Raw genomic sequence first — 576,716 nt, 5'->3', positions numbered from 1 at the left:
AAATAAAAAAAGTACTATTCAATCACATCAGGTAATGGCAGACAGCTAAACAGTAACAAGCTTTTAAAGTGCTTATACACAAATGCTAGAAGTCTAAATAATAAGATGGGTGAACTAGAATGCCTTGCATTTAATGATGATATTGATATAGTAGGAATCAAAGAAACTTGGAAGAATGATAATAAATGGGACACTGTACTACCAGGGCACAAAATATATTGGAAGGAGAGAACAGGTCATGTTGGTGCGGGAGTGACAATATATGTGAAAGAAAACATACAAATGAAGTAAAAATCAGTAATGAACAAAACTGTTCCATAGAATCTTCATGGATAGTAATTCCATGCTCTAATAATATGAATATAGCAGTAGTGATATATTACTGATAGAGATGTGAACATGTATCTGCATACATGGTTAACTGATGAGCCCTCCACCCCATGCTGCTGTAGCGCGGTGGGGGGGCAGACAGGAGAGTTGCTGCTTGTGGGGAGACGGCTTAAAAGCTGGTTCGCCAAAAACGACTCCCAGAGAACCATCTGCCCTCCCCCACCACCCGCGCTGCTGCCTCTAATACTGGCTCCCTGTCTGTATCCACTGAGCCACCTGTCCCCTCCCCCAGCCTTGAGAAAAACCATTCTATGTAAATCCATCAAATGCCCATATCTTGAACACTGCGTACAGATGTGGTCCCCTCATCTCAAAAAAAGAAATCTTGGCATTGGAAAAAGTTCAGAAAAGGACAATAAAAATGATTAGGGATTTGGAACAACTGTTATACGAGGAGAAATTAATAAGACTGGGTCTTTTCAGCTTAGAAAAGAGGAGACTAAGGAAGGGCTATGATAGAGATCTATTACATAGTGACTGGTATGGAGAATTTAAATTTCAGAAAAGTTATTTACTTGCTTCTGTAATACAAGAACTAGGGGTCACCAAATGAAATTAATAGGTAGCAGGTTTAAAACAAACAAAATGAAGTATTTCTTCACACAATGCACAGTCAGTATGTGGAATACCTTGCCAAAGGACATTGTAAAGACCAGGACTTTAATAGGGTTCAAAAAAGAACTAGATAAAGTCATGGCTGATAGGTCCAATAGTGGCTATTAGAAAGGATGGGCAGGAATGGTGCCCCTAGTCCATAAAATCATAGAATTCTAGAACTTGAGGGGATCTTGAGAGATCAAGTCCAGTCCCTTTCCCTCATGGCAGGACCAAGTACCATCTATATCAGGGCTACTCAACTTTGGAATCCCCGGGGGCCACCATGATACTCCCAGCACATGCTGAGAGCCGCAACTTAAATGTGGTTGCTATATATGCAAATAGTTTCTTTCACACTGAGGGGCATGAATATAAAAATTAAGGCAAGACTACACAACACGCAGTCCCCATTTAAGTCAGTTCTTCAATTATTAATAAAATGCAATATTTGTCCAGTTTCCACCCATAGGACAGCATTTTTAATGAGCAATGACAGTCCAGGAATTTAACTACTAAAATGCGTATCAGCAGAAGACCATTATATTAACTAATTTTTTGTTTTGGCTTCACAACAGTCCAGGAATTTAACTACTAAAACACATATCGACCCAAACCACACTGTAAACCCAAACAGACCATGGGCTGCATGCGGCCCATGGGCTGCATGTTGAGTAGCCCTGATCTGGATTATCCCTAATAGATGTCTGTCTAACTTGTTCTTAAATATCTCCTGTGTTGGAGGTTCCACAAACTCCCTAGACAATTTATTCTAGTGTTTAACTACCCTGAATAGTTAGGAAGTTTTTCCTAATGTCCAACCTAAACCTCCTTTGCTGCAATTTAAGTCCATTGCTTCTTATCCTATCATCGGAGGTCAAGGAGAACAATTTTTCTCCCTCTCCTTGTAACACCCTTTTTTGTCAGAAGCTGGGAATGGGTGACAGGGACTGTATCACTTGAAGACAGGATACTGGGATAGATGGACCTTTGGTCTGACCCAGGGTGTGTCTAGACTACAGATTTTTTCCAAAAAAAAGTAGCCTTTTTTCGAAAAAAAACTTCACCTGCGTCTAAACTGCAGCCGTGTTTTTTCGAAAGTAAATCGAAAGAACGTGGCAGTTTTTTCGATCACGGTAAGCCTCATTTTACGAGGAATAACGCCTTTTTTCGAAAGTACTCTTTTTAAAAAAGGCGCGATTGAATCCAAACTGTTCATTTTCGAAAGAGAACGTCTAGACTCGAAAGAGAACGTACCCCCAGTATGGCCATTCTTACATAGAACCCAATATTGTTCCTTTCCAGAGCAGCTATTTGACCAGCTTCTGAAACAAATTTTATGCAACATATGGCTCTGATCATCTTCACTGTTACATGAATTGTTAGAGCCCTACCCAGATATAAAATTTGTATCCATATCTGTATCTATATCCACAAAAATGAGCTATGGATATCTGCATCAACGTCTATGGATACCCTGGGACAGAAAACAGATATCCACAAATACGCAGGGTTCTAAATACAAATTTTGTGTCTGCAACTGCAAAAATGAACCTCAGCTACATCAGTGGATGTGGGTGCCTGCAGCTATAAAGCAGATATGCATAGATTTGCAGGGATCTAAATATTGTTCCTAATTTCTAATTTGAATACCTGGCTTCAGCTTCCAGTCATTGGTTTGTGTTGTGCCTTCCTTTGCTGAGTGCTTTGGTATTTTCTCCTGCAGAAGATATTTAGACACTGTAATCAACTGTCAATCTTCTTTTCCCTGAACTAACCAGATTCAGCTCTTTAAGTTTGTGATTTTAAGGCTGGTTCTCTAGCCCTCCGAACATTTGTTTGACTTTCTGCAGCTTCTCCAACTTTCCAGCATCCACTTAAAAATATGGACACCAGAACGGAACAAAGGATTACACTGGTCTACAATTTTTTAGAAGTCGTCTGCTTCAGAGATAAAATGTGCTATTTATTATGTATTTTGATGTGCTGAATTCAAATATGACAAAACAACTGATTGGCTACTGTTTCCAAGATATTTAAGTTTTTACATTTTATATCTATGGATATTGTGTAGATAGTAGAGTTTTAATCATAAATTGTAAACCAAGGTCTTTTCATGTGTTTACGGTTGCTTTACATGATAATATTTCACCTGTCCTGTTTATGTAACACTTTAAAAATCAGCAAAAGGGTTATATAAATAAAATGTATTATGAAACAAAAGGCAAAAAACTATTATGTACATAGTTTAGTCCTAGTCAGTGTCTACTCGGCGCTTCTTGGCTTGTCTCTTGTATTCATGAAATGGAGCATCTCTTGTCACTGTCCAACAATAATCTGCAAGAATTGATGGGCTCCATTTGCCCTGATAGCGTTTCTCCATTGTTGCAATGTCCTGGTGAAATCGCTCGCCGTGCTCGTCGCTCACTGCTCCACAGTTCGGTGGAAAAAAAACTAGATGAGAGTGCAAAAAATGTATCTTTAGTGACATTTTGCAACCATTTTGTATGCCTTGAGGAGGTTTTCCACCAACAACCTGTAGTTGTCTGCTTTGTTGTTTCCGAGAAAATTTATTGCCACTAACTGGAAGGCTTTCCATGCCGTCTTTTCCTTGCCACGCAGTGCATGGTCAAATGCATCATCTCGAAGAAGTTCACGAATCTGAGGACCAACAAAGACACCTTCCTTTATCTTAGCTTCACTTAACCTTGGAAATTTTCCATGGAGGAAAGCTTGAAAGCTTGAAAGCTGCTTGTGTTTTGTCCATGGCCTTGACAAAGTTCTTCATCAGACCCAGCTTGATGTGTAAGGCTGGTAACAAAATCTTCCTTGATTCAACCAGTGGTGGAGCTTTTCCTCCCAGGCTCCAATGACTGTCGGAGTGGCCAATCTATCTTGATGTAGTGGGAATCTCTTGCACGACTATCCTATCAGCAGAGAAAACAGCAGTACTTTGTGTATCCAGTCTGCAGACCAAGCAAGAGAGCAACAACCTTCAAATCGCCACAAAGCTGCCACTGATGTTGGTCATAGTTTATGCACCTCAAAAGTTGTTTCATGTTGTCATAGGTTTCCTTCATATGGACTGCATGACCAACTGGAATTGATGGCAAAACATTGCCATTATGCAGCAAAACAGCTTTAAGACTCGTCTTCGATGAATCAATGAACAGTCTCCACTCATCTGGATCGTGAACGATGTTGAGGGCTGCCATCACACCATCGATGTTGTTGCAGGCTACAAGATCACCTTCCATGAAGAAGAATGGGACAAGATCCTTTTGACGGTCACGGAACATGGAAACCCTAACATCACCTGCCAGGAGCCCAACAGCTCTGCCTTACTCTTGGGTAGTTCCAAATCCCTGACAAGGTCATTCAGTTCACCTTGTGTTATGAGGTGTGGTTCAGAGGAGGAGGATGGGAGAAAATGTGGGTCCTGTGACACTGATGGTTCAGGACCAGAAGTTTCATCCTCTTCCTCGTCTGACTCAAGTGAGAATGATTCTGGTGCATCAGGAACCGGCAGTCCTTCTCCGTGGGGTACTGGGCGAATAGCTGATGGAATGTTTGGATAATGCACAGTCCACTTTTTCTTCTTTGACACACCTTTCCCAACTGGAGGCACCATGCAGAAGTAACAATTGCTGGTATGATCTGTTGGCTCTCTCCAAATCATTGGCACTGCAAAAGGAATAGATTTCCTTTTCCTGTTCAACCACTGGTGAAGATTTGTTGCACAAGTGTTGCAGCATATGTGTGGGGCCCACCTCTTGTCCTGATCTCCAATTTTGCAGCCAAAATAAAGGTGATAGGCTTTGTTAACCATAGTGGTTATACTGCGCTTTTGTGATGCAAAAGTCACTTCACCACAAACATAGCAGAAGTTATCTGCACTGTTCACACAAGTATGAATCATCTCTGCTCACTTTGGCTAAACAGAAATGTGTCCCTTTGCAAAAGCAAACACTGACAAATAAGAGAGCATGACACTGTATGATTTCTAGAGCTGATATAGGGCAATTTGTTCAGCAGAGTGATGTAAGCTTCGTTATGATTGCATCATCCATGACTTCTAGGAATAACATGATGCAATTCATATAATGTATGACGCAATACCAGCTTCAGATTGCATCATTCATTGTTTTGCCTAAAAAGCAAGTACTGTCCAAACCCAGTCATAGATTTATTCATAGATCCAGTCAAAGATGTATTTTAGTCATTTCTGGTTTAAATTGAGATCCCTTCCCTTTATAACACACTTATCCTTCGCCATTTGCAAGTCAAGGGTCGTATATACTGACCCAATAGCATATCTTGAAAACTACAGCCAATCAACAATTTTAAGCATCATTTTCGTTCTCGGTGATCCAGAATTAGTAAAGTTTGACTACATTTATTTCAGAAGCATTTTGACTGTAGAGCAGTGTTATTAGAGGGCCAAAAACCTCTTCAACTCCCGCTGCCCTGTTGGTACAGGATCGCATTGGACCCTTCCCAAGCATTGCACTGGGAGCTGCGAGCGTTTAGTCAGTTCTCCCGGTTTGTCCATTTACCCCCTCACTGCAGTTACTGGGCTTGCGGACATCCAACTGAGAATTTGCCCCTGGAGTTGAGCTGGCCGCATGGCGAAGGGAGGCGCGAGTGGGAGAGCAGGCGTGTGGGTGAGAGAGAGAGAAGGTGGGTGAGGTAATAGCTTTTATCAGCCTTAAAGTCTTGCAAAGCGTGTGTTGTCGGGGGCAAACGCGGCAGGGGGGCTTGGAGGTATAAAAGCGCCGGGGGCGAATAAGACACAATGGAAGGGGAAGTTGCATTTTTGCCTTTCAAATGCAGGCAGGGGCCCTTCTAAACGGGCAGGCTCCTTTCCAGTGTTTCTTCAGGGCTCCCGCCAAGCCGAAGAGACCACGCGGGGCCTCTGTGCAGCAACAGCAGCAAGAGAAGGAGACCGCGATGCTGTGCAGTTACCTGGCCTAGCGCGGCCCGCCCGGTGCTGACAGCCCGCCCGGCCAGGCGGGGGCGGGCCGGGTACCTTTGTGCCGCGTGGGCGTCTCCTCACTTGCCCGGCTCTGCCCGCGCCCCCAGATCCCGTCCTCACCCAGCCCCCGCGCTAACCAGCCCGCTCCGGCCCTGGCTGCGTCCCTGTCCTTACGCCTCCCCCCACACTGTGGCCTCCCGCAGCCTTGGCGCTCAGTATCCCCCGGGCGGGCCACTCCCCCAATGGTGTCTGTGGGGAGGGAGGGTCAGCCGGTGTATAGGCAAAAAGTGAAACCTCTCCGTTTTTGTGACTGTCACAGTTTCTGTCATACATACATGACATTCAGTACAACTGCTCAGGAATTGCTACCTTTGCTGGCTGGTTGCAAATTCAGAGGAACTGTGTTTTTTGGTAGAAAAATCTCTCAATTTGCTACCTCCTTGCTAACCTTGCTCCTGGTCCATGGGTCACAAATTCAGAGGAACTGTGTTTTTTGGTAGAAAAATCTCTCAATTTGCTACCTCCTGGCTAACGGACTCAGGGGATGCTGGTGTTTTGCCTTGGGCGGAGGCCTTTTGCTCCTGGTCCATGGGTCACAAATTCAGAGGAACTGTGTTTTTTGGTAGAAAAATCTCTCAATTTGCTACCTCCTTGCTAACGGACTCAGGGGATGCTGGTGTTTTGCCTTGGGCAGGGGCCTTTTGCTCCTGGTCCATGGGTTACAAATTCAGAGGAACTGGGGTTTTTGGTCCTCAAAACATTTCCCTCAAAACATTTCCCTGAGAATTGTTCAAAACAGGAAATAGTTAGTGAATTTGAAAATAGGAAAATCAATCCATATAACAGTCAGTTCAATTAGAAAATATGAGGTGAATATTGCATACATATAAGCAAGGTCAAACAATATTAACATGGCCTGATTGTCAAGCCACTGACAACACAGACATAAATTAAGTTAAGGACCATGCACAATTCTCCAGAATTGATGTGTAACCAAAAAAGGATGTATTCCATCAATGATGATCTAATGTTTTTTGAGAGTGATATTACCTAGAACTTTGGTTATAGTGATTGCTTGACAAATAATAGAAAACATGACTTGACAGACAGAAAAAGGACTTGCCACCACAAGAAAAAAAATGTACTTAAAGCTAATAAATTCCGAGTAATAATAAGAACAGTATTTGCAAATACATTAGTAATAAAATATGCTCCCTGTTATCAATGCATGCATTATAATCTTCAACTTTCTGCCCTATTTTTCCATGTCTCCTCCCATTGCTCCAGAAGCTACCCTATAAAATGCTGCCTCCTAACCCCTAAAACTCATAGTTCATAAAGCAGATGAATGAACAATAAAACAGTTCTGTATGAATATTGGACAAGTAAATGTACCTTCCATAATGATGTGTGTAGTACAGGAAAGTTTTCGCGTTTTGAAAATATATGTGGAACAGATACTGTAGAAAAAGTATTATGGATGTGAATTAAAAGAAATAAGTAGAACATTTGGGGTGTGTCTAGACTACAGGGTTTTGTCGACAAAAGTGGACTCTTGTCAACAAAACTATACCTGCGTCCACACTGCCTTTGAGTTATGTCGACATAACGTCGACAAAACTCAGCAGTTTTGTCAACATATGTAAACCTCATTCTACGAGGAATAATGCCTTTTATCGACAGAGTTCTGTCGATAGAAGGCATTATTGCATCTACACTGTCCTTTGCGTCCACACTGTTATGTCGACAAAGCGGCTTGCTTTGTTGACAGAACTGGATGTAGTCTAGACGCTCTTTGTCGACAGAAGCTTTGTCGACAGTATCTGTCGACAAAAATTCTGTTGACAAAACCCTGTAGTCTAGACATACCCATACATATGGGTATGACTTGATACTCAATACTGCATTTAAAGAATCAGTTAACAAAAATGTTAATTGTCAAAAATAATATATTGTAACTAGATTATAGAGAAAATTGTATATCACTGTAATGGATGTGAGGTTCTGCACAAAATTGGTCCCTGTTACAGATATAGTACTGGGGTGAGCTTAGCAATTCTATCAATTCTACACAGCCATTAATTCGAACTAGTTAATTCGAACTAGGCGTTAGTCCTCGTAGAATGAGGTTTACCTAGTTCAAATTAAGCACTCCGCTAGTTCTAATTAAGTTCGAACTAGCGGATCGCGTGTGTAGCGCCTCTCTGAGTTAATTCGAATTAACGTCTCTTAGTTAGGGTACGTCTACACTACAAAGTTATTTCTAAGTCCTTCTTCACACTTAATTTTCCCAGAGAGAAGGTCAGTGTTCTTGTGCAAATACTCAAGGCCAGATAAGAAAAGGGGCAAGATTTTCTGAAAGAGGGGATGATTTGGAGCAAAATATTGCCAATCTAGACACTGCTAAATTTTTTTTAATTTTTATTAGAACTGTGAAAAGCTCAAAGGAAAATAAAAATGCACTAGAAGGCACACAGTGGGATATCACAGTGTATGAGGAATGCAAGGGAAGTTATTTCTGTTCATCACAAGTCACAGGCCCCATCTCAGGACCTGGCTGTAGTGTGGACATGATGTGGCTCAGACACGTGCTCTGTCGCTGGAAAAATCCTCTCATGTTGCAGCTGTACTCTTGCCTGGGGGAATCTCAATACAGTAGGACCACTGCCCAGTGTCCCCCTGAATGAAACTGGCTCCAGATGGTTCCAACTCCACCCCTATGACTCATCTCCAGTTTCACTGTTCCTTAGAAATGATTCTAATCTGCGTCTAGTTCACAGGGATGATTGTCTGGCCACCCTGGCTCTGGTTGTTGCAGCTTTGAATACAGCACAAGTCTGCTCTGTGGCCTGCTTCTGTGACTCTGCTACGAACACTAACACAAGTGATAGGGAATAGCCAGCATAGGTTTGTGAAGAACAAGTCATGCCAAACTAATCTGATAGCTTTCTTTGATAGGATAACGAGCCTTGTGGATAAGGGAGAAGCGGTGGATGTCATATACCTAGACTTTAGTAAAGCATTTGATACGGTCTCGCATGATATTCTTATTGATAAACTAGGCAAATATAACTTAGACAGGGCCACGATAAGGTGGGTGCATAATTGGCTGGATAACCGTAGTCAGAGAGTTGTTGTTAACGGTGCTAAATCCTGCTGGAAAGGGATAACAAGTGGAGTTCCGCAAGGGTCTGTTTTGGGACCCGTACTGTTCAATATCTTCATCAATGATGTAGATATTGGGATAGAGAGTACGCTTATTAAGTTTGCAGATGACACCAAACTGAGTGGGGTTGCAACTTCTTTGGAGGATAGGGACATAATTCAAAATGACCTTAGCAAGTTAGAGAAATGGTCAGAGGTAAACAGGATGAGGTTTAATAAAGAGAAATGCAAAGTGCTCCACTTAGGAAGGAACAATCAGTTCCATACATACAAGATGGGAAGCGACTGTCTAGGAAGGAGCATGGTGGAAAGGGATCTAGGGGTCATAGTGGACCACAAGTTGAATATGAGTAAACAGTGTGATGCTGTTGCAAAAAAAGCAAATATGATTCTAGGTTGTATCAACAGGTGTGTTGTAAGCAAAACTCGTGAAGTCATTCTGCCGCTCTACTCTGCACTAGTTAGGCCTCAGCTGGAGTACTGTGTCCAGTTCTGGGCGCCACATTTCAAGAAAGATGTGGAGAAATTGGAAAGGGTACAGAGAAGAGCGACAAGAATGATTAAAGGCCTAGAGAACATGACCTATGAATCCAGGCTTCATGAACTGGGCTTGTTTAGTTTGGAAAAAAGAAGATTAAGGGGGGACATGATAGCGGTTTTCAAATATCTAAAAGGGTGTCACAAGGAGGAAGGAGAAAATTTGTTCCTCTTGGTTTCTGAGGACAGGACAAGGAGTAATGGGCTTAAAGTGCAGCAGGGGAGGTTTAGATTGGACATTAGGAAAAAATTCCTAACTGTCAGGGTGGTCAAATATTGGAATAAATTGCCAAGGGAGGTGGTGGAATCTCCCTCTCTGGAGATATTTAAGAACAGGTTAGATAGACATCTGTCAGGGATGGTGTAGACGGAGCTTGGTCCTGCCTTGAGGGCGGGGGGCTGGACTCGATGACCTCTCGAGGTCCCTTCCAGTCCTATTATTCTATGCTTCCTGTGCTGATTTTGTGGCACCTGTGTCTCTGGCCCGGCTCAGATCCACAGCTCAGCTCTGAGAAATGCTCTATGTAGGGTTCCCAGGTGTACAGTTTTGAACAGACAGGCAGTCAGTCCATTATTTTAACTTTCTATTTTCGAAAACAATTTATAAAGTATTATTGATTCAATAGCACTGTCTTCAGCATGTGATCAGGACGATGGAATGTCCATTGTGACGTAATGGGAAGTGTGCGCAGTATTGGTGAAAACATCTGGCAAGACTAGCTCTATGCTAAGCTGGGGCCAAATGTGTCTGAACAAGGGTAATCAAGCACACACAGAGGACAGGAAACTAAGGGCATCCTTGCTCCCTGATTAGCCTGACCACCCTGTTAATGTGGATAGCCTAGACGATTGGACTCTAACCGTTTTTCAGTATCAAGGCAATGATTTCAGATTCAACCCTCCACTTTCTGTTGGTGTTGTGAAATAGCCAAGCCAAACACCACAACTGAGTTTTATTAAGGGAAATACAATGGCACTGTGGCAGCAGGCACAGTAACACAGATGGGTCTGGACCCTCGCCTGTTATCAAGGCTTGGTATTGTGGACAGTGGACTGGTGAGGTGGTGGGAAGTGAAGGGGGGATGTGCAGTGGGGGAGATAGATCTATGGGTGTCAGTGCACTGTGAAGCGTGGGGGGTCTGAGGAGCACTGCAGTTGTGCTGGTGGGAATATGGGGGGAACTGAACAGTTAATGAATATTGACGGGGGATTATGGGGGGGCACAGGGCATAGCGGTCTGTGGGAGGGCAATAGGCATAGTAATTTGTGGGGGTCTCTGGGTGCTGTGGCATTGGGTCTAGGGGGCTAGAAGGGTGCTAGGCAGGGTAGCACAGTGCGGCATGGGCCTGCCCACAATAAGAAGAAGCATGATGGCATCAGCTCAGTGCCAGGAGGGCTACTGTATGTCAGTTTGTAAGCAGTGCCCTTGTACGAGGCTGGGTGGAGCAGGGCTGTACCTGTGGTGATATAATAATAAGAAATTAGCAGTAGGGATATATTACCGACCACCTGACCAGGACAGCGATACTGGCATAGAAATGCTGAGGGAGATTAGAGAGGCTACCAAAATAGAGCACTCTATAATAATGGGGGATTTTAATTACCCCCATATTGACTGGATACATGTCACCTCAGGAAGAGAAGCGGAGATAAAATTTCTCAATGGCTTAAATGACTGCTTCTTGGAGCAGCTAGTGCAGGAACCCACAAGGGGAGAGGCAATTCTCGATTTAGTCCTGAGTGGAGTGCAGGATCAGGTCCAGGATATAACCGTTAGAGGACCGCTTTGGAATAGTGACCATAATATAATAACATTCAACATTCCTGTGGTGGGAAGAACACCTCAGCAGTCCAGCACCCTGGCATTTAATTTCAAAAAGGGGAATTACACAAAAATGAGGAGGTTAGTTAAACAGAAATTAAAAGGCACAGAGACTAGAGCCAAATCCCTGAAAGCTGCATGGAAACTTTTTAAAGACACCATAATAGAGGCCCAACTTAAATGTATACTCCAAATTAAAAAACATAGCAAGATACCTAAAAAAGAGTCACCGTGGCTTAACCACCATGTAAAAGAAGCAGTGAGGGACAAAAAGGTATCTTTTAAGAAGTGGAAGTCCAATCCTAGTGAGCTAAATAGAAAGGAACATAAACACTGTCAAATCAAGTGTAAACATGTAATAAGAAAAGCAAAAAAAGATTTTGAGGAACAGCTAGCCAAAAACTCAAAAAGAAATAACAAAATGTTTTTTAAGTACATTAGAAGCAGGAAGCCTGCTAAAAAGCCTGTGGGTCCCCTAGATGATCGAGCTATAAAAGGAGCAATCAAGGACGATAAAGCCATTGCGGAGAAACTAAATGATTTCTTTGCTTCAGTCTTCACCGCTGAGGACATTGGGGAGATTCCTGAATCTGCACCGTCCTTTGTGGGTGATGAATCGGAGGAACTGTCCCGGATTGAAGTGTCATTAGAGGAGGTTTTGGAACAAATAGAAAAACTTAATGTTAACAAATCTCCGGGACCGGATGGCATTCATCCAAGGGTTCTAAAAGAACTTAAATGGGAAATTGCTGAGCTATGATCTGTGGTTTGTAACCTATCCTTTAAATCGGCTTCCGTACCTAATGACTGGAAGGTAGCCAACGTGACACCAATACAGGCAGTCCCCGGGTTACGTACAAGATAGGGACTGTAGGTTTGTTCTTAAGTTGAATTTGTATGTAAGTCGGAACTGGTACATATTGTAGGGGAAACTCTAGCCAAACATTTTTTTTAGTTTTGGATAGCATAGGGAAAGGTTAACTCCCCTTTAATGTTTGTTTTGCTGTCTGTTCCCCTGTTCAGAAGATTTCACATCTATTTCTGTCCCTGTGACAAACTCAGGACTAAAGGAGTAACTCATCAAATACCAAACAGCTCTGCACCATGCTTTGAGCTAATAGCTTTATTTCCACACACCACCCAGGGTTCTAGGAGGAGGGTCCTTTTTTTGCTAACACAATGAGGCCAGCACTTTGTTTGTTTTGGTGGAGTCTTTGTTTGCCCAGGGAGCCCAGCATGTATAGGGGGAGGAGGGGCGGAGAGGCTGCTTTTGTCTGCTGTTCGGCAGCCTGTTGCTCAGGGGAGGGGGCAGCCTGTTGCTGGCAGGGGGGGAGGGGGGAGGCGTGCAGGATGCGAGGCCGCGGGGGGGGGGGCAGCGGGCGTGGGGAGGCACTTTTCCTCTGCCCGGCAGCTCTGCGGGATCCCTGTCCCTGTGGCCAGCTGCTGCAGGCAGAGGCCAGTTGGAGCAGGCCGAAGAGAAGGAGGAGGTGGATTCTAGGACCCAGGTGAGCGAGCCCCGGGGACGCTGCGCTCCGGGAGCCCGGCATGTATAGAGGGGAGGAGGGGCAGAGAGGCTGCTTTTGTCTGTTCGGCAGCCTGTTGCTCAGGGGAGGGGGCAGCCTGTTGCTGGCGGGGGGGGGCAGCAGGCGTGGGGAGGCACTTTTCCTCTGCCCGACAGCTCTGTGGGACCCCAGTCGGAGCCAGCCCGAGGAGGAGGAGGATCCTAGGACCCAGGTGAGCGAGCCCCGGGAATGCTGCTGCGCATGTGCGGGAGTTGCCTCACCCCGTTCGTATCTAGGGATCCGACGTAAGTCGGATCCACGTAAGTCGGGGACTGCCTGTATTTAAAAAGGGCTCTAGAGGCAATCCTGGCAATTACAGACCGGTAAGTCTAACTTCAGTACTGGGCAAATTAGTTGAAACAATAGTAAAGAATAAAATTGTGAAGCATGTAGAAGAACATAATTTGTTGGACAAAAGTCAACATGGTTTCTGTAAAGGGAAATCCTGTCTTACTAATCTATTGGAGTTCTTTGAAGGGGTTAACAAACATGCGGACAAGGGGGATCCAGTAGATATAGTATACTTGGATTATAGTATACTTGTGTAAATTACATGGCCATGGGATAAGAGGGAAGGTCCTTTCTTGGATTGAGAACTGGTTAAAAGACAGGAAACAAGGGTAGGAACAAATGGTAAATTTTCAGATTGGAGAGGGGTAACTAGTGGTGTATCCCAAGGGTCAGTCCTGGGACCAATCCTTTTCAACTTATTCATAAATGATCTGGAGAAAGGGGTAAGCAGTGAGGTAGTAAAGTTTGCAGATGATACCAAACTGTTTAGGATAGTCAAGTCAGAAGCAGACTGTGAGGGACTCCAAGAAGATCTCACCAAACTGAGTGATTGGGCAACAAAATGGCAAATGAAATTTAATGTGGATAAGTGTAAAGTAATGTACATCGGGAAAAATAACCCCAACTATACGTACAGTATGATGGGGGCTAATTTGGCTACGACAAATCAGGCAAGAGATCTTGGAGTTATCGTGGACAGTTCTCTGAAAACTTCCACACAGAGTGCAGCGGCGGTCAAAAAGGCAAATAGGATGCTAGGAATTATTAGGAAAGGGATAGAAAATAAGTCCCAGAATATCTTACTGCCCCTGTATAAAACTATGGTACGCCCACATCTTGAATAGTGTGTACAGATGTGGTCTCCTCACCTCAAAAAAGATATTTTGGCCTTGGAAAGGGTTCAGAAAAGGGCAACTAAAATGATTAGGGGTTTGGAACAGGTCCCATATGAGGAGAGGCTAAAGAGACTGGGACTTTTCAGTTTAGAAAAAGAGGAGACTGAGGGGGGATATGATAGAGGTATATAAAATCATGAGTGGTGTGGAGAGGGCTGATAAAGAAAAGTTATTTATTAGTTCCCATAATAGAAGAACTAGAGGACACCAAATGAAATTAATGGGTAGCAGGTTTAAAACCAATAAAAGGAAGTTCTTCTGCACACAGCGTGTTGTCAACCTGTGGAACTCCTTGCCAGAGGAGGCTGTGAAGGCTAGGACTATAATAGAGTTTAAAGAGAAGCTGGATAAATTCATGGAGGTTAGGTCCATAAAAGGCTATTAGCCAGGGGATAAAATGGTGTCCTTGGCCTTGGTTTGTCAGAGGCTGGAGAGGGATGGCAGGAGACAAATCGCTTGATCATTGTCTTTGGTCCACCCTCTCTGTGACACCTGGTGCTGGCCACTGTCAGTAGACAGGATACTGGGCTAGATGGACCTTTGGTCTGACCCAGTACGGCCGTTCTTATGTTCTTATGATATGACACATTGACCCTGGACAGACAGTCGCTATGAGGCAGTGGTCACCAACCAGTAGATAGGGATATACTGGTAGATCTTGTATCCTCTGTCAGGTGATCCTGACTGGTGTGGGCAAGAAGATATCAAGTGCCAGCACTTACATGCCCCTCCCCCCACTGCTGTGGATGTCCTGCACTTTGCCTTGCAGCTGATACCACGCCTGGGAGTCTGCTGCTTTGTGTGCACGGCAGGGGAGGAAAAAGAGGGGTGCTGATGTCAGGGTTCAACATATACCATTCTGTATCCTTTCAACACAGGACAGGGATGGAGTTTTCTTGCAGCTTTAGGTAGTGTTTCAGGGCAAAGCCATGGGTGAGCCTGCCTTAGGCACACTCCACCACCATCTAGGAGTCACCAGCAGTGACAAAATGGAGCATACATCACTAACTCCTACCCCTGGCATGAACCCAGTCCTGTATCCAAGCCTTTATCATTGCTCTGAGCACCCATGCATCCAAATATCCTGCCAAAGCCTGCACCTAGAACACCACAGTAAATGCATGCTCCAAGAGCTGATCAGAGCCCTTCTCACACTCCAGATCCCTTAAGCAAAGACCAGAGCATGCGCACCCAACCGTCTGTCCCAGGCTGATGAAAGAGACTGAGGATGGGCAAGAGAGGAAGGATAGAGGGTGCAGGATCTGGGACTTGGAGAAGGGGTAAGAAGGAAGCGGGAAAAGGGTATTTATATATAAGGTACATATTGGATTGCACTTTCAAAACGTTGGAGCCCCCTGCTCTGAGCTCTCTGACCCATGTCCCCATTGACTACGGGAGAAATCGCTAAAATTTTACTTGGCCATGTTGGCGAGGAGTCCTGTGGCACCTTATAGACGAACTGAAGATAGTGCCACAGGACTCCTCAACGATTCTTCATATTCAGACTAACACGGCTACCCCTCCGATACTTGCCCATGTTTGGTGATGAAGATCTGGGATGGAGTTTGGGTGCATGAGAGGTGCTTGCTAGGGGGAGTTTGGGGGACAGGTGCGGGATCTGCCATGGGTCAGGGGATTGCAGTACAGGAGAGGGTGTGGATGGGAGGGACTTTAGCATAGCATAGTACACAAGAGCAAGGAGATGCGGTGACTTCTGATAGACAGAGAAACAAAGAGAAAACTATTAAATACTAAAAAAGTGAGAGGCAGAGTTTGAGACAGGAACTGTCTGTAGACTATTTCACACTTGTACACCTACAGAGGAACGGTGGTGTCTAAGCATTGACCATCTAGGAATTGGGAGGCCTGTGCCTTTAAGAACTCAAGCCCAGGAGCCAGCCCCCTGCTCGGGGGCTGACAGGCAGCCTCCAGGGAAAATAAAGAAAAAAAAGACTTTGCCCCTGGAAAACTGATATTTACAAGGACATCAGGTGGCTTGTCCCGCTGGGTGACTGTTCCCACCTCTCCCCCTCCCTAAACGGGGGTTTTCTCCATGCACAGGGTCTGGCAGTGTCCCCCAGCCCGGGCTTAACCAAGGCTACCACCCCCCACCCCCCTGATTTTTCAAATTTTGCCCCTCTTCTGCAGCTAAAAAAAGAAGATCGATGCCTCCAGCCGGTAAATTTCTGCCCCATGATCAGAACCAGACACACCCCCCCTGCAATTTGCCCCCCTTCATCATTGTAAACACCTCCGAAGAGGAGGAAGCCAATCTGAGGGGGCAGTGAGGGCAGAGAGAGGGCAGCGGCTACAGCGAGGGACACGGAGTTTGCTCAGTTCGGGTGCGCATGCTCAGTGCACCCAAAGTCACGCATTCTGTTTCGCTGGCGGCACCGGCCCTTTCCTCTTCATGCAGCGAGGGGAGGAGCCCTGCAAGCAGAGCGGGCTGGCGGCGCGCTGAACAGCCGGAAACTAGCCCGGGTGCCTTACACACAGCACCTGCATCGGCGCCTCCTGGGCGAGCCCCGCGCCGCTCTCCCCCCGGCCCCGCGCCGCTCTCCAGCCGGGCCCATCTGCTGCCGCAGCCGCCCTTCCCGCCAGGCAGAGGCTGGGTGAGTGGGATGCGCTGCCCCTTCCCTGCTCCGCGGCGGGCCGCCTGCCAAGCTTGCCGCGCGGGCGGGAGCTATTTCGGAGGCGCAATGGCGACGCTCCACGCGGCTCTCTCCCGGGTGATGTGCCCATGCGAGCCCGCGGGGGTCCCGGCCTGCCTGCCCGCCCGTTGGCATAGCCTGGGGAGGGGGCTGCTTTAATTCCCGCTCGCCCGGCTGGGAATCCATTTTGCAGCGCGGAGGAGTGCATGATGCAATATTTATACTATTGCCAGAGGGAATGAGCGCCACCTTCATTGACTCGGTCAGTGCCGGGGGATCCCCTCGGGAGGTGGGACTTAGCGCTTCCTTCTCCCCAGCGCACCTACCACGAGGCCTCCCCGGAGCTCGCTGCCACATCCAGAGCCAGCCGGCCAGATCTGTCCTGGAGCGGCTGCTTCCCGGCTTGCCTTACATGGTGCTTCTGGCTGCTTGGAACGAGCCTCCTCTCAGTTCTCATTCTTGCCGGGCTGCTCTGCGGCTAGTTTCCCCCGCCTCGCAGTGATGCGCGTAACGGCCGCTCCAGGCTTGCGCCGGGGGGCTGATGCAATGACAACAAAAGTGAGCTCAGGGCGAGCTACTTGCTTGGGCGAGGGAGCTAGCCTGCGTGGCCCGACATTGCCTCTAAGCAGAGGTAATGGCGAGCCCACGTGTATACAGCTGCTTTCTCGACATCAGAATACAGAAACACGTCTAGACAATGCATCAGCTCCAACCCACGTGCCAAGGCTAAGAATGACCACAGTGACAGCTGTGACCCGTGGTGTTTTCCTCTTTTGGGTAGGAGGCGAGGGGAAGCTGGAGTTGTGAATTTGATCGGGTTCCCTTGTGACTTTTCCCAATCAGTGATATTTTGTCATTGCTAACCTCCTGTGCCATCTGAGTGGGAGTAAAAGCGATTAAGCCAGGAAGGGCCTGTGAGTTACTTCTTAGTTGAATGCATGGAGAATCTTTCACTTCTTATTCTTTAGCTAGTTCTCTTTACTTGCCAAATATCATTCAAGCATGATTGCAAATATATGGTTTTTTTTTCTCTGTCAGTTGCAAGGGAAGTTTGGGAGATGGGGGTAATAATGGAATTTTTGTTCTAGAGTTCATCAATTTAAAAATTGTCTGACCTTTTTAATCTGCTTTGTGACAAGTCACACAGGAGATTCACTAATCTTTGTTCAGTTATATAGTAATCTTTTTGTCAACTTACATCTTTTTGTCAAGCTGACATCATCACACAGTAAAGAAGTGGATCACCTTTTGTTTGATGGTTTGAGACCTGGGTAACTATTTTGCATATGTATTCTACTCAGTTGTGCATTTTATCAATAATTTCAGAAAAACATTATTTTGACAACTCTGGGCCAGATCCTTAACTCTCTCCGGGCTGCCTTGTGCTGCCTCAGTGGGATGAAACAGACCTAAATCAGGCATTTCTAACCTCTCTTGGATTTCTTTTCTTTGGGGAATCATCCGGTGGCATATGGCCACAGTAGTGGCATGTAAGCCAATACCTTCCTTCCTCAGCATAGGGAGCATACTGGGATAAAGTCATGGAGTCAAATCTAATGATTCTCACATATCAGAGTGGCCCCGTAGAAGGATCTAGGAGCTAGTTGTCTTTGATTCTTCTCCTGGCTTTTCCTTCTCCCAATTTTATAGGGACAATCACTATATTTGGCACTTTTTCTTCTATAGGCACCTATTCCTCTGTCCCAATTTTTCACTCTGTCCTCCCCCCTTCTTTTGCTCTGAGTTGGGGGAATCATAGTATTCGGTCTTCTCTGACCCAAGTAAAAAGATATAAAGAAAACTAGATGACTAGATTAATTATCTGTTTGTAATGTATGACAAATAGGGGCTCAGATGCCCTGGCATTTAATGCAGTATAGATATAAATAGAACTTGATGTTAATAAAATGGAGTGTGTTTGGAAATTAGTAGAAGTCTTTCAAAGAGTTCCTTTGAAATTAAATTCATTAGTTTCCTGACCAGAACAACTGAACATATTGTTACATATATACAATGTGTTCTTGGATCAAAGAGAAATGCAGCAAATGAGATCTAGTAGGCAATAAGGATATATCAAAACAGCGCTCAAACACCCACAGCTAATCTGTGCCCGCTAACTCAGGCTCATGGAGCTGTAAAATGTCAGTGTAGACATTTGAGCTTGTGTTGGAGCCTGACTCTGGGACTACACCACAATTTTACAACTCCACAGCCTGAGCCTGGGCTAACCAGAAGGCTATGTCTACACTGGCACCTTTTTCCGGAAATGCTTAAAACGGAACAGTTTTCCGTTATAAGTATTTCCGGAAAAAGCGCGTCTACATTGGCAGGATGCTTTTCCGGAAAAGCGTCCGTGCCAATGTAGACGCGCTTTTTCGCAAAAAAGCCCCAATCGTCATTTTCGCGATCGGGGCTTTTTTGCGGAAAAGAAATCTGTGCTGTCTACCCTGGCCCTTTTCCGGAACAGTTTTCCGGAAAAGGACTTTTGCCCGAACGGGAGCAGCATAGTTTTTCCAGAAAAGCACTGATGATTTTACAGTAGATCGTCAGTGCTTTTCCGGAAATTCAAGGGGCCAGTGTAGACAGCTGGCAAGTTATTCCGGGAAAGCGGCTGATTTTCCGGAATAAGTGGCCAGTGTAGACACAGCCGAGATGTTTAATTGCTGTGTAGACATACCCTAAAAGTGTAGCGCCGATAAAAGGGGTAAAACATAGATGATGTGGACACTCTTTCTGACATAAGTTAATATAGTATCAAGAGATGCTCTCAGAAAAAATGAACCGAATCCCTAAGTTTGGTGAAATCTCTTTTCTGTCATTTAAGTTTAATTTAGGAAAAATAGCTCTAGGCTAAAAATAATTGTGTGGTATTGTATATAACTTCCAGTTCACTGTTTATTACATAACATGAAAAATAGGGGCAATATTAGTCACAATCTGATTAGTGTTTAAATACATCGGATCCCTACTTACAAACGGGGTGAGGCAACCCCGCACTAGCTGCTTCCCCCCAGCAGACCAGGGAGACGCGAAGCTGCCGCCCCCCCCAGCAGACCAGGGAGATGCGGAGCGGCTTTTCTCAGCAGACACCTCAGCTTGAGAATAAAGGACTGAGGGAGGTGAGGTGTGGGAGAATAAAACTGAGCTCTGGAGAAATGTTTGGCTAGAGTTTCCCCTACAATATGTACCAGTTCCGACTTGCATACAAATTCACCTTAAGAACAAACCTACAGTCCCTATCATGTACGTAACCCAGGGACTGCCTGTACTCAATTGTCAATTTTGCATCTAGCAGTTAGTGATCTGTGAGATTAATAACTAAGCTGGTTGGAAAAATTCAGGAAGGCATTTTTATAGCAATTTGCTAATTCATTGACATTTACACATTTTGTGGATATGGTTCAATTTCTGTGAATCAGAAGCCTGCCCCCCCACCTCCCAGACAAGTTTGACTCAGAAATCTGCCTGGTTTCCAATAAACTTGCCTGCCCAGCTGCTCAGCAATCTGTTGAACTAGGAGCCTTGGAACTTAGGAGCTAGGACTTTCTGTTCTCAGTGTCTGCAGCCCATGAGGTGATTTGTCTTGTACCCAAGAGCTTTTTTGGGTCCTTGGTAGCCTGGCAGGCTGGCTACCCTGGAGCTGTGGAAGCCCTAGCAACTTAGACTGGGGTGGGCAATAATTTTTGACAGGGGTCTACTTCAGAAATTTTTAAAGGACGCTTCCGTGCTTCCCCACCCACAGACCCTGATTGGTCTGGAGGTGGGGGAGTGCACAAAGTCTTTGCTTCTCCCCCCCCTCCCTCCCCCAGAGAACCGCCAGCTGTTCAGAACACTGGTGGTTCCCTCTAGGTACCCATGCCCCAGCAGTGGGAGGAGACTTTCTGTTCTCCCCCCCTAGTGCTCCCAAGTCAATCAGGGCCTGTGGAGGGGGAGCACATGAAGGCTCTTACTCCCTGCCCCCATCCTGCAAGGGAGCACCCTGCTGAGTTAATGGCTGGTGTTCACTTTAAGTGCTAAGCCCCTTGTAGGGTAGGAGGAGACTTCACATGCTCCCCTTGCCCCCAAGCTCTGATTGGCCTGGTGGTGGGGGGAACGTGCAAAGTCTCCTCCTACCCTGCCCCAGTCTTGCAAGGAGCATGGGGTGCTTAGAAGCGCCATACCCCTTGCAGGGTGGGAGGAGACTTCGCGTATTCCCCCTCATTCCCCCCCGCCTCCAGACCGATCTGGGCTTGGGAGCGGGGGAGTGCGCAAAGTCTCCTCCTGTTCTGCCCCTGTCCTGTGCTTCTAAGTGCCACATGCTCCTGGCAGGGGCAGGGCGGGAGGAGACTTTGCGTTTCCTCCCCATCCCCCCAGACCTTGATTGGCTTTGGGGTGGGGAGAGTGGCAGGGCCTCCGCAGGCCAGATCAACTCACTTGGTGGGCTGGATCCAGCCTGCGGAGACCCTTTTACCCACTCCTGCATTAGACTGATATCAATGTGATTCCTTTCAGTTTCATGTCTGCTGTTCGTTTGTGGGCAACAATGAAGGAGATAAGATTTCGGTCAGCAACAACCCTGGTTTCCAGGGTCCCAGCTCTCTGCAGCCAGCCTGATCCCCAGGAGAAAACTTAGTTCTGGAAACACTGTGTTTCTGAAATGAAATATTGCAGAATTTCAGTTCTGTGAAAATTTTCTAGTTTTGGTTTTTCATTCTGATTCAGGACAAAAAATGTTTCTGGAAGCTGATTTTCATGGAACTAATTTGGTTTGCTGACCAGCTCTGATTAACAAGAGTGTCTTCAGGAATTGGAGTCATGGACCATAGATCTGGATTAAAACTTTTCACTGACTTATTGATTGTGAAGGACTACTCAGTGAATTATTCCCACATGTTCTTGAATATCTGCACTGTTGGTGTCTTGACAGCTTCTCGATAACCCTTGCTGCTGTTGCTGCTGCTCTTACTGTTAAAAACTTTCTTTAACTATATCTAACCTAATATATATTTGCCTTAGCTTCTTCCTCCTGCTTTTTTCTGAGTTGGGGACTAAGTCTTCATTTTCCTGTTCCCATGATTGCAAACTATGTTCTTCTTTCTTTTTTCCCAGGGTCTAGACTATAAAGATTTAGAATTTCACTTTTACTTTCTCATTCCTCAGTCCTTGCAATTTATTTTGCTCTTTGTCTTTGCTCTTAGTTGTCCATACACTTTTTAAACTGTAGAGTCTAATTGCATTTGAATTCCTCTTGTTATGTGCTAGCCATTCTGAGGGCTTACAATTAATTATTGCCTTCTATTCATCAATCAAGTAATGATATTTTACCTACTTGATGTTTTATATTTATCCAGTTATATAAGTAAGTTTACTATGTGGTAGTCTAGCAAGGTGTAAACAGCATACAAATACAGCAAGCCCTGTTTATATTCAACTACATGTTGAATAAACCTGTAAACTTCCTTGAACTGTGACTCTAGTCTGGCAACATAAAGTAGCGAGTGTCCCTGGGGTGGGTGTGTGGGCGGGGGGGGGGGGGGGGGGGGGGAGGGGGCAGAGGAGGAATGGTGAGCTGAGGGTGAGGCAGTGGTTCTCCTCCTCATTGACAGAAGAGCTGTCTCCATGTACTGGGAGCACATGCTGCAGCCTGTTAAAGGAAATAGCAGCAGCACTCTGCACTGTTATGGGTATTGTATTTTGTTCCGAGGGCTGCATTTCTGCACTGCCACCTATCAAGGACACTCTTTTAATTTTACAATTTCTCCCTGTATCTATTAATTGAACATCTCCAAAGAGGAGGAAGTGGGTTTTGCCCACAAAAGCTTATGATACCATCTACATGTTTTGTTAGTCTTTAAGGTGCTGCTAGACAATTTGTTGTTTAAGTTTTTCCAAGGAGGATGTTAGTTTAGTATTGCTTTTTAAAAAAATGAATCTGTTAGATTTGGCTATGAACTTACCTCCATTGTTATCTTTGTGCCATTTATATATTAGTGTCAGGAATACACTATAAACTTTTGTTTGCATTGCTCTGTTGATCAGGGGTATGGCAGTGTAATCCCTGACCCATATAGCTGTGCCATGAATAGCATCTAGTGTACATGCCATTATACTGGCAAAACTGCACTTATGGCTTATTTGATTTGTGATTGGGCAGGCTTGATATGTTCATATAAATGACTACTGCAATGATTGGGTAATGGACAGAAAGTATTAGAAGGAGGAGAATCAACTGTGAATTTAAAAATTGGGGTAATGAACTTACCAGTTTTAGGACTGGGATTTATTTTATGCAAGACGTGTCTTAGACTCAGCCTTAACTCCGTCTTGCTATTGAACAGCTAATATCTTTAAATGCTCTAAAATCCACATGCTTAGTTGGATTGACTTGAAAATGATTGTAACAGATGGAAAGCTGGCATAGAGCTAGTGGTCCCAATGGAGATTTTTCAAGCCAAGAGTTCCTGGGAGACAGCCCCTATAACAAATCATGTTACATCAACATTTTACAATTCTTGCAACTTTTTTTTTAACATATATCTGGAGCTCACACTGTGCCTCTGATCCTCTCTGAGCTGATACCTCCGTCTTGGGAATTATGTGGGCTGATGTCTGAAATCTACTGTCCCTTTCAGGAAGTGATACTTTAAAAGCTGTTCAAAATGTATGCTTAATACACAATAGGGATAGAAAACAGAGACAAACATAAGAACATAATAACCCTTCTCTGTTTCTGTCTACTGTCAAACTGGGTAGAGGGGAGGAAGAAGGACAGCAGGAGGTGATTACTGACCAATCTCCTCCAAGCCTAGGAGCGGGATGGTGGAATCTGGGAGGGTTGGATGGTGCAGGGGATTGGGATGCTTACTTGATGCAGCTCCAGCGGGGAGCACAGGTGGCACTGCGACTGCATCACCCTGTGTTTGCATGCATGGCCCCCTGCTGCTCCCATTGGATGTGATTTGGGGTGGAGCCTGTAGGTGAGAGTGCTTCCTTGCCCTGCCAGGGGGAGGGGAACCCTGAGCCTTGTGAGCTGGATGCGAAGGCCAGATCCGGCCCACGGGCCCTAGGTTCCCCATCCCTGATATACTGCATAAATGAAATACAGCGAGCCTTGGGGTAGAAGTCAAAAACTGTAAAATGGGAAGGATAAGAAGGGGGATTTTTAGCCAATGACACTGGAATAAAACTTGTGATTTAGAACGTACCATGGGATGTTTGTTCAATGATTTTCTAGAGTAGCCCGAATCTCAGTATTTAGGATTAAATAGGAGAGACCGCTCTGCATGCAATTATTTCACAAACTGCATCAAATTCATCTACCTCCTAAAAATGTGGGGTGGAGCTAATCCTAGTGGAATTTGAATTTGCATTACACAGGAACTATTTATTTCACACACATGCTTAGCCTGCTGAGTCATCCCCTCTATGTCTGGAAATCCTGTAATTCTCTCTGGAATTTCCCCCCAAACTTGTGCAGTATGAGCATACATAACACCAGGGTTAAAATCATTTCAGTGCTCCTGAGTGTGGCGTTCATTTGGGCTTTGCTTACTGATATTTAATAATAAGAAACTGCAGAGGAAGGGAAAACTCAGTGGACCAATTATCTCATAGTCTCTTTACCCCCTCAGAGTTTACTGATTACTATATAAGTAGGGCTGTTCTGTAGAAACTTTCTCACAGAGGGACTTTAATGAGCTTTATAAATAAACTGATACATTAACTCTTATTAAATCAGAGCGGAGCATAACAAATAAGATTTGAGCTTGGTTTAAAAACAGTCATTTAGCTGTCTGAATGCCAGTGAAGGTAATAGAGCAGTGTTTCCCAAGTTCCGCGAAGTGAAAGTAAGAGTTCCGTGAGAACCCAATCACTCCCGTCCCCCAGAGCCAGTATTAGGGGCGGGCGAGACAGATGATCGCCCGGGGCCACCATTTTCAAGGGCTGCTGACCAGCACGGTCTTAGGGGTGTGCTGGCTTTTTTTTTCCTCCTTTTTGCTTCACATTCTCTCCCGCCCCCCCCTTTTTTTTTTGGTTGACAAGTTTTCCCCGGCGGTGTCTTTTTTTAAAGGGTTCTGTGGCCAAATAAAATTGGGAAACACTGTAATAGAGCATTCCAGGCCCCGCCCACACCTGGGCACTTCTCCCAAGCCCCAACTCCAGCTCCCCGCACCTCTTTCCCCTCCCTCTCCTGAGCATTTGTCTAAGAGCCTCCTGCTTGCCATGAAACAGCGGATTGTGAGAGGCACTGGGAGAGAGAGGGAGGAGTTGGTCAATGGGGCTACCAGCGGGCAGAGTGTGGATGAGGGGAAGCTGGCTGCTGGTGGGCCCCGAACACTCACTCATTTTTTTTTTTCCCTGGAGCACCTGTGGACTCGGTGCCTGTGATGCTAGGAACATTTTTTACATGCTTCTGCACCCTGGGCTTTTGTGCCACTGCTCATAGGTCACTACACTGACTCGTCATCTGTTAGGGATGGCCCATGTGTCAGGAGAATTCCATAAAGGGCCGTTGGTCACCAATAAATCTGACCCTTGGCATGAAGGCATTGGGAAAGGTGTAAAGCCTCAATGACATCAAATCATTGACACAGGGCATTTTAGTTTGTAAGTATCAGTAAGATGATGTTAAACCCAATGAGATCTCCAGGACTGGATTGAAATTCATCAGAGGTACATTGTGATTATTTGAGTCTTAGACTCATAGACTTTTAAAGCCAGAAGGGACCATAGAATCTCACCTCTCCACTTGTGTAATAGACCTCTTGCTGAGTTACTCAAGTCCTCAAATCATGGTTTAAAGATTTCAAGTTACAGAGAATCTGCCATTACAGTGGTTTGTAGAGTGATTACAAGAAAATGACAGAGAAACTGCATGGGGGCTAGGTGGGTGGAATCAGTTCTCAGTTTGTGTCAGGGAATAGGGCAGCCTCACATCCTTGACACCCTTCCTTGGTAGTGATTTGTGAACCTGGATTTGCATAATTTCAAACACACTAACCTTGACCCTAACTTTCCTTCTACACTGGCCACCACAGAGTCCAACTCTACTTTCATAGGGTGTGCTGGGTCCCGATGCACTTTTGCTTTGCCATCAGCTGCTCTTCTGTTGGGTGAAACAGCAGCAGTTCAGTTGCACTGGGAGCCTTCCACTGACCCTGTGTTAGTGGGTGAACTTCACAGCAGAAGGAAATTCACATGATGAACACGTGTAACGAAGAGTAGGGACGCAAGCAATTAGTCGACTATCTGATAAGCATAGGCTTATTGGGTAGTTGAATAGTGACTCGACTAGTCGCTCTCCCTGCACCTCTAGCTGCCTCTATCAGAAAGGCAGTGAGGGGTGTGTGGAGCAGGAGCTGGAGGGAGCCGACTTAAAAACTGGTTCCTCCAGTACCGTCTCCACGGGGGGGGGGGGGGGGGCAGGTCAGGGGAAGTAGAGGCACACGGGGGAAATGGCGCAAGCAGGGACCCCTCACACGGGGCTGACTGCTGTGCCTCTCCCTTTGAAATGTAGCAAGAGCCCCACGAGGCGGAACCCCAGGCGAGCAGGGTCTGCTTGAGTCCCAGCTGCTCTTCTGCCTTTTAAATGCAGTAAGAGCAGTGTGGTGCTCTTAACTGCATTTAAAAGGCAGAGGCACAGCAGGGATAGCAAGTGCCCCACCCCACCTTTTATCAAGTAATTGAGTAGTCAATGGAAATTCTATTGACTACTCCATCTGTCGATAAATCAAAATTTAACATCTCTAATCAAGGGACTAGCTGGGTCTTGGTGAATGTGGGACTTAAATGACCTTATGAATTTCATTCTGTGTGAAAGTGAATGCAGTGTGCATTTGTCACAGAAGCAAGCACGTTATATACAGAAAAGTCTCTGAAAAGTAAGTCCTAAATAAACTCCTACTGATCTTTATGTAAAACTAAAATAGCATGACAGTCTCACAACCCACTCTGTAGTGGTCTTCCTTATATACCACATCATAAAGTGCCTTTCAGGAATAGCTAAGACAGCTATTGATCACTGTGCAGAGAGGCTACCTAATGTGGCCTGCCCCTTTGGCTGGCATAACAGGAGTATTTGTATTCTCTCTCCTTTCATAGGGGCTTTTATAAACTCCTTTTTATAGCACCCTCTAGGGCTCTTTGCCTGCTTCCAGAGGTTTATTCCCACACAAATTTCTTCCTGAGTTGGAGCACACACCCTCTTCTAGAGCTCCAACAGAATTGTCAGTTAGGTTGGCTTGTACAAGATGCTTTTGGAGCTTTGGTGCCTGGTTTCTATGACAACATTGAAATAGTAGCTCACGCTTCTCCCTCACATTTGGCTACAGTTCCAGGTTTAATCACAGTGCCGCAGATCATCTCCCAGGCATATTTTTACTATAGAGGGTGCTAGTTATGAGTGACCCTATTATTAAGGTTGCCTCATACTCTCCATTATAATCCTCTGATTTCAACTGATTATAACTTTGCCAGGCTTCAGCCATTGAGGCTAGAATTTTCTATGCTTGATCATTCTGCCTTAGATTGAATTTTGGAGGGAGTTTCAGTAGAAAGAAGGCATTTTTTCCCCAAGGAGCAGCCTGGTTTAAAATATCTGTTGACTCATTTTTGAGACACCTCTCCCACCCCCTCTTTTTTTTTTTTTAAAGAACTCTTGGCCCTCCAGAGGTCAGATAAAGAACTTGAAATCTGGCAGGGATGCAGTTCTGGGATCAGTGTATTACTTTGTGCTTCCCTTGTGAAAATCCAGATATGGCCAAATTATAAACCAAGGAAATCACCATTTTTACACACAGTAGAATACACTAGAGGCTTGCTTCTAAAATCTCTGAATATGTTCACTGGTATTCCCCAGCCCCACTGTGCCTCCTGAAGCAATCACTTGGGGTAGGACACAGACAAAATTGATCCTCCTCTTTCTCCTAGGCTGAAGCCTCATTCACCCTATAGTCTTGATTCATTCGTTAATCACTGGCTTTCCTATGCACTGAATGAAACAAGGGGTCTTGTGGAAAAATAGTGTCTGATCATGTAATTAAAGACTATATCATAATGCATATGTTCAGTGGGGCTGAATTAAATTTGCAATGGGCAATCTTAATTTGAACTCCCTGTAACTTTTGAACTCCTGACTTTACAACCTTAATATAATTTTTAAAATTTTATTTTGCTTGTAGTATCAAATACATTTATAAGAGAAGCCTCAGTCCTTCTGATCCAAACTGTTCTGTTCCACATCAGGGCAGCACTTTGAGATGCAACATACAAAGTAATTTTAAAAACACAGCATTTGCTCTCATTCTGCTTCATGTACAATAAACAGCACATAAAGATGAGCAAATGCTACAGCTGCTACTACGGGTTGGAACTCACTTAACGGGGATTCTCTGTTCTGGCAACATCCATGGGCCGGCATAGATGCTGCAGGACCAAAGAGTCCTGGTGGAGGGCCAGCAGTACGGATCCCTGTGGGGTTGGCAGGGCAGTAGACTGCCCTCAGGGAGTTGATGGTGGGGCCGCTCAGCACGTGACAGTGGGGCTGCCTAGTGGGGTTGGGAGACCTGGCATGTGGCTGCCTGGCAGGGCTGGGAGCTCTGGCGCACAGTGCACGAGTGGCTGCCCAAGGAGCCGCGATGCACAGGACTGCTCACGGACCCCCAGCACAGTGCATGTGGCTGCTCAGGAAGCCCTGGTGCATGGAGCTGCCCAGGGAACCCTGTGTGCACAGCTGCCTGGAGCCCCAGTGCTGGGCTGCCCAGCGGAGCCACAGCAGTGATGGCTGCCCAGCAGGTTGGCAGGGCAGCGGGGCCAGCAGGTGGTGAAGAGATGGCTGGGAGGCCAGCGGCCGGGCTGGTGGCAGGATTCCAAAAATGACCTCCCCGATCTGGCAAAATCCCTCATCTGGGACCAGTCAGGTCCTGCGGGTGCCAGACCAGGGAGGTCCAACCTGTACAAACAATTCAGTAGCTACAAATATAGTATTCCATTGTTCTGTGAAGTTTAACTCTTATTTTCTCATCTGTAAAATGGGAAGGATAACATTTTATTGATTAGTCCAACAATTTTCAATAGGCTCATAAATATATATCTATTTAGGCACCTAAATGCAAGGGGCTTGGGTTTAGGATGCTTGAACAGACACAAATCCCACTGGGACTGAGGACATTTGAAAAATCAGGTCTTTGTTATGGAGATGCCAGGCTGTGGCTTCAGGAGTCTTTACTTCAAGTTTTGAAAATTGTGTGTCTAATTTTTATGGGTGCCAGGGAGATGGATTAGCTAATGTGTGTAAAAGGTGCATTTTGAAGATGTGAAGTGTTACTGAGTGCTAAATTTGACATTGACAGATTGATATATGGTACGTTGTAGTTTTCTGTCGTAAAACTTCTGTATTTAAAAAATGTTGATCAACAGCCCGATGGCCCTATTTTAGAGGGTCGCTTGTAGTTCCCTCCCACATTGCTCAGTTTTCTCTAACTGAAGTGAGTGAGAGTTGAAGGACCAGACTGCCTCAGAGGATCCTGCCCAGAAGCAAAAATGAGGGACTTTTGTAGAACGTAAAACTTTACTGGAAAGTAGATCATTCTGTGGGCGAGGTTACCATGGCAATGGCTTTTAACATGCCTAGGAACTGTCAGGCTGTACAGTATTGATAATAACTGATTACTAGGATGCTGTTAAAATGGAGGGTATTTCTTACTCATGATAGCTGGAAGCATAGGAGAAGCTATTGCCTGGTTAGGAGGTAGAGGGGATGATGTAACTGAAGTGTTTCATTGCAAGTTTAGCAGTTAAGACAGGGTAGTGGCATTATTGAAGAGTGACAGCAAGGGAGGGGGAATTTGTGAAGAAAAACATGGTCTGAATGGTTGAAACTTGACCTTTATAATCTCAAATTAGAAATGAATGCTTGATATCCATGTCATAGAGAGGTGGAGGTTGAAGGGAGAATACTCACTCAGAAACCTGGACCAAAACAATGGTATCTATTGTCCATTCTCTGTATCTCTTACAAGACATTTCAGCAGAATTGAGGAACAATGGGAGAAGTCTGTATCTGTGTTGCACTTTGTATATGTATTTGTGTGGGAGGGGTTGGGTTGGGGTGGGGGTGGGGAAGTGCTTAATTTGTAATGAAAGAGCAACTAACAATTAGGTGCCAGGGCTCAAGCAACTATTTTACTTTCGTAATGGATGCCATAAGCCCACAGGTGCCAGGGCAATAAATGGCCAGGCCTAGAGGTCCCAGGAATCAGCCCTGACAAGCCCCAGCACAAATTGAACACTGGGGGTGGGGTCTCTACAGTAGGGGGACTAGGGTGCATTTAGTAAGAGTTGTAATGCAAACAATATAGCAGAAATGGTCCCTACTTCCATGATCCATCTCATTGTCTATTCCCTATACTCAGCCCAGCCTTTACCTACCTTCTGTGTTCCTTGTAAATTGTGCGCTTGTACAGCCTCTCAGGAGAAATTTAAATGTTGCCCAGTTGATTATCAGAGTGTTCACTGTTAGGTTTTGTTTTTCTATTGGTGGTGCACATTTGCACATGCCTCAGTGCACATACAAATTTATTCTGTACATGGATGGAAAAGATTAGAGGAAACATTGCTTTTCATTTCTTTTTTCCCCTTCCATTTATTCTGCTGTGGCTCCCTTAGTTACACCACCTTTGCTAATAGAATCAATGCCATTGTATCTCCCCCTCCTCAGCTGAAAATCTGTTCTTCTAGGGCTGTCTTTCCATCTGTTTCTCCTTGGTTGCTCACCCCTAGCACAGTCACCCTCTAAATAAAAAATACTAGTACAGTCAACTGTCAAGGGAGAGAGGTCATAATCTCTCTATATATTAAAAGTTTTTCTTGCGGGACGACACAGTGATGTCACCATGTCACTCTGCGTCCCGCCTGCCTCCTCCCTCTCTTTGCCCCCTCCCCCCATCTCTCAGCTCAAGCACGACCTTGTTGCTTCCCCTTACCACTTGGAATTGCTAGTTTAAACCAAGCCTCTACTCCCCTTCCTCCACCCCTACCCCACAATGGCAAGAAACATGGCACAGTAGCAGTCAGACCCCACATCGCAGCCAGTACAGCCCAGGGGCTGGGGGGAGGGTGTGGTGCTCTGGACAGCATCTTGGTGACGGGCGCTAGCAATGGGGTTCCCAACCGGGATTATGTGCCAGTAGCAGGCTTTTGGGGGCTCCCCCACTGCCAGACTCTTGGGGTGCCGGAGCAGTGTGCCCAACAGCCCAGAGTCCGTCTTTTCCCATGGACTCTTATTCCCTCCCCAGTGACTGCACTTACTGCGCCTTCCAGAGCATTCCCAAGCTGCCCAGGGGAGCCGCTGCACCAACATGTCTGCTCCTTTCCTTCTGCTCCCAGCAGGCAGACGGGCTTCCCTGGTCTCTGCGTGCAGGGCTGGGGCAGTGAGCAGTGCAGGCAGGACCACACAGGGGCAGAGGTTGGGATAGTAGCTGCTGCTTTCCCCACCTTAACAGGCTGCAGTGCCCCGGAGCACCACATGCATACGGCACTACCTGCGCCTCACTGCGCCCCACGCAGGGTGGGCAGGCACCCCTCCACCTCCCCTGTTGCTGGGGTTAGAGCTGGACCTGGCACGCACTGCAGCCGGGAGAGGAGGTGTTAGGGTTTGGGGGGAAGAGAAAGGGCTCAGGCTGGCAGTAGGGAGACGGGTCCCTGGCTTGCGGGGGGGAAGGGAGGAGAGACGGGACCCTGGCTTGTTGCCGGGGGTGGGGGGAGGAAGGAGAAGGGACTCAAGCTGGTGGGGAGGAAGAAAGGACCCGGGGTGAAGGGACCTGGGGTGGCAGGGAAAGGGAGAAGGAACCTGGGCTGGCGGTGGGGTGGGAGAAGGGATCTGGGCTGACGCAGCCACAGCTGAGTCCTCCCTGATGGCCAGGGGGGAGAGCTGGGGTTGCCTACCTGCTGCGAGAGGGGGGTTGGTGAGCTTAGTGTTTAGGGGGCACAGCCCTCTAATTAATAACAATTAATGGAATTATTGGTCATCATTAGTATGCTCAGTACATAGTTCCTGCCTTCAGGTGCTTTAAGTGTGTGGTCACTGCCATCATTTCGATATGTCTCTCACACCTCTTGTGACTTAGGTGGGCACTTGTGCTTCTGCAGCTGCAGTGTAGCCCACTCTGGTCAGCTGCCTGCTCCCTCCCCATACCTCATGCAAGAGCTGAATGGTGAAAGAGGAAGGGAATAACAATTAGCAAGTCCGGTTTAATCAGGTGAAGTTGCAGTTCTTCTCTGCAGGCAGTGACAGGGTATTAAGGTTGGTCCAGTCCTCCTACACCCCTGCTAAGTGATTCAGAATAGAATGGGTGTCCCTACCTACATCTCTGCTCTCATTTCTTTCTACTTCTCTAATGCTGCTTCTGCTCTACTCTACTGAATGCTGTTCTCTTTGTATCTTCCTCCTACTGCCAGTCTTCATGCCTTTTTGCATACTGCTTTGTACTTGTGTTCAAACTCCCTCCTGCTCCATGTGCTCTAAGGCTGTGTCTACATAGCAGTGTTATTTTGGAATAACGTAGTGTGCGTCTATACAACAAGTCCATTATTTCAAAATAAATTCAAAATAACGGGCTTCTTACTCTGACTCCTGTAACCCTCATTGTATGAGGAGTAAGGGAAGTCGGGGGAAGAGTGCTCTATTTCAAAATAACTGTTGTGTAGCTAGTGCCAAAAGTCAAAATAAGTTTTTTCGACTTAAGCTACACAACTAGTGTAGCTCAAGTTGTGTAGCTTATTTCGAGTTTAGTCCTGCTGCGTACATGTACCCTAAGTGGCCACCGTCTCCTCTTTCGAATCCCATCTGTACAGGATTCTGAAATCAATAAGTCACATATATGTTTAGCCTTCATGCATAGTTAAGAAATGGCACCATCTCTAGCTTCTCAGGTGATTATCCAAAGCATTATTAATTATTATTTATATTCTTCTAGGAAGCTCTGTCATGGATCTAGGCTCTGTTGTAGCTGAATGATATTGTCTCTGTAATCTGGGCCCTGATCCTGCAAAATGCTAAACACCCTAAAGTCCCTATGGTGTCAACAGTTGTCCCAGCTCTGGTGACGCAAGAGGACAGGGCTGGCTGGAACAGACAGGTGCAGGGTGTCAGCGTTTCTAGCCCCCCAGGGAGGAGATGCCGGGAGCACTGGGGCATTGTGTGAAAGAAACTATTTGCATGTACATGCAACCACACTTAAGTTGTGGCCCTTGCATGTGCTGAGTGTATCATAGTGGCCCCTGGGGCTTCCAAAATTGAGTAGCCCTGATCTAGATCATCCCTGATAGATGTTTGTCTAACCTGTTCTTAAATATCTCCAGTGATGGCGATTCCACAACATATGATGACTTGTGCAAGAACAACCTCTGAGACTGTGAGACTGCACGCACACAATATGAGTGCATATGTATGTATATACAATTGGATATGAGTCCAGAACAATAGATTTACACACAGAAATTCTCGGTTGTGCATGCAAAAATTGCATGTCAAACTTGGCAGATGCTTTGAAAAATCTAGCACTTGCTTCCCCCCCTCTTATAAAATTATAAATCACCTGTAGGAATACCAGGGCCGAAACCAACCTTTTTAATTTCACTGTAGGCTTCTTTTGTATGTTGCATAAATTAAAATCACAGGAATGCAACAGTATCAGATTAATAGTCATGATAATGCCCTTGGAAGTTAGTAATATGTTTTGGAATGCAGCTTAGTTGCTTATAGCAGAAATTAACTTCACTCGGTATAGAAAGGGCGCTGTTTAAAAAATACTTTCCATTGTCAAATTATTTGCAAATCTAATGAAACTGAATCCAGTAGGACTTACCTTGAGCTGACTCAGAGCTCCATGCATGGATGGCTTGCAAGAATGGCCTCAAGATCAGTGGGAACTTTCCTAGATTAAGGAAAACCATTTATAATTAATTGATATGGTATGCATTGGAATCCCACTTATCCCAATGGATTATTTAGTCTTTGTAATATGATTTAACATCAGAAGTTGCACTTAAACTAGGATGGTAAAATGTGTCTTGAAAATGTGTAGTCAACTTTTTTCTGATATTCTGGTAGGCTCAGCCCCTTGGAGCTGCAGCAAAGTCTTATTTTCCCTGCCAATTGGATTATTTATTAGGCACTAAATCCTTCCCCTGGCGCCAAACCTGAGTAGCTGACTTAGTGTAAGGCATTTATGTGAGGCCTGACAGGGGAGAGATTTTCTCCCCACAAATGCCATAGTGTAGGGATCTCATACTCAATTTAGCTTAGGGCTAGTGACAGTCCTCAAATCCTCATGGGCCCCCCACTCTAGCAGGGCTCTGGAGTGTGTGTCTCAGCATGTTACTCCTCCCGCCCCACTTGCCACCCCAGGCAATTTAAGCCCCCCTCCTCTCTGGGTGGGTTCTGGCTGCTAGCTCTGTGCCACTGTGTGCAGAGTTATCCCATTCATAGGATGATTCACCACTTTGGGAGGCACGGAGGTCTCTTATATTCAGGTTAGCCTAGAGGACCCTGGGTAGGCTGGAGCCGGCAGCAGGGGTCGGGCCCCCCCCCCCCCCCCCACACTCACCAGGAGCCAGGGGAAGTGGAGCTGTGCAGTAGCTCCCTCTGCTCTGCTGCCATCTCCCAAGCCAGCCGGGGCTGGGCCACTCTGCTTCTTGCTGACGCAGTGAAGCAGAGATGCTGGTGGTGCAGAAAAGAGGCTGCTGTGTTGCTCTGCTTCCCTGCAGCTCCCGCCGCCACAGTGGGTGCAATGGGGGGGAGAGGGTGGAGTTGGGGTGGAACGAAGGCTGGATGTGGAGGCAGAGTACATCCCCCCGAGGAGCACAGGGACTCACATTGTGGAACTGCTCAGGCCACAGGTGGCCTGTAGGCTGTGAGTGTGAGACTCCTGCCATAGAGCAGCCGTGGAGCCAATGCGGCTGTCTGCAGTGCACAGTGCTTTTGGTAAGTTTGCATGTACTGGATAGTGAAGCACAGACGTTAACACTACACATACAGTACATACATATTCAAGGGGCTTGCTTATGTTTTCTCTGGATAAAGCTTTCACTTTCCTGCTCTTTGTAAAGCTTTCACTCAACCCTAACCGTTGCGTCTGTCTGCAGCTCTGAGGGTGTGTCTAGACTACAGGGTTTTTTTCGGAAAAAGTAGCCTTTTTTCAAAAAAACTTCACCTGCGTCTAGACTGCATTCTTTCACAAGTAAATCGAAAGAACGCTGCAGTTTTGTCGACAGCGGTAAACCTCATTTTACAAGGAAGAATGCCTTTTTCGACAGAGATCTGTTGAAAAAAGGCATGTGTGGATGCGGGGGGGGGGGGGGGGAAGGGAGGAAGGGGGTCTCAAAACAACAGGCCTCCAGGGAAAAGCCCTGGTGAACACTTCATCTGCAGGAAAAACTTCTATTGTTCCTGTCTGTAGCCATGTCTTAAAGGCACAGGCACCCTGGGCAGCCATTGTGGCAGGAAAGCAGCCAGAGCAAGCCACTGTCCACATGACTCTCCCTGCGTTTCTGCAAAGGAAGCATGGCACAAGCCCAAGACCCCCAAGGTCCTTTCAAGGACCCATCCCAAGACTCATCCAGGGGCACAAAGAGGTGAGCTCCAGCCCGATCGGGGCCGGAGGTCCTGACGCTACTGGAACTTTGGGGAGAGGAGGAATCCCTGCAGGCTCTGCATTCCTGATGCAGGAATCCAGACATCTATGGCCACATGGCTGAGGGGCTGGCAAAGAAAGGCCATCACCCCAGAACTTTGGACCAAGTGCGGGCCAAGGTGAAAGAACTGAGGCAGGGCTATGCCAGGGCCCATGAGCACAGCTCCACCTCTGGGGAAGTGCCTCAGCATTGCACGTACTTCCAGGAGCTGGACAGAATCCTGGGGGATGGGGAACCCTTCTCTGCACGGGTTCTTGTTGAGTCCGGGTTGCAGACACCCATCCAGCACTGCCAGAAGGTGGATGAGGACAACCCAGAGGAGCAGCAGCTGCAGGATGAGGAGGAGGAGGACCCCAACAGGAGTGTTGTCAGTCTCACCCTGGAGCCAGTCCCCCAGTCTCAGGAGGCCTCGCAGGCATTTTCTGACCCTGGTGAGGGAACATCAGGTGAGTGCGGTGAGGTTGCCACACACACACAGAACGGGGGAGGTGGAAGCACAGAGGATGTGGGCCAGTCTTCACGTGTCATGCTCTTCCTGGACAGCTTGCACCTCTCTGTGCATGTACAAGCACGTTCAGTCCCAGGGCACACGTGGGCAGATGCTCATAGCTTGGGGACGGCCCCACACAGGTCTGACCCCAGGGAGGGCTGTCCTCCCCCCGCCAGGAACTGCGGGAAGCAAGCTGGTCACAAGAGTACACGCACGACACCACATAGACCACCGCAAGTGTCACACACAGTACTCAGTCATGTATGCACGTGTGAAACAACTGTTGCTGCCACAGACAGTGCTGCCACGGGCAGGTGGTGGGTGGGTGGGGGCCCTGGGAGACCCAAGCTGCTCCAGGCCCCTGTCCTACACCTGGGGACCCACTGTGACTGGACACTTCCCTGGGCTGCATGGCCATGGTGGGGGTGTTGCGGGAGGTTAGGGGGGGTGATGTTGCCCTAGCCAGCTTGGGGCCCCTGTGAGGCTGGGGCTGCTGGCCAGGCCACACGTGGGCTTGCAGTGAGAACATTGGTGTCCCTTTTTCCAAGGACAGTTACTCACTGATCACAAGCAGGGACAGTGTGTGCACGCATGACTGACCAGTTCTCCCTCTTATCCTCCACAGCTGGACCTGCCAGAGCAGACCAGCATGCAACACCTGTCCCACCACCCACCTGGGCCCATGGAAGCCGCAGGCACTGGTGGATCTATACTGACTTCATGCGCAGGCACGTTGAGGTCCTCAAAAGGATGGAGGAGACCATGGCAGAGAGGACGCGGGCAGAGGCTCGGTGGCATGACCGCTTGCTGAACGAGCTTGTCCAGCAGCAGTCAGCAATCTGTGTCACTATCCAGGAGGCCATGGGTGTCCCAGGTCCTGACCCCTTTGCCGCTCCTCCCACTCAACGTGCTCCGGCCCCCCGCTCCTCCTTCTCCCCCCTCACCTTCTGCCATCACAGACCCAGCTGCAGCCCCCCGTCCCCCCGTCCCCAGCCCCCTACTGTCCCAGGCCCCACTCGACCCTGAGCATGTCTAGGGCCATGGACCTGAGGCGGCAGACTTTTGCGGGCCAGGTGACATCCTCAGCCCTAAGCCTCACTCCCCACTCCAGGTTTACAGCCCCCCTCCTCCCCAGTTAAAGAGACTTTATTATATTTACAAGAAAGTTTATTTTTGAAAACATTTTGAAACACTTTTATTTTGTTAGTAAATGTTATTCTTTGCACACTGTTTGATGGTTTTTTAATACACAGAATGTTTTTCTCAGAAAACTTGGTGTGTGTGTGTGTGTGTGTGTGTTAACTGTCCAGAGACTGGTGCAGGGGTGGGTTGTGGGAGGAAAGGTCTTGTGGGATAGGGGCCAGGCTACAGGCCCCATTGGGAAGGCCCTGGGGAGAGTCACTGGGCTCCTGCTAAGAATCTCTCACGTAGGGCCTCCCGGATGCAGACCCTCAACTGATGTGCTTCGCGGATGGCAGCTGTCCGGAGCTGCTTGAACTGCCTCCCCTCGACATCAGCCCATGTCCCCCACCCTGGGAGGAAGTCCTCTCCTTTGCTCTCGACCAGGTTGTGGAGAATGCAACATGCAGCCACCACCTCAGGGATATTGCATTCTCCCATGTCGAGGTGAGTGAGTGGGCACCTAAACCTCCCCTTCAGCCATCCAAAGGCGCATTCCACCTTCAAGCGAGCCCAGTTCAGGTGCACATTAAATTGTTCCCTGCTCATGTCCAGATGGCCAGTGTAGGGCTTCATGAGCCAGGGCATAAAGGGGTACGCTGCATTGGCCATGATGCACATTGGCATGTCTACATCCCCAACAACAAAGTTTTGCTGCTAAAAGAGTGTTCCAGCCTGCTGCCTGTGGTACAGGTAGGAATTTCTGAAGATGTGGGCATCATGTGCCCAGCCCGACCACCCCACACAAATGTCTATAAACTTTCTCTGGTGGTCAACCAGGGCCTGCAGCACCATGGAGAAGTAGCCCTTTCTGTTGATGTACTGGGCTGCTCGATGGGATGCTCCCCCCCAAGACTCCAGGAGGCCCCCCCAGGTGGCTCCTCCTAGCAGTAGGGCAGGGTGAGGCCAGGAGCCCTCCCCCAGTCTCACTCCATCCCCCACTCCCTCTGCCCTTTCTGACAGTCCCTCTTTTACATTCCCCCTTCCTTGCATGGACTGTCCTCTGAGAGGGACTTACCTACATCAGCACGGTGCCAACAGTAGATCGCCCCACGCCAAACTGGTGTCCCACCAAACAGTAGCAGTTGGGGGTGGCCAGCTTCCAGAGGGCAATAGCCACTCTCTTCTCCAGGGGGATGGCAGGTCGCAGGTGGCTGTCCTGTCATTGCAGGGCAGGGGCGACCCAAGTACACAGCTCCTGGAATGTGGCCTTACGCATTCGGAAGTTTCGGATCCAACGCTGGTCGTCCCACTGCTCCATGACGAGCTGGTCCCACCAGTCTGAAGTTGTCCAGCCTCCAAAATTGCCTGTCCAGAAATAAGTTGGGTGGCAAGGCCAGTGGTGCTGCAGCCCGAGCGAGGGGCTCAAGGCTGGGTTCAGAATCAAGATCTGGCACGAGCTTCAGAATGGTCTCATGTAGATGCAGCAGAACTTGAAGTATGACCGTGTGGGGCCATCGCCTCCCCAGGGTCAGCTCCGGCTCCATGGCAAAAATAAGATTCTAAAACACACAAATCAACCAAAACCAAACTGCTGTGGTGTCCCAGAAAGCAGGGCACCCAAAGCAAGCACTTCGGAAGTTTTGCTGTCCCTCTAGAAGGTAGGCAAGCCAGCTGCAGCAGCAGAGGAATGGCTGCCCGGGGGGTCCCTTTAAGCATGCATCTACAAAGAGCATGTTGCAGGACCTGGAAGTAAAGGCTGCCCCCATGACCTGCCAGAAGTGGTTCTGGGTGCCCTTTTTTCGACTGAGTGTCCAGGCAGTCTGGACACTCTTTTTCAAAAGTATCTTTCAAAAGAGGCTTGTAGTCTCGACGTACCCTGATACTCTATATTTGTGTTTTCTCAAACCCATAACCACCTCCCACCTCCAAACTACTCACACTAAACAATGAATCATGAGATCACTTGTTATTTTGGGGGAATACACACCAACTTGCAGAGTGTAAGAGTTCCATATGGGTGAGCGAACTGTGCTGAGGACAGCTGTCCTCTGTTCCCGGGTAGGGAGTGTGGGGGGTGAGGGGGGAGCGTTGTGGCCCCAGAAGGGTATCCATGTCATTTGTGTGCTGCAGAGCAAGCTCCAGGCACAAATTGTAATTGGGAAGAGGGGCATGTTTGAGCAGAAGAATGTAGGCTGCTGATGAGGCCACATCTGGTGTATTGTGTCCAGTTCTGGGCCCCCCACTACAAAAAGGATGTGGATGCATTGGAGAGGGTCCAGCGGAGGGCAACCAAAATGATTAGGGGGCTGGAGCATATGACTTATGAGGAAAGGCTGAGGGACTTGGGTCTGTTTAGTCTGCAGAAGCAAAGAATGAGGGGGGATTTGATAGCAGCCTTCAACTTCCTGAAGGGAGGTTCCAAAGAGGATGGAGAAAGGCTGTTCTCAGTAGTGACAGATGGTAGAACAAGGAGCAATGGTCTCAAGTTGTGGTGGGAGAGGTCCAGGTTGGATATTAGGAAAAACTATTTCACTAGGAAGGTGGTGAAGCACTGGAATGGGTTACCTAGGGAAGTAGTGGAGTCTCCATCCCTAGAGGTGTTTAAGTCTCGGCTTGACAAAGACCTGGCTGGGTTGATTTAGTTGGAACTGGTCCTGCCTAGAGCAGGGGGCTGGACTTGATGACCTTCTGAGGTCTCTTTCAGTTCTATGATTTGGATTATGTGGATTCGTGAATCTTCATTTAAAGGGTATGGAAGAGCTGCAGATGCTGTTTCAGCTTTCTAGTTAGTATATTGCTTGCACAGATACTACACTTTTGCTTTATTGGATGCCCCTGGGATGGGAAGGTGGATTTCATCCTGCAGCACACTTACCGTAACTGAATTACTTCCAACTATTTTCATCTCTGGATTAACATGTCAGGTGTTTAGAGGTAAACTTGCAAGGTTATGCCTAGTATTTTCCCCTGTATCTGGAGAAACTAGATTTGGAGGAATTCTGAGTTCTTTGTCTTCTGATCTATACATTCCAAATGAGACTGCACACATTGCAATGGCTAACCTCCTTTTTATAAAGTACTCATTGGCCTGTGGTACTTTGGAAGGGGGAGATGAAATACATTGTGAGAAAAATGTAAATCCATGACTACATCCTGTCTTTTTCTGGTCTTATTTGTTCAGTAAAATGTCTTTTAAGTCTGGCTGAGAACATTATGTGCCTTTGCTTTTACTGCCCCATTCAGTCAACTCTGAGCATTCAGTCAACTCTTGAGTATCTTAGAATGCTTTCCTCTGGAACAGAACTAAAATGCCAGTCTTGGCAGGCTGGTGAGGTCTGGAAGAAAAAGCTTGTTGTATTGCAGGACTGCCTTAAATAAAAATGATATTTACCAGTAATTTACAGCATGCTTGAGCATGCATATGGACTTTCAAAGTCTGGTTTTAGAAAAGCAGCAGAATAAAAGACTTTTACTCTGTACAGATGAGTAAAATGGATATAAATCTTTAATAAAAATTACCTGAGCAAGGCAACCTCAGTGAAGCCTGCATTTTTTTTGAGAAAACTATAATAACCTATATGATTAGTAGAGTCACAACCTCATTAGTCCCTGCTGATGTTGGACCTATATATGGAAGTTTTTGTGACACTGAGAAAATCTTGGGATTACAAAGTACAAGCACATTTTAAGAATTTCAGGCTTTTTAAAGCTTACTCATATTTCATATACAAATTCAGAAAAGTGTAACAAACATGATTAGGGGTATGGAACAGCTTCTGTAAGAGGAAAGATGAATGAGATTGGGACTTTTTATCTTGAAAAAGATGACTAAAGGGAGATATGATAGCAGTCTATAAAATCATGACTGGTGTGGAGAAAGTAAATTAGGAAGTGTTATTTATTCCTCAGAACACAAGAACTAGGGGTCACCAAAATGCAATTAATAGCAGGTTTAAAACAAACAAAAGGATGTATTTCTTCACACAGCACACAGTCAACCTGTGAAACTCTTTACCTGAGGATGTGGTGAAAGCTAAGGCTATAACAGGATTCAAAAAATAAATAGATAAACTCAGAGGATAGCTCCATCCATGGGCTATTAGCCAGGATGGGCAGGGATGGTAGTCCTAGTCTGTTTTTGCCAGAAGCTGAGAAGGGACAACGGAGATGGATCACTTGATGCTTGCCTGTTCTGCACATTTGTTCTGGGACACTTGACATTGACTTTTGTCAGAATGGATCTTTGGTCTGATCCAGTATAGCCATTCTTATATTCTTGTGAGAATGACTTGTCTTTTGTTGCACTTAGGGAGAGTATGTGTGTATAAGAATATTATGTTATTCATTATATTTATTGTTAATTAAATTATTAAGTGGTGGAACCTGCCTACAATTAAGGTGTTTCCTACTGAGAGAGGCACAGCTGTTGAGTTAAATCTGCCCTTTACTATATACAAAAAAGATAAATACACAAAGGAGGTGTGTATACACTGTAGATTAAAAAAAAACACAACCCCAGTCACCTATATAAAGAGATACTGCTGAGCAATAGAAACTGGCAATAACATTTGGTTTTTTTTTTCTTTTGACCACAGTTGTTTTTTTATTTGGATGAGAAATGTGTTGCGTGGAAATCAGCACATAGATCAGTCATGCACTTTTTTGAATGGCGCAGATTTCTGTTGCTAGAGCTGGCGAAGGCTGGGATGCTGTGTTATGCTATTCTCCATTTATCCTATAGCACAAGAGTTGAAGAGGGAATTCCGTTAGGTTTGAAGGAAGGAAGCCTGCTGTACTATCTGCTGTTCCAAATTGCATTCCCCTGGCAAGCAGCGGGATAGTAAAAGAGGAAGCTTGATTTATACAGAACATTTTAAAATGAAGAATTGCCTATGGCCAGGCATGCACTATGAACACTGTGTTGTAGCTATACCAGAGTACTACACTGGCAAAGCACTCTTTCTGTGGATACAGTTTATAGTGGCACAACTTTGCTTTTGTCAGTATAACTTCATCTTCACTAGAGACTTTTGATGGTATAGCTCTATTGGCCAGGGATCACCCCCTTTCACACACCTGACTCACAGCTAAACTGGTCGTCATAGCCCAAAATCCGGTGCATGACAGCATTGTGAGATTGTGACTCTCACCTGGCTGCTCTTTTCTGAATTTCCTCCTGTTGCTGTTATCCTTTATACCTTTTAAAATTACTCCTTCCATTTTGGCGAAAAGCTGCAGGATAATTTCATTGTGTAGCTCACAGTCTGTCTGAACTCGTTGGTAATTAGTCTGGACAAATGAGAGCCTGTGACAGATTGTCTCTAATTTGCCTCGAGTGACGGATTGTCTTTATATTTGATATGTAGTAGAGTAACATTATGTTCTGTGCAACGACATTAAGCATGTGTGTTTCTGTATCTTAAAGCGCAGATAAAAAGCTGACAAGGATTTACTTAGTTTCAGTGGGCACCTCCAGGAATGTCAATTAACATGCAAAAATCATGGTTGTTAGGCTAGAATAAAGAATAAGATGAAAAATTTCCAAGATGGGCTGAGGAACCAGTGTCAGAGTGACCTTGTCTGTTATTAAAAATGATACAGGGAGGAAAAATCAGGAGCCACAGGGAATTCATTCAGAGAAATACATGCCATCTTGAAGAGATCTGGGCTGCATGCAAAGAACAATACTGTAAAGGGGCTGTCTTCTGCTCCATGAAGGATGATACAGCTGGGTAAATACCTTTGTAGGTGAGATCACAGGAACCAGATCAAAGTAGCTTGGAAGGTTGATGGACTACTGAGAGACAAAGAGGAGGAAAGGATGTCATTTCACCAGACACGTATGTGCACTGATCTGTTGCTCAGGTGTCTAATCAGACATTGTAGATCCCCCCCCCCCCCCGCCCGCCATATAGTGCTTGGGTGTGTGGGTTAAAGATTTATCAAGCACACTGACGCACTGTCCTTTGATGCTTAATTGGGATGCACTTAAAGCCTGATCCAGCTCCCACTACAGTCAATAGAAAGACTCAGTCACTTCAGTGGGAACTGGATTGGACCCTGCGTTATGACAGCTGCCATTCTGGGATGTCTTCCAAGAAGCCCCTTTAGTATAATGTCAGTCAGTGATTATGACTGTATTTTTACTGAGAGAGACATTTTTTTTCTCCATTGGCATGTGTTTGTGTACTGCTACAAAAATGTTGTCCTAGTTAACTCTTTACATGGGGCAAGGGATCACCTATTAAACTGTACGATTTACCAATGATGCCTGTCATGTGGGTGTTCACAGGACACTTTGGGGACACAATGCAAAAGTTAAAATCTGTGGGATCTCTTCATTTGTTGTTCTACTGCAAGAGCAAGGGAAATACTTTTCAACTGCAGTAGATTGACATCATAGTGAATTAGGTGACTGTCTCCTATCCTCTCTCTCTCTGAACCTGTATGATGTTCTGACTACTCTAGTAACTACATGGGGCCCCTTAAGACTTTTGAAGGCTAGAATTCTTGAAGGGATATATATATTCTCTGAACCAAGCAGGCATATTTCACACAGGAATCCAGGGAAGCCAAACATCTTAAATTCCAAATGTTACTGATCTGTTCCTGACCTTTCGTCGCTCCATTTCTGAGTGGTATAGTTCTCTTGGCCTTACATGGCTCTAGCTTGTGCTTGTAGATCTAAAGTCTGAGGCATGGATGTGTCCCAATGTTCATCTGGCACACCTGTCTTTTGTACAGCACTCTGTACCTCTGTCGGGTAATGGAAATGCTAAGGCCTTGGTACTGCCACCCATATTCCTTAAAAAGCATCTTTTTTATGTATCGTCTCTCAACAGGGGCTACTCCACACAAGTAAAGGTAGTAGGACTGGCCTTAAAAGAATAGTTCTGTCATTTGTGCGCCACATCAAAATCTGTGTCTTTAATGATAGAAATGTAGCCGTGTTAGTCTGGTGTAGCTGAATCAAAATGCAGGACTATGTAGCACTTTAAAGACTAACAAGATGGTTTATTAGGTGATGAGCTTTCGTGGGCCAGACCCACTTCTTCAGATCAAATAGTGGAAGAAAATTGTCACAACCATATATACCAAAGGATACAATTAAAACAAATGAACACATATGAAAAGGACAAATCAAATCCCAGTGATAGCTTTTCATGATTATAGCTCTGCTGGGGGAGTCATTTGATGAAGACCAAAAGGACATTGAGGGAGAATTGAAACTGCTTATTGGATTGCACTCTAGCATGATGAGGTGGCCCTGAATGCAGCTCTTAAACTCTTCTTTTATATAATGCATTATAGTAAAATAAATTCAAGACTAAACCTGCTTTCATGACTCTCTTTCAACAGCAAATATAGAATGAACCATAGGATTGTCTGTTGTTCAGTGCCTCTTTCCTAAAAAGAGGTGCCTGAAGTTAGCTAATGTGTGCTTGGAGACTTTATTAAACATAAATGTAGTTTTTCTCTTGCTCTGTACATCATTCCACTTTCTGTATAATCTGCTTTGATTAGGCTCATACACACACTAAAGTTTACTTCTTTAGAGCAAATTCTCAAGAACTATTTCAAGGCTCTGTAGATAAGAAATTGTTTCCAAAAGTAAAACAAAATGTTATTGTTTAGGAAGAGATAGCACTGTTTATGTAAATTTGTACCATATCAGTTTATTTTTACATGTGGAGTTTTATATTTAACAGGGCAGATGCTTACTATGTTTTCCTTTTTCCTATTAATCAGGTGTGCATTTGCTCACCTTCTTACTGCATTATTCTGAAAGATGTTCCTTTCTTAAATGTCATAGAAACCAGGTATTGTTAACCACAATAAAACAGGAGAAAGAATACTTTGTTTTACCATACATATAATCATGCACTTGAATTTGAACACAGAGCCAATGAAACAGAGGCAAAATGCATGAAAAAAGTTGTTCTAATAATACACATGAATCAATAAGAATCAATGAATGGAATTTCCCAGTGAAGTCAGTGAAAGAAGTTGTCAGACTTCTGTATGCCAAAAATCAGGCATTTCAAATGGGGGGGGGGGGGAGGAGGGGGGAAGGGAGGCAGCAGGGACTGCAGATCTGCACATTACAGAACATGGCTGAGTAATTGGAGTAAAAACTAAGGACCTAAGCTAGGATCTCTTGTAAGAAGCATGGATTGGAAGACCGATGGCCTGCTTCCTGAGTCTAACACAGCTTTTGAGGAGAGGGAAATGCGGATAAAGATTCATTTAAATCCTGTGTGTTCCTTCTGATCCCGAGGCCACTAGGCTTTAACTCATCCCCCTGCTGAAATGTAAAGCAGAGTGAAGACTACTCTACATTACACAGGCTGCCTAAGGTGCTCTTCTATGTTTCCATGTATGTTTGTACTTAGGTACTTTAACTGTTCCTTGCTGAGCCCTTGTATCTACGTACATTGTCTAGGTAATGTGTAACTTTTTATTTGCAAGTGCTTTTTCAAAACCATCTTGGATGCTGGCTAGTCCCCACAGGCCTAGCTGGGAAGCTTCCAGCCCAGCCTTCTGGGCTGTCAGGACTTTTTTTGTTAGTCCTGCTGTTGCACTAGCCAGAGCAGGTGGTGTTCCCCCTCCTTGACTTCTGATTGGTCAGCAGCTGGCAACGGAGAGACTTGCACCCCCGCCCAGTAGCGGTGAGGTGACTCATTGCCCAGCCCAAAGGAGGGGTGAGTCAGTGAGAAGCCAGAGCAGGCAGACACACATACCTCAAAGACTCATAGAGTTCATGTTTCTAAAGAAGGGTAGAAGGGAGAATGGCAAATTAGAGACAATGGATTTCAGGAAGGCAGATTTTGGTAAGCTCAGAGAGCTGGTAGGTAAGGTCCCATGGGAAGCAAGACTGAGGGGAAAAACAACTGAAGAAAGTTGGTACTTTTTCAAAGGGACATTGCTAAGGGCCCAAAAGCAAGCTATTCTGCTACGTAGGAAAGATAGAAAATATGGCAAAAGACAGCCTTGGATCAACCAGGAGATCTTGCATGATCTAAAAATAAAAAAGGAGTCATATAAAAATGGAAACTAGGACAAATTACAAAGGATGAAAATAAGCAAACAATACAGGAATGCAGGGGCAAGATTAGAAAAGCAAAGGCACAAAACGAGCGCAAACTAGCTACAGGCATAAAGGGAAACAAGAAGACATTTTATAAATATTTTAAAAGCAAGAGGAAGACCAAGGACAGGGTAGGCCCATTGCTCAGTGATGAGGGTGAAACAGTAACAGGAAACTTGGAAATGGCAGAGATGCTTAATGACTTCTTTGTTTCAGTCTTCACCGAGAAGTCTGATGAAGGAATGCCTGACATAGTGAATGCTAGTGGGAAGGGGGTAGGTTTAGAAGATAAAATAAAAAAAGAACAAGTTAAAAATCACCTAGAAAAGTTAGCTGCCATCTGCTTTGGAGGATAGGGTCATAATTCAAAATGATCTAGACAAATTGGAGAAATGGTCTGACGTAAATGCATCCTAGAATACTCAAGGAGCTGATGGAGGTATCTGACCCTCTAGCTATCATCTTTGTAAAATCATGGGAGACAGGAGAAATTCCAGAAGACTGGAAAAGGGCAAATATAGTGCCCATCTATAAAAAGGGAAACAAGACCAACCCAGGAAACTACAGACCAGTTAGTTTAACTTCTGTGCCAGAGAAGATAATGGAGCAAGTAATTAAGAAAATCATTTGCAAATACTTGGAAGATAAGAAGGGGATACGGAACAGCCAGCATGGATTTGTAAAGAAGAAATCATGTCAAACCAATTTGATAGCTTTCTTTGATACGGTAACAAGTCTTGTGGATAAGGGAGAAGCAGTGTACGTGGTATACCTAAACTTTAGTAAGACATTTGATATGGTCTCGCATAATATTCTTATCAACAAACTAGGCAAATACAACTTAGATGGGACTACAATAAGGTGGCGGCATAACTGGCTGGATAACCGTTCCCAGAGAGTAGTTATTAATGGTTCACAATCCTGCTGGAAAGGAGTAACAAGTGGGGTTCTGTAGGGATCTGTTTTGGGACTGGTTCTGTTCAATATCTTCATCAACGATTTAGATATCGGCATAGAGAGTACACTTATTAAGTTTGCAGATATCACTAAGCTGGGAAGGGTTTCAACTGCTTTGGAGGATAGGGTCATAATTCAAAATGATCTGGACAAATTGGAAAAATGGTCTGGGTAAACAGGATGAAGTTTAATAAGGACAAATGCAAAGTGCTACACTTAGGAAGGAACAATCAGTTTCACACATACAGAATGGGAAGCGACTATCTAGGAAGGAATACGGCAGAAAGGGATATAGGAGTTGTAGTGGATCACAAGCTAAATATGAGTCAACAGTGTAATGCTGTTGCAAAAAAAGCAAACATGATTCTAAGATGCATTAACAGGTGTGTTGTGAGCAAGACACAAGAAGTCATTCTTCCGCTCTACTCTGCGCTGATTAGGCCTCATAATATTGTGTCCAGTTTTGGGTACCACATTTCAAGAAAGATGTGGAGAAATTGGAGAAGGTTCAGAGAAGAGCAACGAGAATGCTTAAAGGTCTAGAGAACATGACCTATGAAGGAAGACTGAAAGAATTGGGCTTGTTTAGTTTGGAAAAAGAAGATTGAAAGGGGACATGATAGCGGTTTTCAGGTATCTAAAAGCATGTCACAAAGAGGAGGGAGAAAACTTGTTCTTCCTGCCCTCTGAGATAGAACAAGAAGCAATGGGCTTAAACTTCAGCCAGGGAGGTTTAGGTTGGACATTAGGAAAAAGTTCCTAACTGTCAGGGTAGTTAAACACTGTAATAAATTGCCCAGGGAGGTTGTGGAATCCCCATCTCTAGAGATATTTAAGAGTAGGTTAGATAAATGTGCATCAGGGATGGTCTAGACAGTACTTGGTGCTGTCATGAGGGCAGAGGACTGGACTCGATGACTTCTCAAGGTCCCTTCCAGTCCTAGTGTTCTATGATTCTATGACTGTACACTTCAGTGAGACACCCGTGGCTGGTTCTTGCCAGCTGACTCAGGTTCCCAGAGCTTGGGGTAGGTGGCTGTTTCATTGTACTATAGACTTCCAGACTTGGGCTGGAGCCTGGCTTCAGAACCCTGTGAGGTGTGAGGGTCCCAGAGCTTGGGTTGCAACCCTGTCCCAGAAGTCTGCTGCAATGAAACAGCTCCAGAAGCTGAGCCCCAGGAGCCAGAGTCAGCTGTCATGGGCTAGCCACTAGGTTTTATTTGCAATGTACTCATACCGCTCAGTGCCCCACATTAAGGAAACAAAACTGTATCCTATGCAGTGTGGGGTAGGAAATGCCTACCAGCCACTAGGCATGCTCCAATCCCAATGGGGCTGTTGGGAAATTGGGGCCTAACTTTTGGTTTTTGTTGTTCCTCTTTTTCTTTCTCTACCACTGTGTGCTGAGATAGTTGTCTGTGTATTACCCATACAGTTGCAGGGGACACGGGAATTGAAAGCACTTGTAGTAGTACTTATAAATGCATACATACTATTTCCACAGCACACCTATGCTGACATTTATCATTACTCCTGTAATGGTGCACTTGACATTTCTACTTAAGCCTTTTGTATCTGTACTTATGACAATAGTGACTGGCAGCCAGGGATCACTGGGATGTGGGTATGCTCCAGTCATTTTCCCTGAACTGAGGACTAGGAGGAGGGTGGCATAGGGGCTACTGTGGTGGTTCTGTGCCATCCATGAGCCTCGTCCCCATGCACTGGGTATCCCCAGGGGGCAGATACATTGGTTGGTTAGTGCCACTGAAGCAGGGCAAAGCCATTGCGGTGAGGAACAGGGACTTTTGTGTATGTTTGAGAGTAATGTGAATTTGGCCCATTTGGGCAAATTATTTCGATCTGCAGCTATACAAGAAAATTGAGATTTTAATTATATGCCAATTAATCTATTCCAGGAGTAATTTTTACACAAACAGAGCCTCAGCTGCACAACAGTACGGACCACAAAAAATATCGCTTGCAGTTTTAAAAATAGCTAGGGACAATTGGCCCAGAGCACATTTCCTGACAGAGAACATTTCTCTGAAGAGAATGAGATCAGAAGCACAGGCAACTTTGGAGTGGAAAAATCATAATCTCTTCTTCATACCTCACAACCAGTGCCATTGTGCAGATAGGAACTGATTGGTATAAAGGAAGAGGTTTTGGTAGGGGAAAGCTAGAGGCCTCTCTCCTCTATATGCTGAAGATTGTCCATGAAAACATTTGGCCTTGCTGAAGGTCACATCTGCTCTAATCTATTCTGACTATAATTGAAACTGAAAAGTTGATTTTTGTGCTTGTTGTTTCAACAAATATGTGTAATAGATACTTTGGATTGTAATCACCTGTCTATGAGTTTTAAGATAATGGGAGTAATGGGAGTGTTCAAGGAGATGAAGAAAATGGTTAACTCTTAGGGACTCAATGTTCTGTTGACAAATGCAAAGATTCCTGGAAGGTTCTAAGTAAGAGAAACTTGAAAATGTTGCAACAATATTGGACTTTCTGGACACATAGGACCCAGTCGTGGAGATCTAGAGGGTGGCAACTGTCTGCCTATGTACTTGCAATTTCACAATAAAGGCTTTGATTTGTAAGCCATGCAAATAAAATGTTGTCTCCACTAAGCAAACGATCATGTAAAAAAAAAAAAAAGATTCTGCTTTTTTTGATGGCTGTAGGATGACAATACTTTCTATAATTATAGCTGAGAGAGCCCCCACACTGAAATTGTTTTGGAAATATGATTCTTTTTGGGTGGTTTTGAGCTGTATGAGCCTGAAATAATTCAGTTGCTTTTTTAAAAAATGGAATAGTTCATGCACTTGACTTTTATGAATTCAAATAGGCTTACTCATTCTCCTACTGAAGTTAGTGACAAAACTTCCCCTGGTTTGGTTCAGGATTGGATCCATCACTTGTCTGCAGTTATTAGCAAGAAATGAAAGCTTTGCTGAGTCTCAACAAAATGCCCTAGGAATGCAGAACCTGCTTGTGACATCAGATTGTAAATTCAAGGCAAAGGTGTTAGGTCAAATTCTGAAAAATACTTTGCACTTACAACTCAGTGATAATTGGGGCATGCCTATCAGGTATATGAAATCACACTCCATCTTAAAGAGCATTTATTAAACAACAGGAGCAAAACAACTACAAACAATACAGAGAGAAAAATAAGTTTCCACACATCTTGAGTTCCAGCTTTATCACTCTTGTTTACCAGAGACCTCATCCACTCTGGAATGCTGTGTAGCATACAGGTACAGTTAGTGTCTGAATAATGTACTGAAAGTCAATACTATCATTATAGTGCTCAGTGTCCTCAGATTAGTCCCTTTGTTTGGCATCTTAACCATTATCTCATCTCTGTACACTTACAGATCATTATTATCCGCAGCTTCATATGCACAGAACGTCATTTTCCTTATCTGCTAGAAGGCTCAATCGATAGGGTTGTCAGATGGTTTCAACAAAAATACCGGAGTTAGTTGACATTACGTCACAATCTTCATTACATCTTATTTGGAAAATACCGGACATTTATATTTTCTCTTTTAGATTTTTTCAATTTGTTTCCCGAACAGAAAGCTCAAATACTGGACTGTCTGGTTCAAAACTGGACACCTGGCAACCCTATCAGTCCTGTAAGGTGCTGTGTGTCTTAGCTCACTTCCAAAAGGAACTCAGCACCTCACAGGACTAAACATTGTATGCTCAGCAAGAGTGAAATTTATTTTATCTGCTAGAGTAATGCAAAACAATTCACATACTAGGCTCCTGTCAGGAGGAGTGTGGGAGGCAAAGTACCCCATTCCCTCACCCTGGAGTCAAGACAGAGGGATGCAATATAGCCCTTTGTGGGTAGATTTGATAGCTAATACTGAAGTAGATAAAGCATTCAGATAGGGCCTGAATCAGATACAGGCAGTCCCCGAGTTACGCGGATCCGACTTATGTCGGATCCGCAGTTACGAACGGGGCCCATCTCCCTGGTCTCCAGCAGACCAGGGAGAGGAAGCAAAGCAGCGGAGCACGCAGGCAGCGGACAGCCCAGACGCGTCTGGGCTGTCCGCTGCCCGCGTGTTTCCCCCGCTTTGCTCCCTGTCCCCCTGGTCTGCAGACCAGGGAGACAGGGAGCAAAGCAGAGCAAAGCCAAGGAGCACGCGGGCAGCGGACAGCCCAGGCGCGTCTGGGCTGTCCCGCTGCCCCCGTGCTCCGCGGCTTTGCTCCGGACGCCTGTGGTACAGCAGCTGGGGCGCTGCCGGTTGGTCCCGTAGCGCCACTCTGGGCGCTACTGGACCAACCCGGCAGCGCCCCAGCTGCTCTGCCCCAAGCGTCCTTATTCAGCCACTGCTGGTCAGTTTCAGCAGCGGCTGAATCAGGACGCCTGGGGCAGAGCAGCTTGGGTGCTCCTGGGTAGGTCCAGTAGCGCCGAGTAGTGGCGGTGCTACTGGACCAACCCAGCAGCACCCCAGCTGCTTTGCCCCAGGCGTCCCCAAGTCAGCTGCTGCTGAAACTGACCAGTGGCTGACTACAGGAAGCCCCTGCCCCGGGCTTCCTGGAATCAGCCGCTGATCAGTTTCAGCAGCAGCTGACTTGGGGATGCCTGGGGTTCTTAAGTTGAATCTGTATGTAAGTCAGAACTGGCGTCCAGATTCAGCCACTGTTGAAACTGATCAGTTTCAGCAGAGGCTGAATCTGGACGCCAGTTCCGACTTACATACAGATTCAACTTAAGAACAAACCTACAGTCCTTATCTTGTACGTAACCCGGGGACTGCCTGTACTGGACAGAATGGATCACCTGACATACCATCTCTGGCATGTAACATGTAGTATATGAAATGTAAGGCATTGTTTTGGGGAATATGTATTCAAAGAACCGTCCTCCTCAGTCAATGAGTGACTGTTAGACCTGGCAGAATTTTAATTAACTTTTTTTTTTTTTAACTTTGAAGGATAATAGTTTATATTTAACAAAAGCGGCAAGGAGTCCTGTGGCACCTTATAGACTAACCAAAGTGTTGGAGCATAAGCTTTCGTGGGCAAAGACCCACTTCGTCAGATGCATCACTTCATCTTTGCCCACGAAAGCTTATGCTTCAACACTTTGGTTAGTCTATAAGGTGCCACAGGACTCCTCGCCGCTTTTGCAGATTCAGACTAACATGGCTACCCCTCTGATACTAGTTTATATTTAAGCATTTTCTCAATTAAAATGTTCGCATTTGCACAAAATTATGGTTTGAGGCACATTTTTAGATTTATCTATTTTAAATTTTCACATTTGCAGGAAATTATGGGTGGTCGGACAATGAGGGGACAATAATTATTTTATGACAGTAGCTGCTGAGATTCAAAATGTTAAAGCATTATGAGCATTAAAACAAAATTGTCAACATCACATGTCCAAATATGCAAATACCCTCAAATCAAACTCTAAAGCATTCTCCAACAGCATTTTCCTTGTTTTGTCTTCCTGTACATTTTGTTTATGATCAATGGAAATGTTTTTCATTGGTTCATGTATGCATGGTGACATTTACTGATCTAATCCAGTGGTTGCTGTCTCAGGGGACACAGTGGAGATAGGGCACAAGGGAGCATCCAGATAAAGAGGTAGATAACAGTTGTGGGGAGAGAGCGTGACACAGTCAACTTTCCCATCTCTTCCTTTTCCCCTTTGGTAATCTTCCCTTATGCAGACACTGTTTCCTCTGCAAGTGATCGGTGGAGTCACTAAGATGTGACAGTGGGGAGTGCTGGTGCTGCCATGAGAATCTAGTGCTGCCAGGATGGGGAGTGCCGGGCTAGCTCAACTTTAGCTTGGATCACAAGTGGCAGTAGATAGCTGTGCCTCTAACCTACGGCATCAGCCCATCATTATTCATTGTGAATGCAGGGCAGCACAAGGCCTACGCAACTTAAGGCCTTTAGGACTTAGGTGGGACTGAAGTGACGTCAAATGGAAAAATCCTAAGCAAGGGGTTTCCACAGCTTCCCTGAGAAGCATTGACTATCTGAGGGAGAAATACTTTCCTCTCCCTATGTTCTTTGAAATTCCTATAATTCAGTAAATGAGATTTTTCTGAGATTTGCCTTGCTGCTTGTTTGAATTCATGTAACTCATGAAGAGCTTTACTGTAAGGGTACGTCTAGACTACAGGCTTCTGTCAACAGAAGTTTTGTCGACAAAACTTCTGTCGACAAAGAGCGTCTACACTACATTGAGTTCTGTCGACAAAGCAAGCTGCTTTGTCGACATGGTAGTGTGGACGCAAAGGACAGTTTACATGCAATAACACCTTCTGTTGACAGAAACTCTGTCGACAGAAGGCGTTATGCCTCGTAAAATGAGGTTTACCAGCGTCGACAAAACTGCTGAGTTCTGTCGACGTTATGTCAACAGAACTCAGTGGTAGTGTGGACGCAGGTATAGTTTTGTCGACAAAAGTCCACTTTTGTCGACAAAACCTTGTAGTCTAGACACACCCTTAGTGTTGACGTAGCTATTTTCTGAAACAGTGGCATGTCCAAAATCCTAAACTTTATTCTTGCTGTTAATGATCTTTTTTCTGAGTAGGAGGCATTGATTTATATCACATGATTAAGCTAGGTGTATGGCTGGTGTCTTCTGAAAAATGAAGCTGTTTGTTCGGTCAGTTAATGTCTCTGTTGCATAGGTCGATATTATAGATTTTGTAGCTGGTGCAATGAGTTCAGTTTCATAGTACGCATTTTTCGGACCATGTATTACCTAATATCTGAAATATAAATTTCACATGGCCTCATTGTACATTTTATTTAGAATTTTATATATACATGTTGTTCTGTTAGCATTATTGATTTTACTGTGCAGCAAGCAGATAAAACTAGAAAGATCCAGCAGTCAGTTTGTAGAGCAAAAAAGGTGTGAAGTGGAAAGATTTTGTTTGTTAACCGCAACAGCAGTATGGTGTTACTGTGCAGCGATGACATTTCCTGAGCTACTGATGGTTTAACTAATTATCCATCATCTTTCTTACAGGTCTCAACAAAAAGATGGGTTGCCAAAGACTTCTCAATCTTGGAAACCAGCTGTTTCGCCGGAAAGTTGTGGATTGTAGCAGAGAAGAGAGCAGGCTATCAAGGTGCCTCAACACTTTTGACTTGGTAGCTCTTGGTGTAGGTAGCACACTTGGTGCTGGTGTCTATGTACTGGCTGGAGCAGTGGCACGACAAAACTCAGGACCTGCAATTGTTATCTCTTTCTTGATTGCTGCATTGGCTTCTGTGTTGGCTGGACTTTGTTATGGAGAATTTGGTGCTAGAGTTCCAAAGACTGGATCTGCTTATCTCTATAGCTATGTGACTGTGGGTGAGCTGTTGGCATTCATCACTGGATGGAATTTAATTCTTTCTTATGTGATTGGTAAGTACTGAGGGGCATGCAAAAATACAGTAGCATACATCCAAACTGCCAGCCTGATTTGTTCAGTAACTGTCACTTGCACACTCAGATTGTTATAAAAATAGAAACTACAGAATACCTCACACCTGCAGCAGCTTCCCAACCTGAGCACTTCAGAGCTTGTTCCAGAAATTCAGCAATGCAGGTTCACATCATTCTGTGAACTAGGTAAATATTCTAGGTCAACAGTTTGGATACAAGCCAGGTTGTTACATCTGCTCCTTTTAACTACCATGTCATATGATATGTGCAATTCTGGCTTGAGGCCCTTCTAGCTCTCTACCAGGAATCAGGATTTTCCTTCTGCTATGGAAAAAAAGCTGATGCTTAGCTTGCGGAAGGGGAGGGTGGGTGTCAGCTTCAGCATCTATACTAGTGTTTGCTGATTAAGGACCCAGTCCTGCTTTCACTGAAATGAGTGAGAATTTTGCATTGACTTTAATGGACACAGATTTAGGCCCAGTGTTGGTTGCAGCATTTAGGCCCAGATCTTCAAAGATATTTGGGTGCCTACTTTCATTGATTTCAACCTAGTGCCCAATCCAAAGCTCTTTGAAGTGGAAAATCTCCTGTTAACCACAGAAGGCCATATGATTCAGGCCCCTGAGTGGACAACTCAGTTCATACTTCAGAGTTTTAAAAAGGACCATTTTGGTTAATTAAAGATTTGTCCATTTAATTGTCATCAAACACTTCATGTGTATTATGGGGCCATTTGTCATGGTGCCGGAGCTCAGGCAGAAATTGCCATACCATTTGAGAGAATTGCACTAGCTACAATGAGAAACAGTTTTCTATTAAATTATTAAAGGGTTTTTTTAAATTATATTTTATGGGTGATATTACCAATAAAACTGAAACTGATTCCCAGGGTGCCTGGCAGAGATCAGATAAAGACTTGGTGACATATGTGCTGCTTGTCTTGGCTAGTATTGATTGCATTCTGTATGTTATATGAAACCTCTTTACATTCTAGATTTTGTATATGAAATGAGAGAATGCCAAGGGATGATGCCCAGAAGACAGCAGTCTGTTATGAATTGGGTTGATGTTAGGAATGGAATAATGTAGTTTTAAAAAACTCCAAACAAACTGACCCTTTTTTCTCCCCGTCCCGATTTTCAAAATAAGTTCCTTTCAAGCTGATTGTCTCTGTAGGAAAATGTTAATTACCTCTTGGAGATGCACCCTCCAATGTTTAATTGTAGCAATAAACAAAAGGCTTCTGCAGTCTAGCAGTTCTCATTTATTTAGATGCTGAACTTGTGTAGCCCTTATCATCGTAGTATGAGGGAACTAATAAAACAGAAACTGTCAGGGACATTTAGGGCTAACAAGGGTTGCATCGTCCTGATCCTGCAAACACATTCAGTGGAAAGACTCACTTGAGTAAAGTTAATCATAGGATCTGGGCTTAGATTGGCATTTTTGATACCTTAATTCTGCTTATAACATTCATACTACACCGTAAACTTCATATAAATGGCTATTTAGCGTGATTTATTTTAATATGGCACAATAAAAACAATAATATTTGTATTGTGTAATATACAGCTAGTCTTTAAATTAAATTGAACTATTACCATAGGACTGTGAAAGGAAAACACTTATAAACTACCCTTAAATATACACAGCTCAGCTATTTCCCTGATAAAAATATCTTGCTCAAATATTACTTTTGAATTTGTTTGAACCAGCGTTCTAAACCCTGAATGTTCGTGTGTGTGCATAGCAGCCACATCCCAGGAGGAGTGCTATAAAGCATTTGTGACTCCTTGAGAAAACACACACTTTTTACTTCCTCCTTGCTCTGGGGGGACAAAGTAATGTACTGCAGTGCATTGCAGGGTGTAGCCTCTTACTCTCCTTCTCATGCCAGGTTAGTCCTGCAGGTTAGAGTTGCCAGGTGTCCGGTATTGTACCAGACAGTCTGGTATTTTTGCACTCTGTCCGGTAAAATAATCAGAAAATATCGGACATGGTATGCTGTCCCAGCGTAGGGTTGCCAGACCTCCAGGGTTGGCCTGACGTCTCCAGAAGTAAAAGATTAATCTCTTAAAACTGCGAGGAATTCTCTGGGAATACATCCAACCAGAATTGGTAACCCTATCCCTGAGTCATGCAGCCCAGAACCAGAACTTGATTTCTGTGTTTTGACATGGTCCTGCCCAATTTGGACTGGGTGGTCGCCCTACTCCAGGCTCCTTCTTTGCCAGCTTGTTCACAAGATGAAATAGTGACTTGTATCACCAGACCCCCCCCCGGGATTGAACCTGCGCAGAATGGGTCTTAAAGCTTGACTCGTTACTGCCTGAGCTAAAGACCTTACCTAGGTTCACCTAAATCAAGGCTGAAGCAGGTTCATCATCATCTGGTAGAGAAGGGTGATGACTTGCTAAATGGATGTAAGTAATATGGAGCTTGTGTAACCCACACACTTGGGCTACATCAGTGTTTACACTGCACACGCGTTCTTGCTCAAGTAAATTTACAGTAAATCGTCGGAACAGAGGGCTTCTTGCACAAGAGTTATTCCTCTCCCCATGAGAAATAAGCCCTCTTGTGCAAGAAACCCCTATGGCTAAAATGGCCATCAGAGCTTTCTTGCGTAAGAGAGCGTCCACACTGCCATGGGCACTCTTGCGCAAAAGCACATGGCAGTGTGGACGTGCTTCTGTGCAAGACCGTTTGCGCAAGAGCTCTTGTGCAAAACAGTTCTTGTGCAAGAAGCCTGCAATGTAGACGTAGCCCTAGTGTGGTTCACTGTCCCATGCAGTGGTATTTAGACTGCTTACAGCGAGAGATAAGAACAAGAGAGCTCTACAGCCTAAGCTGAGAACTAGCTGGCTTTATAGCTCAAGATATAGAGTCTCCTATATTAAGTTCCAGAGATCCCTGGTTCACATACACTGGGCGGAGGTTACACTTGCTTTCCCATTGTGCTTGAACTCATTTATGCCCTGTCATTCCCTACACACCTTCATGGGGTTAGTTCCAGACAGGATCTGCTATTACAATAATCACAAGACTTTCATTCACGTCTTTTTGGCTAAATAGTGGATCTGTGAGAATTTGTGTGTCAATTCTCATTCTTGGTATTAATTTCAGTTTCAGTTGTAAAAGTAATTTCACATCAATGTTAGCAGAGACAAAATTAAAGTTGTTTGGGTGAAAAGTTGCATGAAAAATGGTGCTAGAGCCTTAAGTGGTCACTGATGGGACCTAACCCTTCCTGTACCTACCTACTCCTTGGAGTAGTACACACTGCTGCACTTCATCCTATTGAAGTCACAGGGACTACATAACATCTCAGAAGTTTTTGGCTACAGCTACTGGAAAGGCATTGAACAATGTTGGTCCTTGTCTATTATACTTGCAGATCAAACATGGTCAACATTAGGTCGGTTGCACCTGTTGTTAGCAATGGGGAAGTTCTATAGATTAAACCAGGGTATCAAATATATAGATTTAAAAAAAACCCATAGATAAAACCAGTGTGAATACTGGTCTGTTCTGTAGCTCCTTGAATGTGCACAGCATGAATGCACTGAAAGAACTTAGAAGGTCAGGAGAGGGAAAGGAACTACAGTATCAGTGCTGAAAGAATGCTGGAGTGATTCAAAAGCTCTGAAGTTATTTCTATCTTGTCCGAATTTGCAAGCTGTGTTTCAGCATCTATCTCGCAAAACAGTAGAACTGGAACATGGGTTTAGCCTCACACCAGGATTTCTCTTATTTCCATATTGTAGTTTTAATTTCCCAGGCAGTACCTCTAGCTATGGGAGTGGTTGAGTTGTTCAAAAATTGGGTTTGAAATATATGGGGGCCTGCTTTGTTCTCTGTTAAGGACTGACTTGGCTCCCACTTTCCCATTGAGTCAGTGGAGTCACTCTGGGTTTTCAGCAGTGTGACTGAGCAGAATTTACCTCCCCGACTCTCTGGATCCCAGGTTTGACTCTCAGAGCAGGGATCAGTTTGCTTTTACCTTCCACTCCCTTGCAGTCGGTGGGAGCTGTTCCTACTCAGCTGAGGGATGTGCAGCGCTGGGGATAACACTGTGTAAACGAAAGGAGGGAGGCCTGGTATATCTTATACCTTTCTGTGAGTTGCTTTTCCTGCTAATCCACTCATCCTCCTTTTTCCCCTCTTAGGGTCTTTTTCTCCTCTCACACCAACTTTAACAATACTGAAACCCCTTGAAGTCCATGATTTGCTCCATTGTGAGAAACCGTTTCAACGCAAGGTGTTTTGGGGGTGTGAAGGCTGCTGGGAGGAGGGTAAGGAATTGCTTAGCTAGGCCTTCTGTGAGAGGGGTTGTCTCCTGAGATTTGGGTTTGTATAGAAGCCAAACCTCCCAAGTGGACCTGTGGGAGAGGGTTCGCTATTCACCTCTGCTAATCGAATGACAGCAATCCTGGAGCAGTAAGTAGTGACGCTCATTTAGAAAGATTTTCCAGTCATAAAAGTACTGTGTGTCCTTCCTGTTTTCTCATAGGAACATCAAGCGTAGCAAGAGCATGGAGTGCGACATTTGATGAACTGACAGGCAAACATATTGAGCTCTTCTGCCAAAAGCACATGACCATGAACGCTCCTGGGGTGCTAGCGAAATATCCAGACATCTTCTCTGTTCTCATCATCTTCATCTTAACAGGTATAACCTTTTGGGAAGGTTGCTGGGATTTCATTGTTTGCTTTTGGTGTACAAACAAACACCCTCATTTATTTTGGACAATTTATTAAAGGCTTCTTTGTTTTCCCCAAGTTTCGGATTGACCTATTTAGCTGCTCTGGTGTTCGGACTATGCACGTCCTGTTTACAAGATCTTTCATTGGGGAAGCATTCAAGGTGTTTACAGGAACACCAGTGAAACAATCACTCTTTATGTCATGTAGAGTAAGACGGGGACAGTTGTTACCCTGAGATAGGTATGGAGGGCTTTTTTTTTTTAAACTGTTGCAGAGGGCCTCTGTTCTGTTACTGTAACTCCTAGTCTGATGACCTGCCAGTTTATATAGCACACTGGCCAGGAAAATGTGGGGAAAAAGGATGGGACTAAGTAATAACCTAGTGTGTGACTGTTTATTTTAAAATGTGTGGACTTCAATTTGCAGCAGTGGTTGCCGGACTCAAGAGAAATAATTCTGCATAAAAAATAAACTGGTTTCTCTCTTTCCATAATATTCAAAACATGCCTTCGTTTTTTGAATGGATTGCAGGGAGTATTTTGAACAAGAGCAGGAATTAAAATGAAAACTCAACTGAACTTTCACCAAAATATCAGACTGAACCTTTCAAACCTTGTCAAACATCACATTAATTCATTAAAAGGAAATCATTTTCCTGTACCTGTGTGTAGGGTTGCCAGGTGTCCGGAATTGACCCATACAGTCCGGTATTTCTGCCTCCTGTCCGGTAAAAAAAAAATCAGAAAATACCAGACACCTGAAATGTCCGGTATTTTCTGGTATTTTTCCCTGACAGGAAGCACAAATACCGGACACCTGGCAACCCTATGACACACTCGGTAACTGGGCCCAGTCCCTAGCTTTCCCCCTTCCGTCCGAACCCCCTTGCTTACCTGGGGGGGGGCTCGATCAAGAAAACAAAATGGCCTCCAGCAAAAAGCCTAGGGACCTTCCCTGAGTCTTAGTGCTAACACTCCCCTCTCTCACTTAAAGGGGCCATGCTGTTTTATTTTATTTTATTTTATTTTATTTTATTTTATTTTATTTTATTTTATTTTTACTTAATAACTATTGGGGTCTTTTTTTTTTCTCTCAACAACTTTGGTCTTCCCCCTTTTTTCTCCCACTCAACAGAATTTTTCCCCTGATGTGGTTTTTTTTTTGGGGGGGGAGGTTTGGTGTATTTGGTTAAACCATCTGGCAACCCTATCTGATTGTTTCCTAGTGGGCAAGAGGTGCCATGATACCACAGAGGCTCTGCTTGCAATACTTTAGGTCTAATTAGAAGCAGGAAGTGTCAGAACTCTTAGAAGGAAGCATATTCTTATCAGGTTCTCAGCCTGCAGCCCTGAACTTGCAAGCCCTTTGATAAGTATAGAACTCCTGTTGAAGTCCATCAGAACCCCTCATGTACAGGGCTTGAAAGGTTGATCTTAACTTGGCAGATTTTGTACTTGGTTAATCTAGATGTAGTGGAATGGCTTGTGATTTAAATTGGTCGGTCTGATTAGAATCTGGCCTCTCAGGTTGCCTTTGTGTTTGATTTGGATCAGTATTCTAATTACTTAAATATCCTTATCTGTAGTGTTTCATGCACCGTTGTCTGAGAGTAAAACTGCATCTGCAGCTTTTTTCTACTGCATGGGATACTTCTTAAAATTTTACAAAATGGCTGAATCTTAGTGGCTTATGAATAAGCAGCTTTATTTCCATATGTAAGCAGAAATAAAGCTAGGTTTTGCAATTGAGTCATTGGTGGTAGATCGGAAAGCATGCCCACGCCACACTATGTGGTAGTAATGGCTCCTGGCCCCTGTGCTGGGCCTGGCTCCTCACTCTTGATGTTGAGATGTGGTGCATGGGATCACAGCAACATTCTGGTTGAGCCCAGCTTGGCAGACGGGTGGTTGGGCCAAATTTGACTGACACAATAGCTAAGAGCTGGGCCCAGCTGCTCTTGTTCAGTGAATACAGGGCAGACTTGCTGCAGCCCTGTGTGAAAGTTTCCACATGTGCACCTAAAGCCTATCGATTGGTCACTTCCTGCTCTTCTATTAGCTCTGCCACTGCATATAAACCTTGTGGTTTGAACCTATCTCAACTCTTGAGAATCAGCTGCTTTTTGGTCCCCTATTTTCTGGTAGCTCACCCTGCTTTATCTAGATTTTCTGCTATGTCCACTGGTTATTTCATGGCTTATTTCCTTATTTAGAAAATACAAACATGGGCTTTTCTTGTACAGGGATCAGACTAGACAATCACATTGGTCCTTTTTCACCATATAATCTATGAATCTCACAACTATGAATGAAATAAACTTATTGTTGGCCAAATCCAGTTTTCCTTTCCCACCTCAAACACCCAATGCTTTTGCCAGGGCTGAGTCCTGGCACTTCTAGGCTTAGCAGTTCATAGCCCCAGCACCTCTGGGCTTGCTGCATCGGTAATGAAGAAGGCTAAGATTTTATCACGGAAATTTTAGTAAAAGTCACGGGCAATAAAAAAAAATTCATGAAAGCCCATGGTTCATCCCTGACATTTACTAAAAATATCTGAGACAAAATGGGGGACTACTGGGCAGCTGTGAGCGCCAGAGATCTTCACAGTCTGAGGGGACTTGCAGGCTTGGGGTACCCCACCACTCAAGGTGGCAGGGAGCAGCAGGTCTCCCCATCAGGAGCTACAGGACTCCACCTGCAGTGACTCAAATCTCCCTTGTTGCTTGCAGTAGCCCAGAGTTCTGGGCTCACCCTGCTGCTCACAGGGGCTTGTAGCTCCAGGATACCCCCCCTGCCACCCATAGCAGTTAGAAGCTTCTGGGAGCACCCCCTACCTTCTCTAGCAGTGGGGAGCTGTGAGGGTGCCTCCTCTAGCAGTGGGGAGCTGTGAGGTCTCCTGGCTGCCCACAGCAGCCTGGTGCGGAGAAGTACCCCTGCTGCCAGCTCCCGTGAAGTTCCCTGTCGCCACAGGCTGGAGTCATGGAGGTCTCTGGATCTCATGGATTCTGTGACTTCCATGACCTCCATGCAAAATCGTAGCCTTAGTGATCAATGTAAAAAAATGGCTTGAGCCCCACCATCTCTTTCATTACAAATTAAACACTGCTCACGCCTCATGTTGGTATTTATCACTAAGACTGCATGTTAGATTGTGGGAACACAAGTAACCTCTTTTTTAAACAGCAAGCAAGGGAGTAGGAATGCTAGTTAATAGCTAAAGTTTGAAAAAGAAAACAAAATCTGTTACCCTGAATGTAGAGTGCTGACTCCTTGTCCTTATTGCTGGCACTTCATATGTTATTCAGCAAGCTGAAAGTTTATTATTAAATGGGCTAAAATTACACTCCCAGAGAATTCAATGCCAGAGCTCCCCTTGGCTACACTGGGCTCTGAATCTTCCCCAGGTCTGATTGTTCAATTTAAGCGCCACGTAATTGATGTGTGTCTTGTGTGTCTGATCCCTGCACTGGCATGATGCCTGCCCATCTTCCCAAAGAACTGTGGAAGTATTGGTGACTTCTGTGCTTTAGCCAGGGCTTGCATGACCACAGTGAACTATTTCACAAAACCCACCCATGATGCTTTCTCCAAGACCTAGAGCTCAGCTGATCTGTGGTCTCTGGATGGAATTTGTAGTTACTAAGGGCTCGGTCTTCTTGACTTTAATAACACTGCTTTCATGGGGGAAGAAAAAGCGTTTGCAGGATTGGGCCCTCTGTTGTCTTACAAGACTTTTACACAACCTAGCAGAGTTCCAGCGTCAAGAGTCCAGGCAACTGCTATGTAAACCTCTTAAATGACATTTTATTAGTATAGTAATGCAATGAGAGAGGGTATGTCTACACTACCCCGCTAGTTCGAACTAGCGGGGTAATGTATGCATACCGCACTTGCTAATGAAGCCCGGGATTTGAATTTCCCGGGCTTCATTAGCATAAGCGGGGAGCCGCCATTTTTAAATCCCCGCTGCTTCGAACCCCGTGTAGCGCGGCTACACGGGGCTCGAACTAGGTAGTTCGGACTAGGGTCCTATTCCGAACTACCGGTACTCCTCGTGAAACGAGGTGTACCGGTAGTTCGGAATAGGCACCCTAGTCCGAACTACCTAGTTCGAGCCCCGTGTAGCCGCGCTACACGGGGTTCGAAGCAGCGGGGATTTAAAAATGGCGGCTCCCCGCTTATGCTAATGAAGCCCGGGAAATTCAAATCCCGGGCTTCATTAGCAAGTGCGGTATGCATACATTACCCTCCTAGTTCGAACTAGGAGGGTAGTGTAGACATACCCAGAGAGACACACAAAAAGTCAGGGCTTTCCTTACTCTCTTGTGGCTGGGCCCTGTTGAAGGAGTGTCTTCTTTGTAATTTTTCCAGGGCTTTTATCTTGTGGAGTGAAAGAATCTGCATTGGTTAACAAAATATTCACCTGTATCAATGTTCTCGTCCTGGGCTTCGTTATGGTGTCCGGCTTCGTGAAGGGATCAATCAAAAATTGGAACCTCACCATCGATGACATCTATAACATGTCCAACACTTCATTTCGAGACAAGTATGTCACAGCATTTCTTCTCTCCTCTGCTCACATTTACTTATTGAAGTTGATCCATTTTCAGGGACGCTGGGAGGTTCATGCATGGCCATTGTGGGCCAAATTCCAAGGCTTTGCCAAGTGGGCACTCAGTCAGTGCTCAAAGCAGAAATCTCTGGAATGTCAGTGGAAGTTTTGCATGAAGGAGGTTGACTAGACACTTGGGACTAAATCAGCGATGGGTAGCCTAGGCTGGTGAGTGGGCCCCATGAGTGGCCCTTCTTCATCCCAGTGGTCTGCAAGATTTTCGTAACCTAGGTTAGGTCTACACTACAGTCCTTTGTCGGAAAAAACTACGTAAATTGGGCTCTGCAATTTGTGTAGCTTTTTCCGATCACTTTTCCAGAAGAGGCTTTTCTGCCATTTGGCCCAGTCTAGACGGGTTCTAGACTTTTATCTTGTGGAGTGAAAGAATCTACAGAGGAACCAACATTGACCTCCCCTGATCTGACAGATTCCTTGCCGGACGCGGGAGGTACAACGTGTAGTTGTTTCCAAATGTTACTTGGGCGGATACAGGGTGGGAAGGTGTTTAAACTGTTGTCGTCCAGCTTGAGTAATTTAAACCAGTAAATGCAATAGTAGATCATCCGTGAAGCTGATGGCTCATTCTAATAACACTGTCATCGTGGTTCAAACTTCTGTGCTGACAAGTAACCCCCTTCTTCTCCTAAACCTGGGGCCAGTCGTCTACTCAATTCTTGCCTCTTCTGGAATTTGTGCAGTTATTTCTGGCCAGGGCTCTGCTGCTGTAGAAAGCTTGCCTTTCGCACTTGGCTGAAGAATAGGAAAAGAAATAAACAACTTTAGGCCAAATCCTCAGCTGGGGGATTTCCACATGGGAAGTAACGGTCCTTTGCTTAATTGTACAGGTTCAGAATCTGCTCCTTGCTGTGAAAAAACAAAAACCCTGAGTAATGCAAAAGGGATACAAAGCAAACAAAATTAACTGCTGCTAAAGTACATGGATTTTACTGTTTAACAACCAAGTGCAAGCATCACTTCTCAGAACAAACTAATGTTGGGGGAAAACGCATAGAAGCATCTTGGAGAGACACTGTCTCAACTGCCATTACTGTTAATTTAGATTAATTTAGGTGGAGACCAGTCAGTTTATCAGCAACACGAATAAACACAGATAAAATATTAGTCATAACAGACTCATCTCGAACTGAATCAGGGCTGCCAACATTCTGATTGCAGAATCTTTGCCCAGCCTTGCCCTTTCCCCAAGACCCCATCTACGCTCCACCTCCCCTTCCACCACTGCTCTCTCCCACCCTTGTTCACTTGCTCATTTTCACTGCTCTGGAGCGGAGGGGGAGTGGAAGGGGGGGAGAGTGTGGAGGGTGAGAACTCCGCTGGGTCTGGGAATGAGGGGCTTGGAGTGTGGGAGGAGATGGGGCGGGGTTGGGTTGTGGGAGGGATTGAGGGCTCCAGCTGGGGATGCAGGCTCCAGGGTAGGACCAAAGATGAAGCTTCCAAGGGTGCAGGAGGGGGCTTTGGGCTGAGGTAGGGGTTAGGGTTGCAGGGAAGGTGAGGGTTCCAGCGGCGGTTGGAGGCATTGGAGTTGGGCTGGGAATGAGGGGTGGGGTTTAGGAAGGGGCCCTGGGCTGGGGCTCAGGAGTTTGGAGTGTGGGTACAGAGTGTGGGCTCTGGGCAGCGCTTACCTCAGGCGGCTCCCAGAAGTGGCTGTTATGATAGTATGGTCTCCAGGCTCAGGACAGCCAGGGGACTCAGTGCACTGCCCTCCCCCTCCCACCGCTGCCATTGCCCACTGTTGCTGTCCAGTGAGAGCTGCAGTGCCAGTGCTCAGAGCTGCAGTAGCACGTGGAACCTTCCTTGTACCTAGGGACTGCAGAGACAAGCCAGCTGCTTCCAGGAGCCGCACAGAGCCAGGGCAGGCAGAGAGCCTTCTGCGCTGTCAATTAGACTTTTAATGGACTGCCAGGGTCCCTTTCCAACCAGGTGTTCCAGTCGAGAGCCAGAGCCCCTAAACGGATTACACAGACACCTGCCTATAGTAACTTCAGCATCCCCTCCCCCCCCCTTGCAGGCCTGAAGTCAGGAGCAGCACAAGACTGAAGCCCAGCGCCTGGCACACGCACATACCTTCTCCAGGGCAGGGCTAGAGTACCGAGCCCCAGCACCTGCTTCCCATTTCAGGGCTGAATCTAGGAATGGCAAGGGGCTGAAACCCCAAGCTCCCAACCCTGCCAAAGCTTGGAATAGCGGCAGGACTCCTGTCGGGATGCAGGCCGAATCCTGATCCCATAGGCAGTGTTGAGGGAGCACGAGGATGGTGCTATGGAGCAGGCAGCCATGGCATTCCTCCAGCTGCTGCTAGTGCCCAGGATGTGGCTGCTCCCAGCCCCCTTTGAGTGCTCACACAGCCAATCAGAGCTGTCTAGGCGGGGGACCTGCCCCTGCACCCTGAGTTACTCCTTGGTCTGTGCACAGCCCCTAGCTGTCTCCTGCCTGCACCCTGGGCTGTTACTGTACCCACACACACACCCTATCTATCCCCTGCCTGCACCCCGAACTACTCCCTGTCTGTGCACGGCCACTCAGGAGAGAGAGTGACACCCAGCTGATTAGCAGAGTGCTCACGCTTGGTTTGGTTTCTACTGGTGGTGCACATTCCCACATGCCTCAGTGCACATAAGCATTTTATTTTGCACATGGATGCAAATCATCTGCACGTGAATGGAAAAGATGAGAGAGAACATTACCTCTCCCTACCCTAAGAGGTTTCAAACTGTTTGAGCTGAATCCCCCCCATTTAAGTTATATTTTTGGCTTGTGGCCCCTCCCGGCTCATAGGCATTTAGAGTTTCTATAGCATTTTAAGGGGACGGCCTCAGAAAGAAAAAGGTTGAGAATCCCTGCCCTGAGGACCAGCATTGCAAAGATACGTATGTGCCTACAGATGCTGGTAGTGCCTAAGCAGATTCAGTACCTGCTTCCATTAATTTCAGTGGAGTTTAGCACCTAACCTGCTTGGATGCTATTGCAACCCAGTAGGTACTTGTCTGGACCTTATATACCTTTGAAATCCGACCCTAAGCATTTTAATAAAATGTCAGTCCCAGATTATGTGAGTTCATTGCCAGGTGCAAATCAGAAGTCCAGTTGCCATAATGCTGCAAATCCTTTTCTCCTGGCCAAGGCCTGAGTCAGAGAACTTAGCAGTGGCGAGGCTGGCAAGGACTGTGGAGACAGGAATTCTTCCCTGAGGCTGTGGAATGCAGCAGAGCTGTTCTGAGGCTGCTCCAGCATGTCCTCTGCAGTTCTAATGGCTCCACCAGTCCTGGCTTGCTCCCTAAGCCCCTTGTGCTGGGAAATCCCCAAAAGCATAGCTCTGCAACAAGCTGGAGTGGTGCAGGCCTCTTGCATGGGCTCCTTACATCCTGCTCACCTCTGCACCACGATCAGATGGCTGTAGGGTCTTTTATGAATGTCATTCGGTTTTCAGGGTTCAGCTTACAGTGGACCTTACTTTCTGGTAAATAATTCCCTCTGTGGAAGAGGTCACAACATGACTGAGCACCAGTGTTGCCTTGCAAGTCATTGTACCAACAGCTTTTTCACCCATTAGAATTGTATTTTGGTGATATGTGGCTGGGAGACTGGGGTGTGTGCACAGTTTAGCTGCATCTCCACAATAATCAGCATTTGGACTGTAAATTATTTTCACATGGAATGGGGCTTAGGGGACTTAGCTATCTACATACCTGGCTGAATTGACAGATTCAGGGCTTAGATTATTTAATGGCTCTAATTCAGTGGTCTCCAACCTTTTATACCTAAGAACACTTTTTAAATGTCAGGGCAAGCCAGGATCTACTCCTCTCACTTCCCTGAGACCCCACCCTTTTCTTGAGGCCCCACGCTCTCCAAACCTTTCCGCGGATTACTCGTTGCTAATGGAAACTCACTGTTAATTAGTGAGTGGGTTAGTGGATAATTACACCCAAGGCATTTTGCTAGTGCTGCAGCTAGAGAGAATTTAAATTATTAACTGATTAAGTGTTTTAATTTTCTCACGTTAGTTTATCAAACTTCATTTTAAATTAAGTAAAACATTATGTCCAACACAAAAGGTTTCAATGTTTTCTTTATTTATGGCCAGAGTAGGAAAACTTTTTTGGGTCGAGCGCCACTGATCCACAGAAAAATCGTTTGGGGACCACACAAGTCAGAAGCAAAAAAACCTCTCAAACCCCCCGACCCTCACTGATGTGGCCCCAACTGAGACACCTCACTCTTCTGGCGCTCCAGCCCCCACTGGGAGAGGGGGAGGAGGGACAGGGAGGACAGAGGTTCAGGGCTTCCCATAGGCCAGATTTACTTTTCTGGGGTTCCAAGGTTAGTGGATTTTGTGGACCCCTTTAGGCTCTGTGATGGGCACAGAAATGAGAGGCTCAATGTATGGGACAGGGTTGCCAGCAAGTGGGATAGGATGGAGTGAGGAGAGGGCAGGGTCTGGAAGGGAGTTTGGCAGCAGGAATGGGATGGGAGTATGAGAAGGAGTTTGGGGGAGGGAGAGGGTTGGGGCATTAATGCAGAAAAGGTGAAAGGGTGAGAATGCAGCTAAATTGCTAGCTGGGGAGGGAGGCAAAGTGGGGAGTAAAGGAAACTGCAGCTTCTGCAAAGTAAAATTGTATCCCCCCCTCACATCTTCTTTCTACTCCAGCCTTGCTCCTCTCAGCCGCATGATCCCTCCCCAGCCTGATCCCCTGCATCGCCCTATGCCCCTCAGTGCAATCCCTGCCTCCTCCCATCCTTCCCCCACATCCTCCCTCACCCCTTCCTCCCCTTCCTCCCCATCCCTATGTTCCCAGCGCACTCACAGGCAAAGCAGCAGTGCTGGGACTTGCAGCCTCCTGGAGGTAGCCCTAGGGCAAGGAGACAGGGGGCAGAGTCACTTCCCTGTCTGGTCCAACCCTTCGCTTACCAGCAGAGGTGATGGGGTTGGGGCAGGCAGAGCCCAGCGCTGCCCAAGGCTGGTTCCAGCCCCGTTGGGCACAGGGGGGAACTGCCTCGCTTTCCTCCAGACCAGCTGGTTGCGGCGTTCAGCCAGCTGAGGTTGCACCACACTCCAGCTGGGCTGGATCAAAGAGGGTATGTCTACACTACCACCCTAGTTCGAACCGAAGTTGCAAATGAAGCCCAGGATTTTAATTTCTCGGGCTTCATTTGCATCTTGCCGGGCACCGCCATTTTTAAAGCTCCGCTAGTTCGGACTCCGTGCCCGCGGCTACACGCGGCACGGAGTAGGTAGTTTGGACTAGGCTTCCTATTCCGAACTACCGGTACACCTCGTTCCATGAGGAGTAACGGTAGTTCGGAATAGGAAGCCTAATCTGAACTACCTACTCCGTGCCATGTGTAGCCGCGGGCACGGAGTCCGAACTAGCGGGGCTTTAAAAATGGCGGCGCCCGGCAAGATGCAAATGAAGCCCGGGAAATTCAAATCCTGGGCTTCATTTGCAACTTCGGTTGCCTACATTAACCACCCTAGTTCGAGCTAGGGTGGTAGTGTAGACATACCCAGAGAGGCAGCCACCCAGTCAGCTGGCCACGGCGATCGACTCCCAAGGGCGCCATGATTGACCGGTCGATCACGATTGACCAGTTGGTGACCACAGCCCTTATTAATTTTGGTTACTGCCTTAATTATGGGCACAAAGCTCCTATTATGGATTCTGTTACAGGCTTCAGGAATGCACTTCAGATAGGTGTCTATACTAAGGCAAAATCTCTCCTGATCTCTTGTTCTTTTCAGTCAAACACAGATAGGATATCTGGAGCATGGTGTTGGAGGATTTATGCCCTTTGGATTCAATGGAGTCCTATCAGGGGCAGCCACGTGCTTTTACGCCTTTGTAGGATTTGACTGTATTGCCACCACAGGTAAGGAGAAAGTTCTTGTTGTGACTGAATAATTGTTTCCCATTATGAGCTTGGCTACCCTCAGTAACTTTACATGACACAATTTACTAATAACTCAAACCTCTTTTCTGCTGAATCAGGAAATCATGCTATTCACTAGCTGTCCTAAGGAATCAGTTCATCTTTTCAGTTTTAGGGTCCCTCATCCATCTTTCTTCTCCTTTCTATTGTTTCAAAACTTCAAGAATGGGCTTTCACTTCAGGGAGGCCTAGTTGAAACCAGGAAATGTAGTGGTGCACAGTGCTGAAGTGTGGGGCAGTGGGAAGAGATGATCTTGGACTAAGTATAGGATTGGGAGTCAGGAGATAGGGCTCTGTCCCCAGCTCTGATACAGTCATCTTGTATGACCTTGAGACAGTCTCTTGGGTCCTGATCTACCAGGTGCTCAAGAGAGCTGGCTCATCACAGGTTTTAATGGTTTGTTATGTTTTGTTTTTCTAGAAAAATGGCCTTTTTGAATGTTTGGCAAAAGTTTTCAGCTTCATAACATGAAAACATAGATTTTGGGGAGTTTTATCCTTTATTTTTCCCCAAGAGGAAAATGAATATAAGAAACTGAGAGGAGGATGGGGGAGAAAAACGGGACAAAAAACGGATGTTGATAAATTGGAGAGGGTTCACAGGAGAGCCAGAAGAATGATTAAGGGATGAGAAAACATGGCTTATATTATTAGACTCTAGAGCTCAGTCTGTTTATTTTAACAAAGAGCAGGTTAAGCAGTGACTTTTCATAGTCTATAAGTACCTACATGGGGAACAAAAATGTTCTCTTCAGTCTAGCAGAGGAAGGCATATACTGATCCAATGGCTGGAAGTTGAAGTTAGACAAATTCAGACGGGAAATAAGGCATCCATTTTTAATGGTGACAGTAATGCACTATGGACCAACTTTCCAAGGATCATGGTGGAGTCTCCATCACTGTCAATTTTTAAATCAAGCTGGGATGTTTTTCTAAAAGGTCTGCTCTAGGAATTATTTTTGGGAAGTTCTGTGGCCTGTGCTGAATAGACAGAGAGGAAGATTAGATGATCATAATGGTCTCCTCTGGCCTTGAACTTTATGAATCTATCAAAACCAAAATGGATACATTTTCACAGGAAAAAAATTTAAATTCAGCCCCCCTCTTTGAAACCTATGGAAGAACAACGATTGACATTTTCCACAGAGATTTTTTTGTCCGTTTTTCCAACTAGCTCAAGTTTCCTGATAGGAGCACTTGCCATTCCCTTTGACCTGCTGGAGCACCTAGGGCCAAAGTTTTCTCTGAACTCACAGGATTTATACCAGAGATTAACCTGATTCAGTGTGTCCAATGTTCCTCTGAATTTAAGATGAGAGCAACTGTATCAGGGTGAAGCACCTGACCCTATTTTGCCTCCTGACTGCCACTGGCTAATTGCCACCTTGCTCTCCCTGACTCCTTTGAAAGCCCCACCTAGCCTGGGAGTCTCTTTGTTGCCTGTGGCTGTAACGTAACTTCCTCTGTTCTAGGTGAAGAAGTGAAAAACCCGCAGAAAGCCATTCCCATTGGCATCGTCGCCTCGCTCCTGATCTGCTTCGTCGCTTACTTTGGCGTGTCGGCTGCCCTCACACTCATGATGCCCTATTACTTGCTTGATGCAAACAGTCCTTTACCCAATGCATTCCAATACGTGGGCTGGGAGGGTGCCAACTATGCAGTGGCCGTTGGTTCACTTTGTGCCCTTTCTACTAGGTGAGATGCTGTTCGCTTATACCCTTCTCATTGCAGAATTGTGTTTCCATTGCCTCCTGTTTCTGTGTGTTACAAGCTAAGGGCCTTAGTCCTATGTCCGTTACGCTGGTGTAATTCCACTGACTTCAGTGAAGTTATTCCGGATCTATGCTGCTAAGTGCTAGAGGATTCAGGCCCTTTGGGTCAGATTCGGGCCACACTGACTTCAACAGAGCCAGGATTTCACCCTGTGTCAAACGAACTTTTAGAATAAAGTTTTAGAGCTGCAAGCTCCCATTTGTGCCACAGGAAACCATCATCTTAAGGACAGTCTGAAACTAAGTGTCTCAAACACATCATGGAGGAGCGTTGCTTTACCAGTAGCCCTGGGGAAACAGGACATGACTGACTCAGACAGACCAGACGTACGTGGGAGCAACTCCAGTGGGGTTTATGGACATTCTGCAGCTCTGAAAATGAGCCAGTTCTATGCAGGAGCTGAAATCTGGATTTAGGGTACAGAATTTAGATGATTTTCCATTGAAATCAGTTGGAGTTAAATGCCCGGAGGACCTGGGCCTAAGTGCCTTGCTTAAGGTATCCATGTTTGCACATCTGGAACCTCGTTCCCACCAAGAAGCAGTATGACTGTGGGGATATATGACAGCATGGCACTTGAGGAAGACCTGGAATTGAAGCTTTGTTAATTAAAGCCATTCTGCTATTGGCAGGGCTCGACAAATGCACTCGCCCGCTCGTCTGTGGCGAGTGGATTTTTCCAGCTGGCGAGTGCAGGGGCGGACTGGCCCGGTGGGACATCGTGACGGCTGGCCAAAGCCTGCACTACGGGCGGCGTGGCTCCATCCAATCCGCCAACCAGCGGAGGAGCATAGCGCTGCTGGGAAGGGGAAAGTGTGGTGATTCTTCCTACCGGGCTGCCTGCGTGCAGCTCCGGCGCGAGGAGGCGGGGCAGGACGCCAGGACGCTGGCGTGACCTGGCCCCGCTGATTTTAAAGGGGGGCAGCAGCTTGGCTCTGGCCGCGTGTCCCAGGGCCCCCCCCAGCCGGCTCCAGTCCTGCCACGGCCCCAGCCCCCCTTTGTCTCTGTGCCGCCCGTTCCCCATGCCTTCCCTGCACCCTGGATCTTTGACTCTGAGCCGCCCTTATACCCCGCACCCTGCTCCCCCCAATCCCTGCTCCCCCAGCTGTGTGCTGCCCGTTCCCTGCACTGCCCCTAGACCCTGATCCCTCTGCCCCTCCCGTTCCCCTTGTCCCGTTTCCCGGGCCTCCACCGCACCCTGCTACCCCCAATCCCTGCATTCCTCTGGCTCTGTGCCTCCTGTTCCCTGCGCCCCCCGTACTCCCCCACTGTTTCCTGCACCCCTCTGGCTCTGTGCTGTCCCTGCACCCCCTGTGGGTCGGGAGTGAAGGGTGCTTGTCCATAGGGAGGGGCTGGACAGGGCAGGGAAAAGGCTGCTATGACCCAGCAGGGAGTGAAAGGGGGAGTTCACTTGAAGTGCCTTTGCCTTTATGGAAAAAAACAAATAAAAATGCTATTTGCTATTTATAGGGCTAAAATGCCGGGACAAAAAAGAAAACAAAAAAAACCCATTGCAAAATGCAAACTTGTGTAAAAGACAACAACAAGGGGGGGGGGGGGGAAATGTTTTGCTTGGGGCAGCAAAAAACCTAGAGCTGGCCCCTGGGGAAGGGAAGGGGCTGGGTTGTGAGGAGGGGAGAGGAGGGGAGAGGAAAAATATGGGGAAGAGGCTTGTGCTGAGGGGAGGAGGTCAGGAGAAGAATAAGAAGAAGAAAGAGGAAGGCACCAAGGGACAGGGGTGCAGGAGACACAAATGCCAGGGGGGCAAGTGCAGACAATGAGGAAAAGGGCAGGAGGGGAGATGTCAGTGGGAGGGGGGACAGGGTGATGCTGGGTGAGGAGAGGGTAAGGGCACTGGGGGCTAGAGGGGGAGGGGGAGGTGCTGGGAGAAGGCTTGAAAGAAGGGGTGGGCATGAGGAAGGCGGGGATGGAGCAAGGCATCTGTGAGGGCACAGGGGCATGAGGAGAACGGGGGCATAAGGTGGTAAGGGGGTGGGTATCAGTGAAAAAGAGAGCAAAGGGGGTAGGGGCAGTGAGGGAAGGGGGAGGCACCAGGAGGGTGCAGGTGCCAAGGGATTCTGGTGGGTGAAGCAGAAGGGCAGACACCTGCAGGGGAGGGACCACCACCAGAGGAGAGAGGCAGGGCAGGTTTGTAGAGGGAGATTTTAGGAGAGGGGATGAGCAGGGGTAGCTCACACGATCAGAGTGGGGCTACTGGAGGAGTGGGCACAGGGCGGAGAGAAGGCTGGTAGAGGGGGGCAGGTCTCAGGAAGGCTGAGGGCAGTGAGAAGGGCAGGAATCAGGAGAGCAGAGGGTGAGGGGTTGGGGGGCAGCAGGCACCAGGAGAGCTGATGGAGCAAGGGGAAGAGACGTGGCAACAGAGAGAAAAGGTAGAGGTTTATAAGATATTTATTAATAACCTGTGATATTTATTAATAACTTATTAGTAATTACTGTTCTTATTCTTATTAGGAATTTATGCCATTAAAAAAACACTTTTTGTAGGGGAGGTGTGGCGAATCCCTTTTTTGTCTGGCGAGTAGGGTTTTCCATAATTTGTCGACCCCTGGCTATTGGGCTGCGACTAAAGCACTTCTATTTTTCTGCTTTTGGTCAATGTGTGGTATGAGAGCAGTACTAAGAGCTGATCCTGCCTTTTTCTCTCCTTAGCCTTCTTGGCTCTATGTTTCCAATGCCTCGAGTAATTTATGCGATGGCAGAAGATGGACTATTGTTTAGATGTTTGGCTACAGTCAACAAAAGGACCAAAACCCCAGCAATAGCTACAGTTACTTCAGGGGCTGTTGCAGGTAAGTGCCAAGAGATACTTGAATGAGCAGATAGCACAAATATGCTCCTCTATGGGAAAAATGCAGCAACACATCTCTAGTTCTCCATATTGTGTTGTGTGTTTCCACGATTCGGCTTCCTGAGCTTATCTTTGGACAGGACTAAGTAAACACAAGATATCTTTGTATCTGGATACACATCTTCTGCTGCCTTCTTTACTCATTCCAGATAGCCCAGCTCAGGGTCCCTATGGCTCTGGGCTTGTCTGTGCCTACGTACCATGGTGATAGACAGCGTATAAAGCCTTTACATAGCAGCTGGAGCTGGCCAGACAACCGTGGGTAGCTGTCAGGCCCTGTGGCCTAGGTATTTGTTAACAAGTTACAGCTGGTAAGATTGCCTCCCAGCCCCCATAAATCCAGGGAGGATCGCCGCCTTGCTATGAGAGAAAAGCAAAAACTCCCTAAATAGCTATCTCTGTGCATGTGTCTGCTCCTTACTCCCAGCCCTAGAGCTGGGCCTGGCAGTTGGCGCTGCATCTCCCACAACATGATTGTTGTGGACTTTTCAGCTCTTGTGAAACTTTGGCCGTAGTTGTGGAGGGGCTAAGCATGTGGCACAGCTTTAAGGTTATTTGAGTATATTTTTATTTAGTGTCTTTCGTGTGTTTAGCTGGTCTCCTTTGTAAAGCCCCAGATTGCTCTTGTAAAGCCTCCTGTGGGGGCATTGGCTTAACTTTCTGATTAAGATGCATTGCCAGTAGAAACCACCTCCTCCAACTGGATGGGTGGTACATGATTGTGTGACCCTAGTTGCTTCGGCCATAGGCACAGGCCTGTGGTTCCTATGTCTGAATCCTGTCCTTGTGCAGGGGTTAAAAGTCCTATCCTCTCCCTTCCTCACCGGGATCAGAGCATCTGCCCTCAGTGGGTCTCCCCAAATCAACCGTCACCCCTCATCACACCAAATCAATAATCTGTACCCAGCTTGCTCACTCTTGGACTAGAAAGGAGTCTTACATTGCCCTGCCGGCTTTCTCATCAGGCCTTGCTGTAGCCTGCGGTCACTTGATCTGAGAGGAAAAGTAGCACAAGCAGGAGCTGGAGCCTGAGATCTTCTTTAAGGCGCAACTTACTTTTGACACCTCCCAAAAATGCGTGTGCTATGCATGGCCAAGGCCTGCTGCTTCCTGATGTGATTCGTCCCAGTGACTCCAGTCTTGTTTGTCCTTGTTACGTGTTTATATCAACATAACTTTAAAACTACAGTGTGGTTTGTAAACTTGAACAAACATTACTGGCAGAGAAGGGTCACACGAAGAGACTGGAATGCCTCTTTCCAGTGTTATACATCCCACATCATTTGGAGCTGTATAAAACCTTTACCTAGTAGCCTGAGATGGGCAGGTACCCATATGGAACTGTGTCAGGAATCTGCCTTAGGCCTTTGTTAACAAGTTACTGAGCTTTGACTAATTTCTCCTGGAACACTCTGTGGGCCTTTTCGGTTCCCTGCTTTATTAGAAGAGGGTCATTCAGTCACATTCTGGTTCTTGTAGCCAGGGTATAGGGTGGGAGAGAAGAGACCAAACAAAGCTCCTAAGAGTCATTCTGGATTCTAGTGTGGGCACCAGAGAGGAGTACAGTGTCTGTCTGTGTCCATCAGAAGCAATAAAAAGTCTAGTTTGTATTCATTACACCCGCGTCACATCTCTCCTCTATCACAAGAGACATTGCAAAGACCAGTGTGTCCTTGGGTAATCTCATTGCAGATCTGAAGACAGAGCAATGGTCTTGCTTCAACTGTACTGAATTTGACACTCCCGTAATGTGACTCTTCCACAAGCTTACCACTTTCTGTTTTCCACACTCCCCAGCTGCCATGGCATTTCTATTTGACCTGAAAGATCTTGTCGATCTCATGTCCATCGGGACCCTGCTGGCCTATTCCTTGGTGGCAGCCTGCGTATTGGTACTGAGGTATGGATTAACCTGATTAGCTATTTGCCAGAATCTGGGAATGGGTGACAAAGGATGGAGCACTTGCTGGTTACCTGCTGTTCATTCCCTCTAAAGCACTTGGAATTGGCCACTGTTGGCAGACAGGTTACTGGGCTAGATTGGCCTTTGGTGTGACCCAGTACAGCCATTCTTTGATAGTTCTTTGTGCAGGATGCCAGACTATCTCTTGGTAACACAAAATACCCTGAAATGTAGCACATGCCAACATACACGACTGGGGCATAGCTGCAGGTGGGCCTAGGTGGACTCCAGCCCAAACACTTGGCATCCAAGGCCACCCTAACCCGAGCAGGAATGTAGAGCTGTGCAAGAGCCCTTGTATTTATTTACTTTGCAATCTGCCTCCTCTGGGCAGTGCCGATCAGGGGCTCTCATCCCCAGTGCCCAACAGGCAGTTAATGCTGTTATTGTTTGTGTGACACAGAATCAGTCCAACACCTTGTATTAAGCCCTCCCTAATGACTTTTCCTTTTGTTCAATGTGGGCTTGCAAAGTCACCGTCTAGAATAGATCATCCTTTCTTATTAGCGTCTGCTACAAAATAAATTGCGCCAGCAGCCCTGAATTGATACAACTTTCTTTAAAAAGGTGTGCGATGCAAATTCCTAAATGCACCCACCCTCCTCCTGTGCTCTCCAGGCAAGCACTGAATAGGCACATTGTTAGTGTAATTACAACCCAAATCCCCGTGCCACCCCACCTCTACTTGCAAAGCGACTTTCCTCCCCAAATCCTCTCCGTGGCTGGGTGCATGGCTCAGACTTTGCCTTCTCTCTTTTTTTATTATTTCTTTGCAAACGGAATTGGACCTAATTCTCCACCTTCTGCTGCCACCTGCCTCTCAGCTGTGACCTCTGCACATTAGTCTTTTAGTAATGTTCAGGTCTTTTGCAGGCTGAGCATAAACACTGCCCATCTCAAGTGATTTCAACTCTCAGTGACTGTGGTTCCAGGCAGAAATATAGTCTGGCCGCACATGGTTTCAGTTCTGATTAAATAATGTAAAAATAACAAACAAGGTTCCTAAGGAAGCCTGTTTATTACTATTCAGTGGGGAGGAACAGGCTGAACCAGTCTTACAGCAGACCCTTGTTGATCTCTTGGCTGGGAGTTCTGCCCTTTCTGCCACCTCCACCTCTCCCCTTTGTTTTTACAGGGCTCTGACATTTGAGCCCTTGGCTTATCATGTTTCTTTCAACCGAGAGCAGCTCCCTCCTTTGGGACAGGTTAGGTATAGTCCTCTCTAGTCCCACAATAATTACAACATTGGTAATCCTATTTCATTATCCCTGCATTCAATACTAACAATTTTTGACCCAGCACCAGCCAGAGTTGATTACAATGAGCAAAACACTGCTTCATCTGCTGAATAGCTAGAAAATCTAAGCAAAACAGGAGCAAACTGTATTTACATAGACACACCTAGAGTCTCTTCCTCCCCTACCCTACAGCTGGCTGTCAAGGAAGCACTCATTCAGATCCTGCTTACACTAAGAAAAGAGAAGGCACAAGCTGCAGAGGACAGGGAGACAAATCCCCATAGATGTGTGGGAACTGAACTTGCTAGTTTCATGCCAAACAAACCTTGTCCTAATGTCTTTTGCAAACATGGATAGAGGAGGAATTGTGTAAAGTTTTTTTCTCTGCTGGCACCTGCCTGTAGGAAATTGTGTGCTCCAAGGGATATGGGGCTATGGGGTCTAATGATTAAAGCCAGAACTGATCACAGGGAATCCTGGGTTTTATTTCTGGCTCTTCCACAGCCTTGCTGAGTGACCTTTGGTAAGTCACAAAGGCCCCAATGCTACAAACATTGTTGCTGTGCTGAAATGTACTACTATAAGTAGTCCCAATAGTAAAGCAGGAGTAAAGCTAGGTTGGTAATCATGGCAAAGTTAAGCGTGTACGTACATGTTTGCAGAATTGGGGCCTTCATGATTTTTTCATTTTTTTAGGAAGTGCTCAACACCCACAGCTCACTTTGACTGAAGCTGATGGTCAGCACTTCTAAAAATAGATTCTCACTGCTTTGTGCCTCAGTTACTCAGCTCACCAGGGGGATTATAATATTTGCCTGCCTCACACAACGAGATTTGTGAGTTTGCTCTGTAGCCTTACCTAGCAGGCAGCAGACTTCTAACACATGCGGTAGAGGCTGATGCCTTTAGATTCATATGTCCCAGGTTCAATCCCTCCTGCCAACAATCTGGGTGCATCAGTGTTACATCACAACCCATTGTATACAGGCCATGTTCTGGTGCTGTTCTGCTGACTGCTGGCCCTGTGGGGGTCTGTTAGAAGCTGGTGTGACAGAACTGCCTTGAGGCTATTCTAAATTACTTAGGGGGGTGAACCGGTCTCCAGCTGCCCAAGAGATTTGGGGGAGGAGGATGTTTCAAAGGTGACATAAAAGCCTATTTTATCTCCCATAACTGGTTTTTCTGCTGAGCTGGCTCAGCCGCACCCAATGTTCGGGACATATACAACCCAACACGTTTAGATCTGAGCAGCTCACTCAAGGACGAAGCATTGCATTCTGGGAGTATAACACAAGACTGTGGGGAAGGACCCAAGAGGACATCTAATTCATGCTCCTCTCAGCTCCAGGCTTGCTGCGTACTGTGTGCTTCCTACACTTCGGCTTTCACCTATGTGCTCCAGCCTCTATTTACCTAATCCCTCCAGATTAGGACGTGGATGTGTCCTCCATCTGAGTCCTTCTTAGGCTCCAGACATGGCTCCCATTTCAGTAATTTTTGGCCACAGCATGTCTTCTGAATCTTCACAGGTAGCCATAATCATTTGGAGTGCCCAAACCGAGCCTTCGTCTGTATCGAGATGACAGTTTACTGTACCCTCTACCAAGCCAGTGTGCTCTTTGTTTTGTTCGCTTCTCCCAGGTACCAGCCGGAGCAGCCTAACCTGGCATACCAGAGGGCTAATAACACAGACGAGGCAGACACCAATGAGTCTGCGAGCACCACTGAATCACAGGCTGGGATTCTGCCTGAAGAGGAGAAATGTTCCCTAGCAGCCATTCTCTGTCCCCAAAACAAAGATCCCACCAGGTTCTCTGGTTTGGTGGTTAACGTCTCATCTTTCATCATAGGTAAGTGCCGGTAGCAAGCATCTCCCCCGCAGTGAGTCAGCTGCCAATGTAGGGGAGCTCAGGCAAACTTTTCTTGGCATCTTAATTGGTAATTTGTAAGTTTGATGAACTGTTCTGAAGCCCAGGTGCTTGCCTGAGGCAACAGAAGGGACACAGAAAATGATGGGTTAAATGATTAAATCCCTCAAACAGGAAAGCTGAGGATGGCTCAGCAATTACAACTGGCTTTCTTAGTGATCATTGAATAAGCATTGGCATTGGTCTTATTTGCAGGGTGTCTTATCATCCTCTGCTGTAGCTTGACTGTCCTTTGCAAAGACGCCCTGATGGAGATTGGGTGGGCTGTCGTGATTGCCGGACTTGTTCTCCTTTGCCTCTTTGTGGGTTTAGTTATTTGGAGACAACCTGAAAGCAAAACCAAGCTCTCGTTTAAGGTAAGCAGCCTGCGAGGAAGGCGTGGCAACGGGCTGATTGGGAGCTGACTGCGTGCGTGTATGAGAGGAAAAAGAGAAGGAAGAGTTGGTATATATTGGAGTGAGGGGCTGATGTTCTTGGCTAGAAGTGGGTCTAGTTCAGACCAGGGCACTGAGCAAGTTGTCCCCCACCGCTCTGCCAGTGCACCTCCAACCTGACTGTCCACACTTGAAGTGGATCTCTCTGTTGAATATGTAGAGAGCTATTCAACAGGAGCTAGGCAGAGCTCGCCAAGCTCACTTTCCTCCAGTGCTCCAAAGCAAAATTAAACCCAGATTTCCCAAAGCAAAAGAGCAGCATGTTAGCAACTTGCTGCACCTCCACCAAGCCCTTGGAGACAGACTTCCTTCCTTCGCACTAGCTATCAGGATCTGTGCAGCCAGAGGAGCTGAACCAAGGGCAAAGGGGGCAGTTGCACAGGGGCCTTGTGTTTCCAGTGGCTGGGAGCTCTGGGTCCCTATGAAATGCCACGGCTCTGGGTGGCACTAAGAGCTGACTGCCCTCAGGCTCGCCCGATCGAAGGCTCCCCCCCTTACGGGGGCATGAAGCCAGGTCCCTGCACTCTTCAACCCCTGAGCCTGCAGTGGCTGTTGGCCCTGCTGGAGCCAAGTGAATCCCTGATCGCACCCTGACACATTTATGTTCTATGGGCACAGACTGGCTCACACAGAACAAAGAGTCCCCACAGTTCAGAAAGGAAGCAATGGATGGTGGCTGAAGCTGGAATGTGCCATGGCGAATGAGAGAGCTTTGCCTAGTTTAACGGCGAGGCTGTCCTGCGGACAGGGAGGCCCCCAGGCAGGCGAGAGTGAGAAGAGCAGAACGGGAAAGTGGAAGACAGGAGAGCTGAAATGTGAAGAGCCTGGACTAGGGGAATGGAGAGCGTCAAGAGTTAGGGTGATATGGCTAGAGCAGCAGTGAAAGGGAGATGGATTTTGGCAGCAGCTTTTAGGATGGGCTTGGATAAGGGGAGTGGGTAGCAAGGGAGGCCACAGAACCTCCACAGAGGAGGGTGAGTTGTTGGAGAAGCAGGAGCAGGCTTAGCTGGGGTCCTGGAGGTGAGCTGAAACCGAGCTTGGAAGGCAGGCTGACTCCCAGGTAAGGGGGGATGACTACGCTGCTAACAGTGTCAAAGCGGGATAGCAGAAATGGCTTTTGGAAGGAAGATGGTTAGTTAATTGTGGCAACTGGAGGGAAAATCCAAGCCAAAGAGCTTTCTGCTCACACTGGGCTGGTGCTCGCGGTGGTCCTCACGTCGGGAGACTTGAGAACTCCGTTTTGGCAGACTCACCACTTCTCCAGGTCCCCTTGGCACATGAGGATTGAGTATTAGAGCAGCTTCCTGCTTTCAAAGGACATGTGAGTGTGTTGTTATGACCTGTGGATCTCAGTGGTCTCTGTCTTTTCAGGTACCTCTTTTGCCTTTCCTTCCTATTCTGAGTATTTTTGTGAATGTTTATCTGATGATGCAGCTGGACAAAGGGACTTGGATACGGTTTGCTGTCTGGATGTTCTTGGGTAAGTTGAAGTGGTGACTTTTTAGTCGGTTGAGGTTGAGAAGCCAAACTTATTTTAAAAGTGTATGGCCAAAATCTACCTTTCCATGTGTCCTGGCTAACCCCATAGACTTTAGTTACAGGACTGGATATTGCTACGCTGTCAAGCGATAGCAAGATTAGTATTAACCACCAGAACATTTTACTGAAACTAAGCACCCTGTGGGTGGAAAAGTAGCGCACAGTTGTTTATAGTGACAATGGTTTCCCTCTTTCTTCCACTACAGGTTTTGTCATTTACTTTGCATATGGAATGAGGCACAGCGTGGAAGCTGCGTATTCAGCACCACCAGATCCAGAAACAAATACGGACACCGACTTGGACAGCTGTAAATGATAGTGTGTTCGGCCAAAGAGCAGCCCAGCAGTCGCCTCAGACGAGGAAGCTTCATCTCGGGGACCCTGAATCACTTCCTCCGTTAATCAGCGAAGCAGAGGGTGGAATTCCCAGCCACGCTTGCTGCAACTTGCAGCTTGCTTTATTTTGGTGATGCAGTTAAAAGGGATCACAAGGAAAACGCCATGCCTCTGGGACACTCCCAACCACGCTGTTCCCCGAGGCTGCCGGCGCTGTCTCCTCTTTCAAAATATTTGTAGAAAGAAAACAGCTCCTCTGTGTGCCAGTTAACCTTCAGTGCTGCTCTGAGACGAGGCCTCATGAAAGTCCTCCTTTCCGTAGCCCTGTGAATTAACTCCTCAGCTATTCCACTTGCTTTTAAGCGGAGCAGACGCTGCGGTGCTGATGCTATTCCTAGCTCAGATCTTTGGTTCACATGATGTGGGCTGTAACATACGCACATGCGCGCGCACACATACACATGCGCGCGCGCACACCTCTCACCCAAAATAATTTCCCCTCTGGTTAAAAAGTGTCTACAAGGAGTTAAATTGTAAAGAAGAGCAGCAGGTGGCATTATTTTACTTGCACTTAACTTCTGACTAGGTGCTTGTATACTTGGAAATGTAACTTTGCTGCGATGTTTAGGGGAGCTGCTCTTAAGCTGAATTCCTTTATGCAGCTAGTGCAAACAAATGCTTCTGTGCATAACAGACCCCACCGCTCACGAGAGGGGCTTCTAGCTGTAGCTGTGGTACCGTGAGGTATAAGTAGCTCAGTGGTGCCAGGCACAGGTTTTCCAAAGAGCTTTCCTACTTCTAATTTCAAAACCCATAAAAACATGAAGGGAAAGAGCCTTAGGGTTGATAGCGGAACTATTGTAGAGCCAGGGCCTGGACCATTTGAAAGAAACACGGCCTCATTTGTCTCTCCCTTGCACCAGTTTACCCCCATGGTGGCTCTGTTAAAATCAGTGAAGTTAGTCCTGACTTAAGGAGTTCGAAGAGAAGCTGACCCTGAGAGTTTGCTTTTGGCTTCCATGGGCACAGTAGATTGAAGTCCATACAAAACGAGGCAGAAAAGATTCTCACAATACTCACATTTTTGATGGGGAAAGTATCTTAGACTCTTGCACTTTCTGCCAGCTCTCCCAGGCAGCCCCCCGGTGCAGTGTGAAATGTCTCTTTTGCCACTCTTACAATGGAGCCCTGCCTGGCAGGGCTGAGTTAAGTGGAAAGGCCTGATCGACACTGGCAAGTTTAAGCAGTAAACCCCTGAGTGGACAGACTTACACCAGGATACCAGTGACTCTTCTTGGTTGTGCTTATGCCCTTTTCCAAGCCATGTAAGCTAGCATGAAAAAAGGGATGCTTGTGCCCGAGTAAGTGCGTCCCTACGGGAGTCACACTCGCATCGTTGTATTGGGTTGCATTCACTTCTTCACTAACACTGAAAAAAATGTCCAGAATAGGCAGTTCCTTATGGTGAAAGTCTTCTCGCTCTCACCATGAGCAGGCCTCTGCTGCGGCATCTCAGGTAGAGCCCTGCGCAGACACACGTTTCTACCCACAGATGCAGATGTCTGCGAATAGAAATCAGTGTCTGCTGATTTGCAGGGCTCTGCTCCCAGGAGGCTGCGGCCAACGGAGAGGAACAGCGGGGCTGTACCACCCCAGACAGGAGACAAGGTTGATGGCAGGGCTGGGGGCAGTATAGCTGCATGGCCAGGAGGAGCTGCCAACGGGTGCTGGCTCCTGGGAGCAGCGGCACCATGTTCCTCTGTCTTGGCCACAGTTTCTCCTGAGAGCAGAGCCCTGCGAACCAGCAGATACTAATTCTAGCCACAGCCATCTGCATCTGCGGGTAGAAATTTGTACCCGTGCAGGGTCTTACCTTTGAGGCTCCTGTTACCATAACATCTGAGCACTCCACAAATGTTAATGTGTTCATCCTCATAATACCCCTATGTTTTCCCCAGGGGCCGAGTGAGGATGCTAAATCTATACCTCCAGTTGGGGCTGTGATTCTCAGTAGGTGCCGGAGTGTGAGGGGCTGGCCTCCTAAAGGCCATGCCCAGCATTTTGCATGCAGCCATATTCAAGAGGCTAACATCTCTTGACACCCCAGCTATGCTTCTCTTGCAGTGCACTAGCTGGGTCAGCACTAGACACAGGTATGGATCCTCAAGCTGCAACACAATCCCCTAGTTCACAGGGGAGCTGGACTCTAAATTACTTGTCTACGGTCACAAAGGCAGTGAGGAGTGTAGTTTGGAATGGAACCCAGATCTCTCACATGCCAGGTTAGTAACCTCTCACATGCCAGGTTAGTAACAGAACTGCTGGACCACCCCCCTCCTGCTATGTCTCATAGGGCCAGTGCCAGGCCTCAACTCCTCCTAGTGGGCCAGCGGGCCTCCCCTCTGGCTGGGCTTGCAGAGTGGGTGCCTGCCAGCCTGCAAGCTCCCCTCTGCCTGTCCCTTGGCCCTGCCTGCCACCCCCCAGGTCTCCCACTACCACCACAGCACAGTGAGCCTAGAGCGGTTAGCTTCACGGCACATCCCCGTGGCCCAGGAGAGGTGTGTGCAGAGCTGTCTCATCCATAGGATGGTTTGGGGAGGCTACTCTGGGCCTTGAGCTTTGGGAGCCCTCGCGGTGGCCTCCCCACCAGTCCTATGTATGTGATGGTCCCCCACAGTCGGGTTATCCTGCGGGGCCCTGAGCAGGCTGGGGCCAGCAGCAGGGGTTGGGCCCCCCTGCACTCAGTGTGGCGGAGGGAGCCATTGGGAAGTGGAGCAACACAAGCCTGCTTTGCTCCTCCACCATCTTCCGGGCCAGACTGGTCTCGCCATTCCTCTGAGGATCTTGCCCCTGTGGTGAGTGCAGGGGGCCCAACCCTTGCTGCCACCCCATGCTAGGCTCCCCCCCCCCCCCCCGCATAATCCCCATGGTCGTATCCCTCAGGGGAGGGGCTTGAGGAAGGGGATGCAATGGAGGGGGATAGATGGAACAGGGGCTGGGCCTGGGGGAAGGGTCCCTCCCACCCCCAAAGATACAGGGACTTATGCACCAGCAGCTATATGCGGCTGCCCTGTGGGATTGTTGGGGGCCATAGATGGCCCACTGGTCTTGAGTTTGACACCCATGACTTAAATGATGTAGAGACCTTGTTCTGGCTTTCTGTGACCAGATATAGGTGTGTAGGACAGTGCTGATCCACCACAGGCAAGGAGTTTGTCCACTGCAGTTTCTGTGATAATATTTGGTGGCACTTCAGTAACATGGATCATTTTAGCACAGTTCCATAGGGGGCTTATAATACAAAATAAGGGCTGAGTTCTGCTCATGGATACAGTGGCTCTTGACTGTTGGTCAAGTCTCTTCTCTCCTCAGACATGAGATGCCAAGAGTTCCACTCAAGCAGGGAAAGACGCATTTCAATGCTTTTCTCAGCCTTCTGCCAGACACACACACTCCTAGAACACGTCACATGTTCATAGATGGCACCAATGTCAGAGAAAATCAACAGAAGGGAACAATGTTTCCTGTAGTACCAAAAACAGCGAAGTGCTTTTCTCCAGGTTGGGCAACTGCTTTTAAGCAGTTAATTTAGCACTGTATGAATATTCAAAAGGGGAGAGTGCTGGCTGAAAGGTGGATTTTGAAAGGAAAACTATTTAAATTTATGCAGATTGCCTGCTGTAAAAGTGTTTTGATAAATGTTAATTTATTTTTTTATCTGACATTTTCTGTCTCCTTAGGGACCTGCTTGGTCTTCATGTTCCATTACTTTAGCTCAGCTTATTACGACTAAATTGCAGAAAATAGCAGCACTTAAAGGGAAAGTTTTGGTGGGAGATCATTTTTCTTTCTGTAAGAAAGTTCAGAGGAGAAAGAATCCTATTTAATTATAACCAGCAGTTAAATTATCTCTTAGGTGCACCACATCCAAAGTTTTCTTTCACAAGTTGAAAGGCAAAGTTCCACCAAAACTTTCTAGGATAATGACACTGATTCCGCCATATATGTGACACCCCCCCCCCCCCCCCCAACCGATGTCCAAATGTAACAGATCAAGCTGAGTGTCAGGGAAGACATGCAAATACTGCTGTAATCTTGCTGTTGTAAAGAATATGCCTGCATTTAGTTGAGCTTCTTTTGTAAATAGTTCAGTAATTATTCTGTGTTTATAAGAGTATTTTGTATAGCTGCCAGAACACTTCTCTGTATATAAGTTGGGTGTAGAAATAATGCCTTCTTTGTAGGGTTGCCAGGTATCTGCTTTTCGCCCGGACAGTCCATTATTTCTGGCCTCTGGCTGGTAAAAAAAAACCACAGAAAATACCAGACATGTAAAATGTCTGTTGTTTTCTTTTTTTCTTGGATGGAAGACAGGTGGGGACATTGTTCCCCTGTCTTGTCTGGTATGGGTGGGGAGAAGCGAGAAGCACAGGGATTCTTAAAGGCACAGTGACCCTTTTTTTCTTCTCTTTTTTTCTCAACTTTCATCTCCTGGGTTTTTATTTTTTATTTATTTTTATTTTTTTACTCAACCAAGTTTCTTTCTTGCCATGTTCCAGATTTTTGGTGAAAGCATCTGGCAAGCATACTTCTTTGGGATAATGAAAGCAAGAAGAATAGGCCACTTTTTTGTTCAGAGAGGAAGTGGTAAACCTGGCCTGTTGCAATTATCAAGGCAGCCTCTTCCCTCAAGAGTTTGATCTCCTTTGAACTCTCTTTGCTCGTTTTTTATTTGTTCACACATATCTGAGGGAAGGTGCCTTCTAGGGGAAATTTGGCGAGATTTATTTTTTGATATCTAATGCTTGTAGGCCAGTCCCTACTAGATTAAAATGCCTTTGTCAACAGCCCCATATCAGGAGAGTTTGATCAATATAGCATTCTTTTTTCTTTTTAAGAGACCTAGAGCTTATCAACATTTTTCACAGGAAAACTTAGGTCAAAAGATGGTCTGTTTTCAAAAAGTATTTTTGTGTGTGAAGCCTATTAGATTTTTTTAAAAATCTTTTTCTTTGAAAATGGTAAATGAAATATGTAACCTTGGTTGTTGTCTTCATTTTTCCTCTTTGTTTTCCATTACTGTTCAGTTCTTCATATATGTGTTGAAATACTGAATTCTTCTTTTTACTCTTGGGCTACGTCTACACTGGCAGCTTCTTGTGCAAGAACTCTTTTGTGGAAGAGTTCTTGTGCAAAAACTCTTCCACAAGAGAGCGTCAACACTGCCATGTGATTTTGCGCAAGAGATGTGCTTTTGCGCAAGAGCGTCCATGGCAGTGTAGACTCTCTCTTCCGCAAGAAAGCTCTGATGGCCATTTTAACCATAGTGGCTTCTTGCGCAAGAAATTCATGTTGCCTGTTTACACTGCGCTCTTCTGGAAGAGCTCTTGCGCAAGAGGGCTTATTCCTCGTGGAATAACTCTTCCAGAAGAAGCCCTTTTTTACAAGGCTATACTGTAAATTTACTTCTGGAAGAACGCTCGTGCAGTGTAGACAGCCAGTAAGTTTTTGCGGAAGAACGACTGTTCTTCCGCAAGAAGCTGCCAGTGTAGACGTAGCCTTGGAGTCTTGGTCATTCTCAATTGTAATTTTTTATTTCTTACTTGCCACTGTTGAATGATCACCTTAGTTGTTTATTGGGATTTTTTTCTAATTAAAAAATACAAAACAACTGATCAAAATCAGTGGAAAAGTTAGAAAAATAAAACATCAGCTTGCTTCAAAACTATCACAAATAAATTTTCACAGATAACTCTTGGGGTGGGCTTTCAACCAGCTTTTAAAGGAAAGACAGATATATATGACCTGATTGCTTCTGTTAAAGTCAATGACAAAACTTCCATTAACTTATTTGGTTAAAATCATCTCTAGTGACTTTGGTGGATGAAGTTCTACCAAGGAGGAATATGCCCCATCGACTTTAATGAAAGCAGGGATGGGTCCCTAATTAAAACTCTGCTGCTGGTTAGCAGATTGAAATCCCAAATGCATTCAGTGCTCTGTTTTTGTCTGGTTTTAGTGACCATCTGTTTAGCATTAGCGTTGGAAAGGTTAGGTTTTAATTGGCAAATGGTTGCAGCTGTCATTTTTGCCCTTCAGCTGAAATGGGTGAACAGAAATTCCATAATTAACAATAGAAATTTGCAGAGAAGGAAAGTTAAAAACCAAATCATGAGAGATGCCTCGATTAGAAATTCTTAAATTTCTGTTATTACAAAAATTTCCACCCATGAGCACTGACATAGTTAGAAATGCTGATCAGTATCATCTGTCAAAAGTAATAGACAATCAAAACCTGATCCTTCCAAGCCTCTGCACCAGGACTGTGTTCCAAGAAACCAGCGTGCTTCCTAGCAGAGATCTGCTGGGGTCTCTCTCGCCTTCACTTTGGAAGGAACATTGAGCTGCAATCCACTGTGGTATAAGAATATCTTTGTTTCTTAGTCCTTGACATAGACACGCTTTCAGCATCAGGAGCTTGATTACTGGACATTTGTTTACAGGGAAGGTTCATTGAAACGGCTATATCTTTTGTAGCCAAAAATGCTCTTAGTGTTCTCCATTCTACAGCTGGATTTTCTGACCCATCACTTCTTTACAACTCACTGCATCCTCCTGCTTATTGGATGCCAGTGGATGGCTGCTTTGTAGTTGAAGCCAAATTTCTGTTGTGGACAAGGCTACGTAAGTGTGTGTAGGGGTGGAGGGTTGCCAATGCAATAGTATTTCCTCCTCCTCACCACCCAACTGTCAGTTCCACATCACTGACCTGGAGACTGTAACAGAGTTGGTACATCATTCACTTGGATGAAATTCAACTCCCTTCGACCTCCCTTGTACCAAGTAGAGGTCCCTAAAGGCCTGGCATTACTTAAGCCTTTTGTTAAAGTTTTTTAAGGTCTACATTGGCGTTTGTGCAGAGGTGCAGTTCCCCCTCACTGTAGAATTTATTTTAACACTGGCTTCTGTTGACACTCATCATTCTTTGCTTGTAAACACTCTATTGCCACATTACCAGACATGGGGATGTCGGAAAATCCAAATGAATGCTCTAGGTTTTTAACTGCATTATCCAAGTCTTTACTGAACTTGCATAAAGGTAGAATTGTATCTAAATGGCATCTATTTTTGTGTGTTTGCTGTTATGTGGGATGGAATAGAAGGGGTGGTGTTAGTGGTAAGCACATTATAGGCATAAAGGAGGAGAGACTAGTCAATAGTAAGAATGTCTAATGCTATGTTTATTGACATGCTGGTATGACAAGCTAAGTTCTGCACATCACTGTAATCATGATGCCTGATGCAATTTTTAAAGTTAGCCACTATTCACACTACTCCTATCATGAAGAGTAGACAACTCACTGCTTTTTATGCTTTTAGAGCATATTACATAAGCAAATGTATCATACACAATCCTTCAGGCATGTGACACGGAGAAAAGGAACACAAAAAAGTTGCTTGACAGCTCATTTTTATCATATTGAACATGTTTGTTAACCAAACTGGACATAAAATGGTGTAAGAATGCATTTGTTACAAAACTCCAACCTCCGATTTCCTCAGGGTATTTGCTCTTGGTACATGATCCAAGAATGAGGCTAGTCCAAGCCATGCAAACTTCTAATCAATATGGCATCTTTTGCTCTGATAACCTACAGCAAGTTTTTGGCATGATAATGTCAGTTTTTCCAGATGATGGGATGACTGACTGTGATGTGTATGTTTACATTGTGCCTTTCAGCTTCAATTGATTTTAGGAGCACAAAGACTGATGGCAAATTTGGGTTGGTTTATGTATTACAAACCTACTATGAACAGGTAGGTTTTCTTCAGTGAAGTTTCTTTCAGGGAGTGAGAAGCCATGGAAGGGTCTACCTGTATTTTTTTCTGCTGAGCAAAATGTACATACATTTCTGTTGTTGGTTTATTCTATTTCCCTAATGGTTTCTCAGAATTTCTTACAGTTGTGCTCAACGGTTACATTCCTAGAAATAGCTCTGTAAGTCTAGTGTTTAATCTCACTGTGGGGTTCCTTTTGTTTGTTTTGTTTTGAATTCTTTTTTGAAAATGTGTGCTTTTTAGACCATAGAGTTACATTTTAAAAATGTGAAAGTTACACCTGGAGCACAGCTTGGCCAAACAGACCCTTTTCCACAAACAACATTGTAAATAAATCACCCCTGGACTGTGCTTTTTAAATTTGGATTAAACTTGTAATTAAATGGCACGGTATTAAAGTGTTTTCATGAAATTCAGATAAATTATGTCTATCCATGTGTCCTTATTTTCCAGTCTGATTTATATATTCCCACTTGTTTCAACAAGTCCACCAGACATGGTTTTACATATATAAATCTATCCTCCAGAAGTCTTTTCCGAATCTGCTTCCCAGTATACTTCTGTCCCTTTCTCCTCAACGGATGAAAGGTCTGTAATTTAATAGATAGAAACTGCTCTAACAACAATCCAGAACCTGCATCTTAAACCTTTGTCAGAAACAATTCATTGTTCTCTTACTCTTATTACATCACAGTCTTTTAAGATTTTTGGGACATGCAGCTGTCCTAGAGTGGGTCCATTTTTATTAGTGTTAAGGCCCTGCTCTTGTGAGTTGCTCAGGCCCTGGGCTTCCAGGGAGGTACTTGTCCACACCTAAGGACTGGCCCTTAACTTTCCTGTGTTTGCTAATCCATGAGCCACTGGAAAGTACTGATGCTCAGCCACCTTTGCAGAGCACTTTGGCGGACAAATTCTTCATAATATTCCAATGCAGTGCATTTTCCTTGGTATTTATTTTTCTATCTGACTAGGTGCTCATATGACACCCCAGCCCCATCACTGCAGCAATAAGCACTTTATTCTTTCCTTGTGTTTCCTTTCCATTTTTGCATTTTTCTGACACATGGTGAACTGTAACTTCTCAAGATGCCCGTTTATGTACCTCAGACTTGCATTAGAGCTTTTGGCCATAATGTGGCACAGGCAGTTCATGATCAGTGAGCTGTCTGTGGACCCCGCAATCTTTTTCAGAGTTACTGCTTACCAGGAGATTCTCCCCTCAAGTAAGCATGGCCTACTACATTCTTGCTCCCAGAGGTATACATTTATGTTTAGCCATATTAAGATGCATATTGTCTGCTTACACCCACATTATCAAGTGATCCGGATGGCTCTGTATCAGTGACCTATGTGGTTCATTTACCGTGCTCACAATTTTGGTGTCACCAGTAAATGTTATCTGTGATGATGGGTTTCTTCTAGATCATTGTGAAAAATGTAAAATAGCATAGAGCCAAGAATGGACCTCTGCAGGCCCCAACTAGAAACACATCTATCTGATGATGATTCCTCATTTACAATCACATTTTCAGACCTATTAGTTAGCCAACTTTTAATAATCTGTTTAACATGTGCCATCTTAATTTTACGGATTCTAGCTTTTTTAATCAAAATATCACATTAAATGCCTTTCCGAAGTATATTCTATCAGCACTTTTACCTTTATCAACCGAACTGGTATTCTCATCAAAACCAGATATCAAGTTAGTTTGACAGGATCCTCTTTCCACAAATGGATACTGATTGGCATTAATTACATTACCTTCTTTTAATTATTTGTCAGTCGAGTCCCATATCAGGTGCTCCATTATCTTGCCCACAATCTATGTCTCATGAATGAGTGCCACCCTTCTCTTCCACTTGTACAGTTCCTCATTTCAGGAGAGGGTCATGAATAAGCGAAAATGTCGTTACTGAATTTAGACTCCAGAGACATTGAGTCAGTAAGAGTATAATCTAAATTTATAGCATGTAATCTGATCAACCAGACCTATTTTCCTGCAGCCCCAGTAGGCACACAGCCATAAAGAAAACACAGCACGAGACACCAGTTTGCATGCTTCCATCCATATTTGTGCTGGAGCATGAATTTATTATCAGGAATATATTACACTCATCTGTACATCATAACAGAAATAATACAAACATTTCCTGTAATTCATTAACTACGTATTAAATCAGACTACAGAACTCCTGCTGCATGGGAAAAACTTTACAGAAGGATCCCCAGTGTGTCCATGGGACACAAATGCAATCAGTGCAGAGACATAAAATACCTGATTTTGTTTGTTTTTTTCCTCACCAAAAAATATGGACTTAGCCATTTAGGTACCTGCTGATTTATCGTAAGCAAATTATTTTAATGAAATGCAGGAACTTAAACATACTGATCTGATTTGTGCAGACTTCTTAGTTGCAAGAATTCAAACACTGCTTGTGTCCCACAGACTTGAAGAAAAAAAGAGCTAAGAAAGGCAGAAAGCAAAAAATTCTCATCACTTGCCGCTAAAAGCTGGTCTACACTAAAGCTGTAATTTGACCTATGTTATGCTATTTCAATTATGTAACTGAAGTTGGCGGCACTTAGGCTGACCAACAGTGGTGTCAGCACTGAACTGTGTTGATGAGACACACTTTACCGCCATCTTGCCTTCTGCCTCTCGCTGAGGTGTTGTATAGGTCTTAATGGGTGAGCACTTTGCCATTGACTTAGCTTGTCTGCACCAGACCTGCGAAATCAATAGTAGGACGTCGATCGCAGCAATGTTGATTGAGCTGGAAGTACAAAGCTCTGAAGCTGCGCTCCAGCTGGCTACGTTCTCAAAGAGGCCCTGCTTCCACCCACTTATTCTTTCTGAGGAAGACACTTGCTGAGGGATTTGAGGGCGGTTAGGGCAGATGGACTGTTTAAAAGCTCTCCAGGAACCAACCAGGGGCGGAGGCCATAGCTTAATTTGTGTTTGTACAGCAACTTCAATGGTGCCTTCAGTCTGATAAGGTCCTTTGGGTGCTGCTGCAATAGAGATAATAAACACTCTTAAGGCCACCTCCCCCAAATAAGCTTACAGTTATATTTTTATACAGCAACAGTGACATCCGATGGTTCCCAGGAGTAATTACTCCATATGGATATGTTGCCTATGTCCTTTTGCAATCCAAAAGGTATCATTGACCTACCAGGCTGAGTCATCTCGGTAAGAGAAAGGGGGTGGAAGAATAACGGCTCTGCACCCCTTCCCCTCTCTCTTATTGCTGGGCCCAACACTGATCATTTCCCGTGCTCACTCCTTACGAACCAGATGAAAATGAAAGTAGACTGCTCTTCATCAACCATCTCCAAGTTGGTACTACAGGGATGTGCCATGGATGGGAGCAGTCCACCTAATCTTGCTGACTTCTCCTTGATATGTCATAGAAATGGACTGAACCAAAACCTGGCTTCTCAACCCCACCGACCGGTGGACAGACCCTCATTTCAGAAGCTAGCCCTGGGCCTCAGTCATATTAATGAAAGGACCTACAGAAGTGACTGTCATGCTGCTTTAGCTAATGGACAGTTGGAGGGTTCCACAGTGGAGGAAAAGAGGAATTCATTTGATCCTTCCATAGTTAAAGGCTTCTCCATTCTAAATGCAGTTTATAACACAGCCGTAAACAGTTGATTTGAATTTAAAATGTAAGCCAAAATTTCAAAACTGGGGGCCTGAAGTTAGTAAAACACACATTTAAGCAGCTTAAACTATCCTGATTAACAGAACTGTTGAGCAGCCACAAAGCCCACTGAAAGTCATTTTGGTTCCTAAATATGGATTTAGGAGCTTAAATCAGATGAGATGATTCCATTTGAAGAAGTGAGTTTTTGCCCACGAGAGCTCATGATACTTTACATCAAACTAACACAGCTACCCCTCTGAGACCTTTAAACATGCAAGAACTCCCATAATGGAGATTCCACAACCTTCCTGGGCAATTTATTCCAGTGTTTAACCACTTTGACAGTTGGGAAGTTTTTCCTAATATACAACTTAAACCTCCCTTGCTGCAATTTATGCCCATTGCTTTTTCTCCTATCCCTCTTCCTTGTAGCACCTTTTTAAGTACTCAAATGATGTTATGTCCCCTCTCTTGCCTTGTAGCTTAGTCCAGGTCAGAGAAAAATCAATGTAAGATACACAATTCCAACTATGTGAATTGCATAGCTGCATTGACATACCTTGCATTGATTTTCTGGGGCAGCCCCACAGCGGGAGGCTGAAGGAAGAAACTTTCCCATCAACTTCCCTTACTCCTCACGACAGCAAGGAGTACTGCAGTCGACAGGGGTACCCACAGCATTTGATTTAGTGTGTTTTTACTAGACCCACTAAATCAAATCCTGGAAGATCGATCGCCAGACTGTCTCCGTGTAGAGGCGAGGCTCCCACTGACTTTTCCTTTTAATGGATAGTGATGAGTCACCCAAATCCTGCGGGTTCTGTTTTTTTAAATTCTGTCCTGACCCCAGTGCATTTCCTGTCATTTCCTCTGACGCCAGAACAATGGGAGATGGGAGATCAGCCAAGCCAGCCACAAATGTGTGATGCCTGCAGTTCAGCCAGTATTTGGTCCTGAAAGCAAAATCTTGCCCAAACCTCCTTTCCTGGATTCCATCTGCCCAGTGCACCTACCACCCCCATTGTGGTTCTGGTGGGAATTCTGGTGCACCAGGAAAACAGGTTTGAGCCTCTTATGTATTCACTTCAATGCCAATCATGCACCAGACAGTTTCATCTCCCTTACCTCATGCCAGAAGAAGCTAGCTATTGTATGTGGACATGTGGGCAGGGAAAGAGGAGTGTATGGCTGCTAGGGCAGGAAACAAGAGCCTGTGGCTGAGTGGGAGCCATTGGTTGGGGGGGGGGGGGGAGCAGCGCTGTGAGTTCTCCAGTGCCATGAAAAAAGTGTGGTTTTTGGCTGATGTTGGAGGGAGAGCTGCTTGTCAGGGCAAGGCTCACTGGTGGCATACTGCTAGTGAGGACGGTTAGGTGGACATAAGGCAGCCTATATCAACCTAATCACGGCAGCGTCTATACAATCGCCGTCCTCTCAGTGACATAAGGGCTGTACCAACCAACATAGCTCTGTTTCCCCAAGTGGCATCCAGCTTATGTTGCTGTAGTTAGAGTGGGGCAGTATCTGTGCAGACTCTGCCTCTCTTACATCAGCTGTTGGTTGTTTTGTTAATTTCCTGGCCGGAGCTGGACAGCTACAGTTCAGCTATCCCTGCCTCCCCCCAGGGAGATCTGGGGTAGGGAAGGAGGTTTCAGACCCTGCTAGGAGTTAAGGTGAGAAGTTCTAGGACTCCACCTCTCCTCCCCAGCCCATCCTGGTCAATTTCATGGCTGCCCATCTCTGACAGGGAGTGGGCAGGGGGGGGAGAAGCTCCAGCCATTTTCCTCTTGTAGGGAATGGGGTAGAGGAACACTGGGCAGTTTCCCTCCCATAGAGACCGGGGAAGAGAAATCCCAGCTGGCTTCCCACAGCGGGGAATGGGGAAGAGAAGCCCTGAGCAGCCAAATTTAGTTACATGGATGGAAGCATCACCAGCCAGTATCAAACACTATCAGGCAGCAACTACTATAAGACAGGGAGAATGAAAAGGACACCAAATAATGATGGGGTCACCGGCAGCCCAGTCTACCTACCGCTAAGCCCCCAACTCCCAGTTCACTGCTGGAAGCCTCCATTAGCTAACAAAAGGATGAGTAAAGCACGAAAAACACCGAAATGCTGATGGAAAAGAGACTGGCTCAGCCAGCTCAGATCAGGACAGTGTAACGTTTTAGTGAGTCACACATGGGATCATTGAGATTAACATCCTGGCAACCAGCCTTACGGTAACAGAACTCATTGCACCAGATGGGAACGTAACAAGGAAACCGGTATTGCAGAGTAGCTGTGCATTTAGCAAGTGCAGTGTGAAAGTGACTAAAACGCTAGTGCTAGAGATTATCATTCTTTACCAACACTCCTACTTTCATGGTGTACTCGCTGAACACATACAACCTAGTAATGTATTTCAACAGTGCTAGTCAAATATGGCCTGGTCTAGTCTAATAAGAGGTCCAACGGACGCAATATCATAATACCATGCAAAATTGCTACAAAAATAAATTTTCTCTACCAAAAAAAAAAAAAAAAAAAAAAGTAACCTCATTTTTACATCTCGGGATGGGCCAAAAACACAGATTGAAGCTGCTTGCTTCCAAGCTGCAGCCTCACAGGAACACTGAAGCGTATTTCCAGTGCAACCAATGCACACACTTGCTGGCGTGAATACCTTCCTGCCCCCTTCCCTGCAAGTCATCATCTGTGTTGATGAGCCAGCTCCCACACTACACATCTTGTGAGACTCTCTCTTTCACATTGCTCCATAACCCTAGAATATTTCGTGCACCTATTTACATACTGGCTTGAATATGGCCGTGTCCTGGAGCACACAGCATGCTCTGTGACTAGGCAGGAAAATGTGCAGGAGCTTGAAATTAAAACCAGCACAGCATTTTAAAAAACACGACAAAACATTTTTTTCTTTTGTGTGGGCATATCACACAATCCTAAACTGCCACTGCACTACAGCAAATGTTTTCACAGTCTAACCCTAAAAAAACCTGATGCAAACTCTGGAGCCCACATTTAGAGAACACCAGAGATAACAGGACCAAACAATGCAGTCCCTACCCGTACCCAGGATCCAGATCAAATACTGTTACCCCCTTCTCAGACTAACTGCTGTTTGAGGTGCTATACCCCTTGGAAACCAGTGCGCTCACTCAGCGAGGTGTGACATTCCACCTGACCTAGATAGGCACCACACTAAGAGTTGCTGCAACACGTGCACAGATAACAGGTGCAGCAAAGGGGGGTTAATACAACATGGAAACCAAAGAGTCTTTGCATCCTGCCTGGAAGGCAGCAGTTTAAGGTGATTTGGCCATTTTCACTATACCCCAAAATATGCGGGGTGATAGGTTGAGGGACACAATTTGGGCCTCAGTTGGATCCATGCATATATCTTTTCTGGGGGTTCTCCTGGTCATTTGCCCCTGTATCCTGAGGCAAACTGGCTCTAAATTCATAGACTATCCCATTAAGGATGTAATGCTTTGGACCAAACGTCAAGGTCACAGCAAATAGTTCTTTTCTATTGTCTAGGCCTTGCAATAAAATAATGTGAGACTAGGTTTGTCATAGATTCTGATTGCTCCCAAAAGCATTTGGTTAAAAAAAAAAAAGAGGATAACTAGGATTTGGGAGAGTAAAATGTAGTCACGCTAGCAAATAAACTGTATGGAATGTGCTAAAGCCCTCAGGGTTTCGGTCTCTAGCTTACATCGTTCACACCATTGATGCTAATAATTACAATTTAGAGACTGGAATGAGTGACCTTATCTGAAGGCAGTACTAGTTCAGAATCGCAATGTCGCTGGTGTTCATGTCATATAATGTACCACTTGGTGGTAGTTTGGAAGGCGCTTCTAGTTCTAAGTAAGTTCTATTTTGGGTAGAAATATTCCTGGGAGGCTTGACAGAAATGCATTTCATTTAGATATACGTCTTAGGCACAAGTTACAAAACTGCTGACCATAATGAAAATATATCAGCACTTAGTAGTGTATCCAATCATATAAAAATGCAATTCAGAACATTTCAACACCATATATGTTGCATGTGTGAATATATGCACACAATCCATACCCATATAAACACACATACATATATAGCTATTTAAACTGTGAACTGTCTGTAACTAACCTGAAACACTGCAGCAAAGATTCATTTTTGATGAACCATTAGTAGTAGTATTTTCTTTCTTTTAGCTCTAACCATGGCAAAATGTTTACACATCAGACTACACTGGCTCTACTATTCTAAGACATCAGTGTGCCAATACCAGGAGCTTCAATGCTAGAAGGATAATAGTACACTGCCTAGCTTACACGTATGCAGCTACAGAGCATGCTTGCAGTAACCAACCCTGGATATCTATGGCTGTCAATACTGTTTCAGATGAAAACATTCAGCAGATTGGAAAAATATGTAAAAGCCCAGTTAACTTCTGCAGCTGTGTGGAGCTGTCATCTTGGCACCGTGCTGACTTTTGCAGGAGTAGGTGGGCCCGATGAACAGCGATAAATAGGCGTAGGAGATGTAGGAGACAGTTTAACAGGGCTAATGGGCTCTGTTGTCTGGAGCTTCCAAAGTAGCTCTTCATTAGTCCGGCTTAACCTCTTCTTTTCCTCCGTTTCTTTCTCCACGTATTCTTGTAGATTAGCATTTTCCTCAGATAATTGCCTAGAGGGGGAAATAACACGCCACTTAACATTTCACAAGGCTACATAGTGCTGGATTGTCAGTAAAGCCAATAGGACGGCTGCCAAAGCCACACCCCTCCCACGCTGCCTGTGACAGCTTCGAGCCAGCACGCTGCTATGGAGCTGCTTTGCTCCTGAGGTGACCAAGCAGCTTATCCACCCGCCTGGCACAGTGTTTCCATCACATGATGCTGAGTCAGAGCACAATGGCCTGAGGCCCTCTGACGACTTGAAAGACAATTCCAGGCATTGTGTCTTCTAGCTCCTGTCAATTTCAACCCCCTGCGCACTGCATGTGGGTGTGAGCGCACCCCCTCGAGTTTGTTATTAAGCAACTCAAGTTATGCTGAATACCTTAGAATTGTGTATGTTTGGCAACATGCCACAAAACATAATCCATTGTAAAGCCATCCCTGACAGAGGGATAGTACTGGAGGACTCAGGGGTGCATAATGGGATATGGAGCTTTTCAAGGCTTTGTTCCTGGAATCTGAACTAGGTCCAGGTTGGGAGGGGGCTCAAAATTGTTGCCATCCAATGGGTGTTAAGAGGCGCACATAAACTAGCGGGTACACTTAACCTGATTTCTAGTGGCTAGGTGTCCATACTGCAAAACAAAACACTCCCCTATTGGCATCCTTCCTGGCAGGCACGGCACATGCATCCAGGATGAACAGATCCTGAAAAACAAACTGATGCTTCCTCCTGGTCAGGTTTAACGCATGTTGCGGGGGCACTGTGTCCCGGGATTTACCTCTTCTGTGGCTAAATAGGCCATTTCAGTCTCTAAACTAGTCAGGCTAACTCTGATCATGAGCACAATGGGCCACATTCACTGTTCCACTTCACTCAATGCCATGGATGAGGCTGAGCCTCACCACCCAGCCAGGTGTGGCCCACCCATGATCCGCCCTGAGGCCCTCTCCTGCTTCCCACTCTTTCCCGAAGGGCTGGGTTGGTGCTGGGGCTAGGGGGGATGGTCTGTGGCTGGGGATGCGCAGTGGCCGTGGCCAGTGCTTGGCTAGGTGGTCCTGGGACGGTCACCTGGCACTCCAGGGCTGCATGTGCTCAGGTTGCCTACTAGGTACTTGGGAGCTGGAGATGATGGGGCCATGCTGACCAGTGCTCTGGGACTGGGGTACAGAGGCACTCAGGGCTGGGAGGGGGCAGCTGATGGCGTGGGGCTCTAGCTGGGACCAGGGGCTAGCCTCCCCGAACAGGTGGCTCATATACTGCCCATACTCAATGCAGTTACACCAGGAATTAAGCTGGCTGCACGATTACAACATTCATTAAATATAAACTAAATGGTGGGAGAAATTTCTGCCCAACTCTTCTCACCCTTCCATGTATGCATGGACGTTCAGAGCCACACCTGGCTACCAGGAATTGATTTTATATTGCTGCCTAGCACTGTAGCAGCCGAGCACCTGCTGTGTAAATTCCAGTTTGTGGGGGACGTCACGGTGTCTCTGCCACGTCTCCTTTTTGGGTCAGCATTCTGCTGGGGGAAGGGGTTTTAACCTGCTCCTCCCCCGTTGTGGGGGCCATAAAGCTTTTATGCAAGCTCAGTTAGGTCATCAACCAACAAGCGTGCGCCTGCCTGTTTCCTGAGCAAGTTTAGGGAGTAACCCTACAGCTCTTGCTTCCATGACTGATTCTCAAAGCTAGCGAAGGCACTGGGATGACTCGCATAAGCAGAAATACACAGGCAGCCGTTGGAGACTCAGGCCCTTGGAACATATTAGCCTTTTTGACATGTAATACAGCTTGCCAGCTACACAGGGTGCTATCCAGTATTGCAGCGAACGTTGGAGTCTGTCAGCCAACACACTCTCCTCTGTGACACTAACAGACACACCATGGGCGGGGGAGCAGCGCTGTGAGTTAGACATACAGCCTACAGGTGATTTAGAGAGACGTTTGAGTAGGAAAGTGCCTTCATAGTCAAGCACCGGTGAACAGGCTGCGCAATACAGACATGTCCTCAGAAGACACCCGGCTTTAGCAGGCAGCTAAGGAAAGGAGCCCCTGCGTCTTACTCGGCTTGTTTTAATCGCCCACGTGCTGCGCCAGGAGCTCACAGTTTATGCTGTGTCATCTGGTGTCATGTAACAAGACAAAGGAGAGACAAGCGTCACGCTGTCTTGAAGACAGAGGCGGCTTTCCCCTCCTGGGCAGAATGCATAGTTCCTGCTGCCTATGGGAGGGGGCCCATGCCTCAGCTGTCCTCCCACATGCTTGGCCCCATTATGCCAGCCTCGGCATTATCATTTTATTCACAGAACCATGGATCCCAAGGCCAGAAGGGACCCCTGTCAGCATCCAGTCTGACCTCCAGCATGGCACAGGCCCCAGAAGCCTCCTCAAGGAATCCCTGGAGCAGAGCTGTTAAAAAAGCTCCCAATCTTGGTTTAAAAATTGCCAGTGATGGAGAATCCACCAGGGCACTTGGTAATTTGTTCCAGTGGTTAATTACTCTCAGGCTGTGTCTAGACTGGCAAGTTTTTCTGGAAAATCAGCAGCTTTTCCGGAAAATCTTGCCAGCTGTCTACATTGGCGGCTTGAATTTCCAGAAAAGCACTGACGATCTCATGTAAAATCATCAGTGCTTTTCTGGAAATACTATGCTGCTCCCGTTTGGGCAAAAGTCTTTTTCCGAAAGACTGTTGCGCAAAAGGGCCAGTGTAGACAGCACAGTACTGTTTTCCGCAAAAAAGCCCCGATCGTGAAAAAGGCGATCGGGGTTTTTTTGGAAAACCGCGTCTAGATTGGCCACAGACACTTTTCCACAAAAAGTGCTTTTGCAGAAAAGCATCCTGCCAATCTAGACGCGCTTTTCTGAAAATGCTTTTAACGGAAAAGTTTTCCGGTAAAAGCATTTTCGGAAAATCATGCCAGTCTAGACGTAGCCTCACTGTTAACAATTTACCCCTTATTTCCAGGCTCAATTTGTCTAGCTGCCATATCCAGCCCTTGCATCATGTTGTACCTGTCCCTGCTTGAGTGAAGAGCTCATATATTCTAGAGTGTGTCCATCTATCTTTGCACCTGTTTGTCCATTTGTTCAAGAACTCCTAAGCAGTAAGAGTTAGGACCACCAAATTTGGTAGGCAGCTTTCTTTTACCCTAACTTAAATAAAGGTCAGGGTTTGGTTGTGCCTGGAAAACGGGACGTGCTGGGAAAGAGACTATTTCCCAGAACATGGAAAAGGAGGAGGCAGAGAGGAAGAACGTGAAAGAGAGGAGAACACAGAGGGGAGGGACACGATACTGAGATGACCCTGGTGGCAGCTGCAGCACCATGAGCGAGGTCAGCAGGACTGGAGTTTCACCATCTTGTCTGCCAGCCCACCAGTAAGGAGACCCCCTACCCCAAACCTGGAGCCTAACCCCTTTTCCACATGGAGAGCCTGCAGGCAGAGAGGGGACCACTGATGGGGGACAGCTGGGGGGGGGGGGGGAAGCCCCCAGAGCCTGGCCTCTCCCCAGACAGCCTGCAAGCCACAAGGGAGTGGGGGTCACTGGAGACCAGGGGCAGTTCCCAGAGCGTCACCCCCCAGAGACAGCCTCAGGAACCTCCTCCCTCCCCGACAGCCTGCAGGCTATGGGGGGTTGCTTCAGGAGTGGGCAGCCTCCAAAGCCTGGTGCCCCCCAGACAACTACAGGCCATAGGGGGAGGAGGAGAGCAGCTGAAGGGGGTAATAGGCCCTGGAGCCTGGTCCCTCCCCCCAGATCAACTGCAGTCTGTGGGAAAGGACAACTGGTGGGGGGCCCACTGGAAGGGGAGCACTGCCCTGGCCCTCTGAGAGGAGTTGCTGCTGGAGAAGGGCCACCGTTGCCGCCATAGGAGTCCCTGTTAACCCCCCCCCGCCCACCTCCCAGCCCCCTGTCCTGAGCCCTGCATCTCCCACCTGCCTTGACTTCAGTACTTCCACCCCTGCCTTGAGCCCCCCACACCTTCCAATGCTCTACCCTAAATCACCTGCCTCTGCCCCTTCTCACCCCCAAACTCTCATTCCAGCCTTCATTTTCCTTCATTTTGAAAAATACAATAATTGAAAAATAAGACGCATATATTTTTCATTTATTTTTCAAAAGAAAAAAAATGCCTTCAGTTACAGACCTGAGCAACGCCAGGTACAACTGCTAGTGATTAAATATTTGTTCCCCATGTACATCCTTATGGACTGTAATCAACTCACCCCTGAACCTTCCCTTTATGAGGCTAAATCGACCGAGCCCCTGGCCTCTATCACTAAGGCATGGTTTCTAATTAGTTCATCATTCTCCAGGCTCCCCGCTGAAGCCTTTCCAATTTATCACCATCCTTCTTCGAGACTGGGCACCAGAACTGGATACAGTGTCTCAGCAGCAGTTGCACCAGTGCCAAATACAGAGTTTTACTCCCTTGTGATTCTCCTGTTTCTGCACCCCCAGGATCACATTAGCTCTTTTTGGCCTCAGCATCATGCTGGGAGCACATGTTCAGCTGATTATCCACCACAACCCCAAAACCCTTCTCAGAGTCACTGCTTCCGGGGACAAAGTCCCTTATTGTGTATAACCTAAATCCTTTGTTCCTAGCTCTATGCATTTGGAGTTAGCCGTATTAAAATGCATCCTGTGTGCTGGGCACCCAGCTTCCTGAGCGATCTAGACTGCCCTGAATCAATGACCCAGTCTCTTCATTATTTACCACTTCCCCAATTTTTGTGTTATTTGCAACTTCATCAGTGCTGGTTTGAGGTTGATGGAGTCTGAGAAGATGCAAAATGATTGAGCATAACGATTCACACCCTGCCTAGGAAGACACACGCCCCAATCAGCACTTTTCCATCTTTCAGGTAGGATTTGCCATGAGTGCTGTGTTGTTATTCTTGTAGCATAGAGAGACCCCAGCCGAGACCAGGACTCCATTGTTCTAGTCCCTGTATCAGCAGAGGTAAGACACATTCCCCCGAGGAGCTCCCTTCTAAGCAGCTAGAACAGACGCAGGGTGGGGGAAGGAAGGGTTACTAGCTCCCTTGTATAGATGGGAATCGGAGGCATAGGGAGGTAAAGGGATTCACCTAACACCACATAGGAAGTCTGGAACCTGTACATGGCTCACCAGAGATTTCACCACAAACCCATTCTTTCTCCTTGGGAGCCCAGCCCGCTCCTGTGGATAAAACCTAATCCTGTCGAACCTCAGGGAGCTAGTTCTCCCGCAGGAGAGCGATGCTGTACAAAGGGCTAGCAAAACTCCAGCAGTGCACAAGTTTCTATACAAACCTTGTCACAACGGTATTTTGATCAATCCTGACTCTCAGGTCTTCATTTTGCTGTTGCAGTACCTGAATTTTTTCCTCCAATACTGTGTTTTTTTCAGCCTGCAATAAGAGAGGACTTGTTGAGTTTGCAGCAGCAGCACTTGATGCCGAAGAATTTAGACTAGAATCCTTAGGAAGAATAAGTTTTATTTTCCTGACAGTAACAGTTACACTCATTGTGGAAGGAAGGCAGGTTATCCTAGCTACAGATCTGATTTCAGGTCATAAATACTCTGGGCCTGATTTATCAGCATGTCGCTCCCAGGACATCAGTGGTGTCACACTGGTATGGCACTGAAGTGAGGCAGTGGTGAATCAGATACAAGAGGGGGGTGATTCTTAACCTCTTCCCTGCTAGTACCCCCTTTATCCATATTGGTCACCTCTGCTACCCACAGAGAACCTTCCTACCTCCATCTGAGATTTCCCCTTTCCCCCGACACTCCCTGCCTCCATCTAGCTGAGATTCCCCTCTCCCTGTGACATCCCCTGGGGCTACACTGCATACACCGAGAGCCCCTGTAATGGGGTTTTATATCATATTCACAGTGGTAGTAGAATCCTACTGTCTGACATGGGAAAGAAGCAGCAGCAGGCCAGGGAATGCACCACTGCACCAGCTGTTTCCACATCTTGCTCTAGCTTAAGGAAGCAGGATATTCAGAAGATCATTGTTAAGAAGTCTCAGCTATTTCACACTGTTCACACCAGCAGTGGGACCGTTCAGCAACATAATCAACTGGGTCCCCAAGCTTCCCCATACACAGCAACAAAATGTGCTAAAGCAGCCAGCCTGGCGGCCCATTGTGGTTAACGGCTCACCCTGTCACCATGTTAGAGGCCTACGGTAGTTCACACCTGTCAGGTCCCCCCAAATGGATCCACTTTACAATGACAATTAACTCTTGAAAAAAAAAATTTCTTAAAAAGCAATGAATAGTCCTGTCGCACCTTAGGCTGTGTCTAGACTGCAGAGTTTTTTCCAAAAAAGTGGCCTTTTTTCGAAAAAACGTCACCTGCGTCTAGACTGCTGTCGCGTTCTTCTGAAATTAAATCAAAAGAACGCGGTGGTTTTTTCAACAGTGGTAAACCTCATTTTATGAGGAAGAATGCCTTTTTTCGAAAGAGCTCTTTTGAAAAAAGGTTTGAACACAAACAGGGCTTTTTCGAAAGAGAGAGTCCAGATTGCCTGGGTGCTCTCTTTCAAAAAAGTGGATTGCTTTTTCGAAAGTCTTGTGGCAGTCTAGACAATTTCTTTCAAAAGAGGCTTTTTTGAAAGAGCTCTTTCGAGAAAGCCTCTTTCGAAAGAGGCTTGTAGTCTAGACATATCCTTAGAGATTAACAAAAAATGTAGATGCTGCAGGACCCTTACTTGTTTTTAAAAAAAATTTCAGTTACAGACTAACATGGCTACCCCTCTGGAACCTAACTCTTGGTTAAATGAAAATTTCATACCTGAGGAGACCAAAAAACAAACAGCGAGGATGGAGTAGGCTAGGAGGCGGTGTTACCTTTATGGTAGGGAGCGCTAATTCAAAGCACTTCCAGCATGCCCCCAACTTGGGATTTCTTGCTGCACCTCGCTAGATCATACTACTGAGGCTGGTCTTATCACAGGTTGCTGAATTAAGGAGCAACACGGCACAAGTGTCCTCTTCTTCATCCACCTACACTAGTCCTGCCTCATGGACTGCTCCTACTCCTGTCTTTGGAGACAGGGGATGGGGCAGCATGTGCCCCATTCTTAGTTATAGGAATGTAGGAATCACTACACCCTCCATCCTCCACTGTCTCCTGCCCCACCTCATCTCCCCTGAAGGCAGGGCATATTTCAAAGTGAAAACCAGAAAGGCCCGAGCGGGGAATCATGGAGACGTTTTGGGGGATGAAGAAGGCTGGTGGGGACATGGATAAACACAAGAGGCCCCTCCCTCTCTCCCTTTCAGAATGAAAACCTGTGACACTTCTCAGGGAAGTGCAAGGGGCAGAAAACAGTATTTAGCTCTCTGTGACCCCTTCATCATGTTTTCCCAGTCCCGCCCTCCTCCACTCCAATGTCACTCATCTCTTCCTATACTGGGAGGGGAAACTGACCAGCTTCTCTAGCTCCATGATTCTCTTTTCCTGTTGATGAATTAGCTGATTCTTCATTTCCAAAACCTGCTTGAGGCTATTCATATCTTCTTCTAAGTGCTGATATGGCGCTAATGCAACCTAGGAAAGAAGAATGACAGTGAAGTCTACATCTTCCAACCATAACTGTGTATTCAGCCAGGGGGTAAAATTTTCCCAAGCAGCCAACAGATTTCGAAGCCTAGTTCTCATGAATGCCAAGGGCATGACCGCTCCCAAATCCCTGGGATTCGTTTGAAAACCATTTTAACTAGATACCTCATTTTATAAGTGAGACAAGGTGGGTGAGGTACTTGGAGTAGGTGAAACAGGACAGAACGGTGCTCAGTCACCACTCACCGCTAGGCATTCTAATACACAGCATTGTTTGCAGCTGTGCAGCGCTTTCTGGAGAAGAACACAAGTGTGAAAGAGATCAGGCAGAAACAGCAACCCAAGTCGGAGCTGGATGTTTGCAGCAGAGAACAACAGCAGATCACTTGGTCTGTGATGTATGCAGCAAAACAGGTGAGCCATCGATAAAGATTAAAGTCCCAGAGGGGAGAAAGGCAGTGAAGCAGGACAAGAAAATACTCCCCTTTCCACATTAATACCTGTACATTTAGGGGCTAGGCTTCCACTTACCAAAGCCTTATTGGCCAGCATCATTTTTCTCAATTACGCTGAATCGAATCCAGAGTGACACCAATGACTTTCGCTTTATAAGGGTACAACTCACTCTACTGATGCTGGTGTCAACACACCAGTTTTACAGCAGCATCACTCAGAGCAGAAACTGTCCCTTTACACATCTTGGCTACGTCTAGACTGGCATGATTTTCCGGAAATGCTTTTAACGGAAAAGTTTTCCGTTAAAAGCATTTTCGGAACAGAGTGTCTAGATTGGCACGGACACTTTTCTGCAAACGCACTTTTTGTGGAAAAGCATCCGTGCCAATCTAGACGCGCTTTTCTGCAAAAAAGCCCCGATCGCCATTTTCGCAGTCAGGGCTTTTTTGCGCAAAACAAATCTCAGCTGTCTACACTGGCCCTTTTGCACAAAAGTTTTGCGCAAAAGGACTTTTGCCCGAATGGGAGCAGCACAGTATTTCCGCAAGAACACTGACAATCTTACATGAAATCGTCAGTGCTTTTGTGGAAATTCAATGGCCAGTGTAGACAGCTGCTTTTGTGGAAAAACTGGCCAGTCTAGACACAGCCCTTTTGTTCGGCTCAGGTTCACCAGCAAACACCAGTTATTTTGTGCTGCTTGGGGAGAAAGTAGTAAGTGCTGACCTCCGTCTAGCCCACAGAAAGTTCCAATGCATTAGAAAGGGGGGAGTTCTGAAATCTCAAAGGCTACGTCTACTTTGAAGTAGGAATAAGATCCTCCGGAAAAGGGCACTTTTTCCGAGGATCGGGGCCAGTGTAGGCGCTCTTTTCCGGCTTTTTTAAAAGCCGGAAAAAAACGGCGGACATTTTTATTTAAATGCCGCAGGGGATATTTAAATCCCCCGCGCATTTCCCTACTACGACTCATGAAATTTACATGCCCCTTCCGGAAAAGGGGCCAGTGCAGACGAGCCCAAAAAGTATGTGGGACACATGGTTAGAGGACGGGTCTTTCATTAGGTCCAATTTCTTATAGAGTCTGCTAACAATGGGCTTCACTTCAACCATCAGCTTCTAGGATTCTATCGCTCTGTCGTATGTTGATGAAATAAACTTCTCCTGTGATATTGCTACTGCCAGACAGTCCATTAGGGACAAACAGCAAAGAATCTCAGCAGGATGAGAGGGCGAGGCACATTCAGATGAAAATATGAGAAGCGTGAAGAGGAAGGAGGGCGCAGGGAGACGAAAATTAGAGGATACTAAAAAGTAACAGAGAGTGACAAAGAAAAAGCCCAAGAAACAACATTATGAAAGCAGGATGCAAGTGAGAAATAGACAAAAATGAAAGAAAACCAGAAATAGATGGATAGTGTCCCAATGGGAGAGCGGGGAGAGGGGGGAACCAGAACAAGGCTTCAATTCCAAACCTCACTACAAAGTCCAGGGTTTTGGTTTGGGTCCATTTCTAATAACACCTGAGCTGAGATTTCCTTTGCTAATAACTGACCAGTACAAATGTGGGCTGTATTTACAGGCATGTCCTGCTGTTTTGAAAATGCATATTAAGGTTGTCAGGTACCTCTAGTTGCTCTTCAGTGTTTTTCTTTAAAGCCTCTTCAAATCGTTTTGCCTTGTCCCTGAGGGAATGGCTCTGGAAGGTGAGGGTATCTACTTGGTCCTGCAATTATTGACCAGAAACAAACCATTAGGCTGTAGTGAAACTTTTACATAGATCATTTTCCATTGCCAGAGTACATGGGGAACTGAGTAGAAGGGCTTAGAAACTAATGTGAGAGGACAGTTTTGCATGAAATCACTCAAACTTGCAGCAGAGATTTTGATGCTAGAAGGCATCAGAGGGTTAGGGGACAATAATTCCCTCTCAATCCAGCAAACAGGTTCAGAATAGTAGCATAGCCACCACTATCCACCAGTTGTAGCAGCATCTGGGAGCCCTGCCATTTGCATGAGGAAAGCGATGGAGTGGGATATTAAGGCTTGTGGAGCCAAGTGACAGAGGACCCGCTTGCAACTCTTCTTCCTTTGCCTTGTTAGAAAACAACTTGGGATCTGAAAACTAAGAGGTGTTCTTTTTGCTTTTTGCAATCAGAATGTAGGCAACTGTTTTGATGATGGCGTAGGAAGCAAAACAGAATCTAGCTCAATCTTTCTTCGTGGCATTGGCTCTGCAGCCGGAAAACAATAAGACAGCTTATAAAATAACTCACCTTCATCAGTGATGGCATTCATGAGACAATCCATGTACTTTGGACCCTGATGAAGGCTTCAGACTGAAGCAGGTAGGTGCTATTGATCCTACCACTGTAGCTAGACTCTTTAATTACTTTACAGAATACAGGATTTTAAATGTTAAACTCAGTGAACCATTGTCTTGGACAACTCAATACTGATGCAGGTGCATTATTTAAGAGTTATAGTTTTGCCTCATGATGAGCACAGAGTTCCTGCTTATGGCCTTTTCATGATAGCGGGAAATCTTGTGTTTGTAAGCAAACAAAACACATAGCAGGGGACCAATGATTTGAGAAACAACACCCCCATTTTAATACAATCCCTGTTCTGATCACATTATCTGGTCAAGATTTTAATATTGCTACTTTGGCTATGTCTACACTGTAGCCTTCTTCCACAAAAGCTTATGCAAATGAAGCACGGAGTGGAATATCACCACGCTTTATTTGCATAATGAAAAAATGAGGAAGAACGGGTCTTGAGCAAGAGAGGGGTTTTGTGCAAAAAGGAGTCGCCTACAGAGCTCCTTTTTCCGCAAAAGTGGCTGCTAATTAATTATGCAAATGAAGCGCGGCAATATTCCACTCTGTGCTTCATTTGCATAAGCTTTTGCAAAAGAAGACTACAGTGTAGACGTAGCCACAATGTGCAACATCTGCAAAAATTGCAGTTGCTGCGGATACCAATAATTTCAATCTCCTTTCTTGTGTGTATATGAAATCTTAAACCTAACCTTCCACTGATGTAGTTTATTGTGCCAAATAATAGAATCATTGAAACAAACTTTAAATTCAATGCTGCTGCAATAGCTATGTGGAATTGTGCAAGTTACTTTTTTTTTTAAAAGTAAAATTAGAATTTGACTGGATAAACAAGCAACAGCACGCAACATGGCACCTTTATTTGTTAAGACAAGAGCCCTAAATTTACTGTGTATCACGGAGACACACTTTCCCCAATGGACTTCAATCTCATTCTCGAGAACCAGAACAGCTGAATTTCATTAGAACCATTTTAAGCTGATCTGATTTTAAGCTGGTCATTTGGGAGAGAAATTGTACAAGGCAAACAGAGACAGGACAATGCTGGTGGTAGATTCGAGCTGCAGAACCAAAAGAAGATATTTCCTTCAGGTAACTATTTTACAAATGTCTATACAAAACTACAGTACTGTGAGGCCAGGAGTCCTGCTGGGACGGATAGGAAGAGTTAGATTCTGCTCCTGTTCAATTTGGTGGGAGCAAGATGAGCCTGAAGAATCCAAGGATTTTTTTTAAACCACCTTAAAATCCCTTTCCCCAGATGCAATTTTTTTGCTTTAGGGTTTACCCTCTTCTCCATGCATAATTAGCATTTGCTGCTTCAGCTGGAGGGAGAAAAGCTGAGGAGGCATCTTTGTAGCTAGTAGACAGCTTGAAAAGAATGATCACAAGAGCCAAGCAGAGCAGAAGGGTGAGCTAATCAGCACAGATAAAAATGTGTATAATTGCTGGATAGATGTTTAAAAATAATCATGAGGTAAGTATGCAAATCCCTAAACTGTGATTCGTTAATAATGGCAATTAACTAATCAGAATGCATTTTGCAAATCAGGCAACCAGGTAATTTTGCAAATCAGGCAACCAGAACCAATCTGTGCACAGGGAACTGCATTACTGGGAAAATGCTGTGCAGTTAAGGGTCAGTAACTACAGAGCAGCTGTGCCCTCAGACTGGTTGAGAGAATTCCAGTTCACTACTGTGCTATCATAGGGTACATCTACACTACAGGACAAAGTCGAATTCAGATACGCAGCTTCAGCTAAGTTTATTGCACAGCTGAAACTAAAGTAGCTTAACTCGGCGTGTGGTGCTGTCTTCACTGCAGGAAATTGAAGGAAAAACACTCTTAACTAGTCTGCTAATTCGAACCCTGGAAGATCAACAGCGGCAACTTCTATCTTCTTCTGTAGCGTAGATGTACCTAGTATGAACAATTTTGGAACATCATTGGGGTTTGAACATAATGAAATTATTAACCTGGAGTGACAGCCGCAGTTTTTCAAAACTCTCTTCCAAGTCTTTCTTTTCCAGTTCGTGGGCAGACATCAGCTCTAGGGAAAATCCATAAACATTACATTGCTAAATGGGTCCAACAAACAGTAAAATCATGGACAGTGAATACATTTATCTTCCATCTCATGAACTAAACTTTATTAGGCAGGCAGTTCTAGTGGACTGAGCAGGGCCTAGGAGCCAGGTAATAACTCACTGCATGGTCTTCGGTAAATCTCAAAAGCATAAATTTTTCCAGACACGCATCAGAAATGGAGGCACCCCAAATGAGTGGGCAGTATTAAGTTTGGGCCTTAAATCTCTTGTATGGCTCCAGCTCCCCATCAGCAAAGCTATGTGAAAGATTATTTACCTAAGGTTCTTCACAAACACTAGGCAGGGTAACTAATTAGTGAGTATGCTGTGCTTTGAAGATTGCAAAGTACTCTATAAGTCTGATAAGGTTATTTTTATAATTATTGGAATAAGTCACCCAACTGTGATTTAATAATCAGAAGCTGTTTGTGGTTAAATAACAAAACCGATTGTAACAAACTGTGATTGAATAAGTAGAAGTGGCTTTCATTACATTTAACTGGTAAAATGCCATTTGCATCCACAAGAGGGCACTTGAAACCTGTGCCCGGAAAGATCTCTCACAGTTTCTGACAGCACCATGTCTCACTAGTAACACTGGCGTTCCATCACTAAAAAATAAAGTAGCTGAATAGTTTAAGATAACCTCAATCAGGGAACAGTTTTGTTTTCAAAAGGAATCATTTTAAAAGACACTAAGCCATCTTCCATCTACAGGATGAGGAAACACAGTTCAGCTAACAGAGTAGATGGTTCTGAACTATAACCAGAGCAATATTAATTAATTCAGAAATGTAACAGAAAAATCTAGTGCAGTGTTACTGAGTGGACTAGGCCCCAAGAATTCTTGCTGGAGGCCTCACTGTCTTGCCACCCCTTCCATGGGCGGTTAGTGCAGCTGGGGCTGGGCTATAGCCCCGCCCCCTCTGCTGAGGCCCTATCCCCCATGGAGAGGGGAACAGGCATGGCAGCATGCCGAGCACCCAAGCAGAGAAGTGGGGTGGTGCGCTGAGCACTCCCCAGCCTCCCTGGAGCACTGGGGAGGGGAAGAGAGGGAAGGGGAGCGTGGGCACAGCGCAGCTCTTGGAGCACCAGGGGAGGGGAGGTGGTTGTGTGGTTTCAGCCTCCCTGACCAGGAGAATGGGGGAGGGCAGGTGCTGGGGGCAGCAACACTCCATCCCCAGTACGCTAACAGCATGTGTTCTGGGGGGCAGACTGTGGGAGGGGCCAGGCTGGAGGTTTGGGAAGGCAGAGCCTTCTCCTGCCTAAGCCACCGGATACTCATGGCCCCATCCCAGGAAAGGAGCATTAGAGGAGTCCTCCAAGCAGCCTGGATTGGCTGCAGGGGAAGCAGCCATTCAGAAAGGCTGCAGGAGGAGCATATAAAAGGAGGTCCAGAGACGATTCCTTGCTGGAGCTAGAAAAGTAGCTCTCAACTTTCCAGACTGCTGTAAACTTTTCAGAAGTCTGATTAGTTTTGCCTATTCCCAAGTTTCACCTCTCTTTACAACTGTTTACAAAATGAGACCTACAAATACAAAAGCATCGCAGCGCACTATTACTGAAAAACTGCTTTCTCATTATTACCATATAATTAGAGCTCCGCATCTGTCACGGAGGCCATGGATTCTGAGGCTTAACACAACCTTTGTGACTACTGCAGGGGTGAGGCCAGGGGACTGCACTTGATGACCTCTCCAGGTCCCTTCCACTTCCAGTATTTTATGATTCTATGAGCAGCTAGTGTGGCTGACCCCAGGGCCAGCTGCTTGGGTGGCCTTGGGACAGCAACAACAGCAGCAGCTCTAGTGGCTCCTGGCAATGGGCTCAGGGTGGACGGAGCAGCTGAGGTCTGCTGTCCCTGGCAGTAGTCCCTGCATGGCGAACTCAAGCAGCCTCTGCCCTCAACCAGCCAGAGCAGACATGGTCCGCTGGCCCTGGCAGCAGCCTCCAGGCAGCTTGCTGGAGCAGCAGTGGTCTGCATCCCCTGGCAGCTGGTGCCAGGTTCCCCACCCCAGCACTAGTCCCCCAGCCTCTCCCCAGCACCCTGCCCCAAGATTTAATCACAGATATTTTTAGTATAAGTCACGGACAGGTCATAGGTTGCAAATTTTTGTTTATTGCCCACAACCTGTTCACGACTTTTACAAAAATACCCATGACTAAATTATAAAGTATAATGATACAATTAATCAAATGGAATATAAATATGGTACTTACATTTCAGTGTATGGGATATAGAGCAGGATAAACAAGCCATTGTGTGCCATTGTACTTGCTACTGACTACGCTAGTACTTTTTATGCAGCTTGTTGTAAAATTTGGCACATATCTAGCAGGTTGAGGTTCCCCCTGGAAGACCTCTGCGTACTCCCAGGGGTATGTGGACCCCAGCTGAGAAGCAGGAAGCTAGAGGAGTGCAGAGGGGCATTCCTGGCTGGTCAGAAGGAACTGCAGCACCATGGACAGCTCAGAGCTGTCAAGGGCAGAGAGAGGGAGCAAGGAAGAGCTCCTGATTGGCTGCTGGGCCTGAACTCAGCCGAGCAATAAACCCCCAGAAAGGGAGCTGAACTACTTAGTGGCCCTGCTAGAGAGCTAGGGACCAGAACAGACTAAGAAGGTGAAACCATTGCTTCCAGGCAGGCAGCCTTGGGGATATGGCCTATTTCCAGGGCTGGGATTATTTAAGGACTGCAGACACACTCAATCAGGAGGATGCTCATGAGAGGTAGGGTGTCATACCATTACATAGTAATTTAAATATTAGGCACATCCGTGTGTGTGTGTGTGTGTGTGTGTAAGAAATGGTGGTACCCACAGAATGTCAATCCACCCAAAAAATGGATGTGTTTTGTGTTTTATTTGGAAATGCCTGTGTTCTGATTGTCTGGTCAGATTGCATGGACACACAACATGAAGGCAAAGGACTGAGGGTTTTCAAAAGTGTCTAAGTGACTAAGAAGTATATGTCCTATTTTCAAAAGAGATTTAGGCCCATATTTTAAAAGGTATTTAGACATTGCTCTGCTCAGCACTGCAAAAACTAAGTGATTTTGGAGCGTAAATCTCATTTCCAAAGTGAAAGCCACGGGAACTTAAGTTCCTTAATGCCTTGATCACTTTTGAAAATAAGACTTAGGAACCCAAGTCTCAAGGTATTACAGTGCTGAGCAGAGCAGCATCTGCATATCTTTAAAATACAGGTCTCAGAAGCCCAATTTTCATTGACTTTCAATGAAGTTTATGCTTCTATGTATCTATGTCTCTCTTGACACTGGGACATAGGCTCAAAAGACACTGACATTTTGGAACATTTTACCCTAGGTTCTGGATCTCCATTACCTGGGAATAGCCCCAGTATGGACAGAATTCAACTCTTAGTGGTGTTGTACATTAGCCCATCAGTGATTTGACAGGGAGCCGTGCATTTGAACCTCATTTGACATAACGCAGACGTCTCATCCTGTGCGATCCCAAGCGGGGCAGAGGGCTGTCAGTGAAGCTATGGGAGGCTGACTGCTCAGCCTGGAGTTATTCTCAATTTGCTGATCACGGCAGGACAGTCCTTCCAGACTGAATGACGGATTCCTCCATGCAGTGTCTGTCTGAAATGCACCGCAGCACTCGCCTCTTCCTTTTGCAGCTCCCTCAATAGGGGTTTTACTCTGCTCACTGGGGGGCTAATGTACAACACCATGAGCACCAGGGTCTTCATTTTAAATATGGCCCATCTGCATTCTTCAAAGCAGCCATTTCCTTCCTTTTGTCTCCATGGCTAATGCTCACCATCCTTCAGCACCTGACTAAGACTATTAGCTAAAACTAACATTTCCTTTCACAAAGGGCCTGACTGCACACGGTCCGTAGTGCCTCTCCATTCTCATTAAGCCCTAGAGAGGGGAGGGCATGCGTGACCTTGCAGAGTCTGGCTCAACATTAGCTCTGACATGTCTAATTTAAGGTTGTAAGCAGGCTGCCATAAAAACAATTGTCCTTTCATTACTCAGAGGTCAAAATCATTTGCACATGCTGTAGGTATCTATTACATACCACGCTGATCAGAATAAAGCCCCTACAACTGGCCGGTAACGTTCAGGCTTACGACATTATTCTCATCGAAGGCCCTGGGGTAACAGGAAAGCTGGCAGGCAGCTTTACAGAAAGAAGGGGAGGAAATGGTGACTGAACTGGGCTGGACACAGGGTGCCTGCTGGGAGCCCCCTGCAATGACAATGTGTGTGCAATGTCTTGCATTTTAAAGGGGGTAGTGGCTGCTCAGGACAGCAGGAGTCGGGGCGAAGGTGTTGGAGAGCAGCTATTCTGCAATGCTGGCACCCACAGCAAGAGCCTTTAGCTTACCTGGCAAAATCAAACCTCCATTGCCTCTGCCCATTGCAGCACTGACTGCAGAGGGCAGAGCTATTCCCTGGCTTGTATTTACTAGTAGTTTCAGTCTCACTTTCAATGGGTACAACAATGACACTGCCATCAAGAGTAACTGGAGTCCTCTTGCGTTCTGGCCTGGGTGTCAGGGTAAATGAAGCGATTGAAAGGCATGGGCTGAGCCATCCCATCCATAGGATGGTTCAGAATAATTGCCCTGCCTTGGGGGACAGGGATGCACAGGGCCAAGGGCAGCCTGGGAGATTAGGGGTGGCCTGACACTGGCAGCAGGGACCCACCCTTGCACTCACCAATGGCAGTGGGAATAGAGCAACCTGCCCCCAGCCTGCTCCATTCTGCCAGCTCCCATAGTCTCTTGGTGGAGGGGGCTTGGGAGAACAAGTGGAATGGAGGCAGGGAGGGGGCAGAGCAGGGATGGGAAGAGGTGGAGCAGGGAGAGAGACTTGGAGGATGAGATGGAGTGGTGACAGGGCATGGGCAGAGCAGGGGCAGGAAGAAGTGGGATGGGGTCAGGGTGGAGTTGTCTCAGGCCCTACACCCCGCTAGGGATGGCCCTGGGCATGGGTTCTTCCTTTGCTAGTCAAACCCTAACTTAAGCATCATGCATGTACGAAGGTGCTTTCCTGCTCTCATCCTTGGCAGCAAAGATGCTGATTAAGGTTTCAGAGTTTCAATCTGAATTACTGTGAATCACTACTGTGTCCCCTCCGCACTGTGCAACTATATAGTGAGAATTCATTCGCACGCTGGAGGGGCAGGGTTACCAGCCAACTGCAATCTTATCATCTGCTCAGGATTAAGGAGCGTCAAGCCTATCTCATAGCACTCCCAACTTTAGGAGTAAGAAGGCTCTGCATGTGTAAGTGTCCCAGGATTACCTTGAACTTTGTTGTCATGCTCCTCCTGGAGTACTGCAATGGCATCAGTGTGACTGTTTTCCATCTCTGATATCGCAGCTTCATGAGTGGCTGAAATATCTTCCACCTGTTCAAAAGACAGCAAAATGAAGTTATGGACAGAAAACTATTAGTGCTACAGAGTACCAGCAGGAGGAACTATCAGAAAACACCAGTAACTGGGAAATTACAGAGAATATGGACTGAGAACAACAATCCTTATGTTATCAAGTGCAATGATCAGTTGCAGAAAGAGTATTTCAACTCCTTGAGTGATGGCTTCTGGACACTGCAGCCTGCTTTGTTGTTCTCACAACTTAATGGCAACAATAGTGGTATTTAAAAAAAAAAAAAAACCAAAACACAGGTTGAAAATCTGTCATTTGCTAAAGCTATTTATGTGCTCAGAAACCTCAGCATCGCATAAGCAGAAATGTTATTAACTAACCAGACTCTCCCATATGATCAGATAAACAGACACAATTGTGAGATATCTTATAATTATTTTCATGTTAAGACTTTGAATTAACCTCAGTGGAAGATGCCAAAAAGATTTATGAATTAATAGAAAAACTCTGAAAACAGTAGCTATTGGAACAACAATTTGTGAATTGAACAATAATTATTTAGAGAATCATCATTACAAACCCCTATTCCTATCTTAAGTGCTCATATGCTTATTAATCTAGTCCCAGTAAGTCAATTATACCCTTTATTAATATATGCACAAGCATTTTCAGGTTGGTGAAGAAATAAATAATTGAGATGCCCCTGAAATCAGAAAGTTTCCCTTCTTCTCTTCCTGATCACTGCAAGCTTTCCTATTGTTTCAGTCAGTGCAGTAACTTTCTGACGCAAACAACAACGACAAAAGCTACATGATAATATATGGAACAGGAAATCTTCCCACTATCTACACTCAGATCGGATACCTGTTGTTTTTGTGCAAGGAGAATCGTTCCTTTGTATCTTTTGTTACAGGGCCTATGGAGAAGATATAGCCAGATCCCTAATGTTTCTTGCTATGTTCAAGAGACCCAATAGTGAGAATACAAAGACAATTATGTGCCTGTGGTATTAAGCCAATCCAGTGGCTGAATAGCCACGGAGGTTAATATATTACAAAAGTAGTTCAACAATGTGCACTTTATTTTTCAGATCCCATTGATGGATTGCACATTGGTTTATTTTGTATATGATAATGATACAAAAGAATAATGTATTCATTATATTTGAATACAATATAACTCCATAGGAGTTCTTTTCTGACTAAATCACATAGGATCAAGACCTCTTAATTTACCTGAGATTCATTCTCAGCAGCAGAGAGGCACATCATATCAAATATGATGGGACTGGATCATACATCTGCTGGTGTCCCACAGTACTGTTTAAACAAATCTAGAAAAACAGCCACAACCTTTTGAATATTTGTTTGGTGACAAATAATCACTCTCTCATTCTAATTAACTATTGCAAAGACTCTACTGCTACCGTTTCTTGTGACAATGCTGATCTACTGCATAAGTCTCTGGAATCACTTCAATTTCTTTTATTGGTGGTTCCCCTCATACTTTATATTTTGAGTGCACTTAGTGTTCCCAAAAACTGGCACAAGACAAGCTTCTCCAAATTGTTCTGACCTGGAGTGTGGGAACCATCTCTTTTGTTTAGTCTTCACAGTTGTTCAGACCATAGGGCTTGCCTTCTCTATGCTGGGAATTGATGCTGCAGATATCGATCCACCCGGCTATCAATTTATCATGTCTGCTTAGATGTGATCAATTGATCTCCGAGCGCTCTCCTGTAAAAGCTGGTACTCCATCAGGACAAGAAGAGTAGCCAGTGTTGACAAGAGAGCAGCCCCTGTCAACCTTACTGCATGCAAGATGCCACGGTAAGTACATTGACTTCAGCTATGCTATTTGGGTCGCTGAAGTGACATACATTAGATTCACAGGGGAAGGTTAGTGTAGACTAGGCTTCAGTCTCCAATGATGGCATTTAGTATCAGTTGCAATGGTGCTTTTCAATGATTTGGACAACTGCCCTAGAGGAAATGGACTAGGACCATCAAGTCACAGCATAACAGGCGAATGAAAAACCATCAGATGGGAGTGAGACCTTGTCACTATTGACTCAATGACCTAATGCTGAAAAGATCTGTATCCCGTTTCCAATTTCCTGGGTCCTCCAGCCTCCTTCAGAGTAATTTTCTGCTTGCCACACATGAAGAACTATACATCACTTGCTCTTCTGGGCTATGGGAGTTATAGTGATTGTGTTCCCTAATCAAACCTGTTCCCTTGTGTTGTTCTGTAATGTGGTGTATCAAACAATTGTATTTTTTATAGTGAAACAGCTGTTCACTGTGAAGCTGCTTCATGCACACAGCTGTTTTATTTACCCTTAATGTTAGATTACAAAACGAAGAGAGGCGCAGAACTAGTGTGGATAAAAATAAGTGTTTTACTATATTTAACCATTCAAAATATCTCAGCCACCAGTGCCAAATTTCTATTTAAATTAGATAAGATTTACATTTAGAATGAAAAACATACATTTAAGTTTGGAATCTGAAATTATACAAATTTGTCATGATGATAACATGAGAAGAGACTGTGCTATGTTTAAGAATTATTCATAAAACAAAGTGGGATTTAGTTGCTGAGAGGAGATATAACGTATGAGTGAGAAGACAGCTGGGTAGCTCAGTGAGCTGGTTATGGAGTATAAAGATCATCAACCCCTTCTGCTAGTAGGCAGGTTCTGTTTGGGGGTATGTCAGTCTATGACCACCTCTGAAATGTTGCCAGAATTCTTTACCTTGCCCTTACTTAAATCTTTATTCATGCCTTGCTGGTTTTCTGTATGAACAATACTTCATTGGAATGACTGTGCTAACCCCCTAATGTTTCAAGATCTAGGACACAAGTGGTGGAGTTCCCTTCTCCGCCAGCTTCACTGGCAGGTTTCCTCTCAGTAAAGACAAAAAGCTAGTTTTCAGTTTTCTGCATGGACTTGCCCAGCCTACATTTCTGACTCTATACCCACTCCCCTCCTGGATCCCTTTATTTATTCTCCCAGTGAGGCCTCCTTGGCCACTTTTCATATTAGACAGATTTTTTAGCACATGGAATCATGTCTCCTGGGTTCTAATCTTAGTTCTACCCTTGAATTGCTCTGTAATTTTGACTAAGTCACTTAATCTCTATGTATCCTCATTTTTCCACTTAATAACTACCTCACTCAGGAGTTAAAAGGCTTAAGAACATACGAATGGCCTCACTGCGGCCAGACCCTGGTCCAGATGATCATTCTTCCGACAGCAGACAGTGCCTTGTTCTTCAGAGGGAGTGAACAGAAGAGGGCAACCACTGAGTGACTCATCCCTTGTTGTTCAATTGTATCTTCTTACTATGAGAGGCTTTGGGACACCCAGGCTATGGGGTTGCATCCTTAACCATTGTGGCTAACAGCCACTGATGGACCCAGCCTCCATGAAATTTATTAATTCATCTATTGATGAGTGAATGTTGGTTGAGAGGAGGCCCAAACTGGAGAAGTGTAATGAGCTGGAGAGTGCAATATATGGGTAAGATCATTAGGAAAATGTCTGAAAACCTGGAACACAACTTTACTTTGTTTTTTTTAAAAAAATCATGATTAAACTTAGGCTCCGTCTACACTGCAGCACTATGTCGGAGGTATTCCGAAACAGCTATCCCGCATGTTAACAGCAAGCCTGTTATTTCAAAATATAACGGGCTCGCTCTTCCAACATCCCTGTAAACCTCATTTCACAAGGAGTAAGGGACATTTCAGAATAGTGGGTTATTTCATAATTGACTCGAAATAAGCTATGCAATTTGCATCACTCAAATTGTGTAGCTTATTTCAACCTATGGTTGCTCTGTATACACACACTGAATGTTTTTGAAAAGTGCTGGACTAACAGCTCTGAAGACTAATTTGTATTTTTGTATGGGACCCTGCAGCCCTTGAATGAGATAAGAGCAAAGTATTATCTTTTTCATAGTGGCTACCATTCACAACCTGAATCTGTTTGGGGTGAGGTCGACTGTTCTGACCCATGACATGGAAAAGGCCATTAATGTCCCTATGCTAAGAGAGACGAGGTAATATCTTTCACTGACACAAGCTTTCCCACTTAGAGAGCCCTTCTTCAGAGCTCAGAGCTGCCCATGTCTCCAACAATAGACAGTGGTTATATGATAAAGTAGATAGGAAAATAAAAGTTGTCTCCTTTGTATGATGCAACATAAGACAATACATTGTAATGTGAAATATACAGCCCTGGGGGATATATAGTATAGATCAGATACATGGGTGCTGAGGTGCATTCAGTCACACATTTTCAATGGGCTTTCCTACTGCTGCTGCCCTTCACGAGCACAAGATGCAAATCACTCTATACAGAGCACAAGGACTGCGTGTTGCTTAAGTTCAGTACAAGACTTTAAACTGCGAGAGCTCCGTGCTGCACAGGATCAGGCTGTGAGTCAACACCCCCTGATGCAGCTATGGGAAAATGAAAGCATGTTGAGAAACAGGAAGGAGAGGTCTAGGTAGCAAACACTGTATGCAGGCTAGCCTACCCAAGCCAGCTTGGTTCCACCTAGTGCAGGTGACAACAGCAGTGAAGACAGCGTAGCATGGGGCTTCAGTGTCAGTAGTATGAGTCTGAAGGGGTATGTCTACACTACAAAGTTAATTTGAACTAACAGACGTTAGTTCGAATTAACTTTGATAGGCGCTACACTAGTGCTCCGCTAGTTCGAACTTAATTCGAACTAGCAGAGCGCTTAATTCAAACTAGGTAAACCTCATTTTATGAGGACTAACACCTAGTTCGAATTAGCTAGTTCGAATTAAGGGCTGCGTAGCCACTTAATTCGAACTAGTGGGAGGCTAGCCCTCCCCAGCTTTCCCTGGTGGCCATTCTGGGCACCACCAGGGAAACTCGTCTGCCCCCCACCCGGCCCCGGAGCCCTTAAAGGGGCATAGGCTGACTACGTTGCCCGTGCCAGGTGCAAGCCTGCCAGCACCCAGCCAGCAGACCCTGCACCTGGCACGGCTCGAGCCAGCCACCTGCTGCCACCCAGCCCTCTGCCTCTTCCCGGGACCAGGCTGGCGGCTCCCGGGAGCCTGCCCGGGTCCGCAAGAGACGGGCGCCCGCCTGGTCTAGTGCGGAGATCGTGGACCTCATCCACGACCTCTGCACTAGGCACAGGAAAGTGGCCATCTAAGGCAGGATAGCTGCCAGCCTGGCAACCCAGGAGCAGATGTGCATGAAAATCAAGGTGGTCCACTGAGATCCCCGGCCCTGAGCCCTGGCTTAGAATGGCCGTACTGGGTCAGACCAAAGGTCCATCTAGCCCAGTAGCCTGTCTGTCAACAGCAGCCAAAACTAGGGACCCTGGAGGGGACGGACCAAAGACAATGACCAAGCCATTTGTTTCGTGCCATCCATCTCCAGCCTACCACAAACAGAGGCCAGGGACACCATTTCTACCCCCTGGCTAATAGCACTCCATGGACCCAACCTCCATGACTTTATCTAACTTCTCTTTAAACTCTGTTCTAGTTCTAGCCTTCACAGCCTCCTGCAGCAAGGAGTTCCACAGGTTGACTCTTTGCTTTGTGAAGAAGAACTTTCTGTTATTAGTTTGAAGCCTGCTACCCATTCATTTAATTTGGTGTCCTCTAGTCCTTCTATTATAGGAACTAACGAATAACTTTTCTTTATGCACCCTCTCCACACCACTCATGCTTTTATAGACCTCTATCATATCCCCCCTCAGTCTCCTCTTTTCTAAGCTGAAAAGTCCCAGTCTCTTTAGCCTCTCTTCATATGGAACCTGTTCCAAACCCCTGATCATTTTAGTTGCCCTCCCCTCTCCCACCCTCTCTCTTCCCCTCTCCCACCTCCTTTTCCCAGTCTCCCCCAGTTTTGTTCAATAAAGAGAGTTTCTATTTTTGAACACACGTGTCCTTTATTTTGTACATCAGGAAGGGGGGTTAGGGAGGGGTAAGTGGAAGGAGGTGAGGGAGGAATGGGGTACGAGCCCCTTGATTGACCCCCGTCTCCCTCGGATGGCAGCCTGCGGCAAGTGCAGCCGGGCTGATGGCCGAGTGCTGTGATGTGCCCAGTGTGGGCACTCAGGGCACTCCAAGACAGGACTGCTTTGCAAGCGGGGAACCCCTGAGAACTGTCTGTCCGGGGTGGGGGTCGGGTCCCTTTAAGCACAGCCCTCGGCTATCCTGAGGCAGCAGCTCCACACTCTAAGTCCTAATCTGATGCCCTGCCGGCACTGCTTCCGGCCATCCTTAACCTCAGTTCAGGGTCCACTCAGTGGTCCACTCAGTAGTCTAGATGCACTAGTTCGAATTAGCTTAGTTCGAATTAACTAATTCGAATTAAGTTAGTTCTAATTAGCGCTGTAGTGTAGACATACCCCACGTAGACTCTGACTATGTACTCAGCTCTTTAGCCTACTCTGAAATCCATGCTGAGCTGTCTCCAACACTATTCTTACCCATGTTATCTGCATTCAAACCACCTGGGGTAAGCTACCCCCACATATAGCTTTTGCTGTTATATGTACACAGGATCAGCCCCTGTTCCTGCCCCTGCAGTGGGAATGGCCCCGATGTCACATTCCCAGGAAAAACCCCACAGGCAGACAAAATTTAGAGCAGGCTGGAGGGTGACAATTCTGTTTCACAACAACTTTTGAGGTTTCAAAGTTTCTTTTCATTTGTGGGCTTGTGTCAAAACATCCATTTTCAGACTGAAAAGCTCAGGTTCTGCATTGGAGTCACTCTCTCTCCCTCTTCAGAAGTGACCAGAGATCCATGGTCCTCAATAAAGCTTTCAGGCAAAACCTTAGTCAAAATCAAAACATCTCTATGAGATGGTTCGAGCTGGACAAACATGGTAAATCAATGAATATATATTTTGTGGAGCATGTTCTGACCAGTTCTTCTAAAATACCAGCAAAACCCACCAGTAGTTTGACATTCCAGTGCTTCCTAGATGATTGTTCCCTCTTGTGGGAAGATTTGGGAGTGGAGGAGAGGGTAGGGGCTGGAGCCTACAAACACAACGGATCCCTAAGATGAATGAGGATAGCAAAGATGGACCTCATGGTTACCAAGGGGGTCTCAACTTCCACTTAGGCAGCACAGCTCCTTCAGGCTACCTCCCCCCATCCCTGTATCCTCTCCTGACCAATGACACATGCAAAGGAGTGAAAGGATTTTTACTGATTGTGGGAGGACAAAGATCCAGAGTAGGGAGTAAAGAGGAGTGTCAGGCAAAAAGACAGGAGGATTTACTTCTGTTGCTTTAGCTGGCAATGGATAGAAAGATGTCTAGAAGGCCGGGCCCAGCGAGTAGTGATCAATGGCTCGATGTCAGGATGGCGGTCGGTTTCTAGTGGAGTGCCCCAAGGATCGGTTCTAGGACCGGTTTTGTTCAACATCTTTATTAATGATCTGGATGAGGGGATGGATTGCACCCTCAGCTAGTTTGCGGATGACACTAAGCTGGGGGGAGAGGTAGATACGCTTAAGGGCAGAGATAGGGTCCAGAATGACTTAGACAAATTGGAGGATTGGGCCACAAGAAATCTGATGAGGTTCAACAAGGACAAGTGTAGAGTTCTGCACTTGGGATGGAAGAATCCCAAGCATTGTTACAGGCTGGGGATTGAATGGCTAAATAGCAGTTCTGCAGAAAAGGACCTGGGGATTACAGTGGATGAGAAGATGGATATGAGTTAACAGTGTGCCCTTGTAGCTAAGAAGGCTAATGGCATATTAGGTTGCATTAAGAGGAGCACTGCCAGCAGATCCAGAGATGTCATTATTCCCCTTTATTCGGCATTGGTGAGGCCACATCTGGAGTATTGTGTCCAGTTCTGGGCCCCCCACTACAAAAAGGATGAGGACGCATTGGAGAAGGTCCAGCGGAGGGCAACCAAAATTAGGGGGCTGGAGCGCATGACTTATGAGGAGAGGCTGAGGGAGTTGGGTCTGTTTAGTCTGGAGAAGCGAAGAGTGAGGGAGGATATGATAGCAGCCTTCAACTTCCTGAAGGGAGGTTCCAAAGAGGATGGAGAGAGGCTGTTCTCAGTGGTGACAGAGGGCAGAACAAGGAGCAATGGTCTCAAGTTATGGTGGGAGAGGTCCAGGTTGGATATTAGGAAAAACTATTTCACTAGGAGGGTGGTGAAGCACTGGAATGGGTTACCTAGGGAAGTAGTGGAGTCTCCATCCCTAGAGGTGTTTAAGTCCCGTCTTGACAAAGCCCTGGCCGGGTTGATTTAGATGGGATTGGTCCTGCCTAGAGCAGGGGGCTGGACTTGATGCCTTCTGATGTCTCTTCCAGTTCTATGATAAGGGGATGGTTTGAGAACATGATCTTGGTAACTAATTGACCATTCATTATCAGTGGGAAATAGGTCAATGGAGTTACTATAGAGAACTTTCTGGGTGTCTGGCTGGTGAGTCTTGCCCACATGCTCAGGGTTTAGCTGATTGCCATATTTGGAGTCGGGAAGGAATTTTCCTCCAGGGTAGATTGGCAGAGACCCTGGAGGTTTTTTGCCTTCCTCTGTAGCATGGGGCACAGATCACAGCTGGAGGATTCTCTGCATCTTGGGGCCTTCAAAGTATTTGAAGGCTTCAATATCTGAGACATAGGTGAGAGGATTATTCTGAGAGGGGTGGGTGAGATTCTGTGGCCTGCACTGTGCAGGGGGTCAGACTAGATGATCATAATGGTCCCTTCTGACCTTAAAGTCGATGGCTACGTCTACACTGGCCCCTTTTCCAAAAGGGGCATGCTAATTTTCAACTTCAGAATAGGGAAATCTGCGGGGGATTTAAATATCCCCTGCGGGATTTAAATAAAGATGTCCGCCGCTTTTTTCCGGCTTGGGGAAAAGCCGGAAAAAAGCATCTAGACTGGCCCGATCCTCCGGAATAAAGCCCTTCAAAGTAGGAATAAGAGATCCTCCGGAATAGGGCTTTATTCCGGAGGATCGGGCCAGTCTAGACGCTTTTTTCCGGCTTTTCCCCAAGCCGGAAAAAAGCGGCGGACATCTTTATTTAAATCCCGCGGGGGATATTTAAATCCCCCGCGGATTTCTCTATTCTGAAGTTGAAAATTAGCATGCCCCTTTCGGAAAAGGGGCCAGTGTAGACGTAGCCTATGAGTCTATGAGTTGGAGCCAACCATAACAGACTGTCTTACTTGAGTCATTTTATTATACAACCAGAGTAAGAGCAAAGCACCATTCTGCCCAATATCAATCAGAGCTGCCCAAAAAATAAATAGAAACACAGCACTCCAAAGAAAATGAACAAAACCCAAACAAAGCCAGAACAAAACCCAAAGCTTAAATCCTCATCAACTGAAAGCCTCAACTAAGAGCTCCTGAGCAATCAGTAATGTCTGATAGTTCCTAGATCTCACAACAAGACATCTTTACCCAACAATGACAACATAAAAAGGTAAAAACCAACAAGAGGTATGGTTAAATAAAGATGGGAAACGATTAAGAGAGAAGATAAGGAAATTCTGCAGCTTAAAGCACAAAGACCCTTTGGCATATTTACTCCACACGTTCACAATTGCCTTTCACAGCAGTTCCTATCACACACCAGGAAATCAATGCTCAGACAGACATATTGGGTAAAACAGGGACAATTGGGAAGGATTAAAGATCAATAACTACAAAAGGATTTAGAGATTCATGGCTAAAACCCAGCAAGAACACTCCCATCCACCATAAAGGAAACAAATCTTACATAGCAGACTGAAGGAAACTATCGTTAATAAAGACCTTAACTAGCATCTGCCATGAGAGATAATCAGTTCATCAACCATGTGAAAAAATAAACATGAGAGCAAACACCTTCAGGCAGAAATGCAGGAAGACGGGTATTCTATGTATATTCCTTGGGGCTGTGTCTACACTGCACCCCTTTTCCGGAAAAGGGATGCAGATTAGACACTTCAGAATTGCAAATCCACGGGGGATTTATATATCCCCCGCAGCATTTGCATTTACATGGCTGCCGCTTTTTTCCGGCTCAGGGTTTTTGCCGGAGAAAAGCGCCAGTCTAGACGCGATTTTCCGGAGAATAAGTCCTTTCCTGGAGGATCCCTTATTCCTACTTTCAAGCCTGGAAAAGGGCTTATTCTCCGGAAAATTGCGTCTAGACTGGCGCTTCTCAGTCAAAAACCCCAAGCCGGAAAAAAGCGGCAGCCATGTAAATGCAAATGCCGCGGGGGATTTGCAATTCTGAAGTGTCTAATCTGCATCCCTTTTCCAGAAAAGGGGTGCAGTGTAGACACAGCCAGAGAAAAAAAAGCTTCATTTTGCCAGCAACTCCCTTCTCAGTGTTAAGCTACACTTGAGAGCTTGTGGCTATTCAGTTATTCTGGCTAGAGCTAGTCAGGATTGAGAATGGGGTCTTCTATCTGGCCCATGTTGCAAGGGAGTGCCCTAGCCACAGGGCTACTGGCTATTTTAGGATGCCTCTCTTACTGTCTCCCTACTTTTGGAAGGTCTCAATTTCAACACGATTTCTGAAACCTTGACAGTTTTTCCTGGACAGGAAGACTGTTTCCTGACCAGTTCTAATCCTATCAACTCGAGCAGCCCCTCTGGCTGTGAGTCCTCGATGCATGTTTTCCACCACTTTCCTTCTCTGTCTTCAATTCGGATGACAGGACAACAGATAGCAACATAATGTGGGGCAGCACCCCAGCTCTTCCAGACCAACACTCTGAACTTCCATAAGGAACCATTTGATCAAAATAAAATAATCTCCCCACTTTGTACTTGCTTCCCAGGATCTCAATCTGGTTTACAATACACTAGGTACAGAAGGTGAACAATATCCTACACTCATTCCAGATAGGTGAGCTCAGAGACATTGGGTCACAGTCTCCATATCTTGCACCATTATCGTTAGTCATTTACCATTGGGCCAAGTCAGCTTTATATCCCCCTCACATAATTGCAAATGACTACACAAGATACAAGGATCAGAGCCAGAAAAGTTAGGTGACTTCCCCAAGATCATTCAGTCTATGTCTACACTACACTTTTTTGAGGCAGAGGCAATGCAAATGAAGCGCTCATTAGCATTTTCTCGTGCTTCTTTTGCATAATCTCTTCCAATCTGTTTTGTGCAAGAGATTTTTGCGTGAAGACAAGCAGTGTGGATGTGTCCGTTTTGCGCAAAAACCCCTTTTTGCACAAGATCCTTATGCAAAAATGAAAAAAATGAGAGTTAGGGTTAGGGTTAGGTAAAAATGAGGAGTAACATTAGTTCGGACTAAGGACTTTAGTCTGAACTAATGCGTCCCGGCGTGCACCTCCTGGTTCGAATCAGCTGTGATTTGAACTAGTGCACCGGTGAGATCATGTTAATGAAGGGCGGGATATTTAAATCCCCGCTTCATTAACTACTTCGGTCATCTCCATTTGCATCCCTAGTCCGAACTAGGGATTCAGTGGAGACGTACCCATGGTGAGTTTAATTGGATATTGAGTTAACTTATTAAAAATAAGGCTAAAATAATATATGCTAAGTAATCTCATCTACATAGGAAACAAAAGCAGGAGAAATATTTGCAGCTCATGGTCAAAGTTATGTGCTCAGTTAGAGGCAATAGTGGCTAATGGTAGAACCAAAGAAGTTAGGAAACTGGGATTTTATTCTGTATCACTGACAACACATGTGCTGATGGGGAAGTCACTTCATTGCTCTTTGCCCCACTTTATATGGCATTTGAAATATCAATGGGCAAGATTTTGGTCTCTTTATTTTTGGTGAGTCATATCTTACTTCACATGCAGATTCATTCAAATCAATGGGAATAAAGTACTGCTCATTGTGAATGTGAGTGGTGGATGTGCCCCAATGTTTACAATTGGTACCACACAAGTGAGTTATTTGCAAAGCACTTCAGGGTGTGTGAATGAAAGGCATAGCACAGTCAGAAGCATGTATTTTTCTTTAGACTAGAAAGGATAAGAAACCTGGGTCTTCTGATAGTTATCAGTTTGTTACCAGTGTCTTCTCACTGGAGAAGGTCCCAGCATTTAGCTGACCAGCCACCTGCATTGTAATTGCATTGCTCTGTCCCACTAACAGGAATAAATTAAGGCTGACCTGTTCCTGGTGCTCACACTTGATCCTCGCAAGTTGAAGTCTGTGTTCCTCTTGCAAGAGGTCCATTTTGCCACTGTACTGCAACTGCAACCTTGCCTCAAGGGCATGCAGCTCTTCTTGCTGTTGCCAATGAAGCTGCCTCACCTCCTCCTCAAACCTCCTCTCCAGTTCCTCCTTCTCTTTTTGTAATTTCTCACATCTTGATGTGTTGAGGGCTGTGGAGAGAAGAAAGCCCAATTGGTAAGGACTGAGACCTCACATTTTTTTCTCTGTGAGGCCAGGACCATCCTGTTGGTCTGCATTTGTACTGCATTAGCACAGAAGGTCACCACCACAATGCTATCTGTATTAAACAAGAAACGATAAAGTTGCAGTAGATACAGAAATGATTTACACACACACACACACACACACACACACACACACACACACACACACACACACACACACAGACACTTCAGCTCACAATACAGATTTAACAAGGCATTCTGCGGAGCCTTAGGGAAGGCAACTCCATTGACGTCATAGGTGTTACTCTAGCTTTCCAGTGCCATCATCTGTGTTTCTGTTTTCGGATTCTGTTTTTTATGCTTTGTCTAACAATAATTAATAGAAGTGGATTGCTATTGCTCTCTGTTGAAACACAGTTACAAATTATTCTATCTACATGAAAAACTGGAGCCTGGAAAGAAACTAAACAGCACAGACCTGATTCAGCAACAAATCACATACAAAGAAGAAGACCTTGAAGAAATAAATGCCCACTTTTTAAAGTTATTTTCGTATTAACTGGCTCGTATGTTCTATGGACCTAGAGAATATAAATGAAAGAGCAACAATTAGGCAACAAACCATGGTGGGATTTATACTCTCATGTTCCATCATTATTATTATTCCTCTGAGCTGATGGGCCACATCAGAACTGGTATAACTGGGTAGAACTCCAACACAAGTGCCAGTGAAATCAACAAACTTTAATTTGCTTAGACCAGGGCTGAATTTGCCTGTAGAAGCATAGAGGTATTGTTCCAAAGCTCTAAGTACACCAGTGGTGTGGATCATTCTTTGTCATCTTCATCCATCTGCACTATCAGAAAGTCATCCCAATCAGCTTCTAAATCTAGTTTGGATTCAAGCTGAGAAGTCACTGAAAGAGCAAGCTTGATAAATTTTTTGAGATCTCTCAAGTAGGGATGTAAAATCCCTTCTAATCAGTTAACTGGTTAATCATTAAGTTAAGAGTGTTAAGTTGTGTTGTGAATATTAAACATCAAGGCTACATCTACTCAGCTTCCCTCTACCACAAAGCCTATGCAAATGAGGCACAAATTAGCATATTGCCACACTTCATTTGCATAATTAATTAGGAGCCTTTTTTGCACAAGAGGTTTTTGTTATCTACACAGCACCTTTTTGTGCAAAAACCCCCTCTTGCACAAGAGCTGTTCTTCCTCATTTTTTCATTTTTTGTGCAAAAAGGGCTCCTAATTAATTATGCAAATGAAGCATAACAATATGCTAATCCACACTTCATTTGCATAGGCTTTTGTGAAAGAGGGAAGCTGTGTAGATGTAGCATTAAAGAGTGGTTCTGCCAGCTCCTCGTCCCACATAGCAAGGAGGTTGCCGGCTCTGCCGACTGGCTCCCGGCCCCGTGTGGCAAGGGTGCTGCTGGCTCTTTTGCCTTCCTCCTTCCTGGCTCTGTGTGGCAGCGGGGCTGCCGGGGTTGCCGCCTGCCTCCTTTCTGGCCTTATGTGGCTGGGGGGCTACGGGCTCCCTCCTGGCCCTGCACGCTGGGGGCCCTGGTGGGACTGGAGCAGCCCTCTGCACCATGCACAGAGGGCTGCTCCCAGGTGCTGGTTATCTATTACCCGGTAAACATAATCAGTTACTCGTTGACATCCCTACTCTCAAGTAGGGGAAGCCTGAAATGAGCAGGAAGTGTAAAGTTACGAAAAAAAATGAGTGAAGGAAACCAATGTGTTTTGTACTGTAGTAAATCATTTTTCTGTCGGAGATCATCTGCCATAGGCATAGCTTGTTTGAAAGAAGCAGCAGCTTCTGATAAAACTAGTTGTACCAATTAGTCACCTATCCTGCCTTCCCATTTTAGATTACCTCCCCATTTGAAATCTCAAGATTGCTGACAAGAATAATGGCATAATTTAGAATCATAGAATCATGAGTCTGAAAGGGACCATGAGAGGTTATCAAGTCCGGTCCCCTGCATTCATGGCAGGAATAAGCATTATCTAGACCCGTCTATTCAACATTGGAAGCCCCGGGGGCCCACAATGATACTCACAGCACATGCTGAGGGCTGCAACTTAAGGGAAGTTGCATATACATGCAAATATATGTGCAAATATATGCAAATAGCTTCTTTCACACTGACAGGCATGAATACAAAGATTAAGCCTTAAGCCGTGGTGCTGGACCCAAACGTGGCCAGTGTGAGCCAATCAGCACCTCTGAGGCTCTGCTCCCAAGGCTAAGTAGCCAGCACTTCCCACAATGCTCCGGAGCTCCCGGCACCTCCTCCCTGGGGTCTAGAAACATCAACATCCTGTACCCGTCTGTTCCAGCCAGCCCATCCGCTTGTGTCTTTCAGTGCTCAACCTGTCTGGGAGATGCCTCGCCGTTGTGGAGTGTATTCCCAGTGGAGGCCATGTTCAAAGGATCCCACATGTGGGCCGAGTGCTGAGCGACGCATAAACCCAAACCGCAAACAAATGTTGAGTAGTCCTGAACTAGACTATCCCTGACAGGTGTTTGTCTAACCTGCTCTTAAATATTTCCACTGATGGAGATTCTTCCATTTCCATAGGCAATTCATTTCAATGCTTGCTCTTTTCCTGTTTTAGATTCTAATCCTACCTCATTTCCACTGGCATTCACTGTGTAAAATGTCCAATCACTACCAACCTTCTTGGTGGAAATCGAAACAAAAAAGTCAGTAAGCACCTTTGCCATTTCCACATTTTTCTGTTATTACTCCACCCCTCCACACACCCTGCCCCAGCCTTGGTCTTCCTCTTTCTGTTAATATATTTGTAGAATGTTTTCTTGTTACCCTTTATGTCTCTAGCTAGTTTGAGCTCATTTTGTGCCTTTCTGATTTTGCCCCTACATACTTGTGGGTATGTCTACACTACCCCGCTAGTTCTAACTAGCGGGGGTAATGTAGTCATCCGCACTTGCAAATGAAGCCCAGGATTTGAATTTCCCGGGCTTCATTTGCATGAAGCCGGCCGGTGCCATGTTTAAATGCCGGCTAGTTCGGACTCTGTGCCGCACGGCTACACGTGGCACGGACTAGCTAGTTCGGATTAGGCTTCCTAATTTGCATGAAGCCGGCCGGTGCCATGTTTAAATGCCGGCTAGTTCGGACTCTGTGCCACGCGGCACGGAGTCCGAACTAGCCGGCATTTAAACATGGCACCGGCCGATTTCATGCAAATGAAGCCTGGGAAATTCAAATCCCGGGCTTCATTTGCAAGTGCGGATGACTACATTACCCCCGCTAGTTCGAACTAGCGGGGTAGTGTAGACATACCCTGTGTTATTTGTTTATAGTCATGCTTTGTAATTTGATCTATTTTCCACTTTTTGTAGGACTCTCCTTTTATTTTTAGATCACTGAAGATTTCCTGATTAAGCCAGGGTGGTCTCTTACCATTCTTCCGACACAGTGGGTTAATTTACCCATAGGCCCATAATAATGTCTCTTTGAAAAACTGTCAACTCTATTGAGCTGTTGTGTCCCCTCCCCCCCGAGATTTGGGCTTCCTATGGGATCTTACCTACCAACTCCCTGAGTATGCTAAGTAGGCTCCCTGAGTAGGCTGTGTTCTGGAAATCCAATGGCGGATGTTGCTGTAGCTCTCTGTAAAGCAGGCTCATATCGTTTTATAAACATGCTTGCTCTATAATTGCCATGTCATATTTACTCAGCTTATTTGCTGAAGCCAGTGGTTCCTACTTTTATCATTATTCATGCTCTTTTCTCCTCTTTGCTATGACATCAGCCTGAGCTCATTCTTTATGTAGAAGCTGCCACGGTAGAACTAGTTTGTCAAATAAGGAAAATCTACATGGTGCATGACTTTCAGCATGCGTAGCACAGATATAAATAGCACTGTAGATTGTGAGGCATGGCTTAGGTGAGCAAACACATTCCTGAACTTCATGAGTGTGTACCTGGATACATACACTACATGGCTCTCTACTCGCCCACACTGTGCCTCCCTGCCTACGCTGCTGGAGCCTTTCCCTATGACAGGGAGATGTCGGAGCCTTTCCTCCCTGCCAAGCCATTCCCTGCTGCCTCCCTCTGCCAGAGCCTTTCCCTTGCGTGTGGACACATCCTTCTTTTCTCTGACGTGTATAGCTACCCACACCCGACATGACAGCACAAGTGGTATGCAGGATAGATGTCATCTTAGTTACAGCAATGGTGGCAGATATTTTTTATTTTTACAGAGGGACTTTAAAACTCGATAAACTTTGATAACTCGAACACAGCATAATTTGGAGATTGGATAAAGTAAGACCTGACCAGGATCTTTGCCTAACTCCCCAACCAAACCATGTTTGAGGTTTGAAAAATTTCAGTTAACCTGATTTGAATCTCCCTGCCCCGGCTTTTCCATGCACCTCTGCAGCTCTTGGTCTGGCTGGGCCCATAAGCATAAGTACTGAAGCATCAGGATAAAAGGCTTTTGTGTGGGATTGCCAGTCCATCTGGAAGCAGAAAATACTGGTAAGCTTAAGAGAAAGCCTGTTTTCAATGTATTCAGTCCAATATTAAAGATCCTATCCTGTTTATTTTATATATTCTAGAAATGCCCTCATCATTCATAGAGTCATAGAAATGTAGGGCTGAACTGGACCTCAAAAAGTCATCAATCCAGCCCCTTGCAAGGAGGCACAAAGTAAACCTAGACCATCCCCAACAAGTTTGTCTCTAATTTGCTCTTAAAAACGTGCAATGTTGAGGATTCCACAACCTCTCCTCATTCCTTCCTGCAGAAAAACCATGGGAAGGGGAAAGTGACCCAGATATATGTCTGTACTTCTCAAATTCCTGAGGCCTAGTCTTTCTGGTGGCATAGAAATTGCAGGGAGGTCTGGAGATGTAATTCAGTTCCCAGCGACACCCTTAGGAAACTTTCTACTAACTTTAGTAGGGCCCAAATGCACTGATATTCTAAGATTCAAGGATCTTGAAGCAGCTACACAGGTGATCTATCCCTTTAGTGGGGCAGCTGCCTGTCTATGGCTGGAAGATATTAAAGCAGGCTGGAGGGAGTCTGTGCAAAGCTCCAGCCAATCAGTGGGAAGCTTGTAAGAAGCCAATAAAAGGGTGGCTTGCTGGAGTGGCCCTGTTATAATCAGCTACTCAGCAGAGCAGAGGGCAGTTGGATCCTGGCTGGTGAAAGAGAAGGACTCATTCCCTAGAAGAAGCAACTTGGACAGAGTGGTGCTAGGGAGGCTCAGGGGAGCAGGAGAGAGGCTCCAGCCTGACACCTGCCAGGCTGTAGGCCTTGATACAGGGGCCAGGAAGATGCAGGGATCATGGGGAAATGGCCCAGGGAACACAGGCAGCTAAGGCAGAGGGAAAATGGGCAGGACAGGGCTCCTGCCAGAGGGTCCCTGAGCTAGGACCCATGATAGTGGGCAGGCCTGGGTCCCCATATCCTCCTTACACCACACAGACTGTACAGACTGTGGCTTGCCCTGGAGGCAAAGAGGCTAGATTTTGGGGCTGCAGTTGGCCACAGTGGCAGGTGAGACTGAGGACTGTTGATATCCCTGGAAGTGGGTGTGAAAGAGACTGAAATAGAGGGCACTGCCGGAAGAAGATGCTGTAGCCCCGAGAGTGATGTGGGACCAAAGAGAGACAATGGCTGAGACACTGGCCAAGAGAGCTAATTCTCACAGTGACCAGCATTAGGCAACATGGCAGCAAGTTGAACCCTGTTAGAATCCCTCTGAGCTCCTCCATCAGATTCTCCTCTTCCAGGCACCATGGCTGATCAGGAGCCAGGCTGCCATGCCTGCCACCTGTACGTAAGCCCTGGAACCCTTTTGAGGGGCTGACAGCATAGAATGGAACCTGTGGAAGTTAGCGATCTCAGCGTCACTCCAGAAGAATTTGCCAACAGGTTTCCTGGAGGAATGGTGCTGTGTCCAGCTGTTGATCCCACAGTGCCACTACCTTCACTCAGCCATGCCCCTATCAAACTCCAAGGCCCTGACGATGGGTTTTTGCATGATGAGGCTTCACAAGACTGAGGGGAGCAGGTTGGTGCTGTTACTCCTGACATGTTTCCCTCCATGTGATAGTTTTGAGAGAACTGAAAAGGAGTTTGTCCTTCTCATGTCTTCTGCACCCTACCAGGAGAAGGAAAAGCCAATAATTCTGCAAGATCACCATACACAAAGTATGAAGTCCTATTACATGCCTTGATGCAGAATATCAACAATTGGTATGGACATTAGATGAAGTTCCTTTTCTCTTGTGGTTTTGTGTTATAATTTTAAATGCTCTTTTTTGGTTGTGTGACTATATAGAGCTAACTTTGGCATTAGCTTTCACTGCTGTGTAAAACCATCAAAGAGCCAAAGTACAATGAGCTCAAGCTTCAATCTCTGTATTCATTATAATTGAAACCTACTCAAGCTTCATATTGGAACTATAATGAAACCTATCTTTCAGCAACCTCTTTAATGAGACTGCACAACACACAGGACTAGGCAACGAAATGGCACTTTTTGAACTAGAAGACAGTAACGCTAAAACACAAGCCATAAGCCAACACAATAAAAAGGAAGCAAAATTCCTCAAACACAAAGCCATTGCAGAGGTCTGGATAGGAAGCCCACTAATTTTGCTAATAATGGATCTTGCTATCCGATGGTGAGTCATTGAAATTGTGATACTGAGCTTCTGCTTTATTAACATAAAGAAACTGCAGCACACATCCAGTAGCAATGTGAAATAAATGCCTGCAATCTCAGATCTTCACTATGGCAGATTAGGTTAGACAGATGGACAGATTACAACAGGTAAGATGAGAATTTCAATTAGGAATTCCTTTCTGCCCTTTAGAAGATCCACAGCCATAACTTCAAAATATTGTTGGATCATTGTGTGCATTAGGAGCAATAGATCAGAGACAATACTCATGCAATTTGATCTTTCTGGATCTATGCTTGAGCATTATCAGATCAAAACTCCTTTTAAATACGATACATATCGAATGCATTTATAATCCTTCTGTACAGGGACTCACGCACTCACGAGTGCCCCTTTGTGGCCAAGGGCATGTGTCCACGAGCTCCTCCACTCCAGCTGGCTCTGGGAGCAGAGGTATCCCAGATGGCCTTTCTGGTCAGTCACCTGGTACCAGGCTTCTTCTTGCCCCCTTTTTTGTAGTTGTTGGGAGGGGACCCAGGCCCACCCACTCCTCTGGGTCCCGGCTCTGGGACCCTATAAGTAGCAGTTGCCCGCTAAGTGTCCCTGCTGTCCACTGCTACCTCGCTCACTGCGCCACTTCCCAAAGAAGCTGCTCCATCCAGCCTTCTCACTCAGGACTCTGAGGTCAAGTTCTCACAGCACCCTGTCCACGGCTCTGCAATTTGCCATAGCTTCCCATGGCTGGTCTACAGCCACTGGACCTGGGCTTCAGCCAGGTCTGAAATCCAGCTCACGCTTGCAGCTGTCTAAGTGCCATTGTCTTCTCAGCCAGTCCCTGGGTCTGACAGTGTTGAGCTCCAGTGAGGAGCCGCTAGGCCCTGGCCCAGCAGCTTCTTTATACCAGCAGCCACTCTAGCTCGCCTGGAGGACCTGTCTTCTGCTCTTTTCCCTGGGGTGGGGTGTGGCAAGTTCACCAGCCTCCAGTAGGGGGCTTCAGGCCTAGTCTACCCCGTCACACCTTCCTATGGTCTCATACTTCTGCATTTTCCTTGTTGTCACATCTTGGCCAAGGCACATCATTTCCAGACAATGAAAACAGATTCTTCATTAACATGCAGTGGAAATAATGGACTAGCAGTATTTGAAGTTCACCTGAGAGTGAACTGATGCATTGTTTAAAAAGGGCCATCTGTATGGTGATTTGGTAGGGCTTGGGGCATGTGACGAAGAGAAAACTGCAGAGGACACAAATAGTCCTCACCTTCCCTTCCCTGTCTCTCTCAGCAGACTCCAGACACCATCCTACTGTCTGAACACAAGCCCATTAGAGAACACAGTGACTGCTCTTTTTTTCTGCCCTACAGGAGCTGATTAACCTTGAGAGATAGAGCAGAGGCAGGCTCACCAATGGGGGAGGGTAAAGGGGGCAATTGCCCTGGGGTCCAGCAATTCAGAGGGGCCCACTATCGCTACTACTGTGGCAGCGACAGCAGCTGAAGCCCCAGGCCCTTTAAATTGCTTCTGGAATACTGCGCCACATTCTCTGAGTGGCTCTAAGGGCCGGGGGTGGGAGGAAGGGCAGCATAGTGAACTCTGGGTGGCTGCCTGCCCTGCCCCTTCCACTCAAGGCCCCACCCCTTCTGCATGTACAGAGCTGCCAGGGGCCCACAGAGGCTCTCAGCACCCCCGATCAGAGGGTAGTGTGAGGACATATTCTCTTTTATCTCCTTTGCACTGGTTACCAGAGCTTTCTGGTTAGGGAGGGAAGCACCCACTTGGCATCCACACAAGGGATGGTGGAGCAGCTGCAGCACGTGCTCTCTGGGAGTTTCCTGGAAGAATTCTAGCTTAAAAGTAGTCCTGGGGCCCTGGCGCAGCATGGCCATGGCATCAAACTCACAATGGGGCCCTACATATACTTAATGAAATGAAAACATCAACAATCAATGATTTATGGCCAGAATGGCCTGCTTTATGGATTGGTCTGTTAATCCATATTTAATAGTCAATTTTGCACAGTGAATGGCCTAGCCCTCACTTTTGGAAACATCCGTGTGCTTCATTTATAGAACAATGCTTCCGCAGAATGCACAAAGCCCAGTGCACATGGTGCAATGGCACAAGGACAATGAGAGGATGAAAGCTTGTTTACTAGCTAACAAACAGCAAGTCCTCATGTGCCAAAACGAGTGCAAAACTTAAACTTAGCAGCTCCTGGAAACAGCAACAGTCACTAACATGGCAACAAAGTAAAGTCTACATCCCATCAAGAGGGTATCAGGTTGGATTCTCCCTCCTCCCCATGGCTATTTCATTTGTGTGTTCCCACCCAGAGGGGACTTTGATATAAAATGACATTTACTAGGATGACAGCCCATTCCAAGTTAAATCACAATCATTGACATCACTACCACAGCTTTCCTAGCACCAAGTTGATGGTATTTCCCTTTGCGAGTGACCTGTGGACAACTGTGTGCCACAGACTATCAAAATGTATTTCAGGCTCGGGTCACAATGCAAGGAAAAGCTAAATGTCACCAAGAGAATGTCACTCCCACACCTCTCACATGAGACTAAACCGAGCACGGGTCAAGCTTGGTTGGCCATACATATTTTTATATTCAGCATTTATATTCAAGGGGATTGCTAGACGGTGTGCTGGTGCCAGTGTAACTTCTCACAAAGTTGATCTGGTTGCAGGATTATTGTAACTGTGTTGATTGGGAAATAGAGTATTTGAGAGACAAAAACACCCCGAGAGACCCTGATCCTATATGAAAAAATACCCCAATCTCCAACAGTTTCCCACCCTTGTTGTCACCTACAACATCACACTGGAACCCATACAAGCTGCCATTAAATAACTGCCACCCATACTTGATGGGAATCACATCCTGAAAGAAGCCTTTCCCAACCCTCCTCTTTCGGCCTTAAAATAATGCCCTCAACCTCTCCAAATGCATCATCAGAAGCAAGCTCTCCACTGACCAAAGCACACCACCTCAAAGCAGCACCCGCTTCTGACAGAACAACAGATGCAAAGCCTGTGAATATATCCTCACTGTTTTGATGATTAACACCCCCTCTCACAACACACCTTTCAACATCCATGGGTCCAGCATATGTCTGCCATAACATGCAGTGTAACTCATCCAGTAAATTCAATGTCCCAATAACAAGTATATGGGTGAAACCCATCACTACGCTCTCGCCTGAACTCACACAGGAAAATGATAAACAACAAAAACATCATATTATCTCTGAACAAACATTTTTACAAAGCAATTACTCTCTAGATGACCTCTCAATCCTCATTCTCAAAAGAAACCTGCATAACACCTTCCAAAGAAGAGCCAAAGAGCTTAAATTCATAACTTTGCTAAACACTAAAAATCCTGGTTTTAAAAAACAGACCCTGGATTTATTACAACAATCTACAACCCACTAACCCCCCACAATTTTTTGTCCTATGATGGCAGAGATGCTAACTGTAGCCCTTTGAATGGTCCCTTGAAACATGCATTAGCTACTTAAACTAAACTATCTGTTTCACCTTGTGTGTAGCAGTGACTTCTAAATACCTTTCCCAGAGCTGGAGAAGAGCTCTGTGTAGCTCGAAAGCGTGCCTCTCTCACCAGAAGAAGTCGATCCAGTATAAGATATTACCTCACTCATCTTGTTTCTCTCAGTTTATCTCTTTGTGATCAGCAGGTTGGGTTTACAGGCACTGTTCAGAGATTATGATTAACACATCTTTATATTATATATGGACTCTCTTTTTCTTAACTTTTTTCTGACTGGACATTGTAGATAAACAGACAAATCCTTCAGGCCTTATTCAGAGTAGACTTCCTCAGCTTTTGATGGGACTTTTGTGAAATAAGAACTGCACAATTTGTCCCATAGACATATATAGCAGTAGTATGTACAAATGCTTTTAAACACCCATGGCTACGTCTACACTGGCCCCTTTTCCGGAAGGGGCATGTTAATTTCAGAAGCCGTAATAGGGAAATCCGCGGGGGATTTAAATATCCCCCGCGGCATTTAAATAAAAATGTCCGCCGCTTTTTTCCGGCTTTTAAAAAAGCCGGAAAAGAGCATCTACACTGGCCCCGATCCTCCGGAAAAAAAGCCCTTTTCCGGAGGATCTTATTCCTACTTCAAAGTAGATCCAACAGAGTGTGGAATGGCCTCATCTTCCATTGATCTGAAGGAGAACTAAGGATATTCGATACCTTCCAAGATAAGGCCTTTTTTCAGCTTCAGTGGCTTCCCAACTGAAAAGTGAATACGTTTAACATTTATGAACACCAGCTTTTAATTCTGGCACCTACTGCATATAATGTATTAAGAGCACTAGGATTTCTATTATAACGAATGGGTAAATCTTGATTTTATAAAATATGTAACCCACGCATCTTCTGGGTATGGTGTACTGTCCCATCTAGTGGCACTGAGACCACTTAGGGTATGTCTACACTACAGCATTATTTCGAAATATCTTATTTTGAAATAGTTAATTCAAAATAAGTTATTTTGAAATAACGCATCTACACACAAAATGCATTTTGAAATAGCGTTTGGCTATTTCAAAATAGCGAGTCCACACTGAGTGGACGCTGAATCGCATTTAAGGCCAGCTGGAACCAGGTCCAGCAGGGCATCAGGTCAGGATTTACTTTGTGTGGGTGCTGCTTGAGGCTATCTGAGGCCTGTGCTTAAAGGGACCCTCCCCCCCCCGGACAACCAGTTCTCAGGTTTCCCAGCTTGCTTGCAAACCTCGCTGAGGGACAGCAAAGCATTTTGTCTCTGCGTGCTCTGGTTGCCCTCACTCAGGACATCAGAGCACTCTGCAAAATGGAGCCAGAGCTGCCCCTGGGCACTCTGATGCTTCTCGTGGATGCGTTGCTGCGAGCCTGGCTGCATATTCTGCAGGCTGCCATCCAGGAGGTCCATCAGGGGGCTGTCAGTATCCAGGAGGCCCTGTGGGAGAGCTTCCACCCTGAGGAGCACTAAGAGCCTCCCTGGTCTGCCCCACAGGGGGCTTGTGCCTCATTTCTCCCTCACATTCTTCCACTTCCCCTCCCCCCCAGCCTCCCTTCCTCATATGAAATAATATACACGTTTTTTCATAAACACAAACTGTCTTTATTTAACAAAACTGGAGGGGGGAATGAAACTCTGGTGAGACTGGGGAAAGAAGGCAGGAGAGGGGAGAAGAGAGGGTGGGAGAGGGGAGGGGGAAACCCGAGAGGAGTGAGCTGGAAGGGGGAAAAAGGGGGAGAGGAAGCTCAGGGTTGTGGATCTCAACAGACCAACTTGATTTTCATGCACACCTGCTCCTGGGTTCGCATGTGGCCTTTGGTGGCCAGGCTGGCAGCTAGACTGCCATAGATGGCCATGTTCCCCCGTCTAGTGCGGAGATCATGGACGTTGGGGGCATCTCCACCCTGGACCAGGAAGGCGCCCGCCTTCTCCAGGCACTGGTAGGCTCCTGGGAGCTGGCAGACTGCTCCTGGTGAGCGGTAGAGGGCTGGCTGCCAGTGGCTTGCTGGCTCATGTTTTGGGGCCACTGGGTCAGGGGCAGTGAATGCTGGCTCTGGGCTGGCAGGCTTGGAGCTGGCACAGGCACTGTGGCCAGAGTCTACCCCTTTAAGGGCTCTGGGAAGGGAGGAGGGAGAGAAGTGTTCTTAGTTGAGGCTGGAGGCCCCCTATTTCAAAATAAGTGTCTACACAGCACTTATTTTGAAATAGCTATTTCGAATTTGGCGTTATTTCTCATGGAATGAGGTTTACCAAATTCGAAATAAGCGCTCTGCTATTTCAATGTAATTTTGAAATAGCGGTTTTGCTGTGTAGATGCTAGGAAAGTTATTTCGAAATAAGGGCTGTTATTTCGAAATAACGTTGCTGTGTGACATACCCTTACAGAGAGAGATTAATGAGTCTGCTCTATAGCTTTAGGCCTAGTCTACACTAGACCAGGCAGGTTGGCTTAAGGTATGCCATCCAGCTACACAAAACGTGTAGCTGGTTTTGGCTTACGTTAAGTCGAGCCTCTGCAGTGTCTACACTGTGGGAGGCCAGTGGGAGCACACGCTCTTGTTGGCTTCCCTTACTCCTCACAGAATGAGGAGTACAGGACACTGAGGTGGCTGCCCTCAGCATTCAATTTGGAGGTCTACACTAGATCTGCTAAATCAAATGATAGAAGATTGACCTCCAGAGGGTTGATCTTCTCCACAGTGTAGACAAGCCTTTAGCTAATAGCTGGATTTTAGCTCATGAGGGTCATGCACTAAGCTCCAGAGGTCCCAGGTTTGATTCTGGTCTGACGACAGAGGTCTGCCAGCGTTACAATAACACAAATCCCTCAGTATTGTCTATAGTGCTGGATATCCATGCATTCGCAAGGCTTGTCTCCACTATGCTGGGGATCGACACTGCAGTAATTGAGCCACTGGCCATCGATTTATTGTGTCTGTTTAGATGCAATAAATCAAATGCTAGTACTCCAATAGGATGAGAAGAGCAGTTGGAGTCGACGGGAAAGCAGCCCCTGCTGACCTTACCACACATAAGATGCCATGGTAAGTTCATCACTGGAGCCATCCTTTCAGAGGGGAAGGGGAGTATACAGCAGAGATGAAAACAGAGATAAAAGTGATCATGTCAATGTGCTCTCAGCCCCTGCCAGACCATTCTGTGGGGATGGAGCAGCAAAGCACTATTGGTCTGAACATTCATACATCGGCCATAGGGCTTGGTGATGCAAATCCCTTTGAGGCGCAAAGCAAAGTGCTCATGTTATTGAGCTCCTGTACAAGTGGCAGAAAAGGGTGGTGTAAGGGTTTTTCAATGTGGAATAAGACACATAAAGTTAAGTCCAAGGCAAAAATCCTCTGCATTGGGTGAGTGTCTCCTAGCCTGGCATGCCTGCTATGTGGCACTCCAGAGTATGAGTGAAAAAAGAATCAGGTGTGTGGGAGGGAGGGAGGAAGAGGGAAGCGGGTTCACAGGATGACAGGGTCTTGGGAGACCTGGTTTAATCAGAAGCTTGAACAAGTAAATAGTCACACTTCATATTAAGGTTCTATTTATACAGGGCGAATAAATGGTTATGGTATGTTATAAGCCTGCTGGGGTATGTGTCATCGATGATTATATGCCATTGTTCTAAGCAATCGGTTAACCTATGGGACTTTATAATAATTGATGTAAAACATTTACTGAACTTTGATTAACTTTGTAATGATCATTTTAAAATGGACCCTTCGTATCAGCAGCAACCAAGTTATTGTGGCTCTTAGCAACCGGTTCCCCTCTTTGGCCTTAATCTTGCTATTAGGCAGGAGCAGAAAGCTGTACAGCCGTGCTTTCATTGATACGCTTTCAGCTGTCCCTGCTCCCTCCCGCTCCCCTCATCCATTTTTGCTCTGAGTTAAACACAACACACCCCACCAATCCTGGGAAGATTCAAGTGCAAAGGATCCAGCCTGGTGTCTGAGCCGTGTGTAGGGCTATTTTTCTCTCACCAGAGGGCAATGTGCTAATGGTCACTCACTGCCTTTCCTATCAACTTTCAGAATGGAACAAAACAGGGAAATGTGCTCACCCGCATGCACACAGAACCAGTGGGATGACTGGCAACAGTTGAGTCAGTCCCCACCTTTCCAGGTCCAGAGAGATTATAACCAATTCCAGTTTACTAAGTGTTAGATTTTATTGCAGACTGGTTTTGGATCCCGACTTTGGTACTTTTTTGTATGTAACAGAAATGAAGTACAGATTGAATCATTCTAGTCTGGCACTCTCTGAAGCAGCAACATCCATGGTCCAACATGATATTAGTTAGCCAGATGTCCATTTATTATTTGTGTGAACAATTTTCCCATGGTCCCTGTGACAGGGCGAGGCAGCCCCGCACTGAACTTGCAGGGCCCAGCCAGGGTTACCTGGCTGCAGAGGCCCCTCCCCCACAGCCCTACTGAGCATGCCTGGGCTGTAGCTGCGCTATAAAGGCCTGGGGAAGGACTCAGTCTGGGGAGACAGCTGGAGGAGAAGGACTGGTGCAGGGAGCTTCCACTCAGCTGTTGCCGGGGACTCCAGGGACGTGGAGGCGAGTTGATGCAATCCAGGGACTGCCTGCCGAGGGGATGCTGGCACGGAGCTCGCAGCAAGCTGGGCAAGTACAGGGGAAGGAACCCAGGGAACCAGGTAGGAAGTGGCCCAGGGAAGGAGCAGGAGCTGCCTTTCCCACCCAGAGAACCTTGGCGTGTTTTGGCCGGATTGCCCTGCTGAGGGAGTGACCAGTCACCTGGTTGCTCACAGGGCCCTGGGCTGGGACCTGGTGGAGTAGGGTGGGCCCGGGTCCCCCTACCTGGGGTGTGTCCCCGCTACAACCCTGAACTACATTATGAACTCAGGCCGGAGGGCCTTGGCCTTGCTTAAAGGGCCAGCTACAAACTGTGTTGTGACTGTGTTGTGGACTCAGGCCGGAGGGCTTTTGCCTTGCTTAAAGGGCCAGCTATAAACTGCATTGTGGACTTGGGCCCTGGGACCTTGGACTTAAGAGGGTAGGAGGGAGGGGCCTGCCACAGACCCATAAAGTTTGTTTACAGCCACCTGTGATTACAGGCTCTCGGTGTTCTGTGCTGTTATTTAGCTCTAATTTACACCTGAATGTCTTCTAAGAGTCCAGTTAGCAGTAAAAGTGCTGGTAATGCTGCGAAACAATATTGACCTCTAGTGGTTTGGCAAATTCTCTGGATTGATAGCAGCCAGGTGCTGGACTATATGTAAGGGGACTGTTACCCCTTACTAAAACTCTGTGGGAGCTTTTGGTTTGCCAGCTCACAGTATCTGAAGGGGAAGAGTTCATGAGAATGACTGACCCAAAAGACAATGGAAAACAGCCAACACTCCATCTCAGCCTGATTGACAGGTTGGACAGGCCAGTGAGGACAGTGAGAGGCCAGGCCCCGTCCTCCCTGTGAGCTGGGATTGTTCTGGCTCTGTGTCTGAGAAAACAGGGAGCTGAAAGAGCAGAACAAGCTGTGTGCAGAAGAGGACCTGCAAAGACAGAAAGCTGAGAGAGGAGTACAAGAAGAAGTCCTGCAGCGACAGAACCAGACACAGACAGGCCAAGCAGTGCAGACCCTGTGTTGAGCAGCAGACCGGCAGTGCTCAGAAAGCCAAAAGGAACAGAGAAACAACACAAGGAGCTGGAACTGGCCAAGCAGCACAGCCTGCAGCTGGATGTGGTGAGCTACTGGGACCTGCAAAGTGTGGGGAAAGGCTCTGGACTGGGAGAGGGGTCTGGCCACTTAGAGACTGAGGCTGTGTGGTCACTGCCAGTGCAAGTGTGTCCAGCCTGCAGCCCCTTGCAGCACATCCAGGGCTTCTAAGGAAGAGACTGTGAACTGTCCTTACACTCTGCAGACTGCTGTGTTGATGTCCCTGTGCTACAGAGCAGGGCTGTGTGTTCCCATTTAACCATTCTCATTGTTTCTTATTCTATTATCTTTAATCAGTTGATGTTTAATAAATTGTATTTGCTTTGAACCTTATGAAGTGGTCACTGGGCCAAGAAGGCCTGCAGTGTAAAGAGAGCACCTCGGAGTGGGGACACCCTAACTCCTGCCCCAGTGACTACAAGGTCAGGGATTAAGCCCCAGGAAACCTGGGCCCAGCCTTGTTGGGGTTTCGAGGGCTCTGCTACTCAGGAGAGTGAAGGGGGAGCCCTCAGGATCAGGGAGCCGTGGGGTAAAGGAAGTGGGAGCGGGGACTCAGATCCTTTCGCTGGTTCATTTCACCGGGGTGGTATAGAAGCCAGGAAAGTTCCCCACAAGAGCGGGATCATTCCCCCGCTTACATATAGAGGTCCAACCTGTACATGTAAACTCACACAAGCAAGGCAATTAATTCTTTGCTAACAGTTTACTGCCACATCTGAAGGCTTTCTGAGTTGGGTGTTATATACAGATGCTGAAGAACAGAGGATACAATTTATAGATCACCATCTGTGAATAGTAAAGATGAGGCATGATTAGCTCCCAGTGTGCATGATTATGAACCTTTCTCCACAACAACAAAGAAATAAAATTATTGTTCCCTTCAAGGCCACAAAAATTCACCACTGGATTTAGGAAGATATTCCATTACAGCTATTCACGTTTCCTTGTACCATGTAACAAGGAATAACTGCTTTTGTTACATGTGAGAGAGGACATTTTTCACATTGTTAGTTTCTGATGTCTACTTACCAACTTCATCCCTGATGTTTGCAAGCTCGATTGACAGCTCCTTTTCTTTCACAAGGGCACTTTCATTCTGTTAAAAAAATAAAAATGTATGTATAGTCCCTTGATTTATCCTAGATAAGCACTTTCATGTGTTTATTTACTAAGACAGATTATGTAAATTCTTCAGGTCTGTTTTGTAATTATTTCAAATTAATTCTCTTTAAATCCAGCTACGGAATCCAGCACTGACACAATCATGTTTCACAGAAGATCCCACGAACACAAACACAATGTTTGTTCATGTCAGTGTTCTAGTTTGTGTGGATGGCACATGCAAAATGTTATGAATGATATTAATACACACAAGCACGTTTGTGTTCCTGTATCTACAATACAATGCACTACAGCTAGATCTAGATACAGCAATATACACATGCACATAAGTACTATTGTGCATGTTAATATATTTACATCATTCTGTAGATAGTATGCATACAGTATAAACACACAAATACCAGTAAGAATCTGACTTTCTGTTCTGCATTTCCAGCTTTATGTATGGACATATTACATGTTAATTAGATCAGAAGAAAAAAGGCCACCTCAGAAAAGAACCACCCTGAATTGGTTGATATATAATAAAGAATTAAGACAGACAGTTAGCCAGAAGAATATAAAACATATTTATATTCACTAAGAAGTCTCTACTAAAGAGCAAGAATCTGGATAGCAGGTATTTCAGAAGAGCTGAATGAATCATTAAAAAAAGCTGTAGGGAAATCCACAGGAGAGTGATTTAGTACAAGAGAGTCCCGAGTAACAGCACGAGCATAAAGCCACTTTTAAATTGGAATGTATTCTGTGATACATTAGGGAGGAGACAAAGGAACGTATCCTGCTGGGAACGTCACCAATGATTAAAAAAATGAAATCAAGCTACTATAAATATGCTTCCAGTACGGAAAGAACATGAGTCTTTAAAAGGCCTAACCGAAAAATCATATTCAAGGCAACATGCAAAGTAGCAGCACATTCAAAGGAAAGGAATCCCAGCCAGTAAACTGGTCAGCACTACACTGGGCACTTTAAGGACCAGTTGAGCAGCAAGCACTATAAAACATAAGGCAGAAAGCTGGTGAATTCTGTAGCCTGTTTTTTATTTCCCTAAATGCCAACAGTTATTTTAATAAAAAATATTAATAGAAATAAATACAAAAAATTAAAAAGATAAAATTAAGAACTAGAGAATTTTTGTAATAAAAAGGGCTAAAATTGTAATAAAAAACAGAATAAAAGAATTCCCCTCCAGTCTGTGTTGATTCTTCTTTCGTCTACAGTAAGCTTTGCCTCCCCAGCCTTCCTGCACTCCTGTGTTCTTCTTTCACGCCGCCTCCATAAAAGGCACGTCTCAGCAAGCCTCTTGTACCTGCTACTTGTCTCTATGACACAACATCATTTTACTGGTATTAGGCTATCTTGGACGAACTGTAGCAGACATTTTGAGGGAAAAAAGGAAATATATATTGTTCTAAAATCTAGGCCATATTTCAGAGTTGTAACTATAGACACATGCACACACATGGATCATTTACAGTCTTAGAAAAGAGCTAGAAATAATTTTAAATGCACTATTTTATGGTTGAGAGCTGACTGTAGACGGGGTGATTTTGCAACCCCCTGTCAAAGCCACAGTCCCTAAGAAACCCAGGGCCTGATTTCCGTTCAAATTTAAGCCACTTTATACCACTCTGGCAAAATGGAGAGGCCTTCAAATGGGAATTATTTATATTTACACCCACTGAAAGGTCCTTTTTACTTGATTACAGCATTGTAAAATGGCCTCAACTTAAATAAATCAGCTGGTTTAAACACTTAGTAAATGTGGAGGCGATGTCACAAAATATCCAGTACAAACAATCAACAAGAATTGGAGGAGCCACTGATCAGAATATACAATATCTCCGCTGCAAATATGTTCCAACCATTCATCAATGAGTATGATACTGTCTCAGCCCACCCCGACCTGTCTGTCCATTGCTGCCAGACTATCCATTACCACCCACTTTGGTTTCCAATCAGCACTTCCACACACTGATCAGTGTATGTTCCAAGCCAACCTTACTCTTCTCTTCTAGTTCATTCTTCATTTTTTGGGTTGGGAACCAGCAACAGTAAGTAGACATTGGGTTCATCCATATAAAAACCAGAGTGCCCCAAGAACCCCGTGCTGTCATTAATAGCCCAATTTATTTATTGGTCACAGATTTCTGACTGCCTTTCTGGATCTTGTGTTGCTGTTTGCTGGGATGAGATGAGAAGATTAAATGCAGTGCCAAATTTTAAAATCTCATTTTGAAAGTTTTGTTTCTTAGAAACATACCACCTACGTTCAATGTTTCAATTTTTTATAAACATCCTTGAGAAGTAGTCTTTATTTCAGAACCTTTGATGGTTACAGATCGTCTTTGGTTTCTCTCTCTGACAGAGCAGATAGGTATGCCACTGACTAATCTTCATAACAACCAAGAATCTCCTGAATGTGCAGTGAACTCACAAATCTGACATGATCTATTATCTTAATTTGCTTTGTCAGTGTTACATTATATGTTTGGACTGTAGATATTTGTGAGACCAGTGTAAATATTACACTAATATGAAATGAAAAAGCCTCTCTTCATCTTCATCAACACGACACAGAACCAGTATTTCATTCCTGGTAAATAAAGCCAGCCAATCAGGGATTCTAGCACCAGTTAAACAAAACACGACTGCAAAGTCAAACCGAATCCAGCAAGAAAACGCAGCACCATCCAGTCCAATGCTTAGATTCGTTTGGGTCTAATGTCAAAAGCATCACTATTTTTACATAACTTCCTGGAACAAAAGCTAACGTCTGCCAAAACAAATGTGTAAGAATCAAAATTAACATGACAGGCCGCTGAATTAATCCATCTGCATTAATATTTATAGCAACTAAGAATATGTAACAGAAAACAAAGGAACAGTCATGTTCCCTAGCCCAGAGCCTGGATAATTTAAAAGCTTTATGCCTAAAAGGCTCAAGGAATTAAAGGGATCTGCAGCCTTTTCTTCTCCAGGTTACCAGTTAGAATCCAGCCCTAGGCAACTGTGGCTGAAGCCCAAACTCAACTCCAGTGTACAAAGGCCCACCTCCCAGTGATGCCGATGCCACGTCTAACAGTGTTTCAGTTTCCACTAGATGAAAAAGAAATAAAACTATGAACCTGATTGTACATGCCTCACTCAATCAAAACTTCATTTGGACAAACTCTGACCTCACTCACATTGGTGTAAATCCAGAGTAATTTCAACAAAGTCACACAAAACCCCCCAAAACCAATGAATCCAAATAAATCATAGTAGCTAATTACAGTGATAGGTTGTGCCATCATCTGTGGTTAAGTAACTTGCAAGCTCCATTCTGCATCCAGGTACCAGGGGGACTAGGAATTTTTAAAATGCCTTTCTATGACAGACAAATGGACACACCATATTTACACCAGGGAACATGAAATGAGACACTGGGCAATGGGAAATTTGCCTCGTTAAGGCAGGCAGGATCAGGATCAAAGATTATGGAGCCTGTTTTACAGCACTGTAAGTGCACCGATTTCAAGCAAGTTACACCAGAGCAAAGCTGAAGAGACACACTGGAAAATCAGGCCCTCCACATAACCAGCCTCCTGGCTCTGCTGAATTCAGGCTGTCTAATCAAGTGCAGATTTTGGTTTTATTAATTGTATTTTTATTGCTCAGAAGCATTTGTTGCCACTTCCTATGAAGTAATGCACATGCATCCATGGCACATATTATGGAATAGTTCAAATTAAAAAATATGGTCAAGATGTAGATGTAAACTAGAGTAAAAACAATAATAAATAATATTTACCAATAATAGTCTGTATCCTGTGACTGTTAACCCTTATTCAGGCAGAGGTGTTAACTTCCAAAGTGATTCGCCCCAGACTTCCTCTTGTTTGAGGAGCTCAGAGAAATACCAATTATTAGACCTCACAGTACCTTATCAGATAGGTCAATATTATTATTCTCACTTTATGGATGGGTAAATGTAGTCAGAAAGAGGTACAGAGAAATCACAGGTGACTTGGGAAGTCAGCAGCAATTGGAAACAGAATAAGGGAGTCCTGATACCCTGTACTGTGCCCTTTTCTTCAAACCATACTCCGCAAGGTCTTTACTAAGGACACGTGTGTCATCCCCAGAGAATTTCTACCATTTGAATTATACACAGTACCAATATGCACTGCACACAGGTGCTCTATTGTTATTGTCTATTGTCTCTCTGTACAGATTAGGGATGTAAAATCCTGTTTAATTGGCTAAACATATTGTTTAACCAGTTAACTGATTAAAGGGGGACCAGCTGCAGACAGAGGTTGCTCTGGCCAGGATGCCAGAGCACCTCTGCCTGCAGAGTGCCTGAGCCCACTAAGAGAAGACCTCTACCAGTATCAAGCTCCTAGTGGGGCTGGAGCAACTCCCCACCTGCCACTGGTTAATGTGGGTGGGACACAAACCTACAATCCCAAGCTCAGGAGACTGATGCCTTATCCATTAAGCCACTGGGACACAACCAACCCACCCCCCTTCAGGTGATGCCTTATCCTCCCTACCTTCAGCTGATGCCAGCTCCAGCCCTGGGGAGGCTGGTGGTGGCTGCCCGGCTGCTCCCTGGGCAGGTATCTTGCTCTGGGGCTGCACCACAGCCTGACTCCAGACTCACCCGTTAACCGGTTAAAACTTCACATCCCTAGTACAGATTGCTGTGAAAACATTTCAGAATTTTTTGGTGTGTAAAAGGTGCTTAGTCACCATTATGCTTGACTCGCAGTCACTTGGAGGGAGGCCTTATATTATTATTGGGAGGGCAACTGTACACATTCGTAATACTCTTACAGCAATAAATATTTCAGCTGATTCTTGCAGGCTCAATAATAAAATCCCATTGCAACCAATGTTCAAAAGCAGTGACCGTCTTCCTTTCCAAAAAGGGGTGACTTTAAAAAGACCATTTCAATCTTATTAGATAGCAGGCAACCTCCATTCCCCCTTTTAATTCCCCTTAGGTTAAAGTTTCCAAGCAGAAGTGATCACTAAGATGTTCCCCAATGACTACATTTTAATGAGTTTTATATTAAACCATATATTTTCCTTAACGTGGCTGGCAATATACCTCAAGCTACATTTGAACGTATATTAAATAAATGGGAGGCAGGGAGAGCTTTTCATTAGCCTTATTATACAGGTCTTCCAAAAAATCCAGCCTTCTGTGAAATATACTGCACCAGCAAGTGTTCCTGCCAAAATATTTTGAATTAAGCAAATTAAAATCATATGTACATTCCCCTCCTGTTCTGTATATGCTCAAAAATCCAGGCAAGTGTCCAAAAGCATAGCATAACAAGCTACATGTTAGAACGGACCTACAAATTCTCTCCCATATGCTATCCTCTAACTACCTGTAGCTAAGATCTTGATCTTGGTATTGACATTTTGTAACACAATTCATTTTAGTCTTCAAGGTTTTGCTTGTGTACAGATGCACCCGACAAAGGAAAATGTATTGTTTGCCTTGTGTCTTTTCTAAGGGATTGGAATTTTATAATGTCAGAAAAGGAGGAACAATAGAGAGGTAAAATCTCAGGCTAGCATGAGGATGAATGATCTCTGTAAGTGAAAAGCTAACTTGAAAACACCATGCGGAGATACTGCATGACTTGAGCTCGGTAGTTCTATGAAAGATGTATGGAAATCACAACAACAAATCCAGGCAGTTGTAACTAGGCACCATGCCACAGGGACCTTATTGTTTTATGAAAATGCAATTGTCACTTTTAGACTGCAGGATAAAATTATGTAAGGCACTGCAGTGTATGTGAAACCAACAGTTTGATCTGATACGAATGAATGAGAAGTCAGAACGTTCTAATTAAAGATGAGCATTATACCCGTCTCAGTCACCCCCGGCACATTACCTACATTAACTAGAGGAAGGAGCACAGACTTAATCAGCGTAACGGCTAGCTCTCTGCCCTTTCAAGGAAGCATAAAAAGGAAGATGCAAAGTACCGTCTTGTCCAGGCACTGAAGGCAGTAATAAAGCTTGCAGCAGCACTGGCCCATCCTGGCAGGCTTGCTGAAAAGAAAACCGCCTTCATTCAGAGTGTAATTCCCAGGCAGCAGTAATGTCACAAGAGGCGGGTGCGCACTGCTGCAGGCTGCCACAACTTGCATGTGGCCCCCTCAGCTACCTTATTTCTCTTAATAACTTCAGGAATCCAGAAGGAGGAGGTGTAGGAAAAGGAGGCGGAGCAAGTAGAGAGTGAGCAGCATGTCAGCATCCTGATGTAAGAAGGGAGGGTCACTCTGCCACTGGAAGGTTCAGAGTGCGGCAGATCAATACAGGCACAGTAATAGAGCATTTACCAATTTCATCACCCTCTGAGGATAACCTCACTCTCTTCCCTGCAAACTAATGGCCATCAGCTTGCCCTAATGAAGCCTCTTCACCATTATGATCTGGTTTATCCTGACACGCGTTTGCCCACAAAAGACCGAGCAAAGCAAAAAAAGGAAAGAGAGCTTGAAAAGTAGCAGAATAAGCACACAAAATACAGCGGAATCTAGCCAAGAATCTGTGTTCCATATAAAACATGGGTTTTTATTGTCCTGGTCCTTAAAGTGATGTTGAATTATTTGCAGTGATGGTAATAATACTGCTTTCAATCCAAACACGTTAGCAACATTATTTCCCTGTGCCAGAGGGAAGTACTATTTGCTGTTTTATTGAGGGGTAAACTAAGGCATACTTTTGTGTTATGCTTAGTGACACACTGACTGCAAGTCATCAGCCGAGACAGGAACAGAAGACTTTTTGACTAGCAATCAATTGCTTTAACCACTAGGCCACATCCCTTCTCTGTGGGGAGCATGATACAGTGTGTAGGACCTTGGCTTGGGAGTGAGCGACTTCAGTTCTGTGCCTGACTCTAACAGTGACATGCAGTGTGCCCCTTCAGGGCTGGATTTCCCAGTGGACACAGCAGGCATGTGCCTAGGTCTGTCTGCATTCTAGGGGCACCTAAAATTCAAATTTTGCCACTCCCAGGTCTCCCTTTTCATTCAGCCCAGTGGACAGCGTCACTTCCCAGCAAAACTAATGAGTGTGGGCCACAGCTTGGGAGAACAGATCTCGGGGGGAGGAGGGGACACTCTGGGTCGTGAGAGGTTGGGATAGTGGGACCCAGGGAAGTTGTAGTGGGGCTGTGCAGGGGAAGGGTGCTGGGCAGTGTGAGGACTGTGGGAAGAGAGGTGCTGGGTGGTGGAGCACCTAAAAGTTACGTGGAGGAGGAACTCCTCCCCCCACAGCTGTAGGTTCCCCACAGCCCCCAGCTGCCTCCTGATAGTGAGGGTCCAGGAGTGCCAAGCCACCAGGGTTACCTGAGAGCTCCCTGCCACCACAGCTAGTAGAAATGGTGGGGTCTGAGCCCTGCTGCTAGGGGCTCCCAAAGTGTAAATTGAGCCCAGGTGATCTTGACTAAGTGATTTCACCTCTGCATGCCTCACTCTTTGCATCTATAAAATGGGAATAATGTTGCCGCCTCACCTTTTTAAAGCATTTAAGAGACTGAGTGATGAAACATGATATATAAGCACTAAGTATTATTATTATGATGATATGATAGTGTTTGGTTTGCTTTGTTCTGCCTTTCAGAATACCTAGCCCAAACCTGAAACTCCAATTGGTGTTTTTAAGATTCATAGACTGTGAAATTTTAGTTCGTTAATTACTGGTGTTACACGAGATTTTTATGTTAAATACATAATTGAGTCTGAGACTGCTTGTGCATTTTTAGTTAGTTATTGATGTTAGATGAGATTTTTATGCTAAATACATAAATGAGTCCTGTGGCTGCTTGTGGCTGGTTTGCACAATCCATTAGAGTGCTCGGATAATTAACCCTGTGCTTACAAAAGGCTTTCTACCCTCCAGGCATCCTTCTACTAAAACACCTTAAATGGGCAACTATTTATTAGTGATGTATCACTTTTCATAGGCTAAAAAGACCCACTATAGGGGAGTCCTCTTCAGAGACCTTATATAATCTAACTTTGGTTATTCATAATGATGAAAGTAGACATGAAGAAAGCCTGTTGATTCACACCCCACTCCTTTCCTATTTTTAGGAAACATTTCTACTGTGCATGTTAAAGGAGTACAAACAGAAAAGTTAAGTACAGGCAGTCCCCGGGTTACATGGATCTGACTTACATCGGATCCCTACTTACAAACGGGGTGAGGCAACCCCGCACTAGCTGCTTCCCCCCAGCAGACCAGGGAGTCGTGAAGCTAGCGCCCCACCCCAGCAGACCAGGGAGACGTGGAGCAGCTTTTCTCAGCAGACACCTCAGCTTGAGAATAAAGGACTGAGGGAAGTGAGGTGTGGGAGAATAAAACTGAGCTCTGGAGAAATGTTTGGTTAGAGTTTCCCCTACAATATGTACCAGTTCCGACTTACATACAAATTCAACTTAAGAACAAACCTACAGTCCCTATGTTGTACGTAACCCGGGGACTGCCTGTACATTACTTTTCCACAAGCTTAACCTCAAACCAATCAAACCGGCAGTATATTTATAGAGCCTTTCAATTAACTCAGATAAACTCTCACTAGCTCCTCAAGTGTTATGCTCACATAGATCCGTTCTGGGTATGCCCAAGTACGCACAGTTTTTTTGGTTTTAGTCATATGTACAGGAACTAAGGAGCTGGGGGCTGTTGCAGCACTCCCAGATTTTAGCTGGGGCTGCACTGCTAGCCTTGTGCCCAGGTCCTGGTGGCCACCACCCCAGATTTAGGATCCCAGCTGCTGCCACCCCCACTCATGGGGTCCTGGCTTCCCCCTCCTCCGTGGGTCCCAGCCTGGCTTGGGACCCTGCTTCTGGCCCTGTGCCTGCCCCCACCTTGGAGAGGAGGGGTAAGAGAGGGGGCAGATAGGAGTAAAGGGGGTGACGCTGAGCACCCCCACTACTAAAAGTGTTCCCACACCACTGTTTTTAGCGTGTTCAGGTTGTGAAGTGTCTTGGATAAAAAAGAGGACCCAACATGATTTGAGCCAAACCAGAAGTAAAGGTTCAGATGAATCTCTGGGCCATATTAGCTCGTTTCCATGAACCTCTGGAACCAGGGAGGGCTGGAAACAAAGTGTCAGACTAGCAGGGATGAATGAATATGAAAGGTAAAGGAATAATTTCAGTCCATGGCCCTGTGGAGAATCCTGCTAGGGGAATCAAATGTTTCCATATAGAACCATGAAAAATGTTAGCTGCTGTTCAGAAGCAGTAGGGTAAGGTTACAGGGCAATGTCTTACTCTTGTGAAAATATTTCATCCTCAGTAGGAAGATTTAGACTCTGTCACATGATTTAGGCTGTGTCTACACTCCAAGCTAGGGGGCTGATTCTCCTGCTTGTGTGCCCATATTCATGCTAGCGCTCAGGGTATGTCTACACTGCCACATTATTTTGAAATAAGTATTCAAAATAATAACTCACGGAATAATTATTTTGAAGTAGCCCTCCACACTACAAGTCCCCATCGAAATAGCACAGACCTATATCGAAACAGCACATCCACACTCGTTGGAGCCTGAATCACATGCAAAGCCCTCTGGAAGCACTCCGGGGAGGGCATCAGGAGAGCAGTCACTTTTCTGCTTCCTGAGGCTAGCTGAGACGAGTGCTTCTAGGGGCTCCTCTCCACAGCCTTGTCTCACACGCCACTTCTCCATTGCCTACCTCCTTGAGGGACAGGAAACATACGCTGCATACTCTGGTTACTCTCGTGGATGCCACAGCACTTACAGCATGGAGCCAGAGCTGCTGCAAAGCAGTGCCAGGCTTCTTGCTGAGCCTCATAGTATAGTTCAGGGGTCTCCAAACTTTTCAGCCCGAGGGCCGCATTAACTATCAAACAGCAGTTCGGGGGCCGACTACACACTTGAGGTCCAAATAAAAAACAATCAAAACATGGATGTTGTTTTTAATTATTTATTTAATATTATTTTATTCAGTTATTATTTAATAACACATTCATACACTACACATGAACACCTGTATTAGTGTGAATGGTGAAATTGTTTCCTGGATGCCAAAATAGCAGACATTTCTGGCTTTAGATTTGTTGTCCCTAACATCAACAGTGACCTGAGATTATCATCGGACAAGTTTGTTCTCAAATTGTTCTTCACGTATTTCATTCTTGAAAATGTTTGTTCACACAGGTATGTTGTTCCAAAGATTGAAAGGTACCTTGATGCAAAAGTTTTGACATTAGGAAAGTCTTCCTTGGGCAAAAACTGGTAAAAACCCACCAGTCCCATTTTGAACTTGTCCTTAAGGAGGTCATTTGCTTGCAACTCAATGACTTCCAGCTGCAGTTCATCTGGGCAACTGGCCACATCTGCTTCAAATGGGTTTTGAAACAATCTCACTTCTTCTGCCTTTGAATCCAAAAAGGTCTCCACGGGCCGGATGAGAGGGCCTCGGGGCCGCATCCGGCCCCCGGGCCGTAGTTTGGAGACCCCTGGTATAGTTGATCCACACTGCCCACATGATGCTTTAGGACCACAATGACCAGTCCAGACCGGGGGACACCTTCACCCAGGCCCAGGCACTCCTGATGCAGCAAATTCCCTTCCATCCTCCCCTGCACACTATGCAACGCTGCTTCTGGTGGAGGGAGACCAGTTCCAACGAGAGGGACCACATCATCCTGCAGCAGTGGGATGACCTGCTGTGGCTCCAGAACTTCAGCATGCGGAAGGCCACATTCCTGTGAGTGGCTCGCCCCTGCCCTCAGGCGACAAGACACCCGTCTGACTCACCATCTCCCTTCAGAAGCGAGTTGCTACTGTGCTCTGGAAGTTTGCCATGCTGGACAGCTACTGCTCCATTGGGCACCCGTTCAGCATGGGGAGATCCATGGTTGGGGCTGTCCAGCATGCTGGTGGAGAGTGCCTCAGGCAGAGGTTCAGGAGTCGCCTCATCTGCCTGGAGCTCGTCGACTGGAACACGCCCCACGTGGTGGCGGCCTGCTCTGTGTTTCACAATATATACAAGAGCAATGGGGAGACTTTCCTGACAGGATGGGGGGCAGAGGCTGGATGGCTGGCCAGGGCTTAAGAGCCGCCGGGCGCCGCGGTCATTTGGCGAGCATATCCGGGAGCTGTGCTCATCTGGGAGGTTTTGAGGGGGAGTTTCCACCAAGGTCACCTGTGAGACTCCCCCTGGGCCTCCCCACAAGGGGCCTCTGCATTGCCCCTGCGTGCCTTTCCGCCTCCACCCCTTCTTTCCCCCACCACAGCAGACCAAATAAAAAAGCACTTGTTTGAAAAAACAATTGTCATTTTTATTAGGGGAATATACAACAGGGGAGGAACTGGGGAAAGAAACTGGAGTGGGGGAGGCTCAGGGATGGGGCTGGGACTGGCGCCTGCCTCAGGTACCTCGTGAGGCTTCGGCTGCCCGAGAAGTCCCACGGCCACGAGTTTGCAGGCCCCGGTGGCCTTTGGGGGATCTAGGAGGAAAGGCCAGGGGTACAGGTGCAGGTGGTGGGGATTTCGGGGGCAGGTGTGGATGCTGGTAGTTGGGGGCGGGTGCAGGAAGTTGGGCAAGGAGATAGGAGGGTGGGTGCAGGGAGCTGGCTGGACAAGTGACAAGGGCAGTCATTCTAGGATACATGCATATAGCCTAGACCTAATCTCTGAGCCAACACCGAGGTCTTAGTGCAGTCAATGGTAATCTGTTGCCTACACAGTGGGAACTTTCCTGCAGGGGCAGAGACATCCCAGGGGAGCCTCATTACCCCCATGTTCCAGGGAAAAGCAGGCATGGGAAAGTGCCAGCCAGGCCAGGAGCCTGAGGGAGGGAGGGGGGGGATGGGGAGGCTCAGCTTCCCTCTGTGTCCCTGGTCCAGCAGTGGCAGTGTCCCAGAGAGAGAATTCATATCCCTGCTCACTGGAGGAGAGAGGGGAGGGTGGTGGGGGAGGTGTGTGTGAGCAACAGATGCTGCTTGCCAGAGAGTGCTGCTGGGGGTCCCCTTTTCTTCCTTCCTCGGGCAGGTTCCCAATCGGTCTCCTTCATATCGCCATGCTTGACCGGGAGTGGATGCTACCCAAGAGTGAAGGCATGAGCCTGTGCTGTGTGTGGCACTACAGTGCGTTTCCATGACCCCAGCCTCCTTAGTGGTGGCTTGTCATGGGAAAGTATCCCACCATGGAGGTCAGAGCAAGGCAGGCCTGTGCGGGAACCTTGTGAGAAGGAGCAAGGGGGTTCCTGTGTGACAGCATCATGGGGCTGAATGCTCCGGACCGGTGCTCCATGTGCACAGGCTGTTGTCTGAGCCTGAAGCTGAGAAGACAGAGAGGCGTGCCCACCACCTTCCCCTTGTGTATATAGGGAAAGTGATGGATCTCGCCTGCAGTGCCTCCCCTGGGTTCATCTGAGCCCTGGGAGACATTCTGGAAGGGGAGGACCAGCTCCAGGAAGATGATAACCTCCTGGCTGGTGGGCATGGTGTCCAGACTGGCCTGCTCCTCCTCCTCATTGTCGTTGTCAATGACTAGTGGGGGGAAGGTGACCAGCCCCCTCCCACCGAGGCATCCAGGTGCATGTAGTAGCAGCATTTATGTGGTGCCACTCCAGATTGGGAACTTTCCTCCCTGGCCTTTGTGTAGGCCTGCCAGAGTTCTTTTATGTTCATCCACACATGGTCCAGGGTGTGGCTGTGCCCCTTCTGGGCCAGGCTGGCGGCCTTCTGGCCGTAGACTTCGGTGTTTCGCCTCTTGATGTGGAGATCCTGGATGTTTGTCTCCTTTCTCCAAACCCCAATGAGATCCAGGATCTCCACATCAGTCCAGGCCAGTTACCTCTTTCTCCACTGGTGAGGGGCTTTGTAGGTGGCTGCAGGCATTCTGACAGCTATGGGGGATGCAGAGGGAGTGCTGGAGTCTGCCAAGGCTCCACAAAAGGAGGGTGCTGTGTGGCTCGGGGCTGGCAGGGCTGGTGTGGTGCCACAAGCCCTTTCCCTTCTGCCTGCAGCTTTAAACTCTGCAGAAGGGGAGCAGTGGAGTTGTCAGGTGTGGCCAAAGCGGTGTGAGAGGCCTCTGGGAGGCTATGACGGGAAAGCCGACCCCGCACTGACTCCGGCCGCCGGGAGGAGTGGCCAGCCCCTCAGGGAGGCGGAGCAAAGGGCAGAGACCCCCGCCAGGCCTGGGGAGTCGGGGAATGCCGTCCGCCGCGGCGTGCAGGCGGCGGAAGGCAAGGAAGTAACCTGGCCGGCGGTAGGACCCAGGGGAGTGGGGTTGGGCGCTGGCCGGGAGGATGCCGGAAACCCCGCTAAGCGGGGAGTTTAAAAAGCAGCCCGGAGGGGCTAAGTGGGGGGTCGGAGACCGGAGGCCGGAGCTCGGGCTGTGGCTGCCAGCAGTTTCCTCCCCTCATAGGAGGCGCTGACGAGGAGACCCTGGGAGAGCCCAAGCGGAGGCGGAGGCCGTGTCCGGAGCAAGCTGTCGGCGGGGACGACGGAGCCAGAGCCAGACCCGGGCCCGGGATGGAGGCCAACGCCAGGAGCCGCTGGGACGGAGGAGGCCCTTGAACAGGGGGCGAAGCAACGCTTACTGGGAGACATAACACCGCGGGACGCGGGAGGACTAGAGCCGGTGGCTCGGACTTGGGGGTAGGAAAGGGGTTACCGGTGGGGGAGGCTACTTCCCCGGACTTTGCGCTCACCCGCCGAGCAGGGAGCCGGCTACAGAGGCCAATTATTTCAAAATAACAGCAGCTGAGTGTCCACACTACCGTTATTTTGAAATAACAATTTTGAAATTAGTGCTATTCCTCTTCACAAGCAGAAGTTATCATTTCAAAATTACAAGCCTATTATTTTGAAAGAATGGGCATGCTGCTAATGTGGATGCTCACCTTGTCATCTCAAAGTAGCTCCCGAGTGTAGACATGACCTCAATGAGCTGATGCAAATATAAATAGCAGTGTTGCCATGGTAGCATGGCGAGAGGCACTAGCGGAATAGTTGAGCTCCAATTTTAGCAGGGTTTGTGCTCAGCACAGCTGGCCAAGTATGTGTACACCGGTAGGGGAATCACACCCTGAGCTGGGAGTATAAACAAAGCCCCGCTAATCTGTGATTTGACTCATTGACTTTAAGGTCAGAAGGGACTATCATGATCATCTAGCCCAGTGGTTCCCAAACTTTTTGGCATCACGCTCCCTTTTTGATTTTTGACAAACCCTCACGCCCCCCCTCCCTCCCAGCAGCAAAACTTGTTGAGAGAAAAAAAGGAACTGACTGGGGCTGAAAAAAACTTAGGGGGGAGGATTGATTGGTGGGAGGAGGGAAAGAAGGGGCTGGGTCACCTTGCGCCCTCCCTGGAATTTCTTCACACACCCCAGTTTGGGAACCCATGACCTAGCCTGATCTCCTGCACATTGCAGGTCACAGAGCCTCACTCACTCCTGAAATAGACCCCAACTCCTGGATGGGTCACTGAAGTCCTCAGATTATTATTTAAAGACTTCAAGTTACACGAGTTACAAATGACCCGAGCCCCTTGCTACAGAAGAAGGGTAAAGGTCCCCGGGGCTCTGCCCATCTGACTTTGGGAAAAAACCCTTCCCAACCGCAAATAGGGCAATCAATGAGTCCCTGAGCATGTGGGCAAGACCCACCAGGCAGGACAGAATTCCCTGTCGCAATTTGAAGCCCTTTCCTCAAGAGCCCTAGCTAGGCAGTAGGGCATTTTTCAGCCATTGCTCTCTCAGTTTGGGTACTAGAGGGCCTGGAGCCAAACTGCTGCTCTCAGTGCTGGAGAAGAAAAAGGAAAAGATCCTGCAGTGAGGTCAAATATCTACAACTGTGTGCAAGATTTGGCCATTCAGATTATGATGTTTAGATCACCCTGAATTCAGAATAACCCTTTGTCCCAGTTCTCTTTTTTGTGTTTTTCTTAGACTCGTGGAAATACAGGGCTGGGTGGGCCCTTGTGAAAGCCCTCAAGCCAATCCCTTGTGCTGAGGCAGGACCAAGTAACCCTAGACCATCCCTGTCAAGGGTTTGTCTAACCTGTTCTAACTAACTTACAATGACAGGGATTCCACAGCCTCCTCTGAAAGTGTGTTTCAGAGCTCAACTATCTTTGTAGATGCAAAGTTTCTCCTAATATCTCACCTAAATCTCCCCTGATGTGGAAAGGAATTACCTCCATTTTTCAGTTGCTTCCATTTTAATGATGTATTTTCTCTACTTATGTTCACCTAAGTGCAGAGAATTAGTGAAAATCATGCACCACTTAAACTTTCATGCTAATTGAGAGTCAGGACTTAATTTAGGCCTTGTGTTGTTTTGCTATCGAAAGAGAATTCCACCAGCTTGTGCTCTCACGACCACCAATATTTGCTACTCATTCTGTTCTCGCTTGCTGCTTATATGCACCCAAACTGCACATGTCTCTCTGCCAAGACTGCCTCATATAGGAGTCCATACTAGCAGATCCAAAATAAGATTGGTATAAAGGGCAGAAAAAAGGCTCAGAGGAATAGAAATCAAGAGAATCTGGTTTCTCTCCCTCAAACTCTGTGTGAGTATAACAAGGCAGCACTCACCTCTCGTGAGCACCCCTCTCTGGCCAAGTGTGTGTGCCTGCACTCTCTGAATATGTCTACACTAGCCCCCTAGTTCGATCTAGGGAGGCTAATGAGGGCGACCAAAATTGCAAATGATTTAAATATCCCGCACTTCATTAGCATGTTCCCAGCCGGTCGCCATTTTAGAAATTGACTAGCCTGAAGTAACTGCCCGCATCTACACGTGGCAGTGAAATGGGATTCCGAATTAAAGCCCTAAATCAAATTAGCTGTTATTCCTCCTGGAATGAGGTTTAACAGCTAATTTGATTTAGGGCTTTAATTAGGAATCCCGTTTCACTGCTGCATGTAGACACGGGCAGTTACTTCGGGCTAGTCAATTTCTAAAATGGCGACCGGCCGGGAACATGCTAATGAAGTGCGGGATAGTTAAATCCCGTGCTTCATTTGCAATTTCAGTCGCTCTCATTAGCCTCCCTAGATCGAACTAGGGGGCTAGTGTAGACATACCCTCTCAGTTCCAAAAAACTCTTCGGCAACTCAGCCTCCAGCTAAGTCACACGCCCTTGTGTGTGAAATCAAACAAACCCCTTCTGGGGTACACTTTTAACAGAGGCCCATCTCAGTGCCTTCTTTTAGTCTGTTCCACACACTGGTTGAAAATGGTGCTCCCAGGGCTTCCCCTCCTGGAGGCAGCATTTTCGCCCTTACCTTAGGGCTTTATCTCCAAGTTCCAGGAAGTCTGTGAGTCTCCAATAAGCTTTCCACATGGAGCTATCCACGGTGCTGCCACTCTCTTAAACAGCCAGTCACTCAGTCTGCTCATCTTCAGGTCTCTAGAGGAACTGACTGACTCTGTTCCCCAACTCCTTTTATATGGGCCTTCCTGGCCCTTAATTGGCTGCTTCCTCCACTTGCCACTCTAGTGTGCTTGGAGGACTTCTCTATGACCTTTTTGGGGCAGGGTGTGGCAGGACCACAGTACCTCTGGCAGGGGACCTCAGGGCCTTGTCCACCCTATCACAGTGAGCTTGAACAAGTAATTTACAGGCTTCATGCCTCAGTTTACCCATTGGCAATATAAGGATGATAAAGTCCCTCTCACAAAAGTGTGATATACTATTGTTTATAGAAGGGCAACAAATATGGAACATCATAAAAACATCATATACTAAAAATAATGGACAAATAAGAAGTAGTGTAATTTATCATGTAGCCTAATAGTTCAATTCTGCAAGTCACTGAGTGCTGTGACTCCTGCTGACTTCAGTGTAGCCTGAATGTGCTCAGCCTGTCTCACACTGAGACTTCAAGGTAATTAAAGCCCCAAGAAGGACTTTTATATTTTTTCTAACGTCCCAGGGGAGCTTACTCTATAGACATCTAATGGTAAATAGGCATTGTGGGCATTAATTCATTCCTATGGACAGAATCAATTCTGTCCTCCAATAAGGCCCAATATAGTTCTTACTTAATGGTAATTTCCAATAAATTGCATTTTATCTCAGTCTAACATAAACTGGGAGAGATTATTAGTAAGATTTAATCCTCTCTTTGTAAAATGCTTTGATACCTTCCAATAGAAGATGTTATTGATTTAAATTCTGTATTATTCTATATATTCTAAAGCAACCTAGAGTTTTATCCAAAAAAATTAAACCTCTGAATGTGAATATCATCCAGAGATCAGGTTATTCATCCATCCCTACAAAATAGCCCCTCCCTCCCAAATCCCATTCTCATGATATTTTCAGCTCAACAGAAAACAGGTCCTGGTGGAAACACCATGAGAAAGTCTGTTATGAAGTCCACATAGAAATGGAGCTCTGCACCTTGCAAGATCAGAAATAACATCTCCTTGCTTTATTGTAAAATATATCATAAACAGCCTTCTACAGACAACAGTATCCTAGTATTTCACTATGAACATAAAGTCTGATATCTCTTAGTTTTTAAGTCAGCGTTGTTTGTTTAATGATGGTTTGTAAATTGTATCCATATACACAAGATAGTTTTCCCCATTTCTTTTTACATGCGCTCACTTCTAGGTCAACATAAATGTAAATCTAAAGTACAGCTTGTTATCAGTTACAAAACAAATTTCTGGGTCTGCTCTGCTCCTGTTGAAGTCAATGGCAAATTCTCTTGCACTTCAATGGTGCAAGATCAGATCACAATAATCTCTCCAGGGTGAAATCTCCAGAGAGTTTGGCATAAGGAAAGACAGGAGGATTTGTCCCCAAATATTTTAAATGGGTACTGCGTATTATGTGTTTCATGCATTGCTTTCACAAGGCCAGATTGGAGCCTGGTCAATTTGCCCCAGATGGTCCATGATCCTCCAAACGGACTGTTTTATAGTCTGTGCAAGACTGTTTTATAGTCTGTGCAAGTTCAAAAGCTCATATACTCTCCACAGAGATAATGGGTGCTCTGCAAACATCTTTACTGGGGTTAAAAATACTGCAGCAAATAGTTACAAGATTAAAAATAATACAGAATACACAATAGATTTGTGTAGCTTTGAGAAGTCCTGTAATTGAGAGGGTATTTTATTTATAGGATTTCTATGCAAGAAGCATTTAAGTCTTCTACTTAAAATATTCTTATGCTGCAGCTTTATTCTTTTGGCAATTATCTGAAAAGTATGAGAACTATGATACGCATCTCTTAAGCCTGGTTCCACTTCCTATATAAAACCATGTTTTATTATTTATGCACTTTGAAACTTTCCTATGACCTTCATCACCATAACACTGAGGTGCCTAACAAACATGAATGAATTTATCCTTACAATACCTGTATAATGTATAGTAAAGGTAGGTCTACACAGCAACTAGATTCCCACAGCTGCCCTGTGCCAGCCAACTTGGGCTTCCTGGCCTCAGGTTGTGGGGCTTTTGATGTGTAGATTTCCAGGTTCAGGCTGCAGCCTGGTCTCTAAGGGTATGTCTACACTACAGCGCTAATTCGAACTAACTTAGTTCGAATTAGTTACAGAGAAGAGCGACAAGAATGATTAAAGGTTTAGAGAACATGACCTATGAAGCCAGGCTTCATGAACTGGGCTTGTTTAGTTTGGAAAAAAGAAGATTAAGGGGGGACATGATAGCGGTTTTAAAATATCTAAAAGGGTGTCACAAGGAGGAAGGAGAAAATTTGTTCCTCTTGGTTTCTGAGGACAGGACAAGGAGTAATGGGCTTAAAGTGCAGCAGGGGAGGTTTAGATTGGACATTAGGAAAAAATTCCTAACTGTCAGGGTGGTCAAATATTGGAATAAATTGCCAAGGGAGGTGGTGGAATCTCCCTCTCTGGAGATCCAGCTAAAATCCTTTCTAAAAATCCAAAGTACATCTCATTGTTTATGCTTCACATATGTGCAATTGTGTTATTTAAAAATGGCAAAAGAATAACCACTACAATAGGCCTTCCTTAATGCACTTGTAACTGCCTGCAGGAAGATTCAAACTTGGGACCTCCAGAGCATAGTGCCTCTACAGCTTGAGCTAAAAACGAGCTGGTTCTCACCTTAGACTATAGAGTTTACTTGTTTTTAGCTCTCACTGTAAGTGGTCTACGTACTACCACATGGGACAGTGACCCACACACACTAGGTGCATGCGCTACACACAGTATTTAAATGGTTGTTTTGTTTTTATGATCATATGTAGGTAATTAAGCAGAAAACCATTAAATGTATAATACAGTGCTCTGCCGTTTATTCCAGAGGCCAGATTCTCCTTTAACTCATACCAAATGTATTGCATTGACTGCAGATGTGTTACTGTAGATTTACATTAGTGTGAAAGAGAAAATCAGCCTATGGTGCTATGTAGGATAATTTCCCTTTTCTGTGCTGGCAGAGCTGTGGCCAATCCTTTTTCTAGCAAGAGAAACACACACATTGATCTTTGTGCTGCTAATCCTAAACTGGTACACAATATCTACATCTCATTGATGCTGGCTAATACCGATAGGAGACAGATTGTGGCCTTTCATGAATTTCCTCAAAGTGCTATTGTGAGCTCAACTGAGTTTTAGTCAATGCTCTGATGGTGGGAGGGAGAGCAAATAGCCTGACTGGAAGACAGGAGATAGTTCACCACAGAGCTGATACAGCTGGGAACAGACTTACTAAATACATCCTGGCTGAGTGGAAATGGAGGTAGCACCTTTGTGCAATATCTATGTCAGGCTACGTCTAGACTACAAGCCTCTTTCGAAAGAGAGTGTCTAGTCTACAAGCAGATTTTTCGAAAAAGTGAGCCGCTTTTTCGAAAGAGAGTCTAGACGCTCCTCATTTTTTGAGGAGTAACATTAGTTCGAACCAAGGGGTTTGTTTCAAACTAATGCGTTCCAGAGCGCACTTCCTGGTTTGAATCAGTTGTTGAGGGGAATAACACGCGGGCAAGATTATGCTAATGAAGCATGGGATATTTAAATCTCTGCTTCATTAGCAATTTCGGTCGGCTACATTTGCATCCCTAGCTCGAAGTAGACTACACTAAAGTGTCGAAAGAGGAAATGCAAATTCCCACGTAATTTGCATATATTCTTCCAATCTCACTTTCAAAAACTGAGGTTTATGCGGCTTTTAAACAAAGGGGCTAGGGGCTCGCCAAAAAAGCTGTGTCTAAACTACTTCCACTTTTGAAAGTGAGATCAGAAGAAGATATGCAAATTCCCACAAAATTTGCATATCCTCTTTTGACACTTTAGTGAAGTCTAGATAAGCCCTCATTGTTGATAGCTCCCACTTGATGCATTGTATTGGCCCTTAGGCTAGAACTCTTCTGGGCAAGCAATGTGTTAGTGTCATGCTCTGTTTCATGTTGAGAGCATATGTCCAAAACATGTTCTTGCTTGGGCTGAGAATCTCTATGGAGTCTTTGGCTTTTGAGAGTGATAGTCACAGATTTAGGTGTCACAGTTTGAAGATAATCTTTTCATTCCAGTCTTATAATATATTCCAGTCAATCTAGAAAAAACAGTATTTCAAATAAATGAAAAAAAAAAAACCCCGAACACTAAGTTTGCCTGAAAAAGTGAATAGTGTTCTCTGTATTAAGGATTTATTCACCAGGGCAGCCAAAAAGATGCAAATCCCTGAATTATGTTTAAAGTGCGGTCTAGACTGGTGTGACTTACCCCAATTTTAAGCCTTGTTTGGCACAGGAGCAATCCAGCTACACTGAGAGTTTGCAACAATGCAACGGCATCTGTGCAACTACAGTGCTGCAAAAATCTGTAATATAAAATGCATCTGTTCATGGATTGATGGAGTCTCAGAAGAGTTATGTTATTAACACTCCTGTCCTCTGGGACTGCAACTGTAATTTAGGAGAGACAGTGGCTCCTACCACTAAATACCAGCAGGGCTGTTAAACTGAACTACAGGCAGTCCCCGAGTTACGCGGATCCGCACTTACGAATGGGGCTTTCTCGCCCCAGAGCTCGCAGGCAGCGGGACCGCCCAGAGCACAGCAGTCCCGCCACCTCGACCTCCGGGGCGAGAAAAGCTGCTCTGGGTGCCCCTGGTCTGCTGGGGACCGTCTCCAGCAGACCAGGGACACCTGGAGCAAAGCCGGGGAGGTGGAGGGGTCCCGCTCCTCTGAGGCTTTGCTCTGGCCGCCGCCAGAGGCGCGGGATCCCTCCGCCTCCCCAGCTTTGCTCCGGGTGTCCCTGGTCTGCTGGGGACCGTCTCCAGCAGACCAGGGACACCTGGAGCAAAGCCGGGGAGGCGGCGGGGTCCCGCACCCCTGAGGCTTTGCCAGAGCAAAGCCGGGGAGGCGCGGCACCCCGCCGCTGCTGCGGCTTTGCTCCCCGTGTCCCTGGTCTGCTGGGGGGGGCACAGCTAGTGCACCCCACCCCCCCAGCAGACCAGGCTTTTGTTGTGGACCCTGGGGTAGAGCAGCTGGGGTGCTGCCGGGTTGGTCCTGCAGGGACCTACCTGGCAGCCCAGCTGTTCTGTCCCAGGCTCAAGATTCAGCCGCTGTTGAAACTGATCAGTGGCTGATTCCAGGAAGCTGGGGGCAGAGCAATTCTGCCTCCAGCTTCCTGTAGTCAGCCCTGGTCAGTTTCAGCAGCAGCGGCTGAATCTGGAGCCAGTTCCGACTTACATACAAATTCAACTTAAGAACAAACCTATAGTCCCTATCTTGTACGTAACCCGGGAACTGCCTGTATATGCAATAGTGAGGGAAAGATAGTGATTAAAACCTTCTGCAACCGGTGATTAAAATTGTTTTGGGGAAAAGTTTTTCCTTCCCCCTCCTCTCTTCCAGGTAGCTAAAGAAACTATAATTTTCCAGCATTTGATGGGCTAAAAGTAGATGAAAACCTAGTTTATTGGAAACATGGGGAAGGTGTGGCAATATTACAGTCAGAGGTATAAGAACCTTGGTAATTGGAATATATTCAGAAGTTCCGTGCTTATTAATTAATAACTTGCAGCTGTAATGAATCTACAGTCATTTTCTTTCTAAGCTGCCTGTACTGTTTTACAGTATGATTGAACCTAGATATAATAGAGACCAAAGACAAAAACTTCTGGCCAAATATCAGGAATCCTATTACCAAATCTAAACACAACTCTTGTTTGCCTTGTGCATACTGTTACAGCTCTTGAGATGACAGTGACTCGGACCCCTTTCTGACCTGCTTGGCCTCCATCCCCACTCAGGCCTGAGGCTGCTAGCTATCACCTCTCTCAGCTGGGGAACCCACAATGCCCTCCACCAAGACTAGGGATTTAGGCTGCAATTGCTCCTGCCTTTCAGTATGATCATCTTAGCAAGTCTAAGTTCAGGCCAGCACTTACCATTCTGTTCCCTTCCAGGGCAAAGAAAGGGTTATTCAGCAATCAGCCAGCTTTCATAGAGCAAAGTATTTATCTACAATGCAAGCCTTACAGAGAAAACATACAGAATAAGGAACATCTTACTGGGCAATACCTAGTTACCCTGAGGACCCAGACCCAAGGATCCAAGAATGAGGGAAGCATGTTCTCTTCCCCTCATTAGAGATATGATTCCAGGGAATGTTACAGAACAGAGAACTCTCCCTAACTGCTGAAAGAACTAAATGGTATTGTCCCGCTTCCAACAGCAGATGAACGGTGATCTTTATTCCAATGGGTTTTTCTCTAGCTGAGCTCTGAAATAGAGCGGTCAGCGAAGGAGCTGTATGGCAGGGAGAAAACAAACATGTACCAGCCACTCACAGAAAACTACTTCACTCTTCTGCCCTCCCAGCCTCTACAGAAAAGCTATTCCAGTGGGACCTACTCTTTTTTTCTGTGGCAGCAAAAGTAGAAAAGTCCCTCCTCTCACCAGCATCCCCCACCAGGAAGAAACAGGAAGGACTTTTTATCACTAGCTACAGGTGTGAGGAGGGCCCAGCATCAGTGGCATTTAAAGAGAGCATGAAGTAGGCAGCATCAAACTAATTTCCCTAATTCACATGGCAAGTATGCCCGGGTCTTGAACAGTACTACACTCAGTGACAAGAACTGGGGCCTGTCTGGTTGCATTCAGACTGAGGCATACCTAGAAAAGTGGTAGAAGAAGAGTTAATCACTCAAATGAAAAGGATGCTTTCTTGCAGCGTGCCAAGGGGGTCTGCCCCTGAACATGATAATTAGACTAGTTCAGAGGCCTAGGGATTTGCAAGTGGAACAGGTAAAAATGTATCTGGTGTTAATTGAAGGCTAATTATCTTCACCAAGCAATTGGCCACCATACATTCAGAGCTGGGAAGAGGGAAAAGAGAGAACCAGGGAATATAGGTGCATGAGAGTTGGTTTAGGAATTTCATTCTCTCCTTGTTTTTCCTTCTGAATCAATGAGAGCACAACTTATACACTGTCCACATGTCTGTGCACAGGCCTTGGACAGCTATCTTCACAAATCTGACTTGGAAAGTAGGAAATATTGTGGACTCCTCCCAAGCCTCCCCCCCACTCTCAACCCAGAGTTCCTACTTGTCATAGCCTTTACCTAGCAATGCACACTATTCACTTTTAATACTTACACAGCGCCATGGGTAAGTGCAGTGTTTTATAAAGCTCATAGGTTAGATATGGCACTCAGCACTAACATCCAAATTGGATGGAAATAGTACATACAGCAATGGGTGCAAGATGAGCATGGGGGGAGCTGTGATGGAAAGGAAGAGGGTATGAAGAAGAGACTCCAATGTGAAGATGTAGAATAGCTATGGCCTTGTCTACACTGGTACATTTTGTCACCAAAAACTGCCTTTTGGTGACAGTGAGAGCCTTTGTACTGCAACACAACTTTTGTTGTGTTACCAAACACCCAATTTTTGTTAACAAAAGACTTCCAGCCCTATGAGAGACTTTTTTCTTTCCCCCTCCCTTTATTGTCAACAAAGAGCCAGTGTGGACTCTGATATTTGTTTTGTTTTTCCGCCAGTATCCCATAATGCCTGCCCTGATGACTGTGCTCAGTGTTTTGTGATCTCTGCTGCCCTGCAGGCATGCACCCCTCTCCTTTCTAAGCTCTGGGAAGTATCGGACAGCTGGGTGAGCTGTTCCATTTGGGGAACAAACACAGAACAAATCATTGGAATGGTCCTGTTCTGTCTTGCTAGGAACACAGTGGCAGGCAGACTACTGCTGCTGCAGCAGGAGGGCCAGAAGACTGCTGTGCTGCTTTGATATTCCTCAGCACGGAGAGCTCATAGGGCTATGAGGGAATCCCAAGAAGTGCAGGGATCAGCTCTGCCTTCCCACAACACTGCACTGTGGGATGCTTACCCAATTTGCTTTGTTCTTATCTGTCAACAGGGTGCTAGCAATGTGGCCATGTAATGTTGACAACAGAAGGCAGAAAAAAAGAGTTTGACCAATTTTCACTTTTGCATGTTGACAGCACTTTTGTCACCAAACCTTCCCACTGTAGATTTAGCCCGTGAATGGAAACAGGAGGCAGCTACAAAAGGCAGGCTGGAAAGAAGCATTTTTCACATTTGATCCTCTCTCATTTTCTGGAAAGTAAACTCTGGGAAGCTTTGGAGACTGCAGTAAAAATGACAGAATAGCTATGTTTAGATTTCTATGCCTGACCCTTAGATGTCTTGTGCCTCCCCAATCTGGGGGCAGCACAAAGTAAAAGGGAGGACATGTGACTGCACAACGTGTCTCCTCTACCCAGACATCCGCACCATCTTGTGCCCACCCCAATGTTACCATGCTCTCCCTGCCCCACTTTACATGTGGTGGGACGGCTCTGTCCTTCTCCTGCTGCATCTCCAGCATGTTTGTCTGCTCTCCCTGGCAGCCGGGCCCAGGTGCATCTCACACGGCTTCAGGATGCTGCTGTGTGCAGCTCAAGCTGCCTGAGACCCTTGCTGGCGAGGAGACAGGGGCCTGGCTGCTGGGGACAAAGGCCTGGCGACCTGGAAATGGGTCAGGGAAGTGGTGGTGGGGGAAGGGAACAGAGGGGACTCCAGCTACTCACCAGGCCTGCGTGGGAGCCTGCCCCTGACTCCCTCCCCAGCTAGGCCTTCTCTCAAGTAGCTGCCACGCTGCACAGAGTAGTGACCCAGAGTGGCCAGCATGAGAAGTGCCTGTCCTGTGCCTGTTGCTTCCTGCCCAGGCCTGGTGGTGAGGGACAGGGGCTAAACACACTAGGGGACAGGGAGCAGAGGGAGAAGGCCGGAGCCCCTCTCCATCCCCACGCTGCAGGCCATGTAGAAATCTTGGGGGGGAGGGGTCACTTGACCCCACACGTCCCCTTTCACCCGACATGTTGTCTATGGCCTGACCTCATCTGCAACATTTTGATTCACTGTACAGCTAGCGCTGGCATCTCATGCTCCACGACACCTTCTGGAGTCTCATACCCAGCAAAATCAATTCAGCTAAGTTGCAAAATGCATATTCTGGTTCTGTTGGGCTGTCACCAGGCCAAGCATTTGCTAGTGAACAAGAAAGGGTCCTGGAGGCAACTGCAGGCAGGGGAGTCCCTGGCAATGTGGCGGTGCTGGAGCCATGCTGCTAATGTAAGGGGACTGTTACCCCTTACTAAAACTCTGTGGGAGTTTTTTGGTTTGCCAGCTCCCAGTTTCAGAAGGGGAAGGGTTCATGAGACTGACAGACCCCAGAGACAATGGAAAGCAGCCAACACTCCAGCTCAGCCTGATTGACAGGTTGGACAGGCCAGTGAGGAAGGGGAGAGGCCAGGCCCCGTCCTCCCTGTGAGCTGGGATTGTTCTGGCTCTCTCTGAGCAAACAGAGAGCTGAGACACAGCCCAAGGAGTGCAAGCTGTGTGCTGAGGGGCAGTTTTTGCAGCAGCTGAGCCTGACACACACAGCTCAAGGAGAGCAGACCCTGTGTTGAGCAGCAGACTGGCAGTGCTCAGAGAGCCAAAAGGAACAGAGAAGCAACGCAAGAAGCTAGAGACTGGCCACACAGCACAGCCTGCAGCTGGATGTGGTGAGCAGCTGGGAACTGCAAAGTGTGGGGAGAGGCTCTGGACTGGAAGAGGGGTCTGGCCACTTAGAGCTTGAGGCTGTGTGGTCACTGCCAGAGCAAGTGTGTCCAGCCTGCAGCCCCCACCCCTGTAGCACATCCAAGGCCTCTAAGGGGCCTCTAAGGAAGAGACTGTGGACTGTCCTTACACTCTGCAGACTGCTGTGTTGATGTCCCTGTGCTACAGAGCAGGGCTGTGTGTTCTCATTTAACCATTCTCATTTTTTTCTTATTCTATTCTCTTTAATCAGTTGATGTTTAATAAATTGTATTCGCTTTGAACCTTATGAAGTGATCACTGGGCCAAGAAGGCCTGCAGTGTAAAGAGAGCACCTCGGAGTGGGGACACCCTAACTCCTGCCCCTAGTGACTACAAGGTTGGGGATTAAGCCCCAGGAAACCTGGGCCCAGCCTTGTTGGGGTTTCAAGGGCTCTGCTACTCAGGAGAGTGGAGGGGGAGCCCTCAGGAACAGGGGAGCCGTGGGGTTTTCTTTGCATTGTTTGCTGGAATGTGGAAGGTTTGTATGTAACCCACATACCTACTGGGTGTGGTTCTCTATTCCATGTAGGGCCACTTAGATCACTTACAGAGAGAAAGAATGAGTTTGCTCTACAACCAGCTGGCTTTTAGCTCATGCAGTAGAGGCTAATGCTGCACTAAGCTCCAGAGGTTCCACCTTCGGTTCCGCCTGTTGGCATTACATATGCACCCGACAGGAAAACACATTACACTGGTGCAATAGGGGTCATTTAAAGGACAAAAATGCTACTCTTCAGACATACATAGACAACAGGGTTTGAACAGAGGATAGGGACACATTCCTTGGCTTTGTAATATTTCTTGGGACACAGCAAAAGTTTCCTATGACTACTTATTTGATTCAAAGACCTGTAAATGAAGTATTTTATAGACACACTCTCATAGTGATCACCCTTATTAATATACTAGTTTTGCCGTTTATCATGCCAACTGTGTATTTGCAATGTTCCTGTATTTCACTGTCAGCCCTACAAGGAACACCTAGGGAACTGTAAATGCACACATATCCTTCCTTAGTATAAAGCTTGCTTTGTAAAGCTTCATTAATACTTACAGCTACATGTGAATAAAGAATAATCATTTGAGCTGTCTGCAAAATCTTCGATAGAGCTATTTTCCATGGTTTTTGCTGAATATTTGCCTCATGGTTTTTGCTGAATATTTTTTGGGGGGTAAATGGTCCAAAACACTTACATTTTTCTTTTCAAAATGGCTCTTTGTTTAGAAAGGTTTTATTTTGTATTATATTATATATTATGAGAGAATATTTAATTTTAAAAAGTAATAACTGAAGTGAAATGGAACTTTTTTTGGAACTATCAGTCAATTTAAAAATCTTCAAATTTGTTCCTAACTGGAATAAAAAGAAATGTCAGCTCCTTGTTGAAATGGAAGCTCAAATAATAAAATCCCTACACATAAGACAAAAAACAATTCCTTGCACAATTGTATTTGAAAAAGATTGGGAAGCTCTGTATCTTCTGACATAGACTCCTCATTTATCTAAAGAAACCAGGAGCTGCTTGTTAACAAGATCCCCTCCACTCTTTTTCAGACTTTGAAACTGGCAGAGGAGGAGTTCATGCCTTTATCACAGAGCTTTCCAATTCACTGGGGTGGCATGGCCATGCTAGTGTTCTGCAAGAAAAGCTCTATCTAGACATACAAAAGAAATATTTAGATATATGCTTGTTTACTTTCTATTTAAATAAGGAATTCCTTTTCAAACCATGTCACTTGAGGCTACTGTCCTGTAGATGGTGGTATTGCCTTTTCTAACAGGCAAACAAGAATATCCTTTGGATTCAACACAGGGCTTGAAACTGGGCCAGAAATGTAATTGATTATCAGGCTAATCTAGCTGGCGAAGGTCAGTAGTGACCAAAGTCATAGAAGGCTGTTAATTTAGTATTGTGCAAAATGTCATAATGAACTTAGTTCAATTCCTAGCGGACAGTAGTTTCTTTACTCCACGTTATATACCATCACAATTACATCCTTAGCACATCAGCTGAGGACAGAATTAAATGTTAAAAATATAAAACATGAGCAGGAACTACCCTGTTTCAGATAAGTTTGAAATGCACTGAAGTCAATAGGAATTATACATACACATCCGAGGGCAAAATTTGACCTTAGCTAATTAATCTGCTAATTAATAATTAATTAAAATACAGCTGTGCACAGGCATAGCAATCATTAGTCATTACATAAGTGGCTAATGGCCTATGTAAGAACGACTGCTTTCATTTTCCTTTGCTCTCTGAGTCATCACAACATTTGATTATCTAGACTTCTAGATAGCAAAGTGGTGGTCTCCTTTAGTTGTAACATGGTGGGTATATAGTTAGCACTAATTTGTGCTACAAATTCCTTGGTACTTACTAATTTTACAACAGTTATTATTTTTTTTAAACACTTTGTCCAGTGAAAGAGGAGCTAGGAACTGAGATATCACTGACCAGTGACATTTCTCTCAGAATGGCTGTCAAGACATATTAGTGTATATTAAATGGGAAAAAAAGTTCATGAAACTTTACAGTTCAAACTTCATGCAACTTTAAGGTTGTTAGGCTAGTCAGTTAAAAATTAGGACATACCAAACTTAAGGTTGCACATGTAACCTTAACTCTATCCCTGTGGGTGTACACACTGCAATACAGCCTTTATCTAAAAGAGAAATAGAATATTACCCTGTACCTAAATTAACTGTATGGTTTTTGTCTGAGGGAGGATCTTTATCTTGTCACAGGCCAAATCTGCACAAATTCAGCATGAAAGCATGCAAGGAAACTTGCCTCTCCCTTTGCCTGATGGCACAAGTACTAAATCCCAGTAGACATCACTGTAAGCAGGAACTGCTCATCCCTTCATTGAGCAAATTGCCTAAAGGTAGGGAAGAAGCTGGACCATATCCCTGACCTCTTTATTGTCCTGTAGGATAGGACTAGTGCACTGGAGAATTTGGAGGGTGCCTCCTAAACATGATAGCTCCTAGTGCTTCCCACTCTTGAGGTGATGTAGCTCTGTACCATCCCCAATGCTGAGTAAACTGCAGCTTCTAGCCCTAACAGCAGCAATTGTGTAATCAGTACCATTGAACTCAACGGGACTACTTCCTAGAGTGACTCCCACTCAGACTGAGGAACAGGTGCACAATCGAGCCCTACAGAAGCTTCTTTGCGAAAGAAGCTTGACTGGAACTCAGAGACTGGATACCAATCCTGTGTATATTCCTTTACCCCAGTGGAGCATTTTGGCTGGGAATTGAGCAATAGGCAGGAGGGGGCAGAGAGTGGTTTTTTTTTTTCCGGTAAGATCCTGCGTTTCTTCGCAAAATCTGGATATTTATCTAAACCAGATGGGAGCAAATCTGTGGCACAGCAGAAAAGTTAGAATTTTACATGTGCGCAGCACATTGTTCCTTATGTGCACATTTAGATTCCCCTTGATTTCAACTGACATCTTGCTAAGCCCTCCATCTTCAATATAAAGGAATCAGTTACAGTACTCTCCTTTATCTGGATGCACCAATCTTCGATTCTCAGCCACATGGTACTTAATGATAATACTCTTCTCATAGCAACCGTTACAATGAAATGATACCCTTAGCTCTCAAAAGCAGAGTTAGAATGAGGCAGGAGTAATGAGTAGCTCACAGAGATGACTAGTATTGAGACATAGCAATAAACACCCTCATGAATGCTTTCTAATGGGGTGTACTTACCTTCCAAAAGAAATACTGTGTTGTTACAGCAAAGACATCGAAGCCACGACTGGCTCTTTTAAGTTCCTCTTGAATACAGCTGAATTGCCTGGATTGCTTGCCACACTTTTCCTTCAACTGCTGGATGAACTGCCGTTCAGCCTCTCGAGTCTGCAGATCTGCCTTGGTGGAAAATCCATTTTTTGGAACAGCTGCCCTTTGTTTAGGGTGTCCTACAAGATGAAAAAAAAACACCCCAAGACTATAATCTGTTACTGTATATGTATGCTTAGTACAAGCCTAGGACCAAAATTAAATAAATATTAGACCCACTCAACTCTAACACTAACATATTCTGACATCTTGTGGCATATCACTTAAGGGACACTGGTTAGCCTTAAAATTTTAATGTATACTTTGTTACTAACTCGGGGGGGGGGGGGAGAGATAGAGACCCCATCAGGACTCCTGGGCTCTCTTTCAGCTCTAGAAGAGGTGTGTGTGTGTGGGGGGAGGGTCTAGTGGGTTATAACAAGGGGTCAGAGACATTTCAGCTCTATAGAAAAACATCAGACCAAAGGTCCAACTAGCTCAGTATCTTATCTACCAACAGTGGCCAATGCTAAGAGCTTCAGAAGACATAAACCAGAGCGGAAATCATTATGATCCATCCCTTGTCACTTTTTTGGTTTTAAATCTGCTGCCTATAAATTTAATTGGGTCAGCTTTTTATTAATGGAGATTGCCTATCTCCTAGAACTGGAAGGAACCTTGAAAGATCATTGAGTCCAATCCCCTGCTTTTACAGCAGGACCAAGTACCATCCCTGACAAATTTTTGCCCCAAATCCCTAAATGGCCTCTGCAAGGATTGAACTCACAACCCTGGGTTTAGCAGGCCAATGCTCAAACAACTGTGCTATTCCCTCCCCTTTGCAGCTTCTTGTGAGGTTAGTGAAGGAATGAATAACATTTCCTTATTCTATTTTTTCATACCGTACATGATTTTTCTAGACCCTTTAGTGATTTCTTTTCCAAGCTGAAAAGTCCCAGTCTTGTTAATCTCACCTCATATGGATGCTGTTCCTTACCCCTGATCATTTCTGTTGCCCTTTCTGTAACCATTCTGTACGTTTTCCTTTTTTTAGGTGGGGTGATCAGATCTGCATATAGTTTTCAAGAGCTTACAATGAATTTATATAGAAGCAATATGCTACTTTTATCTTATCTATTCCTTTCCTAATGATTTCTGTTAGCTTTTTAGGTTTTAGACTGCCAATGCACATTGAGCAGATGTTTTCAGGAACCTATCCACGAAGGGTGTGTCTAAACTACATGGCTCCATCGATGGAGCCATGTAGATTAGGCTGATCGGCAAAGGGAAATGAAGCTGCGATTTAAATAATCGCGGCTTCATTTAAATGGCTGCCGCACTGATCAGCTGTTTGTCGGCTCAGCGCGCTAGTCTGAATGTTCCCGCGCCGACCTGAAAGCCCTTTATCGACCTCCCCGTTATGCCTCGTAGGATGAGGTTTACCGGGGAGGTTGATAAAGGGCTTTCATGTCAGCAGGGGAGCGTCCAGAGTAGCGTGCTGAGCCGACAAACAGCTGATCAGCTGTTTGTCGGCTCAGCGCGGCAGCCATTTATATTTAAATGAAGCCGCGATTATGTAAATCGCGGCTTCATTTCCCTTTGCTGAACAAACAAATCTACATGGCTCCGTCGACGGAGCCATGTAGTTTAGACATACACAAAGATTCCAAGATCTCTTTCTTGAGTAGTAACAGCTATTTTAGACCCCATCATTTTTGTATCTATAGTTAGGATTATATTTTGCTATGCGCATTACTTTGCACTTATCAACACTGAATTCCATCTGCTTTGGTGTTGCCCAATCACCCAGTTTTGAGAGATCCCTTTGTAACTCTTTGCAATCAGTTTTGGATTAGTCACTATTTACCCCTTTTTCAAGAACATTTATGAGAAGTTTAGCAGCAGTGATCTAAATGCAGATCCCTGAAGCACAAAAGTCATTCCTACACTCCCCCCTTTTAAGTAGAGTTCCCAGCAATGTTTTCATAATGATCTAATGATCCTTCAATTACCTGAATAACCAGCCTTTTGAAGCTTCAGTCTGTACAGAAAAAAAACAACAAATGGTCTGGTAGCACTTTATAGACTAACAATACATGTAGATGGTATCATGAGTTTTCTGCATGTTTTGTTAGTCTATAAAGTGCTACAAGACCATCTGTTGTTGTTTTTTAACCAGCCTTTTGTTATTCTTAACCAGCCTGCCCCTCCCTCTTTTTATAACAAGCTCCCTGCACCAAAGGCAGAGCTGCAAGCAACCCAAACTGTTGTGTTTAAGAACTGCCTCTGGAGTCAGGGCATGCAACTTTAAGCAGACCTGAAACATGAAATCCAGGGGGTCAAGCTTGGGAGGGGGGCTACTGCCCTCAATCCCTCATAAATGACACTCCTGCCTGCTAAACCAGCATAGCCAAGAAAGAGCAAGCTGGATTTTATTCATTTTTGTGCCTCATCTATATATATGTTAACAAATTCCAATTATGGGAGCAAACACAGTTGTGTGGACCTAACCGAGGACAATGGAGCTGCACACATGTCAGTAAGGAAGCAGAATGAATAAAATAGGACTGCCTACCCATCACCGATAGCCTATTTTCAACTGCAGCACTTTTAGAACTGGGGATAATGTCTGAGGAAGAAAGAAACCCAGGTGATTGGCAGTGCTAAGAGTTTGTAGGATTGGCAGTGTGAAAAGCTGCTCTGAAGTCACTGAGACACAAGCCATACGGAACCCCCAATATGCTATTTTCACAGTTACTTTTTTTGAGTAGAACTTAAAAACTTCTGTGCTTTCTTCCTCTCTAGGAGTTATAATTAACTCTCCTTTGACTGACTGACTCGCCACCCAACCTTTGAGGAAAAAGTGATGGCTAAGCCAACCCACAGGAATTCCTTTGCCGTTCTATATAAAAAGATCTGCAAAGATAGTGCTTAAATGTTATAATCACTTCCCATTTTTTTGAAGTGTGTATTATCCCTGTGCAGTATAAGCAGCCTTCCTGATACCGTCACTATGGAAAGTGCGAGGGGAGGCAGTCACAGTGACAGCAGCCCTGGGCAAAACTCATTGCTGGCAACCTGCAGATGGGGGTTAGAACTCCACTGGCTCGTCATGGGTTCAGGTCTGCTCTGAGCCTTTTGAAAACATTGATTCATTTTTCTGAGCCACAGACAACCTGCCCTCCAGAGACTTCACACCAGAGAATGTTTCTTCCCCCATTCCACGAATTGGACTGCTGTGGGTTTAAAATGTCTCTCCGTGAAAACAAAATGACATTGGGGATCTAATATACATAGACATTTTCAGTATCACCATTATATTGACCCCATCTACAGAGTCAAGGCAGGAACCCAGTTACAAAACAGTTACAATTAGCAATGTACAACGGATGAGACTTTTCTATATACCATTAAACTAGTGATGTTAAATTTCAATTAATCAGCTAATTGAGTAGTCGATGGAATTTCCATCGCTATCCCACTGCACCTCTCCCTTTGACATGTACAAGAGCTGCCCACAGCTCCTGTACATTTCAAAGGGAGCGAGGCAGCAGGAACCCACTCTAGTGGGGAGCAAAGCAGTCCCTGCTGGCACAGGTTCCCCTCTGCGCCTCTTCCTTTGAAACGTACAAAAGACACAGGTGGTTCTTGTACATTCCAAAGGGAGAGGAGCAGCAGTGAGACCAGTGCGAGCAGGACTGTTTCAATCCCCACTCGCGCCATTTCCCTGCTGCTCCCTGCCTCCCCTGCTCCCCATAGAGACAGTGCTCAGAGGGGAACCGGCTTTTAAGCCAGCTACCCCCAGCACTAGCTCGTGCTCCCCCCATTGCTGCTGCTCTCTGAGGCTACGTCTACACTGCAGGTATTTGTTGGCAGACAGTATGCTAATGAAGCGCTCATTAGCATTTGTCGTGCTGTTATTTGCATATCTCTGCCGATGCTTTTTGCGCAAAAGGATTTTGCGCAAAAACAAGCAGTACAGACGGGTCCGTTTTGCACAAAAAAATCCTTTGTGCAAGATGCCTTATGCCTCCTTTCCTCAGTGGCCAAAGACTTTAGTCCCAGAGGCTATCATCAGCGATAGGGAGAAGAAAATCTCAGATGCCTAGTTAAGTTCTTCCCACCTCCCTTAGGTGTTACTTTAGTATGTACCCCATCCAGACTGAATGTGCGGGGTGGTATTAGAGAAAAGCAGAAGTGAAGAGAGACTTGTGTGTGTATGCCCACGTACATTCCATGAATGTGTGGATGGAAGGGAAAGGTGAAGAAGAGCGTGTGTATTTGTGAAAGGGAAAGCTAAAAAAGGATCATGTGTTTGTGAGGGAAGGCTGAAAAGGGAAGGAGGATACATGGCTAAATGTAAAAATAAAAATGGAACATTCATCACCAACTATCCTTCACCACAAAGGGTGACAGCAAAGAATCCTTAATTCAGTAGCTATTACACTGAAAAGACAAATGAAACCTAAGCACAAAAGAATATATAGCACTCTCACACAGCAATGCAGAACTCTGAACCGATGTTACAAATGAGTGAGCTCACATTTCACACAACTGTCAAGAAGAACAAACAGAATTTTAACACGAAAGCCTCATGAACTTTAAATTCTCAGGGAATTCACTGACTTCATTTTAGCAATCTGGCAACAGAAAACACTTGTCATTTTTGTAGGACAGTCTGTCTGCACACTAGTGACAGTATAAAGTTTAATAGGCCAGCACTGACATTTTGGGACCCTACAAGTATTTGCAACTATGTTTCAGATATTGTAGATGCTTAATTACCATTTTTTGAATGTCCAGTCAAGTTCTTATATCTGCAAATGACAGCTAAATCCCTCCAGCATTAACAATTAATTGTATCCACAACATGTGGCTGAGAAAGAGGCCAGAGGTTGCAACATTTCATAATTAAGTACATTATGATTATGCCCTATGAAATTCATGGTCTACTTTGGTCAATTTCATGGTCATAGGATTTTTCAAATAGTCACTTTCACTATTTCAGATGTTTACATCTCAAATTTCACAGAGCTGTCACAGCGGGGGTCCCAAATCAAAGGGAGGTTGTAGGGTGGTTGCAGAATTGCCACCCATACTTATGCAGTGCTGCTGGTGGTGGTGTTGTCTTTAGAGCTGGGCAGCTGGAGAGCAGCAGCTGCTGGCTGAGCACCCAGCTCTAAAGCCAGTGCCAGTAGCAGTGGAGAAGTAAGGATTGCAGGGTATTGGGGAGTCATCACTTTTTTGCAGGGGAAAGGATTGGCCTTACAGGGGGACAACTGACCAGGTAACCATGGTCCCCTCCTCCAAATAGCCCAAGAGTTAACTCTTGAACTCTCAACCGATAGCTGGGGAAGGACTGGGGAGACCCAGGCAGGGCTTCTACTATGCACCAGACTCCATCTGCTAGTCCAGTCGTGCTGAGGAGGGACAGGGCTTCTATTTCCTTGCAAGGGCTTCTCCAGGAGCCGGTCAGACCAACCTTTGAGAACCTACCCCTGCTGCAGGAAGCTCTGTGGCTGTGTTGCCTTCAAAGTTGAGTTACTAACCAACAGCTGCAGAGCTTCCTATGATCACGGAAGTTCTTGGAGGTGGGTCTGACCCCTTTGGGAGCATCCCATGTGGGGAAAGGAATTCCCATCCCTTCCTGGTCCCACTGGACTAGCAGCTGGAGCCTGGTACACAGTAGGAGCCTTCCTCCCTACAATAGTCAGATTGGGAAAATAGTGAGATGGGAAAATCAGATTGCAAGGTCCATGACACATTTGTCATGGTCATGAATTCAGTAGGGCCCAAATTATGATGTAGTACTTACCTATAGTAATGGGTGCTAGAGAAAACCCTCTGGCAGTTTGTCATGACTGATTCCCCACTCTGGCACAATGAATGCAGAAGCGGGGGCCCACAAAAGTACCCCAAAACCTTATCTTGAGGCATGCAGATCCCACAGACAGATTTTCCAGGACACAGAACTGAACCAATACCAGGTTAATAAAAAAGAAAGAACTTTTATCATCACAACAATACTCCTGTTACAATCATAGTTAGATATGTCCCGAATTTAAATGCTCTGTCTTGGTGCCCCATTAAGTAGTGAAAAATCCCAGAAAGCCCTGCTGGACATTTCACTACTTCATGGGGACACTGGTGCGGCACAGCAGCCTCCTCCCACTCCCCCACAACAGGGTGTGTTGGGCAGCCAGCCCGGCTTCCAATGGCATGCAGCCCCTCCCTCTCTTCTTTCCCTCCCTTGACATCAGAAAGGGGGGCTAGGGAGGGGTAAGTGGAAGGACGTGAGGGAGGAATGAGGCACAAGCCCCCAGTGGGGCAGACCAGGGAGGCTCTTAGTGCTCCTCAGGGTAGAAGCTCTCACGCAGGGCCTCCTGGATACTGACAACCCCCCAATGGACCTCCTGGATGGCAGCCTGCAGAAAGTGTAGCCAGGCTCGCAGCAACACGTCCATGAGAAGCATCAGAGTGCCCAGGGGAAGCTCTGGCTCCATGTTGCAGAGTGATATGGTGTCCCGAGTGAGGGCATCCAGAGCACACAGAGACAAAATGCTTTGCTGTCTCTCAGCGAGGTAGACAAGCAAGCAGGGAAAGCTGAGAACTGGCTGTCTGGGTGGGGGGGGGGAGAGCCCTTTAAGCACAGACCTCAGATAGCCTCAGGCAGCAGCCCCACACAGTAAGTCCTGACCTGGTGCCCTGCCGGAACTGGTTCTGGCCAGCCTTAAATGTGATTCAGAGTCCACTCAGTGTGGACACGCTATTTTGAAATAGCAAAATGCTATTTCAAAATGCATTTGTGTGTAGACACATTATTTCAAAATAAGCTATTTTGAAATAACACTGCAGTGTAGATATGCCCTAGGTACTAACACAAGAGAAATATTTAATAACTGTGTTTGTTTTTATTTTCAATAGAAAAATCTTAGACACCATGGAGATGAATGCAACAAAAGTCAAACACAGAGAAAAAACAAAATCACCTTGAAATCAGTCAAGATTAAATGAATACAAATTATCAAATTGTCTACTTCCATTGTAAATTTTCCCTGCCTTCCAACCTTGGAAATGTGCACCTCTACATTGTCCTTGTCAATGGCATAAGTTGTTGTAAATTAAACAGTGATATTTTCTTCAGGGATAACTTTGAACTTCCTAGTTTGTCTGGGTTTGAAAAGCAGCTCACTAAACTGCTTCTGCCCATTGATGTTTATGTTCTGTTGCTCTGCACAGGATGGGAAATATGCCAATGATGCTGGCCCAGACCCTGCATCCATTCATCAATTATAATATGGGGTGCTATGGAAAAGCAGGACCACAGCCACTACACTCAGAAATCATGGAATCATTAAGAGTGTCAAAATTCCTAGCACTTTTTTTTCTAGTTCAGTGTTTGAAATAAAATACTGTAACAAATACCCAGAGATATTTAATACAGTCCATGAAGGTTTAGATATGGTACATGGGTTAATACATTTTTATCTCCAGTTTCCAGTATTTAGATAAGGAAAGTGAAGAAGTAATTTTGAGGAAACTGATGATAAGCCAATTGGACAATGTTAGCTACCACAATGATAGGCACCTTCGAAATAATTAAAATAGAGAAAGGGCTCTAATCCTGAAATCACATTCATGTGGATAGATCCCTGTGTCTGTGCAAAGCCCCCTTCTCTCTCAGCCCTGGTGGAAATTACAGGATCAGGGTTATAGTGCTGGATTAGATGGAGGTCTAGGAATATTCAGTTCTTAAACACACTTTCACAAGAGCTTTGGGGAAATCCACATTCAGATATTGATCCAAACTGTGAAGAGCAGATCCACTGCTAACATAAACCAGATAATCACTCCTTCTGCGGCAGCAATAGTGGTTTATGTGGCAGCCAAAAAACAACTCTGTGGTATGGAGTGTGTATATAGGCAGTCCCCGACTTACGCGGATCCGACTTATGTCGGATCCGCACTTACGAATGGGGCTTTTCTCGTCCCGGAGCTCACGGGCGGCAGGACAGCCCAGAGTGCAGCGGTCCCGCCACCGCATCTTCCGGGGCGAGAAAAGCTGCTCCGGGTCTCCCTGGTGTGCTGGGGGGGACTCCCCAGCACAGCAGGGAGACCCGAGCAAAGCCGCACAGGCGGCAGGACCCCGCCGCCTGTGCGGCTTTGCTCGGGTCTCCCTGGTGTGCTGGGGGGGGACTCCCTGCTGTGCTGGGGGGGACTCCCCCGCAGCACAGCAGGGAGAGAGGAGCAAAGCCGCAGAGGTGGGGAACCCCGCCGCCTGTGCGGCTTTGCTTGGGTCTCCCTGCTGTGCTAGGGGGGACTCCCCCAGCACAGCAGGGAGACAGGAGCAAAGCCACAGAGGCGGCGGGACGTCTGCGCCTCCGCGGCTTTGCTCGGGTGTCCCTGGTCTGCTGGGGGGAGAGTGGGGGTGCAGCTAGTGCGCCCCCCCCCCCCCAGCAGACCAGGCTTTTGTTGCGGGATGCCTGGGATAGAGCAGCTGGGGTGCTGCCAGGTTGGTCCTGCGGGGACCTACCCGGCAGCGCCCCAGCTGTTCTGTCCCAGGAGTCCAGATTCAGCCGCTGTTGAAACTGATCAGTGGCTGATTCCAGGAAGCCGGGGGCAGAGCAACTCTGCCTAGGGCTTCCTGTAGTCAGCGCTGGTCAGTTTCAGCAGCAGCTGAATCTGGAGCCAGTTCCGACTTACATACAAATTCAACTTAAGAACAAACCTATAGTCCCTATCTTGTACGTAACCCGGGGACTGCCTGTATTTGAATAGTACAATAATGGAAGGGGGAAAAAAAAACCTCATCCACAGCACATTAGCTAATAACTAATGTCAACAGTGTGATAAGTTTTCACAATGCTGTCATAGAAGACTACTTTAATTACAATACAGTCTTCCTTGCTCTTTATTTTAAGAACATAAGAATGGCCATACTAGGTCAGACCAAAGGTCCATCTAGCCCAGTAGCCTGTCTGCCAACAGTGGCCAGTGCCAGGTGCCCCATAGGGGTGGACCGAAGACAATGATCAAGCGATTTATCTCCTGCCATCTATCTCCAGCCTTTGACAAACAGAGGCCAGGGGCACCATTCTTTACCCCCTGGCTAATAGCCTTTTATGGACCTAACCTCCATTAATTTATCCAGCTCTTTTTTAAACTGTTATAGTCCGAGCCTTCTCTGGCAAGGAGTTCCACAGGTTGACTACGGTGAGAAGAAGAACTTTCTTTCATTAGTTTTAAACTTGCTACCCATTAATTTCATTTGGTGTCCTCTAGTTCTTATATTATGGGAACAAGTAAATAACTTTCCCTTATTCACCCTCTCCACACCACTCATGATTTTATATACCTCCATCATATCCCCCCTCAGTCTCCTCTTTTCTAAACTGAAAAACCCAGTCTCTTTAGCCTCTCCTCATACGGGACCCGTTCCAAACCCCTAATCATTTTAGTTGCCCTTTTCTAAACCTTTTCTAATGCCAAAATATCTTTTTTCAGGTGAGGAGACCACATCTGTATGCATTATTCAAGATGTGGGCGTACTATAGTTTTATATAGGGGCAGTAAGATATTCTTCATCTTATTTTCTATCCCTTTTTAATAATTCCTAGCATCCTATTTTCTTTTTTTATTTTATTATTTTTGTTTCAAGGAAGCAAAAGGCCATTGAAAAAACCCTTATATTTTTATCGAGGTTAAATTTTCAAAAGTGACTGATGATTTTATGGTGCCATCATTTTGGGGCCCACTGCCTGAGACACCCTACAAGGACCTGATCATCAGAGGGCAAGGACTTAGCCCTTTATGCAAATCGGGGCCCTTTCACCTGTCTCAGGTTGGGCACCCAGACATTAAGGCAATGAAAATTATTAGGAATTTGGAAATTTAGGTCTTTCTAAAAGCAGGAAGCATTACAAAAGCCATTGCAAACATTCCAGTAACTTCCTTTACAATTCTATCAGAAATAATTATTTTTAAATCAGCTCTTCCTGGGCCATTGTACCACAGCTTTAACCAGTGAGGTGCTTAAATTGGAGCCCCTATGCTATAAATAAGGGGGTGCTGCTGGCCTGGCTTTCTTCATTAAGATGCCCTTCCCTTTAGAACTCACTCCCTGACTCCACATGATCTAAGCCAACTTGAATGCTTATCTTTGAACGCATCTGAAGAAGAGGAGGAATAGTAGCTGGGAAGGGAAGATTGGGTTTAACCTTTCATTGGTTTTAACCTTTCGTTTTGTTGGCTGGGGGTGACATGCGATAGAATTGCTGCAGTGTATTTACAAATATGGGAATCCTGATGTGTGTGTTTTAAATGATGTCAATGGTAAGTCACTAAAGTGAATAGGCAGATAGATGCTCTTTTGTTTATTAATTTAGGGCTATAGTAGGCGGTGGGGAGGGGAGGAACTGTATGCTTCCTGGCACCACATGGCTTCTGCCTCCCTGAGCACCAGGCAGGAGGAGAGGGGCTGCATGACTCCCGATGCCAAGCAGCTCATGCCTCACTGCTCGTGGTGCCGTGAGGCTTCCACTCCTCCTTCCCCCCACCACTGGGAAGGATGGGGCTGTATGGCTCCTGGCGCCACATGGCTTCTGCCCTCCCAAGCACTGGGGAGGAGGGAAAGGGGAGTGGCCATGCAGTGCCATACAGCTCGTGGCTCCCAGTGCCATGTGCCTTTCAATCCCCTGAACACCAGGGAGGGGAGGGGCGGGGCTGTGTGATTTACAGCTTCTGCCCCCTCCCCAGCACTGGGAGGGGCCACATGGCTTCTGCCCACACTCCTTGGTGCTCAAGGGGGTAGAGGGGTGGCTGTGCAGCTTTCACCTCTCCACCCACCCGCCCCAGCACCTTGACAGGCCCCGCGCTCTGGCCTGGGCACCAGGGAAGGGGGAGGAGGGACAAGCAGCCAAGGACTGGGAAAGTGGGAGGGAGGAGTCAGGCAGGACACAGAGTGATGTGATGACATCACTCTGGGTATGTCTACACTACAGCGCTAATTCGAACTAACTTAGTTCGAATTAGTTAATTCGAACTAAGCTAATTCGAACTAACGCGTCTAGAACTAAAAACTAGTTCGAATTAGCGTTTTGCTAATTCGAACTAGCAAGTCCACATTAAGTGGACCCTGAACTGGGCTTAAGGATGGCCGGAAGCAGTGCCGGCAGGGCATCAGAGGAGGACTTAGAGCGTGGAGATGCTGTGTCAGGCTAGCCAAGGGCTGTGCTTAAAGGGTCCCGACCCCCACCCCGGACAGACAGTTATCAGGGGTGCCCCGCTTGAAAACCAGTCCTGGCTTGGAGTGCCCGGAATGCCCACACTGGGAACATCACACCACTCGGCCATCAGCCCAGCTGCACTTGCCACAGGCTGCCATCTAGGGAGAGGGGGCAACTGGGGGGCTGCAGGAGAGCTTCCACCCCCAGAAGCCCACAGAGCCAGCCCAGTCCTCCCCATCGGGGGCTCATGCCCCATTCCTCCCTCACCTCCTTCCACTTACCCTTCCCTAGCCCCTTTTCTTGATGTACAAAATAAAGGACAATTGTGTTCAAAAATGGAATCTGTCCTTATTGAACAAAACTGGGGGAGACTGGGAAAATGAGGTGGGAGAGGGGAAGAGAGAGGCTGGGAGAGGGGAGGGCAACTAAAATAATCAGGGGTTGGGAACAGGTCCCATATGAAGAGAGGCTAAAGAGACTGGGACTTCTCAGCTTAGAAAAGAGGAGACTGAGGGGGGATATGATAGAGGTCTATAAAAGCATGAGTGGTGTGGAAAGGGTGCATAAAGAAAAGTTCTTCATTAGTTCCCATAATAGAAGGACTAGAGGACACCAAAGGAAAGGAATGGGTAGCAGGCTTCAAACTAGTAACAGAAAGTTCTTCTTCACAAAGCAAAGAGTCAACCTGTGGAACTCCTTGCTGCAGGAGGCTGTGAAGGCTACAACTAGAACAGAGTTTAAAGGGAAGTGAGATAAAGTGATGGAGGTTGGGTCCATGGAGTGCTATTAGCCAGGGGGTAGGAGTGGTGTCCCTGCCCAAAGTTTGTGGAAGGCTGGAGAGGGATGGCACGAGACAAATGGCTTGGTCACTGTCTCCGGTCCATCCCCTCCAGGGTCCCTAGGGTTGGCTGCTGTCGGCAGACAGGCTACTGGGCTAGATGGACCTTTGGTCTGACCCAGGACGGCCATTGTAAGCTCAGGGTCGGGGGTCTCAGTGGACCCCCTTGATTTTCATGCACACCTGCTCCTGGATGGCCAGGCTGGCAGCTCTCCTGCCCTAGACGGCCACCTTCCTGTGCCTAGTGCGGAGATTGTGGACGAGGTCCACGATGTCCGCACTAGCCCAGGCGGGTGCCCGCCTCTTGCGGTCCTGGGCAAGCTCCCGGGAGCCGCCAGCCTGGTCCCGGGAAGAGGGGGAGGGCTGGGGGGCATCGGGTGGCTGGTTCGATCCGTGCCAGGTGCAGGGTCTGCTGGCTGGGTGCTGGCAGGCTTGCACCTGGCACGGGCACCGTAGCCAGCCCGTGCCCCTTTAAGGGGTCCGGGGCCGGGAGGGGGGCATAGAGTTTCCCTGGTGTTGGCCAGAGTGGCCACCAGGGAAACCTGGGAAGCCTTAGCCTCCCACTAGTTCGAATTAAGGGTCTACACAGCCCTTAATTCGAACTAGCTAGTTCGAACTAGGCTTAATTCTCGTAAAATGAGGTTTACCTAGTTCGAACTAAGCGCTCCGCTAGTTCAAATTAAATTCGAACTAGTGGAGCGCTAGTGTAGCGCCTATTAAAGTTAGTTCGAACTAACATCCGTTAGTTCGAACTAACTCTGTAGTGTAGACATACTCTTAGTTGTCCTTCAGGAAAAGCTTTTATATATATAGAGAGAGAAAACACAATTTCCCCCCTTGAACTCTTCTTAACCCAAATACAGTAGCACTAAGAAGCTGAAAGTGAAACTGACTTCAGTGATTTTAAAGGTCTGATCTAAGAAATCAAAGGGTATGTCTACACTACCCCGCTAGTTCGAACTAGTGGGGTAATGTAGGCATACCGCACTTGCAAATGAAGCCCGGGATTTGAATTTCCCGGGCTTCATTTGCATAAACTGGGCGCTGCCATTTTTAAATCCCGGCTGGTTCGAACCCCGTGCTGCGCGGCTACACGCGGCACGAACTAGGTAGTTCGGACTAGGCTTCCTAGTTCGAACTACCGTTACTCCTCGTTCCACGAGGAGTTTGAACTAGGAAGCCTAGTCTGAACTAGCTACTCCGTGCCGCGTGTAGCCGTGCGGCACGGGGTTCAAACCAGCCGGGATTTAAAAATGGCGGCGCCCGGCTTATGCAAATGAAGCCCGGGAAATTCAAATCCCGGGCTTCATTTGCAAGTGCGGTATGCCTACATTACCCCGCTAGTTCGAACTAGCGGGGTAGTGTAGACATACCCAAAGGGCTTAATTCAAAGCCCACTGAAGTAAATGGGCTCGTGATTTCAATGGTGTTTGGATCAAGCCCACAGGTACAGATTTACAGCACACCTCTGCCTATTAGGTGCTTAAATACAGGTGTAAATGTGGCCTAAAAAGCATAAACAATGAGATGTACTTTGGATTTTTAGAAAGGATTTTAGCTGGATCTAAGTTTTTACTGGTAACTCCTTAAAGTAAGGGGGTTGTTTACAACATTAATGGTTAAGCTGACAGTTTCCCTTTAGCTCTCTGAAGATTATTTCTAAAGATCATCTTTTATTTCCCAGTTAGCTACAGAAATAACCTAGGAAACACAACACTTTTGCACGTCAGTGACCTCAGATATTAAGTGGTGTACTGTTACTGTTGGTGATTATATTACATGGAGGATTTAGTTACTATATTGGTTTTCTTTTTTTAAAGTAAAAATAATATTTTAAAATGATCCTTGTGCCTTTAAACATTGAACAGCCATGACTCTGTATTGGAAGACAGATGGTTTTACTTTACTACCAGGGAGAACATAAGACTGTTCACTTCATGTATGACTATGATGAAGCCACCTGCACTCGTTGCCTGATTAATGAGACTTGGACACCATCAATCTTCTTTTAACAATAGTGGGTCTCAGATGTTTGTCTATTAACAAGAGCTGCAAATTCGACAAGTTTAAATCTTCCCTCAAAAGAGAGTTCTTGTGGTTCATAAATACCTGGTGAATGGAGCTTGGTTGCTGATACTGCTAATCTCTTAGGGGATGACACAGTGGGTTTATTTGCATCTTGATCTTTTTGTACTTCTTTCTTCAAACCTGCTTTAAAAAAATAAACTCAATCATTACTTTATTTGCAACCACACAGAAGCATGGCTATAAGACGTGTAACAGCATGGCAAAACACAAATACTTTTTCAATATTACTTTTGGGCCAGATATTGAAAGCTTTGCATAGGAATTTTGCATGTGCACAATCCCACAGGCCTATGGCATGCTCAAAGCTATCATGATGCTGTGTGCCAACTGAGCATTTAAGCGAACACGTGGCCAGTTATACATTTAACCAACCGTGTGGCTCTGCAAAGATGCAGCTCTGCACATGCAAACTGAGGTGAAATTCCCACACTGATGAGGGCCAGCACAAGGCTATATAGGTGCACTCTGCAAATCTTCTGGCCTTCTGCATGTGGTGTACTTCACTCATGAGCAGACGAATCCCTAAAATCTGGCATATGACGCTTATTCTGGTTTACAGCACCATGTTATTTGTGAGATGTTTTACCTGTTCTTACAAACAGGAATTTAATTTTTGAGCCTTAACAAGGTGAGAATATTGTTGCACTCATCAAGTAGCCCCAAAGTGGAGCTAAGAGCAAGCCAGAATCATGATGAGTAGAACTGTAATCAGAGAGCCTATTGTTTATCGGCAGAATTGCTGATGGGGCAAAAGAGAAAATTGTCCCAAGGTCCAGCAATGTAAAAGGCCTGGCACTATGGGCTGCTATTGCCAGTACCACAGAGGCAGGAGTCCCAGGCCCTTTAAATTGCCTCTGGAGCCCACCATGGGGACTGGCTGCAGGAGGTGTGGACTGTCCAGGCAATGCTGAAGACTGGCTGCTCCTAGCCCCATCCTTTCCTCCTGAGGCTCCACCCCTTCCAGGGGGCCCAGAACTGAATTCCTCCCCTCCCCCGCCCATTGCCCAGGGCCTGGCAAAGTCTGTCACCAGCCTTCTTTATATGGTCTCTGGTCCGGTTCCTTGACTGGTTTTGTCTGTTACAGAAATAATTTTTATAGCTGTAAATCCATTAAGGTGGAATATTTTCCCATTTGTTTGCCTTTTTTATTTTTAGTACTTGCAATTTTTTTAAATTGTAATTCTCAGACTCAGTAACAGCGAATGCTATTGGAAATACAATAAAACCAAAGGGAACACAAAAATGATCTCTGGTATAGGATAAACCATTTTCCATATTATAAAACTTCAGCATCTTTCATGCTTACATTCATATGTCTAAGGAAATGACAAACAGAGGACTGACAATACACTGTGTTCCCTGGAGGATAACTGAGGCAGAAAAACAAAGCCTGGTACAATTTAAAAACAACATTTTGCAATTTCAGTGGCTAGTTCCACATCTAAGACCTTGTTTCATGATGCTTCATTCGAATCTGTGTGTTGCATATGGGGAATGGATAGTAGAGTTTGCTAATCTTCTTTTAAGATTAAAATCCTGCAGGTAATAATGCTTGTTGGATTAACAGTTTACATAATGTCCAAAGCTGTAGTTAGAGTTACAGGTAGGGTCTCACAATAAGCCCTGTTTTTTTTGACACACCACCTTCTCGTCCCCTCTATGTTAAGAGTTGCACAAAATGAACTACACACAAGAGGACATGTGCAGTGTACAACCAGTTTTATCAGTTCTACAATACAGGGAACTATGCTGCATATTCTTTAGTGCCACCTACTGGCAATTTTAAACATTACATTCAAACAGATCTCTCTCTTTTATAGAGCACTTGTGTAACAACAGCACACACAGAGATTGTTAAATTCTTCTCTCAGTTATATCAATGTAAATTTGAAGTTACTCCAGTAGCAATTATTCCAGATTAACACTGTTGTAACTCAGAACAGAACAGATGCCATATGTGAGAGGTTTGGAGCTGCTTTGTAATAATTTATGAAAATCATACGTTAGTTTAGTTGTTGGATTGTTTTCTGTGTGACTATGGGTATGTCTACACATCCAAGTTAATTCTGAATTAACTTTAATAGTGTCTACACAGGCAAACCGCTATTTCGAATTTAATTCGAAATAGCGAGACACTTAATTCGAATTTGATAAACCTCATTCTACGAGGAGTAACACCAAACTCGAATTAGCTAATTCGAAATAAGTGCTGTGTAGACACTTATTTCAAAATAGGGGGCCTCCAGCCTTCCCAGGGTGCCCTGGTGACCACTCCAGCCTCAAGCAAGAACACTTCTCTCCCTCCTCCACTCTCCCCAGAGCCCTTAAAGGGGTTGACTCTGGACACAGGGCCTGTGCCAATTCCAAGCCTGCCAGCACAGAGCCAGCAATCACTGCCCCTGACCCAGTGGCCCCAAAACATGAGCCAGCAAGCCACTGGCAGCCAGCCCTCCACCGCTCCCCAGGAGCAGTCTGCCAGCTCCCAGGAGCTTGCCAGGGCCCAGAAAAGGTGGGTGCCTTCCTGGTCCAGGGCGGAGATCAGGGTGGACCTTACTCAGGTTTGGGGGGGGATGCCCCCAACGTCCATGATCTCCGTACTATATGGAGGAACGCGGCCGTCTATGGCAGGATAGCTGCCAGCCTGGCAACCAAAGGCCACATGCGATCCCAGGAGCAGGTTTGCATGAAAATCAAGGTGGTCTGGCGAGACTCCCAACCCTGAGCTTCCCCTCCCCCTTGCTTCCCCTTCCAGCTCCCTCTTCCAAGGTTTCCCCCTCCCCTCTCCCACCCTCTCTCTTCCCCTCTCCCACCTCCTTTCCCTAGTCTCACCAGAGTTTCATCCCTCCACCCCCAGTTTTATTAAATAAAGGTAGTTTGTGTTCATGAAAATACATGTATTTTATTTGACATCAGGAAGTGGGGCTGGGGGGAGGGTTAAGTGGAAGGATGTGAGGGAGGAATGAGGTACAAGCCTCCAGTGGGGCAGACCAGGGAGGTTCTTAGTGCTCCTCAGGGTGGAAGCTCTCCTGCAGGGCCTCCTGGATACTGACAGCCCCCCAATGGACCTCCCGGATGACAGCCTACAGAAAGTGCAGCCAGGCTTGCAGCAACATGTTCACGAGAAGCACCAGAGTACCCAGGGGCAGCTCTGGCTCCATGTTGCAGAGTGCTGTGATGTCCCAAGTGAGGGCAACAAGAGCATGCAGAGACACAAATGCTTTGCTGTCCCTCAGCGAGGCAGGCAAGCAAACAGGGACACCTGGGACATGTGTGTGTGTCCTTTTAAGCACAAGCCTCAGATAGCCTCAGGCAACAGCCACACAAAGACACTCCTGACCTGATGCCCTACCCCTGACCTGATTCCGGCCGGTCTTAAATCCGAATCAATGTCCACTCAGTGTGGACGCGCTATTTCTAATTAGCAAAACGCTAATTCGAACTGCATTTTGTGTGTAGATGCATTAATTCAAATTAACTTAATTTGGATTAACTATTTCGAATTAAGATAACTCGAATTAATGCTGTAGTGTAGACATATGCTATTAGTTTAATACAGGTGGAAAAATAAGCAAGAAGGAAAAATATCTGAAGATAGCCACCACTTATCAAATACTTAAGCTTTGTTAAGGGACAACATCAGAACTATTTGCTTTGATTTTTGCCTCCTTTTCAAGCCACTCTACAAAACAGGTTTTGATTAGGACAGAAAAGCACATAACACATCAACACTCTGGCAATGTTAAAAGGGCCCTTCTCTGTAGAAGGGGTGAAAGGTTGTTTGGGGGAACCAGACTGAAACATGGGACCCTCTGTAGGTGCCTAAAAAATTTAGTTTCAGAGAGGTAGCTGAGTTAGTCTAACAGGAAAAACTTAAAAAACAACGAATAGTCTGGTGGCATTTTAAAGACTAACAAAACATGTAGATGGTATTATGAGTTTTTGTGGGCACAGCCCATTTCTTCAGATGACTTCTTCATGTGAAGAAATGTGCTGTGCCCACGAAGGCTCATGATACCATCTACATGTTTTGTTAGTCTTTAAAATGCTACTAGACTATTTGTTGTTTTTTAAGTTTTTCCAGAAGAAATTAGGACTGCCTAAGTTATCATAAGGGTTGATAAGCCTATCAGTAAAAGAGACATGTGTTTTCATTGTTTGTTCCCTTAAAATCTGTTTTTTTCTCGAATGGCTTATTTCTGCTGTCAAACAATATCTCTGTTCTAAGAAAGCTGCCTGATCACTACATACCACTGCTCACACATTCCCTGAAGAAAGAATTGGAGGTAACCAAACTCAGACATGCTGGGTAAAAAAAGTTGACACACAATGGTACTAGGGCCCAGGGCCCAGTCTGAATGTGGGAGAACTGCAAATTCCACCTCAGGTTGAGCTAACATGGGGGCTGCCACATGAAGAGGTGCCCTTAGACACCAGAAAAATGACAGGAGTAGTTAGCCCTGAACCATGCCACCCAGTACAATATATTCTTTTGTTTGTTTCCAAAGGGAGGCATAGGGGACAAAACTTTTTAGTGTGAGGTTTTAGAATTTCTTTCTGAGAGTTTTAAGGACAAGGTAAATCTCTTTTATGGATTCACTTGACGTTATTTCGAAATAACTATGTGAGTGTCCACACAGCAATTCCGTTATTAGGAAATAAATTCAAAATAATGGACGGCTTATTCCAACTTCTGTAAACTTCATTCCACAAGGAATAATGCCTATTCCGAAATAGCTATTTCGAAATAGCTATAGTGTGGATGCTCCACTGTTACTATTTTGAAATAGTTCCTCCCCAGGGCCATTCAAAGTAATTACTCCCTAGTGCAGTGGTCCCCAACCTTTAGAGGCTCCCGGGCGCCTGGGGGCGGGGCCACTCACACTCCGGGCGCCTGGGGGCGGGGCCGCGCATCCTGGGGCACGCCAGGGGTGGGGATACCCTTGCACCCGGCGCCGGCATGTGCCCCAGGGCCGGGGCCGGGGCCGCCCGAGCGCCTTGTGCCGTGGGCCCGGGGCCGGCGCTGCCGCCCGAGCCGCGCGCCCGGGGCTGGCGCCGCGCGCCCGCATGTGCCCCGGAGCTGGCGCCGCCAGAGCGCCGCGCCCCAGGCGCCGGTGTGTGTCGCGCGCCTGGGGCCGGCGTCTCCAGCGCGCCGCACTCCGGGGCCGGGGCCGGCCCAGGTTGTCGGTGGGCGCATCCACATTAGGGAAGCCTAACTCAGGCTAATTTTGAGGTTTCCCTGTAGTGTAGATGTGCTATTTTGAAATATGCTATTTTGGAGTATTTCTTCCGGAATAGCTTATTCCGAAATAAGTGTGCAGTGTAGACATACCCTTAGAGATATAGGTAAGTAAAACTCTCACATGTTAATAGATTTTTTTTGTTTCACCTGATATTCATGGATGCGACTTACCCTCAAAGGACTTTTCTTCACCTCACTCAAAGTTGTAAAAAAATCCATATCCCAGAGCAATTCAGTTAAGTTGACCTAACCCTTGTTCTAGAAACTAGGTTGACAGAATAATTTGAAAGCAACTTAGTGACCCAGAGAGAGGTGGAGAAGAAATTCTGAGCAGATGGAGCAGCACAGCGACAGAAATGACTTCCAACTGGGAAGACGGGGAGAGAAGGGAGAGAGATTGGCGAAGCTGAGAACTAGGTGGATACAAAGTGAGAGGAGTGGGATGAAGCAAGTCCTTGGAGAATTTTAAAAGCTGGAAGGGCAATTTGTAATTAGATGTGAAGTTGGCTAAGGAGCTGATAACGATGACAGGGGTTGATGGCTGTGGTCTTACTCTTAGGAGGGAGAATAGACTAGCTGTAGCACTGTGGACTTCCTGATGTTTTGAGAGCAGGGATTTAGGAAGAGAGTGAAAGGCAAAAGATAGTAGCTTAATCCCCAGAAGCAAACACTGGGCTTCTCAGCAAAGCCTATCACCTGCAGGCACCGTATTCTAAAAAGTTAAAAATGTAGCTTCTCTCTGACCAGCTGCAGGATCAGATTTACGAATCAAGGCCCTTCCAATGAGAATGTCTCGCCACTAGTCCCCACACATTAGGATGTGTTGGACTCTGTGCGGCAGTTTAGCCTTAACAGACAGATCTTGCAGAGAGAGATGGTCCCTGAGGCAGCCAGAACTCAAGCCATGTGCTATTCATTGTTGTATTTATTTAAAACAAGTCTCTGTACCGCCTTTCCAAAAACTTCACCTTAAGTGCTGTAGTAGCTCTCCCGAAGCTTGCATTTGCATGTGGAAATAGGGATTGCTGTTTGCAGTGTGGCTAACTGCATGCATAAGCGTCTCTCTGTGGGTGCAATTATGGGCTCAGTTTATGTAATTTAAGTGCTATTTTTAACATTTGTTTGCATGTGTCTTTATTTAAATTTCCAAATTAGAACGATGTAGTTTGCATCAAACTGCACACAAAGTGCAACGATAAAGGTATAAAAATCTAATGCAGCTATTAAAAATGGGAGCTCTTCTCTTATCATAACACTGAAGAGATTGTGAGTCATTCACCAGTAATTTGGCTCTGAGCAAACCCCTAAAATGTGTTTTTCTTTTCCCAAACTATATGGAATTTTATCATAGAAAATTTAAAAAAATCTATTATATTATCCAGGCCTTTTTCCTGAGTCCAGTGCAGCATTGATCCCTACTGTGTATTTGCCAGTCTAGTCTTTAGATTGGAAACATATTGGCAATTTAATACTGAATGTTCATTCCTGAACAAATCTCAAGATGCTGTATATATATTATATATATATATATCATTAACAGTGCAGTGTAACTACTTGTTGTGAGTTAGGACAGCAATTGTTCTGAGGCATATTATATTAATTAATAATGAATTTCGTGAATTTAAAAAATATAAAACAAAAGCCAAGGAAGTGTTTTCTATTCTGATAGACAAAATACACACACAACGCTTCTTCTGCTTCTCCCCTCCCCCTCCTCTCATGATACTCATGACTAGTCATGTCTATGGTGAGTAATGAGACACCGGTGCCCACAATGTTTGAGACAAAATGAGCAAAGCTAGAAGCATGATGGATTCTGTGGATTAAAAACAATCCAATTCTCTCTAGAGATTCTGTACCTCCTGTGATCTATGAGACACAGAAAGGATGTGAATAAATAAATGGATGTAGAAGAAAGACTACGTTTGTCCAACTAGAAACAGCTAACGCTTGTAGTTTTTCTGTTCGTTTCAAGTTTGAAGTCACCTGGTAAGAGATAAGAGAACAAAGACGATTTCTTTGGCATATATCAAGGTGATTATTTTCTGACATTTTTTAAATGGAGATATTTTTTCATATGGAGCTTGTGTAAAACAAAAATAAGAGAAAAAAGACAAAAATATATTAAACTAATCACTTCAAAAATCAAAGTCTGGCATACAAGAAAATTTTATATAAAGGTTTCTTGAAATAAGTGCAGCATTTTGGGGTAACTTTATTAATATACCAGAGTTCAATTGCGAAGATAATATAAAATACTTGATCTCTTCCATCTATTGTGGATTTCATGGACTCATGTAACCCTTTTATACACAATTCTCCCCATTTAAAGGGGTGAACCTCTGGGCCAACTTATTGGGGGAACTTCTTGAGGCTATAAACAGCTTGATAGTATGTTGTACATACATTTCCACCTCCTAGATTGAGGTGTCAAGAGAGGCAGTTTTGGAACAAATAAAGTTATCAAGACCAAAGGGTATTCACCCAAGATTTCTGAAGTAACTCATGTGTCTAGACTACATGGCTCCATTGATGGAGCCATGTTGATTAGGGTTGTAGGCAAAGGCAAATGAAGCCGCGATTTAAATGATCGCAGCTTCATTTAAATTTACATGGCTGCCACGCTGAGCTGACAAACAGCTGATCAGCTGTTTGTCCGCTCAGCGCGCTAGTCTGGACGCTCCCCTGCCGACATCAAAGCCCTTTGTCGGCAGCCCCGTTATTCCTCGTGGGATGAGGTTTACTGGTTTTATTTTGACTGTGAAGAAGCTAATTTAAATAAGTGCAATTTGCACGTCACTGTGCTCGTTGTCATTATTTCACTAGCAAAGCAGAGAAAACCCAGCTATCTGTGAATTTCTCATTGATGTTGTCATTGCGCTCAAACTGTGCACGTTCCTAGAGAGGGGCAATAGTAATTTTACCATGAGGTGACTATTTCATCAAAAGATATTTGCATAGAATAGAAAATCCTTCCACTTCCTAAAGAGTTAACATATAATTTTTCTTTTTATGGTCAAATGTTTAGGGAGCCTCCAACACCTCATGTGTGTCACTGCAACTGCCTTCTATGGGAATCTCACACTCAAAGGCTCTGGGCTGGCCTACACCTCAGACTTACTTTGGTATAACTATGTTGCCAAAGGGTGTGACACATAGTTGTACTGACCTTACCCCTGATGCAGACAGCACTGTCACGGCAAGTGGGCTTCTCCCATCAACATACCTACCATCTCTCAAAGAGGTGGGTTAATGATGCTAATGAGAGTAGTCTCTCCACTCAGCACAGAGCCTCTTCACTATAGCATTAAGCAGTGCAGCTGCCCAGATGCAGAGTTAGTAGTGTAGACCTGTCTGTTGCAGAGAACTTGTGAGTTAGCACCTCACAAGTTAACAAAGTTGAAGTGAGGGCAGCCACACTGTGAAATAGTCCTGAAGTCGCTGCATCTATAGGTTTGCACAGGTGCTGTACTCATTTGTGTGTGGCACTAATGCTTCAGAGGGCATATCTCATTGTTCTTAGTGCTGCACTAGGCTGAGATGGTCTACGAATTATTTCCCAGTGATTCCTGAGAGAATTTGTCTGTCCTTTTTCAGCACAAAGGGAGTTGTTGGAAAGCACTGGTGGTCTAGCTTGTGCCCATAATGCAAAGGAGTCGTGTTAGTGCTGATGAATTGCTCTCACTTGACCTGGAGCTATACCCTGGTGGGCCAGCCAAATTGAGTTAACAACACCATTGCACTTACAGGTTTAATATGTGGATGGGGCTTGGGTTAGGGGCTATATACTTGAGTTATAAATCAAACTTGCAGTGAAGACAAGCCTAACTTACTTGCAAAAATGAGACCAAAAATAAGTGAAAGAGCACACATTCTTAGAATACTTCTTCCAGCTGCCCCTGCATATTCAGAGAGGGAAAGCAGAAAATTCAGGATTTATGTGGCTCCTAGATCATACGTGACAATTACCCCTACTGAAAAGAAGCCCATTTAAAAAAAGAAAAAAAGGAATGACTCTGAACTACAAAGTTTGCTTCTATATCAGAACTTCTCAAAGCTCAAGGGTGCATGGCTCTAGGGTTTAAAACAAAATAGAATTGAAATGTTAATCATTTTTCCACTGCATTCCTCAAGACAACTCTTCTAGGCTAATGTATTTCAGTGGAATTAAAGGACGTGTCCCAATTTTCATACTCAAATTAATTCTTTTTAAAAATCTTTCATGCATTGTCAGGTATACAAAAATGAAAGAGGTCCAGTAATCCAATGCACAAAAAGCAATGTACAAACAGATTAATAAAAGCTAATTAAATATATTGCTTTCACAGACCACTAACAAAGCAATCAATTCATGTCATCAAAACAATTTGCATGACAATGATCTTTTATTGTTATTGTCCCAAGCTAAGCCCCTCACCTGCTTTTTTTTAACTGCCTGAATCACTGTGGAGCAGCAGCTAAAGGAGCCCATTTGCATTAATTGCAGGAGATCTATACCCGGTAGTCCAATTTAGTTGACAAGCAGATTTAGTGAAATACCAGTAATATTATCTCTCTTGAACTTACTATTTTTAATGAGAATTTACTGTTCAGGTGGTCTTTTCTCAGGTAGAATAGCACATGAAAGGTTTCACATGATGCTTGCTGGCTATTTTCCTCTCATTAATACATTTGGATGTGTTCTTTCATAAATAAATTTCCTACTTAGATCTAGTTATAATGATGTACGTTTTCAAAATGTCCATACATTTCAAATCTCACCTAGTTACCTTCTCCGTCAGAAATGTTTTGTGTTAAAATTAATGGCAACCTTTGTGCAAGACTGTTCTCCTCCTCCTACATTATTTAAAGTGCTGCTGAAACATGTAATTTATGTAACGTTGGTGTATTTTAACCCTGTATTTTAACCCTGACTATGCAGTGTTCCAAGCTTTCAAGTGCATGCACATGGGGGTCAAGCAGAAGCACCCACTTTCCATAATCACCAGGGGCAGAGAACTTCTCTGGCTCTGGATCTATGCAGGCAGGGAAGAGCAAGCTCCTGTCAGGGCAGGGGCAAGAGCAAACTCCTCCAAGGAGCAGGGAAGAGAAGAATAAGCTCCTGTCAGTGCATGGGTGGTAGCGCACTCCTCCCAAGGCCAGATATGGAGGTGGGAAAATGAGTTCCTGGGTGGGGCACAGAATATGTCCTTGCAAAATGGATCAAATTTGAATTCCTGCACATGCCCCTGCAAGCTCTACTTGGCTTTCATAATGGAAGTGGGTTGCACAGGAGGCTTAAGAAATAAATATAGAGTAACTGCTACAGAGCTTGCTTCTGCAAACACGTAACTCCCTGGTCTACACTAGGGAGTTATTTCGAAATAACAAGAGGAACATTATTTCGAAATAATGGGCTGGTTATTTCAAAATAACAACCCCTGCTTGTCATGAGGAATAACACTAATTTCAAAATAGTTATTTCAAAATAAAAGTACAGTAGTGTGGACACTCAGCTGCTGCTATTTTCACAATAATTGGCCTCCAGAGGCCTCTCACAGCTGCACTGTGGCTGCTCTGCCCACACCCCTGACAACTCCACTGCTCCCCTTCTCCTGCAGAGTTCAAAGCTGCAGGCAGAAGGGAAAGGACTTGTGGCACAAGGACATTTCTAGTTCTGTACCGTACAGCACCCCTCATTGGAGCCATGTCGGACCCCAGCACTCATTCTGCACCCCCCCCCCCGTGGCATCTGCCACAGGTCTCCAAGGGATGGGGGTGGCTGCAGGAGCTAGGCGGGGGGAGGGGAAGACTGGCTGGCTGAGGTCGTGGAACTAGCCACCAAAGCTGATACGTGGTACACAGCTACTAGAGAACCACTACATTTGGGGTAATTTGGGGTACCTCACACAGCTGCATTACTTTGCATATCAGTAGGGATGACCCTGCACAGACAATGGAATATTTTAGAACATTACTATAAAATTTTTCATTGCCTTATTTTCACTGCTTCCCTTCCTTCCCTGCTCATTGCCAGCTGCTGCTATCTCTTTATTGCTGGCGTGAGCACTGGTCAGGGTTCTGTTAGCGAAGAGGTTGGCAGTATCCCTCATCATCTTTCCTCGAAATGACTTTTCTCAACTTTATGACATGTAAGTGATCAGAAGTGGGAGGGTGGGATAGATTATTCTTTAATGGCTTCTTCAAACGTTTTAAAGCACTGATTTTGCCTCCCCAATCCCCTATCCTTTTTAGTATGCCACTTTTTGATGTTCTTTGATAAATGAGGTGAATCTGTATAGTACCAATACAGATTTGCTTGGAGCAGAATTTCAGCCGATGCTAACCATTATCCTTTGCACTTTGAATGTCTCAATGTGACATAAATAAACACTTTGAGCCTTCAGACTGTCTCTCAACGAAGAATATTCTTTTGAAGGACAGCCCTTTTTGTCTACATTCAGACACTCAGCCACTTTCTTCTATCAAGTTTAAAATATCAACCTTAACATAAAAGCAAAGAGTATTTGTAATAAAGCTTTGTTTGTCTGGGACTAGAAAACCCCAAAGTAATATGAACCCTCCACTGTCCTATTTCCCCTTTCGGGCCAGCTTGTGCATCTTCCTCCCAATTTAATAAAAACATTATTTTCACAAAGATTTTCTAGGGCTTTATCATCTAGGTGACAGGAAGAATTTACAAGAAGATGCTTAAGTGGACTGAATGAGAAGTGTCAATATCTAAGAACATAAAAAACAAGAGATTAATTTGTAAGTGGCCCTATTCTGCATAAAGATCTATAGACAAAATCCACAGACTATAGTATGGGACCCGAATCAGGTCGTGTGCTAAAATACTTGTATTTCTCATTGCTTTTGTTTATTTTGTCTGTTATGTCTATAACATATTTACTATTGTGAGAAACCAGAAGACTGGTCTCATAAAAAGCAATTTATGACCAGTACATAGATGCACTTCCCAATACTTTGGATCTTATAAAAATGAATGAAGACAGACTAAAGCACATATTTGCTTTAGTTTCGTTTATGCTATGTATTATAACAGTAACCTGCCAACAGCACCTATTTAGCAGGGTCTGTTTCTATATACAGTAAACTTCCGATAATCCGGCACCTTTAGGATCCAGGGGGTGCTGGATTATCAGATATGCCGGACTATCGGAAGCGGGGGCTATGAGGGATCTGGGGTGGGGAGGGGGATGCCACCCCAGACCCCTCATAGCCCCCCCTTCCGATAATCCGGCTCTGCCCCAGGTGTCCCCGATTCATCTGCTGCTGGTCAGTTTCAGCAGCGGCTGAATCGGGGACGCCTGCAGCAGAGTAGCTGGGGTGCTGCCGGGTTGGTCCTGTAGCACTGCCCCTCGGCGCCGCGGGACCAACTCGGCAGCACTCCAGCTGCTCTGCCCCAGGCATCCCCAAGAGCAGCTGGGGTGCTGCTGGGTTGGTCCCACAACTCCGAGGGGCAGTGCTACAGGATCAACCTGGCAGCACTCCAGCTGCTCTGCCCCTGGCTTCCCCCATTCAGCTGCTGATCAGTTTCAGCAGCGGCTGAATCGGGGAAGCCGCACTTCCGAGTTCCCAATGGTGCTGGACCATCGGGAGTGCCAGAGAATTGGATGCCGGACCAATGGAGTTTTACTGTACAGTATTTGCAAAATGTGCCTGTTTTTTTCCATTTCACACATTTATTTTTCTTCGGAAATAAAACAAGGAAAAGAGTTGTTTGTCTGAACCATAGTGCCTCACCTAATTTGGAATATAAGATCTTTAGGGTGGAGATAGTGGCTTCAATTCACTGTTGTATCCTGTCCTTGCTGGATGCAAGCAGAAGTGGGGAACTGCTTGTTACTTCCTGATCTTGGGAGGTGGGGCAGGATCAAGGAAGTTACAGTAGACCCTTAGGCAGTTTAGAGTAGCATCAGGACTCCTCTAACCTACAACCAGGCTGCCGAAGCCTCTAATGGGCCATCTGGCAATTGGGGATTGCCAGAATGCAACACATTCCTCTTATGTAAGGGAAATCACCAGTTCGTTGCTCAGGGCATCTTTGTGCTGCCCCAGAGCAGCCCAAAGGACTATAAGCATTGAGGCTTGTCTCTTCCTTTCTGTATGTGCAGTGCACTGACGGTGCTCAATCAATAAAGAGATGGTAATAGTCACACAACAGGAAACAAAATGTGGGCAAGAAGTCTGAGAGAGTATCAAATTGCCATACAACAACCAAAATAATGTGATATGCTGCACAGATGAACACCAAAAGGTACTACTGACTAGCACGAAGACAAAGCCAAGCCCTTTCAGACACACTCAGATTTAAAAATGACACACCCAGACTTGTAATAAAATAGTGAGGTGAGATAAAGCAATTAGTCAACCAATGATTCTCTGGTGGGAAAAACGGAAGACATTCTTTTAATGGTCCCAAGTTTTATTTTTCAGCTGCTTCTCTAGATGTAGTGAGGCACAATGAAGTTTCTTAAAAAACAGCGAATAGTCCTGTAGCACTTTAGAGACTAACAAAAAATATAGATGGCATCATGAGCATTTATGGGCACAACCCACTTCTTCAAATGAATGGAGTTAAGGGGTTCACGGTACAATCAAATCATAGAGAGAGGGGACGGGGAGAGAAAGAGAAGAAAAAAAATGAGTGAAAAATATTTTCAATTAGAGTGTCCATGCTAAATGAGGCTGATCAAGTGAGTCCTATGTATTGTAAGTACCCAGTGCTTGGCTTTTTATGTCATTAGGGTGTGGAATGTAGCGGCTCATGCAGTTAAGGTGTTTTTTAAAATCTCTATTGCAAGTGTCAAACTTGTAAATGAAATCAAGTTCTGCAGCTTCTCTCTCCAGCTGTTTTTTGAAATTGCCATGTAATAATATGGTAACTTTGAGATCCATTCATGAGTGCCTGGGCAAGTTAAAATATTCCCCAACAGGTTTCTCTGTGTTACTATTTTGAATATCTGATTTGTGTCCATTAATCCTCTCTTGTAGAGACTGTCCAGTTTGGCTAATACACATGGCAGAGGGGCATTGCTGGCACTTGATGGCATAGATCACATTGGTGGATGTGCAGTTATATGAGCCTCTGATGTGGTGGCTTATGTGGTTAGGTTGTGTGCCCCCAAAAGCTCAGGATACCATCTATATTTTTTGTTATTCTCTAAGGTGCTGCAGGACTATTTGTTGTTTTTTATGTTTTTTCAGTCATAGACTAACATGGCTACCCCTCTGAAATCAATGAAGTGCAGCCCATCATCTATGAAAAGCAGTAATATACACAGTAAAACCAAACCAGAGATCCAAGAGAGTTATTTTTCTTCTGTAATAGACTATTAAATACCCAAGAAAACAACAAGTCACCATCATGGGGGAAGGGGAAGTGGTGTTTCTAGAAGATAAATCTCCAGATGTTCTTGCACTTGAGTATTTTCAGAGAGGCTGCAGACCTGTCTAGCTTTTGCCCTTGAAAAGAATCCCATTATATGCTGCCAAAGAGAGCCACAGGAGGATTGTTCATATTTCCATACAGTATAGCATGCCAGCAGGAGTGTAGTTCAAATCCAAATCCTTCCTCTGCCTGCCAGGCAGGTCTGGCTGTGACAGGGTTGGCTGTATAAGGGCTTTCTAGGATCACACATCTCAACACAAACAGATCTGTACCGATGCTCTCCTATATTGCAGTCCATCCAGGATATCATTCAATCTGGCACAGGCTCACCCAGTGGCACAGTTATCTATGTCTAAGACCTTGTGTCTGTAGCACAGTGTAAGTGCCTGCATGATGGACATGCTGCTCAACATTAACAACAGTAAGTTTTCTGTTCTTCTGGGAGAGAAAGCAGAGAGGGAGATGGATAATGAATTAACTCTGTGCTGGGCAACGATCACAACTGGTTTGGACATGTGCTGTTTATGAGGGCAGTTGGCCTAACTTCACAGAGCGAATAAACACACTAAGAAATCTGTTATCTACAGATAGGCATTCAGAATCTGCTCCAATGAGGAAGTCTGGGATATAGACTTTAACACACGTAAAACTGCCCTCACCAAACAAGGACATGCCAGCAGAGAAGTGGATCGCATCATGGAATAGGCTACCCAAATATCCCAAGAGAACCTGCTTTAATACAGAAACAACTCCCGCTCCTCAAACACACACCCCTAGTTGTCACCCGCGGGATTTAAATAAACATGGCCGCCGCTTTTTTTCCAGCTTGGGGAAAAGCCCGAAAAGAGCGTCCAGACTGGCACGATCCTCCGGAATAAAGCCCTATTCCGGAGGATCTCTTTCAAGTAGGAATAAGAGATCCTCCGGAATACGGCTTTATTCCGGAGGATCGCGCCAGTCTGGACGCTCTTTTCCGGCTTTTCCCCGAGCCGGAAAAAAAGCGGCGGCCATGTTTATTTAAATCCCCCGCGCATTTCCCTATTCCAAAGTTCTAAATTAGCATGGCTATTCCGAAGAAGGGGCAGTGTATACACAGCCCTTATGTTAAACAGTCTGTTCCACCTTGTATTAGCTATTACACTGTGAGCACCTTGCCAAGATCTGAAGATGAGCCATGTGTAACCTCAAATCTTATGCCTATCATCAACAGAAGTTACTTCTATAAAAGATACTACCTCATCCACTTTGTCTCTCTGATGGAGACTGAAGACCTTTGGTGAACTAGAGCTCCCATAGCGTTTTTCACATATCATCTCAATTGCCTTGAATAATCCAAGTACTTAATCACTTGCTTAACTTTAAGCATGATTCCAATAAGACATAAGTAGATGTTTAAGTGCCTTTGCTGAATCAGGGCCAAAATCTGTTGGGCAGGGATTTTAATATAAGTAGCATTCTCTGCTATTGGGCCTACACTGTTATCAATAATCCAAGCATAGTGGATATTCCCACATCCTACAGGGTGTTTCCGGGTTTGGCCATGATGGATTATAATATTTAGCTCTTCTATAAAAGCACATCATTAAAGAGATGGCCCAACCAAACCATATTTCCCCAAGGAAAATACCAAATGGGCAATGCTCATCTTGTCCGTCTGAGCCAATGTACATTCCAAGAAGATAGATCTGAGAAGCAGACTCTTCTTGTCACATCCTCAAGTCATACAGCTTCCTAACCTACCCAATTACATGCTATTGCCTAATCATTGCACTCCGCTAGGTCCCTGGAAGAGCTTTCACACATAGGCAGCTGGCACCATATTTCGAGGCTCTCTGCCGCCAGTCACAGGTGCTGGGGCCAGTGATATAGCCCCACTTGATCATTGTTTCTCTAGACTGCGCCAACTCCAGTGCACCATCGATCAAGGAAAGCCCTGGGTGGTAGTACTGAAAAGGTAGGACTAAAGCACAAAGGCTACAGGGTCATTCTCTATTAATTCGCTCCAACTGAAACTTGTTTATTTGGGAGAACTGAACCCTTGTCTGTTTGGGTGAATATTCTGGGTTTAATGGTGGCAAGAAAGCTTTGTTGTGACTTCAGTCAATTCAGCATCAGCACTATACAGCCAAGCAGATGTCTTGGATCTGTGCACTGCCTTGTATGTTTCAGTCTACGAGCAACTACCCAGCACCCAGGAGGAGCAATACCTGAGAGGATGAAGAGGATATGACATGGCTAGGCTTAAGGCATCCTGTAATATAGCCACTGGCAGTGTTAACAGAAGGAGGTGGCTCAGGAAGGAAGAAGTAGAGGCATCAGAAAATCAATGGAGAGTCTAACCAAAGTAGGGAGCCCAACAGTGGGAAGTCCGTGAGGCATCTTTTCCTTGGGAGGCAACAGGGAAATCAATAAGAGTGCAATGGACAATGAAAGTTCTGGTGTGTCCAGAACCAGAGGTGGAAGAGAGAACAGGATGAATCTCCCACCTCCAATTTCAGTTTGGTGTGAGTTGCTCTAAAAAACTGCTTGGCTTCAGAGAATGGGTTTTTTTTTGTCCAGTTGACTGTACAATAAATGCAGTTACACTTCAAGTGGAGCCAACTCACATCAGCTGCATTACACCATCAACATACACTATCCTAAGGACATTTAACCGGCTGGAACATTAAGTTTGCCTTCACCCCTAAGGGAACCTCTTGAGAGAAATATACTGAAAACTCTAGGCCTGGTCTGTCCATTGGTTCACAGATCTGGGATTAGTTTGACTCACCGACACCCTCATAATGGCTTGGGAAATGGCTTAAGTGAAAATGTTACAAGTTCCTTGGTTGGGGAGTGCAGTATTGTCGTCTTTCAAAATATACTTTGCAATGAAATCTCTTCTCAAAAGAAGTATTTAGTCTCTAGAGAAGTTTCATGTTTTCAAAAGGTATTAACATGAATACTGACCACAGTGAATCTGCAGCATGTGCAGCCAACAGCACTCAAACAGACCATGGCACCTTAGCGGCAAACAGAATCAAAATCAGATCAGTCCAAGAGCCATGTGAAAGGTAACCACATAAGACAAAGTACAGTAGTAAAATTATTTAAACATAACTCAGGAAATGCAGATGGCAACTCGAATACAGAAGCTTGAAATACTTACCAGTGGGTGTTATAGAAGTTTTCGGTGCTGGAAGTAAACTCCTGCGGGGAGTTGCTGTGCTGGTTGATACCTGCTGTGCAGTCTTACTGGACCCCTTGGGTAAATCTTTAGAAGGCACAGATGCCTTAGGAGGGGTTTGCTCTTCACTGCCAAAGTTTGAACCTGCAGGAGGCCAAAATTGCACTAATTATTACTTCATAAAAAATGTATGTATGTTCTGGAGCACAGACTGAGCTCATATTTACAATTATAATCTGTAAAGGCATATTCCGCTCATAACTCAAGATGGCTCTATTACATGTATATTTCTTCCAGAGGCGTAGCGAGGGTGTTATGCGCTCAAGGGCGAAAGCAAAATTGGCACCCCCCTCACCAAATGGTGGAGCCCAAACCTGGCGCACAGATGAGCTCAACCCTGAGAGGAGTGGGAGGAGCTTGTACCGCGTCTTACCCAACCCCCTCCAGTTTGGGGCTGGGTCCCACACGCACTAATCCATTGGCAGAGGTGGAGGGAGTCAGGCTGGGGGCAGAAAGGCGGGGAGGAGGTAGCTCCAGCCGGTGGTGGTAGGCAGAGGAGGAACAGGTGAGCAGAGGGATGACAGGGGGAGTGTAGGGGGACTATACTGGCACCTCACTAGTGTGGCACCCAGGGGCCACTTCCTCTCCCCTTTCCCCCGCGCCCTCCTCACTATACCACTGTAAATAATCCACCTCTTAGGTTATTTATTGTTTAATGAATTACTTATTTTACTAACTACAGACATATAAATTATATAGTTTTGTGGTTTACATTCTGTTAAATATTTTTTCTTTTTAATTTGTTCATATCCCGTTCTCATTAGGTGCATGTCTTTTACATAAAAGATGTCAAATTCTTAAATACGTAAGTTTTATAAAACACGAGAAAAGTTATGTTATACAACCTAAATATGAATTTCATCACTATATTTCATTCAAGCATTTAAAACCACTGTTATAGCAAATGAATAACACATTGCTTTAATGAATAAAAGTAAAAAAGATTTTGAGCATATCAAATTTATTGTAATAGAGAAGTAGCCGTGTTAGTCAAATCTTGGTAAAACAAAAAGAAAAAAAAGTCTTTAAAGTGCTACATAACTAACAAGCTACCTAATACATTTATTGTAAGCAATCTGTAATGTTTCCTAACTGCCCATTTACTTATCTAGTTAACCTAATTGTTTTTCACATTATCGCACAGCAAAAAACGACACGAGAGTTATCAATGTAAGAGATTAACTTACCTGTTAAAATAACACTCTGAAAAACTTCTAAATAAAACTAACACACAACACACACCCTCGCTTTCTTGAAGGCACTTGAAACAATAAGTAGCCTAAGGCTGAGGATACCCTGCAAGCCTGGGTTTCTGTCTGCCACAAGGACTTTTTCCTTCAGGCTGCCATGAGATTCTATGCCATGAGAAACTACAGACCAGGTCAGTTTAACGTCTGTCCCAGACAGTTTTGTGCCCACAAAAGCTCATGATAACATCTACATCAGGCATGTCAAACAGGCTTCTGGCAGGCTACATGTGGTCCAATCGAAATTTTTTGTGGCCTGCCAAAACATTTTATAAAAGATTAAAGGGTGGCCCACTGGCCACTCGGAGCACGTGGCCGAGTGCAGATCACGGCTGGCTGGGTTGCTCTGCATAGGCATCAAGTGCCTGCTCACAGCTAGCTGCTGTGCTCACACCTCCCCAGTGCCTGAGGAAGAAATGTGTGGCGGTAGCAACACTGGCTCTGGGACCCGGGCATTAGGTATGGGGGGGGCTGGGAGTGCCTGGGTCTGGGGGATGGAGGAGGAACTGGGTTAGAGGGGGGTTCTTTGGGGGAACTGAGGGGAACTGGGTTAGAACGGGGATATGGGAGTGACTGGCTCTGGGGCAGTGGAAGGGGATATTTTGTTAATGTTTTGGTTTTTATTTATTTATTTCCAAATAAAATCATAAAATGTATATTAATTTTATATCAAATATATGTCAATTTTTTGCAGTTGTATGAATAATTATGTTTATGCAAAATCTCAAACTTACAAAGTATCTGAAATTTTCATAGAAGCCTGTTCTATTTGATTGACCATGGTCTATACTTGTTTTTATTTCAACAACACAAGTTATGTATCATATACAAAATTTAAAAGTACCTTAAATTTATATTTAAATTAAAAATGATTTTTATCAGTAAATAACAATTTTATACATCAAATTATTGTATTATATTAAAACAAGACCTGAAAAATATTATAAAATATACCTAAAACATAATCTATAATAATAAATAATTACAACTTTCCAATGGAAGTACATTTTCTTTGGTGTCCCTGAAAGCTATCAGTTTTCATTTGTGGCCTTCAAGATTGACATGCCTGACCTATATGTTTGTTAGTCTTTAAAATGTAACCAGATTATTATTTTTTAAAGTGTTTCCTTTTGTTATAAAGTATTTTTTATTTAAAAAAATTATAAGTAACCTCAATGCACCCATCTCTCCCCCCGGAGCCAGCCGTTCACCAGCATCCCCCCATCCCAATGCACTCACGCCTCCCACAGAGCCAGCCCCCCCATCCCAATGTGCTCACTCCTCCCCCTGAGCCAGCCCCCCCAGTGTCCCCCAACCCAATGCACTCACACCTCCCACAGAGCCTGCCCCCCCAGTGCCCCATCCCAAAGCACTCACCCCTCCCCCTGAATGAGCCCCCCCCTCCAACGCTGGGAGCACCCCCCATCAAATTCTCCCACCACCCCCGAGCCAGGCACGGGAGGAATGGAACAGCCGGGTAAGGGATTCTAACCTTTAAAGTGGCCGCTGCTGCCATCCGGCCCTGCTGCCTCAGCTCGCAGCGTGGAGAGAGCCAGGAGCACTTAGTCAACTCCCGGTCTCTGTTCAAAAGCATCACATGGGCCAGAGCAGCGGGCGCTTCGCTCCCAGCCCAGCCCGGCCCGGCACCCCCCTAGCGTGGTGCCTGGGGGCAATTACCCCCTTCTGCCCCCCTTTGCTATGCCTCTGATTTCTTCCTTTGCAACTGCTTATTCACAGATAAAGGGTCCCCAATAACTCCCCTAAAATATTAGGCTTTTATTATGGTAAGTCTTGACTGCCAGAGGTGGCAACCTATGGCCCATGGACCACATGTGGCCCTTTGGGTTCTGCGTGTGGCCCGGGAGACATTTTGTTTACCATTGTTCATGCACTGGGTTGCCAGATTCCACTGGTTTCCATCCATGTGGTTGTATTCCTATCAATATTACTGAAGTTACACGCACGTAAAGTGAGGGCACATGTAGTGAGGTGCATGCTAGTTGTACAGAACATTGACTGTGAGAGCTGTGCGACCCTGTGCAGCCAATCAAAGCACTGCTACCAAGGATGGGGAACCTACAGCCATAAGTCCGGATCCAGTTCATGGCTTGCTTTGATTCTGCCCATGAGGCTCAGGGCTCAGCTTCTCTCCAGTGGTGTGAGCTGCCTGGTGCTACTGCAGGGGAGATGAGCCCCATGCCTTATGGACCCAATCAAAATAAGCTGTGGGCCTCATTCAGACCCTGCCTGACAGGGGGCAGGAAGCAACTCCATGCAGTCCCTAAAGCACTACCCCGCATTGCTCCCATTGGCCAGGAATCACGGCCACATCTGTGAGGGTTTTTTCCCCTTCCCTCTCAACTACCAACTCATTTTTCTGTGGGTCAGTGGTACCCAGACCAAAAAAGTTTGCCTGCCCCTAGCTGCTAGGGTTTAATCAGCAAACCCCGCAAATTCTTGGCACATCAGCACAGGAGCCATTCTATCTCAGGAGCCCAAGTTGGTTAGGACCTCTTGCAGTCCCCTGAGATAAAGAAGGGTGACTCATGCAGCCCACTCACTAGCCTAGGTTGCCAATCACTGTTTTAGGCTCTGATTCCCACAACACTTACTACAGTCCTCATCGGTGCTTACTACTGCAAGCATTTTTGTTTGACACCTGTCCATGGAGCCACCGATGGTAGTAAGCAGTGCCTCTGGTAATAAGACCAGGGCCAGAGGGCTTAGCACCTTGCACAACAAGTCTTAATCAGCAGGGGTTTGTTACAATCAGTTCGTCTGATCTTATATAGAAATTAGAGTGATAACACAAAAAGAAAAAATCTGCTTTAATCGGCACATCTTTTCAATCATATTCTCATACTTCATCTAAGGTTGCCAAAGTTTCCATTTTATACGGCCCTTTCAAAACCCCTATAGGTGTTCAAATGGCTTTCCTGTATTTGCCATGTAAGAAATAATCACATCCTATGCTCCTTGCAGATATAAGGAAATCAAATTTTCTCTACATTTAAAAAACTAACAGTGGAGCAGCTAATCTATTAAATAGAAAGCCTCAGTGGAGTGAGAGATTACAGCATGCTTGGGCTTGAATATTTGCAGGAATATGAAGCATTGGCTTGACAAATGAGCACAGACACTGGAAAGGAGCACAGAATTTCACAGAAAAGCTACAATTATTATTTTTGTTATTTCAAACAGATAGAAATAAAATGCTATTTGGGAATGGCCTGCAGGGAAATGACAACATTATTAAAATAGCGAGCATGCCAAAGTCTCTAGTCTTTTAAAGATGTAGGCTTCTTATTCATGCGTGAAGAAACTCTTTTCTCTCTCTTTTTTTTCCAGAACCTCTTAGGATCAAAAAAGTTGTGCATTTAAAAAAGAAAAAAACACCTTTTCTGAGAAAAGGAAAAACACCGCCAGCCAGCTTTGAAAAAATACCTTAATGTTTGCTGTCCTTTTTAAAGTGGCTTGCATGAAGTTCTTAAGTTAAAGGACTGTGCCTAAAGCCTTCATAAATTGCTACAAACACATTTGACAGACTAGGTGAGTGAGGTAATGTTTTTTATTGGACTATTTTCTGTTGATGAGGGAGACAAGCTTCCAAGTTCAGATCTGGGAAAGGGAGAAGGAACTTTGTGGAGCTCAAAGGCTGGTCTCTCTCATGAAGAAAAGTTGGTCAAATAAAAGATACCACCTCAGCCATCTTGTCTCTCTAAAACCCTGGGACTGACACAGCTACAGCTATACTGCATACAACAAACACATTTACCCTTTATGCAAATAGCAGCTACATTTGCAAATTCAAAGTAAACAGTCTACTCTACTTTGAATGAGAGTAGAGAAACCACAACCATGTATCCTCCTAACACTGGCATGCACATAATACCCCAACATGCTATATAGGTTGAACTTATCTAGTCTGGCACCCTTGGGACCTGACTGGCGCTGAACCAGAGAGTTTGCTGGACCATGGGAGGTCAATATTGTCTAGCAGCATTACCAGCACTTCCATTGCTTGGTGGGCTCTTAGAAGACGTTAGAGCTAAATTAGAACTAAATAACTGCACAGAACACTGAAAGCCAGGATTGATGACTGTAAACAAACTTTATGGGATCGTGGAAAACGTGGCCACACCCACGATAAGTGGACATCTGGCTAACTAAAATTATGTTGGACCATGGATGTAGCTGGACCAGAGAGTGACGGACTAGAGAGGTTCAACCTGTACATGCATGTGTTGGTTCAGAATTACATAAATTTTTCATCAGTTTAACAAATGTTAAAAATAACGGAGCTAATTCTCTTCTGGCAGAACTCCACTGGCATCAATGAAGTTACACTGCAAGAGGATTTGGCCCAACCCATGTAATATTCTCTTGTGCAAGCGGAGAGCTCTCCAGGATGTTAGTGATATTTTATAGGGCATGTTTTCATTCAACCATTTAACCATATGCTGTTAAAATTATTAAACTTTTCTTTGAAGTGTGCCAACCTAACTGATTTGGGCTGATTTTTTTTTTTAAGTATAGGAGTTGCCTTCAGGAAGACATACTTCTTGTTATTTGCAGAGACATACAGCTCAAATGTCCCTTTACTGACACCTCATGTACCTATCTTGTGTTCTCTTGTATGAAATTTACTATGCAGAGACTATTTCAATTTAGCAATCTGGTTAGCTGCAAGCAAGGAAGCAATCCTGCTGTCCAAAGCATGAGGTGTCGGAGGAAGCTCTCTGTTCTGAGAAAGATCTTGCATTACAAGGGTAATTTTTTCAGGTTATTTAGTATGAAGTACCGCTGGAAACACATATCCTAATCCTTTCAAACACAACAGAAGAGGACCGATCATTAAAGAATCATTACAGTCAGAACAGAAAGCCCCCTAATATGTGAAATGATCACAACGAGGTATCTAGAAACACCCAGCATATGGAGAGATGCCATTGCCAAGGGCCATTTCCTGTCACATCCATTGTTGCATCTGATAATGGAACAGAAGAGGAGCAAATACCTGCAGAGTTTTTAAAAATAATTATTATTCAGATATTTATCTTTTAATAAGGGGAAACTGAATTATTGAGGATGTTAAGCAAGATTTATATATTCAAGAGAGACCACACTGAGGTTAGTGTTTTACTTAAGGGACAATACGTCTCATCTGTCTCATCTGACAGTTCACCAAAATATGAAGTCTATATGCATGTGTGTGTGTGGTAATACACACACGTACACAGACATGCATATACGGTCACATATTCTCCAACACTGTGCCTGCCGATGTCACTGAGGTTAGGACTGAGCCTTCATTGTTCTAGTCACTGGAGTAGAAGGGCTGGAACTCCAGCTTGCTACATACATTTCTTTGATTTTAAGCTATCATTCCTACACAGAGACTAAATTAAAACCCACTATTCCATGCCTCCTGAGAGGAGAATAATAGTTTCATTTAACTCAATCCAGCCACTTACCCTTGGAAGCAAAACAGGGAACGTGATGATTCCTCACCTAAAAATTTTCGATCATGAAGCTACACAGTGAGCCAATATTATTTGAACTCTTAAAATCATCATAGTCCTTACTTTTTACTAACCAAAAAAAAAAAAAAAAAAAAAAAAGGCTAAAGCGACTGGGGCTTTTCTGTTTAGATAAGAGGAGACTAAGGGGGGATGTGATAGAGGTATATAAAATCGTCAGTGGTGTGGAGATGGTGAACAAAGAAAAGTTATTTATTAGTTCCCAAAATAGAAGAACTAGAGGACACCAAAGCTGTGTCTAGACTGCAGGGTTTTTTCGAAAAAAGTAGCCTTTTTACGAAAAAACTTCACCTGCATTTAGACTACAGCCATGTTCTTTCGAAATTAAATTGAAAGAACGTGGCTTTTCTTTCGACGGCGGTACTCCTCATTTCACGAGGAATAACGCCTTTTTTCGAAAGTGCTCTTTCAAAAAAAGGCGCTATGTAATGCAAACTGCTTTTTCGAAAGTACTGATTGTAGTCTAGGTGCTCTTTTTCAAAAGAAGCTTTTTCGAAAGTGTCTTTTGAAAAAGCCTCTTTCGAAAGAGGCTTGCAGTCTAGACATAGCCCAAATTAAATTAATAGGTTTTATTAAAACCAATAAAAGAAAGTTCTTCTTCACACAGCGTGTAGTCAACCTGTGGAACTCCTTGCCAGAGGAGGCTGTGAAGGCTAGGACTATAACAGAGTTTAAAGAGAAGCTAGATAATTTCATGGAGGTTAGGTACATAAAAGGCTATTAGCCAGGGGATAGAAATGGTGTCCCTGGCCTCTGTTTGTCAGAGGCTGGAGATGGATGGCACGAGACAAATCGCTTGATCACTGTCTTCGGTCCACCCTCTCTGGGGCACCTGGCACTGGCCACTGTTGACAGACAGGCTACTGGGCTAAATGGACTTTTGGCCTGACCCAGTACAGCCATTCTTATGTTCTTAAAAATGTACAGAAACAGCAAGATGTGCAGCTGCATGGAAGGCATGTCCATTGGTTCATGGACATGGCATGTCCCGTGCCATTTGTAAAACTTAGGCCATATCTATGTCTACAAGCTCACAGAGGCACAGCCATACAAATACAACTGTGCTGTTGTAAGAGCAATCATGTTGACATCATAAAACCAGCTCAATGAGCAGTGGTAGCTGTGTTGGTAGGACAGTATCTCCCACTGACACAATGCTGTGCACATGGGCACTTATGTTGAAAAAACTTACATTGCTAAGGAGTGTTTCTTTCACACCCCTGAGCAGGTCTGGTGATGGGGAAAAAGAGGACAGCTATCCCAGGGCCTGGTGATTCAAAGGGGCCCGGGGCTCCCAGCTGCTGCTGCTGGTACTACAGCAGTGGCTGGAGTCCCAGACTCTTTAAATCTCTGCTAGAGTGGTGTGCTGCACACTTCTGGTGGCGCTGAGGACTGGGAGGTGAGGACACACTGCTCTCTGTGTGACGCTGAAGGCTGGGGAGCAGGAGCACACTGCACTCTGGGAGGTGATGAAGGCTGGCTGTCCCTAGCCCTGCCCCTTCCACCTGAGGCCCCACCCCTTCTGGGAGCAGAGAGCCAGCCTGCCCCTCCCCCACCTTGTTCAGGGCCCGGCCCAGGTTGTTGATAAACATTTTTCCAGTGTAAGTGCTAGTATAGACAGGGCCTTAGATTCTAAACTCTTTTATGAAGCACCCGGCGCCTCTTGTAGGTACTATAAAATAAACAAAACCACTTTTTTTTATTACTTTTAATTACAGACCAGCACAATGGGCTTGGGGACGACCACTTCCTGAGTATTAGCAACCTGCTGAGTGGCTAAAGACCTTCCGTTATACGACTGGCTATCAACTCCTCACTGCAAGTCATTGATTCCCAAGGACTCTTTCTCCCCTCTCTGTGGAAAGACATGTGGAAGAGGAACAGATATGTGAACCATCTGGGGAGTCACTGCTTCACCCTGCCCATCCTTCTGCAATGCAAGGCACGTGGAGATATGGAGAGGCCAGAGGTAGGCCAAGTATTGTACGCTAGGGATTTAAATGAAACAGTGACTCAAAAACAGGTTCCTAGCCAGATACACAGTCAATAAGCTATGAGGTTCACAGCTCCCTACCCTCACCTAGGCAGCACTTTTGGCAGACTGGTTAGATTTCTGTTACCTTTTCAAAGAGGCAGGGTTTTTTGCACATACCAGTAGTTCCTTTATTTTTTAATTTACAAAAAACAATTTAAAAGCACAAATAATTACATACGTTTTTAGGCCAAAAAATTTCAGTGGGATTAAAAAAAAACAACCACCCTTTGTTGAACTTGAATGAAATTCAAACATTTTGCCAAGAGCATGTCCCTTTGCGCACTTGTGAATATGAGCTGGAATTGTAAGTCATGCAGACCTCTGGAATCAACAAAGATTTTGCATGCAACACTGGCCAATGGTAAGTGGGCAAGCACATTGACAGCTTTTTTATCTATATTTGTCAGTGTCCTACAGTTTCATTCTGTCAGACATTAGGCAGGCTCTGTCAAAAAGAGGCCTGGATCTGGCAATATTTTTAACATTTTTTCTTTACTGATAAATAAAGCATGAAGAATTACAAGAGCATTTGGAGTCAGTCCTCTTCCATGGCTCAGTGCCTCATATGCTGCAACCTGAAGCCTCTTGCACTGAGTAAGTTTCCAGAACTTCACAGCAGGTCAAGCATCAATCTGTTGTAGCAGTGAATTGGGAAATGTTAGTTACCTACTGCAGCTATCATCACACCCAAAAGGGAAAAACAGAGAAAGCATCTGCATACATACATGATCAATGAAGCTCTCTCATTCCTCCAGAGCAGTAGACAAGACCTTTTGGTATTAGTTTCACAGACACTACTTGATGTCAAGTTTAACAACAATAAAAGTATGCCTAGCTGTTATAGACAGGATATCACATGATAAATAGTAACACTACTTAGCACTTATATAACACTTATCCATATATCTCAAAGAACTTTAGAAATAAGGAAAATGAGGTACAAAGGGGTCAAGTGATATCCTCAAATTCACACAGCAAGTTAGGGGCAGAGATGACTGTAGACATCAGAGAGAAAATCAGAATTACACCTTTTAATTCCCACTGTCTTGCTACAACAAATATTTGTAGATGCAGCTTTGCATCCATGATTATTTGTGGGTATAGCTCAGGTCAGTTAAGTATTCTTCGTAGGCTCAGTCTGGTGCTTACATGTGCAACTGACCTGAATTGAATCTTCAAGTAATTACAAGAGAGAAAGCGTGGTTAGCTTTGGAAAAATCTGGCCTCTCTTCGCATTGTGAAGTGTGTCTGCAGTTTTACTGGATCAGAACCACAATGTCTTTGGAGACTTCTTCAAAAGGAAACCACAGTGTCAAATTGTGCATATGTGAAAATGCAAAAAGGAAGACTCAAACCATTGAGACCACCTCAGAGAACAACAAATGGCTGTACTGTGATATGCTGCATAACTGAGAGGGAAGGACAATACTTCTTATCCAGTAATAACAGTCCTTAGGAACAACATAATAAGGCTTAAAAGATTACAGAAAAATGTTATGATAATTTATAGCCAATGTCTGGTGCTTTGAGTAATAGTCTAAGAAGGAAAATCCCTAAAAAACATAGTGACTAAGCCAGTGACATTTAAAACAAAAATACAAGCAACATATTTCACTAGCTTAGATAATTTTCCTACACTTTAATTATTAAACTGTCTTCCTTACTTATGATTTCTTCCATATACCTTGGCAATCAATTTGTATACTTTAATGATAAGCAGCCTAATGTGTCAGTTCACTTTCACATAGCATTCATTTAGCAGTCTTCTTTTTAGTTCAGTCTTGTTTAATTATTGATGCATACAGTTCTTTTTACACATCCACTTTCATACTTTTCCACTTGATCTGAAGATATATAATTGATCAACATACATACTATGACCACATACTTGTTCATGGGGCTTTCTGTGCTGGAACAAATTTACCATTATAGAACAAGTATTAGTCGAGCTAATTTGATGTTTTGCCTTTGCTGGCAGCCAATATCTAATATTTCAGAAAAAGGTGCAAATCCCATAATGCATCAGACCAGCTGTGAAATTGATCATTTCAAATAATGATGGGCTGACACATTTGCAAACCACTTTGATCAATTCATACCAAGAGGCATGAGGGTTGATATTTATAGCATTTTTTAACCAAGCTGAAAATACTTTTATTATTCCACTGTATTTTACTGACCTCCAAGTATACTTTTGTTCCACATTAAACTGAGCTAACACATTTTACCTGTGCAAACGCTACAATTTAATTACTGTAATTTATGTTGTATATTTACACATAGACACAGGCACAGAGAGGGGTCAAAATTTTAAAAATAGCACACCGAAAACTGGAACCTGGTTTTCAAAAGAGCTAAGTCTATTTAGGCGTCCAATAAGCAACCAAATTTTCAAAAACTGTCAGCATATAGTGTCACGAGCTTCTTGAAAATTCAAGTTCCATTGTGACTCTTGAACATTGGAAATGTGAACATTGGAAATGTGACGTTGGCCCCACATAAATACAACATATCTCAGTTTAATCTAAAAAGTCTGGTACATTTCTAAATGCAAGACAAGAAGAGATACACTTTCAGCTACATTATTTCTGTTTTCTATGTATATCATTTATTTGGCTTTCCCAACATAGACCTACATGGAAATAATGGAAGACCATCGATCTTACGTATCAAGTGCTGATCCTTCAAGTTGGTTTGTGTGTATGGACTTCTGCACCTGCACAGATCATCTTGCAGCACTGGGCATTTTCTTTCATAGAAGTTGCAAAGCCCTCTAACACTTCAGTAATGAGAGTGATATAAACTGTCATGTTGATTATTTTAGCTACATATAGATGGCATATGAAGTTAGTCAACAACCCCTCATGATTGTGGGCATTATAAGATAACTCTGTCTCAGTTTCCCTACTGCAGGAACAAGTCATTTGGCTCTAGACTGGGCCAAATGTTGGAAAAAAAACCCCTCTTTCAGAAGCCCTTTGGGTATGTCTACACTACTCCCCAGTTCGAACTAGCGGGGTAATGTAGGCATACACTGGTAGTACCGGTACACCGGTGTACCGGTAGTTCGGAATAGGAAGCCTAGTCCGAACTACCTAGTTCGAGCCCCGTGTAGCCGCGCTGCACGGGGTTCGAACCAGCGGGGTTTTAAAAATGGTGGCTCCCCGCTTATACAAATGAAGCCCGGGAAATTCAAATCCCAGGCTTCATTTGCAAGTGCGGTATGCCTACATTACCCTCCTAGTTCGAACTAGGAGTGTAGACATACCCTTTTTTCCTCGTAGAACAAGGAATACAGGGGCTTCCAAAAGAGTGCGTTTTCTCTTCCACAAAAACAAAACAAACAAACAAACAAACAAAACACCCACACCACGGAAGAGCAAATGTGTTCCCTGAACATGGCAGAGTTTTTTGGGATACCGGAGGTATTCCGAAACCCCCCCCCCCTCCAGTCTAGCCATACCCTGAGAGTGAAAAATGTACACTTTATTTCTAGTCTGAATTTATTTAGATTCAGCTTTCAGCCATTGGATCCAGGTATGCCTTTCCCTGCTAGACCAAAGTGTCTATTAAATATTTGTTAGAACATAAGAAAATAAGAATGGCCATACTGGGTCAGACCAAAAGTCCATCTATCCCAGTAGCCTGTCTGCCGACAGTGGCCAGTGCCAGGTGCCCCAGAGGAGGTGGACTGAAGACAATAATCAAGCGATTTGTCTCGTGCCATCCATCTCCAGCCTCTGACAAACAGAGGTCAGGGACACCATTTCTATCCCCTGGTTAATAGCCTTTTATGGACCTAACCTCCATGAAATTATCTAGCTTCTCTTTAAACTCTGTTATAGTCCTAGCCTTCACAGCTTCCTCTGGCAAGGAGTTCCACAGGTTGACTACGCGCTGTGTGAAGAAGAACGTTCTTTTATTAGTTTTAAACCTGGTACCCATTAAGTTCATTTGGTGTCCTCTAGTTTTCTATTATGGGAACTAATAAATAACTTTTCTTTATTCACCTTCTCCACACCACTCTTGATATATTTGTTCTCCTTGTAATTACTAATAGACTGTAATCAAGTCACTCCTTGAGTCTACCACTATACGGCAGGTTTTCTAATCCTTTAATCATTCTTATGGCTCTTCTCTGAACCCTCTCCAATTGACCAACATCGTTGAATTGTTGACACCTGTATGGGACACAATATTTCAGTAGTGATTGCACCAGTGCCAAAATGCAGAGGTAAAAATAACCTTTTACTTCTACTCAAGGTTCCCCTTTATGTATCTAATGCTTGCTTTTGCCTCTGGGACCAGAGCATCACACTAGGTTCTCATGTCCAACTAATTACCCACTATGACTCCCATATCTTTTTCAGAGTCACTGTTTCCCAGAGGAAGCCCTGCGCGTTGTTTAAGTATGGTCTACAACCTTTGTTCCTAGTTGTATACATTGAGCCATTTTAAATTACACGCAATCCAAATCTGCAGCCTTCTGATCATCCAGCAGTTGCTGACCCTGAAATTACCAGCAGCTAAGAAGAAGGCTAAACTAGTTGTTAAGCTCTTGGTAGGGGCACTGGAACAATTTGTATAGTGTGTGTGCGTGTGTGTGGCGGGGGGACTGAGAGCCATTGAAGCAAACTGTACAGTGGAAACCCCTTCAAACCAGGGGGTTTGGCAGCACCCTCCGCACCCCTAGTTCCAGAGCCTCTGCCTCTTGGTGACTGTGATACAATGGGGTCTCTACATCCCATGGGAGACCAAGCCCTGACCTAAACATACTAAAATGTTTTGGGGCACTGAGTTTTTGAAATTTAAATCCAAAATGTGTGGCTTGGGCCCATCTCAAATATATTTAATTAGTAAAAATGCAGCCTGTGCTGATGCAGTGCTTTGCACCAATAGCATATGTTAATTTTTTTAGCTTACCTTAGCTATTACAGTATGTATTTCAGTAGATATTGTGTCATCTGTTTTGCTAAACGAGTTTTATACTTGAGTGGAGTTACATGCTGCCACTACTGAATTGTCACAAACACTGCTGATCAAGGGGAGTATTTCATTACTTAGTAGAATTTCTGTGTACTTTGATAGCAGAAATGCATACAACTTGCTGATTGTATAGCAGCTTGGTTTATATAACACATGCATTCGTTTACATAACAGGCAAAACAAAGTCACATATGGCATGTAATAAAATCAACTTCATCCTTTGCGGAAGAGTTTTAAAACTCAAGTGGCACATTTAATGGAATGTACACATTTTGTAAAGGGGATTACTCTTTAGAAACTATTCTCATTGTTGTTCTACTTGGGAAGTTTCTGAGTGATGTTCAAATGATTGTGCTTCAGACCAGTGTTTCTTAACCATTTTTTATAAAGTATAAATTAATTGTTACTCCTCGTGGAATGAGGTTTAACAGTTAATTCGAACTAAGGGATTTATCTCTGAATCCCGCTTCTCTGCCATGTTGACAAGAGCTAGTCAGTTTCCAAAATGGCGACCGGCTGGGAATATGCTAATCAAGCATGAGATATTTAAATCCCGTGCTTCATTAGCAATTTCGGTTGCCCTCATTAGCCTTCCTAGTTCAAAGTAGGGGGCTAGTGTAGATGTACCCTAATAGTCCTGCAGCACCTTATGTTGATGGTATGATGAGCTTTCGTAGGCACAACCCACTTCTTCAGATGAAAGCTCATGATACCAGCTAAATTTTTTGTTAGTCTTTAAGGTGCTGTAAGACTATTTGTTATTTTTTAAGTTTCTTTACAGACTAACACGGCTACCCCTTTGAAACTTCCCTAACAGATGTTCATCTAACCTGTTCTTAACCCTCCCCCCCAGCAACAGGGATTTCACAACCTCCTTTGGAAGCTTATTCCAGAGCTTAACTACTAATACAGCTGGAACGTTTTTCCTAATACAGTAGACTTCTGATAATCTGGAACCTTTGGGACCTAGGTGGTGCCAGATTATCAAATATGCCAGACTATCAGGAGGTACTATAAACTGGTTTTATATACACACACACACACACACACACACACACAGGCTGTGTCTACATTGGCACCCTTTTCCGGAAAAGGGATGCTAATGAGACACTTCGGAATTGCAAATGCCACGGGGGATTTAAATATCTCCCGCGGCATTTGCATGAACATGGCTGCCGCTTTTTTCCGGCTCGGGGTTTTGCCGGAGAAAAGTGCCAGTCTAGACGGGATCTTGCAGAAAATAAATCCTTGAAAGTAGGAATAAGCGATCTTCCAGAAAAGGGTTTATTTTAGAAAAGCTTCTCTTCTCTCCCTCTGAAAATCTGGCTTCTTTGCAGTACCTAAAGTTGAGCACTGAAAAACTGAGGTACTGAAGCTTACTGGTAACATTTGAAAATGTATTCAGTCCAATATGTGATTATGGTCTAACTGACAAGCAGCCCGCTCAGGTTATTACCATCATGATGAAATGTCTGATGAGATATTTTGAGAACAGATGTGGTGAGGAAGAGAATGTTTCGTTTAAAAAAAAAATTGAAGAAAGAAGAGTAGCTGCTCTATGCATCTTTAGGGAATACGGATGGGAATTTCTGATAGAATAGGAGATCAACAGGCTTCCTAGATATCCTTTTACTACAGAAACATGAGAAAAATGCAGAATTTTTAGAGAGAAAACTTTAGTTTTTATATGTTATAAAAAATAAACACATATATTAACTATTAACTACATTTTACTGAAGATACCAATATCATTCATTCAGTACATGAAACTTCCACCTCATGTGGTTGATTTTTTGAATAAGCTTTAAATTTACAGTGGAACATCATTTATCTGATCTAATTGGGACCAGGGCCAGAATGGATAATCACATATTGGAATAATTAGGAAACGACACAGGGCTTTCTAGTCCTGATTTTAAGATGTGGAGAGAGGGTAGAGCGAAAAGGATATAGCCTAGGCAAAGGTGACCCACCAGTGCAGTTAATTAAATTCCATCACTTTTAGCAATGTGTGCCGGTGACTCCCAAATTACCAGACTAACAAGGGTCAAGCAGCACCTTAACAACTGTCAGCATTTTAGGTCAGTAATATCTACTTCTGTTCCTGCCTGCCAGCTTATATGAAAATCTGCAAGCACACAAGTGTCTTGCTTTACTATTTGCTATAGCAAATGTCTTTTTTTACTACTTGAATAGCATATACTGGGATGTCATACTCTTGTGAGGAAGTTGGCAGACTGGCTGTCATGGGACATAAAAGATGGTGTGATGGAGAACCCACAAATAGATTTCAATTAATTATCTGTTTTATTAATTCCATCTTTTGAGACAGCTACCCATAATGAAGCTTCTATAAACTGTATCTTCTGCTAGGCAGATCACTATCATCATGACATTCTTTTTATTACTATTTTAGGCAGGAACCCAAGAGCTATGCAACTAGATCACACACAGGGCAGCTAGAGTACTGACTTCTGATTGGGATCAGGAGATGTATATTCTGATCCTGGCTATGACACTGACTCCCTCTACTACATTAGAGTAGAGTACTGTATTTATCTTCCTCCTTCCCCTATGTTAATTTGAATGATCTCTTCAGACATTGGTCCAAAGCACCAGCCAAGAAAAAAACACTGAGAAAAATCCATGACTTCATTACATTCTGAAAGTCGCAATCATGTTTTCCTTCTCCTCATCTGTGTTGCAGTGCATGACTATGTATGGCTGACAGGCGACTGCCCGAGAGTGGTATTCCATCCACGACAGAAACGGTAGCTTTAATTGTAAGAGCTCTTTGGATAACTCTCCACAGATTTTGCCCTTTGGGCTTGGGAGCCTCATTAACTCTGGGTGTGTGGTGAGGCTTCTGACCAAGAAGCTGATAACGGGCAGAGTCAGTAGTGAGAGTACCCATGTCAAACAGACCATATAAGAGCCACGTCTATATGTTGGGAAGACAAGAGGCCAACCATCCATCACTTCCTTGGTTGCTGCTGCCATGACCTAACCCACTGTTTGTTCCTCGCTTGTTGGGTAAAAGAGGGAGAAAGAGCTAGAGAGAGACAGAAAAGGGAAAAGATCAAGGGACATCTAGGTAGGATCCAGAATTGCAAAGTATCCCCTGCTCCTGAAAACCTTGGGCCAAAACAGAGGACAGTGCTATAGCTCATGAATAAGGAAGTGCTGGACGAATACAAATGGAATGGGAGTACACAGCTGTTTTCGGTTAGAGCTGAGATCACCCCTTCTCTGGTGTACGAGACATAAGGCTAGCACATAACCAAGTCAGGAACACTAAGGATCTATCAATACTGCAATTATTGATTGCACATGGTTCACCCATGCCAGCTGACTTGGGCTCACAGGGCTGTTTAACTAGGTTGAAGATGTTAAGGCTTGGGCTAAAGTCTCTCAGCATGCAGGGTCCTACAGCTGGGGTTCCAGTCCGAGCCCAAATGCCTACACCACAAGTATACAGTGTCTTAGCTTGAGTTAGCTGGCATGGGCCAGGTGAGGGTTTTTAACTGCAATGGAGAAATACCCCGAAGGAGCAGAGTTTATATAAGGTGCACATTCTCCCTTACTCTGGAAAAACGGTATTCAACCCCTTCCCCACTAGGGAGAAAATGGGACGGAGTAAAGAAAGGAGCAGACCTGCTTAACTGTTACACTGCAAATCTCATTAGGGTCTGAAATGTCTGAAAACACCAGGAACCACTGGTTTCTGCCTTAATTGGAAAATGATCCTGACACTCATAGCTTTTGCAGGGGTTCAAGTACCAGGGCCAGATTTACAAAAATAATTAGGCCATTAAAGATGCAGCTAGGCATTCAGTGAGATTTACTAATGTGCCCAAGTGAATTAGATACCTAAATACCTTTGTGAATTTGGCCCCAAAACTGAACCTGAATCTGTATTTTACAGGTAAGACCCATCTGTAATAGCTACCCATCTCTAGCAGTTTTATAGAATAAAATTTCATATGAGAGAAAGTCTATAGAGGCAACAATACCAAAATAAAAAAAATAGATAAAATGTAATCCTGTCATGCACCAGGGCTCAAATTGTCAGATGCTGATTTAGCTGTGGGAGGTTTTATTTTCCCATATGCTGGGTACCCTGCTTTTAGTTCTGCAACAACAAAACTGACTAAATTAAGCTAATAGAGTTTTGCTGTTTAAACAATGTTCCCCCTGACCCAAAACATTTCAACTTCCTTAATCAAACTGAAATTTTCTTTTAAGAAGTTCTTTCATTTTAGAGGTGCTTGAAAGAAAACAGCAATTGAAAATATTTGAAAAATAAAAAATAAACAAAAGCAAAATTGGTGCTTTAGATGGCTATTATTTATGGGGAGAAAGCACATACTTTCCCAAGGGGCCTTTTGAAAATCTGGCCCATCAAACGTTTGCTGAAAACAATTGCTTTAATTAGATGCCTTTGAACATGGTTACTTTGCAAAGCAGCAATGCTAAACTCTTGTGACCCAGTTTATTAAGTTTTTCAGAGTTTGTTGCAGATATAATTATGCTTCTATGAACTGTAATAATCTAAAACATTTGATGTATATATTTGTAGTGAATAAACAGATTTTAAATTGCAGATACTTTGCAAACAATTCTTAAAAGCATATAAAAGACTTACAGTTAAATAACAGAAGTTAAATAATTTTTTAAAATTTTCTGTTCAATTGCTAATCCTTTTATAAGAGAAATTATTTAATTTTCCTCTTTCTTAACAGAAAATTCATAATGTTTACTCACTCTTTTTTGTCCTGGTATTGTTTTTCCCCACTCAAAAAATGTAGGCTGGATTACTGTCTTGAAATGAGTAGCCTCCTTTTATTATAAGAAACACTAATAAATGACAAAATAGTAATATTTTAGGGTCACCTAAATGAGACAGAATTAGTTTAGGAGATGGATTCTGAAAGGTATTTAGGTTTCTAACTCTCACAGATTGTAATCCAGCCTGCATCATTTGAATAGGAAGAGCAAGATTAGGCCATAAAGTAATTCAATGGGATGTAGGTGCATAAATCTTTTGAGGAGCTAGGTTTAAATGACTTCCGCTAATTTTATGTGATTTTGTGTGAGAACCAGAAACATGACATAGGAACAGGAGTCCTGATTCCCAGTCCTGTGCTGTAAGTAATTACCAGTCATGTCTGCCCAGATAGCCTAAATATCACATATATTATCCTCATTCTCTGTGTGAAGTCAGAATACTTGAGGTTTTGCAAGGGTTGTACATGTGGACAATGGACTACTTCTATTTCAGATACAAACCAAGGTCCATAATAATAAATCACATTATTGATCACAGCAGCAGCAAGAGAGAAACATACTGTGTGTTCCACCTCTTTCACATAACAAAGGTCATTTCTGTCCTAGAGGAAGCATGCTTCACGGAAGCATTAGGAACTGAATGCATAGAATCCGTTACTTATCCTTTGCAAGGTGGGAATAAGGGAGCTGGAAAGTGGATCATCATCTTTGTAGCTGTGGATCCACTGGAAACTCCCTTGGTTCTGGTTTACTAATGAGAGATCAGTCACACATCAGTAGCAGTAGTCTATAGTGCATTGGGGGACAATGGAAGAGTTCCTCTGCATGGCCTCTGAGAAGTGACACCGCTAACATACCACTGTCTTTAGGTCCACCTAAACCCTTAAAGAAGAGAGACAAGTTGTCATCTACTGGTAGAAAATCTTCAGTGTTTGTCTTTACATATCCTCCTCTGATCCTCAGATAGAGTAATAACAATTTAAAGCATGTATTCTAGGGTTTCTCAGGGAACTGTTATTTGACATCTATATTCTTCATGCTCTATGTGCACAACATGGCAAACAATGAAGACTTGAATCAAGAAATCATTTTCCTGATCTTGGTGAGCAAATTGGTTCGGTCATTCCACTTCTACACTTTGCTCACCTCGTCATCTCCAGCCTGATTCTGGCCTGCATATTTATACCTGCCTCTGGAAATTTCCACTACATGCATCAGACAAAGTGGGTCTTTGCCCACGAAAGCTTATGCTCCAACACTTCGGTTAGTCTATAAGGTGCCACAGGACTCCTCGCTGCTTTTGCAGATTCAGACTAACACGGCTATCCCTCTGATACTTAAAGTACAGCATGGACATCCAAGCACAAGGTTCCTTACTCTGCCAGCCCAATGTGCCTTAATCTGACCTAGAAGGACCATCCCAAGAGGGCGAGACCTATTTCACTTTTATCCACTCCTCATCCCTAGACTGACACAAAGATGCCAATCAGTGCAAAGAGAAGTAGTGGCAACAGTAATAACAAATGTCCATAAGAAAACAGACAGGCCACCAGCTCACTTCACTCTGGCCATTGAAGCACCATGAACTTATCCAATTCTGTGTTTGAATTTAGTTATACTTTTGGCCTTTACAATATCCTATGGCAGTGAGTTTCACAAGTTGACTGTGCATTGTGTGAGAAAATACTTCCTTTTGTTTTAATCCTGTTTATTAATTTTATGTGAATAGGGACATTACATTTCCATATCTGCGTTCTCCACACCATTCACAATTTTACAGACCTCTATGATATTCTCCTTAGTTGTCCCTTTTCTAAGATGAACAGTCCTAGTCTCATTAATCTCTTCTGGTATGGAACCTGTCCCATACCCCTCATCATTTTTTGCCATTCTTGGTACTTTTTCCAGTTCTAAGATGTTTCTTGAGATGGGCAACCAGAACTACACACAATAATCAAGGTGTGAGTGTTCCATGGATTTATATATTGGCATTATATTTTCCATTTTATTATCTATATCAGTGTTTCCCAATTTTATTTGGCCACAGAACTCTTTTGAACTTGAAAAATCTTTGCGGAATCCTTGAGTGACTGCGCAGAATGCCTGACTAACTGCGCACACAGCGCTGAGTAGTGACATCATCATCCCCACTCTCTGGCTAAGCTGGCATTACACAGGGACACTTATCATGGCAAACACAAATGAAAACTGTTTTCAATAAAATTCATAAATGAATGAAAATTCCATTCCATTACAATAATTCATGTTGTAATGGAATTTTCTCGTGAAACCCCTATTTTCACTTTGTGGAACACCATTTGGGTAACACTGCTCTATATCTTCCCTAATTGTTCCTGACATTCTATTAACTTTTATTTTTTCCTCTTTGTTTGGCACTGCCTTGCCAGGTGCACTATAGTTTCCATAAGATTGCTGTAGGATCTGTATAACACATCATTATATCTTGGGATACTTTTATAGTAACAACATACTGTTAAATAAAAGGCTGTCAAAAATCAAGACTATTTCAATTAATCCACAGATTTTCCCCCAGTGATTTGTTTGCTCAATTATTTGCCTTAAACTCAGCAAGTATTTGGGATATGAGAGGAGATCACAATTCTGAAGACTATCAATGAGTGCTGGAGTTAGTGACCAGATGGAACATCTACCAAAGAGCCATTAATCTTGTCCTGCTGCATGGGGATGTTTGTAGCCAGGCTTCACTGAGTAAGCCCTTTATTCACTAGGCACTTGGGATATGGGATAACATCACTGCAGCCAATCAGAAAGCTCCAGAGATTTCTGAAGTTTACAGCTGTACGTCATGAAATCTCTCAAACCTGATAAAGAGACAATGCTATGCTATAGAAAAAATTATTGCTCATAAGGATCCTCTCCCCCACTCACCTGGTTCTAGTCCAGTAAGCACTGTCACAGTGTTTTTACATTAGTTGGTTTGAAATGGAACAAATCTGTCTCTGTCACTGCTGTGTGTCACATCCTGATTACATGGTGTCAGAAGAAAACTTGAGATTGGTGGTGATTCCGCTAACAATGCAGGTGTTATTGTCACTCAGTTTACATGCTCAGAATGTTTGCCATTTAGGGACAATGCATATGGAACATCAAACAGCAGAATGAAATGGCATACACTTTTATCTTGTTTAGAACACTTCCTCATTTCTCTAAAAGCTCAGACTGAATATGACAGTATGCTTAACACACAAAAAAATCATGGTCTCTAGGTGGAATAATGCACTTTCTTAAATAAATCTAACAAAGCCTTCCATGCAACAGAATAAAATGACAAGCATTAAGGGATTCCAAACTGCTCTCAAATCAGGACTCAAGAGTCTATGTGAGCTGCATCTCATTATTTACAGTTTACATTGTGATATTAACCAAAATGTACAAGGCAAAGTGTGAACTGAAGGCAGCATATGGCCTGCAGAAAATACTCCCTTTGCCCAATTACCATCCAGTTTTGGTGCAAGGATGGTTTCTTTTGTTGCTCAAAAGTTATATTTTTCTGTTTGTGTGCATGTTGCAGAGCCAAGCTGCATTCAGTGCATCATCCAAGGAGGAGAGGGCAAAGGTGACTGCATGCTACCTTTATGTGTACCTGATCCTGGAGAGGACTGGAGGCCAATTCAGTCTTCCATATCAATTCAAATTGTTTCAGGGTTGCTATATCTTATGTTATCTGGGTAACAAAGGGTCACTTGTGATGGGTTTGGTCACTGGGACGCCCTTCAGACTGTCACTTGATATACTAAAATACCACGGAGCTCTCCTTCCTGCCCTCATGGGCACCCCTCAACTCTGTCCTGTTGAACTGGGCCCTCAGGCCTCCTCCAGCACTGACACACAGATAGGGTCACAGCCCTCTGCAGTATAATAAAAACAATGAGATCAGCTCGTCTCTGGGAAGGCTCAGCTAAAGGAACTTGCCTCAGCACCCAAGTGCATAGCTCCAGTGGGACTTGAACACCAGAGAAATCCATCTTTCTCTGAATAAAGTTTTTTACAAGGTAAACTCATGTTTGCCCTCTTTCTCAGGGTAAAGAGAGATATGCACCGACTCCTTTCTCCCTGGTTAAAAGTAACTCAGACAAGTGATTTTATTAAGTATAATAGGTAGGATTTAAGTGGTAATAAGAGATAGCACACTAAACAATGTAGGTTACTAAACAAAATAAAACAGAACATGCAAGTGAAGCTTAATTAACTAAGAAATGCTAAGTTAGCTAACTTAGAGTTATTCACCCTCATAGTTGTTCCGATGAGTTTCTTTTACAGACTAGAAATCCTTCCTCTCCCCCACCCCCATTTAGTCTTAGATGTTACCAGGAGTCATCTTGGGTGGGGTAGCCAGAGAGAACTGATGACCTGGATTACCTCACTCCTCCACCTTAAATAGGTTTTGCATAAGGCAGGAATCCATATAAATGCATATAAAAGGGATAATTTCCCTAGATTACAAACTTTCCAATGATATCTAACATGAAACATTTGGCATAAATCATATTCCAGTTATGCCATATTCATAAGCATATTTTCATAAAGCATATGGAATGCTCCATCACATATGCTACCTGGGTAACAAACCCAAAGGTCACTTACACCAGCAAGACAGCACAGAGGGTACATCTAGACAGTGGGGTTATTTTGGGATATTGGAGGTATCCCGAAATAGCTACCCTGCATATTTTAAACGCACCTGTTATTTTGAAATATTTTTTGAGATAACGGGCATGCTATTTCAGCATCCCTGTAACTCTCATTCCACGTGGCCTAAGGGATATGTCAAAATAGTGCATTATTGCAAAATTTGGCACCATGTAGATGTGCCAAATTTCGAAATAAACTATTTAAAAATACAATCAAAATAAAATGTGCAATTTGCGTAGTGTGTAGATGCACCTAGAGTGTTCTCTTCTCCTGGACATACCTTCTGCCAGGAGAGGGGGCCAGAAAAGGGTGGTGCGTAGATATGGCTACTGGCTATGAGGTAGCCAGGAAATCTTAGCTTTCCAGTTAAGTTAAAGCGACGAGGAGTCCTGTGGCACCTTATAGACTAACTGAAGTGTAGGAGCATAAGCTTTCGTGGGCAAAGACCCACTTAGTCAGATGCATGGGTCTTTGCCCACGAAGTGGGTCTTTGCCCACGAAAGCTTATGCTCCTACACTTCAGTTAGTCTATAAGGTGCCACAGGACTCCTCGTCGCTTTTGCAGATTCAGACTAACACGGCTACCCCTCTGATGCCAGTTAAGTTAGTTTCATGTCTCTTTAGGGTCACTGTAGACTATGGCCCATCAAGAAGGGAAATCTCACTTGCTATGATCATATAAACAGAAGTGAACTGAAATGTGTCAACTCAAAGGGCCGTGCCCAACAGGATTATGGATTTACTTCAACACAGAGTCCATTAGCGATAGTTGCTTTTATTAATCTCACTACATTACTACTATTACGGAGTTAATGCTGCCAAATGGCTACACAGACAGCTATTGCAAAGTGACACATCAATAAGCATAGGCAAAGCAATGCATAAAAGAGTAACAGCCACCTAGAAATGCTTTATGCCTCTTTAGTCTGGGGGGGTCCCATCCCTGTCACCTCACACCAGGGTAGACTAGGCTCCAGCTGGTGGAATCCAGGGCACCCTGCGAAGTCTAGGTCCCTGGTGAGACTAACCAGACATGGGACTTCCTACACTAGTTATACTACAATTGTTTACCAGGTATGCATATACTGGCTCAACGCCATTCTTATCACTCTTATGAATTGAGACCAAGGTCAAGGTCAAACCTGTTTACCACTTAGTAGTTTCCCAATTCAAGTGCATGGGTTAAAGCTGATAAGGGCCAGCTGCTGTTTGTGCTTGCAGGCTCCCAGGCTATGTACTCCAAGGATGGAAACTTCAATCACAGCCTGCTAAGCTACAAGATCCACACATGACTTTTTATGTGACAAAATGCTTTTCCAAAAATCTAAACTAAAAAACATTGAATATTTAACATTAATATTTAGTCTTAAAATGACTTACGAATGCATTTTAAAAATGAGCAGGAAGATTTTTTGGTTTCTTCATACCAAACACAATGCGCAGTGAAGGGTTCAGTGTTTGCAAAATTAGGAAAGGATTTTCAAATAATAAATTTGGTTTGATGATTTATTTGTAAATGCAAAATTACCCGCTTGTTCTGTTCCAGTCCAGTCCATCAGCAGTAGAATGCCCCTTTGAGGATTTAGTTTCTTTGCAAGTTTTTCTGCATTTACAACTTTAAAAGCATTTCATTCCCCATTTAAATTATTTAATTTCTAAGTCCATTGGCTTTGAAAAACAAAAGTACTGATGTTCCAAGGAGGCATCTATGTAATTACAATCATCCTTACCACAGCTAATTTTCTTAATTGGTATGTTTGCTGATAAAACCGCTTGCCCATCTCCAGCATGTAAAAAACTGAACTATGGTATTAACCAGGAATATCCGATTAATTGCACCTCCGTATGAATCCTGGAATAGTTAAGACTTTGAGGAGGCTATTTAATGGAAGATTTGTAATCAGACACTTAATACATGGGATATTAACATGAAAAAGCTTCCAATTTTGCTCAATTTAAATCCTACTTACGTTTTCATCATTAGGATACATACAATTATTAACAGCATCAAAAACTGGGCATCAGCTTATGTTAAGGAAGCATGAAGAATAATCAGAAGTAGATTTTAGACTGGTTTGTACCAATACAAAAATGGGTAGCATAGGTATGCGTAATAGGGTGCAGTGTGCTGATAAAGCCACTGACACTTACCATCTTGCTCTCTGTGCTTCTCATCACCCTGTCCTGCTGGGCAAGATCTCCTTGGTCTCCAACAGTCAAGGAACAGAGTTGAGATCACTTTCCCTCCTCCCCACCCCGACGAGCAATACAGATAACGAATCTCTTTATGTCTGAGGAAAATGCAGTTTTGGGCTCAGCTGCCAGGAAACCAGCTCCCAACTGGGATCAGAACCCCACATAAACCATTCAGGCAAGCCCCCTTTAACAATGAAAGGAGGATGTGCACACTGATTACACCCCCATGTAACAAGTATTTACATTGGGCTTGAGAGTAAATAAAAGTGAGGTTAGGTACAAACAGTAGGATTTAAGTGGTTGCAAGTGAAACAGAGAAAAATGAATAACAAATTTAAAATAACAGAAAATGCAAAGCTAGTTCTAATACATTAAAGCTGACTGCAAACTTACTCTAAAGTTGTTCTTATTTCAGCTAACCCTCCAAGCTAGAGAAGATCTTTTTTCTCTGGGGTCTCTGGTTATCCTCTTAGGTATGTCATGTTAATCAAAGACCAAGAGCCTGAAAACATTGCATCTTCAATAGCCTTCCTTTTGGGCAGGAATTCTTTGTTTCTACATTCTTCCCTGGTCAGACTCTACTAGTTGGGGTGGTCACATGTCTTCCTAACACCAACCACTGCTTGTATTTAAAGGACAAAGGAGACTGTTTACAGATGATTACCCAGACACTGCCGTGTCCCAGTATTGGAAAGACTCTGATGGCTTTCATTTGCAAAGCAGACTATGAAGAGCTTCAAAAGGATCTCACAAAACTAGGTGATTGGGCAACAAAATGGCAAATTAATTTTAATGTTGAGTAATGCAAAGTAATGCATATTGGAAAAAATAATCCCAACAACACACACAAAATGATGGGGACTAATGTAGCTATAACCATTCAAGAGAAATCTTGGAATCACTGTGGATAGTTCTCTGAAAACATCCACTCAATGTGCGGTGGCAGTCAAAAAAGTAAACAATGTTAGGCATCATTAAAAAAGAGGTAGAGAATAAGACGGAGACTATCTTATTGCCTCTATATAAATCCCTGGTGCACCCACATCCTGAATACTGCATACAGATGTGATTGTTTCATCTCAAAAGAGATACCTTGGCATTGGAAAAAATTCAGAAAAGGGCAACAAAAATGATTAGGGGTTTTGAATGGGTGCAATATGAAGTGAGATTAAAAAGACTGGGTCTTTCCATTTTAGAAAAGAGGAGACTAAGCGAGGATATGATAGAGGTCTATAAAATCATGACAGGTATGGAGAAAGTGAATAAGGAAAAGTTATTTACTTGTTCCCATAACATAAGAACTAGGGTTTCATTCACCAAATGAAATGAATAAATAGCAGGTTTGAAACGAACAAAAGGAAGTTTTACTTCATGCAATGCATAATCAACCTGTGGAACTCCTTTAGAGAGGATGTTGTGGAGACCAGAACTTAACACAGTTCAAAAAAGAACTAGATACATTTATGGAGGTTAGGTCTATCAATACTTACTAGCTAGAATGCACAGGAATGATGGTCCCTAGACTCTGCTTGTCAGGGGCTGGAAATGGATGACAGGAAAGGGATCACTTGATGATTACCTATTTCTGTTCACTCTCTCTGAGGCATCTAGCATTGGCCACTGTTGGAAGAAAGGATACTGGTCTAGATGGAACTTTGGTCTGACCCAGAAGAGCCGTTCTTATGTTCACATTTAAAACCATAAACAATTCCCTAGTCCATATTTCTACCTTTACATAAAAAAAATGATACATACACCAAAATAAGGTATACAGATCCAGCAGAATGTGACATAGTTTACTATAAGTTTAAATAATCGCTGCTTCATTTACATCAAAATGGCCGCCACGCTGTGCTGATCAGCCTTTGTCATTTCACAAGGCATACCAGAGCAGTTGACAAAGGCTTCCCTTGTTGACTGCAACACGTCCAGACTGCCCCGCTGTGCCACCAAACAGCTGATCGGCATAGCGCAGTGGCCATTTTGATGTAAATGAAGCGGCGATTATTTAAATTGCCACTTCATTTTCCTATGTCTAGTAAACTCATCTACATGGCTCCGTTGGCGGAGCCATGTAGTCTAGACATACCCGAGGTGTCATCCCTTCTCCAACAAAAGAAAGGCCCACAGACCTCAGGCAAGGCATTGTGGAACATCGGTGGACAAAAGACTACTGTTTGCTTCCATGTGCTCATCAAGAGGAGACTGCAGCAGCACTTATCCCATCAGCTTGAACTCTGGGGGAATGGAGTAAAAATCCATGTCAGGAACAAATTGGTTATTTCTATGTTGCTTGAAATCTGAGGGATGAAGTAAGAGTTCCCCAGTGCCTTGCCTGGGTTATCCCTAAAGGGCTTACAAAGCTTGCATGTTACAGCACATTCTATTACACTTTTGGAACCTAAGACTGTAACTCATTTATGTGTGCATGTTTACCTCCTTCAACCTTGTAAATAACTCTCATTTCTTTTCTTAGTTAATACATATTTAGTTAATTTATTAAAGGTTTGGCTACAAGCATTGTCTTTGGGCTAGGATCAACCAATCTGGGATAAGTACAACCTAGGTAAGTACAACCTAGTACAATCTAGCTACAACCAATCTGGGATAAGTAACCGGTTCTTTGGGATGAGGAGTAACCTAAATATTGCTAAAACAAAAAAAAGTCATGTAGCACTTTAAAGACTAACAAGATGGTTTATTAATTGATGAGCTTTCGTGGGGCAGACCCACTTCTTCAGATCATATTTTGAAAGTGAATAGGCATGATCATCATGTAACAGAGGGATACAATATAAAAGTAAACAAAATATACAGTAACGAATCAGATACATAACATAGAAGGTGGCGGCAAGGGGGGGGGGAGTGACAATCAAGGAGGAAATTGCTTATTGTAAGCATCAATTAAGTGGCTTATCTGGAGTTACTACGAATATCAAAAGGTGGGGAGGCTGTCTTTGTAATGTGTAAGATAATTATAATCTAAATTAAGGCCCATTCGCAACATGTCAAATTTTAGAATAAAAAAGTGTTCTGAAGTCTCTCTCTGTAATCTGGTGTTAAAGGCTCTTTGTAATAAGACATGTTGTTAGGTCTTTAAGGGTATGTCTACACTTGCACCCTAGTTCGAACTAGAGATGCAAATGTAGGCACTTGAAATAGTCAATGAAGTGGGGATTTAAATATTCCGCGCTTCATTAGCAGGATCTCGCCGGCGCGTTACTTCGACCAACAGCTGTTTTGAAAGTGAAAGTGCGCACCGGAACGCGTTAGTTTAAAAAAATGAGGAGTAACGTTAATTTGAACCGAATCCATCACACCCTGTCAGAAGGGTATCATTTTACTGCCTTTTCCTCACCATGCAATAGGCCTGAAGGCCTGCTCCAAAACCGGTGGATTCTGTGTGTGTGTGTGTGTGTGTGTGTGTGTGTGTGTGTGTGTGTTGGGGGGGGAGGGGATCAGCAGGATGCCAGAGTCTCTGCAGCAATAGCCATCTGATCATTAGCAACACTGCAATGTTGTTAATTCTTGCAATTTTATCATGATTATCATGATATTGGTGTTTCTCTTAAATGTGATTTGAGTGCATCCTTAAGGATTTTCATTTCAAATAAATATTCTGGATGTATGGGGCTAAATAGCTGTGTCAGAAAGTCCACTTCAGAGAAGGGACTCAGATTTCAAACCAAGACTGTAAGGCCTGGTCATGCAGTTTGGAAGTTATACCATTTCACACACACTATCAGTCTTTGTCTTCAGACAGCACATCGGCACAATGCTTTGGCTGTCCCCTGACCACTGCAGTGCCTGACCACTTCACTTGGAAAATGGGGAAAACCAACTGCATTCTGGGTGCATTTGGCTAAAAAAAGGAGTCTGAAAACTACGTGTGACTTCTTTGAATGTGGGGACAATGACTGGGAAATCAAATGAAGTCGCTGAGGCATTTAAAAGAAAGAGTGTGCACACTGCCTGCATACAAGAAACAGAATGGAAGGGATCAAAACCCATGAACATTAGTAGAGTTGCCAGATAATATATCACAGTAAATTCAAGGAGGAATGGAGTGGAATAATGGGAAGGAGTTCCAGGCATCATGCGCCTTTCCCAACCATCCCATGTTGATGTCGGTGAAATGGCCCTTGTGATCCACCGGCTCCTGCAACACCTTGGAGAAGTACCCCTTCTGGTTGATTTTCTCTGAGGCAAAGTGTTTGGGGGCCAAGGTGGGGATGTGCGTTTCGTCTATGGCTCCACCACAGTTAGGAAACCCCATTGCAGCAAAGGTGTCTATGTTTCCCAGTGTCACTACCCTCTGTAGCAGAATGGTATTGATTACCTTAGCTACTTCTGTGACAACAGCCCCCCACACTGTTGATTTCCCCAGGGGATTTCAGTTTCCCCTGAACTGATTCTTGACTGAGCGGCAGCTGTCTGGCATTGCAAGCTTCCACAGGGCAATTGCCACGCAATTTTCTATGGTCAGAGCAGGTCTCAATCAGATATTCTGGAGCCTCTGGGCAGGGGCAAGCCATTCGCAATGTTCAACGAACACGGCCTGCTGTGTAGCTGTAGACTAAGTTATTTCAGAATAGCACTAGTTATTTCGAAATAGTGTTACAGTGTAGAAGTACCCTAAACTGCATAATAGAAACCACCCTCTTTCAGACAGTATTATCCAAACTATATCTTGGTTTCCTGAGGGTACATCTATACTGCACACTTATTTCAAAATAAACTATTCCAGAATAGTTATTCCAAAATAGCTTATTTCAAAATAGCATGTCTAAACTGCAGAGAAGCCTCAAAATTAGTCCAAGGCAAGCTACTCTAATATAGACGTGCTATCTCGATTTAGAGCCCAAGGAGGCATCTGGGAGGAATAACTTAGAATGGTCCTGCTTCCAGTTCCACATACAGGGCCAGGTAGGCAGGCAGAGCTTCAGAGCCTCAATGCGTGGATGAGACAATGGTGTAGGGAGGGGGGGGTTTAGATTTATAAGGAACTGGGGAAACTTTTGGGATAGAGAGCCTATACAGGAAGGATGGGCTCCACCTAAACCAAAGTGGACCCAGACTGCTGGCACTAAACATTAAAAAGGTCACTGAGTAGTTTTTAAACTAAGAGATGGGGGAAATCCGATTGGTGCAGACGAGCAAGTGGACTGGACAGAGACATCTCTTAGAGGAGAGTCTATTGATAGAGATTCTCTAGGTTTTAGTCAGGAAGAGAGGATGGAAGAAGATAAACTATGGGCCAGATCAGACAAAAAACATTCACATAAAAAAGAATGACACCTCAGAATAGGGTAGACAAATAAACAGTGACACGTTTTTAAAGTGCTAAATGCTAGAAGTCTAAAAAATAAGATGGGTGAATGAGAGTGCCTCATGTTAAAGGAGGATACTGATATAATAGGCATCACAGAAACCTGGTGGAGCAAGGACAATCAATGGGACACAATCATTCCAGGATACAAAATATATCGGGAAGGATAGAACAAGTTGTGAGGTGGGGGAGTGGCACTATATGTGAAAGAAAATTTAGAATCAAATGAAGTAAAAATCTTAAATGAATCAACATGTTCCACAGAATCTCTATGGATAGTAATTCCCTGCTCTAATAAAAATATAACAGTAGGGATCTACTATCAACCACCTGACAAGGACAGTAATAGTGACTATGAAATGCTAAGGGAGATTAGAGAGGCTATCAAAATAAAGAACTCAATAGTAGCGGGGGATTTCAACTAGCCCCATATTGACTATGTACATGTCACCTCAGGATGAGATACAGAGAGAAAATTTCTTGATACCTTAAATGACTGCTTCTTGGAGCAGCTGGTACAGAAACCCACAAGGAGAGAGGCAATTTTCGATTTAGTTCTGTGTGGCATGCAGGATCTGGTCCAAGAGGTACCTATAACAGGGCCGCTTGGAAATAGTGACCATAATATAATAACATTTAACGTTCCTGTGGTGGGAAGATCACCCCAGCAACCTAAAACTGTGGCATTTAATTTCAAAAAGGGGAACTATGCAAAAATGAGGAGGTTTGTTAAACAGAAATTAAAAGGTACAGTGACTAAAGTAAAATCTCTGCAAGCTGCATGGACACTTTTCAAAGACACCATAATAGAGGCCCAACTTAAATGTATACTCCAAATTAAAAAACACAGTAGAAGAACTAAAAAAGAGCCACCGTGGTTTAACAACCATGTAAAAGAAGCAGAGAAAGATAAAAAGGCATCTTTTAAAAAGTGGAAGTCAAATGCTAGTGAGGTAAATAAAAAGGAGCATAAATACTGCCAAATTAAGTGTAAAAATATAATAAGAAAAGCCAAAAAGGAGTTTGAAGAACAGCTAGCCAAAAACTCAAAAGATAATAATAAAATGTTTTTTAAGTACATCAGAAGCAGGAAGCCTGCTAAACCACCAGTGGGGCCACTGGACGATCTAGATACAAAAGGAGCACTTAAAGATGATAAAGTCATTGTGGAGAAATTAAATGAATTCTTTGCTTCAGTTTTCACGGCTGAGGATGTTAGGGAGATTCCCAAACCTTTCCTGTCCTTTATAGGTGACAAATCTGAGAACTTGTCACAGATTGAAGTGTCATTAGAGGAGGTTTTGGAATTAATTGTTAAACTTAACAGTAACAAGTCACTGGGACCAGATGGCATTCACCCAAGAGTTCTGAAAGACCTCAAATGTGAAATTGCGGAACTATTAACTATGGTTTATAACCTATCCATTAAATCAGCTTCTGTACGCAATGACTGGAAGGTAGCTAATGTAACGTCAATATTTAAAAAGGGCTCTAGAGGGGATCCCAGCAATTACAGACAGGTAAGTCTAACGTCAGTGCCGGGCAAATTAGTTGAAACAATAGTAAAGAATAAAATTGTCACACACATAGAAGAACATAATTTGTTGGGCAAAAGTCAACATGGTTTCTGTAAAGGGAAATCATGTCTTACTAATCTATTAGAGTTCTTTGAAGGGGTCAACAAACAAGTGGACTAGGGGGATCCAGTAGATATAGTGTACTTAGATTTCCAGAAAGCCTTTGACAAGGTCCTTCACCAAAGGCTCTTATGTAAATTAAGATGTCATGGGATAAGAGGAAAGATCCTTTCATGGACTGAGACTGGTTAGAAGACAGGAAACAAAGAGTAGGAATAAATGGTAAATTTTCAAAATGGAAAGCAGTAACTAGTGGTGTTCCCCAAGAGTCAGTCCTAGGACCAATCCTATTCAACTTATTCATAAATGATCTGGAGAAAGGGGTAAACAGTGAGGTGGCAAAGTCTGCAGACGATACTAAACTGCTCACGGTAGTTAAGACTAAAGCAGACTCTGAAGAACTTCAAAAAGATCTCACCAAACTAAGTGATTGGGCAACAAATTGGCAAATGAAATTTAATGTGGATAAATGTAAAGTAATGCACATTGCAAAAATAACCCCAACTATACATATAATATGGGGGCTAATTTAGCTACAACTAATCAGGAAAGAGATCTTGGACTCATCGTGGATAGTTCTCTGAAGACGTCCACGCAGTGTGCAGTGGCAGTCAAAAAAGCAAACAGGATGTTAGGAATCATTAAAAAAGGAATAGAGAATAAGATGGAGAATATCTTATTGCCTTTATATAAATCCATGGTACGCCCACATCTTGAATACTGCGTACAGATGTGGTCTCCTCATCTCAAAAAAGATATACTGGCATTAGAAAAGGTTCAGAGAAGGGCAACTAAAATGATTAGGGGTTTGGAATGGGTCCCATATGAGGAGAGATTAAAGAGACTGGGACTTTTCAGCTTGGAAAAGAGGAGACTAAGGGGTGATATAATAGAGGTATATAAAATCATTAGTGGTGCGGAGAAAGTGAATAAAGAAAAGTTATTTCCTTGTTCCCATAATAAGAGAACTAGGGGCCACCAAATGAAACTAATGGGTAGCAGGTTTAAAACAAATAAAAGGAAGTTCTTCTTCACACAGCGCATAGTCAATCTGTGGAACTCCTTGCCTGAGGAGGTTGTGAAGGCTAGGACTATAACAGGTTTTAAAAGAGAACTAGATAAATTCATGGAGGTTAAGTCCATTAATGGCTATTAGCCAGTCTGGGTAAGGAATGGTGTCCTTAGCTTCTGTTTGTCAGAGGGTGGAGATGGATGGCAGGAGAGAGATCGCTTGATCATTACCTGTTCAGTTCACTCCTTCTGTAACACCTGGCATTGGCCACTGTCGGCAGACAGGGTACTGGGCTGGATGGACCTTTGGTTTGAACCAGAATGGCCGTTCTTATGGTGAGAGGCTATTTCAAAATAGCAGCAGGGGAGTGTCTATGCATGCCTTATTTTGAAATAGCTATTTTAGAATAGGCGTTATTCCTCATAGAATGAGGTTTACAGATTTCTGAATAAGCCATCCATAATTTGGAAATAATGGAATGGCTGTGTAGACGCTTGCATTGTTATTTCGAAATAACACTTGTTAGCTCAAAATAATGGTGCAGTGTAGATGCACCCTAAGAGTACTGATGGTGGATCTCAAGTGAGTGTGTGGCATTTTCAATATATAAACATTTAAATATGGGGCATTTTTCACTTTACAGTAAGCAGAAACCTGACACCTAGACAAATACCAATATCTCAAGTTCAGGACAATGTGCTATTGCTGCACAGTAGTATAGTGAAATGACTTTGTGAATGATGTTACTCTCTAGAGGCTGATATAAATTTAGGATAGGTTAAGAGACCTACTACTACTGCTAACTGTTAAAAGAATTTTTCCTATTGTTCAAATCATAAAAGCCTGTGAGATTTTTTCATTCAAAGGACCAGAATTCCTGTTTCACATCCCCAAAGAAATAATAAGAACACAAGAATGGCCACACTGGGTCAGGCCAAAGGTCCATCTAGCTCATTAGCCTGCTTCTGACAGTGGCCAATGCCAGGTGCCCCAGAGGGAATGAACAAAACAGAAAACCATACATGATCCACCCCCTGTCGCCCATTCCCAGCTTCTGGCAAACAAAGGCTAGGGACAGGTGTTTGTGTGTGTGCATGATATATTAACCGTGTTTATTGTTTCACTACATGGATTTTGTACAATGGGTATGAGAGAGGGAAATCTGTGCACATGTCAGATGGAATCAGAAGCAGTAAAGACATAAAACACACTGGCTTTACCAAGCTGCAGCACTCTAGTCTCTGTCACCCGTAAAATAAGCTAGATTAGTAAATGTAACATACATAAACTATGACTTTCCTTCACCAAATACACTTGTTATTGCTATGACTATATAGTTAGTAGTAGAAAGTAACCAAGTTGTTGTAAGACTGTCCAGCAAATATTTATAAAGAACCTTTCAGAGGAGGTGAAAGGGGAAAAAGCCACAAAAAGTATTATTTTATTTACTGGTACTATATTTGCTGAATTTACTCTGTGTGCCCTTCCTCAACATCAAGTAACTCCACAAAAGGGCAGGCAAAATCTAGCCCTAAGGATTTGTCTATCTTGAGAAGTAATGAGAACTACAGAAGTGTGATTTCTAACACACACCAATGTGTTGTGCACTAACTGGCCCATGCAGACCTGGTGGTGTGAATTAAAAGTTCCCTAGTGAACATTAATGTAGTGCCACTTTAGGTCTATGTTAATGCATGTGAGAGAACTAGCAGGGTCTTCAAGGGCTAGTTAGCACATAACACTTAGGTGCACTTTAGAAATCACACCTACTACATATTGCTGGTTCCATGTAGGCACTGAATGGTTAAAATTGTTTCACGCACATTTTTCTTAGTGCTCTGTTTCTGATAAAAATTTTACAGCCATTCAGGTGTCAAGTTTGCACACCAGGGTAACCTTTTCATATATAAAATCACAGAGGCGTAGCCATGTTAGTTCGTAACTTTAAAAACAATTAGTAGAAGGGCCTGGTTGTGCTACTCTTCTCACAGAAAAAAATCAACAGGATTACTTGGAGAACTACATACTGTTCACTGTGAGGGTGGCAGAATTTGGATCTAGATATGTGTGTGTGTGTGCAGGGGGTGGACTGGGAAAGCTCATATTAACTATTTTACTAGTAATTTCGATAGGGAGTCAAAGTTATGAATTCAGATACAAGAGGAAATAGCGTTAATAAACACTCTTCAGAATATCTCTAGAAGCTTACAATAGCCACTGAGAATTTTGCTCTTTAAAGTGAATCACATCAGCATAACTGGTCTCAGTGTACAGGCCTACTAGCAGGTCCACTGATTGGGCGGTGGGAGAAAAGGGAAACGGGGCAGTTGCCCGGGAGCCAGGTGATTTAAAAGGGCTCAGGGCTCCCCTCCCAGCCACCACTGTCGATGCCAAAGCAGCAACAGCAGAGGCTGGAGCCCCAAGCCCTTTAATTCATGAGCAGAGCCCCAGGTGGTGTATGACAGGCACCGGGGAATGACAGGCTGCAGGAAGCTAGCCCCCAGCCCCACCCCTTCAGCACAAAACCCCACCTCTTCCAGGAGCCCAGAGCTGGTCCCCCTGACCTTGCCCAGGGCCTGTTGAAATCTATTGACAGCCCTCCCTACCACAATGTATGCTAGTCAAGAAGATTATGAAGCTAGTCAAGAAGATATTTACTATCAGTTGGTCCAAGTGTTGCTATTGGTTTTATGTTCCAGACAATCACAGACTCACAGAACACTAGAACTGGAAGGGACTTTGAGAGGACATCAAGTCTAGTCCCCTGCACTCATGGCAGGACCAAGCATCATCTAGATCAGTGTTTTTCAACCTTTTTTTTTTTAAATAAAGTACCCCCTTTAAAAAAAAAATTATAAGTACCCCCAATACCTACAGTTTTCAGACACACACAAAATTTGTCTACTATTGTACCACATTTGTTTAAACAACTTCATCATAGCCAGGCGGGCGATGAAATTTTTGGGTGTAAAAGGTACCAAAATAATAAAGTACTGTAAAACTAAAAACAAAAATTCAGTTTTCTCCAAATTTCAGTTGTGTTGATGTACCCCCAGACTTCTCTCGAGTACCCCTAGGGGTACTCGTACCACTGGTTGAGAAACACTGATCTAGATCATCCCTGATAGATGTTTATCTAACCTGCTCTTAAATATCTCCAATGGTGGAGATTCCACAACATCCCTAGGCAATTTATTCCAGTGTTTAACTACCCTGACAGTTAGGAAGTTTTTCCTGACGTCCAACCTAAACCTTCCTTGCTACAATTTAAGCCCATTGCTTCTTATCCTGTCATCAGACATTAAGGAGAATAATTTCGCTCCCTCCTTCTTGTAACACCCCTGTAGGTATTTGAAAGCTATTATCATTTCCCCTCTCAGTCTTCTCTTTTCCCAACTAAACAAACTCAGTTCTTTTAACCTTCCCTCATAGGTCATGGTTTCTAGACCGTTAATAATTTTTGTTAGTCTTCTCTGGACCCTCTCCAATTTGTCCACATCTTTCCTCAAATGTGGTGCTCATAACGGGACACAATACTCCACAATACACAGCACAGAGTACAGTGGAAGAATTACTTCTCATGTCTTGTTCACAACATCCCTGTTAATGCATCCCAGAATGATGTTTGCTTTTTTTGCAACTGTGTCACACTGTTGATTCATATTTAGCTTGTGGTCCGCTATAATCCTTAGATCCCTTTCCGCGGCACTACTTCCAGACAATCACTTCCCATTTTGTTTGCATGAAATTGATTGGTCCTTCCTAAGGATATGGTTAAATTGTGGGGGGGTTTCGAGATACCAGGGAATGCATTTGCTCTTCTGTTTTTTTTTTGTTTGTTTTTTTTTTGCAGAAGAGAAAACACGCTCTTTCAGAAGCCCCCGTATTCCTTGTTCTATGAGGAAGAAGGGGGATTCTAAAAGAGGGATTTTTTCCGACATTTGACCCAGTTTAGATGGGCCAAATGTCGGAAAAGCCTGTTCTGACAAAAGAATCAGAAAAAGGTACACAAAATGCCTTTTCCCAACAAAAGCTTGTAGTCTAGCCATATCTTTAGTGGAGCACTTTGTATTTGTCCATATTGAACTTCATCCTATTTACCTCAGGCCATTTCTCCAGTTTGTCCAGATCATTTTGAATTATTACCCTATCCTCCAAAGCACTTGCAACCTCTCCCAGATTGGTATTATCTACAACTTTTCTAAGCATACTCTGTATGCCATCATCTAAATTGTTGATATAGATATTGAACAGAACTGGCCACAAGACTGATCCTGGCAGAACTCCACTTGTTATGCCCTTCCAGCATGACTGTGAACCATTGATAACTACTCTCTGAGAATGGTTATCCAACCAGTTATGCACCTACCTTATAGTAGCCCCATCTACATTTTATTTGCCTAGTTTATTGTTAAAAAAGCCATGCTTTACTAAAGTCTAGGTATAGCACATCTACAGCCTTCACCTTATCCACAAGGCTTGTTATCCTACCAAAGAAAGCTATCAGATTAGTTTGGCATGATTTGTTCTTTACAAATCCATGCTAACTCTTACGATCTTATTATCTTCTAGCTGTTTGCAGCTGTATTCCTTAATTATTTGTTCCATTATCTTTCCTGGCACAGAAATTAGGCAGAAAGATAGAGCAAATGAAGCTCTCTCAACAGACTACACAAGGACTGAAGTGTTGCACCACAACCTTTTGCCATAGCATTACAAAAATTGCATCATTCCAAGTGCCTCCATATACATATTCCTTTCTTTTGATGCTTTTGAGTCAAAGCCAAACTATTTGAGCAGGGAAATACAGAAGATATAGACTTCACGGGCAGCTCTTATGATCCTCAGATGGAACACTTTGTAGTGGACACGTGGGAAATCTAGGATTACTATTTGGGTCGGAATGTGACAATGACCACAGGCAGTTTGCACAATCTCATAGCAAACAACAGTGCTCCAGGGATGAACTAAGCATAACTGAAATGCATCCAGCGGAGTCTAAAATACGTTAGCACATAACACAAAACCATGGACTAGTATCTGAAGAGATGCAACAGGTCAGCAACAAGTTCTCTTTCATGAGTGGAAATGCTAAGAAAATTTGCCTGGCTTCTGTGGTCTTTTATCTGAAAGGAAGAAACAGCGCTGACCACGCAGGATAATAGCTGAAGGTAATATTCTGTAATGGCAACCACATCTCTTGTGCAAAATGATGCCTAATATTAGAAGGCTGTTAACAGAGATCTGTTCTGTCATGGTCCCAAGCTTTAAAATATTCAGTGATGTACAGATATCTGGGTAAAAGCAATCAGATTCAGATTGCATGAGCGTCAGCAAAGCTTTCCTCTACATTTACTTGGCACAACACTCCTCTTGGTTTCATTCCATCTTTTGTTTTATATACAAGCCAAAAACACAATGGGAAACTTGGAGTAGATAGCAGCTTTCATCAGATAAAGCCAGACACCGAGAAGTCAGCTTGTTAGCTATCATAGTGGAATTCACACATTACTTACAGGTTTCAGTCAAACTTTTGGAATTCTCTTTGGTAGTCCCTGGAATCAAGAAGTATCATGAAGATTTAGCAAAAGATTCCATTAAGTCTGGAAAAGTTTCAGGTTTGTAGCACAATATAAAATTAGACAAAAGGAAGCTTGTGTTTCCTCATGAATATTTCACCTCATTTTTCTCATTAGTTGAGTGCAAAGAATCCAAAAACGAGACGTGTATTTGCTTTTTAGGATGATTTTCTGTATGGCTGTATTTAATGAGCTTAGGAAAACTCTTCTGTTCTGCATAAACTGCAGTGTGCTCTCTGAGCTCCCCTTCTAACATAATTTTGTTAAGGAAAGGTATGGGCTCATTACTCAGCAGCGATGACTTTCCCTGCACTAGAGAAGTGGGAGATATTAAGACAGTTACGTTGTTGCCCAAGTAACTCTAAATTACAGTAGGAGTGTGGCAGTATGGAATCACCCTTAACCTTTCTCAAAGGTGAGCTTTGGGAGGCAATGTCTGATGCATAGAAATACAATCTAAGGATGAACACAGACCTACATTTGTACATATTCCAACACATCCAGCCATCATAAAACTCTCTCACAATATGAGAACTATTTATGTGAACTGTATTAACTTAACCACGATATGAACTCTTCAAAAACTAAGATCTTGAATAGATTACTGGAAGGGAAGTGTTTTCAGATCATGTTTAATAGAGGTCTTATTTAATACAAGCACTTCTGACTGTGTTCAATTTGATTATGACCTGAAATCAGCCTCAACTTTGCCATTTTAGATTGTCAAAATTGTTATAAAACCCTTTCTGCTTTGAAACAATCACTTAAGAAAGAAGTGATTATGTTTAAAACATGCCTCTATCAAAATGTAAATATGTAGTTTGCTTATGCAGATTACCTCAACCTTGAGTACTAGACTGTGTTGATGTTCATTTCATAGAACCAGGACTCTTCAATATCAACTGTGTGTGTTTGTGTGATAACAAACTTGGATAAGCAGTCCATATCACCATCAAATATGGACAATTTTGCTCCAGATTTGAACTTATAACCTGGAATCTTACATTAACTGAATTAATTACTTCCTTCCTGAACCTGAAATATTCTGGGGGAAGCAGCTGATCTCTCTAAACTCATTCTCGTCTCTCTATCGTCAAACCAACCACTCTAGCAGCCTTTTGTAGATTGTAAATTGAAATGATTACTAAGCAGCAATGTAAAACTCAGAACACATCAGCTTTATTCTTTTATTTATTTGTATTTAGTTTTCTTGCATGTGTTTTAGAATTTAATGAAAAAGATTATGCCAAATTGAGTAAATTAATGACATTTTGCAAGTAAATTAGATCATTATTTATTGTTTAGCGTTAAATTGATTTTTAAGTATTTTTTAACAACTAAACAAATTTAGCATATTTACATATTAACACTGTGGGGATGATTTGCTACCTTGCTCTGCTTCCTAGCAACAATACATGGGCCGAGAGATGAAATATCATCATCAACAGTTGATTCTTTTTTTTAACCACATTGAGGATTTAGGCCAAGATTTTCAGAAGTGATTTTGGGTGCTTCAATGCGACACACCTTCAGAAGTCTGATTTCCAGAAAATGCTCAGCATCTACCACTGAAAATCAGGTCCCTTTGAATTATACCAAATTGGGCACCCAAAATCACTAGCAGAGATTTTTTTTAAAAATGGTGGCTTTAGTGTATTGTTATCAGGTGTGTGTGACTGAGGTAGCATTGTATGAATAATCTATATGTAAAATGACTAACTGCTTTATATATGATATATATTATACAATGTATTACTTAAAAATTTCAAGCACACAGAAGGTAAACAGGCTTTTGTACTGAAATTAGTAGGAGAACCAGCGAGACTGAATAAAGAAGTACTGATCCTCAGGCGCCCATCCTTTCCTAACATAGGAGGCATAGAAAAAGTTTCTGAGAAATTTCTTTTTGTTTGGGGCCTCAGTCCCTTTACTGACTTATTGCAATATCAGTGTTTATCGACAACTGACACAGCAGTTTTTATTGTAAGTATTCTTCTTTGAGAAGTTTAGTGGCAAATGTAATCAGTTTCAGATTACCTGCTATTATTATTAAATATATGTTCCGTTAAGATTTCGGATTTTCATTTTCCAACCATAATATATTTTACACAATTGCCAAGATGTTTGCAAATGAAACAAAGGTTATCAATAGACCTTGACTGGATCAATTATTAATACCCATTGATGACCACTAGAGGTCAGTCATTATCCTGCTTGTGATAACTGCTTTTCTCACTCACTAATAGACCTTGGTCCAACAAAAAGATATCAACTCACCTTTTCCCTCTGACATGAAAATTGGATACAAATTATTTGTTAGGTTCCCTGACACAATTACATCTTCAGATCAGCCTAACTAGACTTTGCTTACTTAACTGGATATAGTAAGAGTAAACATTGCTAAAGCACCTCAGCCAGAATCCAGCTCCCTTTGTCTTCAGTGGACTGGAATCCAGCCTCTGTTGAAGTTGGAGGATTCCCTAGTACAACAAGACATTAAAATGTTTTAACTGAAATAAGTCTGAAATGAAATACACTGAAGTCTAACTTAAGCCACAACTTAAATGGACCAGCAAACGCTGATCTCTAATGCATGAACTACATTGCATTAGACACATTGGGGAATATTCTAGTTGTCACTTAAGGCAGACTTGTCTGTTGAAAGTGGGTCTTAGTATACATTTCTCTTTAACTTTGGAATTTTGCAGAGAAATGATGGGTAACGAACAGAGACAATATTTCTCCACAAAGTTTGCATAATGAGAACAATAGAACAGAAGGGAAAAATCCCTTCTGAGACACCTGACTGAAAATCCACACTTATCTGTTCAGCCTCTCTGATCCACTGGTCCAAAAAAATATTAGCTGAACCCTGCTTAGTTTATTTGTACAGAGACTTTTTGTTATATTTAAAGACATAAAATGCTCTTGCAAGAAATGCAAAGATCATAGCCCAGCCTGTTACAACACGGAGAAAGACACATTAAGGCACAAGGGATCAGATGCTAGCTTTTTGGACTACAGTCAACAGACTACATGCTTTACAGCCATTCTGTAACATCATCATAGCCCTGAACCATGCTTTCTGACACTATAAAACACAGATGTGAAACATAATATGGCACAAATGGAACAAGGCCAGGAGTGTCATTTTCAGTAGAACTTCAGATCCTTTTCTAACCCCATGTCTACAGAGCTACACAAGGGTCTCCATTGCCCTACATGCAGCTTGTCAGGGAGTGCAAAATGCACTGAGCAAATGGAACAGAGATTGCTTTCTCTCATGAAGGAAAAGGCAAAGAGCCACTCAAATCACATGACACGTGAGAGCGTGGCTTCCCTTCCATCCTGTAACCAAAAGGTATGGAGCAGGGGGGTGGGGGGAAAGGGAGAGAAAAGATAACATCCATCAATCTCCTCTTCAGTCACTAGTGGAAGAAGCGATGATAGAAATACTCTGCCCTGTCCTATCCTCCCAAATGCCAGGAGACAGGATAGAGAGGAGACTGTTGCTTCCACATGTGATAAATATTGTGTCCCAGTGTCTTCACAGGAATGTAGCATCCCATTTTTATAAGATGTCCTGTTACACATAGGTTAGCTATTCAGGTGTAAACGTTCGGAGTTCTCCGCAATCCCATGTAATGATGAATTGGCTCTCCACCTGCCAAAGTTTGGGCCTTACTTCTCAATGAGATAAATCAAGAACACTGAGCTTCACTGGCTCAGGGTCATGTTGCCATGTTGGAAGACTCAGTGTGGCAACTGACTCAAGACTTATCTTTTGGGTAGGACCAGATTTGCGCAACTCATGAGTGACAGGGCAAACAATTCACAGTGCTCACAAGAGAACAACTGCTGGTTGTTTTCCAACTTTAGGTATTAAAAGCATATCAGTTAAATAAGATGAAATACAAAAAAAGATACCAAAAAATAAAAATAAACCCAGAAAATACCACTCTAGTACTGACTGACTGCAAAGAGAACAGCTTGATCGGAGGAGAGAAGGGTGAGGAAGGCAGAAATGGTCCCAGGATGTTTTAAATGTTTCAGGAGACTTCTAGGCACTGGTTCAGAACTAGCTGCACTAGTGTACCCACTCAGACGACATGCCCTGCGTCTTCACCTATACAGGTGGAATTATGGGATTCTGCCACTCTCAGGCCAGGACCAAGGCTACAGTTCTCTGTGTGAAGACAGTTAATTCCTCAGCAGGCCCAATTAGTTTAAAAAAAATACAGGACTATGTGTTTCAGCTACACCAGACTAACACGGCTACATTTCTATCACAATTAGTTTCAAGTCCCACAAGTCTCTGAGAACTATGATCAGTGGTTAACAAAGGCTATGTCTAGACTACTAGGTTATTTCAAAATAAGCTTATCCCTCTTCACAAACAGGAGTTATTATTTTGAAATAACAGGCTTGGTAGTGCGGATGCTCACCTTGTTAGTTTGAAATAAAGGGAGTTACTTCTAAATAATTCCCCAGTGTAGACATGCTAAAGTGACTTAAAACAGCTTCTTCAAAACAAAGTATTGTTTGAACTTAACAGCAGGAACAAAGCATAACGAAAGGGCACCAGTCTACATCCCAACAGTCCCAGTCTATATCTCTGCCTTTTCTTCAAAGGTTTCCCTTAGTATCCACCCTAAAGTTCTTTGTCTTCCCTGTGATCCTGGTCAACCTGGTATGTGCAGCTTACTAAGGGAACATCTATACAGCAGTGTTATTTTGGAATAACTGACATTATTCCAAAATAACATAGTCCATGATTACACAGCAGGCAGTTATTTTGACATAATGTCAAAATAATGTTGAGCTGAAGGACTTCTTATTCCAACTCTTGTAACGTTAATTTCACAAGGAATAAGGGAAGTTGGAGGAAGAGCGCTCTCTCTCTGCCTTTCAGCTGTGTAGACAGCGCCAAAAACCGAAACAAGCTATTTTGACCTAATCTACGCAATTGACGTAGCTCAAATTGTGTAGCTTATTTCAGCTTCAGCCCTGCTGTGTAGACATGCCCTTTGGGACTAGGGATAGGAGTTAAAATGTCTGGATCTCTGCATTATCCTTTAATTACTGGTAAATGGATTGGGTGACTATCAGAGGAGTATATCCAAGTTCCTCAGTGCCTACTAAACTAATGCCTTGGTAATCATATAGCAAACAACATTTTGAAACAACAATTATTTTGAAAAGATTTACTAAATAGTATCAACCTCATGGATTAGTTAATTTTTATTCAGACATTTGTACTGTATAGTCAAAGAAAATGTTCCATGCAGAAAGGCACTGCCTTGATGTCAGTAACTTATAGGAACTCATTTCTGAAAAAGAAAGAAGTCTGCCATCGGTTATTCTTTGTCTGGGATCAAATAATGCCAGCTCTCTCAGTGTGAGATAGCCTAGATTTTTAGGATAAGATTGTCTCTTCATGGTGAATCTCATCTCTTGAAAATTTCAAATGAAAAAGTATGTGACTTCTGATATAGAAAGCTATGTCATAGACTAATTCTTTTAAAGCATGAAGCCTTTAGGCCCCCCCAAAAAATCACAGTTTTTAATTCAGGAGAACTATTTCAGGAACCATACTAGAACAACAAAGGTGATGCTCTAAAGGTCACATCATTCAAATCAATGAAAACATGCACAGTGCAGGGGTGTGAAGAGTGAAGCCACTTGTGACTGAATAGTTTGATTTGTATCTTAGCTGGCAAGTACATGTTTGATGATCAACAGCGCATGAGTTTGAGAGAAGATGAAAAAGAATGAAACGGGTTGATGCTTATTTGGATTGTCAGTGTTTCTACATTTCTGAAAAGTGCTGTTTTATTTCCCACACATGAGAAAAAAACCACACCCTACATGTTTATATGTAGGAGATTAAATACAATGTTAGGAGATTGCAAAAAGTATTTACTTGCAATAATTCAGACTCTGTCAAAACATTAAAGGAGTGCATTCTTTCCTTGTAACAGTCATACTGAAGGCCGTGTCCAGACTCAGGGGTTTTTTCGGGAAAAGTAGCCTTTTCCCGAAAAAACTTCCCCTGCGTCCAGACTCAAGCCGTGTTCTTTCGAAATTATTTTGAAAGAACGCGGCTTTTCTTTCGATGGCGGTAAACCTCAATTTACGAGGAAGAACGCCTTCTTTCGAAAGTTCCTCTTTCGAAAGAAGGCGTTCTTCAATGTAAAGAGGCCGTCTTCGAAAGAAAGCATCCAGACTCGCTGGGTGCTCTCTTTCGAAAAAGCGGATTTCTCTTTCGAAAGATCCGCCTGCAGTCTAGACGCGATCTTTTGAAAGAGGCTCTTTCGAAAGATGCTTTCGAAAGAGCCTCTTTCGAAAGAAGCCTGCAGTCTAGACTTAGCCGAAATGAATATGGCTTTTCTGTGCCCATACTGAAGGGGAAAGCATGCTTCTAGCACCTCAGAGCTCTATAATTTAAGTGTGTGAAGTGGCCAGGAGGGGGGATGGATGCCAAAACTTGAAGATATAGAAAGAAAATGAATAAAAAGTGGTATTTTAAGTACTACTCCAAGTTTGAAGCACACCAACAAGATTTTATGGTCTTCCTATTTTTACAAATGTTTTCTCCGTCCCCTCTTGCTGTGTGAATATCCCATACAAACAGAGGAAACCACATATTTGACTATCAGGTGAACAACTGAAACAGACTTCTGTGCAAGATAATGTTAGATATATGATGTGTAAAACTTAGAAAACAATATTTTCCTGCAACATTTATTTTACACTGATCTGCTGTATTTGTAGTTTTTTAAAAAAGAGGAGAGGTGTGGTGTTTAAGGTAACCCTCGTCCTGTTAAGTGATATTTGTTCAATATTAGGTAGTCAGTCAGAGTATGCAAGGAAATTTTTAAGTTACAGGAAGGTCTTTGAACCCTGTACCTATTGGGTTCAAATATGATTATTATTTTTATATTACATGGCACAAAAGTTTTCAGATAATATATTATTAAGAGATAAAGAACAACTTTTAAGACCTGGTAAGATAATAAAAATTGTCAAACATCTTCCACCGTACAAGAAATTCACATGAAAAAGACTGTAAAAGGCTTTGTATAGTGAAATAATATATATGCATGAGGATAAAAGCAAGGTGTCTAATGAACATCTTTCAAAAAGGAACCTCTTTTGGAAACTGATTATTTGATATATTTCTGATGATATTCCACTCTGGAAGAGAAATCAGAAATTACATACTCAATTTAATAAAAAATGAACAAAGATTAATCAGTGACATTTGCTGAAATGGGAGGGAAAATTTAGAAAGTTATATATAAATACTGTATGAATTATTTTAAAATCAGATATTCACCTCACTAATTTCACATCTCATTGAGAAGCACTGTCCGAATAAGACAACATGAAGGCTATTTTGAGTGAAAAGACAGACAACCCTACAAAAAAAATCAGGAACAATTGGGATGACGTCAAATGCTAGTCAAAGCAAATAGTTGCCTTTCACTTTTCAAGCAATCAGAAATGCATTGTGCTGAAATCTGCCATCAAGTGCATTTGTAGCAACCTAGAATGGAGCAGAAAAAATATACAGAACTTGGCAAAGTTGTAGCTTAATAATCAATTTAGACATTTCTCTGGTTAAGGACCAGACATTTTGACCAAAAAGTCAAGAAGTCCAATAGGCAAGCAACAAACATCCACTTCCTATCCAGCCTGAAAACCAGAGTAAGATGACAGAAAAGACACAAAGAAGAAAAAAGGAACGGGGACAGCTGCTTTGCCATTCAGTCTACAACATGTCTGAGACGCCATATTTTCCCTGCTCTCAACTGCTGTACAAATGTTGCTCTGAATTTGTCATCTGTGATTCCTGTTCAGGATTATTGATTTTGGACCCCTGCAGGATATATTTCTTGCAAACCAGGACAGTTGTCCAGAGGGCAGAATGGGAACTGTTCCCAGATGAGGGAAACATTCCCAAAAGTTTAATACCAATTAGCACAGACTGAAAAAGACATGCAATAACCTCCTTTCACCAAGAGCTGTGTTTTGTATTTGGTCCCAAATAAAAATCCACTCAAAATGAGTTGCCTGTGAAAAATGTTGATGACTAAATATTACAGCTGAGCAAGACCCATTTGCAAATGAATATGAGTTGATTAGGAATGCAGATCACCAAAAACATTAATGGCTGCTGTTCATGCAGCTTTCCTTGAATGTTTCCTGCTGTTTCTTTTTTACACAGGTAAATTGTCAGATGAAGTTTGATCAGGCACATGTTCTACAAAGCATTTCCCTGTTTTCTTAGAAGTTATTCAACACTTTTGTTACTCCTTACTTAATTGCTACAACCTCCTACTCTTCTATCATCTCTTTCTCTAGTCCATCTGAACCCTGCCACCCACGCGTTTTCCATCTGCTCTATTCCATTCTGCTGTGTTTAAGTTCTTGTACCATCACCGTAGCTGTGGTATTTGATTTAGAAAACACTCCTGTATCAGCTGTCAGATCAGAGACTGGGCATGGCTCTCTCATTACAATAAGTAATTTTCCTCTTTAGATTTTCTCAACTTTTTATCACTGTTGGCCGTGGGCCATATCCACTGTGATTGAATTAGTACTGATGTAACACGCCCATCTCTGTATTCCTATCATATGATTCTTTCACTTCATGTAGCTCACGAAAGCTTACGCCCTAATAAAATGCCTAGTATTTAAGGTGCCTCCAGACTCTTTGTTAGTTTTGCTGAAATGGACTTACACAGCTACCCCTCTGAAACTTGTGATAAGTGAGAATTCTTGTGTTGAACCATCATCTTTCTGCCTTCTTGCACCCTTGAATTGGCATACTGTCCTCCTTTCTGTAAAATTCAAACTCTGCTTTATTTCCAGAGCTCCACATAGTGCTTTTATCCATTTACACCTGTGCCTTCATTGCTTGCTCCCTTTGGTCTACCAATTGTTATACTCCTCACGGCTCCCCTTGTCTTCTCCTCCACCTCCTCACATCTATGTGCCATTTTTCATGCCTCCCAGTATGCCTGGGACACTCTCCAGATTCACAAGCATCCAGCTCTCTTCAACCTTCTCCTCAAATGCTACAGAGAACAGAATTATTAAGAGAAGCATCCCAGCTGTAGTGGCATCAGGCCACAATTGCCTAATAGGCACTTGTCTTTGTAGTTTTGGATGCTGTTTTATGCACCTGTGCCTCAGTGAAAGGAGATTCTATTCTTTACATAGCACAGTCAACAAATGTGATGAGCCCTGCATACTTAATCCTGATGAAGTAGGTAATAAAGCTTCAGAGGGGTAGCCAAGTTAGTTTGTACAGGATAAACTTAAAAACAAAAAGTCTGGTGGCACTTTAAAGACTAACAAAACATATAGATGGTATCATGAACTTTCGTGGGCACAGCCCAATTCTTCTTGTTTATTAAATTTATTCTGTACAGATTAACTCAGCTACCCCCTGAAGCTTTTGAACATGCAAAGCACTGCATTCAACCATATGGAGTGGAAATCCATCAACTACACTAAGAAACTCACGCAGATCCAGACATCACCTTCCTTTCCATGTGCAAACAGATGAACATCATACCTAAGGATCTAATGGTGAAAAACCACTACAATCTACATATCCCATGGACTACAGCCAGAGATTATGCCACACTCTCGCAAAAAACTCAGGAATCACCTTATCAGCATTCTATACAACGAACAGAAAAAAATCAAGGAGGAGCTCTCAACATTAGAAACTCTCATTAAAAAAAAACAAGCATCCACACACACTTCATCTTTTCCAGACTTTACTTCAATTCAACAAACCACCTTCAAGGACCACTTCAACTTCCTTCAGAAGAAAAAGGACGATAAACTATCCAAACTGCTACATGCCTCAGGATCTCTCTTTACAGATACTTTCAACTCACCCAGCAACATTGTCAACCTATCTAACCACTCTCTCAGCCCAGCAAAGGAATCTATCCTATCTTGAGGACTCTTCTTCTGCTCCACTACCCCTACGAATATGATTCAGTTCTGTGGAAATCTGGAATCCTATTTTCACCTCCTCGAGCTGACACTGGCAGCAAACAACAACATATAACATACAATCTGAGTCATGCAGAACACAATGCTATACACAGCCTCCAAACAATCCTAACATCATAATCAAAGAGGCTGACAAAGGGGGCGCTGTAGTCATCATGAACAGAACAGATTATGAACAGGAGGCGACCAGACAACTCACTGGACATCCAACACTCCGGTCATCTGAAGAAGTGGGCGGTGCCCACGAAAACTCATGATACCATCTACAGTAAAACTCCATTGGTCTGGCATCCAATGCTCCAGAACTCCTGATGGTCCTGCACCATCAGGAACCTGGAAGTGCTCTGGCTGCCGGACAATTGGAGCTGCTCTGCGCACTGCTTCCCTGATTCAGCCGCTGCTGAAACTGACCAGCAGCTGAATCGGGGAAGCCAGGGGCAGAGCAGCTGGGGTACTGCAGGGTTGGTCCCATAGTGCTGCCCCTCGAAGCTGCGGGACCAACCCGGCAGCACGCCAGCTGCTCTTGGGGATGCCTGGGGAATAGCAGCTGGAGTGCTGCCAGGTTGGTCCCACAGCACTGCCCCTCGGTGCTGCGGGACCAACCTGGCAGCACCCCAGCTGCTCTGCCCCAGGTGTCGCCGATTGAGCTGCTGCTGAAACTGATCAGCAGTTGATTCCAGGAGCCTGGGGCAGAGCAGCCCCACCCTAGATCCCTCATAGCCCCCCCTTCCAATAGTCCGGCATATCTGATAATCCGGCACCCCCTGGGTCCTAAAGTTGCCGGATTATCGGAAGTTTACTGTACATGTTTTGTTAGTCTTTAAAGTGCTACCAGACTATTTGTTGTTTAAGTTTATTAGGTAATAAAGGACAGGCCATTATAAAAGGCCATTGTCATTCTCCTGCCACATTCTTCCTCAGTTTCTCTGCCTCTTTTCCCCTGTAGTCTGTCATTGCCAACTGCTCTGTGCTTACATACACATTGGTGCCAATAGTAAGGTTTCTCTGACATACAGACATGAGCTCAGGCCACTACATTCTTTGTTACTTCATAAGTCATTTCCAGTTCTTGCCAAGAGAACAGATCATTCTCCTCCTGACCGGTGCTCTTTGTGTTATCTACAATTACTCCTCACGTGCCAGTTGATATATTGCATTCATTTAAAAAAAAAAAAAACACACCCTCTGGAGTGAAATCCTGGCCCCTTTGAATTGAATGGGAGTTTTGCCATTGATTTCTTTGGTGCCAGGATTTCACCCTGTAGTCTCTGACTTTGCATATGCAATTTATATATTAGCTTTGTTTAGCATCCTTTAGAGCAGGCCACTCCATAGCTTACCTTTAACTCCATCCCCAAGCCCCATTCAAAAAATAATCCATTCTTGAGATTTTACATGCAGTATTTCAATTTGCTGATATTCAGAACTGTAAGTCAGTCTCCTAAAAATCCAAACCCAACACAAATGATAACTGCTATTAAGCACAGCCGTAATTCCACTAATGCTATACACAATAGTGTCCTTTGTCTGCCTTCATTGCCTGTAACAACTCTCATATCTACCTATTTTGCAGTCACAGCATGTACACTAGGTAATTTGTTTGTTGGCATGGATAATTTAAATAGCCATACATCCAAGTTCTAAGTGTGAGACATTTATGTAAGTTGCAGGCAGGAAAGATGAGACAGTCTGTTTTGATGTTAACCACCTTTGTGTCTAGTGACTCATTAGTGAGAGCTCTTCAATCCTCTTTGATTTCTTAAATTATGTGGGTAAGACTCAAAGCAATGACATTCTGTCAGGAGCAGAAAGTCGGGGGCTTAGAAGCTTTGAAATTGCTAAATAGTGATGATTGCTACATGGATCTTTATGTAAACAAAAACTTCAGAATAAACATTTTAGAACAAAGCTAACGCCCTACAACATGGAAAAATGAGGGCAAAGCATCTCACCTTATAGCATGGCCAAACCCAGCACTATCAGAGCACTTTTTGATCTAGTTACCACAGCAGATGGAAGCCAAGGTGATATACTTTTATAGGTAAGGCGGCTGTGTGATGCAAGAGCACAGGCACAAGGATCCTGGTGGATCCTGGTATCTAATTCAGTCTGTGTCCCTGTCCGACAGTCTGTCTGTCTGAACTGTTTAGATCCCTTCAGTTCCTGATAGTCCAGGGAATGGGATGAAACAGAAGCTGAATCCTGGAGTGCACGGCTGCTGCCCCTCCCCCCCACTATCCCGAAATTCCACCCTTGTCCAGACCCCACATCTCCTCCATTAATATCATGGAAGAATGTGGCCCTTGATTACTTATCAAATTCTTGCAGTGGCCCCCCTATCAACAATTATTGCCCATCCCAATTTATATCGTAAGCTCTTGTTGGCAGTGACTATCTGCTATTCTGTCCTTCTACTGTGCTTAGCTCAATAAGGGCCCATTCTGGGCAGTCCTTAGGTACTACTATAATGATCAGGTTGAATTAAACAACAAGCAGCCAAGATGAACTTCCCTTTGGGCATTTTGCCTGTGCAGTGATGGAGCAGGCCTGGTCCTTTGATACTACTCCTGTTTTATAGATGCAAGCCTATGCTTCCTGCAGAGTTGTTCTGCATTTGTCAACTATTCATGGGGATGGGAAGGGTGGATGGGGACATAGCTATCCCCCATTTAGGGCCTAACATGCTGCAGGCTGCTCTGGACACTCCCCCATGTGATACCAAATGGACACGTTCAGGGCAGCCTTGTGACTTGTTGCCATTATGGAGGCGTCTGATGGGTTTCTCCTGCGCCTGACATTGGTACCATGGCTGCAGCTACACAGGGGATTTTTCAGTTTTGCGCTCAGGTTCTTCCAGCTGCTGCTCCAGTCAGGGTTTTACTCTCTGTGTTGAGCCTTTTTGAGTGCAGTAATGCTTGTGCCTGCCAAGTGATACAGAACAGGGAGCTGTTTCAAGAGACTGAGAAATAAAATAAATCCTCATCTGTGTCCTCTTCTGCTCTTAAGACCCACTATATTCTTGGACCCTGCACAGGTCAGGCTCTTGCATTCAGGGACTGTTCTTTCACACTCTAAATAAACTGCAAACACTCTTGTTATCCAGGACAAGAGGAAGTACTGGAGTTGCTCTGGGGGAATTGGTGGGGTCTCTTTTTTGCTTTTTAAATCATGTTGAGGACACACAAGAACATTGGCTAGGCACTCTTAGTACAAACCAAAATAAGGAAGTGATAATTATTAGTGGTTAGAAGGAACGTTTCCCTGGGTATTTGTTATCCCACGCCTACCTAGGGCACGATTCTTTGCACCTTCCCCTAGAACAGTAGGTGCTGGTGGCCCCCATGGAGACCAGAGGAATTTCTGTACTTGATCAGATCAAAGTGCCTATCAACCTTACAGGCAATAAAAAAGTAACATTCAAAGGAAATTGTGATAGTCTTTATTTCATTGAATAATGTCATTGGAGTCAATGCAACTACTTGTAGAGTAAGTATGATTCAATGTGAGGAAGACTATCAGGCTCTGACCCTCAGTTAACTAGGAGGCTCTGTCTAAGTGAGGCCTATAACCTGCATAGTATAATAATAGGTTTGATCAGTCTTCATAGTGCAGTAAGACACGTCAAGGAAGTGATAACATCTTCATGTACATAGCTTGTAGTTTGCATTGGGATCACATCAGCATTGTGCTCTGCAGTGTGCTGACTGTACGCATTCATTTTAATAACTAGACTTACTAGAGCATTAATATGGCAAAAGGAAGACACCTTTTGAAAAGCCATTTAAAAACTGAACACAACTCCATAGAGTTGAATAAATAAGTCCCTAAATAGCAAGTCCCACTGCTCAAATTTAGCCTCAGGTCATAATTTTCAAGAAGGCAAGATACCAATAAAACATATCTGACTAATGTACGGGGAAATTAAAGTCATATATATTCCTCTTAATGACGAAATCATGTTTTTTTCTTTCTGGCCTAACTTGGACACAAGGTGGTCAGATGAAATACTATGCTATTTAATTCAATCTATTCCTTGATATAGATGGTAATGAGTGACCCTGAGTTGAAAGACCTGTTTTGTACCAAGACAAACTACAGAGAGTAAAGGGCAACTCTGACTACTGGACAGTTGAGAGCAAATGTTAACACAGTTAAGAAAAAGCAAGCTTAAAATCCTAGCAGCATGGCAGGGTCCGAAGGCAGATGACTATGTACATACATAATTCATTAGAACCCTCTTAAATAGCAAAGACTTTTTAAATGATTATATGGCTTGTATATATCATATCTGTGATAAAGAACACTTTTAAAAAGAATGAACTTCCACTTCAAGAAAAAGAATATGCAATAAAAACTGACCCATTAACAGAATAAATCTGTCAAATCTAAACATATTTCACAGAACAGCAAAGCCATTTAAAATGAAAACCACTGAAGCTGACTGGACTTTAGCACCCAGCTCTAGGAAAGAATACAGCAGTGAGCCGTAATGGAACTGTAAATCTCTGCAGATTTGGTTTGCAGTGATTTATGAAAAACATTTCTCAACCTTGGCTCTACACTGCTTCAGTTTTCCACCCAAAAGTTACAGCAAAATACAGATGAAACTAGGGTTGCCAGATGGTTTCAACAAAAATACCGGACACACTGGACAAATCTACATCACAATCTACATTACATCTTATTTAGAAAATACCGGACATTTATATTTTCCTCATTTGTATTTTCTCAATTTGTTTCCCAAACAGAAATACTGGACTGTCCAGTTGAAAACTGGACACCTGGCAACCTTAGATGAAACCTCCAGATTTTGCAGAGTTTGAGGGAAAACATTCAACCCTTCTTGCCTTTAATGGTTTCGATCCAAAAGTAAATTAGCCCAAATTTGCTCCAAACTCAGTTCAGATACCTGAACACTGGTGAACATACTGCTAAACACCACCCTGTTTGTAACACAACCTGAAACCAGGCAGCCTTTGTCTTGTTGCAGCCTCACTATCACTTTCAGCAAGGAACTTTTACAAAATTCTAATGGCTGCTATTATAAGCTATGAAACTACATTAAAAGAAGAATGAATCTAAAAATGAAAAAAAAACAACCCAGCTTTTCTCTGAAAAAGATAATGTAAAATTGGCACCTTCTTACTAAGCACATCTGCTTCTCTGTATACTGGGTCTGAGCACAGAATCTGGGTATCCTAGCGATGAAAAATAAAGATCTTGATGCTTTCTGCTCCCTCAGAGCCAGCACAATCAATAGGCAGTGAGATGATTTCCTTCTTTTTTTGTGCTTTGTCAGCAGAATTATTTACAAAATTACAAGTGCCCTTTTACAAACCCATCCAGGGAAATGGCGTCCCAGAGGTGGAACCTGCAGAATGTTTAATACTGGTGCTGTGCAAGAGGGACAGGAAGCATTTTGACTCCCATATCTGAAACTGATCATGCAGGCTAGCAATTAAAAACAAACATCTTTTTTACTTGGAAACCGAATATCATAAATATGGAAATCATTGAAGATTTGTGTTCAGTGTTATATCTCTTCATAAGGAGCAGTTGATTATTCCCTCTCCAGCTAGTCAGTCCTATGTATCAGGACATAAAGAACAGGGGTATTTTGGGGTACAGTGGGGTAATGAGGGAGGGAGCAGATCCTGCATTCCCTGTCATGCAAATGGCTAAACTTACTACTCCTACTACACCCCCACAGAAAGGCCAGATAGCATTGGTCCTGAGACCACACAAAGATGGAACCGTGCCAAGCCATTTTTGTAGTCACTTTTTAGAGTAGAGCCATGATTTAAACTGACCTGTTTTTAATTCAGTGATGTGACAGTGAAAGAGGCCAGAATGTAATGTCACTTAATACAGGATGTACAAAAACATTAGTACAGGTAGAAAGAAGTTGCTCAAGACAGGAATTCTTAACACGTTTACTTTGCTCCACATGACAGCATGTGGACTTTTATAAAGACAATTAAATCTTTGTGTCAAAAAAACATTGCTAATTTATAACAGCATTTCATTCACACATGTTTCGTAAAGTGTCTTATGAACTGTGTGATTCACCACATCAGAATCCCCACCACAGGAAAAAAAAATGTATTAATTAGGTGTACTGTAGCAGAAAGGATATTTGGTTTCTATAAATACCAGCACTGGATAGGCTAATAATAAGGTTGGTAGATATATTTAGTATTATTACTGACATGCATTTAGATTTGAGAACATACTATATAGAGAAAAGTTTGTTCAGCCCACTCAGAGCTAGTAGCAAATCCTTCCCAGTATACTGGTAGCTAGCTGTTTTTGAAGATGCCTACAAATGCTGTGTATCAGACCTAGATGGGTTCAGTCTAAGCTATTTGCCAAAAATGATCTTATGTTTCGCACGCATGCGCGTGGGTATTTGTATCCTTTTAGGAGTAAAGCCGCCAATGGGAATGATAGCAAGGAAAGGCACCTTGACTGGGCCACAAGCTAATCTGATCTAGTGACTCTTCTCATTCTTAACCCAGAACCATTCAATGGAGGGAGGCTAGTTGGGCAAAAGTAGAAGCAAAATTATTTCAGATAAATTCAGAAGAAATGCTGGTCTTTAAAACAATACAGACTGTTCCCCATTTCCAGATGATATAATCACTAGGGTCAAGATTGTCTGCTCATGTAAATCATCACAGCTTCATTGAAGTCACTGATGGAACTATGCCAGCTCATTCCAGCAGGCTCAAGAGCACTGTGGATTGGAAAAAGGCTGATGAAATATAGCCTCCATTTGGCTGCTTAGATCTGACCCTGTCAAAAATGTTCCAGCGAGTCCAGTTCCAAACATTTTTTAACTTCCACTTGTACATCTTTGTGCAATCTTACAGGTTCAGTTGGAAGAAATAATCTAAAGTGACAAGTATATTGGTTATGATTGTATCCTCTTCACTTCTGTTTTTCACATCTCACACACACACAAGCATCATTCAAGAAGAATAAGGCTATTCCCATGATTTAAAACAATGAACTGTAAGGACAGGCTAAAAATCAAACATATCTGTTAAGAAAGCATGAAATGAAAAAACATAATTGAGCAAGAACTTCAAGTGGGATTAGACCACTGCAGTATATAATCTCATCATAAACGTCTTTTCTTTCTTTTCCATTATTATAGCTATGTGTCTGAACAGTTTAATTTCTTTTCCAAACTATTTCTCAGTGCCACTTACATTTTTTTTTTACAAATATTGTAGGCCTGATAACTGCTCAAAATTCACTTTCAAATATTTTCTAATCTGGTTAGATACTTAATTTTACAGTTGCATCATTTCATTTTAATATCAAATATTTTAGCCATTAAAAGCAAACAAATGGGACACCATTTGTGTAGATTTTTACAACTACTGGTGCCTTTTTTGAAACAGCATTTTTAACAGTGTAAAATGCAAATGTCTGTGACCTTCTAGGAAAGCCCCAGGAATACATCCGAAGACAGTTGGCAGTCAAGAGGCTATAAAACTAACACAGAACACCATGCTGATAGTGATAAACTTCTACAAGCCGGATTTCAGTTTTAATGGTTCCACTTAAATGAAGAAAGGGAGGTAATTTCAGGGTAAAGTGAAATACAAAAAATAAAAGCATTTCAGCAAAGCCCATTTAAGCGTGCCTGCAAGCATTAAAAACATTATCTTGGTCAGCAGAGCCCACTGCCACGGCATGCCCCTGGGAAAGGTGGAGGGGGCCCAATTCTGACCCAGAAGGAGCAGGGCCTCAGGGGAAAGGGGCAAGGCTAGGTGCAGCCAGACCTCAGCACTGCCCGAAGTGTGATGCTTCAGACCCCTTTCCTTATTGCCCTTATTGCCACCCCGAGTGGTGGTGATTTAAAGAGCCCAGGACTCTGGCTGCCACTGATGCTGCAGTAGTGGCTGGGAGCTCTGGGCCCTTTAGAATTGCCAGGTCTCGGAGCAGTTGCCCTTTTGCCCCTCCTCCTCTCTGTAGGCAGGCCTGGTCTTGGTCTTTCACTCCTTGTCTGTGCTTAGACCTGCCATGTCTGACTCCCTTTTCCCTCAGCAGGAAGTGATTAATGCATCTAGTGCAGGAGCCGGTTCTGGACGCAGTGCATGCAGTCAGCTCAACCATCTCTCACACCCAGAACACAATTCATTGCTTCCTGAGAGAACTGTAGAAGCTGTAGAAACCATTTTCATATTTAGCTAGAAGCCATCTTGTATATCAGAAACCATTTCAGCTTTTCTCTCAAGCACGTAGACCAGAGTGAACTTTCTGTCACCCCGTGAGAAGAGGCCTACAGGATGGGCTATTAGTATGTGTTAATTGGGCTGGTTGGGACAGGAGATGTACTCCCTCGCACCTGTCCGCCATCTTGTTGATAAGGCTTTGTTTTTCCAAATTTAATTGAGGATTTCTGTAATTGGATGCCCTGACGTCAGACTGTTTGGTTAAGGGTATAAAGATACTAGGATTGATTGTATTAGCAGCTTTACTGGGTCTGGCTCTGCTGTGACCACGTTTGGCTCATGCTGTGCTTTATTAATTAATAAAGCTGCTTGTTAGCTGCCTAAACACAGAGGAGCGTGTTTTTGCTTCGACAGAACTATACTTGATGGTCTCTCAAACACAACCACTCCCTTGGCCAAATTCAGGAGAAGGCTCTCTCCCAGTGCTAGCTAAGGATGGCTTCGCTTCCTCTGTTAGTCATCATCCAGCAACTTTCCATTGGGAAGTCTGAGATTCACTCATATGATGGATACTGTGAGAAAATGCACGAAGGGCGGAATGGGTCATTCCTTTCACTTTTCAGTGAGGACTGTGATAAACGCCATAGGGATAGTTTGGGGTGTCTGATTTATCTGACTTCAAGTCTTTGGAAACCTGCACATGATAGACTAACTCACACGGCCTAGAGAAGTGATTCCCAACCTTTTTCCCATGGAGGAACCCCTAAAATAGTTTTTCATATTCCAAGGAACCCTTACCTATGAAAACGTTTGCTTGGCCAGAAAAAGTTGACAACGGGGAGCGCAATTCAATTACTGCTAAATTTTTTCAAGAAAATGTATTTGTAAAGAGCTGTTTTATATATAATATATATATATATAATATATATATATATATATATTATTGTAAGAAAGAAAAACGGGAGCATTTTTCCTGTCTCTCTTTCTCTTCTCCTCTTCCTCCCACCTCATTCTCTTTCTCTTCTCCTCCCCCTCCCGCCTCTCGCTCACGGAGCCCAAATGGCCGCTCACGGAGCCCAAGTGGCCCGGCTGAGCTGCACAGAAGTCCCCGCCCTCTTGCGCTGCTTGCTCCCACGTGGCGGCCCAACTGAGCATCGCAGAAGTCAGCCGAGCGCCAGGGTGGGAGGCGAAGGGCATGACAGATGCTCCAGGCCCCATCCAGCATTATTTATTCCGCGATTTCTCATGGAACCCCAGGGTTCCGTGGAACCCTGGTTGGGAAACACTGGCCTAGAGACTTGCAGCACATTTAACAACTTTCTGCCACCACAGATCTTTGCCTTTCTTATATGCATTACAAATAATCAAATCACTGTAACATGTAAATGCCTAAACTGAATAGTTATGCAATTGTATTGTTGGAACCCTCCCGTCCTTTCTTGGCCCTTTCCCATCGTACTCTTTGTCACAGCCTTTCACTGTGCCCTGTGTAAACTTCAGATTGTAACCCTTTAGGAAAGGAACTGTGGCTTGCTTTGCCTGCTGTGAACAGCCACATACACTTTTGAATCCTATAAAATAATAGTAATAGACCTAAGGGCAAAGGATGTGGCTTCCAAGGCTCTTCCCCTTGAAGCAGTATGTTCTCCATTATGTCTCATCTTTTACCATTGCTGCTATTACTAGTTTTTCAGACATAATAAGCCATGTACAAGCAGATAAGGGAAGCAGGAAACACACAAACAATCCCTGAAAAATGCAGAAGTCGTAGTCCATTTTGCCCCATCTTAGTATGAACGATACAGGGGATGGCAGCAGCATGTTGGTGAGGAGTTCCCTTAGCTGTGAAAACTCATTTGGTGCACAAAAGCTCTATCCATTAGATCTCAAGACACAATCCCCAAACCCCCTGTTTTCTGGATTTTTACCAGGTGAGAAGTGGAAGGAAATATAAACTGTAGCTGAAAAACAGAGGTATTATTTGGTGTATAGAGAATTTTCAAACCTTACCTTCTTCCCACTTATATAAGTTGATACCATGTAACAAAAGCTAATTTTGAATTCTATAAGGTGTCTAGCACAGGAAATAAATAATTTTAAAGTTACCTTTCTTTCTCTTCTGTATCAGATCAACTTTTGAGTGTCTGTTCTTCATTATAAACTCAATTTTCAGAACATGTGAAAGGGTACAAATGAGAATGAAAACTGCTTAAAAATGTGTCAATAAAACTTTCCACATAATATCCCAGTCTGTAGACCAAATAAGTAAACACTGCTTACTTTCTCCAAGATTGTGTTTTTTCTTCTTGTGACAGCTTTGATAAATATTTTTCTCTACCCTAATGCAGTCTTTTCTATTTACTAACTTTGCATATTTCTGTAGGAGTAGGAGATTTATCTGTGCTCTTTTGATACCTGTAAGAAAGATGCTAGCTATTTTGCAGATTTATTAAATGTGCATTAATAAATAATAAGTGATTCAAGCAATTTGTGTGCTTTCATATCATATAAAGCATGCATAATGGAGTCCCCATTGATGTCTTTCTCTTGGGAATTTATCAAGAATGTATTTTTAAATTAAACATTCTTCTAGTGTAAGAAACACAATTAGCAAGAAATATGTAATGAATTCAGATGTTGGTACAGTGCTGAGAAATACAGACTTGCTTTGAAAAATTAAGCGCCTGATACTTAAGCAAACTGTACAGAGAATGTTATAAATCAGTCTCAGCAGATTTGTAGCTCTGACCCTTTAATATTTAAAGAGCAAATTCAGTCCTTCTGATCTCTACAGGGAACAGACAAGGACACTGAAAACCACATACAAACCCACCACTCAGCTTTAGCAATGTTAAGTTAGCATAACTCTGGCAAGCTGAAAGATCCCTCAAAAATATCACTTTTAGATACTTCTGATCAAGTTGAATTGTTTATTAGACTACCCATATTCTTGTTTCTTTTTGAAACACCATTTCATTTTCTGAAGCTGAGTTATGAAAACACTGGTGACCTATAGACACACTAAAGTGGCTTAAATGGATATAACTCAAAATGCAGTATGGGCACTATATCCAATACATAGGAAGGGAGATTGCAATCCTTCAAAGCACAACAGGGCTATATAATCTAAGCAGCCTACTGGGTAAAACCTGATACTGCAGACCTTACAGATGTGAAATACCAAGTATTAAAGAATATCTTCTCTATTGGATAGTTCCAGCCTCTCATTTTAAAAGCACCCAATTAATCATCAGTTCCAAATTAATTGCTTCCTACAATGACCTAATACTTTCCAAACAATGAAGAGAGGAAGTAATTGCTTAATTCCTTAGACTGTCATGCTATCAACATTTTTAATTATTGTAAAACTCTGACCCAATGATTACAATACTATTCATCATGTAGGGAATTCTCTGAACATTAAACCAATCTTAGTCTATAAGAAAACCATACTTGATTCAACTTCACTTGAATTTTAAAATGAAATACATTTTATGAGCCATAATACATTGTGCTCTCTTTCTAAAAAGAAAGTTACTTGTTTACTAACCAAACACCACAATAACTTTGATATTCACCAATTTACTAAGATTTCCAGATTAACAATGACAATTTATTTCAGCTATAAAAAGTCCTATCATTGATGCCCATGGCTTTAAGCTCAGATAAACTATTCAGCTCCCTCTTTTCACAATCATCCTTGCTGAAATAATCTTTCAGCTGGTGGCTCGTGATATGATTCATCAGTTGAAAGTCAGTGGCAATTCTGCAAACGTGATGACAGACCAGAAGGTAAGATGGAGAGATTACATTGCTGCAAAGCATTTTTGTTATAAAGAAGGTGGTAAAGTGCATGGGCTGCCACTCTGAAAACTAACTACACCACAAATATTATTGGAGATTTTGAACCATTTATGAAGGCGTAAATTTCACATAAATATTACAATTCTCACAGAGTTATCTTTCAGTCCAGAATACAATCCAGAATCCATATGGTATTTATTTATAAGCTTTAGAATTAGAAATCATTGGGCTTTTATTAATATCAAATACTTACTATAAATTAGATTAACCTGGGAACAATCAGGAACATAAGTATTGCAAACACAGATTAAACACTTATATATTCATAGAAGTTTCCACAGTGTCATAATCTAAGTGGATATAACTAAGAAAGATGAAGGCAAATGGGCAAGAAAAGCTGCAATTTCTATAGTAATGTCATGGCATTACTAAACACCACATGAATTCTTTAATCCAGAAAAGGCTGCAGAAAGATTAACAACTATTCTTCCCATTGACTCTCATAAATAATTGTAAGACTGAACAAACGGATGTGTGCAAATTGGTCACAAATGAGGAAAAAAGAAGACATATGCAACCTTATCTCAGAACCCTGCTAAACTATATGAAAACAGACTGGCTGACTTCCTGAAAGTCAAATAAGGGAGGATAATGAAGAAAAATCATGACATAAATCAATCTCCTGAAAATATATTAGAATGGCAGGTAGAATAATAGTTCAGATTGACTGAAAATTCTTGCTCTCCACTTCTAATGCCAGTAGGCCAATACATTTGTTTGCTACACAGTATTGTGTAATAAACACATTTATAATAGTGATAACTGCTCTGGACAGTCTTATCAGTCCAATAAGAGCTACTTTGTAAATTACTAAGGCAAATAACTGATCAGTTTTTCTGGACTGATCAAAGACATTTATTTCAGCACTGTCTGATTTGGAAGACTAATTATTGAACTAGATTTTTTTCTTAACTACAAAAACTCTTGACCTCATCACTGGATAGAATTCCAAAGTTTACTTCCTGGGTTTTTTTCCTAAAAAAATTGCAGGGATAGAAATGGCTCATAACAGATCATCAAGTCTCTTCTACTGCTGTTTTGCAGACTCAGCAGAACATTTCCATTTATCACAGGCTGACCTGAAAATTTTCTTCTTCTTTTGTTTTCCCCATTTTAGTCTCATGGGGTGTGTCTAGACTACATGCCTCCTTCGACGGAGGCATGTAGATTAGCCAGATCGGAAGAGGGAAATGAAGCCGCGATTAAAATAATCGCGGCTTCATTTAAATTTAAATGGCTGCCCCGATCTGCCGATCAGCTGTTTGTCGGCAGATCGGGGCAGTCTGGACGCGACGCGCCGACAAAGAAGCCTTTCTTCATCGGCACAGGTAAGCCTCGTGAAACCAGGTTTACCTGTGCCGATGAAGAAAGGCTTCTTTGTCGGCGCATCGCGTCCAGACTGCCCCGATCTGCCGACAAACAGCTGATCGGCAGATCGGGGCAGCCATTTAAATTTAAATGAAGCCGCGATTATTTTAATCGCGGCTTCATTTCCCTCTTCCAATCTGGCTAATCTACATGCCTCCGTCGAAGGAGGCATGTAGTCTAGACACACCCATGATGAATTAATACGTGAGAAGAGCTTGTCTCTATTTCCTAATCTGCCATTGACTTGATATTTTATATTTTCTCTAGCTTCGTTTTTGTGTCAGTAACATGTGGATAGTGATATTTACTGTCCTTAGAGTGATAGAGGATCAATGGATAAACATTTTTGTAAACTCTATTATCATTACTATGACACTGCTACATGTCCTTCATAGATATATTATTATCTATGATTATGGCATAATTATGATGCATTTTGTACCAGATGGGTCATGTAAAGTGTCACTAGAAAAGATATGCTTTGCAGAACATGATTATCCTATTTGTATGTTGTATCAGTTTTGTATCTGAAGTTATGAATATTAAATAGGAATTTGTATTTCAAATGGGCTTACTCTGGAAAACATCCGCAGCCAGCTTTTAAGGTTCAACAATGTAGAAGCCAGATGGGGCTGATGGCTCATCAACAAAGACAATGGATTGTGGACTGGTTTAATCTTCTGTTGGGTGTTTTGACCAGCCTTTAAGTAATGGCTGCTATAATACTAAAAGGGCATGTGACTAGGTCACATGTCTCTGGATTCCATCTTGGGATATTTTCCACAAACCAGTTAGGGAACTAAATTTTGAAACAAAGGGTTCCCTCTATATGTTGTTCTTCACTCCACATACATGGAGACTCCTAAACACATTGAGGAACAAAAACCAAATAAGGAGAAGTGCTGGGTACAGGCTGTGTAGCCTGTGTAGGAAAGACCTGGGGATTCCAAGCTGTAAAGCAAGTGCAGCTTGTTCCTTAAAAATCTGCAGCCTTTTTATATCAGCCAGAGTGAGAATCTGCTAACCATACCCTATCTTTCTAATATGATAGACAAATAGACTTAGTTTGTCTTTTTATTTATTTACTAACTAGGCAATCTGCTTTGAGCTGTTTGCTATCACTTATAATCACTTAAAAGCTATCTTTTGTAGTTAATAAAATTGTTTTTCCTCTAAGTGACTGTGTTGGAGCAAAATGCGTGGAAAATTGTAGCTGAAGGAACAAAGGCTGTTGCATTTGGGATGTTAAATTTAGTTTAATCAGCCAATCAACTTGTCGATTCGTTGATACGCAGGGGAGCTGCAGCGGGGTTATGTCCTGGCCCCAAGAGTCAGTAGGCTCTTAATACATTTAAAAGTCGGAAGCACAGCATGGGGGATCCGGTGTGAGCTGGGACAGCTGATTCCTGACTTGCATCTGGTCTCCCCAGCTGCACTTCTGCTTTTTAAATATATTAAGAGCCTGCCAGCTCTTAATACATTTAAAAAGCAGAGGCGCAGTGTTTGAGACTGGGCACAAGCCAGGAATCAGCTTGCGCCTGGTCCCTGATACCCCTTTGCTTCCCTTGCCCCCCACAGAGATGGTGCTAGGGGGAACTGGCCTTTAAGATGGCTCCTCCCAGTACCAGCTCCTGCTCTCCTCCTCCTTGCTGCCTCTGATGGGAGGAGGGAGGGGATGAGAGAAGCAACTAGTTTAAGGGCTAGTTGACTATCCGATAAGCTTATGCTTATCAGATAGCTGACTAGTTGCTTATACCCCTATGTTGCATATTCCTCTGCACTTGGAGGGGTGGGAAACTATGAGCTTATGCTCTACAGCAGTGGCCGCTGAATTTAGTTGAGCAAAAAAAAACAAAAAAAAGGAAGCGGCCCCTTTAATTGTTGGGTCACTCTCCTGCCACTCCCTCACCCCTGCCGTGTGTACATCGGGCGCCAAGCCAGGAAAAGCATCTGGCTGGATCCAAGCGCTGCCACTCCCCACAGGTTGCACACTGCTACTCTACAGCATAATTTGGGGGTTATGCTCCAGAGGGGTGCATGCCTGGGGAGGCATGGCTTTAGCTTTTGTACTCCTGGTTTGTGCACTGGCTAGGGAGAGAGCCAGCATGTTAGTGTGGCTGGGTGTACCCCTTCCTGTGTGAACTCTGGTGGAAGTGCAAGACCCCAGAGCATGTCTGCAGCTTGTCAAAGCAGCATGGTGAGAGAGGTAGTCCAGGCTGGTGGCTCAGAGGGACCCCATTTCTAAGCAGCACCCAAAGGGAAATTCCATTTTCTAGCACATCTGAGTTTTGTCTCTTATTTGACATTGAAGAGATAAATCTTCATTCTCATAAAAAGCCATGGAAGTGAAATTACTCGCACTTTTCAAATATTCCTACTTTGAACCTTAAAAGAACTTTGAAAATGAAGGGGTTAAAGATGAAGCTCCTTAAAGTGCAATGTGGTATTTTAGCTGTAAGACCCATACTCACTTCGAAAGGGATTGGGTAGCTAATAGGTTAACACAAGTCCATTTTCAATGTGGTGCGCCGATAACATTTTAGCTTGTCTGGGGATTATGAAAGAGTTTCAGTCTTGGGTTTATGGCTGAGAAACTTCTCATCTGGAACAGTTTGCTTTGCAATAGCAGAGTTGCTCAGAGCTGTCACAGATTTCTTGTTCTCTGTGAGGAACCAGGAGTCTTCATTTTTTGAATTATCAAGTAGACCCTTCAATAAAGATCACAGGGCAAATTCCCAGTTTGTATTCTTCACCCCCTCCAGCTATGAGTCATCATTTCTAAAAACAAGTACAAACCTCTCAGGGATAACACTAGTCACACTTTCAGAAGGTGAAAGAAATCCACTGAATTATTTGCAATGAAAATAGAGCCACATCTTGGCTGTTCAGTAAATGAATTATTGAGGGTAAATATGCATTGAGTAGCTTCCGCAGTTCCCCTTTAATCATCACTTCCAATCACATGAAATTTTCTCTCTAAATTAGATTTCCTCTAAGTCAACCATAGAAACTTCCAAATATTGCAAAATAAATGTGTATATAGAAATAACCTCAATGTTAAAGATTGCAATCTTTAATTAAAAAAAGCCAGAATTAAAGTTCTGATGGCAACCGTGACAGTGTAACACTCAGCAACACATTGTCTAAATTATTATGTATATTGCACCAGTCACAGTGTACAGGCAGTCCCCGGGTTACGTACAAGATAGGGACTGTAGGTTTGTTCTTAAGTTGAATCTGTATGTAAGTCGGAACTGGCGTCAAGATTCAGCCGCTGCTGAAACTGATCAGTTTCAACAGCGGCTGAATCTGGACACCAGTTCTGACTTACATACAGATTCAACTTAAGAACCCCAGGCGTCCCCAAGTCAGCTGCTGCTGAAACTGATCAGCGCTGAATCAGGAGGCCTGGGGCAGAGCAGCTGGGGTGCTGCCGGGTCGGTCCAGTAGCGCCCAGAGCGGCGCTACGGGACCAACCGGCAGCGCCCCAGCTGCTGTACCACAGGCGTCCGGAGCAAAGCCGCAGAGCACGGGGGCAGCGGGGCAGCCCAGGCGTGTCTGGGCTGTCAGCTGCCCGCATGCTCCGCGGCTTTGCTCTGCTTTGCTCCCTGTCCCCCTGGTCTGCAGACCAGGGGGACGGGGAGCAAAGCAGAGCAAAGCCGCGGAGCACGCGGGCAGCTGACAGCCCAGACGCATCTGGGCTGTCCTCTGCCCACGTGTTCCGCCGCTTTGCTTCCTCTCCCTGGTCTGCTGGAGACCAGGGAGAGGGAGGGCCCCATTCGTAACTGCGGATCCGACGTAAGTCGGATCTGCGTAACTCGGGGACTGCCTGTACTTCAGAGAAGTGCAGTCAACAATTGTCACCAACCAAACAAATGATTGAGTTCCTAATTCTGCTACCACTAAAGGAAAGCCACTCAGCCACAAGTCTGAACTATGAAAAGCACAGAGGGTGAAATTCTGGGCCCATTAAACTCATCCACATTAAACAAATATCTTGTACTTCTTGCTAAAAGTTGGGAGACTTAGTGATTCACAAGAGTGTGAATTTTACTGCTCAGGATCCTTTATGTCTTGCAGTTCTGCTCTCTGGAAAGACGACGAGAGCTTTCCAGCTCAACCAATCTCTGCAGCAAGGCATTGGGAATGCCTGATCCTGAAGACAGTCAGGTCCTAAGTCATTCAGAGCTTCCTGGGTGATAACTAACACATCTAATTGTGCCCAGGAGCCAGAAGTGGATTATGAGTCTGTGCAAAGTGCTTCACTACACTTAGCAGGTGGAGAGACACATTCTACACCAGGAGAAGCTTCTGAGTGGTCGTGAAGCACAGACTTAACTAAAGCACCTTGCAATTCTCCGGCCCAGAGGAAACAAATCCATAGATAACAGTGGTGAGATCTGCATCACAAAGAAATGTTTGCAAATTCTGGCAAGGTCAAAGATAAAAGGAACTTTGAGTTATATTGGGCTGAGAAGCCAGATGCAGAGATAGGTCCACTAGGAGCCAAAGACTGCAACCTACTTAGAAAGAGTGGAAATATCCCCCTTTTATCATGAGAGCAGTCTTAACTTCCTTCAGCTCCTCAGAATATTTCCTCCTGTCCAAGAGCCACAGCTCTGTATTGAATTTAAACCAACTGGCTTTCTTCAGTTGCCTAAACCAGCAAAGCACTAGTGGAAAAAAGAATGCTCTAGAAATTAGGTTTGATGAGAAGGAAATTTAAATCCAAATCTCTTGGGCTGAGAACATGATTAATCAAAACTTGCCTCATACTCTCAACCTAAAGGGGGCAGACATACCCTCTGCTGCACCCTCTGCTGCTTCCTCTGTTTTCCCCAATCGAACATTACCTCCATCAGCTCCACAAGACCCTCTCTTTGGGTGTGTCTAGACTACATCCCTCTTTTGACAGAGGGATGTAAATTAGACACTTCGAAATTGCACATGAAGCCGGGATTTGAATTTCCAACAGTTCATTTGCATATTCACGTCATGGCACTCTTTCAAAAAAGCTTTATTTAGAAAGAGTGCCATGACGTGAATATGCAGATGAAGTGTGGGAAATTCAAATCCCGGCTTCATTTGCAATTTCAAAGTATCTAATTTACATCCCTCTGTCAAAAGAGGGATGTAGTCTAGATGTACCGTTTGGGATGTTTTGGAGGAGCTGATTAACTGCACCGTCTGGTCTGATGAAATGGTAGCAGACAGCTGAGTGCCAGCCTCCTATGGAAGACATTACAGCCCACCCTATCTCTGTCCTATGTAAGTTGAACAAGGTGGAGAACAGAATAGAATCCTAGGTCAGTGCAGGGGAAGGCCCACAGGGGGAAAGAAGGCCCACATCTTGAAGAATCACAGTTACGAGGTAAGTAACAGTTCTTTCTTCTTTGAGTGATTGCTCATGTGCATTCCAATATAGGTGACTCCAAAGCAGAACCTAACTAGGCGGAGGGCCAGATGCTGAAACCAAGGAGGAGTTAAGGACCGCCCTACCTAGGGCAGCATCCTCTCTGACCCGATGGGACAGTGCATAATGGTTGGCAAACGTGCGGACCAAGGACCATGTGGCAACCCTACAGATGTCCAGGATGGGAACCTGCGCTGTGAAAGCAGTGGAAGCTGCCACAGCTCTTGTTGAGTGTGCTCTAAGGGTTAGGGATGAAATGCCCGCTATAGAGTAGCACTCCCTGATACAGGTGGTTATCCATGAGGTGATCCACTGAGTGGATACAGGTTGGCCTCTCATGCGTTCCGCGATGGCTACAAAAAGTTGTGGTGATTTTTGGAACGGTTCGGTCCTGTCTAAATAAAAGGCTAGCGCCCTATGGACATCTTACGTGCGTAAAGCTTGCTCTTTCCCCGAAGCATGCAGTTTCGGGTAAAAAACTGGTAGAAAAATATCCTGGGAAGTGTGGAATGCAGAAATGACCTTTGGCAGAAAGGCTGGGTGAGGGCGGAGCCTAACCTTGTCCTTAAAAATACTGTGTAGGGGGGATATGACGTCAGCGCCCTAAGCTCAGACACCCACCTCGCGGTTGTGATTGCCACTAGGAGGGACACCTTATATGTTGGGTGAAGGAGGGAGCATGTGGCTAGCAGTTTGAATGGGGGCCCCATAAGTTTGGATAGTACCAGGTTTAGGTCCCAATGGGGAACTGGTTTCCGGACATGCGGATAGTCTGTCCATTCCTTTGAGGAACCAGTTGACCATAGGGTTGGAAAATAGTGTTTTCCCCCCTTCCCCTGGGTGGAAGGCCGAAATGGCCACTGGGTAGACCTTAATAGAAGAGGAAGAGAGATGCTAGAGCCTGTGGCCCAACAGGTAATCCAAGATCAAGGGGACTGGTGCCCACCTCGAGTATACCCCCTTCTGAGAAGCCCAACAGCCAAACCGCTTCCACTAAGCGAGGTACATAGTTCTAGTAGAAGGTTTTCTGCTACCCAGAAGGACTTCTTGGACTCGTTGAGAGCACTGGAGGTCCTCTGCTGTTAACCATGGAGCTTCCATGCTGTCAAGTGGAGGGACCGTAGGTCTGAGAGGTGAAGCTTGCCCGAGTCCTGAGACTAGTGGGAGGGTTATAGGCCTCTCTCATGAGAGGTCAAGGAGGGTCGAAAACCAATGCTGTCTGGGCTACGCTGCGGCAATTAGAATTAATGATGCCCTGAACTCCCACGTTTTCAACAGGACCCTGTGAACTAGTGAGAAGGGCTGGAACGCATACAGCAGGCCTTGCAGCCAGCGAAGGAGGAGAGCATCCCCTAGGATCCCCCGTCCCTGTCCCATTAGGGAGCAGTAGTGGGGGTATTTCGTGTTCTGCCCTGTGGCAAACAGATCCAGATGGGGAAACCCCCACATGCAGAAGATGAATTGGGCAACGTCCTAATGCAGGGACCACTCGTGGTGCGCAAATGATCTGCTCAATCTGTCCGCTAGGTCATTCTGTGACCCCAGGAGATACAAGGCCATTGGATGGATATCCACCCCGATGCAGAGGTCCCATAGGCTGATTGCCTCTGAGCACAGGCGAGGTGAACGAGCCCCACCCTGCTTGTTTATATAGGCCACTGCTGTCATGTTGTCTGACAGGATGAGGACAGTCTTGCTCCTCAGGTGGGGAAGGAAAACCGCACAAGCCAGTCAGACTGCCCTGAGTTCCCTGACGTTGATATGCAGGGAGGTTTCGTGGGGTGGCCACGTACCTTGAGTGTGCAGCTCTCTCAGGTGGGCTCCCCAACCCGCATCCAACGCGTCTGTGACCAGTCAGATGGATGGGACAATGGAACCCCTGTGCAGGCTTCCGCTTGATGGGTCCACCACTCCAGCTCAAGGAGGTCAGGGGCGGGAATGGTTAATACTCTGTCCCAGGAGTGGACGGCCGGGTTGTGGACTCGCGATAGCCACATCTGAAGCGGGCGCATGCGCAGTCTGGCGTGTTGTACTACATAAGTGCAGGAAGCCACAATGCCCAGTAGACGCATCCAAGCCTGGGCAGTGGTCACTGAAACGTTTTGGAGCGACCTAACCGCTGACTGTAGCATGAGAAAGTGGGAACTGGGTAGAGAGGCTCTCAGACTGGGAATCCAGGGTTGCACCCACAAATTCTATTGTCTGGGTAGGAATTAAGTTGGATTTGTCCAGGTTTAAAAGAAGACCCAGTTCTTGAAAAAGTTCGCAGACTATGGCCATGTGGCCTTTCACCTGGGTTACTGACTGCCCTCGAAGGAGCCAATCGTCCAAATAAGGGAACACTTAGACTCCCCTTTTTTCTGAGCTCGGCAGCCACCACCGCCATACATTTGGTGAAGACCCAGGGGGGCTGCAGATATACCAAAGGGTAGGGCCGTGAATTGGTACTGGTCCTGGCCCACAGTGAATCACAGAAACCTTCGGTGGAAGGAGGCGATTGAAACATGAAAATAAGCGTCTTTTAAGTCAAGGGCCGCGTACCAGTCTCTGGGGGCTAGGGAAGGAATAATGGACGCCAAAGTCACCATTTTGAATTTTATCTTGACGATGAAGAGGTTTAGAGTGCTGAGGTCCAGGACTGGGCGAAGGTCCCCTTTTGCTTTTGGGACCAGAAAATAGAGGGAATAAAAACCCATTTTGAAATTTGAGGGGAACTCGTTCCACCGCTCCCAAGCTGAGAAGGTGGCGAGCCTCCTCCTGTAACAGAGGCTCTTGAGAGGGGTCCCTTAAAAGGGATGGGGAGTAGGGGGTTGGAAAGTAGGGGGCGAGTGGAAAGGGATTTTATAATCCGTTTCCACTATATCCAGAACCCATCGGTCCAATGTAACAGAACGCCAGACCCGAAGGAAATGGGATAAACGGTCCTGGAAGGGTACCAGGGAGACTTTTAAGGAGCCCTCGTGGGTCCCATCAAAACCCCTTTCAGGGCCCGGGGGGCTTAATGGTGGGCCCCTGGTCAGAATCCAGGGCTAGGCGAGGTCAGTGTCTATTGTTCCTGCCATTATTACCCCTGCCCCTACATCAGATAAAGTCGGGTCATGGGCCCTGTAGAGGCAGTCTAGGAACGTTCCTGTTGGTATATGATTGCCTCTGGGTGGCAGGCCCAAGGACTTTAATCTGGCTTTCATGTCCTTTAGGCCATGCAGCTGCTGGTCACTTTGCTCAGAGAAGAGCGATGTGCCTTCAAAAGGGAGGTTCTGTAAGGTGTTTTGGACTTCCGGCGGCACTCCAGAGCCCTGAACTGTGACGCAGGACCACTCCGGTGGCCATGACTCATGAAGCCGCATCAGCCACATCGAGTGCTGCTTGTAACGCTGTTTGGGAAATTACTTTCCCCTCTTCTTGAAGGGCCTTACACTCCTCCCGGGAGTCTCTTGGGAGCAGGTCCATAAACTTGTCCATTGACACCCAGGTGTTGTAGGCATATCTGGACAGAAGGACTTGTTGGTTGGCAATTCGGTATTGGATGCCCCCGGATGCATAGACCTTTCTGCTCAGTAAGTCAGTCTTTTTAGCCTCCCTGTTCTTAGGGGTCGCCGCGGGCTGTCCCTGCCTCTCCCGCTGGTTGACCACCTGAACTACTAAAGAACACGGGGGAGGGTGGATGAAGAGGTGTTCGTTACCCTCCTGCAGGACAAAATACTTCCATTCTGCACGTTTATCGGTGAGCAGGATGGATGCCGGAGTTTGCCACAAGGCTGCCGAAATCTTGGCTACCGTCTTGTTGATTGGCAACGCCACTCTGTTGGGTCCGAGTCCTCAGAGACCTTGTCTACTTGGACTCCCAGACTTTGGGCTAGGCAGCGGCGGCGGTCTTGGTGGGCCTTGGCATCCATGGAGGGCATGGGGGGCACAGAGTCGGCCAGAGTCTCATCCAGGGAGGAGGACGATGACCCCTTTGCCATATCGCCCACAGGGGCATCTGTATGGCCTGGATCGTCCGAAATGACCATGGAAGGAGGGAGGAGAGGTTGGCGCTGGTGACAACTGGCCCAGAGGTAGCGAATGGGTTGACGTGGGGGACCAGACCAAACAGGCCGGTAGGGCCAGGGAGCCCAAAAAGGCCACTGCTCAGGTGGCTGCGGTGGCCACATCTGCTGGACCATCTGTACGGGGATCTGCTGAGACCACTGTTGTTGGTACTGATGTGGGGAAGTACAGTGCCAGGACTGGTGCCGGGAGCAGGAGCAGCGCTGTGAACGGTATCGAAAGCCCTGTGAAGACCATGCAGACTGCGTCGGAATCAGAAGAGTACTCCAAGGTGAACCATAGCGGTGCCGATGCCGATATTGATTGTCCTGCGGTATACCAAGACATGGTTTCCAACTTGCCATGGTGTCGGGGTGGAGGAGGAGGCCGAAATGGGATCCCTGACAGTAGGTGCCATGGTGCTGGGGGTCGAAAGCAGTGCCAGGTGAGTAACCCACGTCGCGTCCGGTGCCGGATCCGTTGCCGGTGCCAACAGCACCAGCGTGACAGTAGCCAGTGCTGGGAGCGGTGCTGCGTGTGCCACATGGCTCTGCTGCACCTTGTGCACTGTTTCACCAGGCACCCTAGAAGGGGAATGGTCCCGGGCATCCCCGTGCTGTCTTGAGGGTGCCGGAATTGGCGGAGGGGAGGGAGAGGAATCTATAAAGACTCTTGCTGCCTCCAAGGCCTCCAGGGTGGATGGGTCCAGGAGATCCTCTGAAGGACTCGCATCCCTCTGGTGGGAAGAGTAGTCACCCGACCTAGAAGGCCCGGGCTCCGGGCTGGCTGGTATCGTGTGTGCCACTATAGAGTGCACGGAGGGCACGTGTCTGGGCAGGGACCGACCCCTTTTAGGCCTCCTCTTCCGTATCAATACCGGCGACTGGGAGCGACATCTGGCTCTGTGCGGTACCGGGGAGGCACGGTGTGTGGAGCTGTCATGCACCGAGGCCGGTGTACTGTTGGAGCTCTGTGCCGAGTCCTGTGCTGGTGCCGGCTGGAGTACCGCCTCCCAGGAGCGCCTTGAGTCGCGACTCGCGCTCTCATTTGGTTCTGGGCTTAAACGCCTTATAAATCTTGCACATGTCTGTAATGTGCAATTCTCTCAGGCACTTCAAACACGATGTGTGTGGATCACCACACGGCATAGACTTGTTGCACTTCTTGCAGGGCTTAAAGCCTTGCAGGCCATGCTAACAAAAGAGAAGAACAGTGAAGAGAACAACTCAAAGACGAGCCGAGGGTTGTTCCAATGACCATCATGGCGGTAAGAAGGAACTGAGTGGGTGAGGGGGCCAGCAGGGGTATATATGGGCCGATATACTGGTGCCACTCCAGGGGGCTCCCTGCTGGCCCTAAGTGTACTGCTGAGGGAAAAGTCTCCGACCGTGCGCGCACACCTATATTGGAATGCACATGAGCAATCACTCAAAGAGGAATGAGTTATTACTTACCTCCACCTTCTGATTTCTTGCAGAGAAAGTAAAATAGGACTACTCAAGAGCGACTCTTTCTGCACTTGGTCCACAAGTGTGTCAACAACCTTTCATAGTCAACTGTCTTACAGCCAACTGAGACACCCAAAAGAAGCAGCACGGACACTGGGTCTCTGTCCATTATTAAAAGGAGAACATCAACTAACATGCATATATATCTGTAAAAAAAACACAACACAACTTCCACTGTGGTTACTCACATGCATTACATTTCACTGTAGACAGTGGCATTTCTCTTCAATAAGCCACTAATTTACAGTAAAAGCAAAACACCCTTTTTAGTGGGGATGATGGAGGAGATTAATTGTATGTGAGTGACTGCTGCAAATTTGCAGCACTAATTAAATAAAATATCACTGCTTTGTTTCACCTTCCCACTATAATAAAAGATTACCACTAACTTGAAACCTATGATATGGAATATTATAGTGATAAAAAGCCTCATGTAAATACCTTGTCAGACTACATAATTTAAGATTAGAGACTTAATTTGTCATGCTTCTTGGCTACTCCCTTTCATTAGCCATAGAACATTTGTTCTTCTGATTGAAAAAGATTAACAGTTTTATTGGTTTAGCTAATGCAAGGACAGTCTTATATTTCTAATAATATGAAGATAGTTAGCTAAAGCCTTCTAATATTGTACCACTAAGGCCATTTTGCTTTCAAAATTCAATACAAAAGTATTTTCAACTCTCTCAGCCTTAATGTAAAAAAGAAATATGAAAAGTCAAACACAAACTAACTGTTGTGTCTTTCTGCTTACAAAGTCTTAAGGAAAGTTGTGCTCCATAAACATTAGATTTTCTCAGCTCTTGAAAATCATAGAAACTGTAGGGTTGACTGCAAAACACCAGGGAGGTCAGAATTTGTGATATTCAGTGACAAGTCCTAAAACACAGAATGGGGCAAATCTAAGCCTCTTCATGGGAATCGACAAAATCTAGAGAACATGTCTACACTATAGAGAAGATTGACCCTCCAGAGGTCAATTATCCAGCATTCGATTTAGCAGGTTTAGTGTTGAGCCCTAAATCAAACAATGAGGGCAGCCCACACCGGCATCTGGTATTCCTCCTTCTGCAAAGAGTAAGGGAAATCGGCGGGAGCGTGTGCTCCTGTTGCCCTCCCGCAATGTGGATGGGGATTTAAGATGTGTTGACTCAAGCTACACAATTAACATAGCTGGAGTTGTGTATCTTAGGTTGACTTTCTCCTCCAGTGTAGACCAGGCCAGAAAACAGAGCAACTAAGCTTATGGGCAGTAGAAATAACAACTTTCATGCTCTACCTTGGGCTGGGTGGGAATGAGGACAGGGGATTCTATTTCTAATGACTTTTTTTTTATTGAGCCACCCCATTCCCCCTCTTATTTCATCTTTGCACAGGAAAATATAATTTGGGCCAAGGTAACACTGCAGTGCAAAGATTGTGGTAACTCAAGCATAGAAAAAGGACAATGACATTCTAGCATTTAGCATTTGCTACAGGGAATTTTTTAAAATCTTTATTTTACATGCCTCAAACACATTTCCACAGAGAATACAGTATCAATGACAAAAATCAATTATTATATGATCTTGAGCTGTCCCCTTTAAAAATTTCCAGCGTTAAAATGTTGTTTGTTTGTGGGGGTGCAGAAGAGAAAATAGCTGACAAAAAACCTCACGCCCACTGTATTTCGTCCCCAGTGTTTCTGTTTTAAACTTTACTATTTTACAGTCAGGAAGACTGCTACTGAGGCAGTGAAGAATAACAGCTATATTTTTGCATTTGTACTGTGATGATCTAAAACCTTATTCAATCATCCTAGGGTAGAAAATATCACTGCTTCTTGCCTTTGGAGTGGCATCACTCCCCATTCTGCATTTAGCACACCGTACAGGTACAATACACATACTTGAAAGTTCCAAACATTGGAAACCCAGCTGGTACTATTGTGTGCCATCCATTTGAACAGAAAATGAGAAATAAAAACTAATCTCCATTAAGCCCCAGAGCCAGGCAGATGAAACTTCTGTTACACGGGGCTTGATTTTCAAGCTGGTAGATGCTCCAGGTCACAAGATATGGATGTTAACTCGGTCCCTAATGTGGGACTGATTATTGAGAAGCTTGCAAAACTTACACCAAGCATACTTTGGGAAGGAAAACATTTCTGGGACAGTTTCTTTTTAATTTGTAATTACTTGAAGCTGCTCAGAAGACTGCAGCATTAGAATAATTCCCACATGAGCTAGATTAATGGGAAGAGTACAGGTGACTGTCAAAGGAGCATGCTAAATACAATTTAGCATCTGTCCAGCATTACCACATATGTGTAAATGTATATGGGGGACATCACATCCCACTAAATACATGTGTGTTTTATAGGCAGTTACCAGACACTTTGCACTATAAAATCCTATTTTAGATGCTTATACCTTACTAAACTTAACTTTACATGCTCGGCATATGTTCAACCTGAAACAAAATCAATTATTCACTTAGTTCTGCTTGAAACCTTTCAGGTCTTATTTGCAGAATTGCTAAAATCACTTATTCATTTCCCAGCTACTGTGACAACCTTGGGCACTGATGCACCTTGGTTGCTCCTATCCTCGGCCTGTGGCACATAATCTAGTGTCCTGTGGGATGTAATACTTTGGCCTCATTTTAGTTGTTTGGTGTAGTGTGTGGGTGCTGGACAGTGTTCATGGTCAGTGACATACCAGAGATCAGACTAGATGATCTCTTCTCATAAAAAACAAGGGCGTTGTGAAAATAAATTCATTAGTGTTTGTGAAGCACTAGAGTTAATATCTCTGTATGCAGAGCAGGGCTTGAATAGGATGCAGTAAAATGAGACATGAGGGAACAGTTCAAACAGATGATTCTTCAGCCTTCATGTTCTTTAATGTCATTTTTAAGTCACCACCTGCAGGTGCATGTGTGTATATTTAGAAAGAGCAGAGCACATGTGAACTTAACTATAAACTGAAGAAATAAAGTTCCAACTTTTCACAAGAAGCACAGTGTTAACTTGTACTTTTTGTTGTTTCTCTTAGTTGAGAACACTCTGGGTGCATCTAGACTGGCAAAAACTTGCCAGCTGTCTACACTGTCCGCTTGAATTTGCGCAAGAGCACTGACTTTGTAATGTACAAAATCAGTGCTTCTTGCGCAAATACTTTCATGCTCCCGCTCAGGCATAAGCCCTCTTGCGCAAGAATACTTGCGCAAGAGGGACAGTGTGGACAGGCACCTTAATTTTTTGCACAAGAAAGCCCGATGGATAAAATGGCCATCGGAGCTTTCTTGTGCAAAAGTGTGTCTATACTGGGCACAGATGCTTTTGCGCAAAAGCATCTGTGCCAATCTAGACACACTTTTGCAGAAATACTTTTAATGGAAAAGTTTTTCCGTTAAAAGTATTTCCTCAAAATCATGCCAGTCTAGACGCAGTCTAACAGTTTCAAATGAGTAAACAAAGCACTCAATTATAAACCATGTTGGCTGAAATACTGGCTTAAATTGAAAGCTTAAAATGTAAGATTCAGGAGGAATTGCAGAATTCAGGATAAGAATTACAAAATGCATTTTGATGTTTCTGCTACCACTAGCGTGGCAGCAGAAAGGCACACAATTTCAGACTTCCTTTTGATGATTTTATGTAGTACATTAGAGGGTAACATTTCAACAATTACAGAGGAGTTCTCTGCTGACATAGTTATCCATGCTGTTGGGCCACTCAGAGGAGCAATTCTTGAATACGATAGAAAATTGTTCATGCTACATAGAGAAAGTTATGCAGAGAAAGAAGCATTAATGCAAAAGCTTCCTTTGTCATGCCTGTAGAAATCTTCTTCCTAAATAAAGAAAAAGTGTGTCTGGAAAATGCTGTGCTGTCCATGCATAGTAATGCTTCGTTTGATTATTCTCAGTCACATTTTTTGAATTTGTGAATTGAATTTCCTGGACCTGATTGTGATATGAATGAAATATAGTACTCTGAATAGCCTCTCTGTCATTTTCCATTTGCCAAAGAAGGTAAGAGCATGGAATAGTAACTTTCATGACACTTTATCTTGTTTAGACTTTGGTATTGACAGCAATACTAGATTAGCAGAGTAGCAGGAGAAGCCATTCACACAGCTAAAGCTTTCATCTATGTTCTCATAATCTCATGCCACCATTACTGCAGCATCTTCTCAGGCCTGAACAAATGCCGTCTTGCTCTGTTCATATCTATTATGCTACTTAGCCCGTCACTTTGACTACACTAAGCCTGACACAACTGGGGTGTGAGCAATCATGCTTAGTGGTACAGGAGCCAAGAGTCAGGGCCACAGACACAAACCGGGAGTTGAACCACGGGTCAGTGCCACAGTAGGGAACATGCCAGGAACAAAGTCGGGAACAATGCCAGCACAACAGCAATTGCATAACCTGTATCTAGGATATAAGTAATCAATTATTTTTCTTAAGGTCCAAATTTCTTGGTCAAGTTATAGTCTAAGTCCAGACACTGGAGCAAATAATTAAAAAAAACCACACACACAACAACGATGATGATGATAATACATGAATAAAAAGGTATCATGGCCCACTCAAAAGAACCTGACAGTCCAGATTTGGGCCCAGTCTGCCTATTCACTACCCTGATCTAGGGCAATGTAGCTCACAAAAACCTATAAGCTACATCTAGAAAGACTGGAGAATGTTATAAAGATTTCCACTGTAATAAGCCTACTAAATCATACTGATGGAGACTGAATCTAACTAGTTTACTCTTCTGTGTTCCAACCTAAAAGTTAGGCCTGAAGGACACTCTACAGCCCCCAAAGACTGCAGAAAAAAAAAAAACTCAGACCTTTGCTGTGCGTGGCTTTCTTCAGATGGGTTGAGCTAAGATTAATAGAGTATTGTGGTGAAACACAGCTAGACAAGTGACTAGAGTTAGAAGCCATTCATTCAGCACTCTACATAAAGTTAAGGAATAGATAGATAGATAGATATGAACATGACCAGAAATTAAGAATGTCAATGAATAAGGGAGCAGATAGTAATGCTTCGTTTAGAAACAAGAGACAGTACAGGAATGAAAAGGAAATAGCTGAAAGGGAAGAATTTAATATTCACGTGGTCTTTTTGGGAAGGACCTAAAGGTCAATTCACTAGCAATAATTAATTTACAAAGATGAATGGAAAGTATGGGTTAACAAGATGATTTAATTAGGATTGGTCCTGCCTTTGGCAGGGGGCAGGACTTGATGGCCTTCTAAGGTCTCTTCCAGCTCTATGGTTCTATGATTCTAAGTTATATATCTTTTACCCCCCACACTCCATGCTCATATTCTTAGACTGCAACCTTTCTGGGGGTAGGATAATTTTTTTGGGGTGCACATAGTGTAGCACAGCGTTTCTCAACCACTGGTATGAGTACCCATGGGGTATCCGAGAGGCATCTGGGGGGTACGTCAACACAACTGAAATTTGGAGAAAACTGAATTTGTTTTAAGTTTTACAGCTCTGTATTATTTTTGTACTTTTTACACCCAAAAATTTAATTGCTTGCCTGGCTATGATTAAGTTGTTTAAACAAATGTATTGCAATGGTGGAAAAAAAGATTGTGTGTCTAAAAACTGTAGGTACTTTTTTTTTTTTTAAAGGGGTATTTTATTTAAAAAAGGTTGAGAAATAATTGTGTAGCACATTTTGACTGCTCCTGGAATACAAACAATTAACAACTAATTGGAATATCTACTTTGTGAAAGAGAAGTAACAAAGGAAAAACAGAAATAAACTTTGAAGTACATGAGGAATCTTTACTGAAAAGAAGTAGAATGGTGGTAACTAAAGTAACAAAAGAACTTAATATTTCCCATATGCTTCTTTAATTAAGTGTCACAAGCTGTTAAGATCTAAGGCACAGGTCCTGAAATGGTATATCTAGACAATTGTTGCCAGGTATCATAGGATACTAGGACTGGAAGGGACCTCAAGAGGTCATTGAGTCCAGTTCCCTGCCCCCATGGCAGGACTAAATACTGTCTAGACCATCCCTGATAGACATTTACCTAACCTACTCTTAAATATCTCTAGATATGGGGATTCCACAACCTCCCTGGGCAATTTATTCCAGTGTTTAACTACCCTGACGTTGCTATCAGATAGACTCGTACATCCCATAATGTCTATATTTCTCTCATTATTGTCACTTAAATTATGTCCAGGTGAGAATTGTTACATTAAGAAGGTACTGAAAGCAGAGGCTTAACATTATCTGTTTGGAGGTTAGAACTACAGGGCTATGTCTATACTGCACTGTAAACTCGAAATAAGATGCGCAATTTGCATAGCTTCTGTTGAGTTTATTTTGAATAGGTTTGTTTACACAACACCAAATTTCGAAAATAAAATGCTATTTCAAGACATCCCTTAACCCTTGTGGAACGAGGGTTATTGGGATGCCAAAATAGTGCGTCCGCTATGCATCTGCTATTCTGAAGTATTCAAAAGATGTGGGGTAGCTATTTCGGGATTATTTTGGGATACCAAAATAGCTTTGATATGTAGACATACCCCAGGTGAACATATAAACTGATCTTCTGGTTTGTTTGAACTGAAACTGAATTTTTTAGGTTTTTTACTCTCACCAAAACAAAAAAACAAAAATATTTTGTTCAAGATAACCAAAATGTTTTCAGTGTAGTTTCAAATTTCAGAATGAAATAGTTAGCTTCCAAACAAGATTTCAAAGGGACATGTCAAACAAAATGGCTTGTTTAAAAAAAAAAGTCAAAATGGACCTTTTCAATTCAAAATAATGCTTTCATTTTATTTAGCCAAATAAAATGTTTTGCAAATAGTTTCAGTTGCAACAAAATTGAATTTTGCAGCACATTTAATATGCAACTGAAAAATTTTGCCTGCACTAGCCTACTCTGAAGTGGAGCATCAAGAGACGGAAGTCTCCTAACTATTCTTAGGAATAATTGTCATCCTAATCCCCTTGCTTTGTGTCCACTAATAGGCAAAGAAATTTAACAAATCACTTAAGCTCTTAATCTTAACATTTATAATCAGCAATCTTCCAATACCTTCTGTACTAAACTGTAAGCATGTGGCACATTCTGATAAACCTTGCCCTAAGTTGTTGTACTGGGCATAGTTTAGGTTGATTCAAGGGACTGAATAAAATGTCCTTTGTAATAAAAACCTACTGATGTTACAGAAAGGAACAACAAACTCCTCTCTTCTAGCATCTGTTGTCAAATACATCATACAAGCAAGGGAGCTGCTTTGGGCCTAACATCTCCTGCAAGACAGCAACACAATGAGGCCCAAGCTATTTATAGAGTTTTAAGAAGACATTCTGCCCTGCATTAGGGATAGGTGTTCTAAGGAAAGCAGGTAAAGAGACCTGCCTACACTCACTGTACACAACATATGAAAAGCCTTTCGAATAGTTATTCCAAAATAGCACATCTATACCGCAGGGAAGCTTCAAAATTAGTCTGAGGCAGGCCTTCCTAATGTAGACGTGCTATCTCAATTTAGAGCGCCAGGAGGCACTGGGGAGGAATAACTTAGAATGGCCCTGATGAGGGGCTATTTCGAAATAGCAGCAGTGGAGCGTTTACACATGCCTTATTTCAAAATAGATATTTCTCAATAGGCGTTACTCCTCGTAGAACGAGGTTTACAGATTTTGGAATAACCCATTCGTTATTTTGAAATTATTTTGAAATAACAGAATGGCTGTGTAGATACTCGCATTGTTATTTCAAAATAAAGCTAGTTATCTTAAAATAATGGTGCAGTGTAGATGCACCCTGCATTCCCAACCACATTTATCAAATGGAAGGAAGCAGGATGCCTTCAGACCTCTAGATACAGTGTGAGGAAAACTGTACACATCTTTGCAGACAATATTCAACCGATTTTTGATAAAACTGAGAACAAACAGACTAAATGTCAGCAAAAAATTGTAACATTAATAAAACTATGAGAAATTAAAATCATCCTTAAGGAATGGGAAAACAGAGGCAACTGTAATATAGATGACAGCACACCCTGATGTATGCCAATGCTAGTAAAATATTGAATATTAATTCTGTGACCGAAGTTATACATTTATGTGTGTGCGAGAGCAAGAGAGAAAATGCAGAGAGGACACTAACCTGCTTTAGGTCTAGTACCACTTAGCACAAGTAAGATAATGGGTTGCGTGCTTCATGAAAGCTTCTTAGTTCATGAAGAGAAGTCAGTTCAGGCGTAAAAAAAAATTTATGAAATGCTGGCCTTTAAGGAATAACTTACCACTACTGTATTAAAGATGCGTAAATTATTTAGCTCATGCTTTATACATTTTCTCTTCAGCTGCATAGGAACCACACCAAGCTCTGTATATGAAAAAAAGATAACCCACCACAAAATAGAGTCACTTTTAAGTACTTCTGACTAGAGGTAGATGAAACATGGGGGGGGGGGGGCAGAAACCCAAGACAGTGTTATTTGGAGAGAGTTCAGTTTCATACACTCATTTGGTGCCACAAGAACACTAAAGCAAAACAGAATCTTTCTAGGCAGCTCCATGTGATCTCAAACATGGCAACTCCTTATATAAAATTTTACAGGAGGATTTTTTTTTTTTTTTTTTACAAGGTAGCTCAATCAGTTTGGGTATTTACCAATTAACAGGTAGATCTATACAGTGATCTGAATGGGTGGCTACCAGCTTAATATAACTTGCACTCCTGACTCTACTGCTCAGCTGGGTTCCGAGAGTGAACTTTGATCTGCAGTCCATGGCTTGTGGCTGGCATGCTAATACAGTGTTCTGATCGATGCAAGTAGTGGGACTGAGAATGGTAATGGAACACAGTTCACAGCTCCCTCATCCTTCCAAAAATCAATGTTCCCTGCACAGAAGAGGAAGGGCCTTACCCTATCCTCCACCAGAAGAAAAGGAGGGGGGGGGGGGAGTCACAGCCCAACGCACCCTACTCTGAGAAACCCTAACTCTCATAAAACCAGCAGAAAACTTAAGGGCAAAGCAAGAAACTTTTTAGGACGCAGAGGTGCAAGGTTCTGAGGACTCCTGTGGAGGTGTGCTGTGCCTTCAACTTCCTTTCAAGTCAGTGAGATTTGAGAGCTCTCGGCACCTCACAGAAGTGCTCAGTATATGGCAGGATGGCACCCAGAGTGTGCTGCAATGGTTTGTATATAATCAGCTAAAAATGAAAACAATGCCAAAAATGTAGGGAGGGGAAGCAAAGAAGGGAGGACAGTAGAAAACCACCATAATGAAGCAAGCAACTTTTCCTTGCTCTAGGAGTTGTCTCCATATATTTTTATAGTTTCCCCCTTCCATGAGTCCTTATAGTGTTGTGTTATGTTATTTCTGTCCTACTTATTCTCCCAATCATCCACCATAAGCTCCAAGTCAATCTCATTGCTTTTAGCAATATGATGATTCTGAGCCACATTCAGTGTTAGTGCATAGGAAAGTTCACTTACCCTTGCTTGATTTTTGCCCGATCAGCAAGTTCTGCTGAGTCATTTAGGAATTCCCTGAAGGTGGCTTGCAGGTTTCACAATTTTTATTTTAGACAATAATTCTCTAATAAATGCCTTCGTGGCAGGTGCATTCCTGCCTTTCTCCACTGTTCTTTGTCATTGGGACATTGGCTTATAAGGCAGTTGTTTGAAATTACTTATAGCTTCCAAAGAAGCTTTTAATATTAGAATCATATTTTGTACAAACATCTGGATAGAGAACTCTAGGTCCTTGCTAGTTGGAGGTTTACTGCTATAGTCTCTGCATCTTCTTCCTTGTAGGCTCTCCCCTTCCCCCACTATATGTAGAACCTACTTTGTGGCCTAATTCTTTGTTAAAGAATAAATGTGTAAAATATATTGTATATATTAGGATTTTAAGGGCAAAGGTGGGGAAGAGAGGGAGGGAGAAGATGGTGTTAATTCAAACAAAAAAATGTACTTGTTAAATTACAATTCTTATTTGGCTATAGGCATCTTTAATGTAGTAACTCTTCATGTGACCTATGTGTCATGTGTGATGCAGATTAACATTGAACAGAATAAAATCTGAAACAATCAGATAACTTCCATGATACATTCAGTTTCCATCTGCCCCAGGCAAAAAAAAATAAAAATAAAAAAAAAATCCCACTGACAATATTGTGGAGAACAAAAGAGATCAAGAGCCCTCGAGATGACCTTTGCTCTTCAACCAGAGCAGTATTTTACCTGACACTAATTTAACAGTGCAAAACATTGGTAGGAATCCTCAGTACTGGATTACAGTTTAGTTTTGAATGGTTATGCCCCTGCCCCAATACTGAAAATGGGCATATGCTGTAGCTATCTATTAAATTTTCTCTTTCCACAAAATGCTGCCTTTCTTTTATTGACAAATGTTATTAGAAAAAGAAGCCCTAGGTATTTCAACAACATTACACAGGAATAGATCATCTACTGAAATACAATAATGTATTCAGGCATGAACAAGGAAGGAAAAATAGCACGTTATCATCAACTGCAGGAGACAGAGGTTTCTTTGTTTTCCTGGAATAAATCCTGCATCTTCATTCATGACAAGAAATACCTAGACCATAATTTTCAAAGAGACTGCTAAAGGAGTAAGGTTCTACTTACTGGGAGTAATGGTGATAAAATTTAGTCTTCAGTGTTTGGGAAACCAAGATAATTGAAATAGTGTAAAACGGACCGCAGGGCATAGGACCAGCACATAATCTATACGCTACTGAAATCCCACTTAAAGTGCTTCAAAGGCCTTGTGCTGATCATTTGCTCAGGGAGAATTTCTCCCATAGAGAATTAACATTAAATCATTTGCCATAGAGTATTACTCCCTGAAGATTGAAGAGTTTTAGCTTTTTAGTCTACTTTTGTTCTGAAAGCAACTGAGGTGGCTGCATTCCAGTACCATATTAAGCGATATTTCTATTGTGTATACGATAGTCTGATAATGTTCGGGGATGCTTCAGGGTGATAAGCCTACATAAATGTAAGTTTTTAGTAATGTTATTATGCACATAAATCTCTATCACAGGAGGTGAGACTATACCTCTTGATTTTTACATGCCTGAAAGAAAGTGTCTTGGCAACTGAAATATTATGATAATTTTTATATCCTCTCTCATCTAAAATCTCTATAGAAAACCTCTAATAATGGAGACGTAGAAAATTAGCACTTAAACACTGAGCTACTCTGGTGATAAGAAGTGCTGAAAAATCCCTGGGCAGACAGATTTCCAAAACTTTACATCATAAATATATCACTCAGAGCTCCCACTCATGCCACAACTTACATGTTTAACTTTAGTACCATGAGTTGTCCCATTGATTAGGGCTACTCAGATAGCAAAGGCAAGTGTGTGCATTCGTGGTTGCAGAATTAGTGTTTAATCCCTTCATGACACTCTGCAGTTAGATATCTAACAGGAATAAACAGGGAAAAGAAAGCAAGTCAACACACGTCAAGCCTCTCAAATAGAATGGTCCAGCATATTTGTGTGAAAACATTTTTAAGGGAAAAATAAACAAACACCACCCCTAACTATTTCTCCATTTTTTACAATAAAACACTGCTGCTGTTTTAATTTTAAATATTTTCAAGTTTGTTCCTTCCCTTCTTCCCCTCTTTTTCAGTACCAAAAAGGGAAAATTGAAAGATTTTTTTTTAAACATTGAACATTTCTGCAAAAAAAATTAATGAAAAATTGTTTGTCGTCAAGGCCTGCAGATCTATAATTTTGAAATCTTCCTTAAAAATTAGCAGCCATTTTCTATAGCTCAACTCATGTTAAATGCATACACTGTAACATTTTTTTAAAAAAATCTAACAACTGTACAACTACTTTCACTCCATGCTCAAATAGTCCTGGTCTACGCTACACCAGGCAGGTTGGTTTACCAAAATCAAAATGCATAGCTGGATTTGGCCTACCTGAAGCCAAGCTGCTGGGGCATCTATGTTGTGGGAGTAACAGATGCCAGCAGGGGCCACCCTCAGTGTTCAATTTGAGCCTCTACACTAGACCCACTAAATCAAATACTAGAAGATCGACCTCTGGAGTATCGATCTTCTCTGTAGTGTAGTCTTGCCCAGAATGAAGGGGGTGGACCTATAATTAGAAAGGCACATTTGTAATTTTGAAAAGAAAATTGTTTTGCTATTATATCTGAGGCAAAATAGAAGAGTGAAAATATTGACAAAATAATCTCTGCTATTATACATGTGAATAACTCAAAGCAGGAGAGCTGCTGAGATACATCAAAAGCACGTAAGTATTCCGGGCTGACTGTATAATTCTTACATTGATGAGTACTTACTCATGTGAGTAATTGTTCAATAATTTCAGTGGTCTACTAGCATGCATAATAGTTCACTAACATATGTAAAGGATGCACATTAGGGCACTCCAAAGGCAAAATACTATGGGAAAGGAGAAACTGATTCTTAGTAATACTACAGTACTTTTTCCGAGGTTACATTACAAAATTAGACACACTGCTCCTGGAAATCATGAAATTAGCTTAAAGAGGAGGAGGGGTTTTTTTGGGTTCTTTTTTAATATAAAAGTTTTGCTTTCTTATTCTTTACCATGCAGTTTGAGTTTTTAGGTACAGTCAGTTTGGTTTCTCAGGTTTTGTTTATCTGGCAACCATGAATAAATATACTTTTTTTCCTTTCCTGTTTAAACCAAAGCTCAAAGACTCATCTAACTGGTGGTCTCCAGGAGCTGGAACTTTAAAACAAAAATAAAATGAGCCCACTGCAAATATGATGGTCCTTTTCTGCACTTTCCCTTGATCTGCTGGCAATGCTCCTGCTAACGTGGCCCATATACCATTAGCCTTCTTGGCAACAAGGGCACGCTGTTGATGCATTTCCAGCTTCTCATCCACAGGTCCTTTTCTGCAGAACTGCTACCGGTCTCCAGCCGGTAGCAATGCAAGGGATTCTTCCATCCGAAGTGTAGAACTCTGCACTTGTCCTTGTTGAACCTCAGATTTATTTTGGCCCATTCCTCCAATTTATCTAGGTCACACTGGACCCTACTCTCCAGCATATCTATCAATTCCTGAAGCTTAGTGACATCCATTAACTTGCTGAGGGTTCAAACAAAGCCATCAGCCAGATCATTAATGAAGGTGTTGAACAAAACTGGCCTCAGGATTGACCCTTGGGGTACTCCATTTGATACTGAGACATCAAGCCGTTGATCACTGTTCACTGAATCCAATGTTCTAGCTAACTTTCTATCCACTAGGGCAAAGTTCTGGTCGTGCCCCATGGGTCTCATGCTACTGGCAGATCATATTAGCCTTAGAGACTCGCTGTGGTCCTGTACACAGCCCCTTTCTCTTTGCAGGAGGCAGAGTCCAAAGCTTAGTGAGCCATTATCATCACAGGCTAGACCATGGTTTTGGAGTGAAACCCCCCAATAGTCCAGGTCTCCCTTCTTGGGACAGGTTCTGTGTAGGCATCGGGGAAGGTTGGGAGTGGGGGAAACCCAGACCTGTCTACTACTCCAGGTTCCGGCCCAGGGCCCCTAAAGTAGCAGCAGCAGTCAAGGTTGTTTTTCTTTCAGACTTGGCAGCTTTTTCTCTGGGCCAATTCCCCAAACAACCCCTACAAAATATCTCCCTCTGCTACCTGTTAACCAGCTCTCAGCTCACACACAGATTCTTCTTGTTCCTTCCTTTTCTCCTTCCAGTCCACCACTCTTTGTCTTCCCCCTCTCCTTACCTAGGGGTGGGCTTTTAAAGCAACTCCACTGGCTGTAATTGGCTGCAGGTGTTGAGTGACTTGCCTGAGGAAGCAATCTAGTTAATTAGCTCCAGGTCTTTTCCTGCCTTCATTTTATTCCAGCAGGCTCTAGTAGTTTACTATGGAAAGAGAAAAACACTTACCTAGTGCCCTATATATCTGCCTTCCACCAGAGTGTGGTAGGCTGCTGGCTTAGGTCTGTTGCACCACCTTATAGTCCATTCATCCAGGCTAGCCCTCTTTAACTTACCAGCAAAAATATTATGGGAGACTATATCAAAAGCTTTGCTACAGTCAAGGTATACCACATCCACCACTTTCCCCACGTTCACAAAGTCAATTATCCCATCATAGAAGGCAGTCATGTTGGTCAGGCATGACTTGCCCTTGGTGAATCCATGTTGACTGTTCCTGATTACAGGCAGTCCCCGGGTTACGTACAAGATAGGGACTGTAGGTTTGTTCTTAAGTTGAATTTGTATGTAAGTCGGAACTGGTACATATTGTAGGGGAAACTCTAGCCAAACATTTCTCCAGAGCTCAGTTTTATTCTCCCACACCTCACTTCCCTCAGTCCTTTATTCTCAAGCTGAGGTGTCTGCTGAGAAAAGCCGCTCCGCATCTCCCTGGTCTGCTGGGGGGGGGGGGCGCTAGTTTCGCGTCTCCCTGGTCTGCTGGGGGGAAGCAGCTAGTGCGGGGTTACCTCACCCCGTTTGTAAGTAGGGATCCGATGTAAGTCGGATCCATGTAACCCGGGGACTGCCTGTACCTTCCTCTCCTCCAAGTGTTTCAAAATGTATTCCTTGAAAGTCTGCTCCATGACTTTTTCCTGGGCCTGAGGTGAGGCTGACCAGTCTGTATTTCCCTTTTTAAAGATGGGCACTACATTTGCCTTTTCCCAACTATCCAGAACCTCTCCTGATTGCCAAGAGTTTTCAAAGATAAAGGCCAATTCTTTCATCACCCTTGGAAGCATTAAATCCAGCCCCATAAACTTGTGTGTGGACATGACAATACTTTGTCTCCCCATGACAATTAATAATTTAATAGCCTCTTGCAGGGGACCATGACAACAGACACAGAGATACTTCAGCAAAAGCAGTTCTTAAAGACATATGCTACTGCAATGGAAGAATTTAAGAGAGCCTATTACATCTGCAATGACTAAAATATTAATTTAATTATTCCCCTTTAACAAGTAGAGTGAGAACGAAGCAGCAAATACTTGTTCCATCCAATCTTTTTTTCCAGTCTCCATGGTCAGAGGCATTTCCTGTGACTATCTTATCTGAATTAGGGCACTGTATATTTTACATTAATGTGCTTAATATTCCATTTTTTTTAAGAATGCAAAAGAGATAAGGTGGAAGGATGCACTCTGATTAATGTCTACATATGTTCTAAATGGTCTTTTCTGTATACAGTGTTGTTTCCTGGGTACATTCCCTAGGAGTCTATATCATCAACAAAAAAGCAATATTCTTATAGTGGTTCCTAAACAAATGACAATGACAAAATAATGTTAGTAAGCTACAAAATAGTTTTCTCTCTCTCCTTTTATACTTCAGTTCATGGAGAGGGGTACCCTTAATTTGCTTATTGGCTGTAAAATTCAAATTTTACCACAGTTAATTTTATTGAATTAGACCTTTTAAATAGGTTGAACAGCTCATGAGGGACCTGATTCAAAGGCTAGTGAAGTCACTGGAAAGACACCTATCGATTTCAATTGGTTTTGGATTAGGATCTGAATCAGTAAAGTGAGATGACCTTAAGTGAGAGCTGGAAACTGGGTGTGTCCTCATTCCAGTCTTATTTATGCATAAGGATCAATTATTGGGTACCCCTGGTTCACATAAAAAGGAAAGGGTATTGAGAATGCTCACATGGCCTATCGACAAGAAAAGGCTATGACCAGTATTTTGTATAGGGCTCCTCAGTTAGCAAATAATCAGTTATATTTATGTGGAATGTGAAGACTGCTTGCAATCAGGACTAAAGGTTTTGTTGTCAAAAAACTATTACAGGAGATGTGTCCTTTCTGATTAATTCAGAATCATGGAAGCAACACATATACCACTTACTGATTTGTTTAAATATCTGCCATTTGACAAGCAATTTTGCCACTTAAATTTTATGCCAGCATTAATTCATCATAAAAATGGGGAGATGAGAAGGAAGCCCACAGGGAGGACACTTTCCTATCGCACAGCAGGATAGGGTTATTCATTTAAAAGGAATGAGATGCACTAGCATTCTGTGTTATTGCAATGATCCCTAAGATTTTTAAAAGCCAATACAAAGCTGTAGTGGTAGATAGATGGAGCATGGTGTAGCCTTTTATTGTTACCATCTGAAAGCAATTTTTATCAATTAAACACCCCTATCAAGCACAGATTACATATTGGCTAAAAGTTATTGCTATGGTTATTGTTATTAATTTTTACTGTGTCAATACCTTCGATATTTTCAAGCAGTAACAAACATTCGTAATTAAGAAATAAATGTTGGTAATTAAGCAATGAGGAACAACAATGAGCCAATCCAAATGAGTGATAAAATGAATTAAAAACTCCTTTTTTGTAGGGCTGCTTATTAAGAATAGATATTTCGATTCGGATTTCTCAATTTGGCAGATGGATGTATAATTCAATACACTAGTTATGCTGTACAATGACTGTACTGTGTGTCTGTATTTACAGTAACAATGTAATGTAAGTTTTGCACCATTACACTTAATAGTCCTTATTATGTGTGAAGAAAAATATGGAAGTCTGTAAGTGCAGCTAGCCATAAATATAACCAGAATCAATACTGAAATATTTGGAGGGTCACAGGCAGGTATTGTATAGTTACTGGATATATTTTGCTTTTTCGGTTATAACTTTAAAAGTAAAAACTTAGTTCTATAAAACATTCAGTAGGTAGTACCACACACAGTTCATTTATTTCAGGCAAACAGAAAAAGCTCTTCAAATGCATTTAAGAGTTTCTCTACATTAATGATAAAAGGAAAGAGAAAGTAGGCTTGCAGCTGAATTGGACCAGATACTATAAACATTCAAAAGACAGCATTTTAGATTTACTACTTGAAGAACGAATTAAATTGTTTTCTCAAGGATGAGTTAGTTTAATGAGAAGCGAGTTTGAACCAATGCAAAATAATGCATTTTTAATCAAACTATGAGCATGTATGCATCACAAAATAGTACATAATTTAATCATCACTCATGCCATCAGGATTTAACATGAAACCCAAGATTTTCCTTCCTTAGTTTAAAATATTTAATGTTCCACAGTCCAACATGGAGAGCCATGAAACATGCTAATGAACAGAGTGCATAAGTTGCTGCTCTATTTTTGATAGCTCACTGATTTTATTTTAACGCTGCTGCTTAAACTGTGTGAAGGATTTCTCAAGGGTAACACAGTAAATAGAAATGTGCAAAATACCATGGGTCCCTCCTTTGTTGTCAGAAAATTGGATTCTGATAATCTCTAAGGTAAAGAGACTACATTAGAATCATGCATCCAAACATATGCTACCAAAAGGTGCCATGATTGCAAACTAAATGTTTCATGCCTGTCATTATATGACTTCCAACAAACCAGTGAAGCACATCTTCCAAACATGTAAAGAATAAGCTGGTTTAAAGGGGGAGGGGCGGAGAGAGGAAAGCAATGATGTACATGGAAGTCAGATTTCCCTCAAAATTAACATAAGTACAAATTTAAATGCATTTAATAAGTATTTGTCAAGGTTAATATGCACCAACTCCCCAAAGGGCAACCCAGGTCAGAAATCCAACAATTAAACACACCATACCCTAATGTTAAATATGAAAGCACAGATGAGAGAGGAAAAGCACTTCAAAATACTTTAAGCTGCTGCTGTTTTTCCAGTTTCCAGCTTCTGAGAGGCCAATATAAAGAGAATATAATACATCAGATGTAGATTTCCAAATCCATAGGGTATTACATTGAAACTGAACATAAAGCAAGTGAAAATGTCTACCTATTTCCAGATGCAAAAGCTTTTACTCTGGACACAAAAGAGGAAGTGTTGTCTAGGACCCAACTGTGGTGGGCTCATTACACAGGTGCACAATGGCTAGGGCTCTTTAAATAATTAAATTGTTGGTGCAGATGCAGTTGTGAATGAAAATTAATATCACTTTGAGTCAACCTGAAATGAAAACATTTCCAAGTTTTCCCATCAAATAATGTCAAAAAGTTTCATTTCTTGTCAACCAAAACACTTTGGTCAATTCAAAACAAAATGGTTTTCATTCTGAGATGTTAAAAATATTTTAAAATGTGTTTCCCATGATATTTAGACACATTCTGAAACATCATATTCTTCTGAAACAAAAAGACCAAATACTTGGGTTTGGAAATGCCCAAAACAAATTATTTTGATATTGCTGAGATTTTGTTCTTATGTTTCCAAATGAAACAATTTGTCAAAATTGGCCCAAATCACACACTATTTGTGAATCTGTATTTTGGGGGAGAAAAGATTTCATCACGAAAAATTTCAACCAGTTCTAGCAATGGCAGAGAACGCACAGAGCCCCCTTTATACAACCTACCTAAGGGTCAGGCATAACTATAGCCTCTAATGCAATCTGCCCAAGGAAATGCCTGCTTATTTCCCCTATAAATGCACAGTGCATAAAGGGAGGGGGCTATGGTGTTGGCCAGTGATGCAACTTCACACTGTCCCCACACAAGGCTCAGTCAAATGGTGCTATTGAGTTTTATGACACAAGCATTGCAACTGCTATATTATAACAAGGCAAAGTAACAGTTTGCTTAAAAGTGTTCAAAAGCTGCATCACCCCTTCATTCATCATGGTGCATGATCAATACACTCTTCACTGATAAAACACTCGGCATCACTCTGAATTTCAAATCCTCCTCAGAAAGGGGAGGAAATACATTATGCATACTATGATATGCGCTAAGCCACTCACTCTGCTTGTGGAACTGCTGTAAAAACAGCTAAGACAAAATAATACAGCAGCACTATCCCTATATTTCATTCTTCAAAACCATCGAAAATTATCTTAGAGGTGAGTAAATATTTCATGCTTTCAGTGTTAAAAACTAAACTTACAACTTCACTGTGCATTTTGAGGATGCATGCAACTGTCCAGTCCTGGCTAGCAAGGAGATGATAACTTTTTATGAGTGCTTACTATTGATGGTTCTCATATGTACAAAAAATTACAGTTGGGCGCATGCAGTTCTCAGGGGAGAGCTTGAGGGCCTGAGCCCTTCGGAAATAAGGATCATTGACCTACTTCTCCGCTGCTGAATGGCAGTGAAATTGTTCTGCTGGATGCTGCACATTCTGACAGTCTAGGAGACCAAGCCATGTATTCAGTATAGATGCTGCACCATTAACTAAGTTAAAAAGGCATCAGCAGGAGAAATAAGAGTAGAAACCATTGGAGAAGAGAGAATTATAGTAGCAGAAAACTGAAGAGACTTAATAGAGGAAGAGGGAAAATGATAAATTAGAGATTCAGAGACAGAAAAATGAAAGCAAAGAAAATACATGGTACAGGTTAAACCTCTCTGGTCCAGCAAAATCTGTGGCCTGGGAGAACCATGGATATTTCTGGACCAGAGAGCCACTAGACCGGAAAGCCATGGCCGGCCATCTGGGAGTCTGGTGGGCAGGGAGCCTGGCCAGGGCTAAGTGCAGAGCTGGGCTGGCAGTCTGGGGCCAGGGAGCCCAGCCGCTGAGGCCAGGAGCAGAGCCCCGTTTCCAGGGTCAGGAGCGCAACCTGATGGCCGGGGCTGGCAGCAGCACAGAAGCCTGGATGGGAGGCTGGTGACCCTGCGACAGCCTGGAGGTTGGACCTCCTCTGGTCTGGCAAACTCCTTTGGTACTGGTAAGGTCCTGAGGGTGCCGGATCAGGGAGTTCCAACTTATAATTAGAGAAATTTGTTTATTTCTACTTTATAACACATAATAAAAATTCAAAAATATTTTTACTAATATATAGCTGCACTATCCTCATAGTTCACATTATCATACTTATGGCACAACTAACATTCCCTTACTAAAAACAAGAACTCCAAAAGGCGATAATAAAATTGCTTTTCCCTTCACTGACCCTTGCAATGACTTTGGGTACATCTTGCACAGGAGAGAATGGCAAAATAACCTGCTGAGGTATACTAAAGAAAAGATTCCTCTGAGCAGATGCAAACTTGCCTGAAATCACCACTTGGGAAACCTCAAAGAAAAGAATGGAACCATGCTGTCCATTACTGCCAGGGACCACAGTTGCATCAACAAAACTGCACAGATCAGTGCGATCAAAGGTGACTGACACACGGACACTTGAGCATCTTCTACTGGTAGCAGAACATTAACCAATGCAACAAGTGCAGGTTCGGTACTTTACCTATATTAATTGGTCTAGGAGCAGGAACATTAAGAACTTCACAAATTAGCAGGTATCCAGACGCAAACTTTTCATGGACCTTTCCCCAAGATGGGACAAGCTAGTTATAGCTTCTTAAGCAGCTGGCCCAAACGAGCAACTAAAGGATAATTGGCATCTGAGCCTCCATAGTGAGGCACCAACAGCTGCCTCCCACCACCAAACCGTACTCCATTTAGGAAGGAACAATCAGTGGCGCACACAAAATGCAAAATGACTGCCTAGAAAATAGTACCGGGGAAAGGAATCTGGGTGGCACAATGGATCACAAGCTAAATACAGGTAGTCCCCGAGTTACGCGGATCCAACTTATGTCGGATCCACAGTTACGAACGGGGATTTTCTCGCCCCGGAGGACTCGAGCGGCGGGACGCCTGGTCCTGCCGCCCGCCTCCTCCGGGCCGAGAAAAGCTGCTCCCCGTCTCCCTGGTCTGCTGCGGGAGCCAGCAGACCAGGGAGACGGGGAGCAAAGCGGCGCAGGACCCGGGGCCGGACCCGCGGCCGCTTCCAGATCAGCTGATCTGGAAAGCGGCCGCGGGTCCGGCCCCGGGTCCTCCGCGGCTTTGCTCAGCGTCTCCCTGGTCTGCAGACCAGGGAGACGCTGAGCAAAGCCGCGGAGGATCCGGGTTGGACCGTGGCGCTGATCTGGAAGCACCGCGGTCCGGCCCGGGTCCTCCGCCGCTTTGCTCCGCGTCTCCCTGGTCTGCTGGGGGGGGACGCAGCTAGTGCCCCCCCCAGCAGACCAGGGAGATGTGGAGCAAAGCCCGGGGCCTGTGGTAGAGCAGGTGGGGCACTGCCGGTTGGTCCCGCAGCACCGCTCCTTGGTGCCACTGGACCAACCTGGCAGCACCCCAGCTGCTCAGCCCCAGGAGTCCTGGTTCAGCGGCTGCTGATCAGTTTCAGCAGTGGCTGAATCAGGACGCCTGCGGCAGAGCAGCTGGGGTGCTGCTGGGTTGGTCCAGTAGTGCCGAGGAGCGGCCGCGCTACTGGACCAACCCAGCAGCACCCGAGCTGCTCTACCCCAGGCGTCCCCAAGTTAGCCGCTGCTGAAACTGATCAGCGGCTGACTACAGGAAGCCCAAGGCAGAGTTGCTCTGCCCCAGGCTTCCTGGAATCAGCTGCTGATCAGTTTCAGCAGCAGCTGACTTGGGGATGCCTGGGGTTCTTAAGTTGAATCTGTATGTAAGTCAGAACTGGTGTCCAGATTCAGCGGCTGAATCTGGATGCCAGTTCCGACTTACATACAGATTCAATTTAAGAACAAACCTACAGTCCCTATCTTGTACGTAACCCGGGGACTGCCTGTATGTCCTAATTGTGTAACATCACTACAACAAAGCAAACATCATTCTGGAATGTGTTAGCAGGAGTCTGGTAAGACACCATGGCTACGTCTAGACTGGCATGAATTTCCAAAAATGCTTTTAACGGAAAACTTTTCCGTTAAAGCATTTTCGGAAAAGTATGTCTAGATTGGCAGGATGCTTTTCTGCAAAAACACTTTTTGCAGAAAAGCGTCTGTGGCCAATCTAGATGCGGTTTTCCGCAAAAAAGCCCCAATCACCATTTTCGCGACCGGGCTTTTTTGCGGAAAACAGTTCTATGCTGTCTACACTGGCCCTTTTGGGCAAAAGTCTTTCGGAAAAAGACTTTTGCCCAAACGGGAGCAGCATAGTTTTTCCGGAAAATCACTGACGATCTTACATGAGATCGTCAGTCCTTTTCCGGAAATTCAAATGGCCAGTGTAGACAGCTGGCAAGTTTTTACGCAAAATCAAATGATTTTGCGGAAAAACTTGCCAGTCTAGACACAGCCTATTAGTAATTCTTTCACTATACTCTTCACTGATTAGGCCTCAACTGGAATACTGGTCCTGTTATGGGTGCCACATTTCAGGAATGATGTGGAAAAATTAGAAAATATCCAGAGTAGAGCAACAAAAATGATTAAAGGTCTAGAAAACATGATGCATGAGGGAAGATAGAAAAAACAGGTTTGTTTAGTCTGGAAAAGAGAAGACTGAAAGGGGACACGATAATTTTCAAGTACATAAAAGGCTGTTTCAAGGAAGAGGAAGAAAAACTGTTCTTAAACTCTGAGGATAGGACAAGAAGCAATGGGCTTAAATTGCAGTAAGGGAAGTTTAGGTTGGACATTAGGAAAAATGTCTTAGCTGTCAGGGCTGTTAAGCGCTGGAATAAATTGCCTAGAGAGTATGTGGAATCTCCGTCATTGGAGATTTTCAAGAGCAGGTTAGATAGCAGCGCAGGACACCAATCACTTGGAGGCTTTCCCCACTACTCCCATTGGCTCGAACTACAGTCAATGGAGCAGCAAGAGGCAGTAAGCACCATCATCCCCCTCATATACAGACCCCTCCCTCTGACCCCACTCTTGCACCCTCTCTATCTTCCAGACTCCCCTCTCTCAGTTCACTCCTGAACCCTATCTCCTGGCCAGACCCTGTCCCCTCACCACCTCCTGCATGCATTTCATCATGATGAGTGGTTGGCTGGTGGTCCCCAGAAAGGTCTGCATTGAGCAGGGTGGGCCATGGGCCAAAAAGTTTGAGAACCACTGATTTAGAAGAGACTCTCAAAATTGGACAACAAAATGGCAGATGAAATTCAATGCAGATAAGTGCAAAGTAACACACGCTGGAAAACATAATCCCAGCTATACTTACAAAATGATGAGCTGTTGCCACTTTAAAAAAAAAGTCTTGGAGTCTCTGTGGATAGTTCTCTGAAAACATCTGCCCAATGTGCAGCAGCAGTCAAAAAAGCTAATAATGTTAGAAGCCATTTGGAAAGGCATACATAGTAAAATAGAAAATGCACCACTTTATAAATCCATAGCACACCTACATATTGAATTAATAGGCAGTATGCTTACCCAAACAAAAGGAAGTACTTCTTCACAGAAATGCAAAGTCAACGCATTGAACTTATTGTCGGGGGATGTGATAGCCAAAAGCATCACTAAAATAATTAGATAAGTTCATGGAGAATAAATCTATCAGTGGCTATAAAGATGGTCAGGGATGCAACCCGATGTCCTGAGTTTTAGGGAAGTTTATCCCTAAACTTCTGACTGTCATGAAGTTGAGATTGAATCACAAGGGATGGATCATGCAATCTTTGCCTGTTCTGTTAATTTCCACTGAATCACCTGACACTAGCCACTGTCAGAAGACAAGATAGTGGGCTGGGTAGATCATTGGTCTGGCCTGTATGACCTTTCTTCCAGCAGAAAAACAATTACAGTTAGGACTTCAACAGGATGAAGTTTAATAAGGACAAATGCAAAGTACTCTACTTAGGAAGGAACAATCAGTTTCACACATACAGAATGGGAAGCGACTGTCTAGGAAGGAGTACTGCAGAAAGGGATCTGGGATGCATTAACAGGAGTGTTGTGAGCAAGACACAAGAAGTCATTCTTCCACTCTACTCTGTGCTAATTAGGCCTCAATTGGAGTATTGTGTCTAGTTCTGGGCACCACATTTCAAGAAAGATGTAGAGAGTTTGGAAAAGGTCCATAGAAGAGCAACACGAATGATTAAAGGTCTAGAGAACATGACCTATGAGAGAAGACTGAAAGAACTGGGCTTGTTTACTTTGGAAAGAAGAAAACTGAGAGGGGACATGATAGCGGTTTTCAAGTATCTAAAAGGGTGTCACAAGGAGGAGGGACACAAATTGTTCTCTTTGGCCTCTGAGGATAGGACAAGAAGCAATGGGCTTAAACCTCCCTTGCTGCAGTTTAGGTTGGACATTAAGAAAAACTTCCTAAGGGTACATCTACACTTACTCCTTAGTTCGAGCTAGGGATGCAAATGTAGCCAACCGAAATTGCTAATGAAGCGGGGATTTAAATATCCCACACTTCATTAGCAAAATCTTGCCCGCACGTTAATCTGCTCGCCAGCTGATTCAAACCAGGAAGTGTGCTCCGGGATGTGTTAGTTCGAATCAAATCCCTTGGTTCGAACTAATGTTACTCCTCAAACGAGTAGAACTCTCAAAAAATGAGGAGTAACGTTAGTTTGAACCAAGGGGTTTGATTCGAACTAACATGTCCCGGAGAGCACTTCCTGGTTTGAATCAGCTGGCAAGCAGAATAACGCGTGGGCAAGATTATGCTAATGAAGTGCGGGATATTTAAATCCCCGCTTCATTAGCAATTTTGGTTGGCTACATTTGCATCCCCAGCTCGAACTAGGGAGCAAGTATAGACGTACCCTAACTGTCAGGGTGGTTAAACACTGGAATCAGTTGCCTACGGAGGTTGTGGAATTTCCATCTCTGGAGATATTTAAGAGCAGGTTAGATAGACATCTATCAGGGATGGTCTAGACGGTGTTTGGTCCTGCCGTGAGGGCAGAGGGGACTGGACTCAATGACTTCTTGAAGTTCCTTCCAGTTCTAGTGTTCTATGATTCTGTGATTCTTTGACAGGGATCAATGTTAATAGCTGTGCTAAACCATCCATATGAAAGTTGCTGTTAGATTTCTGCATGACAGAAATGACTAGAACTGGACACAAGTCTTCTGACAGAAGAGCTTTTCATCAGTAAATGCTGATTCCACAAAAATCAAAACACTTAGGCTACGTCTAGACTGGCATGATTTTCCGGAAATGCTTTTAACGAAAAAGTTTTCCGTTAAAAGCATTTTCAGAAAAGAGTGTCTAGATTGGCACGGACGCTTTTCCGCAAAAGCACTTTTTGCGGAAAAGCGTCCATGGACAATCTAGACGCACTTTTCTGCAAAAAAGCCCCGATCGCCATTTTCGCAATCGGGGCTTTTTTGCGGAAAACAAATCTGAGCTGTCTGCACTGGCCCTTTTGTGCAAAACTTTTGTGCAAAAGGGACTTTTGTCCAAACGGGAGCAGCATAGTATTTCCGCAAGAAGCACTGATTTCTTACAGTAGGAAGTCAGTGCTTTTGCAGAGATTCAAGTGGCCAGTGTAGACAGCTGGCAAGTTTTTCCGGAAAAGCGGCTGATTTTCCGGAAAAACTGGCCAGTCTAGACACAGCCTTAGTGGGAATGGGTTGATTCTGTCAATTTTTTTGACAGAATCAAGCAGGCAGCCAATCATTCTCTTGCCTTGTTTTCTGACAGCACATCCACCTGCCAGGCCCCCAAACTTTCTGGCTCTTCAGCATCCTGTCTGGTAGGGTCAAGGGGAAGCAGGCTCCCCCACTGCTCACTTGGTGAGCAGCCAGCTCCTAAGCTTGCTGGCTCCATGAACAGCCATCTCTCAGGCTCTTCAGGTGACTGGTTTTCTAAGCTGTCTCAATCTCCAGCATATGTAAGGATTTGAGCAGCTGGTAAGATCCCTGGCTGGCTGCCTAGTGGAGAAATGGGGCTTCCATATTTCCTGGGCTACCTCACTCCCCATCTGGCAAGCAACTCAGAAGGCAGGCAGCTGGCACACTGAGAACTGCCCCCAAACTATTTTGCCTTTCCTTCCTGCAAAAACAATTGAGATGTTAATTTTGTTTCAATTCAGAATGACTCTGATGTGGACATTTGCATGATCTCAAAATAAAAAAGGAGTCATATAAAAAATGGAAACTAGGACAACTAACAAAGGATGAATATAGGCAAGCAACACGGGAATGCAGGGGCAAGATTAGAAAGGCAAAGGCACAAAATGAGATCAAACTAGCTACAGGCATAAAGGGAAACAAGAAGACCTTTTATAAATCCATTAAAAGCAAGAGGAAGACCAAGGACAGGGTAGGCCCACTGCTTAGTGAGGAGGGAGAAGCAGTAACAGGGAACTTGGAAATGGCGGAGATGCTCAATGACTTCTTTGTTTCGGTCTTCACCGAGAAGTCTGGAGGTGTGCCTAACGTAGTGAATACAAGCAGAGAGAGGGTAAGTTTAGAAGATAGGATACACAAAGAACAAGTTAAAAATCACTTAGGAAAGTTAGATGTCAGCAAGTCACCAGGTCCTGATGAAATACCTCCTCTATCAGCTCCTTGAGTATCCTGGGATGCATCTGAGCCTTTAGCTATGATCTTTGAAAAATCATGGCAGACAGGGGAGATTCCAGAAGACTGGAAAAGGGCAAATATTGTGCCCATCTATAAAAAGGGGAATAAGAACAACCCAGGAAACTATAGACCGGTCAGTTTAACGTCTGTCCCAGGGAAGATAATGGAGCAGGTAATTAAGGAAATCCTATGCAAACACTTGGAAGTTAATAAAGTGATAGGGAATAGCCAGCATGGGTTTGTGAAGAACAAGTCATGCCAAACTAATCTGATAGCTTTCTTTGATAGGATAACGAGCCTTGTGGATAAGGGAGAAGCGGTGGATGTCATATACCTAGACTTTAGTAAGGCATTTGATACGGTCTCGCATGATATTCTTATTGATAAACTAGGCAAATCTAACTTAGATAGGGCCACGATAAGGTGGGTGCATAATTGGCTGGATAACCGTAGTCAGAGAGTTGTTGTTAACGGTTCTAAATCCTGCTGGAAAGGGATAACAAGTGGAGTTCCTCAAGGGTCTGTTTTGGGACCCATACTGTTCAATATCTTCATCAATGATGTAGATATTGGGATAGAGAGTACGCTTATTAAGTTTGCAGATGATACCAAACTGGGTGGGGTTGCAACTTCTTTGGAGGATAGGGACATAATTCAAAATGACCTTAGCAAGTTAGAGAAATGGTCAGAGGTAAACAGGATGAGGTTTAATAAAGAGAAATGCAAAGTGCTCCACTTAGGAAGGAACAATCAGTTCCATACATACAAGATGGGAAGCGACTGTCTAGGAAGGAGCATGGCGGAAAGGGATCTAGGGGTCATAGTGGACCACAAGTTGAATATGAGTCAACAGTGTGATGCTGTTGCAAAAAAAGCAAATATGATTCTAGGTTGTATCAACAGGTGTGTTGTAAGCAAAACTCGTGACGTCATTCTGCCGCTCTACTCTGCACTAGTTAGGCCTCAGCTGGAGTACTGTGTCCAGTTCTGGGCACCACATTTCAAGAAAGATGTGGAGAAATTGGAAAGGGTACAGAGAAGAGCGACAAGAATGATTAAAGGTTTAGAGAACATGACCTATGAAGCCAGGCTTCATGAACTGGGCTTGTTTAGTTTGGAAAAAAGAAGATTAAGGGGGGACATGATAGCGGTTTTCAAATATCTAAAAGGGTGTCACAAGGAGGAAGGAGAAAATTTGTTCCTCTTGGTTTCTGAGGACAGGACAAGGAGTAATGGGCTTAAAGTGCAGCAGGGGAGGTTTAGATTGGACATTAGGAAAAAATTCCTAACTGTCAGGGTGGTCAAATATTGGAATAAATTGCCAAGGGAGGTGGTGGAATCTCCCTCTCTGGAGATATTTAAGAACAGGTTAGATAGACATCTGTCAGGGATGGTGTAGACGGAGCTTGATCCTGCCTTGAGGGCGGGGGGCTGGACTCGATGACCTCTCGAGGTCCCTTCCAGTCCTATTATTCTATGATTCTATGATTTGTTACAGGAGGGAAAAACCAATTCTTGCCCAGCTCTGCAAATGAGTTATATTTTGTGTTAGTCCTAAAAAGTCTTCCTCAATTGTTCTTTTCTCTCAGTGAGTCACCAAACACTGAATATTTGTATTTCCATGCATTCTACATTCTAACAATATTTTAGTTCACCTGTGTCTGGCTATGAAGGCAACAGAGTCACAAATATGCGGTTTTCCTACTACTCATAGTAATGCCCCTCAAAGGAATAAGGAAATAATCCTGTCTTTGTAAATGAACTGAGTGAAGCCCAGAAGAAACCAACAAACCCCTTAAGCGAAGGAAAAGGAAGAGGAGATGGTTGGGTTTCAAGATCTACGCACACAAAAACCTATTGATATAATTTATTACATTTAATATTGTGAACCACTGACCAAGTACTCAATAAAGGGGTAAGTGGTTTGGTATCAGAAAGGGGAAAACAAAGAAATGAAAGCTGATGAAGTATCATTCTGAATGTTAGCCTTGTTATCCGCAGGAAACAAAATCAATACTTTGTACAATGCTATGATAGCGAAAGGCACCATGTCAGCGGTGATGCAGTCAGAAGTCCTCTGTTCTCAGAGGAAATGCTTTGTCCAGGTTTATTGCCTCAATACAGTTATATGCTTTGATTTGAGTTTGCTTTTCTGTCCTCCTGCCTTGGCATACAATCTAATGCTTTAGCCTTTTTACAGCTGGTAGGCAAGGGATTGGATTGGAATTAATCTCTCAAATAAAATGAAAGTAGACACAGTTCAAAAAGATGACCTATACTATGTGAGTGGTTTGAAATCTCGTCCCCTGCTTATTCGGTCCTATCTATGCTGTGCCAAAGCAATGTGTGTCTAGTTCAGGTACTGTTTGCTCACGTTCAAGGCAATTCCTTTTGACTTGCCATACTGTATATGCATGTTCCACAGCATGACCCTAATTCCCAACACGGTATGGAGCCTCCTTGATTATAATTTCATTTATCGCTCCTGTATGACCTGTTGCTCTGTGGCACACAAATGACACCATTACGTACTCTACCCTCCGTCATTTTTTATAAGGAACTTTACTATAAAATTCCAGTTATCTGCATCTACATCATCTGCATGTACAAGGAAGTTTGGTCATCACAGATTGGGTCCTATTGAGCATTTCCTAAAATCTTATGCTTCAAACGAAAACAAGCAATTTTAGGAAAGATCCAGGAATTAAATAAATTATATGGAAACTCAGGATTGGGATACACAGTTGATATCTGTGTAGATATTTGCTTTTACATACATCTATGAAACCAGCCACTTGCATTTACTACTTTAGCATTAACAACTTTTGTGGAAAGCAAGGAAATGTCAAATTTAGTTTGATCCACACAGTAATATCTAGAATAATATATGACAGACACATCAGCCTCAATACACTATGAGTCATTAATTGTAAACAAAGGTGATGCCTATATACTACACTATTTCTGAACTATGTATATAATCAATATGGCTCAAACAGAATTTCTGTTTGAAGCATTTAAAATTTAATTTTCCAGATTAGCTGCTAAATTCATGTTTGGAATTGTAAACTGTGATGGACTGTACAAATTTCATATGGGGGTTATGAAGGGGTTAAAGGTGAATACTGGACCCATATAGCCTCACCCCTGCAAATCCATTGAGTTCTGGTGCACCTGGGAGGCCCCGCCCACCACAGGCTAAGGGGAGGCTCCAAGACTTATTAAGCAATTAAATTAAAATAAAACAGCATTAAAACAGCATTTCCGCCACATCTAGGGAACGCATTTGCTCTTCTGCTTTTTTTTGTAGAAGAGCAAATGCACTCTTTCAGAAGCCCCTGTATTCCTCGTTCCACGAGGAAGAAGGGGGCTTTTAAAAGAGGGCTTTTTTCCGAAATTTGGCCCAGTCTAGATGAGCCAAATTTCAGAAAAGCCTCTTCTGACAAAATCAGAAAATGATACACAAAATGTGGAGCATACTTTGTGTATCTTTTTCCGATAGATCCTTGCAGTCTAGCCGTACCCTATGCATGGGAGAAAGAAAGCACTCTGAGAAAAGGAAGACTGAGAAAAGGAAGGCTGAATTTGTTCTAACAGTCAGCCCTGCTTGCCTGAAATATTCAAGTGCATTAGACTTGATCACATAAAAGCCTAAGAAGGCAACAATGTACAGGCTGCCCCCGACTTACGATGCATTGGCTCTGGGAATAGCGTCGCAAGTCGGGGGTGTCATAACTCGAGTCTGCAGTTACAATAGGCATCGTACGCTGTTGTAAATGCGGGACCAAGGACGTAAGTCGGGGGATTTTGTCCCCTTCCGCACCTACGGAAAAGGTCGTAAGTGTGAGAGGGTCGTAAATCGGGTCATCATAAAGTGGGAGCCTCCTATAGCTTACAGTGGAGAATAATTTGTCTTCACCTTGTGATAACTGAAAGACAATAAAGTAATACACCTTATTTACATTTCACGGACAATGCTACCAAATAGTTTAGAGGTGGAATTGTCGTCTTTAGACACACAATCCACTGTTTGTGGGAGAAACCCCATTAGACTTGCTATCATTGGTGAGATCATCATTTCCTTGCAGTAGCAGAAGAAAAGGCTACCTTTTGCTATATATTTCTTTTACTGACAAGTTGTCCTTCATTTTGCAGAGAGTTAGACTTTACTTTCATATAGGCTTTGATAATAAAACTAACAGGGTCCACATCGTGACCCTCTGGATTCAGGCCTTCTTCCCCTCTCCTCAGAGATACAGGGACACTTCAGGCTGGTGCAACACCTCTGCTCTTCATTTGTGATCAAATCCTCACCACCAGATGATAACTTTATACAGGCTTTTTACAACAGCTTGGCCTACTACATGCCTGGCCAGGAACACACTAGAGAACACTGGCTTGGCCTGGCCTGGCAGCACTGAGGAATCTGGGAGCAGCTAGCCAACTGCCCCGCCCCGCCCCTTCCACCCAAGGCTCTACCCCTTCCAGGGGCTCAGAGCCAAGCCTCCACCCACTTGCCCAGGACCTGGCAAAGTCTATCACCAGTATTGTCAATATATAGTTATCAGCGCACACAAAAACAAAGACCATATAATGACTGGAAGACAAACTGAAAACACTCCTGAAAGGAACAAAGATATCTAGGCAGCTTTGCAACTAAGAATCTTTTACACTTATGTAATTGGAAGCAGTCCACAGATATGCCCTATATATGCAGCAAAATGTGCTAGCAAGAATTGTCATTGCATTTTTGTATTTCTAATACATATATGCCAAAGTGTACTTATGAGGATACGCTTTCTATCTTTGAACATTCTATTCTTAAATGGCTGCTTAGTGCTAGAAAATAGATGTGATCATCTCTATACATCAATAGGCTCATTAAAGACAAATTAATAAACCAATTGGCTATATGTAACTGGATATGTAACAAACCTGCAAAATTTCTGGTAGAACTCTTTATGTGGACAAAGAGATATAATGCAAAGAGTTTATTGGGATTTACAGAAAGCAGTTAAGGAAGTTGCACAGAAGAAAATACAAATAACATTTTGTAATTATGCAGGGAAAGTGGATTAAAAATAGAACAAAGAAGCACCAAAAAGAACAAAAGGATCTCTTGTCAGGGTGATCTTTATAACAGTGCTATTTCACTTATGTGTAATAATCTTGAGAATGAGGTAAGCAGCAAGATAGTGAAATCTGCTGAGGACACAAAATTATTTAGGCTAGAGAAACTACTGAGGGTTGTGAGGAATTCCAGAAGGATCTAATCAAAGCAGGTGATTGGGCAACATGATGACAGATGTATTTTAATGAAGGTAAGTATAGGGCGATGCTTACTAAGCAAAACAATTGCAACTCTTTGCACATACTGATTAACTAGCATATTTCAGGAGAGAGAGCTAGATGTGACTGCAACAGAGTCTACCTTTTTCCTTGTTATAAGAGAGAAACATCACTGAAGAAAAATATGGATATTTATGTTTCCTTCTTTCTAAATTCTGTATCTGGCTTGCTTACATATCTATGACTCACGTCAACAGCAAGCTTACACAAAAATGTGCAGTCACATGTTTGGGCAGAGCAGGATGGCTACTGATGAATTGTGGCCCTCCTCTGTGAGGGAGGTTGTCATCAGTATATTTCCAACATGTCTTTCAATCATTGGGATTGGCAAGCCTGCCCATAAATAAAAAACAGGGGGAAGTGAACCTCTTTTTGGCCCACTCATTGTTGCTGCAAAATAAGAACTGCCACATTGCCACCTGGTTGTATGCAGTGCAGTGTAATTTGAGTTTTGAGGCAGACATTACAATTGGCAGGAGGAAGGGGGTATCAAAAAACCCTTTGTGTCTAGTCCCAATTTCACTTTCAAAAAGAATAATTTCATGGCATTTAACTGGCTTCCATATTTCAGCCAGTCTCAAGTACGTTTCTATTTAATCTGGAAAAAATCAGAATTTAACCTGCAGCAAGAAAGCTCCCTTTCTGAGTATTAGGTATTAAACTTTAGAGGTGTATTATTAGTGATGCAACAGACAAAAACATGGAACCATTCATGGTCACCTTTATGTACAGTACTAGATAGTAATGTGGGCCAAATTGTGACTGGTGTTTGTTTTGAAGATCAGGACATGAAAAGAAGCAGAGAGCACAGTGGAAATATGCTGGTGGCAAGACTGGAGTTCAAGGCCTGCTCTGTCCATGTATCCCCCTGAAGTGTATATCACCCCAAAAGAGAGCAAGAAGGAGACAGGCCACAGCCATGCACCTTCCCCCAGTGCCTTACAGTGTGCACAGGGTAGGAGTAGGATGCACCATTCTAAAATATGGTGCAGCTTATGTGCACCCTCCTCCCTTTACCTGTGGGAGCTCCCTCCAGAGTAGTGTGACCATAATTTGTTCCCCAAAAGCAGTGCTGTGTCTAACTGGCAGAAGGTAGTTTCATAGGAAGCCAGGCTTCTTTTAAAAAATGATTAAATATGTGAGTTTAATCCAAACTTTTCAGGTTATTGTAATGTGTTATTTAGCATTTCCAGCGTGGTAGCTCTCAACCTCCTGAAACCAGTTTGAGGCCCTACTGGGTTAGAAAATAACAGTTCTTGTCTCAAGGATCTTGCAACCTAAAGGCCAGTGCATTACATTGACCTCTGCGAATATGGCTATACCAGTATAATAAATAGGCAATTGCCTCACCCTCGGTGTAGAGACAGGGTATGTCTAAACTTCAGTGAGATACTGGCCCATACCAGCCGTCTTGGGCTGAGGTGCTATTTAATTGCAGGGATAGACATTTGGGCTCAGGTTGCAATCTGAGTTCTGGGACTCTTCCTACCTCATAGAGCCCTACTGTGTGGACTCCAGCCCAAGCCTGGGCAAGCCCTATGAACCAGGGCTAGTTGTCCCAGGACACCTGTAGTCTTTTGGATGCAGGGTAAACATACCCACAGGGCTCGTCTACATTGGCCCCTTTTCCGGAAGGGGCATGGTAATCGTAATAGGGAAATCCGCGGGGGATTTAAATATCCCCCGCGGCATTTAAATAAAAATGTCCGCCGCTTTTTTCCGGCTTTTAGAAAAGCCGGAAAAGAGCGTCTACACTGGCCCCGATCCTTTTAAGTAGGAATAAGATCCTCCGGAAAAGGGCGCTTTTTCCAGAGGATCGGGGCCAGTGTAGACGCTCTTTTCCGGCTTTTCTAAAAGCCGGAAAAAAGCGGCGGACATTTTTATTTAAATGCCGCGGGGGATATTTAAATCCCCTGCGGATTTCCCTATTACGATCTCAAAAATTACCATGCCCCTTCCGGAAAAGGGGCCAGTGTAGACGTAGCCACAGTGTATGACAACAGGAAAAGATATTTTCCCCGTGTACAAACACTAGCTCTACAAACAACAATTGTATGGAAAATTCAGAATTGTGGAGTATTTAAAAAAACACCTAAATTAAATGTGGGACCACTGTCTCCTACAGTAATGACAATGAGAACCGGTTAGAGGTAGTCTATCATCTAGCCCAGCTTCCTGACCATGCAGGTTATTCTCGGGAGCATATTTTCATGTTTTATACAACTATCTTTCAAAGTCACCGTTTTCCCCCCACCTCCACTCATGATACTCATCCACATTTTTCCTGTTTTAGGGCACAATCCAGTAGTTTCTAGGCAGAACTCCAGTTGGACTTTAGTGGGCACATTAATCTGAGTTAGAACTGAAGGACCAAGCAATAATTTTCCTCTTGACACCAAGATATATGTCCTGTATCAATTTTATAGTCTCAAATGAAAACAGTCTAATCAAACTGAACTCCTATTTACATATTTTTATACATAAATCAGTGTGTATACACTGCTTCAGATTTAGTAGTTTTAGAACATAACACAACTTGTCAATAAAACATTATTTACCTGGTACTGGGTAAAAATAGTGCTTTTAATGTTAAAAAAAAAAAAAAGGTTAATATGATGGCGTTAAATTTGACTTCGCATAATTGCAGACAAGATTTGAAAGAGAACAGATTGGAAGAAAAGATTAAAGCTTTCAGAAACATCTATTTCATAATAATACACACACACCACTTACATTTCTGCTGCTGAAATGTCTTGCTGTCTGTGCAGACATTTTCAAATGTTAATGGAAATAAAGACACAACATAAAGCACAGTATATATCAGAATCCCAAGTACTTCATGTAGAAAAATTCCATTCCAGGAAGTAGTAGCTATCATTATTTTAGTCCCTTACTTATAGTTTAACAAACAAACAAACAAACAAAAAACATGCTGCTATCTGGCACCTCCTAACTTTATATTAGCATTTTCATTCTTGTTAAACATGCAGCTAGGAAGTGATTTGCTTAGCAACCAATATAAACATATTGCACAAGAAGAAAATAAAGGTTACTGGAGAAGTAAACTTGTCTAGGAGCCAGTGAAAGACCTAGAAACACCTCAGTAAAATGTCTGCGTTTTTTTTTTTAATAAACTACAATTTCAGGAGAGAAATAGCTGGGATAAAATAGGTCATCAGTCACATGTTGGGATACTGAGAATTATAAGACTTTGCTGCCTGTAACAGGGTAGGTGGCCCCTTAACTGAAATTGGGCTCAACTCTCCTGTTCCAGTTCAGGTGCCCCCCAGTTTGGTAAAATGAAGAGGGTGGGGCTGCCCTTATGCATGAAAATCCAAAACTCTGAGAGACAGAACGTGGAAGAGTTTTTAACTCAGAATTTAGAAAAGGAGAGAGGCCTGAGAGCTCAGAGGAAGACCAAAGCTGGAGGGAGAGCTTTAGGGGGGATATCCCCCTGAAGGAGAGTGGTCAGAGTTTCCTAGCTGAGCAGTGAAGTCAGATCTGGTTGGTGAAAGCAGAAGGCAGGAAGGCTGTCAGGAGGTCACCAGCAAATTTTCACAGGCCAGAGGGCTGCAGCCAGAGACAGCTGGAAAGACTGAAGACAGAGCAGCAGAGAGTGATTTCTGCTCAAACTGAGCCAGACAAATGATGCCAGAGGGCCAGAGCAGGCTGAAGGCTGAGGAATGATGATGAGGTGAATCCAAAGATGTCTCCACACGAGAGCTGAAACTCGAACTGGGAAGGGAAACTAAATGGAGAAATACCAGGCCAAGGGCATAGGGAGGGGGAGGGCTCTGCGGAGTCATGGAGTATTCTGTCTCTCAAATGTGTGGCTCTTGCTCATATGCTCAGGTGTAACTGTTGCCATATGTGGAGTTGGGAAGGCATTTTCCCTCAGGTCAGATTGGCAGGTACCTAAAGGGATTTTCACTTTCCTCTACACTGTGTGGGGGCAGATCACTTGGCAGAATTATCTATCATTTCCCTGCCTTCGAGGAAACCTTGAGCACTGGTGACATTGTTCACAACCTATGGGTATAACAGTCTGGTGTCCTGTGGGCTGTGATACTTTGGTCTCTTGATTGTTAGCTTTAGTGTATAGGTCCTGGGTGGCTTGTGAAATACAAAAGGTATTACTAGGTAATCTGGTGGTCCCTTCTGATCTCAAACTCTATACTCTGTGACCCCCAGCTAGAACAGCAGGGATGAGGCATGGCGAGAGACACTGGAGTTGTACCTGGAGTTGGACTGTTGAGAACTAAAGCCTATTTGTACTGTGCTGGGGTGATTCTGGTTTATGGTAAGGGGACTTTTGGTAATAAATTAATGCTGCAAAAATGGGCACTCCTGTACTCTGAAGACTGTCCTGAGTTTGAGAAATCAAGAGGGAGACTGAGGGGCCACTTGCAGGGCTGCCCTGAAGCTATGCTTTGACACACTGCCAGAGAGGAGGCCCCACTTCTGTGTCATGCTTTTCAGGCTGAATTTTCAAATTACATTAATCTCATACAGATCATAAGAAGGAGAGTTTTCTCTCACAATTAAAAAAAGAGAAGTAATTCAGACCAAAAATGTGTGATTTTTTTTAAAAATCTAATGATATTTTAAGAGTCTCATGGTCCGGGGGGAGGGGTTCTACCTTGTGGTCTTTGAACAGAGGCTTGGAAATAACAGTAACACATAGCACAGAGATCCAGTAGCACGGAAATGCCCTTGGGTGTGGGCAGGGCCATCCCTAGAGGGGTGCGGGGCTTGGGGCAACCACCACCCCATGCCTAAAACACAGGGCCCAGGGCACACAAACACACTCAGAGGTTCTGCCCCACCTCTGCACCACCCCTCCCCCAAGCCCTCCCTGACTTCACCTCTTCCCCCAAACCCACCCCTGCAGAGGGTCAATAGGGATGGTTCATCAGCATCAGTAATTTCAAACTGATATGTGTCCCCTCTAAGTGAAGCCTCATGCTGAGTGCCATGAGGTGCCTCTGAAGGCAGAGAGTTTGGCTCTCTCTGGTACATCTGTGGAAGGACTGGCAGATACCACCCCCAAACATGATGTGACTGACATTCCTGGGCCTGCAGATGGTTACAGAGAGTGTGTGTGTGTGCGCGGGGGGGAGGATTGAAGAGAAATGACCTCTTTAATCTATATCTATACTAAACACCAACGCCTACCATAATTTTACAATAAAACTGGTAAAAATACTACAAAACTCTCAAAGATTTACAATTATATAATTAAAAGTACATGAGATGAGGACACTGAAAGTTCGGCTGCACACCATGCAGCGGTGACAAGGAACTGCAGACATTGTTGGTCTGCCCCACCCTTTATCACCTCAGACAGAAGCTCAAGGCAAGCCAGGGTACATGCGTGTACCAACAGACACTGTTGTCAAAATGTCTGTCTGTTAGGCTACCTCTACCCTACAAGGTTTTTGCGCAAAAACGTCTGTTTTTTCTGTGAGCCCCTTTTTGTGTTGGGGGCCACTGACTCACAGAAAAATCGGTCAGGAAAGTGAGAAGCAAAAAAACCCCCAAATCCTCATTGATGCAGCTCCCGACTAAAAAGAAGAAAGACACTCCCCACATACCTCTAGATATGAGAGCCTTGGGGCAGGGGGGGGGGGCAGCCTAGTAGATTTTGTGTCCTCTGGCCCTGCAGCAGGGTGGGGCTCCCCAGTGCTGGGGAGAGCACTGATCTCTGGGGGCTCGAGCCACGCAAGCCTGTGGCCTCATCCGGCCACCGGACCTTAGGTTCCCCATCCCTGCTCTAAAGGGAAGGAAGCTTTTTGTGCTCGCTTTCTCTTGCCCATCACTCTGATCTTGTGAAATTTACTTATATGTATAAGGGTTAGGACCTATAATTGTACTGCACAGGGGCACAGTAGAACAGGAAGGGCAAAGGAGAAATTCTTTTTTAAAGAGACACTCCTGGGTCAGACATGGACCATTTTTATATTTAAAAAAAATCTCCATACATTCTTTAAAAAAAACACACCCCAAGGCTTACAGCTCAGACATTGCTGCTGATGCAGAAGAGGCTTGATGTTAAATTGACCAGAAACAGACTGTGGGAAATGGAAAACTGACCACTTTCATTGCCCATGTTGGTGAAATGTCAAAGATATTAGATAACACAAAAATAAACTGGCTATTTTGGAATACTTTCAGTTTTAACAACCTGAGCTGATGGTTGTAACAAAGTAGAATTGTTTTAAAATACCAGTTTTAACACGGCAGTCTCCTTCTACACACTGCTATTCTGTCATAAGCAGTTACCAGTGAATGCAAGGAAAATCTTGACAGTTCAGCAAAATTAACATCTATTGATAAATACATTTTATTTTCCAGCAACAGAACTATTAATAGTTTAATACAGTATGTTTAAAGACAAAACATATGTGCATTCATACTGCTGAAGACAAGTAGAGTAACTGCTATCTGTTGAAGCAATAAGCATTCTATCACTTCACTACTTTTCACTACAACCCCCTCCGCTTTCTAGAACAGCAAATAACCCAGTGGTAACAGTAATAATCAGTCATGAGGCTAGCTAACCAAAGGGGACCCAACTTTATACATCATAAATAGATTATGGCTCCTTGGAGATAGGATTTAATTTAGTTTAAGATTAGGATCATCACTCTAAACAAAATATTATATTTTTTGGGGGGTGGGGAGTTGTGTTACAAGGAAGATTTGGGTTTAAAACACATTTATTTGGATTCAGATCTTTCAGGAAATATCCAATAGATTTCTTTATCTCTATGCTTCTTATATAACTGCAGCTTCCAGTGTGTAAGTCTCTCTCTAAAACTAAAATGCTTGGAAAAGATCTTTTATTGTCATACAATTCATGGCATTCTAGGTCAGCTAACCGGCTCTGAGAGTATAAGTCTTTGCTTTGTTAAAAAAAAAAAACAAGAAAGTGGAGGTACAGCTATTTACAGCAACAAAGCTTATACTTTGTATGGTTTGATTGCTTTGGCCAACCTATATAAGAATCTGGCTTTACACATCCAGACTTCTGATGCATGTTTAAAACCCTCATGCCTGCAGTATTACCACCTCTAAGATCTCCAGTAGTAGGGTTTTAGTTCACTATGTGCCTTGTTCTGTCTGAATAAACCAGACCTGGCTTCCTAGCAGGTTCATTTGATTCAGGTTTGTAAGGATTACCAATTTGCTAGACTAGTACTAGTGTAAACATTTCATTTCATGAAATTTTCTCAGGATGGGAGATTCTATTATGAATTCCTTGTTACAGGACACTTTTCCAGAGAAATAGGATCACCACCTTCTATTCTTCCTTCCTCACTGACAGTCAAAACCAGGTAGAGGCTACAAATGCATAGGGCAAAATTGCTCCTTTCTGCACAGTGGGGAGCAGAAGGGGAGAGGGAGGAGAACAGGGAGGAAAGGAAAGATGAGTGCTTTGGCTGTCATGATTTGTCCTGATTATTCACAATTCTGTACACATTGACTTAAGTTTCATGGGCCTGGCTGGCTGCCTGTTTTTTAAAGAGGGGAGACCTGCAAGTCTGCTGCCCTTTTCATATGCTACAATGACACAAATGTCATGACCCTCTCTAAACCCTCTCATGGGTTTGTCATATCATAGGCACCAGAGGCTATCCTGCTCTTCATGACTTTACCAGCACTACTGCCCCATTTGTGCCATGCTCGTATATTGGGGTTCCCAACAAACTTCTCCTATTTTGACATTGTTTGGGGCGGGCAGGGTGGAGTCTGCAGAGCCCATTATTTGATTGTATCAGTAGGTTTCAAGGATGAAAAATGGATTGTTCCTATTGCATATCACCAATTTTTCTTACTCTAGGAATTGTGGGTGGTGCTGGCCACTCTGTATAGTTCTGAGTCTACAAGAGTGTAGGCGATTGGAATGAGCTCCCTTCCTACTTATCTTGTCTCATATGTGATGTTAAAGAGAATGTAAAGCATATTTAAGTCTCTGTATAAACTTGTATCAAATTAGTCTTAATGTAATAAAGTAATCTAATAGCCATATCACATCAATCTAATTTAAAAGAAAACAAAGTCATCTTAGGTTGGACACCTAGAAGTACCTGAAATCAGTGGTCGCTTTTGAAATGTTGGCCTTACTCTGTTGCCTCCACAGAGCTTCTGAACTCAGGATACCTGACTATCGAGCAGTCAGCGGTGGCAATATAATATAACTTAGATACCAACCCCTGAAGCTTCTTTGTACAGGTTTTTCCCGGTGCCTGTGCAGAGCCCCACTGATGTCACTGGGGCTGTGTCTAAACTACATCCCTTTTCTCGAAAAAGGGAAGTAAATTAGACATTGTGAAACTGCAGATGAAGCCAGGATTTAAATTTCCCGCACTTCATTTGCATAATGGCGGACACTTTTTTTTCCAAAACGGAGCTTTTCGAAAGAAAAATGGCTGTTTAGACGGGGATCGATCGAAAATAAAACCCTTTTTGAAAGATCCTGTACTCCTCATTTTTTCAGTAGTACAGGATCTTTCAAAAAAGGGTTTTATTTTCGACCGATCCTCGTCTAAACAGACGTTTTTCTTTCAAAAAGCTCCGTTTAAAAAAAAAAACGTGGCCACCATTATGAAAATGAAGCGCAGGAAATTTAAATCCCGTCTTCATTTACAATTTCAAAGTGTCTAATTTACATCCCTTTTTCGAGAAAAGGGATGTAGTTTAGACGCAGCCTAGGACACTCTGAAGGGGTAAGAGCCTATCTGTAGATGGCAGAGCATAGGCCTTAGATTTTGATCCTGTACAGACTTGGTAAGGTTTCCAGGTGTCCGGTATTGGCCCAGTTGACCTGGACAGTCCAGTATTTTCACCTCCTGTCTGGAAAAAAAAAATCAGAAAATACCAGACACCTAAAATGTCCATTATTTTCTGATTTTTTTTCTCTGCCAGGAGGCTAAAATACCAGACACCTGGCAACCCTACACACCCTCAGCAACCGGGCCCTGCTCCCCCTCCGGGCCTCCTCTCCCACCGCTTACCTGGTACTGCAGGGGAGCTGTCTTCTGGCTTGGAGCAGGAAAACAAGATGGCTGCCAGCAAAAAGCCTCAAAGGCCTTTCTTAAAGGGGCATGCTGGTTTTTTTTTTTTTTAAATTCTCCCCTTTTTTTGCAGGGCTAGGGAGGTGTTCGGTATTTTTGGTTAAACCATCTGGCAACCCTACTTGCATGTCTGCTTTATGCAATGAGTTGTCTCACTACTGAAAGAGAGGAAAGCTAGGCTTGCGCATGAGCTTTTGCAGGACTGCAGGCTTTGACTGTAAATTGTTCCGGGCAGGGAGATTGTGGCCTTGTACGTGCAAAACACTAAGCACACATATAGCTGTAAAAATATTGTAATAAATCAAAATTATTTCACACATGGAAGCACAGAGCATCACTGGACCCCATGACCATTCTGAGTCTGGCTCTCTAAATCCATACCTATATTCTATTATAAAAGGAGAGGTGTCTGTCACAGAGAACATTTGAGAAGACTTGAGAAGTCTTGAGAAGTTTCTAGGGGGAGGCAGGCGCCCAGCCCCACCCCCTCTCCAGGAAGGAGAGGAGGAGGAGCAGCGTGCCAAGCATGCATGCACCCCTCCCCCCACAGGGAAGGAAAGAGTGTGCGCATATGCACCCCAGCATCCCCAAAGCAGTGGGAAGAGAAGAGGACACACGCCCAACACCCTCTCCACCCGCCCAGGAGTAGCAGGTAGGGGACAGTGGGGAGGGAGGAGGCCCTGCTGCCCAAGAGGGCCCTAACCTCCCCGCCCCTAGGAACAGCGGGGAGGGAAGAGGCCATGTGCATGTCTACCATCTCAATAGGACAGGTAATGCTAGTAATCATAAATGCACAGGTTTAAAAGATTTCAGTAGCAGACTGTACAGATCTTGCAGGATTTTAAAATGCAGATACATTTATTAGCTAAAATATCTCTCACAATTGTTCAGTTGTCTCTCACAACTGAAAGACCAGGCACCTGAAAATCAATTCCTTGTGAAGCTTAATTACTCTTGAATGTAAATGAGTCTAGAAAATGTATTCAGGGCACTACACCACCCTGAACTGTGTGAGAAAATGGCACCAAGAGCTTATCCCTAATAACCCTCTGAAGATGTGCCTCCTGCATGCCTAGAGGTAGAGCTATTTTTATCAGTGGAGTACCAGCAAGACCAGGGCACATTCACAATGCTGTAATTATTTCCCCCATCTTGCACTGGAATCCCTTGACAGGTTAAACAAGTGCTCACAATTAAACAAGCACACTGGTACTTGCTTTTTAAGAAGCAATGCTAAATTATGCCAGGCTAAGTGAGAAGAACAGATGCATCATAGCCAAAAAGAATATTCAAACACACATCTGAGCAATTTCATTGATGTATATATTATTTGAATACTAATTAGATTTTTTTCATTAGATGGATTCGGGGATGTTTACCCTATGCAGCAGATGCTGACTGCGTCTCTGTAAAAATGTAACTCACACACCTTCTGGGTGTGGTTCATTCACTGTCCCATCTAGTGGCACTTAGACCCCTTACAGAGAGAGAGAGAAAGAGAGAATGAATTTGCTCTATGGCCTTAGCTGAGAGCCAGCTGGCTTTTAACTCAAGCTGTAGAATCTCATGCACTAAGCTTCAGAGGACTCAGGTTCAGTTCCATATGTAAGCATTACACACACAGCCAACAGCTAAGGAGAAAATTGCACAGGATGTTACAGAGAAATATTTTTGCCAGTTGTGCAGCTCATGATCAGGTGCTTCTCTTCCAGCTTACTTTTATCTTACTAGTAGTTTTACTTGCATAGATTATGAAGCTAAATGTCTAATAGTTCCATAGAGCCAGATAAAATAGGACATGTAGACTATGCAGCTTTCTTTCAATTGCTTGGATTGTCTTTACTAATGCATCTCTGAATGAGACAAGTAAACTGGCTTTGATTAATAGTTTAAGGAAACATTAGATCCCAGACTTCCAATGTTAAAGATTAATGTGTTAAACTGCAATACCAAACTTCCAAAATATGTGCATCACTCTGGAAAACATGGTGCCTCAATCAGATACTTATATGAAACATCTGGCAGTGAAGCTAGCACACTTACAATAGTGGGGCCAGTAGCTTTTGTAAAATATGACATTAGACTCTTTGTACTTCAGTTTTCTCTCTGCAAAATGTGGACACGACTTACTCACCAGAGAGGGTCTGTGAAACAAAGTAATGTTTGTCATGTGCCCTAAGATCCAGCGAGTGCTAGACTAGAGAGATTCAACCTATACACTGAACATCTCCAGTGAAGTCAGTTAATGAAACAAGACAGTAAGTAATACACCTGGAACTGTAAGTATATTCACGTTTGATTCCTTAATGGCTTTCTGTATTTTTACATTTAATCCAAATGAAAAGAGCCCAATATTGCTCAGGAACTTTTCTATCCTTCTTTGATCCATTCTCCTTGATGAACTATAAACAATTATTTAACTGCAGGTACAAATTTGTAAGAATGGAAGAGAAAGTTAAAACATCCCGTCAGCTGAATGTACACTATGTAATGCATTTTCTTATGCTTTCCTTGTTAAAATACATCCCTGCTTGGATAGTTAGTTTGCAATCCACTAAGCAGCATTTAAGGTTGCCAAGCAACAGAAGACTGCTGTCAACTGTAACAAATGTATTGTTAATTTTTATTTCCCTCTTAAGTCTTCAGGCTAATGTTAAAGAGATGCTGAATTTAAATATAATTTCTACTCACTTTAACTGTGTGGGGTAAACACAAAATCACTTGATAGTCAGTAATGTATTACTTCATATTACAACATGGTAAAATGTACTACATACTCTAGTAACCTACTTTTTCATTTTTTTAATTGCTTGGCAAGGTACCATGCGCCTGCATTTTGGATTTCATTGTCAATGTGCAGTTTTGTTTAACATATTCAGATTTAAGCCTAAGCCATAGGTAAAATTTTAGTACAGTAAAACCTGCGCTATCCAGCACTTAACTATCCAGAAAACTTTAGAAACCGGCAAATTTCCTAAGGCAGTGTTTCCCAAATGGTGCAAGGGTTCCACGAAAAAATTCTACTCCCCCACCCCCTGCAGAGCCCATAGGCAGCTCCCATTAGAGCTTTGCCGGCAGGGGCAGGCTTTTGGCAGCATGCAGCTCTGGCCACTCCACCACCCACTGCAGCTGCTCCACCACCCACGGCGCGGCCTCCTCCCTTCCCCCTCAGGACTGCCCCTGTCCCACAGGGCCTCTGGTGCCGCGCAGCCTCCTCGTCCCCTCTCGGACATCTGCATTTTTAAACTGCCGCCTGAGTGGAACTCAGCTTGGACTCTGCTGCCCACCCCCCCCTTGGGGCTTGCTCGGGCTCTGCTGTCCCCCACCCAGAGTGTGCTCGGGCTCTGCTGCCCCCCCACTTGGGGTACGCTCAGGCTCTGCTGCCCCCCATGCGCTGCCACTCTCTCTTCCCCATGCCCCTCCCCACCCTGCAGAGGTAGTGGCAGAGTTTGGTCTGGCGGGAAAGGTCGAGGTTTCTACACCCCCCTCCATGTGGGAATCCTGACCTGGTGCTGCAGCTGAGCTGGGGTCCCCGCTACATGGAGGGGGACTGAGCTCCCTCTCTCTCCGCCCCCAGGAACAAGAACGTGCTGCCTGGAGGCTTTCCCTGCTGCAGCAGGGTGCCAAGCCAGGTAAGCGTCTCTCCTCATGCCCAGACTCTGCACCCAAATCCCCCTCACTCACTCCCCTTCCCCCACCAAGACCCCACATTCCCAGCTTGCTCTGACCTCCTGCCCCATGTCCCTTCTAGTACCCCCCCTCCTGGCCTGACACCCTACCCCAAGCTGGGCCGGGCAGCTGGGACCCTCACATAACCGGAATTTTTAGATAACCGGAACAACCTATTCCCCAAGCGTGCCACATAACACAGGTTTTACTTTAATAGGTCTTGATCTATTACTGGGCCAAGGACTGTCTATGTGCTTGTACAGTGTCTTCCATAATATAATCACTGTAAATATATATGGTAGAGCCTTGTCCAACTGGCTAGAAGAAAAGTTGATGCCAGTATCAGGAGGGGAAGGGAAAAGCTTACCAGATAGAGTCAGAAGGAGCATAAAGTGACTGAACCTGGTTGGGAGTGGGCAGCGAAGAAGCACGCTACTCTGACAGAGCATGTCTACACTGGGGAGTTATTTTGAAAAAACTCCCCTTATTTTGAAATAATAAGGCGAGCATCTGCATTACCAAGCCTGTTATTTCAAAATAATGGGATTGTTATTTTGAAAGAGTAACTCCTGCTTGTGAAGACGAATAAACTTATTTCAAAATAGTTATTTCAGCAGTTATTTCAAAATAATTTATTTCAAAATAACCTGATAGCGTAGACAACCCCCCTCCCCATTCCAGTCAGATGGGGCTATTTATACCTGGTGCAGTCCCAGATGAGGCCTTGTTCACCTTTTTCAGAATAGCAAGTCCCACCCTTCAACTCTGTAAAAGGGCCAGGATTCTTTAACATCTGTTGTGGGCATTCTGCTAGTGGCTAGTCACACTTTTCCTTTGTCTGGGAAGGAATTTTTCCTTCATTGCCAGATAGATCAAGATAGGGTGGGTTGTTGGGACATAGTATGTAAAGCTTGTGTCAGATATCCAGTGCAGGGCACTCACTATGAAAGAAGCATGGTCATCAGATAAAATGGATTGGTAAAGGATTTAAAGGAAAGCATCACTTAAGGGAGCTGAAGAAGCAGCGTTTGGGGTGCCTACATCCGTTACAGTGGGGAAGCTTTTTCTTTTCTAGCCCCTTAATCTTCACACAAAGGGTCCCAGCAACAAGATGGAAGGGAACAGGTTGGAAAGGAGGAGGTGCTGATGGCAGCTCCCCCCAAAAGCAGAATGTGACGATGACCAGATATTTTCAGATATTTTAAGTGAATAAAGCAGCAGCCTAATTAAACCATATCTGTTGGAGGCAAACGAGGAGCAAGTAAAGAGTTAAAATTGATGTTCTCTTTCTCACCTGTTAACGATGTTATTTGGCTCCCTAAACTGTTAAAGTGTTATCTGTTAACCCCCTATCTCTTTCCTGAGTGAGTGCAAAAGACTGTCTGAGGTGGACACCGGAGGCGGGAAAACCCTGAGGTAAACAGCAGGAGTAAATAACAGTGCACATGACCCCTTGTAGGGAGTGCACGCGCTCCGAGAGGCCCAGGAACCCAGAAGCTGCATGTGGCGGATCCTTAAAAGAGAGAGGGATGCAGACACAGGTTGTTGGTTGACCATCAAGTGGAGCCTCTTCGCCTGGCCAGCAGACCAGCTCAGGAGTCAACCCGGGAAGATCAGATACCATGAACTGCCTTCTGCTTGCCTTATCTTCCTGCCTGGGACTGTAAGGCTACGTCTACACTGGCAGCTTCTTGGGCAAGAACTCTTTTGTGGAAGAGTTCTGGTGCAAAAACTCTTCCACAAGAGAGTGTCTACACTGCCATGTGCTTTTGTACAAGAGATGTGTTTTTGTGCAAGAGCATCCATGCCAGTGTAGATGCACTCTTCTGCAAGAAAGCTCTGATGGCCATTTTAACCATAGGGGCTTCTTGTGCAAGAAATTAATGTTGCCTGTCTACACTGCGCTCTTCTGGAAGAGCTCTTGCACAAGAGGGCTTATTCCTCATGGGGAGAGGAATAACTCTTCTGGAAGAAGCCCTGTTTTACAACGCTATACCGAAAATTTTCTTCTGGAAGAACACTCGTGCAGTGTAGACAGCTGCCAAGTTTTTGTGGAAGAACAGTCGTTCTTCCACAAGAAGCTGCCAGTGTAGACGTAGCCTAAGTGTGGTTGAGTGTATGAATGAGATCCCCCTCCCTTCCCAGTTTGAACTTAATAAACAAACCCTTTACACTCTTATGTGGTGATTCCCTCTCCTTAGTGTTTAAAGCAGTTGCAATCCACATCCCCTTGCAACAATATCGATTGTCTTTTGTCTTCCAGCACAATTGGACTTTGGAATCCCTATCTAAGGGTATGTCTACACTACATGGCTCCATCGACAGAGCCATGTAGATGAGCTTTGTAGACATGGCAAAATGAAGTGGCGATATAAATAATCGCCGCTTCATTTACATCAAAATGGCTGCCGTGCTTTGCCGATCAGCTGTTAGTTGGCTCAGTGCGGTAGTCTGGATGCTCGGCAGTTGACACCAAAAGCCTTTGACGAGCTCCCCGTTATGCCTTGTGGGATGAGGTTTACCGGGGCGGTCGACAAAGGCTTTTGATGTCGACCGCCGAGCATCCAGACTACCGCGCTGAGCCTACAAACAGCTGATTGGCACAGCGTGGCAGCCATTTTGATGTAAGTGATTTAAATCGCCACATCATTTTGCTATGTCTACAAAGCTCATCTACATGGCTCCATCGATGGAGCCATGTAGTGTAGACATACCCTAAGTGGTGGCTTCTAGGTGCTAATGTTGTACAAAACAAACTGCAGCAGCCGGAGGGCATTAACATGCGAATGAAGGTTCTCAACTTCCAAAACATGTGGAGGAACGTTTGGAAGGGGTGTGTTGGGGTCCAAGTCAAACCTCTAGGAGTGGGGAAGAAGCACCACCCAGCTTTGCTCCAGCCTGGCCCCCAGCCCCAGCTCTTAACTGCGGACCCTGACTCCCAACCGCAGAAGTGGACAGGTTCCATTTTGGGTAAGAGGGGTGTGATGGAAAAAATGTGGGGACTACTGGAATAGCGTATGATCATTGTGATAGGACATTTTCAAGGAAAGGATGTGTGAGAAAAGCAGCTTGGCATATCATTGGCAGGTTCTTCCAGACATGCAGACTGCTATTAAAGATGGCAAAAAGTCAGGAGTAGGTGAAATGGACCAAAACAGAGATGAGGGAAGCTTGGATGGTGAGTAGGGATGAGAGAATGAAGGAGGCCTAAAAAGAGCAGAGATGTATCATGGGCAAACTCCAGGTTATGGAGCACTTTGAAGAGGAGAACGGAGGCTAATGTAGCTAATGTATCAAAATTAATTTTTCGGAATGTCCTAAAACAAATGCTAATCAGAGATATTTCTTGAGCAAAACCAGAAAATCACTTAGAAAAAGAACAGGTCAATGATGTAAAGACATAAAGTCAAATTTTATTCTCATTGGAGCCAGCCACTTACATTGTTCTTCCCAAGCCAAAAGAAAGGAGGTAGAGAAACACCCTCCCTGCCTCCTGACACATTACAGTGGGCATCAGCAGCCAAGGGAGGAGCTGCCCAGCAATACTTCCCTTTTCTCACAGCTCAGCTGGGCAGGGGGGAGCATTTACTCCAGTGTACAGTAATTGAGAGTAGAATTTGACCTGTAGCGGCTGGAAAAGTATTTGTGTTAGGAAAAGGTTAACCACTTCAATTGTCAGGCTAAAACAAGACTCTAATGGCTTCCTGTGGTAGGATTCATACATGAATCATTTCATTTGAAAAATAATTTATATTTCCATTAATTTATGTTTTAAAGTTAAGGAAAATTAAGAAGTTAGCTCTGAGCAGGGAGAGGGGGGAGACAAATTAGTGCTAACTGCATTGTGTCTAGTTAGACCAATTAAATAGCTAGTTCTTTTCTACTGCAACTGTTCCTGTAGCTTTATTGTGCCTTTGTAAATGGCGAGAGTTTATTTTTTATCACATATAGAGAACAATTCTGCACTAAATAGGGCACACCTATTCCATAGGGTTTCTCTTCTGGCACAAGGATCCAAACTCCAATGTCTTTTCAGAGTCCTGGCAGCAGATTTTACCACTCTACAGATAGAATTTATAGTTGGCTAGCTACTCTGGCTACTAGTACTGACTAGAACCCCTCTGGCTAATAGCCCTGGGGGGACAAGAGGTATTTTATATGCAGAGTTTTTATTTTCACGCATCTTACTTTCATGTTTGAATTTATTTTTGGTTGTGGATTAGATGTTTTAAAAGTGCATTACTCATTTGTTTGGAAGGCCTATATAGTGCTACAGCACCATCTCTCTTGTTTTTACTTTCACATACATGGGACAGAGTGCAGGTCTATTTTGTATCTACATTTACAAGCTGTGAAAACAAGTGATAAATACCCTAATTCTAAACAGCTATTGTGTACCTAGGTGATAATTAAAATTCTTTGGACACCTGTCCCTACTACATAAGCATTTAGTAAACATTGGAACATGTCAGAGCAGGCTTGTTTTATCCCAAGACACTTCAAGCATCTGAATATAAGCTTTCTGATTAAAGAACAGATTTTCAATGTTGTTCAGTCAGATGGCCCCTTTTTTCAGATCACCAATTATACATTCTCACAACATCATATCATTACTGGATCAGGTTTTACAATAAATGGTGAATATGTTAGATAAATATTTCCATTGCAGGAGAGCAACATTGTTTTTAAAACATGTTCTTGATCAATTATTTCACACAAGAATTAACCTTTTCTTTTTAACATAAGAAATCCTACCAAAATACTTTAAGTGGAGTTTGTTCAATCCTCACCCAGATCCATATGTTTTAGCAGTACATAGTAAGAAACAACTAAGGCTATCTCCTTGTTGGTCCATCATGTGATGTTGCAATCAACACATGCACTATTCAGGACCCACCTTTATTCAGTTTTTCTTTACCCTTGCCTGAAATGACTATGTAGAACATGGACTCAAAAAACATGTGGGATTTGGACTGAATCATTTTTCTTCTTTTAGTCATTGAGTAAAATAAGTTACCATGGCAACCCTGGTACATACACTATTTCTCACATGCAAAGCACCCCATAAGGAAACACCTTTGTCGCGCTCCCTGCAGTATGACAGTTATGTTAAAAAAAATAACTTCCCATTCATATTTGTCTCCTATTTTCTTATTTCCTTTTTTATAGTTTAAAAATATATTGGCCCGTGTCTTAGAATTTGTGCTCCTTAAAAAAGGAGAAATAATTTAATTTACTGCGAGACAGAGGGATTGGTGTTACTATGAAGTACAGCAGGAGTGCGGAAGCAAGTTGCAGCATGGAGAATTAATATTTTTGTATTTGCTAATAATACATTAGTGAAGCAGAATCTTGTCCATCAGACAATGCCAGATTTCTCTCTGTCAGGATTAGGAGGGAGCAAATCCGTAGTCACCTGCCCAGAACCCCAACAGCCAGACTGGACCCTGAACCTATCTCTCTGACCAAGTCTAATGAGAAAATGCAGAGATTCTTTGTGAAGTTTAATTCAGTCCAATGGCTTTTGCTGAGAACCCACAACTCCAGTTGAAGTCAATGGGAACTTTGGGTGTTCTGCATCTCTGAAAATCAGACTCTAGAGAAGGGGCGAAGAACCTTTTTTTGGGTCAAGGGCCACTGACCCACAGAAAAATCAGTCAAGTGAGAAGCAAATCACAAGTGAGAAGCAAAAAACCCCAAACAAACTGAGGAGAAAGACACTTCCCATGTTCTGCTCACACAGCAAAGTCTAGGAAGGCCGAGGATAGTGGATTTTGTGTGCTCCAGCCTGGCGAGGAATCCTAAGCCTCGGGGGCCAGAGCCAGACAAGCCTGGGGCCACATCTGGCCCCAGGGCCTTAGGTTCCCCACCCCTACTCTAGATATCTCAAGCTGGGCTTCCAAAATTAAAAGCTGCTTTTGAGGATTAAGCTATTAAGGACCACTCTGAAATGTAATTACAAATATGCAGGCACTCAGGATAAATGAACAAATTCCCTAATGCACACTTATAAATTGAAGTTTATGCATACATACTGCAATGTGCAAATCCCAAAATGCACCTATAGATTGGGGTATGTATTAACCTACACTGGCAGTGCAATTTTTTGCAAACTTCTGAAATGGTAGCCTTTTTTACAAAGCATGATAATAACTTGAGATAAAGTGCATGAAAGCACATCAGTAGTCTATGAGATGTTATACTGTGTAAATTAAGAACTCAGTCTTCTATTCGCTCTACATAATCCAGGTTAATTTTCTCATTGTTGCCATGAGAAACACAGAATCAAGTCTTGATTGTATTTTGCAAACAAGTCTAACAGCAGTAGTCTTTTCCTATTATGATATCGACACCATAGGGATATTAAGGCTAGCTACTACATGGAAGGCATGTTCCCATTTTTCTTCCATTTTTCAGAGTCTCACCCAAGGGAGAAGAGTAAATGGTTGTTGGCAGCTGATGGCTGTGCTCTAGATATCTAGTGTGTCAATTATCTACATTTCCTATAACCGAAGATAAATAATATGCAATTGTTTCCATTTTATTCAGTTTTATTGTTCTTTGTTAGCAGGTCTCCATTTGTCATTTTTCTGTCTCTGTCATTTTTCTGTCTCTACTGCTTTGACTTATTTTAGACTTCAACCAGCTTCTGATTAACACCTAACTTAACTTTAGACACCAGAATTTCTGGCACAAATTAATGGTTTGTCATGTACCTGATGCTGTGCAGAAATTAACCAAATTGTTAACTCTTTACAACGTCATGCAATTTTGAGATGAGACTCTAAAGGATGTCAAAACAGCAAGCTTCAAGGAGAGGCTGTTGAAGCTGCAATCTCAGTTCTCAAATCACAACTTACAGATTTTTGGCACTACCTAGTGATGCAATTTCTGAATTTTACTGCACAGAACTTCAGGAGTAAATGAAGAGGCAACTGCGCGGGCCTCCATTTTATACTCCTTAGACTTGTTAAACATGATGGAAAATCATCATAAGTGAGATTCCAAACCACCCTTATCATGCAGGAAAAGTTTGTTCTAGTTGTAGAGGTTTTTGTTCTTTTGGCTATACTATTTTTTTTGTTACTCAACTAGAATCAGGCAATCATAATGGGATCAAAGACTGGCACTGCTTTGAAGTTTGCCTTGCTTTGCTCTATTCTAAATCCATACCTGCACTAATTTAGCAAGGTTCTCCTAAGCTAATCAGTTTCTTCTCCTCCCTAAAAAGATGAGACGCTACACATTTTTCAAATCCCTGTTTGAGTTTGCCATCCATACTTCATGTTGCAAGGGCATATGATTTAATTAACCAATTGTGCCTCATGTAGGAGGCTATTGCTGTTTTCAATAACACAAAGCAATATAATTTTGGCTTCTAATATAGTTAGTACTGGTAAAAAACATAGTGTTTTATTTCCACATCTTAGTGAGAGCAACAGCATAGGTAACTTTTTATCTTATTCTTCCATCTCCCTGGCCAATACAGAGCAGAAAAAAAAACTTTTACTTTGCCTTAGTTTCCTGTTTTAAGAAAAATATGCTGGACGATTTAAAAATTTGCTGCCATTGCAAGGAAGCTTTATATAATAAAACATATGTTTCATTAATATGGAGCACTACAGAGAAGTAGCAACCTATTGGGGTTGCAACCAGTTTCTGTTACAGAGCCCTATTTTAACCATGACTTTAGCTTAGAACATGCAATTAGCCTGAAAACTGTCAAAGTTATTGTGAAGGCAAAGGAGAAAGTTTCAAAAAATTGGATCAGTCATTTTAACTAAACATTATATTTACAGTTACCCTGTTTGGAAATTTTGACTTGTCTGGCTTTTCTTTGCCTTCCTTTAACTCAAAAAAACGTGTGACAACTATAGCAAACTTGCCATACTTGAATATACATTCCACTTGAATATACATTCAAGTCCACTTGAATATACATTCATCAGCTATAGTTGCTTAATGTTCCCATTGCTTAGTGAGAAGGGAGAAGCAGTAACAGGGAACTTGGAAATGGCGGAGATGCTCAATGACTTCTTTGTTTCGGTCTTCACCGAGAAGTCTGGATGTGTGCCTAACGTAGTGAATACAAGCAGAGAGAGGGTAAGTTTAGAAGATAGGATACACAAAGAACAAGTTAAAAATCACTTAGATGTCAGCAAGTCACCAGGTCCTGATGAAATGCATCCCAGGATACTCAAGGAGCTGATAGAGGAGGTATCTGAGCTTTAAGCTATGATCTTTGAAAAATCATGGCAGACAGGGGAGATTCCAGAAGACTGGAAAAGGGCAAATATTGTGCCCATCTATAAAAAGGGGAATAAGAACAACCCAGGAAACTACAGACCCGTCAGTTTAACGTCTGTCCCAGGGAAGATAATGGAGCAGGTAATTAAGGAAATCATATGCAAACACTTGGAAGGTAATAAAGTGATAGGGAATAGCCAGCATGGGTTTGTGAAGAACAAGTCATGCCAAACTAATCTGATAGCTTTCTTTGATAAGATAATGAGCCTTGTGGATAAGGGAGAAGCGGTGGATGTCATATACCTAGACTTTAGTAAGGCATTTGATACGGTCTCGCATGATATTCTTATTGATAAACTAGGCAAATCTAACTTAGATAGGGCCACGATAAGGTGGGTGCATAATTGGCTGGATAACCGTAGTCAGAGAGTTGTTGTTAACGGTTCTAAATCCTGCTGGAAAGGGATAACAAGTGGAGTTCCTCAAGGGTCTGTTTTGGGACCCGTACTGTTCAATATCTTCATCAATGATGTAGATATTGGGATAGAGAGTACGCTTATTAAGTTTGCAGATGATACCAAACTGGGTGGGGTTGCGACTTCTTTGGAGGATAGGGACATAATTCAAAATGACCTTAGCAAGTTAGAGAAATGGTCAGAGGTAAACAGGATGAGGTTTAATAAAGAGAAATGCAAAGTGCTCCACTTAGGAAGGAACAATCAGTTCCATACATACAAGATGGGAAGCGACTGTCTAGGAAGAAGCATGGCGGAAAGGGATCTAGGGGTCATAGTGGACCACAAGTTGAATATGAGTCAACAGTGTGATGCTGTTGCAAAAAAAGCAAATATGATTCTAGGTTGTATCAACAGGTGTGTTGTAAGCAAAACTCGTGAAGTCATTCTGCCGCTCTATTCTGCACTAGTTAGGCCTCAGCTGGAGTACTGTGTCCAGTTCTGGGCGCCACATTTCAAGAAAGATGTGGAGAAATTGGAAAGGGTACAGAGAAGAGCGACAAGGTATAGAGAACATGACCTATGAAGCCAGGCTTCATGAACTGGGCTTGTTTAGTTTGGAAAAAAGAAGATTAAGGGGGGACATGATAGCAGTTTTCAAATATCTAAAAGGGTGTCACAAGGAGGAAGGAGAAAATTTGTTCCTCTTGGTTTCTGAGGACAGGACAAGGAGTAATGGGCTTAAAGTGCAGCAGGGGAGGTTTAGATTGGACATTAGGAAAAAATTCCTAACTGTCAGGGTGGTCAAATATTGGAATAAATTGCCAAGGGAGGTGGTGGAATCTCCCTCTCTGGAGATATTTAAGAACAGGTTGGATAGACATCTGTCAGGGATGGTGTAGACGGAGCTTGGTCCTGCCTTGAGGGCGGGGGGCTGGACTCGATGACCTCTTGAGGTCCCTTCCAGTCCTATTATTCTATGATTCTATGATTCTATGATAACATATAGAAATACAGGATAGTTTATAATGATTTTTGTCACTGATAGTGTTACTGAGAGAGGTATATATTTTAAAGCCAGAAAGTGCCATTATAATCATATAGTCTGACCTCCTGCTCAAATTTTGCCAAGTTATTTTGCTACTGACTTCATTAGGTGTAGGCTAGGACATTACTGCCTACATTTTCAAAGGGGACTTTTAAGTCTGGATCATTCAATTTGTGTGTGCCAAATTTTGGATACCTATGGACCTGCATTTCAGACACATGAGCCCCAGAACTTCAGCAAAAGTTAAAGAGAGTTCCAGGAACTTGGCATCTGTGAAGTCGGTGTCTATTTAGACATATGGATGCATCCAGAATTGGTGAGCACTTTCTAAATATTCACCTATATGTGGCTGTGCACATGAGTGGCAGAGGAATGCAAGAGGAATGTTTCTAGAGCTATACCACCAGGGTTCTTGGCTCTGTAGATTACTAAGGGGAGATTGCTAAGATTGCAACCATGGTTACAATTCAAGGCTAACTGGATTTTGTAACTCCCAAAGAAAAAGAAAAACAATCAAAAAAGCCCCAGAAGAGTCTTTTTGTTTTAAAATATTATTGCTGGTACCTGAGTTAGTACCCAATGAAAGGAATGGGACACTGACACCTCAGATCTACTATTTCAACTTCTCTGCATATTCAAGGAGACAATGGTGCAGCAGTTACTTTATGCTTTGAAGGTTTTCTTCACAGTTGTAACAGCTAGGCTTATTTGGTTTTCTTTTTAATTAAAGTGGTGACTCCAGAGAACAACAAGGGGCCTTTCTAGAGTCTATTCTCCCCGGTTAGCTTTGTGCGCCCTCTTAACAGATGTGACCCACAATTTGGAACATAGGTGATTGGTCCCTGAAGAGGGAAGGGGTGCAAGGAGAGCGAGGGATCCTGAGGAGGAACCCTGTCAAATCTACTGCCCACTCTGGCAAGACAAATGCAGAAGTGAGGGCCCACAAGAGCACCCCAAAACCTTGTATCTATAGGCTTTGGTACAAAACTTTTCCCCAAATCCTAATACCCGGATTTTGGGAAATCTGCTGCCACCACCCAAGTAATTCCACGAAAAATCAGGGAAGAGAGCACTTGGGAAATCTCATCCCTAAGGTAAAACTCTCCCCTGCCCCAACCTCCATTTTGCTTGAAGTTGGGAAAAATAGAGGGGACCCACAGACCGACCTTCCAGGACACAATAATCAACCTGTACCGGTTAATTAGAAAAAAGAAAACAAACTTTTATTATCAAAACAAAGCTACAGTTGCAAGCATAGTTAAGTGGCTAGATGGGAAGAGCCACCAATTGATATACTCAGGGGAGATCCCTGGGCTAACACTTGAGTTAAAAAAGGGGGAAAAAACACACACTTAACAGCTCAGACGTTATTTCCAAACCCGGAAAACAATCAAACCTGACAGACTAGCTAAACTTTTCCCTACTTACACATTGTAAGAAGTCCATTCTTGGAGAGAGAAGTGTCTTTCATCTCCCTTAATACCTGGAAGAAACTGTTCTGCTTTTCAGACAAATGAGGGAAAAATAAAGACTTCTTTGTCCCACTTTGAAATTCCTAACTGCATTGTTATTGGCTGACCCTGGCTGGGACAGAGTTAACCCCTTAGTTGTGGAATGAGGAGTAACACTTAATCCAAACTAAGGACTTAGTTCAGATTAACTTTAAACTGCCACATGTAGCCGCGGGCAGTTCGTTCGGCCTAAGGGGGATTTAAAAATGGCAGCCGGACGGGAACATGCAAATAAAGCCCACCGAATTAACTCGAATTAACAAGCTAGTGTAGACATACCCTTATAGAGAAAAAAATTGCTGATTTATATAGAATCATAGAACTGGAAGGGACCTCAAGAGGTCATCGAGTCCTGTCCCCTGCCCTCACAGAAGGACCAAGCACCATCTAGATCATCCCTAACCTGTTCTCAAATATTTCCAGTGATGAAGATTCCACAATACCCCTAAGCAATTTATTCCAGTGTTTAACCACCCTGACAGTTACAAAGTTTTTCCTAATGTCCAACCTAAACCTCCCTTGCTGCAATTCAAGCCCATTGCTCCTTGTCCTATCATCAGAGGCCAAGGAAAACAATTATTCTCCCTATTCCTTTTAAAAACCCTTTTAGAGACTTGAAAATCGCTATCCTGTCCCCTCTCAGTCTTCTCTTTTCTAAACTAAACAAGCCCAATTCTTTCAGTCTTTCCTCACAGGTCAAGTTTTCTATACCTTCAATCGTTTTTGTTGCTTTTCTCTGGACCTTCTCCAATTTCTCCACATCTTTCTTCAAATGTGGTGCCCAGAACTGGACACAATACTCCAGTTGAGGCCTAATCAACACAGAGTAGAGCAGACAAATGACTTTTCATATGTTGCTCACATCACTCCTATTAATGCATCCCAGAATCATGTTGGGTTTTTTTGCAAAACTGTCACACGGTTGAGTCATGTTTAACTTGTGGTCCACTATGATTCCTAAATCCCTTTCAGCAGTACTCCTTCCTAGAAAATCACTTCCCGTACTGTACGTGTGAAACTGATTGACCCTTCCTAAATGAAGTGCTTTTCATTTGTCCTTATTAAACTTCATCCTGTTTACCTGAGACCATTTCTCTAGTTTGTCCAAATCATTTTGAATTTAGACCTTATTCTCCAAAGCACTTGCAACCCCTCCCAGCTTGGTATCATCTGCAATCTTAATAAACGTACTCTCTATGCCATCATCTAAATCGTTGATGAAGATATTGAACAGAACCAGTCCCAAAACAGTTCCCTGTGGAACCCCACTTGTAATGCCCTTCCAGCATGATTGTGAACCATTAATAACTACTCTCTGAGAACAGTTATCCAGACAGTTATGCACTCACCTTACAGTAGCTCCATCTAGGTTGCATTTACCTAGTTTATTGATAAGGTGGTCATGTGAAATCGTGTCAAATGCCTTACTAAAGTCTAGGTATACCACATCCACTGCTTCTCCCTTATCCACAAGACTCATTATCCTATCAAAGAAAGCTATCAGATTGGTTTGACATGATTTGTTCTTTACAAATCCATGCTGGCTGTTACCTATCACATTATTATCTTCCAGATGTTTGCAGATGGCTTCCTTAATTACTTGTTCCATTATCTTCCCTGGTACAGAAATTCAACTGATTGGTCTGTAGTTTCCTGGGTTGTTCTTATTTCCCTTTTTATAGATGGGTACTATATTTGCCCTTTTCCAGTCTTCTGGAATCTCTCCCGACTTCCATGGCTTTTCAAAGACGATAGCTAAACACTCATATACCTCCTCTATCAGCTTCCCGAGTATTCTAGGATGCATTTCATCAGGCCCTGGTGACTTGCAGACATCTAACTTTTCTAAGTAATTTTTAAATTGTTCTTTTTTTTTTAAATCTTCTAAGCCTACCACCTTCCCACTAGCATTCACTATGTTAGGCATTCCTTCATCATCAGACTTCTTGGTGAAGACCAAAACAAAGAAATCATTAAGCACAGCTTTGCCATTTCCAAGTTTCCTGTTATTGTTTCACCCTCTTCACTGAATAATGGGCCTACCCTGTCCTTGGACTTCCTCTTGCTTCTAATATACTTGTAGAACTTCTTCTCGTTACCCTTTATGCCTCTAGCTAGATTTAGCTCATTTTGTGCCTTTGCCCTTACATACCTGTGTTGTTTGCTTATATTCATCCTTTGTAATTACTGTACATAATTACATATTTTAGATGAATGGGTATTTCATGGCACCAAGTCACACTTTTGATGCTTCTACCTCTCTGGAATTTAGTCAAGATTTCTGTGTCCACTGATTTCTCTTTCTCTCCACCCACTTACCTCTGCTTAATTACTTTGATACCTTTGCTTAATATTATGAAAATCCAATATTCATAAAGCAAGCAAAGAAAGGATACAAAAAGTGTGAATCTGTGTGGTGAAATGTGTAGGTTGTAAAAGAGATATGAGTGTGAACACACAAAAAAACAAAATAAAATTAACTAAAGAGTTTCCTATTTCCTCAATTTTAAACATCAACCATTGCCCACCTGATATATTATTAGTATAGCTCATATAGGCACCCATCATCCTATCTTACCTCTATCACACATTAAATGAATTCTTTAATTCCTAAGATCATGGATAAGGACTCAATAATATTATCTTTTCTAATCCATTTCCTTGCAAGGGAAATTTGTTTCTTACACTATAATATTATTTTATTTTAAGAATCTTAAGTAATAAGGCTTTCATCACTTGACTTGGACGATTATTTTTATTAATAGATTTTATTTATGACTAATAAATATTTCCTGATTTGAAATCTACATTTGCAATTTCTTGAATTCATCCCAGTTATTTCATTCATCCCATCCTAAATGATGTTTCCTTTTGCATTTCTTCCTAAGTGAGGCTGAATTACTCTGTTTAGTGAAGTGTTTTCTGTATAAGCCCTAAAGCATTTTGGAGTCCCACTGGATGAAATATACATAATAAATTAAATCAATGTTATATTAAATGAACCACTAGAAATACAGATATAAAAAACAGAAATAAGATTAAAGCCAAGAATTATGAGAACTATGTGCTTATAAAATATACAACCAAAATAAAATCACAGACATAATATTGGTATATAGCAGAATATAAACGTTTATCATATTAGAAATTTATCATAAAAGTTTATCATATTAGAAATTACACTCAGCAAATATAGATACCTTTAGCATACTGTCTGGCATTCCACTTCAAAAACTAACACACGTTACATGAGATGTAGATATAGGAAGAACTAAAGAACTGAAATTCTAAAACAAACTATCAGAAGCTGAAAGTCATTTCACAACTGTTGTAGAACACTGTCCTACTCAGATCTAACTCCTGTTAAATTCAGTCATTATCTTATTACCCCTTTATTTCTCAATCAACTCATCCTCTTAATTGGCAAAATTCCAATATGATGGAAAAATACATTACACACTTGAACTTCTTCTTTCTATCCAATTCTGAATTTACACAACAATTTAATAATTTTCCTAGCATATCAAAAATCCTTTCAAAACTCACAGTCAATTAAAGGAAAATGACTCACACACACACACGTATGTGTGTGGCAGTATGCTCTCAGACTATCCATGTGATAAGTTGTAGAGCCCTGTGCTAAATTGCAGAAACAGGTGATGAATTCATAGAATCATAGAATAATAGGACTGGAAGGGACCTCGAGAGGTCATCGAGTCCAGCCCCCCGCCCTCAAGGCAGGATCAAGCTCCGTCTACACCATCCCTGACAGATGTCTATCTAACCTGTTCTTAAATATCTCCAGAGAGGGAGATTCCACCACCTCCCTTGGCAATTTATTCCAATATCTGACCACCCTGACAGTTAGGAATTTTTTCCTAATGTCCAATCTAAACCTCCCCTGCTGCACTTTAAGCCCATTACTCCTTGTCCTGTCCTCAGAAACCAAGAGGAACAAATTTTCTCCTTCCTCCTTGTGACACCCTTTTAGATATTTGAAAACCGCTATCATGTCCCCCCTTAATCTTCTTTTTTCCAAACTAAACAAGCCCAGTTCATGAAGCCTGGCTTCATAGGTCATGTTCTCTAAACCTTTAATCATTCTTGTCACTCTTCTCTGTACCCTTTCCAATTTCTCCACATCTTTCTTGAAATGTGGCGCCCAGAACTGGAAACAGTACTCCAGCTGAGGCCTAACTAGTGCAGAGTAGAGCGGCAGAATGACTTCACGAGTTTTGCTTACAACACACCTGTTGATACAACCTAGAATCATATTTGCTTTTTTTGCAACAGCATCACACTGTTGGCTCATATTCAACTTGTGGTCCACTATGACCCCTAGATCCCTTTCTGCCATGCTCCTTCCTAGACAGTCGCTTCCCATCTTGTATGTATGGAACTGATTGTTCCTTCCTAAGTGGAGCACTTTGCATTTCTCCTTATTAAACCTCATCCTGTTTACCCCTGACCATTTCTCTAACTTGCTAAGGTCATTTTGAATTATGTCCCTATCCTCCAAAGAAGTTGCAACCCCACCCAGTTTGGTATCATCTGCAAACTTAATAAGCGTACTCTCTATCCCAATATCTACATCATTGATGAAGATATTGAACAGTACGGGTCCCAAAACAGACCCTTGAGGAACTCCACTTGTTATCCCTTTCCAGCAGGATTTAGAACCGTTAACAACAACTCTCTGACTACGGTTATCCAGCCAATTATGCACCCACCTTATCGTGGCCCTATCTAAGTTAGATTTGCCTAGTTTATCAATAAGAATATCATGCGAGACCGTATCAAATGCCTTACTAAAGTCTAGGTATATGACATCCACCGCTTCTCCCTTATCCACAAGGCTTGTTATCTTATCAAAGAAAGCTATCAGATTAGTTTGGCATGACTTGTTCTTCACAAACCCATGCTGGCTATTCCCTATCACTTTATTACCTTCCAAGTGTTTGCATATGATTTCCTTAATTACCTGCTCCATTATCTTCCCTGGGACAGACGTTAAACTGACCGGTCTGTAGTTTCCTGGGTTGTTCTTATTCCCCTTTTTATAGATGGGCACAATATTTGCCCTTTTCCAGTCTTCTGGAATTTCCCCTGTCTGCCATGATTTTTTAAAGATCATAGCTAAAGGCTCAGATACCTCCTCTATCAGCTCCTTGAGTATCCTGGGATGCATTTCATCAGGACCTGGTGACTTGCTGACATCTAACTTTCCTACGTGATTTTTAACTTGTTCTTTGTGTATCCTATCTTCTAAACTTACCCTCTCTCTGCTTGTATTCACTACGTTAGGCACACCTCCAGACTTCTCGGTGAAGACCGAAACAAAGAAGTCATTGAGCATCTCCGCCATTTCCAAGTTCCCTGTTACTGCTTCTCCCTCCTTACTAAGCAGTGGGCCTACCCTGTCCTTGGTCTTCCTCTTGCTTTTAATGTATTTATAAAAGGTCTTCTTGTTTCCCTTTATGCCTGTAGCTAGTTTGATCTCATTTTGTGCCTTTGCCTTTCTAATCTTGCCCCTGCATTCCCGTGTTGCTTGCCTATATTCCTCCTTTGTTAGTTGTCCTAGTTTCCATTTTTTATATGACTCCTTTTTTATTTTGAGATCGTGCAAGATCTCCTTGTTAAGCCAAGCTGGTCTTTTGCCATATTTTCTATCTTTCCTACACAGCGGAATTGTTTGCTTTTGGGCCCTTAACAACGTCCCTTTGAAATACTTCCAACTCTCCTCAGTTGTTTTTCCCTTCAGTCTTGCTTCCCATGGGACCTTACCTACAAGTTCTCTGAGCTTATCAAAATCTGCCTTCCTGAAATCCATTACCTCAATTGTGCTGGTCTCCCTTCTACCTTTCCTTAAGATCATGAACTCTATTATTTCGTGATCACTGTCCCCTATACTGTCTTCCACTTTCAAGTTCTCAACTAGTTCCTCCCTATTTGTTAAAACCAAATCCAGAACAGCTTCTCCTCTGGTAGCTTTTTCAACCTTCTGAAACAGAAAGTTGTCTCCAATGCAGTCCAGAAACTTATTGGATAGCCTGTGCCTCGCTGTGTTAGTTTCCCAACATATGTCTGGATAGTTGAAGTCCCCCATCACCACCAAATCTTGGGCTTTGGATAGTTTTGTTAATTGTTTAAAAAAGGCCTCATCCACCTCTTCCACCTGGCTAGGTGGCCTGTAGTAGACTCCTAGCATGATATCACCCTCGTTTTTTACCCCTTTTAGCTTAACCCAGAGACTCTCTACACAGCTATCTCCTACATTCATCTCCACTTCAGTCCAAGTGTGTACATTTTTAATATACAAGGCAACCCCTCCTCCCTTTTTTCCCTGTCTGTCCTTCCTGAGCAAGCCGTACCCTTCCATACCAACATTCCAATCATGCGTCCCATCCCACCAGGTTTCTGTAATACCAATGATATCATAGTTGTATTTATTGGTTAGCAATTCCAGTTCTTCCTGCTTATTACCCATACTTCTCGCATTTGTATATAGGCATCTAAGATACTGATTTGATCTTGCCTCCCTGTTGTGCCCTGACCCTCCTTTCTCCTTCCCATTATAGGCCGTAGTCCCCCCCATTTCCAACCCATCTCCCAGTCCCGCACATGCAGCACTTACCTGTGGGCTTTGTTCACCTGCCCCCAACAAACCTAGTTTAAATTAATCTATAGTGTACCCAACAGGGCTGACAGTCACTGCAGGCCCCGTGGCAAGGTATGTGTGAGGGGGGGAAAGCCTGCTCCATGCCACTGAGAAAGGGCGAGAGCTTGGTTAGAAGGAGGGTGGGGAATAGCCAGCCCTCAGTACCTCCCAGACCACACTGCACACGCACCCAGCCCACAGAGCTGCGCAGAGCATCGCTTTGGCAGTGATTCAAAAGGAGCCATATAATTGCCAGGCCCCGGAGCAACTTCACTCCCCGCCCGCCACCTCCACTGTTGGCAGGCCTGGGTGAACCATTGACCATCTCACTTGCTTAGTAAGCAATCTCCTTATACGTTAATTCTTAAAACAGTTCAAAACCCTAGAGCAATAAAACACCTTAAAAAAATCAGCAAGAGAAATGTTTCCTCTTCCACCTTCGGGCGGAAATTCTCTGAAGTTGCCTGCTTAGTTACTACTATGCAGAATTTGGAAATCAATCTGTGTTACAGGTTCTACTGTATCTACTTATACTGCATTATAAATTATATTGTTTATAGAAATAAATACTTCAGTTGATGGAGGTCAGTATTCCTCTCTACCCACGAAGATACAGCCCTTTACATTTTTGCAGCTGTGTATTGAAAAAAATTAAAGGTCAGATTCTGCAATACTAATTGTACAATTAAACACACTGAAACCACAACAAATTGCCCACATTTAACGCTGAAATTGTTTTACATTGTCCCGATTATTAAAAGCATGCTTGCATGAAAGCAAAATTATTAACAGCTTGTTCCACCATAACAAACATTTCTGTTTAATGAGAAATACAGGACAGCGTTATTGGATACTGTGTCCACTGCATCTGAGTGAACACTAACATTTTGGTGTAGGAATTTTATGTATTGACTCACTACTATTTCACATCAAGCAAAATATGGAACAGGACATTCCATTGAAATTTCTCTAAAGTCCCTGACCCTGAGTGAAACTTGTGTCCGGCTTCAAAATAAAATATAAACATTCCAGGGCTTGATTTCCAAAAAGAAAACCATGCTCTCACTTCAACCCACCTATGGAGGAGCCATATCGTCTGTAGTACAGGCAGTCCCCGGGTTACGTACAAGATAGGGACTGTAGGTTTGTTCTTAAGTTGAATCTGTATGTAAGTCGGAACTGGCGTCCAGATTCAGACACTGCTGAAACTGATCGCCAGTTCTGACTTACATACAGAATCAACTTAAAAACCCCAGGCGTCCCCAAGTCAGCTGCTGCTGAAACTGATCAGCAGCTGATTCCAGGAAGCCCGGGGCAGAGCAACTCTGCCTGGGGCTTCCTGTAGTCAGCGCTGGTCAGTTTCAGCAGAAGCTGACTTGGGGATGCCTGGGGCAGAGGCTGACCAGCAGCGGCTGAATCAGGACCTGGGGCAGAGCAGCTGGGGTGCTGCCGGGTTGGTCCAGTAGTGCCCAGAGCGGGCGCTGCAGGACCAATCAGCAGTGCCCCAGCTGCTCTGCCCCAGAGTCCAAAACAAAAGCCTGGTCTGCTGGGGGGGGAGAGCACACTAGCTGCGCCCCCCCCCCAGCAGACCAGGGACACGGGGAGCAGAGCCGCAGCGGCAGCGGGGTGCCGCGCCTCTGAGGCTTTGCTCTGGCAAAGCCTCAGAGGCGAGGGACCCCCCCGCGGCTGCGGCTTCAGTCCGGGAGCCTGTGGTCTGCTGGGGACGGTCCCCAGCAGACCACAGGCTCCCGGACTGAAGCCGCAGCCGCGGGGGGGTCCCGCGCCTCTGAGGCTTTGCCAGAGCAAAGCCTCAGAGGCGCGGGGAACCGCCGCTGCTGCCGCTTCAATCTGGGTGCCTGTGGTCTGCTGGGGACGGTCCCCAGCAGACCACAGGCTCCCGGACTGAAGCTGCTGCCGCTTCAATCTGGGTGCCTTTGGTCTGCTGGGGACCGTCCACAGCAGACCACAGGCACCCAGATTGAAGCGGCAGCAGCGGCGGTTCCCCGCGCCTCTGAGGCTTTGCTCTGGCAAAGCCTCAGAAGCGCGGGAACCTGCCCGGTGCCCCTGGTCTGCTGGAGACGGTCTCCAGCAGACCAGGGGCACCGGAGCAGCTTACGAACGGGGCTTTCTCGCCCCGACTTCCGGGGCGAGAAAGCCCCGTTCGTAAGTGCGGATCCGACGTAAGTCGGGGACTGCCTGTACTTCAGTAATAATCCAGATGGACACAATGATCAAAATCAGTTCTAAATAATGTCTCAACCCAACTGGGACTCTTGCTATTTAATCCAGTCTCCCAGGGAAATGGTGAATACACAGTCTGATCTTGCAACATGCCTGGAGCTCAACAAACTCTGTTCCAAGGGGTAGTGAGGACTGATTCCACCCAACATCTTCCCCAGACCTTAGAAATAAAACCCTAGGGCCTATCAGACTGAGTGTCTGATGGCGAATGCTGATCTCAGTGCATGTATTTATTCCAGCAGAGTTGGTTTAGTGAATGAAGAGAGGTGGTCTCTCAGACTATGTCTATACTATCAACTAGGGATGTGATTCAGCTCATTACACATGCTCACACGAATTTTCACAGAGTTAGTGTGAGTGTAAACAGAAATCAAAACAAAGCTACAGTTGCAAGCATAGTAAAGTGGCTAGATGGGAAGAGCCACCAACTGATATATTCAGGGGAAATCCCTGGGCTAAAACTTTAGTTACAAAAGGAAAAAAACACTTAACAGCTCAGGCATCAGTTCCAAATTCCAAAATAAGGAAAAACAACAGATCCTGATGGATTATCTAAACTTTTCCCTCTTTACACATCATAAGAAGTCTGTTCTTGGAGAGAGATGGACCTCCTATCTCCTTCAGTCTTGGAAGAAACCTCTCTAAATGTCAAACAAAGAAACAGAGAAAACTCCTCTTTTACGGTTTGAAATTCCTACCTGCATTGTTATTGGCTGACTACCTGATACCTGGCTAGGTAAAGGAGACATAGTTAAGCCCTTAGTGCTGGTCAGCACTCCTGATTTCACAGCATCCTTTTATAACCTATATCTCAAAGGGTGGGACACTTGCCGGGGGGTGTCGGGGAATGGGAAAGAAACGCAGGTTTGATTTCTCCTGTCTGGAGCAGGTCCTTAAATTCAGGTGTCCACATTGCCAGGCAGGTGCTCTAGTCATAAGGCAATTGGCTATTCTGGGGTGAGCTGCTCTCAGTCTCTCCTTTTGAAACCACTGCATGTTTTATAAATATCTAAATATGTATTGGGCCAAAGAGCAAGAGCAATGAGAAAGACTCCATAACTTGGTGACTAAGACACTTGCCTGAGAACTGTGGATTCAAATCCCTCCTCTGAACTGAGCTGAGAGAAGATGTGGACTTTTCCAATCTGAGGACAAATCCCACACATTTTCTGACCCAAACCAAATATTTTCCCAGATCTTGACAGTACTTTAAAAAAAAATTATTTGCTCTACTCACAACAAACAAGAAATCACCTTACAGGGACCTGTCTGAGTGAAAAAGAGAGCACCTCAAATGTATTTCTGTTTATGAGAATCAGCAAGCATGCAGTCTTTATCCACTGCCATAACAAGATTATAGGCCAAGGAAACCAGAACAGGATCTGTGCCATACCCAGGCTTAAAGCTTTCAGAAAAATCGAGATATTGAGAATATGGGGCAATGCTAGAGCTCTCATACCACAACCTCACTAATACATTTCTCCAGATAAGGAATGTTACACATCTCCTTAAACTAGATAATCATATTTCAAGCCATTTATCTGTGTAGAGGTTATTTAATTAATCCATTTTAATTTGCCAAAATTAAACAGTAGTATAGTTGCTTTGGAAAATAACATGACCAATAGGTACCACTACAAGAACCAGCACCTTAAAACATCCAATGGTAGAGAAAAATGAGATGGGATCACTTGAGGAAAAGATTATCTAGATTTAATATCATCCTTTCTTCTATGTCCCTTCTCTCTGCAATTATAGATCTCTGCTTTCAGAAACAGTACTTTACCATTTGCTGAAAAGAATGCATGTTTAGTTCACTAAGACAGATATCAGATCCACAACTATTGTATATTTGGATATCTGATCTCCACAATTTACTGTATATTTGAACTGCTAAGGTGTTTTCAATACTATTTTATGTTCCTGATGCGCAATGGTGCTGCTTAAATGGGAAATCATGTTATCTTTAAAGATTTATAAAGATTCATCATTTAGCACTCTGCACCCCACTGAGGCAGCATATAAATATTCAAAGTTTACCCTCTGCTCAGCAAATTAATCTGATTTAGTTACATCTTATAGTCCAAGTTAGTAATTATCAAATCAGCTATTTATATTAAATGAAACCACTCTTCCAATGGACAGCACAGGAAAATAAATCATTTGTCCTGTTAAGATTTGTTAAGTAATTTCCCCCCTCCCTTTCTATTTTGTGCTATGGCTTCAATACTCAGGTACCTTGGTGACCTTTGGGATACAAACCTCACTGGAACAGAATAAACGTTAGTCTAATTCAAGCACGTTAGACTCCAATTTCCTTGATCTATAGAGTGTGTTCAAGAAGAGTTGGGAGAGTTTCAATCTGATAATATTTCTATTACATTAACTATTCAACATCAAGGAAATCAATGCAAAATCTCCTATTAGCTATTTAGAAATAAATCCATCTGACCAAGTTTAAAGTTATCCATAATGGATTGAAGACAAAATAAAAACAGGTTTTGCTTCCAGTCCAGTAGTCTCCAGGTTACTAGACATCTCAAGTACAGACACCGTGCTTGGAAGATTATACAATAATAAAAATTCCACCACTTTGTCCTTTAAGAAAAGGATTTTTCCATGCATTCAGATGAGGGGAAGACTGTTCTTCACCCTTCTCAACTGCAAAAAGTGATCTAGTGGTCTAATCGTGGGCAACACTATGGGCCTGGGAAACAAAGTTTCTATTTTTGGTTTTGCCCTGGAGTAAAAAACTCAGCTGGTAATAGGTAACAACCGATAGTTACAGATGGATCCAGTTAAATCCCCAATTTGAAACACAGAAATTTCAGTGTTGTTCAGAAATCATAACATGAATCTAAATTTGAATTGTACAAATGGTACAGTCTTTAAACAAATAGTCTGAATTAAAGTCTCTGATCCAAACATCTCTACAAAACCTTTGAGGTGTTGGAAAGCTGGATCCAGGTGTTGTGGACCAAGTCCATCACCACATACAAATTAAGTTGCCTCTCTATTTCAAACTCATCAAACATTGGATTCAACTGCCTGCCTGTCATATGACTTCTTCCAAAGTTTATGGGGTTTTGTACTCCTTAGAATATACACAAGATTGTGATCACAATTTCATCAGCATAAATCTAGAGTAAACATGCTAAAATCAAAGGACTCAGAGAATTAACTAAAATGAAAATATTTTAATATAAGATGTTGGAATTATAGTTAACATCGACTAAGGTTGTATTATATCTGTACACATGTAGTTTCTAGCAGGAATGTGGTAGCTTGGATTAAATTAGCGGTGACCATTCCCCCCTTCCCCAGGCCATAATTACCAAACAAATGGTGAATTTTATGAATGCACAAACTTGGTGCAAAAACCAAAAAACTTCACAACAAAAGAATATTCATTATGAAACAAGTAAGAAAAAAGAAGAGTCTACCAGTGCAATAAGGATTCTAGCATTATGCATTTGTTTTCTGCATTTCAATGACCCCATATAAAAAAAGTGCAAAGAAGAAATCCTGAGGATTTTTGGGTATTTTTGTTTTTATTTACTGTAGATCATCTATATTTAATATAAAATCTAAAAGATATAAGACCCAAGAGCATCCTAAAGCTTCTGGAATTTTATGCAATCTGGCACATTCAATCTGAATCACATGAAGACTGATAACAGTTGCTTTGAAATTGACACGGTTCAGGCTGAAACCAGTCTTCAAAGAAAATCTTGCATTGAAAATCCTCAATCCCCATTTATGTTCCGAGCCCTTGGCATGTATGTATTTCACAAGGAGTGCACACTTCAGCCTGCATTATTTAGTCCTTAATAAAATTAACATTAGCTACAGAAAACAGGATTTGAGATGACATTTCAGCCAACGGATCTTTCCAAAACCGAAGACGAGGCCACAGCTAAGAAACCAATTCTGATCCTATTTTGTACCCTTAGCATTATTTGATTAACTTGCTAAACCTCGTTTAACACATAACACATTAAGATTTGCGTGGAAAAAAAGTAAATGAGAAAGAATGTATTATTGAGTTCATAATAACATTCCCCCTAAAATGCCTGTCTTCCATGATTGCAATGTGCTGACCAAAGACATCCACTGTATTTATTTATTTCAGCTTATAAGAAGGAAAATTCTCAAATAGGTAAAAATAGATTATAAAAACTAATTCAGTACATCCTTTAAAGCAATTTTCTCTGCAACGGGAAGAGCAATCCCCTCTATGCAATTTATCTGTAGTAATTATTCATCCACCATTATTTATTAAACATTTTCAAACTGGAAAATCAGAAGTTTAAATCCCCCAACCTTATGGAAAAGAAGAGACTGTTAATGTGTCATGAGAATTAAACTAACCCTTTCACCCATGCCCCCTTTTGAGCATTTCTGGGATGCATCTTTTAAATATTAAAAAAATAACACTTTTTCTATGACTTACGGTTGGTTGTTCTGCTTTGATCACTCTGAACGCTGTCATTTGACTGGTTGCTTGACACAGAGGATACACTTGAGCTCCTGACAAAACCAAATGCTGCCAGCTTAGCTGCTGGCAAGCGTGAATAGCCAGGAGGCCGAAGTCCAGATTGACATGGCTTGGGGAGATTGGATTTTGCAGCATTTGGGCATGGGCCATTTTTTAGGTCAACTGAAAAAAAGAAACAAAAAAAGTATTAAAATTGCAAAACCAGGACATGTCACAGAATACTTAAAATAAATCAATAAATTGATACAACATGAAAGTGAACATGTGTTTTAAAAGCTGCCTAAACTGCACGGGTGTCTTGGCCTCGCTGGTGCCAACTATATATTTAAAACAATTACAGTGAAATACACTGAAAATCTGAGAGGGTATAAAGTCAAAATCCCATCCAACTAATGGACTAACAAGCAAATAAAATCTTTTATAAACAAAGTTATTGGATCACTTTCTGCAGTTAAATCCTATTTTAGCTCTGTGAACTAAAATAATTTTAAAAATCAATATATAGATGATGTGATTTTGGAAGCTACATGATGAAACATTGTATCAACAATGGCAGCATTCCCACAAAGAAAAGGATTCTTTAAAAGCCAGATAAAGTTGCTAAATGAACTCACCCACACACCCACACTCTTAAAAAAAGGAAATGTTCACATCACATTCCAAGGCTAGATGGAATCACTGAAGAAATTTATTCTGGCCTTCTTTAACACTTACCACAGATTGTTCCAAAATAATGTCAAATCCTGAATTAAAAATTGCCAGTGATGGAGACTCCACCGCAACTCCCTTACGAAGTTGTTCTAATGGTTAATTATGTTAATTGTTAAAAAGTTGTGCCTTATTTCCAATCTGAATTTGTCCACTGTCATGTTTCGAGACATCAAATACGAAAGGAGCCAGAAGACACCAAGGACAAGCTCTAGCTCTAACTTTATTATACACAAAACAGTAAAGAAAAGTAATGCAAAGTTCCATAGATCTAGTCCAATGAATGGGGTAGTTAACACAGACAATCTAATAACACCTATACCTAGGACACAACACAAGATATTCAACTTTAAGGATATTGATACACATGTACTTATTTCTATAAATCATGCACAGTTCCACCATTAGCAAGCTTATGATTGTCGGATGGAAGGTTGCATCCTCTTTCTTTCCCCATGAACAGAGGCATCCACAATGCATTTGCTGATAGGAACAGGTTCAGCTTCTAGTTGTAACAAGTAAGGGGACACCTTACCCAGTCTCTCCCACTGATTATCTTTTCTACACCTATATTTGTACTCGACTTGGTCATTCTAATAATATCTACCAATTGATTATGTATTGTATAAGATATCAATTATGCCTACATTTGAGGTACATCCTGCCAGGATATTGCAAAAACTATGTGCTTAGTTACCTGTTTTATGGCTGTATCTGCCTTTTTGCTTATCAGAAATGAAATGTACCAGTACCAGTTCACTCCTGGTTCTCTTGTCTAGTCATGCTGTACCATGTTGGATATTCATGATTATGCAAAAACATTCCTACCTCAAAGCTCCGCCCCCCAGTTCTGTAGACACCAGAACTGGAGACAGTCTTCCAGCAGCAGTTGTACTGGTTACAAGCACAGAGGTAAAATAACGTCTCTCTTCCTACTCGAGAGATCCCTGTTTATGCATCCAAAGCCTGAATTAGCCCTTTTGGCCACAGCATCACACTGGGTCCTCATGTTCAGCTGATTATCCATCACAATGCCCACATTTTTTCCAGAGTTGCTGCTTCCGCCACCCTTGTAAGTATGGCCTACATTCTTTGTTTCTGCCATTGTGTAAGTGTGACCTTACACATAAGGGATGCTTAGTACACCTTCACCACCACTTCAACTGTCAGAATTCTCCCTGATATGGAAGTTTCAACCTAAGCAGATGAAGTTTGGCTAAGTTCTAAACATCTGAAAACAAGAGTTTAAAATGGAATATATTAGGCAACCTCAGCAATAGACATTGTCACCAGCTGTACCTCTAGAGTAATTATGGGTATGTATACACTACCCTCCTAATTCGAACTAGGAGGGTAATGTAGGCATACCGCACTTGCAAATGAAGCCCGGGATTTGAATTTCCCGGGCTTCATTTGCATAAAGCCGGCCGGCACCATTTTTAAATGCCAGCAGTTCGAACAGGTTGTATCAGGTTGTATCAACAGGTGCGTTGTAAGCAAAAGTCATGAAGTCATTCTGCCGCTCTACTCTGCACTAGTTAGGCCTCAGCTGGAGTACTGTGTCCAGTTCTGGGCACCACATTTCAAGAAAGATGTGGAGAAATTGGAAAGGGTACAGAGAAGAGCGACAAGGTATAGAGAACATGACCTATGAAGCCAGGCTTCATGAACTGGGCTTGTTTAGTTTGGAAAAAAGAAGATTAAGGGGGGACATGATAGCGGTTTTCAAATATCTAAAAGGGTGTCACAAGGAGGAAGGCGAAAATTTGTTCCTCTTGGTTTCTGAGGACAGGACAAGGAGTAATGGGCTTAAAGTGCAGCAGGGGAGGTTTAGATTGGACATTAGGAAAAAATTCCTAACTGTCCGGGTGGTCAAATATTGGAATAAATTGCCAAGGGAGGTGGTGGAATCTCCCTCTCTGGAGATATTTAAGAACAGGTTAGATAGACATCTGTCAGGGATGGTGTAGACGGAGCTTGATCCTGCCTTGAGGGCGGGGGGCTGGACTCGAAGACCTCTCGAGGTCCCTTCCAGTCCTATTATTCTATGATTCTATGAACCCCGTGCCGCGCGGCTACACGCGGCACGGAGTAGCTAGTTCAGATTAGGCTTCCTAATCCGAACTAGTTGTACTCCTCGTAGACATACCCTTGGATAGCTGTTAACTGATCATCCTTCTTCATTCCACTTCTAAACTTTTTGTTAAATGCTATGGCTCAGCCAAACTTTTCTAGACAACTCAGAAATGTTTCATAACTATCCCAAATTATCTTTAACTAGGGATATAGATATGGAGTTTGACTTTTGTTTGAAAAGCATAAAAAGTCTGGATGCTAATCCAAATTAGATCTAATCTATGCAAACCCTTTTAGAATACAAACTTTGATTAAAAACATGCAAGAACATTTTTTCTTCTAAGTTGTCTATTATTTCCTTCTTCCAGTTAGGCTGAAAATACTGCAGTTCTCTCCTGATATTTTGGAAATTTCAGGTTTCCATCTCTTTTGGACTCTAGGGGTATGTCTACATAACAGTGTTATTTTGGAATAACTGATGTTATTCTGAAATAATAAAGAGCGTGTCTACACTACAAGCCTTTATTTCGAAATAATGTTGAACTGGAGGACTTCTTACTCCAACTTCTGTAACCCTCATTTTATGAGGAGTAAGGGAAGTCAATCAGAGAGCTTTACACACTTGGGCTATGTCTAGACTGCAAGCCTCTTTCGAAAGAGGCTCTTTCGAAAGATACTTTCAAAAGAGCCTCTTTCGAAAGAGAGCGTCTAGACTGCACGTTGAACTTTCGAAAAAGCGGCTTGCTTTTTCGAAAGAAAGCATCCAGTGAGTCTGGATGCTCTCTTTCGAAGAAGCCCTATTTACATTGAAAAATGCCTTCTTTCGAAAGAGGAACTTTCGAAAGAAGGCGTTCTTCCTCGTGAAATGAGGTTTACCGCCATCGAAAGAAAAGCCGCGTTCTTTCGATTTAATTTCGAAAGAACGCGGCTTGAGTCTGGACGCAGGGGAAGTTTTTTCTGAAAAAGGCTACTTTTCCCGAAAAAACCCCTGAGTCTGGACACAGCCTTGGGTAGTATTATCAGGCAAGATGGAGGCATCAGAAGCAATATCCAGAGCAGACTCAGTAAAGCCAGAAATGTCTTCATGAGTCTGAATGCTGTATGGAAGCCATTATAGTACAGCATCCATACCAAACTGAAATTTTATCAGAGCTGTGTTTTATCAACACTATTATATGGATCAGAATGCTGGCAGATGACAGAGTACCACCTTAATAAATTGTCGACTTTTCACACCAGAAGTCTTCAGAGGATCCTCCATATTTTTTGGCCAAGAATATTTCCTGGGGGAGGGATAGCTCAGTGGTTTGAGCATTTGCCTGGTAAACCCAGGGTTGTGAGTTCAAGCCTTGTGGAGGCCATTTAGGAATTTGGGGCAATAATTCCATCAGGGGTGGTACTTGGTTCTGTTATGAAGGCAGGGGACTGGACTGGATGACCTTTCAAGGTTCCTTCCAGTTCTAGGAGATAGGCAATCTCCATTATAAAATAATTTCAAATCAGGACCTCGTGCAAACAAGATGATAGGGCTAACATCATTATGAAAAGATGCTGGAGATGGATTGGGCAAGTGCTCAAGAAAGATAGAAACTGAAGTGAAGCGGAAATGACAATGACCCAAGACAATATGGCACCAGACAGCTGAAGTAGAAATGAAGAGCATGAAACACACTTGGGGCACTATTGAGAGGCTGGACAGAGACAGAGAGAAGTAGAGGACCTTTGTTGCTGCCCTATACACCAGTGGGTATGAAGGGAAGTCAAAGGAAGAGTGTTCTTCCTTCAACTTCCTGCTGTGTAGACAGCACCTAAACCTGAGTTAAGCTATTTCAACTTATGCTATGTAATTGATTTAGCTGAAGTTGCTTAATTCAACTTTAGCCCTGCTATGTAGAGGAACCCTAAGTGTGCAAATCCATAAGAAAGTGAAAAAGAAGAAAATTTTAAAAATAAATTTTCCAAAACATTCTGAAAAGTTGAATTCTAGAAATGTAGAAAAATGTAGGGTCTGTATGTGGGTAAGAAACTTGTGATATTTCTGAATCCACCCCTACTTCCATCTGTCGTCAAAGTTCTTCAAGGAAGTAGTGAGATGTTTAAAAGCCACCAGGGTTATACATTTATTCAATCAAAATTTTCACCAAATTTGTCCCAGCTCCTCTCCCCACTTTGTGAAACTGCTTTAGGGTATGTCTACACTATCCACCCAAGTTCGAACTAGGGTGACTAATGTAGTCATTTGAACTTGCAAATGAAGCCCGGGATTAAAATTGAAGAATATTTCAAATTAAGTATATTCATAATTGTATAGGGGAAAATGGGAATAAACTGCTCAGCAAGAAATACACCATTTGTATTTTCACAATATTTAAATTCAATATTTAAATCCACCACTAAATTATATAGGTCGTAGCTTTTATTATGTTTAATTAGGGATTATTGTTTGACAAGACTCTATGGAAAAGAAAAATAACTCTGAACAGAAAAATAGTTTTAAGTGATATTGGAATTTGACTTATACTTGTGTATTTCAGCACAATAATACTAACCAGATTTTTTTAAGGAAAACAATTCTTTTGATGTAAAAATATATGTAAAGCTATGTAAAACTCCCCCAATCTGTTTTTTAAATGATTTCCTTTAAGTTACTCGACATAAGAGTAAAAGAGTTATCCACTAAGCCAATAAAGGGATTTACATGGAAATCTCCTAATTTAGAAAAACATTTAATAACTTCTCAAGATTTTAGGTAAGTACTAAGATTTAAGAACCCAGCTGTTTAAGTGTAAAGTCTTTTTAAGAGGTCACCAGAAGACCACGGGAACACGTGCACACACAAAAGTTTTTTGCTTTTATACTTGCACACTATTTTGGTAACTAGTGTATTTTGCAGGAGCTCTACTTGCTCACCTTTTTGCCCCTGACTTATTATATGAAAATACACCACAATTTCTTTCATGCAGTTCCTAGTGTTTGATCTGATGTATCACAATTTGCACTGCTGGACTTGAACAAAGTGCTCAGCTACTAACCTACGCTATCCTTCCATAGTGCTACCACCATGATCTGGAGTGACCATCCCCTAGAAACTGAGAGGATAATCAGGTCTCTTTGGGCTATTAAATCCTTTCAGCCTAATTTTCCACTGCCTTGTAGCATGTGTAGGTGCCATTTAGACCTGTGTAAAATGAGCCCAAGACACCCCTCTAGGCTGCTGGCCTGTCTCCCTGACCCATGAGTTACTTGCTGCCAGGTCCCAAGTCTTTCATGACCCCTCCTCCAGACCACTGTTTTATTCTTTACCCATAAAACTTCAGCCCCTCCCCCAAAAATCAGAAGACAATTTTTCTTCCCAGTATGGGCTACAGCTCCCCAAGACTTTTCTCCTTGTCTCTCTTAGCACTAGAACTGGGACTTGCCCTTCCCTTTCCCTCTTTCACGGCCTATAGCAGGAACTCATCTGCCTGCTGCAGCTCCTCTCTCAACAGTAGGGACATAGCCACAAGTGGACCTGAGTGGGCCTCAGCCCACCACTTTGTATCCAGGCCCGCCCATCAGCTCGCCCAGCGCTCCAGCCGCAGAGTGGGGCTGTAGTTTGCCTCCCATCTCTCCTGTCCCGCTCTCCTCCTAATTCTTGCCCACTCACCCAAAGTCAGGGCCCACCCAGGTGGGCCACTTACTGGCTTTTATAATCACTTAATTGCTTTCCAGGTGGGGTTTATACTTGACCAGGGCTAGCAGGCCTCCAGCTCCCTGACCTTGAAAGGGAGACTGACCTGTTACAATGACCAAATGAGAATTCTTCACTCATACCACACATAGGGGAGAGACAGATTCCTTAGACTGCACTCCAACAAAGGGAGCTACCTAAGTTAGCCAACAAGAGATGTGTGTGCTAAACCCCATCTCTCAGAGACAGGTGCCTAAATTGGGATTGCAAGGGGTTTGCTCATCGCTGTTAATGATGCACGAGTAGGGGAAGATAGATGTTCCTCCACCTAGTCACATACAGGTCCTGATAGGATAGCGGGTTCAGAGGCTGCCTAACTTAGATGTTGCCAAACAGCTGGTGGAGGACTTCCTTTTAGCCCAGTGGTTTGGGTACTCATATAGGACACTGGAGATGCCTGGTTCAAGTCACTGCTCTGCCTGAAGACAAGAAATTGGAAGAGGGATGTTCCACCGCTCTGGTAAGTGTGCTAAGCACTTTAATTAAATGTTAGCTGATCACGTAAAGAGTGAGACCGACAGCAGTTAGAGCAGGAGGGTCAGACATTGGAAGAGGCGGCATCCACACTTTGTTGGGTACCAGTACTGATACCAAAGATGGCAGCGGTAAGAGAACAGTGCCTGGATGGAGATCTTGTAATAGTGCCATGGATGAGAAGCTCTAGGCTCTTTTAATTCTCATCTGGCAGCACCAGGATACTGCCCCGATAGGAACAAGTATGGGAAAATGTCTTCTGGCTCCAGTGCACTGGTGTGCAAACACCTGAAGTGGAATGGACACATGCAAGCTCTCCCAGAAGAACTAAGTTATTTTAAAGGAGCAGCTTTCATTTTAATAAAAATCTGCCAACATAAGCTAACAAAACAGGCAAACATTTTTCCAGCCATCTGATGGCCTGAAACTAATTACAGAATTAAGTATTGTTGCCTGCACATTGCATGAGTCAGTTTCTGTGACACTTCAGCTGTCTCTGTCTGGGAACGAGAAAGTTTTTGCAGGTGGAATAGTGATAGAGATGTAGCCGTGTTAGTCTGGGGTAGCTGAAGCAAAATGCAGGACAATGTAGCACTTTAAAGACTAACAAGATGGTTTATTAGATGATGAGCTTTCGTGGGCCAGACCCACTTCCTCAGATCAAATAGTGGAAGAAAGTAGTCACAGCCATATATACCAAAGGATACAATTAAAAAAAATGAACAAATATGAAAAGGACAAATCACATTGCAGAACAGGAGGGGGATGCAGGGGGGGGGGAGAGGAAGGAAGGTAAGTGTCTGTGAATTGATGATATTAGAGGTAGAGAGAGTGGGATGTTTGTGAGTTAATGGTATTAGAGGTGATAATTGGGGAAACCATCTTGGTAATGGGTGAGATAGTTCAAATGTTTGTTGAGTCCTTTTTGGAAAGTGTCGAATTTTAACAAGAATGACAGTTCAGAGGATTCCCTTTCAAGTGCAGATGTAAAAGGTCTTTGTAGCAGAATGCAGGTGGTTAAGTCATTGAGAGAGTGTCCTTTCTGGTTAAAATGGCAAGAAACTGTTTTCTCTTTGTGATCTTGTCTGATATCTGTTTTGTGGGCATTAATCCTTTGGCGAAGTGTCTGAGATGTTTGTCCAATGTACATAGCAGACGGACACTTTCGGCACATGATAGCATAGATTATATTTCTGGATGCGCAGGAATATGTGTTCTTGATCTTATAACTCACTTGGTTAGGTCCAATAATGGTATCAGCAGAATGAATATGTGGACAAAGCTGGCAACGGGGTTTGTTGCAAGGGAAGGTACCGGGGTTGGTATTAGTGTGGTATGTCCTGTGGTGGTTGGTAAGAATCATCTTGAGGTTAGGTGGTTGTCTATAGGAGACTATGGGTCTGTCTCCCAGAGCCTCTTTGAGTATGGTATCCTGTTCCAATATAGGCTGTAGTTTATTGATAATGTGTTGGACAGGTTTAAGTTGGGGGTTGCAGGTGATGACAAGTGGTGTTCTATTGTTGGTTTTCTTGGGTCTGTCTTGAAGTAGATGGTTTCTAGGTATTCGTCTGGCTCTTTCAATTTGCTTTTTTATTTCTCTGGGTGGGTAGTTGAGGTTTATAAATGCTTGGTAGAGATCCTGAAGCTTCTGGTCTCTGTCAGTGGGATTAGAGCAGATGCGGTTGTATCGAAGGGCTTGGCTATAGACGATGGATCATGTGGTGTGTTCTGGATGGGAGCTGGAAGCATGTAGGTAACTGTATGAGTCGGTGGGTTTTCTGTAGAGAGTGGTGTCTAATTTTCCATTGTTGATTTGTACGGTGGTGTCCAGGAAGTGGATCTCTCGTGTAGAATGGTCCAGGCTGAGGTTGATGGTGGGGTGTAGGTTGTTGAAATCTCTGTGGAATATCTCCAGTGTTTCTTGGCCATGCGTCCAGATCATAAAGATGTCATCGATGTACTGTAGGTAGAGGAGGAGTGAAAGGGGACGGGAGTTGAGGAAACGTTGTTCTAGGTCAGCCATAAAGATGTTAGCATACTGTGGGGCCATGCGTGTACCCATGGCTGTGCCGCTAATCTGGAGGTATAAATTGTTCTCAAACTGGAAATAATTGTGGGTGAGAACAAAGTTACATAGGTCTGCTATCAGGTTGGCAGTAGTGTCCTCAGGGATAGTGTTTCTAATTGCTTGTAATCCGTCTTCATGTGGGATGTTGGTATATAGAGCTTCTACATCCATGGTGGCAAGGATGGTATTATTGGGGAGGTTATCGATGTTTTGTAGTTTCCTTAGGAAGTCAGATCTTAGCCGCACTGAACACCATGCCATCCAGAGTCTCAAAAACAACTTGGACATTGTAATCAAACCAGCTGACAAAGGGGGTGCTGTGGTCATTATGAATAAGACCGACTATAACCAGGAGGCAACCAGACAACTCTCGAACACCACATTTTACAAACCTCTCCCCTCTGATCCCACCTTGGAATACCAAAAGAAACTACACTGTCTCCTTAAAAGCCTCCCCATAGCTACTCGGGAACAAATCCACACAGAATCACCTTCTGACCCCCGACCAGGATTGTTCTATCTACTTCCCAAGATCCATAAACCTGGGCACCCCGGATGTCCAATCATCTCTGGTATTGGCACGCTCACTACTGGTCTATCCAGTTATGTAGACACTCTTCTCAAACCCTTTGTAACCAATACCCCCAGCTATCTCCGAGACACTACTGACTTCCTAAGGAAACTACAAAACATCGATAACCTCCCCAATAATACCATCCTTGCCACCATGGATGTAGAACATTGTTTTTGCAGGTGGTCATTGATAACACAAGACAGATGTGCCTTGGGAGCCTCAAGGAAACTTCCAAGGAATCATTTTCTATGCATTTGTGCCACTTGTAAACTACATCTCCATACATGCAGATAACTAAATAATAACTTCCAAGAGAACTCTCTGAAATCTGAACATGATTCAGCTAAAACACACAATAAGTTAAAGACAATAGAAGTGTATGTTTCTGTATGTATAAAAAGTAACTGTAGCTCAACTATTCAAACCCTTCCTGAAATTCAGGATCTTTCAGTTTTTGTGATGCATTTCTTCCCAAAGATTTCCCCACAGCAGGGACATTAAAGTGGATTTTCCAAATCCCAGGCCAGAAACTTAACCTCTTCACCCAACATACACATATTCTCACTTCCTTTTCAACACCTTGAACTGAAATTAAACCCTTACATTTTGTATTTAAATATTGGACTATTCAACATAAAATCAGTTTTAATGAAAATAGTCAAGTTTTTCTTTTCACTCCAATGATGAAAAAAACATTAAAAACTTGAAAAAAACCCACAAAATGGAACTGACATTCTCCACCTAGCTCTGTTACCCCATGTTAAAGATGGGGAAACTGAGGCTTTGGGAGGGAGTTTGGGTGCAGGAAGCATAAGGGGTGGGGTTCGGATGGGATGCAGGGACGCACATGCTGGCAGCAACCATGGGGAGCAAGTGGCAGGAAGGACCTATAACCCCACTGCACTTCCAGGGATGTGGTGGCAGGGTCCCACTGGGGAATTTTAAATTGCCTTGGGGGAGCAGGTGGGGCCAGAGGACATACAGGGTTGAGGGAGCAAGGACTGCAGGGGGAGGCACCAGCACGCAGTGAATTTTGGTGGAGCTCGGTCCCAGACCAGGACTGTTCCGGGCCCATGTAACTCAATGCCTATGCCTAATCACTCAATTGCAGGTTGTCAAGAACACCTGGTCAGAAAGGGACATTGGTGGCTCCAGCTGGCTCCACTGAATGGGCCATTCAAAGTCCAGTTAGCCATGCAATGGGGACAAGGGGCTAACCCAGGGTCCTTACCTGTCCAAGTTCCATTCCAGGAAACAACTCCCAGAAACAGCCTCTAGGTCCGTGCAGCCCCCAGGCAAACTGCACGCTGCCCCCACCCCAACTGATGGCTCTGAAACTCCCATTGGCTGAGAGCCACACCCATAAAGAAGCAGCACGGGCAGCACCTGTGGGCATGAGCGTAGAGTGCCAAGCTTTGTTGGCTGCCCATGAACCTATGGGCCACAGAGACCTGGCAGCCACTTCCTAGTAGCACTGGGACCCCACACCCACTTCTGCACCTCAGCTTCCTGCTCTAGCATGTACTGTCACCCCTCACCAAAATTACCTCTCGGAACCCATATCAACACACACATACCAAAACCCTACCCCAGCCCTTAGCCCCCTCCTGTATCTCAAACTCCTCAGCCCTAGCTCCACTCCAGAGCCCGCATCCCCAGCCAGAGTCCACACACCCCCATACACACCCTAACCTCCAACTCCAGCCCAGAAAAAGTGAGTGGGGGTGGGCATGAGTGAAGATATGTCTACACTGCACACTTATTTCGAAATAAGCTATTCTGGAAGAAATACTCCAAAATAGTTTATTTTGAAATAGCACATCTACACTACAGGGAAGCCTCAAAATTAGTTTGAGGCAGACTTCCCTTATGTGGACGTGCTACATCGATTTAGAGCCCCAGGAGGCACTAGGGAGTAATTAGTGTGACTGGCCCTGGGGAGGAGCTATTTTGAAATAGCAGCAATGGAGCCTCCACGCTACAGCTATTTTGAAATAGGCGTTCTTCTTTGTGGAATGAGGTTTACAGAAGTCGGAATAAGCTGTCCATTATTCTGAATTTATTTCAAAATAATGGAATTGCTGTGTAGATGCTCGTATTGTTATTTCGAAATAATGTCAGTTATTTTAAAATATCTGTGCTGTGTAGACAAAGCCTGAGTGACAGAGGGAGAGGGGATAGAACAAGTGGGGAGCAGGGCCTCAGAGAAAGGGTAGAGCCTCATGGTAGGTGTAGTCAGTTTTCTGTGATTAGAAAGTTGGCAGCCCTAATTCAGCTTCCCTGCACTCCCACACTTTTTGCTTTTCCTCACCATTTCTCCCTCTAGCTAGAACTAAAATCCTTCCTTCTCTACAAAATATCAGAAGTTAACATGTTAAGAGAAAAAATGACTTTGTAAGAAATTTATTGTTAATAAATATTTTCCTAGTTGGAGACATTATTTGTCTAAAAAACAGCAGCAGCAGTATTTAAATTAATTCTCCATCCCAGTACCTTTACTCTTAAAAAAACGCATGGCTCGATAGTCTTTCATACCAAAGAGGATACCTCACAAATCTTGTATCTCATGTGCTAGCTGATTATAAATTTTCCCAATGAGGTTGTCTGAAACAGGTTGTCCCATAGAGATTGTCTGAAAAATATTTAAAAATACCTTCAGGTAATCAATAATTGCAGGGTGAGTGGAGGATTTTTGACATTCTTGGATTGTTTCAGTTAACTCCACAGCTGCTCACATCTATTACTATAAGATGAGGAAAAACAAATACACTAGTAGAACAGTAAAGTTCCTGCAGCTCTCATTAGCCAGGAATGATGATCCGTAGCTAATGGGAGCTGCAAGGGACCATACCTGCTGATGTGCAGGTAAATAAAGTGCTGGCAGCTCACCGGGGGCTACCTCTGGCTGATTGCCCATCCCTGGCATAGAGAGTACACTTATAAAGTATGCAGATGATACTATGCTGTGAGGGGGTGCTAGTGCTTTGGAGCATAGGGTCATTATTCAAAATGATCTAGACAAACTGTAGAAATGGTCTGCAATAAGTAGGATGAAATTCAATAAGGACAAATGCAAAGTATGCCATGCAGGGAAGAACAATCAGTTGCACACATACAAAGTAGGAAAAGACTGCCTAGGAAGAAGTGCTGCAAGAAGTGATCTGGGGTAATAGTGGATCGCAAGCCAAATATGAGTCAACTGTATAAACACTGTTGCAAAAAAGTGAACATAATTCTGGGAGATATTAACAGGACTTTGGTAAGGAAGACATGAGAAGTAATTCTTCTGCTCTACTCTGCACTGATTAGTCATCAGCTAAAGTACTGTGTCCAGTTCTGGGAGTCACGTCACGAAAAATGTGGAAAAACGGAAGAAAGTGCAGAGTAGAGCAATAAAGTGATTAAAGGTAGAAAACATGCCCTATAAGGCTACATCTACACTGTGGCGCGATATTAATGCTAAAATGATGGTGTCAAATTTGCAGATGACACCATCATTTTTAGGATGAAACAAAGACTGTGAATGGCTAGCCAATTACAAAAGCAGTTTCTCCTCTCTTGGTGTTCACACCTCCACATCAGCTGCTAGAAGTGGGCCTCTTCCTCCCTGACTGAATTAACCTCATTATCTCTAGCTTTACTCTTGATTGGTACTCTTTTCTTATGCCTGTATATTTATACCTGCCTCTGGAATTTCCACTACATGCATCTGATGAAGTGGGTCTTTGCCCACGAAAGCTTATGCTCCAATAAATCTGTTAGTCTATAAGGTGCCACGGGACTCCTCATCGCTTTTGAAAAAAATGGGTTTGTTTAGTCTGGAAAACAAAAGATGGGCAGGGGCTATGATAATGGCCTTCAAGTACATAAAAGGTTGTTACGAGGAGGAGGGGGAAAATATGTTCTCTTTAACCTCTGATGAGAAGACAAGAAACTTAAATTGTAGCAAGGGAGGTTTAGGTTGGACATTAGAAAAACCATCCTAACTGTCAGGATGGTTAAGCACTAGAAAGAATTCACTAGGGAGGTTGTTGAATCTCCATCACTGGCGATTTTAAGAGCAGGTTAAACAAACACCTATCAAGGGATGTTCTAGGGGACACTTGATCCTGCCTTGAATGCAGAGCCTGGATTAGATGACCATTGAGGTCCCTTCCAGTTCCACACTTGTATGATCCTATGATTCTATTCCTGGAACCTGTTCTGGGTCGCAGATTTCCACACTTAGGGTATGTCTACACTAGCTCATTAATTCCACGAGGAGTAACAGTTAATTCGAACTAAGGACTTAGTTCAAATTAACGTTTCACTTTTGCATGTAGCCGCACGGCAGTGAGTTTGGACTAGTGAAATTTCAAAATGGCAACCCGACAGGAACATGCAAATAAAGCCCGGGATATTTAAATCCCGGGCTTCATTTGCAACTCTGGTCGCCTCATTCGCCTACCTAGCTGGAATTAACGAGCTAGTGTAGTCATACCCTCACTGTGTCCAGACACTTGATTATATTAAGCAAATGCTCATGAGAATCTGCTTAGGAACTTACTAAGTAGAAATCCTCAAGAAGATGGCTAGAACATATTTTGGATAATGGCTATAGTCCCCTGACAATTATATCAAACAATGGATAGCTATCTCTATTTCCACTGCCTTTATTCCTTCTCTTCCAACTACGAGATTCCCCTAAGTTACTTGCTTTTTTCAAAAGCTTCACTTGTTTCATTCCACATTTCTCATTTTTCATTATTCATTTTACTCCTCACACCTTTTCATTTCATTTACACACTGATTATGGAATTATGTCAAATCCTTTCTTTCTCTTTCCTAATTCCCAATGGAAATGCATCGTGTCTGATATTTTATGCTAGGCAGATATCAAAGCAGCATAAAAGCACTTAATATTGAATAAACAGAATTTAGCATTTTCTTTGCACTGTACAAAACTACAGATTGATGCAATGTATTTCAATTCTGTGATTGAAAATGCCTATGGCACCAACTGTAGAATTACATAGTTGCAAGAAAAAAGGAAAGTAGACCTAGATTTCTAAAGTGGCAATAACTGTCCTTCCTTTCATTCTTCTGAAAAAATATGTCATATTGAGACACTTCTAAATCTTCACCAATACATACAAATCACCATTCTGCCAGCTGAAAAAGTAGGCATTCAAAATCATTACACTGGAGGAACTAGGAGATACAGAACAGAATACTGTAGCATTTTCCTCATTGAAATATGAGTTTGTGATCTCTCTCTTCAAGAAACTAAGCTCAACAACTCAGACTTGCCCCCAGAACCAGGTTTATCAGATTACAGAAAAAGTGAATAAAATTGCAGCCTGAATAGCATAAATATAAAATTATAGGAAGCAACTTCAAAGTGCAAGTCTTATCTTCAAATCTCATTTGTTCATTTGATATTCAGTAGCCCTGAGTGACAACAACAAAAAATGAAGAAACAGGAGAAATCTGCAGAGACATAGTGGTACTAATGATGTACTTCACATATGTGAGCCTGTGTGTACATGTGAAAGAGAAAATACAATCCTGTTTTTATCTTTTGAAAAAAAAACCACGCATCTCCAGTAAGACTTGGGGAACTCTTGGCACCTAGATGGGGATGCTGAATACCTGTCAGGATTGGGCTCCAATCCATTAACAGAGAGAAAAATAAAAGGGTAGTGAAAGCATTTATATTAGTAACATATTCCACTTTAGTCAACTTCAGTTGTGTGGAGTTAGGTCAAGATTCCCACAAAATCCAATAAGCCATTAAAATGGTAAAGATCAAACTGAAATTAACTCACACTTCACAAGGAAAAATTATTCATAAACATCAGGAAAAAATAGTAGACATTTAGGCTGCGTCTAGACTGGCATGATTTTGCGGAAATACTTTTAACGGAAAAGTTTTTCCGTTAAAGGTATTTCCGCAAAAGAGCGTCTAGATTGGCACCGATGCTTTTGCGCAAAAAGTGCTTTTGTGCAAAAGCATCCATGCCCAGTATAGACGTGCTTTTGCGCAAGAAAGCTCTGATGGCCATTTTAGCCATCGGGCTTTCTTGCGCAAAAAATTAAGGTGCCTGTCTACACTGGCCCGCTTGCGCAAGTATTCTTGCGCAAGGGGGCTTATCCCTGAGTGGGAGCATCAAAGTATTTGCACAAGACACACTGAATTCTTATATTAGAACGTCAGTGCTCTTGTGCAAATTCAAGTGGCCAGTGTAGATAGCTGGCAAGTTTTTGCGCAAAAGCAACTGCTTTTGTGCAAAATCTTGCCAGTCTAGACACACCCTTAGTTTAATTTAAAAGATGCCAAGGGATCACTATTTTACTTTTCAAAGTCAGATTGCCTTCCAATCAAAATCAGCCAATTCACATACATATTACCATATTTGCTAGAAAAACACAGTAAAGCTTTTTAACATTTATACCCTACAGACACAGTGTAAAGTGTCATTAAATGTTTGTTCAACACTTGATGTCTCTTTTAGAAACGGTAAGGAAAATTTATGTGCAATGAATGAGTGTTAAGCTCTCAGGAGAAAGAATGACATCCAATTCCCTTTGAATACACTCTATACTGTTAAGCATTTTTCCCAATAATGCTTCTTCCTTGCCTATCCATTATCGATCCTTGTCTTAAAAGTGTCATCCATTTAAGCATTTCTAAAGAACAATACACCTAAATATGAAAATGATGGTATACCATGTGCAGAGGAGTGTCATGGATTTAATATATTAGAGATATAGAATTGTATCAACTCAATCATATTTTAGCTTCATATGATGTTTACCAGCAATATGCTTGGTATCATTCATTATTATACTTCCTTTCCGCAATACTGCCTTACCAGAGTGCAGTAATCCAGTGAAGATTATAAACTAACAAGACCCTTAATACATTGCTCTGTGGCTTGTCTGATAGTAGGAGTTCAGGGATTTAATGTTCAACTGCTTTAGGGATGGAACTATCTTCATTATTGTTATCATCTGAGAGATGAAATACTCAGTGCTGTGCAGCCATGAAGGCTGGTTAAAGAGTTGCTGTGCTATGGAAGGAATAAAATCTTCCTCACAAGGCACTGGCTCTGCCATGAATACTGTGGCAAGACAGCTTCATGTAGCAGAACATCACACTGTGAGACTGGCTAGTTCCTTCCATTTCCATTTCTCAAAAACCTAATCCTGCAAGACTGAAATCAGTAAAAGGCTTATCTCATTAAGGACTCAAGATCAACCCTCAACTGGGGACTAACTGGCATTCTTACTCATAGTAATGGTAGCCTAGCAAGGTAAAATATTTATTATACCACAGCTGATTATGCTTTAATCAAACGAATAAATGTGAACTTTTAAGAACAAAGTATTGCTTTCATTAACACAAGAAAAGTGCTTAGGTGTGTGTGTGTATTATCTAAGCTGTATTTCATCCTGTTGCTCTTATACCACAAATTATTCCCTTTTATCTGCCTTATTTTTTAACATGCCACCACAACTGCCTATCAAATTAAGGGACATAAGTTAACAGAAAGAGATCAGAGGTTTGTTCTGACCCATAAAACAGTAGTTTCAAACAAAGAAAATACTTATATTAAACTACCAGAGCTATATGTCATATTTAGTACTCTGGAGGACATAGGTTCTGATAGACTGCTCTTTTCATTTCAAATTATAAATTGAATTTTCAAAAACTATAACAAAATGGAATTCAATTCCTCACTTCCAGTGTTAAAACGTAAGCTAAACAACGCAACCATTTACATAGCCTGTGTAAAACACATTTGTATTGGATTTAGCATATGCAAAAGCATGACAGGCTTGGACAATGAAGATCTCTATTTTTCCATAGTACACATAAAGAAACAGTGCAAGCTTCCCCTTCTTGCTTTGACAATATTTAATCCTTCTGGATCTGAGTCAGTAGTTCCAGGCACATTCCTTCCTTATCTTTTCTACTAAAGAGATGTTGTATGATTGAATATTACCATTTGTATCATTGCTACCGCTGCTATACAACTGCAACAAATCTTGTACAAACTATGTCATGTAAGGTGTCAATGGAAAAGTTATGATTTGCTAAGTATGATCATCCTTTCATATGCATGATTCATCTTTGTATCTTTGTATGTGCAATTACAAATAATGGCTACGTATTGGTATCTTACACATGTATTATACTCAAGGAAAACATCCCCAATTTATATTGGGGCCAGACAGCTATGTGTTGATGGTCCATCAAGGATATGCAGCTCATAATGGGCCTTTGAAGAAATTCATCCTACCCAATAAACCTTTCCTGTGGATGCCTCAAAAAGAATATCTGCAACAGCTGCCTCTGTGAGTCAGCAAAGTATGTAAAGCATGTGATATGCTCATGTGATCTTGTACTCCATTTTGGGCCAGTAGTTTTCCATGTATATGGACTGTAAGTTTTATTTGGGACAGTAAAATTCTGTGTATATGGCACATCATATAAAAGGACTCCTGCAATATCTCCATTTTGTCTTCATTTCTCTGGACTGGATTTCTAACAAGGACTGATAACCCCTAGGTAATTCCAGAGAGACTTTAGCAGCTAGCAAATTATTCCATCACTGCTTCAAATCTGTTATAGGGTACATCTACACTTGCACCCTAGTTTGAACTAGGGATGCAAATGTAGGCGACCAAAATTGCTAATGAAGTGGGGATTTAAATATCCTGCGCTTCATTAGCACAATCTCGCCGGCGCATTATTCCACTCAACAGCTGTTTCGAAAGTGAATGTGTGTGCCAGGACGCATTAGTTCAAACCAAACCCCTTGCTTCAAACTAACGTTACTCCTCAAAAAATGAGGAGTAACATTAGTTCGAACTAGGGTGGGCTACATTTGCATTTTGGTCACCTACAGTTGCATCCCTAGTTTGAACTAGGGTGCAAGTGTAGACGTACCCATAGTGACTTTGCAATCACTTGTATGTATATGATTTATTAACCCTTTATAACTCTCTTCTTTTCTTTTATTAGTAAACCATGAGGGTATGTCTACACTACCCTCCTAATTCGAAATAGGAGGGCAATGTAGTCATACCGCAATTGCAAATGAAGCCCGGGATTTGAATTTCCCGGGCTTCATTTGCATAAAGCCGGCCGGCACCATTTTTAAATGCCGGCAGTTCGAACCCCGTGCCGCGCGGCTACACGCGGCACGGAGTAGCTAGTCCAGATTAGGCTTCCTAATCCTCCTTAGTACAGCTAGTTCGGATTAGGAAGCCTAATCCGAACTAGCTACTCCGTGCCGTGTGTAGCCACGCGGCACGGGGTTCGAACTGCCGGCATTTAAAAATGGCGCCGGCCGGCTTTATGCAAATGAAGCCCAGGAAATTCAAATCCCGGGCTTCATTTGCAATTGCGGTATGACTACATTACCCTCCTATTTCGAATTAGGAGGGTAGTGTAGACATACCCTGAGGTTTTAGTTACTAAAGGATTGGTAGTAATTATTGGGCAACAACTGAGTTATATACTGACCTGGGTAGTAGCTAATCCCTTGGGACTGGAAGGATCCTAATTCTGATTAAACTGGTTTTTAGTAACAACTCATCATGAAGTGTAGTACTTAGATGGTGAGCCAGGAGCTGGAATGCGACAGAGACTGTGTTTTGATAACACAGAAGTTCACTTTTGTTACTAGCTTGGCATAATCGAAGAATAGAATAATCATCAGTCTGGGGTGTACTATTTCTCAGCAGTGTGTCCTGAATTTTGATTTCTCATTTGTGATCCACTGGAGGCACAATGACAACTAATCCAACCAACAACATGGTAGTTGTGAGAACTGTACTGACTCCACAGACTCATTTCACATGAGCAGTCCAGTGGCTCTCAGAAAAGTATACGGTTCAACAACTATTCACCTGAGCCGGATCTGACGAGATGACTGAGAAGTAAAAGTTCTGTATCCAATTACCAAATGATATGTGCCATCAGATGAATTGAAATATTATTTACTATAAGGTGGCTCCTGGTCTAGATGAAAGAAAAGATTTGTTTCAGGTCAGGTTCTCATAAAGAGATGCCCGTAAGACCAATAATTGCAGTCACAATTTCATTAGCAGACTAATAATTGAAGAATAGCATGGAATAGTCATGAATGATAGACTGCACATGACTTTGTTTTAGACAGTCAAAGCTAGAAAGCCATGAGGAATCTTACATTGCCACTGCTTATATTATGCCTGTTCCATGGTTAAAGAACAACATTTTCCGGTGCCGTCTCTCTGGCATATTTCATAAGCAGTATATTCTTTTTCAGAGACATGGTTAAAAAAAGATGGATAAAGATGGCTTAAGAAGTCAAAAAGCTGTCAAGAGGAGAAATGGGTTGTGTGTGTCTTAAGGATACAAACTAGAAAGACAACAAAGAAAAATAGTAACCAATAGTGATTGGGTATTAAGGAAAGAAAATACTGCAAATAAAAGGGATTTCCCAGGAAGTAACAAAAAATAATAGAAGATACTTGTAATAAATAAATGATAAAATAAATAAATAAGAGGAGATCAATAAAGAAAGCCAGTGAATTACTAGAGAACAGAAGAAAAACAACAACAACAAAGGAACAAGATATAGTAGAAAAATTATACAAGTTCTTTATCTCACTGTTCATGAGGGAAATTGGAGGTGAGATGCCAGAAATGGAAACAGTGTGTCTGGGGCAACACAATGAAAAACTAAAGGCATTAGCAATCAAGTTTTGTGTAATTTAAAAATCAATAAAAACAGATAGAATGCCAAGGCCATATGGGTTACACATTGGGATACAGAGGGAGATGGAACAACAGATCATTAGCAGTCCAACAAGAGTTATCTTTTAATAGCATCTTTGGAAGTGGTGAGATAACAATGAACTAGAAAGATGTGAACATAATGAAATTCAAGGACACTATAGGGACTGAAGGAATTAAATCTGGCCTTGGTGGCAGACAAGATACTAGAGATAGTCAATGATGAGATACCAAAATAACTAGAGAAATATGACTTGATAATTAATCATCAACTGTTTCATAAGGGATAAATCTCAGTTAGAAATCTTAAGACAACATTACAGAAAAGAAACAGAGGCAAGGCACAGATAGATATTGCTTGGATTTTGAAATGGAGTGCCATACAGCAAGAGATGAGGTAGGTGAGGTAATATCTTTTATCAGACCAACTTTTGTGCAAGCTTTTGAGCTCCACAGAGCTCTGCTTCTGGTCTGGGGGAGGAAGCACAATCCAGAGAGTCTGAGCTAACCACAAGCTGGGATAGACCATTAAGCAAAAAAATGAGCTGGGGATTACAGTGGATGAGAAGCTGGATATGAGTCAATAGTGTGCCCTTGTAGCCAAGAAGGCTAGCGGTATATTGGGGTGCATTAGTAGGAGCATTGTCATCAGATTTAGGGAAGTGATTATTCCCCTTTATTTGGCTCTGGTGAAGCCAAATTTGGAGACTGCATCCCATTCTGGACCCCCTATTACAGAAAGAAATGTAGACACATTGGAGAAAGTCCAGTGGAGGGCAACCAAAATGATTAGGGGGCTGGAGCACATGACTTGCGAGGAGAGGCTGGAGGATTTAGGCTTCTTTAGTCTACAGAAGAGAAGAGTGAGGAGGATTTGATAGCAGCCTTCAATACCTGACGGGGCGGGGGAAATCCAAAAAAGATGGAGACATATGACAAAATGAGGAGCAATGGTCTCAAGTTGCAGAGGGGATGTCTAGGTTGGATATTAAGAAAAACTATTTTACTGGGGAGTGGTGAAGCACTGGAATGGGTTACCTAGGGAAGTGGTGGAATCTTCATCCCTAGAGATTTTTAAGTCTCAGCTCGACAAAACCCTGGCTGGGATGATTTAGTTGGTGTTGGTCCTGCTTTGGGCAGGGGGCAGGACTCAATGACCTCCTGAGGTCTCTTCCAACCTTATGATTCTAAGTGGAAGGCATCAGACCTGTTGGAACCACTCATGTGAAATGAAGTGGGCAACAGAACCTTAGATTGCTATGCACAGATTGTTTAAGTGGACAATAAAAGCAGCAAGCAATATGGTGTGAAATCAAACTGTTGTAATGAGCCATGCAACCAATGTCCCTACCTCACCTACCTTGTCTCGCTCATATTCTGGGACAAAAACAGGCACAACACTTTAATGAAGTAAGAAAGATACAGTGCATAATCTAGACAAGTCTAATACACAGAAGACAGAATGTCCTTGAATGAACAAAGAAATGTATTGACAAAAGCAAGAATGGCAAAATGAAAAGTACAGAGTGAATACCATTTATTTATGAAGAGGGTGAATAATTCATTTGAAGCATCAGAGAAGAGACTAAATATGTTAGCAGGCCCATTCCCTGTGTTTCTCTTCCCCATATGCTTATGTTGTCTGTGTTTCCAATTTTAAGGACTGGTTCAACTTGCCTTTCTCCAAGTTCTTACATCACTTCTCAGTAATAGTAATGTTGCTAGTTTCCTTGCCCTCCGGTCTGCTCCCCTTATATTCCTGTATCACTTACATCTTTACTATCTTATTCTGTGATTGTGTAAATTCTCAAAAGTTATGCAGAGACAGGCTTGGCCAATATTTGCAAATAGGGCCACAGAGGAAAAAAATCCAGGTATTGAGGCATTCCAGCACAAATGTCACCAACATGGTGATAGAAGGCACTGTGCTGCTAGAGGTACTGACTTTTGGATGAGTTGCAAAACTAAGATCCAGACAATCTGTGCTTTATAGAATGACACTCTTCTCAAGATCATAAGAAAAAAAGAACAACTTTACTGGGTCAGACCAAAGGTCTATCTAGCCCAGTATCCTGTCTTCCAGCAGTGGCCAATGCCCAGTGTCCCAGAGGGAATGAAAAGAACAGGTAATCATCAACTGAGCCATTCCCTGTCACCTATTCCCAGCTTCTGACAAACAGAGACTAGGGACATCATTCCTACCCATCCTGGCTAAAAGTCATTGATGAGCCTTTCTTCCATGAATTTATCTAGTTCTCCTTGAACCCTGTTAAACCTGGTCTTCACAACATCTTCTAGCAAGGAGTTCCACAGGTTGACTGTGCATTGTGTGAAGAAATACTTCATTTTGTTTATTTTAAACCTGCTCCCTATTAATTTATTTTGGTGTCCCCTAGTTGTTGTGTTATGGGGAGGAATAAATAACTTTTTTTTATTTACTTTCTCTGGACCAATCATGATTTGATAGACCTCTATCATATCCCACCTTCGTCTACTCTTTTCTAAGCTGAAAAGACCCAGATTTATTAATCCCTCCTCTCGTGACAGCCATTTCAAACCCCTAATCATGTTTCTTGCCCTTTTTTGAACTTTTTCCAATACCAAGATACCTACAGGAAGGAGAAAGATCAGGTACACGACCACTGTAATGACTGGTATTGAAATTGATTCTTCCTCCTAGGCAAGAGACCCAATTACCTTCCAACAATCCTAAACTCCTTAGTCGTCTTAGCCTTACCTCAGGCTGGATAAAGGCACCTTGTAGAGTGATAGCAGAGATTTCTGGCATCAGGCCAACGTGTTGCTCATTTTGTCATATTCCTGACTAAAAATAATCACTGATTATAGTTAAAAGAAAGGAAGTGTTTGTAGTTTACCTGAAGCCTCGGTATGGTAAAGGCTGGAAGCCTTTGCTATTTGTCCTGGCTGATGGAGGCAGCTATCTGAAGATCTTTGACTTGCAATCAAAATCCTACTTTTTGCAGAGGGTAACCTGGAAACTGCACCCAGTCCTAACTGTGGTTTAAGTATCATGGCAGATCGATAAAAGCTTGGAGATACCTCATAGCGGGTATATGGTGGGGAACAGAATTCTTCTTTCACAGGCCTTTTCCCAACCTACAGAGAAATAAATGAAACTGATATTACTGTAGTGCAGTCACATGCTCAGGAAACATGGAGCTCATGTTGGCAGTATAAACTATGACTAATTTCTCCTCTTTGCGACCGATGGTTTGAGATCAACATGGAAGATTCAAATTTTGATCCTTTGACCACATTGATCACTAGCCACAGAATAACAAGTTCATTCACAACCCAGTCAAACACAACATACAACTGCCCCTGGTTCTCAGAAAAATCCTCAAATAGTGAAAATGTTGTGACGCTATTAATACCTAGAAAGTAAATTTCCTTGACCGTGGAGAATGATTTGCCAAAAGGGAAATTTGTAAATGCAATTTTTATTGGATGTTATTTAAAACACTACTTATCGGAGGATAAATTAGAGCTCTATTTTTTAAAAAGATATTCATTTCTAGCAAAGACTCTTAGATGAACAAGTTGTCCTTTATTACAGGAACGTGGAGAATTTAATTTTTACACCATAATGAATGAAGCAATTATAAATAAGTTGAAAGTACTCTGAACTAATTTCAACAGAAAAATAATCTCTTTTGAGAGTAATATGTTCACTTTCATTGTGATGAAACTTGGCCTTATTCCTTCACAAAAAGACCCCGAGTCCCATAAATATATTTGCTATTCAAAAGTACATCAGATAATTTGATATGAAAATATCACCATAGGGGCTGATCACTTTGGCTTTTGTTAGTCACAGTATGTCGTAGACAACCTAAATCACATGCTGCTGTCTCTGCTTCCTGAAACTGAAGCTTCTTAAAAGAGGGAAACATTTTTGACCAGCGTGGGGTCCAATTCATGAAACTTCCAGGATTCATGTCCCAAATACATTGGCTGATGAATGCTGATGAAAGGCACAGCCCCACAGACAACAGCAGAGCAAATTTGCCACGTAAAGGCCATGAACCTGCAAAGACGTGTGCTTAGCTCTATATATGCATGCATCGTGTGTTGAGGCTCAGTATACTTTATAGACTTATAATGGTATAACTAAAATCCACCCGCAGAGCTACACTGCCCAAACTCTTGTGTAGAAAGTGCCATGTCAATGGGAGGACTTCTCTTGTAGTGGACACAGCTATCACTTTTCAGGGGTGCAAAGTCCCTACTCCAATGGGAGAAGTACTCCTGTTAATATAGGTAGTGTCTTCACTACGTGCCACAGTAGTGCAACTGATCGCTGCAACACTTTAAGTTTAGACATGCCCTGAGTCTACCTCGTCAGGCTGTGGGCTGCTTTCCATGACTTGGGATAAAAGAACACAGTAATGTCAAATACTTTTCAATTCTCCACAATTTGCTAAGACACATTTGCACTATTACCGCCAAGTAGCACCCTGGCTTAGAGTCCAACCTTTGTAGACTTTTAAAATATAAATCTGTCTCTCCATCTGTCTGCAAGCCGTTTGTTCAGAAACTCCTCCTAAAGGACAAGAGCTAGAACCTCCAAATTTGGCATTCAGCTTCCTATTATAATAGCTTAAAATGAAGAAAAACAAAACTTTTTTGGAGATAAGGACCCAAGCAATGCCAGGTAAATCTAGTCAAAATCATAATTCTCTGCCAAGGACCATTTAATATTTTCTAGTGTCCCTCAGTTAGGGATTTTTTGAGGGGGCTGGCTTTAGTAATCAGGGTTATATTTATTTGAAAAATTAATCAAATTAATCAGTCAAAAATAGCCACAGGATATCACATATGCAGAAGTACTGATTGATTTATTCTGCTGTAAATTACAATGTATTTAATACGTCAGCCCAATATAATTTTGGAAATTATAAACATTTAGAGTATGCACTTTAACAGTGGCTATAAAAGCTTTGATCCTAGTAAGTTGGTAAGAACATATTTAATATTCAGAAATATGCAAGATTGGCCTTAAACTACCATAGATCTCAGTTTAGAGTCTTTTAGGCTTTGGCTTATTTTATACTGATAAGACCCACACAATAGATACTTAGGGCTTGTCTGCATTTAAAATGCTGAAACTGTGCTACTGTAGCACTTCAGCAAAGACACAGGAGAGGTTCTTCTGTTGGAGTAGGTAATTCACCTCTGTGAGGGGCAGTAGCTAGGTTCAGGGGAGAATTCTTCTGTCAACCTATCGCTGTCTACACCCAGGGTTAGGTCAGTTTAACTGTGTCACTCATGGGGTGTGGGTTATACATCTAATTTCCTAGCGTACACTAGGCCTCATCATTTTATCTTTGCTCTACATTTCTCACCACATATGTAAACTCATTTTCCATCATTAAATCTTCAATTACATTCTTCTTTCTTTGTATTATCCTTATATGGCTTACTTATCTATTTCAGAGCTCAGGATTTTATTTTTTACATCTGATTCCTGATGCTTGACCTGTATGAACTTATAAAAGCAAATCATCTTAATTTTTCAAAATGAATCAATTAGGGATGTAAGAGTTTAACTGGTTAACTGATAAGCTGATGCATGTCGGTTACTGTTAATGGTTAAACTCTGCAACTTTGCTAGGGAGCATGTGACCAGGAGCTTCCAGGGCTGGGAGCTGGGATCTAGCAGTCCCATAAGGCTGGTAGCTGGGAGCCAAACTAGCACCCTTCCCTCACTACTCCTTCATCCTCAGGTAACATGTTTAACGGTATAATTGAATTTTGATTGGTTACATGGTTACTATTTTTATACATTCTTTACATCCCTAGAATCAATGTGTAGGTTTACTGCAGCTTTTAGGTATGAAATTGTTTTCCTGGATAAAATTGGTTACCCTTTTCCCTCATATGAGCATATTTCAGTCAGATTTCATTATACACTTCCTATCGTTTTGTTTTTAACTGGCAATGAATAGACCAACAACAATTACTAAACAGAAGGAACAGAGAATTTCTCTATAAATAGAGAGGTTATGCATTTTTAATAGCTGAGTTAGTTTTGCCAAGATTTCAAAATATGTTTGTTAATCTTTATTGACAGTACTCTCTAGGTAGCACAGCAGGAATGCAAACATGAAAAGATGATCACATATTTAAAATATATCCTCTGATGGAATCAAGAAGGACTTGGCTGATCATTTCTCAGCAAAAACTTAAATACGTTGGTTTACAAAATAACACCACCTATTCTGAGTGAGACAAGATTGCTGTTTGGAGATTGAGTCCTTTTTACAATTTGTAGTTTGGGATAAATAGGTAGAGCCCTGTGTGGATAAAAAATTTATATCTGCTGCATCCGCATCTGTATCTGCAAAAATGAGCCTTGCATATCCACGGATGTGAATATAAAATGGATTTGCAGGGCTTTATAGATAGAGTATAATTTGATTGGCTTCAGTGGAGTTGTACCTCATTACAAGTCTAGGTTTGGCTTATTAGCACACTGGCTGTTTAAATACTGGGAGAACACCTAAGACAGGCTGTGCTAGTGTTCTGCATTAGCAGTTTGGGGCTTTTAAAGAATAAACTGATACATCCTATTAAAGCTCCCGACTCCTATACTTGTATTCTGATTTTATTTGCCCTGATGAGCAATAAATATCTCCTACTCACTCTGTGTATCAGCCAATGTGCTGAAGAAGACAAGTCAGCAGTAAGTGCATATTAGCTAAAGAAACTTCCACAGTATGGCTCTTTCCAAACAGCACCAGTAGCAATGCTGTACTTAAGATTTTCCATTTTAAGACTTAACAAATTTTACTTTCAGTAAACTTTATTTTCAGGACAAGCTTTTCCTTGTTGGGGGTGTGCACTCTCGTGATTTTTTTGTTTGTTGTTTTTGTTTAGCCATTTCTGAGAATGAGATAAGAAAACATTTTAGAGACAAGGTGGGTAATATATTTTATTGGCCCTATGTCCATCGGTGAGAAACAATAAAAGGCAGGACCGACATAGATCCAACTACACTGCACAACAGGGAAAATTATGTTATTTGGCCCATGTACAATAAAATTCTTATATCCCTTTCATTGAGCGGTTCTACTGCCCTCCATGCTTTGAAGCAAGAACTTTGAATCGGGAGGGTGGGGATGGGAAGCAGTACATAATGCCACTCCTTCCAGGGTAACCACAGTCCAAAGTAAAAAAAACCAGCATCAGTCTTTCACCCTGGACTTCTGCCAGGCACAACATTTCTCCATGGGGTATAACTGTTCCATACAACAGTCTTTGGCCCTTCTTATGGGCTCAACTTCCAGCTTTCCTGGACTCTAGTTAGTCCCTTTTCTCTCCCCTTAATAGCAAGGGTTCTGCATCCCCTCAGAGTGGCAGTACTGGAAGAACCCACACCTAATCTCTACTGTGGGTTTTTGCCCTGCAAATGCTAACCTACTGGAATATATGCCATGGAACTCAAACACAGGCTCGTTCTACTGTTCCTTCCTAGAGCTTCTTCCTGTATACCAGCCTGACCTCTCTTTTCCCTCAGGGCTTTTCAGCTCCATTCCTCACCTAAAATGACTTCCCTCTTTGAACCATGTATCCACAGACCTTTTTTCCTGGGACCATACTTTAATCTCAAAAGGCCTCCCTAGCTCCTCAGAATTCTGGTTCTATCCCCTCACACTCATCTCTCCTACTTCTTGGCTTTCCCCTCCACTGAGCTAAAACTGGTCCTTCATAATGCTCAGGGGTGGTCATCTGACTGTCAATAGGCCCCAATCCCTGCTGATTCTTCCTGAATACCTGAATTAATGGTGCCATACTTTAGAGTAGGGGTGCCTAAACCCAAGGCCCACTGCCATTAGGTCTGTTATAGCATCTGAAACTAATGGCTACTTTAGATACGCTGGGCCTTAATTTCTGTACCTCAGTTCCCCAACTGTAAGGAGGGAATAAAAATACCACCATACTTGACAGGGAATATTACAAAAATAAATTAGTATTTGTGAAGCTCGCAGATACTAAGGTGATGAATGCCAACTACAAGCTCATTAGAAATTAATAATTCCCTCTTCAACTAGCCAAGTGACCCAATTGGGACCCCTGCTTTCTCACTCCAGCCCAACTGCACTGGAGGGAGCATAGTGGCACAGAAGCAGCTCTGTATCTGACACTGTGGACAGCCTGTTCAGGGTGTAAGGTTTCTTGGCTCTCCCACACTCCTTAGTGCAGGTCAGGAAAGTGAACCATGATCTTGCCCAGAATTATCAAACTGGAAGCTGACATCTTGGCAAGGCGATACTGTACAGGGCATAAGGAATTCAGTTAGCCTTCGACTGCATGGCAAAACAAGGACTTCCAAAGCTGGGGAAAGGAAAATTCAATTATTTTGAGAGAATGGTTAATTTACCTGCCTACTTTAAAATGAAACAAAACATAACCATTTTACTAAATATTATAAATTGTTTAACAGCAGCTTTAAAGTCCCTGCTTTTCTGCTCATTCCATAGAGAGGCAAACTCTTCTAGTCCTACTGCATTTCACCAGTCCAGAGAGCTTGCTGGACTGCCAAGTAAACCTTCCTCTGGAGGAGGAAGAGCTCTGCTGTTTACCAGAATATAGTGACCATTTTCTATAGCTGTCTCTTCAAAAGGCCATGCTCAGGCCCACGTATGACAACAGAGTTAAGCTCATCTGACTCAAGCTTATCTGAAGTGAGTTTTGCCCACAAAAGCTCCTGATACTATGTATGTTTCCAAGTATTGATCTCCTGTTTTTGTTTTACAGCAAGTCTCTGCTATTTTCCTCAAAGAAACAAGCAAGCAAACAAACATCCATAAGTGTACAAAAGAGGTGATTAGCTCCTTACCTCCTGTAGAAACTTTTCACTCATTTGGCCAAAATGATGTCCTGGGGGTTTAATGCCTGATACCACAAGTCCTGAACTATAGATTCTCGGCTTCTGCACATCAGATTTATATTTATCATACAGGATGTTGGATGGTTTAATATCCCCCCCACTCAATATCTGCTGTTCTTTTGCCATGGGCATACTGCACACAGAGGGGCCATATGGCAGCTCGGTTGAGGCAAAGGAAGGGTCAAGATGGTCTATAGACTGAGGATTTCTTCGAATATAAGTGATAATCTTAGGTCTCACATGTTTGGGTTTGGGCATAACAGGCTTTATCTCAATGTTTTCTTCAGGCTTTTCACTGCAGTCACCCTCCACATCACCTTTGGCTGTAAGGGAGCTCTTGGGATGGACGAGGATTGGTTTGGGGATTCCACTGTTGGCAGCCATCTTGTTAGGCACTTTAGTGGATATGTTTAACAACTGTGTACTGTCAATGGGAGGTAGGACTGAGGACGGTGACAGCTTGTCAACATGAAGTGCATAAAGATCCTTTAAGCTGCTGTTTGAAATTGTGGGCTGATTATTAACATTCACAGTTGCCATTGGGCGCAAGGAAGTTGGGACACAGAAAAAGGCATCAGCCCTCGCTGAAATTTTATAACTCTCTGATGTTTCATCTGAAAGATATTTCTTTGCAATAGTAGTCTTTTTATTCTGGACTGAAAAGCTTGCGATTTCCATATCACTGTCCTGGTTGTTCGGCTGATTGTTTGACATTGTTTCTGTACTAAGCACTCTGTGTTGATCTGAGAGATCTGAGGCAGACACTGTGGTGTTTTCAGTGTTCCCTTTGACTAGCATCAATTTATTCTCATTAGCTTTCATGGTTTTGCTGTAAGGGAGACTTACGTTATGTAGAAAAGATATATGCCCACCAACTGTTTGAATGCAACTTGTACCAGCTTCAAGTAAGTTTCTATTTCTTGTAGGTGTTAGTTTGCCACTGGATTTGCTATCATCAGTAAGAGGAAATACAGATCCAATTTCTTCGTCTGTTATGTATTCCTGACTACCTTGATTAGATGCCCTGTTTTCATCATCATTACTTCTTCCTAACCCAGGGCAGGTGGTGTTTCCACTTAGAAGTCTGTCCTCAGCATAGGCTACCACTTGGTTTAAGAGTGGATCTCCTACTTTACTACAAAAGTCTTGAAACTGGGGAGCTTGCATTTTGGAAACTTTAGCTCCACATCCTTTCTTTTCTGGTACTAATGAACTTTCTTCTGTTTGACATCCTAGAAATTCTACCAACATAATTCTCTCAATTTTTTGTTGACAAATATTTTTAGATGGTACATGTGGTGGATTTTTTATCTCCAGTTTTTTACTTTTATCACCTTGTTCTAATTGTGCTTCTGACTTACTAGAGATTTCATTGGGCTTACCATGTAAATTCAGATCTATGTCAGTCGGCTGCAGTGTGCTTTCACTGTTAGCATTTGGTACATCTTCCATGTCCATCTGGATCTCTGGGATATTTACTTTCTTGTTTTCTGAGGTAGATGATTTTGAATAAAACACCGTATTGTCCTCTGAGGTATTGTCAAGTGGATGAAAAACCATACCTAGAAAATGATCCGCTGATGTTTGCTGTGATTTCTCAGTATCACCAATCAAATGATGTGATGTATCAATGGAATCCAGTGATGCAGAAAGTGAACGTTTACATGACACACGTTCTTTTGAAAATGCTTCTGTTTTAGTAGAAAATTTACTTGATCGTCCCAAAGAAAGCCTTTTTATTCCTTCAGCTTCCATGGTCCTGATTATTTTTCCATGGTCCTTGGATATATGCTGGGTAAATTCAACATCATCTTTTAAAAGAACCCCTGAACAGGTATTATTTGCACTACTCTTCAAATTAGATAGACTTTGTCCTCGGCTAATAAGAATATTCTTTGAAGTATCCTTAACTTCAGCAGTCCTGAAACATTTATCTAATTCCTTGCTTCCAGTAGAAGGCAACCTAAATTCTTGTACATTGGTATCACCAATCTGAGATTGTTTAAAGACCAGAAGTTTTTTCTGCTCTGTATCCAACTGTGTAATGTTCTCTGACCCACCAGTATGCAAACTTCCAGAATCAACTGTGAAATCACATCTCTTCACCTCCCCTTCAGTGCTTCTGACCTTTGTCACAATTTGGTTGGCATTTGTATCTCCCACACTTACTATGCTTTCATTGTTATTTTTTATTTCATTTCTGTTGTCCTGTAGCTGGGTGTAACATGGCTCACTTGGAACCACTGGTGCACTCATTTTGAAATTTCAAGTGACTGCTTTTTTGACAGTTGTATTAAGGAGCAAGTTTTCTCTTCAACCAGTTTAACTACTGTGCATGCTTCAGTTACGGATTTAAATTACAAACAGATCAGTAGAAAATTCTCTCTCAGGCTGTTAGATTAACATTTTTATGCTGTTTCCATCACTTTCAGAGCCACTTCCGGTTTTGAGAAATCATTTTGACATACAATAGAGACTTAATTCAAGCAAGCTATATCCAATAGGTTCCCTTAGAATGAGAGCCAGCTAGTCCATTTAACCTATAAGGAAAGAAAAGAGTTACATCAGCTTATGGAGCTTAGAAACATCGTCACGTTGTTAACTCAAATGATGTCACTAGCAATAATCACAGTTGTATGGACAGATTAATATCTCATAACATTTTATGTAAATAGACTCAGACTCATAGACTTTAAGGTCAGAAGGGACCATTATGATAATCTAGTCTGACCCCTGCACAGTGCAGGCCACAGAATCTTACCCACCCCCTCCTAGAATAATCCTCTCACCTATATCTCAGATATTGAAGCCTTCAAATACCTTGAAGACCCCAAGATGCAGAGAATCCTCCAGCTGTGATCTGTGCCCAATGCTACAGAGGAAGGCGAAAAACCTCCAGGGCCTCTGCCAATCCACCTTGGAGGAAAATTCCTTCCCGACCCCAAATATGGTGATCAGCTAAACCCTGAGCATGTGGGCAAGACTCACCAGCCAGACACCCAGAAAGTTCTCTATAGTAACTCCTATCATCCCTCCATTGCTAATAACAAATATTTGGTCTGGTCTCCCCCAGAAAAGGTGTATTATAATACTTATGTTGGAAAGGTCTGTGATTTGTATGTGTTATACTCCTATAAGCACTAGTGTGGATTTTATCAGCATAGCTTGGTTCGCGTCCCATACAGGAAAAAGCTACACTGATATAAGCACTTTTATACCAATATAACTGAGCAGTTGAGACACTTAACTATCCCAGCAGAGTTAAAAGGACAACGCTTTCTAATGTAGACGAGTTCTCAGGAACAAAATTCTGGGAAAGTTACTTGGCTTCCCTCCCTCCCGCAAATGTCAGAGATACACACACTAAGATTGCGTCTGCTCTAGGAGCTAGGGATGGGCTTTCATGCTTGCAGACCCATACTCGGGCTAGCGCAACAAGAGTTAGCAGGAATATGTCAGTAGCCTGGATAGCTGCAGTGAAGGCATGGCTTAGCCATACCATGTTCATCCTCACCAGTTTCAGGCAGGTTTGTAGTTGGAATGGCTAAGTCATGCTTCTGCTCCAGCTGCCAGTGTTGCTGCTGCTGTACAAGCAGCATATTAGCTCAGATCTGAGCAGGTACAAGTCTGTACACAAGCTGAAACACACACCCTTAGCTCATAGTGTTGTAGACATAAGCTATGCTACAGTCATCAAAGCAGGCCCTGCCTGACTTTTTGTAGCGGTAAAAAGGTTCAGGCATCCTCTGTCAACTGCAATGGCTCGAAGACAGTTTTCTACATTTGCTGCCTCACATTCCATCTCAAGTAATTCACAATTAATTATGAATAATGATGAATAATATTTAGGATGTAATAATATGCACATTTGTAAAACAAGAAATGAGCCAACGTTGCAAAACTGAGATCCAGTTTTGAAATCACCGGCAATACCTTAAGATAGGGGTTCCCAAACTTTTTGACAGGGGGACCAGTAAATCCATTTACGAGCTTTCGGAGGACCCGTAACATTCATTTGCATATTTGCATATTCATTAAGCAAATGACAAATATGCAAATACGTTGTTTTTGGTCCTCCCAAAGCCCCCAGGGCCACCTTTAGCAAAGTTTTTGATACGGCCACCCACAACATTCTTACCAGCAAGTTAAGGGAATATGGATTTGAAAAATGTACTGTAATCCAATAAAACCCTGCACCACCACATCGTGTATTGAAAAGGGGCTCATTTATTTTCAGAAAGCTGACACCATCTCTGGAATTTTTTATCCTTATTCTCATTCCGGATGGTGAATGCACCAGGTTCTCTCCATTCTGACACATTGTAGTGTCTTTAAACTTCACTGTCAGCAGTGGGGATATTTAAAAGGCACTGCTTTGACATTTTTATTCAGGATCTGCGTGTGCCCTGAACTGTCCCACTCCCCACTGGCCGACTCCTCTCTCCCCCCTCCCTTTCCACCCTCACCCTGGGCCAGCCCCACTGTCCCCGCCAGACGATTCTTTCCCAATCACTCCTGGCAAGCCCTGCTGCCCCTGCCAGCCCTGCTTCCACCAGCCGGTTCCCCAGCCAGCCCCACGATCTCCCCCAGCCAGCCTCACTGCCCCTGCCAGCTGGTTCCCCCCCTCCACGATCTCCCCTGGCCAGCCCCACTGCTCCCGCTCCCCCGGCCAGCCCTGCTTCTGCCAGCTGGTGTCCCCGCCCCCCCCCCCCCAGCCAGCCCCTGCCAGCCGGTTCCCCTCCCTATCTCCCCCGGGCAGCTCCTCTGCCCTGACCCTGCTTGCCTGTGGCCCATATCCAACCTCCCCTCCCCCCTCCACAGCCAGCAATAAGAGCTCACCTGGTAACTCTCACTATGCCTCTGCCGGGAGCCTGAAACATACGGCTGCATCCGCCCAGCCCGGCTGAGGGCTTGGGGAACCCGGTGCTGCATGGGCAGTCCAGGAGCCCGGAACACCCTGGCAGCCACACTGAGTTTGGGAAACGCTGCCTTAAGATATAGAGATTCCCACTTGGTACTGGATCAGCCCATTTGAGAGGCAGAGCCTACCTATAACATCTGGGTGCAAGTTTAGTTCCATATTTCAAATACCCTCTGCACTTTGAGGAGTTAAGACTTATGGTTCAGCTCATCTCCTTATATAAAAAGGCTCCAATCATAACTTTCAGATCAGAGTTCAAGTCCAGATCTGTGCATGTGTGCAGGCACACACACAGTGGGGTTTGGATTGTAGATTCTGGATCAGTTCCTGCTCTAGAAGAAACATTAACTAATTATATTTATTCATGAAATGGGACATCATATCAGAGCTCCATTTCAATATCACAGAACCATATTATTATGCATCTTGTCCTTGTAGCACTTTCAGATATGAATTTTAAATTAATGCTGTGTTCTGCCCTTACTCCCAGAGATTAAGTTATTGAACTGATTGTAGATATTTAAAGGTTTCATTTAAAATTTGGACTTTCTCCAATTAAATTTTTTTTTCAGAATTAAAGCACCAGAATTTACACATGAACACATTTACACATTATTGTGGAGGCTAAACCCTCAACCTGTAACAAGTGATTCTTGTTGTTGCTAACTGGTGATCCTAGTCTTCTCTGGTAGACAGTCCACTGACCAAGGTAAGGGATTTTAAAGCAAAAAGAGCAGTGAGAAAAACCTCAGAGCTCAGAACAAGATGAGAAAACTCAAATTCAGCCTCTACTCACCATCCCTTCCTTTTTCTAATTCCATCCTCCCCCTCCAAAAATACCTCAAACACTATAGGGTATGTCTACACAGCAAAGTTATTTTGAAATAACAGCCCTTATTTTGAAATAATTTTCCTAGTGTCTACACAGCCAAATCGCTATTTCAAAATTAATTCAAAATAGTGGAGCGCTTATTTCAAATTTGGTAAACCTCATTCTACACGGAATATCACCAAATTCAAAATAGCTATTTCGAAATAAGTGCTGTGTAGACACACATTTTGAAATAGGGGGCCTCCAGCCTTCTCAGGGTGCCCTGGTGGCCACTACAGCCTCAACCAAGAACACTCCACTCTCTTCCCTCCTCCCTGGAACCTTTAATGGGGTTGACTCTGGCCACAGTGCCTGTGGCAGCTCCAAGCCTGCCAGCCCAGAGCCAGCAGTCACTGTCCCATACCCAGTGGCCCCAAAACATGAGCCAGCAAGCCACTGGCAGCCAGCCCTCCACCGCTCCCCAGGAGCAGTCTACCAGCTCCCAGGAGCCTGCCAGGGCCCGGAGGGCGCCTTCCTGGTCCAGGGTGGAGATCATGGACCTTATTCAAGTTTGGGGGAGGGATGCCCCTGATTTCTGCACTAGATGGAGGAATGCTGCCTTCTATGGCAGGATAGCTGCCAGCCTGGCCACGAAAGGCCACATGTGAACCCAGGAGCAGGTTTGCATGACAATCAAGTTGGTCCGGCGAGACCCCCAACCCTGAGCCCTGAGCTTCCCCTCCCCCTTCTTCCCCTTGCTTCCCCCTTCCAGCTCCCTCCTCCCAGGTGTCCCCCTACCCTCTCCCATCCTCTCTTCTCTCTCCCACCTCCTTTCCCCAGTCTCACCAGAGTTTCATTCCCTCCCCACCAGTTTTGTTAAATAAAGAGAGTTTGTGTTCATGAAAATACATGTATTTTATTTGACATCAGGAAGAGGGGTTAGGGAGGAGTAAGTGGAAAGACATGAGGGAGGAATGAGGCATAAGCCCCCAGTGGGGTACACCAGGGAGGCTCTTAGTGCTTCTTAGGGTGGAAGCTCCCCCGCAGGGCTTCCTGGATACTGACAGCCCCCCAATGGACGTCCCAGATGGCAGCCTGCAGAACGTGCAGCCAGGCTCGCAGCAATGCGTGCACAAGAAGCACCAGAGTGCCCAGGGGCAGCTCTGGCTCCATGTTGCAGAGTGCTGTGGTGTCCCAAGTGAGGGCAACCAGAGCACGCAGAGACAAAATGCTTTGCTGTCCCTCATCGACGTAGACAAGCAAGCAGAGAAACCAGAGAACTGGCTATCTGGGGAGGTCCCTTTAAGCACAGTCCTCAGATAGCCTCAGGCAGCAGCCCCACACAGTAAGTCCTGACCTGGTGCCCCGCCAGAACTGGTTCCGGCCAGCCTTAAATGCGATTCAGAGTCCACTCAGTGTGGACACGCTATTTCAAAATAACAAAATGCTATTTCGAAATGCATTTTGTGTGTAGATGTGTTATTTTGAAAATAAGCTATTTTGAAATAACACTGTAGCATAGACATACCCATACAAAATATGATTGTGCCAATAAAGAAGTTACCCTAACCCCAAGCCATGCCCCTGTTCCACTTCTTCCTATTCCTGCTCTGTCCTCCCATCCCCCAGTCCACCCTTCTCCCAATGCCCGCTTCTGCTCCTGCACTAATTTTTCCTTGTGGGTACTCCAGCCCATGATCATCCATGGAGTTGGTGCATATGGTGTCACATATTTTGCAATAATTTAAGTTAGTTTAAAAAAAAATTTGGTCATTTGCTCTACAAATTACTAAGAATGGCCTCATAAGGGAATGTTACTCTCCTCTCCATACTCCTGATGGAAAGCTAATAGGAGGAAATCACTGAGATTGTCTCACTGAGATTCTTCCCAGTTATTCTGTCAGCTCCCCTCAGACAACAAGCAGCAGGAGGCTCCACTGAGTGTCATGAAATCTCCAACAACTAGTGAATCCCCAGAACCAAAAGAAGGCCAGGTACATTCACACAGAGGTCTTATACCTCTGGGTCTCTGGCACATCCTGCAACACAACTCCAGTGGAGCTACACTGAGAGTACTTCTGAAGCTGGCAGCAGCTCTCAGGAACCTCCTGAACCAAGATCCCCACTGGGAAAGTAACGGCTCAGATTTAATAGCTCCCATATTTCCATTACATACCCTGACTCAATAACACATGACTATAGACCTCTCTAGCCTTGGCCCACCAACTCCTTGTCCCTTCCCCACTTATGCATTCTCAGACCCCTGGAGAACAATCTAGGTGCTCCTGCAGTACAAATAAAGAAATAAATAATGCTGCTGTCAGGTGCCCAATTAAATCTTGCGCATTTTTAAGTGTACAATTCAATTAGTGCTGTAGCTTATTGCTAGCTTTTAAATACTTGTCTTAGAAAATGTTAGAAGGAGTTGACTGAGGTATGCAAGATGGTGATGGAAAATGTAAACATTATTTAGTATTTCCTCTTTACACTGCTCCATGATTTGAACACAAGTGGCCACTCAATGAAAGGGATGGAAGGTACATATGAAAAAAATAGAAACACTTCACAGAACATGTATTTAGGGGTAATGCAGAGGCAGCAGTGAGAACGTGCGGAGATTTGGGAAGTTGGTTTAGAACGAGTAGAGGTACAAGACAAGGAGATCCAATATCACAGAGTATCTTCATCACGCACCTAGAGAGAGCGATGGACAAGATCAAGGAAGAAGTAGAAGGGATATCGGTGCACAAGATGAGAATTAACAACTTGAGGTTCACGGATGATATAGTTATCATTGAGGAAGATGAAGAGAAGCTAGTGAGAACAGTGCAGGTGCTAAATGAGGAAGGGAAGCGGTATGGATTGATTATGAATATCGATAAAACGAAGACAATGGTATTTGGAGATAAGGAAATAGGAAGGAAGATCAGTATAGATGGGATCGAACTAGAGAACGTAGAGAAATTCATGTATTTGGGGAGCAACATGATGTATGATCTAGACTGTAAGAAGGAAATAGCGACTAGAATACAAAAGCAAGAGTGAGTTTGAAGGCAATGGATAAGATCTGGAAAAGTAAAGCAATTAGCTTAGGAATGAAGCTGAGAGTCTTGAAAATGTGTGTATTTAGCAGCATGGTGTATGGATGTGCAACATGGATGATAATGAAAGATTCAAAGAGAAGGATATTAGCATTCAAGAGGAGTTATAGAAAGATCTTGAGAATAGGATGGATGTAGAAGGTCAGCAACGAGGAATTATATAGGAAGATACAGCTGAATGAGAACCTACTACAGAAGGGTATACAACAGAAGTTACAGCTTTTCGGGCATATCTGCAGAATGAACAATGAGCGAAAAGTTAAGACATTGATATTCAGCATAATGGATGGTCCGAATAGGAGAGGCAGACCCCACAGAGAATGGCTAGATGATACAGTAGATTGGTGCAGAACTAGTCTACAGAAACTAAGCCACTCCGCACTGGACAGGGAAAGATGGAAGGAAATAGTGAGGGAGGCATCGGACACCACCGGGCGTTGAGCCATGGTTATTGATGATGATGATGAAGAAACTTTTTGGCCTGAGGGTCACATCAAGTTCAGAAATTGTATAGAATGCTGGATGGAAAAGGCTGGGGGAGGCTGTGCTTCCCAAAACAGTCAGGCATGGCCCAGCCCCTGACCACCCGGAACTCCTGCCCCATATTCAGCCTTCCCTGCTCCCTACCCTTTGCCCCAATCTACCTGTAGATTCTGAGAGAGATCATTGTAATCATCTAGTGTAACATCCTGCATATCATAGGCCAGAGAATCTCAGCCAGTGACACCAAGGCCATCACTTCTGTCTCACTTGGAGCATCTCTTTACAAAGGCATCCATTCTTGATTTAAACACTTCCAAGGCTTGCAGAATCTACCATATCACTCTAGTAAGTTGCTTCAGCAGTTAATTAGCTTCACTGTTAATTTCCACTTTGAATTAGTCTCATTTCAGTATCCAGCCATTGGATCTTGTTGTGCCTTTTTCAGTGAAGATGAAGAAACTTTTACACCTACGGTATGTCTACACTACCCCCCTAGTTCGAACTAGGGGGGGGTAATGTAGTCATACGGAGTTGCAAATGAAGCCCGGGATTTGAATTTCCCGGGCTTCATTTGCATAAAGCCGGCCGGCGCCATTTTTAAATGCCGGCTAGGTCAGACCCCATGCCGCGCGACTACATACTGCCAAATGTATGCCACATGATCCTTGGTTTAATAATCTAAAATAAGGAAGCTATGCAATGTAAATATAGCTGTCAGGTTTATCAACTCAGAGTAATGTGGCAATGCTGCTGCATAAATCTTAAAGCTCCATTCTGATTTAAAATATACTCAAAGCTGTAAGTTTTTTGCAGACTCAATGCATAAAATAGAGATAAGCAGCCATATGTTGATCAATAAATAGACTGTTTATTGAGGTTTCTGTGATAAGGAATCCAAACATTTTTTGTTTGAGTCGGCACAATAAATAATTTAGGTGACTATGACAGATATATTTGATTGTATGATTTATAGTTTTGCATTAAATGTAGGCCCCCTATTGCATCTGATTATCCTTATACAGATAACTTCTATAGGAATAAATTATGTCACTGGCCTTGGGAACTGAGATGAATAGCTTTTCCTAAGTTGCATGTCTAACCCTAGCTTCAATATGCTACTTAGGAGTCATTATAATGAAGCAAATATCGAGAGGAAAATGAAGAAAAAGATAAATGTGTCTGAGTTCTTTCTAAACCAACTTGTTAGTAACACTCTCACACACAAATAGCTTACATCACTTGTTACAGCTCTGGAAGATTTTAACAATTTCTACAGAAAACCTCTTAACTTTAAAGATAGCCTTCTTTAAACCAGTGATGTCAGACACCAAAGAAATGGTGTATAGATCCAGGATAAGGACTAGGAATGAAAGATTTGAAGATTGGACTGGACACACTAAAAAGTCTTGATGTAGGTAAAAGTCTCATATTACTTTATAAAGCAAAGTAGAAAATACTTCTGAATTTGTGGGTGTGGAAACTCATATTATGTTATAGCTCTTGAAATCATGGCAGGATACAATTGCAATATGCTGTGAACAAAGTGTACAAAGCAAATCAGACATGCTGGTGGGCAGAATAAGACAACCCATCAATCTATGATTACTGGCAGTTCCTATAGGGAAGAGAAAAGTTCTGAAAAGCCTAAAAAATTGCTAAGGAGTTTTGTTAGCTTCAGCAGCCTTGATTTCCCTCGCAAATATCTGTTTTCAAGAAAGTCTGCCTCTGTATTTAATCACAGAACAATGGGGATCGCTTGTGAACATGTTGCCATTAAAAATCCATTCTCCTAATTCCTCCAGACCTGTAGGGGAAGTTCCAGGCATGATATTATATTCAAGATTGAATGCAGAGTACATAGCTACTATTAAACAACAAGGATAGGGGGGAAAGATTTGAGAAAAAAGAAAAATACAGGGGATAGGCAAAGAAACAATTTACTTGAGAACGTTGAGAAATGGGAGAGTGGGATTTGAAATTATAACCCCATATGGAAAGCTGCAGAAAATAATGGTAAACTAAAAACAAAAGAATTGAGGGAAAACAGACTTTAAATAAATAAAATATAAAACCTGGCCATCACAAAATTTCACTTGGTTAAACAGGCATTTCAGTATGATCTTCAATACATACAACACACCTTTGTAGGCAAAATTGCATTATTGTGTGTTAAGATTCTTTCAGATGCTGTAATCTTCTTGGGGTCATTCAAAACCTATGCTGTAGTCTTCTTGGGGTCATTCAAAAACTGCGTGGACCTATACCACTTCTGTAAAAGCTCACTCAGAAGATATAACACAGTCACCATATTAGATGAGAACCTATGGTAACCACTGACCATTTCCAGAAAGGCTCATACTTGTGACACATTTTGTAGTCTGAATGCCTTAAGGATAACTTTGTTTTGTGATTTATGCAAACCTTCTTTATCAAGGGTGTGCTCTGCTGAGAGAAGCAATCTTCTGTCAGCATAAATCCATCCACAGCAGGGGCTTGGTTGGCAAAGTGATGCTGGCCTAGGGGGTATTGTTTTTCCTCACACTCCGGGCAGACACAGCTTTGCTGATAGAACTTTGTAATGTAGCTCTGGCCTTTGTTCATTGTCTTTCATTTAAACAGGTGCAGAGATCAAATTCCTGTTGTCATTTATTTGCAAGCTGCTGACTCTGAAATCTTCTGGATTTGCTCTTATAGGGTGGCTGTTGTATTTTCTATACTTCCCCACACAGTTTTTACAAGATTTGCCCTCCATTTGCAATGGGAGACTGTTTCTCACAATGAAAGCATACAGTGTTGTAGTGTTGCCCATGTTACATTTTATGCATGATGCCATGTGTATTTATTGCACAGATCACATAATAATGCTTCTCCCTGACATGTTTACTAGTTCTTCTCCCTTGAGACAGAAAATTTTAGTGCACACTCTAGAGTGAAATTAATCTTGTCAATAGCTGGTTTTGGATTGTTTCACTCTGCATGAAACACACCAATCATTTAAATTCACTCCAAATTGGCACTGCTCTGTTAATTCCCTTAATTCAGCCACATTCAGAAGTTGTTGAATTTTCTTTTGCATTTTCTTTAAAAAAGCAACAAATATTCTGCAAGCAACAGTGGCTGTTGGGATAGCTGATTTTTGTAGCATTTCCACAATCTCAGCAAATGCTTTGGTTAATAGGAGCTGTCAGGCCACGCAGCAGGTTAGAGGTACTGGTCGCTACCACATGGTCCCCACGACAATTGGCCAGATGTATTCTGGGATTTTTTCCCACCTTTCTCCAAAGTATCAGAGATGAGCTATAGCTGGAGATAGGGCACCAGATGGGGCGGATTAGTGCTCTGAGGTGGTGCAAAGAATTCGCTCTCAGATAGATAGCTGGCTGGTGCGTCTCACTCACATGTCAGGAACATAGTCTGGACGCGCGGGTGGCGACATCAAAGGTATTTGTCGACCACCCAGGAGACATACCTTTGATGTCGACACCTGCGCGTCCAGACTATCGCGCTGAGCCGACAAACAGCTGATCAGCTGTTTGTCGGCTCAGCGCAGCAGCCATGTAAATTTAAATGAAGCGGCGATTATTTAAATTGGTGGCATGTAGGCAAAAAGTGGGAGTTAATTCACCATTAATGTCCTGGGATGCCTACCTCAAAAAAAGACAGTAATGGGAAAACCTGGGCTGCCAACAGCACAACAGATGCGGGGGAGGACAGGATTGATCTGGAGGTGTGGGAGCAAAATGAATTGCTGGGCAGGAGACAGCCAGATGGGGAAGTGAGAACTCCTGTAGCAAGAGCAAAAAGCAATGTACTTAGTAGAGAGCAGGCAATGGCGACACACTGGGGAGGCAAAAACCAGAATATAATTTTCTTCAAAATCTCATTTGGGAGGTTTGACTCAGGCTTTCTGAGCTTTTGGGGGGTTGGCAATACTGTGCCTATTTCACGACCAGAGACCCCTTTTCAATAATGGCGGAATTTATTTCACAGTTCTGCTCCTGAGAAGAAATGGCCACTGGCACATACAAGTCTGGCTATCCAATGGGAGTTGTGGGTGTCCAGTTTTCTAAGGAACAGGCCTGAGACTTACCAACCACGAAAGGGGCAGCAACAATACAGAGAGCAACAAACCCTCAATAGCTGATATTCCTGTTTTCCCAGTTACATTTGGGCACTCAGGATATTTTATATGAGAATAGATTTCAGATCAAACACTTTGAGACAATATATCAAAAAATTTTTCATGAGTTACCATATGAAACTTTTTCATGTTAGTTTTTAAAATCAGTAGATTTTAAACAAAAATTTGAAGAGCTAACTTAATAATAATTTAACCTGTCAATCTCTAATCCCCAGGGATATTATATGGAAAGAATCCTGCTTACTGTTATTTCAAAAGAGTGCAGACTTTAGGATTAAAGTTCCTGATTATCAAAACTGACAAATTCTTTTCATAATTAACATCAAACAAGTTTCCATAAGGCATAAATCTTAATCACTGTGTACTTTCAATCTTAATGTTTTTAACATTTTTTCAGTTGCTTTTAAAAATTCACAGTTGGAGAACTTATACCGCAAATATAAGTTTCCAAAAGAGCCATATGTCTCTGATCTTCTGAATAAAGTCAAGCAGAAAGCTAATTAGATGATCATTTCAAATACCCTTGAACAAGTTTCATTTTTATTTTAGTTTCAGATTAATGTGCTTGTTTAAAGAGAGAGGAATTTGTGCATAGTATACTGAAAACGGAAGCTTTCCATTTAGTACAGTATAATTTAAGGTCTAAAAACCAGGACAATCCAGAGATATACTACAGACGAGCGATACAGAACTAGATGAGTGCATATTGTCAGTCTAAGGGGTAAAAAGAGCAAGTGGATAAGTAGAAATGAAGCTCTGTCAGCAAAGTGACAGTCCAGAAAACTTCCTGACAACAGAGGTTAAAAGCACCATAGCCCCAAGCAGCCAGAAAGTGTAAAAAGAGGGAGTGAGTTTGAGCCAAATAAAAGAAGCAACTCTGATCATTGTAGATTTACCATTTTCATATTAGAAATGTGGTCTAAGTAAGGGTAGACACAAGTAATTTCTTTTAGAGGGAGAATCTAAATATATGTAAAATGATTTCCTCCCCACCCCCACACTTTTCTAAAAGAGAACAGAACAGGAACTCTAAGACAGTAGAAAGTTGAAGAAGAAAGAATAGTGAAGTGTACTAGTAGTGATCAAGCTCCAACAAATGTGACATCAACCAACATCTTGGCTGCCTTACAATCAAAGTATAGACCAGGGCAAAGCATAGGGTTCGGACTACTGACCTTAAAAGAAGAATTATGAGCATAGAATGATCTCCATGTTCATATTGTTGACATGGGACTAGATGGGACAAGAGTGACCCCAGTGGTTCCTCTCTAGCAGAATTCAACAGTGGTGATAGGTAACAGCTCCTTTCTTAAGTTCCTCACCTGTAACATCCTACAGGGAGGCTGTGTCTACACTACATGCTTCTTGTACAAGAAGCCTTTTGCATAAGAGTTTTTGCACAAAAACTTATTGTATAAGAGCACGTCCACATCTCAAAGCACATCGCAAAAGCGAAGTGCTATTGCACAAGAGAGCATCCACACTACATGGACGCTCTTGCACAAGAAAGCTCTGATGGCCATTCACAGAATGCTTTTTTCCCATAGGGGTTTCTTGCGCAAGAAATCCCTCTGGAGTGTCCACACTTGCTTTTTTGTGCAATAGCTGTAGCGCAAAAAGGAGTTATGCCTCGTAAAAGGAGGTTTACCTACGCCAGAAAAAGCCCTCTCTTCTGCCATTTTTCTGTTGATTTACTTGCACAAAAGCGCATTTGAGGTATGGATGCTCCATAGGTTTTGCACAAAAACAATTGTTTTTGCACAAAAACCTTGCAGTGTATAGACATAGCCGGATTGTATCTGCTTCTCTTCACTGTTCTCCTGAGACCATACAGTGAGGTAGTGAGTTGGCATGGGTACAGCCGTCAACAATACTAAGACAACACTTGACTATCTCACCCCTTCTCAGTTTATGCACACAACTGAGATATCAGAATATCTCCTCAGATAAAGACCAGCTGGCTTAAGCTGAACCCAGGCAAGAACTGAACTGATGTTGGTTGCTAGGGGAAACACTTCGAAAAACCAGCTGAGGTACTATCTGTATCTTCCATTGGAGATGTACAGCCATTAGTCAAAACAGTGAGAGTCCGGTATGGCTCTTTGCTGAGATTGGATGACCATTTAGCATCAATGTTTCAAAATGCCTTTTTCCAACTCTTGCTCTCCAAGAAACTTTGTCCATTCCTCCTGGATGAGGACCACACAATGATCCATGCATTTGTCACCAGGCTAGATTACTGTGATTCACTGTATCTGATAGTGAATATAAAGACAATGTATAGTTTCCAGCTGATACAGAATGGAGCCACCTGTTTCCTCCATGGTCTTGTCTCCCAGGATCATACTCAAGTCTCTCCACTGGCTCCCAATCAATTTCAAATACCAGTTTAAGGTCTTGGTCATAAAGCCCAGGAGAATGCACAGGAGAGCAGGGAACAAAACATTTGCATCCAGGGGATCTATCATTAGGAAATGCTGCAAAACCTCTCCTCATTAGAGCCCGTTTATTACCACACCAAGAAGGATTCTCTCAACAGTAAGTCCCCATCCACTCCTACCTCTGCACAAATATTTTTAAACTATAACAAACCAAACAAGCAACCTGCCACAAAAAGTTAAACTCCTTGAAGAATAAAAAATGGGAATGTCCTATTATAAAGCCAGTCTCTCTTGCTTCTAGCAACTGCATTTTTACATCAAAAGCCAAGTATGGGACACTTCACCTTGGTCTACATTAGGGTTTTGAAATTTTGAAATAACAAGCAGTGCGTCCACACTACCAATCCTGTTATTTCAAAATAATGGGCTGGTTATTTCAAAATAATAATTCCTGCTTTCCTTGGGGATTAATCTCATTTCAAAATAGTTATTTTGGGAATTGTTATTTTGAAATAATTTCTTAGTGTAGACATGCCCTTCCAGCCCACTTAATTAGCTTCATTAGCACTTGTCCTACCATTGACAGGTACTTTTTTCCCCTTCTTTTTTTCCCCTCTGTTTTAAATATCTTGATTCTGTTATTTCCACTCCAGCTCATCTGATGAAGTGGGTTTTACCCACAAAAACGCATGATTCTATATATTTTGTTAGTCTCTAAGGTGCCACAGGACTGCTCATTGTTTCCCAAGAAGAACGAAAAGAGAGATGAGCTAAAGACTCCATGAAATCGAGAAGAAACTTCACTATTACCATTGATTTTACATAGATGTTGGTCTGAAACTCCATAAATGGGCAGAAGTATAAAATAGTAAAATATATCAACGGCTGCATGGATGGTTGAGGAAGAGATTTTTGAGAAGAGGGAAACATTAGAAGTTAATTATTGGGCTTTTTGTGCAGCTCTCTCAACTTTATTCTAGTCCTCAAAAAGCAAGGCGAACAGATCAACATAACACACCACACAAAACAAACTGCGGATTATCATAAAACCTAACAGCTCAAAGAGCAGATATTTTTCGGGCCCCCAAGCACTTTTCTATTTAATCTGTTGTTGTACAGTACCAAACCTCTACATAACCTGTGAACTGTAGCATTTCAAAAGGGAAACATTTTGTTAAGATTGCTAAATTACTCTCTTTTGCAAAACTGCTGAGAAAGGGGGAAATTGTATACAGTTGCAAATTTTAAGGACACAAGTTTGGAATTTTGCTTCCTAATGAAAGAAGCTCAGAAGCCTTGTCTACTTTAGCAAGTTTACCCATTGCTGATAATGCAGTTACAAGTGCTGAACTCAGTTTAACTGCAAGTGTAGTAGACAAGGATAAACTGTCTTCAGCACCAGTTTCTGAATCCTAGTGAAGTCAACGGCAGGTAAATGTGACCAGTGCTTTTGAAAATATGTCCACTCTTATATTTGTCCCTAAGTATGGATTTAAAAGCCTAATTTTAGGCATTTGGGTTTAAAATGTTAACACAATAGAATCTATGCTAATTTAAATTAATTGTCATATCATCAAAAATATCACTGCAGACGTGTTGAACCATAATAAAAAATGCAATAATCATTGACACATAAATGGTCAAAAATCCTATACTTTTCCACTAACCTGTAATTCAGAATTAGCTGAGATAATTAGCTCTAAACTTTCAAAAATGTTTATGGTTGACCTAAAACTCAATGGTCAAAAGGAGTTTTTATTTAACAAATTGGTGGAGAAGGGATGAGATGAAAATAGTGGTTAAATCCAGATAATCTTAATTATGGGACACTGATTCCATATATTAAAACAACCCAGTTTGACAGGTGGAGTGAGGTCAATTTGATTCTTTAGTTAATGTTCCATCACCATGTCTTATAAGAGACTAGGGAACAAGGAACAATTTATGTTGTTCCATTGAAACTCCAGTGACTGAACAAGGAGCTGAACTCATGTGTGCCAGAATAAATAATATCCACTCCATCCCTCTTTCTTGCTCAGGCAGGTTATGGTGATGTGGAGCCTCTCAAGGATGAAAGAGAAAAAAATCCTTGTTAAGGATCACAAAGAACAGAACACAAATCTTGTCATTCAAAAGATCAAGCACAAGTCTGCTTCTACTAATCTTTAAAGTATTACCAGGGCTACGCCTAGACTACGGGTTTTTTCGCATCCAGGGAATGCATCTGCTCTTCCACTTTTTTTTGTGTGTGTGGAAGAGCAGACACACTCTTTCGGAAGTCCTGTCTTCCTCCTTCCACAAGGAAGAAGGGCTCTCCTGAAAGAGGAGGTTTTTCCAAAATTTGCCCCCATGTAGATGGGCCCAATTTCAGAAAAGTCTCTTCCCACAAAGCTATCGGAAAAAGGCATGCAAATTGCAGAGCGCAATTTGTGCACCTTTTTCCAATAAAACATTGTAGTCTAGATGTAGCCCAGTATAGTAGATCCCAATGATCACTGCTCTGTAAGCAATTATGTTTGCTCTGCTTAGAAAAATGTGCTATTTTCTATAATTAGTCACATAATTGCATTCCCAATTTCATAAAATTGGGAAAGAGGTAGATATTCTTTATGTACCTTTCATATTTTCCAACCTCCCACCATTTGCAATTCTTATAGACAAACTACGAAATATTCCCATTTCAGTTTTTAGTTTCATGCAAACATTTCAACAAGAGTACATGAATTCTAATAGCAAGATTAGAAACATTTACACTCATTTTTATTAGAGACACAAATCAACACCACAAAGGCAAGCCAGCAGTCCTGCCAAGCCCCTCCCCAAAGAGAAATAACACCCTATTAAAGTCAGTGACTCTAACTCACAATATTCCAACAATTCACTTCCTTCTGGCTGAAACTCCTCTCTCAAAGGTTAGGAAAAGATGTGAGTTTTGAAGCATATCCTTAAGCTCAAGAGATTCTGGCTATTTCAGAAAAAGTGGGAAAGTGAATTCAAAAGTTCCAGGAAACATAAAAAACAGCCTGCCAGCAGCCCCACTCTGTTACATGGAGGGACTTCAGATCTAATGCCTCTGTGAGTCAGGCACAAAATGGGACATGTAACACACTCTGACCTATGTAAAACCAGCAGGTATATACCCCGATGAAAAGGGGAAGAGATAATCTTTGCTATACAGGCAGTCCCCGAGTTATGCGGATCCGACTTATGTCCCGCCGCTCGCATCCTCCGGGACGAGAAAAGCTGCTCCGCGTTTCCCTGGTCTGGCCCACCCCAAGCAGACCAGGGAGACGCGGAGCAAAGCCGCGGAGGACCTAGGTGGCGGCACCACGGCGCGTCTCAGTCCCGCCGCCCGCGTCTCCACGGTCTGCTGGGGGGGGCACAGCTAGTGCGCCCCCTACCCCCAGCAGACCAGGCTTTTCTCGCGGATGCCTGTGGTAGAGCAGCTGGGGCACTGCCGGTTGGTCCCGCAGCGCCGCTCCTCGGCGCTACTGGACCAACCCGGCAGCACCCCAGCTGCTCTGCCCCAGGCGTCCAGATTCAGCTGCTGTTGAAACTGATCAGCAGCTGATTCCAGGAAGCCCAGGGCAGAGAAACTGGTCAGTTTCAGCAGCGGCTGAATCTGGACACCAGTTCCAACTTAAGTACAAATTCAACTAAGTACAAACCTACAGTCCCTATCTTGTACGTAACCCGGGGACTGCCTGTAGTTTGTTTCCTTCATAGTAATAGTATCACTGCTATTTTATCTGGACTGAATTCTATATGCCAGAACCTATATACTGAACTTGGAACATGAACATTACAGTGAGTTCCTTTCTCCTCATTAGAGCTAAGCAGGAAATAATTTCAATTCCGAGGAAAGTTTCAGAAATATATTTGTAATGAGTCAAGGATAGCAACATGGCCTCCCTCTGACCCGGTAAAGGAAGGGCCCTCAAAGACCCCTTGGTGGGCGGATTCAGCCTTATCTAGCCCTGCCCACAGGAAACAGGAAGGCGGGACCAGGAGTATAAGAGCTCAGAGTTCAGTTAGAGCCCGGTGGCTGAACAGACCCTTCCTACCCCGAAGGCTCCAGCTGCACTGCACCTCATGGGAGGACTGTATTGGGCCACCAGGACCTCTGCCAGGGTATGTCTACACTACAGTGCTAATTCGAACTAACTTAGTTCGAATTAGTTAATTCGAACTAAGCTAATTCGAACTAACACATCCAGACTAAAAAACTAGTTCGAATTAGCGTTTTGCTAATTCAAACTAGCATGTCCACATTAAGTGGACCCTGAACCGTGGTTAAGGATGGCCGGAAGCAGTGCCGGCAGGGCATCAGATGAGGACTTAGAGCGTGGAGCTGCTGTCTCAGGCTAGCCGAGGGCTGTGCTTAAAGGGACCCGACCCCCACCCTGGACAGACAGTTCTCAGGGGTGCCCCCCTTGCAAAGCAGTCCTGGCTTGGAGTGCCCGGAGTACCCACACTGGGCACATCACAGCACTTGGCCATCAGACCGGCTGCACTTGCTGCAGGCTGCCATCTGGGGAGAGGGGACAATCGGGGGGGCTGCAGGAGAGCTTCCACCCCCAGAAGCCCGCAGAGCCAGCCCAGTCCTCCCCATCAGGGGCTCGTACCCCATTCCTCCCTCACCTCCTTCCACTTACCCCTTCCTAGCCCCCCTTCCTGATTTACAAAATAAAGAAAACATGTGGTCAAAAATAGAATCTCTCTTTATTGAACAAAACTCGGGGAGACCGGGAAAAGGAGGTGGGAGAGGGGAAGAGAGAGGCTGGGAGAGGGGAGGGCAACTACAATGATCAGAGGTTTGGAACAGGTCCCATATGAAGAGAAGCTAAAGAGACTGGGACTTTTCAGCTTAGAAAAGAGGAGACTTAGGGGGGATATGATAGAGGTCTATAAAAGCACGAGTGGGGTGGAGAGGGTGCATCAACAAAAGTTCTTCATTAGTTCCCATAATAGAAGGACTAAAGGACACCAAAGGAAAGGAATGGGTAGCAGGCTTCAAACTAGTAACAGAAAGTTCTTCTTCACAAAGCAAAGAGTCAACCTGTGGAACTCCTTGCTGCAGGAGGCTGTGAAGGCTACAACTAGAACAGAGTTTAAAGAGAAGTGAGATCAAGTCATGGAGGTTGGGTCCATGGAGTGCTATTAGCCAGGGGGTAGGAGTGGTGTCCCTGCCCAAAGTTTGTGGAAGGCTGGAGAGGGATGGCACGAGACAAATGGCTTGGTCACTGTCTTCGGTCCATCCCCTCCAGGGTCCCTAGGGTTGGCCGCTGTCAGCAGACAGGCTACTGGGCTAGATGGACCTTTGGTCTGACCCAGTACGGCCATTGTAAGCTCAGGGCTCAGGGTTGGGGTTCTCAGTGGACCACCTTGATTTTCATGCACACCTGCTCCTGAGTGGCCAGGCTGGCAGCTCTCCTGCCCTAGACGGTCACTTTCCTATGCCTAGTGTGGAGGTCGTGGACGAGGTCCATGATGTCCGCACTAGCCCAGGCGGGTGCCCGCCTCTTGCGGTCCCGGGCAAGCTCCCGGGAGCCGCCAGCCTGGTCCTGGGAAGAGGGGGAGGGCTGGGGGCATCGGGTGGCTGGCTTGAGCCGTGCCAGGTGCAGGGTCTGCTAGCTGGGTGCTGGCAGGCTTGCACCTGGCACGGGCACCGTAGCCAGCCAATGCCCCTTTAAGGGTTCCGGGGCCGGGAGGGGAGCATACGAGTTTCCCTGGTGTTGGCCAGAGTGGCCACCAGGGAAACCTGGGGAGGGCTAGCCTCCCACTAGTTCGAATTAAGGGGCTGCACACCCCTTAATTCGAACTAGTAAGTTCGAACTAGGCTTAGTCCTCGTAGAATGACTCCCACTAGTTCGAACTAAGCGCTCCGCTAGTTTGAATTAAGTTCGAACTAGCGGAGCGCTTGTGTAGCGCCTATGAAAGTTAATTCGAACTAACGTCCGTTAGTTCGAATTAACTTTGTAGCGTAGACATACCCCCGGCCCCGATGACTGGCCCAGGCTGCTGAGACTGCTGCCATGGCCTGAAGACATGCCAAGATCTCAGGGACCCTCACTGGGCCCCAATTACTGGACCGGTCCACCTGGGCCCCTGCCTGAGCCAGTGCCAGAATCTGTGGACACACTGCCAGCACCTCTGCCACCCACTGACCACGAGGAGCAGCGCCCAAGCCAGGTAGGCCCCCATGGGGAACTCGGAAGCAGCCCAGGGACAGCTGATCCAGGGGCGGTTAAGGAGATGGAGTTTGGGTGGGCAGCTTGTGGCAGCTATGGTTGCCAGGTGTCCGGTTTTCTACCGGACAGTCTGGTATTTGCACTCTCTGCCCGGTAAAAAAAATTCAGAAAATACCGGACATGTGCAGTCTCTGGTATTTTTTGAATTTCCAGCTGGGCGCCAGCCAGAAGCTTGGCGGAGGCGGAGGCGGGGGATCGACTGGGAGGCGGGGCCACGATTGGCGCTGGGAGCCTGTGGTCACATGCAAAAGGCAGGCGGGGGAGGGGGAGTGGCTGGGAGTCACTAGCCACTAGTTGCTAGCAGAAGCCGGGTGGGGGTGGAGGGAGTGGCTGGAACTCCCAGCCACTCCCCCCACCCGGCTTCTGCACACAACCAGAGGCTCCCAGCGCCAATCGTGGCCCTACCTCGCAGCTGGGAGCCTCTGATTGCATGCAGAAGCCGGGTGGGGGGAGTGGCTGGGACTCCCAGCCACTTCCCCCACCCCCACCCAGCTTCTGCTAGCAACTAGAGGGAGTGCCTGCCGGGGGCTCGACCCATTGGACTCCAGCTGTGGCCAGTGGCTGCCCTGGCCCTGCACCGTCACTGGGCCCCACCTCTGGCGCGAGACACAGACCCGCCACTCGGGTCCCTGCAGCGGGAGCACTCTGGCTTGGCCAGGCTTGGGACCCGCCCCGCGCACAGACTCCGCAGCTGTGCCCGGAGCACCATGCGAAGTCAGAGACACGGGGCACATGTGGGCACTGGGTTCTCACCCTGGGCAGGAAGCTCCTGTGAGCCTCCCACAATTCTCCCTTCAGAGACCCCACAACTGCCCCTGCGAGCCCCTGAGGCCCCCCCCCACGTGCTTCCTCACAACCTCTCCCGTGAGTCCCCCTTATTCCCCCACTTCATCCCAGGGTGCTTTGACAGACACCCCAATATCCTGCAAAGTTGAGCAGTGAAGTGTCCCTGGTCTCTGTTTGCCAGATGCTGGTAATGGGCAAGAGGGGGTGGATCACTTGCGGTTTTTGCGCCCTCTGTCTGGTAAAAAAATTCAAAAAATACCAGACATGTGTAATGTCCGGTATTTTCTGTTTTTCCAGCTGGGCACTGGACGGAATGGTGGCACCTCCTGTGGTTGCTGCTGAAGCTGGGCGGTGTGGGGGTTCACGTGTTCTTTTTTTTGCACGACAAAATTTTTAGCCCGCGTGTTCGGTATTTTTTAGGAGAGCACCTGGCAACCCTAGTGGTGACTTGGATCCCCACTGACCCACAGAGCTGGTCTGTGTATTGTGGTCTGGATCCTCGCTAAGGATCCAGTTGCAGCGCTGCCACTGTTAGGGCCCTGGGCTGGGATGCAGTGGATCGGGTGGGCCTGCATCCCCCCTGCTACTCCTCCCCTCGGGTGGCAGGCTTCCCCCTGTGGGGGAAAAACCCCTTGAGGCATAAGGATCTTGCACAAAAAGGGGTTTCTGCACAAAAAGGAAACGTCCACACTGCTTGTTTTTGCGCAAAAACCCCTAGCGCAATAACGGATCAGAAGAGAGTATGAAAATGAAGCGTGAGAAAATGCTAATCTGCGCTTCATTTGCATTGCCTCTTCTGGCCAAACTCATAGTGTAGATGTAGCCTATGACTTTAGTGGGGGGGGGGGGGGGCACTGCAGTAGCACTTCAGAATCCTTTATCCACATGGCAGTTGCAAAGGCTCATCTGAAACCAATAGTGCAGCCAGTACCAAAGCCTCTCCTGGCAAGTGTGCAGGACAATAGAGCTCCAAATCCTGTTATTGCCTATATTCCATTTAAACAAATCAAAACAAGAGGGATTTTGTTTTCCCTATACAAAGACTTTATATTTTGTTTATAATATAAGAAAATATACCATCTCATAGAACTGGAAAGGGCCTTGAGAGGTCATTGAGTCCAGTGCCCTGCCCTTGCAGCAGGATCAAGTACCATCCTTGACAGATTTGCCCCAGATCCCTAAATGGCCCCCCTCAAAGACTGAGCTCACAACCCTGGGTTTAGCAGGCCAATGCTCAAACCACTGAGCTATCATCCCCCCTCCCTATAGCTAACCTATGTCTCCTTTAAATTCACACAGTAACATACTCACCAGTTTGCTGCCTGACTGAATTCAAAAGGTATCCATTTGAACTTAACTAATTTGCTGTTAATCTTTTTATAGTGACTAGTGAAGGCATTAAATAAAAGTTGGCCTATCAGTTCCTGACCAGCCAGCTATATCTCTACCCATACACAATACATCACCATTTGCCATTCCTTTATCTGTAGTCCTTCAGACAGCTTTCATTACCAGTAACTGTACTCCTATCTACTTCAATTTGAAGTCTGAAATGATGATTTCAAGCATCCTGAAAAAACAATGTAGTCATGCTACACAATCAGACAGTATAAAAGCATAGAGAACAAGAAACAGTCAATATGACCCCAAAAGATCTGTGGGTGAAAAAATACAAAAGAAAACAGCTGGGAATGTATAAGTGCAGAGGGAACCAAGGAAGAGCATCCAGAGTCAGGTAAGTATTGCAGAGAAAAGATAAGAGTAGCAGAAAAAGCCATATGCAGTATGTTAATTATAGCTTAAGGTCTTGAAAAGTGCAAGAAGAGCTTTATAAACACATCAGCAGTATATGAAATAGTAGGGAGAAAGCAAGCCATTAAAATTGAACTATAATTCTGAAATGAGGAGGGAGACAAAAGCAACTAAGCTTCAAAACCAACTCTCTGATTTTTTTAAAAAATTGCTTTTAACAAGAAGAGGAATTAGGCAAATGAATGATCTTGTCAGTACATTGTACAAGAGAATACTTAAGAACACGAGCAGCGTAAACTTATTGGGCCTGATTCATCCCTGTGTTATTTCAATTATGCAGTGGCACAACTCCATTAAACCCGTGCCTTTCATATTATCAAGGAAATTTTAACTTATTGAAGTGGCAGCAATTATTTCTGAGGAGGAAAAAAACAACCCCAGAAAACCCAGAAAGCATCAGCAGCATGGAATAAAGCAAGCCTGAAGTTGCAAGCCTGAAGTTACTCTTCAAAAGGGAAAAAACAAAAACAAAATTACAGCCATCTCTGATAATTATAATTTCAACCTTTTGTAAACCATAGCCATGACCAACAGAGTAAGAAAGGCAGAGCTGAAATTCTATATGCAACTTGAAATAACTTTGCATAGGTCTCATGCTACAACAAAGCATTCATCTCCTCTGGCCTACTCCACCATCACCACACCCTCTTTCTCAGAGTCACTTTGACGAATGGGGCCCTGGACCCCAACATGGGAGACCAAAGTCTGTTATCTACCCAATTCTTTCCATAAATTCCCCATTTGTTGCATCTATTGCATTGCAGAAAGCCCCCAATCATATTCTTAACAGCTTTAATTTATTCATTTTTCCTCTCAAGGAACTATTATCCAACAAAGTAACAGTAACCAAGCCCTTGGGCCTAGTCTTTGGCAGACAAAATTCCCACTCACGCCAGTGCGAGTTTGGTTTATGGAAATTCTATGGGATTCATTTATTTTTCCAAAAATAATCTTAATCCTCAAAGGGTTCTGCCATATTTTTGAGTTACTCTAGTAACAATAAAGGTACATCAGGCTCAGCATTTACAGTAAAACTCGAATTGTCCGGCATCCAGTGGTCCAGAACTCCTGCTAGTCCGGTACCAACTGGAACCCAGAAGTGCTCCGGCCGGACAATTGGAGCTGCTCTGCCCCGGGCTTCCGCAAGTCCTCTTCTGGTCAGTTTCAGCAGGGGTGAACTTGGGGAAGCCCTGGGGCAGAGCACCCCAATTGCTCTGCCCCTAGCTTCCCCACGTCCACCGCCAGTTGGTCGTTGGTCCCGCAGTGCTGCCCTCTCCCACGCTGCGCAGTTCCCTGCCGACCCCTTCATCCCCACCCTAGACCCCTCATAGCCCCCCTTCTGGTACTCCGGCATATCTGATAATCCGGCATCCCCTGGGTCCTAAAGGTGCCGTATTCTCGGAAGTTTACAGTACTTGGATATCATAGTCTTTTCAGGTCGTCGAAGCTATTTAGCTTTCACCTTCCTGACCCACAATGCACACAACATGTGCACCAACAATCAAGTCATGATCTATGTGAAGAAATGCTTCCTTTTGTTTTAAAATTGTTGCCTATTAATTGGTGATCCCTAGTTCTTATGTTATGAGAAGCAAAATAACATTTTCTTATTTACTTTCTCCACACCCATCATGATTTTATAGACCTCTACCATATCCTCCTTTAGTAATCTTTTTTCCAATTTTCTTAAAATTTCCAATCTTATTAATCTCTCCATTTATGGAGGATGTTCCATGTGTCTAATCATTTTTGTTGCCCTTTTGTGTACATTTTTCCAATTCCACAATGTATATTTTTGAGATGGGACAATCAGATCTGCAGGAGTATTCAAGATATGGGCTTATCATGGATTTATATAGAGGCAATATGATATTTTCTGTCTTATTATCTATCCCTTTCTTAATGATTCCCAACATTCTGTTGGCATTTTAGACTGCGGCTGCACATTGAGTGGATGTTTTCAGAGAACTATCCACAATGTTGCAAAAATCTTTCTTGACTGATAACAGCTAATTTAGATTCCATCATTTTAGATGTATAATTGGGATGATGTTTTCCAATGTTCATTATTTTCCCTTTATCAACTTTGAATTTCATCTGCCACTTTGTTGCCACATTATCCAGTTTTGTGAGATCTCTCCATTTCTTTGTAGCCTGCTTTGGACTTTGCCACCTTGAGCAGTTTTGTATCATCTGCAAATGTTGCTGACTCACTGCTTATCCCTCTGTCGAGATCGTTTATGAATAGGTTGAATAGGATTGGTATGAATTCCGGTAGGACATCACTAGTTACCTCTCTCCATTCTGAAAACTGACCATTTATTCCTACTCTTTGTTATTTTGAGCTTCAGACAGCAGCACAGACACATTTTTAAGAGTGGGGGTGCTAACAGAGACTGGGACCAAAGCCCTGGCATGCCAGGCTGGCAGGGGGCTTCAGGCCCAGTGGCAGCAGCAGAGCCCAGGGCTGATAGCAGAGCCCCAGGTGTGAGAAGAAGCAGCTGGCATCCAGGTGCGAAGCCAGCAGCAGAGCTTCCGGAGTGGGCGGGGAGAGGGGGAAAATAGCAGCTGGATCCCCTGGTGTGGGGCTGGCAGCAGTGTCTATGGCATACGAGGAAGCAGCTGGGATCCTATGGAGTAGGCCAGGAGCTATGGTGTGCTACAGCACATCCTCCTACCCCCGGCTCCTATGGCTTCAGACATAGAAGCATCACATCACTGCTTGAGAAGGTAAATGTCTCTTTCCTTGGTACTGTTGAGATTTGTGCCTAAAATAGGGTGTACAGTTCTGAACACTTCATATACCAGAAACTTGTCCATCAATTAGATGACATAAAGAGAAGAAAAGAAATTATTAAAAGATTGGGGGTGTTAACATATGTTGTGAAGAAACAGAAAAAGAACTAAACATGTATAACCTCGCTAAGTTATAACTACAGGGGACAAAAGTAATAAAGCACATGCCTACATATCTGCAGGATCAGGTCCATACTACTTACAGCACAAAGGGAACATATCTGTACAGAGTTTTCTAAGGTATTCTTGTAAAATGGGATAGAAATGAGCAGAGGAAGACTTAGGCTAAATTAATACCAGGAAACTTTTTTTTCTCTGTTAGGGTTCTATCTTGGCCCACTGAATGAAATGGGAGTTTCATTTCCTTTAGTGGGAGCAGGTTCATATCTATTGTGGAATTATTTAAAACTGGTTAAAAGAAAGTCCTGAAAACAACCCTGCCCTCATCCTAGGGGACAGACTAGATGAACCACTGGGTTCTTCCTATAATTAATTTGTATGAATTTACTTACAGTGACACACATGAAGCAAGAGCACAGATGGATTATATCACAAAAAAGATAAATAAAAATGTAAAAGCAGAACAGAAGGGAAGAAAATACCCAAAGGAAATGCCAAAGTGTAAAATTTAAGGGAGCAGCATGTCTACTGAATGTTCAGTACATAAGAAATTGAGTTAACCTTTAGAAAGCCTTCATTAGTTAATCAATAACGATGAAGGAAGGAAATACAATTGAAATGACAGAACATAATTTTTACAACTCAGTTTTTCAATATCTTCCGGCAAAGTATATAAATGCAGTTATATTATATTAGACTACCTCACAAGGATTCAATCAGCTAATGTGTTAATGTTGTTTTTGGAACAAAAATCGAGTGGACATTTTATAGATAGCATCTTTGTAGTTTGTACATTAATTTTCTTCTTCCAATGAAAACTGTTGCCAGGCAAGTAATGCCAAAACCACTTGGTAACAGTACTGTAGCCTTATCTGATTTGAGGAGATGTCAAAGTCTGTATTGTAAATATGTATTTATGAACTTGTTAAAATGAGGAATCTATTGTCTATTGTACAAATATGTATACTGTTGATAAAACATGCCAGAAGACTTGCTCCAGAGTTATTTTTAACAAATGGATTCCGTGCACTTAACATATATACACTTGAAATCTACTTATCAAACATTTCAAGATGGATTTTTACTAACAGAAGTCACTGGATATGATCAAAATATTCAATATACTTTTTGTCCTTTCACTTTTCTTTCACCGCACTGAATTATGGACAGTTTTTCAAAACAGCTCTCCATTGGGTAGCAGTTTTAACACGTGAAATGATATATACATATTTACTTGATATGTGGCAAGTAGCCATTCGAAAAGGCTCTCTTCTTTTGTTTGCACATTTATAAGTTAAAATGCCAAAGCATATTTTTATAAAATAAATTTTCAGAGCAGAGAGCCTACATAATAAATTGTGGCCCAGAGCTAATCGTTTATGAATTCATTTTTAACCACTGATAACAGGGTTTTTAAAGGGAGAAAGTGATAGATCCTTCACTATAATAATGCTAGAGGGCATAGCTATAATAGGATAGAATGCATAAATCAGGATGTTACAAGTAGCAGAGGATATTTCTGCAGGTCCTGAATCCTTGTAAAAATCTATCTAGGGTTTTAATTGCTTCCTCTGTAATACATGTATACCTAATAATGTCTCAGCTTTTATCTTCGCTCTTTCCTATCTTACATTCTTGCTTTCTAATGTTCTATTCAGAGCACAAGTCACGTAAAATTCTTTTATCTTACCCCTAGGGAATGTGTAAAGCATCAGCTAGAGGTAACAAAGTCCCCCTAGTATGTATCCTCTTTATTAATTGAAAACTACCAGCCAGCTTTATATTTTGCAGCAGTGAGCAAAAATCTTTCTGCTTCTGAGTACATAAGGAGTCAAGTGGACTGTGCACACCCTTAACATGCAAGTGAAAATAAATTACTTAACTATTTTTGCAACAAATGTGTCAAAGACCAAAGTTCTGTGCACTGTGTTCTTTGTGGTTCTTACCTTCATTCCTCAGATATTCTCTCTCTGATCCTATGATTTAGCAAGAATGTTCTCTATTGAAGCACAAGACTCAATTCAAAACAGCTTGATGAGCATGGGAAATAATTATTATTCAGCCCTATGAAATAGGTATTTTATAACCAGGGCTGTGGTTAGGGATCTAAACTAATAGTCAGGAAACCTGATTTTTTATTACAAGTTTCATCAGTGGTTGGATGTGCAACCTGGTCAAGACACTTCATCTCCCTATTTCCATTACCACTGTTTGGTCTGTCTTGATTATTGAAAGTGTAAATGCAGTGCAGCAAGGATCATCTTTATACAAAGAAGAGATTGTAAAATGGACTAACTATAGCCTCACAGTCAGGCCACTCATACGGATGATACAAGTTTGAGTCTCTGCTTGGCCTTATTCAGGCAAAGGACATGAAGCAGAATCTCCTATTTCCCATGTGATTGCCATAACCAAAGGGCTATCGGTTAATATGAGGTGGAAGGATCTCTCATCTGTATATGACCAGACTTTCATCCAGAGGAACAATTTCCCTATAACATTTTTATTAAAACTCATAGGTTCCTATAAAAAGTTCTGGTTTTGACTAATTTTTTTTCCTAACCAAGGACTGTTCTATTAACACATTCCCAAGTAGCATTAGTTCAGAGAGTTTCCATAGGTAAATTCATTCAAGTCAAAGTCTGTTTACAAACAATTTGTGGAAAAGGCTGTATTTAATGACTAAACTACATGCTATATATACTTAGCCCTGTTTCAGCTACAAGGCTGAAGTTTTCAAGAATATCCTACAAGAAACATCCATCAGTTCCTTTACCACTAAATATGCAATGTGTTCCTTCTCTGGATCCTTTTTTGCACATAAAAGCTATTTATATAAACAAAGCATTCAGAATGAACTGTAATACGTTGTTTATGTTGCATGCACCATTTCAATTTTTAATAATTAATGGTATTTCAAATTCCTTGTGTTAGAAGATAAGACAATTGTACCTTTCAATTTGGCAATTACAGCTTTTTGTGCAAATGTTTTCTGCACATCCAGTTCATTTCTATTGTTTTGTCATGTGTGCGTGTACCAGCAGACCAGGGAGATGGGGAGCAAAGCCTCGGAGCACGCCAGCAGTGGGACAGCCACGGCACGCCTGGACTGTCCCGCTGCCTGCGTGCTCTGCGGCTTTGCTCCGCGTCTCCAAGGTCAGCAGACCAGGGAGACGGAGCAAAGCCGTGGAGGACTTGGGCGGTCCCACCACCCCCGTCTCCCTGATCTGCTGGGGGGGGGGTGCAGCTTTTCTTGCCTACCCCTGGGGTAGAGCAGCTGGGGGCTGCCGGGTTGGTCCCGCAGTGCCGCTCCAGACCAACCCAGCAGCACCCCAGCTGCTCTGCCCCAGGCGTCCTGATTCAGCCGCTGCTGGTCAGTTTCAGCAGCGGCTGAATCAGGATGCCTGGGGCAGAGCAGCTGGGGTGCTCCTGGATTGCTCCAGTAACGCCGAGGAGCCGCGCTACTGGAGCAACCCAGCAGCACCCCAGCTGCTCTGCCCCAGGTGTCCCCAAGTCAGCCTGCTGAAACCAACCAGCGACTGACTACAGGAAGCCCGAGGCAGAGTTGCTCTGCCCCAGGCTTCCTGGAATCAGCCGCTGATCAGTTTCAGCAGCAGCTGACTTGGGGACGCCTGGGTTTCTTAAGTTGAATCTGTATGTAAGTCAGAACTGGCGTCCAGATTCAGCCGTGGTTGAAACTGATCAGTTTCAGCAGCGGCTGACGCCAGTTCTGACTTACATACAGATTCAACTTAAGAGCAAACCTACAGTCCCTATCTTGTACGTAACCCGGGGACTTCTTGTAATTTAAAAAAAGCATATAGATTTTGAAAATGCAGTTTTAAACAAAAAAATAATTTCATTTAAACTTCTGAATAAATTTCAAATAATATACTTATTTGTACAGCCCTGCAAATCCATAGATATCCACTTTACATATGTGGGTATTCGCATCCATGGATGTGGATGTAGATATCCGCAACTCTTTTTTGCTGATACAGAGGCGGGTACAAAATTCTGTATCTGCACAGGGCTCTACTTATGTGACAAATTCTAGTTATGTAGAACTTTGGGACCAGGTAAGCAATATAGTTGGCACCATTCTTGCCTATGTTCTTCTGTTATGTCTCATATTGTATTCAAGAGATTTCTCTGTAAAGAAAGAGCAAGCACTCCATTTAGTAAGCTCAGTCTGCAGGTAGCATTGCATCTCCAGCATGATGATGTACCAAAGAGCTGACCAATTCTGCAGAAATAAGAAGGGGAGGGAAGACAGGAGAGCACCAACACATGAGGAAGGAGAAGAGTTTATAGATTAAAAGAGATATAAAAGAATTAAAAAGTAAAAGGAGGGGTGAAAACAAGGTGATTGAAAAATACAAAGTTAGGAGAAAAGAGAAACAGAAAAAAAAAACAGAAAATAAGAGGAAGACAGAAGTACAGACAAAGAAGAGAAAGAGTAACAGCAAATGCACCGTGTGTGTGGGGGGGGGAGGTGTCTCCTGTGTCCCAGACAGAACTGTTGCTGATAAAAACCCCAATTTGGCCTGGGAAGCAGAAAGAATTTGCAAGAAGCACAGTTTGTGTGAGTGACAGCAGTGAAACTGGGGATGTGGAGAGGCAAGAGAAAGGAAGGAAAAGGAGTGTTTGCATGTTTCCTTTGGCAACTAAATGGTTTCAAACTGCATCTGGTTTTCAGAGTTCTTCACCAAAACAGGATGCCCATGCACTACCACCTCCCACCCACATCTGACAATCTAAACCTAGAGCAAATTATCCTCCTTTTCCTGCCATCTCTTAATCCACTTCTCATTTTTTGTTTCACTCAGAATCAGTGCAGTGTGTTACTGTCTGCCAGGGCTTTGCCAATTGACCCAACCAGACTAACCCTTCAACTAAATAATGCTACTTCTGTTGTGCTAGTCTCCCCAGAAAAACACATTTCCTCCTGCATGTGCCAATGACTCAGGAGCAGCCATTGCTGGCAGCAGTTAAGGGGTGCCAAAATTTGGTTTGCCAAGGAGATGTTTGATCACAGGCAGTTTGTGCTAAGCTCCAATATCTGAACTAAGTGATTGTGGAGCCTGGATTATGCCGTACTATTCTAACTCCCTCATCATCATCTCGCTTTTATCACTAGTAATGCATATACCTTTTTTAAAGGAATTTTCCATCAGAAGGGTTAAAAATAAAAAGTTTTCCATCTGCCAGTTTCATTTCCCAGAACAAGTAACCTCTCTGTCAGAAAACTGTGCATAAAATCAAAAACCATTCTTCCTTTTCTATAAACTTAATTACAATATGATAATTTTTGAGAACCGCAAATGCAAATGAATTAAACAGCAATGGCTGTGCCTTACAGAGCTGATACAGATTCCACCTGATAAGCAAAGTAGCTGTTTTGAAAATTCCTCCTGGTTATAATGCAAATCCAAGATGTTCTCATGGAGAAGGACAAAGGAAAATATGAAAGAATTTATTTCCATTACTCGCTTTTTTCTTTAAGATTATTAAAAGCAAAGCATGACCGGGCACACATGACTGGGAGTCAGGAATTCTGAGTGCTAATCCTGACTGATTCTCTGTGGCATTTAGCAAGTTGCAACATTTCTGCCTCATTTACGAAAGGATCCAAAAGAGGAGCATTGTGTTTGTTAGTGCTGGTCAATGTTTGTGAAAAGAGAGTGTATAATTTTCCACATTACTTGCTTCTTAAGGCCCTAATTCAGCATCCAGACTCCTTCCCTCGATATAATCTCATTTAGACCCCACAGGATCAGGGCCACAATTACTTCCATCATCCATTTACAGAGACTAGTTCTTCTATTTTTTATATGTAGCTCCTCTGTAGGCCGATTTATGTTTCAAAATAAGGTAGATATTTTGCATCTTTCCCACAACAAAGCAAGTCTGTATATAAGCAAACATATCCTTATGCTCCAAAATATCATACTCTCTGCTCTGCAAAAACACAGCACTCTTCTCTACCCTTAAAATTCATACAAAAACCACACTCAAGAGAAAGCGACCAATGTAAAGAGAAAACTGGAGAAAAGACACCCAATAGAGGTATTAATTAGTACTAAGCTAAACTGCAACATTCTTACTCACAATGAATAGCACCATATACCACAAGTAGCCCCACTGGTTTCAGTAAGAAGATTCAAGGAATGAGGTATTACAGTGTGAGTGAAGATTTCAGAATCTAGTTCATACATGTTTTATTAAACAAGGCATATATTGCCAACGGTGTATTTTAATTACATAAAGCAGCCATATGGTCCTCTTGAAAACATCGAGCCTTAAAAAACATCAATCTAATCCAGTTACTCCTCAGGGGCTTCAGGGGTCAGGTGTTACAGGAGCCATGTGGGAAATGGAAGAACGTCCTGAGAAGTGTTATAGATTTCTCTCCATGTATTCCCTGCAGTCACAGGGAGAAAGCATTTCTGGAGTGCTTGTAGAAAAAAGGAATTAGCCAAGCCTCTGCTGAGAGTCCAGAGCCTGCTCTGGGAACTTCTCCACAAGCAACACACAAGTCTTTTGTTAAAGGGGGAGAAAAACAAAACTGGAAGCGTGCTAGAGAAAGTTTGAGGCCAGATCCTCAGTCGACGTACATCAGCATAACCCCCCTGAACTCAGTGCCATGTTTCAGCTCACATTGTGTAAGTGTCCTGAATTCGTTTAATCAGCCTTGGCCTTTGGATGGCCTCCAATAAACAGCAGGTCCAAACATAAGATCACATTTTGATGAATGCCGTGATCACATACTAAGCCCCTTTTTTTTTTAGTTCAGTTTTTCAAAATTCCCCACTGGCCTACTTTCTCTTACCTTTTGTCTGTTGTGTCTGTTTAGATTTATCCTCTTTGGGTCAAGGGCTGTCTCTTCCAATGTCTCTGCAGAGCACAGTGAAGCCCTGATCTCAAAGTGCTATTGCAATACAAATGATAAAAAAACTGCATTGGCTTGACTATCTCTCTCATTGGAAGGAAGCAAGCCCTTTTTCTGAATGTCAGAATAGGGCAATGTACAATTCATGCAGGTTCATCACGTAATGTAGCTGTTTCCGCTTAGCTGCCCAAAGCTGAAGGAGAACCTCCCACCTGCATAATCTTCAGGAGCTAGAGAGATCCAGAAGAGCTACCCAGAATCTGAAATGTGGGAATCTGTAATACGTTTATATCATCATTTCCCTGGGTGGAGTAGTTTGTTCTCAAGTGCATCTTTCGTGTCTTAAACCTATCCCATACTGTTGCCTAGATTATGGAACAATGTATTAGTGGGCAAACTGGGGTAGGGATTCTCATGGTCAAGAGAGTGCCATTTTTTATACCTTTTATTTTGAACATTTTACAAAATATTGCTGGGTGTTCTCTGGCAGCTTTTCTTTTTTTCCAACCATTTTTACCCCGGCCCCTCCCAAACACAATTCATTCCCCTATTTGTCCCGGGTGCACATTCTTAAACACCTTTAATTCACCAATCCCAACTTGTCCATCTTAAAATTGATTTCTTAGTTTAAGATCCCTGGAACTGTGTGAACTCCTCAATGTATGTCTCTTCTCTGCTGAAGTACCATACGACTTCCTTTCCCTCCCCACATCTTCACTGGGGATTTTCTTTTACCCAATGAATATCTGTCTTTTGAATGTAGACCATATGTGTGGTTCCACTGGGTGAATGTCCCATATTATAGTAAATAAGGCAGGGCATCTGTTTTAACAACAGAAGAATCTGCAGGAGTTTGCTACATCACACTGTTTGTATACACCTTGGATGTCAAAAGACCTTTGAAGCTCTAATAAACAACAGAGAAGGTCAAAGAAAACCTATTGGCATGTTACTACTGAAATTATCCTTAATGAGGGCTTCAAAGATTTATGAAGATCAATGATTCCTTGAGTCTTTGACTAAGTTTGGATATACACTACATTTCTAATTTATTTTCTCTCTCAAAACACAAATGTGCATCATACAAAACTAATGAAAACAAAAATCAGTTTACAACTATTTAAAATAGTCTTTTATATTTTGATTTTGCATAATTTCCATCCTTATTTTAATGCAAGTCCTGACAGTGTTAAGAATTAATTTTGTCATCTTTTGTCAAATTACTGCTACTTCTCTATTCACATCAACTACTGAAACAGCAAATAGCACAGGCGATTTTCGGTTTTAAATTACAGTACATAAAGTATAGCATTTTGATTTCTGTACAAATGAAAACCATTTTAGTTACAACATGTGTTATACAGAAATAGAGAAATCATCAGATGCCTGAGATTTTATCACACTCAGTTTATATTGTTACATTTGAAAGCAGTCAATACAGGAAAAGTGCTTTCCATATTATCTTAACAGTAACTATTAGACTTTCACGATTTATGAAAGGAGAGTTTTAAAAAAAAGCAAAGGAAAGCTTTTTTTCTCCAATCATAGTCAAAAGAAAAAAATCCACAATCGAACATAATTTTTAAAGGATCTAACTTCTTAGATCTGTAAATATAACACCATCCATAGAAAACTGAAGTAAATGACATAGTACATCCTGTGATATAATATGTTGGACACAGATGGTGAAGATGGGGCGGAATGCCAACATACAGAATCACAGCAATCATAGGCATAATAATTAATGACATGTCTAATAGTATAAAACGCCACAAACACTCATATTGCACCATGGAGTGTTTGTCAGCAATATTAATCTAGGAAATAATTAGTCCCTGTAAAGTTCCTTCATGCTATTTTACCAGATGGCCAGGGAAGATAGTCAGCTAAAATGATGCTGGATCAGCACTGGAAGAAATGTCAAATAGTTATGCTTTATACTATTCAGTGCAAGATTTGAGTACTGAAAGTTTTAAATGTGACTCAATTCTCATAGGTATCCAAAACTCTTACAAAATTTCATAGAATCATAGAACCCTACAGCTGGAAGAGACCTCAGGAGGTCATTGAGTTGAAGCCCCTTCCCAAAGCAGGACCAATCCCAACTAAATCAACCCAGCCAGGGCTTTGTCAAGCTCGGACTTAAAAACCAATAGGAATGGAGATTCTACCACCTCCCTAGATAATCCATTCCAGTGCTTCACCCCCTCCCTCCTAGTGAAATAGTTTTTCCTAATAGCCAACCTAGACCTCCTCCACTATAACTTAAGACCATTGCTCCTTCTTCTGCCATCTGTCACTACTGAGAAAAGCCTTTCTCCATCCTCTTTGGAACCTCCCTTCAGGAAGTTGAAGGCTGCTATCAAATCCCCCTCACTCTTCTCTTCTGAAGACTAAATAAGCCCAAATTCCTTAGCCTCACCTCGTAAATCATGTGCTCCAGCCCCCTAATAATTTTGGTTGCCCTCTGCTGGATCCTCTCCAATGCATTCACATCCTTTCTATAGTTGGGGGCCCAGAACTGGACGCAATACTCCAGATGTGGCCTCATCAGTGCCGATTAAAGGGGAATAATAACTTCTCTAGACCTGCTGGCAATGCTCCTCCTAATGCACCCTAATATGCCATTAGCCTTCTCATCCACTGTTATTCCCAGGTCCTTTTCTGCCAAACTGCTGCTTAGCCAGTGTGACCGCAACCTGTAGCAGTGCTTGGGATTCTTCCGTCCCAAGTGCAGGACTCTGCACTTGTCCTTATTGAACCTCATCAGATTTCTTTGGCCTCTTCCTCCAATTTGTCTAGATCACTCTGGACCCTATCTCTACCCTCCAACATGTCTACCTCTCCCCCAGCTTAGTGTCATCTGCAAACTTGCTGAGGGTGCAATCCATCCCCTAATCCAGGTCATTAATAAAGATGTTGAACAAAACCAACCCTAGAACTGATCCTTGGGGCACGCCACTTGAAACCAACCGCTACCAAGCCGTTGATCACTATTCATTGGGCCCGACAATCTAGCCAGTTTTCTATCCACCTTGCAGTCCATTTATCCAATCCACACTTCCTTAACTTGCTGGCAAGAATACTGTGGGAGACCCTATCAAAAGCTTTGCTAAAGTTGAGGTATATCACATACACTGACTTCCCCATGTCCACGGAGCCAGTGATCTCATCATAGAAGCTAATCAGGTTGATCAGACATGACTTGCCGTTGGTGAATCCATGTTGACTATTCCTGATCACTTTCCCCTTTTCCAAATGCCTCAAAATGGATGCCTTGAGGATCTCCTCCATGATTTTTCCGGGGACTAAGGTGAGGCTGACCCGTCTATAGTTTCCTGTATCGTCCTTCTTCTATTTTTTTAAAGATGGACACTACATTTGCCTTTTTCCAATTGTCTGGGACCTCTCCCGACCTCCATGAATTTTCAAAGATAATGGCCAAAGGAACTATCAACTTCCAAACATAACTACTGTGAACTTCAAGTCTCAGAATCTATAAAACACTCTGGAAAAAGTGTTGTCATCTGCCAGAAACTCATATTTTACTAAACAGAAGGAAGCCAGAACTGATATAGTTAGAAACAAAAACAAATAGCAAGTATTTGCTTTCAAAAAATAGTCTAACAATGTCTCACAAATCTAATTGTGCACAGTCTTACTTTTTAAGAAAATAAAAGCTTATTTTCTGGGTACTATTCTGTTTGTTTTATCATATGCATTTCTGATGTAGAATAAAATTGTGTACTTGTGAAAACATTGCTAAATATTTCTTTGAGCCTTAGCAACTTAATAAAATGTAACAAATATGTAGCGATACTTAGAAAAAAAGCTTAGTGTATTAATAAACAATACAGTAAACCAGATGACACCTTACTGAGATTTACACCAAATGGCGCTAAAGACAAAGAGTATCTTCAGTGTCTCCCCAACCTCCTTTGTTAAACTCCTGAATCTTATTTTATTGCATTTGTAGCCCATTTCATGACTTTGATGCCCAGTTTGCATGTATGATTTATCCCTGTCTTATAACACTATAAATTTGCATGTTAGTATCTGTAAACCTATATCTATTCATGCCACATGTAAGCAAATACAAAGTTTCCTCTAAACTTATAGAAACGTTTTAATTTTAAAAAGTCCTTAGTTTATTCAGCACAGATGACTGTCCTGCCTAAACCCAAACTATGTTGTTCTGTTTCAGATATTTTCATGAACATGGCTGCCGTTTTTTTCCGGCTCGGGGTTTTGCCGGAGAAAAGTGCCAGTCTAGACGGGATCTTGAGGAAAATAAACCCCTTTCAAGTAGGAATAAGGGATCTTCCGGAAAAGGGTTTATTTTCCACAAGATCCCGTCTAGACTGGCGCTTTTGTCCAGCAAAACCCCGAGCCGGAAAAAAGCAGCAGCCATGTTCATGCAAATGCCGCAGGGGATATTTAAATCCCCCGCGGCATTTGCAATTCCGAAGTGTCTCATTAGCATCCCTTTTCCGGAAAGCCTGGAAAAAGTCTTCAAGTTTTAAAACACAAGAACACTTTCACAATTATGCAATAAAGTAAGGTTCACAGTATCACAGCCGGGCTCTCACTACACTTCAGTTTATTTTTCTATCTCACTGACTGGTGATGCCCCACCCCTTACCAACAGGCGAGGACCTGGCTGACAAGATTCTAGGAGAAATTTAAAAAACAACAAATAGTCTAGCAGCACCTTGAAGACTAACAAAACCATCTACATGTTTTGTTAATCTGTAACTGGAAAGACTTAAAAAACAATGAATAGTCTAGAAGCACCTTAAAGATAAACTCAGCTACACCTCTGAAGCTTTTGAATATTCTAGGAGGTTCAAGGAAAATATAGTTCCTTGGAAAATCTGGAAGGGGTCACAAGATTCTACAAAGGTCCAGAACATTCTAGAAGGTTTGCGAAAAATGACACTACATACATAATACCCAAAATATTTTATTTAAAAATATTTTGTTTTCCCTTTTGTCACTAACAACAAAAAACAGCACCCTAAGCCTAGTCTCCCCCAAGCCTGGCACCCCAGGCTGCCCCTAATTCCAGCCCTGGTTGTGTACATTTGCCCAGAAATGAACTATAGATACTGGAATACAATAGCACCTCTTCCATTATATATTGTCTCTCTATCCCATAGCTAGCTCAAGAGGTTGGAAGTAAACAGGAGAATGGGGGGTTTCAAAATAAAATGAAGTATTGCATATGACATTCAATATAACACATAGGGGAATTCTGGAATATTTACACAGCTACATGGTTAATTTATTAGGGAGCTTGATGCTATTGGTGATAAAACAGAGCAGCCAACAGCGCTGCTGGAGCTGAAACCGAGTAACAATTTCCATTTCAAACCCTGTTTTTTAGTGGTCTACAATCTCTGTTGTAAACATTCATTCCAGACTAAAATTTGGCATGAATGTTTAGCCTAGGAGGAAAAAATATGGAATGACAGAGCAAGATGATTTTGCACTCTTTCTAATAGAGACTCCATTCCATGGTGTGAAGTGGGGTAGAGAGAGACATTGGAGGGAGTGGGAAGGAATAGAAAACTAATTCATTTAAAAAAAAAAATCAGACATTTGGGCCTTACTGGTTTTCATCAAAAGCCAATAGCAACACCAAGGCTCTGTCTAGACTGGCAAGTTTTTCCGCAAAATCATCTGCTTTTGCAGAAAAACTTGCCAGCTGTCTACACTGGCCGCTTGAATTTCCGCAAGAACACTGACGATCTCATGTAAGATCCTCAGTGTCCTTGCGGAAATACTATGCTTGCTCCCGTTCGGGCAAAAGCACTCTTGCGCAAATCATTTGCGCAAGAGGGCCAGTGTAGACAGCACAGTACTGTTTTGCGCAAAAAAGCCCCGATGGCTAAAATGGCGATCGGGGCTTTTTTGTGCAAAAGCGCATCTAGATTGGCATGGACGCTTTTCCGCAAAAAGTGCTTTTGTGGAAAAGCGTCCGTGCCAAGCTAGACGCTCTTTTCCGAAAATGCTTTAAACGGAAAACTTTTCCGTTAAAAGCATTTCCAGAAAATCATGCCAGTGTAGACGTAACCCAACTGTTAGTGGTTCTACACATGAGCAATCAGAGGTAGCCCCTTAAATGGGATTCTTTCAGGTACAATCATCTCAGGGCTTGTCATTATTTGAAAACTGTGTCATATCCGAACACGACAAACTTAGGGTTAAATTTGCTGACTCAGTGCTGATGATCACCACCCAGCGTAGAAGAAAAAAAAACCAAATCATGATACTTTGCATCAGTATAGCCACAGCAAGTACTAACCAAAATTAGCTGGCACAGTTTGGCCTGATCTCTACTGACTGATCAGTTAAAGTCAGCAAACACAATTCCATACAGTTGTGTACAAACCTAAAACAATTTTAAATGTGCCAACCCAAATAAGGAAATGATCAATTTATTTTAGTCTTAGCTCAGAATTATACATTGCATCATAATATTTCAATCACTCAGGATTAGATTTATAATGTTCTGCCCTGAGTTTGTGGCAGAGGTTTGGTGGAGGTTAGGGGTCGCATACTGTGTTTTCAATGTATTGATTTGGGAGGCAGAATCCCTCATGCAAAGGAATAATTATGTTCCCCATTCATGAAAATTATGTGAAAATCCAAGATAGGTACATAATAGACAAGCAGAAGCAAATCCTATACAGTTTTACAGAGATTTTTATACCATCTTCATTATTGTAATGCCTGAGTGCTTTCTAGAAGTGCACTGTTACATAATAAACGTGTGGTTCATTCTTTCTCAACCTGTTTCACCATCAATATACAGGCAGTCCCCGGGTTACGTGGATCCGACTTATGTCGGATCCCTACTTAAGAACGGGGTGAGGGAACCCCGAACTAGCTGCGCCCCCCCCCCTCCAGACAACCAGGGAGACGCGGAGCAAAGCCGCAGAGGACGCGAGCGGCGGGACTGCGGCACGTCTGGGCGGTCCCGCCGCCCGCATCCTCCGCGGCGAGAAAAGCTGCTCCGCGTCTCCCTGGTCTGCTGGGGGGGCACCCCCACCAGACCAGGGAGACGCGGATCAAAGACGCGGAGGACGCGGGCGGCAGGATCGCGGCGCGTCTCAGCGGTCCCGCCGCCCGCATCCTCCGCGGCGAGAAAAGTCTGGTCTGCTGGGGGGGGGGGAGGGGGAGAGCACGCAGATAGTGCGTCCCCCCCCCAGCAGACCAGGCTTTTCTCACCACTGGTCGGTTTCAGCAGCGGCTCAGCTGGAGTGCTGCCGGGTTGGTCCCGCCGCGCCAAGGGTCGGTGCTACCAGACCAACCCAGCAGCACTCCAGCTGCTCTGCCCCAGGCGTGTCTGATTCAGCCGCTGCTGGTCAGTTTCAACAGCGGCTGAATCTGGACGCCTGGGACAGAGCAGCTGGGGTGCTGCCGGGTTGGTTCCCGCAGCGCCGCACCTCGGCGCTGCAGGGACCAACCTGGCAGCACCCCAGCTGCTCTACCCCAGATGTCCCAAAGTCAGCTGCTGCTGAAACCGATCAAAGCTGCTGAAACCTTCCTGTAGTCAGCCGCTGGTCAGTTTCAGCAGCGGATGAATCGGGGACACCTGGGGTACGATATGTACCAGTTCCAGCTTACATACAAATTCAACTTAAGAACAAACCTACAGTCCCTATCTTGTACGTAACCCGGGGACTGCCTGTATGTTATGTTTCCCACTATGTGAGGTAATCAAAACCTCAAATTTCTTCAGTTAATTTTTTAGCGAGCAGTTCACATTTTTCAACTATTTATAAACTATTTTCAACCATTTATAAAGCTACTGACAGTGGAGAATCAATGTAAGCCAGGAGTTCTCCACACCCAACAGTCAGTAATTCTGGTAATATACTAATTACAAGAAAATATTGGGGAGCATTAGTATTTAGTAATTGGAGCTCCCCTTTGAACAATATGTGATAGGGAAATTAATAAAGGCTGAGAATAACTCACCCAACATTCACTCCATGCATCTGACAGTGGTTTTCACCCACAAAAGCTTATGCCCAAATAAATCTGTTAGGGTATGTCTACATTACCCCGCTAGTTCGAACTAGCGGGGTAATGTAGGCATACCGCACTTGCAAATGAAGCCCGGGATTTGAATTTCCCAGGCTTCATTTGCATAAGCCGGGTGCCGCCATTTTTAAATCCCGGCTGGTTCGAACCCCGTGCTGCGCGGCTACACGTGGCACGAACTAGGTAGTTCGGACTAGGCTTCCGAGTTCGAACTCCTCGTGGAATGAGGAGTAACGGTAGTTCGAACTAGGAAGCCTAGTCCGAACTACCTAGTTCGTGCCACGTGTAGCCGCGCGGCACGGGGTTCGAACCAGCCGGGATTTAAAAATGGCGGCGCCCGGCTTATGCAAATGAAGCCCGGGAAATTCAAATCCCGGGCTTCATTTGCAAGTGCGGTATGCCTACATTACCCTGCTAGTTCGAACTAGCGGGGTAGTGTAGACATACCCTTAGGGTGTTTCTAGACCTCAGGATCTTTTACAGCAGTGTTTCTTAAACTGTGTTCCTTGGCACACCAGCGTGCTCAAGGCAATCAGAGGTGTGCTGTGGAGGTGTGCTGTGGAGAACACAGAAAAAATTCTGCTCCCCCATCCCCTGCAGAGCCCATAGACAGCTCCCGCTGTGGCTGCCCCCCCAGCCCGCAGGACAGGCCCTGTCCCATGGAGTCTCCAGCGCAGCCTCCTCCTCCTCCTCCACATGTGCAGGCGGCTGTTTTTACAGCAGCCGCTGCTGCTGGGAGTGGGAGGGGTGGCCGGAGCTGAGGAGTCGCTCATGAACCTTGACGTTTTAAAACTGCCGCCTGCGGGGAACCCGGCTCAGCTCTGCCGTCCCCCCCACCTGTGGAGCGCTCGGTCTCTGCTGTGTCCACCCACCCACCCCCCCGCCTCAGGGCACGCTTGGGCTCTGCTGCCATCTGTGCGCTGCTGCTCTCTCCCCCCTGCACCTCTCCCCAGCCTGCTGGGGAAGTGGCAGAGTTTAATCTTGCGGGGACAGTCGGGGTTTCTACTCCCCCCCCCCCACCCCTACCCTGCCAGCGGAAAGCCTGGCCTGGTGCTGCAGCTGTGCTGGATTCCCCACTGCATGGGTGGGGGTGGGGGGGAACTGAGCCTGGCCTGGTGCTGCAGATGTGCTGGATTTCCCACTGCATGCTCCCTGGAGACTTTCCCTGCTGCAGCAGGGTGCCAAGCCAGGTAAGCGTCCTCCCTCTTGCCCAGACCCCACATCTAAACCCCCCTCACTGCTCAACAAATTTTCCATGGGGGCTGATTTGTTTGTTTTTTTGCTTGACAAAAAAATCCTTGGTATTCCCCATAAAAAACAATTGTTTGGTGTTCCTCAGACTTTAAAAGTTTAAGAAACACTGATTTACAGCATCTTTCGAAAAAGGCTTCTATTTTCGAAAACTGCGTCTAGACTGCGGTTTTACTTTCGAAATAGCGCTTTTTTGAAAGAGCGCCATGACACAATTATGCAAATGAAGCACGGGAAATTCAAATCCTGGCTTCATTTGCAATTTTGAAGTTTCTAATTTACATCCCTCTGTTGAAACAGGGATGTAGTCTAGACACATCCTTATCTTTAAGGTGCTACAGGACTCAATGTTTCTTCAGATACAGACTAATGTGGCTAGCCTTCTTACATTTGTTTTCTTTGTGAGAACAGTGAACAGTACAAGCAGTAAAGCAATCAGTGACTTGATAATTAAAGACTGCTCCTTTGCTCATTAATTTTGTGAACCTGAATGTCAAGATTTTTAAAATTTTAGAAGATATAATCCCTGGTGCACACCATAGTCAATAGCATTTATATTTACTAATTCTTTTTGGTTAGCCCAAAAGTAAGTAAATATGGTAATGTGAAAAATATTCACAGTAAAGCCATGCAATGGAAAAGCTGAGATAACTGAGTACAAGTAAACAATTTTTAGAGAGGGAAAAAAGAAAAGAAAAGCTCTTCATGTTTTGTACTGAAGTGCTTCTGGATGCAACTGAAAGTCCACCTTCTGTTCAAGTCAAAAATGCTCATTACTGTATAAGAATGACTTACACTGTACTCTCTGACATACAGATGAATTAATAGTCCAGTTGCAAAATCAAACATATTTTTCTGATATGCAAAAGAAGTTCTATTTCCCCCATTATTTTTCTCCTGCCAAATCCTCTATGCATTGCACACAGTAATGATTGGCATTACATTTGACAATGGGTAGAGTGTATTAGTGGTATCAAAATGTTAAAACTGATTAATCAGTGTGGTGAGGCAGAGGTAGCACACTGGAGTTATTTGCCATTATCGCTATAAAGCTTTTGCATATCAGTAATAGGTATTGAAGTGAGAAGTGGTAAGCAATTAATTGTCTGTGCTGACCCAGAAGATGAGGTTATGATTACCATAGGCTCTTTGGGTGATTGCCACACTGTGAAAATGCAAGTTGAAGTGGGAGATCACATAGTAAACAGAACTAGCAAAGGCAGGGTAGCATTGTGAAAACATTCCTGTTTCATTCTGGAGGTTTTAAGGATCATTTCACATATACACGTCACTAAGAAAATGTTCACACTCAATCTCAGGCCACAAGGGATGTGTGTTTCTCTCCTTGGTCATGTCTCGTAGCCCGAAGCTGCAGAAAGTGTTTCTCTTCTCCATGTCCAGTTTCAGTACTATACGCAGTGACTGTTGGCTCATTCAGCTCTTTTTAAGTTTTTCTAAAGATAGCAATTTTCAAAAGCCATCAGATTAAGCTGATCAGAGTAACCAGCTATTCAGCCTTGCTGTGATGGTCATTAGTGAGATGAGTTTCTAACAAAACATGTGAGGCAGTGGGATCCTGTAGATGGAACCTAGGAAGAGAGATTATGATAAGGCAGGGGCTCCTCAGTTGTGAGCCATAGGCCCGCCAATGGGGAGGAGAGCAACTGCCTTGGGTCTTGGTGATTCAAAGGGGTCCAGGGCTCCAGCCACCACCAAAGTAGTGCTGGGCAGCATGTTCTGGGAGGCACAGAAGGGCTGTCAGGGAAAGACAAGCCCCAGTCCCCACTCTTTCTGCCTAAGGCTCTACCCCTTTCAGGAGTGCAGAACTGGGCTCTCCCCTCCACCTTGCCAGGGCCCAGCAATTCTGTCAGCCACCTGGTGAGTCACATGTGTGTAGGACATCATTTTCCTCCATACAGCATTACCATGCATGTATGATGCAGGGGAGGACACAATGAAGGGTAGAGATGTTAAATATTGATTAACTGTTTAGTTGAGTAATCTCATGAACTCTTCTCCGTTACTCAACTATTCTATAGTCCCTGGGGATGGGGATGGCAGCCAGTGCACTCCGACCCCACTCCCTAGGAGCCCCGTGCCAGTCCGTGCTGCTGACTCTGTATCAGCACACCTCAAAAGCGCATCACAAAAGTGATGTACTTTTGCACAAGAAAGCGTCCTCACTGCATGGACGCTCTTGCACAAGAAAGCTCTGATGGCCATTAACAGAATGGCCATCAGAGCACCTGTGCTTTTTCTAATAGTCTCTTTTTGCGCAAGAAACCCCGGCGGAGCGTCCACACCTGCCTTTTTGCGCAGGAGCTGTAGCGCAAAATGGAGTTATTCCTCATGGGGAGAGGAATAACTCTACCAGCAAAAGCCCTCTGTCCTGTCGATTTACTGTATTTTTTAATTTTTTTGTGTACAAAAACGCACTTGAGGTGTGGATGCCTCCACTGGTTTTGGCGCAAAAACGGCTGGTTTCGCACAAAAAACTTGTAGTGTAGACATAGCCTAAGTGCCAGAAGGAACTAATGCATGCAAATGATGTCATGCCAGCAAAGTTTGGGATGCAAAATTTGATAAAAGTGCCACAATGATGATGGCGAGTAACTGAAAAAAGAAACAAAATATATGCAGAACAAAGCACACAGTACAGCTAGAATGTGAGAAAAATACTGTGAATTTTTTCCCTCCCTATAACCTACATTTGTTATTAAAATATGTGAGGTGATGGTGAGAATCTTTAGCTTAGTTGGCCAAGGCTCTCCCCCTCCGATTTCTTTTGGAGCTATCAGGCAAAAAACATTACCTTTGGGCTACAGGGTCTGTTTGAACACCGCATGTCTTCCATGGCATCAATCAACTAAGGAGACATTCACTCCCAGTGTTAGGCAGTCCAGAAGCACATCCCAGTGTCACTCCCATGCCACATTCCCCATCTAGGCAAGGGCCGGGACTGAGACCAGCATTGTGTGCCCACATGCCAAGGAGAAAGTGCTATTTTCCCTCAAAAATGCGAGAGCGGCTTTCAGGGCAAGCTGCTATAGAGACAAATGTAGGCCAGGCTGAGGCTGTCTGTACAGAAACAAGATCAAGTGCAATACATAGTTTTTGCTATAGAAAAAATAACAATTTTTCATATCATGACCATAAATACCTCTGAAAGGAGTGACATTTGGAGCACAGATGCAAGTTTCTTTATGATCCTTTGTAAAACAGACAAGAGGATTTTGAAATGGAAGAATTACTACGTGAATTAACAATGCTTTCCAAACTGAAAACAAATACTTATCTCTTTCAACTTCAATTGACTAAAACAATGAACTCTAGATTGGCAATTCTTGTGACACACACTGATTCTCTCAGCTGAAGAATGATTCTTTTTTAAATTTTGGAATAGCAGTATCTGTGTTTACTGTGGAATAAATTCAGAAATGAGTGTCATAAAAATGAACTGAAAAGGCTAGTCACAAAACATTCAGTCACACACAATTTCCTAAGTTACAGATTGTTTATGTACTGATACAGGCTGAACGACTCTAGTCCAGTATCCTAGGGACCTGACCAGTGATGAACCACAGAATTTGCCAGACCATGGGAGGTCAATATTGTCTAGCAGAATTACCAACATTGCACTGCATACTGGGCTCTTAGACGAGATTTAGGGCCAAATTAGAGCTAAAAAACCCAGCACAGAATACTGAGAGCCAGGACTAGGGGCTGTAAACAAACTTTATAGGACCACAGGAAACTTGGCCATACCCATGATAAGTAGACATCCAGTTAATTAAAATCATGTCAGACCACAGATGTTGCCATACCAGAGTGTCAGACTTGAGAGGTTCAACCTGTATTTGCTGTAAGTAGTAATAATTTAAATAAACAGCTTTTTAAATAGTTAATAAAGTACTATTGATCTTCCAGGTGCACAGCATGTTCTGCAATCATAAATCCGAGTTATCCTCAAACTTTATCAATCTGCAACTTTGGGAAGCACGTCAGAAAAAGCATTAAAAAGGACTGCACTTTGAATCTTGGTGTCCCTCTAACATCTGTCTCTGCTGCAATACCTAACTTATTTTTTCATTACATATGCATTTTTATTTGTTACATATACTGTGAAAAATGTTGTGCTGTACATTAACATCCAACTAAAGTCCACAAAGGCATTTGACAGAGACAATAATACAATGGTTTTAATCAACAACACTGGCATTTCTGAGAAGGAAGGAAATAGTTAATTAAATCAGTAGGAGAAACACCTCAAATGAAACATACTATTCTTTGAGGTTCATTCAGATTCCATGCCCTCTCCTGATTATTGATAGATTATCCAAAAATGTTATCTGCTATGTTGTCTTGTATAAAGAGAAACCAGAAATGTACTGGGCCAGCAGCCTGCCCCACAAAGATAAGTAATGCTTTCCAAGCGAAGAGCTAGCAGCAAGTTCCTGACCTTCCCTGAGAGAATAAGAACATCTACTCCAGATAATAGGCTGCTAGTCTATTCCACTCACTCATGAAGAAAAATAAAGCAAGGAGAAGAATCCAGGCTTATATCTTGGACTGTGTCAGTTCAGGAAATGGAGTGGAGAAGTTGTAGGATTTGAGGGAGCCTTCTTGGACCAGATTTACCCTCCTTTAAACCTTTTAATATGCTGCTCTTTGCTAACTGCTGGGCATATTTTCTGCCAATAAACATTTTGGTGAAAAATGACACCATTTCTCCTACCAGAAGTACAGGAATCCTAAGAAAAAATTATAAATCAAATTCTGTCATAAGCTGGTTCAGCATTAGTGTAAACCACTAGTACTGAACACAAACTAGATGTAAACACATTACTGTTAATCTTCTGATGCAGATAACTGGTTCACAATTTTCTTAAACTGTACTATTTTACTGCTGATGTCAACAATTATGCTAATTTTCAGGATGTTGGACACTAGCGGAAGATGGCTCAGAAATGCCACTATTCAATGCTGTGGGGAAAGTGATTGTCCTCCCCAGGGGAACCTACAAGAAGGTAAGACCAAAAAAACCACCCTCCAATAGTCCCTCTGATAGGTTGGATTGTGCCCTTGCTGGTGGCCTTGTAAGCCTGCCACAGCCCTTCCCAGGACAAAGGCAGTAGAGAGCTCCTCCAAGCTGCCTAGAGCAGCTGTGAGGGAAATTGCCAATCTGAGCCCAGCAGACTAGTATAAAAAGAGCTGCAGAGAGTGATAAAGAGCATGCATGTGTAGGTATGTGCACTCATCCAGAAAGTGCTTGTAGGAGGTGACTGTGACTCCATTACAATTCTCTCATTTCCTACAGATTCATTTGATGAAGATGAGATTTGTCTCCCTATAGGAGAAAGGGGTCATCAATGTGGCTTCTCCATCAGCCAAACACTGCAGCTATTTTGGAGGGCCTTTCACATCTAGTATTGCCAGATGGTTAAACTAAAAATACCAAGGACGTCCCGGCCCCCAAAAAAAACATTGGGGAAAAAATTCTGTTGAGAAAAAAAAGGGGGGGGGGAAGAGAGGGGACCAAAATTGTTGAGAAAAAAAACCCAAGTGTTTTTTTTTTTTTTTTTTGCTTAATAAAACCAGCATGGCCCCTTTAAGAAAAGCCTTTACAGCTTTTTGCCGGTGGCCATCTCTTTGAAGCTTTTGGCTGATGGCCATCTTGTTTTTCTGATCGAGCCAGAAGACAGCTTCCCTGCGGAACTGGGTATGTGGGAGGGCTGGGGGGCACAGGGTAGGGGGCAAGGAAGGCCCAGGGGCTGGGCCCGGTTGCGATTATGTGTAGGGTTGGCAGGTGTCTGGTATTTTCGCCTCCTGGCAGGGAAAAAAACAGAAAATACCAGACATTTTAGGTGTCGGTATTTTCTGAATTTTTTTACCAGACAGGAGGTGAAAATAACAACACCTGACAACCCTATTCACATCTGGATAGTATGACTTTTCAGAGTACAATTCAGTACAATGAGGGGCTGTTGCATTTGCCCTGCATTCTTAGATACCTCAAAATGCCTTGCTTCTGTAGCTCTCAGCTGGGCCACTGAAAACAGCCTGCCAGCATGCAAGTCACACCCCATGTATCTGTGTATATCTGCTACCTGTCAGTCACTTCAGTTTGGTGAACCCAACGAATCCTGGATTTCCCCCTTAAAAATGTGTATTCTGTACTGCGTTGTCCAGCCCTCTCTTGTCCTTGTAGATGTAAGCAGGGTCAGGGTAAACTCTATTCTGACATCTAGTGGCGAACTGTGGCAAGTGGTGCAAAGAGACTTCAGGGGCTGAGCCCAATTTGCATAGACACACCCACCCTGTCTAGTATGTGCCACAGCAGCCCAAATCGTCACTTTGGCCACTGTGGGAGCCCCAGTCTCTCTGTTATTGAGGCAGAGGGGATAAAAGTGTTGTTACCCTGATTATGTGAATCAAGGACAATGGAATGGTGGAACTGTTTATGACAGAGGGATTCGCCATAAACTAAGTAGCACTCTCTAGACAAGGGGCATGGGTTCCAAACCCAGTCAAATTGAGAGAGGTTGGGGACAGGTCTTGGTACCTGGTGGTAGGGCCCTGTCTGAGGGCCTAAACAACACTGATTGCACTCCCTCCTCTCTCCACTGTGGAATATCAGAGTTAATTTAGATTCCATTAGGAGTCTAGTTTTGAGCTGTGGAGCTAACTTTGCTGTGGGCCAGCGCTAAGGCTCCTCTGTTATGAGCTGAAATCACTGTGTGCTGTGGACGGGAGCTGAAATCACTGTTGCTGAGCTGTGGACAAGAGCTGAAATCACTGTTGCTGAGGGGAGCCTGGCAAGAGCTGAAATCACTGTTGCTGAGGGGAGCCTGGCGCTGTGCTGCTAGCAAAGCAGTTTGCAAGGGGCAACCAGCAAGCACAGGTGGACTGTAGATGCAGCTGGCAGTGGCCTGTGGCTGGTAGGAGCGGCAGCTGGTGGAGCAGCGGCAGGAGCAACCAGCTGGCAGCCCGGAGCGTGGACTGAGGCGGTTGGTGGATTTGCGGAGCCGGACAGTGGAGGCGGCTTACCTGACGACAAGTGGAGTGTGGCGGAGTGACTCGCGTTGACGGTGGCGGCACGGAGAGGCGGAGCCACCGCCGGGCCACGTAAGGTGCATCGATCCCCACCCCTCCAGGTTGGAATGGTGAAACCCTGCCGGGTGGACTTTTGAACCCTGGGATGGCACTGACCCAGGGCTGAGACTCTTGGGGTGTTGGACTTTTGGGACGTTGGGGAGATTTGTAGCTGGGGGGAGGGCCGTTGCTCATTGGGTTACCTCATGTTATTAAAGGTTTGCTACTCTACTGAGGCTCTGTGCTTGCGAGGGGAAGAATTGCCTCTTTTGAGGCACCCAGAGGTGTATGTAAGATTTCCCAGGTCACTGGGTGGGGTCTCGAGCCGGTGTTGTATTACCTCGTTGGGAGGAGACCCCTAGACACTGAACCTGGCCCTTGCTGCTGCTATTTACTCGGCCTGGCAGAAGGGTTACATAAAGAAACAATATATAACAATTTGCCACCTTAAATGGAAGTATCCACACACTTGACACAACACTGGATTAATTTTGATTTAAGAAACAAGCAAAGGTTAGCTTAACTTCAAAGACAACAAATAATAAGGCGTTACAATCAGAAATGGTTACAAGAATAATACATTCAAAAATCATCTTATCTTTAACAAACTAGACTTGGTTTAAGGCGAAATTCTTACTACGGATTCCCAGTATCATTGCTGACCTAATTTCATCCAAAGTCCATAGGCTGTTTGTTTCCTCTTTTTGCGTGGGAAAAGAAGAGGATAGGGAGAGAACTTGGATTGTTTTCACTCTTCACTTTTATAGGTCACTTATACTTTGAAATGCATTTCCCTGGGAGTGACCCTTGGAAAAAGCTTTTTCCAGCTGAAAACAAGGCGGCATTACATTTTGTAGTGGGGAAGTTTCATGCTGTTATTTGGTAATGCTAGATCTGATTGTTCATAGATGCCAGGGTGCTCAACACTTTGCTCTGCTTCTACCCAATTTCTTTTCCCCATACTCTGCCTTGTCTCTTTCCTCCTCATCCCCACTGCTCTCCCTCCTTCACAGAGCTTCCTGCATGCCTCACAACAGCTGATTGTGGTGGGCGGTGGGCACCAGGAGGTGGAGGAATGGATCAGTGAGGTTGCCAGAGAGCATGAAGCACTGGGTGGGTGAGGAGGTAGGTGGATTCTAAGCACCCATTAATTTTTTTCCATGGTGCTCTGGTGTTCCACTCTAGGAGATACTTTGCAGAAAAGTAAATACTGTACCTCCTCAGTTAATATTAATGTTTCTGTAAAATCCCCACAGGCCGCCATTGGGGCACTAGACATCTAGTGGATGGTGCATGCCACAAGAAGGGGGGCACCCGGCACACACCAGATCATACTTCAAGGGATGGAGATGTTAGCAGTGTAAAATATTCACTTCTCAAATAAGTCTTGGCAGGTATGTGAAGGAGAAATGGATTTTCAGCTATTTGTTTTTTTCATAATATATAATGGTGTGTGGAACTTTTAAGCCTAATAGTATACATATGATGAACTTTGATATAAAATTATCTTACAAAATTATGAATTATTCCTTTCCATTTATAGGCATATGGAATATCCCAAATGCAGAATGATATTATACTGTCACTTTCTAAATAGAACTCTCCACTTGAAATCCATGAAGACTGAAAACGTAACTTGATACTGACCACATTCACCCAGCCCTCAGTCAAAAACAATGTTTAAACTGACAGTTTTCTGACTTTTACAATACCACTCTTACTCAGGATCACCACCAGACTAGATAAAGAGATAGTGAAATAATGATGTCAGAAACATCATTTCAGGAGAAAGTACATCTACTGGGAGATGTGGATGAGACAGAGAATGAACCACACATGATAGATGTTAGTCACTTCACTTGATGCACTACTGGAAGCTGCTCAGAAGCCATGGTGATGAGTTAGCATATACAGAACAGAACCATCATATCTTCAGCAGGTTCTTCCAGGTGGACAAAAAGGGTATGACTAACACAGCAGAGCTAAAGTCTAATTAAGCTACACAACTTCAGCTATGTCAATTGCATAGCTGAAATTTAAATAGCTTAATTAGGCTTTTGGCGCGATCTACACAGTAGGAAGTCGAAGGAAGAACACTTTTCCTTCAACTTCCTTTACTCCTTGTGAAATGAAGGTTACGATGAGTCAGAGTAAGAAGTCCTCCAGCTCGATATTATTTCAAAATAAAGGCTAGTGGTGTAGACGGCACTATGTTATTCTGAAATAACGTTGTTGTGTGGACATACCCTAAGAGACTCTTCTGTAAAACTGCCTCCATTGAACCTACACATTTACAAAAGCAAAGGAAAAAAACAACCTCAGTGTCTGTAAAGAAGGGGAAAGTCAGCCAGCCACTTTCTCTTCTTTCACATGTTATAAATGAAAGCTTCAACTGCCCCAAAATTGTGTCTAACAACAATAATTTATCTCCCTCAGATTGGGACTCTTTGGGGAAAGTCTCTTTTTTATTATTATTATTGCTGTGCCACTGACACAGAACCCTTTGTTATTTTAATTCACAACTCACTATCTTTTTTACTAACATTATTATACCTTATTGTTTTTCTCTGTATAGGATTCTATAGTAGTGACTTAAATGTAAAAGGAGAATAATTCAATAATTAAATTCTTATATGAAGTGATAAGCTGCATGCAGTGACATTTCTTTTTCAAACCTACTGTACACCCAAGGAAAATCTAGTTACTAGGATATGTAGAAAGGCATGTGGGCTGGGATTTTCAAAGGAGCCTAACTTCCTTAGGCTCCTTTGAAAATATCAGACACGGTCAATATAGGTGCTAGACATTTATTAAGGTCCTAAATGAGATATGTCTTCTACTAGACATTTCATCCACTTCTTATGATTGAGGTACAGCTAGTTCAAGCTCCGACTCTGCTACCTATGCAGGCACAATGAAGTATGAGTAAACTCTCCCACTGATTTTAATGGAAATACTCATGGGGTGAGTTACTATTGAATGTTAGAGCAGCAGAATCTGGCTTTGTATTACTAAAATGGTACCAGATACAGCCCAAAAGATCATACTAATGTAGAGGGGAATATGTAATGTTAGGCATCTGAAGAAGAATTAGATCCATGTGCATATTTACATCCCCAATCTTCATAATTTGGTCCATTCAGGAGAGTTTTCCCTACGCTGGCAGACTGAGGAATTATATACATAGGATAGGGCAATTTTAATTGCTTTGTTGAGTTTGCAAGATAAAGTAAGCTCTTACAAGTCAGATACTTTTAAAATGATGACACCCTACAGCACATACATGAGCTTATATAATACAAAGCACGAAACATAGTTAAGATAACAGGAATTCTGTTTGTATTCTGTGTGAAAATTTAAAGAGAGACTACATTTTGCTAATGGCATTACCTCTCTGTCTAGAAGGCATCTGGTACATTTTCCAAGCCCAGCTCATGGAAGTGTAGTATCCAGGGGTATGTCTACACTACCACCCTAGTTTGAACTAGGGTGGTTAATGTAGGCATTCGAAGTTGCAAATGAAGCCCGGGATTTAAATATCCCGGGCTTCATTTGCATCTTGCCGGGCGCCGCCATTTTTAAATCCCCAGTAGTACGGACTCCGTGCCCGCGGCTACACGCGGCACAGAGTAGGTAGTTCGAATTAGGCTAATTCGAACTACCGTTATTTTTCGTGGAACGAGGTGTACCAGTAGTTCAAATTAGAAAGCCTAATTCGAACTACCTACTCCGTGCCGCGTATAGCCACGGGCATGGAGTCCGCACTACCGGGGATTTAAAAATGGCAGCGCCTGGCAAGATGCAAATGAAGCCCGGGATATTTAAATCCCGGGCTTCATTTGCAACTTTGAATGCCTACATTAACCACCCTAGTTCGAACTAGGGTGGTAGAGTAGACATACCCCAGCATACATATCAATTATTAGGTTACTATTTTACAAGTCCTTTACCTGGACTCAGTATCCTGAGGCAGAAAGGGAACAGGCTGACTATTATCTAATTCTTTAGGTCTTTTCCAGCTCTGACTTCCACATTACCCAGTTTTAAGGCCTTGTCTATACTTACCTGGAAGTTCAAATTAAGATACACAGCTCCAGCTATATTAATCAATGCACTTTAATTTGATCTTTTGCATGGGCTTCATGCTCCCGTCAACTTCCCTTACTCCTTGTGAATTGAGGCATATTTCTTTCAACGGGGGCACCCTCTTTGATTTAATACGTCTTTACTAGACTCACTAAATTAAACACCAGAAGATTGACCACAGCAGTGTTGATCTCGCTAGTATAGACATGGCCTAAGATCACTGCCACAACAGAGTAACTGTTGTTCTCCTACAGACATGAGAGCCTCTTTATCATTGGATGTGCCCACCATCTGATTTCAAAATGCTGAGTTCTTGGTTTTACCACTGTTTTGTTTGGTTTTCCCTACAGGAAGCCTAGGTAAGGGGTTAATATTCTTTTAAATATTAACATAAAAATGAGAAAAAACGAGTGCCTCTTGTTTTAAAACATGTCTCACTCTAAACCACCAGAAAGCTGTTCAATGCACACCTAAATTTAGGGCTAGATCATGTCGTGTGCAGCCTATGTCAAGTGGGGGCCTCTTCCTTCATGTGCAAGCAGCAGGTCAGGATCTCCCTCTAGTGTTCAAGAAAAACAAAAGGCAAAAGGAACTGCCTAGGTTCTGTGACAGCCAACACACTGGGCTCTCGCGGGGGTGTGACCTGCTTAGTAGAAATGCAGGATGGTGCCAGTGATAGAGGCAGCTTGCAGTGTTGAAAACTTCCATCCTAGCCATACATGCTACCCTACAAAATCAAACCCCATCAGAGCAGCTCCATTTTTCTCTCAAACTCTTCTCCTAAACCACTGCAATGGAGATGTAAGTAAGTGAAGCAATGCAGATAATCAAGTATCAGAGGGGTAGCCGTGTTAGTCTGAATCTGCAAAAGCGGCGAGGAGTCCTGTGGCACCTTCAGTTAGTCTATAAGGTGCCACAGGACTCCTCGCTGCTAATGCAGGTAATGTGAAGGGAGAAATACATATCTTTGGAAAACTGGAATTAATGATCATATTATGCAGTACTCATTCCAAGCATCAGTGGTTTGCAAATTTTTAATGCAAAATTTTTAATGCATTATATCCCAAGCTGGGAATTTGCTTCCTGAGACATATATACAGTTTGATATTCAAAGCAGGCTAGAATAAAGAGATATTTTGAGGGCAAGTACAGAAAAAAAAATCAATGTTCAGTCCACATTGCAAACCTGTCCTCAGTTATGCTTTCTTTGTTATTATTACTCTGAGAAAACATTTGAAATAAACTTATGATCTCAAAGTGCTGCTGGAACATACCCAACTTCTCAAAGCTATACCATCTCCTTCCCCACACCCTAGCCTCACCCTGGAGAGTGAATAGGCAAAAAGCTAAGAAAAAAAAATCTTTTAACAGAAGTATTCACTAGGCTGATCAACCAGTGAAAAGCAGTAAGTTGCCACACAATATTTTTCTGTTTGAAGAGATTCTGTTTTCTGGCTTAGAGAATTTAAAGGGTCCCAAATATTATCCAAGCCACATGAAATGTCATCATTTTTTGATACTGCATTTTGACACGCCTTATGAAGCATGAATTTGTCCAGAAGGACAAACAATTCACGGTGCCAACATATTCATGATTGTTTTGCCAAATGTGCACCTCCAGATCCGGCTGTATATCAAGAATCTGAATATTTAGTCTGATTAAACATTGTCATTTTTAACCAAATTTTAAGCCAAATAAGCATTTCTGCTTGTACTTAGACCTATTACATGCTATCCAATCCAGAACAGCCTTTGTAACTATTTCTTTATGTGACAGGTTAGATCAACATAATACATAGCAATTAACATTTGAGAAATAAGCAAAAACTTTGCCTCAAATTATAGAGTCCAAACAGAATATCCAGAGCATATATGAAAAGGAAATATATAATATTTGGCTCTCTTTTTTTCCACTCACATTGCAACCATATATTACACAATATTAGCTGAAGAACACGTACAGCAAAATTTGAGAGTTGGAACTGCAGTATTTTGTGCATGTGAAAAGGCGTGGCATGTCATCTTGAATGTGGAATAGTAATAGAAATGTTATACCTCCAGATCAGCGGCACAGCCATGGGTACACGCATGGCCCCACAGTATGCTAACATCTTTATGGCTGACCTAGAACAACGTTTCCTCAACTCCCGTCCCCTTTTATCCCTTCTCTACTTATGCTACATCGATGACATATTTATGATCTGGACGCATAGCCAAGAAACACTGGAGACATTCCACAGAGATTTCAACAACCTACACCCCACCATCAACCTCAGCCTGGACCATTCTACACGAGAAATCCATTTCCTGGACACCACAGTACAAATCAACAATGGAAAATTAGACACCACTCTCTACAGAAAACCCACTGATTCATACAGTTACCTACATGCTTCCAGCTCCCATCCAGAACACACCATACGATCCATCATCTATAGCCAAGCCCTTCGATACAACCGCATCTGCTCTAATCCCACTGATAGAGACCAGAAACTTCAGGATCTCTACCAAGCATTTATAAACCTCAACTACCCACCCGGAGAAATAAAAAAGCAAATTGAAAGAGCCAGACGAATACCTAGAAACCATCTACTTCAAGACAGACCCAAGAAAACCAATAATAGAACACCACTTGTCATCACCTACAACCCCCAACTTAAACCTGTCCAACACGTTATCAATAAACTACAGCCTATACTGGAACAGGATACCAAACTCCAAGAGGCTCTGGGAGACAGACCCATAGTCTCCTAGGCTGTGTCCAGACTCCATGCCTCCGTCGACGGAGGCATGTAGATTAGCCAGATCGGAAGAGGGAAATGAAGCCGCGATTAAAATAATCGCGGCTTCATTTAAATTTAAATGGCTGCCCCGATCTGCCGATCAGCTGTTTGTCGGCAGATCGGGAGAGTCTGGACGCGATGCCCCGACAAAGAAGCCTTTCTTCATCGACACAGGTAAGCCTCGTGAAACCAGGTTTACCTGTGTCGATGAAGAAAGGCTTCTTTGTCGGGGCATCGCGTCCAGACTCTCCCGATCTGCCGACAAACAGCTGATCGGCAGATCGGGGCAGCCATTTAAATTTAAATGAAGCCGCGATTATTTTAATCGCGGCTTCATTTCCCTCTTCCGATCTGGCTAATCTACATGCCTCCGTCGACGGAGGCATGGAGTCTGGACACAGCCCTATAGACAACCACCTAACCTCAAGATGATTCTTACCAACAATCATAGGACATACCACACTAATACCAACCCAGGTACCTTCCCTTGCAACAAACCCCGTTGCCAGTTTGTCCACATATTCACTCTGCTGATACCATTATTGGACTTAACCAAGTGAGTTATAAGATCAAGAACACATATTCCTGCACATCCAGAAATATAATTTATGCTATCATGTGCCGAAAGTGTCCATCTGTTATGTACATTGGACAAACATCTCAAACACTTCGCCAAAGGATCAATGCCCAGAAAACAGATATTAGACAGGATCACAAAGAAAAAAGAGTTTCTTGCCATTTCAACCAGAAAGGACATTGTCTCAACGACTTAACTACCTGCATCCTGCTTCAAAGACCTTTTAAATCTGCACTTGAAAGGGAATCTTCTGAACTGTCATTCATGCTAAAATTCGACATTTTACAAGTGGGTCTCAACAAACACTCTAGTTATCTTTCCCATTACAAAGATAGCTTCCCCAATTATCACCTCTAGTATGATTAGCCCACAGACATTTACCCTCCGCATCCCCCTTCTGTTCTGAAATTTGATTTGTCCTTTTCATATGTGTTCATTTTTTTAAAAATTGTATCCTTTGGTATATATGGTTGTGACTATTTTCTTCCACTATTTGATCTGAGGAAGTAGGTCTGGCCCACGAAAGCTCATCATCTAATAAACCATCTTGTTAGTCTTTAAAGTGCTACATAGTCCTGTATCTTGAATGTGGTTTGCCTCCTAAAAACCAGAGTATTGATTGCCTTACACTTCACTTCTCTATCAAATGCAGCAGCCACTTGCACGGCTTGGATAAGCAATTTCCAGTCAGATGGGCTATTTTGCATATCTGTTTGAAAAAATTTCATTTTGTGTAGAGTATTCCAAACAACCACCAGTAAAATATGTATTGAATTGGACTTGTAGTCGCTAGAAAATATAGAATTTAATTTCTGTTTCCCCAAATATATGGTTGAATGTTGGGTAATATAATCCCTTTATTTGCATATAGGTCCAAAGTCCACTAGAAAGTCTCACAAATCCACAGTATATCCCCAAATGAGAGAATTTGCATTAATGTAACAGATTTAACTGAGAAATGTGTAAAAGGCATACATAGCAGACCACCTTTCTTCTATCCAATGTTGGAAGGAAACATAATGCTCATTAAGTATGCACTTGTTTCTGATAAGTATATGCAAAGAATTGCCATCTAGCTCAAAACTGTTAGGGCTTGATTCTCAATCCTATATGAATATCAATAATACCTGGAAGTAAAACACTTGTATGCTTCAGCAAGAAATAGCCTACATTGAAAAATGGGTAGTTTCTGGAAATGAACCCATGTCCAATACGGTGGGTCAGGAATATTTTGATGAAACTGTTTTTGTCAGCAAATGCCAATTTGTTGAAAACTTCTCTCAAGAACATATCCGTTTTGGTGAAATTTTGTTCAGAAATAGCTTCTTGGGTACAGCCAAAAGAGTGCCACAGAATAGTACTAGTCCAAAGGTTTAGTCAGGGACTTGTTCCTGGGTCCTCCAGACTCCTGGTGAGTGTCTTAAACAGTAGGCTATTGAGAATTCTGGGGTAGGTGTTTCCTCTTGAATATATTTCATTTTGTGTAAATCAAATCTAAACCAAAAAAAAAAAAAAGGCAACGGCAGGGGGAGGGGGGAGGGAAAATTGCATCCTACCTAGGTTCAGCATCCAAGATGTGTATTCAGAGAATCTATGGAAGTGGGCATGTAAAACTTACACCCAAGCTATTTGCATACTTGTTTTAGAACAATAGGTATCACATATATAGCTGCTAACAGTGATATTTTCCACATTCACTGAAAAACACACACAACATATAATCTCAGACATTTAATCAATTGAAAACTGTCTGATTTTGTATATCTTTCAACTAAAATCCAAATTAAATATTTCCAGTTCAAGGATATGGTATTGATCTTTAAACCACCCTTGGAAGATTTTGGGGTCCATAAACCAATGAACTGATGTTATCTCCCTAATACTGTTTGAAAACAATTTTCAAATGAATAAGAAATGTTTTTTGTATAATAATTCAATACAAACTACAAAACAAGAGCACGAGTCTCTTAGCACTTGGAATGATATAACAAAATTTTGAGTAAGCTATCATAAAAAAGCATCTATTTTTGTCTGTGCTTGCTTCTGAAATATTAAAACCAAGAAAACTGCACAAAATATAAATTTAAATCAATACTAACAGTATCGTCCCAAAATATAACTTAAAAAAATTTACAAATAAAGTCCAAAAATACACAAATCTACAGATGCGTTTTACAATAGGCTAGGCAATGTATGGTCAGTTGCCATACAGATATATAACTTGAAGTTTCTGCACATTGAATATAGAATCATAGAAATTCAAAACTGGAAAGGACTTCAAAAAAACATCTATCCTCTCCTCCCTGCTGAGGCGGGATTATGTTCCTAGACCAGTGTTTCTTAAACTATGTTCCGTGGAACACTGGTGTTCCGTGAACAACTCGCAGGCGTGCCGCGACCTCTTCTTTGTTTTTGTTACTTCTTTGTTTTTGTCTTTTTTTGTCTGACAACAATTTTTTTTTAAGAAAATTCCAAAACTTTCCTTGGAAGCCTATTCCTATACTTAACTATCCTTTTAGTTAATCTCTTCCAGTTGCTTTCAGTTAAACTGAGTCCTTGATCTTCCATCAGTGGATATGGAGAACAAATTATCACGATACTCTTTTTAACAACCTTTCACATATCTGAAGACTTATACCTCCACTTATTCTTTTCTTCTCTAGACTAAACATGCCAAATTCTTTCAGCCTTTCCTACTGGATATTTTCTACCAAACCTCTTATTTTTTGTTGACCTCTTCTGCACTTTCTCCAATTTCATTCTTAAAGTCTACTGGCCAAAACTGGACATGACATAAATATGGACCTTACTATCATACCTTTTCTCTTTTTATTTAACTTCTCAGGACACAATATAGGGAGAATGGAAATGGACTATAAAAATGTAAAAAGGGATAATTGTTTATTTCTGTTAGCATGCCAGAAGCCTCACTGTGCTGAGCACTCTAATTCACAAAGAAAAAATGGCCTTACAAATCTAAGCCCTGGTCTACACTGTGGTGTTATTTCAAAATAATAACCAGAGTGTCCACACTACCAAGCCCATTATTTCGAAATAACAGGCTGGTTATTTCAAAATATGTACTCCTGCTTTCCTCGGGGAATAATGCTTATTTCAAAATTGTTATTTTGAAATAGCGTAAGTGCAGTTTTGCTCATTTATAATAATTGGACTCCAGAATCCATTCACAGCTGCACTTCTGACCGCTCGGCCCACACCTGCCTTCTCCATTGCTGTCCTCCTCCTGCAGAGCTTAAAAGTACAGGCAGCAGGAGAATGGCTTGTGCCATGTGACCAGCTTGGCAAGCCCTGTGCCACACACCAGGATCCGAGGGAGCCATGACAGACCCCAACACTCCCTCAGAACTTCTCTCAGCTGCCACTGGCCGGGGATGCAAGAGAGCTCTGGCTGGACTGGTGCGGAGATCCTGTACCTCATAGAGGAATGGGGGCACAAACCACAGGGGCACAACCTCTAGGATCTCTGCACTAGAAAAAGGAATGCAGACATGTATGGCCGGATCGCCGCCAGCCTGGCTGATGAAGGCCACAACTGGACTCTCGACCAGGTCCACATGAAGGTGAAGGAGCTTCGGCAGGCCCACCACAAGGGCAGGGAACAAAGTGGGCACTCCAGGGTGGCACCAAACGTGCTGTTACTTCAACCAGCTGGATGCCATCCTCACATCATTGTGGAGTCCATCTAGGACATACCTGGCGTCAGCCTCCACGATGGAGGGGATGCAGATGAGGAGGAAGCGTCAGCCAGCTAGGCAACCATGTCTGCCAGCTAGGCACTGCTCCTCACCCAGGAGCCAGTTCCCCCAACCCAGGATGTCTCCCAGGCTTCAGACAGTCCTGAGGAAAGCACTTCTAGTGAATTCTGTAACTTTCGCTATACACACGTGGGGGCAGGTGGCAGGCTGCCCGGGGCTGTGTGCTCCTCACTTGGCCTACTCGGCCAGGGGGCCGTACAACAGCCTGTGCATGTAGGTGCACATGGAGCACCAATCAGGAGCACTCAGCCCCAGGAAACTTTCACACAGGAACCCCTCACTTCTTCTCAGGTTCCTGCACAGGCCTGCCTTACTCCGGCCTTCGTGATGGGACACCTTCCCACGACAAGCCACAACTAAGGAGTCAGGGGCCATGGAACCACATAGCAGTGCTGCACACAGCACCGGCTCATGCCCACACTCAGGCAGCTTTTGCTCCCAGTCAAGTGTGGTAAAGCAGAGAAGACAGATTTCATGCATGGGAAACTGCCAGGGGCTGGGGTTAGAAGAGGGGACCCCAGCAGCACTCTCTGGCATGTGGCCTCTGCTGCTCACACACACCTCCCCCAACACTCCCTCTCTTCCAGCAGGCAGGGACAGGAGGATGGGATGTGCCTGCCATCTATGGCCCACCCACAGTTGGGGAAGCCCATGGCAGCAAATCCATCCACGATGATGTCCACATTGCCTAGAGCGACGACCCTCCATAGAAGCATGCGGTTGATGGCCTTGGCTATCTGTAGAGTGTGGCCCCGACTGTGGATTTCCCCACGCTGAACTGGTTCATGATGGAGTAGTAGCTGTCTGGCATGGCAAGCTTCTACTGGGCAATGGCAACAGGTTTCTGTATGGGGATGGCGGATCTCAGCCAGGTGTCCTGTTGCCTGAGGGCAGGGTGAGTCACTCGCAGAGTTCCAGGATTACGGCCTTCCGCATGCCGAAGTTCTGGAGCCACTGCTGGTTGTCCCATAGCTGTGTCAGTCTGAACTGGTCTCCTGCCACCAAAAGTGGTGTTCCACCATGTCCAGGGGATTCAGGGGCATTTGCAGCAGCAAGAGTGCCAGGACCTGGATGATGAGGGCCTGCAGTCTGGGCTGGTCTTTGTTCTGCTGGAGCAGCATACGGGCAGTGTGGAAGTACTGTGCCATGAGGCACAGCACAAGGCCCGTGAACCTGGCACTGCTTTGCAGCAGCTCCAGTGGCTCCAGCGCCATGCTTTGAGTGCTATCACATCTGCAAGGGCAACCAGAGCACACTGCATCCATTTTGTGTCTTGCAAGGGGGAAGGCAGTGGAAGAGTGGCATGTGAGACACAGCCATAGAGATGAGCCCTAGTAAGCATGCATTGCAGCATGCCTGACTAAGCAGCCACATGAAGTATCCACACCCCCCCCCCCCCCGGTTTCCTCCCCAAGGTGCTTCCAGGGGCTCTAAATCTGAGGCAGACTCCTATCATTGTGGACACGCTATTTCAAAATAATTCTGACTAATTTCGATGGTCTCTCATAGTGGGGACATGCTATTTCAATTTTGTTATTTCAGGAGTTATTTCAATTTTACTAATTTCAAAATAATTTCCTAGTGTAAACATGTCCTAAGACTATGAAAAGTTGTACTAGCACAAGTGTTGTAGACAAGACCTGAGAAGTAACTATTCTGCACTTATGTGGCCTCAAATGGAATACCATGACAGTTTTGGGTGCCACGTTTCAGGAAAGATGTGGACAAACTGGAGAAAACTCAGAGAAGAGCAACAAAAAGCATTTAAGACCTATGAAATAAGACCTATGAAGAGAGGAGAGAAAAAGCTGAGTTTGTTTAATCCAGATAAAAGAAAACAGAAGGGATATAACAGTTTTCAAAGTACATTAAAGATAGTTACGAGGAGGGAGAAAATTTGCTCTCCTCAACCTCTGAGGAGAGGATAAGAAGCAGTGGGCTTAAATTGCAGCAAAGGAGGTTTAGGTTGGATATTAAGGCTACATCTACACTGCAGGCTAAAGTCCATTAAGATGCACAACTTCAGCTACATTAATTGCATAGCTGAAGTCAAAGTACCTTAACTCAGCTTTTGTCACCGTCTACACTGCAGGAAGTCGAAGGAAGAACACTATTCCTTCAACTTCCCTTACTCCTCATGAAATGAGGGTTATATAAGTTGGAGTAAGAAGCCTGTTATTTTGAAATTATTTCAAAATAATGGGCTTGCTGTGTAGACATGGACTCTGTTATTTCAAAATAACATGAGTTATTTCAAAATAAGCTTGCAGTGTATACATAGCCTAACGGAAGATATTCCTAACCGCCATGGTGGTTAAGCACTGGAAATTGTGGAATCTCCATCATTGGAGATTTTTAAGAATAGGTTAGATAAACACCTGCCAGGAATGTATTAGATAATACTTAATCCTGCCTTGAGTGCAGGGGACTAGATTAAAATCATGACCTTTTGAGGTCCCTTCCAGTCTTATCATTCTATGATAAAACATACAAAGAGTGGAGAAAGAGGAACACTACACAAGTAGGTACACATTTTATAAAAATTATATTAATTCATTTCACTGGTACAGTATTTTGTTTTTTTTCTCTCTCTATATATATAGCTATCCAACAGTGTGCAATCAAGGACTATTTATGTAGCTTTAAGTGCATCAAAAAGGCAATACATTTTTGATTAGTGACTAATTCTTCTGGGTTGTACTTTCACAGAAGTACTTTTCAGGACCAAAAATACTTGTCTTTCCTTTTTACACTAAAAGTTATGAATATGACTCTTCACTAGAGAGTTGTGTGTTATACAATAGAGCAGTTTTATTATTGTCTTTATCTAGAAGGTAGAAGTGACAGTTCAACAGGACTATATCAGCACTATCAAAAAGCTGAACAATTTTGATTCCTTAAAACATGGTGCTAATGAAGAGGTTAGAGAGATTCACTAGGGTTAGAAACCATAGGGCTTGATGGTAATCTCAGCTATGTCAGTGCAAATAAAGAGAAATTTAGATTTACACCATTTAAGATACCAAAATCATAACTTCCATATGAAGACTGTCTTTCATTTTTCTTCCATAATTTCAGTATTAACTTTTTTTTAAAATATAAGACAGTTAATTTTATGATTTATTGGTTTTAAACCATCTAATGGACACTACAGAGCTACACAGTGCATTTTGAACTGCTAGGAAGATTGCTAGCATGTAAGTTTGAAATGGTTTCCTCATTTAAAAAATAAATAAAAGTAATTCACTTAAAAAACTCAAACAGTGAGATGACTCCTCATACCACAAGGAAGGCTTTAACATGATCAAAGTGCCAGGTCCTGAACCCCCAACATAATCAGGGCTCAGACATACAGATTAAATGCTGGGTGGCTCCAGGGAGAACAGGGAAGAAAGAATCCTTCCCAGAGTATTACTTCCATTGGCCTCTCTCTAGCAGATTTAATCTTCAGATCTATACCCTCACCTTACCTTGTCCTGCCCCAATTCAGCCTCTATCATCCCCTTTGTGCTACTACAGAGAGCCAATGCAAAGCATTGCTGCATGACTACCACAAGGGATGGATGGACTGTGCCACGAAAAGACTTTCACACCTTGACAACAGAGGCTTTGTTGACTTTAAAATACACCCCTCCTCACCTGCAAAGAATAAAAGAGTTTACCTTGTGTTGCTAGAATTATATTTATATTTGAAAACTTGAAGGAGACAAACATCAAATTAAATGTCACTGCTGTATGTGTTCAAGGTGAGGCAATCTGGATCTATTCTTCTCATCCTGGGAACTGCTGCAAGGTAGTTTCATAGCACAGATGCGCCCCACAGGAATAATGATTGTCCAAAACCACAGAAGCCAGCACGACCTCACATCTCAACCTGTTTTCCATTCCTCCTCTCTTCTTTCCTGCCATGCCAGTAATACACCTGCCAACCCACTTTCTCTTTATACCTCCTGTGGGCTCCCTCTTCTTTTTATTCTGTTTTATTTTCATCTTCCTAATATGATTGTTTGCAGTGTGGTAGCTGTGCTGATCTTAGGATATTAGAAACTCTCTCGCCAATAGAAATTGATCCAACAAAACATATTATCTCACTCGCCTTGTCTCTCTAGTATGATTAACTGGTAGATATATATTCATCAGCCAATTAGACAGTATATGCATAATTTGAAACCATACCCTCCTCCCCCAATTCTCTATATTTTCAGTCGGCATGGGAATGGTTGGGAAGAAGGGGAAAAGATGGCTTCAAGCCACTGCTTCCTAGATTCTTAGCCAGACAGCCACAAATTAGGTGTTTGTGATGGGGTGTACAAGTCCCTACCAGTGAACTGTTAAAGTGCAGCTCTGGTCCAAGAAAGCCCGGCCTATCTGCACCCACTGAGCATACTCCCATTTGAGACCTTAATCTGGGCAGACAGGGCACTGAGTCCTGCACCAAGCTCCGGCAAAGAAACTGGAGCTCTCTACAGCCAAGACCAGTTCACAACTGCCAAGCTACCACAGATCTATCACTCCCAGAAGGCAGCAAATGATGGGCTGTGGCTGATCAAAAAGAACTCCAGGGAAAATCCAGAAACTGATCAATCTGCAGACAGAGGAACTAACAATGAGGTAGGAAGTGGCCCATGGACCAGGTGTAAGGACACCTGGCCCATGGCTACAGATCAGAACTACTATTGTTCATAGGGCACTGGTTTGGAAGCTGGTGGAATAGGGAGTTCATGGGTTCCTCTACCCCAGCCTCTCACCACTGGGCCTTACAACACGGAGCATTCCCACTAAGCCTGTTTTTAATGGCTCCCAATAGGCCATCAATCAGTCAGTGCTAGCAGAGCACAGCAACATTCTGATCATAATCCTACTTTCCCACATCACACCAGCAGCTCATCCGTATGCTAGGGACCAGGAAGGTGAGCAGCATAGAACCATTTCGGGAACTCTGAGGTTTTTGGGAACACGTACTTTATGCCCTTGGTATTCTCTGAGGACTATCTGCACTCAATTTACTACATCTGTTGAGAAAAATACATTAAGTTAATTCCTTTTTTAATAGCTACCATTCAAATGTGATTGGTAGATATGGCTTGTGTGTGATTTCTCAGAGGTCACAATATCAAAAGGGATTAAAGTCACAACTATTTAAGATCAGCTACACAAAAATCTTGTTTTGCTTTTGTTTTTCAAGAATCACTGAATTAATACTACTCCCCAGAGTACTTCAAACTAATTACTCCCCAGTGCTTCCTGGGGCTCTAAGCTGAGGTACTGATTGCATCCACATTAACGAATCCTGCCTCGGACTAATTTCAAGGCTTCCTCATAGTGAGGATATGCTATTTTGGATTTTGTAAAATCGGGAGTTAAGTCGAATTTACTTATTTCAGAATAGTTTCCTGGTGTAGACATGGCCTAATTGGCCTTATTTTGCAGTTACAGTATCTGCGTGAACAAATGCAACAACTGCCTCAGACCATCTGCTCTACAACTCCACGCTGCTTTTCAAAAGAGCACCATTTCGAAAGCCTGTACTTCTCCCAGGATCTTTCGAAAAAGCCTGCCATTTTCGAAAGAACCGTGTCTAGACTGTGGTTTTACTTTCGAAATGGCACTTTTTCGAAAAAGAGCCATGACATGATTATGCAAATGAAGCACGGGATATTTAAATCCCCACTTCATTTGCACTTTTGAAGTGCCTCATTTACATCCCTCTGCAGACAGAGGGATGTAGTCTAGACACAGTGCCAGTTCCAAGTTAGGAACTATTTAGAAAAGCTAAACATACACAAATCATGGGCCCTGATTTAATGCATCCGAAAGTACTGAGGGAGTTGGCAAATGTCATTGAGGAGCCTTTGGCCATTATCTTTGAAAACTCGTGGAGATCAAGAAATGTCCCAGATGATTGGAAAAAGGCAAATGTAGTGCCCATCTTTAAAAAAGGGAAGAAGGACAATCCAGGGAACTACAGATCAGTCAGTTTTACCTCAGTCCCCGGAAAAATCATGTAGGGGATCCTCAAGGAATCCATTTTGAAGCACTTGGAAGAGGGGAAGTGATCAAGAATAGTCAACATGGATTCATGAAGGGTAAGTCGTGCCTGACCAATCTGATTAGTTTCTATAAGAAAGTAACTGGCTCTGTGGATATGGGAAAGTCAGTGGATGTGACATACCTTGACTTTTGATACGGTCTCCCACAATATTCTTGCCAGCAAGTTAAGGGATTATGGATTGGATAAATGGACTGTTAGATGGATAGAAAGCTGGATAGACTGTCGGGCCCAACAGGTAGTGATCAACGGCTTGATGTCAGGTTGGTGGTCAGTTTCTAGCGGAGTACCCCAAAGATCGGTTCTTGGACCAGTTTTGTTCAACATCTTTATTAAGGACCTGGATGAGGGGATGGATTGCACCCTCAGCAAGTTGGCAGATGACACTAAGCTGGGGGAGAGATAGATACACTGGAAGGCAGGGATAGGGTCCAGAGTGACCTGGACAGATTAGAGGATTGGGCCAAAAGAAATCTGATCAGGTTCAACAAAGACAAATGTAGAGTCCTGCACTTGCGACAGAAGAATCCCAAGCATTGTTATAGGCAGGGGACTGAATGGCTAAGTATTGTAGCAGTTCTGCAAAAAGGGACTTGGGGATTACAGTGGATGAAAAGCAGGATATGAGTAAACAATGTGCCCTTGTAGCCAAGAAGGCTGATGGCACATTAGGGTGCATTAGGAGGAGCATTGCCAGCAGATCTAGAGAAGTGGCTCTGATGAGGCCATATCTGGAATAGTGTGTCCAGTTCTGGGCCCCCCACTATAGAAAGGATGTGGATGCATTGGAGAGGGTCCAGCGGAGGAAGACCAAAATGATTAGGGGGCTGGAGCGCTTGACCTATGAGGAGAGATTGAGGGATTTGGGTTTGTTTAATCTGCAGAAGAGAAGAACAAGGGCGGGGGGCGGATTTGATAGCAGCCTTCAACTTCCTGAAGGGAGGTTCCAAAGAGGATGGAGAAAGGCTGTTCACAGTAGTGATGGATGGCAGAACAAGGAGCAAGAGTCTCAAGTTACAGTGGGGGAGGTCTAGGTTGGATATTAGAAAATTCTATTTCACTAGGAGGGGGGTGAAGCGCTGGAATGGGTTCCCAAGGGGTGGGGGATGGAATCTCCATCACTAGAGGTTTTTAAGTCTTGGTTTGACAAAGTCCTGGCTGGGTTGATTTAGTTGGGATTGGTCCTGCCTTGGGCAGGGGGCTGGACTTGATGACCTCCTGAGGTCTCTTCCAGCTCTATGATTCTACTACCACAGAGAAGAATGCGTTCGTTTTCTAAATATTAAATTGTGGTTCCCTTAGTACATTGCAGAAGACTGAATATTTGAGATTAATAATTTAAAGTTTTTCTGAGGCAGAACATGGACTTCTTACCCCTGGAGGAAGCAGACATGAGGCACACACTTAACACAGATTCCTTCTATACACTCATGAGGCACTTAATCATTTAACATAACATGGTTGAGCTGCAGTTTCTTCCGTCACCACTTTCTATTTTTACGTAAAAGGAAAAATATTGGTTCATAACTGGCTAAAAAAAAAAATCATGTGACAAAGAAACACATTTGTATTATTTAGCTCCTCAGATGTTAATCCTGAGATGCAGAGCAAGGGTACGTCTACACTACAGCGCTAGTTCGAACTAACTTAGTTCGAATTAGTTAATTTCGAACTAAGCTAGTTCGAACTAACGCATCTAGAACTAAAAACTAGTTCGAACTAGCGTTTTGCTAGTTCGAACTAGCAAGTCCACATTGAGTGGACTCTGAACAGGGCTTAAGGATGGCCGGAAGCAGTGCCGGCAGGGCATAAAAGGAGGACTTAGAGCATGGAGATGCTGTCTCAGGCTAGCCGAGGGCTGCGCTTAAAGGGTCCCGAACCCCCACCCCGGACACACAGTTCTAAGGGGTGCCCTGCTTGCAAAGCAGTCCTGGCTTGGAGTGCCCTGAGTGCCCACACTGGGCACATCACACCACTCGGCCATCAGCCCGGCTGCACTTGCCGCAGGCTGCCATCTGGGGAGAGGGAGTAATTGGGGGGCTGCAGGAGAGCTTCCACCCCCAGAAGCCCGCAGAGCCAGCCCAGTCCTCCCCATTGGGGGCTCGTACCCCATTCCTCCCTCACCTCCTTCCACTTACCCTTCCTTAGCCCCCCTTCTTATTGATGTACAAAATAAAGATAACGTTTCTTCCAACATTGACTCTGTCTTTATTGAAAAAAAACTGGGGGAGACTGGGAAAAGGAGGTGGGAGAGGGGAAGAGAAAGGCTGGGAGAGGGGAGGGCAACTAACATGATCAGGGGTTGGGAACAGGTCCCAGATGAAGAAAGGCTACAGAGACTGGGACTGTTCAGCTTAGAAAAGAGGAGACGGAGGGGGGACAGGATAGAGGTCTCTAAAAGCAGGGGTTGGATGGAGAGGGTGCATTCAGAAAAGTTCTTCCTGAGTTCCCATAAAGAAGGACTAGAGGACACCAAAGGAAAGGAATGGGTAGCAGGCTTGAAACTAGTAAGAGAAAGTTGTTGTTCTTGACAAAGCAAATAGTTAACCTGTGGAACTCCTTGCTGCAGGAGGCTGTGAAGGCTACAACTAGAACAGAGTTTAAAGGGAAGTGAGATAAAGTGATGGAGGTTGGGTCCATGGAGTCCTATTAGCCAGAGGGTAGGAGTGGTGTCCCTGCCCAAAGTTTGTGGAAGGCTGGAGAGGGATGGCACGAGACAAATGGCTTGGTCATTGTCTTCGGTCCATCCCCTCCAGGGTCCCTAGGGTTGGCCGCTGTTGGCAGACAGGCTACTGGGCTAGATGGACCTTTGGTCTGACCCAGTACGGCCATTGTAAGCTCAGGGCTCAGTGTCGGGGGTCTCAGTGGACCCCCTTGATTTTCATGCACACCTGCTCCTGGGTGGCCAGGCTGGCAGCTCTCCTGCCCTAGACGGCCACTTTCCTGTGCCTAGTGCGGAGATCGTGGACGAGGTCCACGATGTCCGCACTAGCCCAGGAAGGTGCCCGCCTCTTGCGGTCCAGGGAAAGCTCCCGGGAGCCGCCAGCCTGGTCCCGGCAAGAGGGGGTGGGCTGGGGGGCATCGGGTGGGTGGCTCTGTGCCGTGCCAGGTGCAGGGTCTGCTAGCTGGGTGCTGGCAGGCTTGCACCTGGCACGGGCACCGTAGCCAGCCCGTGCCCCTTTAAGGCGTCCGGGGCCGGGAGGGGGGCATAGAGTTTCCCTGGTGTTGGCCAGAGTGGCCACCAGGGAAACCTGGGGAGGGCTAGCCTCCCACTAGTTCGAACTAAAGGGCTACACAGCCCTTAGTTCGAACTAGCTAGTTCGAACTAGGCGTTAGTCCTCGTAAAATGAGGTTTACCTAGTTCGAACTAAGCGCTCCGCTAGTTCGATTCAAATTCGAACTAGCGGAGCGCTAGTGTAGCACCTATTAAAGTTAGTTCGAACTAACGTCCGTTAGTTCGAACTAACTTTGTAGTGTAGACATACCCCAACAGTGGGTATGTCTATACTACAAAGTTAGTTCGAACTAATGGACGTTAGTTTGAACTAAGTTTCATAGGCGCTACACTAGCGCTCCGTTAGTTCGAATTTAATTCGAACTAACGGAGTGCTTAGTTCGACCTAGGTAATCCTCATTCCACGAGGATTAAGCCTAGTTCGAACGTACTAGTTCGAATTAAGGGCTGTGTAGACCCTTAATGCGAACTAGTGGGAGGCTAGCCCTCCCCAGCTTTCCCTGGTGGCCACTCTGGCCAACACCAGGGAAACTCTACTGCCCCCCTCCCGGCCCCGGAGCCCTTAAAGGGCCACGGGCAGGCTACAGTTTGTGCCAGTTGCAAGGCTGCCAGCACCCGTGCCAGCACACCCAGCAGCTGACACCCCATGAGCCAGCCCGTGGCCCTCTTCCCGGGACCAGCCTTGCGGCTCCCAGGACCCTGCCCGGGGCCGCAAGAGGCGGGCACCCGCGTGGTCTAGTGCGGAGATCGTGGACCTCATCGAGGTTTGGGGGGAAGCCTCCAATGTCCACGATCTCCGCACTAGCCACAGGAACGCGGCAGTCCACGGCCACATGGCTGCTAGCCTGGCCGCCAGGGGCCACCAGCGCAGCCGGGAGCAGGTGCGCTGGAAAATCAAAGACCTGCGGTCCTACTCCCAGGCCTGACTGCCAGGGACTGACCCAGAGGTGTGCCCCCACTTCCAGGCTCTGGACTGCCTCCTAGGGGGCTCATGCCGTCCCTGCCCCCTGGGACGTGATAGACCCCGGGGCAGAGGGACCGCTCCCAGAGACGGAGGAGGAGGAGGAGGAGGGCTCCGAGAGCCAGGAGCCTGCCGGCAGCCTGCCCAGGACCCGGGACCCCCGAGGCACCCCACAGAGCTGCTCGCCTGTGTCATCCGAGGCCGGGGAGGCATCCACATGTGAGTACCATCGTGCTCCCCTTATGTGTTTACGGGGGGCTGGGGCGAGAGGGAGCCCAGGAACCGTGCGCCTGGGCCTTGCCCACCACGGAGCAGCAGCTGGGGATCCTGCAGGGGTCCTGGCCTTGCAGAGGGGAGCTGGGTTTCACACACCTGGGCCCCTGGGGTAATTGACCGCTGTTCTTGTTTCACCACAGCCGCAGCACCTGGGACTGCAGGGCGCACCACCCTGCCTGCAGCAGCCATCCACGCCCGGGCCAGCAGGAGAGCCAGGAAACAGGAGGAGTACCAGAGGCGGCACCTCCGGTTCCTGGAGCAACAGCTCCGTATCCAGGACCACTGGGTCCAGGAGGACCTGAGGCTGCGCCGGAGGAGCTTGGAGGCACTGGAGGAGCAGGGCTGTGCCCTGCGAGGCCACCTCCAGAGCCTGCTCGACCGCTTCCCAATTCCTCCTGCTCCCTCTGCTCCCCCTCCTTCTCCCCCTGCTCTCCCTCCTGATCCCCCTGCTCCCCCCGCTCCTGCTTCCTCCACACACCCCCGTCCCTCCTGCCCCACCCTCCACAACCATTCCCCACCAACGCCCCCGGACCCGCAGTGTTACGAGACAGGAGAGGCAGCCGGACCCCCACCCCTGAGCTTTCCTTTCCCTTCCTCCCTTCCCTCCCCTTCCAGCTCCCTTGTCCCAGGTTTCCCCCTCCCCTCTCCCACCCTCCTTCCTCCCTCCCCCTACCCCAGTTATGTTAAATAAAAAGACGTTTTTGTTTGAAAAACAGGTGTCTTTATTTGACAGTAGGTAGAGAGGGGAAAGCGGAAGGGGGTAGGGTGGAAGAAGGCCCCAGTGGGGCATGCAGGGAGAGGTCAGTCCTCCTCCTCCACCAGGAAGCTCTCCCCCAGGGCTTCCCAGATCCGGACGGCCCCCCTGCTGGGCTTCCCGGACGGCGGAGGTGCGGGGCTGACCGTAGTGTCCAGCCATGCGGTCAGCCTCAGCCATCCAGACTGGCAGGAAAGCCTCCCCCTTCGCTCACACAAATTGTGGAGCACACAACATGCCGCCACCACGGGAGGGATGTTGTGCTCGGCCAGGTCCAGACGGGTGAGGAGGCATCGAAAGCGGGCTTTCAGTCGCCCGAAGGCCCCCTCCACCACGATGCGGGCCTTGGTCAGCCTGGCATTGAAGGCCTGGCGGGAGGGATTGAGGTGCCCCGTGTAGGGCTTCATGAGCCAGGGCTGCAGTGGGTAGGCGGCATCCCCCACCAGGCACACGGGCATGTCCACGTCCCCGACCCTGATGTGGCGGTCGGGAAAGAAGGTCCCGTCCTGCAGCCGCTGGCACACGGAGGAGTTGCGGTACACCCGGGCGTCGTGTGCTTTGCCGGACCAGCCCACATTAATGTCCATGAACTGTCCCCGGTGGTCACACACGGCCTGCAGGATCACGGAGAAGTACCCCCTGCGGTTGACGTACCGGGAGGCCTGGTGTTCCGGGGCATGGATGGGGATGTGCGTCCTGTCGATGGCCCCCCCGCAGTTGGGGGAAGCCGAGGGCGCCGAATCCCCGGATGACGACGTCCGGGTCGGCAAGGCGGACAACCCTGCGGAGCAGCACCCGGTTGATGGCCTTGACCACCTGCGGAGAGAGACACAGCAAAGCGCCAATCAGTGGGGCGCCTGGGTGGCTGGGAGCATTCGTGCCCTGGCAGTGCCCTGCTCCCCATTCCCGGAAGCAACCCCCCTGGCAATGTGTAGTACAGCCAGGACAGACCGACCCCTCCGGTGCGGGGCGCTTTCGCCTCCTCCCTCCTCCCCTTTGTCCCTGGGGCGGCCCATCCCCTCCTTGCAGCCCTCCTCCCCTCCCGGCACAGTGGCCAACGAGTGCCATACCTGCATGAGCACCGCTCCAACGGTGGATCTCCCCACGCCAAACTGGTTCCCAACGGATCAGTAGCTGTCCGGCGTGGAGAGCTTCCAGAGGGCGATGGCCACCCGCTTCTGGAGGGGGATGGCGGGCCTCATGCGAGTGTCCCTTCTGCACAGAGCAGGGGCGAGCCACTCGCAGAGCTCCAGGAAGGTGTCCCTCCTCATCCTGAAGTTCTGGGTCCACTGTCGGTTCTCCCAGCGCTCCAGGACGATGCGGTCCCACCAGTCGCTGCTGGTGTCCAGACGCCAGATGTGGCAGGGCACGCCGGTGCCGGGGCGCCGCCGCAGCTCCTCCACGGCCCCCAGGGTGGCCAGGTGGAGAGGCAGGGGGCTGACGTGCACCAGGTGCCAGGCAGCCTCGAGCCATTGCTGGCAGGCTTGCAGCAGCAAGTCCAGAAAGTGCACCAGAAGGTGCAGGGCGAGCTCTGGCTCCATGTTGCCACCTGCGGCGGCGTCCCCGAAGGGAAGCACCGACACACACGGGCACAGAGACCAACGCTTTGCTGTCCCTCGGCGAGGTTGGCAAGCAAGCAGGAAAAGCTGAGAACTGGCTGTCCGGGGGGGGGTCCCTTTAAGCACGAGCCTCAGATAGCCTCAGACAGCAGCCACACAAAGCAACTACTGACCTGATGCCCTGCCAGAACCGGTTTCAGCCGCCCTTAAATGCGCCCCTACGACCAATCAGTGTGGACGCGCTAGTTCGAATTAGCAAAACGCTAATTCGAACTAGTTTTTAGTTCTAGATGCGTTAGTTCAAATTAGCTTAGTTTCGAATTTACTAATTCGAACTAAGTTAGTTCGAATTAGCGCTGTAGTGTAGACATACCCAGTGAGAGTTAAGAACACAGTTAGGCTGAATATGCTTATTGGTGAAAATTTGTTTCACTGTATTATGCTTTTATTATAGGTTTCCATTCCCAGAGGCCTGTGGATACCAAAACGTTACACTGTAATTTAACGCCTAGTCTAGCTAATAACAAAACTGACAGACAAAAAAAATCCCAGTCACACTTGTCAGAAAGATATCCTGAATATTTAAAAAAAATGCTTTGTTTCTATAGGCACCAGAGACTTGATGGTACAGATTTCTGGGCAGAGGCGTGGCGAGGGGGCAGCTGCCCCCGGGCACCATGCTAAGGGGACGCCAATTTAGTTGCCTGTGAATAGCCCTTGCTGCACAGCCTGGGTGAGACAGTGAGACCAGGCTCTTTTTACGGTGGCAGCCTCTGTGCGAGATCACAGCAACCCCAGCATGGCGACGCTGAATTCAGGGGATGGAGCGGTGGCAGCTGGAGTTCAGGGCTGACTCCGACTGCCAATCTCTCCCAGGCTGGCTGGAAGGTGGGGTGCAGCTGCAGGCCAGGCAGACACTGGAGCTACGAAACTCCCAAGAGATGCAGGGACAGTTGCAGGCAAGGGCCAACCCCTACAGCTAGGCCTCTCCACTCGCTGGAGGGGAGTAGATGAAACCATGGCCAGTTCCTGGAGTACATTGCCCCCATGAGGATCCGCCACAAGAGCTGCGTCACACTCACCACTTGCCAGCCCTAATAAGCTAGCTATCCCTGCCTTCCAGCCCCCTGCCGTGAGCTCTTCACCTCCCATTGCCATCGCTGACTCCTGTATTCTCACCCCTGTCCCTGAGCGCACCCCCAAACCTAACCCCCTGCCTGACTCCTGAACTCCCCCTGCACTCCTCCAAACACCAACCCCTCACCTCCTGACACTGGAACCCCCTGCCCTGAGCCCCTCTGCATGTCTCATCCTTCTGCTGAAGAACACGAGCAAACCTGGGGACGATGCTCAGGATCTACAGAGACCAGCTCCCACTTTGGCTACGCTGCAGCGGCTGCTTGCAATTCAATGCCACCTGGGACCCACACAGCGATTTTAACCCCGGTCCCTTTGCAGCCTGGCCTCGTCAGCCTCCTTCGGAAGCCTCGGGTCCCGAATTTCCCACGAGCCACCGTCGTGCTGCCAGGTTTGGCGTGGACACACACAGAGTGCTGCCCTCATGCGAAGCTCAAGCAATTCTCTGGCCTCAGCCACCCACATGGGTACGATTCATTGTCACCCCAAACCGCCGGGCCCCACTCACTTTACGGGCTGCAAACTCCCACTTCCCATGAGGCAAATTCTGCACTTTAGCTGGATGGGGGCAGCATGGAGGGTCCAAGACAAACCCTGTTCACATGTTCCCCTCCCATCACAGATTGGAATGTGTAGAGTCCCACAGGTAGTAACAAATCATTGGGGGCACACAAATGTTGCCTTTGTCACTGGGCACATAACTCCCTAGCTACGCCTCTGTTTCTGAGACGAAAAGCCTAGCATCAGATATATTAAACATCATCTATTTCCTATCACTGATTTGTTCTCATAGCACCTGAGTTATAGTCACTGGGATGCACTGAAGAATAAGTGGTAGTGTACCAGATTGTATCATAATAAAGCTTCTCTCTCACTTTCCTAAGTATTTCCCTTCTGATTTTCTTCTCATTTAATGAAGTTCCTCTAATACGGTCTCAAAAACACTTGTGCTAATATTGGAAATGGAGCATGACTGAACCACATCTATATTCACATCCTCTGGGATTTCAGAATTTATAGTAATCTCTCAGTTCACATATTTCACATGACACAAGTTAATTAAATGGCACAACAGGACACTTCCAAAGCAAATGCTTAGTTTCACTGAAATGCAGCCAGCCATTTTAGGAACATCGCTAAACCAGCCATATTTAACCCTACAGAAAGATTATACATCATTAAGCTATTTGTGTTTATATAATATAATCTCAAATCAGAAAAAGGAAAAAACAAACTAGTGAATACTCTGGAGCCCACAATTATTCTCATTCATAATAAAAAGTGTATTTCCATCTCCCACCCAGAAAAAAAAACTGACTGAAAAACAAATGATCAGCTCTATAATAATTTTACAATATTCTAGTTTTTCCTTTCCTCAGATGTATAGCAAACAGATGGAAAAATTACAATGCATACACTGGGAGATAATGTTTTAAGGCAAAACTGAATGCAAAAGTTCTCTTTGCATCTAAATGTTTCAGGACTTGCAACTTTAATCGACTTTGGCTGTATCTGCTGAAACATTTGGCTACTGGCTGATAATATAGGTTAGCGCTGCTAATGGCTTTGTCATTTGAAAATACTTCTGGGTTTGTATATTCCTCTTTATATTCAGAATGCTGGCAGTGAATGACATGAAATACACAAGATAATTAGAAAGTGCTTATTTTGGAACTCAGGCAGATAATAGTGTAATAATGGCAGTTTAATACCGATATTGAAAACCTCATTCTTAGGGAGAGGGAACATTTTTATAACAAGAAGAAAATTGATGTTATAACATTGGAGACTTATTAGTGATTCATTTATTCAGACATTACTGGACCCATACCACTGTAGGCTGTGACCTCATTTGATTCCACCAGCTAACTTGGATCTCCCTAGCTGGAAGAAGTGTCTGTGTACTGCAATTTTCTAAGAACCTGAACTGAATGAACAATGCAGAGTTGTGTTAGGGTCAACTATGTTGTTGGAGTGGCTCATCTTTTGGAGGAGATATAAAAAAGATCCTGAGCAATTTCACAAACAGTGATCTTTAATGACCATGAGTAGGAGATTTAACTAGAACTATGCAAATAAACATCATAGAATGGTAGGACTGGAAGAGACCTTGAGATGTCTTCTAGTCTAATTCCCTCAATTCATGGCAGGACTAAATATTATCTAGACCATCCTTGAGAGGTGTGTGTGTCTAATCTGTTCTTAAAAATCTCCAATGGCAGAGATTCCACAACCTCCGTAGGCAATTTATTTCAGCACTCAACTACCCTGACAAAGTTTTCACCAATATCCAACCTCAACCTCCCTTGCAGCTATTTAAACCCATAGCTTCTTGTCCTAGCCTCAGAAGTTAACTGTTCGTTCCCCTCCCCTTTTTTTCCCGGTGTTTTTTTTTGGTGGAGGGGTTGGTATTTTTGGTTCAACCATCTGGCAACTCTATCTCTAGCTGCGACCACTACCACAGTAGTGGTGGCCAGGAGCTGTGGGCCCTTTGGAATCACCAGGCCCAGAGGCAATTGCCACCCCCACCCCTCATTAGCAGGCCTGTTTGATTCCACCTAAGAGTCTGCCAAACAAGGGGGGAAATGATGCTGTTAAAATGAAAGCCTTATCAAGTACATCACAAACACTGTAACTGTTTCCCCTTTTTTTCTGTATCTTTAATAAAAGATTAAAGGGGCATTTAATACTGTGTTTCTCATGCTAAGCAGGCTGAGATCCCTGTAGACCAACCCCCAAATGTTGTTTAACACTGTTTAAAAGGTGGACAGTGATTTTGTTAACACTTTTGACACTCGGGCCCATATTCTATTTAAGTTAATGCAAGAGCCCCACCTCAGAATAGCCAATAGCTTAGTTGTAAGAACATTTGCCTGATGTTGAGATCTGGGTACAAACCCTTGCTCAAGCGCTGAGACTTAAATGCTGGTCTCACACACTCCAGGTGAGTGCCTTGATGTGTAGGCTACTGGTCACTTGACGGAGCAGCACCACCACCATTTTCTGAATGGTGTCTTGGAACTCACCAGGATTTTTTTTGGGGGGGGGGAAGAGGAGGGGTCGAGCTGAAAGTATTTGGCAAATTTGACAAATGTATGAATAGTTTCAGATTAACTGAAAAGGCATATTTGACAAAAACTATTTGATTTTTTTTACCCAGCTCTAATATTAACCTGTTATCTATTCTAATCTAATTCCTCTGCCCTGGTTTACACTCATTTTGAAATAAGTGGAGTATCCACACTACCACACCTGTTATTTTAAAATAAGGAGCTGGTTATTTTGAAATAATAATTCATGCTTTCCACGCGTAATAATGCTAATTGCAAAAGTTCTTTAGGGAGTTATTTCAAAATAAATAATTTAAAAATAATTTCCTAGTGTAAACATGCCCTCTGTGGGTAAGTACTCTGTGGCTTGCCTAAATTCCTCTACTTAAATTTCAGCATTATGCAGATACCATGTTATCTTTCTGTTACCGTCCAAAACTTTGTCAACTTAAGCACAGAAGATCCCATCTAGCACTCTCCAAACACCATTTGATGTAACCCATCTGCCAGTTTCTCCCTGGTATCTAACCTGTTATGCTATGTAATTGTAGCTTTGTGATTTTCATAAGACACATTGCATCAGGTTTCAGTGACACTTACTAGATCATAATAGCCATCATTTAGTCGGATGTCTAATTTAACCCGCATACTCTTTGTGTTTGTATATTCAGTTTTGTACCTCTTCTGTGCCACCTCTTCTGCTGCAAAACACTGTGTTGTTTTGAATATTGGAAATACACGTACAATTATTTAAAATCAGATAGAAATGCTTTCTTCTCTATGATGATTTATGATGCCTTCCTTTTTCCAATCTGCTCAACTTATTTTAGCTTTTCCTCAGTGATTTTGACCACTGTGTTTTTTACACCTTACAGGGATTTACACCTTCCCCTCCAGAAAGAAAACTAACTTTCACTTTATAAATCAGCCCTTGTCTCAAAGAGCGAGACAGACAACTTCCACAATTCAACCACACTGGCCATTCTGTGCTCAGCTGATATTCTCATTTCAAAGAGGCCTCTTGGCATGTTGGAATAGGTCATGTCATGAATAAACTTCTGCCTCTTGGAATTTTTTCTAGTAACTTCACTGTTTGCTGTTCGCATAACTTACTTAATCCCAGACTTTTATTCCTGCCTTTGTAACATTTCTTCATGACCAATGAGCGCTTACAATTTTTACTGGTCACTTGACCCCAATGAGGCTCAGCCCTAACAATGCATCAGCCTTGTTTAGACCCTTGATGCTCTAAGTACAGCAGCCATAGTTCATCCATAACACTGTTGTCTTCCTGCTCCTGCTTAGTACAGCCTGGCACAACACCAACACAAAAGAATACCCAACATCCTGGTGCCAGGTTTGTATAACTTTTGGTGGTGCCCAAAGAGGATCCAAGCAGAGAGACCAGAGCAACCACTCCAGACAGTGTGCTTTGGGGAACCCCGTGCTTCAAGGTGGCCTGGAGGTTGGAGGGGGGCCTGGTGCCAGCAGCAGTGAGTGATATGGTCTAAGCTTGCCCTGCCCCATTAGTTCCTAGCATCACTAATGGGATGGGGCGGACTAAGCACAGGGAGAGGCAGGACAGAGAAGGGTAAGAAAGAGACAGCATGGAGGTTTGAGGGAAGGAGTGGGATGCCGTGGAGGCAGGGCAGGCTGGGGCTGGGTTACTTGCTGCTGCCAGTCTCCCCACACCTGCCTGGTAACCTTCCAGACGGCCTGTCATAAATAGAAGCTACTAAGGAGAGTCTGACTTACCTGAAGGGTGAGGAAAGGGTTAAGCAACTGGAGATGCACCTAGGAAGGGGGTTTGGGCATTCAGCCAATACAAATGCAGATAGGAATTTCAAACCAGGAGAGAGGGGTTTTCCTTTCTCTCTTCTTTGTTTGAGATCAGAGCAGTTTCTCGCAGGTATTGAAGGAGATGGGAGACACCCTGCGCTGTGGCCTCTGATACATGAGCATGCACCAGCATGTAACTGTGTAATCGCTGAGTTTTTCAGCGGTTACACATTTACACAATTACCCTCATTTTAACACTCCTAACTTGAATTGATGTTAATAAAAATTCTGAATGCACAGAATGCCCTTGAAACTTACTCTGATTGCAAGTTCATCCACAGCATCAGAGTCAGATTCTCATCTCCAGCATGTGGCATGCAAAACCAGAAACAATCTGTCACTGTGTTTGTGCATGAAAGCACAGTAATATGTTTTTCACAGTACAAACAATGCATGTTATATCAGAGGCTAAAATTAGGCCCTAGAAGCGTGGTGAGTTCTGGAGCTCTTCTTAGGGGGAGAAGAAACTACCACAACAAGCTTTTAAATTACCTGGTCTTATCTTTATATACCATCCATAGCATCTTAACATTTTGGGTACGTCTAGACTACATGGCTCCAGTGACGGAGCCATGTAAAATAGTTTACTCGGCATAGTCAATGAAGCAGGGATTTAAATAATCCCAGCGTCATTAAAATGAAAATGGGTGCCGCGCTGTGCCAACGATCAGCTGATCCGGCACAGCGCGGCAGTCTAGACGCAGCACGGTTGACAAGGGAAGCCTTTGTCGACCTCTCCAATATACCTCCTTTCATGAGGCATACCGGAGCGGTCGACCAAGGCTTCCTTTGTCAACCGCGTCTCATCTAGACTGCCGCACTGTGCCGGATCAGCTGATCATCGGCACAGCGCGGCGCCCATTTTCATTTTAATGACGCTGGGATTATTTAAATCCCCGCTTCATTGACTATGCCGAGTTAACTATTTTACATGACTCCGTCGCCGGAGCCATGTAGTCTAGACGTACCCAGTGTTATCAGACCCGCTGACAGAGGAGCAAAGGGGGCAGTTGCCCCAGCTCAGGGGCTCAGGATTCTCAGCCACCACCAATGCTACCTGTGGCAGCAGTGTTGGCCGGAATCCCACGTCCATTTGAATTGCCACCAGAGCATCAGAGTGCTGCTGCAGATGCTCTGGGGGGGCTCTAAAAGCTGGGAGCAGTGCGGAGAGCTGCTTTGCCCTTCTGCCTGAGGCCCCACCCCTTCCAGGGCACAAAGATGGCCTCTCCAAATCTTGTCCCAGGGGCAATTATGACTGTTGGCCCTGCTGAATATTATAAACAAAAATTATGAGAGCACTTTCAGATGGACAGTTAGGGTATAAAGAAACATCCAAAAATAGTGTTAGAACTTGCAGGATAGTGATGAGACTATGTATATGATTTCTATTCTGGTCTGTGAAATTACTTAAAATGGCTTTCTGATTTTGTAGAACAGTGAGGGAATAAAATTAGCACTTTGCACTAGACAGGGTGGAGCATGTCGCGAACAGATGGGCCTCTTGACTTGAAGAGAAGTTCTGAGTCCTGAAGCTCAGGCCACGGAAATGTACTCTCTTCCTATCCTTAAAAGGAAATCAGAGGCAGCACAGAGCATGGTGATACAGTGTCCCCAGTCAAAAGTAGAGATCCTGAGGCAGCTATGGTTCTCTGCCAAATCTGTAACAATCTCCATAAGGTGAGGAATGCCCAAGTAAAGTGTGTGGCAACTGCTTCAGAGATGATGGTGATAAGATGATGGCAATCACTACAGGCAGGAAAAAGGGGAATGTCTCTTCTGATCCTGATGGGGGAAGAATTATTGCAGACTTTGACTCAGTTTGTGGGACCCAAAGGGCCACGGCCACCACAACTGGAGGGAGGATCAGGATCGTCACCTTTCCTTCAATAAAACTGGGGTTAAAAACCTGGAGTCTCCAGACCTCAGTTTCTGAGGAGATGGGATAGAGAAAGGAATTTGGCTCTGGGGGAGTTTGAAGAATCTCCTTTGCCTGATTCCGCTGATGCTAAAAGCAGTGTATTGTTATGAGCTGCTTCACAAGGAGCCAGCCCTGCCTTGTTTCTCCTTTTTGTTCAAAGAGACTACCTCCAGGTGGGTATGGGTCTCAACCCACTGCTGGGATAGCTGACTCCTTGAGCAACAAAGGGACACCTAGGAATCATATGGGAGAAATTCTCTGAGTCCTGCAGCCCAAGCCAGGTAAATGAACTCTTCCTATCCTCAAAAGGAAATCAGAGGCAGTGCAGGATATGATGATGGCAGCGTCCCCAGACAAAAGCAGAGATAACGAGGCAGATATGGTGAGAGTAGGAGAACCACATCTCAAATTCACAGCCAAAGCTTTTGGGTGAACAACGGTATGATGGAGGAGTGCAAAAGCTCAGCTCAGTGGTTCTATCATGAGAAATGATACAGGGTATTTGTGAAACAGCTCTGTAGGGGTTTTTGAAGGATGTCTGCTAGCATAATGTTTCTTTTGTGTGTAGCCCACAGTCCAGTGTGCTTCAACTGTACTTTGGGGACAAATCATGGATTACAAACTGCAGCACATTGGGAGAATATTCTGGTTCCTTCTAGGATGTACCATCTGTCCTCCCAGCAGGAAGCTTCAGTGCTGACTGAAGCTGGAAACACGAGGCAGGCAAGCAGAGAGGAGGCTGCTGAAATGCAATCCTGTTCTGTGTTTCTTTACAGAATAAAACCTTGTTCCTGATGGTTTCTCTGAGTAGGTCTTAGGTAAACAGACTGACACACAACAAAGCACATGGAGAACCTCTGGCCTAGTGTCCCAAAGTTGCGTAAAAAGTCACAAAGCAGACTTCTCTATCTTGAACAACCTCATATTGGGCTAGTCAAGGCGGGGGAGGGAGGCGGCGAGGAATGAAGAGGAGAAAGGATACCTATGCTTAGTTGAAACAAGATATTCTGAAAGGTAATGACTTAAATGCTCTCCATAAATAAGTCAATGGGTTCACCTAGCATGCCAGTCAAGTACCCAACTTATATCCATTTCTTCAGAGGAAGACTTGAGAGATATGGCAATTTCTCATAAAACTCTTGAAAGATCTAAGTGTATTACGGTTATCTATCATCCTAGGCCAGGACTAGGAGATGCGAGTCTCTACTGAAAATATGCTAGACAAGTAGGGACTTTTGGGACAATAAGTGTTAAATAAATTTCCTAGGGAGAAGTTAATGCAAAATTATCCAACTTGGGTTACGCGAACACCCAACACTGATTACCAGTTACACAAGGCCAAGATAAAGACCAAGATTAAAGCAAAAGCTGTACAAATAAATCATTCATCTGTCCCATTTGTGGGTTCTGATTCTAAGATGGATGAACTTGTAACCAAGGGGAAAAACCAGTTAAGGTATGTCTGCACTAGCTCCCTAGTTCGAACTAGGGAGGCTAATGTAGGCTTTTGAAGTTGCAAATGAAGCTTGGGATTTAAATATCCCGGACTTTATTTGCATCTTCCCATCTGGGTGCCATTTTTAAAATCCCTTAGTCCGAACTAACTGCCCGTGACTACACGTGGCAGTAAAACGTTAACTCGAACTAAGTCCTTATTTCGAGTTAACTGTTACACCTCGTGGAATGAGGGGTTAGGGAGGGATAAGTGGAAAGACATGAGGGAGGAATGAGGCACAAGCCCCCAGTGGGGCAGACCAGGGAGGCTCTTAGTGCTCCTCAGGGTGGAAGCTCTCCCACAGGGCCTCCTGGATACTGACAGCCCCCCAATGGCCCTCCTGGATGGCAGCCTGCAGAGAGTGCAGCCAGGCTTGCAGCAATACGTCCACGAGAAGCACTAGAGTGCCCAAGGGCAGCTCTGGCTCCATGTTGCAGAGTACTGTGGTGTCCCGAGTGAGGGCAACCAGAACACACAGAGACAAAATGCTTTGCTGTCCCTCATCGAGGTAGGCAAGCAAGCAGGGAAAGCTGAGAACTGGCTGTCCAGGGGAGGTCTCTTTAAGCACAGGCCTCAAATAGCCTCAGGCAGCAGCCACACAAAGTAACTCCTGACCTGATGCCCTGCCGGACCTGGTTCTGGCCAGCGTTAAATGCAATTCAGCGTCCACTCAGTGTGTATGCGCTATTTCGATAATAGCAAAACTCTATTTCAAAATGCATTTTGTGTGTAGATGCATTATTTTGAAATAACTTATTTCGAATTAATTATTTCGAAATAAGATATTTGAAATAATGCTGTAGTGTAGACATGCCCTAATGCTTTTATCTTAAGAATAAATGTGCTTGCATGGAAAAGCTGTGAAGTAGCTAGGGATGCGAAAGGTTAGCCAGTTACACAGTTAACCGATAAGCATCACCCTAAATGGGTAATGCTTACCGATTTCCAGTTAACTGGTAAGGGCAGGGGAGCTGGAGCAGCTCCCTCAAGCCCCACAGAGGGGCTGCCATGGACTGGGGCTGCTCTTGTCCGGAGCAGCCCTTCTGTGGCAGCCTGGGCACCCCACAGGCAGGACTGCTCCCATTGAGCAGCCTCTATCTACAGGGAGCCTGGGCCTGCCACGGACAGGGGCTACTCTGTCAGGGGCTGGGAGCCGGGAGCTGCAGTAGCACCAGCCCCAAGCCCAATGCAGGAGCTGATCCAGCTAGACTGGAGCAGTCCCCAACCTGGGATCTGGCTTTAGTTAACTGAGATTTTGCATCCCTAGTAGGGCTGTCAATTAACACATATTAATGCCTGTGATTAGTACAGGACAGAATTAACACATTAAAAAAATTAGCGTGCGTTAATTGCAAGCGTTTTGCGTGCATGGCGCTGCCCCTTTGAAACACCGCCACAGTGTTTCAAAGGAGCAGCGCTGCACATCTGACCCTGGTTTCCCTGTGGCTTTGCCCCTTTGAAACGCTGCAGCGACGTTTCAAAGGGGCAGTGCCACACAGCTGTTCCTGGGCTCCTGCACAGCGCTGCCCATTTGAAATGCCACGGCGACATTTCAAAGTGGCAGTACCACACAGCTGTTCCCGGGCTCCTGCGCAGCGCTGCCCATTTGAAATGCCACGGCGACATTTCAAAGGGGCAGTACCGCACAGCTGACCCCAGGCTTGCTGGGGTGTTTCTAAGGGGCAGCACCGTGGGAAGCCTGGTACCAGCTGTATGGCACTGCCCCTTTGAAACGTCGCTCAGGATCAGCACTATAAACTTTGTATTCGAAATCAATATATTTGAAAACGTAGAAAACATCCAAAAATATTTGGATTGTTTAATCACAATTAATTTTTTTAACCGCTTGACAGTCCTAATTCCTAGTATTAATTTATAACTGCACTGTTCATAGCTTTTGGAGGGAAAGCAAAGCAAGCTTTATGAGGGATGGTCTAGATAATACTTAGTTCGGTTTCAGTGTAGGGAACTGGACTAGATGTCCTCTGAGATCCCTTTCAGTCCTACATTTCCATGATTCTAAGATGGCCTGTTCTGGTTTGCTGGGAATATCACAAAGTAATCCAGAGAATTGTGCAGCCTTAAACACCCCTCTCCCCTGGTCAGGATGGAGGGATATGGATCTCCTTTCCAAGAGAGATGGCCACTGGGAGCCAGAAACTTTGTAAGTGGATGTGCTTGAGGGACCAGCAGGAAAGGAAGGAAATGAAGATGCAGTTACCCTGTAAATGTGACAGGTGCGTTAGTTCATCTATTATAGACTTACATTCACTTTTCTCAGCAAGATATCTTTTTAGCAAATGCCATCACTTTTTGATGTTGATGGACAATTAAGGTAGAAACCTTTCCATTTGGGAATTTGTACCTGGCAATTTCAATCAATCTACAAACTTATGATTGTTACATTTTATTTTTAAAAAGCCAAATTCACTGGTAGCACTAGTGGATGGAGTGCCACTGACTGCAATGGGTCTGTAGGTGCTTCTGCCTATAGGGAGTTAGCCCAAAGAACTGCAAGATTTTATTTTACTAGACAGGTTAAAAAAAAGATAGATATTGGATTCACAGAGTACCATAATGCCTGCATAATAATTGCAAGGCACGATGTATAAAATAATTTTCAAAACTGAATTTTTTTTTTGTAGATATGCAAAAAGTAATCTGCAACTGCAAGGTGCACGGGCACCATACCAATGATGGTATGAATAAAATCCTTCCTCTTTTCTTGCAGAAATAGACAAGTGCCCCTCTGCCTTTTCCCTTCAGAGCTTCTTTCCTCAGTGTTTCTCTGGCTCCTTTTTATAACTCCGCTTTAATAAGCCTGCTGAGTGTCACAAGCATGTTTGGCAGCCTTGTTACAGATCCCTCTGTCTCAAATTAACTGACAGCCAGCTGTGCTGTGGCACAACTAGAGACATTTTCCTGAAGTTCTGCCTTTTGCTGTAGTACCTGATGAGCAGGCAGGCAGTCAGGCAGCATCTTTTTTTGCTATGGCTCTGGGTGCATCAGGGCCTCAGAACAAGCAGCTGAAAAGGTTTGGTGTGATTCATAGATTTCAAGGTCAGAAAGAACCATTATGCTCATCTAGTCTGTCCTCTTATAGCACACAGGCCACCGAACTTCCCCCAAGTAATTCCTGCAGAGGTGAAGCAGCAGAACATTCCAGCCTAACCCTACTTCATAGAATCATAGAGCTGGAAGAGACCTCAGGAGATCATCAAGACTAGTCCAGCCCACAGCTCAAGGCAGGATCAATCCCAACTAAATCAACCCAGCCAGGGCTTTGTCAAGCCAAGACTTCAAAAACCTCTAGGGATGGAGATTCCACCACCTCCCTATGTAACCCATTCCAGTACTTCACCTCCACCACGTGAAAGGCCCCATACCTGCCCAATCTCAGCAAATACCTAGTCCTAAAAGTCCCAACACCCTCTCCTGAACCGGGATCCTGTGCTCCCCACATGAACCAGGAAGAGGTGTAAGAACAGGGGCCCTCCCACTTTTGAAAGTGGATGGGCCTGTCCTGTCCACTTTTTTTCCCTGAGGCTCCAGACAGCCCGGAAGCTGTAGCCCAGCCTGAGTAAAAATGGTCCAGGTAGCTCAGGCAGCCGGGCTACTGCAAACCCTCCACCTGCCCTGGGTGAGGACAGACACATAGGTTCAGTGCTGCTCCACCCTGGGCAGGTGGAGGGGCCAGGCTTCCCAGCCTAGCTCTGGTTTCCAGTTTGGCCAAGGACCTTCCTCTCCCCCACTTTTAGGACAAATCCATCAACTCAATCCCAGCATCTCCTACCACCAGCACCACCAATCACCCAAATTACCCACATATACAGTTGTCCCCTTGCCCAGTCACAGCCACACCTTGAATATCCAACTATTCATCTCTTCCAGAACTGCAGGTTTTCCTGAAGCTTCATGTCCAGCTCTCACCACTGTTCACAACAGGAGGGATCAACCATAAAGCTTATGGTAATAGTCAAACTATTTATTAATATGCAGATTCATTTTGAATAATTTGTATAAAATGTCACATGAAGCAGAACAAAATTTAGCCACTATGCTTTAATTAGCTTCTAATTAACTCTTTCCCACCTTCCATTCAGAGTGGTAAATCACACCATTTAATCCCCCCAAATCTCCACTGTGTAAAGGAACTCCAGTGCAACACCAATGCACGGCAAGTTTGGAATTTATGGGCCAAGATTTTTGGAAACAGCATAAGACAAAAAATACAGAAATTTTTTCAAAAGTAAATGTAGGTAAATTTTCAAAGCACCCCAATCTTCCCAACTCCTTAATCAAACTTCCCAGAAGTTCCAGAGAAGATGCAGCATGTGAAATTTCAGATAAATTGGTTTATTTGGGGGTAAATATGGGAAGTAATTTAAAACTGGGATTGAGCTAACTGATAAACTCAGTTTTCAATTCTATTAACTTCTCCATACAGAAATCAGAAGTACTAAAGAAGTGAAGTAATAATAACAGATTAAAAACAAACAAAAGGAAATATTTCTTCACACAATGAACAGTTAACCTGTGGAACTCCTTGTCTCAGGATGTGGTGAAGACCAGGAAATTAACAGGGTTCAAAAAAGAACTAGATAAATTCATGAAGACAAGTCCATCAATAGCTATTAGCCAGGATGGGTAGGAATGGTGTCTATAGCCTGTGTTTGTCAGAAGCTGGGAATGAGTGACAGGGGAGGGATCACTTGATTATTTGTTCTGTTCATTGCCTCTGGGGCACCTGGCATTGGGTATCTATCAGAAGTCAGGATACTTGGCTAGATGGACCTTTGGTCTGATCCAATATGGCCATTCTTACATAAATCTGTGCAGTGGAAAAGAAAGCGAATTTTCAGTCAACAGCAAAACCAAAGTGTTTTAAACATCACCTATTCAACTTAAACATCTGACAAACAGTGAAAGAGGTAAAATATCTCATTCTAAGAGCTGCATACCTGCCCCATCCTTAAGTTGTGAGAAAGGGATATGAGAGACTTCTTATTGGGTAAACAGATAGAAATCTTTATGGAAGCTATAGCTGAAGACAGACTAAACCTTAGACACAGCTATTCAAATAGCAAAGCAGTCTGAGCTGGTGAGACAGCAAAACCAAGAGTGACTTTCTGAACTTGAGAAATGAGAAATTAGCTTAGAAGCAGTAGACAGACTCAGCATGACTTTAAAAACTCATCATCGTAAGACCCCTGATGGTAAAAGGGACACATTCCATCCTACACTCGTAAGGTGTGGAAAAAGTCATATTCCAAGAGAAAATGTATCTCAAGCCAGAGGAAAAGTGTATAATAAATGAACAAAATGAATATTTTGCTGCTGCTTACTGCACGAAAGCTATCATAGAATTGACACAGTATATAGACAATCAAAAGCTAATGTTTCTGAGAGCAACTGTTTGTGATGTTACAATCTGCCAGGAAAGTGAAATTGAATATTCACAGCAAGACTACTGACCTTTAAATACTCAGGAGTTCATGTCAGAATCATCGCAGAAGAGACATACAGTCATCTTCAATCTCTGCTAGAGATGATGTCACGTAACAGTTCAGACTAGCCTTGGAGATATCCTGAATAGCATAGGCCAGTTCACTACAGAGGCGATTTAGAGACAAAATCTTTGCATCGAGGGTGATCAAAAGAACAAAAACAATGAGGAGTCCTGTAGCACCATATAGGCTAGCAGCTAGGCTGTCAGCCCTATTTGGTATATGGTAGTTTTGCCCTCTAGTGTTTAGAAGTCAGGAAAAATGCTTTTGGAGCCTTTGGAACTTAGGGTCTTAGGTTTTAAATCCTTATGGGATCCAGACCAGGGGTGGGCAAGAAAGCCCCCATGGGACGGATCCAGCCTGCGAAGCTGGTTGATCCAGCTCGCAGCCGTCCTGCCACTCCCCTCACCTCCAGGCCAATCAAGACGTGGGGGCAGGGGAGCGCATGAAGTCTCCTGCCCCTGCTGGGGCACAAAGCACCTAGAGCGAACCATCAGCTGTTCTGAACAGCTGGTAGTTCTCTAAGCACCAGAGGGCAAGGGGCCAAGACTTCACGTGCTCCCCCAGTCCCAGGCCAATCAGGGTCTCTAAGCGGGGGAGCACAGAAGTATCCTGGCCCAATCCCTTGCACCTGAAATCCCACCCCTTCCAGGGTGGCCTGGGGCCACTTCAAAAATTTGTGAAGTGGCCCCCTTCTAAAATTATTACTCACCTCAATCCAGATCCACATGTTCCCAAGTTAGCGTCTGTACATGTAACCCATGTACCTAATAGGGGGATATCTCTTTAAGAGGCCCCTGGGAGGGAGGGGACAGGAGAGAGCTGTGTGTCGGTCACTGTTGCTAGGCAGATTTAGCACTCCCTACCAGGAAGCCCGGGCACGCGGCGCATGGGCGGCGCCAGCCCCTGGGCGCATGAGGGGCACCGGCCCCGCGTGCACAGCACATGGTCAGTGCCGGCCCCGGGCTCGCAGTGTATGGGCGGCGCCGACCTGGGCGCGCGGCTAGGGGCAGTGCTGGCCCCAGGCGCGCAGCACATGGGCGGCTCCACCACCGGGTGCGCGGTGCATGGGCGCTGCCGGCGCCTGGGCGCGTGGCACAGGCTCCAGGCATGCAGCGCATGGGTGGTGGCGTCCCCACCCCCAGGAGCACAGGACATGGGCTGTTCCGGCCCCGGTCGCACTGCGTATGGGCGGCCCCACCCCTGGGCGTGCAGCACAGTTGTGGCGCCAGCCCCGGGAGAGCGGCGCGTGGGTGGCACCAGATCCAGGCACGCAGCGTATGGGTGGCCCCACCCCCGGGTGCAAGGCGTGTGAGCGGCCCCACCCCCGGGCGCCCGGCAGCCCTAAAAGGTTGGGGATCACTGGTTTAGGGTCTGCTCCAGTAGGTTGTGTCTCTGCTGGTGGGGTCAGACTCCATGAGCAAGCTGGCAGGGCAGCTGCTTTTCTAAGGGCCTTGTGCCCTGTGTGAGCTGAGAGAAACGGAGCTAGGAGCAGAGAGCAGGCTGTTGTCCCTCACTCTGAAGCACTTTGGAGCAGGTAGTGAGGAAGTCAACCCTCTACCAGGGCACATGGGCAATGTTAATGACAGCAAGGGGAAACTGGGAGGGGAAAAATAACTTCTGTTTTAGTTGCACGCTTTGAATGCTGTTTTGATTTTAACCAAACTGTTCTTGTTAACTCTGTCAGTGGGATTCTTCAGCTCCTCTTTAAATATAGCAACGGGAAAACAATCATTTCTATTTTGTTGTTCTCAGTTTTTTTATTTTGTTTAATAACAGGGGTTTTTTTAAGTCTGTATACTTGTGAAAACAACGAGATGTCCTGTGGCACCTTATAGACTAACAGATTCATCTGACAAAGTGGGTCTTTGCCCTCAAAAGCTTATGCTCCAATAAATCTGTTAGTCTATAAGGTGCCACAGGACTTCTCCTTGTTTTTGCAGATTCAGACTAACAAGGCTACCCCTCTTATACTTGTGAGTTAACTGACAGGTTAATTAGTCAGGGTATGTCTACACTACAGAGGAAGATCGAAGCTGCCACTATCAATCTTCCAGGGCTCAAATTAGCGGTCTAGTTAAGACAGCTAATTCAAAATGAGAGGGGCGCTCCTGTTGATGCCGGTAACCCTCATTTCACAAGGAGCAAGGGAAGTCAAAGGAGGAATGTTCTTCTTTCCTCTTCCTGCAATGTAGACAGCACCAAAAGCCAAGTTAAGGTACACAACTTTAGCTATGCAATTAACAGAGGTGAAGTTGCGTATCTTTAGCTAGCTGTCTAGCAGTGATCCACAGCAGAGGAAGAGTCTGCCTGGACTCCAACTGAGGATCCCTGCAAGCCAGGGGAGAGCTGGTTCAGACTTAGCTTATGGTGCAGATTTGATGATCAGAAACATAAACTGAGTCTTTGGTGAACTAAATCTAAGCTTTTGGGTTCTCTTAGTTTCTTCTTTTTTGTGGACTGAACTGTTCAAATTTTACTTTAATGTTTTTTTTAAGGTTTGTTTTAATTGTGACAACAATGTCTGTGGGTTACAAAATGGTTATGTTGTAAAAATTAGATTATTTGTTTCTTCATCATAAGATTTTATAAAGTTATTTAATTAAATTCATTTATTTAGTTTCTTCTGGGATTTGAATGCAGTGAGGCTGACTGTGCAATTCTTGCTGAAATTTCTTAAGAGACTGAACTCTGGGTCTCCAGCTATTTTCAATGGGAGTGGAGGGGTTAAGAGACTGGAGGTGGCAGTGAAGTCTAGCCCACCCAAGGTAACACATGCTTGGTGAAAAGTAATTCCCTAACTCACAGGGTTGTCGCAAGGATAAATCCATACAAATGTGGAGATGTTCAGTATTATGGTAATGCATAGCAAGTAAGCACCTAGATAGATGGAATCTATGTGCAGGATTCTTCCCAACAGCAGAAGTGAGATGCAGGGGAAGAGGTCACATGAGGTTATGTGTCCTCCCCTCCTCCGATTTCTGTGAGGATTTATATTTTTCTTTCTTTTGGGGTTCCAAATATGTGCCCCTCCTTATCATTGTGTTGCCTCTGTCCAACAATATGTTTTCCAGTTATTTATCCCTTCTAATTTTAGAATAGTAATATAATGTTCATCACTTCCCTTGAGAGTTTGTTCAACAACTTAATACTTATCACTAGCAAGAAGTCAATTTTCTTATAATCAGCCTACATTTTCCCTCTCTTCATTTCATCCCATTATCTTAAATTATATCTGTTTGTTGCACTCAGTGACCAAGTTTCCTAGATAATTAAAACACTTATGTGGGAAGGCAGGTGACTAAGGTGTCAGAAGTTTCAGAATTCTGACTGCGGAATTGTAGAGACCTAAATGAAAAATACTAATATATTGTCCCTTCAAGAAAAGGAAGAATTCTAAAGCAGGGCTCTCATATAACCTAAAGGTTTTCTTAGGACACATTGTAGTATTTCATAATGAAATACAGCTACATTAAAACATTAATATGGAAAACTGAGGAAGGTAAAAATTACAGAGTTAAGATTCTTATTTCATTCTTAAATCCCTTTTCTGTGCTTTAATAGTGCAACAGGCATGCTGCAACCTGGTCATTTTTTTCCTATTAACTTCCATAGAGCGTCCTTCAGAGAACATCAGACTTTCATCCACATGTTCAACCATTTGTCTTTCCCTGTCCTAGAATGGATACTGAGGAAGACTACAACTGCAGCCAATTCATTTAGGACTCTCATCAACATTACAGTCAAAGGACAGGTAACTTGTGCAATGGTTTTTGCCACTACTAACAAAGTCAGCTACCCAATCCTGTAGCTGATCAGCACACAAAAAAATCCTACTTCAGTATGGATTCTGTGCACATAATGGCAAACCCTGTAACTTTCCCATCCAATAAAAACCATCTCCTCATTTTCCGTTTTCTGTTTCAGTGCTGATCTCAGTCTCAAAACATTTGAAACTTTCAGGCTTAGGCATCCAAAGCCAAAGTGTTGCTTTGATTCCATGCACTCATTCACTCTTGTATTAGTGTAGTCCCTCAACAGAATCCATCTGTCTGGCAATACAGAAAGAAGGGCACAGCTGTAGAAATTAACTGGACAAAAAAGAAACCTTGAATATTCACCAGCTTTTTGATTCTCTATGTTGAATACATTTTGTTTACAGCTTTCTGTGATTTTTGTATCCTAAATATTCAGGGCTGCTTCATGTATTATTGTTGGAACAGATGTTAGTTCTAGAATGCCAATGCATTATTAATCCAAATGATTTTCTGATGAAAGCTAAACAAGCTAATCAGGCAAATTCTTTCAAACCACAATAAACATGTTTCTCTTCACTGGGTCGCATATTAACTTTAAATAATAAATTGTATAGAATCCCTTGCATCAAAGGTATCAAACAGAACAAATAAACTATAACAGTAAGGAAAACCCTGGGCTGCTGAGAAGTCACAAGAATGCAAGCAGTGATTAAAGGCAATCTATAATTGCTAAAATATGAAGAAGAATGTACTATGAACTATATTCTGTCCTAAGTAAGTGTGGGGGTCATTGGTTACTACTTCTTTTTCACATGTGGATGTAATTAATCCCAAATCTGAACTGTCTGATGCAGCCGGATTCCAGAGGGTGTCATTCTAATAACATTCTTCTACTGCAAATCCAGGAATTTATCACCTACCACCTAATGTTAAATCCAAGTCAATCCTATTCAACAACAAATAGAGTCATCATTAACTTGTCAGCACTTTAATTTCCCTAAACGATTTCAGCTGACTTTTAGTAAGTATTGCTTCCAATTAACAAAGTATAACAAAATTAACTCACAGCAGTGTTGACCGGCTTTGAGTCTATTTGGGAAATGGACTAGAATGAGTTGTTTATTCTTTTATGTCTCCTCAATCGATTTTTATGCTTAATTTAATTGCTTTGAAGTAAAAATCCTTACTAGTAGATTAGAGTTTTAAAGCTGAAACATTTCAAGTTTTTCCCATATTTTACAAAAATGATTTTTAAACAATATTGTCTGAATGCACACCACTTTGTGCTCTGATGTCGCTAACTCTTACAGGCTAGACAGGGTCACGTTAGCTTGCTACTTGAGTGCGGGTGTGTCTAGACTACAGGGTTTTTTCGAAAAAAGTGGCCTTTTTTGAAAAAGCTTCCCGTGTCTAGACTGCCGCGTTCTTTCAAAATTAAATCGAAAAAATGTGGTGGTTTTTTCGACCACGGTAAACATCCTTTTACAAGGAAGAACACCTTTTTTCGGAAGTGCTCTTTCAAAAAAAGGCCCTATGTAATGCAAACTGTGCTTTTTCAAAAGAGAACATCCAGACTGCCTAGGTCAGTGGTCCCCAACCATTTAAGGTTGCCGGGCGCCCGGGGGCGGGGCCCCCCCTTGCGCGCCAGGGGGCGGGGCCCCCCATAGCCGCATTCTCGGCGCCGGGAGCCCCCCCATAGCCGCCCCCCCCAAGCACCCCAGGGCCGGGCCCCCTACCCCCAAGCACCGCGCGCCCAGGGCCAGCGCTCTCCTCCCAAGTACCGCGCGCCCGGGGCCGGCGCACCCTGCAAGCACCATGCGCCCGGGCCGGGGCTGGCGCTCTCCCCCCCACAAGCGCCTGTGCTCCCCCCATGCGCCGCGTGGCCATAGCGCGGGCGGCCAATCTGCGGCCCCTCCGGGGCTAGCGCTCACCGTGCGCCATGCGCCCGGGGCTGGCTCCGGCACCGCGCATGCGCAACGTGCCCAGGGCCAGGCCAGCCCTGAGCACTTGGCAGGCACACACAAATGCCCCCGCGGGCGCCATGGCGCCCGTGGGCACCGTGTTGGGGACCACTGGCCTAGGTGCTCTCTTTCAAAAAAGCAGCTTGCTTTTTCTAAAGTACTGGCTGTAGTCTAGACGCTCTTTTTCAAAAGAGGCTTTTTCAAAAGTATCTTTTGAAAGAGGCTTGCATTCTAGGCATAGTATGGGAGACCTATGGAACAGACTGGACCTGATTCTCCACAGCCTTGCAACTTGTGCAGTTGTTTACATCTGATCTGATAGTGCTTTGTATTCAGTTTTCTTTTCCTACCATGCAACTCATGGAGATTCATGGCCAGGCAGTTACCGTAGTTACACAGAGAGGACTCCTCATTCTGAGTCTATAGTGTTTAACCAATGCCTTAGCAGAGCACCTAGGCACGTGGCAGCAGATTTGGAATGAGGTACTGTCCTCTTTCAGTCAAAAAAAAAAAAGATCCAAGAGAGGAGACATCCTAGTGCCATAGCCATAAGTCAGTGTACCTAGTTTCATACTGTCCAGCTCAGTATCTTCTGCAATTTGCAGAAATCAGTGAACCACCCAGTAATTAATGTTTAGTGCCATTGTAACTTGTACCCCCTATTTTCAGGGGAGAAAAAATATTTCTACTGTATTTTACAATATGCTACATGAGTTTGGTGCTCAGTATATTTTCTTAATTTGGTACTTTAGTTTTCCGTAGTGGGAAGGACGGAGTACAACAAACACAAACAAGAAACACCCCTTGTGAGCTAAGAGAAAAACAGAATACAACATCTCCATTTCTTGGGTTATTAGGTAAATAGATCTGTCACTAGAAGTGTGATTGGAGAGAAATAATACAGGAATCTGATGTTTGACTATCATACAAATATGAAAGAAAAAAGACAAACCAGTGGTTGTGAATACATAGAACCCACATAATGTTTATTGGCAAGGGGCTTAAAATCCTTTACCTCTTCCAACGTATTGTCTTTGTTGGTAAGTATGGATGAAAGTTCCCAAAGGTAAACAGATGGACTGACTGAAGGGACCTTTTAGCAAGACAGCTACTGGATCATTTAAGAGGGAGCTATTTAGAGATAGAGAAAACTATTTCCAGTCTCACTCTAAGTCAGCAATGGGCAAACTAGGCTAATGAGCGGGGCACATGATGGTCCTCATCTCCATCTCAGTGGGCTGCAAGATGTTCTCCTAGGATAAGATAATTTTTCTAGCTGTGCTTGTGTACCTTCACTTTGTGGGTAGTGCTTTGACTGGATGCAAGGGGACAGCACAGCTCTTACAGTCAATGTTGTATGCAATCAGCATTCACCTCAATTCATGTGTGCTTGCTTTACATAGAATCATAGAATACTAGGACTGGAAGGGATCTCGAGAGGTCATCAAGTCCAGTCTCCTGCCCTCATGGCAGGACCAAATACTGTCTAGACCATTCCTGATAGACATTTATCTAACCTGCTCTTAAATATCTCCACAGATGGAGATTCCACAACCTCCCTGGGCAATTTATTCCAGTGTTTGACCACCCTGACAGTTAGGAACTTTTTCCTAATGTCCAACCTAAACCTCTCTTGCTGCAGTTTAAGCCCATTGCTTCTTGTTCTATCCCCAGAGGCCAAGATGAACAAGTTTTCTCCCTCCTTCTTATGACACCCTTTTAGATATCTGAAAACTGCTATCATGTCCCCCCTCAATCTTCTCTTTTCTAAACTAAACAAACCTAATTCCTTCAGCCTTCCCTCATAGGTCACGTTCTCTAGACCTTTAATCATTCTCGTTGCTCTTCTCTGCACCCTCTCCAATTTCTCCACATCTTTCTTGAAATGCGGTGCCCAGAACTGAACACAATACTCCAATTGAGGTCTAACCAGCACAAGCCACCTTAGTAATACCAGTAAGGAAAAAAAAAAACCTATTATCTGGCAACCTTATGCATGGGCAATGTAAACAAAATGTCTCGTGGACCGCACATAGAACCTTGATGGGCTGCATGTGGCCCATAGGTTGCAAGGTGCCCTCCTCTGTTCTAAGTGGTTTTGCTATACTCACTCTACCTCCCAGAGTATGGCTAGACTACAAATTTTTGTTGGAAAAAGGTACACAGAGTGCACCATGCATTGTGTGTGCCTTTTTCCAATTCTTTTGCCGGAAGAGACTTTTCTGACATTTGGCCCATCTAGACTGGGCCAAATGTCAGGAAAAAAACCTCTTTCGGAAGCCCCCTTCTTCCTTGTAGAACGAGGAAGACAGGGACTTCCAAAAGAGCACGTTTGCTCTTCTGGAAAAAAAAGCGGAAGAGCAAAGACCTTTGCCTTGCTGTGTTCCCTGGATGCGGCGGAGTTTTTTCTGGATAACTCCAATAACCCAAAAAAATTCTGCAGTCTAGCCGTACCCCCAGAGTCAGGCTTGCTTTAGAGAACAGTGTAGGTGTAAAGTAAGTGGAATGTTTAAGCTTCCAATTATGAAATAGAACTTTATGTGCAAAAAGGTCTGCAGGTGTGGTTTCCTCTGCAGAATTAGGTCCTAAGTATTCAATCTGTTCTGGTCTATTGCAATTTCTTTTGTGAGTGTGATTCGTTTCTTGTGAAATACAACTGTTATATATTAATATTGACCTTTTTAAAGTAATTCCAGAGGTATTGGTGACCCTGTAGTCACTGCCCTACATTTAGAATAGGATATGTAGGTCACTGTCGTAGGATGTGGGACTGTTGACCAGCCACTTATGGAGGAGGCAGTGGTGCAGGGTGAGCACTGGCAGCTGGTTACTTCCGGCAGCGGGCAGTGTTCCACCCCTGCTCCTAACCCTCCCACTGTGTTACATAACCGTTACACTTTACTTTCAGCAGGAGAAAAGGAGTCATCCCCCACAGTGGAGGAGACCAGGCCTTGCACCACCAAGGTTGAGCAGTCTCCTGCCACCACTGCGAGGAGGAAACGTAGGGTAGTGGTGGTTGGAGACTCTCTTCTGAGGGGAACGGAGGCACCCATCTGTCGCCCTGACAGCTCATCTCGAGAGGTATGCTGTCTGCCAGGGGCCCGTATCCGAGATGTTACGGAGGCATTGTCGAGGATTATCCGGCCCTCTGACTACTACCCCATGCTACTCATCCACGTGGGCACAAATGATACTGCCAGGTGTGACACTGAGCGGATCAAGTGTGACTACAGGGCTTTGGGAGTACGGGTGAAGGAGTTTGGAGCGCAGGTGGTATTCTCTTCTATCCTTCCTGTCAAAGGTAGGGGCCCGGGCAGAGAGAGGTGCATTCTGGAGGTGAATGCCTGGCTGCGACGATGGTGTCACCAGGAGGGATTCGGCTTCCTTGATCACGGGGTGCTCTTCCAGGAAGGACTGGTTGGCGGAGATGGAGTTCACCTTTCCAGGAGCGGGAAGGCCTTGTTTGGACACAGACTGGCTAACCTTGTGAGGAGGGCTTTAAACTAGGTTTGTCGGGGGCAGGTGAGCAAAGCCCACAGGTAAGTGCTGAATGTGCGGGACTGGGAGATGGGTTGGAAATAGGGGGGACTACGGCCTATAATGGCAAGGAGAAAGGAGGGTCAGGGCACAACAGGGAGGCAAGATCAAATCAGTATCTTAGATGCCTATATACAAATGCGAGAAGTATGGGTAATAAGCAGGAAGAACTGGAATTGCTAACCAATAAATACAACTATGATATCATTGGTATTACAGAAACCTGGTGGGATGGGACGCATGATTGGAATGTTGGTATGGAAGGGTACGGCTTGCTCAGGAAGGACAGACAGGGAAAAAAGGGAGGAGGGGTTGCCTTGTATATTAAAAATGTACACACTTGGACTGAAGTGGAGATGAATGTAGGAGATAGCTGTGTAGAGAGTCTCTGGGTTAAGCTAAAAGGGGTAAAAAACGAGGGTGATATCATGCTAGGAGTCTACTACAGGCCACCTAGCCAGGTGGAAGAGGTGGATGAGGCCTTTTTTAAACAATTAACAAAACTATCCAAAGCCCAAGATTTGGTGGTGATGGGGGACTTCAACTATCCAGACATATGTTGGGAAACTAACACAGCGAGGCACAGGCTATCCAATAAGTTTCTGGACTGCATTGGAGACAACTTTCTGTTTCAGAAGGTTGAAAAAGCTACCAGAGGAGAAGCTGTTCTGGATTTGGTTTTAACAAATAGGGAGGAACTAGTTGAGAACTTGAAAGTGGAAGACAGTATAGGGGACAGTGATCACGAAATAATAGAGTTCATGATCTTAAGGAAAGGTAGAAGGGAGACCAGCACAATTGAGGTAATGGATTTCAGGAAGGCAGATTTTGATAAGCTCAGAGAACTTGTAGGTAAGGTCCCATGGGAAGCAAGACTGAAGGGAAAAACAACTGAGGAGAGTTGGAAGTATTTCAAAGGGACGTTGTTAAGGGCCCAAAAGCAAACAATTCCGCTGTGTAGGAAAGATAGAAAATATGGCAAAAGACCAGCTTGGCTTAACAAGGAGATCTTGCATGATCTCAAAATAAAAAAGGAGTCTCATAAAAAATGGAAATTAGGACAAATAACAAAGGATGAATATAGGCAAGCAACACGGGAATGCAGGGGCAAGATTAGAAAGGCAAAGGCACAAAATGAGATCAAATTAGCTACAGGCATAAAGGGAAACAAGAAGACCTTTTATAAATACATTAAAAGCAAGAGGAAGACCAAGGACAGGGTAGGCCCACTGCTTAGTGAGGAGGGAGAAGCAGTAACAGGAAACTTGGAAATGGCGGAGATGCTCAATGACTTCTTTGTTTCGGTCTTCACCGAGAAGTCTGGAGGTGTGCCTAACATAGTGAATACAAGCAGAGAGAGGGTAAGTTTAGAAGATAGGATACACAAAGAACAAGTTAAAAATCACTTAGGAAAGTTAGATGTCAGCAAGTCACCAGGTCCTGATGAAATGCATCCCAGGATACTCAAGGAGCTGATAGAGGAGGTATCTGAGCCTTTAGCTATGATCTTTGAAAAATCATGGCAGACAGGGGAGATTCCAGAAGACTGGAAAAGGGCAAATATTGTGCCCATCTATAAAAAGGGGAATAAGAACAACCCAGGAAACTATAGACCGGTCAGTTTAACGTCTGTCCCAGGGAAGATAATGGAGCAGGTAATTAAGGAAATCATATGCAAACACTTGGAAGGTAATAAAGTGATAGGGAATAGCCAGCATGGGTTTGTGAAGAACAAGTCATGCCAAACTAATCTGATAGCTTTCTTTGATAAGATAACGAGCCTTGTGGATAAGGGAGAAGCGGTGGATGTCATATACCTAGACTTTAGTAAGGCATTTGATACGGTCTCGCATGATATTCTTATTGATAAACTAGGCAAATATAACTTAGATAGGGCCACGATAAGGTGGGTGCATAATTGGCTGGATAACCGTAGTCAGAGAGTGGTTGTTAACGGTTCTAAATCCTGCTGGAAAGGGATAACAAGTGGAGTTCCTCAAGGGTCTGTTTTGGGACCCATACTGTTCAATATCTTCATCAATGATGTAGATATTGGGATAGAGAGTACGCTTATTAAGTTTGCAGATGATACCAAACTGGGTGGGGTTGCGACTTCTTTGGAGGATAGGGACATAATTCAGAATGACCTTAGCAAGTTAGAGAAATGGTCGGAGGTAAACAGGATGAGGTTTAATAGAGAGAAATGCAAAGTGCTCCACTTAGGAAGGAACAATCAGTTCCATACATACAAGATGGGAAGCGACTGTCTAGGAAGGAGCATGGCAGAAAGGGATCTAGGGGTCATAGTGGACCACAAGTTGAATATGAGTCAACAGTGTGATGCTGTTGCAAAAAAAGCAAATATGATTCTAGGTTGTATTAACAGGTGTGTTGTAAGCAAAACTCGTGAAGTCATTCTGCCGCTCTACTCTGCACTAGTTAGGCCTCAGCTGGAGTACTGTGTCCAGTTCTGGGCGCCACATTTCAAGAAAGATGTGGAGAAATTGGAAAGGGTACAGAGAAGAGCGACAAGAATGATTAAAGGTTTAGAGAACATGACCTATGAAGCCAGGCTTCATGAACTGGGCTTGTTTAGTTTGGAAAAAAGAAGATTAAGGGGGGACATGATAGCGGCTTTCAAATATCTAAAAGGGTGTCACAAGGAGGAAGGAGAAAATTTGTTCCTCTTGGTTTCTGAGGACAGGACAAGGAGTAATGGGCTTAAAGTGCAGCAGGGGAGGTTTAGATTGGACATTAGGAAAAAATTCCTAACTGTCAGGGTGGTCAAATATTGGAATAAATTGCCAAGGGAGGTGGTGGAATCTCCCTCTCTGGAGATATTTAAGAACAGGTTAGATAGACATCTGTCAGGGATGGTGTAGACGGAGCTTGATCCTGCCTTGAGGGCAGGGGGCTGGACTCGATGACCTCTCGAGGTCCCTTCCAGTCCTATGATTCTATGATTCTATGTTAGCAATATCTCAGGGACCTCTATGCACAACTGTAATTATCACCTGTTTACAGGCGGCAATAGTGTGGACTGCAATGCCAACCTGGAACTCTCTCCCTCCCAGCAGTCCTGTTTGACTCTGGCTGATCACAGAAACATTAGCCTAGCATTGTAAGAAATCATCAATCTCGTAACAACCACATGCACAGAAGAATTTTCATATTTGAACATTATTTCAGCTATTCAAATATGTTAGGGCCCAAAGTTCCCATGGAAAAAGAAATTGGTGTCCCAGACTCCAAGTATTATGATGATTCATCTACAAAAAATGTCTGCCCATTTCACTAGTATTTCCTAAGAACAGTTACTATCTGCCAATTTACACACAAATCCATCTCCAACAGAGGGGTTTGTATGCCAACAATATGCTCCACAACTGTCCTTAATTTAAATTTATAATAGAATTTCTACAGATAAACACAAGTTAGCAAAATATTGGTTCTACTTCCTTTTTCCCTGGAGAGAGGCATATGCCACATTTCAGTAGAACCCAGGAGTCCAGACTGACTAAGTTATAAGTCCCCAGACACTACATAGTGAGTACAGTATGTAGTTCTTTTCCTCTGACAAAACATCGTGGCTAAATTGCTGTATTTGCAAAACCCAAAGCCCATAGCAGATACAAAATTATTTTCTATTTGGGTCCAAGCTTTATGGTAGTTTGCTTCCCACTCCCTGGAAATCATAAATTATTTACAAGTCTATGTCCCATATGAATATATTAACTAGTCTCCTATTTTCAGAGCTCATTAGCAACCAAAATGATTTTTCTGATGCGATTTTATATATAATATTGCATTTGCTGAGCCTGCTGTGATACGCCAGATTGTTATATTTCCTTTCTTTTATTGTAGAATGTGATTGTGTTTGTCTTTCCACCCAGTATGGATAAAATACCCACTTTCTTGAAAAACAAGCTGACCTAGTAAGCTAGAGAATGTAATGGTATTCTGAAAAATCTGCCTAGACAGGGAGATTTATTGTTAAAATAGTTATCTATTTTTTTCAGAATCTCTCTCATTAAACCACTGATTACAGAAAACAATTAGGATATGAGAGGGCAGATGCTTTGCTGATGTAAACTGGACTGGTTGTCTTGAACCAGATGATCATTTACACCACCTAAAGATCTGGCACAAGAACTTTCTTTCACTACTTTTACTTCTTTAGTAACCCTGTGAATGTAAGTCATCTTTACATAAGAAAGGCCTACTGGGTCAGACCAAAGTTCCATTTGCCCTGGGGTACATACCAGCCCATGGGTCAGATCCAGTCCACTAAAGTTAGCCCCTGGCGGGCCACCACCACTATATTTACCTGCGCCTCTGCAGGTACAGGCGATTGCAGCTCCCATTGGTATTCCAATCCAAGCTGCTTTACATTGGCCAGGAATGGCAATCTGCGGCCAATGGGAGCTGCAATCACCAGTGCCTATGGAAGCACAGGTAAATATAGCAGTGGGACCCACCAGGGGCTAACCCTGGCGAACAGCTGCCATTTTATTGCCCATTCCTGATCTAGCCCAATATGCTGTCTTCTGACAATGGCCAATGCCAGGTGACTTAGAGGGAATGAACAGAACAGGCAATCACGAGGTGATCCAGCCCTAGTTCCCCATTCCCTGCTTCTAGCAAACAGAGACTAGGGACCTCTCCTCCACAAATGAGGAGGCCCCTGACTTGCAACCACCCGAGTTCTGACCCCCCACATATACAACCATTTTTGTAAGTGCAGAAGAGGCCGAAACCCCCCGACTTATGTCCTCAGCCCACATTTACAACAGTGCATGGCGCCTATCATAAATGAGAATCAAGTTACAACGCCCCCAACTTGTGACGCTTCCCCTGGAACCAATCGTGTCACAAGTCAGGGGGTTCCTGTATCTAATTTTGAAGATCTTAGATCTGAAGAAGTCTGAATCACCCACCCTCATCTATATGAAGATGAAGGTGAATCCTCATCTATATGAAGGTGAAGAGTCCAAAATGGCAATTGGGAGCAACCTCTAACATCCTTTGACAAATCATAGGGTTGAAAAAGACCTCAGGAGTTCATTGAGTCCAAAGCCCTGCTAAAAGCAGAATCAATACCAACTAAATCATACCAGTCAGGCCTTTGTCAAGCCGGGACTTAAAAACGTTTAGGGGTGGAGATTTCACCGTCTCCCTAGGTAACGCATTCCAATGCCTCACCACCCTCTTAGGGTATGTCTACACTGCCACCCTAGTTCGAACTAGGGTGGTAATGTAGGCAACCGGAGTTGCAAATGAAGCCCGGGATTTGAATTTCCCGGGCTTCATTTGCATAAAGCCGGGCGCCGCCATTTTTAAATGTCCGCTAGTGCGGACTCCGTGCCGCGCGGCTACACGCGGCATGGACTAGGTAGTTCAGACTAGGCTTCCTAGTCCGGACTACCGTTACTCCTCGTTTCACGAGCCTAGTCTGAACTACCTAGTCCGTGCCACCTGTAGCCACGCGGCACAGAGTCCGCACTAGTGGACATTTAAAAATGGCGGCGCCCGGCTTTATGCAAATGAAGCCCAGGAAATTCAAATCCCGGGCTTCATTTGCAACTCCGGTTGCCTACATTACCACCCTAGTTCGAACTAGGGTGGTAGTGTAGACATACCCTAAGTGAAACAGTCTTTCCTAATAGCCAACCTAGCCCTCCCCCATTGCAACTTGAGATCACTGTTCCTCCTTCCTTGTCCAATAACTTGGGCCTCTAGGATAATGTAATTTCTGTTGGGCTCCTAGAGACCTTTGCCTTGCTGTGATCTCTCTCCCCTTTTTAACCAAATTTGCTGTGTTGCTTATCAGCTATGTATTCCTTGAAAAGCAGTGAACAGCGACTTCAGTTGAATATTTGGTACTTCTGATGGGCAACACAGGCAGTTTTAGATTGGAAATGCCCAATTTTTCCCCAACTTCTCTTGCTAGATTGTAGCAAACCTTCTTTGTCCCTGTGAAAGATATAGGGACACTGAAAGCTGCTTATGAGGAAGCGGAAATATGATCCAATGGTTAAGGCGCTAGCCTGGGATTTGGGACATGTTTCCTCCTCTGCTGCAGATTTGGTCAAATCTTTGTGCCTCAGATTCCCCTCTATAAAATGGAAATAATACACGTCCTTACCTCATAGGTGTGTTAGGAGGATAACTACAGTGCAGGACATGAGGTGCTCAGACACTACAGTAATCAGAGCCTTATGAGTACAGTGGAAACATAGCCATTGCCTCCCAAGCCATAGGATGAGTTGCAAAGATTCAAAATTTTTGTAATACAAGCTTTGGGGTTCCTAGATGTGGATCTCCTGAAAAGAAAGCAGGCAAATGGGACTTCCCCCTCCAGAGCTTTTCTGAATTGGTGGTTGGTCTGTGACTATGAATTAGACATTGGGCAAGGAAATCTTTGCTACATTAATAAAGGCAAGCAATTTAAAAGAGGATTGTCTGGGTTGTTTTAAATTGCTGCATTTCAATTTCATCTTTAAATTAGATCAAGGATACCTAGTGTGCATGGGCAGGCAGATTTGTTAGCATTTTAAAAAATCTAAATCGGGGTGGGGAGCCTAGGACCTGGCTTGCCTGGATCTGGCCCCCAGAGCTGAGGACAGAATCTACTAGCCTGGGCCCCCCTAGGCTGTGGTGTGGGAGGGGAATGTGTGTAGACCCTGACTGGTTTTTCTATGGGTCATCAGACCCCCACCAAAAAAAGGTTCCCCACCCCAATCTAAACAAATAATAAATACCCATGCCTTGTCTAACAGCTAGGTCTCTTAGATAACAGTGATGCAGAGTTCCTAGACAACAGACTTCAGGGCTTTGCTTTCAGCTATATAAACAGTCTACAGTGAGCCAAGAAAAAGAAACGAACAAAATGGAGCTTTGTTTCACCACCCAAGCATATTCATGTATGAGACTCTGGCCAAATATAAAAGTGTAATATTTGCTAAAATTAGTTTAATGACTGTATGGTACAAAATCTCAAAATTCTTGGATAGAACTGATAATGTTGCTATGGAAATAAGCTTAATTATTACAGGATGAGCAATAAACTTCTGAGTACAGCTATCTTCACAAGCAATCTCTGCTCTTTTTTTTTTTTTTTTTTAAATGGAGATTGCCTATCTCCTAGAACTGGAAGGGACCTTGAAATGTCATTGAGTCCAGTCCCCTGCCTTCACAACAGGACCAAGTACCATCCCTAACAAATTTTTGCCCCAAATCCCTAAATGGCCTCTGCAATGATTGAACTCACAACCCTGGGTTTAGCAAGCCAATGCTCAAACTGGGTCAGACCAAAGGTCCATCTAGCCCAGAATCCTGTCTGCCGACAGTGGCCAGTACCAGGTGCCCCAGAGAGGGTGGACCGAAGACAATGATCAAGCAATTTTTCTCCTGCCATCCCTCACCAGCCTCTGACAAACAGAGGCCAGGGACACCATTTTATCCCCTGGCTAATAGCCTTTTATGGACCTAACCTCCATGAAATTATCTAGCTTCTCTTTAAACTCTATTGTAGTCCTAGCCTTCACAGCCTCCTCTGGCAAGGAGTTCCATAGGTTGACTACACGCTTAGATGTGAAGCACGGCATTCACAAGTAGAAAAATGTCTATAATTCATTTAAACAACATAAATTACAGCTATCATTCATCACATTTAAAAAGTTGCAGAAATCCATCAAGGAGCACAACCAACATCATGTGATGTAGGTGACCAATCACATGCCATGCATACCAACACTGATAATCAAAATGAACTTTGCAAATACTCAAAGGCTGAAAATATTTCATTCAAAGTATTCCCAAAACTCAGAAATGGTTTGCAAATTAGTCACTAACAGGAAAAGGGGGCAAATTTATTCATAATGAATAATTCAAACAGCTCCAATAAAGAGCTAATAGCCAAATACCCAGGTTTGCAGTTTATGCCAATGGTTAATCACCCTCACTGTTAAAAACTGTGCCTTGTTTCCCATTTGAAATTTTTGTCTGACTCCAGTTTTTCCAACATCCTTTTAAAAATGTTGATACTAGAATATTCCAGTGTCAGTCTCACCAATGCCATGTACGTAGGGACAAGCATTCCCCTATTTCTACTCTCTACTCATGTTTTTACACTGCAGCATTATTTTGAAATAACTTATGTGAGTTAAGTTATGTGAAATAACAAGGTAAGTGTCTACACGGCAAGCCCATTATTTCAAATTAATGGGCTTCTGATTCCAAAATCTGTAACTCTCATTTCACGAGGAATAACACTTATTTCGAAAGAGCTGTTTCGAAATAGGGTGTGTATAGACAGCACAGCTTCACTTATTTAAAAATACACGGCCTCCGAGGGTTCTCACAGCTGATCAGGTGGCCACTCTGTCCACACTCATCAGAGCTCTATAGTTCCCCTTCTCCTGCAGCCTTTTAAGCGACAGCCACAGAGGAAAGGGCTTGTGGCACAAGGAAAGCCCTGCTAGCCCTGTCCCACATACCAGCAGCCTTCACAGCTTTTGCTACTGCCATGAGCAACCCCTGTGCTCTCACCAAGCCCTCCGCAGCACAGCCAACTCCTAAACCCCTGCCCGGGGTGAAAGAGGCGGGCCCCTTCCTGGCTTGGTGCAGAGATCCTGGATCTCACTGAGGTCTGGGGAGAGGAGGCAAACCTCCAGGATCTCCACACCAGAATGCAGACATTTATGGCTGGATGGCTGACAGCCTGGGCCAGAAGGGACACAGTCGCACCCAGGAGCAGGTGCGGATTATGGTCAAGGAGCTGAGGCAGGCCTACATGAAGGCCAACAAGCACAGCTCCCGCTCAGAGGCAGAACCCCAGGCCAGCCCCTATTGCAACCAGTTCCATCACTTCCAGGGAGAGGGGTCAGTCCCTCCCCTCCCCTGTTGTGGACTCTGGGCTGGATATACCTATCAGTCTTCCAGAATGCATGGCTGTGGATGAGGAAGAGGAGGCGGTGGAAGAGAAAGGAGTCCAGCCTGGACATGATGCCCACCATCCAGGAGGCCATCCTGGCCCTGGAGCTGGTACCCTCCTCCCAGGATGTCACCCAGAGATTGAACAAAGCTGGGGAAGGGCCATCAGGGGAGTTCCATTATTTTCCCTAGACACATGTGGGGAGGCAGCAAGGGGCTGCGCGCTCTTCACCCGACCTTCTCAGAACTCGGGATCGCACAGCAGCCTCTGCACGCGGGTGTATTTAGAGTGCCAATCTGGAACTCACAGCCACAATGAGGTTGCCACAAAGAAACCTTGTGCTCCTGCTCACAGGGTCCCCGCACAGGCCTGCCTTACGCCCAACCCCATGGTGGGACACCTTCCCATCACACGCCACCATTAAGGACGCTGGAGTGAGGGACACACACAAAGCAGTGCCGCACACGGTCATGCCCACACTCTCGAAGCAGCATCTGCTCCTGGGAAAGTGTGATGAAGCGGAGATCACCTTCATCTGACCTGAGACCTTTTGGTGTCAGCTTAGAGATAAGGGATAGGCTTCATGCAGTTTCTCCTGGGATGACAGCCCTTCTCTTTGTTCTTCACATCTTGAACAGGTGCAAGTGAGGCACAAGCCACAGCTCCTGACCCCACGAGACCCACAGGTGCCACCAACCCTACAAGGACCTCAAGCAGGAACACATAGCCCTCCGTTCCCTACAGCAGTCTCTGGAATGGCAGGACCATAGCTTGAACATGGCCTTGGAGGAGTGCCGTGCTGACTGGAAGCTGTGCCACTCCAGCTGGAAGGAGCTGTACCAGGAGGCCTGGAGTATGTGCGTGGTCTACAGCACCTCTGTCAACCATCTAGTCACCACAATTGAGTGGTCCAGCAGCCCCCCACCCCCCCACACACACACTTGCTTCCACTCCTTTGGTTTCTCCCCCTAGCCCCTGCCATGACTGCCAAGGGCCCCCTCACAAGAGGCAGTGGGACCACCCAAGGCAGGTGCCAGGCCCAGCGCTATCCCTGAGCCCTACCTCCCACCTCTTAGGTTCTTTCCTCAGTCCCTCCCCAGTTATATTTATTCCAGTTAAAAACTACAGAGTTTACTGTTCCAAAACAAAAAGTCTCGTTTATTTTATCAACAGGGGAAGGGGAGGGGTGAGGAAAGGAAGGCAAATTGAGGCTCTGCAGAGGCCCCTTCTGGGGAGACCTGGGGGAAAAGTCTCACAGGTGTCCTTGCCTGAAACTCTTCCTCAGGTCCTCTTGGAAACACACAGCCCCGATGGGCCTGCTGGATGGCAGCTGCGCTGGGCTGCTGAAAGGCCCTTGCGAGTTTGATCTCTGCCCCCCTATCCTGGCAAGAACATCTCCCCTTTATTTTCACAAATATTGTGGAGGACACAGCAGGCTGCCGCCACTTAGGGGACGTTCCACTCTCTGGAGTCCAGGTGGATGAGGAGACAGTGGAACCTCCATTTGAGACGGCCAAAGACGCCTTCCACAACAATGTGGGCCCTGCTGTTGAAACGTTTCTTGCTTTGGTCAAGGTGTCCCATGTACGGCCTCATTAGTCAGGGAAGCAAAGGGTAGATTGTGTCCCCCATGTTGCACATGTCCATGTCCCCGACCCTGATGGTGCGGTTAGGGAAAAAAGTGCCAGCATACATCTTATGGTACTGGCTAGAGTTCTGAAATATGCGGGTGTTGAGGGCCTTCCCCAACCACTCGACACTGATGTTGGTGAACTGGCCTCAGTGGTCCATATGGGCCTGCTGAACGATTGAAAAAGCATCCATTCCAGTTGATATAATCAGATGCGCAGTGGTCAGGGGCCTGGATGGGGATGTGTGTGCCAGCAGTGAGGCCCCTCCTCCCTGAGTTGGGGAAGCCCATGGTAGCAAAGCCAGCAACAATGGGGTCCACATCACTCAGGGTGACAACCCTGTGCAGCAGGATGGCGTTGATGGCCCTCACCACCTGTAGAAGGAGATAGAAAATCACAGGGTTGCCAGAGCCGTTGGGAGGTCCCCGAACCCAAGCCGCCCTTCCCCCACACTAGGGCCAACCCCAATTTACCCCTTCCGCCAGCAGGGCTTTGTGAAGTGGGGAGACTGAAAAACTTTCCAGGGAGGGAGCTTCCACCACCCCCTTCCCTAGGGAACCCAATTCCAGCAGTTCACCACCCTTCTAGGACAATCATAACAGTCATACCTGCATGAGCATGGCTCCAACGGTCAATCTCCCCACACCAAACTGGTTCCTGACAGAGTAGTAGCTGTTCAGCATGGTGAACTTCCAAAGTGCAATGGCGACCCGCTTCTGGAGAGAGATGACGGGTCTCATGTGGGTGTCCCGTCGCCTGATGGTGGGGTGAGCCACTCATACAGCTCCATGAAAATGTCCGTTAGCATGCGGAAATTTTGGAGCCACTGTTGGTCGTCCCACCGCTCCATGACGATGCGGTCCCACCAGCTGGAACTGGTGTCCAGTCGCCAGAAGTGGCAGTGTGTGGTGCACTGGGGAGAGCGGGAGGGGCTGTGCTACATGAGCAGCATGTGGAGAGAGGAGAGAAGAGGAGGTGTCCCATAGGGAGCAGCGGGTCCTGTTCCTGCAGAGCCACAAGGGCAGCTTGCAGTAACTACACCAGGAGGTGCAGCAGCAGGTCTAAGAGCTGGCAAGCGTTTTCCAGCAGGTCCGGCTCCATGGCTAGAGTGCTGTGGCATCCACAAGAGCAACCAGAGCACAAAGTGCGATTAGTACGCTGTCCCTCGAGGAGGTATGCAAAGGTGAAGAGCCTGAGACCTGACTGTACAGGGGTCCCTTTAAGCATGAGCCTCAGCTAGCCTCAGGACAGAGGCGTAGTGAAGGGGGGCAGGGAGGGGCAGTTGCCTCCGGACACCACGCTAGAGGGGTACCGGGCTGGGGTGGGAGTGGAGCACAGGCCCACCTGATGTTTAGATCAGTGAGCTAGCAGCTAGGCCATGTGCTGCTGCCCAGAACACACTGCGAGCAGAGGCAGCCGGCAGAAGCGGCCTCTTTAAAAATAAGATTAACTTACCTGACCGGTTCCTCCGGTGCCTGACTCTGTGGGGAGGGGATTTGGGGGGGGGGGGGGCGGCTCTGGGTGCTTGGCTTTGAGGGAGGAGGATTTGGTGGGGGGGCGCTGGGGTTGCTTGGCTCTGAGGGAGGGGGATTTGGTTGGGGGGCAGTGGGGTTGCTTGGCTCTGAGGGAAGGGAATTTGGTGGGGGGGAGTGCTGTGATGCCTTGCTCTGAGGGAGGGGGATTTGGTTGGGGAGCACTGGGGTTGCTTGGCTCTGAGGGAGGGGGATTTGGTTGGGGGGGCAGTGGGGTTGCTTGGCTCTGAGGGAAGGGAATTTGGTGGGGGGGAGTGCTGGGATGCCTGGCTCTGAGGAAGGGGGATTTGGTTGGGGAGCACTGGGGTTGCTTGGCTCTGAAGGAGGGGGATTTGGTTGGGAGGGGCGCTGGGGGTGCCTGGCTCTGGCATCAGCTGGTAGAAAACCGGTGATGGAAAAACGCTGTGATGCAGATACCATACAAAGCTTATTTATGCTACGTGGCAAAGCTCCGGCCATTCCCTGTGGGTCTTGTGCTACTGGCAAATAGCGTTAGCCTCAGAGGCTCACTGTGCCCTCCACATGGCCTCTCTCTCTTTACTAGAAGCAGGAGTCACAGCCACACTTATCACAAGCTAGTTCATAAGTTTGGGGTAAAATTCCACTCTGGAGTCCTGCTCTTCCTTCCAGGCAGATTTTTGAGATGTCATGGGGAGATTTGTGGGGGAACCCAGGCCCACCCAATACTCCAGGCTCTGGCCTGAGGAACCTAAGGCAGCAGCAACAGGCAGGGTTACTGCCTCTCATTCTGTCAGCTTTTCAGTGGGCCACTTCCGCAAACAATCCCTCTTAGTACCTTTCCTTTGGCACCTGCTCGTCAGTCCTCCGTTCACACCCACACAGCTCTTTTACACCGCTCTTCCTGTGCTTCGCTCTTTTCTTTCCCCCTTCCTTGCTGGGTGGGGGGGGAGAAGGGGGAGAGACCTTTTAAAGCAGCACCACGGGCCTTACTTGGCTGCAGGTATCTAGGCTGTAGTATCCAGCAAGCTCTGATTGATCCCAGGTGCCTGCCAGATCATGCTGCAGTTAGGATTGGGATTTTTTTTTTTTTTACTCAAGAAAGAAAAAGAGGTTCACTCAAGCCCCAGCAAGTTTTCCCTCCATCACTGTACAGCAGCCAGTAAGTCTTGCTCTGTCATAGCTACCAGATGAAACACTTCAATCTAATCCTCCTAGATGGCCTCACTCAAAACAAACAAGAAGCAGCATTAATTACTCCCCCTTTCCAGGTATCCAAATCCAGACAAAGACAGCAGTGTTGTCTTCAAGTCGTCATTGTGAAGTCCAAGTCGAGTCTCAAGTCACTACAGTTCAAGTCTCAAGTCGAGTCTCTAGTCCCTAAAGTCACTTTAGAGTCAAGTCTCAAGTCAAAATTTAAAAAAATGTCAAGTCACTTTTGTACAAGGCATCAATATCAGCATTTTCGGACAATTTTTTCACCAAGTTGATTTAACAAAATTAGCAAGTCTCAAGTCAAGTCTCAAGTCACAAACAATGAACCCGAGTCGAGTCTCATGTCGAGTCACCTCAGCGACTTAAGTTGGAGTCGAGTTAAAGTCGTGGGACTAGAGTCAACAACTCTGAAAGACAGTAAAGGGCTAGGCTCTATCCTTCCATCCACAGCCCCAGGTTCTGTTTTCCTGCAACCTGCACATACAGATTTAGGATTTGGAACCTCCTTTTAAGGAGGGTCCTGGGAGCAGCTGCCAGCTGTGGAAGCCATGTCAGGAGCTGGTACACATCATGCTCTTAGGGTCTGTTAAGGCAGCTCTAGGCTCCACTCGATCTCTAGGGAGCTACTGGCAACCAGCCCAGAGGCCTGTTCTATGGGAAAGCAAATCCCACCCTACTGACAGAACCACTGAGGAAAGAGAGAAGTCCCCAAGATTTCCTCCACCCTGTAGGAAGGTACAATCAGACCCCTTTGGGGAGGGGTTAGCAACTCAGACAACACAACTTCAACTTTCAAGGAATTGTCTGTAAAATCTACATTGTAACCTTTGTCCCTCCGTTTAGCTATCTTAAACATGTAGGTGGGGTGCTTGTTCTCCTAGGACAAGTGGCACTAACAGGCTTCCACTTCTGCCAGAGGAAGAGGCTCCCTCCATGAGACATTTGAAAGGGTTCCCAAGATGGTTTGTAGCATTTTTTTTTGATCTGGTGGGTAGCTATGAGCATGAGCATAATTTACTTTTAGGCACCTTCTTTTTCAGCTTAAACCAATTTTTACTGAAAAAAATCCCAGGGTTTACAAAAAGTATTGTTATTTCCCCCTCCCCTGAATATTCACCCTACTTTTGTATCATTTCAAATATACAAAAAAAAACCCTCGTTTCATTAAAGTATTTTTGTATTGTATTTTTCCTGTGTGTATGCAAAGCTGCCTGGTGACGTAGGGCTACGTTTTAGTGTAGACCAGTGGTTCCCAACCTTTTTTATACTGTGAAGCGGCAAACCCATTCAAAAACTTTTGGTGGATTGGTAATATTTTATTTGCATATTCATCATGCAAATAAGGAATGTACAAATAAAATGCTACCAGTCCGCCGAAACCCCGACCCCCAGCGATGCTGCAAACAGCCAGCTTCAGCTCCTGCAGTCATCATGTGGTGGGTGGCTACCACAGCTGAAGCTGGCTCTTCACAGCGGCCCTGGGAGCTGGGTTCACCCTGGCCAACTGAACTGAGCCTCTTCCCCCCCCCTCCAGTGCTAGCCCTAACCCCTAGGAAGTTATGAGCACATAAAATCTGAAAGCTTACTGTTTTGCAATCTCATCTATAGCAGTTGCCTTCTGCATCCATTATAATACACACCCATGTTTATGCATATGGGAATTTATAATATCCCGACTGTAGCCTTTCAGACTAGTAGATCCAGTGATGTATAATCCACAAAACATTTTGGCTTTTGCCTTTTCAGGGGATAATAGATGTCTGATTGGCTAGGAGACAAATGGATTACACACCAACATACACACCCCTGATCAAAATGAATTTTGTTAAATCACTGATTCTCTAAGGAAAATGTAGGGATCACTGCAGGCTAATTTTTCTGTGTTTCTTTTATTTATATGCTAATGGCAATACTAAATGGAACGTATGGTACTAGGGACAATTACATTCTGAATGACTGATGTGAATTCATTGGAATTTTATCATAATCTCTCCTTTATAGTTCACCAAATCCAAGAGTAAAAAACCAGTTTTATCCTTGATTTGATAAACTAATTTGCCTGCAAGGGTTCATACTAGATAATTTGTATTGCTCTTGAGACAACTGTCATTTCATTATTCTCCAGTTACCACCTGATTCAGTCTATTCACGACACTTCTGCATTTGCACAGACAGTAACACTGTGCTATCAGTGGTTCTCAAACACACTGAAGATGAGGTTGGCAGAATTCAACTTTTGTTTTTCATAGTTTTGATGGATGGTTCCAATGTTTTTTTAAGCATGTTTTATATTTTAATCCATTTAAATTTTCAGTTTCAGGAAATTTCAGGGGATCAAATAATTGCATAGTGACAGTAGATAATGATTTTGAAAAAAAGCTAAAGCTTTATGACCTTCAAAACCCAAAACCGTGTATGTTTTGACATGTGATGATGACAAAGTAAATATCCTAAAATCAGTCCCTAAAGTTCTAATGTAGTTTCATAATTATTATTCATGGATATAGTTTTAGTTTGCATGTGTGTGATAATGCAAATGATATTTACTGACAGTGAATAATAATCATGCAAAACAGAAATATGCCATAATTAATGCACAAATGAAAAACAGTAACTAGGATAAGATTTATATTTTACCTACCACAAAGGATATTTTTAAATGCCTCAAGTTCAGACCAGCACACATGTTGAGTTCTGACAAAGGACTGTACAATTAAAATCTTACTACATCAAAGTTACATTTTCAAAAGCATCTAAGAGATTAAGGAGCTTATGTCCTATTTTCGAAAGTAACATATGCACTTAAGGGTGCGTCTACATAGCAGCGTTATTTCAGAATAATGGGCATTATTCCAAAATAACAATGTGAGCATCTACACAGCAATTCCGTTATTTCAAAATAAATTTGAAATAACAGACAGCTTATTCCGACTTCTGTAAACCTCATTCCACAAGGAATAACACCTATGCCAAAATAGCTACTTTGGAATAGCAGTAGTGTGGACACTCCACTGCTGCTATTTTGAAACAGCTCCTCCCCAGGGCCATTCAAAGTAATTTCTCCCCAGTGCCTCCTGGGGCTCTAAATTGAGATAACATGTCCACATTAGGGAAGCCTGCCTTGGACTAATTTTGAGACTTCCCTGTAGTGTAGACGTGCCATTTCGGAGTATTTCTTCCAGAATAGCTTATTTTGAAATAAGCGTGCAGTGTAGACGTACCCTTAGGGACATATGTCCCAGTGATTTACAGAACAAGATTTAGACTCTAAAGTGCTTACATCTCTGAAAATTGGATTCAGGTGCTTTTGAACATTTGACCCCAAATCAGAAAAAGTGAGAGTCTGACTCTTTTTTTCTCATATTGAATAGTACCTTACTCTGCAAGTAGTCCCACTGAAATCAGTGGGATTACTCAAGGAGACAGATTCCACTCAGCATGAGTAACTGTATCAGACTCTCACCATAAATAGGGCACTTTTGGGAAATTGAAACTGGACCTGTAGTTTAATCTCTGTAGGCTCAATGTAAACCCTACTCATGTTGAGAAGTACCTGATGCTATGAGTAGTGCCATTTCTTGAACTGCTCAATTTATGAGTGGTGGAGGCAGGCCCACAGAGATTAATGTGCTTTGAAACAGACTTTAGAGTTTCTGATACTCAAAATCAAGGCCCGACTAGTATGCCCTCCTGTGAGAGAAATTAAAGATGGGAACGTTCTTTTTTTGAAAATTTCTGCTTAAAACAAGGATTTTCATTTCAGATGAACACTGCCAGTAGCAGCAGCAGCTCGTTCTCCTTTCATTGCGTTAGTACACAAAGATGTTCCTGAGGTCATTGATACTTAGGGTACATCTACACAACAGTGTTATTTCAGAATAACTGACGTTAGTCCAATATAACAGTCCATGTCTACACTACAAGCAATTATTCGAAGTAATGTCGAGCTGCAGACTTCTTACTCTGACTCCTGTAACTCTCATTTTAGGAGGAGTAAGGGAAGTTGGAGGAAGAATGTTCTTCCTTTCACTTTCTGCTGTGTAGGCAGCACCAAAAGCCGAATTAAGCTATTTCAATTTCAGCTACGCAATTGACGTAGCTCAGCTTGTGTAGCTTATTTCGGCTTTAGGCCTGCTGTGCAGACGTGCCCTCAGAGACAGAAAGCCAGAGATCAGGACGACGAAAAGACTGCTTCAGAGAAATAAAAATGTAGCCTTTTACATCCAAATGCTGCAGTGATTAATTTATTATTGTTGGCAGAAATAGATATAATAGCAGTGCTGCTACACTGCGGGGAGACCTCAATTAGGGTTTCTCCCCATTGTTCTGGGCACTTTACAAACCATACAGTAAGAGACAGTCTGTGCTCTAATGATTTTAGGCTTTAATCTGAGCTAAAGATACAGAAAGTGAGTAGTTCAAACCAAAAGAGGGAAAAGTAGTTGTGGGAAATTAAGATAAAATCACCTAGGGTATGTCTACACTACCCCGCTAGTTCGAACTAGCGGGGTAATGTAGGCATACCGCACTTGCAAATGAAGCCCGGGATTTGAATTTCCCGGGCTTCATTTGCATAAGCGGGGAGCCGCCATTTTTAAAACCCCGCTGGTTCGAACCCCGTGCAGCGCGGCTACATGGGGCACGAACTAGGTAGTTCAAACTAGGCTTCCTAGTTCGAACTACCGTTACTCCTCGTGAAATGAGTAATGGTAGTTCAAACTAGGAAACCTAGTTCGAACTACCTAGTTCGTGCCCCGTGTAGCCACGCTGCACGGGGTTTGAACCAGCGGGGTTTTAAAAATGGCGGCTCCCCGCTTATGCAAATGAAGCCCGGGAAATTCAAATCCCGGGCTTCATTTGCAAGTGCGGTATGCCTACATTACCCTCCTAGTTCGAACTAGGAGGGTAGTGTAGACATACCCCTAGTTACTTAGGCAACTTGATGGTTCCTCAAGGTACTGAACCTTTTATTTTTAAATAAGCCAGAAACCCCACTGATCTCAATCAACATAATATATTGTACAGAGACCCAAGGAAGGTTTTCAGTCATGGATGGAATGCCCCACTACTTTTGACCATAAGGGAAGTTTTGCCTGAGTAGGGACTGAGTACGTTCTGCAAGTTATAGGATGACATTTTAGACTCATTGAATTCAATGGGAGTTTTGCCATTGACTACGCAAACCAAGATTCATAGAATTATAGCCCTGGAAGAGACCTCAGAAGGTCACTGAGTCCAGCCCCCTGCCCAAAGTAGGACCAATCCCAATGTAAAGATTACAACCATAGTCTTTAGATAGAAGCAGTAGCTGTTTTAAAAGGGGAAAGAAATTGTTTAGGCCTTTTTATATCTTTCGGATGCATAAAGAAGGCCTATATCATTGTCTAGGATTTTCACACACATCCCGCCCAGTGGGGCTGTTGTTTTTTAAATAAAAGTTCCAGTTTTGTCTGCCCTCTTCAGTGTGGAAGGCTCTCTACCTAACTGTTTGACTGAAAAGATTATGACTTCATGATGGAGCTGTCTGCTTAACTGAGGGAAGTTATTTCTACTCCAACTGTATACATCTGTTCTATGTGTTGTGCTACACCTATTAATTTAAGTACCATATAAAGAGTTGGGAATAAAAACATCCATGTTAATGATTCAATTAATTGAATTTGAATCAAGGAATGGGGAAATCTCAAAATACACATCTGAACCCTAGAAGAACATTTAACCAAGTAAGAGGAGATATAACACTCATTGTTTTTCTCAGATAAAAAAACCTAGCAGTAAAAACTCCACAACATGATAACACACCTCCTCCTGGGCCAGTTTTAATCAACACAATGAAGTGGAAATGAGCAAATTCCCAATCTCCTTTTTCCTCTGCTGATCACCTTGAAAGTTAGAGCAGTTATAGAATGCTATGCCTGCCTAGAGCAGGAGTGAGCAATATGTTCACCAATGCTGGTAGTGGTTGCAGGCCAGCCTTGAAAGGGGTGGGCCTTAGGTGGAAGGGGTACGGTCTCAGGCGGAAGGAGAAGTTCCCTCTGTATAGGAAGGGGGAGACTGTGTGCTCCTCCATGGGGTGGGATAGCATGGCTGGCACGAACAGCTGGCAATTCCCTCTGGTGCTGCACACCCCTGCCAGGGAGAGAAGACTTCAGATGCTCCTCCGGCCCCAGGTCCCGATTGGCCTCGGGGTGGGAGAGCGCGCAGTCTCCCACTCCTACCCAGCCAGAATACGCGATGCCCAGAACAACAGCTGGTGGCTCTCTCTGGCGTCTTGAACACCTGGTCGGGGAAGGGACTTCACACACTTCCCTGCCTTCAAGCCCCAATTGGGGTGCAGCAGGGTGGACCATGGGCCAGATCAAACAGCTTAGTGGGCTGCATCTGGCCTGTAGGCCACATCTTGCCCGCTCCTGGCCTAGAGCACCCATTGAAACCAATTGTAATTCCGTAAGCAAAGCATCTCGGGCCCCCAAAATGAGCCAAATCTAACATAGCAGCTTTCTGTAAGAGGCAAATAAGTCCCCAGAAAAACCTGCATCTACTAAGTAGTACTTCCAAACTGATGTCCCCTCTACAGTTTACCTTTAATGTTTAAACAGCTTCTAGGACAGATCCTGCTTCTTTTTCTAGCATGTCATCATTCTACTTTCCCCCTCCCTCTGGGAAGATTCAGTCTATTTAGGAATTGAACCTATGGAAGTTACAACAGCAAGTCAAAATGAACCTTATATTCCCTATTTTCATAATTCAGTTGCTAGAAAAACCGTGTTCCCTCCTGTGCCAACAGCTCCTAGAGAGACAGAAGAATTTCCTGGGCAGTGATACAAATAAAAGTAGAAATGCAAAAGAATGTGGAGAGCATAGTCACTGCAGTGCATTTGATTAGTATACTACCATCACAAACCTTTAATCTCAAGGATTTACAACCAACGTTCCCTCTATTTTTTTTCTATCTATGTGCAGAATAAATGTTGTTATGTGCACCAGGTCATGTGTGGATGGGCACCACCAATAAAAAACACATGCTGCCAGCTGTGGGTGCCTATGGGCACTCTGCTAATCAGCTGAGCAGCATCTGAATTTCTCCTGGGCAGACACGCAAACACGCAGCTTACAGGGAACACTGCTTACAACTCTGACATACAGAAGTTCCCCATAACTGCCACTTGCTAGAAAAGGACTCAAATCAGAAGCATATTTTATCTTCTTAAACTTTTCCCAAAAGATACAGGGGGCAGATTGACTTATAATAAAGAATGGCAAAACCTAGGTGTTAAAGCTGTCCAATGAAGTAAAAAGTGTGAAATAAAAACCAACTTTTACCCATTTCATATTCTGAGTTCCCAGAACTCAAAAAATGTTTCTTTCAGAAGATTAGTATAGTTTATTTAATATATTTTTTAAAGAATGGGATAAACACATTCAGGCCCAAAATTTGTCCAACAATGAACAGAACCCATCCATACTAAAAGGCAAAATTTACACATTTTTCTCACTTGCTTTTTGTAAAATGCACTACTTGATTATAGAGAAATCTTAAAGTTGTAAATTGAAAGTCAATAAAAAAATTAAATGGCTCACAAAGATCATAAATTAAGGCACAAACGATATCAGGAATTTTCATTGGCAGTGTCATGCCAGACAAGTACCAGACAAGTGACCTCAAAAAATATATTTTGACCTTGGAAAGGGTTCAAAAAAGGGCAACTAAAATGATTAGGGGTTTGGAACGGGTCCCATATGAAAAGAGGTTAAAATGACTTTTCAGTTTAGAAAAGAGCAGACTGAGGGGGGATAAGATAGAGCTATATAAAACCATGAGTGGTGTAGAGAGGGCGAATAAAGAAAAGTTATTTATTAGTTCCCATAATAGAAGAACTAGAGGACACCAAATGAAGTTAATGGGTAGCAGGTTTAAAACTAATAAAAGAAAGTTCTTCTTCACACAGCTCGTAGTCAGCCTGTGGAACTCCTTGCCAGAGGAGGCTGTGAAGGCTAGGACTATAACAGAGTCTAAAGAGAAGCTAGATAATTTCATGGAGGTTAGGTCCATAAAAGGCTATTAGCCAGGGGATAGAAATGGTGTCCCTGGCCTCTGTTTGTCAGAGGCTGGAGAAGGATAGCAGGAGACAAATCACTTGATAATTGTCTTCGGTCCATCCTCTCTGGGGCACCTGGTGCTGGCCACTGTCAGCAGACAGGCTACTGAGCTAGATGGACCTTTGGTTTAATCCAGTACGGCCGCTCTTGTGTTAGTGGCTAAGAAAGCCTTTTTGGAGAACTATGCTGATACAAGGTAGTTAATTACACCATCATAATCATTATAACAATTAAGAAAATATATAAGCCAGAACTACTGCATATTTGCTTTATACTGCAAAAGAAACAAGAGGTTTTTTGATGAAAAATTCAATGGTTGCCAAAACCCAAAAAAGAATAAAAGACAAAAATGTCATTTCCAAGCTTTCAAGATGATATTACAACCAATGATAAATGTGAAAACTATAAAATATAATGTAAAATAATGTTAAAGTGTTTTAAGTTTCTTGAAAATAGGTTATGGAGAAAATATATCACATATGGGATTGCAATTTGTATTTGTACAGGGATATTTTATACAGATCACTAGTTAAAATATTGTCCAGGTATAGCAACCATTACAATATACTGGATAAAACACAGGACTCTTATTTGAGACACCCAGGCAGGGCCGGCCTTAGGCCGATTCGCCCAATTCCCCCAAATTGGGCCCCGCGCCTAAACGGGTCCCATGCCCTGAACCCGGAAGAGTGCAGGGCGCTATGGGCGGCGAGTTAATATTCAGAGCCGGGGGCCCTGCTCCAGCAATATGTGGAGCTGGGTTTCTCCCCGGCTCTGCCTGGAGCAGGCCTTGGACCCCGCCTGCCAGGGCCCCCTCCACACGTCCTCCCACCACGTCCCCAGAGTGTCCCCCCCCAACCCCGGACCGTCCCTGCCGTGCATGGCTTTCAGTGCGGCTCCCTCTCGCCGGCACGCGCTGCTGCCATGCATGACGTTTGCAGGTGAGCAGGGAGGACGCCCGGGTGTGATGTACCATCACGGCCCGGGACTTTAAAACTCCTCAGAGGCACGTTGCATTGTGTGGCCTAGCTCCGGGTTCAGAGTCCGGGGCCCAAGCACAGACTCCAGCCCCGCAAAGTGGAAGACAGAAGGTAGGGAGGGGGAAAACTAGGGGGAAGGGGCTTGTGCGGAGGGGGAGGGGAAAGGAGGAGAGGAAGGGGCTTGTGTGGAGGGGGTGGGGGAAGAAAGACGAAAGCACCAAGAGACAGGGAGGAGGAGAGACAAATGCCAGGGGGCCAAGTGCAGACAATGAGGAAAAGGGCAGGAGGGGATGAGTCAGTGGGAGGGGGGACAGGGTGATGCTGGGAAAGAAGAGGAGAGGGGAGGGCATTGGGGACTAGATGGGGGAGGTGGAGGTGCTGGGAGAAGTCTTGAAAGAAGGGGTGGGCATGAGAAAGGTAGGAATGGAGCAAGTCATGTGTGGGGGCACAGAGGGGCAGGAGGAGAACAGGGCAGAGAGTGGTGAGAGGGTGGGCATCAAGGAAAAAGAGGACAAAGGGGGCAAGGGCAGTGAGGGAAGGGGGAGGCACCAGGAGGGTGCAGGGCTAAGGGAAGGTGCAGGTGCCAGGGGATTCTGAGGGTGAAGCAGAAGGGCAGACACCTGCAGGGGAGGGACCAACACCAGAGGAGAGAGGCAGGGCAGGTGTGTAGAGGGAGGTGTTAGAGGAGGGTATGAGGAGGGGTAGCTCACATGATCAGATTGGGGCTACTGGAAGAGTGGGCACAGGGGGGAGAGAAGGGCTGGTGGAGGGGGGCAGGTCGCAGGAGGGCTGAAGATAGTGAGAAGGGCAGGAGCCAGGACAGCAGAGGAGGGTGAGGAGTTGGGGGGCAGCAGGCACCAGGGGAGCTGATGGAGCAAGGGGAGGAGATATGGCAGCAGAGAGAAAAGGTAAAGGTTTATAAAATATTTATTAATAACTTGGGTGCCGCAGTGGCACATCCAAACAAGCCACATGAACTCAGTACAGGTGCATAACACAGAATCCATTCTGCTCATGGGAGGAAACTCTTAGGCTATGTCCACACTGGCGGCTTCTTGTGCAAGAGCATCTTGTGCAAGGGTTCTTGTGCAAGAAGTCTTGTGCAAGAACACATCCACAATGCCATGTGCGAGCTATGCTTTTGCGCAAGAGCATCCATGGCAGTGTGGACGCTCTGTTGCCCAAGAAAGCTCCGATGGCCATTTTAGCCATAGGGGTTTCTTGCACAAGAAATCCCTGCCGAGTTTCCACACTGCCCTCTTGCGCAGGAGAGCTTACACCTGTTAGAAAAGAGTGTAGCTCTTGCGCAAGACGCCCTCTCTTCCCACGCGCAAGGAAATTTACAGTATGGCAAGAGTAGGCGGGCAGTGTGGCTGCTCTGTGGGTTCTTGCACGAGAACGGATGTACTTGCATAAGAAACCGCGAGTGTAGACATAGCCTTAGTGGGAACACTTCTCCCAGCCTCTCTGCCCCCGAGTTAATATCACACACACACCAATTGGTAGGAGGATGGTAGGAAAAGTCCTTTGAGAGGGGTGACATGACACCTTTTACTTCTGGTCATGTGTCCATCTTGCCCCGAGTGTGTTACCTCCAGAGACCTGTTTAATGGGGATCAGAGGGTGTGGCTAATGGGGCACCACCAAAAATCTGCCTGCCCCGGAGGAGGAGTGCATTGGCTGGCTACACCACAGGAGGTGTGAGTTTAGCGCACGGGAGGGTGTGTGTGTGTGTGTGTTGGCGGGGGATTTTGTGCCTTTTTTTTTCTTTTTTTTGGCTCAACCAAAACTGCTGTGGGGCCCCATCGAAACTGTTTGAATTGGGCCCCGCACTTCTAAAGCTGGCCGTGTCCCCAAGGACGACTATAATGTAGTACCAGGTGTGTCGACAGCTTCCGCAGGCCCCTGGGCAAGATGTGTGTGGGGGTGGGACTGGTTCTGTTGGGCAGAAGGGACAAAGTCTGGGGCAGCCAGCCCGGAAGACACCACGCTAGCCCCCAATCAGCCCTCAGCGCTGCCTAGAACACTACATGGTGTTTCACCGGCAATGTAAAGAGTTTGGGGGCTCTGGCCACCACTGCTGCCATAGTAGCAATGGTGGTGACCAGGAGTCCAAGACTCCTTTGAATTGCCAGGCCCCAGGGCAATTACCCCTTTTATTTTACCTCTTGTTGGCGAGGTCATACAGTACAACTTAATCCTACAATTGCTAATTACCAGTAAGCTGCTCTGTTATTCTGGGCAAGATACTGCACCTGTCTGTGCCTCGGGTTCTCCAATTTGTGCCATGGAGACAGAGATACTCACCTACCTGTGTGAAAAGCTACTCAGAAAGGAAACCATAGTGGAAGTGATGATCCTCCTCCTCCTCCTATGCACCCTATCTGAAATGTGTTTCTGCCATTCCTCCAGCTCCTCGTGGTTCGGTTGCCAACACTGCTACTGTTTTAGTGGTCTCATCAACAAACACTAAGGGCACAACTGAATTGAGAATGGAGCCAAAAAAAGATTAAGCAAGGAGGCTGAACTATCCCTCACTCCTACAAATGAGATTCCTGACTAGGGCGGAGTGGATGCTGTTGTTCAAGCTGAACCTGCTGGATGGACATTACACCGTTCATGAACTTCAATTCAATTTTAAGTGTTTAAACACGTGATCCTAAAACTACCTGCAGAAATATTTAAAACGTCCAGTTATAAGCATGACAAAACAGTTACAGTAGACTTCCGATAATCCGGCACCTTTGGGACCCAGGAGGGGCCAGATTATCGGATATGCCGGAGTATCAGTGGGTACTCCAGCAGGGGGGCTGTGAGGGACCTGGGGGGGCAGGGGGCGGCGGGGAACGGCACAGAGTGGGGCAAAACCTCCACCGTTTTGCCGGGAGGTGGGGGAAGCCCAGTGCAGCCGCCAGTGACGGTCAGCTGGGGCTGCAAGCGGCAGTGGCAACTTAGGGAAGCGGTGGGTCAGAGCAGCTGGGGTGCTGCCGGGTTGGTCCTGCAGCACCGCCCCTCACCTGAGCAGCACTGCGGGACCAATCCGCCAGCACCCCAGCTGCTCTGCCCGTGGCTTCCCCAAGTCCGCCACTCATCAGTTTCAGCAGCGGCAGACTTGGGGAAGCGGCACAGAGCAGCTGGGGTGCTGCCGGGTGCTGAACAGGGGGATAAGGGGTAGCGCTGCGGAACCAACCAGGCAGCACCCCAGCTGTTCTGCTCCACGCCGCTTCCCCAAGTCTGCCGCTAGTCAGTTTCAGCAGCGGACTTGGGGAAGCAGTGTGGAACAGCTCCAATTGTCCAGCTGTCCAGAGCACTTCCGGGTTCCAGTTGGTGCCGGACTCTCGGGAGTGCCAGACCACTGGATGCTGGACAATTGGAGTTTTATTGTATTTTGCATGTGCAGAGGCTATCCTCATGACAGTGTGATGGATCTTCTAGGCTGGTAACTACAACTCCCATCAGGTCTCTTCCTATAATCCATCCCTTCCCCTGCTGCCTCATTCTCCTAGCCAAGCAAGGGGAATGAGCCAGACTGAGAAGTTGGCTGTGCTTTGTTTGGAAGCAGTGGCAAAATGCCAAGCCAGGAGCTGTAGAAAAACTAGAGGAGAAAGAACTCCCCAGGAATTGTATGCAGGGCTCTGTGAGGCACAGGTTGTGATTGCTGAATAGTACAGCTGGGTGCAGGTCCGTGTAGGGGAGCAGCAGTGACTAGGTAGGCAATGAGTACAGAGTGAAATGAAGATCACTAACAGTGCCACGGAAACCACCAACTCCTATTTGTTTGAATAGACAAGACTGGAGAGGACATCCAGGCAATCGGCCTGCACAGATCTAACTTTCAACTGGACTTCCCCAAGGACCCAAACATTCACCTCTATTGCTTACTTTGAATGGCTACTGTTTAAGCCTGTGTACCTAAGGGCATTTGCAAACTATCCCTTTCCCACCAGCCACAATACCCAGTATAGGAATAAAAGGGGTGTTTGAATTGTGAGTCACTTACGATCAAAAATCCATGCTGCACTGAGCAGTGAAGTTGTGCATTTAGAACAGTGATGGGCAACCTAGGCTAGTGAGTGGACTGCATGAGTGGCCCTCATCTCAATGGGCTGTTAAGATTGTTATCAAGGCAGTCTCCTGGTATAAGGTAGTTTTTCTAAAATTTGCGGGATGTGCCAAGTGAACCATAGCAGAGTTTTGATTGGATGCAGCTGGAGCACACAGCTCTCAGACAAGGTTGTGTGAATCAGCATGCACCCTACTTCACTTTGCTTTACATGCATGTCACTTTTGTAATGCCAGTAGGAAAAAACCTATGCAGAGAGAAAAGGTCATAAGTGTGGGGGGTCGTAAATCAGGCCGTCGTAAAGCGGGGGCCTCCTGTAATAGCTTCAAGTTGGTGAGGTATTATCTTTGACAACCAAGCTTATACGTCTACACAAAGCTCGCCTTCAGTTGTTTTCCCAACTGTCCCTCCCTAATTTTTGCCATTCCTCCCTCAAATTAAAAAAGGAGAGGGAAAAGCATTATACATAAAGGTGGACAAGTCAGAAAACTCAGGAATTTAGAGTGGAACTCATATTCCTTGTTAGGTGATGCCACATGATGTGTTATATAAGACCATTTACTATTTACAAATCTCCAACCAAACCAGCCTTAGTACTATTCATTCTGAATTCCTAATGTTTGTCAGTTTAAACTAGACACAAGAAGGCTGTGTCTACATTGGCCGCCTATTACGGAATAGGCATGCAAATGTAGCACTTTGGAAGAGGCAAATCCGTGGGGGATTTAAATATCCCCTGCGGCATTTGCATTTTCATGGCCGCCGCTTTTTTCCAGCTTGGAGATAAGCTGGAGAAAAGCGTCCAGACTGGCGCGATCCTCCGGAATAAAGCCCTATTCCGGAGGATCTCTTATTCCTACTTACAAGGAATCTTATTCCTACTTGCAAGCGCCAGTCTGGACGCTTTTCTCTGGCTTATCTCCAAGCCGGAAAAAAGCGGCAGCCATGAAAATGAAAATGCAAATGCCACGGGGTATATTTAAATCCCCCGCGGATTTGCCTCTTCCAAAGTGCTACATTTGCATGCCTATTCCGTAATAGGGGCCAATGTAGATGTAGCCAACGAGTTTTGTGTTATTTGACCTCCTTGTTTTCTCCTACATTGATGTGTATGAAAACAAGATTCAAATAGTCCCCAGGAAAAATACTGCAAATAGTGAACAACATATATTTAAAATGACAAAACACTATATTAAGTCTTCTAAATAATATTCTTTCATAACAATACATCCCCAAAATGCATTAATATAAACAAGTTCTCTGTTATGAACTATAATGTCATCCACTCCAGTGACCTTAATCACAGAAAGGGTCATTAGTATTCTGTTGAGACACCAAGTGATCCATTACAGAATTCACCTCTGACGTTTCTCTCCACAGCAATGAGCTCAGTTCATGTGACTCAATCAATTTATGTTTACTTATGTGTTTTCCCATCCATAACAATGCAGATGTTGTAAATCCCTTTGGAAATTAAAATTGAGATATTAAACCAAGAACTTCCAATATGTGAGCTGACAATTCAGCAAAGAGAACATTTATATTTCCCCCCTACCCCACCGATATGGAAAGCAAAGACATATTCAGCTCAGGTTACCATTACAAGTGTTTCTCTCACACATGGGCTAGTCAGCTATGCTGAGCTCTGTAGAAAACATATTTTATAAAATATATATAAAAATTAGTGTGCAAAAATTCTGTGTATCTGTCTGCAAGTCCATTTCTTCAAGAACTCCTAAACGGTAAGAGCTAAGGCCACCAAATTTGATATGCAGCTTCCTCTTCTCCTAACTTAAAGCAAGGCCAGGGTTTGGTTGTACCAGGACAACCAGAAGCCCAGAGAAAATAACTGTTTTCCGTAACATGCAAAGGGAGAGGCTGCTGTTCCGAGGAATGAGAGATGAGAGTGGTCACTGACAGCAGCAAGCCCACAGTAGAGAGCTGTCCCACAGTGTGTCTACTGGGGAGCAGCTGTACCACTAAGAAGTGGTCAGTAGGGCTGGGGCTCTGGCATCTTGCCTGCCAGCACACCGGTAAGTAGTCCTCCTGCCCCAAGCCCTTCCCCCACCAGCACTTGGCCGCAGCACCAAAGGGGTGGAAGGAGGAGAAAATATGCCACTGACAGCCAGGGAGAGGTTGGGGGAGAAAAAATATCCCTGGCAACCAGCGGAGGAAGGGAGAGAAAAAGACCATGCTGGATGGGACTCCCTCCTCCCACTCTCTCTCACACACATACCCGCTACCTGCCCCCAGCCTCATGTACTCCCCCTACATCCCCAAAGCCCTTCCCTGACTCCTGCACCACCCCCTCCACACTGTCAGCCCCCTGCTCTCAAGGAGCGAGGAAACGCCGAATAACTCTCCATTTTATTACCAAAACCGGAAGTTAATAATAAAACACAATGCTTATGGCTAACAAATTGAATGTCTTTATATTTACAAAACAACTCTCAATATTTTGATCCAACTAGATAGGATATAAAATTCCAAAGGCCTTAGTCAGAATTTTTGGTGTTATCTCTGTAACAAGGTAGCAGGATCTACTGCCTCAGATAAGGCTTCTGGAATCTTCCACTGACTTGGCTTGTTAGCAGGTTGCAAATCTGTATATAACTACTGAGTAAATTCTGCTGACTTGTTAACTTGCTTGAAGCGTACTAACTTGAAGAGATAAAAAAGATGGACCCACCTTACCCTTGAGGGAATGAGAAGTAGCAATAGTGTTTCGAACTCTGCTGTTATTTAGTGTTTTTCTTTAAAGCCCCACCTCGTGGGTGCATGTGTCTAGGTGAGAATTTCTGCTAGGGTTGGCAAGTGTCTGGTTTTGAACCGGACAGTCCAGTATTTGAGCTTTCTGTTTGGGAAACAAATTGAGAAAATATAAATGTCCGGTATTTTCTAAATAAGATGTAATGTAGATTGTGATGTAATGTCAAGTGTGTCCAGTATTTTTGCTGAAACCATCTGGCAACCCTAATCTCAGCTTCCATTGAAAACAAGCAGTTGCTAGTCCTCTTGGTTGTTGAGAAAGTTGTACAAGTGTGAAGCAAGTGCACCCTAAAGTCTCAAGAGACAAAGCAAATAAAACCCCAAATGTTTTTTGTTTGCTTGCTTATGTATTTGTCTGGGTTTTTTTTAACTCATGATTTTTGGAGCCTGATTTGTGATGTTTGTATGGTTGGTGTTAGCCAGGTAGCAGCAGGAAAATACTGCAGGAGAACCTAGGAACAACAGGAACACTCGAGAAGAAAACTTAGGCTGATTCCTCTGTAAGGGGACTGTTACCCCTTACTAAAACTCTGTGGGAGTTTTTTGGTTTGCCAGCTCCCAGTTTCAGAAGGGGAAGGGTTCATGAGACTGACAGACCCCAGAGACAATGGAAAGCAGCCAACACTCCAGCTCAGCCTGATTGACAGGTTGGACAGGCCAGTGAGGAAGGGGAGAGGCCAGGCCCCGTCCTCCCTGTGAGCTGGGATTGTTCTGGCTCTCTCTGAGCAAACAGAGAGCTGAGAGACAGCCCAAGGAGTGCAAGCTGTGTGCTGAGGGGCAGTTTTTGCAGCAGCTGAGCCTGACACACACAGCTCAAGGAGAGCAGACCCTGTGTTGAGCAGCAGACTGGCAGTGCTCAGAGAGCCAAAAGGAACAGAGAAGCAATGCAAGAAGCTAGAGACTGGCCAAGCAGCACCCTGCAGCTGGATGTGGTGAGCAGCTGGGAACTGCAAAGTGTGGGGAGAGGCTCTGGACTGGGAGAGGGGTCTGGCCACTTAGAGCTTGAAGCTGTGTGGTCACTGCCAGAGCAAGTGTGTCCAGCCTGCAGCCCCCACCCCTGCAGCACATCCAAGGCCTCTAAGGAAGAGACTGTGAATTGTCCTTACACTCTGCAGGCTGCTGTTTTGATGTCCCTGTGCTACAGAGCAGGGCTGTGTGTTCTCATTTAACCATTCTCATTTTTTTCTTATTCTATTCTCTTTAATCAGTTGATATTTAATAAATTGTATTCGCTTTGAACCTTATGAAGTGATCACTGGGCCAAGAAGGCCTGCAGTGTAAAGAGAGCACCTCGTAGTGGGGACACCCTAACTCCTGCCCCTAGTGACTACAAGGTCGGGGATTAAGCCCCAGGAAACCTGGGCCCAGCCTTGTTGGGGTTTCGAGGGCTCTGCTACTCCGGAGAGTGGAGGGGGAGCCCTCAGGATCAGGGAGGCCGTGAGGTAAAGGAAGTGGGAGCGGGGACTCAGATCCTTTCGCTGGTCCATTTCACCGGGGTGTATAGAAGCCAGGAAAGTTCCCCACAATAGCGGGACCATTCCCCCGCTTACACCTCTATTAAATTCTACAACTGAATTTTCACTAAGGCCCAACTCAAGAGAGAGAAATCAGATTTCATATGGTGAGGGTTAACTTGGAAAATTGTCAGCTCACAACTCCAAACCTTCATCTCATGGATGTATTTTGTTTCAGTGGGCCAGCCCTTGCCCCCTACAGAATCTGTGTGCGCAGAAGGGGGGAGGGTGGAATCCAGCATGGAGAATTTCATACTAGTCCTTCCTATCATCCAGATTCTCCCTGCCTCCAAAATCCCATACTGGGTTAGTGCATTGCAAAGCCAAAGTGTTCAAAAATCACCTGTCAGGCCCCAAGAATCATGAAATAGTTTAAAATCTTATTAAGCCAAAGCAAACATATTTGAATTCTTTTATTTATTTTTAAACTTTTGGATTCATTTGGATCATATTTTCAAACTTTTCTCCACAACCATGAAGACTAGAAACCTACTTTTTACATTTAATTAAAACTGGGGTTTTTATGTATCTACATAAATCCAGGAGATGGGGCTTTAAGATAACATCAAAAGGTATGTGACTCATGAAATTACAAGAATATGCAACATTATTGCTGCTGTTCATTTTATTAGTTGACCGTGAGAAAGCAGGCTACAATTCCTAGACATCTTTTGGAACAAACTGGAATTCAACAGCTGTTATTTAAACAAAGAAGGAATCTGAATGTGAAATTTCATTTTTAAACTCATTTGCCTATATCCATATCTCAAACAAGTACATGCGGCATCCTCTGTGCAGAGCCCTATTAGACATTCCTATTTACAGGTGATTAAAGGTCTTAAAATATGGACAAAGATTTTAAAGTTTAAATCAACAACTGCCATCAATTTAACACCAAAGAAAATTAGTCATAGTAGTGTCTCTTAAAGAGTGAAGGAAAAATAGTCAATGGTGGCTCTTTTTTTAAGGTTACATCAATAAAACAAAACATTTATTTTTTTTATATCTGCCATTCCAGTGAAATACACTCAGCTTATGTGTAGCGTGCATCAGGTGGCATTTATCACCAAATTTGATCCCCTGGTTGGATTAGTCCCCATCAGTACCTGGTCAAGGTCAGGTACTGATGGGAAGGGAGTACAAGGTGAACGCTGATCTATGCCCCCCATTAAATATACTGTAAGACATTAGTTCACAGTTTTTTTGGTGGGAAGAGAAAACACATTTTTAGACCAAGCAGTTTATTCTGCTTATAGGTATGACTACTAGACAGTCGCAGTAAGCTTGTTAAGCAAATGACATTGGAATTTTCAAGAAGAATTTCAGCATCACTTATATAAATGAATGGTAATAATTCCAAAGTTTAAGCCTTTGTAAGACACAAAATTAGGAAGCTTTAAACTATAGCTACAACAGAGCATAAAATCTCTGTAAAAAGATGACCTATTTAATCTAGAACCTATAAGTTAAAACCCTATGAATGTTTTTATTGTCTTAAGTTTTCTTTAAAATTGCTATAGATTTACTCTATTGCACGCAAAGGCTAAACTTGACTCATCTAAAAGGACTTTCTTGCTTTTCTTTTAAACAATTGTTTTAATCTAGGAGTGCTGGAAAACATTGCACGATTTATGACATCACTCCTTAGCCCTCCAGAGTAGTTAGCTAATTATCAGCCTCACAAAGGCATGTAACACCCTATATTATATCCCCTTGTCTTGTGTTATTTTCTGCTCCTATCTAATTCTCTTGATTTCTCATTAAATCCCTTGAAATCGGCCACACTGCATCCATCCAAAATTGCCTTGTCTGAGGTGAAACAATTCAACAAAATGATAGCTCTGACCAGATCATAGCTAAACTTAACAAAAGCCATATTTCACCCATCTTTTGTGTCATCTCATTCCTCCACCTTGTGTCTATCAAGAATACGATGAGTGAATACCTTTTAAAATCAGGACAGAGTAAAATTAACTTTCTCCTTCTCAAAGAAAGGTTCCTCTGAAAAAAGAGATTCTGATATTTTGACTCCAGAGAGACTTTAATAGTCTATGTTCATTTTGCATAATCATTCAACCATAGTTTCAGCATACAGTGCCTGTTTTAATTTCTTATTCATTCTTGTGTTTAATCAATAAACTTTCCATTTGTATTGTATGAATGCTTTTGGGTCTTTGTGATGTAACCAAGTAAAACCAAAGGCTCTTTTAAAAAATAATACTACATCTACCAGTCACAGTTTAATGTTTGACAGCAAGAGAGTTTATAAATAACTTTAGCTCTTTGGGCCTTTTATAGGAAAGCCCTTTAATGGAATGTGGGTACACCCAGTAGCAGCTGAGAACCAAGTCTGTAAATTAAGGCCTGTCAACTTAACAGTCCCCCTGTAGAATACTAGGACAAGGTCAAGGGTTATTGGAGTGTAGCCAGACTTTGGTGCAGATTCAGTATTTGGACAGAGGAGTCCCAAGAGAAACAATTTTCCTCCAATGTATCCACATGTATGTAAAGGCACACCTGAGTAGACTGCAACTAATGATGGGACCGTACACTGAGATGTTCCTGATAGGATTGTCTCTAAACTTGGCCTACTCTGTTATTATTGGTGATACTTTCAGGAGAGGATATGGGAAATGGGGAAGCAAAGTACCAGGAAAAATGGCAGGGCCCTTTGTTGAAGGTGGCCCTAGAACTGGTTTAGTTGGGTTAGGAGAATCAAAAGAACCCTTGGAAGGGGGCTTGAGGGTCGCAGTTCACAAGCCATAGGAAGGAGGTGACTGAAGAGTTGGTGCTTCCCAATCTAGAGGCACTAGCTTACAATACAGGTTTATTCAGGGACAGAAGGGGGCCAGATATGGAGCTGTGCCTATAAGCAAACAGCCTCTGTCAATGATCAGGCATTGGAACCTCAGTGGGTCAAGCACTGACCACACTTGGTGCACCATGATGAATGCCTCTGTTGTGACAGACTAAATAACGTAATATGTGAGGTAAGAATCCAACTTCTGGTTCCTCGCTTGTATCCCTGGATGGTACAGTGCTTGCCACATGACACTCCTTGTGCTGTGCGCTTGGGCCAGGAGAAAACCTTCACCTCGGTATTAGCCCATTTTTATGGGCCAAGGTCCACCATGGAGTCAGGGGATTTCTATGCATAACATCCAAGTTGGTTGCCCAAAAGGGATTCAGAATGTACCCTTGATCCCATTTCCATTAATAGAAACAATTTTCTTGTCATCATAGATTATGCCATATGCTATCCAAAAGCCATCTTTCTGCACTCTCAGAATAACCACAATAGTTTCTTCAGAACTCATTAAGCTCTTTTCCCAGGTAAGGATACCTTGGGAAATATTAGAGAGTCAAAAGGATCAATTGTATCTCCTGATTAATACAAGAATTATTTGCCCTACTAAAAATCAAGTCCCTAAAGAAGTCTATAGATCACTCTTAAGGAGAGGTTCAGTGAAACCATCCAGGACATGCTGCTTCAGAAGTTCTTGACCTCCAAACTCAAACACTTGCATCAACTTTCTATACATACTACAAATATTTAGATTCGGGGGCAAGACTGCTGACAATTCTGCAAAGAGGAAGCACATGCCTCTTGTATACTCACTCTGAAGGTATAACAGAAAACTCTGTGAGGAATCTCTTGTGGGGTTTTCCATCTTCCAAAATCCTTCCTGGGTATGGGGGTTATGGGAGCTGTAGTACACACCACAAATTTTACCATCTTGTGCTGCGTCAGCTATTCTTCTAGAGATCAGGTTATAAAGTAAGTGCTACCTAACGGGTACTCTTAACTTTAACTTATTAAGGTTTTGCCAGAAACCCACATCTTACTTCAATGTCGAGAGGGAGTTTTACCTGTGTCACTTTACCACACATGCAATTTGCTGCATAAGTTAACTAATTCAAGAAGTTTTTAATATTGTTCCCTCTATGTGAGAGATCCTGGTAAGCAGCCCAAAAATGCAGAGAGCTGTCAAAACTTGATGTTGAAAAACCTTTTTCCAAACAATATAAAATTTAGAAAGATAATTCTATAAAGCTCATTGTTCAGAAAAAGTGGCAATGATAAAAACACCTTCAGAAATTATGCAAAGTATTAATTTTATGTATTTTAAACAATTCCTTTTAGCAATCCCTATGATATTTAATACAGCCACCTTTTAAATGAGATACAGTAACACTGTGCCAATCTATTGCCTTCACACACACACACACACTCCACAAAATAAACCTTGACATTTATTTCATTCAACATCCAAAATAACCTGGGCATGATAGCATTATAGTTCTTTCTTATTGTACACTAAAGAAAAGCAAATATTTTAAATGCAACATTGGAGATCCAAGATGATTTATTTATTTGCCATATATTTGTTCTGGGTATAGTTCTGTGAAGCAAAATGTCATTAATGCCATAATGAACAATAACCTGATCATAAAAGGATACATGCAAAAACAAAACAAGATCTGCCCTTTGTTCACACTATGCACACTAGAGTACTTCTGTAAGGATTGATGCTTACCAGCTTCTATCAATAAAGACCACATTTCTCTTCAATAGTGAGTCCCCACACAGAAAAGCATGCCATTTTGCAGCTGTGTGGGCTAGCGTGGGATTAACAATGCAACTGACAGTGCTTTCATCAAATAGTAACGGTAGTAAGAAGGGAAATTATCATGGTAAGCTGCACTACCTACAATTTCACTGACCCCATTTGTTTAATAGAACCAAAATGCAGTGGACACATGTGTCCTATCAGCCAGCAAATATCTCTTTGCTAATTAGCATCAGAGCCACCTACCTGGGAAGGCACTGCACTGATCATGAAAATTTTATTACCAACAATTGAAACAGAAGCACTCCCTGTTCATGTCAAGTCTCCCACCATAAAATCAGAGGAGAGATTTAACTGCATTTAGTGAACCCAGGAAACACTGAAAGAAAGCTATTCATGAAACATAGCTTACTAAGAGTTTTGTCTGGTAAAAAGTCAAAAGTTTTCTTCCCAGATCTGTTTATGGCAAGCATTTTGAGTTTGTTCATTCAGCAAAGAAATCACTAGAGAATAGCAATTACAAAGAACTGCCACAGCTGAGCTTTTTAGACCATCACTCTAGTGCATCCCTTTTCCCCAGCAGAATGTTCCTATAGGGAAAACCTGATATTTGCTTCACGTTATGGATCTTTTCAGTGTGCCTCAATCAACTGTATATTCCTGAGTGGAACAATAATGATACAATAGAGAAATATTTCATTCTTACCAGGATAAGACATTACCTTACAGAAGCGGCAGTAAATTTATTGCATATTATTCCACAGTGGTTATTTTTTCTGCCAGTTTTAATTTTGTAGCGCATATTGGTTCCTTGATATTGGAATAATTTGCATAATCAAGTGTAGATTCATCTTCAAACACAGTTACAAAGAAATCAAAATGCCATCCTGCAAAGCTCTAAGGGGTTTCGGATGGTATGTCAGGTTTCAGTCCTGCTATTAAATCTTAATACTTCCTGCAGATTGTGTAGTCTTAATTCTACCCAGCTTTTCTACCACAGTATAGTGTCATTTCACTGAGAATCAGATAAAAAAAATGCACAGATTAGTCTGTTCTGCATGGTCTACCAACATTTCTGAATCTTGTTTTCTCTGAAAACCTAGAAGCAAAAAGATAAGCCACTGTATGAGAAAAGATAAAACATATCACAACATTGTTACAAAAAGTGAAACACTAAGGAACTATATTGACTAAAACTCTTAGTATTCATTCAAAGATTCAAGATCCAGGGCTCTTGGCAGCTATTTTAGAAATTTCAGTTTGCTTTCTGCAGGTCCATAAAAGTCTTCTGTTTTTTCCTTTTCTCTCACTTTTTTTTTGGTGGGTCTGCAGAAATAAGTTAGAAAACCATTGTATGTTTCATGGCTTTGTATCAGATTTTAAGGAGAGCAATCTTTTAAAGAGAACATGCTGTCCCACATTTATCATACTTTATTAGCAGAAAATGGGTTATATATTCTTATTTTATTTTATTCTACCATTCTAACACCAAGTATTGCAGTTGAATGGCTATTAACCAGGATAGATAGGAATGGTGTCCCTGCCCTCTGTTTATCAGGAGCTGGGAGTGGGCGATGGGGGAAGGATCACTTGATGATTACCTCTTCTGTTCATTCCTTCAGGGGCGACTGGTATTGACCACTTTCATACAGGATACGGAGCTAGATGGAACTTCGGTCTGACCCGGTATGGCCATTCTTATGTTCTTCAATATCAAACTAACACTCTGTATGGGTATTACACATTTTAAAATGCTACACTTGCATGCTAAAACTGTGGATCATAGCTGAATGCAGAATACTTCAATTAATACTGTATAATGCAGGACCACCGGCTGGAGAAGGGGAGTTGATCATGTACCAACTGAAGTCAATGACAAAAAATCCCATTGACTGGAGTGCGAGCGAGACAGGGCCCTAAAGGTTCTAAAGAGTTTACAAATGGAAGAGACCAGCTAGACTGTATCTTATCTTTGCTATTGTTCTGCTTACTGTTGGTTTCACTTCTGTGGTCTCCTTTGACTTAGCTGTATTCAGCCAGGCAAGACAATACCATACAGGTAAAGAGGTGAACAGGACATTTATGAAACTAATACATATAACTCCCTCATTTGCCACAAAAGACCAAAGAAAAAGCTCTCCAAAGGGAAAAGGCTGCTGACCTCTTGAAAGTGGTCAGCCTAGTACATTTCATCTTCAAACATTAATCTTCACATCAACTATGTGAGGTAAGTGGTATGGATATTATCATTATCCTGCTATTGTATAGGAATAAGGGAAAAACACAGGGAGAATGAGAGCACCCCAGATGGTTGAGGCTTTAGTATTACTCCTATTTTACAGATGGGAAACTGAGACACAATGGAGATTAAAATCAAAAGTACCCACTAATTTTGGGTGCCCAATTTGTGACACCCAGGACCTGATATTTCAGAACATTTAGTATTAAATAGCACTTTTTATGTTCAAATCGCAGCCCCCAAGAATTTCAACTATGTATGAGAGTATGCAGCACTTCTTCTAATCAGACCTCAGGTCAGGAGAAAGAGAGGAAGACCATCTGTGAAGTGTTTGGTTTAAGTAATATACCTAGCATCACAAGGGAGCTCTGTGGCAAGGCAGACAGAATCCAATTCTCCAGGGCTACATTTATCTGCCTTAACCATGAGACCATCCTTTCTTTGTCTGCAAATCTCCACATCATTCACCACCCACTTTGCAACACTGACCTTGCAGGACTCATCATCCTGCCCCACAAGCATCCCTGGCTGCCCCCAACAAACCACCTGAGTTGGCTAAATGAGATCCAGCCAGTCTCTCTCTGAAACACACCCAAGAAATATTTGTACATGCTTGTGCTTTACACCATGCAATTCCTTGCCCTTGTGCCCCATCCCATCATCCAAGTGCTCACCAGGCCCTAAGTGACACAACATGGCATAGAGGGGTATAGCTTGTTCTTGGAGGACAAGTAAGGTAAATAGGGACCATGTGTTGCACTATAAATCAGAAATATATGTGCTTGTTCTGAGATCCAGAAGGAAGTAGGAGGCAGTCTCTCTGGGTAAAATTAAATAGGGTAAAAATAGAGGTGTCATCATAGTAGGGGGACAATATAGACCACAAAATGAGGAAGAGGAAATGGATGAAGCATTTAGGAGCAAATAACAGAAATATCCAAAACATAAGACCAGATAGTAATGGAAGAGTTTAACTATCCAGATATCCATTGGAAAATAATATGGCAAAACAAAGTTTCCAACAAGTTCTTGGAATGTATTAGGGATAAGAAAATGAAGGAAATAACCAAGACAGTCATTTTAGACTTGATTCTGACCAACAGGAAGGAATTGGTAGTGACTCTGAAGATTAAAAGCAGTTAGGGTGAAAGTGATCATGAAATGAAGGGGTGAGAGCAGCAGAATACACAAAATGGACTTCAAAAAAGTAGATTTGAACAAATTTAGAGAACTAAGATCACATGGGAAGAAAATGTAAGAGGAAAAGGATTTCAGGACAGCAGGCAATGTCTCAAGAAGGGAATATTAAAGGTACAACTGCAAACTAAGGAAAGATAAGAACAGTAGGAGGTCAATATGACCTCATCAAGAGCTCTTTAAATTACCCGAAAAAATAAAAAAGAATCCCACAAAAGTGGAAACATGGAAAAATTACTAAGAGTATAAAAGAAAAACACAAGCACATAGAAACAAAATCAGAAAGACTAGGCACAAAATTAGTAACACCTACCAGGAGACAAAAAACAATCAGAGGTTCGTTAAATGTACTAAGAGCAAGAGAAAGAAGGAAAATATAGGTCCTCTCTTATTGGGAAAGGAGATGAGGTGTTAGTGTCTATTTTGCTTCAGTCTTCACTAAAAGGTTAATGATGACTAGATATTCAACACTGTTAATATTAACCAGAAGGGGGAAGGAATGCAAACCAAAACAGAGTAAAAACAGTTTAAAGACCATTTAATAGGTTAGATATTTTCCAATAAGACCTTCAAATAAATGAAGCAATTTCAGAACGATTATGAATTATCTTTGGGTACGGCTACATGGCAAAGTTATTTCAGGATACCAAAGGTATCCCGAAATAGCTACCCCACGGCTTTTGAATGCATCCTCTATTTTGAAATATAGTGGACACGCTATTTTGCCATCCCTGTAAACCTCATTGTACGAGGAGTAAGGGATGGCTCAAAATAGCACTGTATTTCGAGTTTCAGGTGCTGTGTAGATGCATCCTTTGAGAACTCTTGGGGTCTGGTGAGGTCCAAGATGACTGGATAAGGGTAAACATAATACCTATCTTTTCAAAGAAGAACAAAGAGGACCTGGGAAATTAAAGACAAGTCAACTGAAAAAAAAATTGCTCTGGTATCTTAAGAAATTGCTATGTAACCAGCGGGAAGGTAATAGCCAGCAATTCCTTGGAGTTCGAGGAGGATAGTCCTCTCCATGAAATGACTGCCAGTTATTTCTGATGGATGTGCAGGTGGCTACAGATCTCATCACAGGTGAGGCAGACATTTCCCATTAGAAAGGGCAGATCTGGACTGTTGAGTTGGGCTGCAGCACATTCTTTCCTCCTTCTCCATTTCCTGTTGTCTTCACTGGCTCTCAAAATGTTAGGATCCTTTCCACAAAGTCCTTCCCCATTTTAGTCACTCCTGGGCTTCGGATTCCCATACGTTATTGTCAATCTTTCACATTTTCATGGCTTTGAGGATGTCCCTTCCAGCCCTACATTTCTAGGCTTCAGTGATCTGCTGCTAGCTGAGGAAGGAAAGGAACACTGGTGGGCCAGCCTGTACTCCACTCTGATTTCATGGCTTGTTGGAAATATTAGTTGGCAGCTCCTCCACGGAGCCAAACACACAGCTGTATATCAGGCACAGTTCACTAACGCCCCAGCACCTGTTCCTTTTGCATTGAGAAGTAGACTCAGATGCACATTTGAGTACATCTTACTGAAATCCCTCTTCTGGCTCTTCCAGAAACTTACACTGAGGTTCTGGCCTCATTTTTCCCCATACCTGTTTATCCTAGGAAACTCACAAAGTTGTAATATTGCCTTGTCAATCTCCTCGTGGCATCAGTCAAGATGACCACAAGAAGGAGGAAGTGGTCTGATCTCGTCTCCAGGCAGATTTCCTCTGGGCAGTGTTCATTGACTCCTGAGACTCCTTTAAGGTGTGGTAGATGCTGTTTGGGGATCTCTGATTAGTGTCCCCTTCAGAATTCTTGACTTTTAAACTTCACTCCCATTACTGTTTTTCATTTGTTTTCCCCAGTATTTACTGGTGGACTGAGTTGAATAATCCCTCCCCCCTCAGGTGAAGGGCAGGCCTGCCATCCCATCTAGCTCTGGGCAGGCCTACCATCTCCCAGGAAGCACAGCAGGTACATATCCTTCCAATTTCTGCAACAGTCTCCTTCACTACACAGTTTTGATTCATTCCTAGAGGAAATCCATCCTGTGCACTGAATGAAACTGGTGTCATGTGAAAACAATAGGATATAATCATCTAATTAAAGACTATCATCATGCATATGCACAAAGGGGCTAAAGGAAGGTTTCACAAAGAACCTTAATTCTGGCATTTCCCAACTTTTGAGTGATTGGTTTTACAAACATAATAATGTTCTTTTAACAGTTCTGCATGTGCAATTTCCTGATTTTGTTAAAGCAAACTGAAAACACAGAAATTCCTACTGACACCCATGTGCTTAATTAGCAGGGTTAGGACCTTTAACCCCTCTGCACAGCCCTCTGCCACTTGTGCTAATGGAGTACATGATAGCAGCAGCAGGTTGCCATCCACTACATGGGGCAGCACTAGAGGACAATGGACACACCTTGCAGTGGATTTCAGATACTTGCTGCCAACAGAGGAATTGAGAGACTCATAATAGACTCTATTCTAGGATCTGGAAGGGAATGTGCTCCAGTCTTCTGCCTAGTCCTAAACTCACAGGCTCCCAGTCCCAAACTCGTCTCATCCTTCACATCCAAACTCACTGTCAATCCTCCCAAATCCCACTTCCCTGACTCCCAGTCCCATTCCTAGTCAGACCCAGCAACATCAACACCAGATTCATGACCCAGTGTCACACTCCTCTCCCCACCAGCCTCCAGTGTCATTTTCCACCAGTCCTCTGGCTCTTTGTTCTGATCTACTCCTCCTATCCTCTGCAGGAACAACTCATGTCGTGTCTGTATTTCAACCATGCTTCCTCCTCCACACTGCTAGGCCCAGATGGGCATAACTGAGAGCACAGTAGAGAAGGAATCTCTGTTCTCATTTCAGGTGCCTACATGCAGCACATTCTGCAACAGGCCAGAACTTCCGTTGGGGGGAGAAGGGGACAACTGCCCCAGGGCCCAGTGACCCAAAAGGGAGAGAGGCAGCAGGGGGAGGAGGAGCAGGAACCAGCGCTGGAGGGAACCAGCTTTAAGTTGGCTCCCCCCAGCGCCATCTCAGTGAGGGGCAGGGAGGCAGAAGCACAGTGGGGAAACACCATGAGTGGGGATTGTATCAGTCCTTGTTGGCGCCAGTTCCCACTGCCAGCACTTCTGCTTTTGAAATGTACAAAAGAGCCCAGTGGGGCTCTTGTACATTTCAAATGCAGAAGTTCCCCAGGGAGCAGAAGTGAGCAGGGACTCAAGCAGTCGTTGCTCGCCCCATGCTCTCTGCATCTCTGTCCTGCCCCTGCGTCTCTCTCCTGCCCCGTTGCCTCTATGAGAGACAGCAAAAGGGGGGGGAGGACAAGAGTCGATCCTGGGGGAGCCAGCTTAAAAGAGACCCGTTTGCTGCAGCCAGGGCTGGCCACAGACAGAAACTGCTCAGGGAGCAGCCCCTATCCACAGCCATCCCTGGCTGCCACAAATGGGATGGTGCCGGAACAGTCTGTCAGCCACAAATGGGGCTGCTGAACTCAGCGTGAGCTGGGACCCAGCCGTCCCCTCTCATGCTGACTTCTGCGCCTCTGCATTTTAAATGTAGTAAGAGCCAAATGTCTCTTCCTACATTTAAAATGCAGAGCAGCAGCACAGGTGGCTCCAGAGCTGGCTCCTAGAGCTACCTCCACTGTGGCTCTGTAGAGCAGCACTTATCAACTAATCATACAGTTGATACAAATTGTATTGACTATACGATTAGCCAGATGATCGCATTTTAACATCCTTACTCCACACCTCGACCCTTAAGGGAGTCCCCTCCTCCCCACACTCCTCCCAGGATCCCTTCTTCTCCCACCCTGCTGTCAAGCCTCCAGTCTCTCCCACTTCCTGGTCCCAATGCTGACAGGTTTTGGCAGGCTGAGGGCCAAGCAATGGGACATACCCTACAGTTACAAGATTGCTGCACAGCAACACAGCTTACAGGAAATGTCGGTCCTAAGTAAAAAAAACCAAGCACATTAAATCGTTTGACCAGCAAAGCAAGTAAAAAGGCCAGGCAGTTAATAGATGGGCAGGTGGCAACCCAACTGCAGGGAAAGTCCAGCTTTGCTCCTTCAGGCTGGGGAGTGAAGCAATACCTAGTCCAAACAGAATCAACATGGAATTGAGCTGCTATAACTGAGCATGTGTTAACTGAGATTTAATCAAAGGTTATAATTTGGCCAAATTAGTGCAGAGTTTTAAAAGAATGACTAAAGGCAAGTTCCTGACACAAAGGTCGCTGGTTAAAGTTTGATTAGATTATAAGCAACTGGAAACGGGATCTCATAATGGGACATTCCAGGAAGCCTTAATACTAAGTAATGCTACAGCCCTGCTTAGAGAACCTTGAAGACTTTGCCAGCTACCCAACAATAGTACTGTAGAATAAAACCTGGGGCAATCCTGGCAAAAATGGGCCAGGTGTCAAGTATTTATTAATTCCAACTACCGCTAGTTAGAAATCCACTGAGCGGTTGATTCCCCCAGACAAATGAAACATAGAAAGAGAGCCACCATGCACAATTTGATCTCTCCTTTCTAAACACAGTGGGAAGCTACAGACTAAATCCATTAAGCTACAGATTCTGAGGTAGGAGCTTTACACATGGGAGTTTACAGCTGTTAACTAGCTGTCAGGAAATGCTCACAAGGCTCCATGATTGTGATGGGATAGAAACAGAAAAATGTAATATGTTAGTGCTACAGTGTTCAAACAAAATGCCCACCTGAAGCCATAGGAGTTTCCAGCTGCAAAATCAGGCCAAATATATGGCCTTTCATTCAGACATACGATCTAGTAAGACTGCAAATCTGTCCAAGTCAGATGTAACAAACTTCAACACAAATGAATAAGAAGAGAGAATGGAAAAGAGGGTTCAGTTTCCAACTGAACATAAGAACGGCCGTACTGGGTCAGACCAAAGGTCCATCTAGCCCAGTAGCCTGTCTGCCGACGGTGGCCAACACCAGGTGCCCCAGAGAGGGTGGACTGAAGACAATGATCAAGCGATTTGTCTCTCGCCATCCTTCTTCAGCCTCTGACAAACAGAGGCTAAGGACACCATTTCTATCCCCTGGCTAATAGCCTTTTATGGACCTAACCTCCATGAAATTATCTATCTTCTCTTTAAACTCTGTTACAATCCTAGCCTTCACAGCCTCCTCTGGCAAGGAGTTCCACAGGTTGACTACACACTGTGTGAAGAAGAACTTTCTTTTATTAGTGATGTGTGTGATATATGTCCTATTATTGACATATTTGGTAAAAGAAAGTGGATCTGTGAGGGCAAAGAATAAACTTTCATGCTTAATACTGTCATGACAGCAACACCGCTTCCCCACAAGTTTTATTTTATATATTATGCACATACCAGCAGTAGCACTTTGAAACTAGATACACTCCCCAGATGCTTAGTAGAGTTTGACCCTGCTCCATGAGACATGGCAACACATTGCTATGCATAACATTAAAACATCACAACGTCCGATCAAACTGCAAGTTAGGTGAACAGCCTTGATCCACAGGCAGTCCCACTGACAACTATACGATTAGCAATTCTGGACCCCGCGGACAGATCCCAGGACAGAATGATCAATGGGTCCTGGTGCCCCCTTCCCTCAGCTCACCATAAGCTCACCACCCAGAGAAATGCGGAGAACCCACCTCACAATCAGAGAACCACCGGTCAGTCACAGCCCCATCTCCCACCTGCTTGGAGGAGCCAGGGACAGTGCAGCCACAGCAACCCAGTGGTATTTGCTATTCAGCCACTCCAAAACCTGCATGAGGCATAGCAACCCCATCTTAGAAGAGATGCTTTTCCCCAAAGCAGGCTGGATCTGGGGAAGACAGAGTAGGCATGGTTGCAAATATCCCAGTATTACTCGGGGCTCCACCCACTTCCCACACACTCAGCCCACACAGGTAATTTCAAACAGCCCAACAGGGTTCTTGGCTGCCACTATTGTGGCAGTGGCCGAGGGTCCCAGCCCCTTTTTAATTGCCCAGGCCCCTGGGAAATTGTTTCGTTCCCCTCTATCCCCCTCCCCATCAGCAAGCCTGTAGCGCAGGTATTTTAATTTTTTCAACAACTTTATTCCTTTGGGGCTAAATTCCTATGATCTGTACTCAGTTTACTCCTGCTAAAGTAAATTAGATGGTGCCTCAGTGCAAACAGGGCACTGGCTCTTTAACAGGCATTTTAGAGAGTTGATAATACAGATTATTATTTTCTCAAATCAGTTTTGTATTGCTTTTCATCTTTGGGAGCATAAAAAGTCTAATCCTTTAATCTGTATCTTAAATTGTAGTATCTTTTTTACTGACACACAGGAAATGTTTCAATTTTAGTATTATTTATATTGAGAGACAATGAGCAAACACATTAGTAAGAGACAGACCTTGTTCCAAAGAGTTTGCAGTTTAAACAGTTATGTCAAAGGGCAGTAGTATGGAAACAGAAGGGTGAAGTGACTTCCCAAAGGTCACAGAGCAAGCAAGTAGCAGAGTTGGGTATAAAACTCAGATCTCCTGATTCCCAATCCAGGACCCTCTTCACTAATCTATGCTGCCTCCCCTATTGATCCTCTTCCTTCTTAATCTGTTTTTTAAAAATGCATCATGTGTCTGGCAAGATCATATATTACATATTCATTTTCAGGTTAAGCCTGGAACCTCGAAAACAAATGATGTTCTAGGAGGTGCAAATCCAAAGTGCATATACTCAAATCACTGCTTTTTGTAAGCCACAGCCTAAAAACTACATAGCATATGTCAAATTTCAGCTGAGAAAATTCAGAATCAATCTTCCAGGAGATGTCATTATAATTTATGAGTTGCTTATCCAACCTATACCGTACAAATATAACTGTTAATCCCTGAAGGCATATAAAATGTTGGATGAAGCAGTCACAATGAAGTGTATTGATCAGCAAGATTAATTTTAAAATCAAACGCAGCAGTGTTCTCTGAGTTTATGCTTACCAGGCTTATTTCAGTGAAGACAGACAATCCAATAAATGCTTTAGTAACCCCAGCTCTGTACAATAGGCTGTTCTTTTCCTTCTGAACTTTTCCTCCTCACTCCCCACCCTTATTTTTGTTGTTGTTGTTGTAATGAAAGTCATTTGCAGCATCAATATGCTTACACTTATACTATGCTTAGGCCTCTTGAGTGAGTAACAGTATGTACGATTGGGAATTCATTAACTTTTTACATGCTTCAGTAAGGAAAAAGGCTTTTCCCACCTCTTCCTTCAAATAAGTATGGTAGATTTCTGATAATCCGGAACCTTTGGGACCTAGGTGGTGCCGGATTATCAGATATGCCAGAGTATCAGGAGGTACTAGAAGATGGTTATGTATACAGGCAGTCCCCGGGTTACGTACAAGATAGGGACTGTAGGTTTGTTCTTAAGTTGAATTTGTATGCAAGTCAGAACTGGTACATATTGTAGGGGAAACTCTAGCCAAACATTTCTCCAGAGCTCAGTTTTATTCTCCCACACCTCACTTCCCTCAGTCCTTTATTCTCAAGCTGAGGTGTCTGCTGAGAAAAGCCGCTCCGCGTCTCCCTGGTCTGCTGGGGGGGGGGGCGCTAGCTTCGCGTCTCCCTGGTCTGCTGGAGGGAAGCAGCTAGTGCGGGGTTGCCTCACCCCGTTTGTAAGTAGGGATCCGATGTAAGTCGGATCCATGTAACCCGGGGACTTGCAAGTACGCTGTATACAGTATATACTGTATATAAAGTGTTCTTAACCCTTTTTATTGTACATACTGTATACAATATGTTTTAGTTTTTTAACCCTTTTTTCCCCTTTTCACTCAGTTCAGCTGCTGCCACTGTTACCCTGTGACTCATTTTTTGCCGAAGCTCACTCACTAGGCTCTTGCCATTTTGATGCTGGACTATCAGGAGTGCCGGACTATTGGATGCCGGACTATTGGAGTTTTACTGTATGGCTGTGTCTACATTGGCACCCTTTTCCGGAAAAGGGATGCTAATGAGACAAGTCGGAATTGCAAATGCCGCGGGGGATTTAAATATCCCCCGCGGCATTTGCATGAACATGGCTGCCGCTTTTTTCCGGCTCGGGGCTTTGCCGGAGAAAAGCGCCAGTCTAGATGGGGTCTTTCGGAAAATAAAGCCTTTTCCGGAAGATCCCTTATTCCTGATTTAAGAGGAATAAGGGATCTTCCGGAAAAGGCTTTATTTTCTGAAAGATCCCGTCTAGACTGGCGCTTTTCTCCGGCAAAGCCCTGAGCCGGAAAAAAGCGGCAGCCATGTTCATGCAAATGCCGCGGGGGATATTTGAATCCCCCGCGGCATTTGCAATTCCGACTTGTCTCATTAGCATCCCTTTTCTGGAAAAGGGTGCCAATGTAGACACAGCCCAAATGTTTGCAGAAAATTTTCACCATCAAACCAAAATGTCCAACTGTTACAACCCACAAAAATGTGCTGAACCTTTGAGCATTATTTTAAGGAGAATTCAGAGCTTGTAAAGGATGGCCAAAGTCCTCTGGTCATGCACCCAACAGGTAGCAGATGTGCCAGCTTCCCCATCACTACCCTATAATGGGTCATAACCAGGAGCGGCCCTAGACTAGCTGCCAGCAACTGGCACCCTAGGCGAACCATGTAATCGGCACCCCCACCTCCAAATCCCTCAACGATATTGCGCCACCATTTGGCGCCCCATTGAACTTGGCACCCTAGGAGACTGCCTAGTTTGCCTATTTGGACGGGCCACCCCTGGTCATAACCCTGACCTGGTAGGTCCAACTTGGAGACAGACAGTTGGCCACTCTGCTAAATTTGTGAACTAAGATACAAAAAGTAGGATTTCACATGACTAAAATCACTAGATACTACAAACCACATGCAGATCCTATTGCTATTAGACAGCAAAATCCAATCTTGATGGTGCCCACTAGGCGCTAACTCAATACAAATAAATATGAAGTCCCTGAAGATGATAAATAGTTGGTTTTATACTTATTTGCCAGTCTCCAAAATACAATCCATCCGACAGCCTGTATGTGAACATGCATGTGTAGCTGTTCTAGGTTTTCCAGATTTTCAATGTACAAAGACCCAAATAATCATGTGTTTGACTACTGTAAATAGGAAACAGTTAAAATTGTATTCCGATTTATACCCATACATGTGCAGGGAGAGGTGCAGAACTGCAGCTGAAGGTATTTTGGGAGGAGAGCTAGCTCTCTTGTGAGTGTCCAAAGGGATGTCCTGGCTGGACAAGACTAGAATAAGTCCACCAACTCAGATGTATAGCCAACTGGTGTGAAGATCTCCCTTGCAGTCTGGGTTACTGGTGTCTCCCTGCCTTCCCTATCCCAGTTCTCTTCTCTTTTCTCCTATAAGTGCTTTGTTATTCCCATATTCCACTTGTATGAACACTCAGGGTATGTCTAGACTACATGCCTCTGCCGAAAGAGGCATGTAAACTAGGCTACCCGACATAGTCAAAGAAGCCGGGATTTAAATATCTCTGGCTTCATTAAAATAAACATGGCCGCCACGCTATGCCAGCTCAGCTGATCGTCAGCACACTGCGCGAGTTAAGACGCGGATCGGTTGACAGGGGAAGCCTTTGTCGACCGCTCCTGTAAACCTCGTTTCACGATGCATAAGGGAGCAGTCGACAAAGGCATCCCCCGTCGACCAATCTGCATCGTAACTCGCGCGCTGTACCGACGATCAGCTAAGCCGGCACAGCGCGGTGGCTATGTTTATTTTAATAAAACTGGGGATATTTAAATCCCGGCTTCTTTGACTATGTCAGGTAGCCTAGTTTACATGCCTCTGTCAGCAGAGGTATGTAGTCTAGACATACCCTCAGGTACTACCCCCTCCTCCTTTGGCATAGGAATGGAGTATAGAAATAAGCAGAACTATGGGAGAGGTAGGTGAGTGGGTATGTGGGACAGAGGGGTAAAGATAATGGGTATGTCCAAAGTCTACTAAGATAGCAGCATTGACACTGCTTTCTCAGGAGAAGCAAAATTGATTGATTTGTTTGAATTCTCTAGACTGATAGCGCTGTATAATGTAGGATGGACCAACTCCCAGGTCTATGCAGTCCGTAAATTTTACCTGCTTTTTTCCCCCCTGGTTAAAGTGCACTGCATTATAGGCTCAAACTAATGTTTTGTCCACTTGCACATCAATTCTTTGGCATTACCTATTAACTAACACAGATACTATATGGGAGGGTGATAAATCATTTTCCCCGAATGTGTCAGTTTTAATTTTTCTATTTGAAAAATGTTTTTTAATTTACTGTTATTTCTATAGTTTTTTGTTATGAAATGTCTCTATCCGCACTGGTATTCACAGTATCTCCCAATTTAATACATTCTCCATATTCAACTGATGTGCTCTTTATATTTACAGATCATCAGTTAAGGCCAAGTTTAGTACAAATTCCTATGGGACCCCAACAGCCAATACCTCCCAATGTGATATATGGTTGTCTATCATTTAGTATCCTTCATTCACCATCTTTCAAGGTGTCTTCAGCACACGTGATAGCATTCATCCTCATGACAATTTAGGTGAACATTGAGAGATGCTATCAATGTAATATAATGTCAGGATCACTGGTAAATACTGTATTCCCTGCCTGTCAACTTTTTATTAATTACTTCAAAAACAAAGTCAGATTTCTTTACTGCAATCTGTCCTTTATTACTTCATTCTATTTATTGCTCTCAAGTCCATTATCTTAAAGATAATTCACAAATTTCTCCCTTAACAGGTGAGTGATTATTAGGATTTAGCACTACCCAACAGTAATTGTCAGGAGCACTCTTCTAATCCCTCTACTAAGATCATGATATCATTTCTTGCCTCAAGACTTCTTGTACTCCAGCTCTCTGACTTTTCAAAAATTAATTAGCAAGGATTTGCAAATTCATAAGTAAACTCTCTCATCACCCAAGTATATATGTCATCTATAATTAAAAGTATGCCTACTTCCAATTTTTTCTTTCTTTGTTTACCAAAAGTTACTGTAGAAGAGTTTTATTTCTCATTTATCACTGCCATATTATTAGTGTATTGCTGTTTGAATCCTATTTTATTTAAAAAATCATGTATCGGTTTCGGTCACCCATCTTACCATCATAAATGCACAATTCATACTCTGTACACATACATGAACTCGTCAATTAGGTTTCTGAGAGTACATCTACAATGGCACAGTTTCAAAGCAAACAGATGTATGCTACTGCAAACCTCAGCATTACATGTTGATAAATACAGCACTCTTATTTTCTCTTTATAATCCATATGAGCAGTTATAAAGATTTTGACCTTGTTTTATATTTGCTCCAATTGTACAGCTAACTACTGTTCTCCTTTAAATAACATAGCAACTTGGCAGATGCAGGTTGCAAATGCTAAGCATCAGAACACTTTTTCCCTAGGACTGGCATCTAAATATGAATGTCTGCTCAGTTAGTGCATGGTCCAACTCCTCTGATGGCCAGGACAGCAGCTCTGGGATTTTTCTGTCAGTCTTCTTTCAAGATGAATCTATGAGAACTTGTATTGGTCACTGGTATAAGTAATATCATTGTTTTATTTTGGTCCTGGATATGTTAACATGCAACAGTATTTGTTATAATTACTCATATCAGTGCCAAGTGTCATAAAAAGACCCACTATGCAGTAACTCAGACGGTGTGCAGTTACATAGGCTATTGCTCATGGCATTTACACCCGGGTAGCTGAGAGCGGAACTAGCCCAATAATTTGGAACAGGATTCAACCAAAAACTCACATTTCTAATGGGCTGAAGGCACACAGTCTTTTTGCCTCTTGATTCACAAAGCACTTTGCCTAAAATAAGCAGGATCCCGTGTAACAACAGACCTGCTTGTGAATCCTAAATCCTTGTATATCATTTTACACTGGCATGTACAGTTACAACAAATATTGTTCAAATACTGACTATTTTATTTCTATCTCTTGCTTTTTTGTTATTACCTCTGCAAGCGGATTATACAAGAATTCCTGTCTTTACTGTTTCCTTTTTTAACTACCTGTGAACTTTGAAGCCAGGGGTATCTTTATTTTACTTATTTGTACAGCACCTAGCACAATGAGACTCTGATTTATAATTTGGGCCTCTAAGCTATAATACAATATTAATTAATCAGAAACAGAGTGAACTATCGAGTCCATACCTAAACTTAGGGTTCCATTTCCTATCTATCAAAATCATCCTTAACCAGCCAAAGGCATACGGTGTTGGAACAGATTCACAATAGTCCTCTGCGTGCAGATTTACCTACCATCTACTCTACACAATGCTGGGAATGAAAATTAGGATACAGAAATGAATTTTTTTGTTTGTATTAAAAAGAGCTGAAGTTTCACAAATTCCCATCCTGGAAGTACCTGGACTCATTTGGTTTTTAAAAATTGAGAAGAATGAGTGGTGCAACTTTTTAAAATTGTGAGAACTGGTTTGTAGTGGGGGAGAAGTTTAAAAAAAAGTTAATTATTTTAACTACCCTTGCAGACTAATACAGACCTAGATCCTCCAGATATTCCACAAATGCTGAAAGAGAATATATTAATCTAGAAATGCAGCTACTCCACATATGCAATAACTACTTCCCAGAGAAATTTAAGAGATGGGTATTTCTTAAGGCTCCACAGATTAAAGCCTTTATAAATACACCTTCACACAAAATATTGTAACAAGTCTGCATATTATAAAATAGCTCACATTTCCAAATATTTTACGGGTTGAAAAGTAGTAATTTCAGTAAAAGAATGGATCAGAATAATTCACTGAAATCCTGAAGCTGTTATATATTAATGCAGTTTGGCTTTTTTTAATCAAATAAATTAAAATAAACCTTGTGTTTCAAACCTCAGTGTTTAAAGGAAAGAAATTCTGATGATTTAAGCTCTCTCAACAGACCTTTCTTCTAACAAAGTGGCATGACTCCATTCATGTTTACTGCTTTGAAAATTTATCCCATTGTGCCCGTGTCCCATATTTTAAGGGCTGGATAACAGTGTCTTCTTAATATAGGTACAATATGAGCAATAGTACCTCAAAGGTCATGCACAGAAGTGGGAGTGGACTGTCCTAATTCTAGTTTTCCATGCTCAATGGAATTGCCTAGTTCAAATCAGTTTCTTAATAGCATAAATTCAAAAGGCAGCATATAAGGTGTGTGTGTGTTTGTATGACTTCCAGATTTGACTCCTGGCCTGAAAGAGCTCTGTATAGCTCAAAAACTTCTCTCTCTCATCAATAGAAGCTGGTCCAATAAAAGATATTTCTGTATCCGCCCTATTTTCTAATATCCTGGGACCAACACAGCTACAACAATACTGTGAACAGATTTGTTTACTACAATTCCTAACTAGGAATGAAGCCACAAACTCTAAAAAGTTCCAACTGATACTAAAAACAGTGGCTAGTCTACTTAGTAACACAGGTAAACAAATAAACAACCCATACACCCATAACAGAAGAATCACAGACTCTATGAACTTCACCAGAAACTTTTCTACTACTAGTGATTTTACATGGATAGTGCTAAAATTACAGTATGAAACCCTAAGGCCATGTCTATACCTACCATGGCAGAAATCAATCTTCTGGTGTTTGATTTAGCGAGTCTAGTAAATCAAACACTGACGGTGCTCTGGTACACCTCGATTTCCAAGGAGTAAGGGAAGCTAATAGGAGCATTTGCTCCCCTTGACCTCCCACCGCGGAGACAGTGCCAAGTTCAGCTTAAGATGCATGGACTCCAGCTGTTATTTACATAGGTGGCATTGTGTACCTTAAGCCAACCTTCTGGGTCTAGTATAGATCTGGCCTAAGATAGTTGTGCTCCCTGTGAACTCATCACCCAAATGCTCAGCTTTTTGTAATAGATCACTTTGGAATACAGAGTCCAGACCCAGGTCTCTGCCCCAATAGTCAAACCTCTACAGCAGCAATTTTCAACCTGTGGTTCGTGGACCCCTGGGCACTCTGTCTAACATTTCCAAATGGTCCACGCCTCCCTTTGGAAAATGTTGAGGCCTGCAACTGAAAAAAGGTTCAGAACTACTGCTCTAGCTGGGAGATCATCCTCTTCTCCATACTAACCATAACCTCTCATGGAGTGTGACCAACAGCCACCATGGGCCCCAGGACAAGATGAGAGGAAACCGCCTCCGCACCCCCAGAAGGGGTGGGACCTCAGGTGGAAAGGACGGCCCTTAGTGCTGCCCAGCCCTCAGAGCTGCGTGGAGTGGCGCTTCAGCAGAAATTCAAAGGGGCCTAGGGCTCTGGTCATCACTGCTCTTTGAATTGCTGGGCTGCCCCTTCCTTCTACACACACATAACTATCAGTGTGCCTGCTCACATGAGTTATGCTCCAGCAAAACAATGAAAGAGTCATCTCATGGAGGAGGCAGCTGAGTTTAGGAAATAGAACTTTCCCAAGGATTGGACTTAGCGGTAGGACTCCTTCCGGAAAGAGGTAAGGATGACTGCAGATCTCAACACAATTACAACTATATACAAAACTAGCTCCTTCATCTTAGCTTTCCTACAATACGTTTTTGACAAACAAAATCACTCAACCAATCAAGCTATTTATCCTACAAGCTGGAAAGAAAAAGAAAGAGAGGTTGTTACAGCAATTTTCATTTTTTTTAAAAAATGCTTGAGAGCTGCACAGATGCTACCAGGAGGCTACAATAGACGAGTACCTATAACAATTAGGAGCGAACTGCCTCAGCGGCAGGGAAGGAAACAAACTCTCTCTCACTTTCTGCAAGAGCTCTAATCAAACTGCTGGGTTAGAGCATTCTGTTACACACTGTACCTCAAGCTTATTTTTCCTTTTCACGCAGCTCTGCGCTTCCAGGAGCCCGCAGGAGCAGATGCACAAGCATACCACACATTTGTCACTGGAGCATATTTCTTCTCAAGGCACAAAAACTGCACATGGTGTATCCTGGATTTTATTTCCTTTAGCGAGTGGCTGTGCCCAGAATGCTGCAGGAGAGCCACCACTCAAAGATTCGTCTGCTGCTACATATGCCAGGGGAATCCAGCGATTAGTGCTCAGATCTTTCTGCCTCAGCATTAGTCAGATCTGTCCTGCCACCCCATCCCCTTGCCAGAGGGAGTATCGCACAGCGCTTCCAACCAGTTCTCCTTGCTCCTTACCTCTTCTCCGCTGCTCTTCCCAAATTCCTAGCAGTCCATAGGGGAATGAGTACAGTGCAGGCAGCCATTAGTCCTGTGACATATCTGCTTAAAATGGGAAAATAGAACCCTAGGGTTTTCACTGTGGCTGCTTCTCACCTCATAGACCTTGTCTGTTTCTTCTATTAACTAGCCATCAAACTTAGTTTTGTTTTTAAGTGAGAGAAATAATAGCTTCCTGATTTTGAGGGTATGTGGATACCAGTAGAGCTCAAAAATTACATTCTTTGCAGCTTCTTGGGCAGGACTCACCCATCAGTGTGTTTCTCCATCATTCTAGGACAGGACAGTTGCCATGCTGTAACAATTTCCTAAGTCCTGAGAGTTTGGAGGTATTCCTGAAAAATCCTACAGCCCAAGTCTCACCTTGCAGAGTCATGGAGAAGCTAGGGCAATTTGAAGAGGGAGGCATTTTCAAGAGGGAAACTTGGGCAAATCCGAACAGGAAGAAGAGAGGGGTGATTTGGGATTACAATCTGGGAAAGGAGGAGGAAACTATTAGGAGAGGCGAAGGGGAAGAGGTACTTTTTTTTCCTCCAAGGGGGGAGAATGGCAGTGTGCACACAAGAAGAGTAGAGGGATTTAAAGGAATAAAATTAAACGGTAAGTAAATAAAAGTTCAGAACTTTAGAAAAAGCCCTGAAATAGACAAACAGCAGGGGAGAAAGCGGAACAGAACTGAAAGAGGAAATGGACTCAGGAAAAAAAATCTATAATAAGAAAGAGAAGAAAAAGGGTGGTGTTAGTCAAAAATAAACTGCAGCTTGAAGTCAGATCTTAGAAAAATACTAAAACAAGTAAGGTACAAAAACAAATAAGGAAGAAATTAAAACCAGAAATTATCCAAGTTTTAAATCATTTTATTACATCTTATTAATAAGTGAGAATTAATTCCAAAAGAGGTCCTTTTACACTCAGTGAAAATGTGGTGTCACATTTGATACGTGGCCAGATTTACCCTGAGGGTAGGTCTACACTGCACGCTAATTTCAAAATAAGCTATTCCGGAGTAGTGACAAGTATCAGAGGGGTAGTCATGTTAGTCTAAATCTGCATATACAATGAAAAGTCCTGTGGCATCTTACAGACGAAGGGTACGTCTACACTGCATCCCTAGTTCGGACTAGGGATACAAATGGAGATGACCAAAGTAGTTAATGAAGCGGGAAATTAAATATCCCAAGCTTCATTAACATGATCTCACCGGTGCACTAGTTCGAACCAGGAAGTGTGCATCAGGACGCATTAGTTCAGACTAATGCCCTTAATCCTAAGTAATGTTACTCCTCATATTTTGAGGAGTAACGTTAGTTCGGACTAAGGGCTTTAGTCTGAACTAATGCACACTTCCTGGTTCGAATCAGCTGTGATTCGAACTAGCACGCCGGCGAGATCATGTTAATGAAGCACGGGATATTTAAATCCCTGTTTCATTAACTACTTTTGTCGTCTCCATTTGCATCCCTAGTCCAAACTAGGCATGCAGTGTAGACATTCCCTAACAGGTTTACTGGAGCATAAGTTTTCGTGGCCAAAAACCCACTTCATCAGATGCATGTAGTGGAAACTCCAGAGGAAGGTATAAATATAGAGGCACATGAAAAGAAGGGAGTACCAATCAAGAGGAAGGCCAGAGATAACAAGGACAATTCAGTCAGGGAGGATGTGGCCCACTTTTAGCAGCTGATGTGGAGGTATGAACGCCAAGAGAGGAGAAACTGCTTTTGTAGTTGGCAATAGAGCGTCCACACTATCACTATTTCACAATATCAAGCTCAAACTAGAGGTTATTCTTCATGAAACAAGGGTTTATTATTCTGGAATAAGAAGCCTATTATTTTGAAATAATTTTGCAACAATAAGGCGAGCATCCATACAGCAAGCCTGTTATTTCAAAATAATTGGCATTATTTCAAAATAACACCATAGTATAGACATGTAGAGAAGCAGTAACTTGACAACAACTGTCACCGCACAGCTACAATTATATTTATACTATTTGTAATCAGAAACAATATGCACACTCATTTTCTGTCATTTTCCTTGAAAAAAAAAAAATCTAGTTAAACTCAGTTTGAGAAATGTGGTCTTTTTTCAGTCTTGGTAGGCAAAAGCCAGCCTTACATGACAGCACTAAAACTACCCATTGTCAGTTAAATGAAAAAAACAGGCCACATTTTTGCTCTTTTCCCTCCCCATTACTTTCAATTTATAAATCACAGAACATATAGAAGCAGTGTGCCTAGACAATCAAAGTCATAGGGATTTACCAGATTTCTTTGGTTGCTCTCAACTTCCTAGGGCCTGACTCTACTTTAGTTACCCTTCATTTATATCAGTGTATCTCCTTTGAGCTATACAGCAGGTCAGGAATTTTTCAACAAAACCCAAATTTTCTCAATACCAGAATGAAGTTTCTGATTGAGGACGTGAAAAAAATCTAGACCAGAATATTATAGTAACTAGGCTACTCTTCTGATAGGTCAAACTCGGGGTCCAATCCCTTGTGCTACCTGATTTGGAGCAGGGACTTAAACCTGAATTTTCTATGTCCTTGTTAAGTGCCTAAATCATTGAGCTATTAGCTATTCCCTATTCTAAGGTCTTTCTCTCCAACTCTAAAAAGTGTTAGAAGGACTCAGTTTTGTCCCAATCTGGAACAAAAATCAAACTTAAAAACGTACCTGAACAGGATTCTTATTTTCCAGCCAGTCCTAAACAGAAATCAATGGAGAAACAGTTGGAAGGAAAGTGGTGCAAGTGTAATCTGAATCACAGAGATTATCTGTTATATTGTTACATTCAGCAGGTTTAATGAAAAGAACAGTGATAGAAACCAGAAAGGACACTGTCTCAATGACCTAATCACATGCATCCTACTTCAGAAGACATTCAAATCTGCACTTGAAAGGGAATCCTCTGAATTGGCATTCATGCTAAAATTCGACACTCTCCGCAGGGGGCTGAACAAAGACCCCAACTACCTTACCCATTACAAAGATAGCTTCCCCAATTATCACCTCTAATACCATTAACTCTCAGACATCTCCCCTTCCCCACCTCTAATATCATTAACTCACAGGCATTTACCTTCCTTCCCCCCGCATCTCCCCTCTGTTCTGAAATGTGATTTGTGTTTTTCATGTGTGTTCATTTTTTTTAAATTGTATCCTTTGGTATATATGGTTGTGACTATTTTCTTCCACTATTTGATCTGAGGAAGTGGGTCTGGCCCACAAAAGCTCATCATCTAATAAACCATCTTGTTAGTCTTTAAAGTGCTACATAGTCCTGTATTTTGAAAAGAACAGGGCTGCATAGAAAAGGACATGGCCATAGTTACGTTGTGTGTGTGTGTGTGTGTGTGTGTGTGTGTGTGTGTGTGTGTGTGTGTGTGTGTGTGTGTGTGTGTGCGTGCGCACGCACATGCAATTAAAGAGATTGCACATCACATTTTCTTTGTTAAAAGAGTGAACATGGTTGAGATGCATGTGGTTTACCATTTACCGTAACTGAAATAGTAACAGCTGGGCTCCATTCAAATAAAGTTAAAAGTTACATAACAGTTACATATAGATGCCAAAAACTGTTAAGCCGCTGACATGCTGAGAATGCTGCTATCGTGTTTTGTTGTTTCCTTGTACACCCATTCTGTCAGTATCTGTTATCTCTTGTCTTCTTCTTCGATTGTAAGCTCCTCGGGGCAGGGACTGTTTGATTACTTAACTGTTTTTGTTGGTGTTCTTTGTTTGTACAACTTCCAGCTGAGTGAACTCTTGATCCAGGACGAGGTCTTCTAGGCACTATCGCAAGACAACTAATAAAATTAGACAATTACTTTTGTTATTATTTATCTTGCTTAGTTTTACAATCCAGATTTGATGCAAAGTCAGGTCAGGTGGAAGAATGTCCTAGCATGAATTCCAGGATCAGCAAAGAGAACACTGGGTCAGCAAACAAGGACATCTGTTTTTCTATTGGGAAAGGGCTGGCAACTCTACACATTTTAAATATCAACATTCCTCAAAAGTCAAGCCACGAACAGCACAGCAGAAATGCACAAAAACCTGTTTTACCCAAGGCCACAAAGGAATATATGACAGGGAAGCAGCTGGGTTGGAAATCAGACACAACAGGAGCAATATGCATTCAACCAGTCACCTGAACAGCACTGCCAGAAATGAAATCTGAAATGCTTTTATCACATGGCAAGACCTGTCAGTCACTAGGACTCTCACAGCTCTCTAAAATCAAATTCTATATCGTAAGTGTTTTAATCACAGCTTGTGTGAACACATCATTGGTTCTCTTTAGAAAAATATAGTTTAACTAAACAAGCCAGCATGTTCAATCAGTTTTCTGTCTAAAGTGGAAATATCAGAATATTAATACACAAACTGAGTATCTATTACTAACATCTGCAAAAAGCTTCGACCTGCAATAGGCTCCATTTTCCCCTGAGATTAGTATACACAATTTCCATTACAAATGAGGATTATGTGCTCTTATCACAGGGAGAAGAAAGCCCAATTATCGATAATAAGTTTTTAACATTCAGTTCTAAGGCACTTGTTTAATTTTTAAGTGAACTTAATGCTTGTGAGAAGTGCCAGATTGACAGCTCCAGAAACTAGAGTGCTTTTTGTCTACAGGGCAGGCACAAGTGGAAATGAAATCTTCCTCCCAGGCTGCTTTGATCTGACCTGCCTTTTGCTCTAAGAGAGCTATCTGGCTGTTCTCTACACATTTAGCTGCTGGCCTTTTTGATAAGGCTGCCACCAATAGCAGCTCATTGTCTGACATTTGTTCTAGTCAATTTCTTATATAAATACCAGTGGCATTTTATGCCTTGAGCACTTTCCTATAAAGAAAATAGGAACTATTTTCAGAGAGGAACATATGAATCACCATCCTGTATCAGACCTGAGATCTATCTAGGCCAGGATTCTGTCTCCAGCAGGGTTCAGTACAAAATGGTTCAGAGGAAGGACCTTGCAAGAGGCAGAAGTGGGATAAGCTTCCCTCCACCCCACCATTAAGTATCAATCATCATGGTCTCCAAATATTACAGATTGTGTAAGCCCTGAACTATGAGGGTCAACATTCCTTTTAATAGCTATTGTAACATTGGATACACTGGATAGCCAAACAAATGTCCATTCTCTTTTAGAAATGTACTAAATTCTTCATCTAAATGACTCTGTGATAATGAATTCCACAAGCTAATTACATGTTAGATGAAAATATATTTTCTTTTGTCAGTTTTTAATTAGTCATCTTTCAGTTTAATCAGAGGTCCCCGTTATTCTTGTATTGTAATACATGGAAAAGAGACATTCCTAATGTGTGTAATCATATTTTCTAAAGCAGGGGTGGGAAATACCAACCCATGGGCTGAATCCAATCTGCCAGGGATAGTCCCTGGAGGGCCACCAGGGCTCACCCATACCTGCATCTCTGCAGGTATGGGTGATTACAACTCCTATTGACTATGGATCACAGAGCATCTTAGCTTCAGAGGGGTAGCCCGAGTTAGTCTGTAACAGGAAAAACTTTAAAAACAACAAATAGTCTAGTAGCACCTAACAAAACACATAGATGGTAGCATGACCTTTCATGGGCAAAACCCACTTCTTCAGATGACCAGAGTATAATAAGTCCAGATCTAAGTCCAGTTGTGTATTTCAATAAAAATACTGCAGCAGCTTGAAAATTAAAAATAGAATCATAGAATACTAGGACTTGAAGGGACCTCAAGACGTCATAGAGTCCAGTCCCCTGCCCTCATGGCAGGACCCAGTACTGTTCCCAAACTTTTTGGCACCATGCCCCCTTTTTTGATTTTTGAAAAACCCTCACGCCCCCACAAATATCAGCAAAACTTGTTGAGAAAAGAGAGAAAAAAAACTGAACAGGGCAGCAAAACTTGATGGGGGGAGGAGGGAGAGGCTGGGTCGCCTTGCGCCCCTCCCCCTGGAATTTCTTCATGTCCCCCCAGGGGGCTGTGCCCCCCAGTTTGGGAACCCATGGTCTAGACCATCCCTAATAGAAATTTATCTAACCTACTCTTAAATATCTCCAGATCCTTCCTGCCTTAGCAATCCATCCACTGACTTTGATCTTTATCTACTCAGGTTTAGCACCCCTTCTCCTGATATTTTATGTATAGAGGTAGGGGGGGTGGTAACAGAACACCCCCCCCCTTCCTTTCTCCTATTTATGTCGAGTTTTCTTATCCTCTAGTCATAACTCCGGTCATCTGAAGAAGTGGGCTGTGCCCACGAAAGCTCATGACACCATCCAGAGATAGAGATTCCACAACCTCCCTGAGCAATTTATTCCAGTGTTTGACCACCCTGACAGTCAAGAACTTTTTCCTAATGTCTAACATAAACCTCCCTTGCTGCAGTTTAAGTCCATTGCTTCTTGTTCTATCCTCAGAGGCCAAAATGAACAAGTTTTCTCCCTCCACCTTATGACACCCTTTGAGATATATGAAAACTGCTATCACGTCCCCCCTCAATCTTCTCTTTTCTAAACTAAACAAACCCAATTCTTTCAGCTGTCCTTCATAGGTCATGTTCTCTAGACCTTTAATCATTCTTCTTGCTCTTCTCTGGACCCTCTCCAATTTCTCCACTTCATTCTTGAAATGCGGTGTCCAGAACTGGACACAATACTCCAACTGAGGCCTAACCAGCGCAGAGTAGAGCGGAAGAATGACTTCTTGTGTCTTGCTCACAACACACCTGTTAATGCATCCCAGAATCATGTTTGCCTTTTTTGCCACAGCATCACACTGTTGACTCATATTTAGCTTGTAGTCCAGTATGACCCCTAGATCCCTTTCTGCCATACTCCTTCCTAGATAGTCGCTTCCCATTCTGTATGTGTGAAACTGATTGTTCCTGCCTAAGTGGAGCACTTTGCATTTGTCTTTATTAAACTTCATCCTGTTACCTCAGACCATTTTTCCAATTTGTCCAGATCATTTTGAATTATGACTCTATTCTCCAAAGCAGTCGCAACCCCTCTCAGCTTGGTATCATCTGCAAACTTAATAAGCGTACTTTCAATGCCAATATCTAAATTGTTGATGAAGATATTGAACAGAGCCGGTCCCAAAACAGACCGCTGCAGAACCCCACTTGTTATACCTTTCCAGCAGGATTGTGAACTATTAATAACTACTCTGAGTACAGTTGTCCAGCCAGTTATGCATCCACCTTATAGTAGCCCCATCTAAGTTGTATTTGCCTAGTTTATTGATAAGACTATGGGGAAGAGCAAACGCACTCTTTTGAAAGTCCCTGTATTCCTTGTTCCATGAGGAATAAGGGGGCCTCCGAAAGAGGGTTTTTTTCCCTTACATTTGACTGAGACTAGACAGGCCAAATGTCAGAAAAGCCTCTTCTGACAAAAGAATTGGAAAAATGCAGAGTGTATTTTCCGTAGTTTTTTCCGAAAAACTGGTGGGCTACGTGTAGATTGCATCCCTTTTTCGTAAAAGGGATGCAAATTAGACGTATCGCAATTGCTAATGAAGCGGGGATTTAAATCTCCCCCGCTTAATTAGCATAAAAATGGCTGCCGCTTTTTTTCGGCACGGAGCTTTGCCGGAAAAAAGCGCCAGTCTAGACGCGGATCTTTCGGAAAATAAAGCCTTTTCCGAAAGATCCCATATCCCTCTTAAAATAAGGGATAAGGGATCTTTCGGAAAAGGCTTTATTTTCCGAAAGATCCGCGTCTAGACTGGCGCTTTTTTCCGGCAAAGCTCCGTGCCGAAAAAAAGCGGCAGCCATTTTTATGCTAATGAAGTGGGGGAGATTTAAATCCCTGCTTCATTAGCTATTGCGATACGTCTAATTTGCATCCCTTTTACAAAAAAGGGATGCAATCTAGACGTAGCCGTGTAGTCTAGCTGTACTCTGAGAAAGGAGCCATTGGAACTACTCTAATATAGCTACAAAAATGATAGGGCACAAATGGAGACTCCATTAATCCTCTGTCAGTTGCTAGCAGAGACATATTCTGTATTTGGGGGAAGGTGGATGTACAAAGTGGTGTTCTTTGACCTTTCTGAGTGGCAACAGCATTACTGAAGCAGCATTTTAATAGATGTAAAGTAATAAAGGTGTCTGATTTTTGCAAGACCTGTGGGAAGATGACTTCTCAATAGAGTAATAGGTCTTTTATGACATCCAAAGATTTTTCATAAAGGAAATAGTCTATTACAGATAAAAAGTTAGGTTGTCTAAGCTATCCTGTCCTACTTTGACTGATGGCAAAATCCATATGCTTTAGTTGACTTATAAATGAAAGATGGGCTCTTTCACTGGTCGTGATGCTCTGGTTATCTTAGAAGCAATTAATATTTTTTAAAAGTTGTTCTTTGCAATGTTTACACTTTGTTTCCTAGGGTGCTGTTGGCATGGGAACTGGGGAAGTAGAGGATAACCATGAAGACTGAAAGCCTCATTCTTCATGGTCTTGAGCCTTGTGCGGTTGTCTAGTTCTCTAAAAAGGGCTACTAACCCATAACAGAAGTCTTTTGCACCTTCTGTGTACAGGCATTGGTCACTGCATAGGATTCAAAGTAGTGGAGAATCAGCCATTTTTAGAGTGACATGCAGTTCAGATTTTTACACAGGTGTAAGTGACAGTACTTGTCTGATACCCAGACTCCAAATCCTTTTAACAAAATATAAAAAGCCCCAAACCTAAACCTTTTATTATTTTTGCAGTTGGCCCATTTTCATATTCCCTGGCAATTTTTAGAGAACTTTACTTACTTAACACTCCTGTGTAGACGTACGCTATTTCGGAATAACGGCCATTATTCCAAAGTAACAATGCAAATGTCTACACAGCAATTCTGTTACGGACGGCTTATTTCAACTTCTGTAAACCTCATTCTACGGGGAAAAACACCTATTCGAAAATAGCTATTTCGGAATAGCAGTAGTGTGGATGCTCCACTGTGCTATTTTGAAATAGCTCCTCCATAGGCCCATTCAAACTAATTACTCCCCAGTGCCTCCTGGGGCTCTAAATTGAGGTAACACATCCACATTAAGGAAGCCTGCCTCGGACTAAGTTTGAGACTTGCCTGTAGTGTAGATGTGCTATTTTGAAATAAACTATTTCAGAATATTTCTTTCAGAATAGCTTATTTCAAAATAAGCATGCAGTGAAGACGAACCCTTACAGGGTGAGATTCCATGTTCTTCAACCTACGTTCTTGCCAAAAGTAGATCCTATAGCATCATAAATACCCCAAGTACCAATTCCCAAGGTGCATTCTAGTGGTACATCAGGCCCCAAAATAAAAGTAAAATTGCCTCTAAAGCCACATCTGTGAGGTGAAACAAGGCTTTTCTAGTCCCACAGATGGGCAGCAAATTGACAACTTTGAAGATATTTCTAGAGGATTTAGAAAGATGCCAGCCTCAAAACACTTAGGATGGGGAGCCAACAAACGAGTGAGAATAAGACCTATTAGAAGGAAACTAAGATTTTAAAAAGTGGGACCAGGTTCACTCAAAGGATCAGTAAAGCTCAACAAATCATTCCGCAAACCAGAGCTGAATTTTGGGCTAGTTGCTAAATCTGAAAACAGATTACTTGCCTGGTTTTATGTTCCACTCCAGAAGTTATAATTGAAACTTTCCTGAGCACAAGTGATCAGACTTCTTTTCTCTCTCAACCCAGCAATGCCCCTTCTGGCAGCATGGTGTGCCCCAGCACTGTGCTGAGAACTAACTGCTAGGGAAGATGATTTGCTAATTATTGTCGCCACTAATTTTCTGGGGAGATTTCCTTCTAAGAGTCAGAAGGAAATACAGATCACATCAATGCACATACAAACTCCACTTCACAAGGACAACATTATGCTTTATTACTTTTCACTTTAAATCCCCACTTTAGTTACCGCACGGTAGGAGGTTCTGTAGTAAATGACAGACTTCCATAAAAGGCTTCTCACTGATTCCAGTGTAACACTTCTGTAATTCCAATGAATTCAGTGGAGATGCTCTGAAGTAAAAAGCATATGAGAGAGGAGAATCAGGCCCTCAGTAATTGTCTTTGTATTTCCTCATCACTGTTTTGAAGTGGTAGCCTTACTTGACATCAGAGTTGCAAGTTTTTACAATTGATAGGTTTGCAAAACACAAGAGAGGAAAAGCCTGCAAGAGAATAGGGTATGTCTACACTACAGCGCTAATTCGAACTAACTTAGTTCGAATTAGTTAATTCGAACTAACGGATCCAGACTAAAAAACTAGTTCGAATTAGCGTTTTGCTAATTCAAACCAGCATGTCCACATTAAGTGGACCCTGAACCGGGGTTAAGGATGGCCGGAAGTAGTGCCGGCAGGGCACCAGATGAGGACTGAGAGCGTGGAGCTGCTGCCTCAGGCTAGCCGAGGGCTGTGCTTAAAGGGACCCGACCCCCACCCTGGACAGACAGTTCTCAGGGGTGCCCCGCTTGCAAACCAGTCCTGTCTTGGAGTGCCCTGAGTGCCCACACTGGGCACATCACAGCACTCGGCCATCAGACCAGCTACACTTGCCGCAGGCTGCCATCTGGGGGGAGGGGGTAATTGGGGGGCTGCAGGAGAGCTTCCACCCCCAGAAGCCCGCAGAGCCAGCCCAGTCCTCCCCATCGGGGGCTTGTACTCCATTCCTCCCTCACCTCCTTCCACTTACCCTTCCCTAGCCCCCTTCCTGATGTACAAAATAAAGAAAACGTGTGGTCAAAAATAGAATCTCTCTTTATTGAACAAAACTCTGGGAGACTGGGAAAAGGAGGTGGGAGAGGGGAAGAGAGAGGGTGGGAGAGGGGAGGGCAACTAAAATGATCAGAGGTTTGGAAGAGGTCCCATATGAAGAGAGGCTAAAGAGACTGGGACTTTTCAGTTTAGAAAAGAGGAGACTGAGGGGGGACAGGATAGAGGTCTATAAAAGTATGAGTGGGGTGGAGAGGGTGCATACAGAAAAGTTCTTCATTAGTTCCCATAATAGAAGGACTAGAGGACACCAAAGGAAAGGAATGGGTAGCAGGCTTCAAACTAGTAAGAGAAAGTTGTTCTTCACAAAGCAAAGAGTCAACCTGTGGAACTCCTTGCTCCAGGAGGCTGTGAAGGCTAGAACTAGAACAGAGTTTAAAGAGAAGTGAGATCAAGTCATGGAGGTTGGGCCCATGGAGTGCTATTAGCCAGGGGGTAGGAGTGGTGTCCCTGCCCAAAGTTTGTGGAAGGCTGGAGAGGGATGGCATGAGACAAATGGTTTGGTCACTGTCTTCGGTCCATCCCCTCCAGGGTTCCTAGGGTTGGCCACTGTCGGCAGACAGGCTACTGGGCTAGATGGACCTTTGGTCTGACCCAGTACGGCCATTGTAAGCTCAGGGCTCAGGGTCGGGGGTCTCAGTGGACCACCTTGATTTTCATGCACACCTGCTCCTGGGTGGCCAGGCTGGCAGCTCTCCTGCCCTAGACGGCCACTTTCCTGTGCCTAGTGCGGAGGTCGTGTACGAGGCTAGACCAGGCGGGTGCCCGCCTCTTGCGGTCCCGGGCAAGCTCCCGGGAGCCGCCAGCCTGGTCCCGGGAAGAGGGGGAGGGCTGGGGGGCATCGGGTGGCTGGCTCGAGCCGTGCCAGGTGCAGGGTCTGCTAGCTGGGTGCTGGCAGACTTGCACCTGGCACGGGCACCGTAGCCAGCCCATGCCCCTTTAAGGGATCCGGGGCCGGGAGGGGGGCAATAGAGTTTCCCTGGTGTTGGCCAGAGTGGCCACCAGGGAAAGCTGGGAAGGGCTAGCCTCCCACTAGTTCGAATTAAGGGGCTACACACCCCTTAATTTGAACTAGTAAGTTCGAACTAGGCTTAGACCTCGTACAATGAGGTTTACCTAGCTCGAACTAAGCGCTCCGTTAGTTCGAATTAAGTTAGAACTAGCAGAGCGCTAGTGTAGCGCCTATCAAAGTTAATTCGAATTAACGTCCGTTAGTTCGAATTAACTTTGTAGTGTAGACATACCCATAGCTACTATCAGAAACCATTCAAATCACAAAGATAGTTTTCCAGGTAGAAAATAGCAGCTTTTCCTTCTTTTTGTTAGCAATTTTCTGTCAACAGGAAAAATCAATATTAAAATTGGCCTGTTATCCACAAGTCCATAATTTATTGCAGCGAAACTACTTTTTACTGACATCTTCTCAGCACTGGGATTGTTTTACTTATTATTTGCCTGGTGATCTTATCCAGAATTGACAGTACTCATTGGATTGGTACTTCTTATGCCAGGCTCTGTACCCATATATTCAGATACTGTCCCAGCCCCAAAAAGCTTACAGTCTAGTTTAAGACAAGAGGGTGTAATGAACAGAGGACAGAAAGCAAGACGATAATAGCCACAATATGATGGAGTTACAGCGAAGCCGGGTAGCTTATTGGGAAGAGCACTACCAAGAGTAGGCTTCAGGAGACCTGGGCTCTGTTCTTGATAGTGCCCTTGGCATGTTGGAGGATGTAGGGCAAGTCACACATCTACTATGTGCCTCAGTTTCCCCATCTGTAAAATGGGAACAAGAATATTAACTCCCTCCCAAATCTCTCTGGGTATGTCTACACTGCCACCCTAGTTTGAACTAGGGTGCTAATGTAGGCATTTGAAGTTGCAAATGAAGCCCGGGATTTAAATATCCCAGGCTTCATTTGCATCTTGCTGGGTGCCACCATTTTTAAATCCCCATTAGTGTGGACTCCATGCCCGCAGCTACACGCGGCACAGAGTAGGTAGTTCGAATTAGGCTCTCTCGTGGAACGAGGAGTAACGGTAGTTCGAATTAGAGAGCCTAATTCAAACTACCTACTCTGTGCCGCGTGTAGCCGCGGGCACGGAGTCCACACTAACGGGGATTTAAAAATGGCGGCGCCCGGCAAGATGCAAATGAAGCCCGGGATATTTAAATCCCGGGCTTCATTTGCAACTTCGAATGCCTACATTAACCACCCTAGTTCTAGGGTGGCAGTGTAGACATACCCTCTGAGATCAAGAGTGCTTTACATCAGTAGATAAGCCAGGCTTTTTATACAAATCAGTAGTTCTCAGACTTTAGCAACTTGAGGACCCCCATTTTTATTTAATTTCCCCCCCCCCAGACCCACCCCAAGCTACCTCCTCCCTCAGCCCCACGCCCTGCCCCAAATTCATCCCTTCCCCTAAGGCCCCACCTCTGCCCTTTCTCTTTCCTTCCCTGAACATGCTTCATTCCCACTGTTTCCATCCATTTTGTAAAGGAGGGGAAAAAGTTGAGGGTGGGAAGGGGAGGAGATGATTAGCAGGGCTGACAGACTGCCTAGAGTGCCCTCAAACTCTCCGAGATCCCGTCAGACCCTTGTTTGAGAAACACTAATTTATGTCTGTGTGCTTCACTTGACTGTTTCAAATGGTTTAAAAACTGTTATTATGGTTTTAAATAAATAATAATCAGCAGTTCCCACTAACCCCTAGCTCAGGGGTGGGCAATCATTTTTAAGTGTATGGGGGGGGAACACTTCATAAATTTCTGAAGCGGCCCCAGGCCGGCCCAGACGGGGCGATGCTAGGAGGCTTTTCATGTCTCCCTCCCTCACCCCACAGATAGGATTGCCACCTGTATTGTACAGTCCAGTATTTGCACGCTCTGTCCAGTAAAAAAAAATCAGAAAATACCGGACACGTGCAATGTCCGGTATTTTCTGATTTTTCCAGCTGCCCACCGGACAGAAGCCTGGCGGGGCGGGGGAGCGGCTGGGAGTCCCAGCTGGGAGGCGGGGCCGCGATTGCTGTCGGAGCCCTCAATTGGTTAAGTGTGAGGAGGAGGAGGGGAAGCCTCCTCCTTGCTCCTGCGTCGCCGGGAGCCTGCGCGGGACAGACAACAAGTGCCCAGGTCAGTCACCCCCGCCCCCCACTTCCTGGACGGCCGGTTCTCCCTCACTTCCCCTCCTGATCTTCCCCAACCAGCCCCCCTGCACCGCCCCCCAGCTCTGCTTCTCGCCGGCCCGTTCCTCTTCCTTGTTTCACCTGGCCAGCGCTGCTGCACCCCCTGCCCCCCCGTACCCCTTTTCCCCACCAGCTCTGCTTCCTGCTCCCCCTTCCTCCCGGCCACCCTTGTGGCCCCCGATCCCCCCCAACTGTGCTTCCCACCCCCTCTTGCTCCCAGCCAGCCCCACCCCCTTCTGGCCAGTCCCTCCTCCCCCGATATCCCGCAGCCAGCCCGTTCCACCCGACCACCCCCGCACGACCAGCCCTGCTTCCCGTTGCTCCCCCCCGCTACCCTCCCCTTCTCGGCTAGCACCGCTCCCTTCTTGGCCAGCTCCCCGCCATGAAGCGTGTTCGGGGTTGTTGTTTTTTGGTTTCTTAAATGATTACCTGGTAACTGCTAGCAGTGATCCAGGTTCTCATAGGCTGTGTGTGGGGGGGGGGGGTGGTTTTTTTTTCCCCCCCTCAACAACTTGGCCTCCCCCCCCCTTTTTTTTTCCTTCTTCAACAAAATTTTTTCCCGGTGGTTTTTTTTGGGCGGGGGGGGGGGGGGGGGGAGAGGAGTGTTCGATATTTTTCTTTCAGCCATCTGGCAACCCTACTCCCAGACCTTGATTGGCCTGGGGTTGGGGGACCACGTGAAGTCTTCCCCCCTCGCACCAGAGAGAATTGCCAGCTGTGTTAAGCAGCTGGCGGTTCCCGCTAGGTGCCACAGCAGGAGGAAACCTCACGCATTCCCCTCTCTACCACCCCTAAGTCAATCAGGGCCTAGGGATGGGGGGAGTCCATGAAGTCTCTCACACCTGTCCCTACCCTGTCAGGGATACACGGCAGCTACAGAGAAATGTTTTAAATCAGCTAGCGTTTCTCTAACCACCATGCACCCTTGGTGTGTGTGTGTGGGGGTGGGCGGGAGGGAGGTAGAACGAGACTTTGTGCACTTCTCCATCCCCAGATCTTAATTGGCCTGGGAGCAGAGGAGCAGCAGGGTGGCTGTGGGCCAGATTCACCAGCTTGGCAGACCAGATTCGGCCAATGGAGGCCCCTTTGCCCACCCTGCCTTAGCTAGCCTTTATCAGTTGGTATAATGGCATTAGGGGGTGAAGGCGGCAGTTGCTTTACAGGAAAGTTTGGGTTTTTTTCATTCCCCATTTGCTTCTCAGGAGCAGGTTCATACATCTGTCATGATGCACTGCAACCTTCCCTTTAATTGAACAATATGGTGAATCATGGGAGATGTAGTCCAGCCAAGGAACCTTGCCCATGGACAGATGCAATTGAAAGCTGAATGATCTCAAAACATTGTTTGTTTGATTCAGCACACCAAAACAGAACATTTCAGTTCAGACTATTTGAAATGTTCCAATAAAAAAATATTCCAACAAATGTCTCACATTTCCAAATAGGATTTTTTTTAAAAATATTAGTTCCATAAAAAGGTTGATATTTTGACTTTTTGCCCCACTCCAGCAGGAAAACAAATAGTAAAGCATTGGAATTGCCTGTAATGGAAATTCTGACTTTTAATCAACTCTAGAACATTTGTTTATATCAAAAGCAGAGAAGAAAATGAGGATGAGGATCAGAAGGTGTCCTGACATCTCACCCTGGAAAGGTAATTTGAGATCTTAGTGAGAATAGGTTCAGTGCTATAGAAATGGCAGAAGTCAGATTGAAAGGGATCCAGGATGGAGCTGAGGGAGAACCTGAAGCAGCAACTGTAGACAGTACACCTGAGAACAGAGAGGAAGGGACACTGGATGCTAGCTGACAAGGCAGGTGGGAGTTAAGAATGGATTGTTTTAGAGAATGAAAGAGAGCAGAGAATGCTTTTATTGTGAGTGTGGGGGGGGTCTATATAAAAACATGAACCAAAAATACAGGAACTCTGGGTTTGGGTCTTTGGATTATCCACTTTCCTTCCCCAGCTTCCTCAGAAGACTGCAGTATAGTAAAATCTCCCTCTAGCTCTGTACATTACCACTTGCGGTAATAGCAGAGCAATCCCTTTCATATCCTTCAAAGTTTCATCTTATTCATTGAACAGTATCAGTGATCCCTAGAGTTCTAATTTATATCTATTACAGTAGTACGGGGAATTAAATTAACAGATGCCAAGCCAATTGCCCAAGTAGTATTACCAAAGTAGTCTCTGAAATTTAACATGAGTGGAAAATGTATTCAAAGGGAAAAGTAGGGATACAAAGATTCCTTTTAAAGGCTGAAGCAGGTTCACAAATTCATGTATTCCTCTCTAATTTAGCAGTAGCTTAGGTCTCTAAGAATAACATTTTTAATTCTCCTATGAGCGTAAAGATGGTAAAATATACATTTTAAAGCGAGCTAGGTACCAAAATTCAAGTTTCCCCCTGTTCATAAAGTCCTAAATATAGATGAACAATATCCCTCAACTTACTGAGTTACTCATGAAAGAACAAGTCTAAGAAAGAAAGGATCTCCCTTATGCTTGGATCTTATTTCATATTCAAATGGGAACATCTTGATTTTTTTTTTTTATGCCAACAGGCACTCTTGCTCCAAGCAGAAACTGCATTTGAAATTCATATTTGTGTTTTGCTTTTTATCTGACACTTTAGTCTATTGATATTTACAGGAACAGATTCCTGAATAATATGAAAGGCCAGTAGTGAAGTAGGAATGCTACTGTAACTCAAAAGACTGGAGGATAAACTAGTAGATCCCTACATTTGTTTTCGAAAATATTGTATGCCCATGGAGAATTCCCTCTTATTCCCTGAATTATTAAATGCACTTAATCAAGAATAGGAATGCAATAAATGCATCCCTTGGAAAAGAATGTGAAATACTGATGCTGATGAGAGCTTCACCAATCTGGCCCATAGGCTTACGTGAGTGGAGAAACAGAGGCAGAAACCACGTCTGATGCCAAGTGTGAGGTGACATTTTCACAATATACCTGAGAGTTTCACTTTAAGTTTGTTTCAAATGAATTTTCTTCTGCAAACTAGTTCACTGAGGGTACGTCTGGACTACATGCCTCTGGCGACAGAGGCATGTAGATTAGGCTACCAGGCATAGGAAAATGAAGCAGCAATTTAAATAAACACCACTTCATTTAAATTTACGTGGCTGCCGCGCTGAGCCAATCAGCTGTTTGTCAGCTCAGCGCGGTAGTCTGGACGCTCTGCCTCATCCCAGGAGGCATACCTGGGAGGTCGACAAATGCCTTTGATGTCGACCGCGGAACGTTCAGACTACCGCGCTGAGCCGACAAACAGCTGGTCGGCTCAGCACAGCAGCCATGTAAATTTAAATGAAGCGGCGATTTAAATCGCTGCTTCATTTTCCTATGCCGGGTAGCCTAATCTACATGCCTCTGTCGTCAGAGGCATGTAGTCTAGACGTACCCTGAGAGAGCCTAAGTGACTTTTCCTCGTTCAAGCTGCATTCCCCTCCACTGTATAAATCAGACAGAAAGGCAATGCCTAGCACAAGACTCCAGTTACAGTTTTATATTACGCAGTTCACACTTACCTTGAAGACTGAGGCTATGTCTAGACTACATCCCTCTTTCGAAAGAGGGATGTAAATTAGGCAGATCAAAATTGCAAGTGAAGCCAGGATTTGAATTTCCCACGCTTCATTTGCATAATGGCAGCTGCATGTTCTTTTGAAAAAAGGTATTTTGAAAGTTAAACCACTGTCTAGACATGGTCATTTCAGAAAAAAAAAAAAAACCTTTTTTTGAAAGATCCTGTGCTCCTCGGATCTCCTGTACAGGATCTTTTGAAAAAGGGGGGTTTTTTTTGTTGTTTTTTTTTTTATAAAGAACCGCATCTAGACAGAGGTATCATTTTCAAAAGACCCTTTTTCGAAAGAACGTGTGGCTGCCATTATGCAAATGAAGCATGGGAAATTCAAATCCCGGCTTCATTTGCAATTGTGATCTGTCTAATTTACATCCCACTTTCAAAAGAGTGATGTAGTCTATACATACCCTGATACAGAGCAGACAGAACAGATATAACAGACTAAACAGAAACGGCAAAGACAATAGACGTGAGCCACAAAAGAAGATTTTTTATAAAATTACAATTTACACTAGAAGTCAGAAAATCCCATTAAGGTAAAGACATTTATGATAATAGATGCTTCAGTTGCTGCCACTATTATTATCATCATTATAAGAGTTAATTATCTGTATATATCATTTTCACTGAAGGTTTTGTTATCTCTAAACCATGGCCCCATCCATAAAGTTGAGATCCAGATCCAAAATTCCTCAAGCCCTAAACAGCTACCTTCTGAGGGTACATCTACACAGCAATTAGGCCCCCATAACTGGTGTCTGCCAGCCAAATCAGGCTCAGGCTGTTTCATTGCTGGGCAGACTTCCAGGCTTGGGGCGGAGCACAGAATGTACCACCTGGGAGGTGGAAAAGTCTAGCGCTTGGGCTCCAGCCCAAGCCTGGAAGTCTACACAAGCAATGAAACAGCCCTGCAAGATCAAGTGAGCTGGCATGGACTAGCCACAGGTTTTTCTTTGCTGTGAAGACATACCCAGTGTGCAACAAGAGCTATCATTAATGTAAGTTCAGCAACATCCTAGTTCTCCAAAGGAGAGTGTAAATTACTACCCACCCCCTTTTAAAAGTCACTCTCCTGGATGATCTGTAGAAGAGTATTGGCAGAGGTCACAAATATTTCCCAGAGATTCAGAGGAAGGGTTGCTGCAGCTTTTCTTGATATGAGCAGAAGCAGCCTTTGAACTATCCTTTTGCTCTTTTCTTCAGGGTAGCACAGTAGGATATGGATATTTACAAAGTGAGCTTCCTGTACAACATGCAGAATAGAACAGCCACACTACATCCATACCCTGTCTTCCAACAGTGGCAAGAGCCAGTTACTTCAGAGGGACTGAGGGAAGGAGGAGCGAAATTGATAAGTGTGTGAGGAGCTTCAGGGCAGGAAAAGGCTGCCCTGGATGAAACCATGGGAAAGTTTTCCAGGTGCAAAATAAAGAGAAAGTTGTACATTATATATATTTAGGCCTACTAGAATTTGATTATCATCATTTCAAGAGATAATATCAGTACTCATTTAAGGATTTTTCTATTTGAATCAATGTACATTTTCAGTGTTGAGCAAAATTATTGGTTTTAAGCATTTTTGGTTTTGTTTTCATCAATTTAAATATTTCACAGTTGAGGGACATCATGGATGGGGAAGACAATAAGGTGGTTATTCATAGATATTGATTTCAAAAAGTTCAAGCTTTATTGCAGTTAAAACACAAATTGTCAACATCATATGCCAAAATATGCAAAGCAAATATCCTCAAATCAAACTCAAATAAGTCCTCATGGAACTTTTTTCTTACTTTGCCTAGCTGTAAGTTATTTTTATTAATGGAAACATTCTTTCAGTTTGTGAATATACAGTGAAATCAATGCTTACTGACATTCACCGATTATCTAATCCTCCCAAATCTACACACACATTACAAATGAGACAGATTTCAATAATCAAACAATATAAATATATAATAACTGGAGTCTACTTTTCTGTAATGGTTTTATTTACAATGTAGATAAATGAAATGCTGTGTTTTGTTTTAACGGAGACACAAATCATGTTAACATCTTGAGGCGACATATTTACAATCAAATGCTTCTTAACATCTCATTTTACCATGCAATTGGCTTTTGCATAACTAATTATGAAAACTAAAACTAAAATGCTTTTAGGTATTTTTACTTCATAGCCAACATCAAACTCAGTTTTGCAATCCAAAAAGGTGCTACCAATAAATTTGCATTGATGGGCTTATCTAGGCATTTATGAAGCCTTCTATTATGTCATTGCAAGTTTATAGTATCTTCTACCACCCGATCTACACTCTGCATTTTATACTGCAACAGCATATAAAAGAATCAGTTCACCCGTCCCCCTGGTTCTCCACCTCAGACTTGGCTTGCCTTTTCCAGACAGCTCACCACCATTCACTCCACCCCCCTCTCTCTGTAACTCACTCTCCCCCACTTTCACTAACTTGCTCATTTTCACCCACTGAAGCATATAGTTTGGATGCAGGAAGGTTGAGAGCTCCAGCTGGAGGTGTGGACTCTGGGATGGGGCCAGAAATGAAGGTTTCAGGGTGTGGGAGGGGCTCTGTCTTGGACAAGGGATGCAGATGTAACCTGCCACCAGGCGGATTTGAACCTGGGACCTCTGCAGCTGAGTATAGGAGCCTCTACCCTCTGAGCTAAAAGCCAGTTGCCTCCCAGCCCATTCTGTAGAGGTCTCTTGATCTTAACTGTTGCTGCGGTCTAGGTACCACTTGCATTGCTCGGTAAGCACACTAGAGCTATATCTACACTCACGGCTTCTTGTGCGAGTAATATGCAAATGAGGCTATGTGTGGAATATCACCGAGCCTCATTTGCATACCTAATGAGCCACCATTTTTTTTTTTCAGAAGAGGCTCTTGCGCAAGAAGGAATGTCTACACTGCCCCTTCTTGCGCAAGAAAAATCCTCTTGCGCAATGCTGTTATACCTATTACTTTTCAGGAAGAACGGCATTGCACAAGAGGGTTTTTCTTGAGCAAGAAGGGACAGTGTAGACGCTCCTTCTTGCACAAGAGCCTCTTCTGAAAAAAAAATGGTGGCTCATTAGGTATGCAAATGAGGCTCGGTGATATTCCACACATAGCCTCATTTGCATATTACTCGCACAAGAAGCCGCGAGTGTAGACATAGTCTAGGTGTGTGGGTTACACAGACTCCTATAGGGGGAATTGGCTTTGGGGTCAGGATAGGAATGAAGGATTTGGGATATAGGAGAGGGATCTGGACTGGGGCCAAGGAATTCAAAGTCTGGGGCAGGAAGTTGGAACGTGAGTGAGGGTCCTGGCTAGTGGTGCAGCTTCTGGGGTGAGGCCAAAAAGGAGAATTTAAGGGCATAGGAGGGGACTCTAGGCTCAAGTAGTGGATGGTGTAGGAGGGGTGAGGACTCTACGGTAGGACCAGGAATTAAGTGCATGGGGTGCAGGAGGGGACTCAGGCCTGTGGCAGAGGGTTGGGACATGAGGGAATGAAGGATGCAGGCTCTGGGTGTGGGGCTTATGTAATCCACATATCTAGTGTGGTTTCCATGTAGTGACACTTAAACCACTTACAGTGAGAGGTAAGAAGGGAGCTCTACAGCCTAAGCTGAGAGCCAGCTGGCTTTATAACTCAAGCTCCAGAAGCTCCTCCACTAAGCTCCAGAGATCCCAGATTCAAGTTTGCCTGGTAGCAGTTACACTTACCTTAGGAGGCTCCCCAGAAGCATCAATATGTCTTTCAATTCCTAGGAGGAGCTGTGCCAAGAGACTGTGCACTGCCACAGTTGCTGCCCCTGCAGCTTCCATTGGCTGTGGTTGGTTATTGGCCAATGGGAGCTGCGGAGCTGGTGCTCAGGGAAGGACCAGCACACAAAACCCCTTAGCTGCCTTTAAGCCTAGGAATCAAAGGACACATTGCCACTTCTGGGGAGCCACATGGATCCAGGCAGAGAACCTACCACCTCCACCAACTGGCCTTCTAATGGCACAGTCAGTAGTGCTGACTAGAGCCACCAGGGTCCCTTTTTGATCAGGTGTTCCTCTCAAAAACTTGACATCTGGCAACCCTAGTCCTGACCTCAGCACATTTATCCTGGTCCAGGTCCCTCTCTCTTGGAGATATGACCCTGTTCTCAAATATCACGGTAATAAGTATGGTATGAAAACCTTGATAGCATGATTCTGGCTCAGGCATGCATAGAGGACCACCCAGACCATATCAATTTTCCTTATTCACAGCTCCCTTCAATTGCTTACCACGACTAGACCTCCCAAGGGAACATACCACCAGCAGCAGTTAGGATTCAGAAGAAAGAGAACGACTATGTCTAGAGATACCAGAAAAACCAGAGGTATCCTGTAAAAACTCCACCCCCCCCAGGGAACACATTTTCCCTTCTGACATTTTTTGCGGTGGAGCAGATACGCTTTTTCGGAAGCCCTGATTTCTTCATGCCACAAGGAAGGGCGGCCTTCCGAAAAAGGAGGTTTTTCCAAAACTTGGTCCAGTGTAGATAGACCAAATTTTAGAAAAGCCTCTTCTGACAAAACTTTGGAAAAAGGTATGCAAATTGCAGAGCACAATTTGCTTACCTTTTTCCAACAAAATGTGGCAGTCTATACATAGCCAAAGAGAGGGGCAGAGCATATTCACAAGTCACCCCAGATATGTCTTAACTTGTTTCAAAAAGGGTGTGGGAAGTTACCTTTGAAGATCTGGACCCTAGAAATTATTTAGGTTCTTAAATCTCATTTATTTCAATGGGAAGTCTCCATCTAAATATCACTGAGGATCTGAGCCTAGATGACTACTGCTTTGGTTCTTTGGGTATTTTATTAGCAATCTGGATTATTAGTAGAAGGATCTTCTCCAATCATTTAAAGTCTCTTTTGAACAAACTACTTCTGGAAAGAGGTATCAACTTTGGACCCTAGCTATTGTCCTTTCGATCTTCAGGACTAACTGCCATAGACAGTTCTCTAAAGCCAATGCAGAGACCTCCACTTCATTAAATTTACTTGTCTGTTCTCAACTGCAGCTGTAGGACAGCACACTGCATAGTAGTGACCTCAGATTTGCAAAAGGCCATATGGTCTCAGAAGTCTACAGAATCAAGCTCTCAATGACTAGCAACAACATCCTAATGTCAAAAAGTATAAAATTCTGCTGTATATGACAGGACTAAAGGTAATCGTATTTTCACCAATGTGGCCCAAACTGTTTGAATAACTTCCTTAGTATTTAAAAAAGAGCAAACTAAACCTATTCTATTTGCTAACTACAACAACTGGTATCACTTTGAAGCAGGAAGGTAACTGCATGCCTAACTTTATACTTAGACTTCAGTAAGGTATTTGACTAAGGACTATCCTTCACTGGTAACTTACATCAGCAGAGCTACATCTCTCAGGGTACGTGTAAACAGCTGATCGGCAGAGCGGGGCAGCCATTTAAATTTAAATGAAGCCGCGATTATTTTAATTGCGGCTTCATTTCCCTCTGCCGATCTGTCTAATCTACATGCCTCCGTCGACGGAGGCATGTAGTCTAGACACACCCTCAGTGTACATCTACATAGCAGCATTATTTCAGAATAAATGAAGTTATTCCAAAATAATGTAGTGCACTTCTACTCTACAAGCCTTTATTTCGAAATAATGTTGAGCTGGAGGACTTCTTACTCTGACACCTGGTAACCCTCATTTCACAAGGAGTAAGGGAAGTCGAAGGAAGAGTGTTCCTTTGACTTCCTGCTGTCGAGACAGAGCCAAAGGCCAAATTAAGCTATTTCGACTTCAGCTACACAATTGACGTAGAGGCAGTTGTGTAGCTTAATTCAACTTTAGCCCTGCTGTGCAGATGTACCCCCAGGAAAAAATCCATGTCTTTGAAATCCACATTTCTGAGAGATGCAGCTATGCCAACCTAACCCCTGCAGAGACAGTATAGGTCAGTGAAAAGATTCCAGTACAGCTTTGGCCTTTTGGTGAGGTTGGATTACCCATGACGCTATGAGAATCCCTATCATCGGTATAGATAGTGCCTACACCAAAACAATATAGCTGTAGCTGTTTATGCGTACACATACCCTTCGTTTCATGGGACATTCAGATAAAAAACTGCACTGTGCCAAATCAGTGTAGCCCATATTAAATGGACTGAAAAAACTGGGTTAACTGATAGACTGCAAAAAGTCACTGTAATCATCTGACTGGCATCCATTTATTTCTAACAGTAGACAGCTCTTTAATCTAGCAGGGGAAAAAGAAACAGCATGATCCAGTGGTTGGAAGCTGAAGATAGAAAAAATTCAGACTAGAAATAAAGAGCAATTTTCATTCTCTTTTTAAAAAATACAGCAAGATTGTTATCTATTGGAACAACTAACCTTAGGGATATGGTGGACTCTCTATCATTTGCAGTATTGATTTAAAGATTGGTTCTCTTTCTGAAAAATATGCTATGGCTCAGAGACATGATGTGCTTGATGCAGAAATTACTGGGCAAGCTCCTTTGGTCTTCCTTATGTAAGAGGTCAGGCTAGATGATAATGTTTCCTTTTAGCCTTAATATCTATAAATCCAGAATATAAAGACACAGACATTTTTAATCCCTTTGGCATTAATGCAATAAATTAATCATGATTAAGACACCTGGCATAATGATGGTTCTGTAAGTAATTCAATAGGATTTCCACTATAATCCAGCATTAATTAACAGGATGACTCTGTAAAGAGATATCAGATTTCTTTCTGGGGTATCTACTTTTAACTGCAACAGTAGCAAAGAGCCATTCATCTTTGACTCATTCTACCAGTTTAATTATACAAAGATAGAGTAACATTATTAAACATTTGACACAAATCTTCCTATGCAGGCACCATCCTGCCCTATTACTTAAAAAAAGACTGTTATAATCCCATCAGATTTCTTTGGTAATGTTTCAGGCTCCTTCCCATTATGTAAAGTTGTGTCAGTCATGTAATAAAAATAAATTGTTAAAACAAGATCATATTTCTTTAAACCACTCACAAGAAAACTGGTTTTGACGCAGACTTCTTGAATTATGCTGTTGTCCAAATATGTCTTAGGCTCTAGGAAATATAAAAGGGAACTATAACCCTGCCACACAATTCTCTGAGATCAACACAGGAAAATAAGTGCCACATTATTCCTTCATTTATGCACTTTGGTCTGGCTCCTCTTGAAACAATTTATTATTTGAAGACCAATAACTCAGTCTCCTACATAAAATGTCCACCTTTCTAGATTTGCAGCAAGCATCCATATTCTGAAGCTCTCCCTGAGATCTGTTGCTCTATTTGACCTTTATTAATTTTGCAATTTTCTTCTTCAAAAACTCACTGCAGTATTCAAAGAGTTTTCACAAGCTGAATATTCCTAAAATCTCATTATATGTAGCAAATTAATTTAAAAGATTTCTCAAACCTTTTCAACCAGCACTCTGGTCGAAGAATCGGTCTCCCGGTTTAATCATTCTGCGAGGAATCAAAAAACTTCAGATTCAACTTTTCAAATGTCATACTTTAAATATCACCAACAAATTAATTCATGCAAATGGAACCAAACACATTATATTAATGAAACTATTTGATGCCTGTTAACAGGGAAACTTAGAGGACATTTTTAATAAAGGGAACATCTTAATTATGGCATTTAGAATGGGACAACCAGAGAAACAAATCAATTTGCTGTGCAAATCCGCAAATATCTGCTTTATATTAGCAGATGTGGATGCGGATATCTGCAGCTCATTTTTGTGGATGTGGATATGGATGTGGATACAAATTTTGTAACTAGAATCCCTGCAGATCTGTGGATATCCACTTGATATCAATGCGGATATCCATGGCTCATTTTTGTGGATGCAGACAGAAAAATACGAACAGCCAATGGTTAGAGCCTTGCGTGGATACAAAATGTGTATCTCCTTTAAGCATGGTTATAAAAAAACAACATTAATTGTTTAGTTATCTGCATTGGTACTGTTGTGGATCTCATTTTCAGCCAAGCACTGAACTCTACTGAAGCAAACTTGTAAAGACAAGGACATTTATACCAAAGGAAGTATATTTCACCTACATTTTTTCCTGGTTTTCCTAGTGCAGTTCAGTGCCTCTTCCTTCTGTATCTAAGTCATAATCATGGGCCAAATTCCAGGTCCAGTTTGTTGTAAGCTCCCACTCCCATGAAGTATCAGTCCATTTTTTTCCTCAACTACACAAGTAGAAGTCTAATTGAAGTCCTCTTCACACAAGTTGTGCTACTTTAACTATACCAGAACAGATATAATTGTACAGTCCCCTCCCCTCCCAATCAGTGTGGACACAGTTATACAAGTATAAGTGTTTATATCAGTATCTCTTATTCCCATACAGGCAGAAGAATAGGTTGTACCAGTGCAACTGCATCCACAGTAGGTGTTCTACTGGGATAACTGTTTCAGGAAAAATAACTGAACCACAAACAGAAATACATCAGTACAAAAACAAAGTCAGGTAAAAAAAAAATCAGTCAGAACTACAGGTTACAATTTCACTCAAACAATTTTGAGATCAGAGTAAGGCCATTCTTCCAGCCAACATAAAAAACCTGTTACTACTATAGTTCTGTGACTGTCCCACAATGGGCTTTAATACTCCACTAGAGAATTGTGACAGGGAGTACCCAGTCTTTCAAGGCTCCCTGCTGGAGGTCTCATGGTCCTAGCAAAATTTACCCCAGAAAAGGAGCAGTGAAGGCAAATCCTCCAGGCCTGCCTAGAGAGACTGCAGGGAAGCAACCAGAGTGCAACAGTCTCCGTTAAAAGTAGCTGCAGGAGCTGTTCAAATGAGTTGCTGATTAGAAACAGAAGGGTAAGGCAGGTAGTGTGGATGCTCCACTGCTGCTATCAAAAGAACTACTCCCCAGAGTCAAAGTAATTACTCCCCAGTGTCTCCAGGCCTCTAAATCGAGGGAGCACATTCACATTAAGGGAGCCTGCCCGAGACCAATTTCAAGGCTTCCCTGTAGTCTAGGTGTGCTATTTCAAAATTATTATTTCGGGAGTTACTATTTTGAAATAAGTTATTTTGAAATAATTTCCTAGTGTAGACATGCACTGTGTGAACATTACAGCAAAAGTGTTCTAAAAGAGCAAAGTAAGTTTGTGCTGGTGACCTGTAGTTTAGCAAAATGGAATCCCTGCTCAGCAGGTCTATAGAGTACAAGCAATGCTAGGCTTCAGAGGGTAGAGCACTCCCTAGCTTTGGACTTTCTCGTCAGTCTCTCTAGTCACAGTCTCTTCCCACATTAGAGGAGTCTTGTGAGGATAAATACATTTAAGATTGGTACTCAGACACTGAGCTACTGTAAGTACTTAGATAAGATTATGTAGCCCGCAAACAGTATCATCCGTAAGGTTGTGGAAAACCAAACTCTTGCCCCACCCCCTACCCTACGGTTTGGGCCCCCACCTCCACTCACTCTGTCTCCCCTCTGTCCATTGCTTGCTCTCCCACACCCTTATTAATTTGCTCATTTTCACCAGGCTGGGCCAGGAGGTTGAGGTACAGAGGATGTGAGGGCTCTGGCTAGGAGTGTGGGCTCTGGGAGGGAGTCAGGAATGAGGAATTTAAAGTTTAGGAGGAGGCTCAGGGCTGGGGCAGGGAGGTGAGGGATTCAGCTTGGGGTGGGAGCTCTGGTATGGGGCCAGGGATGAGCACTCTGGGGTATAGGAGGGGCCTCCGAGCTAAGGAAAGTGGTTGGAGGTGCAGCAGAAGGTGCAAATTGTGGGCTCTGAAAAAGTTTGGGAAGGGGGTTTGGGTGTAGTAGGGAGTGCGCAGGTGAATCCCTGAAGCAGCAGCAGCAGCAGCAGCAGCAGCAGCATGTCCACCCTCCTGCTCCTAGGCAGAGGAACAGCTATGCAGCTCTGTGCTCTGCTCCAGCTGCAGGTACCACCTCTGCAACTCCCACTGGCTGTGGTTCCTGGCGAATGGGAGCTGCGGGACTGGTGCTCAGGGTGGAGGCAATGTGCAGAGCTCCCTGGCTAGCTGCAGGATCATGCCAGCACTTCTGGGAACTGCATGGAGCCAGGGCCGCCAGGGAGTCTGCCTTAGCTATGCTGTGCCTCCAACTAGACTTTTAGCGGCCCTGTCAGCAGCGCTCATCAGAACTGCCAGGGTTCTTTTTTGATCAAGCATTCAAGTAAAAAACTGGATGCCTGGCAACAGTAACCAACCAAAAAAGTCCAGAGTTACCAAATCCATTTTGTATGTTCAACCGGTAGCAAAAAAAAGAAATTATTCCTTCTAATTTGTTGGGCTACAAACACTTTAAAACAAAACAAAATACAGTTTGATGATTTTGTGGAATCAGTGTGGCAGAATATAGAGAACAAATGAAACTCTCTGCCTGGTACACAAAGAGAATACAAACAGCTGAGCCCTGGTGTTTGCTGGAACAAATAAGTACAAGATTCAGAAAACAAAATAAATTGGCCAGAACTACAGTAACTCAGGTTGGATCTGTCAGGCCTTATTTAAGGAAACTCATAGCCCAATTCCACATTGTCTTTTCACCCATGAAATAAAGCTGATTTCTATGGATTTGCACAAGGAGTAAGTCAAGACTACACTTGGCCTTTTGGCTTCAATGGGAACATCACCTGAGTAATGAACACCAAGAGAAAGCAAGTTATATGCTACGTGGTAAATTATATTTAAAAAAAAAAAAAACTCATTTGCTAAATTGGTATTTAGTTTGTAAATAACTCCTCAGTGCTTCACATTATCTAACTGGCATCAGACACTAAAACAACCCACTTCCGCCTCCTGCCCCACCCACACCATCTTTACGCAAGTTTCCATTTTGCCCCATGCTAACAGGACCAAACTCTACAGGGCATCCTCAGTATCCTGTTCTGCCTTCAAATGAGGCACACTAGAAGGAGCCAAACTGTGTAGGACCTGTGACAAACCCTCCCACATCCCCACATGCTTTATGAAATGGACTCATGGACATGAATATACAGGCAGTCCCCGACTTACGCGGATCCAACTTATGTCGGATCCGCAGTTACGAATGCAGCTTTTCTCGCCCCTGGGGTGAGAAAAGCTGCTCCGTGTCTCCCTGGTCTGCAGACCAGGAAGACGCGAAGCAAAGCTGCGGAGGGGCTCGGACAGCCGGGCAGCCCAGGTGCGCCTGGGCTGTCCCGCCGCCGGCTTCCCCCGAGGCTTTGCAAAGCCGCGGAGGCGCTGGGGCTCCGGGAGCACGCCAGCAGTGGGACAGCGCGCCTGGACTGTCCTGCTGCCCGCGTGCTCTGCGGCTTTGCTCCGTGTCTCCCAGGTCAGCAGACCAGGGAGACGGAGCAAAGCCGTGGAGGACTTGGGCATCCCCACCTCCGTCTCCCTGGTCTGCTGGGGGGGGGGTGGGTGCAGCTAGTGCCCCCCCTCCAGCAGACCAGGCTTTTCTTGCCTACCCCTGGGGTAGAGCAGCTGCGGGCTGCTGGGTTGGTCCCGCAGCACTGCTCCAGACCAACCCGGCAGCACCCCAACTGCTCTGCCCCAGGAGTCCTGATTCAGCCGCTGCTGGTCAGTTTCAGCAGCGGCTGAATCAGGACGCCTGAGGCAGAGCAGCTGGGGTGCTGCTGGGTTGCTCCAGTAGCGCAGAGGAGCTGCGCTACTGGAGCAACCCAGCAGCACCCCAGCTGCTCTGCCCCAGGTGTCACCAAGTCAGCCGCTGCTGAAACTGACCAGCGGCTGACTACAGGAAGCCCGAGGCAGAGTTGCTCTGCCCCAGGCTTCCTGGAATCAGCCGCTGATCAGTTTCAGCAGCAGCTGACTTGGGGACTGGGTTTCTTAAGTTGAATCTGTATGTAAGTCAGAACTGGCGTCCAGATTCAGCCGCGGTTGAAACTGATCAGTTTCAGCAGCGGCTGACGCCAGTTCCGACTTACATACAGATTCAACTTAAGAACAAACCTACAGTCCCTATCTTGTACGTAACCCGGGGACTGCCTGTACATAACTCAAAGGTGGTTTGAGCAAATTATTTCATGTAACCCATCGATCTTCATGTCATGATCTGCTGGTTCTGTTTATCTTACTCTGTTGTATGTATCATTTGTGTGTAGAAAATTAGACACATGGAGTGGGGAATACGTGGTGAGTTTCAAATGTGTGAATGGGAGACAGAGGGTGTTTTCTGCAACTTATAGATGAGCCACTGTTAAACAACCTTTTGTCCTTCAATCTGAGCAGTGGGTAGTAGGGAGTGGCCTCAACTCCTTAACAAAAGGAATAGGAAAGCAGAGGCTTTGGTCTTTTGGCTGGGCTGCACCTGAAGGACGGAGCCTGAGACCCCAGGGTGGGGAAGACAGCCCTGGTTTAGAGTGGCAGCTGGAAAAGAGGTTTGAGGGTGAGTTTGATTAAGTTTGTACTGAGGTTTCAATGTAGAATTAGCCAAGTGGGCTTGTTTCTTTTCCTTTGTAACCTACTTTGCTCTGCCTACTTTCACTTATTACTACTTAAATCCTACTGCTTCCACTTAATAAAACCATTTTTATTTTCTATCAAACCCAGTGTGAGCGATTGTTACCTGGGGGGGGGGGGCAACCAGTGTGCACATTCCCCCTTTCATTGTTAAAGGGGGCTTACTTAATTCTTTGGGGTTTGATCCCAACTGCAGCGTGCTCTCAGGAGGCTGAGCCCTAAAATGCACTCTCCTTGGACCTGGAGTGGTTCAGTGTCTGTACTGCCTCTCGGGGGGCCAGGGACCTCAGCTCGGGGCCCTGGCTGGGGGAGACAAGCGGAGCTGGCCCAGCAGGACCGGGTGGTGAGGAGCCCCAGACAGCGGGAAGGCGAGTGGCAGTGGCCGCATCAGCACCCGGGAGGCACCCCCGAGGGGTCGTCTGTGACCGCACTCCGTCACAGGCCCCATTGGGCAAATGAGGACTACCTGCATGGTAGGATCCGCTTCCGCCTGAGCTCAGAGTCAGAATCACCACCAAAATTGTGACTGGGGCTTGGGAGCAGCAAACCTCTGCATTATCTTACCCACATACAACATGGAGATGCTCTCAGAAATGAATGACACTCCAAGCACCATTAACTCTGGCCGTGTTGCCATTGTGGCTGCTATTGCACAAATGCATGGGGAAGCAGTCAGTGACATCACGCCAAATAGCCATGTTACCATGGTGGAGTAAGTGGCAAAGGCAGCTATATAGAGGACTAAGCCTAACCCTGGATATCCTGAGATCTATATGGATACCATTAAATTCAGAAGGCTGAAAAATTCATTGCCTGAATCCCACTGTCAGATCCTACTAAAATAGCATTCTTTGCTCCCACAGGTAGGAACATTTTACCTCCATTTTAGCAGGTGCAAACGTATTACACAAAAGGCAAGGGAGTGGACAATCAGGACCAAAAATGGCAACAACTTTGAATTCTCAGACTAATACCAGTCTCTTTACTTGTGTGTGTTATTTCACTTCTTATTCACATTCTAATTACTGGATCTGGGCAGCCCGAAGGGTGGAGGGTTGATGATTTTTCAGAGATGTGAGTTTACAATCTTCAGCAATACACTAATGATATATTTTAAAGCAAATTTTAAACTAAGGTCCTGTTGACTAACACAGTAAGTTCAGAAACTGACAGTGTATACCTGGAGTTGGCAAATACCTGTTAAATGACTTCATTATCACTTGAATGGCTCTTTCACAGGTTCAGTATTCTGCTAATAGGTCTGACAGGCTTTTTCACTTAAGTTAACTAGATCCTCTCCAGAGGAAGAAGAGCCACAGATCATGGATAGGAAAAGGCAAGTGGATGAACATTTAGACCCCATGGGTGCCCCAAATTTTCAGGTAGCCTACACAGCCACATATACTGTGTGTGGGAAAATATGGCCCCTGTACTACATAAGTAAATGGACAAAGTCATGAGATCTCCTCATGGTCTCAGTCTGAGTCTGTAAGCAAAGACTAAAGCTTCAGAGACAAAGACAGTATGTGCTATCTAAAGCAGCAAAACAGCACTCCAAGGGTAGAGTTTTCACTACAGCCTCTCTTCTAGCAAAAGGGGACTCTAAACTAGGGATGTTAAATATTGGTTAATTGAATAATCAAGTAACCATGTCAATTCCTATCGGTTAGTCGACTATTCTATAGTCCTTGGAGGTGGAGGGGTGAGGCTGGTAGATCTTGCCCTCTGGACTCACTCCTGAGGAGCCCCCTGCCAGTCCACACTGCTGCCTCTGTATCAGTGTCTGTACAGGGGTGCCAGGCAGGAGCTGGTCTGCGAAGGGAGTCAGTTTAAAAAACCAGCTCCCCTCACGGACCAGCTGCCTGTCCTGTGCTGCTGCCTCTGATATAGAGGTAGCTGTGCGGACTGGCAGCAGCCCATGTCTGGGGGAGGGGGTCTGAGCTCCCAGACCTGGTGCAAGTCAGAACTGAGCTGGGCTACCTGCCCACCTGGCTCCTAATACACTTTAAATGCAGAGCTGCAGCAGGGGTAGATCCCAGACCTGTTGCAAGCCAGGGCTGAGCTAGTCTGCTGGCCAGCCTGCTAAAAAAAATGTACTAGTGGGGTGGAGGGAGGGAAATACGTGTAGTCTATAGCATTAACCTATAAGCTTTTGCTTATTGGTTAATCGGCTTATTGGTTAATCGGCTACACTATTGCATCCCTACTCTATCTGGCAGGGACTTTCCTACAGCATAGCAACTCTGCTCCATCTTATCCCTGCAGCCTCAGCATAAGGAGAGTCATCATGGCAGCTCTTCTTTCTAACTATTCCTAGTTGCTGGAAAAGCTGCTTGGGGTCATAGGCAGCCAAGCACAGACTAAAGCAGCTCCAATCGGTTATGTAATAGCATATTGCTTGTGGGGCCTCACTACAACTCCAGTGATGTTGCTATTATATAAGAGGAACAAACAGTGCCATTTTCTGTCAGCTGATGCTTTAAAAAGCTGAGCATTTACAATTGTTCTGGGTTCATCGACTCTAGAATTACAGCTACAGTCTGATCAGTTTTATTTCAAGGCTGCTCTGACTTATGCTGGAAATAGCAAGTCTCTGGCTAGTACCAGAACTGGAGATTCAAAGAGGTCGAATTAAGTCACCTTTGCCCCACAGTCTTAGGTCCTGCCCCAAAAGCAATTTTGAGAGTCCCCAAAACTGGGCCTTACAGCTTTTATTTTCCCAGCATCACCTCCACAATCTCTTGGAATCAGAGCGTCTGTTTACGTGAGTAAAGGACTGAAAACTCTGCTGTGTCACCTAATAGTCTGTGAGCTGGCACTGTTCTCATTTGATATAAAAAGACTTTGATCAATGAGAGCTGTAAGATGAAGCCTGCATTTTTAAAAGACATTTCTTTTTCTACTTAGACTGAACAAAATAATTGCACTATCCACAGGATCTTATATTTGCAAGCATGCAAATATCTACGAAATAAAACTTGTTGTTTAAGACCAGGTTATATACAGATTAGCACCTATATACTATGTTAGAGGAACTGTAAATATCTGGGACAAACAGATATAATTGTCTCACTTCTTCACAGAGGGAAGAGTCCTGTTAAGTCATCTTGTCCAGGATACTGTCAAAGTAGGGCTATTTCCTTCTCAAGTATATACTGAAGTTTCATCCAGTCTAATTTTTAGGTATTTATTTGCTTTATAGCTTGCAAACTAGGATTTAAAAAAACCAAAACATTGATTTAAATGCACTTTGAAGTTCAATCCCAAGAGCAGCATGCATCTGAGAAGCATCAACCAAAGCATAGTGTCTTGAGAAAGCAAGGATTGAAGTTCATGAAGCAGCCTTGCATATTTCTATAAGAGATGTCCTTTAGCTGGGCCACAGATACAGAGTATAGTCTCATAGCAATGACCTTGGGATACATCAGTGGTGCCAGAACTGAAGGGTGGAGAACGTCAGGGAGCCAGGTGGATTTGGGACCTGGGACAGAGAAGGGATTGAGCACCTCTGAGGCCTGGATTAAGCTAGTGCCTGTAGCTCTATATATCCTTAGCACATGGTCTGAAGATGTGTAGGCAGCATGTATGAGTCGAATGGTCACTGCTATCTAAACATCTCCAGCTGAGGGTAAATGAGGTGCATGCAATTCGTAAGAAAAGGAGTTGAGGGGGGGGGGCTGGCAGTTCTTAAATATGTAATACTAAAGACTCCGCATAAACGATTCCAGTGCAATAGATAAGAGCCACTGTAACCCAATACTGCTGCACACAAAGCTTCTTAGCTATTTAAAACCCCAAAGGGATACATACAGGAAATGGAAGGAGGGGCATGTCACTATGGCCATATACATGAGAACATCACAAGCATGAAAGGACAAAAGTCAGAAAGACAAGGCAAAGAATAAGTCACAACTGGCAAGGAATGTTAGCAACAACACAAAAGGGGTTATTCAAACATGTCAGACAAAAAACAAAAGATCAGGGTGTTGGTGTGCTTCTCAGTGGCGAAGGTGAGCTGGTAATGGAAGATGATAGGAAGGCCGAGCTGCTCACAGTATTGCACTTTGTTTCAGTTTTCTCACAAAATAGCATGTGACCAACTGACTATCAAAGGCTAGGTCTAGACTGCAGAGCTTTTCCGAGATACCGGAGGTATCCCAGAAAAGCTTTGCCGTATCCAAGGAATGTGTCCACTTTTTCGGAACAATTTCCAAAAAAGCAGACGTGTTTTCACCATCCCTGTAATCCTCATTGTATGGAGGCAGAAGGGACGTGTTGAAAGAGGAGGTTTTTCCAAAATTTGGCCCCATGTAGACAGGCCAAATATTGGAAAAGCCTCTTTCAAAAGAAAAGCGAAAAAAGATTGTGAACCGCAATTTGCGTATCTTTTTCTGACTTTTCTTTATAGTGTAGAGCTAGCCTAAGTTATAGACAAGAAAGGGAAAGAAATGCAGATCAGGATAAGTAAACAGTGCATCAGATCTTCAGACCAATGTGAATGAATTCAAGTCATCAGGGCCTGATGCTATTCAACACAGGTACTGAAAGAATTCTCAGAGCCCTTGGCAATAATATTTGCCAACTCATGGGTGACAGGAGAGTCCTGGAAGACCGGAGAAGGGCTAAGGTAAGTGCCCATGTTTTTAGAAAGGGGAAAGAGGAAGAGCTGGGGAACTATGGACCAGTTCATTTAATTTCAATACCTGGGAAGCTATTAGAGTAATATATAAAACATTCACTTTGCAAATATCTGGAGGATGAAGAGGGGACTAGCAGCCAGCATGGACTTACCAAGACCAAATGGCTTGATCTCCTTCTTTGACAGGGTAACTGGTTTGAGGCTAGGCAGAAATGTGATGATATAGTGTACCTGGATTTCAGCAAGTCTTCTAATGGGGCCGCACATGGCATTCTGATAAGTAACCAGGAGAAATGCAGATTTGACAGAACTTCCATTAAGTGATGCATAATGGACTAAACAATTGCACATGAAGAGTATCCATGAATGGAATGATTTCATATCAAGAGATCTCAACTGGAGTTCTATAGGGATGGGATCTAATCTGGGTCCCGTGTTTAACATTTTGATTAATGACCTGGATGTTGAATAGAGAGCATGCTGATCTAATTTACAAATAACAAATCTGGGTGGGAAGAGGTTGGGGCTAATACTTTGAAGGGTAGAGGTAAAATTCAACGAGATCTTGATAAATTGGAGAACTGGGCTATAGACAACAAAATGAAATTCAACAAAGCCAAATGTAAGGTACTACCCTTATGGAAGCAAAAACAAATGCACAAATACTGAGTGAGGGATAAATGGCATGGCAGCAGCATTTCTGTAAAGGATGTGGGAGTTGTGATAGTTCACAATTTCAATGTGAGTCAGCAATATGATTACTGCAAATTAATAATAATAATATTAATAATCCCACAAATGCATTTTAAGTTGCACTAACAGAGGCATAGCATGAAAATCATGTGAGGTGACATTACTGCTCTACTCAGACCTCAACTGCAATGCTGTGTCCCCTGTTTAAGAAGGATGTAAAGAAACTGCAAAGGACTCAGAAGTGAGTGGCAAAAATGACCAAAGGGATGGAATGCAAGCCACAAGCGATGGCAGAAGGAAATGATTACGTTTAGTTTGGAAAAGAGGAGATGTGAGGGAGGACACCTGACAGCAGTCTTAAATATTTGGAGGCTTCCCTAAAAGTTGTCCTCTTGCCTCAGAAGGCAGGATAGAGAGAAATGGGCTCAAACTCTAGCATAGCAGATTTAAATTAAATCTCAGAGAAAACTTCTTAACTATAAAAACGCAAAGCAGCCCAGAAGCACAAGCCAGGCCATGTGAGGTCCTGGGGAGCTACCTGGAATTTGCTCAGCACAGAACAATGCATTGTCAGGAGAAGAGCTGCATTTGGCTTATCACCTAGAAAAAGCCTAAAATCTAAGCAAGGAATTTAGCCTGAATGTGGCTAGAAGGACAATGCATAAGATTGATTAACCCAGAGGCAGTGAGTTTCTGGCGAAGCAGCTGACTGAAGCTTTTGTTTATGTTTTCATGTTGTCCTTTTCTGTTAAAAAAAACGATACCCACTGGTGAATGTGCTTTTTAATATTAGAAAAGCTTTTTGGACTTGTTTGTGTTATGGGAAACTAAGGCACGGGGTCACCTGCAGCACCACACCTGACCACAAGGGGTGCACTGGGGTGATTGCTACAAAAACTGTTTCTAACTCTAGTATGTCATGGCAAATGCCATTTAACCTAAATAAAATATTGCTTCCACCTTTAATAAGTTATACCTGAGCTCTTTGGCAGTATTGCATTATTCTACCTTAAGAGTTCTGGTGTCCTGGGCTTTGCTTTTGCAAAAATAAACACAAAGTAACTTATAGAATTCTGCACAACCCATCATTAATAAAACAATGGATACAAGACATTTAGGAAACTTCACCATAGGAGAACACTTGCTATAAAGGAGAATGACAAACTGTGTTTGTTTATATCCAGACACCAATTAATCAGATTCATATGCACAGAACGTTACTTCTTGTTACATGAATAATAGCTAAAGTGATCCTTTATCACATTTTTTAAAACAAAGCCTACCCCTTCACACCAGATAGAGCCAGGATCCACCTTTCTACCAAGTGTTGTATTGATAAGGAATGGTTCTTTAGAGACACTGCTCAACAGTGAAAAAGATGGCCTATCAAGGACAGTTTTCTGATAGCCCAAATCCAAGGCAAAAATATAGAAGTTAATGTAGAGAAGGCAGCTAGAATCTACCTGAAAATACAAAGGATATAAAAGCTAATCCTGCATGAAGCCACATCCCAAATGGCAAACCCCAGGAATTTAGATCCTATTTCAAAATGCAATTTTAATTAGGGAGTTTTTACCAAGTGCTTTTGTAACAATCTTATACCCATCCTTTGCAAAGTATAAGCTATTGTGTGTGAAGAAATACATTGCACTAATAGTAGGAAATGTTTCTATCAGTAACAAAAACAATAACATAATGTTCAAAGTAAGTTGTTTACATACATTTAAATAACTTAAAGGCATCAGACAATAATAAGAGCCACAGTGGTTTGCCCCCAGTAAATTACTATAACATGGTAGGGACCAGTGTAATCTAAAGGGTAGACTAACTATTGATCTTATTCTGCAGTCATGGGGCTTTTGTCTGAGTAAGGACTCCAGAGTCAAGTCCTATTTAGCCCTGTGACTGAAGATATATGCTAGTCCAGTGGTCCCCAACGCGGTGCCCGCCGGGGCATTTATGTGCACCCACCGAGTGACCAGGGCCGGCCCAAGCCATTCTTGCGATGTGCAGCTTCTGCCCTTGGTGCACGGCACATGCGCAGTCCCATCCCCGGGCACATGGCGCATGCGTGGCCCCGCCCCCGGGTGCCCGGCAGCCCCAAAAGGTTGGGGACCACTGTGCTAGTCTATAACCTATGGTATCTACTATTGTTTATACTCTTAAGTAATTAGGTGCTGCAGAGGGCTGCTAAAGTAAGACTGGCCACATTGGGTCAGAGCATCACCTTAAGTAAATTAGCTAAGCTCCTCTGAATCTAGGAGCTGCGGATGCTTGCACTTGTCAGAAGGTATCCAACACTCTGCAAGATTGAGCTCAAAAACTGTGTTGCTGTTGTTAAAAGTGAGCACCTAACCAGACCTTTGGTCCTTCATTGAGATGCTGTACTGGGCTAAATGGCACCTTAACTATTTCACTCATTAGGTTCCTTAGAACTTTTCAGGGGACACACGATCAAAGCCTGGGGATGTTACTTTCTCCCTCTTATGCATTTTAGAAGCAGTATCAAAAAGTGTTTCACCTATACAGGCACATATAGGCAGTAATAGCTCTATCAATATATGGATAGTCTATGGATTTTTTGATTCAGTATGTTTCAAAGAAAATCACATTGTTATTTAAAATATAGTGGCACCACTTGTCTTATTTAAAGTTTTTTCAATTTATTTTTTCTGTATTAACTCTTTTACTAGACAAACACCTAAGGATTAATAAACAAACAAGATAACCTCCTTCCAGGGAAGGATAAAATACATCTCACTCTCCCTAGAACAATTCTATGCAAAATTAAAAGTAAGCTCAGTGGACCCAATGAACAGACCACAAAACAAACCAAAAACAAAAATCAAGCCCCTTAAGAGCAATGCTGGTCAGTGATCCTACAGGGAAATGCCATCTTGAAAAAAAGATTTTTTAAATGTGCTTACATGTATGGTAACAAGGAGGAAGAGAACATTCAAAGTTTAGAATGACAGACACTTAAGCCTTCGGGTCACCCACTGAGGTCTCAGTGCGCATTCCCACACCAGATGTGCTTGTTACCCCTAAGATGGGAGGAGGCGGCAGTGAACGGGCATTTCTTCCCGGGCATTAATCGGACACCAGCACAGATGCAGCCTTCACCTTTCCCCGAACCTCTAGAACACTGAACAGTTGACTGGTCTCAGCTGACCCCCACGATGCAGCCCAGCTTCCCCCATCATCCCTGCTAAGTGACACGAGCAGCCCGCCGAGGACGAGGTGGCTCCCTCAGACGCTGCAGTACCTGTCCCAGCCCCAGAGGGCTAGAAATGCCGGCGGAGCTCTCCCTAGACGTGAATAGCAACGCGCATCCCGCTCTGGGTGGGGAGCTGGCGCTCTGCGTGCGGCTGGAGCGAAGGTGCCTCGTGCTACTGGGGTGGGGGCGCGCGGCTGTGGCTCAGGGCTGGAGAGGGGGCTACCTGCGCAGCTGGCCGGGGGCGGGTCGCGCGCGCCCCCACAGCACGCAATGGCCGGGCTGGTTTTGTTTGGGGCTCTGCTCAGTGAGGCTGGGATGGGGGAGGCCGGTCCTGTGCTGCCATGGGGGGAGCGGGCATTAGTCCCCGAGGGGGGTAAAAACTTGCGCAGGCAGAGCCGCGGCTGGGAGGATGCAGGGCACCCGCAGAAACCCTCCGTCGCCGCGTGGCCGGGTCCGAGAAGTCCCCGCCCGCGCCTGCCCACGCGGGGAGCAGCTGCCGGGGGCAGGACGCAGAGTCCGTACCTGGGGCCGCGGCGCACCCGTCTCCTCCTCCAGGACAAAGGGAAGCCGGAGCCGCGCGCCAGCTCCCAGCCGATGGCTCCCGCTACAGCCTCACATCGCACCCAGGCAGTGCGAAGGGGAGCTGCTGGCACCGGCAGGCGGCTATATATACACCCAGCGCGCAGCCTCCGCCAGCGGCGCCCGCTGCCTCCCAGCTCCCCAGCCTCCCGCTGCCGGCCACGGCAGGAGCCACAGCGCCCTCTGCAGGCACATCGGCAGCGCTGCCCCTTGGAGGCTGATTTTCCAAAGCAACTGAGTCCAGTCTCCCTAACATCGTGCCGCTGCAGCAAAGAAAGCTCCTAGGATTGTGGGCTGCATCTTTTTTTTTAAGTAGCAACTATTTCTAAGGCTGTTCCACTTTAAATAGAGCTATTTCCCGGCTCTGTGGGCATTTATTACGGCCATTCACAGGTCCCCAAACCCTAGGCAGCTAAAGGCTGCGACTCAGCTCCCCCCCAAAGTCAGAAAGTTGACTTAAATGTCGTGAGATTTCGAAAATTTTCTTTTGCCCTGTTTTTTGAGCCTTTGAGGTTCACATTTTCAAGCTTTCCTGTGCAACCCCGAAAACTAACAACTTTTTTAAAATAAAGGCTGGGATTCTCCTGACACAACAACAGGGTTCCAGATGCTGGGGTTTTAAAGAAAGAAAAATACCAATATTGTGAGATACAGTTGCAGTAGTTGGCAACACTGGGGGATCACTAAAAGCTAGATCTCTGCTAAATCCTAGGTGAAATCCTAGGATAGTGCTAAATCCTGATATCTGAAATTTGGATGTCTGAAATAGCCTGAGGTTGCTAACCTTAGGGGCACTCTGTTTACTGAGGACAGAATGTATGCTTAAGCCCTTCCATTTCTGAGCTCCCATTCTAAATGTCAAGCTTCTAATTTCATATATGCTTTCACTTAAACCTAATTTATAAAGAAGGCCTAAGATGTGACCCCTAACACTCCCCCTAAACAAATTAAAACATTTTTTCAGATTTTTTTAAATTAGACATTCTGGTCCTGTCTAATCTGAAAAATTATAACTGGAGAACAAATGAAGTGGCAATACTGGATGTATCAAAAATGCAGACTGAACAACTGACTAGGAAAGGGATTTTTAGTCCAACAATAATGTATGCAAATGAGCTGTTGGTACATACAAACAGGAAAAAACAGCCTAAGCATATATACATGACTGAATTCCATATGCAGTTGTGGCAATTTGCAAGCTTTTGGGAGTGGCTCAGACACATGAGTGCCAACCGCAGGGAAGATTGTGAAGAAGCAGAGCACAAACCTCAAACTGGTTGTGAGTTTAATATAGGCAGTCCCCAGGTTACGTACAAGATAGGGACTGTAGGTTTGTTCTTAAGTTGAATTTGTATGTAAGTCGGAACTGGTACATATTGTAGGGGAAACTCTAGCCAAACATTTCTCCAGAGCTCAGTTTTATTCTCCCACACCTCACTTCCCTCAGTCCTTTATTCTCAAGCTGAGGTGTCTGCTGAGAAAAGCCGCTCCGCGTCTCCTTGGTCTGCTGGGGGGGGGGGTGCTAGCTTCGCGTCTCCCTGGTCTGCTGGGGGGGGGGGGGTGCTAGCTTCGCGTCTCTCTGGTCTGCTGGAGGGAAGCAGCTGGTGCGGGGTTGCCTCACCCCATTTGTAAGTAGGGATCCGATGTAAGTCGGATCCATGTAACCCGGGGACTGCCTGTACTTATATTTACCAGACAAATATCATGTGTGAATTCCTCAGGCACTATATCATGAAAAGTTACAACCAGTCCTCTTGGGTACTGAAGTCTATCTTGCCACCCAGACAAGCCTGCCTTAGTGATAGACGGTCCCTCACATAAAAAAGCACAGCAATATTCATGTTACTCCCAGCCCCAAAGGACAAGTCACTTACCATAGGTCACTGGCACCTGGATCTTACAAAGACAATGCTGGTGGTCAATCCTATAATAAACTAAAAAATAAATGAGATTATGATATTAATGAGGCAAACACACATAAATGAATTAGTCTTAGATTTCAAAAAGGCAGTAGAACATCCTATAATAAGCAAGTTCCTTATGGGTTAGCACAGACCAAGTGCTGGGGATCTTTTACTTATGCTTAGTAATTCTTGCCCCTCAGAGTTCAAACAACATATAGTTTTTCCTTGATAAGAATTTTTATTCCTTTCTGGCAGATTTCAAGCTGATGGGAAGAGACTCAGTGCAGATCTCTTCTTGAGTGGTGGGGAGCAATCAAAGTCTTTGTCCTCTGGCATTCCACAATAGTTTGTCAATGGGTTTTTTGCTGGGCAAACTAGTTTGCTATGGTAAACTAATATTTCACACTCATTAATACTTCTCTCCTGACTGATGGACTTACAGTTTCAGTGCAAACACATAAATCTTATCTTATGACATGGGGTACAAATATTATAAGAGTTTCGGAGGGGTCGCCATGTTAATCTGTAACTGAAAAAAATTAAAAAATAATGAATAGTCCTGCAGCACCTTAGAGAGTAACAAAAATGTAGATAGTATCATGAGCTTTCGTAGGCACAACCCACTTCTTCTTGAAGAAGTCTAAAGAAGAAGTGGGTTGTGCCTACGAAGGTTATGATACCATCTACATTTTTTGGTAGTCTCTAAAATGCTGCAGGACTATTTGTTGTTTTTTAAATATTTTAAGAGAGATTAATGCATGCAGCAATTTAGAAGCATATCATAAAGTCTCAACACATTTTCATAATGCAAATACCTATTTTAACAATACTAGCACATGTGAGCCTGATGGGTTTCCATCTGTATAGTTGTCACTGTTCAGTTAAGACCTAGGGCTCTTGGCAACTGGTCTGCTAGGGTCACAGCTATGTCACACAAAAAGTAGGAAGTTAAAGTCATGATAATGTACAACCTGCTGTACAAAACTCAAGTGATCCCTGGACACATGAGCTTAACAGACAGGTCCTGGCATATCCAGAAGATGAAGTTAATTTAGAAAACAAAAATAATTACATTATTATAAAATACATATATTCAGTGGTAAGTTTTCAGAATGGAGAGAGGTAACTAGTGATGTCCTGCAGGGGTCTGTACTGAGACCAATCCTATTCAACATATTCATAAATGATCAGGAGAATGGGATAAACAGTGAGGTGACAACATTTGCAGATGATACTAAACTGCTCAAGACAGTTAAGTCCAAAGCAGACTGAGATAAGCTTCAAAAAGATCTCACAAAACAAGGTCACTGGACAACAAAATAGCAGATGAATTTTAATGTTGATAAATGCAAAGCATAATCCTAACTAATATGTATAAAATGATGGGAGCTAAATTAGCTGTTACCACTCAAGAGAGATCTTGGAGTGATTGTGGATAGTTCTCTGAAAACATCCACTCAATGTGCAGCAGCAGTCAAAAAAGCAAACAGAATGTTAGGAATCATTTGTAAAAGGATAGAGAATAAGACAGAGAACATCTTATTGCCTCTATATAAATCCATGGTATGCCCACATCTTGAATACTGCATGCAGATGTGTTCACCTTATCTCAAAAAATGATATTGTCAGAAAAGGGAAACAAAAATGATTAGGGGTTTAGAATAGCTGCCATACGAGGAGAGATTTCAGCTTAGAAAAGAGAAGACTGAGGAGGGATATGATAGAGGTCTATAAAATTATGACTGGTATTGAGAAAGTAAATATGGAAAAGCTACTTACTTGTTCTCATACCACAAGAACTAGGTGTCACTCAAATTAATGCGTAGAAGTTTTAAAACCAACAAAGGGAAGCATTCTTCACACAATGCACAGTCAACCTGTGGAACTCCTTGCTAGAGGATGTTGTGAAGACCAGGACTTTAACAAGGTTAAAAAAAGGACAAGATAAATACATGGAGGATAGGCCCATCAATGGCTATTAGCCAGGATGTGTGGGAATGGTGTCCCTAGCCTTTGTTTGTCAGAAGCTGGGAATGAGTGGCAGGTGATGGATCAGTTGATGATTACCTTTTCATTCCCTCTGGGGAACTTGACCACTGTCATAAGACAGGATACTGGGCTAGATGGACCTTTGGTCTGAGCCAATATGGCCATTCTTATGTTCTTAATAAATAGTTGTATGTTGATTCTATTTATTTTCCTGAAGTTACCAGTTACATGTGCTATTGGCTTTTTGAGAACAAATAACCAGCTTGCATGTGTGCTAATTTTTGTTGGCCTTGATTTTTTCCTTGACTGGCTACTCTCCAATACTCTTCTCTCTCAAGTTCCATTTCTCTTTACCTTCAAAATATGCAAAGAGAACCTTGCATCTCTAAATCCCTCTTTAAAAATTGATTCTTCAAGTAATAATCCTTACACTTTTATTTTTGAGCTATTGCCCGGTGTCTTGTTTAGTTTTCCATGAACAACAAGCTCTGTATGGCAGTTGGTCTTGGCTATATTTTTCAAGCTCTGTGCAAGTTTATACCATGATACTAAATATGCTAAAGATACACTCCTGAGAAAGCCAGCATGCATTGTTTTTCAGCTCCTAAGGCCTGCTATGTAAAATAAACAAAGTTATAGATTATGATACACCCATAATGTAATTTATTTGTAATATATTTGGTACTATTTACCATAGAGTTCCTGACTCAATATCCATTAACTCAAGAGTTGGCTTCAATGGGCACTGAATAAAGCTCATTATGAATTTTCTCTGTTCTTGTACTGTAGAGTAGTTCATCTTATCTTTTGCCCACATATGCACTAAGTATTAGTATTCTAGCATTTCTTCTGACAGACTAGTACTACCCATGTATCAGTAATAGTACAGAGGGCTGTAAGTACAGTAGTTGTAGCATGACAAGCTAACAACATACTGTAGCAAGTCCCTTATTAAGAAGTGTGCATGTGTTCATTAGTGCACATGAAATTCATCTGGGCTGGCTTGGGTGTTTTGAGAGCATTCAAGAACATAACCCTGTCAGCAAAGCTAGTTTTCATCTCAGAAAAGGACTCTAAGAATCCCTCATAAGGTTGAGTTGGTTTTAATCTGGTGCAATCTCACCACTGATGTTTTTCCCCAAGTTTCACAGTGCAAATGAACAAGCACTCTAACACAAGCCCGTAGAAACCACAAGGAATGCTACAAAGACATATTCCATCCAACAGTAATGATAACAATACCAAGGTTGCAAGCATCCATTTAAGACATCTGTCTGTTTAGTCAACCTTAAGAAAGTGGCCAGCCCACTAGTCATCCCCAAGACATCACTGAATTCCCAATGAGGCACCCCTACAGAAAA

At 43.9% G+C, this 576,716-nt stretch overlaps 3 protein-coding genes across 3 annotated transcripts; 2 read left to right on the top strand and 1 right to left on the bottom strand.

Moving 5' to 3' along the window:
• Positions 1-16,603: 16,603 nt before the first annotated feature.
• Positions 16,604-84,287, top strand: SLC7A1 (solute carrier family 7 member 1). Its single transcript, XM_075919211.2, has 12 exons — positions 16,604-16,844; positions 54,246-54,629; positions 59,164-59,322; positions 63,728-63,902; positions 69,730-69,857; positions 71,390-71,612; positions 74,361-74,500; positions 76,357-76,459; positions 79,402-79,610; positions 79,884-80,044; positions 81,494-81,602; positions 81,868-84,287. The coding sequence occupies exons 2-12, from the start codon at positions 54,260-54,262 to the stop codon at positions 81,975-81,977; spliced, it is 1,887 nt and encodes a 628-aa protein (XP_075775326.1). The 5' UTR covers positions 16,604-16,844; positions 54,246-54,259; the 3' UTR covers positions 81,978-84,287.
• On the top strand, positions 22,417-45,196 carry LOC149525799 (uncharacterized). The gene is made up of 2 exons (XM_089775525.1): positions 22,417-36,001; positions 36,671-45,196. The coding sequence occupies exons 1-2, from the start codon at positions 35,611-35,613 to the stop codon at positions 37,069-37,071; spliced, it is 792 nt and encodes a 263-aa protein (XP_089631651.1). The 5' UTR covers positions 22,417-35,610; the 3' UTR covers positions 37,072-45,196.
• A 7,528-nt stretch (positions 84,288-91,815) lies between the features above and the next one.
• MTUS2 (microtubule associated scaffold protein 2) lies at positions 91,816-571,635 on the bottom strand. The gene is made up of 15 exons (XM_075919208.2): positions 571,406-571,635; positions 379,061-381,651; positions 373,074-373,314; positions 349,755-349,961; positions 207,273-207,434; positions 189,513-189,614; positions 175,269-175,480; positions 145,325-145,391; positions 128,135-128,349; positions 115,898-116,003; positions 110,505-110,578; positions 107,812-107,910; positions 105,600-105,719; positions 103,468-103,565; positions 91,816-98,170 (listed from the first exon to the last, which is right to left on the bottom strand). Exons 2-15 carry the CDS (start codon positions 381,365-381,367, stop codon positions 97,954-97,956), a joined length of 4,227 nt encoding a protein of 1,408 aa, XP_075775323.2. The 5' UTR covers positions 381,368-381,651; positions 571,406-571,635; the 3' UTR covers positions 91,816-97,953.
• Positions 571,636-576,716: the final 5,081 nt, after the last annotated feature.

This window comes from Pelodiscus sinensis, chromosome 1 (genome assembly GCF_052426305.1).
Source record: "Pelodiscus sinensis isolate ZL-2025 chromosome 1, ASM5242630v1, whole genome shotgun sequence".
In the NCBI taxonomy this organism is placed as follows: domain Eukaryota; kingdom Metazoa; phylum Chordata; order Testudines; family Trionychidae; genus Pelodiscus; species Pelodiscus sinensis.
The sequence above is the reverse complement of the archived record's forward strand: the minus strand, read 5'-3'. Positions and strand labels throughout refer to the sequence as shown.

Coding starts and splice junctions, on each gene's coding strand:
- MTUS2 (XM_075919208.2), bottom strand. CDS start 381,367: ATGAGTGCACCAGTGGTTCCAAGTGAGCCATGTTACACCCAGCTACAG. Junction 145,392..175,268: donor CACAGTATTTCTTTTGGAAG/GTAAGTACACCC, acceptor TTTTTTTAACAG/AATGAAAGTGCCCTTGTGAA. Junction 128,350..145,324: donor AAACATCAGGGATGAAGTTG/GTAAGTAGACAT, acceptor TTCTCTCCACAG/CCCTCAACACATCAAGATGT.
- SLC7A1 (XM_075919211.2), top strand. CDS start 54,260: ATGGGTTGCCAAAGACTTCTCAATCTTGGAAACCAGCTGTTTCGCCGG. Junction 63,903..69,729: donor AACACTTCATTTCGAGACAA/GTATGTCACAGC, acceptor TGTTCTTTTCAG/TCAAACACAGATAGGATATC. Junction 79,611..79,883: donor CGTCTCATCTTTCATCATAG/GTAAGTGCCGGT, acceptor TCTTATTTGCAG/GGTGTCTTATCATCCTCTGC.
- LOC149525799 (XM_089775525.1), top strand. CDS start 35,611: ATGGCTGAGGGGCTGGCAAAGAAAGGCCATCACCCCAGAACTTTGGAC. Junction 36,002..36,670: donor CCCTGGTGAGGGAACATCAG/GTGAGTGCGGTG, acceptor TATCCTCCACAG/CTGGACCTGCCAGAGCAGAC.